Source organism: Leptodactylus fuscus, chromosome 1 (assembly GCF_031893055.1).
Source record: "Leptodactylus fuscus isolate aLepFus1 chromosome 1, aLepFus1.hap2, whole genome shotgun sequence".
NCBI lineage: Eukaryota > Metazoa > Chordata > Amphibia > Anura > Leptodactylidae > Leptodactylus > Leptodactylus fuscus.
In genome coordinates, this window is record NC_134265.1 from 99,002,951 (window position 1) to 99,579,666 (window position 576,716).

Consider the following 576,716-nt stretch of genomic DNA (forward strand, 5'->3'; position numbering starts at 1 on the left):
GGCCCCGATCACAAAGGTTGGGAAAGGCCTTGTTCCCTGACTCCTATACATATTCTTAACCTTTGTCTGGCTGACTAGGTACAATTGTAACTATTCTGTTTTAAAATTGCAATAACTTTTTTCGAAAAGCCGTAGAGGGCTGAAATTTCGTGACATCTCTGCAGTTTTGGTCCAGAATATATTGGCCACATTTCAATAGCCTGTGCCGGCATCCGGCCGCTTAACCCCCTGTGCGCCGGCTGTGTCCATTCATTCCTATGGCATAGCAGGGAGGAAACAGAAGAGTAGATGGAATTTACTCTTCTGTTTCCTCTCTCCTGTGCCGTATCCTTGACTCTGTTACATCTGCATTATTGTACATTGACTTGTCTATCTACTCTTCTTCTTCATCCCTGCTTTACCGTATACTGATCAGCTCTGCTACATCTGAGATCTACATCTCAGATGTAGCAGAGCTGAGTATATGATAAAGCAGGGACAAAGCAGAAGAGTCGATAGACAAGTCCACTTACCTGCACAGATCCACTGCTGCTGCTGCTCCCCGTCTGTTCTCTTCTCACCTCTTCTTGGTCCATGCGCTCCCCTAGCTTCCAAGTTAGTGTTACAGACCTAGGAAGAAGGCGGGGCTTGTGGCTTAGGAGACTGTGGGCGAGTACTGTACCCACCCACACTCTCCTAAGCCACAACAAGCCCCGCCTACTCCCAGCATCAGTAACAGTAGTCTGGGAGGCAGGGGCACATAAGGTGCTCTGCAGACATGCGCAGTAGAAAGAAGAGGAGCGAGAGCAGCGTGGATCGGAAATTGGATTTTAAAAACAATCCTGAAATCTCAAGATCGGCTCAACCCTATTCCCAACTCATTATGTTGGTAAGTAATCAACTTATTGTTTATAGTATTATTTATTGCACTTTGTTCACTTTTGTGCGTTGTTATAAATATACATTAATTTTTGTGTTATGTACAGTGTTGGCCAAAAGTATTGGCACCCCTGCAATTCTGTCAGATAATACTCATTTTCTTCCAGAAAATGATTGCAGTCACAAATTCTTTGGTATTATTATCTTCATTTAATTTGTTTGCAATGGAAAACCACAAAACGAATTGTCAAAAAGTCAAATTGGATATAATTCCACAACAGACATAAAAAGGGGTGGACAAAAGTATTGGCATTGTTTGAAAAATCATGTGATGCTTCTGTAATTTGTGTAATTAACAGCACCTCTTACTTACCTGAGGCACCTAACAGGTGGTGGCAATATCTAAATCACACTTACAACCAGTTGAAATGGATTAAAGTTGACCCAACCTCTGTCCTGTGTCCTTGTGTGTACCACATTGAGCATGGAGAAAATGCAGAAGACCAAAGAACTGTCTGAGGACTTGAGAAGCAAAATTGTGAGGAAGCATGAGCAATCTCAAGGCTACAAGTCCATCTCCAAAGACCTGAATGTTCCTGTGTCTATCGTGCGCAGTGTCATCAAGAAGTTTAAAGCCCATGGCACTGTGGCTAACCTCCCTAGGTGTGGATGCAACAGTGTCAACCCGTACTATCCGTCGGCGTCTGAATGAAAAGGGACTGTATGATAGGATACTCAGGAAGACCCCACTTCTTACCCGGAGACATAAAAAAGCCAGGCTGGAGTTTGCCAAAACTTACCTGAGAAAGCCAAAAACGTTTTGGAAGAATGTTCTCTGGTCAGATGAGACAAAAGTAGAGCTTTTTGGGAAAAGGCATCAACACAGAGTTTACAGGGGGAAAAAAAAGAGACCTTCAAAGAAAAGAACACGGTCCCTACAGTCAAACATGGTGGAGGTTCCCTGATGTTTTGGGGTTGCTTTGCTGCCTCTGGCACTGGACTGCTTGACTGTGTGCATGGCATTATGAAGTCTGAAGACTACCAACAAATGATGCAGTATAATGTTGGGTCCAGGGTGAGAATGCTGGGTCTCCCTCAGAGGTCATGGGTCTTCCAGCAGGGCAATGACCCAAAACACACTTCAAAAAGCACTAGAAAATGGTTTGAGAGAAAGCACTGGAGACTTCTAAAGTGGCCAGCAATGAGTCCAGACCTGAATCCCATAGAACAACTGTGGAGAGATCTCAAAATGGCAGTTTGGAGAAGGCATCCTTCAAATCTCAGGGACCTGGAGCAGTTTGCCAAAGAAGAATGGTCTAAAATTCCAGCAGAGCATTGTAAGAAACTCATTGATGGTTACCGGAAGCGATTGTTCGCAGTTATTTTGTCTAAAGGTTGTGCTACCAAGTATTGGGCTGAAGGTGTCAATACTTTTGTCCGGCCCATTTTTGGAGTTTTGTGTAAATTGATCAATGATTTGACTTCTTTTTCATTCTCTTTTGTGTTCTTTCATTGCAAGCAAAATAAATGAAGATATTAATACCAAAGAGTTTGTGCTTGCAATCATTTTCTGGAAGACAACGAGTATTATCTGACAGAACTGCAGGGGTGCTAATACTTTTGGCCAACACTATATATATGGCCAACACTATATATATATACAGAGAGAGAGAGAGAGAGAGAGAGAGAGAGAGAGGTTCCTTGTACTTTATGTTTGTGTCACTCTGTCTTTGTGTGTCTCTCTCTGTGTTTAGTGTTTACGTCTCTGGCTAGGTTCCCATCTGTGTGTGGGTCTCCATTGTTTGGATGCACCAGGGGACCCAAATGATGGAGACCCGGACCACTAAACTGTTAGTTATGAACCCTGACAGACGCCATAGATTGTACTGTACACTGGCTGTCCGTTGGGTTTATGCTGATTTTATACTGAAGCCGGCAGGAAGAAAAGTCATTTGTAATTTCTTTAAAATTAAAATTACATTTCAATTGACAATAATTTACTTGCAATATATTCACAGGTGGAGGCTCATCCTGAGGTCTGGGAAGCAGGTGATGACCAATATAATGACCGACATGTCCAGGAGGAATCCTGACTGAGGATTTGTCAGTCACTGTACCCATAGTGGGACAATGATACAGTTGAGGACCAGAAGCAAATCTGTAAGTTATACTGGTTTTATAAATTTGTGTGATGCTATTTTTCTGTGTCTGTTTCTCTCTCTATATCAAGATAATTATTTTTTTTCTTTTAACTTTTTCACAGACAAGGATGTGAAGTTCAGGTGGCGTTCTGTGCGGGTGAGTACCGTATTTTTCGGACTATAAGACGCACTTTTTTCCCCCAAAATTTGGGGGGAAAAGAAGGGTGCGTCTTATAGTCCGAATGTGGCGCCTGGCATCCGCTGTACTAGAGAGATGGATGCCGGCAAGGGATAGATGCAGGTGCCGGGGCCTGAGACATCGCTGCGCTCCTCTGCCCAGCCATCAGCGACAGGGGCGATGCTATTCCGCTCCTCCGTCCCCCCTGCCGCTGGCTTCATGCAGGGCAGAGGAGCGCAGCGATGTCTCAGGCCCCGGCACCTGTGCCAGCGTCTATCCCTCGCCGGCATCCGCCTCTCTAGTACAGCGGATGCCGGGTCAGTATCGGTGGCCCCTTCTCCCCCGGGGCCGGTCCCCACCGGCCCCATACCTGTGAAGTTGCAGGCCGGCTCCTGTGCGGCGATATTGCAGGAGCCGACCTGTTCGGGTGACAGCCGGGAGCCTAATGAGGCTCCTAGGCCTGTCACTGCTATATATTAGTATTGCGGCTGGGTCTATGACCAGCCGTAATACTAATATACAGAATGTCCCAGTTGTACAGTTGTACAGTTGTATTGCCGTCTATGGGACTTGCAATCAAGTGACCGCAGGTTCAAGCCCCCGGGGGAGAATAAAATAGTAAAAAAAAAAAAAAAAAAAAAGCTTTAAAAATATGAAATAAATAAAAATTCTAAATCACCTCCTGTCCCTAGAATATATATATAAAAGTAGAAAATCATATATCATAAACCACCAGGTTTTTTTTTCAATACAAGGTGATCTAAGCAATAGATATTCCCCAAAATGGTATAACTAAAAAGTACTTCTGGCCCCGCAAAAAAAAAAAACACTCTATACGTCCCCGTACAGCTGCAGGGTCACCTGTCAATGTGGCCTTGCAGCTGTTGCAAAACTACAACTCCCATATATTAAATATTTTACCATTTTTTGCTTCAAAATTTTTTTTCCCTATTTTCCTCCTCTAAAACCTAGGTGCGTCTTATAGTCCAGTGCGTGTTATAGTCCGAAAAATATGGTAAGTATACTTTTTAACATTCTTTTTTTATGCAACATTCACATCAACATTATGAATGTTTCTTGCTCACGTCAATCATAGGATGAGAGCAACAAACATTTCCACAGGGGTAAAGTGACTCTCTACGTCCATTCACATTGATATTAATGGAAAAAAACATGATAGAATCTTCTTTCCATCATTTTTGAAAACCTTTCGAACAGAATAAAATGTCCTGGCTGCACAACTTTTCGTTCCATCAGAAAAGATAAAGGTTGGGGCTCCACATTGCGAAAACGCAGTGTTTTGGCTGTGGTGGAAATGCCATGGCAACAAATGCTGTATTTTATATTACCTGTTGTGCCGTGATCTTTTTCTTAGAGTTTTTGGATGTGACTTATTACGTGGGGCCTTATGCTAGGTTCACACTAGCATTCAGATCTCTGATATTCAGGTTCCCATGGGGACCCAAAAGACTGAGAGCATGTCTGCTTAAAAAGCAGTTATCTGTGGATACCCGCAGACTGTAATGGGATCTGCTGGGTTGCCGAAAGCTTTATATTAAAACCGGTGGAAAGAAAAGTCCCCCTTGCAGGACTTTTCTTTATGGTGAATTTTAGGCAGAAACTTTGGCTCCAATGCAGATGAGAACCTAGCCTTAGGAAAAAAACAGGATTGATTCAAGCGTTCCTCATGCATCAGTCACTTAGAAAGTGGTTATGCCATAAGAAGTATAGGATAGAGGATAAATACCTGATCATTAGGGGTCAGACTGCTGAGACCCCCACTGAACCTGAAAGCAAGAAGTCCTTGCCCCCACAGCCAGGCTGAATGAAGGAGTGACTGGGGGTGGCTGGTGCTCCCATTCACTTCAAAAACACTCAGCTATCTCTGGTCCACCCACCACTAGATACACCTACATTCACCCTGGCTGTGGTTAAGACAGTGTGGCTGTGGGAGAGACGTTACAATTATTATATAGGTATAATAACTGTAATGCCTTACCCCCAGCCGTACCCCACCACTTTTCTTTGTGAGTAATAAGAGGAATGCAGGAAAAATGTGTATTAGCTCTTTCTGGCACACGGGATGTTTCAGATGAAACAGGATTCTGTTTCATCTTCAGGTTACATTAGGTTCATATTAGCATTCAGGGACTCTGTCCCCATTCCACTTAAAACAGGCGGAGAGAAAAATTATGCAAGCAGGACCTGCAGGAATACCGGGCAGACCCCATTATAGTCTATAGGGTCCGTGCTAACCCTTTTTTAAGAGGATATGGTTTCTGTTTTAATGTTCCTAAAAGGATCTAATGAACAGAAACCCAAATGCTAGTGTGAACCTAGGGGGGCAAGAGAACAACCCCCTTGTGAGTGTTTTGTTTTGTTTTTTTAAGTTTGCATTGTGATAGAGTCTTGGGGGGGGGCAATTTCCCACTCTTGCCTGTAGTCAGTCCTGCTAATACATTATAGCAGGACTCCTAAGTCTACTGGGGTGGGAGAAGGGAAGACTAGAGTGAGACTACCCAGCTTTCCCAGGCTCCTCCTGTAGTTTATTATCAGAGGAAGCCTGGCAGAACTGAGAAGTATGTATGTAGATATATATTGTGGTGATTTTCTTTAATTCTCTGCTTAACCTCTCAGCCTCTTGGTGCATATTATATGTTGATACTAAACAGGAATGGGGATGGATAAGTGAATATAAATGTACATCATATATATTCTCAGCCCTGTCACGGCTCCTGACAGTCGCGGCTTCCCACACTGGATTAGACCCAAATGAATGAATCAGCCGCAGAATCTGCCTGAAGAAAGGGCAGTTTTCTTCTTTTTTCTCCTAGCGGGAACAAACCGTCAGTGGAAAAAAGAACGCTAGTGCTCTGCATAGCCCTCTATTGTGAGGGTGCAGATTTTGAGGAGGATTCAGAGCCAAAATCCGCCCCCTCTTGCCCCGGGTGAACGAGTCCTTATAATTATAAAAGAGAGACCCCTGAGCGCGGTGGGGAACTTGGCCACATTTTGAAAGCCTGCTGCAACCTGTATCCAAGTCTTTTCAGTTGGGGAACAAAAGACAGTTCCGAGTGGCCAATAATGTAACGCCGTATATATAGATAGGTGGAGAATATGTACAAATGGAGAGGTTCTCACCTTAGCTAGTTATGGAAAGTCCACAACACCATAAAAAGCAGTAGCACCAAATTGTTAGAGGGCCCTCTCTGTGTGGATAGCAGCAGAGTTCCCAACACCCTCAAGGTGTACATGGATATAGAACAAGGACCAAGGCTGAACTGGGAGTTCTAGACTATAGGAACTGCGCTTTAACCACAGGTAAGTGAACAAAACGGCTTGAATGTACTTCGCACAACATATTTGCGGCTTAAAATATGCCCTTTCTCAAGAGTATAAAGAACATTTTGGTTCCTTTAGTCCTTCATGAAATGTAATCTCTGCTAGAATTATAGCAGGAATCGGATAGCTGTTCTCACGATGGTGTCCTTGTAGGACAGGTCGAGTGCCACCATATGTAGTAGATTGGGTTAGTGTACAGAAAGATGTGAATTTTTCAGGGTAGCTGAACCAAAAAATCTTTATATTGTTAAGCAAATTAAACTATGTAGTAAAATTTAAAATACTAAATATTAGAGTATACCATCTGAGATCCAGGTAAAAGTTGGTAAATAGCCTTTGGGCGTCTCTTTCAGAAATAATTGGGTGCACCTAAAATAGATACATTAAAAAAAAAAAAAAAAAGTGTGTAAATTTTATATATACATATTTTATTTATAATACAAAGCAGAATCACCAATTTTTCCCTGTTTCACCTCTTGTAAAAATTATGCATGTCAGAATATGGTAAAATTGTTATTTTGGGGGGTTTTAGGCCAAGGCCTTACATAGCGTAAACGCTGCAATTGCCATTTTCCATATGGATATAATTGAAGCAGAAAGTCCAAAGAGGGAAACTTTGTGGACTTTCTATGAAAATCGATGTGTGAAAAAAAATAAAGTTCTGTGGGCCGCTACGTGAGCCTTAGCCTGGTATAATTGACATGCTGTGATGTAAAAAAAACAAAAAACAAAAAAAAAAACAGACAGGTAGTCCTAAATGAAAAATTAACATATAAAAAAGCTGGTGGTGGGGAGGAGTTAAAAGATAATACATCTTAGTAAAAACAAATATATATATATATATATATATATATATATATATATATATATATATATTATATAATATGTCCTTACAAATGTCCATTTTGAAATTAATTACAAAGAAAAAAAAAAAAACTTACCAAAGCAGTACACTGAAGACAACGGTGATGACGGCAAACTATGTAAAATCAGTACAATGGAGTATAGTATAGTATAAAGTATAGTAGCAGCGGAGTGGATGCTCCTGTTCTGCTGGATGGTCAGAATAGCCAGAGTGCAGAGGATGAGCGCCAGCCGTTGTAATCAAATCCGGTGTATGTCGCTTCAAGTAACGGAGGACCATAATGCTTTTGGCTTTTCAACATACCTTTTCAATTACCTTTATTAGATATTAGAAACTTGAACAAAAACACAATAGAAAACTCATATTAATTTCAACAACAGAAAAGAGAAAAAACACTTGGGGCCACACGGTGGCTCAGTGGTTAGCACTAGAGATGAGCTAGTAGTTAAATACTCGATATTCGTTTCTAGAGATGAGCGAACACTAAAATGTTCGAGGTTCGAAATTCGATTCGAACAGCCGCTCACTGTTTGAGTGTTCGAACGGGTTTCGAACCCCATTATAGTCTATGGGGAACATATACTCGTTAAGGGGGAAACCCAAATCCGTGTCTGGAGGGTCACCAAGTCCACTATAGGTAAAGATAAAAAAAAAAAACAGCACCGAGCTGCATATGGTGAAGTACCGTATGAATGGATGAGAGGTGGAATGAAAAAAAGCTTCTCACCTTTAATAGGTTGTGTGTACAACCATTCAATATAGCCTAGAACCTCTTATGGAAGAGGGGGTTCCACCCCAGGTTGTGAGACAGCAGGACCCTTGTCACCTTTGGTGTAGAATAATATCAGGAAGGACCGAAGAAAAGAGGGGGATCACCGCGCTCAACTTGTCATCAAATGAATATGCTTTATTTCTTGTAAAAGGCACACACTACGCGTTTCCAGCCAGAGGCAAGCAAGCTTATACACTTGAAAAAGGGCTTTCTTGCCCGAAACGCGTAGTGTGTGCCTTTTACAAGAAATAAAGCATATTCATTTGATGACAAGTTGAGCGCGGTGATCCCCCTCTTTTCTTCGGTCCTTCCTGATACCAAGTCCACTATGACACCCCAGGAAATGATACCAACACTCTGGAATGACACTGGGACAGCAGGGGAAGCATGTCTGGGGGCATAAAAGTCACTTTATTTCATGGAAATCCCTGTCAGCTTGCGATTTTCGCAAACTAACTTTTCCCCATAGGAATGCATTGGACAGCGCTGATTGGCCAGAGTACGGAATTCGACCAATCAGCGCTGGCTCTGCTGGAGGAGGCGGAGTATAAGATCGCTCCACACCAGTCTCCATTCAGGTCCAACCTTAGACTCCGCCTCCTCCGGCAGAGCCAGCGCTGATTGGCCGAAGGCTGGCCAATGCATTCCTATGCGAATGCAGAGACTTAGCAGTGCTGAGCCAGTTCTGCTCAACTACACCGTGTGCCGGTCAGCATCAGATGTAGCAGAGCCGAGTGTGCATCAGATGTAGCAGAGCCGAGTGTACACACTCGGCTCTGCTACATCTGATGCAGCAGAGCCAAGTGTGCACACTCGGCTCTGCTACATCAGATGCACACTTGGCTCTGCTACATCTGATGCACACTCGGCTCTGCTATATCTGATGCAGCAGAGCCGAGTGTGCATCAGATGTAGCAGAGCCGAGTGTGCATCAGATGTAGCAGAGCCGAGTGTGCATCAGATGTAGCATCATGTGTGCATCAGATGTAGCAGTGTGCACACTCGGCTCTGCTACATCAGATGTAGCAGAGCCAAGTGTGCACACTCGGCTGTGCTACATCTGATGCAGCAGAGCCGAGTGTGCACACTCGGCTCTGCTACATCTGACGTAGCAGAGCCTGCTACTGTAGAGACTTAGCAGTGCTGAGCCAGTTCTGCTCAACTATACCGTGTGCGGGTCAGCCAATCTGATATAGCAGAGCCGAGTGTGCACACTCGGCTCTGCTACATCAGATGTAGCAGAGCCGAGTGTGCACACTCGGCACACGGTGTAGTTGAGCAGAACTGGCTCAGCACTGCTAAGTCTCTGCATTTGTATAGGAATGCATTGGCCAGCCTTCGGCCAATCAGCGCTGGCTCTGCCGGAGGAGGCGGAGTCTAAGGTCGGACCTGAATGGAGACTGGTGTGGAGCGATCTTAGACCCCGCCTCCTCCAGCAGAGCCAGCGCTGATTGGTCGAGTTCCGTACTCTGGCCAATCAGCGCTGTCCAATGCATTCCTATTGGAAAAAGTTTATGTCACAAAAATCACAATTACACACCCAATAGAGCCCCAAAAAGTTATTTTTAATAACATTCCTACCTAAATAAAGGTTATCCCTAGCTATCCCTGCCTGTACAGCTATCCCTGTCTCTTAATCACAAAGTTCACATTCTCATATGACCCGGATTTGAAATCTACTATTCGTCTAAAATGGAGGTCACCTGATTTCGGCAGCCAATGACTTTTTCCGATTTTTTTCGATGCCCCCGGTGTCGTAGTTCCTGTCCCACCTCCCCTGCGCTGTTATTGGTGCAAAAAAAAGCGCCAGGGAAGGTGGGAGGGGAATCAAATTTTTTTGGAGTTTGCCACGTGATGTTCGATTCGAATCGAACACATCGAACAGCCTGATATCCGATCGAACATGTGTTCGATAGAACACGGTTCGCTCATCTCTATTCGTTTCGAGTAGCCCCTCAATATTCGACTACTCAAATCGAATATCGAACCCTATTATACTCTATGGGGGAAAAATGCTCGTTTCAGGGGTAGGCAACATTCGATCAAATTGAACTTACCAAGTCCACGAGTGAGGGTCGGGCTGGATTCTCCGAGAAGTCTTCTTCGTGCAGCGTCCCCGCGGTGTCTTCCGGTTCTAAATTCACTCTGCCAAGCATTGGTCCTGGGCAGAGCCGACTGCGCATGTCCACATTACAAGAAAATGTCCGCTTACAGTCAAAGCGGCCATTTTCTTGTAGCGCGGGCATGTGCAGTCGGCTCTGTCCAGGCCCGATGCCTGGCAGAGTGAATTCAAAGCCGGAAGACGCCGCGGGGACGCTGCATGGAGAAAACTTCTAAAGGTAGGAGAAGAACCAGCATTGATTGGTCGACTGTATAGCATTCGGCTAATCAACGCTGGTTCTGCATCAAATTTTTCCATTCGAATAGCGAGTGGTACTCGATCAAATACGAGTATTTCGAATACCCACTCGATCGAATACTACTCGCTCATCTCTAGTTAGCACTGCAGCCTTGCAGCGCTGGAGTCCTGGTGTTCAAATCCCACCAAGGGCAAAAAACCATCTGCAAGGAGTTTGTATGTTCTCCCCGTGTTTGCATGGATTTCCATCCCATATTCCAAAGATATACTGATAGGGAAAAATGTACATTGTGAGCTCTATGTGGGCTTACAATCTGCATTAAAAAAGAGAAGAAACACATGTACAGGTTAGTTTTTTTCTGTGACAAAAAAAAAGCAGGGCTTCCACTGTGTTTTTTCCACAGTGGTTTTTTTTTTTAATGCGTTTTATGCGTTGTGCCTTAGCCTAAAATGAATTGCTTGGAGTCCGTCAGCCGTTACCATTGGTGTTGTAGTCATTGTTTAACCCTTTGAACACCACTTACTTTCAATTCAGTGTAAAGAGCCATCTGCAGTCTTCTAGATCATTGTTCTAGTTCATTTAACTCTTTAGCAACACCCCTCCTATAATCCGTACCTAGGTGCCTGTCCGCAGTGTGACAGCAGCCACTTTAACCCTTTCAAGCCCCCTTTGAGACATCCACATCAATGCCCATGTTGCGCCTCTTTTCAGTGGTCTTCTGAGGGTGCCTCAATTCATTCCAATAAGTTTCCACTTTCCTGTCACTAAATTGGTAAAGCGCACATACATTATTTTTGTGATTAAAATCAGCTTTAAATCAGTCAGCTTGTCCCAGCCATCTAGGGGTTAAGTTAAGTGAGGCACTTGGCTGCAGGAAAGCTGGCTCTTCCACATCAGTGCCCATTCCAGCATTGGAGAGGTTAATCTCTGCTTACACTGTGATCACTGAACTGAATGAACACATCCACAAGTATGTGCCGTGTGACCCCGCCCACCCTCCAGGACTCCCCTGTGATTGGCTCTCCCCTCTGCCATTCATCATACCCGGCCCTCTATTCTTTTTACTATGAAATGGGGAGAGTTGGTGGGTTTAGGGAAGGGAGATGAGGACCAGAGCGGGGAGGGATGAGCTGCGGGGGCCACCAGCATCTTCAGGCTCAGCAACTTCATCCCTGTACAGCCGGCAATGGAGCGCTAGAGCAGTGTGATGGGGAATACAGAAACTTCTGACTCTTGGGAATCTGAGATCATCTGTAACAATCTACAAGTACTGGCACAACCCAGGATTGGCTGCGTGTGGGCATAGGGTGGCAGATCGCTGTGGAGTAGATATGATCAGACAGATCTGCATCCAGGACAGATGGATCCCTTGCCCTCCTGCTATGATGTGATGTTCAGCTCTTGCTCCTCCAGCACATACCTGTGAACTTGAGATCCTGGAACAGTTTCTTTATGCACCTCCCATGGTCACTATTAGTCTGGAAGCCTCATCTTCCATGTGATCTGCATGCTGGGAGCAGCAGCTATGGGCACACTGGGATTGTATAAGTGGACCTTGAACCAGAGCCTGTTCACACTTGTCACTCTCACACTTGGGATACTGTTCTGCAGAGGTAAGCTCATAGCCTTGTGATGCCTGCCTCCCTCTATTATGTGCTCTCTCCAGGATTTATCTGCCCATATGACCTGTGCAAGTTATAAATGCCAGGCAGATAGATGAAGCCATTAAATCACATGTGCTTTTCATTACTCCTTAAAGGGCACAAATGCACAGGCTGTAATGCTACATTGTTCCTAATTGTATCAGCGGTGGATTACATAGCAGTGATACTGTGTATAGGACACAGCCACCCAGATTCCTTTTCTATTATGTACTAAAAAGTACTCTGGAAGATGCACAACATGACTTCAATAGCAGATAAGCCGATCGCTAATATGAATTCTCTATTTATTGGCTATAAATATTGTAACTATATGCTTTGTCTGTAGCTGTAAACTATATGACTATACAAAAATATACAACATGTAATAATAACATAACATATTCATAATTTTTCAAGTTGACTTCTGCTTTTTTTCACACAAAGGATCAACTAGTCTCCATTTAAGTGACAACTTGTTTCCTAGTAATGGTGTTAATACAGAGGAGTGATTTCCCATCCAAGGATTGAAAGTAGGACTTCAATGTTAGGACCCCACCAGAGAATCATATGATGTTTGACAAGTGGCATCTTTTGATCTGTTATCTTCTATTCCACGTCTTTCTTGTGCATTGTTCCTGTTGGCATGCCTTGGTGGGTTCCAGTGACCTCAGGGGATTACACATAGGAGAATGCTTATTGTTGAGCATCTTTAAATCCCCTGTCAGCCTTTTCACATGGCTCTTGAAGACACCATTTCTCCAAGTTTGAATCCTTAGGGGACTTTGAGAAACCATTTTGTCACATTGCTGTCCCACATATATTTTAGAGTGTAAAAGAAGCTATACAGAATTTTGCTTAAAGAACCAGTTGTGTCAGTTCAGTTCAAGAATCTTTATGTGAGATCTCGTCTGCCAATAAATATGCGTCCACACTCAGTATAGTCTACATTGATTTGTAGAGACATCCTCAACTTGCCAGAAGCTCCCTGTGGTACAGGAAACCATAGCATAGTGTAAGCCATGAAGAACATAAAGTACCAAGCAGCAAACTAATATGGTATCTATATTTGACCTAAATGTCTTTTTCATACTGTAAATGTTCATTCTAAATATGAAACATTCCTTGCACATGACTCAGGAGGAAACCTCTACAGTCAAGTAGACCTACAGTAGACCTCACCGAAGACTCTGCATGTTCAGGGTCGTATACAAGCTGAATAGCTGAGCAGGTACCATAGTGATCAATCATGGGGAGATTCCTATCTTCCAGATGGGACATACCTGTAATGCAGCTGTATGCCACCTAGGTGTTTTTCGCACAGATTCATTCCTTGCACTGGAACATTGCGTTTCTTTTGTGCTGGGGAATCTGAGTGTGATGTATTAAATGAGTAACATCTCCGAGAGCTTGGCAGATCTCTGGCAGTCTCCGGCTCTTTATTGTATTAACCATTCAACTTCATTGGGTTATTACAGTGAATGCAAACCCAGATCATGTCCAGTAGTTTATTCTCACCATTAATCACACAAAGTAATTGGGGTTCTTAAAATCCTAAGCTGCTGACCTTATAGGATCTCCTTGTGATTCCTGTTTATTAGCATTGTTCTAAAATGTCATGTACAGTACATCATTTATGCCCTCATTGTATTGTTTGGGAATGTATTATGGTTATCAGGTACAGTAGATCAATAGTTCCTTTAGATGATAAAACTGCCCTTACCATCTTTTCTGAAATGCTGTTTTTATTTCATATTTTACTTAAAGGTGTTAGCAGGGACATTACGGGTATAGGGCATCACACTATTGCCATTAGGTAAGAAAGAGTTAATGAAATTGCTTTATATTAATAGAAATGGATTCATAATTCTCCAGATGTAGCAGTGCTGAGTTGGTTATTTGGTCATAAAACGTATGGCCATATCACAATTTATCTGTGGTTTACAAAATGAATTGCATTTGACCCCATGAAATAAAAATGTGACAACCTGATCTCGGTTAAATCTGTAATTCATCCAATCATATAACACCTATAGCTGTAGAGTTAAGTCTTATTTTATTCATTTTTATAGCACCAACATATTTCTCAGTATTGTACAATTGTCCTCACTCATAGCAGTCTCTTCCCTTATTGGGGCTCACAATCTAAATTCCAAATTAACATCCAATATTAGTTTGTTTTTGGGGGTGTGAGATGAACCTAAAGGAAACCCCATAAACACCATGTGTATGTTGTGCTTGGTCAGATTTACTCTAAGGCCCCAGTTTTGCAAGACAACACTACTAACCAATGAACCACTGTGCTGCCAAAATATGTCATGTATATGTCCCATATTGGATGATACAGTTGAGGGAGTAAACATGTTTCTACTTTATAATTCACTTATGTCATCTTGTTTAGTTCCCATTAATAATGTGAACCAAGAAGGTGCCAAAGCCAATAGAGAAAGAAACCCAGTTTAGAGAAAGGTATGTCGGGCCTAGCTTTCAAGATCCCTTAATATTTAAAAGGATTTCCCTGAGAAACAATTGAGCATTGTGAGAGCATCTCAGTGTGCAGGAATTAAGATCAGCCACAGCTCAGTTATGCTGCTTAGAAGCCAGCGATTGTACCAGAATCTACCAACACCAAGAGCAGCTGCTGAGAGTCCCCGATTATGGCTCATTGAGATAAAAGGGTAAGATATTAATTTCCTGCAGGGAGCAGGGAACGCTGTCTGCATCAGGCGGAGTGATTTTATACTTCACGGGCTCTTCTGAAAGGCCCTGCAAACTTATTACAATGTCAGCGTGCTTGAGCTCCAAGAGAGCTTTAATTGAGTGATCCTGACCCCCCTCATCCGGCTTGCAATCCCTCTCTGGGTTTTGTCTGCTGAACTGTAGGATTAAAGCTTTTAGAAGGATGTGGTTCTCACAAGCAATGAACAAGCTAAATTCCAGAAACGAGTTATTTCTTTTAATTAGACGTGTAGTATCAACACAAACATTTCCCTTCACAATTGGGCACTGTTTCTGTGTTGCCTGGCAGTACATTATACAGGGTACTTGTCCCAGGATGGGATTCATTTATCTCTCATATTCTATAGGGCTCATTTTACTTTGTCAGGAAGAGAAAACCAGAAAAGTTTCACACAATGACTTTAAATCTACATAAAGCATTCTCTTAAGATAAGACAAGATAATCCTTTAATAGTCCGCCCATGTTTTGATGGAACCAAGATTTAGATTATTAATACTGGACTACACAGCATTGTGATGTAGTGTCATGTATTCCTCATATATTCCTTCAGACATCCTTCTTTGCCCTATCAAACCTTACAAGGCAATGGAATACACACAAATAAGGAAAAGTAACTTAGTACAAATAATATCATTTAGCCATTTTGGGTAATAATATATTTCATTTCTGGTAGTTTCATAATTTTCGGAATTTGATGTATTATTTGGAAAATGTAGCTCTGCAGATGGTTGCTGTCACTCAATTGTGGCTTGTACATGACAGTCTGTAGATGATGTTCTATTGGAGTTTTCCTTTCAAAGTGATCTGTGTATGTGCAGAATCGCTGAGATGGAGGAAGAAGAAGAATCTGCATATGTTCATTGATTTTCTCAAACATTAAGCATTCCGCAAAAACATGATCAGATCTTTACTGAAAAATGTAAAAACTTGAGGTGTGTACGGCCAGCAGAGTAAGCGCTCCATAGGTATCAGTAGCGGCCACTGGGCCACCAGGGAGCAGTTGTTGAATGTACCATTTATCACCAGAATATGACATAGTAAGCACCCAAGAGAAAGGTGCTGAATTTTACTTTGACCTTCAGCTTCAGGTACTTAATGTTCCACTGACCATGAGGATGACAGGCTAAAAATACATAATACTAAGATCTGGATCCACTTGGACTGATTTATGATGGCTTATGTGCCAAAAACATATTGTTCAAGCAATGAAAAAAGTGAAAAATCTTATGTAACTTTTTGAGCTTAGTGACCAACTTGCTACTTTCAGCAAGGGCACATGGTGGTAGTTGTGCTGGGGACAAAAATAATGCCAGGAGATGTATTATTATTTACACAAGTTTTCTGGCATAAATGATACCATAAATCTACATAAGCAGGATGTTAGCATAGGTTTCTGCTTACGCTAGGTTCACACCTGCGCTCAGGCTTTCGTTCTTCAGGTACGCTTAGGACCCGAAAAACAGAAACCCAATCCGCTTAAAAAGCAGTTACTCATGGAAACCCGTGGACCCCATGAATAATAATGGAGTCCACTGGGTTTCTGTCCGGTTTCCACCCAAATTTTTTAAGCGGAATGGGGGATGGAATACCTGAATGGACCCGGAGCGCTGGTGTGATTCCAGCCTAATAAAGCACACAAAAGGTATGCACTAGCTTCTAAATAGAGTCCAGCAGTCTTAATAAATAAGCAGTGTTATAAACTGCGTATTATATTACACATAAGATACTAATAGTAAAATAATTCTTATTTACTGACCTCTAGGGATTACATCCACTAAGACACCTTAGTTTGTCACATCAGGTTCTGAATGAACTACTAATAACCAGAATGTTCAATGACAAACGAGACCTGTCTTAATATATTATATTTATATTATTATAAACTGACTTTCAGCTTTTAGATACTGAGTGCCTCACTTATTATTAGATTTTGGGTGTGTAACAGTACTGTTAGTAAGATCTGGATTCTATAGATTTCCTTTTCTATCATGGGCCACATATTAACTGCAAATGAATGGATACTGGTTCACCAGACCATGATGGCCTACCAGAACCCTCCGCTACCTAAGGACCTTTAGGAATCTAGGGCTCAGGCTGACTGTATCATTGAACTTAAGAATATTCCATTAAAGACGTTGTCCAGTTCCTATTTTTATTATTGAATACTGCTGCTACAGGGGATATGAACATAACAAAAAAGAACTCGCCTCTCCCTGTGCCTCCATTTCCATCAAGGGCAACTCCTTTCTTTTTTATACAGGTTCCATGCTGTTTTTGTGAAGGGGTCAATGACAGGCCTCACGGGTGACCTCTTCACAAACAGCATGTGACTTCAGTAATAAAAATAGGAACTGGTTAGCTCCTGTAACAAGCAGGGCCTACAGGCTATTTTATTTACCGGAACTATGCATACAGATACTGGTACACACTACAGCCTATTTGCCGGTTAGGCTACGTGATCTATCAGTATAGTTTTTTTTGTTTGTTTTTTTAATGTAGATTGTGAGCTCCACATAGAGCTCACAATGTACATTTTTTTCCCTATCAGTATGTTTTTTTTTTTGGAATATGGGATGGAAATCCATGCAAACACGGGGAGAACATACAAACTCCTTGCAGATGGTTTTTTGCCCATGGCGGGATTTGAACACCAGGACTCCAGTGCTGCAAAGCTGCAGTGCTAACCACTGAGCCACCGTGTGGCCCCCATCTATCAGTATAGTTTGAAGTAATGCTTGGCATCAGACATGTTCCCCTATACATTAACCACTGTGCAGCAGAACATTCATATATGTAAGAGTCTGCTGAGAGAAAGCAAATCACAAGATGATGCATAACCACAATTCCAGTCTTGCGTGTATGTAGAAATCTATTTTTCTAGAAGCAGTTTGTACGTTTGGTTGGAAAGATTACTCCAAGGATGTTTTCATCAGTTTCATATTCATTTGTCTAGAAAGACTTCTAGGATTTATTGACATGCACTGCCCTGCTCCAGCTAATATTCAAGTGTGTGTAGAACTGCAAGAGCTCTTTTTTACTTCCATCTTGAAGGAGCTCTTAATTGGACAAGTGAAGCCTCTTGGATTGGTGCTGTATCTGTCCTCTGCTTTAAATCTCTCTACCGCTGTCACTTCAACAAGTCTTCTTTGCTGATTTAGATATTTTCTTGCGTCTGATCAGCTTACTTGTGTTACCAGCCCACGGCAATTGGTTTCATCCAGCAAAGTATAACAAATATGTGAGGCCTCTTATTAGATAAGGCTATTAATATTATCCCTTCTTCTTTATTAAATGGATTTTCAGGAATATTTCACTAAAATAAAAGTAAGAGTAAGATGCACCACATTTATTGAAAGTTGCACACCTTTTAATAAATTTGCTGCCACTTTGGCTGTCAGTACTCACAAAGTAAAATTTACAACATTTGCACTTTAATTTCTGGAAGAAATTATGGTAAATTCTTTCCTTCCCACTAAAGCCCACCCAGTTGTCCTAGGTCTTATAACCCCTTCTTGACAGCCACTGTAATAGCACTGCAGATATGGGGCCTTTCAATATGGTGCCCGCTTAGAAGCAGGGAAGGCACCATAACTGCCAACTTTCCGCTGTTTTACACAACAGAAATCTAGGAGAAAATTGTTGGCATTAACTCTTTTTGTGTCCCTATGCCAACCCCCTGGTGACACCTTCGCCCACCCTCCTGCTCACATTGAGATACCATTATTACTCCTGCATGGTAAAATTGCAGTTCCTCCCAAGTTATTAAAACAGCCAGAAGCCTTCTGAATTCTCCCAAGTCTGTAGTAGTAATAGTAATATAACCATATAAGAGAGCCTTCACACGGAGTTACGCTGCGCTCATTCTGAACGTAAAAAATCGTTCAGAATGAGCGCGTAAAAATCAGCTCCCATTGACTTGAATGGGAGCCGGCATACGTGTGCACCTCATTGAAATCAATGGGAGGCTTTTTTCCCTATTGCTTACAATATATTATGAGCGTTTGCTGGCTCCCATTCAAGTCAATGGGAGCTGCTTTTTACGCGCTCATTCTGAACGATTTTTTACGTTCAGAATGAGCGCAGCATAACTCCATGTGAAGGCTCTCTTAGTCTGCTTATGGCATGGATTTTCCTATACACCAAAATACAGTTGTATTACTGTCTATGGTACAAGCAGTCTAATAAGCACAGGTTTAAGCCTTGTAGCGGAACTAAAAAATCAAGTTATAATTTTTTAAAAATATTTAAAAAATAATAATAATAATAATAATAATATATATATATATATATATATATATATATATATATATATATATATATACAGTCCTATGAAAAAGTTTGGACACCCCTATTAATCTTAATCATTTTTAGTTCTAAATATTTTGGTGTTTGCAGCAGCCATTTCAGTTTGATATATCTAATAACTGATGGACACAGTAATATTTCAGGATTGAAATGAGGTTTATTGTACTAACAGAAAATGCGCAATATGCATTAAACCAAAATTTGACCAGTGCAAAAATATGGGCACCTCAACAGAAAAGTGACATTAATATTTAGTAGATCCTCCTTTTGCAAAGATAACAGCCTCTAGTCGCTTCCTGTAGCTTTTAATCAGTTCCTGGATCCTGGATGAAGGTATTTTGGACCATTTCTTTCTACAAAACAATTCAAGTTCAGTTAAGTTTGATGGTCGCCGAACATGGACAGCCCGCTCTCAAATGATCTGAAAACAAAGATTGTTCAACATAGTTGTTCAGGGGAAGGATACAAAACGTTGTCTCAGAGTTTTAACCTGTCAGTTTCCACTGTGAGGAACATAGTAAGGAAATGGAAGACCACAGGGACAGTTCTTGTTAAGCCCAGAAGTGGCAGGCCAAGAAAAATATCAGAAAGGCAGAGAAGAAGAATGGTGAGAACAGTCAAGGACAATCCACAGACCACCTCCAAAGAGCTGCAGCATCATCTTGCTGCAGATGGTGTCACTGTGCATGGGTCAACTATACAGCGCACTTTGCACAAATAGAAGCTGTATGGGAGAGTGATGAGAAAGAAGCCGTTTCTGCACGTACGCCACAAATAGAGTTGCCTGAGGTATGAAAAAGCACATTTGGACAAGGCAGCTTCATTTTGGAAACAAAAATTGAGTTGTTTGGTTATAAAAAAAGGCGTTATGCATGGCGTCCAAAAAGAAACAGCATTCCAAGAAAAACACATGCTACCCACTGTAAAATTTGGTGGAGGTTCCATCATGCTTTGGGGCTGTGTGGCCAATGCCGGCATCGGGAATCTTGTTAAAGTTGAGAGTCGCATGGATTCCACTCAGTATCAGCAGATTCTTGAGAATAATGTTCAAGAATCAGTGACGAAGTTGAAGTTACGCCGGGGATGGATATTTCAGCAAGACAATGATCCAAAACACCGCTCCAAATCCTCAGGCATTCATGCAGAGGAACAATTACAATGTTCTGGAATGGCCATCCCAGTCCCCAGACCTGAATATCATTGAACATCTGTGGGATGATTTGAAGCGGGCTGTCCATGCTCGGCGACCATCTAACTTAACTGAACTTGAATTGTTTGTCCAAAATACCTTTATCCAGGATCCAGGAACTGATTAAAAGCTACAGGAAGCGACTAGAGGCTGTTATCTTTGCAAAAGGAGGATCTACTAAATATTAATGTCACTTTTCTGTTGAGGTGCCCATACTTTTGCACCGGTCAAATTTTGGTTTAATGCATATTGCACATTTTCTGTTAGTACAATAAACCTCATTTCAATCCTGAAATATTACTGTGTCCATCAGTTATTAGATATATCAAACTGAAATGGCTGTTGCAAATACCAAAATATTTAGAACTAAAAATGATTAAGATTAATAGGGGTGCCCAAACTTTTTCATAGGACTGTATATATAAACATTCCAATCACTTCCCTTTTCCTAAAATTCATATAAAAATAAATCTAAACATATTTAGTGTCGCTGTGTTTGAAAATGCTTAACGATAAAAATATAAGAATATTTATCCCATATGGTGAACACTATGGTGGAAAACAGAAGATGAAAATTGCTGAATCACAAAAAAAATAAGAAGTGATGAAAATATCGGATATTCTCCAAAATAGCACAAATGGAAATGACTAGAGATGAGCGAACACTAAAATGTTCGAGGTTCGAAATTCGATTCGAACAGCCGCTCACTGTTCGTGTGTTCGAATGGGTTTCGAACCCCATTATAGTCTATGGGGAACATAAACTCGTTAAGGGGGAAACCCAAATTCGTGTCTGGAGGGTCACCAAGTCCACTATGACACCCCAGGAAATGATACCAACACCCTGGAATGACACTGGGACAGCAGGGGAAGCATGTCTGGGGGCATAAAAGTCACTTTATTTAATGGAAATCCCTGTCAGTTTGCGATTTTCGCAAGCTAACTTTTCCCCATAGAAATGCATTGGCCAGTGCTGATTGGCCAGAGTACGAAACTCGACCAATCCGCGCTGGCTCTGCTGGAGGAGGCGAAGTCTAAGATCGCTCCACACCAGTCTCCATTCAGGTCCGACCTTAGACTCCGCCTCCTCCGGCAGAGCCAGCGCTGATTGGCCGAAGGCTGGCCAATGCATTCCTATGCGAATGCAGAGACTTAGCAGTGCTGAGTCAGTTTTGCTCAACTACACATCTGATGCACACTCGGCACTGCTACATCAGATGTAGCAATCTGATGTAGCAGAGCCGAGGGTGCACTAGAACCCCTGTGCAAACTCAGTTCACGCTAATAGAATGCATTGGCCAGCGCTGATTGGCCAATGCATTCTATTAGCCCGATGAAGTAGAGCTGAATGTGTGTGCTAAGCACACACATTCAGCACTGCTTCATCACGCCAATACAATGCATTAGCCAGTGCTGATTGGCCAGAGTACGGAATTCGGCCAATCAGCGCTGGCTCTGCTGGAGGAGGCGGAGTCTAAGGTCGGACCTGAATGGAGACTGGTGTGGAGCGATCTTAGACTCCGCCTCCTCCAGCAGAGCCAGCGCTGATTGGCCGAATTCCGTACTCTGGCCAATCAGCACTGGCTAATGCATTGTATTGGCGTGATTAAGCAGTGCTGAATGTGTGTGCTTAGCACACACATTCAGCTCTACTTCATCGGGCTAATAGAATGCATTGGGCAATCAGCGCTGGCCAATGCATTCTATTAGCTTGATGAAGCAGAGTGTGCACAAGGGTTCAAGCGCACCCTCGGCTCTGATGTAGCAGAGCCGAGGGTGCGCTTGAACCCTTGTGCAGCCTCGGCTCTGCTACATCAGAGCCGAGGGTGCGCTTGAACCCTTGTGCACACTCTGCTTCATCAAGCTAATAGAATGCATTGGCCAGCACTGATTGGCCAGAGTACGGAATTCGGCCAATCAGCGCTGGCCAATGCATCCCTATGGGAAAAAGTTTATCTCACAAAAATCACAATTACACACCCGATAGAGTCCCAAAAAGTTATTTTTAATAACATTCCCCCCTAAATAAAGGTTATCCCTAGCTATCCCTGCCTGTACAGCTATCCCTGTCTCATAGTCACAAAGTTCACATTCTCATATGACCCGGATTTGAAATCCACTATTCGTCTAAAATGAAGGTCACCTGATTTCGGCAGCCAATGACTTTTTCCAATTTTTTTCAATGCCCCCGGTGTCGTAGTTCCTGTCCCACCTCCCCTGCGCTGTTATTGGTGCAAAAAAGGCGCCAGGGAAGGTGGGAGGGGAATCGAATTTTGGCGCACTTTACCACGCGGTGTTCGATTCGATTCGAACATGGCGAACACCCTGATATCCGATCGAACATGTGTTCGATAGAACACTGTTCGCTCATCTCTAGAAATGACATCTTGTGCCGCATGAAAAGACGCCTTACATAGCTCTGTAGACACAGAAACATATCAAGTTAGAGCATAAGAATATAATAATTTTGGGTATTTTTCAAAACTTTTGATTTTCATAAAGGTATTAAATCGCTTTGATGCCAAATTGAAGAATATATATGAAAAAAAAAAAACTTTACTACAAAGTGAACCCCATTACAAATTGGCTCAAATGCACATTCTAATTTCGCAATTCCTTTCGGCATGAATCAGATCTGTTACATATTTTCCAAAGGATTCAGGTCCCATCATTCAAAATGGCAGCCAGCTATCTATCTAGTAGCTCTCAGTCATTGACCTGCTTTCAATGACCTACACTAACCAAAACCACATGAAACCAACAGTAACCAAATCCATATGCTCTAAACCAGCCAATGACTACGGTAAACTGAGACTATTAGGTCTCGATCATGTGATTTAGGTTTCTTCTCGATCATTGAAAGTAAAGAAATGACTTTTCGGGCCAGTTGGGCACTCTACATTCATACACAATTTATTCGGACTAAATTGAATGACAGTCAATTCGATTGTATCTGACCCACAACGAAAAACGGAAATTCTCTCATGTCTAATGGCAATCTCAAAGAGGTTTCACTCTATAATTAATGATCTTTCCTATATACTACAAATGTGCATTACATAGAAGTACAAAAAACACTAGTACTGAGAAAATGACAATGGCAACTATAGCAGTTACAGAACAGAAGATGTACTCAGCTATGCATCTATATGGGTTACATGTTGCGCAAGAAATACTGGGAAAGCTGGTTGACATCATTATGGGAGCTTTAAGAGCAGTCACCCAAAAACACGTATATACCATCACTGTAAATAAAGAAGAAATTGGTATAGAATATGAATGATATTGCTGTTATTTTTTTATATTTATGATGTGGATATGCTCCTCTCCATTCTTCCTTATTGATATACATCATGGCCAAGTGTATGAGGATGGGATGTAATTCACTAGATGCAGTATATCATTTGTATGATGGGCTGTAAAGGTTGATATCCTAAACTGGACAGCAGCAAATAAAATTAAATGCCACTTTGCTTTGGTAAAGTTTTCTTGGCAATGGAGAAGTTGTCCGGTTACACATAATATTCCCTCCCAGCTCAGGATAAAAAAAAAAGCTAATTCAATAAATGTCTTTCTATCTGAGTAATTTATAAGAACAGTGAATACTTTGGTATGCAGCGTATTGAAAATGCATTTACAGCTTGATCCTTGCTGTTAGAAGGAACATATGGTGAGTTTACCACTCCAAATATCACACAGGTATTGAGATCATTGATCCTGATACGTGGATGTCTCTGCGGTTTCTATGCACGGTAGTGCAGATGTGGGGTCAGCATATTAACCAGACAATATCAGCTATCCCAGTGCTTCTATCCCATAACAGAGAAAATATTGTAATGCCACTGACTATTATAATATACAGCGTTGTGTTATATGCAGTTACCTAATACGTTGTTGTTAGACCTCATGCACGTCACCCTATATTGTCACTGTAAAGAGTCCAACCTGTATGGATCCATAACACACCACACATTAATAGGTCCATACTGTAGTTCTGTATGGTTTTGATGTCATATAGGTACTAGAAGATATAATACATTGCTGTACAGAATCACCTGCAGTAACCATAAGGACTCTGCATGTCACCATACAAGCTCAGGTCATATAACTTGTGGTTTGCATTGTGTTTCAACTCCAAGTGGAAGATGAAACAATTCAAACAAAGGCTACGTAAAAGAAGATCAATTTTCATTAAAAAAAAAAGACCTGAAAAGAATGGATGTACAATGTTTATGGATCCCGACAATTCAGAATTGTAGTAGGAATTTTATTTTAAATTTCCACATTCTCTTTAACATAAAGTTGAAATCAGATGGATTATATGTAATAACTAAGTCTCCATATGCAGCATAAGTTTTCTGTATCCTATAGGTCAGTAGTATATCTATTCTTCAACCCGTGCTATTATTGACATGCATTCTCTTGGTTTTTCATATTCAGCAAAAAGTACTATATATCCTTGCAATAACCCTAATAATGTGGGTGCAACAAGGACAGGATATTAGCAGGGGTTTGCTTTCAATTTTATTATGGATGTATTGTACACATTCAGGCTAAGGCCCCATGTAGCGGGCTGCAGCAAAAAAGCGGTGCGGGAAAAACCGTGATGGTAACGCATCGTGGTTTCTCCTGCAATGCTTTTTGCAGAAAGTCTTCCATTATACATATAGCGAAACCACCAGCGTTTACGTAGGTATAATTGACATGTTTCGATTTCTAAAATCACGAGGTTTTGGAAATCACTGCATGTCCGCTGCCTGTATTTTTCTGTAATGTGTGGTTGAGATTTGCTTTGCAGGGACGTTTACGCCAAGTGGGACCTGCCCTCAAGAGGTTTTCTTTGGGTGAAATCTGGCGGTGTACTCACTCACTAACTTACTAATATAGATGCCATATCCCCACCAAGCTTTTAACAATGTTGGGGCCAGACGTCTTCTAGTTCAGCTCCCCTGATGATGTTCTGACTCACATGGATCACATGGTCAACCTAACTGTAATCCTCTTACATGTTCTCGGAGTAGATCAGGGTCGACCATATGATCCACAGCCAGAACATCATCAGCCAAACTAGAAGACTTCAATGCCCCAGACAGCTGTTAAAAGCTCCTAATCTGATTCAAAGATCGCTATTAGTAAGTCTCACTTTCTGCTACAGTGAATTTACTGGCATAAATTTGGTTTCATGGATAACTTTTTAAAGGATGGTTCATTTTGGACACAGTGTGTTTTTTAGACGTGTTTCTGACTCTTCTTCTTTACATAGTTTCTTGTTGCAGAGATATCCATCAATCAAATTGAATGTAGCTGGAACCTGGCGACACATGTACATTTTCTCAGTAAATTGTTAAAGGGGTTGTCTATCCCCTTTAATTTTTTTTTTTATCAAAAACCTAAAATGCTGTAAAATAAACTAATATAGTGGTTACCTTACTGATTCCCTGTTGCCCATGTGCTTCAGCTTCCTTGGTTCCCTGCCAGTTCCTGTATCTTGGCTTGAGGTTTTCCCTGACTGCAGCAGACACCATTGAGGTCACCACTATAGCCAGAGATTGGCTTTAGTGGTCATAGGTCAGTATCAAAACATCATTGGAGACCAAGAAACCATCACAAGAACTGGAAGTGGCCTTACAGGAGTGGCAGATGATTGGTAATGATGATAAGTTGAGCATTTTTCAGTTTATTTTGTACCAATTTAAGTTTTTGGTTAAAAAAATTTAAGAGGCTGCCTAACCCGAATAAACCTGTATAAAATATATGGTATTGCTTTTTTGTTTAAAAATCTGGATGCCAATATATTCTTTATATTTGTAACAGTGACTTCTTATAAAACTTGTAGATGTACTATGCTTCCAATGTCCACATCAAGACTTGCTTGTTGTTGTTGGTAAAGGTTTAGCGCCTCCAGAGTTAGCCATGGTGATAGCACATAACACCAGACTGTAGACCATTTTCACGTTCAGAACAGCCAGCGCCTCCGCTGTGAAATTTGTTTTGGAATCACGTCCACATTATACAAATTTAACAGGCAGAATAAATAACCACTGTGCTGAAGATAATATGATATTGACTTCTTGGGCTGTGTTAATTTCAATTGATCAACACAGCATGGAGAACTCATGCAGAATGTGACAGACCGCCTACCATCGGCAGAAATAGTGCTCCCAAGTAATACTACTTTGTTAACTCAGAGGGGGGTTCTCTTTGGGTCTAGATTTATTTAAATTCCTGGATAGATTATTGGCTGTATGACATTACAAATCCTACAAATAATTTAGGAATGCCAGTAGGGCTTCGATTGCTATCCGTTTCCTCATGGAAATCATAACTCTTTGGCATTGTTTTGAATCATAGAACAAATCCTACTCTATTATAATAAGGTTGTCTCATAGTTATGACTCATGATTATTCATTCTGCTTAGAAAACGTATCATGCTTGGTTAAAGATACAGCAGAGATACTGTAGCTATGGTAAAATATTCTACCTAAGGAGTTAAATTTTACTTCTGAATTGCTGGTCTATTATCTGCCGGTGATTTTACCTACTATCTTGTTACTGGTAGCGGCAGCAGGGTGCCCAGCCAACACCACAGGGTGCTCAATACTCAAACTATTTGTATGGCAGTGTTTAGCCAATGAAACGCAAAGGGGAGGAAACTAAACCTAAGACAAAAGAAACGTGTCAACGTACAGTATGTCTGTGTGAATCAAAATTCTAATATAAGTGTATTGGAACATGCTCCCGCCAGCTCCCTTAGGTGTGTAACCTTGTTTGGTTGGGCTCTGCTATTGTAGACATTAGACTGTTATTTAAAGTTGTACATCCGTATCTTTTCATTTGTATATTCACTGTTTCTTTACATGTATTTCTTGTTGTTGTTTTTTACGCTATCCAGCTCCATGGAATGTATACATCTAAGGAAACAAGAAATGTGAATGAGGCCTTATATTTACGATTGCGCCTGTATGTGGGTCATAAGGGTAATGCCTCTGATTAGGAGAGACTGGCACAGGGACTGATTAGACCGCACATGCCCTGTTAAGAATTCTGGGTAAGGAATACAAATAAGATCTCATTGGTGAGAAAGATGATTTTGCTCGTAGCGCCTGTACAATGTTTGGCACATTTATACATTTCCTGACAATGTCATACCCCTTCATATGCACAAATCTGAATAAGGTCCAGGAGGAGAGCAGAGAAACAGATGTTCTTGGCAAGCAGCAGTTCATATGTCAGACCTCTTATCTGTCTGCCACTAAAGATTTGCATTGTCCTCATGTTCTGTATATGGTTGACATTGTTTCACTTTTTTTTGTTCTGTTTAGGTCCTGATTTTTTTTTTCTTTTTTTTTTTATTTTACAACAAAATGGGGGGATTTGTCATGAAAGATGTTTTTGTCAGTTTTGATTTAGTCTGTATTAGCCTTATTTGTGCCACATTTATCGAATGTTGCACAATGATTTGGTGCATTTACAAGCACTTCCCTTCTGAGATGTCCTTTTTGACCTCCTTTTTGAGGTGATCTTTTTAAAAAGACACATTTAATAAATCTGGGGTACAGATGGGGTAACTAAACCAACCTTACCACCTATAATGTTAAAAGTATATGTGGTGTAAAAAATGAAAAATGGTATAGTTATTTTACCCTCAAAAAATTCCAAATAGGCTCACAAATTCGGAAAACTCATGTTGGTTTTTTTTTTTTACACCAGAATTCTGAAGTCATAAATTACCACTGAATCTAAAACAAACAAACAAACAAAAAACACACAGTAGAGGGCTGGGTTCCCACTGACATCTTGGCTACTGTGTTTCCATCAGTAAAAATCAATAGTGGGTTTGTCTGAAATAGAATATTCTTTTGCTGCAATTCCTGCTGGAATCACAGTGGATCTTTTGCTACTTTGAACCTATACTCATTGTATATTAACCCTGAATTTGCATGTTCAGTCATGAAACAGTCCATTTTATGGCTATGGCTATCCCGTATGACGGGAGAAGGGTTACTAGTAGTATAGTTATCTATGATACTAGGAGTCTCTGTCTCCCGGTGACTCGGTAAATCTGGCCAACATACAGATCGAGTTTCATGGCTGAAACTCTGTCTTGTGAATGTGGGGTAAGTTGTTAGGGTCCACTAGTGTAAAAAGCAACCCATTGAAGTCAAAGGGAGGCTTTTTTTCAGTGCTGAAATTCCACACCAAATTCCTCACCATTTTCCTCCATGTGAATGGACCCTTACTATTCACATTCATGACTATGCTACAAGAAACTGATATTTTATCCTTTTCTGCACCTCTTATAGTAGTCTATGGCCAGAGAAATGTGCCCCCACCATCAGGGCTCAATTCTACAATTGAGAATGGTGATATTATGTCTAGATTTGTAACTGCTTAAGGCATTACCTAATTTTAGCTTAGTATAAGTGACAATAATTCTGCAGAATATGAATAACCACCTCAGACCTGGGGTGTTAGATTCCATCAAGTTTTTGACACGTCTTCATCCACAACTCTTATATGTACCACATTTATATCCCTCATCACTGGCAAAATCCTATTCCGATTTTAACATTTATAAATGAGTATGCCATGGTATCAAGAAATTGTCTAAACTGAAGCTATCGTAGAACCAGATTCTATGCAGTGGTCTCATTGGAGTGCGTTGTGTCCCCCAAGCCTAAAATGGCTGATTATAGGGAAATAATTGTCTCAGAGTCACACATCTAATTTCAATACAATCTGAAATATTTTCGGTTGCATTTAGTCAGAGGAAGTTCCGCTTGTACACTTAGACAAATGGTTTATATGCTAATGTGTTTTTATAGCTAAAGTATGATAAATATGCTTTAATCACTGCATTTTCATCCAATTTTGTTTTAAAAGGATTCTCATATTAGTTTTCTGATTTGTACAGCTCCAAGTCAGTGTTCTGCAGCAATATAACACAATAATGTAAGGGTCAAGACAGAGGTATACAGTATGGAAAAAACACACATTCTTTGTGTTTTGGAAAAAAAAATCTTTAAAATCCCACCACAGCATTTCAATGGGTTGAGGTCTGGACTTTGACTGCATCGTTGCAATATCTGTTAGCAGGAAGATCGGTATCAAACTAATAACAGTACATTGTAGGGCTGCATCTACACTTTGCATAAATATCTTTCTTATTCTGCATTGCAGCTCCATTTTAATAAAAAACAGTGTTTTATTCTTATGATATTTAAAGGGGCTTAAGAGGTATTTCTTCTTGTACTAGGGATTCATTTTCTGCTCTAGATAAATTGCCCCTAACTGTATACAAAGTGTGACCAAAAGGCACATATCATGCAAGCTATGGGGTGCAAAGCTGGGCAGAAGTTAGGGGCAGTGATATAGACAGAGAGTAACACCCCAGTAGAAGAAATGCTGCCAACTTGGCTATTACTTTACATTATTTTTTTTGCATTGGAAACTCTTTTGTGACCATTGGCTTTCAGCCTTGTTCTTGTGAATGCTTCTACTCATACAGTACAGACCAAAAGTTTGGACACACCTTCTCATTCGAAGAGTTTTCTGTATTTTCATGACTATGAAAATTGTAGATTCACACTGAATGCATCAAAACTATGAATTAACACATGTGGAATTATATACTTAACAAAAAAGTGTGAAACAACTGAAAATCTGTCTTATATTCTAGGTTCTTCAAAGTAGCCACCTTTTGCTTTGATTCTTGCTTTGCACACTCTTGGCATTCTCTTCATGAGCTTCAAGAGGTAGTCACCGGAAATGGTTTTCACTTCACAGGTGTGCCCTGTCAGGTTTAATAAGTGGGATTTCTTGCCTTATAAATGGGGTTGGGACCATCAGTTGTGTTGTGCAGAAGTCAGGTGGATACACAGCTGACAGTCCTACTGAATATACTGTTAGAATTTGTATTATGGCAAGAAAAAAGCAGCTAAGTAAAGAAAACGAGTGGCCATCATTACTTTAAGAAATGAAGGTCGGTCAGTCCGAAAAATTTGGAAAACTTTGAAAGTGTCCTCAAGTGCAGTTGCAAAAACCATCAAGTGCTACAAGGAAACTGGTTCACATGAGGACCGCCCCAGGAAAGGAAGACCAAGAGTCACCTCTGCTGCGGAGGATAAGTTCATCCGAGTCCCCAGCCTCAGAAATCTCAGGTTAACAGAAGCTCAGATTAGAGACCAGGTCAATGCCACACAGAGTTCTAGCAGCAGACACATCTCTACAACAACTGTTAAGAGGAGACTTTGTTCAGTCGGCCTTCATGGTAAAATAGCTGCTAGAAAACCACTGCTAAGGACAGGCAACAAGCAGAAGAGACTTGTTTGGGCTAAAGAACACAAGGAATGGACATTAGACCAGTGGAAATCTGTGCTTTGGTCTGATGAGTCCAAATTTGAGATCTTTAGTTCCAACCACCGTGTCTTTGTGCGCCGCAGAAAAGGTGAACGGATGGACTCTACATGCATGGTTCCCACCGTGAAGCATGTAGGAGGAGGTATGACGGTGTGGGGGTGCTTTGCTGGTGACACTGTTGGGGATTTATTGAAAATTGAAGGCATATTGAACCAGCATGGCTACCACAGCATCTTGCAGCGGCATGCTATTCCATTTGGTTTGCGTTTAGTTGAACCATCATTTATTTTTCAACAGGAAAATGACCCCAAACACACCTCCAGGATGTGTAAGGGCTATTTGACGAAGAAGGAGAGTGATGGGGTGCTACACTAGATGACCTGGCCTCTAAAGTCACCAGACCTGAACCAAATCGACATGATTTGGGGTGAGCTGGACCGCAGAGTGAAGGCAAAAGGGCCAACAAGTGCTAAGCATCTCTGGGAACTCCTTAAAGACTGTTGGAAGACCAGTTCAGGTGACTACCTCTTGAAGTTCATCAAGAGAATGCCAAGAGTGTTCAAAGTAGTAATCAAAGCAAAAGGTGGCTACTTTGAAGAACCTAGAATATAAGACAGATTTTCAGTTGTTTCATACTTTTTTTGTTAAGTATATAATTCCACATGTTTTATTCATAGCTTTGATGCCTTCAGTGTGAATCTACAATTTTCATAGTCATGAAAATACAGAAAACTCTTTGAATGAGAATGTGTCCAAACGTTTGGTCTGTACTGTATGTGCATAATAAATACTTTGTACCCTGGGGGATGTGTTATCTTTATGTAGTTTCATTCCTTCTTTATGTGTTAGTTTAATTGATGAAGTAATAAAATTGATATATTTTTACTATGTGAAGTTATGTGCTCATATCCTTTTATCTTTATAGTTTGCATAAGAATAAAGTAATAATTTTAATGAAAATGAAGCCACAATGCAAATTAAGAAAGACATCTTTGGAAAGTGTAGAAGCTGCCCTACTGTCATTAGTTTGATATCGATTTTTTTTTTTTTGCTGACAGACTCTCTCTAAGTCTTTTCTTTTTCAACCATTCAGTTGTACAGTTGCTCATGTGCTTGGGATCATTGTCCTATTGAATGACACTATTTCTGCACAGCTTTAGCTGTTGGATAGATGGCCCCACATTTGACTCCAGAATACTTTGGTGTACAGAGAAGCTTAAGGTCAACTCAATGCCCAGATCACGTGGCTGTAGAGCAAACCCAAATCATCATACCTCCACCATCATGTACAGCAGTTGGTATGAGGTGTTTGTGCAGATATTCTATGTTTGGATTTTGCCTAATGTGGTGCTGTGCATTTTGACCAAACTTTTTTACTTTTCGCATTGTTTCAGAAGTTCAGATGCAAGATTGTTCAGATGCAGCTGTGCAAAGATAAACCATGCTGCCATGATCTGTTTAGAAAAAAGGGCTTTCTTCTGGCAACCCTTCCAAACAAGCCATACTTATTCCGTCTTTTCCTAATTGTACTGTCATGAACTTACCTGCTAAGAGTCTTAGATGCAACGTTGGGATTTTTTGCAATTTCTCTGAACATTGCATGGTCTGAGATTAAGGTAAATTTGCTGGGGCATCCACTCTTGAGAAGGTTGTCAACACTTCCTAGAATGAGGGAACAATTGTTTCTCTAAGATCATTGCTGTTGCCTTTCATTGTGTCAAAACACCACTGAATGCTCTGGACCAACAACTGGTCTGGAGCATTCAGACTGGTTCTATAGAGGTGGTTATGCTTGCCGACCATCAATTAATCAAGGGCATCACCCTCTTCATTCCTATGCAAGCAGTAATGTGGGTAATGTTTTACACACTGCATCTGCATTTTGACCTAGTTTTTGTTAACTACCGTATTTTTCGGACTATAAGACGCACCCAGGTTTTAGAGGAGAAAAATAGGGAAAAAAAATTTTCAGGCAAAAAAATGGTAAAATATTTAATATATGGGAGTTGTAGTTTTGGAACAGCTGCAAGGCCACATTGACAGGTGATCCTGCAGCTGTACGGGGATGTATAGGGCGTTTTTTTTGTGGGGCCAGGTGTAGACCGGGCATTTTCAGACACAGGGATACCTAATGTATATGTTTCACAGTAATGTTATACTTTTATATGTATTCTAGGGAAAGGAGGTGAACTTTTATTTATTTTATTTTTTATTATATTTTTTTTAAGTTTTTTTTTTTTTTTTACTATTTTAATATCCCCCGCCTAGGGGGCTTGAACCTGCAATCATTTGATTGCAAGTCCCATAGACGGCAATACAAGTGTATTGCCGTCTATGGGAGATTCTATACATTACTATCGCGGAGGGTCATAGACCAGCCGCGATAGTAATATATATCTATGACAAGCCTCGGAGCCTTCATTAGGCTCCCGGCTGTCATCGGAACAGGTCGGCTCCTGCGGCCTCCGCTGTGCAGGAGCCGGCCTGCATCACTAAAAGGTATGAGGCTGGGGGGGGGGGGGGCTAACTAACTGTCGGGACCTGCGGAGGAGCAGTGGGTTTGCAGCATGGCCGTGCTACTGCCACCGCTGGTTTTCTTCAGCGGCAGTAGCGCGGCAATCCGCAGGCCCCGGCAGCTAAGACAGTCCCCGGCATCTGCTGTAATAGACCGGCGGATGCTGGGGAGTGTCTTAGCTGCCGGGGCCTGCAGTATTGTCACACTCCTGATGCTGAAGAAAACCAGCGGTGGCAGTAACGCGGGAATCTGCAGGCCCCGGCAGCTAAGACACTCCCCGGCATCCGCCGGTCTATTACAGCAGATGCCGGGGACTGTCTTAGCTGCCGGGGCCTGCGGATTGCCGCGCTACTGCCGCTGAAGAAAACCAGCGGTGGCAGTAGCGCGGCCATGCTGCAAACCCACATTCAGACTATAAGACGCACCCTCATTTTCCTCCGAAATTTGGGGGAAAAAAAGTGCGTCTTATAGTCCGAAAAATACGGTAAGCGATGACAAGTTGTAATTTGTTATGTATTGTTGTCCATCTGAGGTTGTATGGACCTAATTTGAAGACCTTCTAAAGGACAATCTTTTATTCTTATGTCCTGATAAGTAAAGTCATAGAATTCAAAGGTGTATGTTGTTTTTCTCATTACTCAATTTAATCTTCTAAATCTATTTTATAATTTTCTATTGCATTTTTGGTGCCAAGTCTTCTGTATCGCTGTACACAAATTATAGCACTTACATAAGATCAAGTCCATAGTGAGGGTGTAAGCATCTCTCTACCTATGGCATGTTTTTTTCACAGTTATGTAAACCTATAGCAAGCTGATCCATAATCCAAATAATGAACTTGAGAGAAGTAAAATCCCAGGTAAAAGATTTGTAGCAAATTTGGCTGACCCATCCTCTGGAGAAGACAGCATTTCAAAGTCTTGTGTCACTTCTTTGTAGGTTAATAAGCCAAATATTGCTGTATCTGAAATATTGGATGCATGCTGGTTAGCATAATGTCGTTCCGCTATTTGTTGCAAGCACAGTGACTTTTATACATGGGGTTTATTGATGGATTTGCACAGCAGCAAGTAAAGATGAAGTGGCAAGGATTTAAAAGGAATCTCTCATAAGAAAAATACTGTCTAATCTGCAAATGGCACGCTATATAGGGAAAGACATTGAGCAGATTGGTATATTGTTTTTAGGGAAAGATTCAATGTAACCTTATCTATTGGAATCTCTGCTGTTTGTATGTTGGGAAGTCAAGGAGGCGGATCTATCAGTGACTGACAGCCTCCTCTATAACAATGAATACAGAGATAGCTGGCAATCATTGATAAGACAGCCTTCTTAGAATAGAAAGAGACATAAACTTCAGTGAATAAATGACAGGATACATTGTATTTTTTCCCACAAACCAATGTGCTCAGTTTCATCTGCTATATACCATAAATACCTGTGGATTGAATATAATTTTCTATGTGACATGTTCCTATTAAAGAGCACCTGGCTGCCAGTCATTCAATAAAACTATTTTTGACATGAAACCGGCGCCACCAATTATCCTAACATGTTTGTTTGGTAAATAAATGAATAATTTACTTAGCACCATCATATTTTGCAGCGCTGTACAGATATTGTACCGTATAGGGCTCACAATCTAAACTCCCTATGAATATGTCTTTGGAATGTGGGATGAAACGCAAGCACAGGTAGAACATACAAACTCCTTACAGATGTTGTCCTTGGCTAGATTCGAACCTAGGACTCCAGCGTTGCAAAGCTACACTGCAATTTCATTTCTGGAGTAACTTTCCTTCACAGAATTCTGTTCATTGTTAACTGAAATGTAGATTAATGTGCAACCCAGGGCCGCTTTACTCACTTCCAAATGGTGCACTTACACCAGGACCTATGGTAGTAGACCTTAGGACAGTGAGACAGTCTAAGGGCTGCATCTGCCATGAGGTCTTGGGTGGCAGATTAAATCCCTGGGAGGGTGGTATCTCACGAGATTCGTCTTGGGAGGTTCGCCCAGTGATTTCTTTTGAACTGAACGTATCTGAAATCGAACTATGCTAAGAGGGCATGGAAAAGGATGTGAAGGGGGCAGTGCCTTATACTCTAAGTGCACCAGGAAGGGGACTTAATACTGTGAGGGCAACTGGAGGGGGACATTATAATATAATGTCTGAGGGGCCACTGGGGTAAGAATATGTGATGCTACTGCAGAGACATTATAGTGTGTGAGAGCCACTAATGGGCATTTTAACATGTGGGGGTACTCAGGGAATTATAATTTATGCAGGTCAGGGGATGTGGGGCACTTATTAAACCTTTTCACTGGGTCTACCAATGATTTATAAAGGCCCTAGAGCAAACCATGAAATCCTTTACCAATCTGTATATAACTTTATACCTGCTGAAATAATTGCAGACACTTTCCTCAGCCTCTACCTTCATTGATTCTCAATATTTCTTATTTTTTTATGAAAAAGTATAGAACATTAAATGAATTTGTTGGAATTTAGAGCACACTACTGCCAAATTTTACACAGATTACCGAAATGTCAAAGCAATTTGCAAGTAAATATATATATATATATGTTAATGCAGATTCTGAAGTGGCAAAGCAAACCCCACAGTCTGCCAACTACTGTATTTGTCAGAGACAATGCCCTCGTTACTCCAAAGTGTTAATTTGCATATTAACAAAAACACCATTTTAATCAGGTGACGATAACCTATCTATCTGCAGGATTGAATATTGAATTCAGTACATGAGATTATGGAGTCCTTAACCGAGATAACAAGATATTGAGATAAGTTAAGAATGGTCACATCTGTAATGGTTTTATATTTAACTTTTATGTCCTCATTATGTTCATTAGACTTTATAGATCACCTGTAGGAAAATATTCAGTATATGACACGAAACTTATTGACTAAAACTCTGCTCAGTTTTGTCCCAGGAGTCCAGTAGGTGGTCCTTTTTCAGAAATGATGTGTGCATACTCATAGAGGGAATGTTCGAGTCTCCCCACTGGACTCCGATGCTGAGAATTGGCAAAGTATTAGATTAATAAATTACATGTTATGCAAACTCTTTTGGCACAAAGATCTCCCCCAGATTAGACACCATGTTTATTAATAGGTTACCCATAAAGAAACAAAAGGGGGCGCTTTGGGATAAACTATAGATAAAAAAGTGCCTATACACACGTGCTAATATAGGAGCGCTCATATGTTTGTGTCTACCCCTTCTACATGGTCAATATGCTGTAAACTGTACAAATATATCTGTATGGTTAGAAAATAAATGTATACTGGTGCTATAGAAATAGAAAACATATGTTAGCTTATTAGGGGTGATAGTGGGCTTCCCCACACTTTTAGTTAACCATAAAACCTGGATGACACTTAGGTTTACATGTACTTGAATAAACGGAGCCATTTCCCATGTCGTAACACAGTAGTTGATAATACCATTTTGTCAAAGTAAGACATTCCATAGTGCCTAATAATTGATAAGACAAGTTCTATATAAATAATACACATAAGGTATAGGAACCTCAAGTGCTGCAAATATGACATATTAAATGTAATTGGGTCCTTGTTGTCAGTCCCATAGAGACTTGGAATAGAAGACTTTGTGACTTCTACTGTTCTTCTGTTTTCATTGCCAGTAAACTAACCGAGGAATAATTGGAAGGAATTCACTACTGAGCAGAAAATAGGTCATCACTTGCATGTCAGCACATAACAGAACAAGGTGTGAACAGGACAAGTGGAAATACATTGGGTTTATTATCTTTGGCTCCAATTACAAAGTATGTAAAGGGATAGAAGAAGTAACAAATTGGCATCATATCAATATACTGTTATCTGTCAGTATATGGTAACTAGACTACTCATAGTCAACAGATATTAAACGCTTTCTTATCCACCTTTCTCTAGTTTAGAGAAAATCTTAACAGTTAAAGCAATTTATGAAATTTCAGAGATTTAGCAAATCCTTTATTGTTTTTTGCCCATTTGGAGTTATTTACTATTATGTCTCTGTTCCTATATAGTATATACCACTCACTGTCAGACAGGTGACCTCACTGTTCCTAATCCTAAGGGTGCATGCACACTGAGTAACGCCGGGCGTGTATGAGAGCCGTACACGCCGGCATTACAGCAGACTGCCGAACACTTCCCATTCACTTCAATGGGAGCGCTCGTAACAGCGGCGTTTACGAGCGCTCCCATTGAAGTGAATGGGAAGTGTTCGGCAGCCCTGCTGTAACGCCGGCGTGTACGGCTCTCATATACGCCCGGCGTTACGTAGTGTGCATGCACCCTAATGATGTAACTATCAAGATCTCCCATGTTGCATTGCTCTAACATTCCAGATGTATTTAGAATTCATCTTTCTGTCTGAATAGAGGTTTACATTTCCTGAAAATAAAAAACAGCACCGGATCAACAAAGGAAAATACAGTAAAACCACGGCACCCATATGTATAGGTTCCAAGCCCACCCACGGATACCGGAAACTGTGGATAACATTAAACACTATTCCACACAATGTACAGAAACAGATGTAAATGGCTCCGTGCACTGTGCCGTGACTGGGCCACAATGTTACAGGCCTGGTCATTGCATACTGTACGGTGGTATCTTCTACTGGTTCCATGCAACGGTGCTGGCGTGGGTGTCGATCCCGACTATGCATTGTTGTAAAAAGGTTATTCAATTCAATAGATTTATTTGGTTACTATGTCTGTACAGTACGGCCACAGCATTAGTCTAAGGGCTCGTTCACACGGGGGGTCGTGGGGCGGATTTTGACCATATTTTGACTTGGGGAGCCAAGTCAAAATACAATCAAAACCCGCCTGTCACGATGTCGCACACGATGTCGCACTCGCGGCTTCCCCCACCCCGGAGCTCAGCGAGTCGTGGCTTCCGCCTGAACAAAGGGCTGCTCGCTTCTTTTTTACCGCTATCAGCAGTTGCTGATAGCGGAAAAAAGAACGCTAGTGGTCTCCATAGACCACCATTGTAAAGGGGCGGATTATGACGTGGATTCCGCTGTCAAAATCCGCCCCTTTGGCCCTGTGTGAACTAGCCCTTAGGATACATACACATGAATGTTGTACAGTAAAAAGTGGCCATCAAAAATGGACAAAATGGCCAGTACTAATGGTCATTTTCTACCCATGTGTCACTTTTGATCTATTTTACAATGGTCTGACTGTTTATCATCAGTGGATGAACTGGTTATTTGTTTTTTTCAACCCAACCCACCAACCTGTTTTTAACCACCATCACTCAGATGCTTATTAATTTTAATGTATATTAAAAACAGTCCCCCTCACAATCAGGCTGTAAAATTCGTCAAAATTAGGCCATGTCCTATATTTTGACAGATGTTATCCATAGTCCATTGAAAATAATGGATATGTGGTTATATCTCTGTGCTTTCTGAAAAGGGCCGTTGCATGGTTGTCTTCATAAGGCCCTAAACTTTTGAAGCGGCGGTATGGGGAAAGACATCAATCTCTTTTTAATATCATTATGGCCATTTCACAAAACTAACATCTATAGTTTTAAACTATTGAAGACATTGATCAACCCTCATGACAATTAACCTATGATGCTGTGGAGATACCAGGTTGACACAAAGCTTGGTATAATAACCTCTTATCATACATAGAGTATACTTTGTACACTTATGTGCTCTGTATAATACAATACAGGAAAAACTTCAATATGAATCTTAAATCCGTCTCTTCTCTCTTTCCTAAATTCATGAGCTCTCATTTTCACTAATTATACTCTGCCGTACTGTAATTCTTTTGCCAGAGCTATGTGAATATATTTCTATCTTTTTAATTACATCTTTTTTTGCTTTTTTTTTTAGTTAATTATAGAAAAGATTGAGAACGAAACACAAAAACCATGTTAGTGCATACTGACAGCCTAGCTTGCATATAGATCAGGTTGTTGCAGTGGCAAGACACTGAATGCAGCTGGTACCTAACTGTGTCTTTAATGGATCTGTACATGTTTAAGAGAACATATCTGCTTTACCCATAAATAACACACATGTCTATAGGTTGTGATTTAGTAAAGTCAGAGGCGTAACTTTAAGCTCATGGGCCTTTCGTCCCCACTAGGCTGCAGGACCAAGTACTAACTACTGTCTCTGCACCCTCTGTAGATCCCCTGATCGCAGCAAAACCGCATTTATTTCACAGGAGAGGACCTGAAATGTCCAAAACAGCTGCCACTAAGATGTTCTAAGTAAAATCAGAAAATAAGGAAGAGACCCCCTCACTTAGCTAACTAGCTGGGGTGCCCAAGCTCAGACCACCCACTTGTATGTGTGATAGGACATCAGTCTAAAAAAACATGATATCCCCTTTCGCTAAAACGCTATAATATTTTTACAATGAGGAATTGTGTAACTTTAATGTATGTGTCAGATTACTAGCCCTTCCAGAATCTGTTTGTAGGGGCGCAGCTAGAGGCTCATGGGGCCTGGTACAAACTTTTCAGAACGTCAGCTGCCTTTGAGATGGCTGTACTCCTTTCCTCCACAAGATGCGGGCTGTAGCTTGTACTCACAGTTCAGTCCTATTAAATACAGGTTGTGTCTTCTCTGGTTGGAAATAGAGATGAGCGAGTAGTATTCGATCAAGTAGGTATTTGATCGAATAGTCGAATATTGAGGTCTACTCGAATTGAATTTTGAATTTTTGAATATTTCACTACTCGCTAATCTCTATTGTATACATTTTTTTAATGCCTAGATTGTCCTAGTTCCTGTCCCACCTCCCCTGCATAGTTATTGGTGTAAAAAAAGCTCCAGGGAAGGTGAGAGGGGAATCAAATTTTTACTGCGTTTACCGGGTGGTATTCGACCGAGTACGAGTATTTAGAATAAGGTAATATTCGATCAAATACCTACTCGATCGAATACTACTCACTCAACTCTAGTTGGAAACAATCACTTGTAACCATCTTGCAAAGCATCTGTTGGCGTTGCTCAATAAAAGTTATTTGGTTTACCCTACAACCACTGGGCTCCTTCATCAGCTCACAGTTTCATGGTCCCCCTTCATTATGTTCCCCTCAATGTTTAACAAAAAAAACTACTGATACTCACCTTCCAACGCTCCCCCACCGCTCTATCCGTGGTTAATCACCTAGTTGTAGGTGTGATGTGACGTCATCACATCGCGCCTACACATGCAGAAGCTGGAGCGCAGCAGTAAGGCAGGAGCTGAGCTTATGTGTTCAACTCATCGTCGTCATCTGGACGTCGAGGAGTTAAAACTGGGACATACCTCCTGCCGACCGGGACCACGGGACAGGACGCCGAATTTGTGAATGTCCCGCGGAATTCGGGACGGTTGGAAGGTTTCTATACACGGTGGAGACAAATGTGCAACTGGCAATCAGATGGTCACTCTCTGAATCAATACAGAAAATGCATTGATGCTGATATATTGATCAGTCCTTCAACATGGACATATTATGATCAAAGGGAAGATTTGGGTAGAAAAAATGGGACAATGCCTACAAATGATGGACATTCCAATGCTATATAAAAGTTAGTAGTTAGAGATGAGCCGTTTCGAATAGTGCGCTCCCATAGAAATGAATGGAAGCGTCCGGCACGCAGACTTTGTTGGTGGCCGGCCGCTTAACCCCCCGTGTGCCGGCTACATCCATTAATTTCTATGGGAGCGTGCTATTCGAAACAGCTGTTTCGAATAGTGTTCGCTCATCTCTATTAGTAGTGCTTTTACAGCGTGTAATATTTCAGTGGGGTTTAGACCTCCACATAGGAAAATGATTAAAGCAGATGAGATATATATAAACGACCCGCTAATGAAAAGAGATGTATGAAACACTGTGACTACCTACAATGTCCTAGATTATTAGAAACTACAACACACAGAAATCTAAAGGTTACCGAAGAATTAGTTTATTGAATAGCTTTGTGTAGTATAGTGCATAGTTTGTTTTCTGCAACAGTTCCTTTGATAAAGCCTCATGAAAGTCCGTTGCTTATCTCTGTATTCATATATACAGCAGGTCCTGTTTTGTTCCGGCAACAGACTGCAGGCAGTGCATGTTCAAAGACTGTACCGTACCCAATGCTGTGTGTATGAAGCAGAGATTTCCTACAAGTGACCTCTTTACCAGCTTTGTCGTGCCTTTGATGAGAACATTTGATGTTGGAGGGTATTGATATGTACAATTTTCAAACACACAATAGGATTAGATGAGTTTATACTTTAATGTTTAATGAGATTATACTATAAGGTTTTTTTTATCCTTCACATACATATTCACTACCTACAGTAGTAAATTGGGGAACTGTATAAATAACTAGTCTTTAAAATGTTATCTTCTACCAGGAATAAAACCAAAAATAAAGGACCCCTGAACAAAAACAGAATATGGGGCCTTGCCTTCCAACCGGAAATTTGTTGATACTGGGGTGCTAACCAGAGGCTACCTCATTTATGATTTGCCAGAAAACCTTTTACCGGTCTGTCAGTCCAGGAGTAATTGTGAGATATGGATGAAAATGTTCATAGTCACCTACATGTGTTGCAATAGAAAGTCGGGAACATTTTTTTATGGTCCCTTTGCTTGTAGGACTTTGTATAGTCAGACAGGTTGCACCTAAGATACTGTATGCAGGACATTGATGTACAGCCTGCCATTAATGGCACAATAGGTTCTGTTGGGGCGGATTTACAGTGTAACTGCAGAGAATATGACTTTAATGCAGTTGTGCACATTATTTATTGGACTCTTCGGACTTTTATCCCCTCTTACAAAAAAAAAAAAAAGTAACATTTTTCACATGCTGATCCTTTGCACTTTGGGCGAACAATTCCCTATCCTGCCTGCCATCATTCTTGCTGGCTGTGTGTGGACCTCTTATAACAATGAATGGATGGAGTCTGTGCGGGGTCATCCCTCAGTTTGCAATGACCAAGCAGGACTCGGGTCAGGGGATACCTGCTCTGGAGATAAGTGCAGGTCACATCCTTTGAATATGCCATAAATGTCTAACATGAAAATATCACCTTAAAGCATTTATCAAAAATGACTATTCATGATTTTATCAGTTAAATTTCCCTATAAATATAAGTTATTGTTGAACGCAAAAAAAAAAGTAAAAAATTATGGATACCATTCATCAAAAAATCCTCTGACATATCCTTCGTGCTGTGAATTTATTCCAATTAGAGATCGTTTGGCCTGTGTGGTTAATGAATGATTAATACCTCGCAGTGCACCACATGTCAAGGATATGTTTTACACATTATAGATTTTTTTTTGCATACTGTCTGAAACTCAATCAACCCTTGATTATAAAGAGGTCAGAGGCACATTGTGGCTCCAGCCATTTTTCAGCTGTGTAATAGAGAGAAGACAAGACATGGGATTTGCTGATTTCCATATTAGTTTCCTATTTATTCTATTGTTTTCTTAGGTCAACTATAATTACAAGGCAGTAACAGAACGTGCACTGAATGATTGGGTATTATGGAACAATAGTTACCTATATATACAGTGCCTACAAGTAGTATTCAACCCCCTGCAGATTTAGCAGGTTTACACATTCGGAATTAACTTGGCATTGTGACATTTGGACTGTAGATCAGCCTGGAAGTGTGAAATGCTCTGCAGCAAAAAAGAATGTTATTTCTTTGTTTAATTTTTTTTTTAATTGTGTAAAGTTTATTCAGAGGGTCATTTATTATTCAACCCCTCAAACCACCAGAATTCTGTTTGGTTCCCCTAAAGTATTAAGAAGTAGTTCAGGCACAAAGAACAATGAGCTTCACATATTTGGATTAATTATCTCTTTTTCCAGCCTTTTCTGACTATTTAAGACCCTCCCCAAACTTGTGAACAGCACTCATACATGGTCAACATGGGAAAGACAAAGGAGCATTCCAAGGCCATCAGAGACAAGATGGTGGAGGGTCACAAGGCTGGCAAGGGGTACAAAACCCTTTCCAAGGAGTTGGGCCTACCTGTCTCCACTGTTGGGAGCATCATCCGGAAGTGGAAGGCTTATGGAACTACTGTTAGCCTTCCACGGCCTGGACAGCCTTTGAAAGTTTCCTCCCGTGCCGAGGCCAGGCTTGTCCGAAGAGTCAAGGCTAACCCAAGGACAACAAGGAAGGAGCTCCGGGAAGATCTCATGGCAGTGGGGACATTGGTTTCAGTCAATACCATAAGTAATGTACTCCACCGCAATGGTCTCCGTTCCAGACGAGCCCGTAAGGTACCTTTACTTTCAAAGCGTCATGTCAAGGCTCGTCTACAGTCTGCTCATGATCACTTGGAAGACTCTGAGACAGACTGGTTCAAGGTTCTCTGGTCTGATGAGACCAAGATCGAGATCTTTGGAGCCAACCACACACGTGACGTTTGGAGACTGGATGGCACTGCATACGACCCCAAGAATACCATCCCTACAGTCAAGCATGGTGGTGGCAGCATCATGCTGTGGGGCTGCTTCTCAGCCAAGGGGCCTGGCCATCTGGTCCGCATACATGGGAAGATGGATAGCATGGCCTACCTGGAGATTTTGGCCAAGAACCTCCGCTCCTCCATCAAAGATCTTAAGATGGGTCGTCATTTCATCTTCCAACAAGACAACGACCCAAAGCACACAGCCAAGAAAACCAAGGCCTGGTTCAAGAGGGAAAAAAACAAGTTGTTGCAGTGGCCTAGTCAGTCTCCTGACCTTAACCCAATTGAAAACTTGTGGAAGGAGCTCAAGATTAAAGTCCACATGAGACACCCAAAGAACCTAGATAACTTGGAGAAGATCTGCATGGAGGAGTGGGCCAAGATAACTCCAGAGACCTGTGCCGGCCTGATCAGGTCTTATAAAAGACGATTATTAGCTGTAATTGCAAACAAGGGTTATTCCACAAAATATTAAACCTAGGGGTTGAATAATAATTGACCCACACTTTTATGTTTAAAATTTATTAAAATTTAACTGAGCAACATAACTTTTTGGTTTGTAAGATTTATGCATCTGTTAATAAATCCTGCTCTTGTTTGAAGTTTGAAGGCTCTAACTTATTTGCATCTTATCAAACCTGCTAAATCTGCAGGGGGTTGAATACTACTTGTAGGCACTGTAACTGGAATATGTCATACGATTGAGTATTTCTCAACATTTTTCAGGTTCGAATCTGTGTGGGAGAAATTTTGGTGTTTGCCTATATAAATAAGTTGCACATGAAGGCACAGTCATGGCCCATAGTAGGCTTGGGTATAGTGTTATAGATCATAATACTACCATCAGTATAACATGTATCTTAGATCATAATACGAGTCAATATAATATGTATCTGTGATTTTTGTTATAAGAAATGTTTATAATGAAAGACTGTTTAACCAAAAATATTTCTGTATAAGCGCAGAAGTATTTAGGGTGCAGTGCAACATAGTTATCAGGAACATGTTGCCACTATTCACTGCTTAATCCTATATGGCAGCAAACTTGTTACAGCACATCCAGGATAAGTTTTAAGGTGACTATACACTTTAGATAATTGTCAGAGGAATGTTACCCCACTCTGCACTCCTCCCATGGCTGGACATGCAAGTTCCTTTGGATCTGATGAAATCCGATATAACCGTTCCTGCTGTTACCGGACATCTGCTGTCTCATAACTCTAAAGATAAATAGTACAGAGTGTTCTCTTTGTTCAATGTATTTTTCTACTTTAAGCTATGTACAGTGGTAGTGTGATCTGATCATTTGGCTTGCAATAGTCACAAATGTGGCATTGTACATATATAGCGCCAGTATGAGCTAATATGACCACAGTAGGGAGCTGTGCGCCATACAATATGTAGGCACAGAGGTCACATACCAGCAGTGCCACGGTTGCAAAGTTTTATGTAGTCAGCTTCGTCCTTAGTAGAGATGAGCGAACAGTAAAATGTCCGAGGTTCAATATTTGTTTCGAGTAGCCCCTCAATATTCGACTACTCGAATCGAGTATCGAACCCTATTATAGTCTATGGGGGCAAAATGCTTGTTTCAGGGGAAGGCAACATTTGATCAAATTATACTTACCAAGTCCACGAGTGAGGGTCGGGCTGGATCCTCCGAGAAGTCTTCTCCGTGCAGCATTCCCGCGGCGTCTTCCGGCTCTGAATTCACTCTGCCAGGCATCGGGCCGGGGCAGAGCCGACTGCGCATGCCCGCACTACAAGCGGACATGCGCAGTCGGCTCTGCCCAGGCCCGATGCCTGGCAGAGTGAATTCAGAGCCAGAAGACGCCGCGGGGAAGCTGCATGGAGAAGACTTCTAAAGGTAGGAGAAGAACCAGCGTTGATTGGCCGACTGTATAGCATTCGGCCAATCAATGCTGGTTCTGCATCGAACTTTTACATTCGAATAGCGAGTGGTACTCGATCGAGTATGAGTATTTCGAATACCGTAGTATTCGATCGAATACCTACTCGATCGAGTGCTACTCGCTTATCTCTAGTCCTTAGAAATAACACAAGATGCTATATATTCATTTGTTCACAATAGAAATCTAAACAACAGGTTAGGGGGCATTCACACTACCGCCACTGTCCACCCAAGGGTTTCTGTCCTAATTCACGGTGTAACTGGATAGGGGATGGCTTCCTGATGGTCAGATTTAAAACCCACTTATTTGAATGGGTTTTTAAAGCAAACCGCCAGTGTTCGTATTCAGCCTCTCCGCAGGGAAACAATTTTTTTTTGACAGACAAAAAGTCAATATTTATGGCATATTTATGCATAATTGAGAACATTTCTGACATATCTGATGTGCAAAGAATTTATTCCAATTAGGACTTGCTGGTAAACAACAAAAGTAACGTAACAGATGACATAGTCATTGGGGACAGTAATGACCAGATACATTTCATCCCATTACCAACTAACACAAAATAACTAAAATCTCTTCAAATGTATAACCTGATAAAAGCTGAAGTACACATATTCAGTTGTACATAATAGATCTTGTTAAAGAGGACTCATCATTGTTGTATAAGATTAGAAATGCAACCCTTTTAGCTTTCAGAATTATTGCTATTCTTGTCCATGGACAGAGCCTGGTATCACAGTTAAATCACATTTACTTGAGCTGTTTCTGGAAATCAGGAAACATTTGTGGCTTTTGTTGTGAGTTCTTTTTATTAAGGTTCCTTCAATATATGTGGTAGTCACTTAATCGTCTTTTTCTAAAAGAGCCTGTGATAAACTCATCTTTATACACCGCAGACAATTGAGAAGACAATGGTATAGTGGAAAGAAGAGAGCAGCAGCTGGAATCAGACAACCTTAAGCTGACTTCAAACGCGGCATTCCGCTCCGGATTAGGCCCAAATGAATTGGCCTAGTTGGGAGGGAGTGTCAGGAGGGAGTGTCGAGTGGCGGTGTTGGTCGTGTTGCGCCGTGGACGCCTGTGGCTGATTCAGCTGCGGAATCTGTGGCAAGATAGGGTAAATGACGCTAGCGGAAAAAAGAACGGAATGGCTCCCATTGAATTCAATGGGATGCATTTTTTGGATCTGGATTCTGATGCGGATTCCGCATCAAAATCCGTACCAAAAAACTCAGTGTGGCAATTGTTTAGATGCAAAATCTGATTAAGGGTATGGTCCCATGTAGCGGGCCACAGAGAAAAAGAGCTGCAGGAAAAAAAGTTACGCAAATGCATCACAATTTTTCCTGCAGCACTTTTCAAAGAAAGATGCACATTCTTCTTCCATTATACCTATAGGGAAACCGCCAGCATTTCTGTAGGTATAATTAACGTGCTGCGATTTCTAAAACCACTAGTCATTTTGCAGTGACTATAAAACTAAGTTTATGCCACGTGGGCCCCGGCCTTATAGAGAAATGAAAGGGCCTAAGCAGCGGTTCCCTCATTTTAATGGGGCAATCCCTTTAATGTCCAGTACACAAGTCATGTACAAAACTACATTTTTATTTCTCCTGACTGTGAATAATGTCCTAAATGTTCAGTGTCCACTTTTCATGTTCCTTTCAATGCCTTGTCCTGTATACTGCAGCGCTCTCCATTGTTTGAGTTACTAAGGGAAATGGACGGCAACTTGTAATTATGTGCATTTTCAGCAAGACCTTGGGATTTTATATGTCTGTCATTGAGGCCTTAGCGGATAACTGAAAACGTTTAAGAGCTGCATTTGTAACATTAAAACTACACCAGACTTCAGTTTTGTTGTAATTTTGGCTTTAACGTGCTAAAGGGACAATAACCAATTAGGACAGGTCACAAGCTAAATGTATACCACAAATCCTCCTTCCATTATAAATAAAAAAAATTCTCTTCCAACCAAGATGGGTATATTAAGTGGTCATTAAAAGGAGAATAAATCAATTTAGACCTATACCCAGTTGAGCATTAGCCCTATTCACAAGGTAAATCTCAAGAATAACTAGTTACCGAGAAAAAAAATCACTTTGTAAAACCAAACTTAGAACTGTTACAAAACTGAAGTAAAAATATTTGCACCAATCACAATTAGCTTCTGGTTCCTAAAAAAACTGTATTTCTGGTAAGGGACTGGATAAAGTAATCACTTGAGCATTAGAATCATTTAAAGGGGATGTCCAGGGAATAAAAATGTTTACTTAGCTGCAGCTGATAAAGTGCTATGGACCCACACAACTCAATCGCTACCAGCAGTGGCGTAACTAGGAATGGCTGGGCCCCAAGGAGAACATTTGACATACCCCCTTCACCCCTGCACGTACACGAAACGGATGCCTGCACACACTATTATGCCCCATAGTGGCCCTTGTGCACAGTATTATGCCCCATAGTGGCCCTTTCACAGAGTATTGTGCCCCATAGTGGCCCCATCACACAGTATTATGCCCCATAGTGGTCCTTGTGCACAGTATTATGCCCCATAGCGGCCCCTTGACAGAGTATTATGCCACACTGTGGACCACCCATGAACAATTATAATCTGAGATCTTTCACTAACAAAAAGACTGTTAGTGACTACTGGAGTGGGGATTATATGGGTGAACAATGCTCCTTGATTTTTAATTAAAGCTTTCTATATATCGCTATTAAACTAATATTTTTATTTCCTCGATAACATCTTTAAGTTGGGTACTATAATATGTCTGATAGGGACAATGCACACTGGTATAAGTAGCACCGAACAGATGTGGGAGCCTAGAACAGACATTGAAGCAAGGTCCAGAAGCTACAAGACACAGTAGCTTACGCTATGACTTTCGACTAAATGAGTGAAAACTACAACTCCTTAATATGTTCTGAAGACTGATGTAGATGGACCTTTCTTCCTTCTACTGCATATTGTAGCCACAATTCATTATCTGTATACTAACACTAGCAATGCCATGTCAGTAATATCCCTTTCATCATGTGAAACAGAACCTCCTTGTCAACTCTATACCAAGTCTTCTCTCTTCTCACTGACACTATGCATTTTTCTTACCTTCTTGTTCCCTGCCCATTCTGTTGTACCAAAATGAAGTGTCCCACCATGATCCCTTGCAGTTATGGACATCTTTAAAAAAAAATTATGTTATATCACCAGGCCTACTGGAGATCATATAGACTCGCTGGGCATTTTATATGAACTTAAATCGGGATTGTGAGTTTTTTTACCCTTAATGCCAGCAAAGAGGTTTGAACTCGGCAAATGGTGTGAACTTAGTCCAATGGACATTGGCAGGCAGGCAGGCAGACAAATAGTAGACTGGGCAGAGGTCAGGACAGGCAATAGACAATAACGGTCAAATAAGCCATTGATAAAACCAGATCAATACGCGACCAACATAACTTTGCAAATAATGAAATAGACGTTATTGCAGGAGGTAATGGATGGAGAATCAGGCCTTGAAGGGAATGTATCATCATATTGAATTTATTGAGTTTCTTCTAATCTATATTTTTCTGATAGTTGATTTTTTTTTTGTTCCATTCTCTGTACAATACTATGGGGTTTGCTATTTTGTCTTAGCTTCTTCTCTGCTCTATTAGCAGCCTTTAGTAATATGATTTATTTACAGCAAGATCATGGTCATAGGCAGCAATAGACTGGAGCCAACTCATTGAGGTCTATGGGACTTCTACACATGACTGTGCAGTTAGGGAGAGTTTATAATCTGTAACTATATTTATTGTCATTAGTGTTATCCATAGAGGAAGTATATTTATTGTAATCCTTTATGTGAGGTGAAAACCTATTATTAGGTCTAGTGGCCAGAGTGAAAATTTCAGGATTTCCTACTTTTTTCTTAATATAGATAAATAAATGGAAAAATAAAAACAAAATCATCAAAATTCTTAAAAAATATGTTTAACATCTTCCTGCCTCAGCTATATTTTATTTTTTAGATTATTTTTTACTCCCCATTCCAAAAGACATAACTTTTTTATTTTTCCACTCAAATAGCCATATGAGTCTTTAATTTTTGCACAGTAAATTTTAGTTCATAATTTTACTATGTAATATACTGGAAAGCTGGAAAAATTCAGAATGAGGTGGAATTCGAATGAGGTGGTACTTGTGACACTTTCTTATTGGTTTGTTTTTATGGCATTCACTGTGCAGCCAAAATGATACCTATGGCGAGTCGGTATATTTATGTCGATACTAATTTTGTATAGCTTAATAACTTAATAAAAATCCAAAACTTTGAAGAAAAAAAATCTTGGAGTTTGGCGGAAGTATCTAAAAAATTAATATCCACTATCAGAATGGGCTTTGATACCGGGCATTGCTGCCGAGTCTGGCTATGGCTGCCGGCTCCTAATAGTGCGGAGGATGCCTGGAAAAAGATAACATAAGAAATTGGTTTAAAAATAGGTAATTTTTGGTGACCTATTCCTTTTAAGAAGTATGACTAACCATTGGCTAGAAAGAGGTGGCTTTGTCACATGCTGGCCCTACAAGAAGTTGGGAGTCACAATCTGAGGCACCAAACACAAGCCTGCAACAATGGAGAGATGTTGGTCAAGGAGGAGGGTACAAGAGCAGGCAGTAACACATTTAATATATACAGTCTTGAAATATCATTTATGCTTATGAAACTTTATGTTTTTACATCAACCGTCAAGAATGCTTTGGTGTAAAAAAAATAAATAAAATATATATATATATATATATATATATATATATATATATATATATATATCTTTACAAGTCTAGAATTATACACTCCAGAAGCTTTAGAGCTAAAATCCTTCTATCATATAGCACACAATACCTATACATATATACGGAGGAATATGGACCCATATTGATTATTTCGGCTTATCAATACTATGTGCTGATTTCCACAATGATGATCAATGTCAAGTGTGTTAGAATTAGTCAATGAATGCTACCGATTGGCTTCTACAGAAATCACTTTCGCAGAGGTGGTGAAATGTATCATTTGCATAATTAGAGGCTAATCAGGAAATACACATTAGCTTTGTCTTTTTTTCTGGTGTCAGTGTTAATATTCCAGGGAGGCAGAAGATCGTTTGAAATGGAAATGCCAGGTCATGCTTCTTGTAAATCTACAGGGTTTCTGTAACTGCAAATGATTTGATTTTAGCAAATTCCATAAAGGACTTGAACATATAAGTTCAGAAAGTGCCTACAGCATTGCTTCCCAGGAGACATCTTAGCTTAAGACATTGTGAATTTTGAAACCTTACCAACTACAAAGATGTAAGGCATCAGAGGCAACGCTTGCTATTAGTTGACATGCCAGAGGAGAGGAAAATGTTACAAATAAGTGACCCATGTCTTTGTTTTAATAGATATTACGGTTGCCGTTCAGTGATCTGTAATGTGTCAGAATAGACCGTGTTTATAGAAAAGGTTTCTAAACAGCTACAACTGAATATACCGTTATTTATATGAGAACTTGAGATATGTGCCTTAAGGAGATACAGGATCTAATGTCCTGAAGACCGAGCCCCAGAGAAATATCCTCCTAAGTATAGGCATGGTAATTGCAGAATGATGTGTTCATTCATATTCAAGTGAGCATTTAGGAAACAAGGCTACACATCGGAGCCACATATAGTAACAGACTGTTTAATGAGTAATTACATAGTGTAATGCTATTGTTAGATGGACCCCCCTCACTGCACCCTTCCCCTCGCTGCACCCTTTAGCTGCAGGAACAATTCAGAAGAGACTGCAGGTTTGGAGTGAATTTCACATTGTGCCCTGTACTTTGTCACAGATCTACAAACAAACCAAAAGGAGCTTGAACTTTCCTGCAGATTATTTTTAGTATTTTCCCTCAGTTATCGAGGGTGTATGCAACAATGACTTATCTGTAACATTTCTGTTGTAACTTAAAGGGGCAAATTTTACTTCTTTACTTACTGACCCTTATAGAATATAGCCAACAGCTGTGGTCAGTTCTAGCTTTTTCACATTGGTAGGTGTCAATTTGCCTTCTACAATGTACAGCCTTTACACTACTGTACAGTAATATGATTTAGGAATAACAAACCTTTCAAATGCATTATGGAAGATGACCTCAGCCCTTAGGGATCTGTCTGACAGCAACTCTGTGGTCAGTGATCAATACAACCAGAAGAATTGCATCTCTGGACTATAATACAGGCTGGAACTCGGGACTGGCGCAAGAGAAGAAACCAATAATTTACATGGTGAATCAACTTCATGTGTAGAGCACAGTATATCTACAAGTATGTGAGCTGGAAAATGGGGCTTGAAGACAAACCCTTTTAGGCTTGGGCCCCACTGGTCCAGAAACACAGCAATTTGGCTGTGAAGGAAATTCCACGGGAAAAATAGCAGAATTTTACAGTAAGGGCAAAAAACGTGGTGCGGACATGCTGCAATTTCCAAAACCGGCATGGTTTTTGAAATTGCAGCATGTCAATTATACCTACGGAAAAGCCGTCGGTTTCTCCATCGATATAATTGTAGCAGAAAATCCATGGAGGAAAAATCCGCAAGCCTTCTGTCTAGTGCTGCTGGAGGAACTGCAATGTGTTGCTGCAGCGGTTTTTCCAGTAGCGCCCATGGGGCCTTAAATGTGATTATTTTATTTATATATTTATCTTGCCTACATGGCTCTAACATATTATACAGCATTTTGCAGATGTGGTCTTCACTCACTTTCTGTACAAGGGCTCACTATATCCTTTGTCAGCATGTCTTTGGATTGTAGTAGAAAACCAAACTACCCAGAGGAAACCCAACAAACATAGGCACAACATACAAACTCAGATGTCACCCTTGGTTAGATTCCAACTCAGGACCTCAATGCTGCAAAAGTAACAGTGCTCACAACTGTGGCCGACAATCTATCTATCTATCTATCTATCTATCTATCTATCTATCTATCTATCTAAAGAAAGCAGTTAAAAGAGCTCCCTCACTCAGAATGGGTTCACACCAGCACTTGAACTCCGTTTAGGGTTTCCATCTTCGATTCTGCTTTAAAAAGGTGGAAAATTGCTACAAGTAATTTGCTTTTCTTTCTGCATTTTTTGCCCTTTCGGGTTCTGCAGGTGTCCGCGAGTAACCACTTTTTAAAGGTTTCTGTTCAGGGGTCCCCAAGCGGACCCCCCCCCAAACGGAAACCCAAATACAGATGTGAACATAGCGCCACAGTGTAGCATTGATTTGAAGATGCAGTTTTATGTGTATTTTCCAGCAGCCACCTCCACTCATCTATGTAAAAAGTAACTCAGCCTGAAAAGTAGAGAAGGAAGCACATTTCTTTAAAAAGATATATCACAAGTTTTTTTTACATTCACCAGTACTATTCATTTATGAGTCATTGACTAATAATTGGAGGAAAACTTTAAATATTCAAAAGCAGAATAATAAAGCCTTTAAGGTCCTGTAACTATCTAGACAGCAGCTAGTCATCTTCATCCCCATTAGGGCACTGCAGTTTACCTACAGCAAGAGCCAAAGGTTGACAATATTGTTTTAGTTAATTAGATTGGTGTTTGCATTTCCTATTTTATTGTTTTACTTGTTTCTTGTAAATGTAACAACAGTAACTACAGCCATATTGACTGTCACCTCTAAGTGAGCCCATTGGCAGTGATGCTTGACATGACAGAAGTGGATCCCCTCTGAGCCTTATTGCACAATAATAAGAGGTGAGTGCCTTGGCCGTTGGCATTCTTCTATAAGCCATCTCTAACAGCGCCAGTCCTGTCTATGAAGCACTTTCTATTTTTCTTTTTACTTATGGAACCTTAGATCAGAAATCTCAGAAACTAATGATTGCCTGTCATGTTGTCAGATATTTATAGGGATTGTCTAGGTATGTAGGCATTCTACTACTCTTATTATTTAGCATTAACAACAGTGATCAAAGAGGGGTCTTATGACACCATTTACATAAACTCACACAACTGATTCATGTGATCATATTATTTTTTACACTTTGTGTGCCTCTATTTCGGATACATTGAATAATGCAGGCAATGATGTCACATGGCCACAGAGAATTGATGCTACAAATACTATACTGTAAGGATATACTATCCATATCAGATTGGTGGGGGGGCAATACTTGCTTCCCTGCTGATTACCTCAAGTGGAAGGGATGATGTTGCAGTGTCGTGCTCTGCCGCTACTAAGTACATGGCATACATATAGATGAAATGTAGATGGTGCATTAGTGCTGTGGTTTATTTGAACTCACCCTCACCAATAGTTTATTGATGGCTTTTCTTAAAGGGGTTTTCTGGCCCCAAATTGATTTTTTTTTTAATAATGATGACCTATCCACGGGATAGGTCATTAGTGTATGATCTGAGGGGATCTGACTTTCGGATCCTACACAGATCAGCTGTTCTAGAAGCCTCCAGGTGCAGGAAGCTGCTGTGCTGGATGCGAAGGATGTGCAGGCTGCTCTTATTTATATAGGAGTTGTTCAGCAGCCCTATGCACCATATAGTGCTTCTTCTGAGGAATTGTGGTGCTGCTCTTATTTCTTGAAAAAGAGCAGCCTGCACATATTTCTCGTCCGCTGCAACATCTTCTGGTGCCTGAGGATGCTGAAAAATCTGATCTGTGTGGGTTCTGGGTATTGGACCCGTACAGATCACATAGTGATCACCTACCCTGTGGATAGGTCATCAGTATGAAAACTCCATTCAGGTACTGAAAAATTCCATCTTAAATCATAAAATCCCTTTAACAAATGTTTACTGGGTAAAGATTTCAGCACTGCAACATTGATTGTAAGGTAAAGGAGGGATTGGGAGTAGAGACATAAACTTGCTGCCAGAAGGCTTCTTTCTGCTTTAAACACAATGTAAAACTTTCTATTAAATATATTGGAGTAATCAGTAAATAGGTACATATTGTTATTTGTTAAAAAAATAAGCTAATAAATGAATCATTGCATTTCATAAAGTACTTGTATGGTCTCATGGACTGAAACGATCTACATGAAAAGAAACTTAATATCATTTTATAGTGTATTATGTGAGTTTAGGATGATTTGCAGTTGTCATTTTCTCCAGGAACAGGGAAGGCATAGCATAAATATTTAATGGCACAGAAGATTTATAGCAAGTTGTAAATTAGCGTATTGCCAAATGATCAGGAACACAGTGATGTTTAATAGCAATAACAGTGTTCTGCATTCGACTCTTGAATAGACAAACAGGCACTATGTGATGTGGATACCTTAGCATAATGCAGGAAAAGCAGAACTAGGCCATTGTCTCTTCTTTCTTTGCAGTGCTTCATCAGTTTCAGACAGTATTTAATAACCTGGTGTCTGTATGTATATGGTTGGGAAAAGGAGTAGCCATAACTAAAAAAAACTAATATAAATCAATCATATTGTACTTGCAGCATACCATTGAATAAACCACCTGGCCACCGGTAAATAAATGTTATCCGCTTGTCTGGATTGTATCTGCCTAGTTAAGAAGGAAATACTGTCTGGTTACTGTAGATATCTATTGAGATCCGTATACCACTGGATGAAAGTGTATTACTATATGGAAGTGTATGACAACCAATGGAACATGATGCAGTTATTCCCTTTTAAATTCTGTATCAATCAATGAGAAAATAGAACTCTATATGCTAACAAAAAAGAGACTTATGTATTGCACAAAAGACTTCTCCAGATGTGATATTACAATAGTACAATCTCCAGATATGCAACAGGAACTTGTGACCCATGTTTTTAGGCTCATACTATAGATACGTGTATGTTCCTTATTATTTTGGCTGCTGTGTTATTTTAGGTTAGGCTTACACCAATGCATGCTTCATGTTCTGGGTTTCCGTCCCCAAATCCACTTGATAAATGGAAGCAGGATTTTTCTCTCTTCCTTTTTTAGCATTTTTTGGCAGAAACCATTCAGACCCCACTATAATCTATGGGGTTCGCAGGTTCTGTAGGTAACTGCTTTTTAAGTGAATTTGGTTTCCATTCTTCGGGTTCCCAAGCGGTCCCAAGAATGGAAACCCAGGTGCAGGTATGAACCTAGCTTTATATTAACGGCCAGATGTTACAACTTAAACTGCATGTTCACATGATGCAAAATGCCATGCTTGTCATATCAGTGTTTTTATTCAATTTTACCCCACTGAATTCTAATGCTGTGCCATGATGGGTTTTTTTTTGTTTTTTTTTACCAATTTAATCAGTTTTGTTATTTATTTTTTTAACAAGTTGGGAATTACCATGATATCTAGGTCAGATTTGAAAACCCTTAGCATGAACTGAATACTGGGCTTTGTGTGAACGGCTTTTTGTAAACTTTGGAAGGCAAGAACCAGAGGTTCAAGATGAAGTGGAAAAACTGCGCTCCCTGGTTGTTGATAGATAGTGACACAAAGACCAATTGTCCACGTATGGATTTATTGAGAAACAAAAGCACGACGCATTTCGGACCTTCAAGGGTCCTTCTTCAAGTGCAAGAACAAAGCTAAAAGAGAATACATACATATATACAAGTAAAACCTCATGGAGAGGGATGCATCTTGCCTAGTTAGCTAAAAAAGTATGAAATACTGAACATATAATATAGTTCAAATAAAAAACATATAGCATTGAAATAAATAAACAATAGCAAGAAGAATTACAGTTTAAAAAATAGTGAGTCAAGCTCAAAGCAATACTTCTGATTAAAAAATAGGAGAGACTCAATCCTTCATCATAAGTATTGTGACCCCCTTGGGTGAACATACCTTAGCAGAAGCTCATTTAATATACAGCCTTAAGCTTCGGGCATAGTCATAAAAACATATTGGTATAGATGTAAAATACACTTCCAAGATAACATATTGAGGGGTCGAGACCTCTAGAGATGGAACTATATCACTATTAGGGGGATGTTATGGCGATATCAGGGTACTCTATGTCAAAAATACACTTTCGGTTTGCCTCTTTGAATTGCCTGTCCCTTTAAAATTAAAGACCATCAAAAACAGACCTCAAAAACAGATATAAAAGAGCCAATGGCTCTTTACTGCTGGGAGAGAAAGTTCTCTCATCTACATATTCGTAGAGCATTACCATAAATAAACATAAATATGTCTTACCTTGACACGTCAGGCTAGATGCATAGCTGTCTGGATCGTGTCACTGTCTTATAAAGCCGGGTATTTCCCGCGTGCGCCCTTTTGCTTATGGAGACGCATGGAGCTCCAGTGGCGTCCCGGAGGTTGTGGTGCGCATGCGTCAAACTAAAAACGTGCGCATGCGCACTAGCTGCGGGATCGGACTATGCAATTCTGGTGTATATCCACCCCGAGTAACGGGGAAGCACCGCTTCAATATCAGACACATGGAGCATGTCTGTCTCCCATGTGACGCTCTCATGTGCTTCATTGAAAAGGAAACTGATATATTACAACAGACAAACATCAACCATATGTAAAGGTTCAATATCAATATCTGAAAAGAAACTGTTGCAAGTTGATCACTTGATAAGTCAAAACAATGAATTAAAGAGTACATTGTGATGATTGAATGAAAGAATGGAGTGGCTGTGTTAATGTGAGAAGTTAAAACAGGTCATGGCTTGTGCATATCCAATGAACCCTTATAGGAAGAGAAATCTAAATAAATAGTAGACAGAAGAGGACTGTATAACTAATGTTGAAAGTATAGTAGATAAACTGGGGGAAAAAAATGACATATGGAGAATAGAGGGGGAGGAGGGGAAAAGGGAAAAACAGGGTACTGTGGAAAAAGTGTGTAGAACCTAATTTTTGGTCACATCCTCGGATGCTATATTTAGACCAGCTGGTTGGAGGGTGTTGAGTCTAAACATCCAAAACATTTCTTTTCTATTGACAGTGTGTAATCTATCTTTTACTGATGGAGGTACTGTATCTATTGGTGTGACTCGAAAATTAGAAAAATCTTTCTGGTGATATTGAGTGGCATGACGTGAAACACTATGTTTGGTGAAGCCGTTAGTGACATTGCATCTGTGCTGGCTGATGCGTTGTCTGAGAGGTCTGGTTGTCCTGCCCACGTATTGGAGGCCACACGGGCACTCCAATACGTAGATGACCCATGAGGATGAACAGTCCAAACGATGCTGTAGTTCGAAAGTGTCGCCTGTGGTGAAGCTTTGAACATGGACTAATCCATGTTGGATGGAGACACAACACTTGCACCGTCGCCCTCCACAGGAAAAACTACCCCTGGAGGGCTTACTATCTATAGTGTTGCTGTTATCATATGGTTTGAGGCGGCTAGGTGCTAGTACATTTTTGAGTGACCTTGCTCTCCTGTAAGTTATTCCCGGTAATACGGGCAGAATACCCTTCAGGAATGGGTCATTTAGGACCACGTGCCAATGTTTATTGAGAATATCTCGAATATGATTATGCATTGAACTGTATGTAGTTATGAAATTGCAATGAAAATCTTTTTCTTCAGGCTTGGATTTGGGTTTTAAACAATCTACCTGAGACAGTGTGCCTGCTTTTTGTTGTGCAGCCTGTATAATTTGTGAAGGATAACCTTTCTCCAAAAAGCGGTTCGTAAGAGTAACGCTTTGGGCATTATAATCAGCATCCCTCGAGCAGTTCCGACGAATCCGGCGGAACTGTCCGAAGGGAACGTTTTGCTTCCACTTATTGTAATGTAAGCTATCAAAATGTAGCAAACTATTACAGTCTACCGTTTTAAAGTAGGTTTTGGTGTAAATATGATTATTCTCGGAGGTCAAAAGGAGGTCAAGGTACTCAATATATTTTGCATCAGATTTACCTGACAATTTAATCCCAAAGTTATTCTCATTCAAAAACGTGCAGTAAGAGTTGAATGACTCCTCCGTTCCTTCCCATATAAATATGAGATCATCAATGTATCTCTTATAATACTTGATGCAACCTGACCAGGGATGGTTGGACTGTATGAGTGATTTTTCGAAAATGCAAATAAAAAGGTTAGCGTAGCTGGGGGCCATACGGGTCCCCATTGCTGTGCCTTTTTTCTGTAAATAAATCTGGGAATTAAACTCAAAAGTGTTGTGATGTAAAATAAATGAAATAGCTTTAAGTAAAAATTTAAGTTGTTTAGTGGGAAGCAAAGGGTCTTGTTTCAAGAATTGTTCGACAGCATTGATACCCAAGTCATGTATGATGTTGCTATATAAGGCGTTCACATCAAGGGTAGCCCATCTATATCCAGGCTCCCAAGTAAATGGCAGAAGGTCCTCAATTAAACTAGTGGAATCTCGAAGGTAGGATGGTAACTTTGTGACGTATTTTTGCAATATAATATCAATATATTGTGACAAATTCCTTGTAATAGAATTAAGACCAGAGATTATGGGTCTTCCAGGGGGGTTGGACGGATCTTTATGTAGTTTTGGTAAATGGTAGAATATTGCCATAGTTGGATCTTTAATGTTGAGGAATGCATATTCCTTTTCTGATAGGATGCCATCAATATGGGCATCTGTAATTAGAGTCTTATATTCCTCCAGATGTTCCTTAGAGGGATCTGTATTAAGGGTAACATAATATTCCTTGTCAGATAAAATGCGTAGCGCTTCATTAATATAGGTTTGACGGTCTTGAACCACCACTCCCCCCCCCTTATCCGCGTTCCTTATTACAATATTCCTGTTGTCTCTAAGGCTTTTTAGCGCATTCCTTTCATTGGTTGTGAGATTATGATGCCCCTCAAGTTGATGACTGTTCAGGTGTCTAAGGTCAGAAGCTACCAAGGAATAAAAAGTCTCAACATTGCTGCCACGATGATGGGTAGGGTAAAAGTTAGATTTCGGCTTAAGTGTAGTTTTGATTGGTGGAATCTCAATGTGAGATGGTAAGGGATCAGTCGAAACAATATTAGTAGTGGGAATTGTTGATGTGTCAATATTATTACAGGAATTGTAAGAGGGAAACGAGGGCTCAGGTGCCTCCATAGGGCTGCTTCTGTTTTTATTTGAAGGTATCTCACCCATTATTGCAAAATGCCTTTTTAGAGTGAGGCGTCTAATAAAAGTGTTTAAATCAACGAATAAATCAATTTGGTTGGGCTTCTGCGAGGGACAGAAAGATAGTCCTCTTGACAGGACCCCAATCTGTGCAGCATTTAATTTGTACTGGGACAGATTGTAGACACAGTTGGCTCCTCTTTGTTCTTTGTTTTCTTTCTGTTTGGACTTGTTACTAGTACTAGATTTGGTCCTTCTTCCTCCTCTACAGCCTCTAACATGTTTTTTTGTATTTCGGGGTGAGAGGGGTTTTCCAATCTCCGTTTCAGTTTTTGTAAACTTTGTTTTCTACAATGTAACCCAGTGGGGAGGTGCCTGGCTTGGGGATGTGAGTCATCTCAAGGACTTCCACTCAACTCTACTCCCCTTTGATGAGTATTTTTTCAATAGAGTGTCACTGAAACATAGAGTGTCTTCCCAGGATGATAACTAGACTGTGGAAAACCAACCACAATGTAGGGAAGCATGAGATGTAAGATGGCGCTAGCCCTGCAGCATAGACTTCCAGATGGGCACGGTAAGCAGAGCAAGCTCGTGAAGCTGCAGCCATGTTAGAAAAGCTTGTAATAATTCCTCAGTAGACTAAGATAAAGAGGCTACTAATGCTGCAGCAGACTTGCTGGAGGAAGAAACAGCACGTGAAGAGAGGCATGGCCTGGAAGGTAACTACAATAGATAAATACACTGGACTTGTGAACAATCACAAGATGCTACAGGGCAGACTTAAATGATGCAGCTCCAATGCTCAGAGATATGTTGCATGCAGTCATTAAAGGCAACACTGCAATATCTACTGCCTCTATTAAAGTGGACTAAATGAACAAGGAAATTAAAGGGGTTGGCCACTTTCAGACCAATATTGACGGACAAGTGTTATTGTTTGTTTAATAAAAAGTTGTACAATTTTCCAATATACTTTCTGTATCAATTCCTCGCGGTTATCTAGATCTCGGCTTGTTGTCATTCATTCTGTTACTTCTGGAGGATAAAAGTCTGACCATGGTCATGTGATTTACAGTCCATGGTCATGTGATGAGCACACAGGTGCTCTTCTTTACAGTCACAGCCCAGTAATCAGACATCTGCCTGGTAATGAGCTGTGCACCTGTGTGCTCATCACATGACCATGGACATGCATGTGATGGATGCAGGATACAGAATATATTAAAGAAAAGGAAACAGTAATAAAAGTCAGACCTGCGGGGGCCACACAGTGGCTCAGTGGTTAGCACTGCAGCCTTGCAGCACTGGAGTCCTAGGTTCGAATCTTGCCAAGGGCAAAAAAACATCTGCAAGGAGTTTGTATGTTCTCCGTGTTTTCGTGGATTTCCATCCCATATTCCAAAGACATACTGATAGGGAAAAATGTACATTGCCAGCTCTATGTGGGGCTCACAATCTACATAAAAAAAAAAAAAAAATGTCAGACCTGCGACTACCCCTATTGTTGTGGTGCTTGTGGAAGTAAAGTTTTCCACTGATGGGCATTAATATTGAAATACTACTGTTGAAATATAATATACTATTTGAAATACTATTGAAATACTAAAAAGGACCATGTGACCTGAATATAACTAAAAAAAGGAAATATAAAGCAATGGTGGGTATTAGCCGGATGTATATGACACTATATCTCAGTGAAAACCATAACTATGTATCCCTATAGTAATATGTCTATGTCATCGCTTGTTAAAAGTATCAAATAGTTGTTAACTATAGATACAACAAATCATCTGTTATTGACTGCTGGCATAGACAAGATAAACAATGGCCAAATCCTTATCTCGGATCACAAGATTGATTTCCTTGAAGTGAAGGAAATAAAATAAGAAGGAAATAAAATATAAAAAAGATACTGTTCCAGACAGTTCTATTTCATGGAGGGGGAGAGAGCGAAATTTATGTTGTCTGCTATTGGCAAAACACAGGAAGGTACTTCTATTGTGTCTGCCATAAGGAATGCTGTAAGCAGGGGCGTAACTACTGGGGTAGCAGTGGTAGCGGCTACCACAAGGGTCTGGACATTAGGGGCCCCATTGACAGCTGCTACCGCTGCAGTTTCGTTTTTTTTTTTTTTTTTTTTTTAAATAGGCCGTTACCGGCTGGGTCTGTGTGCTTGCCGCCAGATCTCAGCAGGGAACATGGGGACAGGAAAGTACCTCACAATCTACTCTCCTTTCCGCATGATTCATACGGGCAGCGCACGGCAAACACACAGACCCCATTATAGTCTATGGGTTTCACTGCACACCACTTGCAAATGCATTCGGTAGTCCATTCAGGGGGTCCTCATGCAGACTCCCCAAACAGATTACCAAACGCAGATGTGAACCAAGCATAAGAGCAAATATTCTGCATGAAAGTGGATGCAAATGTCCCTGTAAGACTTATGAGATCCTTGTACATCTCCGGTCTTTACAGTTCAAACTTTTCAATACGGTCAAAAGTTATTTGCACCTGTCTGTATGATCAGCAATACTTCATAGCAGGACCCAAATTATCTTTTGTGCTTATGAAGTGATGTAGAATCAGAGAATTAAGCATCTTTTAGTAATTCCCAATAATTTGACATGACCTCTCAGACACGTGGGTGGACACTTAATTACCTCTTCTGTTACAGATTAGCCTTTGCAAGTTATAACTGAGATTGCTGGCAGGCTTGTACAAGGAGTTTTACTTGTCGACTGCCAGCTCGTTCCCGGAAAGGTGTCATTTTCCCTATATGTCATCGTCCCCCGCCTGATTTAGTATTGTCTCTGCCCTGTGTGGGCCCCCCACATATCTCATAGAAGTATGTAAAATCCTGGAAGAAATGCCATATCCCTGTAACAAGTTAACTAAAAAGATGAATACTGGTGTTTTCTTATATTTTAAGACAAAAAAAAGTGGTTTTTTAACATGTTTTGGTCCCAATCAGTAACTACAAAGACAGTTTTAGCTCATTTTCTAATAACATGCTCCTGCTATACGTGTGACTAGGTAGATATTAGTCTATGCTTCATTTTCAATTGGTGCAAAGGTAGAATGGCCATCACCTCTTCAATAAGGCTGTATTCACACCTTCATTAGAGTCTCTGTTGGAAAATTCTGTAAAAATAACAAATAAAATAGCATAGCAAAACGACAGACACCCAAGATGAAAACCCAGCACACTCCATTATAGTCTATGGGTTCTGATGAGCTCCATTTGTGTCTGGTATATAATGTATTTCAAACTATAATAGTAGTATAGTATCAGTATTATCCTTTGGATAGGTCATCAATATTAGATCTTCAATGGTCTGACAGCTGAGACACCCGCAGATCTGATGCCCCAAGACAGCACAGCACTTGCTATTGTGTACATGCTGGGAGCCATGCTGCTCACTCATCATACAATTTGTAGTAGTGGGTTTTGATATTGCAGTGCTGTCACATAGACTTCAATGGGGCAGTGTCACAGTAGCATTGTAACATACCATGAGCAACTCAGCCCCCAGCATGTAAATAATACCAGCAGTACTGTCCTGGGGCAGCTATTCTACAGCTGAGCCCCTTTCCTTGGGATGGGACTGTACTGCAGCATGACCATGTGATCAATGAGCATGATATCACCTCCTGAGATTGACTATACAATGTGACAAATAGTTTACAATCTATGAGGACATAGGTGAAATATGATTATGCCTAAGTAGAGATGAGTGAGTAGTGTTCGATCGAGTAGGTGTTCGATCGAACACTACGGTATTCGAAATACTCGTACTCGATCGAACACTACTAGCTGTTCGAAGTTTAAGGTTCGATGCAGAACCAGCGTTGATTGGCAGAATGCTATACATTCTGCCAATCAACGCTGGTTCTTCTCTTACCTTTAGAAGTCTTCTCCGTGCAGCATCCCTGCGGCGTCTTCCGGCTGGAATTCACTCTGCCTAGGCATCTGGCCTAGGCAGAGCCGACTGCGCATGCGTGGGCATGACCGCGCATGCGCAGTCGGCTCTGCCTAGGCCCCGATGCCTAGGCAGAGTGAATTCCAGCCGGAAGAAGACGCGGGGACGCTGCGCCGGGAGAAGACTTCAAAGAGAATCCAGCCCGACCGTCACTCCTGGACTTGGTAAGTATAATTTTATCGAATGTTGCGTACCCCTGAAATGAGCATTTCCCCCCATAAACTATAATGGGGTTCGAAATCCGTTCGAACAGTCGAACAGTGAGCGGCTGTTCGAATCAGATTTCGAACCTCGGACATTTTAGTGTTCGCTCATCTCTATGCCTAAGTATTAGTATTTGGTGATCTCTGTACTGTTGCTGTCTTTAGGCTTCCAACTGGTAAAGTAGTTTAAAAATCATATTTGTTATAGTTGTGAATGTTTTCTTTTAAGACTGGCATTGCTTAGGAATGTTATATTCTTATGTTTAACAAGTAGAAGAAGAAAGAATTCTGCCTTTGACCTTCTACTGCTGTCCTTGTCCTGCATTGATGAACAAGACCTCAATAGTGCAAATCTTATGTACTGTAGTTTTCTGTTCTTTTATTGTAAATTCGACTAGAGAAACTGTCAGCAATTTTTCAGCTGTTGTGTTGTATTTACAAGGGAGAAGATCTACTTATCATCCATTATATGGTGAGGAAAATAATGTAATATATTTTGTACAATACCAAATAGCTAAGGCCCCAGGTAGTGGGCTGCAGCAGAAAAAAAAATGCTGCAGGAAAAGCTGCAGCGGAAATGCTTTGTGATTTTTCCCACTTTTCCTCTGGGGACTTTCTGCTTTAGTTATACCTATAGGGGAACCTTCGGCATTTTCGTAAGTATAGTTGACATGCTGCAATTTCCAAATGCTTCATAGACATTGAATGCAGCATGCTGTCAAGCCATTGGGTGACCACTTCTCCATTCAAACTCCTCCTGAACAGGTTCTCTGGATCTCTACCCCATAAAGGCTTTATCTATCGGTAAATTACCCATTTTCTTGTGATGTAATTTTTGTTCCATTTATCTCTTTAGTACAGAACATGTGTATATCATAATCCGCATATATGCATAGGCGCTCCAATATAACTCATATAACACTTTACTTTAATAAACCACACCAAGGATCTATTTGCTTATTGTCTGCTATATCCCACAGGCTCTTCCATTATGTAAAAATATAAAACTCTTCCCATACATAGAACCAGTTCTGGTGCACTGATCAAATCCTGCAATTGCATTGGTTTCTCCAGGTAAGAGTCCAACGTCACCTCCTTACTGGGAGCAAAAAGTTATCCATGTGCTGTATATAGGCAGCAGTAAACCAGAGCTTGCTACATGGGAACGTTCCGATCAGGCCATGTATATATCATGTGAAACACAGTATAGCGCGTGTAAAACATACAATAACTTCTTGTGGAATTACAATGTCTAACTAAAGAGTTAAACAGCTTTCATTGAACTACAACTCTAAGCATATATATCTCTATCTATAGATATACTGTATGTCTATATTCATCTTATCACAAATGCAGCTGTAATTCAATAGACCCTCGGCTTGTCTGTACACCGTCAGCACTTTATTTTCCTTCTTGTATTATTACTTTCTCACCTCCTAGCAGCAGCCATTATTGCGAATCCATCATTCTTTGTGCATCATTGTCCTCCACAGTGGGAAACACCGTAACTATGTACACATCTTTTTTTTTTTTTTTAATCTTCCATTATATCTCCGGCTCTTAATTAGATCATGAATTGCATGGAGCAGATTCATTTTGACGGCATTGTTAAAGTATGAATGGTGTGACATGCTTTGTTACAGACTCTTATATCCATCATTTTGCATGGTAGATTAAGACATGCTTTTGACTGATTTCTGAGATAATTACAGAGGCAACAATACACGTTTCAATCCCTGTCACTTATATATTACATTGCAAGTTTCCATCATCAATATTATGTCAGGACGGCTCAAAATATAGAGTGCATTTGAAATTGGCCCATAATATAGTACTAGTATCCTATTCTACTGAAGTGAAATCAAACAGAGGGTCATTGCCTGTAAACTGAGGCTTTACCAAACCCATTTACATACATTGCGTAACTGACATAACACCAAAGGTGAAAAATGAAATTCTGCATTAAAATCTTGTATGTAATAAACTAGTTTTCATTTTTTTAGTCACAAAGTTAAGATCTTGTTGCTTTATATATATAAAAAATACTGTAGCATTTATATTATTATTATTATTATTATTATTATTATTATTATTGTTGTTATAGACTATCTCAACTTTTTAAAGGGATTTTAAGGTTTTAAGCTAAACCCATGTCGGAATAGCCTTAAGAAAGGCCATTCTTCCCCTACCTTTAGATGTCTTCTCCATGCCGCCGTTCCTAAGATATCCTGGTTATCCTCCATATGCTAATTAGTTTTCTCTCAGTACTGGGGGCGGTCCCCAACGCTCAAACAGAAAACTATCCAGCGCCGCCTTCTTCTTGTTCACTGCCTCTTCTTTCCTGTTCAGTCACAGGAAAATGGTCAACAGCGACCACTGCGCATGACCATCAGCCATTTTCCTGTGGCCTCTCCCGTTCAGCCACAGGAAAATGGAGATGGACATGCGCAGTCGGCGCTTTTTGAAGAAGACGTGACAGGACTTAATTGATTTAACTATATATATATATATATATATAAAAAAAATCAGTCACATGATCAGTTTTTATTTTCATGTGAATGTAGGCGCATTAATCAAATAATTTAATAAAAATTAAATGACGCAATAATCAGACCAGAAACCAACTACAGGAAATTTGCTCATATTCTCATTCTCTCTCTCTCTCTCTCTCTCTCTCTCTCTCTCTCTCTCTCTCTATATATATATATATATATATATATATATATTCCTTTTAGTGGTATCTCTCAGATTCTGTGTCCTAAATTAAACTGACCTACTCTGTTACTGTAATTCTGTAAAACACTCTTCTGTTGGGAGCTTAAATACTGTTATCATCCACTTTAGCAAAAAGTGGCTTGTTGCCAGTGTTCCAATCTTAAGGTAGCTATACACGCCCCAACAATTACTGAATAGCACATAAAACATTAAATACAAAACTTTGTTCAGCATACCAACCTTTGCGCTCAGTCTGGCAATTTTTACTCCTATTGAAAATATAAAAAAGTAGAATTATGTGATTGATAAAACGCTCCACAGTGCACACAAGGCAATCAATGAAAGATATCATAGAAGTTTTACCTACACGGTACTGACACACTCAAGCCACATAGACACAGAGCACACAATCCACAAATATGCCACTAACGCTTAGTAAATCATGTACAAGCAAACACAGCACACATGCCACATATTAAACACATGCAATAATAATAATAATAATAATAATAATAATATTATTATTATTATTATTATTATTATTATTATTATTATTATTATTCATTTTTTGTATATAGCACCAACATATTTTTCAGCACTATACAAATCTCACGGTTAAAGTACAGACAAGGAGACATTACAGTCAATTTAACAATAAGTCAATAAGTCAATTTTACACAATGGGATTGAGGGCGCTGCTCGAAGGAGCTTACAATCTATGAGGTAGAGGGGGTGACACAGGAACAGGAGCGGCATAGGAGGTGGCATTGCTTATACAATGGTCAGACAATTTTTGTGATAAAGGTTATTTTAATTAGACATATAAATTAATGTATGAGCCATTGGGAATTAATCTGATTATATGAGGTAGAGCATTTCAGGGAAGTGGTGCAACTTGGGAGAAGTCTTGGATATGGGAGTGGGAGGTTCTGAAAATAGATGAGGATGATAAATTTATATTGTATTCTGTAATGAATAGGCAGCCAATGTAGTGACTGGCAGAGACTGGAAGCATCGCTGTAGCGTCTAGACTGATAGATGAGCCTGGTCGCTGCATTCAGAATAGATTGTAGAGGGGAGAGTTTAGTAAGGGGAAAACCGATTAGTAAGGAGTTACAGTAGTCAAGTGGAGAGTGAATCAGGGCAACTTTAATGTTTCCATGATAAGGAAAGGGCAGATGCTGGTGTCATTTTTGAGTTGGAGATGACATGAGCATGCGAGTAATTGAATATGGAGAATAAAGCAAGGTCTGAGTCAAACATAACCCTAAGGGTATGGACATGATGCCTCAAAGTTATGGTAAAACCGCAGACTGAAATGGAGATATTAGGGTTAGGTCTGTTAGTAGATGGTGGAAAAATTAGTAGTTCAGTATTTGAGAGAATCAGTTTCAGATAAAGCAAAGACATGACATTTCAGACAGCAGAGAGACAGTCATTGGTGTTTTTCATTAGCATTTTAATATATCTCAAATATCGCTGCAGCACCCATAACCGTCACTTTCATGAACTCGCTCTAGGTAGGTGGTCCCCGGACAAAAGTTTGCACCAGGGGGGAACAAGACCTTAGTTACGTCATTGGATGGAGGGTAGTTTTGTATGAGAGTAATTGCTAAGACAGCAAGTGTTAATGTACATCTATATTACCATGCCTAAAAGCTTGGTGTGTAAGTTTACTTGGAGCGGTTACATAGCTTATCTCTCTCATACGTGTCATGTTTAAAGGAATCCTATCACTCAGACGCAATTTTTTCTAGGTACCACGTCGGAATAGCCCTAAGAAAGGCTATTCATCTTGTACCTTTCGTCGTCTTCTCCACGCCGTCATTCGCCTACAATCCCAGTTTTTCTTGGTATGCAAATTAGCTCTCTCGCAGCACTGGGGGCATCCCCAATGCTGCGAGAGAACTCTCTCCAGCGCCGCCTCCATCTTCATCAGCAGTGACCTTTTCAGCCTCTCCTTCCGGCGGTGGCTTGTAACTCCGCATGCCTACAGGCCATGAGAAAATGTCCGCTTACAATGCTGTGCAAGCCGCTTACAATACTGTGCAAGAAGACAGAAACCTGTTAGACGGGGTCTTGCTATGAGCGCCGGTGAGCATTTTATGCTCTTCGCGGCGAAACTGTTTATTTTAAACTGGGCACAAAGTCCTGCATGTCCGATGTTGTGTTCGATTAAAAAAAAAAAATGTTTAGCCGCGGAGAACTTAAAACGCTCACCGGCGCTCACGGCTGGATACTTTTCAATCCCATTCAAATGAACGGGTTTGAAAAATGCCTGCAGGTTTCCATTTCCTGCCCAGTTTCGGGCAGGAAACAGAAACTTGTATAAATGGAGACCGGGTGCATATGTGAACGAGCCCAAAGCTTCTGCTTCAAGTCTAAATATGATCCATGAGATGGGAAGGGTAAGAAATCAGTTCCTACATAATCAACATTCTCTTATCAATGTGAGCAGCCAAAAAATGAATGGGTAAACTATTTACACACCACATTATTCACACAACAATGCCATTTTCCCCACACCTAACGTTTGTGAAAAATGGCCATGTTGGTCCATTGAAGCCTGTTCAAGGAGCTTAGTCACATGATGTGAATAATGGCCATGCAATCATTTCTTGTATAGCTTTCACATGGCCATTTTAAAACCCATAAATGTCTATGGGTCTATTAACATGGCTATCTTTTTGTCCATCAAAATGCACAAAGATAGAGCATGCCAATTTTTTGACGGCTGTGAAAAATGGTCTGCCACAAAAAAAGGACATGTGAGTAGACCCATAAACATACATTGTTAAAAAGGTCCTTCCTAAGACCTCTAACTAAATTTTTGGCATGTGCTAAAATGAATAAGAATCACTTATGTACCTTTACTACTTAAAAAAAATCTATTTCATTTTCAGATTTGGTGGTTCAGATAGTCATCTATGCTTTGACATATTCGACAAATTATTTCTTAGCACTTCTTCTGCCTCTTATTGAATGGATTTTATGGGATTATGATATTGAGCTCCACATCCTCTATTAAGACAATGACATTACTTTCAATGGTCACATGGCTGCAGCTCATCCCCATTCATTTCTGCAATACCAAGCACGGTCACTATGCATTCTATAGCACAGTAAGTAGTGAAGAAGCCATAACAATATCATAGCCCCAAACAACTGATAGTGGCGTAGCGGTTACAAGGAGACTTCTTAAAGATGTTTGGCGTACTACAAATATCTTATGTATTGTCTTAATGAATACTATACACACTATACTATATGCACTGACGCACACTCTCCTAAATAATCAAAACTAGACAGGAGATGGAAACGGCAGCCAGTTTTCAAACCCATTCATTTGAATGGGGTTTGCAAAGTGTCCACCCGTGAGCGCCCGTGAGCGTCTTCTGCTCTCCGCAGCGAAAACGTTTTTTTTTTAACTGGTCATGCAGGACTTTGTGTCCGGTTAAAAATACCTGGTTTCGCCGCGGAGAGTAGAAGACACTCACGGGCACTCACCGGCACACACTGAATGCCGGGTTTCTGTCTCCTGTCGGCAGATGATGGAAACCTACAGAGTGGAGACCAGGCACAGATGTGAATCCCTGACTTATAATAATTGGTCAAAGGCTGCATACTGGGGACAGAATCACAATGTAAATGATGTTATAAGGAAGCAAACAAGCACATCAAGTTGGTGTCATCCACAAAGAAAGACTGGACGTTAATTTTTTAAAGGAATTTATTAAAGCCATGATATTATTATTATTATTATTATTATTATTATTATTATTATTTTTTTATATATATATAGTGCCAACATATTCCCTAGCGCTTTACAGACAATATCAAGCACTGTACTCACCAGGGCTCACAATCTAAATTTCCTATCAGTATGTCTTTGGAGTATGGCTGAAAATAGGAGTACCTGGTGGAAACCCACTCAAACATGGGGAGAACATACAAACTTCATGTAAATGTTGTCCTTTCAGATTCAAAACCAGAACTCCATTCTTACCCCTTCACAACATTCACCATACTATTATGGCAGATGCTGGGTGTTTAAAAATGGCAGCCACTCTGCTGCAGAGTGATCGCATAGTTACCAGGTCTCCACTGTAATATACAGCAGAGACACTGAGCCAATGCCCGCAATCAGGGTGGACTCTGCTATGTTTGGGCATTGCTAAGTGTGAGCCCCCCAAAGTATAAAAACTGCCCCTGGACCGGTCCCAACCACCCCTTTACCTTTGATGTACAGTTCTCGTGAGAATGTGGTAGCCGACCTGTTCCCATGGGAGCCTGGAGCCTTATGGAGGCTTCCAGGCCTGTCTTAGTAATATTACTATTTAGGCAGGCCTATCACCAGCTGTACAGTTGTATTGCAGCCTTTGGAACTTGCAATCAAATGATTATCAAACAGTAAGAAAAAAATAAAAATATATTTATAATATATATATATATAAGAAAAAAAACTGTAGAAAAATAAAACTGCAAATCACCCCCCTTTCCCTAGAATACATATATATATATATATATATATATATATATATATATATATATATATATAAAAAAAATTACTGTGAAGCAAATTAGGTATCTGTGTCCGAAAACCATTTTTTCACTGTTTCGCCTCTGATAAAAATTAGCATAAAAAGTCCTCAAAGCAATATACATTCCCTAACATAGCATAACTAAAAAGCACACCTGGCCCCCGAAAAAAAAGACAACCTACCAACCTCCTACCTCCACGCAGCATCTCCATGGCGTCTTCTGGCTCTGAATTCACTCTGCCAGGTATCGGGCCTGGGCAGAGCCGACTGTGCATGCCCGCGCTACAAGAAAATGGCCGCTTTGACTGTAAGCAGCCATTTTCTTGTAGTGCGGACATGCGCAGTCGGCTCTGCCCAGGCCCGATGCCTGGCAGAGTGAATTCAGAGCTGGAAGACGCCGCGGGAACGCTGCACGGAGGATACTTCACGGAGAATGCAGCCCGACCCTCACCCATGGACTTGGTAAGTTCAAACTTGATCGAATGTTGCCTACCCCTGAAACGAGCATTTTTCCCCCATAGAGTATAATAGGATTCGATTCGAGTAGTCGAATATTGAGGGGCTACTCGAAATGAATATCGAACCTCGAACATTTTACTGTTCGCTCATCTCTAATACTGAAAGCTTCATAAATTAAGTCCATAAGACAGTCGCACAAATGCACTTTTTCTCCAATTCTACGTCATTCTGAATTTTTCCAGCTTCCCTGTACATTATACAATACAGAATAATAAATGGTATCATTATGGAGAGCAATTTGGCCCCCAATCATTAAAATTTCATATGGCTCTTTGAAAAAAAAGAAAAAAAAAAAAAGTTATGTTTTTTGGAAGGGTGGGAGTCAAAAAAATCAAAAAAAGTCACAAGCGGGAAGGGTTATTTACAGACAAGTATATTCGGCACTCATTGCACATATTAAAAGAATTAAACTTTTTCTAAATGGTCACTAACGTTTCTGACAACCTAGTCTCATTTCATAGAGTATGTGATTCTGCCCAAAATTTCTGGACCACTTTAATTAAAAATGTGGCTGCTTTCTGCCGAAAAACCTAAGCTTCCTGAAACTGGTTGTCTCCCTTCAAGCTGATTTGCAGTATACTCCCTTTTACTGGGGAAATCCCATCCATAAATTCCATTAAAAAGCAAGACAGGCTCATAGTGAATGGAGGAGGGACTGGTTTCTTCACACAGTGAATAGAGAGCACAGCACAGCTGCAAACTGCTGTCTCTGTGCATTGCGAACATTCTGCACATTTCACAACTTACAATGTAAGAAAACTCTTCTATGTACTGTATGCAAGCTATGCAGTATCGCTCTTTTCCTGTGTCGGAGATATTTTAGTTGCAGCATAGTTGCATCTCTTTGCCCTTTATTTGTAGTTCAGTGTTCCTAGATCTCCCATATTATGCTGACTATTTGTTTGCTATTGTACAGTTAATTGTAGCGGAATTATATGTTAATAAACCAGTAGTAGTTGTAATAGATTGGTGCGGAGCAGACCCACAGTATCAGAGAAATGGAAAATGTGCTGTAGCCATAATGGGGATATCAGCATCAGAAAATCTGATGACCCCAGGTATAAAGACTTATACAGTCATACAGCAGACTATCCAGCAAATACCCTTTAAATGATACCTCTTTTATCATGTTATATGACAAGTGCTTGATTGTATGTTTCGTTTTTCATCTTTTTGTATACCTAAAGTTATATAAAGCTAATGTGGTAAATTGCATTAGTTGAATCTAGATAGACATCCCTTGCAAGCCTTTTCCTTACATTTGTTACATATTGAAGTCTGAAGGACAATAGGTAGTTTTATAAGATAGTATTATCAAGTACCTTTTGTCTTCTATGTAAAATTAAAGATGGATTGGGAATTTCCAACTAAGTAGAGTTACAAGTATGTTGCAAAAACCAAGTATGCAAACTGTCAAAAAATAAATAGAAGTCAGTAGAACCTTATAGCACCTTAGAGTATATTTCTTATGTATGATTCAGTATTGTTATGACTGTATAGTATTTCTCATCTGACTTGTCATAATAGAGATTTTTGCTCTCGAGCTGCTCTTCCTCTGGTATTTGGGGGCATTAAGGTGAAGCCATTGTCAGCCATTTTGAAGTTTTGAAGCGGTTTTCTGGGCAAAAAAATCTTTAAAAAAAAAAAAAAAAAACCCAGTCTGTTAGTACTACCATAGTAATGGCTACACCCATATACCGTTAGCAGTGTTTTGAGTGATTTCTGGGTGTCTCTGGGAGCTCCTGGAATCCTCTGAATTTGTTTATATGGTGTAGCTTCCACTACCTCCATGTAACCGTACCCCCTACTCTCTCACACTGTTACACCCCCGACCTGTCTGCCTACCTATTCAGCCCACTACTAGCCCTTCCCAACTAACTTAGTTTTTCTTTCACTGTGCACAGGCTGAAGACACCGCTCTTCCTCTATGCAAACGCTTACACAGACCGGAAGTACCTCTGACGCCTGCATAGTAGAGATGGAGCACCATCTCTACTGTGCATGTGTCGCAGGCACCTTCAGACTGTGCAAGCACTTGCAGAGAGGAGGAGTGTTAGGATTGTGCAGTAACTGCGGCCATGATATGGGCGTCGCTGTCTGTTCTTCTGTACAATCCAGGGTTGCAGGAGTTAATCTGCCTTGCAACAGCCGGGAGTGGTCGACTGGTTGATCGACGTGTGTCGACCAATGGACGCTCGGATTGGGCAGCTGGGCTATTTGCTGGTGACCACCCCTTGCCTATATAAGGGGGTTGGTCTAGACGCCCGATGCTCTAAGATCAAATCCAAATCCTAACATGAACGGATGTGTGTGTGTGGTGCTTGGGTTCCAGCCTGTCAACACTTAGTGGCCCTAGTTAGGAATATCCCCTGAGTCAGCAATGCCATTTATGGTTGGGCAGCATGCTGGCTTGTGCGTGTGAGTGTGTCTGTCAGTATTCACACTGACCAGTTGTTAGGCTGTAGCTGCATTGGGGGTTGGGTGGCTGGAAGCACACAGGGGTTGTTGGTCTCTGGCTAGTCCAGGAGTGCTGGCTAGCCAGTTAGTTTATTTGTGCGGCTGCTCTGACTGCACAGGGCTCTGTGAATAGTAACCGAGCACACCTGGTCCTTTTATTTAGCTGGCAGTGACAGTAACTGTTAAACAGTGTTCACACCAGGTTGTTTAGCAGTCAGTAGCCCAGAGGGCTCCATAGGGTTTAGTTTTTTTGTTTTTTTTTTAATAAACCCTGCTGACCATAACAAGGAGCCATCCCTGGAGAGGAAGAGGTGTAAGTATGATCGGGTTGGGGAGTAATGGTGATGTTCCATTTCGGAAACGGAGAAACGGTATGTCGCTGGATTGTCAGAAAGTGTGCCTGCCCCAGGGATATGGGTAATTATAGATTTTTTAAAATATAAATAAATTAGTAGTTAGGCGGGGGAGAGAGTTTCGTTTAGGGGTTAATTTTTGTTTCATCAGACAAACCCTTTAATGTTTGTCTTTTTCCTGCATTCATTCTTACCTTCTCTCTTTTACCACCTGTTCCATGTCTATATTTTAGGTGTGTATATTTTTAATTTTTTTTAATTCTTCTCCTTCTTCTCCTTCTTCTTCTCCTTCTTCATTTAAACCACTTTTGGTTGTGTTACATATGAGTTAAGTTCTTTACATATGTGATGATTTTTAAGTGTTTCTTATTACTTATGAGGAAAGCCACATGGAATAAAATCTTTCTAAAAATGAGTTATTTCTTTCACTGAATGCTCTCAGCCTTGTGAGTGTTAAACGCAGTCCCTTGTATACCTACTAAAATTATTACACAGGACTGAGTTTTAGATTATAGGTGTGGATAAACCATTGAATAGCCACATCACATACCTATTTGCTTTGCTGCCAATGCTGTTCTGGAATGCAGATGTGCTATGCAATAGGAATCTAATTCCTCCCCTTGCCATTACTGTTTTAATTATATCTTGCCTCTCGCCATCGCGCTGACCCACAGTCAGTGATTTAGTTAATTACATTTTCTCATAGATGCAACAATACGCAAACTGTAAGGACTCATTGCTGATACATGATGTTTGCAGTTTATAGATTTAGCTCTATTATACTTGCAGCATGTGTCTCTTAGCTTCCCCTATGGGTACAGTCTATTGCTATGGGTTATTTTATCTAAAACATCACATTTATCTCATTGTAAATGAATCTTGTCCCCACACTGACTGGGTTAACTTGTTGCGAATTTTGGAACTTTAGCACACCCTTTGAGACAGGCAGAACAATTCCATTTTATTGGATCCCTAACTTATCAGATGTTAATTCCACTTTTATGAGCTTCTCAAGGATCATGTCCTTCTATACAAGAGAGCTTTGTTCTGGAGCAGAGCTTAGCTACAGGGCTTTTTTTCCCCTTATCTCTTTGGCTTCTATGACAGTCTAAGCTGGAAATGATCAGAGTGCTGATAGATACCTCTCGATGCATGCTTAGACCTTGTTGCGATGGCGCTCACAAACTATATTCTTATTGCTTCATACTGTTTCTGTAATAGACCATACAAAGCTGACATTTGTGCAAAAAAAAAAATACCGCACAAGTCTTAAATCCTGCTGAGTAGAGATCCAAAGGCCATTAAGAAGTCCCGGGGGGTGTCTTATATCTAATGTTAACAAGAGTAATATTTTCAGGCTTTGCAGCATGCACGTTTCCACTGTAACCTTATTCTTGTTATCAAGCACATTTGCTCTAATCTACTAGCCTAGATTTCCCCTATTGTTATTTTTTTTTCCACAAACTGTCCTAACTATCAATTTCATTACTGTGCTACATGGATGAAGACCGGCTCAAGCAAAGGCTGGACACATATGAAGCAACATTTCATGAGGATGGGCACCCAATGCATTAACGTTTAAAGAAGCATAGTTATAGTTACCAGAATTTTCATTAAAAACATAATTTGTACTAAAAGGCTCAGTTGCTTGCTTCAAGTAGACAGGTAGATTTCAATTATCCCCTCCAAAGAAGTAGGGAAGTGCACTCTTTATTTCCTTTCATTCTATGTTCATTAATTATGGCATTTTCTTTTATCCTGTAAAATGTGTTCACTTACTGTTAACTGTGAACATGAGAAAATGAGACCAGAGAGCGGTGTAAAACCTGTGTATTACCAGACTGTTACTGTGAGACAGAAACCTTCCCATCTAACTGCACTTTCAGAACATGGAAGATTTTTCCTTGCAAGTAATTTTATTTTTTACAAATAAGAAAGCTTACACGCACTCAAAAACAAAGACCATATACATCCCTGCACACCTTACCCTAATCCTGTAAATGCAAAATAACCTTTCACTAATACAACATAGGAAGAATATGCAAATCTGTCTCCCATGATGTTAATATAGGGAGACAGTGCCTCAGTCATGCAGCCCACTAGGGGGCGCTCCCTTTAACATCATGCCTGACCTTCCCAGAGGCCTTTGCTGCAGTGATGTGGGATTTTACCAAGTCAGTCTCTTAGTCAAGGACAGCTGTTTTGATCTGATTGGATCTCTTCAGCCCAGCGCAGAAAAAACTGACTTGGCAGAGGTGAGAGGCTTCAGACCAGGTTAAGGGGATATTGTCACTCCTTAGGGAGAGACCACCATATAGGTGTTTGTAGACTTATCAAGCCTAGGCTTGATAAGTCTCCACACATCTATATGGTGGTCTCTCCCTAAGGAGTGACAATATCCCCTTAACCTAATACAACATAGTAAGCTAGAAGGTATAACTCCATGATAGCACCTTGTGTCATTAGGTTGAGTCATAATACAGTAGGGGAACTTCTTCTACTCGCCATATTCAAACACGCTGCAAAAAAAATTCTCAAAGACTGAAATATTGTACTTTACTATGGAATAAGCTATTGCTAGTTTATGCCCCATGGGAAGAGAGATAAAGAAAAAAGTAAACATTACTTACTAGGAATTCTGAGAAAACAATATGCAAATAAATCCTTCCTGGTGGAAAGGGGGAACTTGCTCTAGCTCCACCTTTTGAAGGTAGCTACCTGTAGATCAATGCCTTCCTTTACTAAAACCATTGGAATAATCTGGGAATAAAGCCAAGCCAGGATACCTTCTACAAAAGGAAGAAAGACCAATCCACAGACAGTTGTTTGGTGGCTATTGCCTTTCATAATCGTGTAGCAGGGTATTGGCTGAAAAACCAGGTACTGGTATAGCACTGAAAGGTGGCACTACAGCAAGCTCCTCCTTTCCACCAGGAAGGATTATTTGCATATTATTTTCCCCAGGATTCTTAGTAAGTCCTGGAGAGTCTAATAAATCCCTCTATTCCATATGACCCATGGCTATGATCTGTCACCTAGCCATCCAATATCAGAGACAAGTAATACTCAAACACCAGAATCCCACAATGAAGTCTGAAGAGCGTACCCAAGCTCACTTCACATATCACAGAATGTAGAAAAGAGAGAACCTTACTTGGGTCCAATCACTTAACTATATGCGGGCGTTGGCCACCAATCAGAATGTGAAACAGTAGGGGAGATAAGTAACATGTACATCATTGCAATATTTGGTTATTCTTACAGATTTCTATAATTCTGCTAATATTGTTCTAATCCTCTTTACTGATAATAAACCAAGCTTCTTCAAGGCCACCATGTTTTTCTTTTCTGTACTCTCATGATCTGAACAAGTTACATTCTGCTGATCAGAACAGTTCATGACCAACCCATGATAAACTCACAAACATATTACATTGTGCTACAGGCTTTTACCACGATTTTCATTATGTATACTACGGCTATTATTTTGTTGTCAGTTAATAGGGACCTTCACTGTTTACATCAAGTGGATAAAAATATTTCCTGGTCATATGTTAACGTAGAGATGTAGCAAAGTTTAAAATGTCATATAATGCATGAACATAACTGTAGCACAGAGAGTTAACTCAAGTCTTTCAATATTTTATTCAATGGTTTTTCTTGTGTTCTCTGAAGATATCATACTGCAGCATGCTATCACGAAGAAAACCAAGTAAGACTTTGCTAGCTCTATTACACTCTTTTTTTACTGTAGTCATCCCTGCAACCGTATGTCCATTTTGCATTTGTGGATTTCTAGCTATGAAATTAGCAGATTTCTATGCCAAATAGCAACTACAGGTGGCATGAAACAACAAGATTTAACATATTCATTACAAAGAACTATGTTTTCTCTGTAGTGTTTCAGTTATTTATTTATTTTGTAAAAAGCCAAACACAAAGAGTCCTGAGCTCTGTGATACCCATCTATGGCTTCTCCCAGTCCACCTTGGAATACATCTCTTAATATACTGTACACAAATGGAGGGAGACCTGTCAGTTAAACTGAGGCATAGGAGAAGGGGGGTGGGGGGTGGAAAAGCCAAAGATGTGCTGACCAGTGGATAGCTACTCTCCATGTCTTCTGAAAGTTCAGAAAGGGTTTCAGAACAAAACGTCTAAAATTCAGCTTAAAGCTATCCAATAGGTGGCAAAAAATCAGACAAAAAGGTGAAAAGATGTACTAAATATATTATCTAGTATGCACCACTTCAGTATTTGACACATTATTATACTGCCATAAGTTTTATACAATATTAGTAAATAGTAACCTCTATTACAAAACTGTCTGACCATTGTATAAGCAATGCTACCTCCAATGCTGCCCCAGTTACCTCTGGTGTCACCTCCTCTACCTCATAGATTGTAAGCTCTTGCGAGTAGGGCTCTCAGTCCCATTGTGTGAAGTGGCTATTTCTTTGTAATGGATCTTTTTGTCTGTACTTGAACCCTGCAAATTGTACAATGCTCCGGAATATGTTGGCGCTATATAAATAAAATGTATTATTATTTATAATATGTTCCACGGTTCTTTGTAATAAGTAAGCCTGTTAAATGCTGCCTGTGGAAAAAGCTGCACAAATCCAATGCCAGGTGCCTATTAACATACAATAATATTCTACTACTCTATTGACTAGCCATATAAGTTACAGACTCTAGATACAGATGTGTTCACATGTATCTACACTTGAATTTGGTTAAAGGGATTCTACCATTAAAACATGTTTTTTTTCTAATGACCACTTCGGAATAGCCTTAAGAAAGGCTATTTGTCTCATACCTTTTGATGTGGTCTCCGCCGCACCGGTCATCCAAAATACCAGTTTTTCCCGGTATGCTAATGAGTGTCCGGCAGCAATGAGGGCAGGCCCCAGCACTCAAACGCTGATGAAGGCGTCCCCACTGCTGCCGGAACTGGGCAATCCAGCGACGCCTTCTTCCTGATCTGCCTGCTCCCCTTCTGTGTCCTCTTCTTTCATCGCCATGTATGACACATGTGCAGTCGGCTCTGGCAGCGAGACCCTGTTAGAGCCACCTGCGAATTGCGCGCATGCGCAGTACGCTTTGCAAAGTATTTGCCAAACAGAGTGTACTGCGCATGCTCAGTAAGGTCCGTACAGCCCTCCGAGGTGCGTGTGAACTCATTCAGGCGTCGGAGGGCTGTACGGACCTTACTGCGCAGGCGGCTCTAACAGGGTCTCGCTGCCAGAGCTGACTGCGCATGCGTCACCCATGACAACGAAAGAAGAGGACACAGAAGGGGAGGAGGCAGATCAGGAAGAAGGCGTGGCTGGATTGCCCAGTTCTGGCAGCAGTGGGGACGCCTCCATCAGTGTTTGAGCGCTGGGGCCCGCCCTCATTGGGGGCACGGACACTCATTAACATACCAGGGAAAACCGGTGTTTCAGATGACCGGCGCGGCGGAGACCACATCAAAAGGTAGGAGATGAATAGCCTTTCTTAAGGCTATTCCGATGTAGTCATTAGAAAAAAACATGTTTTAATGGTAGAATCCCTTTAACCCCTTAAGGACCCGGCCATTTTTTGGTTTCGCATTTTCGTTTTTCCCTCCTCACATTTCAAGAGCCATAACTTTTTCATTTTTCACTTCACAGAGTCACATGATGGCTTATTGTTTGCGGGACAAATTGTACTTTGTAATGGCATCATTCAATATGCTGTGCAATGTACTGGGAAGCTGGAAAAAAATTCAGAATGAGGTGCAATTGGAGAAAAAATGCATTTGCGCCATTTTCTTATGGGTTTAATTTTTACAGCGTTCACTGTTTGGTACAAATGACATGTTACCTGTGTTCTACGTGTCAGTACGAACGCGGTGATACCAAATTTATATAGTATTTGAAATGTTTTGATACTTTTAAAAAAATGATAAACTTTGCAAAATAGAAAAAAATTTTTGTGTCATCATGTTCTAACACCTGTAACTTTTTCATATTTCCGTGTATGGAGCTGGTTGTGGTGTCTTTTTATGCGGGACAAGATGACGTTTCTATTGATACCATTTGGGGAAAGATCTGATGGTTTGATCACTTTTTATTCAATTTTTTATAGGAGGCAAAGTGTTGAAAAAAATGCTTTTTGGCGGTTTTTATTTTTTTTGCCGCTACGCCGTTCGCAGTACGGGATAAATGTTTTAATATTCTAATAGTTCGGGCATTTTGGAGCGCGGGGATACCTAATATGTTTATGTTTAATGTTCTTTAATTACTTTTATAGCTAATCTAGGGAAAGGGGGGTGATTTGAACTTTTATATTTTTTTTATTTTTTTAATACTTTTAAAAACTTTTTTTTTTCTTCTGTTACATTTATGATCAGACCCCTTAGGTACCTTGAAACCTAGGGGGTCTGATCGCTCATACTATTCACTGCAATACTACAGTACTGCAGTGAATAGCAGAATCCCAGCACTTCTATTAGACGATGCCTCTGGCATCGTCTAATAGATCTCATGCAGAGACAAGCCTGGAAGCCTTCAATAGGCTTCCGGCTGTCATAGCAACCGATCACCGCCCTCATGTGACGTTCAGGAGGGCGGCGATCGGCGAAACATGGCGGCGCCCATGCCGCCGGCGCCGTTTACACACTGCGGTCACGTTTGACCGCAGTGTGTAAAGGGTTAACAGCAGCGATCGGCTCGGGCACTGACCGCTGCTGTTATTGGCAGGTCCTGGCTGTATGATACAGCCGGCATCTGCCGTGTATGGAGCGAGCTCAGCGTGTGAGCTCGCTCCATACATCCCCATGCGACCCATGACGTACAGTTACGTCAAGGGTCGCTAAGGGGTTAAGTATTCTGATTTCTCTTGAGCCGCAAAATCACGGCCGCAAAATAACACGGCGTATACGATCCCGGCTCCCATTGAAATCAATGGGAGCTTTTACGGCGCGCAAAGTCTCACGCCGTATATGTGCCAGATCATGCGGCACGTTACGCCGTGTGAATGGACCCTTAAAACCCTTTACAAGCTGTAATTCATGTCATAACCACTGGGTGGCCACACATCCTATGACAAAGTAATGCGAAATCATGTTTTTAGAATTTATTTAGAAAAGCAGGCCTTTTCACAACACACATCTCTGGACAGGTCCACTTGAGAGGAAAGATGTGGAAGGATACATCTGTAAGGTGTTCTGGAAAGTCCTCCTGACATATTAGTTGCCTTTTGCCAGTTAGTTATAATGACGCTCAGATCTGAAAGTGTGAAATGTAAAAGATTTGTTCATTCTAAAATTATAGTGAGAAACCTGACTATATTCATTACACTTCTCTCTACCAAAATGTGATATAGTAAAATCCCCAGTTTTCAGAATAAGCCTGTCAATTGCCTTCACACCATTTAGATTATATAGGAGACTTTTATTATTCCTCATCCATGGTCAGTGGTTATCATTTGTGGCTTTCTCCACTAGTAATCTGCCATAAATTACTGCAGCAATTCCGATATGAAATCTTTTCTATAACCTAAAATAGAGGTATACAAAGTATGGTATCAAATCTGGAATATAAAGCCTAGTCTGCTACTGCCGCTGTATAATCATAAAGAACATTGCGACTGTAAAAGTCAACGCTGTCACTTTAAATAGAACTTGCAGAATGATGGAAATTTGTTCAGAAGCCAAAACATGAAAACAGCATATCATATATAATTTTCTTAAAATAGAGTAACACCTGCAATCTATCTTCTAAGGTGCAAAATACCTGATAGGATTTAATGTGAAAACCATGTAATTACAAAGTACATTTCTCATGTTCCATGCTAAATGGCATTGTGGAATCAAACTTGTAATGGAAATATTCACAAAGCTAAAGGAAAACGGACCTTACTTTGTATGAAAAAAAAATCTAGTGCGCAATGATTTCCAATATCTATGCTAGTAATTTTTTTGTTTAATCTTAAATTTACTATGAACCTTGCAAATTGAAAATAATTGACCTGATGGAATTAGAGCTGTCACCGAAACCTCCAGCCAGTTCTATCTGTAAAATATGAATCTAGACTTTAAAGGCAGCCGCAGATTTGTCATGCATAGTTCTGTGAAATGTAGCTGTACAGAAATATCAGATATCCTCAGCTTCTGTAAAATAGGCTTTCTCTTGTGGTTATCTGAAAATGGTAAACAAAGCAGCTCAATAATCTTCAGTTTTTTTTTCAGGTATTTGCCCAGTGTTTGAAATGACAAGCCGCTTGTAATCTGATAAAACCTGAGTTATAGCATTTCAGAGACATCTGTAACGCTATGCGTGAAAATGACTGATAGGGCACCTTTAATTAAAAATAACAATCTTCCAACATTAACCGAGATTATACTACATCCAGTTATTTTATAACACGCTACATCAGTTTCACATCCAGACGCTGCAAAATGTTACTCCTAGAAAAGCGTACAATGATCTGGAGCTTCAGCTGCCCCAAGCCAATTATTGCCGAAAAGTCATTTTCTGCACATCTGTATGCAAAACTATGGTTTATCCTATCTACGTAGTGTATTAAAAAGGGGGACTTGGTGCCACTAGGATTTCACGGAGGATCAGATGAGGCCAGGGTGCTCAGTTAATAATTTTTTTGGCGCACCAAAACAGGCATTCACAAAGCGGTATTTAATTGATATGCTAACTTTACAAGCAAAGGGTACAAGTGCTCTTGAAGAATCTAGTTCAGTCATTCAGTAATAATTGTCATTGAGAAAGTTGGGTAGTATTACACATCTGAAAAACACCTTCTCAGACAGAAGTCATACCAGCATTCAATAGTTTGTGGAAGTTTTTTTTTTTTTTTTTTTTTTTTTTATTATTTAAACTAACAGATTTATTATGCCTTGTACATCAATTTTCTGGCATGAAAAAGTTGCAAAATTTTTGGTACTTGTGTAAACACTTACAAATGTTTCTATTTTCTGCCACCCATGGCACTTTCCAGGAATGAAGTATGACTTGGGGTGTGAGCCGGACCAGATTTACTAGCATAAATGATCCCTAAAATCTATGTATTTCAGTGTACAGGCACACAGCCCGGGATAGGGTGCTCCTAATTTATGACAAGGAGTGGCACCCTCTGCCACTGTAAGGTAGGGTTCACACTACCACTGGATTCCATTTAGAAGGTGTCTGTTTATAGAAAAAACCGACACCTATCATAATGGACACAAATGGATAGTAACTAATGGCTATCAGTGACTGTCCGTTAGAAGTCTGTTGCCCATAGATTTCAATGTTAAAAAAATAATGGACACTTGCTGTCTGTTTTTTCAAACGGACAGAAAAGTCCTGCATGTAGGATTTTTTTGTCCGCTTGAAAAAATGGACATGGGTGTAAACGGACACTAATGGACACAAGATAAAATCCTATTGAAATTAATGGAAATTTCAGACGGTCCAGCTAGTGTTCGTTGCTAAAATCTTGTACGGACAATAGCCACGGACACTGCTGACAGAATCCAATGGTAGTGTGAACGCCCCCCTAAGGGATAATGCCATTCTTCATAAATCTGCCCCGGTGTCTTGTTACTTAAAGAAATGAAGTCACATATGAACAGTAGCTGTCTAGTTATGTACTTCTATGGTACGTGAATTTCCAGGTTTTGATTACTATTGTGTTTGGGAACATTTGGTGAATAATTTATAATACACTATATCATCCTATTTTACTTACTTTTACTAGAAAATAGGCTCTAACTGTAAAGTTCTGCATTGCACGGAGAATCTGTCTGGTATACATCAAGAATAGCAATTATGTATAGTTGTTTAAGAGGAAAAGGGGGTGCCACTACAAATAGCTGGACCTATGGCTTTATAATAGCTAGACCTGCAAGAATCTCAGCTTTCATATGACAACAGAAAAAAATTGTTGCAGCTGCCATTTTTATTCTACACTTGTCACAAAGCCCTTGCCATTTTCCTATAATGGGGCTGCGACTGTGAGCGAGATCATTTCCCTTGCCAAATTTGTCCTCACTTGCTCTAGTTATGAGCTACAAGCAGGTGTAGATTTCATGCACACTGCTTACCGGAGAGATGCACCTGAGAATAAGGATCCTTTGTCTTGTCATTTATCAGACTATTCCTCTAGCGGTGCAGGAATCATCAAACCAGCAATGTAATATGACAGTTTTTTTTAACCGGCGATAGACTCTTTCTGAGGATTCATAGTGTGTTGCTAGAGGGAACGTTAGAGCCTGTTTCAACTAAAAGGTAGTATAGTATATAACTTGTATAGTTATTATAAAAAAAAAAGTTCACCAAACAGACAACAGCAAAAAAAAAGTAAAATAACAGACTTTAAGCCTTATAGCATGCCTAACTAAAAATGAATATTCTCCAGCGCACTTGATTCTAGATCTAAGGGAAGCCTTTTGGATTGAAATCTAAATTGTTTTCTGTACAGGAAAGTTGGCTTCTGCTACTCCTATTGCTGCACACAGATTTTTTAATGTAGCAACTACAAGTCAATAAAAGTTAAGTTTTATTTTATACGGATACCTGACTGCAGTGCTGGATTTTCTTCAAATTTGCTTCCATTTGACCTCATCTCAGCCGAGAGAGATTTCCTGGCACCGGTCTTGAGGTTCCACGATTCACAGCAACCAGCAAACGGACAGAGTGAGTGCACAAGGTTTTTTACCTATTTTTGAATTGTATGTCACTTTGGATGAGGGCTGTAGCTATTTTTCTAGTTACAGGAAAGTTATGCAGGATTTTGATGAAGAGGTGTTTCATTTCCTTATCTCTAGAGTTGAAACTTGTGGTGAAACCCTCTGTGCCAGTCATGGTGTGAGAAACTGCTGACTGTCACACCTCAGATCCTATGAACTGCTAAACTATGGCTGAGTGGAAGGTCCCAGAAGGGCTGTAGTGAAGCTTCTATAATAGGGTTAGATGGTTTACAGCTTCACTTAAACACATTTAAAAAAAAAAAGGATTTGATGCCGGATTTTGTACTGATAATGTTCTTTTGTATTTTGCAACTCATGTTCTGGTGATTTCTTGCCAGAGCCTCGCTAGCCTTGTTATAAACTTACTTTTGTTTAATTCACCGGGTCTGTCCTGACACTGTGAATCTGGTAAAGACTGTATTGCGCTCTTCTTTGTTAATTCGTGTGGCAGGTAGTAAACCACCCATACAGTTAGTACTTATTGTCTAGTTAGTGCTCAGACAAGCAGGGTTTTGTTTCACATTGCTTGTCCGAAGTTAAGACTGTATTTTACTTTGCTCATTTTGTGGCCAAACTAAAAGTTTACTTATTTTGCTGTTATTTGTAAATAAACCTGTTTGCTACAAGATTTTCTGTCCCTGTCTCTGACTGATTGTGCCCGTACCATTGCTGCTTATGATCTACCTTCCCCAATATATATATGAAGTTTCTAAATGTCAAAAAAGTTTAACATGTTTTTCTTAGTAAAAGGCTAGTACTTGAGAAGACGAAGGCACATGTTCCTCAGCGCTGCTCCCTGTGTTTATGTGATTATACTTTTCCTGTTTGTTGCTGCACATCGGTTTCTAAATGATGTAGGGTCAGCCATTCAGCCCTTCACAGTCCATTTCAATCCGTTCATGTGACCAAATAGCCCAGCAGGGTTTGGTGTTTAACCTTTAACCCCATTTACCAACATGTCTGCTAATGAAGAAAGCAATTTAGATAATATTTTCGTATAAGGAGGCTCATCCTGAGAACACATATATAGTAGGTTATAATATAAGAACAGCATAATGTACCAGCAATTTCAACTGTTTTGTCTTGGGTCATTGGCCCTGTGGTTTTCATCTAATAGTAATCCATGTTTTGTCACAATAGTGTTAAGGTAATAAAACCAAGCAGGAATCACAAACAGGTTTAATACAGAGAGAAAGTGCTTGAGATAGATACAGTATAATTGACTTAATATTTAATGGGAGGTCCTCAAAGGTTTCCCTACCACAGCAGGGAAATATCCATGGGTGACAGAAGCAGAGTTAGTGAATTAGAAAGTAAGATACAGTACAGACCAAAAGTTTGGACGCACCTTCTCATTGAAAGAGTTTTCTGTATTTTCATGACTATGAAAGTTGTAGATTCACACTGAAGGCATCAAAGCTATGAATTAACACATGTGGAATTATATACTTAAGAAAAAAGCATGACACAACTGAAAATTTGTCTTATATTCTAGGTTTTTAAAAGTAGCCACTTTTTGCTTTGATTCCTGCTTTGCACACTCTTGGCATTCTCTTAATGAACTTCAAAAGGAAGTCACCAGAAATGTTCTTCCAAACGTCTTGAAGGAGTTCCCAGAGATGCTTAGCACTTGTTGGCCCTTTTACCTTCACTCTGCAGTCCAGCTCACCCAAAACCATCTCGATTGGGTTTAGGTCTGGTGACTGTGGAGGCCAAGTCATCTGGCGTAGCACCCCATCACTCTCCTTCTTGGTCAAATAGCCCTTACACAGCCTGGAGGTGTGTTTGGGGTCATTGTCCTGTTGAAAAATAAATGATGGTCCAACTAAATGCAAACCAAATGGAATAGCATACTGCTGCAAGATGCTGTGGTAGCCATGCTGGTTCAGTATGCCTTCAATTTTCAAGAAAACCCCAACAGTGTTGCCAGCAAAGCACCCCCACACCATCACACCTCCTCCTCCATGCTTCACAGTGGGAACCAGGCATGTAGAGTCCATCCGTTCACCTTTTCTGCGTCGCACAAAAACACGCTGGTTGGAACCAAAGATCTCAAATTTGGACTCATCAGACCAAAGCACAGATTTCCACTGGTCTAATATCCATTCCTTGTGTTATTTAGCACAAAAAAGTCTCTTCTGCTTGTTGCCTGTCCTTAGCAGTGGTTTTCTAGCAGCTATTTTACCATGAAGGTCTGCTGCACAAAGTCTCCTCTTAACAGTTGTTGTAGAGATGTGTCTGCTGCTAGAACTCTGTGTGGCATTGACCTGGTCTCTAATCTGAGCTTCTGTTACCCTGCGATTTCTGAGGCTGGTGACTCAGATGAACTTATCCTCCGCAGCAGAGGTGACTCTTGGTCTTCCTTTCCTGGGGCAGTCCTCATGTGAGCCAGTTTCTTTGTAGCACTTGATGGTTTTTGCAACTGCACTTGGGGACACTTTCAAAGTTTTCCCAATTTTTCGGACTGACTGACCCTCATTTCTTAAAGTAATGATGGCCACTCATTTTTCTTTACTTACCTGCTTTTTTCTTGCCATAATACAAATTCTAACAGTCTATTCAGTAGGACTATCAGCTGTGTATCCTCCTTACTTCTGCACAACACCACTGATGGTCCCAACCCCATTTATAAGGCAAGTAATCCCTCTTATTAAACCTGACAGGGCACACCTGTGAAGTGAAAACCATTTCCGGTGACTACCTCTTGAATCTCATCAAGAGAATGCCAAGAGTGTGCAAAGCAGTAATCAAAGCAAAAGGTGGCTACGTTGAAGAACCTTGAATATAAGACATATTTTCAGTTGTTTCACACTTTTTTGTTAAGTATATAATTTCACATGTTAATTCATAGTTTTGATGCCTTCAGTGTGAATCTACAATTTTTATAGTCATGAAAATACAGAAAACTCTTTGAATGAGAAGGTGTGTCCAAAATTTTGGTCTGTACTGAATATATATTGTAAGCCGATGGCTGGTCAGGTAATGGAGGGGGTGTACATCTCACCCAGACTACTCAGGTGGGTGAGATGAGAAAAACTCCAGGAATGTTTGTTCTCAGCAGACAACTTTCGTCTTGGTGAGCATTTTGGTAAATGCTCAGTACTGGGCTGGATTTTTAGGAATGACAGGTAGGTTGGTAGTGGGACCTGTCATTCCACCCCCCTCCAGTCCACACTTTGGGGATGTTCCAGCAGCGACTCAGCTGCAGAGCGTCTCCTCGTCAAGGAGGCTTAAGAAGTCAGCTCCAGCAGCAACACTTGGGCAGAGCTTGGCTGAAGAGCTGACAGAGAGGTCATATCTTTGGGAGCTGTGTCCTGAATGATTCTACTGGCTGTTGATTTCTGTTATTCTAGGTGAGGTAACCTATTCTATGTTTAGTTAGAACCTAGACGGGCAGGTATTTATTTTTGTATTGTTTCCATTTGTTGCTGCACTACCTTTTTGAGTGAAAATAAACTCTACCTTTGTTTTGGACTAAAGAAACTGGACTTGTGTGTCTATGCCACCCCAGCTAGCAACCCCAGACCCTGACTCTATATATATATATATATATATATATATATATATATATATATATATATATATGACAGAACCAGAGTTAGTATATTAGTAAGTAAGATAGATCTGCAGCACAAACTGCTAACTCTAAGTTGACACTTTCACTCATATTTCTATTCTTTGGGTGCGCTTGTTAATCTGAAAAAAGGGAAACCAATCCGTTTACAAAGCAGTCATCTGTGGACATCTGTGAACCCCATTGATTATAATGGGGTCTGCCCAATTTTCGCCCTAAAAATGGAGAGAGAAAAGGTCTTCTTGCAAGACTTTTCTCTCCGCATTTTTCAAGAAAAGTAGGGAATGGAATCCCCGGGAACAGATGTGAACCCAGACTTAGTTTTAAAGGAAAATGCTTGATAATGGTATTGTACATGAGAATATCAAGCTACACCATGAATTATGAAGCTTCCTTCCTAGTTTTCTGACTGTGATCGAGCTTTTGTTCACACTAGGTCATGACTTCCTCTTTTACATAATGGATCCATCATTTTTGTAATGATCCTTGATACATTTGTTGATTTTTTTTTTACTATATTCTTTCAGGTGTTCGTTTTTTTCTTCTTATTAGATTGACTAATGTAGTGCACTCCTGGCCATCATATAATAATGGAAGCGTAATGCGAGTGCGAACAGAACTTAATAGTAATTATATATAACAAAGCAATTGCTACAAACATTGTAACAAGTCTGTGAGATGAGATGTATGTCGGAACTTGTGGCAAGTTTATAAGTAAATTATGTAACTTTTGTGTTGCAGCAATAATCATTCTTTTTAGATTCTGTCATTTTTTTCATATTTAGCTTTCAGGTCAACAGCTTTCTACATAAATAATGTTGGTTGAACACTGACATATAATATCATTTCTAGCTTGCTGTTTTCCTGAAATATCATGCATTGAGAAAAAACAGAGCATATTACCTTCAGCATCTGCAGAGGGAAGGGCAATCTCTATATACAGAGGTCATTGGTGCATGTAGTAAATATCTGCCAGACACTTGGATACTATTAGCTGAGTTACAGGAATTAATTTGAATTCAGGTGAAATGCTAATTCAGGAAGAAATATGACTGTCACTTTTATTAGCACATAGGCTAAGCTACTGAGCCCAAGCTGTGAGCGTGGAGGAATACAAAAAGAGAGGACATGTTTACAGACTCCAATAATTCATCAACAGAGGCATGTGGCTCTTTACAAGATGATATTCCTGGGTAGATACTGTATGAATTTTCTCCACTCCTTAGAGCAGTGATTGTTAAGTTGTGGTACACATACTCCAGGGGTACGGTCAGCTATGCCCAGTGGTACGTGCCATGGTGAGAGCCCCCTGTCACTAATGGTAGTTTGTGGGGTTCACTACCTAAGAACTACTATTATACTCTGGGATCTCGGTAAGGGGGGGTATCATCACTCCTTGGGAAGAGACCACCATATAGGTGTGTGGAGACTTATTAAGCCTTTAGCACTCCACTTTGGAAGGGACTATGGGAAGAATATGCAAATCTGTCTTCCATGATGTAATTAGGAAGTCAGGTGCCTCAGTGTTGCAAACCAATAGAGGGCGCTCACTGGAATGTGCAAGCCTGTCTTCCCTGATGTAATTAGGAAGACAGAATCTCAGTGAAAATAGCCCAATAAAGGCTGCTCCCTTTAATATCATGCTCGACTCTGGGATCTCTTCAGAGTGTGATTAGCAGAGGCCCATGGAAGGTGAATAAACATAACCAAAAGTATTACTCACTTCCCCTGGACTCCAATAATTCCCGTGCTCTTGTGGACTTCAGAGAAGATATGGGGAACTGCTGAGACCTAATCACATGTGGCATAAAGACACATAGCGCCTGATTGCATGTGACTGCTGAGGCTTATGATTTGCGCTATGATGCATGACATCATCTTTAGAGGATTGAAGGGCATGGGAAGCAGTGCTGGTGTCTAGGGGAGGTGAGTAACACTGTTTGTTATCTTTATTCACTTCTCTTGGGCCTCTGCAAATTATACTCTAAGGATCTAAAGAGACCGCGGAGTATAGTAGTAGCTCAAGGGTGACAAACCTGCAAATTTCAGGTTAAAATCTGAAGTTGTTAGAAAATCCCTATTAATGTGGAATTTATTAATTTTATTAACATTGGGGCCACTATGGGACAATAAAATGTGTGCAGGGACACTACAAACATTATACTGTATGGAGGGATAACTCTGAGACATTAAATTCTGTGGAGGGCCACCATGGAACAATATACTGTATGGAGGGACCATTATGGGACATTATTCAGTATGGATTATCCAGTATAGGACATTTTACAGTGTGGAGGTCCACTATGGGATATTATACTGCATTCATTCAAAATGGGTTTTCATTGGTGCTATAGGTTTTGTCCACATATTAAAGATCTGAACTTTTCCATTGTTCACATAGTTCACTCACCAACTGGCTGTGTCATCAAATTGTCCCGAGCATGTTTCTGCCACGTATTCATGAACTAAATACAGTTCTGTGAAAATATTTTAATCAGGTATGGCAAAAATGCTGCAGAGGTTGGGTTCACACGACCATTAAGAGCAACAGACTTAAAGGGGTATTTGTACAACAACAATGCTATTTCATATCAAGGTGCTTGGCAAAATATCACTGTCACCCATTGAAAGCAATAAGTGAAAATGTGTATGTAACTAGCAATAACCCAATGACATCCCCCTTTCCCCTTTCCCTACCATTGTTTGAGCACTGCCACCAATGGATACGACCTGTAGTTCATCTTCACTCAGAACGAGCATGCTTATTTTGCCTTCTACTTTCCTATAGTTGCCTTTTAGATCTGGGCTACCTAACTATGCATCTCATCTGCCATCCTAATAGATGGGGCATGTGCAGTGCATGAATGATTTCTGTTGCTTTTTAATGGTTAATAAGATGATAGGAACTGAAGGATCTATTATCCACTATTGAACATGTCTTGGTGATCACACTAGAGGTATGCATATCAGAATGTATATCAGAATATATACATATACCATAACTCTGTCTTTCTCAAATGTATAACAAACCTGTAAAGGGTAATGTACACTGTGATGCAGAAACCATTTAAGAAGGGATCTGCGCCGCATGAACCACGTACATCTCCAGTCTACATTCTCAGCAGCACTCATTTGTGATGTAAACCCTTTCAGCTTCCTTCTCCTGATTTTCTAAGCTGAAGCGATCATCATAGTAGGATAAAGAATTAGGCAAAACCCTTTTTTGTTAAGTAAGATCTAAGAATGGAATCCATATCCCTTGTTCTTAAACATCTTGCAGAGCTATTCAGACAATGGCGTTAAATCCATCCTCCCCCTTAGTGGGTTCATCTGCTATGTGATGTAAAGGAAATAAGTAGAAGAAAATTAAACCGGGACCCAGAAAACTTGTTAAGCTTTGTGAGACTGCACAAATACATGTTCCAAATAAAACGGGCATTTTGATGCAGACTGGCTCTGATCTACAGAGTAATACAATTTACAATATAACCGTTGGGGGGGAAGAAAACATACAAGGACTTGAAATAAATGTCAAAATAGGATTTAAGTCTGATTTCTTAGTATTCTGTTTCTATGTTGAGACTAGTATCAAAGGGGTTGGCTACTTTCAGATCAATAGTATGAGACCAATGTTATTGTTTGTATAATGAAAAGTCCTACAATTTTTCAATATATTTTCTGCATCTATTCCTCATTATTTCTAGATCTCTGTGCTCTCTGCCATCCCTTCTCCTTACTTCCAGTGGATAAAAATTTGTATGTGGTCATGTGATATACAATCCATGGTCATGTGATATACAGTCCATGATCATGTGATATACAGTCCATGATCATGTGATGGACACATAGGTGCACAGCTCGTTACCAGACAGATGTCTAATTACTGATTGCTGTGACTATAACAAGCTGTGCACCTGTGTGTCCATGACATCACCATGGACTGTATATTACATGACCATGGATTGTATATCACATGACCATGGACTGATTTGTATCCACTGTGAGCAAGCAGAATACATGACAGTGGCAGAAATCTAAAAAAACCCAGCAACCATTGTATATTTACTTGAGACATACATTTAAAATCTGCAATAAAAAAGTGACATTTTCAGGATAGTTTTTCATTTTTATCACGACTTTTAGAAGATAAATGTAAGTGAACTTTTTATTTATTGTTTGCTTTTTTTATTTTATTTGATCTTTTTCTTAGTATCAGCATATAGATTTCTATGAAATCAGATCAAAAACTTATTTGACATGTTACTAGGAGAGATGTAGCTGATGGTTTGTGAAAGTTTCTCCTTGAAGAAATTCTACCGATCAAGGTAGCCATTGAGAGTAAAAGGTTAAATCAATAACATTACCTCATTGTGCGGGGTTTTTTTTTAAACTTTTAAAAAAAGAAGAAAAAAAAAAAGAAAAGAAAAGTCAGCCAAACAGTTTTATATGGAATATGTATTTGTGCAGTCTATGGGGGAGTTCACACGGAGTAACGTGCCGCGTGATGTGGCACATATACGCTGTGTGAGATTTTGCGGGCCGTATACGCAAAATCTCACACGGCGTATACGTGCCACATCACACGGCACGTTACTCCATGTGAACTCCCCCTAAGGCAAACTTGACAGAGGCTGCAATCTTTTTTTTTTTAGGATAGCAGGCTCCTTTCATAACCAACATTCTTGTTAAATATTTTTGAATATAACATACATGAACAGAATACATAATAATAGGGAATATAGTACATAGATAGAAATTTGGTGATAACTCAACATGAAACAAAGATCTCTAAGGTCAGTTTATTAAGGATTAGAGATGAGCGAGTAGTGTTCGATCGAGTAGGTGTTCGATCGAATACTACGGTATTCGAGATACTCGTACTCGATCGAACACTACTAGCTGTTCGAAGTTTAAGGTTCAATGCAGAACCAGCGTTGATTGGCAGAATGCTATACATTCTGCCAATCAACTCTGGTTCTTCTCTTACCTTTAGAAGTCTTCTCCCTGCAGCGTCCCCGCGGCGTCTTCCGGGTGAAATTCACTCTGCCTAGGCATCCGGCCTAGGCAGAGCCGACTGCGCATGCGCGGGCATGCCCTCGCATGCGCAGTCGGCTCTGCTCAGACGTTGGGCTGGGCAGAGCCGACCGCGCATGCGCAGTCGGCTCTGCCTAGGCCCTGATGCCTAGGCAGAGTGAATTCCAGCCGGAAGAAGATGCGGGGACGCTGCGCCAGGAGAAGACTGCACGGAGGATCCAGCCCCACCGTCACTCGTGGACTTGGTAAGTATAATTTTATTGAATGTTGCCTACCCCTGAAATGAGCATTTCCCCCCATAGACTATAATGGGGTTCGAAATCCATTTGAACAGTCGAACAGTGTGCGGCTGTTCGAATCGGATTTCGAACCTCAGACATTTTAGTGTTCGCTCATCTCTATTAAAGATGACTTCTATGACTTGTTTCCGATTACCTACAATTATAGATAACTATCCTGATTCTGGAGAACAAAGATTTACAAAAATAATCAGACTTGTAGGCAAAAGGTGGACTCATAAATCAATCTATTAACTAACCTACTAATCTAGGTTGCCATAAGGAATCTTACTTATATTTAGATGGGTCACGTAAAGAGTTGAGCAAACCTCATACGATTCCTTTTGCAGATATTTCTGACATTTGTACTCCAGCTTCATTTTTGGTTTGAAATATTTCTCTTTAGACCCTAAAGTATAGTAAACGGAGTTCCAGGGGAGGGGTTGAAAAATAATAAACCATCATATTCGCCTTTCCTCACCTCTCCTGGGCTCCCTTGTCCCTTTACTTTATCACATGCATACAGTAAGTTTATGCATAGATAACTAAAAAGAAATGGGTTGAAGAAGTTATTAGTAAAGGGACTGCATCATGGCCCTTCATCAGGACTAGGGATGAGTGTACCAATTCAGATAGAACCACATTTGACCCAAATTTTCTGGAATTGTTATATTCAAATTTCTTGACCTCACCTGGGTGTCCAGTGGTCTCTGGCATCCTCTTCATGCCTCTTCCAACCTCTGGCTGATGTCACAGCTGAGGCTGGATCAAAGCATCATGTCAATGGTTCATCTGTGATTGGGCCTCAGTGGTGTCCCTGTGGTGCGTGACATTAGTCAGAGGCCAGGAAGAGGTCAGGCAAGGTGAGTATAGCGATTATTATTTCTATTATTTCTTTCTCTTGTGCCTCCAATCCTTTAACATAGTGATGGACTGTAGCGTTCCTGAGCTGAACCCAGAGTATAACTAAAGCACTTCTTGATCATGACGAATAATTTCAGCCTTGAACTAAATGGATGATTGAACCTTACGAATATTTATTTATTGAAATTAATCTTGTGAGGTTCACAAATCTGTAATCAGGACCTCAAAACATGTATCATTGAAGTGTAAATGTATAGTTTTATGTTAAAATCCCTTTTATTGTAGCATCATGTTATACAAGCATACATTTACTTAGCTGCTTGTGTTGGGCAGATAGTAGAGTCAGTCCTTACTTTCCACATTATGCCAGTTAATTTTATTTAGGGCTAGTTCACATGAGGATTCCGCGTGTGCACTTTTCGGTTGTGTCTGCCGCAATGGGATACCAGTGCAGTGCATGGCATCCCGTTGTGGCTTTCCGCTCCGGATTAGGCCCAAATGAATGGTCCCAGTCTGGAGGGTGCTGTCGCGAGGCGGACACCGCGGCTGAATCAGCCGGAGAATCCGCCTGAAAAAAGGGCAACTCACTTCTTTTTTCTGCTAGCAGGAACAATAGACCTCTATTGTGAGGAGGATTCAGCACCAAAATCTGCCCCCTCTTGCCCCGTGTGAACGAGTCCTTAGAAACACAAACAATCAAATCAAATCAAAGAAGCTTTATTGGCACGTCCGACTAGATAATTGGCATTGCCAAAGCAAGTAAAGTGGGGGGGGGGAGAGTTGGGGTTGGGCGGGAGAATGGTGGGTATGGGGGGTGATTTGGGGTCTCATCTTCCTCTTAGTTGGTGGCAGGTGGACACCTATTGGGCAGCGATCTCCACAGTCGACTCCTCTTCTCCCAGTAGGATATAGAATTTCCTCTTCTCATCATCCAATCAGATTAATGCAAGTCGGAAGAGCTTTATTGGTGCCAGAGGGAACGGTTGGTGTGGCGGTCAGGGCGTTGGGATATGTGTGTGGGGGGGGGGGAGGGGGGGCAGAAATGTCCAGGGGTGAAAGGGTGATTAGGGGGTATAACAGTCCATGGGTTTCATCTTCCCCTCATTTGCTGACAGCTGGACACGTATTGGGCAGCGATCTCCACAGTGGACTCCTCTTCTCCCAGTAGAATGTAGAGTTTCCTCTTCTCGTCTGCAGATGTGAAGTCTATGATGTGCGCAGAGAGTCTTTGGTAGTAGACAGCCCTCACCACTGAGTATTTGGTGCAGTGTAGTAGGAAATGTGCCTCGTCTTCTAGGGCCCCCTGGTTCATGGATTTGGAAAAGCAAAACTATCCAATGTCCCAGTAAAACTAGGACAGACATCCTGTGCAAGTAGCAATTTCTTTGAGAGGTTTTTGGCCAAAGAGCTCATATTATGTAAGGTTTCTGATTAATATAGCCTTAGCTAATACTGTAGATACTTCTATGTAATGTCAGAACATAGATAAAGAAACTTTCATTACTTCAGTTCCCGGATCTCATGTTATATCTTGTAAATTGTAATACACAATAAATAGGGTCACTAAAGAGAAGTTTATCTGTATGAATAGAAAGGTGTTTCTCAAGCTGAAAAAAGCAAAATGACTTTTGGCCATGTCGGTTTAGACTCTAGAGAACATTACATCATTATTGGTCAATGCATTTGGATAATTGAAATGAATTATAGGGCCTTTTGCTTGAATTAACAATGGTTAGCAATTTTTTGACATAGGGATGGACTGTAGCTTCTAACAAAATGTCAAATTGATACTTAGGTGACATTTTCCAGCAATAATTACTTTATTTTAGACCTTTTCTTCTACTTTCACATGTAATTTTGGAACATGTACAAAAAGTTTGAAGTTATTCAGTTAGATTATAATAATAGTTTTCAAAATACAATTCCCTTAATTGACTTGTGCTTTATTTTCCTGATATTACACACTTACAGTATACACAGCCTTTTGTTTCTTCCTACGGGTATAATTAATTTCTTGTATATTCATGGGAAAATAAGTTAGGACTAAACCATGTCTAATTTTAACAGATTAAAAAGACAAAGAGCCGGTTCTGATTTAGTGATCCATGCTCTAATTCAGCGGTCTTCAAACTCCTTAAAGGACAGAAAACTGTGCCTGACTTTGTAATGAATCTCACAGTCATTTTGCTCACTCCACAGGGAAGCTTTTGTGATCCCAGGCTGTTATAGGCCTTGGAGTATCAACAATACATATAAAGTATTCTTTAGTTTTAGGCCTTAAACCTGAGATGAACTCTGAGAAGTATATTCTTTGAGGAGCAGATAAAGATACCAATATGAAAAAAGATAACTAGTAAAACATACATTGAGTATTCAAGTAATACGATTCTTTGATAGTATGAATGACACACAATGAACGGGTTATAGTTGGAGCTAATATTGGTATAAAATAATAAAATGAGTTATACTCGCCTCACCAATCCACAGTTACTTCTGTGCAGGTGCTTCTGCCAGAAAATGACTGAACCAGAAACCATTGGAATAGGGGTGGCAATGAATAAGTGAATATTACTTATTTTATTATTTTATACCAGTAAAACTGGTATACCTTTTTCCAAAATTTTGCCACATCTCCGATTCACAATTCGTATTGAATCCACAAAATCTCCATGTGCTACATCTAGTTTTGTTAGAGATGTTGATGTGAATTTTCTGTGTAATTCCAGATAATTAAAAAAAAACAAAAAACAATCTACCTGTTTCTCTAGCACTCTAAACGGTGCTAGATCATCAGGGAAAACTGCTTCCAACCTCTCAGACTGACACTATATCAGTTTCTCCTGATAATCTAGCAGCATTAGTGATAATGGAACTGGACTGACCTCCCTGATATATTGATTAATGGGTCCACACAACTACAAATACTAATTGCTGTACTCCAGGCACATGTATTCTTAAAATTTTTATTCTTTTTCAAAAGATATGGCCCCTGGAATTTTGTATGTAATTTAGCCCTTAGACTAGATGACGCTGAGTGGTGAGGAATGCACTCCCCCCCCCCCCATACTCATCTATAGACGAGTATTATCAGGAGGGAAGGGTGGCGTTCCTCTCACAGTACAGTGCTATAGATGCTGCTGTGAGGACGGCCGTTCCTGACTGACTGTCAGAAATGCCCTTCTGACAGTGAAGAGCTATGGTACCGGTACCAATAGCTCTTCACCAGGGACACAGAACATGAAGCTGATAGTGCACTGAATTCAGTTCACTGTCAGCTTTCCAGCAGTGTATAAAACCGCAGGTGCCCCAGGTAATGAAATGTCCTCTTTAAAGGGGTTAACAAGTTTAGGAGGGGTACACATAGAATGAGAGCAGGAAGATGACACATGGGAAATGTAGTTTGTCTACAGATACACATGTAAATAACAGTGATACAAAGAGCAGCAAGTAAAATAAAGCCAAGCAAAGTGTACACAAAGGAACAGTGAGTATTAGGCATTGTTGTGGATGTATTTGCAGACCATTTGGCAAGTTGGATAACCCCTTTAAGTATCAATAGGAATCATGATTTTTTTTTATAATTTCAAATGTCTTTAAGTTTTAATACAGATTATGTTTTCTTTAAAGGGATTCTACCACTAAAGCAACATTTTTTCTAATTACCACGTCAGAATAGCCTTAAGAAAGGCTATTCGTCTCTTACCTTTAGACGTGGTCTCCGCGGCGCCGATCCTTAGAAATACTGGTTTTAACCGGTATGCAAATGAGTTCTCCGCAGCAATGAGGACGGGCTCCATCGCTCAAACGGCAATGGGAGAGTCCCCACTGCTGCCCGGGAGCTCACTCCAGCGACGCCTCCATCTTCAGCTGCAACCCCACCTCTTCTGTCTTCTTTTGTTGGTCCAATTTCCGACGCCTGTGCAGTACGCTCCTGTACTGAATTACAAGAGCAAGAGCGGCCACCCAAAAATAGCCACCGGCTGCCGGCCATTTTTGGGAGGCCGCTCTTGCTCTTGTAGTTCAATACAGGAGTGTACTGTGCAGGCGTCGGAAGTTGGACTGAGACGGAAGACAGAAGAGGTGGGGTTGCAGCTGAAGATAGAGGCGGTGCTGGAGTGAGCTCTTGGGCAGTAGTGGGGACTCTCCCATTGCCGTTTGAGCGATGGAGCCCGTCCTCATTGCTGCGGAGAACTCATTTGCATACCGGTTAAAACCAGTATTTCTAAGGATCGGCGCCGCGGAGATCACGTCTAAAGGTAAGAGACGAATAGCCTTTCTTAAGGCTATTCCGACGTGGTAATTAGAAAAAATGTTGCTTTAGTGGTAGAATCCCTTTAATGTCACAAGGGAAAATGAAAATGAAAACTACATTGAGTAGATATCTAGCTGTTCCATCCAACTTGAAGTGAATTTATTTAATTTCAGTGTTTCTAGCAGATTTGGTAGAGATGTGCAGCAGTCCCTGGTTGAATGTTCACTGGAGTACGGTATCATGTACAGATGTATCGTGTACATCTCTTTTTTTAGACTAAAGCCAATACACCTACAGAAAATGTTCTGAGCTTGTTTTTCTTCATATTTTGCTGATAATGAAAGTCTTATGAGTCTGAACCATGTGCAAAGCATTATATGAAAAGAAAAGCCAATTCAACTGCACATAGTCTTTGTTCTCGCGGCTTCTCACGATTAGCATAACTGTTGCTTTAGAGAATATGTTTTCATTCAGTACAACCCCAGTGTGGTAGTCAACGAATTAATTACTCTACACAGGAATTGGGTTTCTTTTTAAGAGTTTCACAACTTTCGCTTTTAATGGCTCTCTATCCCCTGCTGAGGCTATGCTCCAAGTTGTCAAAGCATTTGCAGAGGGTGTATGGGTCAATGCTTTCCAATAGGCAGACAAAGCTCTTGAAGACATTGATTTCAAAGTCTTGATTTTCTTCAAGTTGGGCAACGGGGAAAAATTGAACTGAGAGGCCAAGGTCAATGTTTGTTCAGAGGAACACGGAGGGGAATTCTTTAAGGCATTTGTCGCAGTTGCACATTGGTGTCAGTTTATGGATGTATTCATTATTTTATTTATGCATTACAGGTGGGTGGCTTTCTCAAGATAGTATACGAAATAATATAAAAAGTGTAAGTCTGAAGGTTCACTGTTATACATAGCTGTCTTATATGGAAAACTCACAAAGACAATATGTTTGCATTACAATTATGGTAGAAAATTCTACATACTATACCGTAATGTACACCAATGATATTGTCATAAAATGTTAAAAATATCTCAATTAGTAATAAATACAAGGTGGCTCCTTTACTTTTTATTCTAGAATTAAAATGTTCTACATTTCAAGCATGAAATATAAACTGTATATAATTGACACGGATAAAGTTAATTTCCTTGAATTACAATGTCATAGTTGAAGAATTTAATGCATTGAAATATTCACTTTTACTACAATTATTAATTTTGCAAATTATTAAAATGATAATTCTAGCAGTTTAAAATAAAGATTTACTTCTTAAAGATACTGTATATATGATTTGCTATGTTACCATTGTACTATTATTGCTTTTTGTGTTAAACTATTTCCTTTGACTTTACAACAGTTTTACATGGCCCATTTAATATCAATATACTGTTCTACCATATGCTGCTCCTATTATGCAGAGACAATTTACAGCAATTCCATTTGATTATATAGTAAAAGTCCATAATTCTGCTTTTTGTGATGATTTTGCATGCTGAGCTACACAAATATGCTCCTCTCGAAGCATTGCTCCTGGGAAAAATACATTGCCATGCTGTATGGTTGGCCCATATAGTGTTAGATGTGCAGTAGGATCTACAACTCTCTAACATGGAACCCTAGGGATACTCCTGCCATATAGGTACACAGACTACGTGATACCTAAGAATGTTATACTATACTTGACTGAATTTGTAGAGAACGTTTAGAAGGGGTAGCGGAGTAATTGTCAGTGTATCTGTTGCTATAGGACAGTGAAGGGATTAAAGTTAGTGTAACTAGTGGCCTAAGACAATGGTTGGAATTAATGTTAGTACATCTATGATCTAGGGGAGTGAGGGGGTTAATTTCAGTATAACTAGTGGTCTATGATAGTGAGGAACTGCCTTGGTATTGGAACTGCCTTGGTCTAGGCCTATCTAAAGGTCTAGAGCAGTGAGGAGGTTAATACTAGTGTCTGTGGTGCTGTAGGGCAATGAACGAGTTAATATAAGGTTTCCTGATGATCTACAGTAGAGAAGAGCGAATATACTCAATCGAATACCTGTTGCATAGCTCCCGGTGCCAGGGAAGCTGGGAGGGGCAGTAAAAATTTGAAGCCCCGGAAGTGTTTTTGCATCAGGAGCTATGCGGCCGAGGTATTTGATTGAGTATATTCGGTCATCTCTAATCTACAGCAGTAAAAGGGTAGCATTAGGACCTTAGAGCAGTGCAACAAGCTTTCAGTGATATTTAAGCAATCATGTATCCAATATAGTATCATTACCATAACAGTGAGGTAATTAGCATTCCTGGTCACATGATCTTCATCCCCTCATCTGATGATGTCACATATACCTCACAATTCTTTCCATGGTCCACACAGTCTGGGTGCATGCTTCTCACACAGCAGGTTGCCTCCTCTATGCAGTCCCATACATCTCTGCTCTGTACTGGGTGACGTCTGGGTTATGGTAATGATATTATATTGGAAAAATGGTTGCTTTAATATCACTGAACATTTGTACTTATCTCAAAACCTCCTGGACAACACCTTTAATGTTCTAGTTGGTGGGCAGTGGATGGTATAATAGGATGTACCATGGGCCCTGTTTTTACCCACCTTCCCAGACTCCAGTTTTGCTCTTGGCTAAACCTGGTGTTCCCTTTTTGCCTTGATCTTACAGAAGTGAAAAAAGGGGGGGGGGGAGTATGGATGTAACTGTATAGCTGCATAGTTCTCTCTATTCACTAGCAGTATGACTCAGGAGCACTCTGTTCCAAACAACATTGATGTTGTAATGGGGGGTGTGACTGCAGCCGCTGTGACCCTCACAACTACACCACTGGGTGACGTGAAAAAAACGTAAGAATTTAATTTAGATAATTGACTAATACAGAACTCTACTAACCCAACAAATATCATATTAGCAGAATTTTACTATAAAGAGAATCTTATGCTTATAATCACCGCTGCCAATGCATATGATAAACATTTCACATAAGCATAAAGGATTCACTGTATATATTTTATTATAACATCATACATTAACAACTCACCTGTTGTGCCATGCCAAGCACAAGTTTATCATCCTTCCTAGATGATGGTTGTGGTTATTGCATGCTTCATTAATGCCAGCTGTCAGAAACCTAAGATACGATAAGTAGCGCGTGGGACACAAATAATTAAGAGTATTTACTCTGAAGCCCTCATTCAGCTGAAGTGGCAAGTCATTTTTCATTTAATAATGCATATGAGGCTATTAATCTACCATCAGTGACTGCACTGAGCTATTTGTCACTTAACTATTTAGATTGTCAGGTTAAGGATCAAGTATGTGGTGATGTTCTGACTCGTGCTGTAACAAGGAATCAATAGAGACTATAGTGTAAAGGTCAATGGTATGCATAGCTGTATTTATTTTTCTTAGTATTCAATTATCTACCTAATATCAAAAGAGTATTGTAACAGGAAGTGGATGTGTGGACCCACGGTGCCACCTATCGGTTGGGGTGGGGTACTGGGATAGGTGGCTGCTGACTAAGTAATACATTGACTCTGGCATGAGGCATCAGAGGGTACAGATATGGGGGTAGGCAGGAACAGGCTGAAGATCAGTGGTAGGCGGCAGACAAAAAAGGTCATAGACATGCCAATCGGTCAGGGTGTCCAGGACAGGCCAATGTTATAAATGTTAGGAGCAAGACAGAGTAAGGATCAAAAGTGTGGTCAATAAACTTGCAGCGGTCAATAAACAATAATCCAAATACAGTATAATATAGAACCCTTGCAGAATCAGCAGGTCCAATATTGTTTGGGCATGGTTCAGAACTGAGCAAACTAATATAGGCAGAAGCTGTCAGGGATTGGCTCAGTAGTGCTCACTGATGAACTCCTTATATCTTATGGGCTGCACCGAGTGCTACATGAAACACAATACACAGGAGAAGGGAGTGTTAAAAACCACATGGTCCTAACAGGAGGTTAGTCATTTGTTAAGAGAGCGAACACGATACTGTGGAAGATTCCTGGAAGGTGTTGCATGCTGGCGGGCACAAGTCGCTGGCATTACAAATATATAAATAATAAATAACAAATATGCATCAAATAAATTATACAATATTGTTAATTATATAATGGAATTAAAAATAATTCATCACCTGATATTACTGATGCCACTCATCCTGGTGGCTTACATTTCTGGGCCCTTCATTTGGACACTGAATTATAAACCATTAAGAAATTCTCAATAGAAATGAACTATTCTATCAGAAGCCATCCCTGATTCTAGTACAACCCATGGCATAGGATATGTTATAAATGTTTAATTAAAAATGCAGTATCCTACTATGGCAACTTCACCTATTTGGAGGCGAACAATGACGTAAGCACAGTAGAGCACAATTCTTATGTATCATAGTCTCCAACAAGGAGAACAACCTTTGTGTTCATTTCAATGGCAAGTGTGACCACTGACTGCTGCTTTAATGTACAAATGTGACTGCCTTTTGCACAATAGAAAAAGGTCCAATTGGTGGGACCCCAACCTATTAGGTATTTATGGCATACCCTATAAATATGTTGTAAATGCTTTAGATGGGGGTATTCCTTTAATATTCCAATATTTGCAAACTATAAGAAGTTGTACCTTGCACTTAAAGGGGTTGGCCACTTTCAGACCAATATTGACAAACAAATGTATAATAAAAAGATATACAATTTTCCAATATACTTTCTGTATCAATTCCTCACAGTTTTCTAGATTTCGGCTTGTTGTCATTCATTCTGTTACTTCTGGAGGATAAAAGTCTGACCATGGTCATGTGATTTACGGTCCATGGTCATGTGATGAGTACACAGGTGCCGCTCGTTACAGTCACAGCACAATAATCAGACATCTGCCTGGTAATCAGCTGTGCACCTGTGTACTCATCACATGACCATGGACTGTAAACCACATGACCATGGTCAGAGATTTATCCTCTAGAAGTAACAGAATGAATGACAACAAGCCGAAATCTAGAAAACCGTGAGGACTTGATACAGAAAGTATATTGGAAAATTGTATATCTTTTTATTGTACATTTGTTTGTCAATATTGGTCTGAAAGTGACCAAACCCTTTAAGCTCAAAATTTCCCCCATTACCAGTTGTAATGCTGGTAACACACTCACCAATGTAGGACGCCAACAGTCACTTACGATATGCCTTTGGACTGGTCACCGTCATTGGATAAGCATTTTGGTATATATTTGGTTTATGTCTGGATATTTTTTTCCATTTATTTATTTTTTTGAAACCCTTTTAATTTTGATCTTTTTCATGTATAAGTCAGACATTATTGCTAGGTAATTGGAAAAAGTCACAGACTCTTTGAACTTTCTCATGTCATCATAATGTTGATGCTGTTCATTAAGGGGTTAAACATTTCAATTACTCTTGAATTAGAATGTGAACGGACTTCAAAGAAGCAATCTAGTTCCAATGTTTCTATGGTTTGGGAAGTTCATTTCGGAAAGATGAATTCCTCCGGTGACAAATACTTTGAATGCAGTATGGCTCTTAGTTAAATCATTCAATAATAAACCGCATCATACTAGCTCTTTTGATTTGATGTTCCAGGCTAATCCATCTTTTATATGGGCACAAGTTTATACGGGCAGGGTGTGAATTTTATATTCCGTAGTCAAACTCTGCCTATTCACTTCATGAATTATATTGCTGGTAGCAGTGCTTCCTTTCTTATACAAAAGTCAACTTCTCTTTGAGAAGATTTTCATGTCCTTATCCATTAGTAGTTATTAATTATCAATTGCAATTTGCATTGTTCAGGTTTGCTTTCATGTTCTATATTGCGTATATTCTGCATATATGAAAGTTAAGGTTTACAGTGTATTGTTTGGTTGTTTGGTATAAAGATGTGTTCTCTGTTACGCGTCCTCTTTGCTGAATATCTCCAGATGTGTGTAACACAAATTAAGCGGCTGTTCTCAACATTGACAAGTTAGCATTAGTGATGAATGAACCTCGCAAGCTTTGTTTCACAGATATTTACAAGGTTCACCCACAGGTTTTGGAAGTTTGAGCCCAGAATATAATAAGTGGAGGTCGGGGTAGGCATAGAAAAATAACAAAGACACTGACCTCTTGCCACCTATCCTGGGTATCTGATGTTCTTTTTCAGCATCTGGTCTTCCCCTTCGGGCTCTTGCAGCATCTTAGCTGTCAGACATCCCAAAGTCATGATTCTTGGTCAAAGTAGTTTAAGACTGGAAGGAATTCTACTCAGGCTTTAGAAGAAAGTGTGCGATGAACACGGCTCATTACGAATCCATTTTCCCATCTCTAGTTATCTCAAAGTGATATGCTAGCTATCCTATTTGTGTCTGTGCGACCACTCATTGGGGGAAGGTGAATTGCAGACTTTAAAGGCTGTTGTTAACATATTGTGATATTGTGTAGAACTGATTTCAAGCCATATTGGATCTTCAACGGTACAATGTGGCCTTATGTTTGCTACATATATATCAGAAGATTTGCTAGTATACATTATGTGTCGATCAGAAGCAAAACGTCACTTAAAGAAGTGTGTTCACATAACACTTTAAAAATAGATTATAAAATACTTGTTATATAATTATTTAATATTAATTATTAATATTTATCGTATGTTATACATATTTTTTTTTTATTCACTCCTACAGATGTACATGTTCCACCTATATCATATATTAAAGCTACATTCTAGGCAGAGAGCATTGTGTCACCGTCTATTGAAATCTCAATGATTACTAGCTAATGGAGTTTACCGAGCCCATTACTGGTACTACTGCATGCTGTCCTAGTGATTACAGGACTTGTAGCAAATATTGTGGCCATTGTTATCATAGTCCCTGGTGTGTGGTGGTTCATAAACTCTTTATTTGATGATTTTATTATGAGTGAATGTTGGACAATAGACACAAGTTCAGGAGCATTTCATTTTCCATTCTGCCCTGATTTTATCTATATGTAGTATGAATAGTAAAGAGAGCTGATTCACTGTCAAGGCTAAGTATTCTGCTTTCCATAATCTGACTAGCAATCGCAACGTCTATGAAAACTGAAGCTAAAAAATATCAAAAATGGCCACAGAGTGAAGTCAGGTAATGAAAGACCATCTATATTCTATTCTATGCACCCCTATATTCAGAAGAGAGTTGAGCTCTAGGCAGTTGTCTTTTCGTCTGCTTGCTCTGCCCTATCTCCTACTGTGAACCACTCTACTGAGAGTTGGATAAAAGATACACTGGGAAAACTACATTCATCATAGGCTGGATTCTGAGTCACATCAATAGTCTCTATGTCATATCTTCACTATTGTCATATAACATCAAGGCTCCTCGGGGTGACTCCAGAACCCTCGGGGTGACTCCATGCCTTCTGACATTAAATAACTCTCTATACTATGTATATTTCATTTGATAGGGAAATGAAGTTATCATGGGATCAATGGACTTTTTTTTGTTGAATTTTGATATTACAGTTATATAAATTGAACCTGTACTATGCATGCAATGGGAGCCGGCATACGAGCGCTCCCCATTGAAATGAATGGGCTGCTTTTTTCTCTACGAGCGCTCCCATTGAAGTGAATGGGAAGCGCTCGCGTGTACAGCTCGGAATGAGCCGAGTGAGCAGTACACGCGAGCGCTTCCCATTCACTTCAATGGGAACGCTCGTAGAGAAAAAAGCAGCCCATTCATTTCAATGGGGAGCGCTCGTATAACAGCTCCCATTGAAATGAATGGGATCTGCTTTATACGCGCTGATTCTGAACGTGTTTTAACGTTCAGAATCAGTCAGCGTATCCGTAGTGTGAATGGGCCCTTATATTGTTTTAGAAAACATTATATATTTAGCATCATTCAGACATCCATTTACATGATATGTATCTAAAATGTTTTTCCAAATGATGTTCTCTCAGCATCCATATTGGATGTTCATAAGCCTTTGCCATCCTTGGCCAATATTCTCAATTAAAATCCTGACTATCTGCAATAGTAAAAGAGGCAGCCCTTCATGGGATATTATACGATTTGAAGTATTCCAGCAAACCAGCTGCCCCCGGGTGTAAATTAGTAAGCAGATGAAACAAAAAAACTGCCTTCCACATTTATTGATCATGTGTCCCCCATTCTGCAACCTAAGAATCCAGGCTTGGCATTTCATATAATGTTATCATAGCCCTAAAACACTGCGTGAGATGTGTAAGTGCTAAAAAACATAAACTTATGTCCAGATCCTACAAAACTCCCAAAACGTAATATCCCATTGGAGTGGCCAACCACACTTGAGTTCTTACTTGCATAAATGGTGGTGGTATTATACTTCAGCTCATCTTACTAAGCCTTTTACCCAAAAATGTGAGATCTCTCATGTTCCAACTCTTCTACTTATTTAAGAATAAGAACAATCTTTGATTTAAGCTGCAAAAGCTCTGATCTCGCTTCACTTGGCAAGTGAAAGCAACCCCCATGTCCAGCGACCCCTCACCCCCATCAATTATTTGTTATAAGACAGCACTACAGGAACTTTCACACTTTCAACTGTACCCAAATTCTTCAAAACCTATGGTAACCATGTGTCAGGATCTTGTTTTGTTAAACTCTTTTTTGCCAGCAGTTAAGATGGAGTTTTTTGTGTTTCCTGCCTGTGACTTACCCTGGTTTCCTGATTCTTGACTATTTAGCATGTGTGTTGTGATTACCCAAGTTGCCTGAGTATTGGTTCCAGAAGCCTGTCTTCTACCAAGTTCCTCAAGCTCTACTGACTGTTCCAAGTTAGTTATTCACCTGCCAAGTTGGTTGCTACCTGTAACTACTACCCCCAGCAAGTCCTCCTGCTACCAAAGACTTGCCATCCACCTGGTCCATAGGAGCCGTGGAACTACTGGCCCCAGCAAGTCCTCCTTCTACTAAAAGACCTTGCTATCCACCTGATCCATAGGAGCCGTGGAACTACTGGCCTCAGCAAGTCCTCCTTCTACTTGCTATCTACCTGGTCCATAGGAGCCGTGGAACCACTGCCTCCAGCAAGCCCTCCTGCTGATAATAGGACCGCTGCTTCCGGCCAAGCCTCCCTGCCTTCCATTGAACAAACTGTAAGTCTATCTGTGCATTGCTATTGTTATACTCCCTGTTCCCAGCCATTGGTCTCTAGACTACTAGTAAGGGTATTGTGACAGAATACTCAGGCACAGATGACGGAGACCGCTGGTTCAGAGAGTTTGGAGGTACGTTTCAAGAAACTATACAATCTGACTACCTCTATGCATGTTGAGATGCAGGCTTTAAAAGCAAAGATTGATGCAATGGAGGGACAATCTAACCATAATACCCAGGTGTTTGGGCAAGCAATTCAGGAACTACGTAACCGCACCGCACAATTGGAGGCGCAGGCACCAGTTCCTGCTCCCATTCCTAAGTTACCACCTTTTAGATTCGGCGGTGAACGTGACAAGTACCGTGGCTTCATAAACCAATGCCGTTTATATTTTGATGCCCATGCTAGCCAGTTTCCAACTGATCGTTCCAAAGTGCTGTGTATTATCATACTCCTGACTCATAAAGCCATAGCTTGGGCCAACCCTTTCATTGAGACTGAAGATCCCATCTTGGACAAATTGGATGATTTCCTTACCGCTATGAATCTAATGTTTGATGACCCCAATCGATGTGCTACAGCTGAAGCTGCCATTCTAACTTTACGTCAGGGCAGGCGCTCTGTTACTGACTATGCTATGGAATTCCGAAGATGGGCTGTGGATACCACCTGGAACAGTCAGGCACAGCTTCCTCTTTTTCGTAAGGGCCTATCCAGTATTATTAAGGATGAGTTATCCCGAGCAGAGGCTCCCTCAGGCTTGGACGATTTCATCAATCATTGTATCCGTATTGACACGCGTATTACTGAACGGAGGCAGGAGAAAGAGAGATGGCTCGCCCTGAATCGGAGTAGTAATTTTTTCCCCTCTTCATCCGTGAAGGATCCACTGAGTAAACCTCCCCGGGATGCAGGGGTTGAACCTATGCAAATAGATTCTCTACAAAGACGTCAAAGTCAGGACCGTAAAGAACATAGGCTTCGGGAGGGCTTATGCCTGTACTGTGGTGGTTCGGGTCACTTCCTTATGAATTGTCCTAATCGTCCACTTAGAACGGCTGCAGCAATTGCTGAATGTGACTTTTCTGATTCTGAGTCGGTCGTTTCGGAGTCAGCTTTGCTTCTGAATGCTGTCATAGCTCCTGTGACTCTGCACCCTAAAGAAAAGGAAAGAGGATCACACTGCCTACTTCCAATCCAGATATTGATCAACTCTCAGTGGGTTACTAGTATGGCCATGATTGACTCAGGAGCTAGTGGAAACTTTATAGATTTATTGTTTGCCAAAGAGCATGGGATCAAGTTCCGGAAGAGGGCTACACCGGTGGTACTGGAGACAGTGGATGGATCTCCACTAGTCTCAGGGCCAGTAGATCATGAGACAGTACCCTTGAAGATCCACCTGAAACATGATCACCAAGAGACACTTACCTTCATGCTGATTTCCTCGCCGCACTTTCCTATCATTTTGGGTTTTCCATGGTTGCAGACCCAGAACCCTGATATCAACTGGGAAACTAGTGAGATATGTTTTCCGGGAAAGGATCGCCCTGCCAGCATGAATACTCAAGATCCGGTTCCAGCCTCTAATATACCACTTACCAGCATAAAGATTCAAGATCCAGCTCAAGTGCTAAGTTTACCACCTTGTTATGAGGAATTCTCCGATGTTTGCGACAAGAAGAAAGCCGATCTACTTCCTCCACATCGTCCATATGATTGCCCAATAGATCTCCGACCCGGTGCATCTATACCTTTTGGGAGCATTTATCCACTAGCAGGGCCAGAACTGGAAGCTCTCAAGTTATACATTGATGAGAATTTGGCTAAAGGCTTTATTCATCCCTCTTCATCTCCAGCTGGAGCGCCCATATTCTTTGTCAAGAAGAAAGATGGCTCTCTCCGACCTTGCATAGACTATCGCGAATTAAATAAAGTTACAGTTAGGAATCGCTATCCTTTGCCTTTAATCCCAGAATTATTGGAGAGAGTACGACAGGCCAAGATATTTACAAAATTAGACCTTCGTGGTGCATATAATCTAGTCCGCATCAGGACCGGGGATGAATGGAAGACCGCTTTCAGATCTCGGTATGGGCACTTTGAATATCTTGTTATGCCGTTCGGACTTTGTAACGCTCCAGCCACCTTCCAACACCTTGTGAATGACATTTTCAGGGACCTTCTAGATCTCTTCGTGGTCATATATCTGGATGACATTTTGATTTTCTCAAATTCTCTCGAGGAACATCAACAGCATGTAAAGACTGTCTTAGGACGCCTGAGAGAGAATCATCTCTACATCAAACTTGAGAAATGTGAGTTCCATAGAACTGAAGTGCAGTTTTTGGGGTACATAATCACTCCTCAAGGATTGAGCATGGATTCAAGTAAGATACAGGCAATCCTTGATTGGCCTGTTCCCAAGAACGTTAAACAAGTTCAACGTTTCATTGGTTTTGCAAATTTCTATCGACGCTTCATTAAGAACTTTTCAGGGATCGTCTCCCCTATTACCCAACTAACAAAAAAGTCACCAGCGTTTATTTGGACCACTCAGGCACAGGAAGCCTTTGACCGTTTAAAGGAAAAATTTACCACAGCCCCAGTCTTAATTCATCCTGATCCTGAACGGGCCTTCATTGTTGAGGTAGACGTGTCGGACAGTGCTATTGGAGCTATTCTCTCTCAGAGAACAGGAGAGAAGAATTTATTACATCCATGTGCTTTCTTTTCTCAACGTTTGTCACCCGCAGAAAGAAATTATGATGTAGGGAATAAAGAATTATTGGCCATCATCGCTGCCTTTAAGGAATGGAGGCATCATCTCCAGGGAGCATCACAACAGATTGTTGTCCTCACTGATCACCGTAACTTGGAGTTTATCAGATCTGCAAAATGTTTGTCTCCCCGACAGGTTCGCTGGAGTTTATTCCTCAATCAATTTAATTTTGTGATTTCTTTTAGGCCAGGTTCTCGTAACGGTAAAGCTGATGCCTTATCCAGAATGTACGCTGCTGACCCTACTGCGGGTTCTTTACCCAAGACAATACTGTCAAATTCCAATTTTGTAGCGGTAATTCACAATCAAGATTTGTTGAGTGACATTAAGGAGGCTTATGATTCAGATCCATTTCTTTCACAACCCACAAGGGATGTACGTTTAACTCTAAGGAATGGAGTGTGGGTTCAAGGGCAAAGCCTTTATGTTCCTGAAGCAGTGAGAGTAAAAATTTTGAAACTGATGCATGATTCCAAGATGGCAGGTCACAGGGGGATACAGAAGACCCAAGATTTTCTTTCTCGTTTTTTCTGGTGGCCAAGTTTTCGAGAAGATGTCAGGAATTATGTTCGCTCATGTGACGTCTGTGCCAGATGTAAGACACCACGTTCTGCACCAACAGGACTACTGCAGCCTCTTCCTATCCCAACTCGCCCCTGGGGGTCAATCTCCATGGACTTCATTGTAGAACTACCAACCTCCAAGGGAAAAAATACAATTTTAGTGGTGGTTGATCGTCTGACGAAAGCTGCTCACTTCATACCCTGTGCAGGTCTACCTTCAGCTAAAGATACTGCTGACTTAATTATTCAAAATATCTTTCGCCTACATGGAGTTCCAGATGAGGTTGTTTCTGACCGAGGTGTTCAATTTACTGCAAGATTCTGGCGAGGGTTCTGTGCGGCATTGGACATAGATGTCTGTTTGTCCTCTGCTTTCCATCCACAATCAAATGGACAGACAGAACGTACTAACCAGACTCTGGAACAATATCTACGATGCTACGTCTGCCATCTACAGGATGATTGGGTTGATTTGCTTCCTATGGCAGAATTCTCCTACAACAATTCGCAAAGTGCTTCTACAAAAGTAACACCATTCTATGCTAACCAAGGCTATCACCCAAAGATCTTTCCCAGATTTCCGGTGGATGCCCCTGTGCCAGCAGTTACAGAAAGAATCGCCTCTTTACAACAAGATCTGAATTTGTTAAAACAGACATTGCGCACGGCTCAACAGAGATTTAAGAATACAGCTGACAGGTTTCGTAAACCAGCACCAACATTCAAGGTAGGAGACGCAGTTTGGTTATCTACTAAGAACCTGAAATTAAGGGTGCCCTCACGAAAATTGGGACAAAAGTACATTGGTCCCTTCAAGATTAGTGGTCTGGTAAACTCAGTAACCTGTCGATTGAAGCTTCCAAAGACCATGAAGATTCATCCTGTTTTCCATGTCTCTTTGCTGAAACCTACAATTTCTAATCCTTTTCCGGGACGGTCATCTCCTCCTCCTGGTCCTGTCTTGATAGATGATCAAGAACATTTTGTTGTGGAGAAGATTCTGGATTCCAGGATTCTCAGGGGCAAGTTACAATATCTTATCAAATGGCAAGGCTATCCTCCAGAAGAGAATTCCTGGGAACCTCTGGATAACATCAATGCCTCTCGTTTGATTAAACAATTCCATGATAAATATCCTGAGAAGCCCGGTCTGGGATCGTCCAGAGGCCGCTCCTGAGGTGGGAGTAATGTCAGGATCTTGTTTTGTTAAACTCTTTTTTGCCAGCAGTTAAGATGGAGTTTTTTGTGTTTCCTGCCTGTGACTTACCCTGGTTTCCTGATTCTTGACTATTTAGCATGTGTGTTGTGATTACCCAAGTTGCCTGAGTATTGGTTCCAGAAGCCTGTCTTCTACCAAGTTCCTCAAGCTCTACTGACTGTTCCAAGTTAGTTATTCACCTGCCAAGTTGGTTGCTACCTGTAACTACTACCCCCAGCAAGTCCTCCTGCTACCAAAGACTTGCCATCCACCTGGTCCATAGGAGCCGTGGAACTACTGGCCCCAGCAAGTCCTCCTTCTACTAAAAGACCTTGCTATCCACCTGATCCATAGGAGCCGTGGAACTACTGGCCTCAGCAAGTCCTCCTTCTACTTGCTATCTACCTGGTCCATAGGAGCCGTGGAACCACTGCCTCCAGCAAGCCCTCCTGCTGATAATAGGACCGCTGCTTCCGGCCAAGCCTCCCTGCCTTCCATTGAACAAACTGTAAGTCTATCTGTGCATTGCTATTGTTATACTCCCTGTTCCCAGCCATTGGTCTCTAGACTACTAGTAAGGGTATTGTGACACCATGGCTGTATTTTTCACAAAACATCCACATCATTAACTTGTGGATATCTAATGACTCTATATAAAATGAGACATCTACTTAAAGGGAGACCACCACCTTCCCCAAGCATACCAAACTACCACCACTGTGCTATAAAGAACTGACATTTGCAATATCTTCCCTTTTTGTAGATGAAGAGAAACTAGAGGCATGGATTAAGCTCCCCATACACCACTCTTTACATTTGGAATCCCTCCTCTCTCCTGTCTCTGCTGCCCTGTATAATTGATAATTCCACTGCTATGATGTGATCCATCCATCAGTCTGAAACACTATGCCACTCTGTTTCTCATTGCGGCTTCTTCTTACTGTACATGCAAAAGATTTCGCCGCTCTTGATGACCTTTGTTGCTTCTATACTTTCATTTTACAGTATTTCATATATGAATACCCTTGACATTCCGTGTATGCATCCTTCCCTGTTGCTTACCCTAGTTACAGTATTATTTCACTGGAAAATATTATAAAGTCATATAATTTTACTCTCTCTCTTTCCTGGGTAGTGAGGACATTGTTATGGAAATTGCACATTGGTTAAAGGGGTTGTCACAGATAAATTTTTTTTTAATGTTTCTATGAGGTCAGGGAAGGTGAAAAAAAACAAAAAACGTACTCACCTGTCCCAGTATTCAGGTGTCTTCTAGCATTTTGCTGCTCTAGTGTCTTGTTTTGGCAGAAGTCCCATCCGCACGTGAATGAATGGCCTTAGCAACATAAGGAAAGGACATGGGACGTTACAGGTAGCGATGTCACATGTCTTTTCATTAGGCTGCTGATTGGCATTAGTGATCACTTGTGGCGGGGACTTCCTTCGAAAGAAGATACTGAAGCAGAAGGATCGGACCACACTGGCAGAAATCAGAACAGCGGGGACAGGTGAGTATGGTGGGTTTTTTTTGTTTTGTATTGTTTTTTTCACCTTCCCCAGTGCCATATAAAAAAAAAAAAAAAAAAACATGTTTATCCCGGACAACCCCTTTAAGTAATGATGGAAAATATTTCCTCCAAATTAAAACTGTATTCAGGTGTATACTCTTGTGTAAGCGGACATACTCTGGGGTACATTAACCAATAAATATGAACCAGAATGCTTGATATAAAAAACCTGATCCAGAGAATGTTCCACAACATTGGACAATGCCCAAAATTTTGTTTTCTTAATTAAGCCAACTAAGTTAGACTGGACAGTCTAAAAGTACGCCAGATAGTCAAACAGCTTAGACACTTTAAAGGGATATTCCCATCTACATAATTATTTTTAAATTTGTAGATAATTAAAAGTTAAACATTTTTACATATGTAAGTAATTAAAAATTCTGCAGAGTTTTAAAGATTTTTTCTAACTTTCTTAGTGGTGAGAGTCTGTTATCTTGATCGGTTGCCATGGATACGACCACTAATGCCGAAACTTTCTAAGGTCAGAAAATCAGCTATGATGTCCTTATTATGGTCGGGATATCTTCAGATACATGTAGTATTCCTGCCTGATAACCCGGCTACAATAAGAAAATCATGGCTGGGTTTCTGACAAGTCCCAGACCATAGAAAGTTTCTGCATTAGTGGTCGTATGCATGGCAGCCGATCAAGATAAAAGACTGTCACCACTAAGAAAGTGAGAGAAAATATTTAAAACTTTGCAGAATTTTTAATTACTTATATTTGCAAAAATGTTTAACTTTTAATTATCTACAAGTATAGATATGATTATGTACATGGGATACCCCTTTAAGACTGTCTAGTATAACTTTACACTGTCTACAAGTTAGACAGCATTAGTTTATGTGCCCAACTGTTGGTCTGTTAAGTTTCAAGTATTTATTTTATTTTTCAATTTTATGCCTGTGTACTTAAACAGACACATTTACGTATTTCTTATAGTAGGAATAAGAAGAAAATACAGTTTTAGACCCATTCTAATGCATTGCTCATATAGTATTTTACATGGTTTGATTTCCATTCCAATGACACACTGTCACACCTGCTGACAAGCAGAAAAGTGACTGTAGATTGCTTTTCATTGAGATACTATTTCAACTTGCCAGAGAATTCCAAAAACACACTTTCATTTTTAGGGTGCATTCACACTGAGTAAACGCTAGCTTATTTTGTAGAGTAAAATTACACTTGTAAATTTTGCTATCCCATTGACTTCAATGATATTTTTTTACAAGTGTAAAAATACGCCTGTAAAAAATACGCCTGTAAAAAATACGCCTGTAAAAATACGCCTGTAAAATGTCATTGAAGTCAATGGGATAGCAAAATTTACAAGTGGAATTTTACTCTACAGAATAAGCTAGCGTTTACTCAGTGTGAATGCACCCTTAGAGAGATTTTTTAGTTGCTTAGTCCTTGCCAGTTTCTTATCTTGCAGGACCACACATCTCATGGGCCTCTGTCACAGGCTTTCAAATTGGACTAAAACTAGTGGATTTCAGCTTTTTCCCCCAATTTGCCAGCACATACATGTATAGCCTATAGAGGTACAGAATATAGGCTTGTCTGCAAAGTATTGAAGGAGTTTTATTAATGTGACTATTGTGGCAATGTGTTGGCTTTGATCAGTCTTCAGTAGCATTTTCAACACCACATTACTGTTTCTCAGTTGTTCGTGTGATATAAGAAAACTACTAACTGAACACTATGTTTCCAGCTATAATTTATTGTTATGTAACTCCTAATGGATTTTACATTAGTTTTGCACACATTACAGAAATGAGAAAAGAGGATTTGTTAGAGCGTATCAATCACTAATTGAGAATATAATCCGTGGTTCTGGAAAAAGGTGCCGTTCTCAGAAGTGGGACTCGAATCTTTCAGACTTTGAAAGCATATATAGTGTGGATATGTCATAGACATCTAAGATGGGAATACTCCTTTAAGGAGACACATCATTGTTAAATTCAGCTAAGCCAAGTAAACATTTGACATTTAAGACATAGTGCATAGTTTAGCTAGGTATCTGTCTTTAGGCACAACCAATGTTATAAGCCTCATAATACCAAACAGTGACTGAGAGGGCCATATTTTATCATTAATGTCATTGTACCATATGGTGCCCTTGTACTTCCAAACAGTTCTCACAAAGAGTACTATATTTTGTCCATCTATTCATACCATGTAGCCAATAAACCTCTTGGTAAACAAGAGGAATTTTCTCCTAGTGCCCCCTATTGGAAGGTGGATCCCTATAGTTTAATACCTTTTCTCAAAGAAACCTAAAGGCATAATCTGGGAATAATAGCCTCCTCCGTAAGGAAGATTCCCACCTGCAGACAGCTGTTTTAAAAGGGTTGTCCCATCTCAAGGATCCTATCTATACTGGTAGCTTATGTAAATTGAAGACTTATCCTAAATATATACAAAATAGGAAAAAAGGGGGGGAGGGAGGGAAATCACAGCCCACTTACGTATCTCAATATGTTCAGTAGAGAAAAAACAATCACGGATGCTTGTAAAAAAGCGCTCTTTTGGTTTGAGCAAATGTAAACGATTCACAGACAGGATCCAGCACCACCGCAATGTTTCTTTAAAACTTAGCTTTTATTGCTTCAAGATTAAAAGACCATACATCATGAATCTTCTTGGAATAAGATCATGTGCAAAACATATCAGAAAACGTCCAGCTATCCTAAATATATTGCTTTAGAAATGCTGCTTTGTTTGCCTGCTGTATTCCTCCCATTGTTTACAAAGCATTACCATAATCACGGACCTGTGAGATAGGACAAGTGATGTCACTTACTCAGTGGCAGCAGGGCAATCCTTCAGATATTTGCAGTTTGCTGATAAAACTGAGTCTGTTATCTCTCTCTCTGTAAACACACAGATAACACCGAGTCCCTTCTCTACAAGCATCTGCACATTATCTGATCTACATAAGTATTGTGATTGCTCATAGTGTCCCATTCAGCAAGTTTGGGAAGGGGGAGGGGGAGAAATACAGGAAGTGAGAAGAAGAGACAACAGGCAAACTGCTTACACAAAAAGATAGGAAAACCCCTTTAAGTAACATACATAGTAAGGTGCTGGCTGTGTGAGAGGTTTCCATGCGGGTCAGAAGGGTTATGTCTCTCATTAGGGACTTATTAGACTATGCATGCCCTCCTAAGAATTCTGGGTAAGGACTACAAATAAGACCTCATAGATGAAAAACAGGAATTAGCACTTAGCACCGCTATATCGAAAAAGCTCCTCTTTTACACCAATATGTATTCCTTCCCCAGAATTCTTAACATGGCATGCAAGGTCTAATAAGTTCCTGCACCAGTCTCTCCCTAATGAGAGACATTTCCCCTTTTGATACCATGTAACCATACAGTACATTGTAATATAGTGTCTACACAGAGCGATATCGGGCTCCTAAATGGCCAAACAGTGTCAAGAGTTTCATAGCTTGGCTACATAGCACATTTACTATTTACCTCTAGGTTTCTGTTCCTCAAAGGTTCGTCCACCTAATAATACACTGCCTGGCCAAAAAAAAACATCACAAGTTTTAATATTTAGTTGGGCCACCATGAGCACGAATAACAGCACGCATCCATCTCTGCATGGAGTCTATCATGTTCTGCAGTATTGCCGAACCCAGTCCAAACCAACAGAAGCTGCCCCAGATCATGACACTGCCTCCAGAAGCCTGAACAGTAGGAGAGATGCAAACGGGATCAAGTGTTTTGTGTGCTTCTCGTCGCACCCGGACACGACCATCACTCTGGAACAATGTGAAACGTGATTCATCTGACCACATGACCTTTCTCCACTGCTCTAGGGTCCAATCCTTGTGGTCTCTTGCAAATGACAGGCGCCGACGTCTGTTGGTCTCTGTCACCAATGGCTTTCGTGTGGCGACACAAATGTTGAGACCCATTCCTTTGAGTTCTCGTCGCATTGTTTGCTCCGAAATGTGTCGCTCCGTCACGTTGAACATCTGTGTGAGCTCAAAGGTGGTTTTCTGGCGGTTATTCTTCACCAGTCACTTTAGGGACCTACGACCTCGAGTTTCGAGTATAGTCTTACGCCCACACTTTCCAAGGTTGGAGGGGGGTTCTCCACCATCTCGCCATGCTCGTATGATACGCTGAACAGTTCTCTGTCTGATACCAGTTACTTCGGCTATCTCCTTGGTCGATTTGTTAGCCTGATGCAATCCAATGACTTGCCCCTTTTTGAAGGCACTAACATCTGTTCCTTTGGTAGCTCTTCCATTGGTAGACATCGCTTCACACCTTTAATTATGATCTGCTCTTGACAGGCTACAGCTCAATTATATATATATTCAAGAATATATGCAAATTCCTGTCATGAACAGTTCATGATTATATAAGGGGTGGAACGGTACCTTGTTGCACAAGGCGACTTTTTTTTGGGCCAGGCAGTGTATGTAGAGTAGTATAATAGTAACAGACAAAATCTGGGACAGTAAAGCTTGGTGCAGAACGGCCACACATCATCATCATTGATAATCTACATTGACTGGGTTGATACAAATGACCAAAGCACAATTTACTCTGCAAAAGAGAGAAAAATATTATGTCACAAGTAAAATCTACTGTAAAATGAAGACATATGTATTTGTTTTTTCCATTATTATTTGTAGTGTATATTATTCAGGTACCTGCATTGCACATGTAGGGTCATTGGAGAGTACATATGTTGTGGGTCACATGCTATTAGCTACATGTATAGTATAGGAGTACAATGCCTATTATGTAAGGAGGTTTACAAGCAATACTGTTCCATCTAATAATAACTATTTTAGAGGTCAAATTGAATGTTTGTGCTTCACAAACACATCGAGTACTTATTAGACAGCTGATATGTTAAAATTGCTCCACAAACATTTCCAAGTGATCTTTTCCATTTATTGGAGCCCATACACAATGCTGAGTGGAATTACTACCTAAAGTGGTGTTGCCAAAATGCATTGTGAGAATGAGTGCTTGCTGGGAAGGCCATCATTCTGAGAGGCTTGCTTGTTTGGAGGTGAAAAGAAAACCTGGTTTTCATTTTGATCAAATATTAGGTTTGAAAACCTCCTACGGCTATGAACCCAGTTGGAAGAAAAAATCAGATGAAACACATTGTGGTTTCTGTGTCTGGTGCAGTGTTTTAGCCTGTCTAACTCTCATTCCAAGGTGAAAAAAATCATGGAATTACATAAAACAGTTGTTTTCACTTACCACTGCTGGAGACTAAGTCCGAACAATCCAAGATTCCTTTTTATTAGTAAAATCCCGTTCAGGAACACAGTTTATGTTTTAGAGTACAACTACCAATTGTTAATAAATTACATTTATTAACAAGCCACTTAAAAATACAGATGTGTCCAATATAAACCGATCTCCAACTTGTTTAAGGACTTCAGTTTCTTATTAAACAAATCAAACAAAATCATAACATGCTAGCAAGGACCTTGAAAGGCTGCAATATTTACAACAGCCACTGGGTGGCCGCACTCAAACACGTATTGGCTAATTAGCTTATCACATTGTGTTGACTGATCACAAAATTTTGGTATTTACAGAAAAGCTGCTAAAACGGATCCTATCATTAAATTGCTATTTTTTCTCACTAACACGTAGGAATAGCCTTAAGAAAGGCTATTCTTCTCCTACTTTTAGATGTCTTCTCCGCGCCGCCGTTCGGTAGAGATCCCGGTTTTCTTCTGTGTGCAAATGAGTTCTCTTGCAGCACTGGCTTCAAACTTCTATGCATGCACAGTTGACTCTGCCATCAGGCCTTGGGCAGAGCTGACTGCACATGCCCTCAGCTACAAAAATAATGGCCACGGGCATGTGCCTCTTTTGGCATCTGAGCAGTGTCAGACTAGGGTACCTAGGGACCACCTGTAAAATGTATTCTGGGGGCCCACTATACAGCTACATGCAAATACTATCTGACACTGCTTTGTGAATTGCTAAAATGTTGCCCACAAATTTTTTTTTCTTGCTGCTTAGCCCTTGTCTCTTATTATCCTAGGGTCCTGTCAGTGGTCTACTGTCTGGCTTTGCCTTGAACTAGGGACCTCTTAACCCTGTGATCTGGGATATGTACCAACACAGCATTAGACCTCAACCAACTCAATGATGCTGCAGGATGACTGAGACCCCTGGTTCTGAATCGAATCTTTACTGTGAATAGCGAGAGTATTCGAACGAGTATGAGTATTTCGAATACCGTAATATTCGTTCAAATACCTACTCGATCGAGTACTACTCGCTCATCTCTAGTTATAACTAGAGATGAGCGAGTACTATTCGAAACGGTGGTTTCGAATAGCACGCACCGATAGCAATGAATGGAGCCGTCCGGCACGCAGATGGGGCCCGGCCGGCTCCATTCATTGCTATGGGTGCATGCTATTCAAAACTGCCATTTCAAATAGTACTCACTCATCTCTAGTTATAACCAAGTATTGGAACTTCTGGCAGTGTAGACAAGTGCCAAGTCCTATTGGAAAATGAAAATTCTGCCTCCAAAAAGTTTGTGGGCAGAGGGAAGCATGAAGTGCTCTAGAATTTCCTGGTAGACGGCTGCTGCTGGCTTTGGTCTTGATAAAACACAGTGGCCCTACACCAGCAGATGACATGGCCAAACCATCACTAATTGTGGAACTCCACACTAGACCTCAGCAGCCTCTCCACTTTTCCTCCAAACTCTGGAATCTTCCAAATGTAATGCAAAATTTACTTTCATCTAAAAATAACACCTATGACCACTGAGCAACAGTCCAGTTCTTTCTCTACTTGGCCCACGTAACACGCTTCTAGCGTTGTCTATTGGTCATGACTGGCATGACACATGTAATGCGACACTTGTAGCCCCTGTCTGTGTGTTGGCTCTTGAAGCACTGACTCCAGAAGCAGTCCACTCCTAGTGAATCTCCCCCAAATTTTTGAATGGTCCTTTCTTAACAATCCTATCAAAGTTGTGGTTATCCCGGTTGCTTGTACACCTTTTTCTACCACAGTTTTTCCTTCCACTCAACTTTCCATTACTATACTTTGATACAGCACTCTGTGAACAGTCAGCTTCTTTAGCAATGACCTTTTGTGGCTTACCCTGCTTGTGGAGTGTAGCACTAACTGCCTTCTGGACATCTGTCAAGTCAGCAGTCTTCCCCATGATTGTGTTGCCTACTGAATCAAACTTAAGGGACCTTTTTAAATGCTTAGGAAACCGTTGCAGCTGTTTTGGGTTAATTATTCTAATTTTCTTTTCAATAATTTTTATTGGGTTTTTCAAAGAATAACAAACATAACAGAATATGTCATGAGGTCGTATATAAGACCACAGTAACAGAAATAGCACAAACATTTGTAATTGACATGTAGGCTTCAAAGAAAATGGTTATGGTATATCAATATGCATATAGTAGTATCACGCGGTCAGGAGGTATATGAAAGGTACTTATAAGGGGTGTAATATGGTAAAGGAGAAAAAAAGGGAAAAAAGGAAGTCCTGGTCAACCTGTTAAGACAGACAATACAAGTTTTTATTGTGGGTGTCTTGTCATCAAGTACATTGAAGAGGATAATGGAAGACTCTGATAAGTGGAGTTGTCCTATTGACTAATTGAAAGGGAGAGAGTGTTTTGACAACTATATCGACCATTGTGAGGAAAAAAAATTAGGTTTTCCCTCTTGGCAAGCCAACGTATGTTCCTGTGTACAATTGGTTGAGATAATAGATAGGATTTCGGCAAGAGATGGGATATGCAAAGATTTCCAGTGTCTGGCAATTGATAGTCGAGTGGCATGGAGAAAGTGTCAGATGAATGTCCGATGATGTGGAGGAAATTTGTGGATTCCTAACATGAGGGGAGCCAAGGGGGTGGACGGGGCCATTGTGCATTGAATATAGTGAGTGATTGTATTGAAAGTGGTATGCCAGAGTGGAACAATGTAAGCTCCAAAATATATGGTATAGCAAGCCAATTTGTCCACAACCTCTCCAGCAAAGAGGTGAAGAAGTTGGATAGAACCTAGAGATTTTCAATTGAGTATTATACCACCGTAGGAGAATTTTGTGGTACTGCTCCCAGTGTGAAGCACATGATGTAGCTCCATGAGCCCAGGTCAAGGCGCTGTTCCATTCCACCATGTCAAAACCATAACCCAAATCGAATTCCCATTTTAAAATGGGGGGACTTGGTAAGGAAAAGATCGTTAGCTAAGAGGAGATATAATGACTTTACTCCTTTAGATTTGGAAGCTAGTGGGTTTTGTAAGAAATTGTTTAATATGGTTGATATGGAGGAGGTAGTAGGAAAGTTAGATGAGTCTAAGTCTCTTATTTGGAGATAATTAGACAATTCCCGTGAGGGTAAGTCATATGTCATTTGAATCTGAACAAATGATAAGTGTTAGGGAATGGCAGACGATAATTCCCCAGAAGCTGCTGGTGAACCCTGGAGGGAGGGGCACAAGGGACAGTGAGCCCTAAACTGAAGCCCCCCGCTTTCCCTTCCTATTGCCAGACCCTATTCTAGGTAATAGGCGACAACCACGAAGACAATCCCTCCCTGAATACGTGAAACACAAAACGCAGACAAGACAAACAACAACAAAGGGAGGTCAGCTAGCCAGGGTTCGGTAACAAGAGAGCGATGCAGTGCCAAATCGGAGTCAAGAGAATAGTCAGTAGGGAAGCCAGAGGTCAAGGATAGAATACAAGTAATATAACAGCAAGAAAAACCAGAGAGCTAGAGGCAATAACCGGCACCAGTGTGACTGTGAGCCAAGACTAAATAGGGAGGAAGAACCCGCCCTGAACCTGATAGGAAGGAAAGCTGTCAATCACAGGCAAGACAAAATCAAACACTTAATGGACAGAGGCAACATTGGCAGAAGATGGGTGTGGTGCAAATCCAATTACAGAACGAGAGCCGTGTTCACACAGTGCAACTAAAAACTTAAAGCAGATTATCAAACTGCACACGGCTCCTGCGCCGCAGCACGCGAGCAGAGGGTGGCACAGAGGCCCGAACAAGCAGAGATGTTACAATAAGATAGAATGATTCTGAGTTATATCTGAAATATAGTGTATTCCATAAGTTGGCTATGAGGACAATGAAATGTTAGGGATATGAAGTGACAAGGTCTAGATTCTAATTTTGTGAGATAATGACGTTTGGGTTTTCCTTGGCTGTAAGTCATAGTCATCAACATTAACAGAAGTAAACACTTGTACAAGTTCACTCTGTTTGTAATGACTCAATATAATATATGGGGTTCACTTTTTCAATTGAATTACTAAAAAAAAAATTACTTTTTGATGATGATCTAATTTATTGAGATGGACTTGCATATTATTAAGTGAAAAAAGGCAACTTATTAAATGCCACTTAAAATGCCATAAAAACAAAAGTTGTGAATCTGTAAAAAAAAAAAATGAAATAAATAACAAAAGTAAGTAAAATACAATTAATTTGTAGTTGTTGCAATGTCTGCTTCGCTTACTACATTTACAGATTACAATTTTTGTGGATCACTGGTCTTTAGTCGGTACAACATACAGTTGCTTCCAAATAACATCTGTCATATCTGGTCACAGAGATGTAATAACAGTCTTGGATTTACATGATTTCATTGATACCTTCTTTCCAGGACAGCCAGCTCAGAATATTTGTTAGGATTCCTTGCCTTCTCTGGGGAGACTTTGCTGGTCTGGACCACACATAATGTAGGCAGTGCACAGGTGCATGTCTGAATCACTGGTCATGTTACACAGGAATAACGGATGTGGTTTAAGGTTCTGAGCCACTTTCAATGGCACCTTTGAGATCACACGAGAGATCATGATCTCTGCCAAAAACACAACAAAGACCAGGCTTGTTATATGTTTTACATGGATGGTCAAGGAATATTTTATCCAGAGAAAAGACAATTGGCAATACTTGCGTAACACAGCTGTAACTTTATTTTATTTCCATTCGTTATGCCTTTAAGATAATGCATGTTAACGGTTATTTATGTATTTAAAGCCATATTTGGTTGACTATGGTAATTTGCAGCATAACCCTTAACTTTGTGATTATCTATGTATCTACATTATTATCTGTCACTGATATAATAGACATATAAAATTTCTATCTATCTATCTATCTATCTATCTATCTATCTATCTATCTATCTATCTATCTATCTATCGTGAGCCTGTCTCATCCGGAATGCCTCCCAATTCAATAATAGTGCCGTATAGGAGCCTTTAATAGAAACAGACCACGAACCAATGTAGCAATACAGAAATAATAATCTGTTTACTGATATGTAAATACATATGGAAGTGCATCATGGGTGGGTGTAATTTTTCCAGATTTACCTAGAGACAGTCATGACTCAAACAGAAGTTGAAAATGTCATTCACTTAAAAGGACTGCATTAGCCAGTGATTCCAGAGGAGAGCCTGAGCATTTGCAGTTGCCTGTAGGCAAATTGGGCCTGCCCCCAGTGCACTTGCAAGTTGATTTGCATATCATAAAAAGAAAATAAAAAATTTCCACAATCCAGAATAATAGTCATGTAAATATTATATTCCAGTATATTCTTGAAAGTAGTCATCCTTTCCTAGTAACAGCTTTGCACATGCTTAGCATTTTCTTAGATTCATGTTATTGTTACTTTGGATATTTTTCCAACAGTCCTGAAGGATCTTCTTGTATGACAAGACCTTGGTTGCTTCCCATCACTCTGTGACCCAAGTCATATGAAACAGTTAATAGTGGGTTTCAGGCCAGTGTCAGATGGAGGATCCTTGGGTCCACCAGACAAAATGATTCTGGGGCTCCCTCTCCAACAACTCACGGTATCTTTCAAATGTGGGTGTCTTCTGCTATAGATCATTATTATTTTAAAATCTGGGCCCAACAAAGTATTCTCAGATACTATGAAGAGTCAGTCCGAAACCATTTTAGACTAATTTCTATAAAAGCCTGGTCCTTAGCTGTAGCAATCCAACATTTATCATTATTCTTTTGCTGCCTGACGGTGACTGGTGGGGTCTGAGCGGTCAAACCCTGCCCTATTAAATATGTTTCCACACAACATGAAGATATCAGATCAATGTATATTGTAGGAACATCTCTTTACATCTCTCTCTGGCAGTACCATTATGTTACAGATAACAATCTTTTGCAAAACCTCATAAGCCGTAGTAGTATTGTGATGAATGGTGCCAAATATTTGACCAACACCATTGTATAGACACTTGCACCACAGCTCTGCTATGTGTGAGCATTGTGTGGGAAATCTAAGTTGCTATTGTGTGGGTAGCTTTCATGTGCCTCGCTACATGACACACTTGTTTTGTTTAGGATACTGCTATGTGAGCACAGTTGTTTAGTCGGCACAATTTCCGCAGAAGCACTTTCCTGTAATGATATATTGCTTTGTTCTGTAAATAATGGAGTAACAATTTCAAAACTGTGTTTTATGTTTACTTAGATTCTCTTTGTCTAACAGTACATTTGTCATAATCGACTCAATGTGACAAGTATTTAGTTACAGAAGAATTAAAAAGAGGCACACTTTTTGGGGTACTTGGGTCTTTTATCTACAAATCAATTCATTTAAGAAGTATGAAATAAAAATAGGCAGCAATCCAATAGTCCCAGTAGAAATAACACTTTACAGTCATTCAAATACAACATTTCAACTCTGCCCTAACGTACACCCAAAACGTTTTTCCTCCATGAAATCATTGGGCAAGTGAGAATAAGATAAGATAAAATAAGATAATCCTTTAATAGCCCCACCACAGGGAAATTCAGTGTGTTACAGCACACAAATATACAGTATACAAATACAAAATCTCCAAGGCAGAGGCATTGCAGAGACAGTAGGTGCAGATAAAAAGATAAAGGTAGAGGTAAAAAAATAGTATAAGGGATATCACAACTTAAGGATCTTTCAGTTTTCTGTATGTAATGATCCTTCTCACACTTAGGGTGAGTCAGTCAGTCACTGACAGTACTGCCCAGTGCTATCACGGTCTCATAAATGGGATGGGAGTTGTTCTCCAGCATGGAACTCACCACGGACAGTATCCTTCTGTCACCCACCACCTGTACTGGGACCAGGGAGCTTCCCAGGACAGAGCTGGCCCTTCTAATCAGCTTGTCAAGTCTATTTCTATCCCTGGCTGGTATGGTACCTCCCCAGCAGACCACTCTGAAGAAGATGGCTGATGCTACTACAGAGTTGAAAAAGGCCCTAAGAAGTGCCCTTTGGACTCCAAAGGCCCTCAGCCTCCTGAGCATGTACAGCCTGCTGTGGTCCTTTCTGTGCAGGGCATCCAGGTGATCCTCCCAGTCCAGCTTATTATTGAGGAGTATACCCAGGTACTTATATCTGTTGACTATCTCAATGCCCATCCCCTGGATGTCCACTGGTTTTGGAGCATGTCTCTGCTTGTGAAAGTCCACCACCATCTCCTTGGTCTTCATAAGTACATATTGCTGATATAACACATCATCCTGCGCTCATTTGCATTGGTCTTTAACTTAGGCTGATGCAAAGTATTTGGTGCAGGGGCGTAACTACCGTGGTAGCAGCAGTAGCAGCTGCCACAGGGCCCGGGCCATTAGGGGGCCCGGTGACAGCCGCTACCGCTGCGTTTTTTTTTTTTTTTTTAAATAGTCCGTTACGGGCCCCATTCACTTGCCGATCCTGGCTGGGCCGGGATCGGCAAGTGACACCGCGGGCCCCACAAACACTATCATTATACTCAGGGGTCTTTGCAGACCCCCGAGTATAATGATCAGCGGACCGGGAGACATAAGGAACATAACAAACAGTGTTACTTACCTCTCCACGATCCTGTCTCCGGCCTCCCTCATTCGTGTCTGACGTCTCTGACATCACATGACCCGGGTCTGCTTCCCGGGTCATGTGACGTCCGACGTCATTAATGCAGGACAAGAGCGGCAGCCGGTAGCTGACAGCCTAGGAGCCGGGCACAGGTAAGCAACTGTTTTTTTTTTTAAATGTTTTTATTCCCCCGGGTCTCCGATTATTATACTCTGGGGTCTGAAAAGACCCCAGAGTATAATAATTGTTTATGGATGTCCACAGTGGGACATAATACTGTGTGCAGGGGTCACTATTGGGGTTAATTCTGTGTGCAGGGGACACTATTGGGGTTAATACTATGTGTGCAGGGGCCACTATTGGGGTTAATTCTGTGTGCAGGGCCACTATTGGGGTTAATACTGTGTGCAGGGGCCACTATTGAGGTTAATTCTGTGTGCAGGGGCCACTATTGGGGTTAATACTGTGTGCAGGGGCCACTATTGGGGTTAATACTGTGTGCAGGGGACACTATTGGGGTTAATACTGTGTGCAGGGGACACTATTGGGTTAATACTGTGTGCAGGGGACACTATTGGGGTTAATACTGTGTGCAGGGGACACTATTGGGGTTAATACTGTGTGCAGGGGCCACTATGGGGGATAATACTGTGTGCAGGGGACACTAATGGGGTTAATACTGTGTGCAGGGGCCACTATGGGGCGTAATACTGTGTTCAGGGCTTACTAAGGGACATAATAGAGTTCTGAGGAGGGGGTCAGTTGAGGTCTTCGGCGTCGGTTTGGGGGGGGGCCCATGTCAAAAGTTCGCCACGGGGCCCCGCCATTCCTAGTTACGCCACTGATTTGGTGGAAGAAAGATCACAAAAATGATCATTCAGCCCCCATACATTTAATTGTGTTTCAGCAGCACACCACCATTTACCCAGGGTGGCATACAGCCAGCCAACTATGATTGTTTGTCAGCTGATCACTGGCACATTTACATGGGAAAATCATCAGAAATAATCATTCTACAAATGATCTTTTATGGAATAAATACTGTATTTGAGCTATTCCCTGATATGCAGCAGGTATCTGATAAGATGAATAAACAGCAAAACAAAGTAAACTGTCTACAATTCAGGATCACTCTGGTTAGCAGAATGTAAGGTTGTACTGAAGTATTCACCAAAGCCCACTGCAAGGCAGAATAGACTCGGCTGCTTGGGACGCAGATTGCAACCACAGGACCAAACAAGAAGCAGAGAAAAAGAGAAATACAATAGTCAGTGTCTAAACGCCAGAGAATAAGGAAATAGCCAAAATGAAAGCATGGTCACAGTCGAGTCCAAGAGGTAACAGATAAAAACAAATCTGCAAGGGAGGGTAACCAGAAAAAAACAAACCAAAATAAATAAACAAAGGGGTCAGTGGAAACAGGATGAGCTACTGGGAGTGTTTTCCAATAACATAGCGAGCCTAGATGCATAAAACAATCACAGGCAACTAATCCGTAACTGAACCAGGATTAAATATCCCCTCTCCTTCCTGGATTGGAGGCTAAACCAGCACTCTGATTGTAAGTCTCAAAGTTCTGACTGGCTGAGTTTCTGTGTGCGCACCATGCAGCTGTTGTAGTACTACGGCGGTTTGCGGGAAGTCCTTCCTGGCATCGTCAAACTATTACGGCGGATGTCGGGAAGGGGTTAAAGTTGCTGGTATGTGTTAATAATAATACAATTTACTATGGGAAGGTGTTACACAAATCTGATCTTCTTGGCAAGATGTCTTATGTTAATTAGCCATAAAAGACCTCAGTTTTTGACCATATAATCCACTGTAGGAGTCTGTCATCAGAACAGTCCTTACTGAACTATAATTGATTATAAGTCGATTCTCTAGACTACAATACCATCTTCTGCTTCTTGCTCGGTGCTGCTATTAGCTTTTTTGATATGCTAATGTTATATGCTCGTGTCCCACCAAAGTATAAAAACAGTCTTTTATACATACGAGCCCCAGCCCACTAGTTAACAGGGACTGTTGTGGTGACAGACTCCCTCTAAGCCTAGCTGTTAGCCCAAGCACTTATAGAGAACCAATTCCTAGAATCCTGAACCTTCATTGTGTTGATCTGATTATGTGATATAGTTTAATTAATTAATCTGTCAATGTCCCCTGACTCTAAAAAGACATGCCTGTGCTATGGCCCCTGCAATTCAATAAAACAAATCTAAATTAATTTTCATTGGAATCTGCAAATGTATGCAGATTTCTAGCTAATGTATCTTCCTCTAACCTTTATATTAGGGAGCAGGGCATTTTATAAGTGTCAGATTGAATGAAAATAATATGCTTGCTGCATTGCAAACATTAGCTGTAGAAGTATAATTGTGTCTGCATAAAAAACATAAATTACATGGGGCAGAATTCATTATAGCAAATTAATCCAGAATATGTGATTTTCCCGTTATTTCTGCATAATAGTCTGGTCATTGCAAATTAACAGAGACTCAGAAATGGTTACTAGGAAAGTGTCATTAATAAATCCATACAGAATCCATGACAGATGCAACAAGGAACATAATATTTATATAAATTCTGTCCAAAACATATATAATGCATATTGTAATGTATTGCTTTCAAGAATTAATAAAAAAAAATATAATCTTTTTGAGTAGCCATTACCCTCACACAGCTCTGGTTTACAGGCCTCATTTGAAATGCATGGAAATCATTTCATTCATAGGTTTCTGTTATAGGATGGACACAGCAATGATCTGCTATTTAACCACTTTGAGGCCAGGCCGGTTTCTCGGGTTCATAACCAACCACTTTTTGGGGGATTTTAGTGTACGTTGCCTCAAAACATCAACATGTTTTTTCTTTGCTGTTTGGGTATTCATATAATTTTTAGAAGCTAAGTTGTACATTATAGTGGGATATTTTTTTTTAATGTATTTTTGTGTGTTTTTTATTAGTAGTATTAATTTTATATTACAATATTACATACTTTTTCCAATGATCTTTAAAGACATCCTTTATATCCCTTCTAAATTGTCTGACATATTAGCCCCAGCTGCAATTGGACTACAGCTAGTAGGCAAATAGAAAAAAGAGGTTTTCTGACCTATAATGACTGTATTCAAATCATTTAAATGCAACATAATGTATCATTTATTAATGGAAGCAGAAACGTTTCTATACACGTCGGATGTACAGAGAATGACTCTGCTTCTGATGTTTAGTGTAAGTTCCTTGGCACTGTGTATGTAGCTTTATCCCGTCTCCTATTCTCTGAAGTACAGTATGTCATACATCCCATCCTTTTCTCGCTATCTAGTCCTCCTTGGCTCTGGGGAAGGAAAGAAGGGGGATGTCTTATACATTATGTGTAGCATATGATTCAGTGTCAGTAACCAGACAAACGTCAGAACAGCATCTAAGTGGCAGGGTGTGTTGTTGTACATGGAATAATATTACTTTACACCTGGTAGAAGGTACCTAGAATGATATAAATAGTGGCAATGTGTGGGAAAGGGTAGAAGTATAAGAACATTAATTCTTTCCATTGGTAATCTACCAACAAGCCCTGGCAGCATTAAAACAGCTATGCTGCACAGAGCTTAAAAAGTTAAGTTACATTAAAATACACTGAAGAGCAAAAGGGTAACAATGTTTTAAACTTTTCACTTTCATGCTCCATGTCTCACCATTCAATAGCTTTAAATGCAAGACTACCATTATATTACAATCATCTTGGCTACAGTATCTCATATATAAATTTGACTTGCAACTATTTGGAATACGATTAGTTATGCAGATTCCTGTCTTCTAACTGTATTGTTACTGTTTTTCTCCTAAAAATCTAAAATTTAATTACCGTATATACTCAAGTATAAGCCAACCCAAATATAAGCCAAGGCCCCTAATATTACCACAAAAACGGGGAAAACTTATTGACTCTTGAATAAGCCGAGGGGGGGAGGGGGGGGAATGCAGCAGCTACTGGAAAATTTCAAAAATTAAAATGGCTGGAGTTTTTGGGTGCACTAGTTGCTGGGTGCTGGAGAAATGGGGGGGGGGGGGGTTGTCTATCTGCCCCTTCCCTGAGCTTGAGGATTGTTTTTTGTCCCCCACTTGGAATTCAGCCTGGATGAATATAGGGTATCTGCAGTGCTCCTATTAACCCCTTCCCGACAGAATAGGAGCACTGCAGATACCCTATATTCAGCCTGGCTGTAGTCAGGCTGAATTTCAAGTGTGTGTGGGGGGGGGGACTTAGTCTTCAAGCTCAGGGAAGGGGCAGACAGACAAACCGCCACAATCTTTGCATTGTGTGTCTGTGTGTCACACTAAGCATGAAGAACAGAAAGAGGAGAAGTGTCTGATGACTTGATAACCAAATTGTGGAAAAATATCAAAAATCTCAGTTACTATTCCATCTATAGAGATCTCGATGTTCCTTTTTCCATGGTATATAACATAATCAAAAAGTTTACAACCCATGGTGTTTTAGCTTATCTCATTCATGTGGACAGAAGAGAAAGTTGCAGAAAACTATAGTCTGCATGGTGGATACGCAGCCCCAGTCAACTTCCAAAGAAATGCAAGTTGTCCTGCAGACTCAGGATACTTCAGTGTCAGCGTGACCTATCCATCGACATTTGAATGAAATGAAATGCTATGGCAGGAGACCCAGGAGGACCTCACTGCTGACACAGAAATATAAAAAGCTGGACTACAGTTTGTCAAAATGTACATGAGTAAGCCAAAATCCTTCTGGGAAAATGTCTTCTGAACAGATGAGACCAAAATAGAGCTTTTTTAGTAAAGCACTTCATTCTACTATTTACTGAAAATGGATTACTGTAAGGCCTGCAAAGAAAAGAACACAGTACCAACACTCAAATATGGTGGAGGTTCAAAGATTTTTGTTTTGTTTTGGCTTTGTTTTGCTTTCTCTGGCACTGAAATCTGAAGCTTACCAAAGGATTTTGAGTTTCAATGTAGGGCCCAGTGTGAGAAAGCTGTGTTTTGCTTCCTAGGTTCTGGATCTAAATCCCATTAAACACCTGTCCATAGATCTTAAAGTTGCTGTTGGGAGAAGGCACCCTTCAAATGTGAGACACTTCGAGCAGTTTGCAAAAGAAGAGTGGTCCAAATTTGAGTTGAGAGTTATAAGAAACTTCTCAAGATTTACTGTATTTCATTTATTTGTTCCATAGGGTGTGCAACCAATCATTAAGTTGAGGGTGACAGTAATTTTGTCTGGCCGATTTTTGAAGTTTTTGGGGTTTTAATTCTCTCTTTTTTTATGTTGTTCCAAAACACACAATGAAATAAACACGTGTGTAATTGCAATAATTTCTGGGAGAAATACTTAATTTTCTGGAAAATGTTCAGGGGTGCCAACACTTATGGCCATGACTGTATATTATATGTGAAAAGGTTATTTGAGAGAGGTTATTTGAATGTTATATTTTTAGTGCTTTTTTTATTATATTATATATATAATATTTTTATTATACTATTTTTATAGTGCTTTATTTTTACTTATTTTTTAGCCCCTTTAGGCTAAGGCCCCATGTAACAAACTTCAGTTAAAAAAAAGACTAGAAAACAAGCCAGTGGAAATACATTGTCGCATTTTTCTGCAGCGTTTTCCATTGCATTTTTTCAGTGTTTTTTCTTCCCTTATTAAATCTGTAGGGAACGTATAAGCTTTTCCACAGGTAAAATTGACATGCTACATTTTTCATAAACACACATTGCAGTATTTTATTTCTTTTACTATGGTCTCCATAGGGTATAAATAACTTTATTTTTGGGTAGTTTAGACTTATAGTGTGTGTGTTCAGGGGCCACGGTGGGGCATAATAGTGAGCGTGCTGGGGCCATGGTACAACATTATATTGTGTTCAGGAGCCATAGTGGTTTATTATACCGTGTGAAGGGGCTGCTATGGGACATTATACTGTCTGGAGGCCACTTTGGGACTTTATAGTGTGTGTAAATGGGGTGTTATACTGTGTCGGAGCCAGAAAAGGGGGCACTATGCCGTGGGGGGGGGTGTCAAGTCAAAAGTTTGCAAGGGGGCCCAGTCTTTGCTTTTAATTTCAATAGCATCTCCTCAGAGCCACCTTAGGGGTTAGGCTGCCGGAGTGAGAGTACTTTCTGACTCTTGTAGCTAGTGTCAGATTCTGGCTGCATAATGCAGACACAGCACATTTGCTTGCTACAGAACGATGCTGTACTATACAGTTTGGTGCGATATAATAGTACAGTTTGTACTATGTGGCATAACTAACGCGGAGGCAGCAGAGGCAGCTGCCACAGGGCCCGGGACATTAGGGGGCCCGGTGACAGCCGCTACCGCTGTGTTTTTTCTGGGTTTTTTTTTTGTAATAGGCCGTTACGGGCCCTATTTACTTGCCGATCCTGGCTGGGCCGGGATCGGTAAGTGACACCGCGGGCCCCACAAATACTATCATTAAACTCGAGGGTCTTTGCAGACCCCAGAGTATAATGATTGGCGGACCGGGAGAGGTAAGGGAACGTAACAGACACTGTTACTTACCTCTCCACGATCCTGCCAGGCCTCCTTCCTAGTTGTCTGACGTCACATGAACCTGGGTCATGTGACGTCCGGTGTCATAGAAGAAGGACAGCAGTGGGGAAGACAGCGTAGGAGCCAGGGGACAAGTAAGAAACAGTAATTTTTTTATGTTTTTATTCCCCCGGGTCTCCGATTATTATACTCTGGGGTCTTTTCAGACCCCAGAGTATAATAATTGTTTATGGGTGTCCACTATGGGCTATAATACTGTGTGCAGGTGACACTATGGGGGATAATACTGTGTGCAGGGGCCACTAAGGGACATAATACTGTGTGCAGGGCCACTAAGGGACATAATACTGTGTGCAGGCTTACTAAGGGATATAATAGATTGCGGAGGAGGGGGTCAATCGAGGTCTTCGGCATCAGTGTTGGTTGGGGTGGGGGGCCCATGTCAAAAGTTTGCCACGGGACCCCGCCATTCCTAGTTACACCACTGGTGTAGAGGGAAGGGGTTAAAAAAATCATCATCCTCCATACATGTACAATGGATATCAGGGAGGGAGCAATTGTTTATAATTGTGACTTAGACACTATCAGACCACATTGTATTAGTAATGAATGCAGAAATCCAGGTAACACAAGAGGATTCACTTACTTTTTCTTGCATCTCTACCTGATTTAAACTCCACAATTGCTTTGGTTATCTGTAAAATAAATGATGATATAACACACAGTCATTTTAAACTAGCATTGGTAAGAGCGGAGAGTCTTATTGTATAGTGCAGCTCTACATGGACCATATTAATGCTTTATCCTGCAATGCTTTAAAACCCTAATGAAACAAATGCCATTGTCTACAATAGTATGAAAAGTATTCCTTGATATTTCCATACACTGCTAATGTATAGAATAAAAGAATGGCTGTATCTAAGAAGTTGTTCTTTATCAAATATCACAGCATGGCCTATTCTCTGTAATATCATTGCAATATCCATTGTGTTTCTGGGATTGATCACCATTGCCATAGTGGATAAATCTCCAGCAGGCTTTTGTATCGTTATCCTGAAACGACATTTGATTCTAGATCGGAGCTGGTTATGCATTTCACTGCACTGACATGTCAGTCTGGTAAAGTTGAGTCTATCAGACATGTCCTCCCTGTCAGTATTGATAAGGTGAACGATTCCAATGACCTTCACAGACCTTTCCAGCTGTGAAGCTGGTATACACATTTTTAAGGTCATCAAAGAATAGAAAGAAACACCATAAATTGGAAATGAGTCAGTCATGGAACTAAGTAATAATGAGTCTAATAAGAATAATGCTACGTGTAGTAGGATGTGTGTTTGTCTTCCATAACTATTGATTCCAACTACATTGTATTGTCTTGTATGACTTACACGTCACAGCTTGTAAATTTCTTCTAGGTTTCTTCTTATGAAATGCATGAGTGGTTGTTACGAGATTTGATCCCTTTTTTGTGTTAATTGGTGAATATTTGTCTTAATACAACAGATACTGTAGATAGATAGATAGATAGATAGATAGATAGATAGATAGATAGATGGATGGATGATTTTTTAGGCCTAGTATATTTAGAATCAGATACATTGTTGCCTTTTCCTGGAGAAATAGGGTTAATTTGTATTGTTGTCAAGGTCAAGGGATATTTATTTGTTATACTTTTATAAATGTCTCCAGGGTATGGGCAACTAGACACAAGAAATCAATTAGGGCTCTGTGCATGCAGAAAAATGTGAGCAGCTTGTCTGCTTAGCAGAACAGCATGGGGGACAAGCTGATGAGCCGCCATTCAGTCCCAGGAAAGTGCCCTGTAGTTCATTGTAATTAATTACTCTGGAGGGAATCACCGAAAGCACAGATAATAGAGAGCAATGGAAAAGTAGAAAGCAAGTGGGAGGAGAAGAGGCTGATCTAGTAAATGCTGCCTGATACATTGCTAATGAATGTGGCTGCCAAACAGAACATCATCCCACCAATGTCTATAAATAAAACTGTGAGCACTGAGAAAGTTATGAAATATGATGGCAGAGATTTATAATCCAGGAGACATTACACCTTTGCTTTAAAAAGGAAGCAGCCGTGTAGTACAGTCCATAAAATATATCACAGAGAAATATAGGTGTCAGGATTCTATATATATATTTTCTGGTGGGCAGCACTTGGTGTGTGTAAAATATTAATTATAAATGAGGCATGCTAATTTCTTTAAGATCCCAGATGTTGCTTTTTAAAGAGGCTATTCAGCCACCCGAAATATTGGGAAAACTGCATAGAATGCGGTAAAATAGTAGCAGAATTAATAATCATTTTACTGATTCCATGGTGCGCCCTGAGGCCTTGCTGGTCGCCATTCTTCCTGCTCCAGTGATATGCCGATATAGGTATGTGGCCACTACAGCTGTGACCTCAGTGGTGTGAACGATTCATTGTTACAGCCAGTGATCATCCTTGGTTTCACATGTCATTGCTGGAGCAGGAAGAGGACGAGCCTAGTGATGGACCCAGGAGCCCTCACACAAGCAAGACACAGAGTTGGTAAGGTGAGTATTATATTTTTTATTATTTTATTCTGTTGTTTTATTTATTTATGTTGTTGGAAAACTCTCTTACATTTTAGTGTATTTTAAATCAATTATATGGGTTATTTAGTTATACAGGACCTATGAACCTTTACATAAATTTTGATCCTAACATTTTTGGTAACCAAATATCCACTGATTCTTTCCTGTATTAATTCATCTACTTCTGATACTCTTTTATGTCACTTCAAATATACTTTTCTGTATACTATACTTTATTTACTAGTTTGAGAAGAAAGAGACTAACTAACCGCCGAAAAAGGAACCCATTGAAGTCAATGGGAGGATTTTTTTCCACATGGATTCTGACGTGGATCCAGCTTCAAAATCAGTGCCAAAAAACTCCATGTGAATGGACCCTAACGGAGTCCATGTGCTTTTCACTCGGTTTCCACATGAAAAATGTGAGAGAAAAGTGCTGCTTGCATTTTTCATGTAGAGAGGGGAACGGAATCCCCAAACGCAGATGTGAACTGGACCATAGTCAGGACCAATTTTTGGTCGAGTCCTGATTGGAAAAAAATGTCTAACTCTAAATCCAACTTTCAGTTTAAAATATTTAATTATTATTAATTATATTGTAACATTATTAATATTGTATAATGATTTAGATGCATAATTTATTATTACATATTTATTTTACTTTCATAGGAATTCAATCACTAGCTTTCTAATGATTTAAAGGATCTTTAATGCTTCTGACTGACCATGGCTGCCAGCCATTTATGAAAGAGTCAGGGTCAGAGCAGGAGACAGAGTTGAAGTCTGGTTTTGGAAAAATACAATAATAGGGGTAAACTCCACAGTCCTACTTCAGAGTGGATGCCACTTAATGTAATGGCTCTCATTCTGCTTCATATATTGAGACCACTAGCCCATCTATAATACATCCATATGCCCAATTACTGTAGAAAAACTAAGATAAGACAACCAATCATAAAATAACACTTCTCTCTAAAGAGCTTTCAAAAATTTCTCAATTAGAACATATTTTGTGTCCCTCTTGTGTGTAGATATCTCTGTTTTATGCTGGTTACTCCTCTGGTGATCCTTTGATTTCCTCTTGGAATATCTACCTAATGCATTGAATGCCGATGAGAAGAAGCTACTTATAGTGTGCTGATTCTATTTTACTGAAATAATTCTGCCAACCTGTGTATTGGAGAATCCAATCAGTAAGACTGACCAACTAGCCATGTGAGGGGCTACAAAAAGGTGCACATACAAAGTATTGAGAAATTGTGTTTAGGACAACTCCATTTACGTTTCACCCAAGTGGTCACATTTAGACACATAAAACAACTCCTTATGGAGAAATCCTTTTGAGACGTTATTTTGTGCCATTTCTAGTAAGATATCATATAGGGATAGATTGAAGCAAGTAGAAAGATAAGGAAGGACAGATCTGTACATATAAGTGCAGGATTCTGCGTGAATTTAGAATACGTTTTGTAAATGGTAGCAAATATTTTGATCTATAGAAAATACAGTAGTCAGGAATGTACAATAGTAAAAAAATAAGCCCAGAGTTCCACAGTAATTCATGCCTGTCAGATATCACTGAGATTATTTTTATTGTGTTATATTCTCAGTTGTTTTGATATTGTGTTCATATTTTTCTGTTTTTATTTTTTCGGCAGTGGCACATTCTAGAGGGGCTCAAGAAAACTTCCAAAGGTTTTCAGCACCATCAACATATCTACCTGTAAATTATCGAATTTTCGCTGCAGAAACTGCCTTCTTATTGAAGGAGAATAACCAAGATTTTATGAGAAACTCTAGCTTACAATCACGGGTTGAATCCTTCTTTGTTCACAAATCTCGTAGAACTCCTGTCATGAATGCTAGTTATGGACCTTTCTCAGCAGAAAGAGAAATACCAGAAGATCTTCTGTTGTCATCACGTCTCCTTGCATCCAATAAGTTTACTTTTAACTGGAAACTCAAAACATATGTTATCAATGAAAAGGTATATCCCAACAAACCCAAAGTGCAAGTTTTGTTCTATATTACAGGTAGAGATTGGGATGACTACAGTGCCACAGAAAGACTTCCTTGCCTAAGGTTGTTTGCCTTTCGGGAAACCAGAGAAGCAAAAGGAAGTTGCCGATTACAAGGGATACTAGGTCTATGTGTGGCAGAACTAGAATTTCAACCCACTTGGTTCACTTCACCTCCTGTAGTATCAGGTCGCAAAAGAAATCAAGAGCAGTCTGAGGGTATTCCAGTGGAACTTTACTACAGCATCCATTCTGAGGAGGAGAAAAGTGAGTGTACAGCAGAGGAAGCGAGAAAAGGAAATGCAATCCGTCCTGGCAAAGACCAAGGAGAAGACTCAGTTTCTCAATTGCAGAGAATTGCAACTGTAACTTTATATCGTAATCCAGAAAATTCCCAACTTACTGAACTCAGGTTGGACAGTAATGTTGCTCTTTGGTTGCCATCAAAGCCTGTCAGGCAAGGAGAAGTTTTACATGTGTATGTCACAGTGGCGAATAATTCAACTCTGGATCAATTCACATTGAGGTACAGTACAGTATTTTTATTACATTTTTATATACGGTGTATAAAAGTTAACTGGAGTAATCTGCTGGAGGAAACTGGGCCAGGTGATGGTGGTCAAAAGAGACCTTGATAGTAATTGTAGGAATTAGTCATGAGACAACTGTTGTAGTTGAACAATGGATAAAACTTTACTGAAGTAGCAACAGGTTTAGCTTTCAGAAAAGTAAGTAGTGCAATGGGAGTTCCAATATAAACGGTTATCAGTCTAGTTCCTGATATCGTCAACATCTGTATAACTTTCATCTATCCTTTTTCACTATATGGGGACTGAATGGGTAAGTCACAAAGGTACCCTGTCTGCCTGTGGAAATTTAGGGTCCAATCTGCGAGACTCCAGGGAACCTTAACTTCTCCTCTCTCTGGTGCTCCTCTCAGTTCCCTCTCTGTAGGCTGTATTCAATGGCACTCACTAGCAGGGATCTCCACAAGTGTCCACTCTCTCTACTGGCTAGAATGGTATGCCATGATGTGACTAAAGTCTCCCCAGCCAACTGTAGGTTGGGCTTTAGCATGGCTCTCCCAAAAGGAATGGAATAACTACAAATTTATATATATATATATATATATATATATATATATATATATATATATATATTCATTCAATTATGTTTTGCACTGTTTTTCATGCTTTTTGTGTTTTATATATATATATATCTCAAAAAGCATGCATAACAGTGCAAAACATAATTGAATAACTATTATATAGCATGCATGAGATCTAGGCTTGTATGTATTTATGTATTTTATTGAAGCTCATACTCATTCGAATATATAGGAATAAGATACCAGCCATGGCTTATGAACAAGAAAGGCACTGTTTCTCGGGGAAAATAAAAGTGTTCTTGTACAACCCATTTAATGGCTAATAATTAGAAATGAGCGAGTAGTATTCGATCGAGTAGGTATTGACTGAATAATACGGTATTTGAAATACTCGTACTCAATCAAATACCACTCGCTTTTCGCAGTAAAAATTCAATTCAGAACCAGCATTGATCGGACGAATGCTATAGATTGTATAGCATTTGGCCAATCAACGCTGGTTCTGCAGGACGAGTAAAAGCAAAGTGGAAGGAGTCCGGGCCCACATACAGAGAAAGAACCGTAAAGAGCAGGACACGGTGTGGGGAGAATGATAGACCCTCAGGATAGTATTTTACCTTTGAGTAGCAATCCCCAGCATCCCTCCTGCAGAACCAGCGTTGATTGGCTGAATGCTATACAGTGTATAGCATTCGGCCAATCAACGCTGGTTCTGCAGGAGGGTCGTCTTTGACGAGGTGGAGTTTAAGATCAGACCACAATGAAGACTGCTCTAATGTTAAATATGCAGTCTTCATTGTGGCCTCGTTAAAGATGAGCCTCCTGCAGAACCAGCATTGATTGGCCGAATGCTATACACTGTGTAGCATTCAGCCAATCAACACTGGTTCTGCAGGAGGGATGCTGGGGATTGCTATTCAAAGGTAAAATATTATCCTATTATTCTCCTTGCACCGTGTCCTGCTCGGTTTTTTCTCTGTATGTGGGCCTGGACTCCTTCCGCTTTGCTTTTACTCATCCAGTGCTCGGGTAATAGTCTAGTTTTGACAGTCGATAATTGCGCGTCTTCTGTGCTCTCCTGGTAATATACAGAAACCGCATATGGCCCTAGATAGTTCCCGGTGCTGACTTCCCAAGTACTGCACTCTCCTTCACTCCTCCTCAACACTCTCCTCCTGCTACTCGTGGACTTGGTGACTCCCATTTGTCGAATTGTCAAATTGTGGTTTCACCTGAAATGAGCATTTATTCCCATAGACTATAATAGGATTCGATATTTGATCGAGTAGTCGAATATTGAGGGTCTACTCGAAACGAATCTCGAATCTCGAATATTTCACTACTCGCTCATCTCTACTAATAATATATTGTTATATTCTAACATGAGCTAAACTGGTATACGAATGAGGTTCCATAGACTACAATTCCATGTTATTCCAAAGTGTTAATATTACAGAGCACTTTTTAATGTTTTATTCCTTTTTTCATTATAAGAGAAGTTTTGATGAGACAGAGGAAGAATGATAGCCAAAGCCTTCCATTCTCATATAAAATGCATGAAAATATAAAACTATCCATTATTAAATAATAAGAGTGATAACTATTGTGTATATCCTTTTAGCTATGCATATTGATTCATGTACAGATTATACAAACAAAAGCTTGTGATTAATATATTATCATTAGAGATGAGCGAACACTAAAATGTTCGAGGTTCGAAATTCGATTCGAACAGCCGCTCACTGTTCGAGTGTTCGAATGGGTTTCGAACCCCATTATAGTCTATGGGGAACATAAACTCGTTAAGGGGGAAACCCAAATTCGTGTCTGGAGGGTCACCAAGTCCACTATGACACCCCAGGAAATGATACCAACACCCTGGAATGACACTGGGACAGCAGGGGAAGCATGTCTGGGGGCATAAAAGTCACTTTATTTCATGGAAATCCCTGTCAGTTTGCGATTTTCGCAAGCTAACTTTTCCCCATAGAAATGCATTGGCCAGTGCTGATTGGCCAGAGTACGGAACTCGACCAATCAGCGCTGGCTCTGCTGGAGGAGGCGGAGTCTAAGATCGCTCCACACCAGTCTCCATTCAGGTCCGACCTTAGACTCCGCCTCCTCCGGCAGAGCCAGCGCTGATTGGCCGAAGGCTGGCCAATGCATTCCTATGCGAATGCAGACTTAGCAGTGCTGAGTCAGTTTTGCTCAACTACACATCTGATGCACACTCGGCACTGCTACATCAGATGTAGCAATCTGATGTAGCAGAGCCGAGGGTGCACTAGAACCCCTGTGCAAACTCAGTTCACGCTAATAGAATGCATTGGCCAGCGCTGATTGGCCAATGCATTCTATTAGCCCGATGAAGTAGAGCTGAATGTGTGTGCTAAGCACACACATTCAGCACTGCTTCATCAAGCCAATACAATGCATTAGCCAGTGCTGATTGGCCAGAGTACGGAATTCGGCCAATCAGCGCTGGCCAATGCATTCTATTAGCCCGATGAAGTAGAGCTGAATGTGTGTGCTAAGCACACACATTCAGCACTGCTTCATCAAGCCAATACAATGCATTAGCCAGTGCTGATTGGCCAGAGTACGGAATTCGGCCAATCAGCGCTGGCTCTGCTGGAGGAGGCGGAGTCTAAGATCGCTCCACACCAGTCTCCATTCAGGTCCGACCTTAGACTCCGCCTCCTCCGGCAGAGCCAGCGCTGATTGGCCGAAGGCTGGCCAATGCATTCCTATGCGAATGCAGACTTAGCAGTGCTGAGTCAGTTTTGCTCAACTACACATCTGATGCACACTCGGCACTGCTACATCAGATGTAGCAATCTGATGTAGCAGAGCCGAGGGTGCACTAGAACCCCTGTGCAAACTCAGTTCACGCTAATAGAATGCATTGGCCAGCGCTGATTGGCCAATGCATTCTATTAGCCCGATGAAGTAGAGCTGAATGTGTGTGCTAAGCACACACATTCAGCACTGCTTCATCAAGCCAATACAATGCATTAGCCAGTGCTGATTGGCCAGAGTACGGAATTCGGCCAATCAGCGCTGGCCAATGCATTCTATTAGCCCGATGAAGTAGAGCTGAATGTGTGTGCTAAGCACACACATTCAGCACTGCTTCATCAAGCCAATACAATGCATTAGCCAGTGCTGATTGGCCAGAGTACGGAATTCGGCCAATCAGCGCTGGCTCTGCTGGAGGAGGCGGAGTCTAAGATCGCTCCACACCAGTCTCCATTCAGGTCCGACCTTAGACTCCGCCTCCTCCGGCAGAGCCAGCGCTGATTGGCCGAAGGCTGGCCAATGCATTCCTATGCGAATGCAGACTTAGCAGTGCTGAGTCAGTTTTGCTCAACTACACATCTGATGCACACTCGGCACTGCTACATCAGATGTAGCAATCTGATGTAGCAGAGCCGAGGGTGCACTAGAACCCCTGTGCAAACTCAGTTCACGCTAATAGAATGCATTGGCCAGCGCTGATTGGCCAATGCATTCTATTAGCCCGATGAAGTAGAGCTGAATGTGTGTGCTAAGCACACACATTCAGCACTGCTTCATCAAGCCAATACAATGCATTAGCCAGTGCTGATTGGCCAGAGTACGGAACTCGACCAATCAGCGCTGGCTCTGCTGGAGGAGGCGGAGTCTAAGATAGCTCCACACCAGTCTCCATTCAGGTCCGACCTTAGACTCCGCCTCCTCCGGCAGAGCCAGCGCTGATTGGCCGAAGGCTGGCCAATGCATTCCTATGCGAATGCAGACTTAGCAGTGCTGAGTCAGTTTTGCTCAACTACACATCTGATGCACACTCGGCACTGCTACATCAGATGTAGCAATCTGATGTAGCAGAGCCGAGGGTGCACTAGAACCCCTGTGCAAACTCAGTTCACGCTAATAGAATGCATTGGCCAGCGCTGATTGGCCAATGCATTCTATTAGCCCGATGAAGTAGAGCTGAATGTGTGTGCTAAGCACACACATTCAGCACTGCTTCATCAAGCCAATACAATGCATTAGCCAGTGCTGATTGGCCAGAGTACGGAATTCGGCCAATCAGCGCTGGCCAATGCATTCTATTAGCCCGATGAAGTAGAGCTGAATGTGTGTGCTAAGCACACACATTCAGCACTGCTTCATCAAGCCAATACAATGCATTAGCCAGTGCTGATTGGCCAGAGTACGGAATTCGGCCAATCAGCGCTGGCTCTGCCGGAGGAGGCGGAGTCTAAGGTCGGACCTGAATGGAGACTGGTGTGGAGCGATCTTAGACTCCGCCTCCTCCAGCAGAGCCAGCGCTGATTGGTCGAGTTCCGTACTCTGGCCAATCAGCGCTGGCCAATGCATTCTATTAGCCCGATGAAGTAGAGCTGAATGTGTGTGCTTAGCACACACATTCAGCTCTACTTCATCAGGCTAATAGAATACATTGGCCAATCAGCGCTGGCCAATGCATTCTATTAGCTTGATGAAGCAGAGTGTGCACAAGGGTTCAAGCGCACCCTCGGCTCTGATGTAGCAGAGCTGAGGGTGCACAAGGGTTCAAGTGCACCCTCGGCTCTCCTACATCAGAGCCGAGGGTGCGCTTGAACCCTTGTGCAGCCTCGGCTCTGCTACATCAGAGCCGAGGGTGCGCTTGAACCCTTGTGCACACTCTGCTTCATCAAGCTAATAGAATGCATTGGCCAGCACTGATTGGCCAGAGTACGGAATTCGGCCAATCAGCGCTGGCCAATGCATCCCTATGGGAAAAAGTTTATCTCACAAAAATCACAATTACACACCCGATAGAGCCCCAAAAAGTTATTTTTAATAACATTCCCCCCTAAATAAAGGTTATCCCTAGCTATCCCTGCCTGTACAGCTATCCCTGTCTCATAGTCACAAAGTTCACATTCTCATATGACCCGGATTTGAAATCCACTATTCGTCTAAAATGGAGGTCACCTGATTTCGGCAGCCAATGACTTTTTCCAATTTTTTTCAATGCCCCCAGTGTCGTAGTTCCTGTCCCACCTCCCCTGCGCTGTTATTGGTGCAAAAAAGGCGCCAGGGAAGGTGGGAGGGGAATCGAATTTTGGCGCACTTTACCACGTGGTGTTCGATTCGATTCGAACATGGCGAACACCCTGATATCCGATCGAACATGTGTTCGATAGAACACTGTTCGCTCATCTCTAATTATCATATTTTATAATAAGCTTTATAGGAAAAGTTTCTGCACTCACAGAGAGAATATTGAGATAGCTACTGATCTGCCATAAACTTAAAACCATTTGCCTAATATTGAGTAGGTAACCCTTGGCTCACCAAAACACCTCTGACCTATTGAGGCACTCTACAAGACCTCTGATGGTGTCATATTAAATCTAGTGCCAAGACGTTAGCAGCAACTCCTTAAAGGGATTCTATCACTAAACCAACATTTTTCTAATTACCACGTCGGAACACCCTTAAGAAAGGCTATTTGTCTCTTACCTTTAGATGTGGTCTCCGCAGCGCCGTTCCTTAGAAATACCGGTTATGCAAATGAGTTCTCCGCAGCAATGAGAGCGACCCCAGCGCTCAAACGGAGATGGGGGCGTCCCCACTGCTGCCCGAGAGCTCTTTCCAGTGAGTTAAGAGACAAATAGCCTTTCTTAAGGCTATTCCGACGTGGTAATTAGAAAAAATGTTGGTTTAGTGGTAGAATTCCATTAAGCCCTGTGTATTGTGAGTTTGGGGCTTCAGGGATCAGAGATGCTTTTCTACTACATACCACAGATGATTGATAGCATTGACATCTGGAGAATCTGGAGGACAAGTCAATTCTTTGCCATGTTTCTTAAAGAGGACCTTTCACCATATCTGGGCACAGGCAGTTCTATATACTGCCAGAAAGCTGACAGTGCGCTGAATTCAGCGCACTGTCGGCTTTCCCGATCTGTGCCCGGTGTGAAGAGCTTACGGCCCGGTACCGTAGCTCTTCTATGGTCAGAAGGGCGTTTCTGACCATTAGCCAGAGACGTCCTTCTGCCTCGCGGCGCCAATCGCGCTGTGCTGTGGAGCGGGGAGGAACGCCCCCTCCCTCTGCTCACACAGCTTGTCCGTAGACTAGCATTATCAGGAGAGGGAGGGGGCGTTCCTCCCGGCTCCACAGCACAGCGCGATTGGCGCCGCGAGGCAGAAGGACGTCTCTGGCTAATGGTCAGAAACGCCCTTCTGACTGTAAAGCGCTACGGTACCGGGACCGATAGCGCTTTACACCGGGCACGGATCGGGAAAGCCGACAGTGCGCTGAATTCAGCGCACTGTCAGCTTTCTGGCAGTATATAACACTGCCTGTGCCCGGATATGATGAAAGGTCCTCTTTAACACCATTCCTAAACACTTGCAACTCTTTTACTTCAGTTGTTCCTCTACTATAGTCTGGTGGTTTTCTCAACCACACCCTGCATCAGTCATAAATCATTAACCAAGAACTGTTCTAGACTATTGGGTTTTGCAGCTTCTGCTTTCCAATTGGCTGTTGATTATTGACTCTACTATTTCATCCTGCCTATGCCATCAGCCTATGTTATTATACATTCTGATCTGTCATATTTACACCATTTCTGGATCTGTTTAGTCTTGTCTTCTCGTGGAAACTGCCCCTTGCCACCGTGTTCTCGTTCTTCTGACACTGTCTGTATCCTGAGTACAAGAAAACGTCATTTTGTATACTCATATCCTCTGAATCTTGAGTCTAAACCTATAGCTTGGTACCCAATTCCCTGTTGTACCCATGGTATGTGCACAATTCTACAAAACCTGCTATTATGGAGATGCCCTGACCTAGTTGTTTAGCGATCACAATTTTGCATTTAAAGTCACTGAGATCTGAAATACTGAAGACCTTCATTCAGTATTTCAGTCTGATCAGATCCCACACTTTGTTTAACCCTTGGTATGTAAATTACCTGACATTTTTTTCTCCCACCCATACCAGAAATGTCAACTCAGATATTGGAGATCTTAGCTTTTGTCATGTGTAAACTCATCCAGATCAGTTTATTTATTTAATATGAGTCATATTTTTTTTTATCTGTTCTCCCCCAATTACATGAATTGCATTAGTCCTGTATTTAGACAAGGCAACTGACATTGTTCAGATTGACCTTTTGTCAAAGAATCCAGAACTGCAGTGCATATTGACACAGATTATCGGAAGACACTGCATGTGATAGATGTAACTCTGGATAACAATACAAATGTATAGGTATAAAAAACTGGGCAACAATCTCGGTGGTGTAATTGCTTATAAAGTTTAACCCGGTATCTGTTGTCTATGTAGGATGACCAGAATGACTTAAAGGGCCTGTCTTTGATGAGAAATCACTTAATCGAACTTTCCAGAACATCACTCAAGAGGATAATTCCTATCTAATTCATAAATAGCTAAATAGCAAGTACAGAACTTTGGACAAGCTGTGTTTGTTTTGTAGTCCACCTGTACCTGACCCCATTTATATATAAAACAGGAAACTATTTGTCCATTGTCTGATACTGAAAGAAGTTCATTAATTTGGTAATTCTCTCCTTTAAAATATTATATTAATAGAAAAAACATAATTGTACGACATAGTTTTATTATAATACTGGCTCTCGGATCCCTGCCAAATACCCCATTTAATTAGGTGGTAGTAATTTGACTTTTTGCTGTGAAGGAATATCTTGTTAACGTCTTAAAGTCTTAATGAGATTCCTTTACATAACTTGTAAGTTCTGAGAAATGTAAATAGGGTGTATCTGCTGCAAAGTATAAATCTAATGGGAACTGCATTAGTTAAAATGATTTCTCCTTCTTTTAAGCAAAACGTGTCCCATAGGATTACTGCAGTTAAAGTGTTTATAACTCAGAGCATTGAGAATTCGACTAATGGGCAATGATTTGGAGCAAATGAGACCTTAGAGATGTAAAACATTCATATGGTTCACAAATGATAAAATCTATTATATTTACATCATTGCATGAGTGCATGTCATGGATAAAAGGGAAAACATGAAAAATGACTGGATAAAATCTGTTACTATTCGTGTAGTCTACAATGATAAAATGAATAGACTCATTTGTAGTTACTTATAACATTAGAACTATTACCACACTCATTGACAAAAAAAATATAACGCGCCAAGAAGGAGTTGTTGGAATCAAATGAAACGTTATATGTGCGAATGTAAAGATGATATATGCTAGTGATCACAATATCAAAGTGAAAGGATACGTTTATTGGGAAAGATTGTACGGTGGACCCTGGACAGTGACCCCGTTGGGCCACTTCTAGTCTCGATTTGTCCAAAGATGTTGAAAGTGGGCCTATTGACACTGCACACTCTTAGGTTACCAAAGATGGTCTCCTAGATAGTCTCATTGATGCTCAACTGGTAAAAAAAATATGCAGACATTCCTAGGAAACCCTTGCTGTGTGGGTAAGCATTATCCTGCTGAAAAAATGCCAGTTGTGAGCCCTGCCATGAGATGCAAAACAGATGGCAAGTCCTGCACATATCACTGAGCTGTTAGTATCCATTGTATCACTACTAGAGGAGACTGTCAAATGTGATGGCTCCCCATCACTTAAGCAGTTGGGGCAATATGTCCCTCTACAGCAAAGGCACAATTGAAGTGCACTCAACCATGCCTCCGTACTCAAACTCAACTGCCATGGATTTATTGCTAAAGATGATATTGTTCCTGTATGTAGAAGCTCTGGTTTCTCTTTCATGACACTGCTGCAAACAAAGACAATCTCCCCCCGAGAGGTACACTACCCAAAAGCAGTGTCTGAGAGCCTCTTTACATGGTAGAACAGGAAGTATTTTTAAGCCCTCTAGTGGCAAGAACCAGTCTAATTAGACCACACATGTTAGGGTCCGTTCACACGGATTAAAGTGGCGCTGTTTATAGCTCTGAATTCTCCAAGCTGAAAAAAAAGCCTCCCATTGATTTCAATGGGTGCCGCTAGCTTTTTTTTTCTACGCACGGAGAATTCGGCGCCATAAAAAGCGCCACTTTGCTCCGTGTGAATGGACACTAATAATTAACCTATCTACCTGAGACATAAATCATGATGATTCTTTCAGCAATCCAACATTTGGGTGTGTTTATTTTTTATTTTTCTTATCAATGAATGTATTATGAAAATTGATTTTATACATGAAGCTATTGAGATAATATGTTGATTGTTAATCATTTTGTTGTTAATGGATGAATATAAGGCGGAATATATCAGTTATTTACATGGGTACCATTTTGTTTAATTGCCATTCTTAGAAATCCTCATCAAATAAAAGACCAGCTAATCCCATAGAGCCTTCACTCTTTTTTGCAAGGCCCTATCTTCACAAGTACAAGTGGATATGTAGAATTGTGGTGGTACCTAGATGTTGTAACACAGGTGCTTGTCCCCTGGTATAACCGCATACTGGCTGCAGTGTGACATTTAGGTTACTTTGAGGTGAGGACTTGCTATAATAAGTGGGTCCTTGCAACTTTTCATGAGTTTATCAGTCTGGCCACATGTCTTTCTTGTTAGGTAGATGTTAGAGATGGGCGAATCAGTTTATACCGAGCTGCATTCAACCTGAATATACAAATAGTTTGGTTCTTATGTCACTGAACAAATAGAGTTTTAGTCTAGAACTAAAATGGCTCACCTATACTTACCTCTGTAAGTGACACCCGGAGTTCTTATGTGACGTCATCAGCCAAGGCTCAGTGCTGAGGCCTGTAATTGGGCCTCAGCGATTGCCTGGGTATGCTGAGTGCCATATGACATGCCCATGTGGCCGCTGGTTGTCCAATCACAGACCTCAGCTGTGACTCCTGGGCCGATGACGTCACAGAAGACTGCCGGATGTCACCAGTAGAAGACCCAAAGAAGAAAGGGAAGGTGAGTTTGAATCTTTGATATTTTTTATACCTCCCCTGGGTCTCCACATATTATCTGTCACGACCCCAGAGTATAATAATGGCAAGTTTGTACTGAACTTTTTCAAGCCGAAATGAATCAGGGACCCAAGATGTCGAATCCAAACATGAAGCAAATCTTATGTTAGCCCATCTTTGTCTATATATTCCTAGGAAGAAATGGCATAAATAGGAATGGCGAACTTTTGACATGGCTTCTCCCCGACCGACACCCGCCAAAGACCCCTTCCCCCCTGCATTCCAGTGGTCTCTATTATGCTCAATAGTGACTCCTACACACGGTATTATGCCCCATAGTGTCCCCTGCACACAGTATTATGCCTCACTGTGACACCCATGAACAATTATATGTCGATTGTTAATCATTTATGTCATTATATGTCGATTGTTAATCATTTTGTTGTTGTCGTCATGTGACGTCAAGGACGTCACAGAAGTAGGCCTGAAGCCTTTCTGGAGCCCGGAGAGGTAAGTAACAGTGTTTTTTATGTACTCTTACCTCTCTTGGGCCTCTGATCATTATACTTGGGGGTCTGAAAAGACCCGAGTATAATAATAGTGTTTGTGGGGTCCGCAGCATTACTTACTGATCCCAGCACCTGCCAGGTAAGTAAATAGGGCCCATTACGGCCTATTAAGAAAAGAAAAAAAACGCAGTGGTGGCAATGTCCCGGGCCCTGTGGCAGCTGCTACCGCTGCTACACCCTGTAGTTACGCCACTGCATGGAAGCAGACTGCAACATCACTTAACACTGGATAGCTTACATTGTAGTGTAGATGGGAATGTCATCTATGAGAACAGGAGTGCTGTAACTTTTTGTATGTTCAACTTTGTCCTTACTGTGCTGAACTCTGTTGGGAGGTTCTTTCTGATACAAATATACTGTATCAACAATCCGCACAAATGAATTTTTCATTCCCTTGAACTGGACTAAGGTACTGACCACATGATGAATGAATGTGACATCACTATCCTGTGAAGCGTAAGCGGTACTCACGGTAGCACCACTGAAGCTTCAATTAGCTGATCTGTGGGGGTCCCAGGTGTTGATCCTAAGAATAGGTCATCTATAAATAAATCCCTGAAAACCGCTTTAATTATTTTCTGTTCCTTCGTTACACTAGCACCAAAATACTTTATAGCACTATAGAGCGATTGTCATTCACACCATTGCAATTTAACTCTTAAGCACACGCACATTATGGCCAATTAACCTATCAGTATGCTCTTGGAGTGTGGGAACGTAAAAGTAGATTGAGAGAGTGAGAGATTATATAATTAGAATACAAATCAGGATTATAGCGTTGCAGCTCCAGTGACTTTGCCTCTCAACAAATTGTAGAAAAAGGTGATTTTTTTTTTTTATATTTCTAAGTATACCTCCGGAAAATTCATCCCCAACGCTTGCATACTGTACTTAATGCTGGCATGTATTTCTACTTATTTAACTAAGTTTCTTTATTACATATCATTACCCCACCATCCATCCGACTTGTTCACAACATGGCACTTTGCAGCACACACTGTTCATAGCTAAAATGGGCAGGGGAAAATTGTAGGCACAATTCCAGAGTGAAACGTATGTAGAGGCTTATTATATCTCAGAAAAAAGCATAGATTATTTTATTTTATTTAATAAACCTTTTTTCCTTACATATTTATATGGTAATTTTCACCTCACACCTTGTGCTTGATGGTTTGCTTTTTAATATGTAAATTACAGTATATATTTATCATTATATTGAAATTTTGCAACCTAGCAACCTGTGAGTTCCCAGTACATTCAATGTGCAGAGAAAGCCACATCCAAATTAGCTTTTCAAGGCGCCATTTGTTTGTTTTGAGCTTTATAATTTCAAGAAAGGAATATTTGAAAAGTGTTTGCAAAAAAAAGCCAACTGTGCTATCTAAATTATGCATATAAATGCGGTACTTTATATTTAATGCAAAAATTCTAAAGGAATGAATTTTCCGTATGGCCTTTTTTCCAGTAGTAACTGAATGAAAACTAAAATAAATTATATTTACCAGATTTGGAGTATTTTCTTCCCTCGATGCAAAGAACAAAATTGTTATACTGAGCAATGAATGTTAAGCAATCATATCCTAATATAGTTTAACCAACTGTTCCTACTGAGTTAGATAGCATATACAGTATAACAATATAGAGTGTTGTGACACAAGCACTTCTATATAACAGTAACTAGCTGTATTGCACAATTATTAAAATAGCTGGCATGAAAGATTTCCTTTGTTTTACAGAGTCAATTGTATGAAAATATTTTTTTCTATGCTAAGCATGTAAAGGATATGTCATATTCATATTTTTGCAAATACAGCCTCTCAAAATGGCAAAAATCCACTGTCATTGCTTATATACAGTGTACGGAGCCATACAGTGGCAAGACAATGCTAGTGCAGCTCAGCTTCTATTTACTTAAAGGGATTCTACCACTAAACCAACATTTTTCTAATTACCACGTCGGAATAGCCTTAAGAAAGGCTATTCGTCTCTCTCCAGCAACGCCTCCATCTTCAACAGCAATCACGTCTTCTTCTGGCTGGGGTCACACTCCGCTCTTGCATGCATGCGCAGTACGCTACTGTAGTTCTCCGTAGAACAACAGGAACTACAGGAGTGTACTGAGTGGAGTGTGACCCCAGCCGGAAGAAAACGCGGTTGCTATTGAAGATGGAGGCATCGCTGGAGAGAGGTCTCTGGCAGCATTGGGGATACCCCCATCACCGTTTGAGCGCTGGGACCCGCCCCCATTGCTGCGAGAGAACTCATTTGCATACTGGTTGAAACCAGTATTTCTAAGGAATGGTGTCGCAGAGACCACGTCTAAAGGTAAGAGACGAATAGCCTTTTTAAAGGCTATTCCGACGTCTAACACAAAATAAAAACGATTTAGTGGTAGAATCCCTTTAAAAAAATAGATTTTTTTAACTAAGAGCACATCAGAATAGCCTTTAAGTTACTTTTCAGATCCACTCTACCGTTTTTTAGTTTTCTCTTCTTTCTTTGTTATGTAAATTGTTCTTCAGAAAGCAGAGGGTCTGTTCCCCCTGTGCTCAGAAATCAGAGGGCTGTTCCCCCCTGGGGCTCAAAGTACAGGCTTGTTATAGGTTCCAGTGCTGCCTCTGTCTTCCACTCCTGACACATTTCCTCCTCTTCTTACATGTGACCACTACAAAATGGCAATGGAACATGCGCAGTCATCTTTTCCATCAGCCATTTTGCGGTGGTCTCATGTAAGATGAGGAGTAAAGAGGAGGAGATACATCAGGAGCAGAAGACAGAGACACAACTGGAATGAATGACAATGGGGGAATGTCCCCTATGCTTTCTGAGGACAATTAGCATAATGAATAGAGATGAGCGAACAGTGTTCTATCGAACTCATGTTCGATCGGATATTAGGCTGTTCGGCATGTTCGAATCGAATCGAACACCGCGTGGTAAAGTGCGCCATTACTCGATTCCCCTCCCACCTTCCCTGGCGCCTTTTTTGCTCCAATAACAGCGCAGGGTAGGTGGGACAGGAACTACGACACCGGTGACGTTGAAAAAAGTAGGCAAAACCCATTGGCTGCCGAAAACATGTGACCTCTAATTTAAAAGAACAGCGACGCCCAGGTTCGCGTCATTCTGAGCTTGCAATTCACCGGGGACGGAGGTTTCCGTCCAGTTAGCTAGGGGTTAGATTCTGGGTAGGCAGGGACAGGCTAGGATAGGAAGGCGAAGACAACCAACAGCTCTTATAAGAGCTAAATTCCAGGGAGAAGCTTGTCAGTGTAACGTGGCACTGACGGGCTCAATCGCCGCAACCCAGCTTTCCCAGGATCCTGAATGGAATACACTGACAGTGTATTCCCGTATACCCCATATATACACCCCAAATCCCCGTTCCAACGGTGTGCCCCCCCACCTTCACCTCAGAAATACCCTGCAAGTCCCCTAGCAATAGGATTGAGGCTATATACACCCACTATTTTTGCTACTGCCATATAGTGCCATTGTCTGACTGGGAATTCAAAGAATATATTGGGGTTACAAATACCCTCATTTCTTGCTACTGCCATATAGTGCCAGTTTCTGACTGGGAATTCAAAGAATATATTGGGGTTACAAATACCCTCATTTCTTGCTACTGCCATATAGTGCCATTGTCTGACTGGGAATTCAAAGAATATATTGGGGTTACAAATATCCTAATTTCTTGCTACTGCCATATAGTGCCAGTTTCTGACTGGGAATTCAAAGAATATATTGGGGTTACAAATACCCTCATTTCTTGCTACTGGTATATAGTGCCATTGTCTGACTGGAAATTCAAAGAATATATTGGGGTTACGTGCACCCACAATTTTTGCTACTGCTATATAGTGCCATTGTCTGACTGGGAATTCAAAGAATATTGGGGTTATGTGCTCCCACAATTTTTGCTACTGCTATATAGTGCCATTGTCTGACTGGGAATTCAAAGAATATATTGGGTTTACAAATACCCTCATTTCTTGCTACTGCCATATAGTGCCAGTTTCTGACTAGGAATTCAAAGAATATATTGGGGTTACGTGCACCCACAATTTTTGCTACTGCCATATAGTGCCATTGTCTGACTGGTTATTCAAAGAATATATTGGGGTTACGTGCACCCACAATTTTTGCTACTGCTATATAGTGCCATTGTCTGACTGGGAATTCAAAGAATATATTGGGGTTACGTGCACCCACAATTTTTGCTACTGGTATATAGTGCCATTGTCTGACTGGGAATTCAAAGAATATATTGGGGTTACGTGCACCCACAATTTTTGCTACTGCTATATAGTGCCATTGTCTGACTGGGAATTCAAAGAATATATTGGGGTTACGTGCAACCACAATTTTTGCTACTGCTATATAGTGCCATTGTCTGACTGGGAATTCAAAGAATATATTGGGGTTACGTGCACCCACAATTTTTGCTACTGCTATATAGTGCCATTGTCTGACTGGGAATTCAAAGAATATATTGGGTTTACAAATACCCTCATTTCTTGCTACTGCCATATAGTGCCAGTTTCTGACTGGGAATTCAAAGAATATATTGGGTTTACAAATACCCTCATTTCTTGCTACTGCCATATAGTGCCATTGTCTGACTGGGAATTCAAAGAATATATTGGGGTTACAAATACCCTCATTTCTTGCTACTGCCATATAGTGCCAGTTTCTGACTGGGAATTCAAAGAATATATTGGGGTTACGTGCACCCACAATTTTTGCTACTGCTATATAGTGCCATTGTCTGACTGGGAATTCAAAGAATATATAGGGGTTACGTGCACCCACAATTTTTGCTACTGCTATATAGTGCCATTTCTGACTGGGAATTCAAAGAATATATTGGGTTTACAAATACCCTCATTTCTTGCTACTGCCATATAGTGCCAGTTTCTGACTGGGAATTCAAAGAATATATTGGGGTTACAAATACCCTCATTTCTTGCTACTGCCATATAGTGCCATTGTCTGACTGGGAATTCAAAGAATATATTGGGGTTACAAATACCCTCATTTCTTGCTACTGCCATATAGTGCCAGTTTCTGACTGGGAATTCAAAGAATATATTGGGGTTACGTGCACCCACAATTTTTGCTACTGCTATATAGTGCCATTGTCTGACTGGGAATTCAAAGAATATATTGGGGTTACGTGCACCCACAATTTTTGCTACTGCTATATAGTGCCATTGTCTGACTGGGAATTCAAAGAATATATTGGGGTTACGTGCACCCACAATTTTTGCTACTGCTATATAGTGCCATTGTCTGACTGGGAATTCAAAGAATATATTGGGTTTACAAATACCCTCATTTCTTGCTACTGCCATATAGTGCCAGTTTCTGACTGGGAATTCAAAGAATATATTGGGGTTACAAATACCCTCATTTCTTGCTACTGCCATATAGTGCCAGTTTCTGACTGGGAATTCAAAGAATATATTGGGTTTACAAATACCCTCATTTCTTGCTACTGCCATATAGTGCCAGTTTCTGACTGGGAATTCAAAGAATATATTGGGGTTACAAATACCCTCATTTCTTGCTACTGCCATATAGTGCCAGTTTCTGACTGGGAATTCAAAGAATATATTGGGGTTACGTGCACCCACAATTTTTGCTACTGCTATATAGTGCCATTGTCTGACTGGGAATTCAAAGAATATATTGGGGTTACGTGCACCCACAATTTTTGCTACTGCTATATAGTGCCATTGTCTGACTGGGAATTCAAAGAATATATTGGGGTTACGTGCACCCACAATTTTTGCTACTGCTATATAGTGCCATTGTCTGACTGGGAATTCAAAGAATATATTGGGTTTACAAATACCCTCATTTCTTGCTACTGCCATATAGTGCCAGTTTCTGACTGGGAATTCAAAGAATATATTGGGGTTACAAATACCCTCATTTCTTGCTACTGCCATATAGTGCCAGTTTCTGACTGGGAATTCAAAGAATATATTGGGGTTACAAATACCCTCATTTCTTGCTACTGCCATATAGTGCCATTGTCTGACTGGGAATTCAAAGAATATATTGGGGTTACAAATACCCTCATTTCTTGCTACTGCTATATAGTGCCAGTTTCTGACTGGGAATTCAAAGAATATATTGGGGTTACAAATACCCTCATTTCTTGCTACTGCTATATAGTGCCAGTTTCTGACAGGGAATTCAAAATGCGCAAGGCTCCCGGAAAGGGACGTGGACGAGGCCGTGGGCGAGGTCGGGGGAATGGTTCTGGGGAGCAAGGTAGCAGTGAAGCCACAGGGCGTCCCGTGCCTACTCCTGTGGGGCAGCAAGCATTGCGCCACTCCACAGTGCCAGGGTTGCTTGCCACTTTAACTAAACTGCAGGGTACAAACCTTAGTAGGCCCGAGAACCAGGAACAGGTCTTGCAATGGCTGTCGGATAACGCTTACAGCACATTGTCCAGCAGCCAGTCAGACTCTGCCTCCTCTCCTCCTATTACCCAACAGTCTTGTCCTCCTTCCTCCCAAAATTCACAAGCTTCACAGAACAATAACCCCAACTGTCCCTGCTCCCCAGAGCTGTTCTCCGCTCCTTTCATTGTCCCTCAACCTGCCCCTCCACGTCGCGATTCCACGAACCTAACAGAGGAGCATCTGTGTCCAGATGCTCAAACACTAGAGTCTACTCCATCTCCGTTCGATTTGGTGGTGGATGACCAGCAACCCACCCTCATCGACGATGATGTGACGCAGTTGCCGTCAGGGCATCCAGTTGACCTGCGCATTGTGCGGGAGGAGGAGATGAGACAGGAGTTGGAAGAGGAAGTGGTGGATGATGAGGACACTGACTCGACCTGGACAGGGGGGATGTCAAGCGGGGAAAGTAGTGTGGATGTTGAGGCAGGTGCAGCACCAAAAAGGGTAGCTAGAGGCAGAGGCAGAGGTCAGCAGCTTAGGCGAAGCCAGGCCACACCCGGAATCTCCCAAGATGTTCCAGTTCGTACCCAGCCCCGAAAAACTCCCACCTCGAGGGCACGTTTCTCGAAGGTGTGGAGTTTTTTCAAGGAATGCGCCGAGGACAGATATAGTGTTGTCTGCACAATTTGCCTCTCGAAATTGATTAGGGGCTCTGAGAAGAGCAACCTGTCCACCACTTCAATGCGCCGTCATTTGGAATCCAAGCACTGGAATCAGTGGCAGGCAGCAACGGCAGGACAAAGGCCGCCTGCCGTTCACGCCACTGCCACTGCCTCTGCCTCTGCCACTGCCACTGCTGACTGTGCTGGCGATGCACTCCAGAGGACGAGCCAGGACACCACTTCATCTGCCTCCGCCACTTTGTTGACTTCTTCCTCATCCTCCCCTGTTCCTGTCTTATCTCCTTCTCCTGCACCATCAAAGGCACCATCAGGTGCTTCTTTACAACAACCCACCATCTCTCAGACATTGGAGCGGCGGCAGAAATACACTGCTAACCACCCACACGCGCAAGCCTTGAACGCCAACATCGCTAAACTGCTGGCCCAGGAGATGTTGGCGTTCCGGCTTGTTGAAACTCCCGCCTTCCTGGACCTGATGGCAACTGCGGCACCTCGCTATGCCGTCCCTAGCCGTCACTACTTCTCCCGGTGTGCCGTCCCCGCCTTGCACCAGCACGTGTCACTCAACATCAGGCAGGCCCTTAGTTCCGCGCTTTGCACAAAGGTCCACTTGACCACCGACGCGTGGACAAGTGCATGCGGACAGGGACGCTACATTTCACTGACGGCACACTGGGTGAATGTAGTTGAGGCTGGGACTGCTTCCCAAACTGGCCCGGTGTACCTCGTCTCCCCGCCTAACATTCCTGGCAGGGACACGAGAAGAACACCCCCCTCCTCCTCCTCCTCCACCGCCTCCTCCTCCGCCACCGCCTCCTCCTCCGCCACCGCCTCCTCCTCCGCTGTTAGATTGACCCCAGCTACGAGTTGGAAACGTTGCAGCACTGGCGTTGGTAGACGTCAGCAGACCGTGCTGAAGCTGATCAGCTTGGGGGACAGACAGCACACTGCCTCCGAGGTGAGGGATGCCCTCCTCGATGAGACGGCAATATGGTTTGAGCCGCTGCACCTGGGCCCAGGCATGGTCGTTTGTGATAACGGCCGGAACCTGGTAGCAGCTCTGGAGCTTGCCGGACTCCAACATGTTCCATGCCTGGCCCACGTCTTCAACCTAGTGGTGCAACGTTTCCTAAAGAGCTACCCCAATGTTCCAGAGCTACTGGTGAAAGTGCGGCGCATGTGCGCCCACTTTCGCAAGTCGACAGTAGCCACTGCTAGCTTAAAATCTCTCCAGCAACGCCTGCATGTGCCACAACACCGGCTTTTGTGCGACGTCCCCACACGCTGGAACTCAACGTTTCAGATGTTGAATAGAGTGGTTGAGCAGCAGAGACCTTTGATGGAATACCAGCTACAAAACCCTAGGGTGCCACAAAGTCAGCTGCCTCAGTTTGTCATCCATGAGTGGCCATGGATGAGAGACCTTTGTGACATCCTACGGGTGTTTGAGGAGTCCACAAGGAGGGTGAGCTCTGAGGATGCGATGGTGAGCCTTACAATCCCGCTCTTGTGTGTTCTGAGAGAATCCCTGATTGACATCAGGGATAACTCAGATCACACAGAGGAGTCAGGGATAGCATACGATCAGTCGCAGCTGGAGAGTAGGTCCACACATCTGTCCGCTTCATCGCGTTTATTGGAGGAGGAGGAGGAGGAAGAAGAGTTGTCCGATGATGTGATGGTGATACAGGAGGCTTCCGGGCAACTTCGAATCGTCCCATTGTTGCAGCGCGGATGGGTAGACATGGACGATGAGGAGGAAATGGAGATTGAACTTTCCGGTGGGGCCAGAGGAGTCATGCCAACTAACACTGTGGCAGACATGGCTGAGTTCATGTTGGGGTGCTTTACAACCGACAAGCGTATTGTCAAAATCATGGAGGACAACCAGTACTGGATCTTTGCTATCCTTGACCCCCGGTATAAAAACAACATCTCCTCTTTTATTCCGGTAGAGGGGAGGGCCAATCGCATCAATGCTTGCCACAAGCAATTGGTGCAGAATATGATGGAGATGTTTCCAGCATGTGACGTTGGCGGCAGGGAGGGCAGTTCCTCCAGTAGGCGACCAAGTTCTCACCGGTCCACACAAACGAGGGGCACACTGTCTAAGGTCTGGGACACCTTGATGGCACCCCCTCGCCAAAGTGCCACCACGGAGGGTCCTAGTGTCACCAGGCGTGAGAAGTATAGGCGCATGTTGCGGGAATACCTTTCCGACCACAGCCCTGTCCTCTCCGACCCCTCTGCGCCCTACACGTATTGGGTGTCGAAGTTGGACCTGTGGCTTGAACTTGCCCTATATGCCTTGGAGGTGCTGTCCTGTCCTGCCGCCAGCGTCCTATCTGAGAGGGTGTTCAGTGCAGCCGGTGGCATCATCACTGACAAGCGCACCCGTCTGTCAGCTGAAAGTGCCGACCGGCTCACTTTGATAAAAATGAACCACCACTGGATAGAGCCTTCATTTTTGTGCCCACCTGTGTAAAGCACCCCAACATGAAACTCCATGTCTGTGCTCAACCTCTCCAATTCCTCCGCATCCTCATACTCATCCACCATAAGCGTTGCACAATTCTGCTAATACTAGGCTCCCTCCACCATGATTTCCCCCAACTCTGCTGGTTAGAGGCTCCCTCCACCCTGATTTCCCCCAACTCTGCTGGTTAGAGGCTCCCTCCACCCTGCTTTCCCACAACTCTGCTGGTTAGAGTCTCCCTCCACCCTGATTTCCCACAACTCTGCTGGTTAGAGGCTCCCTCCACCCTGATTTCCCCCAACTCTGCTGGTTAGAGGCTCCCTCCACCCTGATTTCCCCCAACTCTGCTGGTTAGAGGCTCCCTCCACCATGAATTGGTCCAAACTGGGGTTTTTAGAGGCTCCCTCCACCATGAATTGGTCCAAACTGGGGTTTTTAGAGGCTCCCTCCACCATGAATTGGTCCAAACTGGGGTTTTTAGAGGCTCCCTCCACCATGAATTGGTCCAAACTGGGGTTTTTAGAGGCTCCCTCCACCATGAATTTGCCCAAACTGAGCTGGTTAGAGGCTCCCTCCACCATGAATTGGTCCAAACTGGGGTTTTTAGAGGCTCCCTCCACCATGAATTGGTCCAAACTGGGGTTTTTAGAGGCTCCCTCCACCATGAATTGGTCCAAACTGGGGTTTTTAGAGGTTCCCTCCACCATGAATTGGTCCAAACTGGGTTTTTTTAGAGGCTCCCTCCACCATGAATTGGTCCAAACTGGGCTGGTTAGAGGCTCCCTCCACCCTGATCTCCCCCAACTCTGCTGGTTAGAGGCTCCCTCCACCCTGATTTCCCCCAACTCTGCTGGTTAGAGGCTCCCTCCACCATGAATTGGTCCAAACTCGGGTTTTTAGAGGCTCCCTCCACCATGAATTGGTCCAAACTGGGGTTTTTAGAGTCTCCCTCCACCATGAATTGGTCCAAACTGGGGTTTTTAGAGGCTCCCTCCACCATGAATTGGTCCAAACTGGGGTTTTTAGAGGCTCCCTCCACCATGAATTTGCCCAAACTGGGCTGGTTAGAGGCTCCCTCCACCATGAATTGGTCCAAACTGGGCTGGTTAGAGGCTCCCTCCACCATGAATTGGTCCAAACTGAGGTTTTTAGAGGCTCCCTCCACCATGAATTGGTCCAAACTGGGGTTTTTAGAGGCTCCCTCCACCATGAATTTGCCCAAACTGGGCTGTTTAGAGGCTCCCTCCACCATGAATTGGTCCAAACTGGGGTTTTTAGAGGCTCCCTCCACCATGAATTGGTCCAAACTGGGTTTTTTAGAGGCTCCCTCCACCATGAATTGGTCCAAACTGGGGTTTTTAGAGGCTCCCTCCACTATGAATTGTTCCAAACTGGGGTTTTTAGAGGCTCCCTCCACCATGAATTGGTCCAAACTGGGGTTTTTAGAGGCTCCCTCCACCATGAATTTGCCCAAACTGGGCTGTTTAGAGGCTCCCTCCACCATGAATTGGTCCAAACTGGGGTTTTTAGAGGCTCCCTCCACCATGAATTGGTCCAAACTGGGGTTTTTAGAGGCTCCCTCCACCATGAATTGGTCCAAACTGGGTTTTTTAGAGGCTCCCTCCACCATGAATTAGTCCAAACTGGGTTTTTAGAGGCTCCCTCCACCATGAATTGGTCCAAACTGGGGTTTTTAGAGGCTCCCTCCACCATGAATTGGTCCAAACTGGGGTTTTTAGAGGCTCCCTCCACCATGAATTTGCCCCAACTCTGCTGGTTAGAGGCTCAATCCACCCTGATTTTCAAAACAAATGTTGGTGCCAACCTCAACTTACTACAAGTGCCAAATTCACTGCTGGTGACAAGCTCTCGTCACTGCAAGTGCCAAATACACATGTTTCAAGGTGTTTTCCTACTGTCAGAGAGGTGGTATTGAGTGTGTAAAGTGTGTAGTTGTTAGGCTGTGATGTTGGGGTAATAGAGGGTCTTTGGTGTGTTAGATGCCCCCAGACATGCTTCCCCTGCTGTCCCAGTGTCATTCCAGGGTGTTGGTATCATTTCCTGGGGTGTCATAGTGGACTTGGTGACCCTCCAGACACGGATTTGGGTTTCCCCCTTAACGAGTATATGTTCCCCATAGACTATAATGGGGTTCGAAACCCGTTCGAACACACGAACAGTGAGCGGCTGTTCGATTCGAATTTCAAACCTCGAACATTTTAGTGTTCGCTCATCTCTAATAATGAACAAAAGAAGAAAAATTTTGGGCAGACCTTCAAAATAAAGGTAAGAGACGAATAGCCTTTCTAAAGGCTATTCCTAAGTGCTTTTAGTTTAAAAACAGGTTTTTTTTTTTAATGGTAGAGTCCCTTTAAATGGAAGCTGATTGGTAGTACCTGAACATGGCCACACACAGTGTACAGAGCTCTCTGTTTTCAGCCACATACAATTTGTAGTTTCAGCAGCAGTAGCATCTATTCGGTAGGTGGGTTTGACCTCCAGAGATCCAATATTGATGATCCAGCGTAATGATAGACCATTAATAGCTAAGTCTTGGAAAAAACCCTTTAACATAATGGAGTACTTACCAACCTTTATAGGATTAGTCATGGTACACTTGTTTTTTTTGTGGATCCTTCACTTATATTTTGGAGCTGCAGTAGGCATCTAAATGTTCATGGATTCCCTCTGGCTATCAGTCTTTATAGCACAACCCTTATATACAAATAGTTAGTTTATTCTTGCTAAGGATTAGCCACAATATATTGTAGAGAAAAATGTTTTGCTTACTAATTTATTCCTCTTAAAAAGTCAAATCTGATGAAAATTCTTTGTTCTATGTATTCTATATTTTCTGAAAGCTTAGTAATTTCCATGTTACTCAAAAGGTCAGCTAAATATACAGAACTCTATGCAAAGCGCACCGAGTATAATTACATTATAAATACATTAGTCAGGTAGATAGACAATGGTGCAGATACAGTAACCCAGTGCGATACCACATTACCAGCTGTAGCCCTGTCAGCCAGAATGCTTCACCACACTGAACGAGCTCCCCGATGATGCCATCCACAGTGATCCATCATGTTACCAGCTATAGCGCCCTCACCTCCCCATGTCCATACAAGACTGCAGGGGTACGGAGAGAAAGTAGCTAGCAAGGATGAATCTACTCCATCTGCTCAGGTATTTACTAGAGGTCTGTTTTTGCACACAAAGGCCATGGCCAAAAGGTAATTTTACAGTAGAGTAGGACCCGCACAGATTTACTGTGCTGTGTGTATGCAGATACTGTATGTTATCTTTGGTGGAAAAAGCAAAACTAACTCTAATACCACCATTTGGAAAGTAGTTCCATATAGATATATGCCTTGAACTGTATGAAATCTAGAGACAATTAAAAAAAAAAAAAAAAAAAAAAAAAAACATCACTCTAGCAAAACCTATTGGAAGGTAGGCCAATGCCTACTTTACTATGAGATCTAGAGACATTGTCTGGACATAAAGCTAAACCAGAGGTTACCTGCAAAAGATGACATCTCCCTAAGGAAACATATTACCCCTTGTGACCCACATCTATGACCTATCACCCAGCCAACCCAATTCCCTGATTCACACTGATGAGTCATCTGCAGATGGGTTTCTTTTCCTTTTAGTGGAAATGTTTTGTTTTTTGCTTCCTAAGGATACACACACACGCTATTATGCCCCATAGTGGCTCCTGTAAACATTATTATGCCCCATTGTGGCCCCTGCACACAGTATTATGGCCCTCTTCAATGTAGGCCTCACTTACTGTTTCCCACTCATGATCATAGCTTCCCGTGAGCATTAGTGAGGAACAGTAAGTAAATAGAACCCATTACCTTCTGTGGTTACTCCAGCAGGTAACAGCCTATTAAAAAAATAAATAAATAACAACTACATTAGGGACCTGTTGGGCCCTCTAATGTCCCGGGCCCTGCGGCAGTGGTACCACTGCTACCCAGGTACTTATTCCACCGCTAAGGAGATATAGTACCCTTTTGACCAATGTGATTTTTGTACAAATTTCTTTCTTTTCACTGAACAAATTTTACAGAAGTTTTATTTATTTATTTTTTTAAGACTAAAAATGTAGAGTAATGAGTAAAATGGTCTGAAAAATACAGAATACAGTATTCATCATACTTCACTGGTTATCTATTAGAGAACCACCAGACATCAATATTACTAGTTGACTAACTAGTCCATAGAAACTTCCCATTAAACATGTCTCCTAGTAGTATATACTAAAGTTAATTAGTTTGACAAAGTTCACACCAGACAACATCTTTATTTCTGCACGTTTATTAAGAAAATGAGAAAAACACAAGCCTGAAATGAAAAGACTTATCTGTACATGAACAGTAATAAATCATGAAAACAACTCCAAGAATCCAAGGCTGACACTGCAACAGTCTATGAGTCCACTGAATAACTTGTAGATAAAACAGGTAACCTCATGGACAAGAATAAAAGGAAAAAAAGGAAAAGTATAAATGATTTTGGTCCAATGTCTGCAACCATACATTCTAGCTTGTTTTAGGGTAAGTTCATACAGATTTTTATGCAGGCAGAAAAAATCGAGTCAATTAAGATGAATCCAGAATCAGATGGTTTTCCAAACAGATTTTAGAAGCAGATTTTTTATTTTACATGCAGTGTTTGTTGCTGATTTTGATTCTCATGAATTTTTTTCTGCCAAAAGATAAGACATGATGATCAACTGAAAAAATGCAACGCTCAGAAAAAATGGCCTCTGAGTTGAATCATATTTTAAAGCAAATTTTGAGGTGGAAAACATTTCAAAATCCACTTCAGAAATTCTACGTGAACATAAGGAATCGTTCAAATATGACAAATTTTGATACAGAACTTTTTGCTACTGAAAATCAGCTCCGTCCTTCTTAGTAGCGCTGTACTAGAGGACAGCACATGGTTTTCGGAAACTCCATTAAGATGAACTGATTTTTAACTGCAGTAGTCATGAAGTCTGCCATATGTAAACAGAGTTTCAAAAAATCATTGTGTATCATGGAACATTATAGGAGTACATTAGGCTTTGTTCCCATTGGTGTTATGGCTTCTGGCCCATAGCACAACCCATAATGCTGTGATGGATCCATCATACCAATCCAAGAGGCACCAAATAAACTCTGACTGATACACATTAAATGATTGTTGGCAGAACCCCTCCCCCTAATTTTGACTGGAAAGTCCAACCTTTTAATGTGTATGGCAACTGCCCAATCCTTTTGTTCTCAGCTTCCTTCCATCTACCATTCAGTACAGGGGTCCTTAAAGCCCTACATGCCTTTTTAACCTAAAGGGGCGTTCCTATCTCAGACATTTATAACATATCCCACTTGTAGGACCCACCCTCAAGAATAGGGATCACATGACCACCTTCTCACAGCTAAATTTCCCAAGTGGAAATACCCCTGTAAGTTAATAACAGATGTATGGAATTAATGAGTTTTATATGGGACACATGTCATGTTTGGACATATGCTTTTTCATATAAACCATAATCCTGAAGAAGCACATTAGTTTTTTTTCTAAGTAAAGCTAAATGACTGCAATTATTTACTATGGCCCGAGCAAAGTCATTGCTGATTACAGTTATCACTTATTGTTTTATATGGTATTTTCAAGATTTCAAGACCATAAAGCTGTATCAGCATTTCTAAGAATAAGTAAATAGTTTGATACATTTTTTAAGAAAGTCAATTTTGGCTCTGTTCCTTACTGTAACTTGTGAGTTTGAAAAGGAACATGAAAGAGGGTACATTGCAAGACATCCCTCATACGTTGCTTCAGGTGTTTTATGTCTTCAACTCTTCTGTTCTTTTATGACCTGTACATTGTTGTCTCACAGCGGTCCTATACTTGGGAGACCAAACCTATTTTTAATTCTTTAGACCAAAGAATGTAGGCTAAGATTTAAGGGTATTTGTAATATGGAAATAAAAGTGGGGTCATAATCCTTTGTCCTACTTGGTTTTATTTTTTAACAGTAGGTATTCGCACATTACCCTTTATATAACTTTATACTTCAAGGTTTGGTATTTGCACTGGATTTAGCTGTTACATATTCTCATGGATTACAATATTCTAGAGCTTGTCTTTCCCTGTTATATTCTGTGTATTAAATCAATTTAGTCAAAAATTAGTTAACTGCAAAACATTTTTACAACCAGACTTTCTACATAAGTCACTAGAATGCTCTGCTAGATATCAGGTCTGGCCTTCCCGTTTTATCCATTATATCAATTGTTAAACATCCCTTGTACAAGAAGGAAAAGGGGGCATAAATTGCAAAAAAACATTGGGCACAAAAATTGTGCTAGCATTTTGTAACCTAGAAATGGGTGTTATAAGTTTAGTTTAGGCATTCTGAGGAGCTCCACTAGCAATCTATATAAATTTGGCACCGTTTTAGATTGTCTATACGTAACCAGTAAAGTCTAAGTCTTAAGACAAGTAATGGGTGGTTCACACTTGCGCCCGGTGTTCAGTTTGTGCATTCTGTCTTGAGCCCCGGCGAAACTGGACAGGGGACGGAAACCCAGCGGTCAGCTTTAAAACCCATTCACTTGAATGGGTTTGTAAAGGTGACCGTCTGTGTGCGCCTTCTGCCTGTCTGCGGGAAAACCTTTTATTTAGCCGGAAACAAAGTCCTGCCTGTCCAACTTTGTGTTTGGCTAAAAAAAACTGGAGAACAAACGCAAGTGTGGAAGCCCTCTAATTCTTAGGGCTAGTTCACATGTGGGGCACCCGCGCGGGTTTTAACACAGAGAGAGCCGCGGCGAGCCGCGTCTCTCTCTGGTCAAAACCCACCTGCCACGACCATCAAAGTCGCGGCTTTCCCCTCCTATGTCGGCTCAAATGAATGAGCTGACACAGGAGGGTGCTGCCGCTAGACGGAAGCCGCGGTCCAGCACGCCGCGGCTTCCGCCTGAAGAAAGGACATGTCGCTTCTTTTAGAAGAAAAGATGGACCGTCCTCCTTGCGGAAGATGAAGGAAAATACCACGCTCGCCCAAATGAGGTGAAAAAGCTTTATTTCGCAACATAAAGCTTTTTCACCTCATTTGGGCGAGCGCGGTATTTTCCTTCATCTTCCGCAAGGAGGACGGTCCATCTTTTCTTCTACTATCTTGACGTTTTGTGGCGTTTCCTCCAGCAGCTGCCCGCACCGAATTGTTGCACCTTTGTTCTACACACCTTGGGGTCCCACACAACCCAGTCAGGTGAGAGGCCATTTCTCTGCTTACCTTGTCCTATCCCTGTTACTACTACACATTGGTCGGCTCGGTGCCTCTTTTTGTCTTTTTTGGATGTCGCTTCTTTTCTCCGCTAGCAGCATCCTGGCGGTCTGCATAGACCAACATTGTAAAGGGGCAGATTTTGAAGCGAAATCCGCTGTCAAAATCCGCCCCTTTGTTCACGTGTGAACGAGCCCTTAATTAGCAATCAGTAATTCTTTCCCATTGTTTCTACATGATGGTTATTGCGGTAGTCAAAAAAAAGCAAAAACTGGCCATACACCTCATATGATTTACATAAAGAAAAATCGCTGTTTATTCTTTGAGTGAAACTTCGAATCTGCAGGTAGATTGAATTAATATAGATCAGATATTGACTGTATTCAGTCAATAAGTTATTTATTTATTTCTCTCTCTTACTGGTATAGCGCTTTACAGACATTGTCAATCACTGTCCCATATGCAGCTCACAATCTAAATTTTCTATCAGTATGTCTTTGAAGTGTGGGAGAAAACCCACACAAACATGGGGAGAACATATAAACTCACAGATGTTGTCCTTGGTCAGATTTGGATCTAGGGCTCCAACACTGCAAAGCAAAAGTGCTAACCACTGAGTGTACTAAGTGATGCCGCATCACTAGAATATTCCAGCATTATCTGACTGCTACAATGTCTACTGTTCTCTAGAAGAGTGGATTTCAGCCTGTGTTGCACATACCCCTGGGTATATGCCCTGAAGGAAGAACTTTAACCCCCACCAAGGATGAATGCCTACATATGGGCCCTATGCATACTTTACAAGCACAAGGAGTACTTCTATCAGTATAATGGAGGCACTCATTGTATTTACTGGTGCTCTGGGGAGAGAGTGATTAACTATGTTCAGTACCCACTGCTCTGCTCCCCACTACCTCTCTGAGTGCTGAGTGCACAGCAAGCTCCGGAACACTTTAATCTTTCAGCGTGGGAGCACTGTGGGGGCCATTATTTTACATGTCACAGCAATGTGGCATTGGGGGCACTGTGAGGGGCCATTATGTTACATGTAGGAGGCCATTATCTTAGATGTGGAGTCACTGCTGAGGTCATTATTTTACCTGTGGGGGTGCTGTGCAGGGCCATTATATTATACGGAAGGCACTATATAGGGCCATTATACTACATGTGGGGTCACTATGGATAGCCATTATTTTACGTTTGGGTGCTGTGGAGCGCCATTATAATACATATAGGGTTGCTGTGGGGTGCCATTATATTACAAGTAAAGATGGGTGAATTGGTTCACAACAAACCGGATTCAACCTGAATACTCTAAATTGTTCAGTTTTAGCAAAGCCAAACAATTTGGGACTCTTCTTGTATAAACTAAAATGGCTGCTGGTAAATTATTATACTCTGGGGTCTGAATAGACATCAGGATTATTATTTATTATTCAGTAAGTTCTGGTCATGCAGCAAATCCAGACACATTAGGGTCGTGTGCATGTGGCCTACAAATGCAATAAATGACAACTGGCTACCAAGTCCTTCTTTCTACAAGACTTTTTCTTATGACAATTGAGGAGCACCACAAGACGATTCCACACAGGTTACCATCTGACCTAAGGTGACAGATTCTCTTTAAGTTTGTACACAGACTGGAGTAATTTAGAGATAAGGATGGTAAATCAGTAGGTAAGCAAAATGGGTCAGACAGAAAATGCACAAACTAGTCAGAGCAGGTCCAGTTTGTAAGTTCTGGGACAAGCAGCTCGAAGAGAGCAGGATGTCTAATCTATAGGCACCCTTACAAAAAAGGTAATATTTTCTGACCTATTCATAAGGTATATGATTAGGGTTGAGCGATCTGGATCGGAAAAGATCGGATCCCGATCGGCAATCGAGCAAATTTCACAATTGGGATCGGTTGGAAAATGATCGAAAATCAGATTTTAAAAATGTATGAAATCTCAAGATCAGCTCAACCCTACTCCATAAACATAGAGTAACTAGGGTTGAGTGATCGAGATCGGGAAAGATGTTATCCCGATCGGCAATCGGGAAATTTCACGATCAGGATCGGCTGGAAAATGAGATTTTAAAAATGACCCTGAAATGTCAAGATCGGCTCAACCCTATATATGATGTAAACTGTATCAAATGTAATCTTCTTGGTGGTGAATGCATTTGTGAGTAATTCACTTTTAGGTATGTCCTGGGACCAACACTCTGACCCCTGACTCTCCACTTGACATATAACATTCTATCCAGGGGCCACACGGTGGCTCAGTGGTTAGCACTGCAGCCTTGCAGCGCTGGAGTCCTGGTATTCAAATCCCACCACGAGCAAAAAAAACATCTGCAAGGAGTTTGTATGTTCTCCCCGTGTTTGCATGGATTTCCATCCCATATTCCAAAAAGACATACAGATAGGGAAAAAAATGTACATTGTGAGCTCTATGTAGGGCTCACAATCTACATTTAAAAAAAAAAAATTCTATCCACTAATACATGGATAAGTCAGCTTGAGTTCTATAGAGCAGAATAAAAAATAAGTGCCTCATTATACTAACTTTAGCACATAGAGTGGTCATGTACAGTCATCCTGTCTCAAATAACCACAATCTATATGAATGCACAATGCTGATATTGTATTGATGTGAGCACACGGACAACCTTTCAACCTTATCTGGTTACAGCAATTTAAAGAAAAGGGAGAAATTCACCATACTTCATTTCTGTCACTGTCTACTGAATTGCCCGGTCTCAGTATATGTTGATAATATACAGCATTATATTGCTCAAGTGATTTGATTTACTACATTTCCTCTTTACAGATAATTATTTTCATAAGAATGTGTAGAATTTGGATCTGGCTGGCAGCCATGTTCAGTCATTAATGCCTGTAGTCTATTATCAACAGGGCTCTGGTTTCCTTCTGATTGTGAAGTATTTTAGCAGCTCTCTGACAACAAACTAGCAATGTGTGATTCATTAGTACAATCTATGTAATTGAGAAGGGGTCTACTTATTAATCAAGTGCTCCATTCAGTTTAATAGCCTTCCTTCAAGGAATTACTTAAACACCACATGGCTCCTCATCAAAAAATATGTCTGGCTGGCAGTTGAGCAAAGTTTTGGAAGTTGATTTCTTAGATAACATTTTTAGATAAAAGTTCTCTAAGTTTTCAGACTTTTGTGGTTTTGAACATTTTTAGTGCAGCTATATGTTATGGTAAAAAACCAGCAACAAATACAATTATAATATAAATACATTATTATATTACCTCTTTGTCTTATTTTTGACAGCTGCTGACAATATCTACGAGACACCTTAAGGGAAATTTACTAAAAAATGTACACCAGTTTTATGCTGAGTCTTCCTCTATATTTCTCATTCCTTTTCAATCCTCCGATGGTTTGGGCTCAAAAATCTGGAATAGAATACTGCCACAAAGACTATGATTTTTTTCCAGAAAACCTACCTGCAAGGTTCTGTACAGGTATTAATTTTCTCAGTTTGTGCAAGGTTTGATATTTAGGGTTGTGTGGGTTGGGATCTCATATATAAGGTGTGAATGGCTGGACCAGCTACTTCTTTGTTACATATGTGTTTCATGATTGTACATTTATTTTATATTAGCCTCTGCCTGCGACTTCGTCTGTGTTTTGTTGGCGTCGATGATCCTCCTATATTCAGCAAATTGCTGCCGTTGATGGTTTGCCTACTCCAGCTTTTTGGCAGCTGTCCTGCTGCTGAACTTATTCCTCACGCAGTGCCTGTGATTGTTCCGGCATCTCAGCAGCTCGCTGAGAAGGCATATAATGAGCGTGTTGTTGGTGTTGATGATCCGCATGCTCCCGCTTTTCGGCAGCTCTCAAGCTTGACTGGCACTGAAGTTGTTCCTTGCACCATTCCTATGATTGTTCTGGGATCTCAGCAGCTTGCTGGGATGCCATATAATGAGTGTGTTGTTGTCATTGATTATCCCCCTGAGCTCCGCTTGAGGAGAATGCTGTTGACTTCTGGCTACCTTCATAGCTTTTGTTGTTTGTGACAAATTAGATTTTATTTTTTCCAGCATGTTTAAAATTGGCAAACCAATTTGGATTAAAGGTGTTTTCCCATCCAGTGTGTTAGAACTGCCTGGAGCAGATCAGATAATATGAAAATGCATGTACACAATCCACTGAAAGTTAGCTGATTGTTTACATAGAGTGATAACAGACCTGGCTTTATCATAACCTGAGATAAGCTGCTGCCAAGAGCAGTGTAATACAGTATGTGAACATAAATTCATAACAGTTGTGAAGCCATGTCAGTTACTGGGATAAAAAGTAGCCTATGTGTTAATCGAGGTTACAAACTATCTATTTGCCAAATTTCATTAAATCTGTTCAGCCATTTTTGCATGATTGAGGAACAAACACATAAAAATCCAAACACAATGTTGTTTATAGTTTACTCATATCTTTTTAGAATAAAAATAATACTCATGAAACTACTGCTGTTCATAATGACCAGCTTAGAAGCCCCACTTTAGTGAGATGTGGTTAGAGAGGAACCCAGGGTGGTGCCATACGACGTACCTAGATGTGGCTATAGTCGCAGCAGTCCCAAGGCTGTCAATGCTTTTATTTCTAGTAAATGAAATGAGGATTCATTTCAGCTGTATATGATATCTGTCTGGGCAGTTTTGGTGTTACCACAAAGCCCGTAATGACATGTAGCCTGTGCTAGACTTGGGGGCCTAGAACCCACTAGTAGACTTCATAGTGAGGGAATGCTATACAGCTAAATGTATGTATTACCTGCCTCCCATACTTAAAGCTAAAATGGCTTGGACCATTAATGTACTGTACATCTTTCAGTAGTTTAACTCAATTTTGCTTTAAACTAGGAACCCTTTAGCTATGTTACCAAGATGATTAGTGAAGGTGGCCGTACTATGACAGTAAGTAGATGGTGCCCATAATGGAGCATACTGGTCTCAGCCATCCAATGCATCTGTATGCAGTGCTATGTAGTACTGTGTCTTACATTACTCTCACAAGGATTAGGGGTCTAGGGGACGACTACCCCCACTAGGGGATTTACCTGCTCACAGTCCCAACCTCTATTCAGCTAAATTTAGAAGTGAAAGCAGCAGAGGTGCAGGGCTATATCCACATCCAGGGATATTGTGTGGCATCACCCTAAAGAATTGGCCGTTTTCATTTTAAGTGTGTCTGGTTAATACAGATATTGTAGTTCTCTTCTAAGATGCATATAAATGTGTTATGGAAATGAGAATAGCTGAAGTTATTGCTCTCCATCTATTCTACATGAGCATCTGCAAATGGTTATAATGGCATACAGTAACGGAGCAACAGCAAAACACATTGCTTTTAGGTAAGGTAATTTTCATAGTGTGCTCTGATATATGAGCCCTCCTAAGACTAGATCTCATGTAGCAGAGAAAATCTTTTGAGTTTTTGTATTTTGAGCTGCAGCTTGAGAAAACATTTGGGAAAACTTTCTATACTGTACATCACAAGAAAATAATAAAATACAGAAATTTAGTAATGTTGACATATATAATGGTAGTTGTACACTTTCAGTAGCTGAAGGCCTAACAGTTGTTTCAGCAAACTCCTTATCCCCTTTACCCCCTTACCCATTTCTCCAATCATATTCTTCCACCCTGTGTACGTGTTCTGAATAGAAAAAGTAGAGAAAGCTACTGCCGGATAATCTGGTGATGGCTTATCTCCATTGAGATTGAGTCTATTATGAGTTCCCTTAAAGTCAGGCCAGAAGTCCTAAGTCCCCCCACACTAGATGATCGGACAGTCCTACCAATATTGTAAAGTTTGGCTAGCATCAATCTAATAAACAGCATAATAAGCAATTTTCCAAACTGTTAACTTAGTATGTAAAGACTTACACTGCACATAACAGCTTCCGAAAGTGGAATTCACAAATCCCTGGGGAGTTATGTAAATACCTACAGGGGGTTGTGACTACTCATATACATGCACAGTGCTGCAGTCCCAATATGACGTGGCAGAATGTCTCCATCAATGGCCATGTTAATACCTCAGCAATGTAGAGCAGAATAAACAGCACTTGCCCACCAACCAGACCTGAGTCAATGACCTCTTGTACAGCCCCACAGCCACTTATGCCAGTAATTGCAGAAGCAACAGTTAAAGGGGTTGGGTAGGACTTTGAAAACATGGCTGCTTTCTTCTCAGGAAGTAACATCATCTCTGTTGATCTGATGGCTATGCCACGGCTCATTCATTTTAATGGGATGGATATGTGGCATTGCCATGTAACCAATGGACATGATGTCTCTTCCTGAGAAGAAGATGTTTTCGAAGTCCTGCACAACCACTTTAAGGTACAGTAGGTCTGTTCACCTTCTTATTTGCAAAAGCTAATAAATGTTGTCTCTTTCCATTCACTTGCTGCCCTGCTAAATTCACCCTGGAAAGAGAAGCCACTATGTTGTGTAGCATTACAAAAAGTTGCAACATAGCCCAAGTTAAAGGAGGTCATAGTAAAATACTGTATGTAAAGCTTGCATATAAATGCAAAGGGTATCTAAAGAAAAGCTCAAAATATGAACTTAACTGAAATTCTGTTACTATCCCTCTGTCAGAGAGGTCTCTATATTTTTCTCCGTTTGGTCTTCTGTCTCACTGAAAATATGTCGCTTCTACTTACCTTCTACCCAGAACTGTTTAACCATATACCTTTCCTTAAAGTGGATCTATCCTTAGACTATGCTGTGCTCTTCCGCACTATACAGATGTGTCCACACTTAACTTATCTCAGATTTGGATAAGGACTCCAGCATGTCATGAAACCATTTCAATACAATATTACAATGTGCTCACAAAATCCTTGAAAACCTGCAGGCCCCAAGTAAAGCATTAAATGGTCACACATAGATATATACTGTGAAATACATCACTCTGTCTTGAAGTGTTATCTTTGGATAAACATATTTGGTCATGTTGAGTGAATTGGATAGGTAAGGAAGTATGATGCATCTGTATGGGGACAGGTAAATTCTCCTATTTAGAAATTATTGGAGCAATTAGGCAAGTGTACTAGAGCTGGAATGCCAGGGAACTGTAGTTATCAGTCAGTAGTATCCATAAGATGAGGAGTCCCCCCCCACCTACTACCACCCCTGACATCAGCAGCCTACCACCAATCACTACTGAGAGGGTTGTTGGGTTACTCCCCAATAAATACCCCTGACTTATAATTATGATTTTGGTAGGTTTCTTGATAGCTTATTGTAACCCCATAGTCCAGTATTGTGTAGAAGAGTGGACAAGTCTCCATACTATACTTCCCTTATACAGTACAGCAGCAGATAACAGGTCTGCTTTACTCTACATGGAATACAGGTTTACAATAAGAAATAGAAGTAATGATAGTGTCTGTTTTCTGTTCAACTTGCCATGTTTTTGTTTTTTTTGTTTTTTTTAATATATATGATATGATTGAAACCTTTTCTCTCTTTACTTTTGACCTCTCATCCAAAATCCTTGCCATATCCTTTTAGACATTAGCTTATCCCAGAGCACTGAACACAAGAAGTGTCAAGCCATGTGAAACTTGGCTGCAATCTTCTCGCTTTCATTTGGACTATATCCTGTCATAATTAATATGGTATGAGTCTGCTGCCTGGGTATGTTAAAAGGACACTCCGGGGAAGAAAAAAAAATGAAGCTTAATGAAAAAGCTCTGCCAAGTTTGTCCAAGCAAATGAGGAACATATGTTCTTGAGAGCAGTCTTGACAAATTCTGAGTTCTTTGTTCTCTGACCTTCCGTCTGTTATCTGCTTTTTTGACACAAGAGGAAAATATGTCAGTCCAGTCTTTTAGTAAAGCACATTCTGATGTCATAGTGCTCAATGTTAATGTTAGAAACACTAATATACTGTTAACGTAATTAAAAACGTCTTCCAAGATGACATCTAGTATTTTCAGTAATAACAGTTGTGATCACCTCTTTATATAAGAGATTTTTGGATAATTTGCCTTTCATTCAACACTTGGTAGAGACCATAATAGCAGGGTTGTTTCCAAGGAACCCCAAGATGCATCTCTTGGAATGGGTTCCTTTTCCATCAGTACATGATAATCTTATGATTACTGTAGCTGCTTCTTGGATTCCTCGGTCTTGCTTCTCATTGTCTACCATTCACGGTTTGATGGACCCCCTTAGTTGGCAGAGTCTATGACAGCTGCCTATAACGCCTACTACCCTGGTGATCCTGTATCCTGTAGAGTTAGTATCTATCATTGTTAATGTGATGTTTTGTGTACTTTTACATTCAAGTTTTTTCACAATAATTTCCATTTCTGATGGTGTCACATGTTATAGGATGAGTGATACAGACTTTAGTGGTGATAGAGTGATCGATGCAGACAGAGTACTTTCCGTCTACAGTCACTCTCACTAAAGACATGATGGACGCTTACTTTCATTGTGTTTGTTTACTTTTTTAATGGAAGAAAAAATTGTGTATACGTCTGTCAGTCTATCGCTGTTAAAGTCTGTTACGGACATTGATAGTGGTAGCATGAAAGCCCCATTATTGTTAGCAATGAGTAAAATGCTTGGTACCAGGGAAGTTTTTTTAATATCTCATACGGTGAAATAAATGCAATTCAACAGGGAGCAGAAAAGAACCTGAAAGGCAGCAGTGAAGTTTTGTCCCTATGTTATTATGTGAATGTGCTCTTGTAACATTACCACCTGAACACATTATCCATGGTTTACACTGTATACGAATATTGTATGCAGGGGTCTGAAAAATTCTAAGCATGTACAAATGAATGCTACAGTGTGTGCTAAGTCATGTTATAAGATTGCACAATTATTCTATATAAATGCAACATCAGATCCATGGCACAAGGCCATATTGTTATGGCATTGTTATAGAGAGATTTAAAGTGAGGTTTTGGACCCACTGTGCAGCCAAATGGTTTTAACTTTGGACCACCTCTAAGGTTTCTCATAGTTTTCTAAGGAGCCTTCTAGGTATTAATCCTTTAACCTCTGTCCTGGGATCTGACCTTTACTGTGGGTAGACAACCAGGTAACTACCTCCTGCGGTGGTCCAGACATTTATACTCTACTAAATCTACCATATAGTAAAGGTCATAGAAATCCTATATGACTGCAGATAGTACATAGATTAAGGACAGTTGTTCATACTATCCAGTTCTTGCTGGGGGTTGTTAAATATCTCTTACTGTCCATTTCTCTTTATATTGTCTGAATAGCATTACCACATTTCTAGTTGTTATCACGCTGGATATCAAAGAAAACATCTATTTAGTTTCCCTTTTCCTATTTGTTTTTATTAACAATGACTTTCCTTGGTTATTTAATGGAGCAAACGTGTAAATCTGCACTCATGTGAATTAGCAACTTATATCTATATATAAATCAATGTGGCGGTGAAGTCTATTAGCCTCTCCTCATTATTTCATCTGTAATGATGCTTCCCATCCATTACCAGCTCTACGTCTCTACATCCCTATCTCTTTTGTGATTTCATTTCTTCTCAGTCCATTTCCAGGGCTACTGTATAGTTTCCATCACACAAATATCAATATTGTCTTTGATCTCTTAAGAACATGTAGCCAGCAGTGATAAACTACCATTTTATTACTTCAATTTTTCCTTGTTGCATCTGTCGGTCTGAAAGCTTTTCTCATGGTGTCTCTTAGAGCAGACTGTAAAATTCTTCTGTTCTTTAACTACTTCAAAGCCAAAATGGTTTCTCCGCTTGGTAAACAGGTTAAGCGTCTTTAGCCAACTAGTCTTAGTTTAAACTAAGAGTCAATTCTGCAAATTTTACATTCTTATGACAAATGTATAGCAAATGTTGATTCTCTACACTATACTCTCTAACTGGTTTGTGGATGCTGAGATATACAGTACACAACCCCAAAGGTTCAGGGCATCTGGTCACATTCGCAGCAGAGAGGTGTCCACACAAGCACAAACACTATAAAGTGTATGACAAATACAGACACAGAGCTATGGCCCAACTAACCTCCCAAATATTATCAGTGTAGGGCACATCTGCAGAAATAATGTAGAACAATCTTATGAATAATGGGCTACCTGAAAGGGGCTAGCTACACCAAGAAATATTATGATAGTAAGACAGTGTAGTTGATAAAGATGGATAACAATCGCCCAACCTATAATCCTACCATTGAGAAGAATGCAAAGAAAAACCAAACATGAAGTTGTTGCCACATATAAGGAGGAAATTCCTGCGTTATAGGGAACGTGTCACATAAAATAACTATTTTTTCAATCAAGTTTTATGTTGAACATATTTTGGAGATTTGTTTTTTTTATTTTTTGTTATCTATTTTTAAAAAAATGGTAAGATTCTTGAAGTTCTGATATGCTAAGCCAAATAATATGCTGACAATTCCAATTTTCTGTAGATATCTTTGCAGCAGTCACCTTACTTATACTTACTGATGATCACAGCTATCATGCACAGATGTAGCAGAAGTTTGGGTTAAATCTGCTACATCTGTATATCTAGGTAAGACAAAGAATCCACCACTTGCAATAGGTGATTTCACAGTTATCTGTTCTCTGTCCATGACCTCGGCACAGATCACAGAGCGTGCCTAGACAACTCTCCTATAGAAATCAATAGGGTCTACTGGTCAGAATAAATCCCTGGATTTATTGGCATGGCCTGTCTTGAACTTGTACAAATTATCAGCCAATACAACATTCTGTTGCATTGAGTTCCATAGTTTCACTGCTCTTACTGTAAAGAAGCAATGTCTATGGCGATAGTGAAACTTTTTTCTTCCAGTCTTAGAGGATGCTCCTTCTAGATGTAGGGATGCCCCTTGTGAATTATTTTACAGAAGTTTAGAATTCTATAAAATGAGAAATCATACTCACCCTCTGGCCCCTGTCATTTCCATGCCACTACTTTCCAGTTCCCTGCTGGCCTCTCTCTTTTAGACTCAGCAATGACTTTTCGACCTGGTCAAGTGACAGCTGCGATTGCTCACAGGTTGCAGTGGACACCACTAAGTTTACCAATAGCCAGAAAATGGTCGCATTAGTCAAAAGACTGCATTGCAATTTTATAATTGGAGGCCAGGATAGGGAGACTCACACACAACCGGAAAACAGCAGTAGGGAAGTGGCAGGAGTCCAGAAGATGGGTATGATATAGTCTATTTGTTTTTTCGCAGTGGCGTGACTAGGAATAGCAGGGCCCCAAGGTGAACATTTGACATGGAGCTCCCCCAGTTCCTTGTACCCCCACCGACCTCCCCTTTCCCACTCAAACCGCATTCCTGCACACACAATTATGCCCCATATAGGGTTTTACACACACACTGTTATGCGCAATTGTGGCCCCTGCACACAGTATTATGCCCCATAGTGGCCCCTGCATACACTTTTATGCCCTATAGTGAATCCCTACACACAGTATTATGCCCCATTGTGGACCACCCATGAACAATTATTATTATTTTCAGACACCAGTTTATAATGATCAGAGATCCAGGGGAGGATACAAACATAAAAAAAACATTGTTATTTACCTCTCCCTGGCTCCGGCGCACTCCATGCTGATTTCGGCCATCTTCAATGATGCGCCAGACGAATACTGACACTGGCCTGAGTCACGTGATATCTGTGATGTCACCAAACAGGCTTGAAGCCCGCTAGAGGCCAGGAGAGGTAAGTAACACTGTTTTTTATGTTGTCACACCTCCCCTGGTCCTCTTACCATTATACTGTGAGGTCTGAAAAGACCCCACAGTATGATGATAGCAGTGGTTGTGAGGCCTCACTTACTGATCCTCACTCCTGCTCACAGCTGTCTCTGCAGAAGGGGAAACACCGGTGGCCATGAGCAGAAGTGGGGATCGGTAAGTAAATGGTGCCCGTTACCTGCTGGTATTACTCCAGCAGGTAACGACCTATTAAAAAACAAACAAAACAAACAAAAAAAAATGTACATAAGGGGCTTGACGGGTCCCCTAATGTCCCGGGCCCTGTGGCTGCCACTACCACTGCTACCCTTTTACTTGCGCACCTTTTTGAAACCTTCTTGCAGGCATTTTTATGGTTTGCACTAGCATATAGAAGCTACTTTCAAGTTGCTAGTTATTGCCTTCAAAAAGTTGAGTTTTACGGTAAGAATACAATGCATTTAGGAGGAATAGGATGCAAACAAAGTTCGCTTTCTATGATGAGTAGATTACTCTGAATATCTTCATTCTATAGGAAGTAATCCCTTCCCATAAGTATGTCACACGGGCAGGCAAACAGGCAGCTGTATCATTGACACATACTTCCTTAATGTCTGTAGACATCTATTATTTTCTTTCTTTATTTCTCCAACGTCCCAATTCAATTTATTATGAATTAATCACATATTGTCTGATATAATGGCTTTACTGCATCCAGTCACTTGATTGAAAAGCAAACTAAGTACAAGATGTATTTAATGTAGTCATGAAATATTATTTAAAATACAACAATACACAGAAATGAGCTGGAATAGTCGCCTCCAGTAAGTGGCTGGCAGCCTGCCATGCATGCCTCTGCTGTATGAACTCTAATGTTATGCTGCTTTATTGAAAACTCATTTTTCTGGGATTTCTAAGCAATAAGAAAATAACTTTTCTGTTTTTCTAAATCTGTGTACTATCAGGATGGTGGAATGGTGGCATAGTACAATTTTATCAAAAGAAACATGTTTGTGCCTTGACATCCTGACATTGCATTAACTTCATCTGACTGATGTACTAGGAGACATTTCATTCGTAAGAAATATAGGTCTTAGCCATCTTATTTGACAAAGTTCTTATTTTTCACACTACTTATCTTTTCCCCCTGAAGCTCATTGGAAACCAATTAATCATAAATCTCTGTGTTTGGTTATGAAATAATGAATAGGGTTCATTTTTTGATGAGAAGTTCCTGCTCTAGATCTTCCTCTTGTAGTTGAGGATAGAATTTTTTTGTTCAATTGTTTTTGATACTTTTTTACATACACATAAAAATAGTGTCCCCAACAACCATCCCCCTCCCACTACCCTTTTCCTACAGAGAACATGCACATATAAAGAACATAATTTGGATTTGGAAGCTGGATATTTTAGACTATTATGACACTTGAAAAACAAACAAAGAAGATTCACCCAAGGAACCTACAGTTAGGGCCAGAAATATTTGGACAGTGACACAATTTTCGCGAGTTGGGCTCTGCATGCCACCACATTGGTTTTGAAATGAAACCTCTACAACAGAATTCAAGTGCAGATTGTAACGTTTAATTTGAAGGGTTGAACAAAAATATCTGATAGAAAATGTAGGAATTGTACACATTTCTTTACAAACACTCCACATTTTAGGAGCTCAAAAGCAATTGGACAAATAAACATAACCCAAACAAAATATTTTTATTTTTAATATTTTGTTGCGAATCCTTTGGAGGCAATCACTGCCTTAAGTCTGGAACCCATGGACATCACCAAACACTGGGTTTCCTCCTTCTTAATGCTTTGCCAGGCCTTTACAGCCGCAGCCTTCAGGTCTTGCTTGTTTGTGGGTCTTTCCGCCTTAAGTCTGGATTTGAGCAAGTGAAATGCATGCTCAATTGGGTTAAGATCTGGTGCTTGACTTGGCCATTGCAGAATGTTCCACTTTTTTGCACTCATGAACTCCTGGGTAGCTTTGGCTGTATGCTTGGGGTCATTGTCCATCTGTACTATGAAGCACCGTCCGATCAACTTGGCAGCATTTGGCTGAATCTGGGCTGAAAGTATATCCCGGTACACTTCAGAATTCATCCGGCTACTCTTGTCTGCTGTTATGTCATCAATAAACACAAGTGACCCAGTGCCATTGAAAGCCATGCATGCCCATGCCATCACGTTGCCTCCACCATGTTTTACAGAGGATGTGGTGTGCCTTGGATCGTGTGCCGTTCCCTTTCTTCTCCAAACTTTTTTCTTCCCATCATTCTGGTACAGGTTGATCTTTGTCTCATCTGTCCATAGAATACTTTTCCAGAACTGAGCTGGCTTCTTGAGGTGTTTTTCAGCAAATTTAACTCTGGCCTGTCTATTTTTGGAATTGATGAATAGTTTGCGTCTAGATGTGAACCCTTTGTATTTACTTTCATGGAGTCTTCTCTTTACTGTTGACTTAGAGACAGATACACCTACTTCACTGAGAGTGTTCTGGACTTCAGTTGATGTTGTGAATGGGTTCTTCTTGACCAAAGAAAGTATGCCGCGATCATCCACCACTGTTGTCATCCGTGGACGCCCAGGCCTTTTTGAATTCCCAAGCTCACCAGTCAATTCCTTTTTTCTTAGAATGTACCCGACTGTTGATTTTGCTACTCCAAGCATGTCTGCTATCTCTCTGATGGATTTTTTCTTTTTTTTCAGCCTCAGGATGTTCTGCTTCACCTCAATTGAGAGTTCCTTTGACCGCATGTTGTCTGGTCACAGCAGCAGCTTCCAAATGCAAAACCACACACCTGGAATCAACCCCATGCAGAACCAGTAACAGGTCTTGCAATGGCTGTCGGATAACGCTTAAAGCACATTGTCCACCAGCCAGTCAGCCTCTACCTCCTCTTACCCAACAGTCTTGTCCTCCTTCCACCCAAAATTCCCAATCTTCCCAGAACAATAACCCCAACTGTCCCTGCTCCCCAGAGCTGTTCTCCCTTCCTTTGACTGTACCGCAACCTGCCCCTCCATTTCGCGATTCCACGGACCTAACAGACGAGTATCTGTGTCCAGATGCTCAAACACTAGAGTCTCCTCCATTCCATCTCCGGTCGATTTGGTGGCGGATGACCAGCAACCCACCCTCATCGACGACGATGAGACGCAGTTGCTGTCAGGGCAGCCAGTTGACATGCGCATTGTGCAGGAGGAGGAGGCGAGACAGGAGTTGGAAGAGGAGGTGGTGGACGATGAGGACACCGACCCCACCTGGACAAGGCGGATGTCAAGCTGGGAAAGTAGTGTGGATGTTGAGGCAGGTGCAGCACCAAAAAGGGTAGCTAGAGGCAGAGACATGTCCAGAGGCAGAGGTCAGTTGCTTTGCCGAAGCCAGGCCAGACCCGGAATGTCCGAAGATGTTCCCTTTTGTACCCAGCCCAGAAAAACTCCCCCATCGAGGGCACGTTTCTTGAAGGTGTAGAGTTTTTTCAAGGAATGCGCCGAGGACAGATATAGTGTCGTCTACACAATTTGCCTCTCGAAATCGAGTAGGGGCCCTGAGAAGAGCAACCTGTCCACCACTTCAAAACTTTGGAATCCAAGCAATGGAATCAGTGGCAGGCAGCAACGGCAGGACAAACGTCGCCCGCCGTTCATGCCACTGCCTCTGCTCACAGTGCTGGCGATGCACTCCAGAGGACGAGCCAGGACATCACTTCATCTGCCTCCGCCACTTTGTTGACTTCTCCCTCATCCTCCCCTGTTTCTGTCTTATCTCCTTCTCCTGCACCATCAAAGGCACCATCAGGCGCTTCTTTACAACAACCCACCATCTCTCAGACATTGGAGCGACGGCAGAAATACACCGCTAACCACCCACCCACGCAAGCCTAGAACGCCAACATCGCTAAACTGCTGGCCCAGGAGAGGTTGGCGTTCCGGCTTGTTGAAACTCCCACCTTCCCGGACCTGATGACAACTGTGGCACCTCACTATGCCGTCCCTAGCCGTCTCAACTTCTCCCGGTGTGGCGTCCCCGCCTTGCACCAGCACGTGTCACTCAACATCAGGTGGGCCCTTAGTTCCGCGCTTTGCTGCAAGGTCCACTTGACCACCGACACTTGGACAAGCGCCTGTGGTCAGGGATGCTGCAGTGCTTATCTTTAATGACAGGCAGGGTGAATGTGGTGGAGTCTGTTCCCCGGGTGCAAACTGGGGTGGCCTATCTCCTCTCCCAGGCCAAAATTCATGGCAGGAGTAGACTGAAACCCTACGACGCTGCAACCTCCACCACAGCTACTAGCGGCAAACGCTAAAACACTGGTGTGGGGAGACGTCAGCAGGAGGTGCTGAAGCTCATCAGCTTGGGGGACAGACAGCACAGTGCCTCCGAGGTCAGGGATGCCATCCTGGCTGAGATGGCTTTTTTTTTTTCCCTGCTACACCTGGGGCCTGGCATTTTTACGCCTGTGATAATGGCTGGAACCTGGTAGCGGCTCTGGAGCTTGCCAGCCTCCAACACGTTCCATGTTTGGCCCACGTCTAACCTAGTGGTGCAAAGTTTTTTAAAAACATACCCAAATGTACCGAAGCTACTGTTGAAAATGCGGCGCTTGTGCGCCCACTTTTGCAAGTGCACAGGAGTCGCTGCTAGCCTAAAAACACTCTAGCAAGGCCTACATCTGTCCAAACACAGGCTGTTGTCCGTCATTCACACACGCTGAAACCCTACAATACCATATCTTGAGCAGGGTGTGTGAGCTGCACAGACCTTTGATGGAGTTCCATCTACAAAACCCAAGGGTTCCTCAAAGTCAGCTCCCAAAGTTTCTGCACCATGAGTTTCCAGGGGTGGCAGAGTTATGGCTAGGGGCAGAGGCATGGATAGGGATGATGTCTAGGGGCAAAAGCAGTGTGGATGTGGAGGCAAGCTAAGCAGGAAAAACTGGGGGTACAAGCTAAGGCATGGACTGGGGTGATGTCTAGGGGCAAAAGCAGTGTGGATGTGGAGGCAAGCTAAGCAGGAAAAACTGGGGGTACAAGCTAAGGCATGGACTGGGGTGATGTCTAGGGGCAAAAGCAGTGTGGATGTGGAGGCAAGCTAAGCAGGAAAAACTGGGGGTACAAGCTAAGGCATGGACTGGGGTGATGTCTAGGGGCAAAAGCAGTGTGGATGTGGAGGCAAGCAAAGCAGGGAAAATGGTGGCTAGAGGCAAAGGGATGTCCATAGGCAGCAAGGGCAAAGATGCAAAACTCTCCCATTTCAAGAATTTTCCTGACTTGTCTCCCCACAAAACATTCCTGGGAGGAGGGTTGAAACACCACCCTCCTCCTCCTCCGCTGTTAGATTGACCCCAGCTATGAGCTGAAAACGCTGCAACACTGGTGTGGGGAGACGTCAGCAGGCTGGGCTGAAGCTCATCAGCTTGGGAGACGGACAGCACACTGCCTCTGAGGTCAGGGATGCCATCCTGGATGAGATGGCAATTTGTTTATCCCCGCTGCCCCTGGGGCCAGACTTTTTTGTCTTGTTGGAGGGCTCTGGAGCTTGCCAGCCTCCAACACGTTCCATGCCTGGCCCATGTGTTCAATGTAGTGGTGCAATGATTTTTAAAAACATACCCCAAATTAGCTGAGCTAAGGGTGAAAGTGCGGCACTTGGACACCCACTTTCCCAAGTCTAATGTACCTGGAGCTAGCCGCAATACACTCCAGCAAGGCCTACATCTGCCTGAAGCACCTACTGTTGTGCGAGGTCACCACACGCTCTAACCCTAGATACCGTATGTTCAGCAGGGTGTGTGAGCAGCAGAGACCTTTGATGGAGTACCAGCTACAAAACCCAAGGGTTCCTCAGAGTCAGCTCCCTCACTTTCTGCACCATGAGTTTCCATGGGTGGCAGACTTATGGCTAGAGGCACAGGCATGGATAGGGGTGATGTGTAGGGGCAAAAGCAGTGTGGATGTGGAGGCAAGCTAAGCAGCAAAAACTGGGGGTACAAGCAGCCGGTGGCATCATCACTGACAAGCACAGCTGTCTGTCAGCTGACAGGCTGACTTTCACCAAAATGAACAGACAATGGATAGACTCATCATATACATGTCAGTTACATGACAAATTTAGTGCAATTTGCAAGTCCAAGATGGTTTGGAGATCTGCGGAGAGGAATCTCACCACCTCTTGCGGGTGCCATCATTTGGAAGACAAGCCCTGGGCTCAGTGGGTGAGAGCAAGCGCAGGATAATCGTCGTTTGGCCTGGCGGCCACTGCCTCTCCCACTGTTGACAGGGCTGGCGCTGCAGTCCAGACCAGCAGCCAGGACACCTCCACATCTGCCTCTGACACTTTGGGGAGTTCACCCTTATCCTCACCTTTTCCTGCCATTTCTCCTTTTGCCCGCGCCATCATGCGCCTCTTCCCAGCAACTCCCCATCTCCCAGGCCTTTCATTTCATGCTAAAGTACAGCGCAACCCACCCACATGCCCAAGGCTTCAACGGCCTCATCTCAAGAAATCTGGCCCAGGAGATGTTGGAATCCCGGCTGGGGGACACTCTGCCCTTTTTGGGCAGAGTGTCTACTGCGCCACCGCACTGTGCCGTCCACACCAGCACTTTCCCCCAAACATGAGGCGGTCCCTAAATTCAGCGCTTAGCCCTAAAGTTCCATGTGACCAGTTACGAATGGACAAGTGCATGCGGACAGGGACGCTACCTTTCAATTTGGGCACAGTGGTTGAATGTAGTTGAGGCGTGGACCGGGTCGCAAAATGTGGTGGCCTGACTTGTCTCCCCACACAACATTCCTGGGAGGAGGGCTGAAACACCACCCTCCTCCGCTGTTAAATTGACCCCAGCTACGAGCTGGAAACGCTGCAACACTGATGTGGGGAGACGTCAGTGGGCCGTGCTGAAGCTCATCAGCTTGGGGGCCAGACAGCACACTGCCTACAAAGTGAGTCATGCCATCCTCGATGAGACGGAAATGTGGTTTTTGCCACTGCACCTGGGCCCAGGCATGTTGTCATGTGTGATAATGGCCGTAACCTGGGATTGGCTCTGTAGCTTGGCAGCCTGCAACATATTCCATGCCTGGGCCACGTTTTTAACTCATTGCTGCTAATCTTTTGAAAAAGGTACCCCAATGTTCCTGAGCTACTGGTGAAAGTGTGGCGCTTGTCTGGACCTAAGTGGGGATCATGAGACACAGTTGCCATCAGGGCAAGCTGTGGTCATGTGCGGTTTGCAGTAAGGGGCCACTGCGCAATTGGAAGAGGAGTTGGTGGATGACGAGGCCACCGACCCCACATGGACAGGGGTGATGTCTAGGGGCTAAAGCAGTGTAGATGTAGAGGGAAGCTAAATCAACAAAAAACCTGGGTAGAAGCAAAGGCATAAACTGGGGTGATGTTTAGGGGCTAAAGCAGTGTAGATGTGGAGGGAAGCTAATTTAACAAAAAAAAACAGGGTAGAAGCAAAGGCATAAACTGGGGTGATGTTTAGGGGCTAAAGCAGTGTAGATGTGGAGGGAAGCTAATTCAACAAAAAAAACAGGGTAGAAACAAAGGCATAAACTTGGGTGATGTTTAGGGGTGAAAGCAGTGTAGATGTGGAGGGAAGCTAAGCAGCAAAAACAGTGGGTAGAAGCAAAGGCATGCAAAACTCTACCCTGTTGGAAGACTTATTCCTAGGTCTGGAACACGTTAATGGCCCCCCTGGACAAATTACTGCCACTCAGGGGCCTAGTGTCACCAGGAGGGACAAGTATAGGCGCATGTTGTGGGAATACCTGGCCGACACCAGCTCTGTCCTCTCCGATCCCTCTGTGCTCTACAGCCTACACTTATTTTCTCATCTTTTTTTCTGCACTGCACATCTCTTGCCTGCTTCCTTTGGGATCTTACAAGTGGTGGTCCACTTCCAAAGATGGTAATTTCACTAGACAGTGTAACGGGAGTAGCTGAGGGATCGCTGTCTTAACCACTTTTTGGCACAAAATTAACTTCCAAAGCCAAATATGGTGCAAGTATATGATGCAAGGACACCTACACACCTATCTCTGACACATTGGGGAGTTCACCCTCATGCGCCCTTTTGGCCTGCACCATCATGCGCCTCTTCCCAGCCACTCCACATTTCCCAAGCTTTTCATTGCAGGCAGAAGTACAACACAACCCACCCCCATGCCCAAGCCTTTAACAGCCTCATCGATAAACTGCTGGCCCTGGAGATGTTGGTGTTTGTTTATGCTTCTGGAGACCCAGGCCTTCCGTCAGCAGATGGCAGCTGGGGCACCTCCCTATGCTGGGCCTAGCCGTTACTACTTCTCTTGGTGTGCTGTCCCTGCCTTGCGCCTGCATGTGTCCCATAACATCAGTCGGGCCCAGAGCTCTGCGCTTTGCTGCAAGGTCCACTTGACCACCGACACATGGACAAGCGCCTGTGGTCAGGCATGCTGCAGTGCTTATCTTTAATGACAGGCAGGGTGAATGTGGTGGAGTCTGTTCCCCGGGTGCAAACTGGGGTGGCCTATCTCCTCTCCCAGGCCAAAATTCATGGCAGGAGTAGACTGAAACCCTACGATGCTGCAACCTCCACCCCAGCTACTAGCGGAAAACACTGTAACACTGGCATGGGGAGATGTCAGCAGGCCGTGCTGAAACTGATCAGCTTGGGGGACAGACAGCACAGTGCCTCCGAGGTCAGGGATGCCATCCTGGCTGAGATGGCATTTTTTTTTCCCTGCTACACCTGGGGCCTGGCATTTTTGCGCCTGTGATAATGGCTGGAACCTGGTAGCAGATCTGGAGCTTGCCAGACTCAAACACGGTCCACGCATGGCCCACGTTTTCCAACTTGTTGGTGCCATGTTTCTTTGAAACCTACACCATTGTGCCTGATATACAGGTCAAAGTGGGGCCATTTTCGTAAGTGAGAACTAGCCTCTGCTAGGCAGAAAACATTCAGAGCACACTCCTCTCATCTTCGCACCGTTGGCTGGCGGAGGAAGACGAGGGGGTTGGAGTGGCATCTGATGTCCCTGTCCCACACGAGGCTAGAGGGTGCACTTCAGTGCATCCCATTGCTTCACCACAAATGGTGTGAAGGGGAGTGGAAAATGGAGGAAATGGAGAGTGACCCTTACAGTTGGGGCCAGCAAAGGCATGCCAAGTAACACACTGGCACACATGGCTGACTTCATCTTGGGTTGCTTTTCAACACATATTTCACATCATGAAGAACAAATAATACTGGATTTTTACAAGCCTCGAACCCCGGTCTAGGTCTAATGTCTGTTCCTTTCTTATATTAGGGGAGAGGGAAAAAAAATTACTTCAGTGATACGTTTAGCGTACATAGACTGACTATTAATGTGTATCCCACTTAGTGTTGTTAGGGTTACACACCGTCACAACCTGGCTAAAGCTTCTATAGCTGTTAATAAAGTCAACATAACTTTACGGTATCCAAAAAGACAGCTGGTACCGACAGAGAGCAAGACAAATGTCACCCAAAGCTGTGAGCTCTGAACACCCACAGTGACTTTGGCGTCATCATCATTATAAGGGAGCGGGTGGTAATAAATAACTTGGCAGTGCCTAAAACCCAAAAAGCTTATACAACTATATTTACATTAAGATACACAAATGACACTTTTCAGTAGCATGTCATGAGACAAGCTGATAAGCTCTTCCTTTGTGCAGTGCTATTTGAAAGTTAAACGCTGCCTTTATTTTAATTCTGGAGAAAGTGCAGACATTTGATTTAGAACATGTTGTCTTCATTGTCCAAATCCTCTATATAGGTAACGTGTTTTTCGGGCCGAGCTGTCTGGGAACGAGCTGGTGCAGCACTGACAACCTGGGTGAATATGGCAAGAGCCTGAGATGTAGGGTGAATGAATCCCCAAATTATTTGTGGAATTCCCAGTGAGACAATGGCACTGTATAGCAGTAGCAAAAATTGTGGGTGCACGTAACCCCAATATAATCTTTGAATTCCCAGTGAGACAATGGCACTGTATAGCAGTAGCAAAAATTGTGGGTGCACGTAACCCCCATATATTCTTTGAATTCCCAGTCAGACAATGGCACTATATACCAGTAGTAAAAATTGTGGGTGCACATAACCCCAATATATTCTTTGAATTCCCAGTGAGACAATGGCACTGTATAGCAGTAGCAAAAATTGTGGGTGCACGTAACCCCCATATATTCTTTGAATTCCCAGTCAGACAATGGCACTATATACCAGTAGTAAAAATTGTGGGTGCACATAACCCCAATATATTCTTTGAATTCCCAGTGAGACAATGGCACTGTATAGCAGTAGCAAAAATTGTGGGTGCACATAACCCCCATATATTCTTTGAATTCCCAGTCAGACAATGGCACTATATACCAGTAGTAAAAATTGTGGGTGCACATAACCCCAATATATTCTTTGAATTCCCAGTGAGACAATGGCACTGTATAGCAGTAGCAAAAATTGTGGGTGCACCTAACCCCCATATATTCTTTGAATTCTCAGTCAGACAATGGCACTATATACCAGTAGTAAAAATTGTGGGTGCACATAACCCCAATATATTCTTTGAATTACCAGTCAGAAACTGGCACTATATAGCAGTAGCAAAAATTGTGGGTGCACGTAACCCCCATATATTCTTTGAATTCCCAGTGAGACAATGGCACTGTATAGCAGTAGCAAAAATTGTGGGTGCACGTAACCCCCATATATTCTTTGAATTCCCAGTGAGACAATGGCACTGTATAGCAGTAGCAAAAATTGTGGGTGCACGTAACCCCCATATATTCTTTGAATTCCCAGTCAGACAATGGCACTATATACCAGTAGCAAAAATTGTGGGTGCACGTAACCCCAATATATTCTTTGAATTCCCAGTCAGACAATGGCACTATATACCAGTAGCAAAAATTGTGGGTGCACATAACCCCCATATATTCTTTGAATTCCCAGTGAGACAATGGCACTATCTACCAGTAGCAAAAATTGTGGGTGCACGTAACCCCAATATATTCTTTGAATTCCCAGTGAGACAATGGCACTGTATAGCAGTAGCAAAAATTGTGGGTGCACGTAACCCCCATATATTCTTTGAATTCCCAGTGAGACAATGGCACTGTATAGCAGTAGCAAAAATTGTGGGTGCACGTAACCCCCATATATTCTTTGAATTCCCAGTGAGACAATGGCACTATATACCAGTAGCAAAAATTGTGGGTGCACATAACCCCAATATATTCTTTGAATTCCCAGTCAGACAATGGCACTATATACCAGTAGCAAAAATTGTGGGTGTATATAGCCCCAATTCTATTGCTAGGGGACTTGCAGGGTATTTCTGAGGTGAAGGTGGGGGGGCACACCGTTGGAACGGGGATTTGGGGTGTATATATGGGGTATACGGGAATACACTGTCAGTGTGTTCCATTCAGGATCCTGGGAAAGCTGGGTTGCGGCGATTGAGCCTGTCAGTGCCACGTTACACTGACAAGCTTCTCCCTGGAATTGAAGTTATATGTAAGCCCAATATATTCTTTGAATTCCCAGTGAGACAATGGCACTATATGGCAGTAGCAAAAATAGTGGGTGTATATAGCCCCAATTCTATTGTTAGGGGACTTGCAGGGTATTTCTGGGGTGAAGGTGGGGGGGCACACCGTTGGAACGGGTATCGGGGGTATATATCGGGTATACGGGAATACACTGACAGTGTATTCCATTCAGGATCCTGGGAAAGCTGGGTTGCGGCGATTGAGCCCGTCAATGCCACGTTACACTGACAAGCTTCTCCCTGGAATTTAGCTCTTATAAGAGCTGTTGGTTTTCTTCTCCTTCCTATCCTAGCCTGTCCCTGCCTACCCAGAATCTAAGCCCTAGCTAGCTGGACGGAAACCTCCGTCCTCGGTGAATTGCAAGCTCAGAATGACGCGAACCTGGGCGGCGCTGTTCTTTTAAATTAGAGGTCACATGTTTTCGGCAGCCAATGGGTTTTGCCTACTTTTTTCAACGTCACCGGTGTCGTAGTTCCTGTCCCACCTACCCTGCGCTGTTATTGGAGCAAAAAAGGCGCCAGGGAAGGTGGGAGGGGAATCGAGTAATGGCGCACTTTACCACGCGGTGTTCGATTCGATTCGAACATGCCGAACAGCCTAATATCCGATCGAACATGAGTTCGATAGAACACTGTTCGCTCATCTCTATTGCAGATTTTATTACATTTTCTTTTTTTTTTTGAGCCAAAGTCAGGAGTGGATTCAGCAGAAGGTAGAAGTATAAGAGCTTCCTATGTATTCCCCATTCCGTTTGTAGCCATTTTTAGCTTTGGCTCAAAAGGATGCAACAAAATCTGCAAAAAAAAAAAAAAAGCTGTGTTTCTGCAATGTGGGGTCTCAGTCTTCAAATGAGACAAACAAAAGCATATACATGAAAGCCATTTGGTTATAGGTGGGGTGAACACAAGTTTACTTTTTCTGTCCCTAAGTCACACTCTAGAATGTAGCAGGTTGAGCATATAGATATGGTAACAGAATAGTGCAGTTGTTATGAAGAAGGTAGTCCTCCACATGCTCCTACCAACCAATAGCAAACTGGTAGGTCCAAACAGGGCTCCCTGTTTTCCAAGATTCATACAGCAGCCACATTTGGATTTCTACAACTCATGATGATTATGGTTCCAAAGAACTGATAAAGGCAGATAAAAACATACCTAACGGGGCCACACGGTGCCTCAGGGGATAGCACTGCAGCCTTGCAGCGCTGGAGTCCTGGTGTTCAAATCCCGCCAAGGGCAGAAAACCATCTGCAAGGAGTTTGTATGTTCTCCCCATGTTTGCATGGATTTCCATCCCATATTCCAAAAAAAGACATACTGATGGGGAAAAAAAAGTACATTGTGAGCTTTATGTGGGGCTCACAATCTACGTAAAATAAAATAAAAAAAACATACCTAATAGCCACATTTGTGGACTCTTAGGTTGATCATAGTCCTAGGGTAGTTGTCAACCAAATTATTCTTTGAATGACAGCTATTTCCTACCCCTTTCACCCTTTATAGATGCTTAGTTTGGCTGTGTTCTCAGTGAGAAGAGAGGAAAAAGATGCTACCAGACAATATTTCTGATTGCTTTTTTCCTTGACATCTGCCTTTAAGGAAGAGCCCAGATACACCCATACACATTAGATGGCCAGCTGGGTTGCCAAAATCGTCAGGTTGGGACAACATTTTTCCCAGGCTTATGGATACCTTTAGACAAGGTCAACACAATTACACATTTATTATTCATATAGATCTGAGAATTGGTGCTCAGAAACCAGTTAAATGTAAAGTTAAAGCTGCACAGTCGTTCATAAAAATGTTCTTTAAAATGTAGTTATGATTATTTTACTACATAAGGCATTTCATTACACTCATTTACTATATTTATGATCACTTTAGTACGTTGATTGGTACCATACTTTATAAATGAGTCTTTAGTGCCTTATGAATAATACTGCCATAAAACTGCTTTAAAGTACACATACTATACAGAAAGTTTTGTGATCTGGAAGTTTCTTACAACAATGCAGTTCCCTGATATAAAATGGAAGTGGTTTTAAGATGGAGCTTTACATTAAACGCTAATAACCAAATTTATTCGTATTATCATAGACATTCCCTTTAAGGCTCATTCACACAGTTGTATCTTTTGTCTGTGTTCTGTCTGTGTCTATAACGAAGTGCATAAGGGCTACTTATAGACCCACAGCGCAATATTGAATTGTGCATGGCCACATGACCTTAGGAAATTATAACGGCATTCACTTTTTCAGACCATTTTGCAGAAGAGACAGATTTTTTAAATGTTAGAATCTATTTTTTACAGTACTCTCCAAGTTCATCTCCATTCATGGTGGATGAAACACCGTAGTCACAGGAGGAAATCAATAATATTACGCAGGGTTGACAAAGAGTACGGTAGCATTGTTGTGTTATAATATCATAATATGGCAGGTGTTGCTGCAATCCACATTTTTTTTCTTATTCCATGTAAGGTTGAGGCCCCACGTTGCAGAAACACAGCTTTTTTTGTTGCAGAATTTGTTGTGGTTTTTTGAACCAAAGCCAAGAATGGTTACAAAAGGAAAGGGAAATATATAGGAAGTTCTTATATTTCTACCTTCTGCTCAATTCAATTTTGGCTATGGCTCAAAAAACTACAGGAAATTCTGCAACAAAAAAAGCTGCGTTTCTGCAACGTGGGGCTTTAGCACTAAAGCGCTGCAGGAAAAACCGCGGCGGGAACGCATCATGATTCTTCCTGCAGCGCTTTGAACACAAAGTTCACAGAGTTTTCCTCCGCAGACTTTTTGTTGCAATTATATCTATGGGAAAGCTGCCGGCAGTGATTTTTCCCTAAAAGAGATTACACACAAAGGTACTGAAGGTACTGAATAGTCAGGAGTGTAAATAAAGTCTTTACAGGCCCAGGTGCAAAAGCTCAGCTTCTCCTCACCAGCCAGCCATGTCCTATCTGTACATTTTAGCAGCATTTACAGTTCCCTTTCCTTCTCTATCTGTGTTGAGTCTATGACAAAGACTTGCTCACATTATCTCTCTGCACACAAGCTTACCATCATTCTCATCCACTGTCAGTGCCCTCCACCCCATATTTACATTAGAGTGAATATCGACCAGGTGGGGGCTGTTTTGTAACGGGCGTCACATGGCCATATGTATGTGAATGAAGCCTATTGACATGACTGATATTTTGATGGTACATTTTAATGCACCATCAAAATATAGGTCATGCTCTGTTTTTAACAGTTTTCACTGATCCCTCCACATACTGTAACATTTGAAAGATCCATGAAAAAGGGCGGCCCCTCAGGTGGAAAATGGTTGTGATACCCAGGGCCCCATGTGGTGTTAAAGGGGTTGTCCCATCACAAGGATCCTATCTATACTGCTTGTTAATGTGAATCTAAGACTTTTCCTAAATACACAGTTTCAGCAAAACAGCTTTGTTTGTCCACTGTCTTACTTTATTCATTTGGTTTTTTTTACACATCCCTTGACTTATCTGGTCATAAGTCAAGTGATGTATCTGCGGTACATGGTCAGGTGATGTACGGTATATGATCCATAGTCAGGTGATGTACGTTACATGGCCCATTGTCAGGTGATGTACAGCACAGGGTCGATATTCAGGTGATGTATGGTATATGGTACATGGTCAGGTGATGTACGGTATATGGTCCATGGTCAGGTGATGTACGGTACATGGTCAGGTGATGTACGGTACATGGTCAGGTGATGTATGGTACATGGTCAGGTGATGTATGGTACATAGTCCAGTGATGTACGGTACATGGTTAGGTGATGTACGGTAGATAGTCAGGTGATGTATGGTACATGGTCAGGTGATGCATAGTACATGGTCCATGGTCAGGTGATGTACGGTACATGGTCCATGGTTGGGTGAAGCATAGTACATGGCCCATGGTCAGGTGATGCATAGTACATGGTCCATGGTCAGGTGATGTACGGTACATGGTCCATGGTCAGGTGATGTATGGTACATGGTACATGGTCAGGTGATGTACGGTACATGGTCCAGTGATGTATTGTACATGGTACATGGTCAGGTGATGTACGGTACATAGTCAGGTGATGTATGATACATGGTCAGGTGATGTACGGTAGATAGTCAGGTGATGTATGGTACATGGTCAGGTGATGCACCGCTTGTTACCAGGTAGAAGTTCGATTATAGTTTTGACTGTAATTAACTGTTCACTTGTGTGTTGATACAGAAAATATATTGGAAAAATTTTTAGAACTTTTCATTATACAAACAATAACATTTGTCTCTTAATGTTGGATTTGAAACTGGACACCCCTTTCAACTCCAGCAATGTGCCTGTTGTGTGAGGGGAATGAATGTAATGAATGTAATGTCCACTATCATTACACCCCTGTGTACACCTCGGCTAATAAAAATATTGGAACATTACTTCACAAATTCTTACATATTATCACATGACAGTTGACGTCTTTGTAATATCGCCGCCATCCTGCAACTTCAATGCTGGCTCTGACAAAAAAGATGCACTATGATAGCAAAGTTAAAATAAAATAAAAAACACAACCCCCATCGTACTATTAACCTCAGGCTTTTTTAAATCAACTGCTTATAGTACAGACTGTGAATTCAGATTTCTTTCTGTTGCTGTATGAATGTATTACCAGACTGCACGGAGGTTGGTGCTTCAGATGGTCATAAAACATAGTATAGAGCTGAGGCAGGACGTGTAAATTCCAGAATCTACCCCGCTGTATTCTAATTGTTTTATATTAGAGGTTTGCCTTTTAAGTACCCAGTAATATATTCTAGTAAGGTCATGAAACACATGATAAGATTACTTTGCTTGCATCTATTCATTAACACAGTCAGGATTTATAAGTGAACCATTAAAAGGTTTTTTTTCCTTGTTCCGACCTTCTTGTACCTATTTTTATAAGGTTTGACTGCAATGCCATTGTACAAGCCAGTAGATGATGTGCTTTCTAGCCGTACAGAGAAGGCAAATGTTATCTACCAACTTTGACTTTTCTTTTAAAAAACCCATGTTATTTATAATAATGGGAGCACGGAGCTGTCTTTTCTGATTACCGGCGATGCCACATCTTCCAGTTTGAATGACAAATCTGGTCAACTTAAGCTAGATGGTCCTATCACCAACAAGTGACACATCTGATAATGCGAGGAGACAGGTTTCAACGTCAAAACAAAAAGGTTTCCAATCCGCTCTTCTGAGAGAGGAAGAAAAAGACTGAAATGGATTTTAATGATGTTTACCTTAATGAAATAATTGCTGTGCCCGGAATACGTCTACCTGATCCATTCTCTGGTTTTCTGCATTTCATAGTTTAACATCTGGGTTGCTGCAGGCTTTTTAGTAAAGTGCCAATTAGCCTTAGTACACAAGCATGATGTATCCTTCGAAACTTTGTTTTCTGTCTCTGCTATTTGCCATGGTGTCATGAAATAGTCCCACAGCTGGTGTGATTTTTGTCCCATGTATACCTTACAGACTAATAACAAGTAACAGGAACTAATCTTGCCGATAGTAATATGTCGGCTCCACTATATGTCGTATCATTTCCTTCTCACAAACAGTAGCCCTGCAGATTTCACAGCTGCTTAACACCATACTCACTATGCATAAAAATCACTTGCAGATGGCTAAAATATAAGCCGCCATTGATTTTATCTCGATTTTCAATATAAGCAAAATAAAGGGGCAAGACGTTGCATGTTCTTCTAGATGGTCCTAGAAGACCTCTAAACCTGAAGAATATGGGTTAGAAAATGAGCTCTGAATATTATTCATAAATGTATATAGGAATGTTTTGGTGGTCTTCAGAGCAGGATTATCATAAAGTGAGGATGTGCTGCAAAAGACAGGTGCCAAAGATATAGTTGTAGTTGGAGGTATAAGTCGTCTGGGTCAGATGAAGAAGATAGAAATCATCATGGACTACTTAAAGAAGGTTGTCCATTCGTCATTGGATTTAACTGCTTCATTTATAATACCTCTGCATCTGTTCAGCATGCTATTCAGTCTGCAGTGCCATGATGCCCTCCATACTAGCTGTACTGTATGATGATATTATTTAGTCGCTGAATGGTATTCCTCAGTCACTGTTTGACAGTCTTATTTGGTCATTGTATATGTTCACTGTATGGTAATTTTGGTTATTGCATATATAAATAGGTAAAGCTGCAGTATGGCAGTGTTACATTACTGTACATGTCTATATGCTTTCTTTTGATAAAGGTGTATACTGAATATATGCCATGTGGTGTAAATGTGCTGTGAAGATAGTCTAACATAACTGATTTTCATTGAATTGATAGTCGATTGATTGTTAAAGGGAGTCTATCAGTACAAATATCAGTTGTAATCTAAACACACAGGGGGAATTCATCAAATGCATCTAAAATTCACTCAACGTATCACTTCACCAAATATCAATTGGTGCAAATTGCGACAAATTCATCAATTGAAAAAACTGCCACAATGTATACAGTCAGTCGCTGTGTGTACAGGGATTAGAATATCTTTCACAATTTTTCATCTCTGTCATTTATCATTTGGTGTAAATTCTGTGCTATTGCAACTTTAATAGGCGTAATGCTGGTATATTGCATATTTTAAGAGATGGTTTACGTCTGGGCACAAATCCTGCAGAGTTGCTACTTTTTTAGATACAATTTGTGTATATTCACCTTTTAAGATGTTAATGCCATGGTCTGGGTAGAACGATTGTGCGCCTAGGAATGCAACATTGGAAATAAGTGCGTTTGGTGATTTTGACTAATTTCAATCTGATGTTTTGCAGCTTTTGAGTCCAAAAATTCCATGCAGGGTTTTCCGTCAGATTCAAAGGCCCTTAAAGAGTAGCATAAGCATACAAGTAGACAAGCAATGTGACTGCTGACTCTGTATCTCCTATAAGTCTGATACCCTCCTATCCCTATTCAGGTAACCTTATGTTGAGTATCTGATCTGAAACATATGTAATGTTTGTTGTTTTTTACTTGCCACGTATCCAGACCTACCCAAGGAATGCTCCACTGTGAACAATTGCTTGGAGTTGGCATAAATTCCATACCAGACGCTTTATTTGATAAGGCATCTTAATATTTCAAAAGGAAAGTGGAAGGGATGACTTTTCATTTAATGTAATTTATGTCTCTTTGAGGCGAAACACATATCACAGAACTTAGCTGTCAAACCTTGTGTCCAGCTAGAACAGCATGGAGAACCATCATAATGGTTTAACTCTTTCACTATCAAGTGATCACTGGGTGTCATCAATAACTAGAATTTACCAAAGAAATGGATGTAATCTATCTCATTTATATATTTTGCACGTTTACAGCTATAATCCAGGTGTCGGCAGAAAAGGCATGTCTGCCTGGAAACTGTGAATGTTAAAAAAGAATAAATATTTAAATAGGTGATTTTTCTTTCCGATAGAGATATTGTTGTGTTCTGTGCTATTATTTATGCCTATTTTCTGGAGTCGTCACCAAATTGGTTGGGACCTTTCAGCAACGGACAACAAATGATCAATTGCACTTGCAGCAAGAGTGGAAGCCAATACAGCATGTAAGGCAGATTTTAGAAAACTGCAGCAATGAAAGAATATATTTATGCAGGCTGGGACTGTCCCACATGTGAGCAGATGATGTCTCTATTTGGCCCCTGAGCCAGGTAGGTAGGCCCCCAGTTTACCTTGGCATGGCACAGTACACTCATTATACTTCATTCAGAAGTATGATACATCTATACATACGCACGTGAATTGCCTGATGCGCAGCAGGGGAATATTCACACTGGGCATGTAATCTCTGCGGTTGTACTCTTGCATCGCTCGTACAATGAGCTGCTTTGCTGATCATTGCTGTAGTGTGTCTTGGCCTCTGATGGGGTTAAGTTTCTCTGCTGTGCTAGGACTCTATTCAGGTTGTGGGTGGTTCCGGGTTCTGATACCCAATTGGCCTTCTGAATGCTCCTGCTTCTGGCTATTTAAACTCCGCTGTGCATGCTGTCAGTTGCCGGTCTTAAACTTCAGGTTTCTACGTTCCAGATATGGTCTGTCTGCCTGAAGCTGATATCTCATCTGCATCTGAGTCCTGGCCCATTCAGCTTCCTTTGCTGCCTATGGATACTATACTATCCTTATATTTTGCTAAGTATTGAGCTCACTTATCCACGCATAGTTGATCTGGGTGCAGTGAACCCTAGCCTTATTTTCTGTTTGGATGTTTGGACTTTTTGTAGGTTTTTTTTGTGTGTGATACTAAGTTCTGTTTATCCTATCCCTTTGCATAGTGTCAGTATTTCTGTGTTTCCCGTTTATTTTCTCCTCTATACTTTGTGTTCCCTCATATTCACCGTTTGTCCAGTCTGTGGGGGCCACTGACACACCTGTGGGGGCTTTTTCTGTATCTTTTCTCTCCTCATAAATGTGAAACTAGTCAGGGTTTTCTGTTTCACTTGTAGGTGAGTTATTTCTCTGGCTGTGTTTGCGCCCACTCAGGCTAGTTAGTTGGGCCCACGGCTACTTCTATTGTGCAAGCAGAAAACAAAAGAAAATGACTGGGACACTAAGGTATAATCAAAATACATAAAAACTTTATTAAAGAACAATGTAAAAACTACATGGGAGAGGACAAAAATACCATCAGACTGGAGAGCCGGCTAAGGTAGGTATATACAAGTAGATACAGGTAGGTATATAGACATGGTAAAATACCATGTGATAACAATAGTTTGTAAAGCGTCACAAGAACTACATCACCTGATTGGAAATTGTATTCACTCTAAGGCTTTTTCAGCGTGTGAGCTACTTTATTAGCTGACCAAGGCAAAGATCTACTAGGGCGGGGCCGGGGCGGGCCTGTGGGCAGGACTGGGCGGGCTCGTGGATGGGGAGGGCGTGTCTGTGGGTGGGCATGTGGGCGGGGCCAGACGGATTGTGAGAGCAGGAGACAGCGGCGTTCTGTGGCTGCCCAGGGATCCCCGCTATCTGCTTCTTCACAGTGCAGGCTGAGAGTTATCTCTGGACGCTGGAAGGCTGGGGCTGCGGTAGCCCCGCCTGCCAGTGTCCTCAGATGACTCTTAGCCTGCACTGTGAACAAGCAGACACCGGGGATCCCTGCATCCCGCGATCGACCCATACGTCCTTTGCGATCTACCAGTAGATCGCGATCGACGTATTGGACACCCCTGCTCTAAGGTAAGTATATCAGGAGGTAAGTAATTCAGAACGCAACATAATGTATAGTGATATTGTCTACCGGTGTCAATTGAAATGAATATACATAGGTAAGTGTATAGACGTAACACGACACCGCATAAACTCGACAGTTATACAAAACGTCACAAAAGTGTGTGTAGCACCAAATAAAGGAATAGATACACAGTAAAAATACTGAGAGTTAGTAAATGTATCCTATGAGACAGAGTGCAGTGTGGTATAAACTAAATGCCACATAGTGATGTCGACCAGCCAAAATACATAAAGTACAATAAATAAACCATATAGGTATAATGTGTGGCTATAGTCAAACATCAGAATAATATCATAAGTGCGTACCTGTCAAAGAAATATAGAGAGCAGAGCATATAGAAATACTAATACAATGAGGTAAACATACCCATGGTAGCAGTGTTGTGAACAACAAATACCTAACCAGGATCCTGGAGACAAGGGCAACAAAAGTTACATTGATGACAATTTAGGAATTTACAATCAAGAGTCAAGTAATATTTGCCTGTAGCTGTATAGTGGGCCCCAGAATGAATTTCACTGCTGAACCCTAGACACCTCATTCCAATACTGGATATATGGTTATTTTAGTATAAGACTTAAAATTCTTATTAAAAAAAAAAAAAATAACCCCTACATAATACTAAGTATATATGCTGTATAATGAAAAAATAATGACACAAAGTCATTGTGTAATATATAGTACATTGGGAGTATAGCCTGATGGTTTGACTTTCAGCTTCTGGTAGTGTTTGCTATAAATCCATCAATTATGTTATAATATATAGCCAGAATTGAGAACTGTCACTCCTCACAGGTTGTGTTTTAGCGTTGATTCTCTTTCTTACTTTTCACTGTTCTTTCTATTGAATTAAGTCGAACAAGGTGTAACATGTCAGTAGAAGATGTATTGAACATTTGTGATTAGGATTGACATCAGGCAAACTCACACATCATAACTTAAAGGGGTCGTCCAGTTGAAAAACAAATGTCAAGAGATAAATATTATCTCCCTTTATAATGAAAGTTATACAATTTTCCAATATTCTTTCTGTATCAATTCTTCATAGTTTCCTAGTCAGGCTGCCAATTATTCTGCTTATTTCCAGTGGGTATAAATCAGTCCATGGTCATGTGATATAATGTCTGTGGTCATGTGATGGACACACAGGTGCACCAGGGAGATGTCTGATTACTGTGCTGTGACCATAACAAGCTGTGCTCCTTTGTGGCCATCACATGACCATGGACTGTATATCACATGACCATGGACTGTATATCACATGACCATGGACTGTATATCACATGACCATGGACTGTATATCACATGACCATGTGAAATAATAGTGTGGCTGCTTATCTTCTAATGCAGTTTGTATGTTCTCCCTGTGTTTGTGTGGTTTTTTTTTTTAGTACCCTGGTTTCCCCCCACATGCCAAAAATATACTTATAAGTATACTGGCTTCTCATAAAACAGCTGGCCCTTGTGGGTGTCGGGGTGATCGCCTGTATGGTAGCCACTAACTCCCCTACTCCACAGTGCTCCTGGCTCTTTGAGTCACTTGTGTGAGAAAACCGCGGTGTCAGAGTTTTTCGTACTTTCTCTGAATTATTGCTGGTGATATTCCTGTATAATTTCATGACTTTGTATTTAGAGGCATGCAGTGTCGAGGCACACTTTTAGGAGTTATATGAGATTAGAGAAGTGTGTGGGGTATTGCAGATACAGTAAGCAACATCCTAATAAATGCTGGACAATCGAGAATGTCACAGTGTCACTTATTTCCTGTACAATCATACACATTTTAGTATCCGAAATACCTTCAGAATTGTGATAATTATCTATGTTTGGTGATAGAAATCAGCCCCATTAATACCCCATTACCAATCCATTAGGACAAAGCCACTTTATATAAGGACACAATTTCAGGTTACTGAAGCCACAACCAGGAGTGAATTGTAGAAAAAAATAAGTACAGTCTGTCCGTGACAGGCTTCTAGCCTGCAGAGAAACACCAGAATGTTTGTTTCTACACAAAGTCAATGAATGGAAGCTAAAGGTTGTGTAAATATATGACATTCTAAGTACCCAAGACTTCATAGTTGAATTTCTTATTAAGGGGTAAGAGTGTTGTGTACGGTATTCGTATTGTCACTATATATATATATATATATATATATATATATATATATATATATAGCGTACTACTATAACTTTTGCACCTATGTTCCCCACATCAGTTGTACATCTTATCACAGGGGATTGTGTGTGGATAGAGACGTTGGCAGATTAAGCCGCTTTCACTGGCACAACCTGGCATAGGGCAGCAATGAATTTCATAAATTTTTCCTGCTTCAGCAAGTCACATCTGTTTTCACATGATATGCACCTGCTTACCATTAGTTTCTTTTGCTTCATTTCTATGGGTTTGCAGTCAATATTTTGGAAATGCAGGCAATGAAATATGTGCTGCGCCATGTGATGCTGTAATTTCCCACCTTCGTGCTGGGTGTATGGGTGAATGAATCAGCTTTCTATCCTACTGTAGTCTAGGGATAAAACAACTTACCCTTTTGACTTTTTTATTTTTACATTTTATACATTATGGAATTCATCTGAGAATTATGATAGTAATACACACTTTCAATTAGCATCCAGCTTTCCAATCGCAGCAGGTCTGCCTAGTGAATTGATAGATTTTTCTTAACAGGGTTTTGTCACAACATACACTTATTTGCTATTCATAGAATAGGGGATAAGGGTCAGATTTCGGGGGGGTCATTAGTGACTGAGATTGCAGTTCCAGTACCCCATAGAAGTGAATACTGCATCTGTATTGGTGCTTCAGTCATAGGTACTATTCAGGGGAACCTTCATTCTCCAGTTCCCTGATCATGGGGGCAAATATCCCCTTTATCCTCAGCCTAAAGGTGTTTCTGGGACTATAATATTGAACTAATCTTCCTCCTCTCAGACAGTGACACGACATTCATTGGTCACATGATTATATTGTAACTCAGTTCCATTCAAATGAATGAGGATGAGCTGCAGTACCAAGCACATCCGATATACAAAGACCGATGCTGTGCTAGGTAAATGGTGAAGAGGCCATGGCTATCAATATCACAAAACCCTTTAACTCCATGAAAAAGAAGCAAAATATGTATAGTGTGCTGTTTCTTTAAAAATAATTAATCACAGCATTGTTCATTATATATTGGATGCGCTTGGTATTCCCCATTCATTTGAGTTGCAACATGGTCATATGACCAATAAATGTGATGTCATTGCCGGAGAGGAGGAAGTGGAGTTCAATATTATAGTCTCAGAAAACCACTTTAGGCTGAGGCCCCACGTTGTAAATATAGGATAAGACTATCACATTGGAGAAAAAAAATCTGCAGTGGAAATAAAATAAGATAATCCTTTAACAGTCCCACCATGGGGAAATTCAGTACGTTACATCAGCATGGATAATACAGTAATATAATTAACAAAAGAAGAACACATGCAATCTCATAGCAGATAGAAAATATACTAGGAGTCATAGCAACTAGTAAGAAAAAAGAAAGACTTGGGATCATTTAGTTCTCTGTATGGAGTGATCTTCGCTTAGCTTAATGTTGATTATACAGCCTGACTGTAGTTAGGAGGATCTCCGATAGGACCTTTCACCACCTCCACTAATTCCAGGACTTAGCATCTGTTAGCTGGTGCTGCTCCACTGATTTTGGTGCATTTGAAATTCTCTATTCATTTTGTGGATACTTTCCGGCAGTTTACATATGTATTTAAAGGGACTATCTAGGACCTAGCAAAGATTAATACTGATGACTGATGACCACAGTGGTAGTGGCACTTGGAACTGCAACTCGCAGCAGAGCTGGATCTGGTTGTATACCTGATGTATGGCAACTATAACAACCAAAACAACTGATCAGTGCGGGGTTCTGGTGTCTGTCCCCGACAGATCTCACACTGATGACCTATCCTGTGAACTTGGCTAGGTCTTGGAAACTCCTTTAAGCACATGATATTTCTGTACTTTTGTCAATACAGTATATTGCTATACTTATGTTTTCCTGCATTATAGTCTAAGGCAGCAATCACAATTCTACTAGCTTGAGAAGTGAAATATGAAATATTCCTTTTGTATGAATATATCTGGTGATTTATATTCTAGGAAGTCTCCTCTTTGCACAAAAGATCATGACATAAGACCCTCCAAACGGAAACCTAATCCGCTTTAAAAAGCGGAAACCTGTTCACACTATGTTTATGCATCTTGTTGAAAGGTATTTTTTTCAAAGATTGCAAAAGAGGTGTCTATCCAGTGGCATCATGTTTCCATTTCCTTCTATTGTACTTAACCAGGATCTGTCTGGATCACATTTTGTTCACTTTGTTTCCTGTGGCTCCTTGGTAAATTTGACCAACAAAGAAAAAAGTGACTCACCACGATGCAGAAACATGGCGGATCAGAGTCTTATCAGAGAAAAAAGCAAACTGTCCAATAGCAATGCACGAGCTTAGCTGAAATGTAAGGGTAGTAAAAAATGTAAAATTTATCTTAAATGTGTGCTGAAAATAAGCGAAACCAGGCAAAAGAAGAGAAGATACTGATAAGTAGACAGCAATGTCTTCTCTTGCCTACAGCAATGTTCCTCCTGATCCGTAGATGTGGCCAGCTCCGCTCCAGCTGCAGTTACTAGGACATGGAACCACTGCTGATGCTATAATTCATTTATTATTTTTAGTAGTGATCTTTCTCTGGTAATGCGGAAGATATTTGTTTATTCAGGTTTCGTAAGTAATATATTAATTTGCTAAAGGCATGTTTTGTGCCTGATCTATGTGGAGAATGTGAATTTACTATCTAAAATTGATTACTTTAAGACTTCAAAGGGTGGAAATATTTGATCCTTAAATATCATATTCTAGTTTGGATTGTTCATGTGCACTTCCTAACACACTATTAAAAATGTCCTACAGTTAATATCATGCTATAATGTGGAAACATTTTACTTGTTTTATTATCATATAATTATTCTTAGAATTAGCAGTATTAGGGTGCATGCACACTACGTAACGCCGGGCGTGTATGAGAGCCGTACACGCCGGCATTACAGCAGGGCTGCCGAACACTTCCCATTCACTTCAATGGGAGCGCTCGTAAACGCCGCTGTTACGAGCGCTCCCATTGAAGTGAATGGGAAGTGTTCGGCAGTCTGCCGTAATGCCGGCGTGTACGGCTCTCATACACGCCCGGCGTTTCTCAGTGTGCATGCACCCTTAGGAAGGTTTACAACTGCATCAGGTTTCCATTTAGGGGTCCTCTTGGTGGCAACCAACCTGGATTGCATTTCACTGTCCTGCTTTTCTGGGTGGCAGCTAGCAATTTCAACTCTAAGGGTTAGTTCACACAGGGTTTTTTGGATCGGAGCCTGAGGCAGAGGCCACCTCAGGTGCTGATCCAAAAACCGGGTAGCTGCGACTGAAAGCTGGTGCACTGCACCAGCATCCAGCTGCGCACTCTACTCCGGATTAGGCCCAATGAATGGGCCTAGTCCAGAGGAGGGCATTTCTTCAGGATGAATCAGGAGGCGACTTGGTCTGAAGAATGAACACCTCACGCCTTTGTTCCGGGAGCCGGAAGAAACGGCTCCCGGAAAAAAGACCTAAGCAGCTCCCATTGATTTCAATTGGAGCTGTCTTTTTGGTCAACTTTTTGAAGCGAATATGGCCTCAAAACCCTGACCAAAAAACTCTGTATGAACTTACCCTAAGGCTGAGTTCACACAGTTTTTTGGTCAGGAATCTGCCTCAAAATCCTGACCAAAAAAAGCCTCACCATACAGCCCTATGTAATCTATTTTTTTTTTTCTGCTAGCAGATTTTCCGCTAGCAGAAAAAATTCACTAGTGGATTTTCCGCTAGTAGAAAAAAGAAGTGACATGTCCATTCTTCAGGCGGATTTCGCCTCAGGAAATCAATAAAAGTCAATGGGAGGAGGAAAAAACGCTGACTTTTTTGGCAAAAAACACCTCAATAAGCGTCAGGCAGATTTTACGCCTCTCATTGACTTAAAGAGGACCTTTCATCAGATCGGGCACATGCAGTTTTATATACTGCTTTCCCGATCTGTGCCTGGTGTAAAGTGCTATCGGTCCTGGTACCGTAGGGCTTTACAGTCAGAAGGACATTTCTGACACTTAGCCAGGGACTCCCATCTGCCCAGCAGCGCCTATCGCGCTGTACTGTGTGAGCGGGGAGGAACACCCCCTCCCTCTGCTCACACAGCTCATCCATAGATGAGTATTATCAGGAGCAGGAGGGGGGAGTTCCTCCCCGCTCCACAGTACAGCGCGATAGGCACTGCTGGGCAGAAGGGCGTCCCTGGCTAAGTGTCAGAAACGCCCTTCTGACTGTAAAGCCCTACGGTACCGGGACCGATAGCGCTTTACACCGGGCACAGATCGGGAAAGCCGATAGTGCGCTGAATTCAGAGTACTGTCAGCTTTCCAGCAGTATATAAAACTGCATGTGCCCGATCTGATGAAAGGTCCTCTTTAAGGTTCATGCACACAGAGTTAACGCAAGCGTATTTTAGCATAATACAAGTGTATAGAATACACGTGTAAAAATAACACTCCCATTGACTTCAATGAACTCTTTTACATGTGTAAAAAAACACGTAAAAAAAAACATGACAAAAAAACACGACACTTTTTTTTCCGTTAGCGGAAAAAAGAACGCTAGCGGTCTCCATAGACCACCACTGTGAGGGGGTGAATTATGACATGGATTACGTGCCATAATCCACCCCCTCTGTGCCCGTGTGAACAGGCCTTTACTTTACCTACATATAAATTAGACTCAGTTATCTTTAAACAATGAGCCATTCCATCAGCCAATATCATTGTGAAATGCATAAATAAAATATGATGGTGTTCATTAGAAGAATCACTGAAGCTGAATTTTATGGGCAATTTGTTCAATCCAGAAGGATTTCTAAGAAATTATTTAACATTTTAAGAAATCCTCTTTAGAATATAAGTGCGTTACTATACAAAGGCACAAAAAGGCGCGGCTGAATCCAAGTATTCTGGGGAATGTGCTCGAGAACATTTACTAGTGAGGTTATCATGATCCAGATCAAGTGATTCATGTTTCTCTATATCCAACATCCAAGGAGAATAGTGAGTGGAGATTTATCATTGTAACAGCACCATTTCTACCCAAAAATGCTCTTAACAATTTATGGGACCGATAAAAAATAAAGCATGTTAAAAATCTCAAAAGAAAAAAAATAGTAATACTTTATATAGTTCATGGTATAAGTTGTGGTGTAAACTGTTAGATGACTGCTATATAGAGCACATAAAAATACAGCACACAGCTATGAATAACATAAATGCTTCCTATAAAGAACTGACAACTTAAACATTTTGGATTCTTTATATTCGTCCTTAGAAGCATTAAAGTACAGTACAAGATACGTATGTATAGACATTTAATTTTATTTGTTACTTGATAAATAAATAGTTATTCTGGATTATTGGATGTTCTTGGAGAAGTATATAAAGGGAGTCTATCAGCATTAAATTGGTCATAAACCTAATCACAGTACCTTATAGAGCAGGGGTCCTCAAACTTTTTAAACAGTGGGCCGGAGGCAGAGCAGGTCGCACAGACATCGGGAGCGGTGCCCTCCAATAGGTTAAGTGAAGTGCGCTCCATGGCCTGGCATGAGCTCCCCAGGAACTTCATTATAAATGCACGCCTGCCGGCCTTGTCGGTGGGGCCAGACAGAAGTGCTTGGCGGGCTGCATGTGGCCCGCGGGCCGCAGTTTGAGGATCCCTGTTATAGAAGTTACCAAATATTCTCTGTTATTCAGCTGCGGATCTGGCTATAAATCTACGTATAAATCATGGGAAAATTGATCTCAATTCTAGATATCCAGGAAAAGATTGGCAGACTGTATAATAAAGGTATAATAACGGTATAACGGCATCAACTGTATAATAGTAAAACACTGTTCTTAGGGTTGGTTCAAATCTGCGTCCTGTTAGAGTCCACATGGAGACCTCCTGAACTGGTTGCAAACGCAATTGCAAGCGCTATGCTGTAAAAGCAAAAATGGAGCTTCAAAGCTGAATAACAGGCATATTTGGAAAATGCAAAATTACCTCTTGGGTTCATTCACACGGAGGAAAATGGCGCTTTATTTGGTGCTGAATTTTCAGCGCTGAAAAAAAGCCTCCCATTGACTTCAATGGATGCTGCTAGCTTTTTTTTTCAACTAGTAAAAAAAAAAAAAAGCTAGCAAAACCCATTGAAATCAATGGGAGGCTTTTATTAATACAAATCCTGGCTACACTATTTTGATGAACCATATATTTGCATTGTAGAATATTTAGCACTTTTTGTTATTATAGAATTGAAAAAAATCAATAAAAATTTAATGGAAGAAAAATAACACGTGAACACAAAATCTGATATTACATGAAATCTGATATTTTTCGGACTATAAGACGCACTGGACTATAAGACGCACCTAGGTTTTAGAGGAGGAAAATAGGAAAAAAAAATTTTGAAGCAAAAAATGGTAAAATATTTAGTATATGGGAGTTGTAGTTTTGCAACAGCTGCAAGGCCACATTGACAGGTGACCCTGCAGCTGTACGGGGACGCATAGAGTGTTTTTTTTTGCTTGCGGGGCCAGATGTACTTTTTAGTTATACCATTTTGGGGAATATCTATTGCTTAGATCACCTTTTATTGGAAAAAAACCCAGCGGTTTAGCAATTGTGATATTGACGTTCACCGTACAGGAAAACTATTAGTAGACCGGGCATTTTCGGACACAGGGATACCTAATATGTATGTGTTTGACATATGATTTTCTACTGTTATATATATTCTAGGGAAAGGAGGTGATTTAGAACTTTCACTTATTTCATTTTTTTTATTATATATTTTTAAAGGTTTTTTTTTTATTTTACTATTTTGTTCCATTCCCGCCCCCCCCCCCCCTCCCCCTTCATAGACCCAGCCTCAATACTAATATAGCAGTGACGGGCCTGGGAGCCTTTATTAGGCTCCCGGTTGTCACCCGAACATGTCGGCTCCTGCGATATCGCCGCGCAGGAGCCGGCCTGCAACTTTACAGGCATGGGGCCGGCCCCGGGGGAGAAGGGGCCGCCAATACAGACCCGGCATCCGCTGTACTAGAGAGGCGGATGCCGGCGAGAGATAGACGCCGGCACAGGTGCCGGGGCCTGAGACATCTCTGCCCTGCCCTGCATGAAGCCAGCAGCGGCAGGAGCGATGCTGATATTCCCGGCGGGGGAACGGAGGAGCCCCTCTGCTGGCTTTATGCAGGGCAGCGATGTCTCAGGCCCAGGCACCTGTGCCGGCGTCTATCCCTCACCGGCATCTGCCTCTCTAGTACAGCCACATTCGGACTATGACGCACCCTTCTTTTCCCCCCAAATTTTGGGGAAAAGAAGTGCGTCTTATAGTCCGAAAAATACGGTAGCTATTTTTAATAAATAAAATTCCTAATTACTGCTTTGTCTTCTGTTACTGATCACTTGGAATTTATTATATTATTTTTTTTTATTTTTTTTATTTATTAGGGACCACACGGTGGCTCAGTGGTTAGAACTGCAGTCTTGCAGCGCTGAAGTCCTAGTGTTCAAATCCCACCAAGGGCAAAAAAACATCTGCAAGGAGTTTGTATGTTCTCCCCATGTTTGCTTGGATTTCCATCCCGTATTCCAAAAAAAGACATACTGATAGGGAAAAATGTAAATTGTGAGCTCTATATGGGGCTCACAATCTACATTAAAAAAATATTTTTTTGTTGAAATTGTGATGGAAACACGTTATATTATCAGTCTGTCTATATCAGGGGTCAGCCTCCTTCGGCACTCCAACTGCTGTGAAACTACAACTCCCAACATGCTCCATTCACTTCCATGGAAGTTCCAAGAACGCAGAGCAAGTATGTATGCTGGGAGTTGTAGTTTTACATCAGCTGGAGTCCTAAATCAGCCCTAGTCTAAGTTATTGTATGTCAGGTGGAAGGCTCATTCATGGATATTTTTCTTTTTCTTTTTTTTTTTTTTGAGAACGCAAAACACCAGCCCTTTCATTTTTAAAACGGTGTTCCTTCCAGATATTGTTATCAGAAATTGTTTTTCCAGGAGAACAAGCCTAATAAACAAGAATTTGTTACACTCAGTGGACTTAATGCTTTGGCTCCATACAATACGTTGCTGTTTACTTTTATTGCATTGTGTTTTTATGTTTTTAAAAAAATATAAGCTCAGGATGTTATTTTTTTTCAGATTTTTTTCAGCAGCATGTAAATGACTTTATGAAAAATTTTGTCCATTTCACTGGTACTGTAAATTCTATGATATATTTTGCATTCTATGATTCTGGGACTACACAGTGAAAGGGTTTTCCCACTATTAATCCTTAGTCCTATCAGTAGGATAGGCTGTAAGTATCTGAAAATGTCGGTGTTCCAATACTGGAACCCCAGTGATCATGAGATTGGGGGTTCCCAAGTGTCCCATGGGAATGGAGCAGAGGTATGCATGAATGCAAGCAAACCAATAAGTGCAAACAACCAATTTTTTACACATCACTGATAAAACTCATGGTAGAATTACAATTGCTATGTGATTTTATTTGGTTTATATAGAGAAACAAGTAACAAGTTACCCTCAAAATAAATTATACTCCCGATTGTAAACATACTGACGCAACTACAATTTCACTGTGATTCAAACTAGAGTCCCAATCTTCATCAGTTTCTTAATATGTAATGTATAATATTGTAGCTTGTCATGGAGACCTCGCCTCCCAAGGATATTTAGGGCCAAGAAATTAACTTTTCTTTGAAAGTCTCCTCAGCAGAGATCCAATGTGGGAAAGAAGAGAGGCAGTAAGTGCGCTGGTCCAAATGTAAAATCCCTTATTAATAAACGACGCGTTTCAGGAACAGGTCCCTTTCCCTTTTTACACACTTGATAAAGAGACCTGTTCCCGAAACGCCTTCATGTATTAATAAAGGATTTTACATTTGGACCAATGCCTCTCTTCTTTCCCACATTGGATGTTCCTGACCCCTAAATTCCATTTATTGTGTTTCTGAGGCCGGCTGGGGTCCAACCATTCACAGAAGTCCCTCATCTATCCTCAGAAGTCCCACTGTTATATGTCTACATTGTGGTTGTGAAGTAACTGTCACAACCCTAAAAGGTGAGCCTCCTATCATTTGTATACTGTATCAATCTACTACTTACAGTATTACTTACACTACTTACAGTATTATTATTACTTACGCTTACGACAGTATTACTCTATTAGCACCTGGCACTTTTTTTTTTCTTTTCTCGGTTATCCTCAGCAGAGATGATATTGTGGAGCTTCTATAAGCTGGGTGTTTTTTTCTATTAATTATTAATCAATAATTAATTTCAGTTCACAATGTGGAAGTGTTTGATATTCTGAATATATTTTCAGTAAAATGCTTTACTAAGTTTTGGATTTTTCAATAAAAAATGAGATCAGTTTCCTGCTAGTGAAGTATGTGATAATAATAATAATTTTCACTGGTGTCCTATGATAGTTATGTAGTAATAGAGAACGTGTTAGTTCATTAGTCTACGTTATGCCGAGCTGTATCTATGTTTTCCATTACTGAATGCAAAAGTTCATGTCACTGCTCTTACTCTGTATATAAAAACATAGAAGTGGCTTATTGGTGCCCACTCAAAACCAGCGCCCCGACTACCCTGTTCCCCTCCCTCCAGCCATGCCCCTGAGTTATGCTTCTTCCATCAATGCCATTTAACTTCCTACATGGGCCTCCTATAACTAAATGTGTTGTATACTATATGTATAGCAATACTCACCAGTATCCCTTCACTATTAGGGTGCCTTCACACGATGTAACGTGCCGCAAAATAATGTGGCGTATACGATCCTAACTCCCATTGAAATCAATGGGAGCTTTTACAGCGCGCAAACTGTCACACACTGTATACTTGCCAAATCACATGGCACATTACATTACATTACAGTAAATGTAGATGAGGGAGTGAACCTACTACATGGAGAATGGAGATTAAGTTTTGACTGTTGACAAATAGACAAAATAGGGTTACATTATGCGCTATATAGTGTTATAGGGACTCTAATAATTATTTCTAGAGATGAGCGAACACTAAAATGTTCGAGGTTCGAAATTCGATTCGAACAGCCGCTCAATGTTCGTGTGTTCGAATGGGTTTCGAACCCCATTATAGTCTATGGGGAACAGATACTCGTTAAGGGGGAAACCCAAATCCGTGTCTGGAGGGTCACCAAGTCCACTATGACACCCCAGGAAATGATGCCAACACCTCTGGAATGACACTGGGACAGCAGGGGAAGCATGTCTGGGGGCATCTAACACACCAAAGACCCTCTATTACCCCAACATCACTGCCTAACAACTACACACTTTCCACATTCAAAAAAACCTCAATCAAAGTGGGAAAATACCTGGAAACCTTCTTTACTCCCCAAATGGATGGACACAAACCCCAATTTAAGCTCAACAAACAGTAACAACCACCCCTTTAAATCACGTTCCCCATGACAACCACAAATGGAATAGGCAATGGGAATTCCAAAAGCCCTCACCCTTAACTGTCATTTTGAGTGTGTGTGTGTGTGTGTGTGTGTGTGTGTGTGTGTGTGTGTGTGTGTGTGTGATGTGGTAAGACCTTCCAAAATTCACTTTTCTAGCCCTTAACATGAGCCCTTCCAAACAAAGTTACATGACCTTAAGCTGAGCTACCAGCAGAGATTGAGGCCCTTGGCATGAGTAGAGCCTTGCACCAGCAGTGTTTTTGGCACTTAGGGTGAGTTGAGCCTTGTACCAGCGTGTGTCCCTTAACATCAGGCGGGCCCTAAGTTCTGCGCTTTGCACAAAAGTTCCACATTAACTAGGCTGAATGGTACAAAGATTAGTAGGCCCGAGAACCAGGAACAGGTCTTGCAATGGCTGTCGGATAACGCTTAAAGCACATTGTCCACCAGCCAGGCAGCCTCTACCTCCTCTTACCCAACAGTCTTGTCCTCCTTCCACCCAAAATTCCCAATCTTCCCAGAACAACTGTGGCACCTCACTATGCCGTCCCTAGCCGTCTCAACTTCTCCCGGTGTGGCGTCCCCGCCTTGCACCAGCACGTGTCACTCAACATCAGGTGGGCCCTTAGTTCCGCGCTTTGCTGCAAGGTCCACTTGACCACCGACACTTGGACAAGCGCCTGTGGTCAGGGATGCTGCAGTGCTTATCTTTAATGACAGGCAGGGTGAATGTGGTGGAGTCTGTTCCCCGGGTGCAAACTGGGGTGGCCTATCTCCTCTCCCAGGCCAAAATTCATGGCAGGAGTAGACTGAAACCCTACGACGCTGCAACCTCCAACACAGCTACTAGCGGCAAACGCTAAAACACTGGTGTGGGGAGACGTCAGCAGGCGGTGCTGAAGCTCATCAGCTTGGGGGACAGACAGCACAGTGCCTCCGAGGTCAGGGATGCCATCCTGGCTGAGATGGCATTTTTTTTTCCCTGCTACACCTGGGGCCTGGCATTTTTATGCCTGTGATAATGGCTGGAACCTGGTAGCGGCTCTGGAGCTTGCCAGCCTCCAACACGTTCCATGTTTGGCCCACGTCTAACCTAGTGGTGCAAAGTTTTTTAAAAACATACCCAAATGTACCGAAGCTACTGTTGAAAATGCGGCGCTTGTGCGCCCACTTTTGCAAGTGCACAGGAGTCGCTGCTAGCCTAAAAACACTCTAGCAAGGCCTACATCTGTCCAAACACAGGCTGTTGTCCGTCATTCACACACGCTGAAACCCTACAATACCATATCTTGAGCAGGGTGTGTGAGCTGCACAGACCTTTGATGGAGTTCCATCTACAAAACCCAAGGGTTCCTCAAAGTCAGCAACCAAAGTTTCTGCACCATGAGTTTCCAGGGGTGGCAGAGTTATGGCTAGGGGAAGAGGCATGGATAGGGATGATGTCTAGGGGCAAAAGCAGTGTGGATGTGGAGGCAAGCTAAGCAGGAAAAACTGGGGGTACAAGCTAAGGCATGGACTGGGGTGATGTCTAGGGGCAAAAGCAGTGTGGATGTGGAGGCAAGCTAAGCAGGAAAAACTGGGGGTACAAGCTAAGGCATGGACTGGGGTGATGTCTAGGGGCAAAAGCAGTGTGGATGTGGAGGCAAGCTAAGCAGGAAAAACTGGGGGTACAAGCTAAGGCATGGACTGGGGTGATGTCTAGGGGCAAAAGCAGTGTGGATGTGGAGGCAAGCAAAGCAGGGAAAATGGTGGCTAGAGGCAAAGGGATGTCCATAGGCAGCAAGGGCAAAGATGCAAAACTCTCCCGTTTCAAGAATTTTCCTGACTTGTTTCCCCACAAAACATTCCTGGGAGGAGGGCTGAAACACCACCCTCCTCCTCCTCCGCTGTTAGATTGACCCCAGCTACGAGCTGAAAACGCTGCAACACTGGTGTGGGGAGACGTCAGCAGGCTGGGCTGAAGCTCATCAGCTTGGGAGACGGACAGCACACTGCCTCTGAGGTCAGGGATGCCATCCTGGATGAGATGGCAATTTGTTTATCCCCGCTGCCCCTGGGGCCAGGTTTTTTAGCTTGTTGGAGGGCTCTGGAGCTTGCCAGCCTCCAACACGTTCCATGCCTGGCCCACATGTTCAATGTAGTGGTGCAATGATTTTTAAAAACATACCCCAAATTAGCTGAGCTAAGGGTGAAAGTGCGGCACTTGGACACCCACTTTCCCAAGTCTACAGTACCTGGAGCTAGCCGCAATACACTCCAGCAAGGCCTACATCTGCCTGAAGCACCTACTGTTGTGCGAGGTCACCACACGCTCTAACCCTAGATACCGTATGTTCAGCAGGGTGTGTGAGCAGCAGAGACCTTTGATGGAGTACCAGCTACAAAACCCAAGGGTTCCTCAGAGTCAGCTCCCTCACTTTCTGCACCATGAGTTTCCATGGGTGGCAGACTTATGGCTAGAGGCACAGGCATGGATAGGGGTGATGTGTAGGGGCAAAAGCAGTGTGGATGTGGAGGCAAGCTAAGCAGCAAAAACTGGGGGTACAAGCAGCCGGTGACATCATCACTGACAAGCACAGCTGTCTGTCAGCTGACAGGCTGACTTTCACCAAAATGAACAGACAATGGATAGACTCATCATATACATGTCAGTTACATGACAAATTTAGTGCAATTTGCAAGTCCAAGATGGTTTGGAGATCTGCGGAGAGGAATCTCACCACCTCTTGCGGGTGCCATCATTTGGAAAGCAAGCCCTGGGCTCAGTGGGTGAGAGCAAGCGCAGGATAATCGTCGTTTGGCCTGGCGGCCACTGCCTCTTCCACTGTTGACAGGGCTGGCGCTGCAGTCCAGACCAGGAGCCAGGACACCTCCACATCTGCCTCTGACACTTTGGGGAGTTCACCCTTATCCTCACCTTTTCTTGCCATTTCTCCTTTTGCCCGCGCCATCATGCGCCTCTTCCCAGCAACTCCCCATCTCCCAAGCCTTTCATTTCATGCTAAAGTACAGCGCAACCCACCCACATGCCCAAGGCTTCAACGGCCTCATCTCAAGAAATCTGGCCCAGGAGATGTTGGAATCCCGGCTGGGGGACACTCTGCCCTTTTTGGGCAGAGTGTCTACTGCGCCACCGCACTGTGCCGTCCACACCAGCACTTTCCCCCAAACATGAGGCGGTCCCTAAATTCAGCGCTTAGCCCTAAAGTTCCATGTGACCAGTTACGAATGGACAAGTGCATGCGGACAGGGACGCTACCTTTCAATTTGGGCACAGTGGTTGAATGTAGTTGAGGCGTGGACCGGGTCGCAAAATGTGGTGGCCTGACTTGTCTCCCCACACAACATTCCTGGGAGGAGGGCTGAAACACCACCCTCCTCCGCTGTTAAATTGACCCCAGCTACGAGCTGGAAACGCTGCAACACTGGTGTGGGGAGACGTCAGCGGGCCGTGCTGAAGCTCATCAGCTTGGGGGCCAGACAGCACACTGCCTACAAAGTGAGTCATGCCATCCTCGATGAGACGGCAATGTGGTTTTTGCCACTGCACCTGGGCCCAGGCATGTTGTCATGTGTGATAATGGCCGTAACCTGGGATTGGCTCTGTAGCTTGGCAGCCTGCAACATATTCCATGCCTGGGCCACGTTTTTAACTCATTGCTGCTAATCTTTTGAAAAAGGTACCCCAATGTTCCTGAGCTACTGGTGAAAGTGTGGCGCTTGTGCGGATAGTTTTTAAAGTGTATAGTTGCCGCTGCTAGCCTCTATGCACTCCTACAACGCCTGTACCTTCTGGAACAACGGCTGTTGTGCGACGTCTCCACACTGCTGGCACTAAACATATCATGTGTTGAGCAGAGTGTGTGAGCAGCACAGACCTTTGATGTAGTTCCAACTCCAAAACCCTCGGGTTCGTCAAAGTCAACTCCCTCAGTTGCTCAACCATGAGTGGCCATGGGTGGCAGACTTATGTGAAATCCCATCCCATCCATTGCACTGGACACGAAACATTAGCATGCGCTCAGCACAACTTCGGATATGGCAGATGCGTTAAGCAGGGTGCAGGGTACAACACAGACCAGGCCCGAGCACCAGGAACAGGTGTTAGAAATACTGCAGCATCTGCCATTTCCTTCCAATTTTGGGGTTTTGGACCCGCCACCGACTTGTCTGGACCTAAGTGGGGATCATGAGACACAGTTGCCATCAAGGCAAGCTGTGGTCATGTGCGGTTTGCAGTAAGGGGGCAGTGCGCAATTGGAAGAGGAGTTGGTGGATGACGAGGCCACCGACCCCACATGGACAGGGGTGATGTCTAGGGGCTAAAGCAGTGTAGATGTAGAGGGAAGCTAAATCAACAAAAAACCTGGGTAGAAGCAAAGGCATAAACTGGGGTGATGTTTAGGGGTGAAAGCAGAGTAGATGTGGAGGGAAGCTAAGCAGCAAAAACAGTGGGTAGAGGCAAAGGCATGCAAAACTCTACCCTGTTGGAAGACTTATTCCTAGGTCTGGAACACGTTAATGGCCCCCCTGGACAAATTACTGCCACTCAGGGGCCTAGTGTCACCAGGAGGGACAAGTATAGGCGCATGTTGTGGGAATACCTGGCCGACACCAGCTCTGTCCTCTCCGATCCCTCTGTGCTCTACAGCCTAAACTTATTTTCTCATCTTTTTTTCTGAACTGCACATCTCTTGCCTGCTTCCTTTGGGATCTTAGAAATGGTGGTCCACTTCCACAGATGGTAACTTCAATAGACAGTGTAACGGGAGTAGCTGAGGGATCGCTGTCTTAACCACTTTTTGGCACAAAATTAACTTCCAAAGCCAAATATGGTGCAAGTATATGATGCAAGGACACCTACACACCTATCTCTGACACATTGGGGAGTTCACCCTCATGCACCCTTTTGGCCTGCACCATCATGCGCCTCTTCCCAGCCACTCCACATTTCCCAAGCTTTTCATTGCAGGCAGAAGTACAATACAACCCACCCCCATGCCAAAGCCTGTAACAGCCTCATCGATAAACTGCTGGCCCTGGAGATGTTGGTGTTTGTTTATGCTTCTGGAGACCCAGGCCTTCCGTCAGCAGATGGCAGCTGGGGCACCTCCCTATGCTGGGCCTAGCCGTTACTACTTCTCTTGGTGTGCTGTCTCTGCCTTGCGCCTGCATGTGTCCCATAACATCAGTCGGGCCCAGAGCTCTGCGCTTTGCTGCAAGGTCCACTTGACCACCGACACATGGACAAGCGCCTGTGGTCAGGGATGCTGCAGTGCTTATCTTTAATGACAGGCAGGGTGAATGTGGTGGAGTCTGTTCCCCGGGTGCAAACTGGGGTGGCCTATCTCCTCTCCCAGGCCAAAATTCATGGCAGGAGTAGACTGAAACCCTACGATGCTGCAACCTCCACCCCAGCTACTAGCGGAAAACACTGTAACACTGGCATGGGGAGATGTCAGCAGGCCGTGCTGAAACTGATCAGCTTGGGGGACAGACAGCACAGTGCCTCCGAGGTCAGGGATGCCATCCTGGCTGAGATGGCATTTTTTTTTCCCTGCTACACCTGGGGCCTGGCATTTTTGCGCCTGTGATAATGGCTGGAACCTGGTAGCAGATCTGGAGCTTGCCAGACTCAAACACGGTCCACGCATGGCCCACGTTTTCCAACTTGTTGGTGCCATGTTTCTTTGAAACCTACACCATTGTGCCTGATATACAGGTCAAAGTGGGGCCATTTTCGTAAGTGAGAACTAGCCTCTGCTAGGCAGAAAACATTCAGAGCACACTCCTCTCATCTTCGCACCGTTGGCTGGCGGAGGAAGACGAGGGGGTTGGAGTGGCATCTGATGTCCCTATCCCACACGAGGCTAGAGGGTGCACTTCAGTGCATCCCATTGCTTCACCACAAATGGTGTGAAGGGGAGTGGAAAATGGAGGAAATGGAGAGTGACCCTTACAGTTGGGGCCAGCAAAGGCATGCCAAGTAACACACTGGCACACATGGCTGACTTCATCTTGGGTTGCTTTTCAACACATATTTCACATCATGAAGAACAAATAATACTGGATTTTTTCAAGCCTCGAACCCCGGTCTAGGTCTAATGTCTGTTCCTTTCTTATATTAGGGGAGAGGGAAAAAAAATTACTTCAGTGATACGTTTAGCGTACATAGACTGACTATTAATGTGTATCCCACTTAGTGTTGTTAGGGTTACACACCGTCACAACCTGGCTAAAGCTTCTATAGCTGTTAATAAAGTCAACATAACTTTACGGTATCCAAAAAGACAGCTGGTACCGACAGAGAGCAAGACAAATGTCACCCAAAGCTGTGAGCTCTGAACACCCACAGTGACTTTGGCGTCATCATCATTATAAGGGAGCGGGTGGTAATAAATAACTTGGCAGTGCCTAAAACCCAAAAAGCTTATACAACTATATTTACATTAAGATACACAAATGAAACTTTTCAGTAGCATGTCATGAGACAAGCTGATAAGCTCTTCCTTTGTGCAGTGCTATTTGAAAGTTAAACGCTGCCTTTATTTTAATTCTGGAGAAGGTGCAGACATTAGATTTAGAACATGTTGTCTTCATTGTCCAAATCCTCTATATAGGTAACGTGATTTTCGGGACGAGCTGTCTGGGAACGAGCTGGTGCAGCACTGACAACCTGGGTGAATATGGCAAGAGCCTGAGATGTAGGGTGAATGAATCCCCAAATTATTTGTGGAATTCCCAGTGAGACAATGGCACTGCATACCAGTATTAAAAATTGTGGGTGCACATAACCCCCATATATTCTTTGAATTCCCAGTCAGACAATGGCACTGTATACCAGTAGTAAAAATTGTGGGTGCACATAACCCCAATATATTCTTTGAATTCCCAGTCAGACAATGGCACTGTATATCAGTATTAAAAATTGTGGGTGCACATAACCCCCATATATTCTTTGAATTCCCAGTCAGACAATGGCACTAAATACCAGTAGTAAAAATTGTGGGTGCACATAACCCCCATATATTCTTTGAATTCCCAGTCAGACAATGGCACTGTATACCAGTATTAAAAATTGTGGGTGCACATAACCCCCATATATTCTTTGAATTCCCAGTCAGACAATGGAACTGTATAGCAGTAGCAAAAATTGTGGGTGCACGTAACCCCCATATATTCTTTGAATTCCCAGTCAGACAATGGCACTGTATACCAGTAGTAAAAATTGTGGGTGCACATAACCCCAATATATTCTTTGAATTCCCAGTCAGACAATGGCACTGTATACCAGTATTAAAAATTGTGGGTGCACATAACCCCCATATATTCTTTGAATTCCCAGTCAGACAATGGCACTGTATACCAGTAGTAAAAATTGTGGGTGCACATAACCCCAATATATTCTTTGAATTCCCAGTGAGACAATGGCACTGTATACCAGTATTAAAAATTGTGGGTGCACATAACCCCCATATATTCTTTGAATTCCCAGTCAGACAATGGCACTGTATACCAGTAGTAAAAATTGTGGGTGCACATAACCCCAATATATTCTTTGAATTCCCAGTCAGACAATGGCACTGTATACCAGTATTAAAAATTGTGGGTGCACATAACCCCCATATATTCTTTGAATTCCCAGTCAGACAATGGCACTGAATACCAGTAGTAAAAATTGTGGGTGCACATAACCCCAATATATTCTTTGAATTCCCAGTCAGACAATGGCACTGTATACCAGTATTAAAAATTGTGGGTGCACATAACCCCCATATATTCTTTGAATTCCCAGTCAGACAATGGCACTGTATACCAGTATTAAAAATTGTGGGTGCACATAACCCCCATATATTCTTTGAATTCCCAGTGAGACAATGGAACTGTATAGCAGTAGCAAAAATTGTGGGTGCACGTAACCCCCATATATTCTTTGAATTCCCAGTCAGACAATGGCACTGTATACCAGTAGTAAAAATTGTGGGTGCACATAACCCCAATATATTCTTTGAATTCCCAGTCAGACAATGGCACTGTATACCAGTATTAAAAATTGTGGGTGCACATAACCCCCATATATTCTTTGAATTCCCAGTCAGACAATGGCACTATATACCAGTAGTAAAAATTGTGGGTGCACATAACCCCCATATATTCTTTGAATTCCCAGTCAGACAATGGCACTGTATACCAGTAGTAAAAATTGTGGGTGCACATAACCCCAATATATTCTTTGAATTCCCAGTGAGACAATGGAACTGTATAGCAGTAGCAAAAATTGTGGGTGCACGTAACCCCCATATATTCTTTGAATTCCCAGTGAGACAATGGAACTGTATAGCAGTAGCAAAAATTGTGGGTGCACATAACCCCCATATATTCTTTGAATTCCCAGTGAGACAATGGAACTGTATAGCAGTAGCAAAAATTGTGGGTGCACGTAACCCCCATATATTCTTTGAATTCCCAGTCAGACAATGGCACTGTATACCAGTAGTAAAAATTGTGGGTGCACATAACCCCAATATATTCTTTGAATTCCCAGTCAGACAATGGCACTGTATACCAGTATTAAAAATTGTGGGTGCACATAACCCCCATATATTCTTTGAATTCCCAGTCAGACAATGGCACTGTATACCAGTAGTAAAAATTGTGGGTGCACATAACCCCAATATATTCTTTGAATTCCCAGTGAGACAATGGCACTGTATACCAGTATTAAAAATTGTGGGTGCACATAACCCCCATATATTCTTTGAATTCCCAGTCAGACAATGGCACTGTATACCAGTAGTAAAAATTGTGGGTGCACATAACCCCAATATATTCTTTGAATTCCCAGTCAGACAATGGCACTGTATACCAGTTTTAAAAATTGTGGGTGCACATAACCCCCATATATTCTTTGAATTCCCAGTCAGACAATGGCACTGTATACCAGTAGTAAAAATTGTGGGTGCACATAACCCCAATATATTCTTTGAATTCCCAGTGAGACAATGGCACTGTATACCAGTATTAAAAATTGTGGGTGCACATAACCCCCATATATTCTTTGAATTCCCAGTCAGACAATGGCACTGTATACCAGTAGTAAAAATTGTGGGTGCACATAACCCCAATATATTCTTTGAATTCCCAGTCAGACAATGGCACTGTATACCAGTATTAAAAATTGTGGGTGCACATAACCCCCATATATTCTTTGAATTCCCAGTGAGACAATGGAACTGTATAGCAGTAGCAAAAATTGTGGGTGCACGTAACCCCCATATATTCTTTGAATTCCCAGTCAGACAATGGCAGTGTATACCAGTAGTAAAAATTGTGGGTGCACATAACCCCAATATATTCTTTGAATTCCCAGTGAGACAATGGCACTGTATACCAGTATTAAAAATTGTGGGTGCACATAACCCCCATATATTCTTTGAATTCCCAGTCAGACAATGGCACTGTATACCAGTATTAAAAATTGTGGGTGCACATAACCCCCATATATTCTTTGAATTCCCAGTCAGACAATGGCACTATATACCAGTAGTAAAAATTGTGGGTGCACATAACCCCAATATATTCTTTGAATTCCCAGTCAGACAATGGCACTGTATACCAGTATTAAAAATTGTGGGTGCACATAACCCCCATATATTCTTTGAATTCCCAGTCAGACAATGGCACTATATACCAGTAGTAAAAATTGTGGGTGCACATAACCCCCATATATTCTTTGAATTCCCAGTCAGACAATGGCACTATATACCAGTAGTAAAAATTGTGGGTGCACATAACCCCAATATATTCTTTGAATTCCCAGTCAGACAATGGCACTGTATACCAGTAGTAAAAATTGTGGGTGCACATAACCCCAATATATTCTTTGAATTCCCAGTGAGACAATGGCACTGTATACCAGTATTAAAAATTGTGGGTGCACATAACCCCCATATATTCTTTGAATTCCCAGTCAGACAATGGCACTGTATACCAGTAGTAAAAATTGTGGGTGCACATAACCCCAATATATTCTTTGAATTCCCAGTCAGACAATGGCACTGTATACCAGTATTAAAAATTGTGGGTGCACATAACCCCCATATATTCTTTGAATTCCCAGTCAGACAATGGCACTGTATACCAGTAGTAAAAATTGTGGGTGCACATAACCCCAATATATTCTTTGAATTCCCAGTCAGACAATGGCACTGTATACCAGTATTAAAAATTGTGGGTGCACATAACCCCCATATATTCTTTGAATTCCCAGTCAGACAATGGCACTGTATACCAGTATTAAAAATTGTGGGTGCACATAACCCCCATATATTCTTTGAATTCCCAGTGAGACAATGGAACTGTATAGCAGTAGCAAAAATTGTGGGTGCACGTAACCCCCATATATTCTTTGAATTCCAAGTCAGACAATGGCACTGTATACCAGTAGTAAAAATTGTGGGTGCACATAACCCCAATATATTCTTTGAATTCCCAGTCAGACAATGGCACTGTATACCAGTATTAAAAATTGTGGGTGCACATAACCCCCATATATTCTTTGAATTCCCAGTCAGACAATGGCACTGTATACCAGTAGTAAAAATTGTGGGTGCACATAACCCCAATATATTCTTTGAATTCCCAGTGAGACAATGGCACTGTATACCAGTATTAAAAATTGTGGGTGCACATAACCCCAATATATTCTTTGAATTCCCAGTCAGACAATGGCACTGTATACCAGTTTTAAAAATTGTGGGTGCACATAACCCCCATATATTCTTTGAATTCCCAGTCAGACAATGGCACTGTATACCAGTAGTAAAAATTGTGGGTGCACATAACCCCAATATATTCTTTGAATTCCCAGTGAGACAATGGCACTGTATACCAGTATTAAAAATTGTGGGTGCACATAACCCCCATATATTCTTTGAATTCCCAGTCAGACAATGGCACTGTATACCAGTAGTAAAAATTGTGGGTGCACATAACCCCAATATATTCTTTGAATTCCCAGTCAGACAATGGCACTGTATACCAGTATTAAAAATTGTGGGTGCACATAACCCCCATATATTCTTTGAATTCCCAGTGAGACAATGGAACTGTATAGCAGTAGCAAAAATTGTGGGTGCACGTAACCCCCATATATTCTTTGAATTCCCAGTCAGACAATGGCAGTGTATACCAGTAGTAAAAATTGTGGGTGCACATAACCCCAATATATTCTTTGAATTCCCAGTGAGACAATGGCACTGTATACCAGTATTAAAAATTGTGGGTGCACATAACCCCCATATATTCTTTGAATTCCCAGTCAGACAATGGCACTGTATACCAGTAGTAAAAATTGTGGGTGCACATAACCCCCATATATTCTTTGAATTCCCAGTCAGACAATGGCACTGTATACCAGTATTAAAAATTGTGGGTGCACATAACCCCCATATATTCTTTGAATTCCCAGTCAGACAATGGCACTATATACCAGTAGTAAAAATTGTGGGTGCACATAACCCCAATATATTCTTTGAATTCCCAGTCAGACAATGGCACTGTATACCAGTATTAAAAATTGTGGGTGCACATAACCCCCATATATTCTTTGAATTCCCAGTCAGACAATGGCACTATATACCAGTAGTAAAAATTGTGGGTGCACATAACCCCCATATATTCTTTGAATTCCCAGTCAGACAATGGCACTATATACCAGTAGTAAAAATTGTGGGTGCACATAACCCCCATATATTCTTTGAATTCCCAGTCAGACAATGGCACTATATACCAGTAGTAAAAATTGTGGGTGCACATAACCCCCATATATTCTTTGAATTCCCAGTCAGACAATGGCACTATATACCAGTAGTAAAAATTGTGGGTGCACATAACCCCAATATATTCTTTGAATTCCCAGTCAGACAATGGCACTGTATACCAGTAGTAAAAATTGTGGGTGCACATAACCCCAATATATTCTTTGAATTCCCAGTCAGACAATGGCACTGTATACCAGTATTAAAAATTGTGGGTGCACATAACCCCCATATATTCTTTGAATTCCCAGTGAGACAATGGAACTGTATAGCAGTAGCAAAAATTGTGGGTGCACGTAACCCCCATATATTCTTTGAATTCCCAGTCAGACAATGGCAGTGTATACCAGTAGTAAAAATTGTGGGTGCACATAACCCCAATATATTCTTTGAATTCCCAGTGAGACAATGGCACTGTATACCAGTATTAAAAATTGTGGGTGCACATAACCCCCATATATTCTTTGAATTCCCAGTCAGACAATGGCACTGTATACCAGTAGTAAAAATTGTGGGTGCACATAACCCCCATATATTCTTTGAATTCCCAGTCAGACAATGGCACTGTATACCAGTATTAAAAATTGTGGGTGCACATAACCCCCATATATTCTTTGAATTCCCAGTCAGACAATGGCACTATATACCAGTAGTAAAAATTGTGGGTGCACATAACCCCAATATATTCTTTGAATTCCCAGTCAGACAATGGCACTGTATACCAGTATTAAAAATTGTGGGTGCACATAACCCCCATATATTCTTTGAATTCCCAGTCAGACAATGGCACTATATACCAGTAGTAAAAATTGTGGGTGCACATAACCCCCATATATTCTTTGAATTCCCAGTCAGACAATGGCACTATATACCAGTAGTAAAAATTGTGGGTGCACATAACCCCAATATATTCTTTGAATTCCCAGTCAGACAATGGCACTGTATACCAGTAGTAAAAATTGTGGGTGCACATAACCCCAATATATTCTTTGAATTCCCAGTGAGACAATGGCACTGTATACCAGTATTAAAAATTGTGGGTGCACATAACCCCCATATATTCTTTGAATTCCCAGTCAGACAATGGCACTGTATACCAGTAGTAAAAATTGTGGGTGCACATAACCCCAATATATTCTTTGAATTCCCAGTCAGACAATGGCACTGTATACCAGTATTAAAAATTGTGGGTGCACATAACCCCCATATATTCTTTGAATTCCCAGTCAGACAATGGCACTGTATACCAGTAGTAAAAATTGTGGGTGCACATAACCCCAATATATTCTTTGAATTCCCAGTCAGACAATGGCACTGTATACCAGTTTTAAAAATTGTGGGTGCACATAACCCCCATATATTCTTTGAATTCCCAGTCAGACAATGGCACTGTATACCAGTATTAAAAATTGTGGGTGCACATAACCCCCATATATTCTTTGAATTCCCAGTGAGACAATGGAACTGTATAGCAGTAGCAAAAATTGTGGGTGCACGTAACCCCCATATATTCTTTGAATTCCCAGTCAGACAATGGCACTGTATACCAGTAGTAAAAATTGTGGGTGCACATAACCCCAATATATTCTTTGAATTCCCAGTCAGACAATGGCACTGTATACCAGTATTAAAAATTGTGGGTGCACATAACCCCCATATATTCTTTGAATTCCCAGTCAGACAATGGCACTGTATACCAGTAGTAAAAATTGTGGGTGCACATAACCCCAATATATTCTTTGAATTCCCAGTGAGACAATGGCACTGTATACCAGTATTAAAAATTGTGGGTGCACATAACCCCCATATATTCTTTGAATTCCCAGTCAGACAATGGCACTGTATACCAGTATTAAAAATTGTGGGTGCACATAACCTCCATATATTCTTTGAATTCCCAGTGAGACAATGGAACTGTATAGCAGTAGCAAAAATTGTGGGTGCACGTAACCCCCATATATTCTTTGAATTCCCAGTCAGACAATGGCACTGTATACCAGTAGTAAAAATTGTGGGTGCACATAACCCCAATATATTCTTTGAATTCCCAGTGAGACAATGGCACTGTATAGCAGTAGCAAAAATTGTGGGTGTATATAGCCCCAATTCTATTGCTAGGGGACTTGCAGGGTATTTCTGAGGTGAAGGTGGGGGGGCACACCGTTGGAACGGGGATTTGGGGTGTATATATGGGGTATACGGGAATACACTGTCAGTGTGTTCCATTCAGGATCCTGGGAAAGCTGGGTTGCGGCGATTGAGCCCGTCAGTGCCACGTTACACTGACAAGCTTCTCCCTGGAATTGAAGTTATATGTAAGCCCAATATATTCTTTGAATTCCCAGTGAGACAATGGCACCATATGGCAGTAGCAAAAATAGTGGGTGTATATAGCCCCAATCCTATTGCTAGGGGACTTGCAGGGTATTTCTGGGGTGAAGGTGGGGGGGCACACCGTTGGAACGGGTATCGGGGGTATATATCGGGTATACGGAAATACACTGACAGTGTATTCCATTCAGGATCCTGGGAAAGCTGGGTTGCGGCGATTGAGCCCGTCAGTGCCACGTTACACTGACAAGCTTCTCCCTGGAATTTAGCTCTTATAAGAGCTGTTGGTTGTCTTCTCCTTCCTATCCTAGCCTGTCCCTGCCTACCCAGAATCTAAGCCCTAGCTAGCTGGACGGAAACGTCCATCCTCGGTGAATTGCAAGCTCAGAATGACGCGAAGCTGGGCGGCGCTGTTCTTTTAAATTAGAGGTCACATGTTTTCGGCAGCCAATGGGTTTTGCCTACTTTTTTCAACGTCACCGGTGTCGTAGTTCCTGTCCCACCTACCCTGCGCTGTTATTGGAGCAAAAAAGGCGCCAGGGAAGGTGGGAGGGGAATCGAGTAATGGCGCACTTTACCACGCGGTGTTCGATTCGATTCGAACATGCCGAACAGCCTAATATCCGATCGAACATGAGTTCGATAGAACACTGTTCGCTCATCTCTAATTATTTCTTTATGGAGCACCAGAGTAGCTGAGGATCATCTGGCCGTCCTAGGCTCTGGCACAATAAGGGGTCTCAAAAGTGCAACAGAAGGCAAACCCTTTTGGAGCTGATTTTCCATTGCAAAAGTTTCTTATGGATAGATTCACTAATAAAATATCAGATCTTATTGTTGATACATAACGTGCAATTAATAAAGTGGCAGAATACAAGTAATGCAAAGCATCATGAAATAAGATAAGATTGCGGATCCCTAAGCCACAACTAGATATGAACAGGAAATAAAAAAGGAAAGTCCGGGATACTAATGGCACATGCCCTAGACATGGGATCAAGAGATGCAAGGAACGGAATCCAAGAGATACCAGGAGCAGTATTAAGGAGTGAGTGATATCAAATTTTTAGGTCTTTGCACAGACAAATGACAACCAGGTATGTAGCAGACCACAGCATACAGACCAGAGGCATAACTTGAAGATCCTGGGTCCCAATGCAACATCTGTAATAGGACCCCAAACAACTATATGCCGATATGGTATATTTATTTTGACAAAGGGACATATAGCTATGCCCTGATATGGGTACAGGATACAAGATGCCCAGGATCAGATATATGTTTCACGGTACACCAGATGTGGTTTCAGGGTACACATCTGCTTTCAGGGATTCTCATGATATAGTAAGGTTTCAGGCTCAGGATAGAGGCACAAGTTCCATGTTTTTTCTTGTGAGTCACAGAACACAAGAAGGTGTCTGGGTACTCAGGATACAGGCGAAACTGGAACCTGAAGGCAAGAGGCAGAATCCACAGACTGGAAAGCAGGGCAGAACAGATCTAGGGCCAACAACAGAAGGAACAGAACAGACTTAATATCAAAATAATCCTCAAGCCAAGACTGATGGTCAGGATAAATCATCAACAGCCAATGGAAATTTAGAAATAGCAAAACCTAGGAGTCCAGAAGAGGAGGAGGGTGAATCATTGTTAGCAGATGTAAGGTGAGGTTGAAAAAAGCACCAAAATATAGCAGAGACAAACAGAATAAATACTAATGCAGACCTTGTCAAGAATACAGTTCATGACCCACAAAGAATCCAGAGATCTACTTACAGTTTTACTATAACTTGAGCCACTTTCTGTATATGTTTCAGTTGTTACATAGGGTCTTGGTCTGCCACCTATTTAAGCACCTCAATGGGATCGCTGGACTCTAGATCATTTGTGGATGTTCATTACTCTGCGGAGTGGAGAACGTACAGGGGTATAGTGCGATAAATCATATCCAACATCACTGGTGAATGGATGTTCCTGCAGGCCATGAAAACAGGAAAATCAGGACCATGTAGGACCCTGACATCTTACACAGTAAATAATAAACCTACTCTCTATTAATAAAGGATAACTTTCTATTTTATTTGATTTCTGTTTTATTTGGTTGATGACATGTATATATATATTTTTTTCATTTATTACAATTTTTTCCACATACGGTAAGTGCACAGTATCTGCGTATTTGCAGTTAAGGGGATGTGTTTGCTCCAATTTCCCTTTTATTAAGTTTGTTCATAAAATTCTACATTTCTACATACCGCATTGGAATAATCAGCACAAAATATGTTTCTATTCACTATTTGATCTATATATTCATCATTTCATACATCTTTTCTTCCACCTGGCGCCAACTAGACAGTGAGTTGTAACTTAAAACTTACTTAAAGACATTTGAAACAAATGTGTTTTTCGCTGTTTTCAATTTCAGCTGCTTATCAGCATTCAGGCGCTGGCATTTTAGCGGCTTTGGATTTAATAAACAAAGAGGATAAGAGCATGCTGCCAGTGGGAATATAATATTATTGTGAAGAATGGTATCCCACTGTTAGATATGCAGTGGTGAGAATATTGATTTCTCCTACGTGGGCTGTAGGTACGAGGCTTTGTTTTCAGACAGTTCCTTCACATGGAATAAATTCTTGCTTTATGTCCGATTTTACAGTAATATAAATGGGATCTAGAGCGAGCCTGTCTTTTTATCCCTTAAAACAATTGATATGCAAGCAATGACCTCATTCGCTGACCTGAAACATTCATATTTTCAATTCCCACTCAGGTTCTATACAGCTCCAATAACAATTATTATTATGGTAATATATTTATCTTGACAGGTCTGATTTGTGTCTTCTTTATTTCCATGAAATGTTACAATTAGTTGTAAAATATAATTTTTATCAAGGTTAATATAAAGGGCGTTTGCATTCATTATAGTGTTTAATGTTAGCACTCTTTAGATGAGTTATGTCAATCAGGAGGAGCCGCTCTAGACTGTCGGATCAACTTGAATAAAATGTTTTCATGTACAAATACTATTTAACCATGCTGAACTGAATACGTATTTTTATATTGGTATTATATAGTTACATAGTAGATGAGGTTGGATAAAGTCATCAGTCCATCGAATCCAACCTATAACCCTACAATCCCCTACAGTGTTGATCCAGGGAAAGGCAAAAACACCCAATGAGGCTCCTGCCAATTGCCCCATTTTAGGGGAAAAATTCCTTCCCAACTCTAATCTGGCAGTCAGTATAAAAACCCTGGATCAACATGTCCTTGATGTCTGCACTAGTAAACCCATTTCCAATTACCCTTTTAGAGCAAATAACCTGAGTAAGTCATTAGTTAACCGCCATCAAATTACGGTGCCGAGAGTATTTCTTTATGAAAGATGGACCACATTTTGTGTTTTTTTTTTTTTCCATTTAAATCTTTGTTGAAAATTTTCACAGAACAATAAAACCATCAAAAGGCACAATTAGATCTGCGGGTGGGGATTTGGAGGGGTCAGGGGACAAATGGAGGCACAGCCATTTGGGTGGGTGGGTGGGGGGAAGGAGAGAGGACAAGCAAACTGTGATCTAGCAGAGAAAAATATTACATCTAAAGAGATGATTGAACGAACAGTCAAAACAAAAACAAAACCCAACTAGGAAAGAAGGGAGAAGGCGTAATCACCCTCCCGTGAGTCGGGGGGGGGGGGGGCGGCAGGGTCACTGGGGTACAAAGGGGAATCAACGGGAACAGAAGGCATAGGGAACAAATAAAATAAGAGTGAGGGAGAGAAAGGAATACTGCTAAGGGAAGCAAGAAGAAAGGGGAGCAAAGGTGGACTGAAAATCAGTGGAGTAATAGAAAATGTCCCAGAGGAGCCACGTTTGTCAGTGACCTGTATCATCACTTTTCAGTTCAGCAAGAAGGCTTTCCATTCTCTGGATGTGAAGGAGTTCCTGCAACCAGGATGCCAGTGAGGGTGGGGACGACAATTTTCACATCCTATAGGTGTGCCTCTTGAATTTCCTGGGAAAAAAGGAAAGGAGGAGAGGGGCAGGGTCATCCTCCAGGGCAATACCAGTCAGCAATCAAATTATACCTGACACCTCCGTCCAAAACAGGTGCAAGATAGAAAATCCCCAACACATGCACCATTGTACCCACATGGGTTGTTTTTAATAGGTGTCATAAAATGCTTAAAGGGTCTAAGCAAAATTAGACAGTTCCATGCCCGTCCATGGGTCTAGTCTGTTTTTGCAGCTCAGTTTTATATAGTAAGAGTGAATTAAGATGAGAAGCAAACATACCCACAACCTGAGGACAGATGTGGCACTGTTTTAATAAAGAAAAAAAACTGCCATGTTCGTCTATTTTAACTCTTTCTTTCCCCTTTGATGGGTACTGCATGCAGGGGAATTGAACCCTTGTTATCTGCTTCAGCCGATAACTGAGGATCCCAGCTGTGGGTCAACATATGATCACCCTTTTTTCTAAGGACCCTTCTAAAAAATGGTTGCCCAAATTTTAGACCTATTGACCAATAGAATAATTCATGAAAGTCACAGCAGTGAGGAATTGCATCTGGAATGCCAACCAAATTTTAGAATGGAAGCACATGTGGTCTTCATAAATTTTGTTAAATGTATGTAAGATTATTCATAATTTCTTATTGTATAACTGGTTGTCATCAATTGGTATTATTTCACCAGTTGGTGGACTACTATTAGGGCTAGTTCACACAGGGGAAATGAGGCATATTTTGACAGCAGATTTCACCTCAAAATCTGCCTCCATACAATGGTGGTCTATGAAGACTGCTAGCTTTTGTTTTTCTGCTAGCAGTTTTTTGCTGCTAGCAGAAAAAAGAAGCGACATGACCTTTCTTCAGGTGGATTCCACCTGAGGAAAGCAATAGAAGTGAATGGGAGGCGAAAAACGGCTAGTTTTTTTTTTTTTTTCTTCAGAAAACCGCGACCGAAAACGCCTAGCGTTTTTTTTTACAGTCCATTCACTTTAGGGGAGGGGAAAACCGACTGGCATTTTCTAAACCAGTGTTTACCAAAACAGCTCCAGAAAACGCTCCAAAAATGCCTCAAGGTCAAAAAAACGTTTCCTATTTAGGAAGCGTTTTTTTTGGGGGGGGGGACCTAAATAAGCCTGGCAGTTTTTACGTGTGAACTATCCCTTAGAATGTCTAGTAGATGCCCAGGTATAAAGAGCTCTGCAACACATTCATTTTTAATAATGAAGTATGAGAGCAAATAGATTTTAGGCACAGCATGAATATGATGCATAGAAAGCCAAGAATATTGTATGACATGTAATTCCTATGATCATTTCTTATCTGTCATCAATTTGGAACAATCTTGCGTACACCCAGTGGCCAAAAACTCCTGAATACCCATTGCTTGCCGAAATACGAGTTTGCTAAAAATGTATCCAATCTTCTGGGAACTAAATACATCAGCTACGTACAAACTTACAATGTAGCCAAAAAAGAGAAGTAGAAGATTTCCAGTTCTGCTTGCCTTCCTCCTAGACTTCTCTTTGACTCTTGACTTAAATAATGCAAAAAACATGCAAAATCTGTGCAAATACCATAACTATATTTTGTGGGAAAATTTGTTCAAAGCTAAAGCCCCACGTTACGGAAACGCAGCTTTTTTTGTTGCAGATTTTGTTCCGGTTTCCACTCCAAATTGCTTTCCACTCCAATAGTAGGGCTATGTAAAGGTCTTTAATAGGAGAATAAAAATTCTTTTCTGGCCACAAACTGATCAACCAATAGAGATCTCTATGGATATTCAAATCAGCCTGCAAGTGTATCGGAGGTAGGGACTGATTGAACAAAATTTGCCTGCAGACAACCATAAAATAGAAGCTGAAAATGCCAAAAGACGTGAACTGGAGCATTTGAAACTGTCTGTAGGTAAATATGACATATCAGGCCCCTCCCACTGTGCACTGTGATTTGAATATCCATACAAAGATGATTATTATGACTAGAGATGAGCGAACACTAAAATGTTCGAGGTTCGAAATCCGATACGAACAGCTGCACACTGTTCGACTGTTCGAACAGGTTTCGAACCCCATTATAGTCTATGGGGGGAAATGCTCGTTTCAGGGGTAGGCAACATTCGATCAAATTCTACTTACCAAATGAGTGAGGGTCGGGCTGGATTCTTCTCCCTGCGCAGCGTCCCCGCGTCCTCTTCCGGCCTTGAATTCACTCTGCTAGGCATCGGGCCTAGGCAGAGTCGACTGCGCATGCCCGATGCCTAAGCAGAGTGAATTCAGAGCTGGAAGAGGACGCGGGAACGCTGCGCTGGGAGAAGACTTCTAAAGGTAAGAGAAGAACCAGCATTGATTGGCAATGTATAGCATTCCACCAATCAACACTGGTTCTGCATCGAATCCTAACTTCGAACAGCTAGTAGTGTTCGATCGAGTACGAGTATTTCGAATACCATAGTAATCGATCGAATACCTACTCGATCGAATACTACTCGCTCATCTCTAATTATGACATTACTTCATCAGTTTGTGTCAAGAAAGGTACGTATCTGCCCCTATTAAAGACCCCTACTTGGTATGGTTATTGGTTTGGGAGGCATTATGGACCTGACACATTCCCTTTAACGTCCAACATTGGTAACCACAGTCATTTTTGTATAACATCAATGATAAAATGAAAGCATATTTTTGACAACTGTTTTCTAGGTTGCCATTTCTCTCTCGATATTTCTGTCTTATTAATAACATTGGCACTGAGATTCATTTTCACCGGCCAGAATGCTAAAATACTAGCCAAATGGCATCTCTGCCTCTTTCTGATGGCCAGATGAGGTCAGTAATGAATTTTTAATGGATTGAAGTTAGCAAATTTCTTATCCAAGAAAGATCATTACGTAGAACCAGATCAGGGTACTCAAGTTGAATGTAAAATCTTTCATGTTTTCGAAGCTCCCCTTTAATACACTAAACCTTTTACTAGGCAGCAAACTCTCTGACACTTCTGTGTAATACTCTAATCATCTAGATAGGCATGGATCAATGCCTCTTGAAGTTTCAGTGCAGCATATTAGATACAAGGCACCTAAGAGTTTATGGTATTAAAGACAATTCCATTATACTGTGGAGCTTGTTGCTTACCTTAGATCTTATCTGGCTCAATGTCAACTTCTGTTTTCTATTATAGCTGTAGGAGTATGCTCACTCGAGTGGTTTGGAGAGACTCTTAGCAACTCGTATGCTATAATTCTTCGATCGGTACTAACCAGCTGATCCAAGCTAAACAGCACCCCAGTGACAGATTTCATGACTATTATGAGTGTGTAATGTTTATCTATGCTCCAGGCACAATGTTAACAGGTTGTAAATCCAGACAGATTAAATATACCACTGTGAGTTATTCCTAGTCTGGAAATACATCAGTCTCTGTATCCGTCATGATCTTTTTCTGCTTCCTTTTGTCTGAAGTTGCTTTGTTTTGCTCATTCCTCTCCGTTCCCTTTGTTGTCTTCATTAATATAATTATTGTTTTGTTTCTTTTTTTCAATCATTCATTTACGAGTATTTGTCATATAAATGTAAGTTTTAGCCTCACTTTGTTACATGTTGGAATTTGTATGCAAAGCCGCTCTAAAAAAAAAAAAAAAAATTGCAATAGCTAGACAAGGAGACGTTTTAATTACTAGAATTTTAGAAATGTTGTCTTTTCGGGCTTAATTTTTCACTTATATTTTGTTGGATGAAAAATAAGCTTTTCAGTATAGAAGAGTGAATTCTATTTAGACAAGGAAAATTATGTTAAAGGAAATATGATTTTTTCTTAAACATTTTCACGTTGCAAAGTGAATAAGACAACATAAGACAACATCTCACTTGTGAGTAAAATCTAGGTAAGCTTGGGTGTAAGGCTGAGGCTCTACGTTGCAGAAACAAAGCTTTATTTGTTGCATAGTTTTTGTAGTTATTTGAACCAAACCCAAGAGTGGATTGAGCAGAAGGTAGAAGTATAAGAACTTCTTACATGTTACTCATTCCCTTTGTAGCCATTCTTGGCTTTGGGTCAAAAAACCACAGCAAAATCTGCAACAACAAAAAAAAGCTGTGTGTCCGCAAAGTGGGGCCTCAGCCTAATTCTGTTTTCATTGAAGTCTATGCTATGGGCTCCTGGCTATGCTTATATGGAAAGTGCTCTAATGGCCTATGAGAAATACAGACCAGGTTTAAAGAAATTTTAATATTATACCTTCCTCATCTCTGGCACCACTCATGGGGATAAACTGAGATACTGACCTATGGCCCAGAATGGCTCTATATTGAAAAGAAAGCAGAATTCTTTTTTATCAGACAGGACCTTTCAATATTTATTTTCTGTTTTTGCTTTTCCTACATGAATGTATAACTGCTGTTTTGTTTTGTTTTTTACAATTGTTTGGTGGAGAGTTTTGGAGCATACTTTACTATGTTAGGAATATACTGCTTCATATTGGTAAAAATCAAGCTCTTCTGTTCTCCCTAACAAGGCTCTAGTAGTATGATCCATCGCCAATTCACTATATATTGACAGTATATACAGATATAGCATTTGCCAGGATAGGCACTTTGAATAGCTGTATTTCCAGTTTTATACTGAAACTGGTGGAGAAGAAAAGGACTTTTCTCTCTGATAATTTTCGGTGGTTTCTGTGGCAGAGTCTTCAACAGAGACTTCGCACAGATGTAAACCTAGCCCCAGATTGTTTAATGTACTCTATATACATCTCTATTGTAATAAAAACTTTAACTATAAAGATATACTGAACTTCATTTTACACCGGGGCCCCACGGGTCGCAAACGCCACGATTTGCCCACGGCAGAAATGCCATGGGAAAATCACGGTGTTTTACAGTAACTATAAAGTGGATGGGATTCTAGCGAATCCCGTGCCCAGTTTGTAGTAAAAAACTGTGGTGCAGACATGCTGCGATTTCCAAAACTATCGCGGTTTTCAAAATCGCAGCATGTAAATTATATCTACGGAAATGCCAGCAGTTTCCCCATAGATATAATTGTAACAGAAAGTCCACGGAGGAAAACTCTGAGAGCGAACTTTCTATCTAAAGTGCTGCAGGAAGAACCACGATGCATTGTCGCTGTAGTTTTTCCCATAGCGCTTAATTGCTGCGGGACGTCTTGTGGGGCCTTAGCCTTATGCTGTATTTTTTGTATATTCGTTACTGTATTGTATTTACTGTCTTTAAATAGAACACCATAACTTTTTTTTTTTTTTTTTTTTTATAACTGTTTTAGTGGTTGTGGGAAGAGAGCCAAGTATAGGGTATATGGGTATGGGGTTCTGAAATATAACTAAATGTGCCCAATAAAGTTTCTATTTGTTCCCAATGTCCGTGCAGCCTTCCTGAGTTGAATTCTTGAATGTATTTCCAATACTGATTATTGTTTTAAATAATGTATTATTTAATAGCAGGTCAGCAAAATAAGCACAGCTTGGGGGTATGAAATACTGGAGTATAAGTGCTAGGAGTTGTTTTTTACATACATATTTAAGAATATTCACATTTAGAATAACCATTAATTATTGACACTGTTTTTGACAGCATGAGATAAACAAATATGAAAATATTCCAATTTACAATATTTATGCAGTGTATTATGTTGTGGTTTATTCTGTGTGGGCTTTTGTACAGAAGGACCTTAGAATGGAAGACAGTCTGCATATGTTTTTATTGACATGAGTATTAGGTGCCAGTACGGTAGTTTTCACTATTCTAAATAACCGGCTGCTTTTTGCTACTTGTCGCACGTGTACCAATAAATTAACATACAGATTGGTTATTTGTTAAATTAGGATTTTTAACATCATAAATATTCTTTCCAATCTAATCAAGATGAAGCCACAAGATATTATCTATATTTAGCCTAATACAGGTCTTATTCATCGCATTTCGTAACATAACCAAATACATGGATCTACACGGGGTGCACAATTTCTACTCTCCACAAATACTTAGTACTAAGATGAGCCATCTAGTAAGGCCTAAAGGACCTTCATCCCCAAACAATACAACATCTCTAAACATCAGGTACAGGTAGACTCTTATTGCAGACAAGTGTCATGATCCAAATGTCACTGTGGGATAGCTACTCAAATTCATAAACAATTCACTGAGGGAGTAACTCTAAAACATAACTTTTAATAAATTTAAAAGGATTCTAAAATATTAGTCCAAGATTAATTGGTATATGGGGACAGGTGAATTATAGATAAGCCTTTAAATGAATCGGCTATACGATTTGCTAATATCCCTGTATCACCAATATACCACTAACCCCTATGAAAGTTAACAAGGGGTTAAATATTTGGTCACAGCCGTCTGATTGTACTTTAGCTCTGACCTATTCGGCAGGTATAACCAGGGTCTTGGGCATAACAGTTCCCTAGTCAGCTCACCCACATTAGGGCTACATTCCCCTCATTCCCTGAGGGGAATGATAGAGGTGCAGGCAGGGTAGCCCTAATGTGGGTGAGCTGACTAGGGAACTGTTATGCCCAAGACCCTGGTTATACCTGCCGAATAGGTCAGAGCTAAAGTACAATCAGACGGCTGTGACCAAATATTTAACCCCTTGTTAACTTTCATAGGGGTTAGTGGTATATTGGTGATACAGGGATATTAGCAAATCGTATAGCCGATTCATTTAAAGTGTCATGATCCAGCAGAATTGCGTAGCTCTCACAATTTCCTTGTGAACACATGGAGCTGCCCCTGTTGTCTAAGGTGTTCATCACAAATTTCATCTTGCAAGTTCTTGTTGTAATCTATCCAGCATAATATTATCAAAGAATATATCAGGAACACTGAGAACCACTGTGATGCCTACAATTTTGATATCCTCTTAGACCTGTGACTTCTGTCAACTGTGTTACTGTGCTAGGATTTTAGACAGGAAACTTTATTGTAATGGAGGTTCTATTGCAAGAACATAACACAAAAAATAGTATAAAGTAAAAAGTCTATCAGAGTTATCAAAGCAGCTCTATAGTTATTGTATAAAGTGATAGCGACACATTGCACTGTCAGATAACGTAGCTGTGATGTGCAGGGCAACACGGTGGCTCAGTGGTTAACCTTGCAGCACTGTAGTCCTAGGTTCGAATCCCGCCTGGCACAACATCTGCAAGGAGTTTGTATGTTCTCCCTGTGTTTCTGTGGCTTTCCTCCCACATAGACATACTGATAGAAAATAAATGTACATTGTTATCCCCATATAGGGCTCTCAATCTAAATATAAAAAGGAGAAAAAAAAGAAAATGTAGCTGGGATGTGTATAGTATGACGAAGAATGAAATACAGTACAATGCATCAGCTCACTAGCATGTGGAACTTTCTTAAAACAGTAAAGGAAATTCGTTCTCGCTGACATGAGTCACTAAAAGGAAAAAATTAAGTCTATTCAGTGCTTCTTAAAAGAAAAATGTTCTCCATTTTATTTGTATTTATTTTAAAGAGACACAAATGAAGTGTAGGACATATTTTATTAAAGACGGTATGGTTCCTTTTGTTGGTATCAGAATGGATTGTGACTCATATATTAACGATATTCCATTCTTATTTATATCTCATATCTCATATAGAGTCAATGTTTTCTGCAGCACTGTACAGAGAATGTCACCATTCAGTGGTGTGCGCAGTCTATGTTTCTTCTCAAACACACAGAATAGGATCAATTTCCTAGGAAGCCAGTTATCTTACAATATGTAATTGGATGGGTAAACATTTGCCACACCAAGCACATTTTGGATTAAATTTAGGACTTTACTGCTGCATCAAGAAAACCGCAGTGATCTGTTGAAGAACAGGGCAGTTGCTTCAAATGCTCCACGTGCATGGGGCCCTTGTAAATACTCTTTTCGAGACTTTTTATAGTAATTTGTAAATTTCGTAATTTCAGCCCTCCGCTGCATTAGGATAATACAGTTGTGTTTCCCTGCTCTGATCCTGTCTCTTTGTTCAAAATCTGTTCCTGGTGAAGTCTGTTCCAAGTTGTACACGGAGTAAACGCGCACCCATTTTGGCAAAATACACGTGTAAAAACTACACGTGTAAAAATAAGACTCCCTTTGACTTCAATGACATTTTTTTTACAAAAACACATAAAAAAACACGTTAACATACACTTGTAAAATGTCATTGAAGTCAATGGGAGTCTTTTTTTTTTACACGTGTATTCTTTACACGTGTATTTTGCCAAAATGAGCACACGTTTACTCCGTGTGAATGGACCCTAATTCATGACTCCTGGCTGTTCCTGATTATGTTTCTGCTCTACTGGCCTTTGGATCCATTGTGGACTATGTTCTTGTGCTGTGTCCATATTCTTGTGACCACCTTCTAGTCATATTCCTGGAACAAACCTGGTGTTAGTGCTCCTGGTTCCATCTCTGTGTCTGTTATTGGTATCCATACTCATGGTCTGTTTCTAGAGTCCATACATACTACTGTCTAACGTTCCTCATGGGTTCCTGTTAAAGTCTGGCGACTATTCAGTGAATATGGGGTTAATCCTGCAGTGACACTGTACATAGGTGAAAACCAGAGAATACCTTCATCTGCACAGCCCAGTGTAGCCAGCGGAAAACTAGTTCCATCAATAAGATCCACATTATGTCATTCAATTCTGTTATGTTATAAAGCTTTGCCTCCAGTGTTTTCATATCTCACTGGATTTTCAGAAATTGTCTTGAGGAAAGCCAAATTCCTTGGTTCCCTACTTTAATGAGAGTGACTTCCATCCACCCACTTTTCTTTTTCTCTTAGGTCGGGGCCCCACAGACTGGAAACGCTGCGATTTGTCCGCAGTGGAGACGCTGCGGGAAAATCACGGTATTGTACAGTGCAGGCAAATGCGAATCCCATCCCCACTTTGCGGAATGATCGCAGCGCGGACACGCTACGATTTGCAAAGCCGTTGTGGCTTTGCAAATCACAGCATGTCAATTATATCTATGGGAACGCCGGCAGCTTTCCCGTAGCTATAATGTTAGGAGAAAATTCGTTGAGGAAAATTCTGTGGACTTTCTCTTAAAAGCGCTGCGGAAAGAACCGCAATGCGTTCATGCAGTGGTTCTTCCCGCAGCGCTTTAGTGTTGCGGATACGACTCATGGGGCCTTGGCCTTATAAAGTAAAACCTGTCAAAACACCCACATATTTTAAATGGTCCCCTTTTGTCTACATTCATCATAACCTATGCATGATCACCATATTCTGTAAGATGACCCCCCCCATTTTCTAATGTAATTATGGATGGTCTTAATGAGGTTTCACTGTACAGTATATGATAAAGTATTGTTTCTTACACCAGGATAGGACACAGAATCATTTCTTTCTTACTGAATGGCAGCCCTTGACTTAGAAGCATATGGGTTTTCTTCTTTTTTTTTTTTTTTTTAATAGAGCAGAGCCAAGACGTTATGATGAGATTAAGGCATTAAAGGCATTAGAACAAAACAAAACCTTTTGGTTTGAGTGCAATTTTGTTTAAAGCACTGCTTCAAACCCAACCAGGCAGCTCAAGCCTATAAATCTGAGACAAAATAGAAAGCGTCTGTAGAGGAGCAGATGGAAAATACCAGCTGTGACACATCCAGAGCTATTCTTCCAGTTTAAGACTTCTGCTAAGTAAAGCAATTCTTGGTCTGAACAGTAGAGCTGCATCACCCCTTAAAAATAAGCATTCTTTTATCCATGGGGTATCCAGGATTTCTGTCAGCAAGATCTGCTTTTTATGCCACAATAGCAATAACCTGATCTGCAATTTTTAAATAAACTATGCAAAACCCATACATTTAGTGCTGTCTCATTTTTAGCAAGTTCTAGGAAGGATCAGGCTTCTCCGAGTATCAGGACGAGATTTGCTATAATCAAATAAGCAAATCAACCTGAAAGTGTCCCTGCAGTATCAGTATAACAATGTTACTTGTTTTTCTCCAGTAAATCCGCCACCTTTTTGTAGTTTTCTAAATTAAGTTTTCAAAATATGAAGCTTTCTGCTAACTAGATGATGCTGGATATTGTGTATCATATTCAGGTTAGTGCACACAGATGGGGAATCAGTCTAACTTCTCATTAGCTTATAGGCACAAATGTCTAGCGCCTTAGATCTTACCCATGAAGTGGTCTACACCTAAGTGCTGTAAGCCTCTTTGGCTGCTGTTCTTAATTTTATCTTTATTTTACAAATGCAAACCTCAAATACAGTCTAGTATGAATACTAGTCTAGAAATATCACCTTTTGAGGTACCTATGCAGATTAACATTGTGGTGCAATCTGGGAACATATCTAACATAACCTGAAGCCTTTTTCTTAATTCTATCTATGGCTAAGGTCACACTTGAGTTCGATGACCATTCAGGGATTCCGTCCCTCTTCTAGTTGAAAAGCGGGAATTTTCTCTCCGCAGTTTTTGGGCTGAAACCGAGCGGAAACCCAGTAGACCCCATTTTAGTCTAAGGGGTCTTCAGGTTTTTGCAGTTAACCACTTTTTAATTGGATTGGGTTTGTGTTTTTTGGATCCCCAAATAGACCCGAAGAATGGAAACCTCAACGCAAGTATGAACCTAGCATAAGTTTTTGTTCTCTCAGTTTTATAGCACACCAAGTCCCTAATACAATATCCAAAGAGTTAATCTGCATGGTTGTACTTATTAGAGGGTACTCATATCTGTATTTCCCTATAAACAATCATCTTTCCCTTAGGGATGTTTAGGGTAAATTTCTCATGCAGGAAATTTGTTGCAGACATTTTCAACCCCATTCAGCTACTTTTACTCAGTTGCAGACAGTAGACTTTTTTTTAATAAAAATGACAGACAGACATGGAGAACATATTTTATGAACTAAAATATGACAATCCACATTCTATTATTATGCACTGTAATGCAAAAGTGACAACTAGTATAATATTACAATCAGTACCAAGCGTTAGCTGATGTGCTACCCTCTGCTATACTAATCTATGGCCATATAACTGGCAATAAATTAGCCTTAGTATCACCATAAAGAAGTATAGCATTCACCCTTTTCAAAAGAAATCCACATCCAAAAAAATGACATGGCAAATCTATTTTACAAATAAATTATTTTAACTGAATTAGAAACCTAAAATAGTAAGTGTTAAGAGTGGATACAAGACCACTTCAGTGATTGAGGTGGTCTAGGATCAAGTCCAAGTAGCCATTATGCTTATAATAATGGACTGAGATATTCTTTATATCACTTAATGCATCTGGATGTTCAGGTAACTTTCATTCAAGTCATGTGAGTCCATAATAATAGCATATTCATTTTAAAAAAATTCTATAAAAAAAAATCTTTAGAGGATACTTGGCATCTGTTCCCCAGTTCTCAATATGCAAGATGGCATGGAATAAATAGAACTTTATATAGCATGTGATGGCTTTGTAATGCCTATAGCCGTCAGAGCCTACTATAGCATAAGGTGAAAGTACATGTGGATATACGTATCTAGATAATACTACCCAATTGCTTATTATCTTTTTATTAAGTGGTTACCAAAGTTCGGAATAAGGGATGGTTCAGAATTACTTTTTTTGGCTAAGGCCCCACGCATGTCTTTCACAGAAAGTATGGAAAGAAAAACTCTTTCTGTCCCTATTGTACCTATACGGACATATAAACTATTGTACCTAAACACCAGCAGAATTTTTCCTGCAATGTGTGGATGGAATTAACCAGAATCCCATCCACTTGTGATGGGTAATGTAAAATGTGGTGTTTTAACAACGTGGGCTCCAGCCATTAAAGTGGATATATGAAATTAAACAGATCCAGAAAGAGGGGTTCACCCAATCCCTGAATCATCACTGTTGTATGTGTAGAGATAATCTGCCCAAGCAAGGCTCTCTACATTCACATCTATGGGAGTTCTGAGAATAGCCAAGTCTGCAAGCATGGCCACTACTCCACCCACAGCTGTGGTTAAATGGTGCTTTGAAATAGGTAGAGGTCCCAGAGGTGAGCCGCTTATCTGTTGAACATTTTTTGTTTGAAAAGGTAATACCTATTTAAAATGGACATGGTGGGGCAGCGCCATGGCTCAGTGGTTAGCACTACAGCCTTGCAGTGCTGGAGTCCTGGGTTCGAATCCTGCCAGGAACAACATCTGCAAGGAGTTTGTATGTTCTCCCCGTGTTTGCGTGGGTTTCCTCCCATTCTACAAAGACATACTGATAGGAAGGAAAAAAAAAGTACATTGTGATCCCTATATGGGGCTCACAATCTACATTAAATAAAATCCTTAAAAAAAGGACATGATTGTTCCTTTCTAGAAACAATGTTGTCCTTGGGGATGGCTACATATTACTGAACGAACCCTGAGGAGAAAAGTTAGGTGAATACAGAGTACGTAAATCTCAATCTAATTGTGCTCAACTGAGACATACATTTTATTAAATCTATTAAAATAACCAAGTTGCCAGCTTTAAAGAACACATCAGGACTCTGTCAGCGTGTAATATTGATGTGTATGATTAACACTCTGCACTGTGGCGGTAAAACAAATCCCACTGTGTGTCTATTAGGTATGAAATGTGTCTGCAGACCACATCTCATCACCACAATATACAGTATTCAACAAAGCCACTTGTCACAATTAGAACAATGCATCAATGCTTATATGGCCATATACCCCAGAGGACGCAGTATCACAGTGAAACTTGTCAAGGGGGGGATTGAAGAATTGCTCTAATTGCGACAAGAGGCTCTGTTAAGTACATTGTGATGATGAGATGTAGTGTGAAGATACATCAAACTTCATAGATACAAAGAGGGATTTGTTCTACTACATGGTGCGGAGTGCTAATAATACACTTCAATATCACAGATGGTAGGGTTCTTTTTTTCATAGGTTATTCATATAGGTTATTTTAATCCTTTACGTATGTAGCCAGTTTTAGCCTTCAGGATGGGGCAATTTTTTTGCTTTGTCATTCTGAGATCCCTATTATTTCAATGGATTTAGCTGTTTGAGGACTTGTTTTATTTGGGGTGAATTATATTTTTCAGTAACCTATTTAAGGTTATAAGCTCCTGACCCTAGTACAAAACCTTTAGCAGGACTTCTTAACACATTAACTATACCACTAGTCAGTGACGTAACTAGGAATGAATGAACCCCCACCCTGCGTAAACCACATTCCTGCACATACTATTATTCCCCATAGTGGCTCCTGCACACAGTATTATTCCCCATAGTGGCCCCTGCACACATTATTATGCCTCAGAGTGGCTCCTGCACACAGTATTATGCCCCATAGTGGCCCCTGCACACATTATTATGCCCCAGAGTGGCTCCTGCACACAGTATTATGCCCCATAGTGGCTCCTGCACACAGTATTATGCATCTTAAGTACACAGACAGAGATGAAATGAAGTCATGCTGCCTAAGACCCTTCAGAAAAAAAAATACCCAGCAGTCTGTAGAAATAGATTTATTTAACAAACTACCCAGTGAATTATTATATACTGTCTATTTTAGTAAAATGCAAATGGCAGTCAGATACTTGCAAGTACAGTAGCTCTACAGTGCACCCCAAAATAAATTTCCTAGTTAGCCATAGGCACTTTGACACTGTATGAATGCCAACTCTGTACACCCTACAGTGGCCCCCTGTCTCTAGTTGCCCATCTTCTTTTCAGCATTTTTAGTATAATAAGGAATGCGTATTCGGGAACTGAGAATACTTTTAGAAAAAAAGAACAACAACAAAAAAAACCTCTATTCTGAACATCATTTTACTAAATTAATGAGTTATAAGCTTATGTATCATTTCAGAAAAAATAATGGCAATCCTTCCTTAGAATGCATTTACACGGTAGTATTCTGGTCACTATTTTCCATCAACATTTGTAAGCCAAAACCAGGAGGCTGCCTGAAGGCAAGGACACCTACTCTTAGAAGGGAGGAAGAGGACACTTTCCCATCGTAAAATGCATTATTTATAAATCTAAGCACTTTATTTAAATATTCTAACCCAGCTCGGGGGCAGTACACTGCTTGCAGAAATCACACAAGGATTAGATAACTACACTAATGTTTACAACTGAGAATAAAATATCAAATTATATGGTAAATGATATAAAATGTGGTACAGTAGCTCAGTGCTTCAACATATTGCATTAATTGTCATGTGTGAAAGGGAAAGTTAAGTGTAAGAAGTGAAGTAGTGTCTGGCCAGGGCCCCACATGCTGCTTTACAGTCACTGCACAGTGGAAATGCATGTCAATTATACCTACAGAAATCCTGGTGGTGCCTTGCAGCACTGGAGTCCTGGGTTCAAATCCTGCCAAGGACAACATCTGCAAGGAGTTTGCATGTTCTCCCCGTGTTTGCATGGAATTCCTCCCACATTCCAAAAACAAACAAACAAAAAAACATACTGATAGGAAAAAATGTACATAGTGAGCCCTATATGGGGCTTACAATCTACATTAAAAAAAAAAATGCTGGTGGCTTCCCTATAGAACCCCCTATGTGGAGCCTCAGCCTCAAACTGATTTGCCTTTTTCTGTACCTTGCTCATGTTCTGCAAATGTGGATGGAACGTGTCAGGTTGGGCAGGGACGCCTCTGTCTGACCTATTCATTACAACTTATGCCAGAAAACTCATGCCAGAATGAAAAAAAAAAAACCTCAGGAATGTTCACGAATTAAGAGGCCAGAGCCTCTTCGCAACTTAGGTTTTTGCACCTCCCGCACCACTTTCATGAAGTGGTGCTCCATTTAATATAATTTACGCCAGCTTACTGGTGCAAATGATCAATATATGCAAGTTTACGTGCCGACACATATTGCATCATGGATGCACAGCTCAGACGCATGGCCTACTACACTGCTTGTCAGATTGAGACAGGCAGTATAATTCATTTCATTACATATGTAGGGAATCAAGTAAGTGATCAGAAGATGGCAAATTCACATCTCTTGGGACATAAAAATGTGTAAAAAATTAAATAAAGTTTAATGCGAAGAAAAGTTAAAAAGTAAGAAAACATTAATCTCATCACAAAATGTTTCCTAAATAATATAAATTAATAAAAACATAATGCACATATTGAGTATTGCTGCATACATTACGATCCAAGCAATACAACTGTAATTTTCCAAACACGGTGAACATTGAAGAAGAAAAGAAAATCCAAATATTTTACCAATAACTGAATGAGCTGTTGTATCCTTACCAATGATCACTTCTATTTATAGAGCTGTATTATACAGAGGAGAAGGTCAAGCATTTTAGCCCTTGCGCTGTTTTGAGTGCATCCATGTAAATACCTAGAATTTGCATTGTTTTACATTCACTGCTCTTCACCAAAGGCTATCTGAATGATTCTGTATGCTTGAAGCAAATGGTTAATATGTATGTGGTCGGTCAAGTGCAGGCAGAGAAGTTATGTAGTCTCTACATATCCCAGGAGATATAGTTTAATTCACATCATGCTCATTTATATAGCATATTTATTATTTGGAGTGCCCTTTGTTCGATCCTGACACAAGATATGTGTATTGAACACCATCATAAATGAGTTGACAGACCAAAATGTTCCATCTTTTAAACTAATAATAATAATAATAATAACAATAATTATTAATAAATGATAAAGTAGATAGATAGATAGATAGATAGATAGATAGATAGATAGATAGACAGACAGGGTGGGGAAGGTAGCAGCAATGGTGGTGCGGACCCAACCAGTCAGAGACAGGTACACAAAATCTGGTGAAAACAGGTTTATTTAGAAAAAAACAGCAAAATAAATAAACTTTCACTTTAGGCACAAAAATAAGCAAAATAAATACAGCTTTAACTTCAGGCAAAAATTAGCAACAAAACCCTGCTCATCTGAGCAACTAACTAAACAATAAGTACTAACTGTACATGTGGCTTACTACCAGCCACACAAATCAACAAAAAGAGTGCAATACAGTCTCACGAGACACATAGTGTATCAGTACAGACCCAGGCACCTCATCTCTCTCCCAGGATCTGCCCTGAAGTGTAGGCTCTGCAGCCTTTTATGGCCCAGTAACAAGCCCAGGACACACCTGGGGCTGAGGCCTATTCAAGACCCGACTTGTACCACACATAGGTCAGAAATCTGGTCGCGATATACTGGGACTCCAGCAGTCTCCTTGTCACCTTCTCATGATAGATAGATAGATAGATAGATAGATAGATAGATAGATAGATAGATAGATAGATAGGATAGGATAGGATAGGATAGATGTGGTGGGACCATTTATTACAATATGAAATAATTTTGGTTAGTTAGGAAATAATTTTTGATGGCAAGATGAAACTATATATGTATTATTCATTCACTTTAGTAGCTCCAATTATGTTTAGCCTCAAAAACAAAGTACCAAAATCTATGGTATTAAAGCATCAGACAACTACTTTTGCATATATTATTGTAGTGCTAATTATGTAGCAAATAATTGGCAGGATAAATTAACATATATTTTTCTTCTTCCGAATAGGGCGAAGGTAAAGAAAGGGGTCAACATTCTTAATGTGAAGATCAGTGATCCAAGAACGTGGGACATTAAGCAAGAGTTGGGCAATGGTGGGAAACATTCTACCACAACAGTGACTTGCCAGAGAATTGGACCCAATCCACGTAATAGGTATGTATTTTACCTATCCTCGATTGTACGATTATAAAGTCATAAAGTGGGTTGTGTGTCTCACTTACAAACCAAGAGTTAAAGGATGACATCATGCCTACCTGCAGTCATCACTAGAGACAGCATAGAAGCTAAGTATACCACTTATACATTGTTCATAAAACGGTAGACTCTAAGTTAGAGACCTCACAGTATTAGAATTGCAGATAGTAACAGATTTTAGAGATCTGTATTAGAATTAGTGGTGGGGATCAAAGGTGGGATTTCCTTTTTGTGTACCATTTTAATGACTTATACTGTTAAGCTTGTAACCTGGGATAATACAGACAGCGCATCTATTAATATAGCAAAAACGCAGCAACCCAGTTGTATCCAGTACTAGCTATAAAATAAATTGACATCTTGTGTCTTAAGAATTCATTCTCATATAAGATAATTTTATATTCTTTTAGTGGCTTTTCTTTTTCACACCATTTGGGCTAGCATAATTTATTAATGTTTCATTTTATAACTTAATCTATATTATTAATCATATAAAATTCTCAAAACCATTTACATTTTTGACCTTTTAATACTTAATAATACACTACTTGTGTTTAGAAAAAGCACAGGCAATATTTCTCAACTGCAAAATTGCCTTCAATTTGTTTTCTTCATCACATTTCATGTGGATTATAGCCATAAATATGGCTACAATAGTGGTGGGCAAGCCATACACTATATGGACCAAAGTACTGTATTGGAACCTACATATTATATAGTTTTTATGACATCCTATTCTAAATTCATAGACATTGGGATGGATTTAATCCCATTTTTGCAGCTAGACAGCTTCCATGATTCTGGGTAAGCTTTCCATAAGATTTTGAAACGGTCTGTGGAAATTTATGTCCATTCATCCATTGTGAGATTGCTTACTTATATAGAACCAATAATTTATATTATATCATGGGCCATTCAAGTCTTTTTGGTATGGCATCCAATGTAGATTCCCATTGCTTCTGAAACTATGACAGTTTATCCTTCTTCAAACGCTCCTACAGCAATATTTGGACTATATAATTTCTCCATTCTTTTAAAGTAGGTATAGACTTTGCCAATGCTTCACACCTAATTTAGGCAGGGTTTACACTACCGTTGGATCCCTTTATGAAGGTGTCCGTTTAAAAAAAAAAGCAGACACCTATCATAACAGAAATTAATGGACACTAACTGATGCTAACTGATGTTAATGTGCTCATTTTTAATGGATCAGTTAAAAAAACGGACACATTAGTATCAGCATCAGTCGGTGTCATTTAGGGCAGGTTCACACCAGTGCCCAATCTCCGTTATGCAGGTTTTCGTTTTCTGTCGGCAGAAGATGGAAACTGGCATTCACTGTCCACCGGTAAGTGCCCATGAGTGTCTTCTGCTCTCTGTGGCAAAACAGTTTTTTTTTTTTTTTTAACCAGACCCAAAGTCCTGCATGTCCGACTTTGTGTCCAGTTAAAAAAAAATGGTTTCGCCGCAGAGAGCAGAAGACACTCACAGGCGCTCACGGGCAGACACTTTTCAAACCCATTCAAAGGAATGGGTTTGAAAACTGCCTGACGGTTTACGTCTCCTGCCCAGTTTCTCGGGCGGGAAACGGAAACCTGCATAACGGAGTTCGGGCGCTGGTGTGAACCTGCCCTTCGCATCAGTTAGTGTTGTTTTTTTTTTATATTGTCCTTTTTTTTTTGTCTATGCTCTTAGCATGCGCAGAAAACAGACAGACACAAAAAACAAACAGTAACTGATGGCGAACAGTCACTGTCCATTAGAAGTCTGTTGCCCAGAAAAGTCCTGCATGTAGGATTTTTTGGTCCGCTTGAAAAAACGGACATGCGTGTAAACTGACACAAACGGACAATAACGGACACAAGATAAAATCCCATTGAAAAGAATGGAAATTTCAGACAGACCAGCTAGTGTCTATTGCTAAAATCTTGTACGGACAATAGCCTCAGACACTGCTGACGGAATCCAATGGTAGTGTGAACGCCCCCTTACAGGTACTATATAAAAATTTCCTCATATGCAGACAATGCCATATTAAATTATTATTATTATTATTATTATTATTATTATTATTATCCTTTAATAGTCCCACAGTGGGGAAATTTCAGTATGTTACAGCAGCATAGTAATACAGATACAGGATAATACACAGTAATATATTACGGAAGCAGATACACTTAAGCTGAGAAGATACTAGGAGTCCATAGCAGCTAAGGAACAGAAGAAGAAAGAAGGAAGACTTCATAATCATAATCATTAGTTTTCTGTGTGGAGTGATCTTCGTTTGGTCTGATGTAGATAGCCCTATCGCGGTTGGAAGGAAGGACTTGCGATAGCGCTCCTTCTCATACTTGGGGTGAAGCAGACAGTCACTTACAGTGCTGCCAAGTGCCATCAAGGTCTCATACATGGGGTGGGATTTATTCTCCCGCATGGAGCTCACCATGGACAGTATCCTTCTGTCACCCACCACCTGTACTGGGTCCAGGGGGCTCCCCAGGACAGAGCTTGCCCTTCTGATCAGCCTGTCAAGTCTATTTCTGTCCCTGGTTGATATACTGCTCCCCCAGCAGGCCACGCTGAAAAAGATGGCTGAAGCAACCACAGAGTTGGAAAAGGCCCTAAGAAGTGGCCCCTAGACTCCAAAGGCCCTCAGCCTCCTGAGCAGGTACAGTCTGCTGTGGCCCTTTCTGTGCAGCGCCTCCAGGTGATCAGCCCAATCTAGTTTATTATTGAGGAGCACACCCAGATACTTATACCTCCTGACTATCTCAATGCATGTTCCTTGGATCTCCATCAGGATCGGAGCACTTCTCCATTTACTAAACCCCATCACCATCTCCTTGGTCTTCCCAGCATTAATCCTGACGTGGTTCTTCTGGAACCATTCAACAAAGTCCCGGTTTAAGTCTCTGTATTCACTATTGTCGCCATCAGTGATAAGGCCTACTATAGCAGAGTCATCGGAGTACTTCTGTAAGTAACAGCTGGATGAGTTGTGCCTAAAGTCAGCAGTGTACAGTGTGAAGAGAAATGGGGCAAGAACTGTACCTTGTGGTGCCCCCCGTACTAGAGATCACAGTGTCAGACACACAGTCCCGGGCTCTCACATACTGAGGGCGGGTTGTGAGGTAGTCTAGGATCCAGTTGGACAGGTGATGGTCCACAACACCAAGGTTCAGCTTCTCCTTCAGTAGCCCTGGCTGAATGGTGTTAAACACACTGGCGCATTTACTGATGTCAGCTGGTGTTGACAGCTCACAGATACAGCCAGCAATTGGTTGCAGATGTCACATGACCATGTTGTGTTGTCATTAATGCATCCCAGTATACAGAGACCAGTCGGAGATCAGGAAGTGGCTAAACAGGAGCATCTTGGTACGGTATATATTAATGATTTTATTATTTTATATATTTCTATTTATTCTTTATATATTTTTGCTGTTTGACCAACCCCTTGAAATATTAGCCAAATCAGAGACATCCTTCTCTAGAAAACACTGTTTTAGAGTAGTTGTTTCACATCAGTACATACATAGCATGTACAGTTTAAAAATTGTATATCATATAGTTCAACAATTTTTCAACAATTCTTCTTATTTTACAAAATCAGACCTTTAAATCACAACTATCTACCAACATATTGCAACCTGGTTGTATTTGATTATAGTCTACCGATGATAGTGTATACCTTATAATTCTTATGATCCTATTCCCATAAAACGTCACTTATTTAAGCATTAACTCTGATTTATTGACATGCCTGAAATCTGTACACAATAATACTAATACCATGCAGTATACATAATCTATTTTCAATGTTTAGAATTTTACAGTAGACTTACCAAATTCCCAGTAGGTATCGAATTAACTTTGAGGGGTGAATAAAGACCACACTGTATTCTTGTATGCCATATATAAGGATATCAGGTTTTATTGCTACTGTAATTCTGTTTTAAAGGAAGTAATGTGATTCCTATAATAGAGTGAAGGCTGATATAATTCACAATTTAGAATACTTCAGGGGAACAGAATGGAATCTTAAGTGTAAAATGTGCACAACTGGATAGAAACAATGGGTTTACTCATTAAAGGCATAAACTGGGACTCTTTAAAATATCTTATTACTGTTTTTATAAAGAATCTTCTATACCCATAAAAGATAGTATATTATTTTATATCCAGTTACTTTGTTACATTCTTCTTAACTGTAGTACTTGTTACAAGAAGTCAGGATTATTAGAGCACTTGTATATTTCCGGAGTATGTGAACAGCCATGGCATTAAAGCACTCAAGAGCTGATTTTCATAGTGAGAGCATAGCCCCAGGAGATAAAATGTAATGTTCCCCACTTTTTCCATAACAGATACAGAACTGTACAATCACTGCTCCATTTACATAATGTCTAATTAACCCATGAAAAATGGTAAGCACTGATTATGCAAATGAGAGCTAATGTCCTAATTACCATCAACTGCATTAGCCTATGTAAATGGTTCTGTTATTTTTATTAAGTAAAGTCGGGATTGTGTTTCATGTTGTTTTATTTATTGAATTAGGGAAGGATTAGGCCAGCCAGGATAGCCGAAATACAGTGCCCTAAGCCCACAGTAAATTCGCCTTGATCATAAACACACTGCTCTGTTTAGAATAGAACACTGTTTCAGCTTATTAGTTAATACTAATTAAATTTGTTTTTGTTTTTCTTTTAAACCCGTCTCCCACTGGGGCGGATTCATTTGATGTCATGACAGAGAGAAAGGGAAGCTTCTTTCACAATTATAAACCTCATGCTTGACAGAAAAAACTCATCAGTTCAATGGCTTTTATTGCTCGAAAAGTTATGTTATGCATGTTGTGCACAGATAACTCGTACAACTTATTCATTTTATTTACAACATTTGTTTTGCCCTGTTACAGTGTGACATTATTTGTTTTTCTTACATCACATTGTAATTTTACTTTTTAAAGGAACATTCTGGAAAAAAACTGATACATTGATGCAATGCATGGCACAGGTATCTCATGAATGAATCTTCGTGTCATGGATTGCTATGCATTGTACAAGTATAAGGTCAGATTCACACGACTGTGCCATGGCCCATTGGTCAGTTTCAGGCTGAGGCCCCATATTGCGGAAACGCAGCTTTTTTTGTTGCAGATTTTGTTGCATTTTTTAAGCCAAGGCTACAAAAGGAATTAGAAATAAATAGGAAATACTTAGGGCTAGTTCACACGGGGCATGGTATGGCATATTTTGGTCCTGATTGTGACGCGGGAAGCCGCATCAGAATAGGGCCAATATGCGCCTGCCACAACTATCATGGTTTTCGACAGTCGCGGCCTCCCTCTCCGGTGTAGAGCCAAATGAATGGGCCTAGTCCAGAGGGTGCTGCCGTGAGGCGGATGCCGGGGTTGAATTAGCCGCGGAATCTGCCTGCACAGCTTGCTTATTTTTTCCGTGAGCGGGAACATGACGCTGATTCTGACGTGGATTCAGCACCAAAATCCGCCCCCTCTTGCCTCGTGTGAATGTTCCCTTATACTTCTACCTTCTGCTCAATCCACTTCTGACTTTGGCTCAAAAAACCACAACAAAATCTGCAACAAAAAAAGTTGCGTTTCTGCAAGGCTTTAGCCTAAAGGCTTATTCACACCACAATGAAAAACAGCCATATGACAGCTGTTTTTGAATGGTTCTTTTAAAACCCATGAATGTCAATTCTCCAAACACTTGTCTATTTTTATGTCCATTAAAACTGAAAAAGATTGAGCATGTCGGGTTTTTTTTGACAGCTGTGAAAGCCGCCCACTTTGTATAACTTGTAAATGTGTCAAACTTTTTAGGCTTTACTGGCCAGTTTGTAATAATCTTGTGGGCTATAATAACACCGAGAAATTTAGGGCATATTGAGACTATATACCATAAATGTCTGATAAGTGCAAGGATGTCCCCTAGGACTTCTACTTAACAGGTAAATTGGAGTCCTTTTCTCCCCAACTGACACTACAAAAAAATTGAAGAAACAGCCAAGTGTTGTTCTCCTACCATAGACTACAATGTAGATACGGAAATGGCTTCTTCATGTTACCAGTGATTCTCCCAAAGGGGCTACTGTCCAACTCCCTTCCATTTGTCTTCCCCCCACCCCAAATATCAGTTAACTTCTTACCCTTTCTTAACATAACTGATGTCTAAGTTGTGGTTCTGGGAAAGTGTATTTTACTATCATCACATCTTAATTATTGATGTTTTCCTTCTCCGTTAATTTGTTGCTAATGATTGTGAAGTTTGCAGCATGGAGTTTGGAGTTACATGAGAAATCTAAACATGGGAAGCGGAGGCAGTGCTAAGCTTGTTGTCCAAGACCTATAAAACAGTGTTTTGTTGGCGTTGTATTGTTGTGTTTCATGTCACAATGGTGACTGTGTGGCAGAAGATTGTATGAGACATAGAACAGGACGAGTAAACAGCGAATTACATGAGAAATAAGAAGTCTGACAATCTCTCTAAATCAGGCTGCAGATTATTAGTGGGGTGTGTTATTCAGCTTTTAGACATCTCAATTAGAGATGAGCGAACAGTGTTCTATCGAACACATGTTCGATCGGATATCAGGGTGTTCGCCATGTTCGAATCGAATCGAACACCGCGTGGTAAAGTGCGCCAAAATTCGATTCCCCTCCCACCTTCCCTGGCGCCTTTTTTGCACCAATAACAGCGCAGGGGAGGTGGGACAGGAACTACGACACCGGGGGCATTGAAAAAAATTGGAAAAAGTCATTGGCTGCCGAAATCAGGTGACCTCCATTTTAGACGAATAGTGGATTTCAAATCCGGGTCATATGAGAATGTGAACTTTGTGACTATGAGACAGGGATAGCTGTACAGGCAGGGATAGCTAGGGATAACCTTTATTTAGGGGGGAATGTTATTAAAAATAACTTTTTGGGGCTCTATCGGGTGTGTAATTGTGATTTTTGTGAGATAAACTTTTTCCCATAGGGATGCATTGGCCAGCGCTGATTGGCCGAATTCCGTACTCTGGCCAATCAGTGCTGGCCAATGCATTCTATTAGCTTGATGAAGCAGAGCGTGCACAAGGGTTCAAGCGCACCCTCGGCTCTGATGTAGCAGAGCCGAGGCTGCACAAGGGTTCAAGCGCACCCTCGGCTCTGATGTAGGAGAGCCGAGGGTGCACTTGAACCCTTGTGCACCCTCAGCTCTGCTACATCAGAGCCGAGGGTGCGCTTGAACCCTTGTGCACACTCTGCTTCATCAAGCTAATAGAATGCATTGGCCAGCGCTGATTGGCCAATGTATTCTATTAGCCTGATGAAGTAGAGCTGAATGTGTGTGCTAAGCACACACATTCAGCACTGCTTCATCACGCCAATACAATGCATTAGCCAGTGCTGATTGGCCAGAGTACGGAATTCGGCCAATCAGCGCTGGCTCTGCTGGAGGAGGCGGAGTCTAAGGTCGGACCTGAATGGAGACTGGTGTGGAGCGATCTTAGACTCCGCCTCCTCCAGCAGAGCCAGCGCTGATTGGCCGAATTCCGTACTCTGGCCAATCAGCACTGGCTAATGCATTGTATTGGCGTGATGAAGCAGTGCTGAATGTGTGTGCTTAGCACACACATTCAGCTCTACTTCATCGGGCTAATAGAATGCATTGGCCAGCGCTGATTGGCCAGAGTACGGAATTCGGCCAATCAGCGCTGGCTCTGCTGGAGGAGGCGGAGTCTAAGATCGCTCCACACCAGTCTCCATTCAGGTCCGACCTTAGACTCCGCCTCCTCCAGCAGAGCCAGCGCTGATTGGCCGAATTCCGTACTCTGGCCAATCAGCACTGGCTAATGCATTGTATTGGCGTGATGAAGCAGTGCTGAATGTGTGTGCTTAGCACACACATTCAGCTCTACTTCATCGGGCTAATAGAATGCATTGGCCAGCGCTGATTGGCCGAATTCCGTACTCTGGCCAATCAGCACTGGCTAATGAATTGTATTGGCGTGATGAAGCAGTGCTGAATGTGTGTGCTTAGCACACACATTCAGCTCTACTTCATCGGGCTAATAGAATGCATTGGCCAGCGCTGATTGGCCGAATTCCGTACTCTGGCCAATCAGCACTGGCTAATGCATTGTATTGGCGTGATGAAGCAGTGCTGAATGAGTGTGCTTAGCACACACATTCAGCTCTACTTCATCGGGCTAATAGAATGCATTGGCCAATCAGCGCTGGCCAATGCATTCTATTAGCGTGAACTGAGTTTGCACAGGGGTTCTAGTGCACCCTCGGCTCTGCTACATCAGATTGCTACATCTGATGTAGCAGTGCCGAGTGTGCATCAGATGTGTAGTTGAGCAAAACTGACTCAGCACTGCTAAGTCTCTGCATTTGCATAGGAATGCATTGGCCAGCCTTCGGCCAATCAGCGCTGGCTCTGCCGGAGGAGGCGGAGTCTAAGGTCGGACCTGAATGGAGACTGGTGTGGAGCGATCTTAGACTCCGCCTCCTCCAGCAGAGCCAGCGCTGATTGGTCGAGTTCCGTACTCTGGCCAATCAGCACTGGCCAATGCATTTCTATGGGGAAAAGTTAGCTTGCGAAAATCGCAAACTGACAGGGATTTCCATGAAATAAAGTGACTTTTATGCCCCCAGACATGCTTCCCCTGCTGTCCCAGTGTCATTCCAGGGTGTTGGTATCATTTCCTGGGGTGTCATAGTGGACTTGGTGACCCTCCAGACACGAATTTGGGTTTCCCCCTTAACGAGTTTATGTTCCCCATAGACTATAATGGGGTTCGAAACCCATTCGAACACTCGAACAGTGAGCGGCTGTTCGAATCGAATTTCGAACCTCGAACATTTTAGTGTTCGCTCATCTCTAATCTCAATATTAATAACAAGCAAGAAAATACAATTATCAAACTTAAATATATAACTATGCTCAGAAAATGTGACAGGATTCTTAAATGTTACCAGGAAGTTTGACAAAACCCTACCTATTGGGATCTCTACCTGCAATGATGCATTGGTTCAATGTTGAAAAGAGTTCTTTGGGTTTGGATTGTTGGGATAGGCCATTAATATCAGATCAGTGGGGGTCTGACTCTCACCCTCCCTGCCAAACAGCTGTTTACAATGAAGTGTTAATAGTTTATTTTTGTCAATTAACAAATACTAAGTGACTGAACAAATGAAAGATCTAATTCAATTTACTCTTCTAGATACACTGTTCACAGTTTTTTTTTAAGGAACTCAGAAGGGAGGTTGTTCCAAATATCTTGGAGAACTAACCACACATCTTTTGTGGATTTATTTTACCTATATATTGAAAACATATTTTGCAGTGTTTTACAGATATTGTCATCAATCACTGTCTCAAGTAGGTTTTATAGTCTGAGTTCACGATCAGTATGTCTTTGGACTGTGGGAGGAAATGCATGCAAACATGGGGAGAACATACAAATTCCATTCAGACATTGTCCTTATCTGGATTCCGACCATCACCATGCTGCTCCATCTCAATATAATCCTGCTCATATCCTCCTGTCTCTCCATGTAATCATAACCAGACTTTATGGTGTTGAGAATGTTTGGGGTTTTTTTGAAGGCAAAGGTCAGTCACACCAAATATTGATTTAGTTTTATCTTTTATTCATTCACTTAAAATTTGATAATAGGCAAAAATAAACTTAATAACTAGAGATGAGCGAACACTGTTCGGATCAGCCGATCTGAACAGCACGCACCCATAGAAATGAATGGAAGCACCTGTGACGCCGGCCGGCCGCCGGCAAAGTCAGCGTCACAGGTGCTTCCATTCATTTCTATGGGTGCATGCTGTTCGGATCGGCTGATCCGAACAGTGTTCGCTCATCTCTATTAATAACATTTATATTTGCAACTTTGCAACATTTTTTCCACATCCAACTAAAACTTTTGCACAGTACTGTATATCTGTTGGCTTCAGTTTAGAGGAACCTATCAGGTGGACTTTGCACCATAAATTGGCTGCAGTGTCCAGTTATAACATCTTGTACGGCATTTTTCACTAATCTGTTTGTTACTCAAAATTCAAGTTATAACAGGCAGCATGGTGGCTCAGTGGTTAGCACTGTAGCCTTGCAGCGCTGGAGTCTTAGGTTTGAATCCTGCCAAGGACATCATCCTCAAGGAGTTTGTATGTTCTCCCCATGTTTGCAAGGTTTTCCTCCCTCACTCCAAAGGCATACTGGAAAAAAATATTAAAATTATCACCTTTCTAATATTTTAATCAGCATAAACTAATGCACTTGAAGTAGCCACAGCGGGCATGTCGCTCCTTCAGCTAGTCATGGCATCATCATACTAGTCACTTCCTGGGAGGCATGATTGAAAGGTCCTTCATCTTCCCTCATTACCAGACATCATCAGACTCCTTCCCTAGCTGCCTGCACACCAGTCTCCTGATTCCGGTGGAAAGTATAAGCAGGCACACTAGAGCCTAAGTGTCTGGCAGGTAGGAAGGGGGTCTAGTGATGTTGGGTAATGAGACAGACTGAGGAACTCCCAGGGTGTGATTAGCATGGTGATGATGTGACTACCTGAAGGAGCTGCCCACCCCCGTGACATCTTCAGGTTATTTGGAATATGACTATTGAAGTCTTACAATGTTATGATCTGACTTTTGGACAAGTACTTAAGATGCTGCACATGCTGGATACAGTTGGGGTGTAAAATGCCCGGTATAGGTTTCCTTTAACAGAATCAGTTTATTTTTTATTACCCTATCAGTATGTCTTTTTGGCATATAGGATGGAAATCCATGCAAACACGGGGAGAACATACAAACTCCTTGCAGATGGTTTTTTGCCCTTGGCGAGATTTGAACACCAGGACCCAGCGCTGCAAGGCTGCAGTGCTAACCACTGAGCCACCATGTGGCCCCTCGAATCAGTTTATATTTTATACATCCTGGAGTTTAGGATAAGCTAGGGACTAGGGTTGTTTGCTAACTCATTTTGAGAATACATCTAAAGCTCTCCACCCGGGTTTTCATCTCCAGCTTTCAAAGTTTACTTCTGTTTCACGACCCCAAAGAGATAATGATTCAAATCCTGTTTTTATTAACTGTATATGAAAAATCCCCGTCACATCTTGATAAACTGCGTATTCTTACAGGCAGAGGCCAGAAAGCACCAATATCAACTCCTAGATTTCCCTCCTTAATTGCTTCCATATGTTATAAGCTAAGACAGTCTCAATTTTAGCAGAACCAGTCTGCCTGCCCCAAACTACTAATTCAACCTCTGTTATGTTATCTCAGTTTGTAGAGACTTTCATGTAAGAGCTTATTAAAAAAAGAAACAAGATCTCTGAATGGAGTTGCACAGTCTGTTTGGCAGCTTATTTCCAAGCATCATAAAAACTATTTGTGTCTACATGAAATAAGAGAGGGGTTGTAGATTCAGTCCATGTTCATCTATATCAACCTAACTAGAATTATTAGTGTGCTGCATATAAACAATTCAATTCTTGTTAACACCCGCCATATCCAAGTCTATTCTGTGTAATAGTTTCTTTATTTGTTCTCAACAAAACCTTACTAGTAGATACAAACTATAAAATAAGCAATATATTACATATATGACTTTATTTACATCTGGTGCTGAAGAATGTACAGCAATAATAGGACTGTGAAACATGAATACAAAGTCTGGTAAATCAGGTTAGGGGAGGGGTATAACTGTAAGGGGGTGGAGTGGGAGGAGGGATATGAGAGGGTGCATGTATTTGCTAAAGATATCCCATACCTAGAGAGGATGAGGTTAGGGGTAAATTTGATATAATGCAGGATTTTAAAATAAAGCATGAAAGGCTGGGGAGTATTGGAAGGTATCCCATAATTGCCAGATCTGTTGTGAGCATGTGGAGTCTGGATTTAGCTCAGACATCATCAGTCAAGTAATATGGGGCAGAGGTGATTTTCCACAGTCTAGGGATGACTGTGCAGTCTGCAATTAGCATGAAGCTAATGAAGAAGTAGAGCCACTTGTTGAGCATATTGGGGAAGATGGAAGGCAATATGATGGCAGGGGTGTCATCCATCTGCACTCCGGTGATTTCATGGATGACTTCTATCACCCTAAACCAGAAAGGACGGAGGGCTGAGCAAGACCACCAAATATGGGACATTGCGTCACTAAGTCAGCTAGAGCGGCAGCACAGATTGGAAGTGCTCAGAAACATAGCATGGAGTGTCAGTGGGACTCTACACCACCTCGAAAGATCCTTGTAATTTGTTTCCTGAGCTCTACAATAAATAGAGAGCGTATGCTATGACCTAAAGGCAGAACACCAGGGGAGGGGGACTAGGATACTCCCAGGTCCTCCTCCCATTTAGTGGTGAAAGATGGTAGTGTCAGGATACGGAGTCGCCGCGGTCTCCTTGCTGCGCGGCATCTCCCTGGGAGACGTGTTAGGAGTTCTATTGGGTGTGCTTAGGTCATTAAGGGTTAATCTTTTCCTTGCCTTCAGTCTCCATGTCATTAGCCATCAGGTGTGTTCTCTGCTGCTATTTAAACCCCACCCAGGCATGGATCCTTGCCAGCCATTCACTTTGTGGTTCCTGGTCCCCCTGCTCAGTCTGATTCCCTGTCTGTTAATATTTGGTCTGTTCTCTTGGTTAATCTGCCCGGCTTGTATTTTTGACTATCCCTTGTCTTTTGATTTGGTACCTTTATTATATCTCCTGGCTCGACCTCTTGCTCGTCTGACCTCGCCTTCTCTTCTGTGTCTTGCTGGGACTTGTGGTCCTCCCTGGTTCCATGCTGTTTAGTCTTTTGTTTTGCATTGCAGTTACACTGTGCTTTCTGTTTAGGTGTGACCCCCGTGACTCCAGTCCCTAGGACTTTCAGGGCCTCCTCTCCCCTTATCCTAGCCGCCGGATAGAAGTGTCAGGAGCCGTGGTAGGCGCACTTCAATTAGGAAGTGCATGGGTCTGCCTCATCTCAGATATTACAGCATAGTTATAGCTGCAGGGCCTGCGACCCCTTTTGTCATTAGTAGCACAGTGTTGCTTTCCCATCTGTGTCACTTTGCACTGCCTGACCCTGACTCCAATCCTTACAGGTAGTGGGAGCATTTGTGGGTTGGAGAGTAAACAGTATATGATGGATGTTGTCCTTACAGGAGGTCAGGAGGAGGTGCAAAGGGTTTTGTATGTGTAAGCGACGCTCATCACGAGACTTAGCATAAAAATTGGTCAGCTGAAGATAGTGCCATCTATAGAGTGCTGGATGATGTGGAGGTAGGACTAATTGGTTGTGATGTTTGAGTGAGGTCTAAGTGATGATGTGATGGAATTTGAGTGGTGTCTGGTCCGTGAATTGCAAAAGGAAAGATGAGGCTTGGGCAGGAGGGAAGTCTATATTGTATGAAAATGGGGGTCACCTCCTGTTTGTGATTTTCAGATTTTACCAATCCCTAGTACTTGCTGTATGACAAAGGGGAGGGCAGCAAGCAAAGAGCTTGTGAATGGGAAGCCAAGGGAGGGTTTCAAGTGGGCTATGGGAGAGGTAAGATTCCAGAGCCACCCATAGTTTGGAGGATTTGGAGTGATGACAGTCTACTATGCAGGTCAAGGCAGCAGCTAAGTAGCAAAGGAATCAGGTTGGAACCACCAGACTCCCTTGAGCCCTAGCGCTGCATAAGGTTAGCTTGGCAATCCTAGGTGGTTTAGAGGTCCATATGAATTTGTTGAACATACCCAGCAGGGTCTTGAAGAATGGTCTGGGGAGGAGGATAGGGATGGTTTGAAATAGATAAAGAAGCCTAGGGAGGAAGTTCATCTTCAGATTATTTGTACGACCGTAGTAATTGGAAACCCCTATGATCCCATTGCTTCAGATCTGTCCTGATGGTACATTATTAGCATATTCTAGGATTTTTTAAGCATAGCCATAGCTTTTGATTTCCTTATGTAACTTTATGTGACAAACCCTGTTCCCTGAGCTGATCAGATGTCTCTCTTCTTCTGCTCTTTCTCCCCTCTCTCAGCATGCTAATAACCTGAGGGATAATACTGCAGCTGCATCCACCCCTTCCCTCCCCTAACTCCCCATGTTCTCATTATTACATTGGATGAATTTTCTAGACAGGAGATTTTGTAAGGTTTACAGAGAGATTAGACACAGGTAAGAGGAACCATAAGCTGATGTAAGATGTTGAATATGCTACTCGGCATAAATATATATATCACAGTTTTAGATGTTATTTCCTATGCTTATATTTCTTTTATCTAATGGAAACAGAAACAGAACACATTCAAAGCTTGCTACGAAATGCATTGGAAACCTAGATCTGCCTATCGGTAGTGACAGATGGATGGACTGCAGGTTTGGAGACCTGTTACTAAATAGCCCAGTCCAAGTCCTGAAAATACAAATACTTTTTTAGAACTAGCAGCTGTCCTTCATGATTTAGGAGGTGTAATGTTGAGCCAAGCGTGGTTGTGTTAGAAGGCAGATTGTTAAAAAAGGGCACCATGCAGTAGAAGAGTTTCCCTCAGGGAAAAGAAACAAAAAAGAAATTAAACTTTACAGTGTCTTGTTATTTTTATCTTGAAGCATGCCCCGGGGTTTTAAAGCAATCTGCATGCTTTCCTTGTTCATAGTCACAGATTGTCTCTGCGAAGCACTGAATGTGCCCGCTAACAAAGCTATAATATAATATACTGCTACAGTTATGTGGACAACATTTGCTTTGCAATATTAGGTGTCATTTGGTGGATGTCATTGAAAACTTTATTTTTGTGTCCTTTTCCCATTAGTTTTTAATGACACACCTATTAAAATATTTTTTCAAGATGGTTAGGTGCTTATGGAGCCGGAAACTTGTGCACAGACCAGAGGAATTGTTGGTTAGGCTGAAATTTCACAGTATGTATCTTAAAATGGTTTTCCTATATAACCAAATCAATGTGCCCAAAGTGAGGAATTGTAATAATATAATAATATAACCTATACCGCCCCCGTTATTTCCCATCCCGTCACTGCTGCCAGATTGGTTCTCTTCACTGAAGGTTGCTTACATTGACATGCCAGTATATGAACAGTCAATACAGTATATCATTGAGGTCAGTGACTGGTTGCAATGGTGATGTGGATCTATTACATCATCATTGCAGCAAAGTGCACAGAGCCTGGCAGTGCGGACCAGAGCAGTGGTGCTGGATTGCCATAAGGATAAATGATTATTAGCTTTTTTCTACTTTATCACAATTTCTTATTTTGGAGATTTGATTATCTTGAAAAACCTCTTTCAGCGCAGACACACACAACTGTTGTCTATTCTGAACTGTAGGTGTCAGTTTATGAAAATTATATTCAAAATTGACTATTTAAATACTGTAAAGGATTACTTAGCAATTTGCAGAGACGGGAATGACAGATCCTTAGATCCAACCCCTAGAGAGAGACTCATGGGAATTGGTGAGCAGTGCTGCCCAACCCTGTTCCTATAACTCCCATAGAGGTGAAAGAAAGCTACAGGATCAGTGTTACAGAAACAATATAGCTTAAAGAAACACATGGATGTATGTGCCAATGCAAAATGGTCCTTTATTATATGTATTAGAAATGAAATGGAAACACCTGTGATGTCGGCCGGCCGCCAGCAAAGTAAGCGTCACAGGTGCTTCCATTCATTTCTATGGGTGCGTGCTGTTCGGATCGGCTGATCCGAACAGTGTTCGCTCATCTCTATTTAATAATGACCACCTACTATTGTATATGTCACTCTTGTTCATTGCATTGTTTTTATTGCTGCAACACTTTAATAAGGTGCAATATCCAGATTTCCTGCCACATTTAGGATCTTTTGCAACATATTAAACTGGATTTGTATTGCTGTAGAGCAGCCCTGCAGTGATATGGTTCTCCTTTTTTCTTCCACGTGTCTTGTAGACAGCACTTGTAGGACAATGCTGAATGTTTCCTACCGGCTTGTAACAGTTCTTAGTCTACAACTGTAGCTCATCTATGCTTACAGGCTGCAGACATATTATCTTATTTCCTACAGACAGCAAAAGATGCAAAAAAAAAAAAAAAATGTAAGAGTACAAATACACATATGGGAGTATTTTAGAACAACTGGTACAGATTTTGGAGAGTAAAATGTCTACATGCTCCAAATGAATATAATACAATACAGTATAGAGTCTGGCTGCCACATTTGTGTACGCTGTCCTTTTACTGGGGCTCAGGCTTAACTCAGATGTCATATTTGTAAAGCATGTGATACTTTCTATACTAGATAACATTAACAGGCCTGTTCCTATACAGGTACTGTTTATCGATATGACATTTAATTTACTTTGCAAAACTTCCATTTTTGGTAGTTACCCAAATACAATATATAAATGATATCTGGGACATATCTGTCAATCCGTATCCAATATACATCTCTAGAAGTAGTGAGATACATTTCATTGTGTTAATTACTAGTAGAAGAAAATGAAGAAGACAGCGCCACGTATTAGCTGTTGGATGTACAAGGCTGTAACCGCTGCTTCAGACTTGGTGTGTATAATGTGGTGCATTATGGAGAAGATACTTCTCTTCCTTTTCTTTTTTGGATTCAGTCCCAGTCTTGGGAAGATTGCTTGGAATAATGTTCATTACATAATATTGTTTTACACATTTGACTTTGTTGGACAGTTTTATTTTGCGACAGCAGATAATATAAAATGCTCTTCCTTCAATGAACATAAACAATTCCATATGCTGTCTTCATAAAACTGAATCATATCCTTATACAACAGTCATTGTTCCCATAGCATGTGTTTTATTAAGGATTACAGACAAAATCATTTACACCTTATTAACAGGAACTCTGTTATATTGTGGGAACTTCAGTCTTGGAGTTTCACAGTCTTGTTTTTTTACTAGACCAACATGCATCTCGAGGTTTGAATCCTTTAATCTTCTAAGTGTCTGCAAAATGTTGAGCTATTTGCAGACAAGGCTGATATTAGATGTAGATTATGGTCTTTTTAGGACATGGCGAGAGATAGACAAAGCCAGAGTTCATTAATTGAGCAGTGACTGACTGTTCCAGGGGCAGCTGTCCACAATGCAACGAGTTATATGGATGAGGGAGCAAATATATGCCAACAACTTCTGTGTCCTTCTCTAATGGTTACAGTACGGTACGATCCTACATGTAAAAGGCCATTCTTTGTATGAGAATATTTTGTTCAGTTGGAAAGAGAAGCTGATTTTTTTGCGAGTCAGGAAAAGGCCTTTTGAGTGCCCTGCTAGACAGATGGTCTAGAGAGACAAGCCTTTGGGCATCTTTAAGTATAGACGCTATGGGGATAAACTGCCAAACCCAGATACGGGAACCCATCTGTCACCATCCCTCTAATGTCAACATTTAAGCAACCTAGGAATCTTTGACGTTCAGCAGTGTTTACTTGAAGGGCAGCAGATCCCAATTTGTGCTTACACAGTGGATGCTATTATAAGGATGGAGACATAATTAACAGCCTGTTTAACTTGTTTTTTTATCAGCTTCATATGATGTTACATCCTAAGCAATGTCTTTAACAGTAACAAGCTACTACTCGTACCTTGGATGTATCCAGGGACCGTCGGAATCACGTGCAGAATTCTTGCATCCATTTCTCTGTGTAATTTTTCAGCTCAGATCTTGCTCATTAAAATGGCTTATTACAGTTTTATGCTAGTGCAGTGTAACGGGGCATGTAATCTTGGCTTTTACTTGTGGATCATGGCTCATAAAATGAGCTTATGTGCATTTAGATTGGGCTCCTATGTACTCCTTTGGAGTAAAGTTTGCATACAATTAATAAGCAATGTATCAATTGCAATATAATATACATGCTTAGTCGCATCGTTATTGTGAACAATGCATTTATTTCAGCATTGCTTCTTTTAGCATTGTTCTAAAAAGGTGTTACATGTTTTGGACATAGCATATGTTACTTTAGTCATATAATTCCTATAAACAGATCCAGAATCATGGTGATGACGATGACTATAATATGCATTCAATCAAATTGTATATTTCCTCATGAGAAATAAACCAATCTCATCCATTATAGTAAATAGGACCTAATATGAGGTATAGGTGAGCTATGGTGCTTGTTCAAGCTATTACACAGCTGTGTGGACAGCCAATGACCTGCAGCCCCTTTGTATTTCCACAGAGTCTTGGATTTGTAATTGGACAGTTGCTGTGCTGGGATATTGTCCTGGCTATATTACTCAGATTGCACCATTTCAGAATTGCTTCATTTATATCCTCCCTCATTCCTCCTCTATGTTCCTCTAAGGGTAACAATTAGAGATGAGCGAACAGTGAAATGTTCGAAGTTCGATTCGAGTAGCCGCTCAATACTCGACTGTTCGATTGAACATCGAACCCCATTATAGTCTACGGAATAAATACTCATTTAGGGGGAAACCACTATTCGACTCAGGAGGGTCACCAAGTCCACTATGATACCCCAGGAAAAGATGCCAACACCCTGGAATGCAACTGGGACAGCAGGGGAAGCATGTCTGGGGGCATCTAACATGCTTAAGTCACTGTATTACGTCAGCTTTCGATATGATATGCGGGAGCTGACTTTTTCCCATAGGAATGCACTTATCTTATGGTAGAGTTGGAAGGGACCTCAAGGGCCATCGGGTCCAACCCCCTGCGAGTGCAGGTTTTCCTAAATCATCCCAGCTATATGTTTATCCAGATTCCGCTTGAAGATTTCCATTGATGGAGCGCCCACCACCTCCCGTGGCAGCCTATTCCACTCTCTCACTACCCTCACTGTCAGAAAGTTTTTCCTAATGTCTAATCTGTATCTCTTTCCCTTTAGTTTCATCCCATTGCTTCTTGTACTTCCTTGTGCTAATGAGAATAGGGTAGATCCCTCTGCACTGTGACTACCTTTCAGATATTTGTAGACTGCTATTAAATCTCCCCTCAGCGTTCTCTTCTGCAAACTAAACAATCCCAGTTCTTTTAGCCGCTCCTCATAGGACATAGTTTGCAGACCTTCCACCATTTTGGTTGCTCTTCTCTGGACTTGCTTCAATATATCGATGTCTTTTTTGAATTGAGGCGCCCAGAACTGTACACAGTATTCCAGGTGTGGTCTGACCAGGGAAGAGTACAGCGGAATAATGACCTCTCTTGATCTAGATTCAATGCTTGTCTTAATACATCCCAGAATTTTATTAGCCTTTTTTGCAGCAGCACCGCACTGTTGGCTCATGTTGAATTTGTGATCTACTATTATGCCCAAGTCCTTTTCCCCTATGCTATCACTTAGTTCTATTCCTCCCATACTATATATGTTTTTTACATTTCTGTTACCCAGATGTAGAACTTTGCATTTGTCCCTGTTAAATACCATTTTGTTCGCCTCAGCCCATTGTTCCAGTGTGTCTAAGTTCTTTTGAATACACTCTCTCTCCTCTCTAGTGTTGGCTATTCCTCCTATCTTCGTATCATCTGCAAATTTTATGAGTTCCCCAATAATTCCATCGTCCAGATCATTTATAAAGATATTAAAAAGTACTGGGCCCAGAACAGAGCCCTGCGGCACCCCGCTTTTGACTTTCTTCCAGTTCGATGTGTAGCCATTTAGTATTACTCGTTGTGCCCGATCATTAAGCCAGTTGTGAATCCACCTAACTGATTTTTTGTCAAAGCCATACTTAATCATTTTTTCAATAAGAAGGTTATGTGATACTTTATCAAATGCCTTACTGAAGTCAAGATATACTATGTCCACGGCATTCCCTTGGTCCAACCATTCAGTGATTTTGTTGTAGAAGGAAATCAGGTTAGTCTGACAAGATTTATTGGTCATAAAGCCGTGCTGGCTCTGGTTAATTAATGCCTTCCCATCCAGGTACCGAAGTAAATGTTCCTTGACAATTTGCTCAAAGATTTTTCCTGCTATCGAGGTCATACTTACCGGCCTGTAATTTCCTGGATCGTCCCTTTTCCCCTTTTTGTAGATGGGGACAACATTTGCCCTTTTCCAATCTAAATGGACCACTCCTGTTTCCCATGACTTACCGAAGATTATAGCAAGGGGTTCTGTTATTTCCTCTGCTATCTCTTTCAGGACTCTAGGGTGTAAATCATCTGGTCCTGGGGACTTGGTTTCCTGTAACTTGGCTAAGTGCTCTCTTACTAGACCTTCGCTTATAGTCAGCTTGGAGTCCTCCTTCCCCTCATCCCCATCACCATTAATGTCGATATTTCCATTAGTTTCTTGGGAGAAGACGGATACAAAATATGAATTTAGTAGCTCCACCTGCTGTTCCACCATGTTAACTGTTTCTCCTTTGTCATTCTTCAGGACTCCAATGGTCTCCTTCACTTTTCTTTTGCTTTTAACATATCCCCAAAATCCTTTTACCTTACTCTTTGCCTCTTTTGCAAGCTTCAATTCGTGTTCAGCCTTAGCTCCTTTAATGCTTGTCTTGCAGAGTCTGCAGACTGCTGTGTACTCTTCCTTAGGTATAGTTCCCATCTTCCACTTTTTGTATGTTTCCTTTTTCCTCTGACCAGCGTTGATTGGCCGAATGCAATACAGAGTACAGCATTCGGCCAATCAATGCTGGTTCTGCCGGAGGCTCATCTGTGAGTGAGGAGGCGGAGTCTAATATCGGACTGGAGACTGCTGTGGACCAATCTTAGACTCCTCCTCCTCCGGCAGTGTGCAGTAGGGTTCACATCTCCAGTGTAGCAGTGCTGGCCGTGCGCTCAGCTCGGCTGCATCTCTGGTGTAGCTGAGCTGAGCGTATGGCCAGCACTGCTACATCTCGGCATAGGAATGCATTGACCAATGTTGATTGGCCGAATGCCATACAGAGTACATCATTCGGCCAATCAACGCTGGTTCTGCCGGAGGAGGCAGAGTCTAAGATTGGTCCACAGCAGTCTCCATTCTGGTCCGATATTAGACTCCGCCTCCTCACAGACGAGCCTCCAGCAGAACCAGCATTGATTGGCTGAATGCTGTACTCTGTATGGCATTCGGCCAATCAACGTTGGTCAATGCATTCCTATGGGAAAAAGTCAGCTCGCGCATATCGCAAGCTGACAGGGATCCCGACCAGATAGAGCCTCAAAGAGCTGGGTGAGTAACATTTCCACCTAAAGAAGGGTAATCCCTAGCTATCCCTGCCAGTAGATCTATCCCTGTCTCACAGTCACATAGTTCACAGTCTCATATTAACCGGATATTAAATCCACTATTCGTATAAATTGTAGGTCACCTGATTTCGGCCACCAATTATTTTTTCCGATTTTTTTCGATGCCTCTGTTGTCGTAGTTCCTATCCCACCTCTCCTGCGCAGTTATTGGTGCAAAAAAAAGCGCCAGGGAAGGTGGGAGGGGAATCAAATTTTTAGTGAGTTTGCCACCTGGTGTTCAACTCGAATCGAACATTTCGAACAGCCTGATATCCGATCGAACATGTACTCGATCGAACGTTATTCGCTCATCTCTAGTAACAATGTTTTGTACTTTTGACTTTCAGCTTTCGTATCTCACCATCCACTGCAGCTTTGAACATGAGACTACCATCATTGTATAGACAATCATCTTGGCTATCTCATACATAAATTTGACTTGCAACTATTTAGCATATGAGTAGTTATGTAGATTCTTCTCATGTAACTGCATTGTTACTGTTTTACTCCTAAAAATCAAAATTTACATTTTTATTATTTTGTTAGTATTTTTCAAATCCATCTTTGGCTTTAAAAATTGCCTGATTTCTTCTGGGCATGCTCTTGATCAGATTCAAGTATGTATCGACTGAAATCTGATCCCACGTCTCTTCCGGACGTACCCAATGTTGGTGCATTCTGGTCGAATCACATGGGTATGAATACAGCTTTTTCTTCAACAAGGGCTGGGGACTGTGGGGGGCCAATCCAGCACCTCTACTCCATTGTCATTAAACCATTTCTTCGCTAATCTTGACATATGCTTTGGGTCATTGTCCAATTGGAACACTGTCGTCCTTTTCTTAATCAAAGTACTGGAATGCATGAAGTAACACGTCCTGTAGAATAGTCAAGTATAGATCTGCATTCAGACATTGATTCTGGTCAAGTATCTAATGCCTTTGGCTGTATAACAACCCCTTATCATCAGGCTTCCTCCTCCAAACTAGACAGGAACTTCAATTTCTCGATCTGTTAGCCCCCTTAACCTTGTTTCTTCCAGACCTATTTGCCTAATTTATTGAATTTCATCTTATTGCTCCAAATCACCTGTTTTTCTAATCTTCTGCTATCCACTTTTTTGTACTTTTGGTACTTTTTTTTGTAGTGGATGGTGAGATATGGAGCCTGAAAGTCAAAATTTCAAAACATTGTTACCCTTTTGCTTGTCATTGTACATTTGCTAACCACTCAGTTGGTGGATAATCTCCTCCTTCCATGACAATCAGTCGGTTCCTCCCATCCACTGGTGCATTTTCTAAGTGTTTTGCTTTCCTTCGGTACTGGAAGTTTTTTTTCATGACCATCCAATTGTTGTACAATTCAGCCCTATTGTTAAGTCCTAAGGGTATCTGAATACCAGTCACATGAACATATGAGAAGAACAAATGCTATAGAAGAAATCTAGCTCTGATACCTTGCGCACAACCAGCATTGTTACAGATAGATTACTACAAAGATATCATGAGCTTCTTAAATTTAGAATTTTTGTTTCACCATTTGTAGAAAGTGTCTTCCAGAAACTGATTGGTTTTTTCTTCGGCCCCGTTGTTATTTTAGCTAGTCCATTGTTAATGACAACATCTTACAGAATGATCCTTTATCTCAATGGCATTTAACCATGATCAGTAACTTAGCTTCTTTGAAAAATCAATCTTAAGGTTTTTCCTGGCCTAATCCTGACACTTTTTTGTGATTCTTATTAACTGAGACAATTGTTTCAACTACACTGACTTTGGCAATGGCACTGAGCTCTTGACGTCTTGTAATTCCATGAAGAGTTTCCTTGTCGCTTCATGTCTAACTCTTTGCAAGTCTATTGCAGTTAATTTGCACAATTTCTGAACAACCTGGCTTCTAGTCACTTGTCATGTCTTGGCACTGTGGCAATGTCAAACGTGTTACAGTCCCTCCTAAATGCATTTTATATTATACATTTTATATATCGGTAATATCAGTTTGTTTTTTTTAACATGTTTTACATGGGATGAAAATATTTCTAATAATTATGTAATCTGACCGTACCGAATATCAGGTATGTTGAATTTTAATCTCAAAAACAATTATAGCAATTATTAACTTGATTTTGCACATATCAGGGCAGATTTACAATATCTATCTATCTATCTATCTATCTATCTATCTATCTATCTATCTATCTCCTATCTATCTATATATCTATCTATCAATCTATCAATCTATCTAGTATGACTAGAGCGTGCACGATCCTGTTTCACACAACATACATCTATCAATCTATCAACCTATCTTCTACTGTATAAGGCAGTGGTTCTGCTGTGACTTATAGCCTTTCAATTGTTTTGCTAGGATGTTGCGTTATTGAATTTAATTAGTTTCATGGGATTTTGGAGTCCTTATCCAAAATGAAGCTAACGTAAGGGTAGACACATCTGTATATATAATTATGGGCAATGTAATTTTATGTGTATGTGCTTGTTACATTTTATTACATTTAATTAACCACAATATGAAGAAGAAGACCCCAAGAATAGATGGTTCTGAGCCACAAAAAATGGCAAACATCTATTAATAATACTGTGGCATCTGTGGCATTGTTAGGGCACCATAGGGACTCTAGAGGACCCTAGACCTGATAATTAATTGGGGGACCCCGATGTAATGTGCTGGCATTATAAGTATCTAGAATGATATAAAATAGAATTGTGTTTCTGTTTTCATTGCAGGAACCTTGAATATATAATTTTATACACATAGACTCGTATTTTGTGCCCATAGCTGACAACTATATTTATTGAAATGCGAGTTTTCTAGATAATTTTACTGTTTCCCACCTCCATTTGTTAGTATGACTAGAGCGTGCACGATCCTGTTTCACACAACATACAGCATGACAGATGTATTACAAAATCCTGTATCAGTGAGCAAGAGGATTCCTTCATGGAGCCTTTTAGATTTGTACTGTGTGGCCGGATACAGCCGCCTGTGAGAACAAATTATGGGGAAGCTGCAGTAGACTTGTGAGAAAGCAACCTGATTTACTATTCCTGTGGGAATAACCGCCTTGGATCTGTATGTGCAGCTAAAAGTCAGATAATACTTTAAAACCTACCATGAAGTCGCTTTCCTTTTATTGGCTTTCCATTTTCTTGTTTTCTGGTTGCCTCCTTGTATGTGGTTATTGGTAATGTTTCTCATTTTCATCTGCCTTGCAAGTGAATTATATCCAGCAGCTTTCATTCCAGCATGCTGTTGCTTTACAACATTCCATTGAAGTTGGTAATATTAAATTAGGTCCAGAAAATCACAGCTAGTTTAAGATATATATATATATATATATATATATATATATATATATATATATATTTCTGTGTTCTTTAAAAAATCTACTCATATTACAGATGGAAGCATAGCTTGAGACATTCTAAATAGTTTGCAGGAGAAGGCCTTTTTCAGGCCAATAAGCGGACGAATGAATGTTTGTTAGAAACGTGCTGGCTGACCACATCTTATATATAGGTGAAAGCAGTGGGACTGTCAAGACCACCGACCACAGTGAGATTTTTGGGTAGCGCAGAAACAAATGGCAGGTAGAGGCAAAAATTCCCATGCAGCAAACAAAAAATAGTCCGTATTTGCAAATATATGGCCTCTCAAGATGAGGGCACATAATTGTTTAACAGTGATTTCTCAGAAGAAGGCTCTTAGACTAAATGGTTCTGTTCAGCTACATGCAGACATCTGAGGCTATGGATCACTAGTCTCACTATTGCAATATGCACAGACAAGCACTAAAGAGGTTGTTGGTGGTGCCTCATCCAGATCTCTTATTGTCTCTCTAGCCCACCCCCTGCACACCTGACATGGCTATGGTCAGCCCTCAGCAAACACCCTACCCCAGGTCACCTTTGGATTACTGCAACCAAAATCCAGACAGGAGATGCTCTTCATTGGTCAGCCAATTTACAATATTGCATCCTGGCCACTGGTAATATGTCTTCTGGGTCTCACTTTTGGCTTAGACTTCTCTTAGGCCTGTATCCCACCCCCTACTCCCGCCTGTTCCTCCATCTTCTTGTACCACAGCTGTGATATCCAACAGCTATTTGTAGTAGAGGAATATGGGCAAGTAGTCTCAAAATCTCATAGATATCATTCACTTTAGTCAAAGATCATGGTATAAACTTCATAGAAATGTATAGACTCCTCTAATTTCTGAAAAAAAAAAGTATTTTAATACTTCTACACTTGGATACAACAACAAGTCATATAAATAGGATTTTACCGTTTTCATGGTTATTACCTTTACTTCCACCTTTACCACTTATCTTAGACTTAGACTCCACATTGCGGAAACAGTTTTTTGGTGTAGATTTTGCTGATTTTTTTGCCAAAGCCAGGATTAGCTACTAATGGATTGGTAAATATATAGGGAACATTTTCATTTCTACCTTCTGCTCAATCCATTCCTGGTTTTGGCTCAAAAAAAATGCAGCAAAATCTGCAACAATCTTAATTTCCGCAAAGTGGTGCCTTATCCTATAGGTGGTCATACACATTAGACTAACCTACTAATGTAATGATTGTCCCATGCTGATTTGGCCAACTTTTTCTCTGAAAAAAAAGATCTTTTGTTCCCAGTGATACCAAGCCTTCCCCAAAGGTGGTTCATTGGCTTCTCAGAATTCTGAGCATTCATGTGTATGGGGATGTGAAGAGGAATAGCTGTCAGCTGAATGAGCATTTAATTGACATCTACTGAATTGCATGCTCATCTTTAGACTCCTACCCATCATAAGAGATTTTCTTACAAGTAACTTCACACTAATAAACAGTCTCCGTGAGGACATATAGATGCTAAATGAGTGACATGTTCTTGCTCTCATACATATACAGTTAAAGCCAGATACAACGCATGCTGTTTTCTACTGCTGAGGCAGCAAGCTTCATTAGCATGGAGGAGTTCTCTGACCCTGGAAATAAAATAATGATCCTGGTATAAATTGGAAGCCCTGGTGAGTACAAGTGTCTGTTTGTGCTTCTCATCAAGATAAACTGCTTCCTCATCAGCAATGAGAACACTGCTGCGTTGATGAACAAACCGGACAATTGAGACACTTTCCCATAGGAATGACTCAAACCACAATCGCACAGCCAGCAAGGTAGTGGAGGTTACTTTGCTCCTTTCTTTACTGTAAATGACATATAGAAACCTAAGCAGTACAATGTGTGTCCTTTGTAGTAGAATGTATGTGGTTTATAGAGTCATTCATGTATTATCTAAATCAATTGGATGGAAGAATTTACATCATAAATAATCTTCAGATATCTGTGATGTTTGTACAGAAATGTAAAAAATATGCTTTTAGTTTTCTACTCTGTCAAGTTCTGCTCAGCCATATTTTATGTGTAGCTGTTTCTGCAATGGTTGAGTTGCAAATAATATTGTCATTATTTTATCTTCACTGGAAATGATCACCCAGCTTTTACAGAGTGAAGAGACAACAAATCTGTCTAGTTTCTCCCATCAGTCTCAGATGCCTGGGGGATATATCTTGCTGACAATTAATAATTAATACTAATAATAATAACAACATTAATTTATATAGTCAGAATATATAAACAATAAAATAATATGCAAAGAGAAGAGAAGAAGTAATCCTTCCTATGAAAGCATACAATATAACTGGAAAGGAAGGGACAGAATAAAACGATAAACCACTTTGTAAGGAAATGTTAATGAATTTGCATTATGCAATTACCTAGATAGTGTCTGATGCTCTAAGGGTTGTGAAGCACAGTACTTATAATACTTCCACAGTACAATACTGCCACAGTACAGTACTTCCACAGTACTTATAATACTTCCACAGTACTTAGAATACTTCCACGGTACTTATAATACTTTCACAGTACAATACTTCCACAGTACTTATAATACTTCCACAGTACTGTACAATACTTCCACAGTACTTATAATACTTCCACAGTACTGTGCAATACTTCCACAGTACTTATAATACTTCCACAGTATTTATAATACTTCCACAGTACAATACTTCCACAGCACTTATAATTAGGGTTGAGCTGATCTTGACTTTTCGGGATCGATTTTTTAAATCCAATTTCCGATCATTTTTCATTCGAACCCGGTCTCGATCCCAATTCCGATCCCAATGCAAGTCAATGGGATTTTTTTTATTATTCGGAGATCGGATTTTAAAAGCAATCCTACCCCCTGGTGTCCACTTGCCTCCAGAGATGGCTGGTCCTGTGCCCCATGCCTTCATTCATCGCCTCGCTGCTGCTCCACGCTGCTTTTCTTCCTTCACTGCCCCCTCCCTGCCAGGTTAGGAGAGTGTGGGCGGGTTAGGAGAGTGTGGGCAGGTACTGGGAGGGGAGACATTACGTCTCCCCGCCCTGTACCCGCCCACACTCTAAGCCACAAGCCCCGCCTACCTAGCGCTTTAAACACTAACCTGGGAGGCAGGGGGGAGTCATCCCTAGAGGTAAGTAGCTGCTAGAGATTTAGTTCAGCCTTCCATTTGAATGAATGGAGGCAGCCGGCGCGCAGGGGGTTAAGGCTGTGTGTCTGCTGCCATTCCATTCATTCCTATGGAACTGCAGCGGAGCCTTCACACTGAATATACATCGTATACTCAGTGTGAAGGCTAAACAATGCATTGTGGGAAAAATCACCAATCTCGATCCCACATAAAAGATCGTGTTCGGAATTCCGATGGCGATCGTGAAATTTTCTCGATCGCCGATCAGAATCCGATCTTTTCCAACACGATCGCTCAACCCTACTTATAATACTTTCATAGTACAATATTTCCACAGTACTTATAATACTTTCACAGTACAATACTTTCACAGTACTTGTAATACTTCCACTGTACAATACTTCCACAGTACTTATAATACTTCCACAGTACCTATAATACTTTCACAGTACAATACTTCCAGAGTACTTATAATACTTCCACAGTATGTATAATACTTCCACAGTACAATACCACCAAAGTACTTTTAATACTTCCACAGTACAATACTTCCACAGTACTTATAATATTTCCATAATACAATACTTCCACAATACAATACTTCCACAGTACAATACTTCCACAGTACAATACTTCCACAGTACTTATAATATTTCCACAGTACTTATAATACTTCCACAGTACTTATAATTCTTACAGAGTACTTATAATACTTCCACAGTACAATACTTCAAGAGTACTTATAACACTTCCACAGTACAATACTTCCACAGTACAATACTTCAAGAGTACTTATAATACTTCCAAAGTACAATACTTCCACAGTACTTATAATACTTCCACAGTACAATACTTCCACAGTACTTATAATACTTCCACAGTACTTATAATGCTTCCATAGTACTTATAATACTTCCACAGTACTTATACTTCCACAGTACAATACTTCCACAGTACGTATAATACTTTCCCAGTACAATACTTCCAGAGTACTTATAATACTTCCACCATACTTATAATACTTCCACAGTACTTATACTTCCACAGTACAATACTTCCACAGTACGTATAATACTTCCACAGTACAATACTTCCACAGTACTTATAATACTTCCACAGTAATTATAATACTTCCACAGTACCTATAATACTTTCACAGTACAATACTTCCACAGTACTTATAATACTTCCATAGTACTTATATGCTTCCATAGTACTTATAATACTTCCACAGTACAATACTTCCAAAGTACTTTTAATACTTTCACAGTACAATACTTCCACAGTACTTATAATACTTTCACAGTACAATACTTCCACAGTACTTATAATACTTTCACAGTACAATACTTTCACAGTACTTATAATAATTCCATAGTACTTATAATACTTCCACAGTACTTATAATACTTCCATAGTACTTATAATACTTCCACAGTACAATACTTCCACAGTACTTATAATACTTTCACAGTACAATACTTCCACAGTACTTATAATACTTCCACAGTACATTACTTCCACAGTACATAAAATACTTCCATAATACTTTTAATACTTCCACAGTACATTACTTCCAGAGTACTTATAATACTTCCACAGTACTTATAATACTTCCAGAGTACTTATAATACTTCCACAGTACTTACAATACTTCCACAGTACTTATAATGCTTCCATAGTACTTATAATACTTCCACAGTACTTATACTTCCACAGTACAATACTTCCACAGTACGTATAATACTTTCCCAGTACAATACTTCCAGAGTACTTATAATACTTCCACCATACTTATAATACTTCCACAGTACTTATACTTCCACAGTACAATACTTCCACAGTACGTATAATACTTCCACAGTACAATACTTCCACAGTACTTATAATACTTCCACAGTAATTATAATACTTCCACAGTACCTATAATACTTTCACAGTACAATACTTCCACAGTACTTATAATACTTCCATAGTACTTATATGCTTCCATAGTACTTATAATACTTCCACAGTACAATACTTCCAAAGTACTTTTAATACTTTCACAGTACAATACTTCCACAGTACTTATAATACTTTCACAGTACAATACTTTCACAGTACAATACTTCCACAGTACTTATAATACTTTCACAGTACAATACTTTCACAGTACTTATAATAATTCCATAGTACTTATAATACTTCCACAGTACTTATAATACTTCCATAGTACTTATAATACTTCCACAGTACAATACTTCCACAGTACTTATAATACTTTCACAGTACAATACTTCCACAGTACTTATAATACTTCCACAGTACATTACTTCCACAGTACATAAAATACTTCCATAATACTTTTAATACTTCCACAGTACATTACTTCCAGAGTACTTATAATACTTCCACAGTACTTATAATACTTCCATAGTACTTATAATAATTTCACAGTACAATACTTCCACAGTACTTATAATACTTCCACAGTACAATACTTCCACAGTACTTATAATACTTCCACAGTACAATACTTCCAGAGTACTTATACTACTTCCACAGTACTTATAATACTTCCATAGTACTTATAATACTTCCACAGTACAATACTTCCACAGTACTTATAATACTTCCACAATACAATACTTCCAGAGTACTTATACTACTTCCACAATACAATACTTCCACAGTACTTTTAATACTTCCACAATACTGATTGTTATTGTAACACTTGGTCCTCAAACATATGACTGTGACAGCCAATAGCTGGCTATGGTGGTAAGGTAATGGGGGAATTTATCAAGCCCTCCAGAATTCTGGTGTGGGGAAAAAAAATAACAATTGCAAGCCACAATTCCTACTTTTTGAGCTAATTTTGCAACTTTTTGATCTCTGAAGCACTAACTCCATTTTTCAGAAGTGAGTGGGAAAATCTTGTTAGTTTGTGTAGCTCACTCGACTCTAGATTTATCAGCTACGAGTTTTTTAAAAAAAAAAAAGTTTCAAAACTTGTCACAAGCTCCCTTCAGTTAGCGGATGGTGTAAAAAGTAGAGCAACATTTCAGGGTAGACATAGACTGGTAGATGTGTCCATAAGCTCGTGGGCCCCAATGCAAAATCTGAAAGGGGGCCCCCACTTGCCATGTACTATCTAATACAAGTGTATTATCATACTGTAGAAAGGTCTTTGGACCCCCTTTATCTCCAGGATCTGGTAGCGATTGCTGCCTTTGCTCCCATATAACTACACCCCTGGATGTGCCTAATTGTGTCAATGCAAACTGCAGCAAAAAATACTTTAAAAATTCCTCTAATCATAAATCTCCTCCACTGTCTATGGAAAAACCATGAAGAAAACATTATCAACAACATTATAACAAGATGTGGTGGGGAAGCTCAAATACATCTTGTATTAACAAGGAAACTCCCGGATTTTACAAGACCATGCAGTTAGAATCTCATCATTAGTCCACCACGGTTACTCGCCTAGTGCCAGCAGTCTGAGGTTGCCAGATGATGTGTAGCCAAACGAATTAAGAAAAATGCATTTGCTTGGTTAAATTTGCCTGTAAATGTGGTATTGGTTAATAAATAGAGCATGGTTGCTTAGACTCTATACATATGTGCATTGGACGCTCCATTAGCAGCCTGTGTTGCAAATTCCGTCAAAATGCCTGACATAATAAAGCAATAGAGCTGCATTATATTGTCCTGTAAAATGCCAAGCTCCATGATGAAAACACAATAGACCCCATTAGAGTGAATAGGATCCTGTGGGCACAAATGGCATCCTTCATGTCAGGGATCTTACACTTATTTATTACGCTTATTACTGTCTCTAGTGTAGCAGAACAATGGAAATATCCAGTGCAGATGTGAACAGAGCCTTAGACGTGAGTATTAGAAAATGCTATTGCAGCTTCCATATTTATCCATATAACAAATAGGCGGCTATTAACCATCTAAGATTAAATAAACTGGTTAGACTTGGTGCTTTGGTTTAGTTTTATTATTTCCACATAATTCTGTTAGAAATATATAAGTAAATTTTTGTACGGCGTATTGTGTATGTTCTTGTTTAGCCTAGTATGACAGATAAATATACAATTCTCAGTAGTTGCTAGCTTGAGAGCAGTTTTCTTATAAAATAATTGGAAGGACATATATCAGCATGGATAGGCACCGATTGAGCAGACAAAGCGGTGAAATTACATAAAGTTTCTGAAGGGTAGAACATTTGTTGGAGGAAGACTAGCAGGAGGTTAAAGGATAATGGACAGTGCCCTGAAGAAATACAAACTGGGTGAAGATATGCCAACATGGGGCAGGATTAAAGGCAGGTATCTTTTTAAAGCAGAGATAAGAAGTGTAACTTGGCAGAAAGGCAATTGATATATATATATATATATATATACACCCTGGAAAATGATTACATTTAGTATGTGGCGCAACATGGAGAACAGAAAAGCTGTGAGTATATAGGATAGAAAATTACAAACATATTCTCCAAATACAGTTCAAAATAACATTACTATACCTGTCTTACATGACTGCGTGATCTTCAGGAGTTGATCTTTGCTGTTTCAGGCTTTCATCAAAACCCTACTAAGGCTCCTAAGATGTGTTATTCCAGTCAGGATCCTTTGCCTCCATATACAGAGTATATACACAGTAATTTAGTCTTAAAACTAAACTGGGTTACTGTAAGTGACTCAACAACAAGTGAATGATGCCTTGGCTTAGGATGATAAAAGGTGCTTTACAAGTTCGATCCATAAGGTTGCTGTTCTGTATGTCCAGCGTGGTATACTTCAGCGTGAAGATCCTGCTATCACCGCAGATCAGGTAATACTGTAGTTAAAGGATCAACTTCATTCATTAAAAAGGGACAACAATTTGATACACTTATGTTAACAGAAGAGGGTCTATACAGTAGGGAGTAACAGAAAGGTATGGGACAAATGCCCCTCTCCCAATGGACCCACCAAATCAATGGTCTGAAATTATTTTCTTCTCCTATGCCGAATGGCTACAATGACTAGAGATGAGCGAGTAGTTAAATACTTGATATTTGATATTCGTTTCGAGTAGCCCCTCAATATTCGACTACTCGAATCGAATATCGAATCCTATTATATTCTATGGGGGAAAAATGCTCGTTTCAGAGGTAGGCAACATTCGATCAAATTGAACTTACCAAGTCCACGAGTGAGGGTCGGGCTGGATTCTCCAAGCACTCTTCTCCGCGCAGCGTCCCCGCGGCGTCTTCCGGCTCTGAATTCACTCTGCTAGGCATTGGGCCTGGGCAGAGCCGACTGTGCATGCCCGCACTACAAGAAAATGGCCGCTTACAGTCAAAGCGGCCATTTTCTTGTAGTTCGGGCATGCGCAGTCGGCTCTGCCCAGGCCCAATGCCTGGCAGAGTGAATTCAGAGCCGGGAGACGCCACAGGGACGCTGCGCGGAGAAGACTTCTAAAGGTAGGAGAAGAACCAGCGTTGATTGGCCGACTGTATAGCATTCGGCCTATCAACGCTGGTTCTGCATCAAATTTTTCCATTCGAATAGCGAGTGGTACTCAAACTAGTATGAGTATTTTGAATACTGTAGTATTCGATCGAATACCTACTCGATCGTATACTACTCGCTCATCTCTAACAATGACCATTAAGTCTTTACAATCATGTTCATACATTAGGATGACTGTGTAACCTACCTCCCTACACTACATAATGGATTTCCATAGATATAGAGATATAGCAGCCCCTTGATATTGTCACTGAGAAATGGACACCTGCCTAAAAAAAAATAAATGGCAGACTTTACTTATCAAATAGAATTTATTTGTTTATGAATTTTGGTCAATGTGCTGAGTATGAGTTGCAGAAAGAACACTTATTGGAAGCTCATTTTCATTGCATATAGTATACTGCCTACTCAGAGGCGCGGCTTGAATTTCCAGGGCACTATTGCAAAATCTGTAATGGGGTGCCTAACTTCCTTGTGCCCTTTTGAATAGGGATTAATTTTATGTGGCAGGGAAAACTTGGGGACCCCCCTCAGGGTCCAGGGCTTGGCAGTGACTGTTGCCTCTGCACCCTCTATAGCTATTGCATAGACAAAATTCACTGCTTTTTAACGCTATTTATTAATATTCTATTAGCCTTGTGGTTTCTGTTTTGGTAGATATTGCATTGGAATTAAATGGCAAGGTACATTCAGGAGCCCTATGACTCTTGCATGTGAAGGGATGATGGATAGCATTGTGTACAAGCTGCTCTAGCTCAATGGCCCACATCATTAGGCGGCATGTGTTCTTAGAGATTCTTATGTTTTGTGCTACACAAATTATATCCAGTTTGATTGTATTGGCCTAGGGGTCATGAGAGGGCATTGCGGGTTAAATAAGTATTCCGGTAGTCCTCTTTTTCAATTGATCTACCTGCCTGGAAGATGAAAATTGCTTCCATATTAGACAATGTGTTATGAGATTCTTCTGTGACATATTACATACTAATTACCTGTCCTACCAAGCACTGGCACAAGGTGGCTCAGGCTTGCTGCATTTATTCCAATTATACTGTAGGTAAGATATAATATTTCCTTGACTTCTGCTGCTGCACTTTATAGCTCCTGCTGGAAATGTTCAATGACCCAAGGAAAGTTGGAGTCGAGTTAAAGAGCAGATTTTGAGATGATATAGTCATTATACTCTTTGTTAGCTTTCTTTGCCTGTACATTAACTATAAAGAGCTACAGAAGTGGCAGAGCTAAATTTGCAATTTAACTATTTCATTTCTGAAAACCAAGATCCAGGATTTCTGTTCTGGAAAAAAGTGATATCACTATGTTCCCAATAAGTAACTCAGCTCCGCTGCATTGCCGAATAAAGATCTGCTATATCTTTATTTTATCTGAACAGAAATGAAGTAGTAGAGCAGATTCATTTATGTAAATGTGCCTCAGCTAGCGTGCCATAATTCTAAAATTCATTCACTGGTGTGAAACTAGATGGATTGTATTTGCTTATTCTACTGCAAAGCCTTGAAAATAATAGACATGCAGTAGTAAACCTATGAGGGGTCTGGGTCTGTTATTACTGTATATAGGCATGTTTTTGCATTGTATTTTGCACAGTGTAATTTATTTGTACAATATAACAGTATTATTTATGTACACTATGTGACTGAATTAGGTTTATGTGCAGTATGGTAGAATTACACACACTAGAGAGGAATTTATTGAGACTGGCGATTCTTACACCAATTTTAATGGATCCTCTGACAGGCAACAGGGTACAACTCATCAGAATTACTAAGCGGATCCAGAATCTAGCATATATCGGTACGCCTGATCACAAATCTATGCCAATAGCTATTAGCAGGAATAGAGACTAAGCTGCGTCAGAGCTTCAAAAACGTGCCAAGTTGAGGTTCCTTTTTTGACCATTTTCATGGAACATCCAGCTTGATAGATTTGGGCCACTATATCTAGGAGGTCCAGGGTCGGACTGGGGTGTCTAGGGCCCACCAGTGGAATTGTTTCTAGGGGCCCACCACCAGGACCCTGCAGACCAGTGATACCGAGATAGGGCAGCTAAAGGTAATACCATCTCGGGAGCCATGCTGCTCACCTGCCATACATTGTGCAACAACACACTACCTAAACCTACTGCTACACTCTGTATGGAAAGTGAACAGCGCAGCTCCTAGAAATGTTACCATTACCTATAGCCGCGCTGTCCTGGAATAGCTGATCTGCAGAGGTCCTGGCTGTTGTATCATCACAGATGTAATATTGACGGCCTATCCTAAGGACAGACCATCAATATTATAAAGTTGGATAAATCCTTTAAAGATTTGTCCAGGAATTGGATCAACCCATGTGCCTGGCGGGAGGTGTAAAATAAAAAAATAAAAAGTGCCTTCACCTGTCCCCATTGCTCCATTGTCCGCCGCCAGTGTCCATTTAGTCTCGTGCCGGCGCCTCCTTGATGGGAGTCCTGCACCTCATGGGACCACTGAAACCAATTAGATACAGGATTTCCAGAAATAAGGCCATGAGACTGAACAGACACAGGCAGGAGGATAACGGGGCGCTGGGGACAAAAGCTCAATGAAAAACACTGCATCTCACTGTTGTGCCTAATCCATAAAGAGGACCTTTCACCATTTGGGGCACATGCGGTTTTATATACCGCTAGAAAGCCGACAGTGCGCTGAATTCAGTGCAGCTTTCACGTTCTGTGCCCCCGGTGAAGAGCTATCGGTGCCCGGTACCGTAGCTCTTCACTGTCAGAATGGCGTTTATGTCAGTCAATCAGTAACGCCCTTCCTCACAGCAGCGTCCATTGCGCTGTACTGTTGTGAGGGGGCTTTGCTTACCGCCTAGTGATGACGCTGAGCGGTGAGGAACGCTACCTCCCCCCAGTACACGTTTATGGACGAACATTATCAGGAGGGGAGGGGGCGTTCCTCCCCGATCTCATAGTACAGCACAATAGGCGCTGCTGGGAAGAAGGACGTTCCTGACTGACTGTAAGACACGCCCTTCTGACAGCGAAGAGCTACGGTACCGGGACCAATAGCTCTTCACCGGGGGCACAGAATGGGAAAGCCGATAGTACGCTGAATTCAGCGCACTGTCAGCTTTCTAGCGCTATATAAAACCGCATGTGCCCCAAGTGGTAAGAGCTCCTCCTTAACATCTCAATATACTGTACATCACACTATAAGGATAAGACCTAGCACAGCGTCCCGCAGCAAAAAAGCGCTGTAGGAAAACCCCCGGCGCCGACACATCAGTTTTTCCTGCAGCGCTTTATGCAGAAACTTCACAGAGGTTTGCTCTGAGGACTTTCTGCTTCCATTATACCTATACGGACATTGTAGGTGTTTCTGTAGGTATAAGTGCTGCGATTTCCAAAAACTGCAACAGTTACCTACACACTCATACATATACACTCACCGGCCACTTTATTAGGTACACCTGTCCAACTGCTCGTTAACACTTAATTTCTAATCAGCCAATCACATGGCGGCAACTCAGTGCATTTAGGCATGTAGACATGGTCAAGACAATCTCCTGCAGTTCAAACCGAGCATCAGTATGGGGAAGAAAGGTGATTTGAGTGCCTTTGAACGTGGCATGGTTGTTGGTGCCAGAAGGGCTGGTCTGAGTATTTCAGAAACTGCTGATCTACTGGGATTTTCACGCACAACCATGTCTAGGGTTTACAGAGAATGGTCCGAAAAAGAAAAAACATCCAGTGAGTGGCAGTTCTGTGGGCGGAAATGCATTGTTGATGCCAGAGGTCAGAGGAGAATGGCCAGACTGGTTCGAGCTGATAGAAAGGCAACAGTGACTCAAATAGCCACCCGTTACAACCAAGGTAGCCAGAAGAGCATCTCTGAACGCACAGTACGTCGAACTTTGAGGCAGATGGGCTACAGCAGTAGAAGACCACACCGGGTGCCACTCCTTTCAGCTAAGAACAGGAAACTGAGGCTACAATTTGCACAAGCTCATCGAAATTGGACAATTGAAGATTGGAAAAACGTTGCCTGGTCTGATGAGTCTCGATTTCTGCTGCGACATTCGGATGGTAGGGTCAGAATTTGGCGTCAACAACATGAAAGCATGGATCCATCCTGCCTTTTATCAACGGTTCAGGCTGGTGGTGGTGGTGTCATGGTGTGGGGAATATTTTCTTGGCACTCTTTGGGCCCCTTGGTACCAATTGAGCATCGTTGCAACGCCAAAGCCGACCTGAGTATTGTTGCTGACCATGTCCATCCCTTTATGACCACAATGTACCCAACATCTGATGGCTACTTTCAGCAGGATAATGCGCCATGTCATAAAGCTGGAATCATCTCAGACTGGTTTCTTGAACATGACAATGAGTTCACTGTACTCCAATGGCCTCCACAGTCACCAGATCTCAATCCAATAGAGCATCTTTGGGATGTGGTGGAACGGGAGATTCGCATCATGGATGTGCAGCCGACAAATCTGCGGCAACTGTGTGATGCCATCATGTCAATATGGACCAAAATCTCTGAGGAATGCTTCCAGCACCTTGTTGAATCTATGCCACGAAGAATTGAGGCAGTTCTGAAGGCAAAAGGGGGTCCAACCCGTTACTAGCATGGTGTACCTAATAAAGTGGCCGGTGAGTGTACATTCATATATACTCATTCACACACACATACATATATATATATATATATATATATATATATATATATATATATATATATATTAGCATATACACATTTATATACATTCATATACCATATATACCATATATACTAACATATATACATACACACACATTATAGCATACTGTATATACGCACACACATACCTGTATACAAACATACAGTCCTCACACAGTATACAAGACACATGCTTTAACCCTTAAGTACTATCATGGTGTCTATCATAGTGACATGTGTATGGTAATGGTGTATGATAGACACCATGACTTAAGGGTTAAACAAATATACACACATACATATTAAATATTACATTTTACCAAAAAAAAGAAAAAAATATACTCATATTTGTGAAGCAGCAGCAGCAGACTCCTCTGTCCCCACACAGGCCGATGTAAGCGATGACTCACTCTGAAGAGGAGGGGGGAGGGGGGAAAGTCCCGGCTTGTAGAGAGATCGCTTCCTAAGATTGCACTGGCAGGAGGCCTCTGTGTAAGTGTCGGGGCCCTGGGAAACTGACGGCAGCCATGCTTCTTTATTCATTACAGCGCTGCCTGCAGCCTGGGGCTCCGAACTTACTGATCCAGCCCCTGCCACTAGCAGCGCTCAGTTTGCAAATGCACTGGACAGGGGCCCGAACCAGCTCCTGACATCCTGATCGGGCCCCTGACTAGTGCTTCTCCTGCCTATGCTTTTTCTTAAAACGTGCAGCAATATATAGTCAGGGCCTGGGGCCCACCGGGGGATTCCCCGGTGCTCCGGCGGGCCAGTCCGACCCTGAGGAGGTCTGTGTGCATCTACTTGTATATATGTGCATCTCATATACAGATGTAGCAGAGTTAATCTGAACTTCTGAAATTGGATAAAGTACTGCAGAACATCTTTTCACAGGAGAGGGCCACACAGTGATATCAGACATACTGATAGGGAAAAATGTACATTGTGAACTCTATGTGGGGCTCACAATCTACATTTAAAAAAAACAAAAAAAAAAAAACAAAACATCTTTTCACAGAAAAAAGAGCACTATAGCCGTGCATCTATAGAGTCCTGGATTTGAATCCAGCCAAGGACAACATCTGCAAAGATCCTTAATGTTACTGGGTTCGGTATCAACCGCTGCAGTCCCCCCAAACACAGTACCAATACGGGAGATCCAATCCTTATCCCGTTTTTTATAATCGAAAGCGTTTGTGTGTTCTCCGCATTGTTGTGTGGGTTCCCTCTGGGTACTCTGATTTCTTAACATGCTCCAAAAGTTAGGGAATGATAGGAAATGTGGACTGTGAGCCCTATATGGGACAGTGACTGACAATATCTGTAAACGCGTTGCGGAATATGATGGTACTCTATAAATAAGCAAAATATTGTGAATCTTGAGTGTTTTACCTATATATTTAATAGAGGAAGGAAAAAATCTGAGAAAACCAAGCAAAAAGTAAAAGAAAAATGCTGCATGAAACACGCCACGCATTTTTGCTTTATTTTTTTTTCGCAACCTGGGGACTTGGCCTTAGGGTGGAAAAAAAACCACCTGATAGATTCCCTTTCATATTTCACTTTGTGATAAACCCCTTGCACACAAGTATGAATTTCATTTGCTCTGAAAAATGGCTAAAAGAATTTACATTCTGTGGTTTTCAGAATACATACCACTGTCAATTTCCATGCAGAAATGTCATCAACATTTAGCTGAGATTTATGACATCTACTTAGCTACTAGGGTATTTCTCAGTGTAATTTCCACATGCAAAGTATACAACTTATATGTAGCGTGTGCTTTACCTTTTGAGTCCCACTTCACTAACCTTAAGAACCCTAGGGAAGTTAATTTATTGCTCCACTTTTTGGCACAATTAATATTATAAAGTGAGAGCTGCCTGCCAGTATATGAATCTATATGTTATATACCGTAGTAAGGATGAAACCCATTATACTGTAGAGTTGATGCAGAGAATAACAAACCAATCCCTTTGAAATAATTGTCCTCTTCCTGGGGAGAAAATATCAGAATAAATCCTTGGGTTGGTAAATTGATTTATGTAAATATGTCATAATATTAATTCATTGGCTGCAATAGATTCTTTAAGTAGAACAGCTGTAAGAGAAATACATTCAAAATATAATTCACACTAAATATGTAGCTTTCTTGTTCAAATAAAAGCATCTGATATACTATAAGCTTTCCAGCTTATAACTATTAAAAATGGAGGTGATAGACATTAAAATGCAAAGTGAACGCTTTAATAAATCAGGACTTCCTTAATAATTGATACATCTCACAACTCAAAGTCACTACAGTGTATTAACACATGTGACCAAACCAAAATATAACAGAGAATACAACTTTTCGAAAGGGATGTCAATATGCAGTCTGTGTGCATATATATATATATATATACAGTCCTATGAAAAAGTTTGGGCACCCCTATTAATCTTAATCATTTTTAGTTCTAAATATTTTGGTGTTTGCAACAGCCATTTCAGTTTGATATATCTAATAACTGATGGACACAGTAATATTTCAGGATTGAAATGAGGTCTATTGTACTAACAGAAAATGTGCAATATGCATTAAACCAAAATTTGACCGGTGCAAAAGTATGGGCACCTCAACAGAAAAGTGACATTAATATTTAGTACATCCTCCTTTTGCAAAGATAACAGCCTCTAGTCGCTTCCTGTAGCTTTTAATCAGTTCCTGGATCCTGGATGAAGGTATTTTGGACCATTTCTTTCTACAAAACAATTCAAGTTCAGTTAAGTTTGATGGTCGCCGAACATGGACAGCCCGCTCTCAAATGATCTGAAAACAAAGATTGTTCAACATAGTTGTTCAGGGGAAGGATACAAAACGTTGTCTCAGAGATTTAACCTGTCAGTTTCCACTGTGAGGAACATAGTAAGGAAATGGAAGACCACAGGGACAGTTCTTGTTAAGCCCAGAAGTGGCAGGCCAAGAAAAATATCAGAAAGGCAGAGAAGAAGAATGGTGAGAACAGTCAAGGACAATCCACAGACCACCTCCAAAGAGCTGCAGCATCATCTTGCTGCAGATGGTGTCACTGTGCATCGGTCAACTATACAGCGCACTTTGCACAAATAGAAGCTGTATGGGAGAGTGATGAGAAAGAAGCCGTTTCTGCACGTACGCCACAAATAGAGTTGCCTGAGGTATGAAAAAGCACATTTGGACAAGGCAGCTTCATTTTGGAAACAAAAATTGTTGTTTGGTTATAAAAAAAGGCGTTATGCATGGCGTCCAAAAAGAAACAGCATTCCAAGAAAAACACATGCTACCCACTGTAAAATTTGGTGGAGGTTCCATCATGCTTTGGGGCTGTGTGGCCAATGCCGGCACCGGGAATCTTGTTAAAGTTGAGGGTCGCATGGATTCCACTCAGTATCAGCAGATTCTTGAGAATAATGTTCAAGAATCAGTGACGAAGTTGAAGTTACGCCGGGGATGGATATTTCAGCAAGACAATGATCCAAAACACCGCTCCAAATCCTCAGGCATTCATGCAGAGGAACAAGTACAATGTTCTGGAATGGCCATCCCAGTCCCCAGACCTGAATATCATTGAACATCTGTGGGATGATTTGAAGCGGGCTGTCCATGCTCGGCGACCATCTAACTTAACTGAACTTGAATTGTTTGTCCAAAATACCTTTATCCAGGATCCAGGAACGGATGAAAAGCTACAGGAAGCGACTAGAGGCTGTTATCTTTGCAAAAGGAGGATGTACTAAATATTAATGTCACTTTTCTGTTGAGGTGCCCATACTTTTGCACCGGTCAAATTTTGGTTTAATGCATATTGCGCATTTTCTGTTAGTACAATAAACCTCATTTCAATCCTGAAATATTACTGTGTCCATCAGTTATTAGATATATCAAACTGAAATGGCTGTTGCAAATACCAAAATATTTAGAACTAAAAATGATTAAGATTAATAGGGGTGCCCAAACTTTTTCATAGGACTGTATATATATATATATATATATATATATATATATATAAAAAATCTATGGAAATACAGTGGCTTGAAAAGTATACATACCCATTGAACATTTTCACATTTTGTTACCATATAACTACAAACTTAAATGTGTTTTATTGAGATTTTAAGAGATAGACCAACACAAAGTAGTAGATAATTGCTAAGTGGAACGCACAGGGTTTTTTTTTTTTGTGTTTTTCGTATATTTCTCCATTTTTATGTCCCCACTGCATGGGACAATTGTACTTTATTACCTCCCTTTCCTCCTTATCCTCCTCCCTTCCTCCCCTTCCCTCTCTTCCTCCCCCCTCATCCAGACCTATGTTAAAAAATGTATAAAATTGTTGATATATGCTCAATGCCATTGCAGTGCCTCATGAAAGTATTCGACCCCCTTGAACTTTTCAACCTTTTGCCACATTTCAGGCTTCAAACATAAAGATCTAAAATTTTAATTTTTGGGAGAAGAATCAACAACAAGTGGGACACAATTGTGAAGTGGAACGAAATTTATTGGATATTTTAAACTTCTTTAATGAAGAAAAAACTGAAAAGTGGGGCATGCAAAATTATTTGGCCCCTTTACTTTCAGTGCCGCAAACCCCCTCCGTTCAGTTCAGTGAGGATCTCTGAATGGTCCAATGTTGTCCTAAATGACTGATGAAGACCAAGGAACACACCATGCAGGTCGGAGATACTGTTGTGGAGAAGTTTAAAGCCGGCATCTGCTGTGTTGTTCTAAAAGTCTCAATAAAATACATTTAAGTTTGTGGTTTTATGGTGACAAAACGTGAAAAAATTCTTTAGCCACTATATTTCCAATCCCTATTATTCACATATATAACATACAAGACATCTATCAGGTAAACTATATTTTTAAGCATATTGCACAACAGTGATCTAGTTCTAGTAATTATCCCATCAGTCTATCCTTTTTATACTCCATGCAGTATATAGCAATACAAAAAAGTGGGTTAACCCTGCTGTTCTGTTCGGGTCAATATGACCCGAAATGATTTTTGAGACCCTGCAGATTTTTTTTAATAAGGATTTGAAACTAGTGGTTCCTTGACTTCTCCTCATTTATGGAGCTCTACATTTTTTTTTTGTTTTTGTTTGTTTTTTTTGTTTACTTTTTGCTACACGCTGATTGTTACACTTGTACTGTTCGGGTCAATATGACCCGATAGCATTTTATACTGTTCTACAGGTCTCTGATTATTTCTGACTGCAAAAGTTATGGTTTTTTATGTGTACTTCATCTCCAAACTGGTGGCATTCCGAGGTAGGTGCCCATTCAGACAATATATACCAAGTAAGCCAGCAAAATATGGCATCAAGATCTGGACACTTTGCGACAGCAAAAGTTCATATGCTCTAAATGTTCAAGTGTATACAGGAAAAGCCCCTGATGAAAGACCTGAAAAAAATCAGGGTATGCGTGTTGTTCTAGATTTGACTCATGGACTAAAAGGACAAAATGTCACATGTGACAACTTTTTTACATCCTATCAACTAGGCCAGATGTTGAAGAAAAAACAACTTACCATGCTGGGTACTATGAGAAAAAACAAACCTGAACTACCGCAAGGTATCCTTAGCAAGTGAGAGGTGTACAGTTCTACTTTTTATTTTTCTGGAAATACAACTGTTGTTTCTTATGTTCCAAAAAACAAACAAACAGGTAATTCTCATGAGCACAATGCACCATGACAATGCCGTAAGTGATAGAGAAGACAGAAAGCCTGACATTATTTTGGATTATAATGCCACAAAGGGAGCAGTTGATACTTTAGAGCAAGTAATATCAACATATACATGCAAACGCAAAACCAATCGGTGGCCAATGATTTTATTTTATAACGTACTGGACGTTTCTGCATACAATGCATTTGTCTTATGGAGAGAAATCGACCCCGATTGGAACTGGAATAAGCTGCATAAAAGAAGATTATTTCTTGAGGAATTGGGAAAATCCCTGGTGAGGCCATATATTGAGAGCAGAAAAGTGACCCCCAGAAGTGAGGGAGCAGCAGCCATTGTAAAAAGTGTCCAGCATGCTCAAGAAAGAGACTCCACATCCACGGCCTCCACCAGCACAGCTACCAGCAAAAAAAGGAAGAGATGGAGCTTCTGTAAATCTTCCTGTGACAATAAGGGCTAGGTCACACGTGAACTGCCCGCGCGGGTTTTGACACCGAGAGAGATGCAGCGAGCCGCGTCTCTCTCTGGTCAAAACCCGCCTGCCGCGACCATCGCGGTCGCGGCTTTCCCCTCCGCTGTCTGCTCAAATGAATGAGCCGACATAGGAGGGTGCTGCCGGGAGCGGAAGCCGTGCGGCTTCCGCCTGAAGATAGGGCAGGTCGCTTCTTTTCTCCGCTAGTCTGGCGGTCTGCATAGACCACCATTGTAAGGGGAGGTTTTTGACACGAAATCCGCTATCAAAAACCTCCCCTGGGCTCACGTGTGAACGAGCCCTAAGACTAATCTGACGTGCTGGATGTTCAAAATATCTGTGTAAAGGACATGTGTCTTATTATTGTGCTCAGTGTAAAAACGCATGAACATGTTCAGTTTTTTCTTTTTTCTTTCTAAAATGGTTGAAGTTTTTATGATTTTTCATTTGTTGATTTATAAAATTTGTTTTCAAAAAGATAAATTTCATGTTTTAGTAATAGTAATGTAAAGCTTCTTTTTTATTTGTGTGCAGAATGTCAACAATCGAAGATAATTGCAAAAAGCCTGTGTAACCTTTTTATGAAAAAAAATAAAAAAATAAAGTTTGAATTTAAATTTTTCTTTTGTTTATGATCAAACATGTTCACATACAGTATTATAATGAAAAAAGTATTCAAATAAAACAATTAGAGTAGCTAAAAATCAAGAATTAATAGGTCGGGTCATATTGACCGGGGAACAGTACAAGTGTATAGCAAATGCGAACAGAACAGCAGGGTTAATACCTGTTCAGAAACACATTCATAAGATCATCTAATGAACAAAATGGTGCGTAAACAGATTTTCCTCTCCTAAAAGCAGGAACATCTGCTGGAGTCATGAACAGATGAGTTCAGCACTGGGGCATTGAGCAGCTGGGAGATTCCATGTCACCGGTCATTGACGCTGCAGTCAATGGGTATATATCAGCCAGAAGAAAATAGGACATTAACAATGCTCTACAACACAATGAAAAGGGATTGTGGCCTGCTCTGTGTATGCTGAGTCTAGAGCAAACATTTAGTTACAAGGCAATACTGGTTCTCCAGAATGTTCCCATGGCAGGCTTAATGTTTAAAGTCTGTTGCATCCAGACATTTGGGGCAGGCGCTTATGTAAGAATATCACCTTCTTGTAATACCACAACTGTAAATTAGCTAGATTTCCATTGTAATAGGTGGAAAACATTTCAATTAAATTAAATATTAACACTTTGCAATAACGTATTATGTGGCAAAGTAATTAGTGCAATGAGCCTCAACCAAAATGTGTTAGGAGTATTTTGGTTCATTGCTTTCTATTTTTTTTACCTGGGGAGTTTTTGGCTGCGCAGTGTCTGTGGTGGCATCCTGGCGCTGCGGGGTTGTCCTGTCGTGGGTATTGGTGCACACCTTCTGACTTGCACGCGCGCACTGTTGGTAGGCAGCTTTATCTCCTGGTTGATTAGTCTGTCCTCCCATTTGCACCTGGGAGGAGTGGTCTCTACTCTGTATTTAAACCCATGCCTCCCATGGTTCTGTGCTGAGTGTCTCTTTTACAGTGCTAGGCCTTAGCAGGAGGAGTAGGTGGTTATCTTGGATAGAGGAAGTTCCGTGGTTGGTTTTTGCGAGGTTTGGGTGAACTAGTTGGTGTGTGAGTTTTCCCTTCTGTGTTCACCAATCCTACCTCTGTGTGTATTGACTGTGTGAGTGAATTGCCTTATCCTTTGATTTCTACTCAGTTTCCCTGTGTTTGTTTCCTAGTGTAAGGTTCCTTCCCATATTGGTGTAGGCAAATCCGTTCCCACATTTTTCCTGTGTGCTGCTTGTGTTGTTAGTCAGCGCACACCCTTGTCAGTCCCTGTCAGTAGCAGCTTCACTTGTTCATTAGGGGTGACCCCCTTTAGTCTCCAGTCCCTAGAGTTCTTATAGGGCATTCCTTCTCCCACTTCCCTCTAGGCCTACGGTGTCAGTGAGAGAGGAGCCGTCGGGGTCAGGCTTAGCCTGAGTACAGCCGACCCACACCCGTGAGGCAGGGACCGGGATAGCTAGTGGGAGTAGTGCAGGGCGAGATTTCCTACTGCTATTCCTTAGCCCCGTTGCAGCTACCTGGACTGACATAACAAAATGTACCGCGGAACAAACTGCAACGGAAAAGCATCATGTTTTTTTTTACAGCGCTTTTGATACAAGGTCTGCAGAGTTTTCCCCTATTAAACCCATATGGAAAACGCCAGTAGTTTCTGTAGGTGTTATTGACATGCTGTGATTTGCAAAAAATTCTCAAGTTTCTTCTTGCAAATCGGTGCAGATTTTCTTCTGTAATGTGTGGTTGGGATTAGCCAGGACCCCAACCACTTTGCAGGTACTGTAAAGCATGATGCTTTTTGCTGCAGTGTTTCCGTCGCAGGGCCCTGGCCTTAAAGGAGTTTTCTGGGATTTTAACATTGATCTTTAGGATAGGTCCTCGCTATCTGATTGGTGAGTATATGATACCTGGGACACTCCAGTGTGTGGCTACTGGAAGCTTTTCTCAGAAGACAGCTAGTTACTGGCAGGTTCAGAAGTGGGGATTAAGGTAGTGAAGTGCTCTCTACAGAGATGGTCTTCTTAGGTTTAGACAACTCCTTTTATTATTCCTTTATATAACATATCCAAATAGCAGGATGTTATTTTTTTTTTCAAGTTTCAAAGGTATTTATTAAAATACAACCACATTGAAAAAGTACAGAAAGTAGTAAAATAATAGTAAGCATAGTACAAAAGTGCAAATAGTACAATTACAAAACTGGGAGTTATGTTAATAAAAACAGCATTTACATATTCAGAGGGAGGTAAAAAAAAGATACACAATCAATAACCAATGGAGAGGGGGGAGGGAGGACAGAATGTAGTGCTTAAAGTGCAATAGGGCAAGAGACGGGCAAGAGGAAGAACCTGTCTGGTATAAGGGGAGTAGGAAGAATACTCAACACTCTGAAACACAAGAAAACAAGCCTTGTATCAGTTATAGCAACAAAAAGTTGAAATGGTAATGGCTACAAGAAGGCAATAATAAAGAACGGACCTCTTCCTTCAGGGGTTCTACTGTTGTATGCAGTGCCAGGATTAATACTGCTAATCTGCCTCAAGTAGTATGGTTGTCAACCATTTGCTGAGTATTCTTTATGGCAGCCCTGGGCAAAAGAGAAAACGCTAATGACTTTAGCAGATTTCTTCTGAAGGAAGAAGAGATGAGCAGCAGTTATTTAATGTCACTTACCATTGTGCTAAGGTGATGGAGTACACAGATACAAGTATCTAGAGATAAGCAAGAGAGTTCATAATAAGCAAGGTTCATTACGACTTTTCCAAAAATTTCGGATTCACCACCCATGAATCATTATTCTATATTTGGAGTCACCTCAGACCTAAGAGTATAATATTCTCATGGACCCACTCATACTTACTTTCATCAACATTCCTGAGTTCCACCATGCCATCCGGTCTTCTATCTTAGGCAACAATGGCGTCTTCTTTTTTCCTCACACTTATCAGCAGCCCTGGGCCAACGCTGAGGCTTGTGATTGGGTCACAACGGTCATATGGGGAGGAGGGGGAAGGGCGATGAATGTCACAACCTCAGCAGTAACCCAGGACCAAGTGGGGAATATACTGAATAGGAATCTGGTAGAGATGAGTGAACACTAAAATGTTCAAGGTTCGAAATCCGATTCGAACAGCCGCTCACTGTTCGACTGTTCGAACGGGTTTCAAACCCCATTATAGTCTATGGGGGGAAATGCTCATTTCAGGGGTAGGCAACATTCGATCAAATTCTACATACAAAGTCCATGAGTGAGGGTCGGGCTGGATTCTTCTCCCTGCGCAGCGTCCCGGCATCCTCTTCCGGCCTTGAATTCACTCTGTTAGGCATCGGGCCTCGGCAGAGCTGACTGCGCATGCCCGTGCCCGCGCGGACATGCGCAGTCGGCTCTGCCCAGGCCTGATGCCTAAGCAGAGTGAATGCAGAGCCGGAAGCGCACGCGGGAGCGCTGCGCAGGGAGAAGACTTCTAAAGGTAAGAGAAGAACCAGCGTTGATTGGCAATGTATAGCATTCTGCCAATCAACGCTGGTTCTGCATCGAATCTTAACTTCGAACAGCTAGTAGTATTCAATCTAGTATGAGTATTTCGAATACCGTAGTATTCGATCGAACACCTACTCGATCGAGTACTACTCGCTCATCTCTAGAATCTGGGTTTATACTATATATTTATTTCAGTAAAGGAAATGTACAGCATTCTAAGCAAACCATTACTGCTTTCCCAATGTAATAAATAAAGCATTTCCTTAAATATATTTTTGTACTTCTCAGACTAGAAATGGCCCGCTGTACTCTGTGACTGCTGTGTATTGATAGAACTTTGCTGTGTTATACATTAACCACAATCTGAAAATTGTTATAACCTCAATGGTCTTCAGTAGGCAATGAATCTCGAAACCTTTGAGCAGCACAGAATTGGTCCATTTGTTTCTTCTATGTATCTCTAATACTGTCCATTTTCTTTCCTCCAACAAGGTCAAATTTTGCAATAAAGGGGCCTTATGTTTTCCATCAAGTGAATGTGGAAGAAAAGCTTAGCATTGTTTTGTTTTATTGATGAGTATCATTCTAAATTTATCGTGGTGATTTTTTTTTTCTTTTCCATTCAAGTTGCGGTTACATTTTTTTTTTCAGTTCAGACAGAATCAAGGCTGTTATACCGGTACGTGACTATTATTTTTCCTCGATCTGCAGGTGACAATATGGCACCCCTTGTGTTTCATTAATCTCGTGCTGACAACTAAACAATGACTGAATTTAAGATTAGTAGAAATCTACATGAACTCCAAACACTTTCATTCAACCACTTTTCTCACATTGCAGTGTCTCGCACCGAAATTCAGACGTGTTTTTTCTGATGGTAGTTGACAATTATCCTCTATAGGAATTACAACTGAGTTAAAAAAAAAAATCTCTGAGCTAGGATTAGAGCTGTGTCTTACCTTTATGTCAGGACATCAAATGTTAGATTAGTTGGATGTGGATGTTGGATGTGGATTACTGCTGAGAATATTGCACAAGATATTTGTGACGCATCCACCATGTTTGAATGTGGCCTTGGGGTTCATACACATGGCCATGATAAATTACCTGTCCTCTGCTAAATGCCTGCAATATCATATGAATAGGCAGGGATGGACATTGACAGCAATGGACACTAGAGATGAGCGAATATACTCGATCGAATACCTCTGCCGCCTAGCTCCCGTTGCAAAAACACTTCCAGGGCTTCACATTTTTACTGTCCCTCTCACTTTCCCTAGCACCAGGAGCGGAGGTATTCAATCGAGTATATGTATAAGTAGTGTGATTAGCCACTGTTTACTTAACACACTAAAAGTCATGTTAACCATGACTACATCCATATGGTGCTGGTACCCCCAATAATCAGGAGAATAGGGGACTAAGAGTCCCCCTGGATCCTCTCTGTGAATGAAGTGCCAGTGCAATGACATGACTAATGCTCCATTAACTTCTTTGCTAGAGATTGCAGTCCCAACAGCCTTATAGCAGTGAATGGTGTGTCAGACATGCAAGTAGTTCAGGGAAGATTGAAGGGATTTTCAGTCCCTATGATAGATGGAGTAGATGTATAGATGGAAAATGTCCTTTTATTGGAAAAGCAGTACACCACGTATCGGTTCTCACAGGAACTTTTCTCAAGTGCATATATATACAGTATATACTTCAAAAAAAACCACACACACATTGAAATATCATGCACACAAGCAGCTCTCACACTGCATCCCTGACATCATCCATCCATCCCACATTCCATACATATTGCACATGCAATGCACACGCCGCTCTCACATAATACACATGGTATACATAGGAAATATAAAGATTTAGAGTCTTCAGTAGTTGATACCTTTTTAATGGCTAACAAAAATGATGACAGATTGCAAGCTTTCCAGACTACTAGGTCTCTTCATCAGGCATGGTATGACATACTCCAGTTGTACATAACACATATGCCATGTATGTAACATGTATACATACAGTACAATAGGACTAATGTCTCACAAATAATACCGGCATCACTGTATGTATGTATCATATGCTGCATACAAACCAATCACACATAGAATACAGACTGCAAACAAATTTTCTGATAGAGATATATTGCCTCACAAATGCTCTAGAAAACCTGGTAGCGTAAAATACCATAGATAACATCTTTGCATGAGGACATAACTCTGCCACATGTCACATGATGATACAGTAAGCACCTATATAATCGTGTGATGCTTCTTAGCTACATACATGTGGAGTTTCATCCGTATGCAGCTGCCACTACATTAGAACACAGCCTGACGTCAATGATCCATATATTAAGCAATTAGTTTCCTGATAAGTCTTAATTGTCCATTACAAATGTGTTTAAAGTTACTTGCATCAAGCAGATCTGGATCACTCAGTATAATACTAGTCCACGGCATCCAGATATGTATGAATGCTGCTATAACCTGGCGACTACTTTAACATTTTTGAGAGTTTCCTGTAGCTGAAATCAGTGGGAAATTGGAAACTTTGTGCCTTTGTCGCTGTCCTTAAATCAATGAGGTTAAAGATTGTAGAAATCACAAAGTCGTGGTCTGCAAATTAGGATAGAAAAAAGTCAGTGGGGGACTATTCACCCAGTATAAGGAAGCTGATCACTCAACTTGTTGTTGCATATATCGTGCCTGTTTCAATCCTAACAGGCGACTCAGTGACCCGTTGATATAATATGAATTTTATGGATTAATTTACCAGGCGGTCTATCTTGCTATTTCAGCTTCCCTGGGGCAGTGAGAATTATTGAGGTGAGTCCAAACCTACATTAACTGCAACAACTAAATTGTCTGGATTAGTTTAAGGAAAAAAATCCTGAGATGAGGACGGAGGAGCAGTGGAGGGCAAGAAAACCTGATTTCTTTAAATGTTCAGTGCTGAATATGCATTTGGTAAATAAGTTAGGACTTGTGTATTCAGTGTATCATCTCCAAAGCAAAATCACATTTTTCGGATTAAACTCTGTTGCGCTGCCTCTTCAGATCATGTTTTAGCATTTTCAGGATTAGTTCAAATGGAAATTCACATTTTTTGACCTTTTAACCTTTTCATTGCTGTAGGGCTACTAAATAGCTTATTCATTTTGTGCAACAAATGAGGGAAGATGCATTCGCTTAAAATAAAATATTACTTCCAAATATTTCTTAAACTTGACCTTATTTGTGATATGAGCAATACTAGAACTTCTATCAATTCAGAGTATAAAACCCCTTAGGTCTTGGGTTTACCTAAGAAGGTTAATCCAACTTGACAACCTCTTCTCAACAGCAATTGAGTTGATCCAGCTTCTGCACAAGGCGTCATGGGAAATATAGTATTGCATAAAGTATTGCAATGCCAATGAATGGGTGATCATGTAATAGTGTGCATGGGTTCTGCCAACATAGCAACTCTATTAGCACTTGCTTATGACTAAAAGGATCCTGTTCAAGGAACCCCATGCATGGTGTCCATATATCTAATAGGGCATATGGATAGGGATTAACCAGTTCGGAAACCCCTCTACAAGATCATATATAGGCACTTGTTATTTACTAGGCAATAGTGCAAACTAGGGAGCATTTACTGCTATGATTGGCAGGAGTTCTCCTGCCCTCCTGATGTTTCATCACCTCATACATGCAGATGGAAGAAAGTTTAACTTGAATTTCTGTAATGTGATAACTTGATCATATACTATGATATCTTATTACAGAACACAACACAAACCATTACAACCAGTTAACACTGAGTATCACAGGTTGCTTAAACTAAGTGTAAAGTTACACTTTATAACCTCGGTATTAGTTTGCTTTTGTGGTAGTTTTTGGACAACTACTTCAAACAGTGGCGTAACTACCGTGGAGGCAGCGGAGGCAGCTGCCACAGGACACGAGGACATTAGGGGGCCTGGTGACAGTTGCTACCGCTGCGTTTTATTCTTTTTTCTTAATAGGCCCGATCCCTGGCTGGGTCTGGATCGGTAAGTGACACCGCGGGCCCCGCAAAGACTATTATTATACTAGTGGGTCTTTGCAGACCTTCGAGTATAATGATCGGAGGCCCGGGAGAGGTAGGAGACATAAAAAACTGTGTTACTTACTTCTCCAGGGTCCAGGCAGGCTCCGGCCTAGTTGTTTGACGTCTCTGACCTCCCATGACCCCGGCCCTGGGTCATGTGACGTCCGACGTCGTTGAATAAGGACGACGGTGGAGGCCGATAGCGTAGGAGCCGGGGGACAGGTAAATAATAGTAGTTTTTTATGTTTTTATTCCCCCGGGTCTCCGATTATTATACTCTGGGGTCTGAAAAGACCACAGTGGAGAATAATACTGAGTGCAGGGGCCACTAAGGGACATAATACTGTGTGCAGGGGCCACTACGGGACATAATACTGTGTGCAGGGGCCACTAAGGGACATAATACTGTGTGCAGGGGCCACTATGGGGATAATACTGTGTGCAGGGGCCACTAAGAGACATAATACTATGTGCAGGGGCCACTGAGGGACATAATATTGTGTACAGGGGCCACTAAGGGACATAATACTGTGTGTAGGGGCCACTAAGGGGCATAATACTGTGTACAGGGGCCACTAAGGGACATAATAGAGGTCGCAGGAATGCGGAGGAAGGGGTCGGTCGAGGTCTTCGGCGTGAGTGTCAGTCGGGGGGGAGGCCCCATGTCAAAAGTTCGCCATGGGGTCCCACCATTCCTAGTTACGCCACTGACCTCAAAGTATTAGCTGTTTCTGCAGTTTCTTTGCGGGACTTAGCATTGCTATGTACAGTAGTTTTCTGGATACTTCAACAGTCCAGGATTGTTCCTAGTGCAGTATTGATTTCTTCCAGTGTTTTCTTCTGTTGTAAATTCCAGTTCCAGCCTGTTATGCTCTGGTTATTTTCAGTTTTCCTGTATGAATCTTTTTCTCAACCAGTTGCTGTGTTCAGATCTGATACTTAGTATTTTTGTCTCTGCATCCTAGCATTTGTCCTGTTTGTATTACTGCAATATCACAGATTAAAATTTTTATCAGGGTTATCTTTAAGGACAGTTATGTCTGGTATTAGGGTCAGCTATTAGGGGAACTCTAGGGAAAGATTCAAGGACTAGAGCAAGGTTCAGTTATTATCTGCTTAGTTATCAGGTTACCATACCATCCACTTCATCCATTTCATCTATCACCTGAATACATTCCCATCCTGTCTAATGGAGAGTTTGTACACATATTGCATTATAATTACCTGGAAGGGTTTGGCTATTTCTGGTTATTGAATAATTTGGCACCATTGTAAATCCTGGAAATAACTAAAAGTACCAGGAGACATTGTTAGTAACTAATTACTATAGGCAAAGTTATGTCTAGCCACCATGTTAACATTTAATACAAAATGTGATGGACTTTTAGGATAGCAGATGCAGTTCAGAGTCAAAGTAAGAACCAGTACTAGATATACTGATTAAAATGGTTAACACGGTGCTGAGTGTCAAACACCTCCTGGGCTGCATCAACTCCAACCCCACAATTGTGTTCACCAGAGCCCCAGATGGTGGGCATGGACTTGGCTGCACTACTTGGCAGAGCGGTACGGGTCAGGAAACGCCAAACACATAGTGAACCAGCAGACGTTTCAGGTTGCAGTATAGGTCCAGGGATCCCGAAGGCTGAGGCAGGTGGTCAGAGTAAATTGTAGTTGTACGGTCCGGGTCGTCAACAAGAGGTAAACACAGTACAGAGGAAAATCCAAATGGAACGTCAGGTAGGTCGAGTCTGTAACAGGAGCAGTAGCGAAGTACAAGCAGAGTTCAGGGAGAAGATGTCTTGTCTGCAACATAAAGATGGACCCTGCAGAGGGTAATACTGCAAAAATTGCAGAACACATAAAGTCATATATGGCCAGAAATAGTATTGTTACTAGACATGAGCGAGTAGTATTTGATCGAGTAGGTATTTGATAGAATACTATGGTATTCAAAATACTATGGTATTCGTTCGAATACTACTCCTATTCGCAGTAAAGATTCGATTCAGAACCAGCATTGATTGGCCGAATGCTATACACTGCATAGCATTCAGCAAATCAACACTGGTTCTGCAGCAGGCTCTTCTTTGATAGTCAGAAGAGCTGGCAGCTTTCGGTTATGCGGGAGCTGACTTTTTCCTCATAGGGATACATTGACCAGCGTTGATTGGCCAAATACTATACAGTGTACAGCATTCGGCCAATCAACGCTGGTTCTGCCGGAGGCTCATCTGTGAGGAGGCGGAGTCTAAGATCGGACCACAGCAGTCTCCATTGTGGTCCGATCTTAGACTCCGCCTCTTCACAGAAGAGACCAGCGTTAATTGGCCGAATGCTGTACACTGTATAGCATTCAGCCAATCAACGCTGGTCAATGCATTCCTATGAGAAAAAGTCAGTTCCCGCATAACCACAACCTGCCAGCTCTCCCGAATAGCAAAGAAGAGCCTTCTGCAGAACCAGCGTTGATTGGCTGAATGCTATACACTGTATAGCATTCAGCCAATCAATGCTGGTTCTGCAGGATGAGTAAGTTCACATTAGCGCTTGCCTTCCGTCCGGAAGTAGTCCGCAGGAGGAACCCCCCCCCCCCAATGGAATATCAGCGCAACTGCAAGCGCTGTGCAGTTAAAGTGCACGGACCCGTTATAGTCTATGGGGTCCGTGCGCTTTAACTGCACAGCGCTCCTCCTAAACACTCTCCTCCTGCTACTCGTGGACTTGGTGACTCTCCTTTAGTCAAATATTGGTTTCCCCTGAAATTAGCATTTTTCCCATAGATTGTAATGGGATTCGATATTCAATCGAGTAGTCAAATATTGAGGCTCTACTCGAAATGAGTCTCGAATATTTCACTACTCGCTCATCTCTAATTATTACCCATGTACAATACAATACCACTGATTTTTGCAAAGGCTATATATTTGCCAACCTTTCCGTTGACTGTATATATCCGGGAAGTTACTGTTTAACTCTGCAAGGGTGTACGTTTTTGTTCTTGTGGAGTTACAAGTGACACGAGATTGTGCAGCTACAGGGAAAAGCTGAACTTTTAGTTACATTGCAAATCTATATATATAAAACTCAAAATCTGTAGTAGTCTGCTCTATACAAATCCACAGTTCTCGCCCGATTTGGGTGAAATTTGGCACGCCCCCTCTCCACCCAGAGGAGCAGAATACTGCGCACGTTACATCTCGCTAGTTGAGTATAAATCAAACAATGTAATCTTCACAGAAAAAAAAAAAGATATAAAGTCCCAGTATAAAGTAATGACATATCATTGACAAAATAGTGCTCGAAATTTTTCATTTTTAAATTTATTTATATAAAATGAACTTCAAAACAGTAGAATATGTAACACTAATCAATATAGTAATTACTTTTTAGACTGTCACATCTTATATATTTGCCTGTAGGATCATTAATAAGTCTATGCCAGCTAAACACATCCTAAATACATCTAAGTACAGCTTTGCTTTTTCTGATACATTTCTCAATCTTGAAATACTGTGGAAACATTGCTCAAATTTTTTGTTCAAAATCAAAACCAGATGCCATAAAGGACATTATTTATTCTGTGTTGAAAAATTGCTGACATATCTGTCAACAATGATACAGCTCATCCATCACAAGTGTAATTTAATAAAATGATGCCTTTTCTTTAAGTTTGTGACATGACATTCGCTCTTCCCGGACAATGCTCATTACACCTACCTTGTTTTAGTCAGACCTCAATATTTTTGCACTGCCACATTATGAAACTCAGCCAAATAAATAGAAGATCTGGCTCATCCATCACCGCTTTAATTCTGTGTCTTCCAGGGAATAGAATTCAGCAGGCACAACGGTTCTAACAAGCCCTTCTAAACTTCAGTGGGGAAAGGGTACGACTCTACCAGGAACTGAAAATAGAATCTGTCAACTTCTCCCGATGTCATCCCCTAGCCTTTGCCATCCCTTAAGCCTTATTGTACACTGTCTCTTGTTACTGAAATCTCTGGAATCTGGCCTTTTAACCCCTTCATGCTTTTGACCCAAATGTCTATGGAAAGAGTCATTTTTCACTTAGGAATCATATCAATTGTCCTAATTCTACCTTTCGGCTCATTTACTGCTCCAGTACAGAAATAGCTTGTATGTGTCTGCTTCCCTAATCCGCTAATAACTGCTATTCTATAAACTATCCAAAACAGTTCATTGTCTGCTTTTCCGTCACCATGTAGATTAGTCGCGACCGGTTCCAGCACCTGTTAGTAATTAAAATGATAGGGGAAGCATCAGTATGAGGAGTCAGATAAATTATTGGACAAGCAAACAGCATGTGCAACCCTGGGGGTCCTAAACACATGTGTAAAAATAAAATATAACCTTTATTATGATGCATTGCTTGAGTGAGTCATAAAAGCAAAAAAAAAAAAAAGCCTTCTACATAACTGTATGTGGAATAACCGATGAAAGTTTTAGTTATTTCATTTATGTGTATGCAGAGATGCAAGGCTTATTTTAGGCTAACGCCCCATATGGTGCCCTGCAGCAAAACAGCGGCAACGCATTGAGGTTCTTCCCATAGAAAGTTTGCTGAGGTTTCGTCTGCGGACTTTCTGTTTAAATTATACCTATAGGGAAACCGCCATCATTTGTTTAGATATAATTGACATGCTATGAACTGGTTTGAAAATCGCAGCTTGTCCAAAGTGCAGTTTTTAGCGCAAAGTAGGCGTGAGATTCACTAGAGTCCCATTCACTTTGCTCTGACTGTAAAATGCTGTTTACGCCACATGGTGCCCCGGCCTTACTGTTTGCTAGGCATTTTTTACTTTTTTACCTGAATATCATTGTATACCTGATGGGTATCTCTAGGATCATTTTCTTTCAGATTTATTTTCATTAAAATAGTGTTTTCTGAATGTTGCACTAATAACATAAAGAACTGAAGGTTTTGCAATGTTTTTTATTACCATTGTACAAGATGTACCATTGTACAAGATGTACGTCCATGGCCATGTTTCATATTATAGGCAAGCACAGATATTATTTATACCTTCAAGAATAAGTTTACTGACTTAATGATCTCTAAAACACAAAACAGAAATGAAAAAAGATGTAATATTACTATACACTCATTGTCATGACCTGAATTCTGGTATGGAGTTGTGTATTTTTCTGGTGGGGATTTGATCCAGTGTTCTGTGGTCTTTGGATGGTTTCCTTGCCATTGGTCCATTCTGTTTGTGCATTTGGTATTGGCCTTCGGAGTATGCTTGAGGTTCTCTGGAGTGAACCTCAGGTGTTGGTCGTTGTCATTATCCTATGGGACGATTCTGGGGCCTTTATTAGGAGGAGGGCTGGCTTCACTAGTTGCTGGTTTTCGTCGTTACCACCTAGAATTCGTGGCTCAGGGAGGAATATTGTTTTGGTAGTATTACAACTGACTAGGAAGTGGTGTGAGTGTTGCCTTGTGTGTGAGTCTGGTTTGTCCCTCTACACTTCTACTCTGCAATGTCCTTCAGTTCTGAGTGCCTGACACTATCTTGTTGTTTGTGAGGTTTGGGTTCCGGTTTGTTTTGCCCCAGTCCTGTGTTAACCCTTTCCTCACCTCTCCACTGTCCCTCTCCTCATTCTCTTGTTGCGTATTGTGTTTTGCTGCGTGTCTGTTGTCCTGTACTTCCCATCCTGTTTTGTCTGCAGCTGCACCTTGGTTTCGTAAGGGGTGATCACTTTAGTATCCCCAATCCCTAACTCTCTTGTAGCTCTCACCCTGTCAGCTAGGCCTTTGTGTTAGAGAGCCAGGAGTTGTCGGGGCCAAGGATAGCTTGGGAGCAGCTGACCATCACCCGCAGGCAGGGCCTAGCTAGCCGCCATAGCGTCAGGTAAAGTCTCCTTCCCCTGTTCCCTTAGCAGTGCAGTCTGCAGTCCAGATTCTGGGTCTGGGCATAGACACGAACGTGACACTCATATTCATAGGACTGCATTCTGCATCCTTTGTGTAAAAGTGAGTAAAGTAACGGGACAAGTCATGCTAGGTTTACATTAGCGTTCAGATTTCTGTTGTTCAGGTCCACTTGGGGACCCAAATAACAGAAGCCAACCTGCTTATAAAGTGGTTATCCATGGTAACCCATGGACCCTGTTGGCTATAATGGGGTCCACCAGGTTTCCATCTGAAAAATGCGGAAAGAAAAGTCCACATTTTTTTTAAGCGAGTTTGGGGACGGAAACCTATATATAACAAACGCCTAGTCTTACTACTGTGCTGTAGAATAGCTAAAGAAAGACAAGGCTTACAATGACAATCTGCTGTAGGACAATGTGAGCTTGAGCTAGAAGTTGCTAGAAGTTGAGATCTCACATGTAATAGGACCAAGATATGATTTTTTTTATTTGCTGAATACTATGTGATGCAGATGTGAACCTAGCCTTATTTCTCTACTTTATGGTATATTTCATATTTAATATTTACTCACAATATAATTTTCAATTCTAAACAACAAGAAAGTGGCACTACTACTAATGTTAAGCCATGATTCACATTAGTTGTCCAGTGGGAGCTCTAAATTTTCAATTTAGATACTCATTGCAGGGTCGCGCTCTACATCCCATAAATGAAAAACAGTAGATGTGTAACAAGAAAAAGGAAGAAACGGGGGCACTCACCCAGGTTAGGTATCTTCATTTAAAATTAGTCCTTTATTCATAATAAAAACATTAGGGAGGGAGAGATAACATGAAGGCGAAGGCAACAGCCGTTTCACGCTGACCAGGGTGAGTGCCCCCCGTTTCATCCTTTTTCTTATAAATTTCAATTATTCACACATTCAGCTATCTAAAAAGAAGGAAAATCAGTCCGTGTAAAATGGACTAGGCAAAGAATCTGTAACTGAATTAGCATCTGATTTCTTCTTTTTTTGGAAAAGAAATAATGTTTTTTAAAACCTATTTTAATAAAGCATACCTTAAATCCAAAAGTTGCCCATGCAACCTTGTCCGTTGCTATACTACCATGTACCTCCCGTCTCAAGATGTACTTCTTTTAGACTACTATTCTAAACTTTTTCCTTTTACATTGAGACTTCACATGTTTAACATGTCTACTACAAAGCATAGGACCACTGCCACCATATGCTCACAAGGAAGTCAACAGGAGAACGGTCTTTGATCAGAAGTGAAGAAAGAACACGAACTACAGACCGTACTGTACAGTATCAGATATTAGAAAATACACATTTGTTGGCAGCGGCACCAAGAATTAAATTTTGGGAACTGTTTTAAGAACACATCAAATACAAATGTATTTGGGATTTCTTTCTTTTTTCTCTCTCTCTTTCCACACACAAGTTGATTGGTTATTATGTAAATGGAGATAAGCCAGCAAACATCTGTTGAGGACGATAATGCCAGAGTGGTTCTGCTCCTGAAATTTGTACAGAACTGCAGTTGACTTGTTCCTATATGAATATTCCATTATTCTACAGTAGAGGGTTACCTCTACAGCTATAAAGTCCTGATTCCCTCTTATGTCTGTGTCCCTGTAGGCATATAACATGCTTTAAGAGCTGCGGAAGCCTTCTATTTTACTAAGTTAATTAAAATCGCTTGACTGTTTTCAACTTGTGGACTGAGGCATTCTCTCTTCTTCTCTCTTCTTCCCTTCTACATCATGTTTTTAGTGAACATAGTTTTTATTATATTTAAGGATCATGCAGAGGGCATGCATTACATCCATTTGTGACCAATAGATAGTCACTACTATATCATTTATATAATATTCCTTTATAATTGCCAATTCATTTTTTTTTATTTTACTTTTACTATTATTATTAACACACTGCTTGAACATTATGAAATATGAAAAAAATGTCAGACAGGAGCTTTAGAAACTTGGTGGACGATATATCCTAATTCTTTTTAACTTACACATTAAAAAACCTTACAGTTTTAGAAATGTGCCTAAGGCTGGGGCCCCACAATGCAGAAACACAGCTTTTTTTGTTGCAGATTTTGTTTAATTTTTTTCTGTAGCCCCCACTGTTCCCGAGCAATTAGTGCAGTTAGTTTTGGTGCCTGATATGATATTTAGGTTCTGTACTAGTAAGGGGGCGGTGTTAGGCAGAAGCAGGTAAAGGGTGTGATTCTGAGCTCTGACATGGGCTGTCTCTGATTAGAGCACTGAATCCCAAACCACTGCCTGACACCACTCTTCTGACATTAGAGAGATTACATATCACATCAGACAACAAAACTAACAAAACTAACAGCATTGAATGCTCGAGTATGGTGAGGGCTAGAGAAAAAATTCCAAATGGGTTGGAATCAGTGGATCACATCTATTAGCAGATGCTGTGATTGAATTGGTGGAGGTGGTGAAAGGTCCTCTTTAAAGCATGTATGTATATGTATAGTCAAATTAAATAGCAATCTAGACCCCTCTCATGTACAGAGGCATAGCTATGAATTCAGTATAGTGGGGCGAACACTTCTAAGTGGGCCCACAACTAATGTATCCTGATATTATCACTATAGATTGAACATATAGTGGTAGATATGAATGCTACACAGGTCTCTGCAGACCATTAAATACATCACAGGAAACATTTAGTACCTTAAAGGTGAGGTATTTGACTGTAAGGGAGCGTTCACACTACCGTCTGTGTCCGACAGCTAGTGTCCGCTGCTAATGTCCGTGCAAAATCTTGTACGGACATTAGCAGCGAACACTAGCTGTGTCTGTGACATTTTGCATTGATTTAAATGGACATTGGGTGCGTTCTTTACTGTCCGTGGGTGTCCTTAACTGTCCGTTCCCAAAGATGTCCGACTTTTCAAGCGGACAGCAAAAACCCGACATGTAGGTTTTTGCTGTCCGCTTGAAAAGTCGGATATCTTTGGGAACGGACAGTTAAGGACAGACACGGATTGTAAAAGAATGCACCCGATGTCCATTTAAATCAATGCAAATTGTCATGGACACAGCTAGTGTCCGATGCTAATGTCCGCACAAGATTTTGCACGGACATTAGCAGCAGACACTAGCTGTTGGACACTGACAGTAGTGTGAACGCTCCCTAATCTTTCATATTTTCTACCTCTTCCTTTTGCAATGGACCGCCATGACCATTCATCCCAGCTGTGACTTGGGTTTGTAAAGTTTACAGCACAGACATCTTTGTCTTCTCACTTTTCCAGGCACCTGATCCACATTTTCCTCACTTATATGAAGCCATAATCTTGCTGCTACCCCCTTTAAAATATATATATAATATAGAACTGCCTGTGTGCCCCCTTACATTAGTAAAGCCTCTGTGTGCCCCCTTTAATGGTGTCCTCTATTAATAATTCCCTGTGGGTGCCCCTAATTAAAGCGGCTCTATCACTGGGAAAAGTCATTTTTAGCTAAGCACATCCTTGCATAGGCTTTAGAAATGCTATTCCACACCTACCTTTAGTATGTAGATTGCCTCAGTGGTTTCTGAATAAGTCCGTTTTTATTCTTATGCTAGAGCTTCCAGCCAGCACAGGAAGTTCCCAGCAGCCTTGTTTCCGCTATTATCTCCTATGTGTGTGCAAACAGGAAACCGAGTCATCAGTAGCACCCTGTGCTGTATATACCCATAGGAAACAATAGGAGAGGAGTGCATGATGTATTGTGCACCAGTCTAATTAGCATATGAATAAAAACTGACTTATTCAGAAACCATTGAGGCAATCTACATACTAAAGGTAGGTGTGGAATAGCTTTTCTAAAGGCTATGCAAGGATGTTATTAGTTAAAAATTACTTTTCCCGATGATAGGGCCCCTTTAAAGGGGGTTTCCGAATCATTTTTATTAATGATCCATCCTGACTACAATTTACAAAGCAGCAGAGCAGAAAGCCAAATGTTTCTTCCTCTACCGTTCATTTTACCTAGATCAGTGTCCTGCGGATGATGACATAGTTGAAACTGTTGTTAGTGTTTTAGTTGGCCCCAGGGTAGACCCCGTAGAGTCATAGGTCTTGGGCCACTGCCCCCCTTGCCCGTACACTATTTATGTCTCTGCTTATTTGTTTGGCCACCTTAAAGGGTAACCCTTGTCAAAATAAAATGTTTAGGCCATTTCTTAATTATTGTGTTGTAAAAGGAATGAAGCATCAAAAATTACCCATTTTACCCATGTTAAAGAATTCAGTGAAACAAAGTGTTGTATTTATTCTCATAATAACTTATAAATCTGAGGTTTATGGAGTTATTATTGTGAGAACAAACATGAAACTTTATGTCCACTGAGCTGATATTCATGAATCTTATTGAGTGGCTCACATTGTATCTTTTTAGAAGGTCTTGGATACTTTAGCTCTTTGAAGATGTTTGCAGAGACTTTCTCCTTTTGTCTAGGGAGAAGCAGCCACATTATATAACATGACTCCCTTTGTATTTACAACAGGAGGGTAATATTTATTGAGCATTGCAGTCTGTTACTCATGCATGTGGATATTGATACTATAGGACTTTAAGCAATAATTGGGCATGACATCAGAGACTTTGAGTCTCAATATAGAGTGAGATACTCACCTTAGTCCTTTCCTCTTCCCTACAACTGTATTTAGAGGAACCCTTGGTTATTTTAGTATTATATATTAAAAATTAAGTTTTATTTTGGCATGCAAATGTAAAAATTTGGATTATTTATTATTATTATTATTATTTAAAGTAAATCTAAGTTCCACATCCAACTTTACAAATACTTACGCTTATTGAATGTTGCATTAGTAATATCCACTTCACATGCCTCATGTTAGCAAGCTGCCTTGTCAGCCTTGCAAAAAAGCTCTCCCTGCAAGATGATTCCGATTTTGCTCACGTCTTCTGCATTTGTCTTCTTGAGATATTGAGGACACATCACTCTAGCGTGGCCTGACAGGAGGACAGCAGCACCTGAGCTTCAACTGATGACCAGTATTGCAAGATGAGCAACGTTTTATCTGTAAGCACAAACAGGGGTTATTTAAAGGTTACAGTCAAGTCACAAGGTTAAACCACTCCTGGGCTGCAGAACAACGCTTCCAGTTAGTTGCAGTATTTTGATATCTTTTATCTGATGGCATGGCTTTACAGGGACAATGCCATTGTATAGCCTTGCATTGTTTCACTTGATATTTGTTTGGTGAGAATTATTTACAGGTAAACTGTGTTATCATATCCTTACCAATATTAGCCCTGCCATTTTAAGTATAATATTTCTGAAATATAGAAAAAATAGTTACTATTACAGTATTTTACTTGAAATGTTTGCTGATTTATTTGGGAATATATCCATGATAAGGCCTCATGCTAGAACAAAGTAAAAAAGAAAACAAAGCTTTGTCTTGTGTATCCCTTGCCAGCAGTGCCGCACCTCCCATGAGGCGACCTGAAGCGAGCGCTTCAGGCGGCACTGTGCCAGGGCCTCAGGGAGGGCGGCATTTTTGCCAACCTAAGCCAGTCCAGGACAAGCTGTCCTGGACTGGCTTATCACCGAGCGGTGGTTTGGAGAGGCCACTGGAGCAGCGCTGCTCCAGCAGCCTCCCCTCACGCTCAGGCAGAGAGCAGGCAGACTCCGGGCCTACTCTCTGCCGGCGAACGGGGCTAAGCCCCGCCCCTTTACTCGGCCCCGCCCCTTCACTAGGCCCCGCCCCCGATACACCGGCCACGCCCCCGATCCGCCCCTCCTCCCGGCGGGGGGGGGGGGGCGGCTTTCTGCAGTTAGCCTCGGGCGGCGAAAGGAGCAGGCTCACCCCTGCTTGCCAATGCTGTCTCAAGATTTTCCAGGTCCCTGCTGGTCTCTACATCCTGTTCCTCTTGCAGATTCTAAGAAATGGCAGGGAATGCCCACTCAACCAATTGTTGGGTGAAACAGATCACCTCTATGGCAGCAATTGGCTGAGTGAGTGTTTCCTGTCATTTTCTCAATGTGTAGAGATTGGACCATAAAGTAAAGACCAGCAGGGACCTTGTAAATGTCAGAATGGCAGTGGCAATGGATTGTAAGGTGACTAATGCTCATTTTATTTTTTTACCCCATTTAACTTTTTTTTTTTTTTTTTTTTTTTTAAGCTATGAATGGAAATACAACTAACAGGATTATTAATGTTAAGGAACCATACAGCTAGATATTGTGATGAAGCTGTTGAATGAGGCTCACAATGAGTTCTGCACATAGTTAGCTTTCATATACGTGATGTACAGTTAAAATGTTAAAATCTTACTTACACAATGTACCTGGGTGTATGTATAGAGCAAAAAATAAAAAATAAAACTCTTCAGAAGATTAAAGAGGTTGGACAACCCTACTTTTTAGAAGTGCCTATTGACAATAAGCAGATCACGTTATGCCTCCCTGCTGAAACCCATAGTACTCGGCTAACTATACTCTGGGGGTAAACTGGGATATAAGTGTTCAATTTCCCTGCAGTGCCGCCATTGGGGAAATTTTGCACTACATATATCACTGGGTTGTCTGTGTAATGCAGAACAGAACAGGTCCATACCAAATGTGTCTGGATAGAACCAGAAGTGTTATTATTACACCATGGGGTCTCACGAGACCCCACAGTACAATAAGTGGGGGCCCAGGGGAAGTGATGAAAAGCAAACACTTATACTTACCTTATGTCATCTGTACTGGACAACTTTGCAGTATCCATCAATCCCTAACGTCCTCTTCAGGAAGCTCAGCATGCCCAATGTTACAGCTGAGGCCCAATCACAAGCCTCAGTGGGGACCCAAAGGCATGTGACATTGGCCGGAGGCTGGAAGAGGCCTGAAGAGGATGCCGGGGGACTGCCACTTGATGCATAGGAGAGGAGAAGCAAGGTGAGTTTAAGTATTTGTTTCCCTCACCTCCCATGGGAAACCCCATAGCAATGAACCCCAAAAGTTTAGTTTTTGGGGGAACCTGAAACTTTGAAATTTTGGGTCAAATCAAGTTCTATATCAATCAGTTCTCCTATCCCTAGTCCATACAGGTGAATAATGTACATTTTCATTAACATCCTTTCAACGTTTGTTGCTATTATTTCAGGTACTGTGTGTGAACAATCCATTGAAAGTCCATTTCAATGAATGACATTGTATAACTCAGATGTCTGGCACTTCTTTCTGACCACCCTGAAAATTTTCCCTCTGTAGGAACTCAACAGAGCTTTAGCCTGTGATGAAATTTCAACTATTACGTTGATTCCTCCTCTCCACATCTAGTTCACTTTCACAGCTCAATGTTCAGTCTGCTTGTGAAGTGTCTGCAGTCTGCATTAAATTGGTAGCCCAACCAGTTACTCCCCAACCCAGAAGTCGGCCCATTAATACCTTTGATTTCACGAATCCCTTCAGCTCCTTTGTGCTCTTACTGGTGAATGCTGAAAGAGATGAAGTTGCTAAAGATACATTGTGAAGAAAGAGTATAGCTGTCATATAAGCTTTGTATTTTGTATTAGAAAGAACAGACATTTGAGCATAAATTTTAGAAAAGAAAAATGCTGGAAATGTATCACTTTATTGTGCGTTATTTCCCCTGATCTTCTCAGTTTTGTGCTATTCAAATAACCTGTTCTGTTTCATTTGTCTTTGATGTGGGGTATTAGCCTATCAGGGATGTGCATATATACTGAAAAAGTCAAGTATATACTACAGTTCCTTCAGGTTTCATACAGTAAGAAGAAAAGTTGTCAAACTGAGACTCAAATGTAGTTCATTCGCGTCACCTAAATCTGTTGGTGTCTTTTATAGCACGTATAGTATTTTTAGATGCAAAATAGTATCGCTATTTCTATGTGCTACCATGTTTTATTTCTTATATTTTAAGGAATGAAGAAGATATGTTATTTTTTGGGATAAGTTCTGTTGGGAAGATACGAAATAATAATATTTCAAGGTGTTTTTCCGGACTTTAATATTAATGGTCTTATAATAGACTATCAATATGAGAGTAGTAGGGAGTAGTGACTCCTGATCTCTATTTGAGAGACAAACCTTGTGTAAGTGCTGTGGTCTCTTCATTGTTGGCCAGGTTCATTTTGTAGCTGCTGTGTATTACTGCTGCCTGCTGTAATCCTATCTCATTTATCTGAAAGGGACAGGGCTTTATATAATTCCAGGCACCCCATGACATTGGAGATATCAGAGATTTGGCTCATGCTGAATGAAAGAAACTTGTCCTAAAATGGTCTTTACATTCTCTTTTCACTTAAATTCAGTTTTCATCTAAGTAATGTCTTTAGCATTAAGATAACTTCATCACAATTTATTCATCTGCGAATGATCTGATAGTCTTTGGTGTGGATGTTAAAGGGCTTGTGTGATGTTTAGTCAAGCCCTTTAATGTGCAAGCCGCTGCCTGTGACCACAAGCAGAGTATTGATTTTACCTGAGTATAGACAAGCCATATCATACACGTGTCATTCCTTATCTTTCCCTATGGCTGGACATTTTCATATACTGTGTATTTGTCAAGTTATGAACAGCTTTTCATGATATTGAAAAATAATATGCTATTATAAATAGAGATGAGCGAACAGTGTTCTATCGAACACATGTTCGATCGGATATCAGGGTGTTCGCCATGTTCGAATCGAATCGAACACCACGTGGTAAAGTGCGCCAAAATTCGATTCCCCTCCCACCTTCCCTGGCGCCTTTTTTGCACCAATAACAGCGCAGGGGAGGTGGGACAGGAACTACGACACCGGGGGCATTGAAAAAAATTGGAAAAAGTCATTGGCTGCCGAAATCAGGTGACCTCCATTTTAGACGAATAGTGGATTTCAAATCCGGGTCATATGAGAATGTGAACTTTGTGACTATGAGACAGGGATAGCTGTACAGGCAGGGATAGCTAGGGATAACCTTTATTTAGGGGGGAATGTTATTAAAAATAACTTTTTGGGGCTCTATCGGGTGTGTAATTGTGATTTTTGTGAGATAAACTTTTTCCCATAGGGATGCATTGGCCAGCGCTGATTGGCCGAATTCCGTACTCTGGCCAATCAGTGCTGGCCAATGCATTCTATTAGCTTGATGAAGCAGAGTGTGCACAAGGGTTCAAGCGCACCCTCGGCTCTGATGTAGCAGAGCCGAGGCTGCACAAGGGTTCAAGCGCACCCTCGGCTCTGATGTAGGAGAGCCGAGGGTGCACTTGAACCCTTGTGCACCCTCAGCTCTGCTACATCAGAGCCGAGGGTGCGCTTGAACCCTTGTGCACACTCTGCTTCATCAAGCTAATAGAATGCATTGGCCAGCGCTGATTGGCCAATGTATTCTATTAGCCTGATGAAGTAGAGCTGAATGTGTGTGCTAAGCACACACATTCAGCTCTACTTCATCGGGCTAATAGAATGCATTGGCCAATCAGCGCTGGCCAATGCATTCTATTAGCGTGAACTGAGTTTGCACAGGGGTTCTAGTGCACCCTCGGCTCTGCTACATCAGATTGCTACATCTGATGTAGCAGTGCCGAGTGTGCATCAGATGTGTAGTTGAGCAAAACTGACTCAGCACTGCTAAGTCTGCATTCGCATAGGAATGCATTGGCCAGCCTTCGGCCAATCAGCGCTGGCTCTGCCGGAGGAGGCGGAGTCTAAGGTCGGACCTGAATGGAGACTGGTGTGGAGCGATCTTAGACTCCGCCTCCTCCAGCAGAGCCAGCGCTGATTGGCCGAATTCCGTACTCTGGCCAATCAGCACTGGCTAATGCATTGTATTGGCGTGATGAAGCAGTGCTGAATGTGTGTGCTTAGCACACACATTCAGCTCTACTTCATCGGGCTAATAGAATGCATTGGCCAGCGCTGATTGGCCAGAGTACGGAATTCGGCCAATCAGCGCTGGCTCTGCTGGAGGAGGCAGAGTCTAAGATCGCTCCACACCAGTCTCCATTCAGGTCCGACCTTAGACTCCGCCTCCTCCAGCAGAGCCAGCGCTGATTGGCCGAATTCCGTACTCTGGCCAATCAGCACTGGCTAATGCATTGTATTGGCGTGATGAAGCAGTGCTGAATGTGTGTGCTTAGCACACACATTCAGCTCTACTTCATCGGGCTAATAGAATGCATTGGCCAATCAGCGCTGGCCAATGCATTCTATTAGCGTGAACTGAGTTTGCACAGGGGTTCTAGTGCACCCTCGGCTCTGCTACATCAGATTGCTACATCTGATGTAGCAGTGCCGAGTGTGCATCAGATGTGTAGTTGAGCAAAACTGACTCAGCACTGCTAAGTCTGCATTCGCATAGGAACATTGCCAATCAGCGCTGGCTCTGCCGGAGGAGGCGGAGTCTAAGGTCGGACCTGAATGGAGACTGGTGTGGAGCTATCTTAGACTCCGCCTCCTCCAGCAGAGCCAGCGCTGATTGGTCGAGTTCCGTACTCTGGCCAATCAGCACTGGCCAATGCATTTCTATGGGGAAAAGTTAGCTTGCGAAAATCGCAAACTGACAGGGATTTCCATGAAATAAAGTGACTTTTATGCCCCCAGACATGCTTCCCCTGCTGTCCCAGTGTCATTCCAGGGTGTTGGTATCATTTCCTGGGGTGTCATAGTGGACTTGGTGACCCTCCAGACACGAATTTGGGTTTCCCCCTTAACGAGTTTATGTTCCCCATAGACTATAATGGGGTTCGAAACCCATTCGAACACTCGAACAGTGAGCGGCTGTTCGAATCGAATTTCGAACCTCGAACATTTTAGTGTTCGCTCATCTCTAATTATAAATTGATATGCTGTCTCTCCGATACGTGTCTACGTGTGGACTGAATGTATGTGAACTTTTCAAGGTTTTTGCAAGCATGTCTCAATATTGCATTTAATTGGTTTCATAAGAATCTTGAGTCTTTAACCAAACTAGGGATAAGCTAAGGTTGGAAACATCTGTACATAGATACATAGCTCAAATCCATAAGTCTGACAGCTCTATTCTGTCTATATGGGGGTTACCAAACACAAGCAATTTTTCCTAATACAAGACTCCACCTTTTGCCAGTGAAATACCTTAAGGTAATGTTTCTTCTTTATAAGACTTAGCACAAGAGGTTGCATAGCAAACAGCCCGCACATCAGGTAGTGACCACTATCTCCGGGCAAGGTTTCGGTGTAATGCTGTGGTTACTTGTAGGGGAAATTCTGATGCCTGTAAAATGATATATACAGAGGTGTTACTGCCTCCCTTTGTCAGTGTGATAAATCTCAATTATTCATGCAGCAGTAAGCAATAAAAGTTAGGAACCAACTGAAAGACATATAAGTGATATATCTATATAAGTGAAGAATACTTTAGAGCATAAGTGGAGTTTACCAGAAACGAGAATGTGGAGAATTTCTTTAGTTTTTATATGGATTGCTGAAGTATACTATAATGTTTATGATGATATACTCTATTGATTTGTGTGCAAAGCTAAGAGGTCTCTGAACAACCAGACTACTATAGAACAACAGCTTCAGCTCATCCACAGCACTCACAACAGATGGTGAATTAGCATCAGTCTAGTCATTCTGGTCAATATTCGAGACAATAACAATATCTGATAATGTGGTCTGGATTAAAATACACTATTTGTGATTTGTGTGTTTAACATCACAAAATAATAGGAGAAAGGACTAGTACTAAGATCTTTTAGGCTTTTCTTGTGAAAGTGGTTGATAATACTTTAGTTGTTCTAGTTATACATTGTGTTATTGGAGAGCTTACAGTATTAGTATTTTCCTTTATTTAAAGCAGGTATAACGGAATTGCTAGAAGGGCAATTCCCCGATAGCTGCTGGTGAACACTGGTGGGAGGGACACAACAAGACAGTGAGCCCTAAGCTGAAACCCCCGCTGTCACTTCCTGCTTACCGGTCCTGTCCTAAGCAACAGGCAACAACTGGTCAACAAGCCCTACCTATATATATGTGACAACAAAGAATGCAGACAAGACAAACAACAAAGGGAGGTCAGTTAACCAAGGGTCCGATAACAGTCGAGCAACACAGTACAAAATTGTAATCCAAGAGAATAGTCAAAGGTAAGCAAAGGATCAATAATAAGAGTTCAGGTAGCAGATAAAGAAGAGTAGCGCCAGCATGCACAAGGCAACATCAAGCACCAATGTGAATGTGAGCAAACAATAAATAGGAAGGTAGAACCCGCCCCAAAATTGATAGGAATATAGGGTGTCAATCATAAAGGCAAGACCAACATTAACCATTAGATGGGCAGAGGGAGACCAAGGTGAAGGAGATGGGTGTGGTGTTAAATCAATTATCAAGGTGAGGGACTAGAACAGTGTTCAGACAACACAAGAAGAACCCTAAGCAAAGAATCAAAACAGAACACTTCTTTTGTTCCGCAGTGGGCAAGTGGATGGTGCAGAAGTTTGAACGTAACAGCAGGTTTATGTTATTTCAGATGACCATTATACAGTCTGCTCTAGAATTTTGTATTTCTCACACAGAGATATAGCTATCTATCTATCTATCTATCTATCTATCTATCTATCTATCTATCTATGATATTACCTTGCCATTGAGTCTCTAAAAAACAATATTATCTTGAAAAGCTAACCTATGGAGACACCCAAATCTGGTTATAATTTTTGCCTATTATTCCTCTCATCAGTATTTTTGCAGTTTATCTGTGTAATTGTTTTCATTAGACAGACCTGTCCTCTAAGATTTATAACTAGTGACATCTAGCTTTCAATACAATACCGAGTTTGTACATCATCTATTTTGGAACTGGCAGGCGACCAATTGATCCTTGAGATGTGGAACTTGTTTTGCTTTCGCTCAAGGGCTTGCAGCAAATTTCTTGTTTAGTGCCTCATCTAACATCAGAAGTTGCACTTTCTTTGTTTTATATGTATTGATCTAATCATAGGCCAGTGGTCATTGTGTTGTGTAATAAAAATGGATCTTGGAATCTGTTTTATCCCAGTGGCCATAAACTATTTAATTTTCCAATTTTATTTTTGTGATAGACTTCTCACCCATGTTTTATATAAGCTATGCTTTTCTGCTGAGACAAGAAATAACACTCTGGGATGGATTTTTTTTGTAATTTACCAAGTCGAACTGAAGGTTCAGAGAGATGTATGAACTTGGAAGGTATAATAAGGCCATTCAGAAGCAACACTTTGACATCACCTCTGTGCTAATTACTGTTAACTCCAATAATGTAATGATAAAGACACATTTTACAAGCTATGAAAGTGCTATTATAGTCTTGCCTGTGATTATGTAAATGAACTCTAATTGGTACATTACCTATGGTGCATATTATTACATTATTTTCAAATTACATTTTGTCACCTTTAAATATGTGCCACAAATATATGAAAATCAAATTGCTTGTGAAGCATTATTACCGATGTGCCTGGGCTGATCATCTACAAGGAAGGTTAGACTAGCTAAATGATTAGGTCTTTGCCCATAACAGGTCTGTTTTATTAAGAAAAAATAATGATGGGCTTTTGCTACATAGTTATCTGACATATTCTTATTAGATCCATTACACAGGGATGGTTAGACAGCTTTAAGTAATATGGTCACTGAAATGTTCTAGAGAGATTATTTGCAGTGGCTTTGTAGACCATTGATGATGATAAAGAACCTTTTTGAAATTTAAAATTCCTCCACAGTGATGTACCTTCAGACAGCTCCTTCCTCATGTCTGATTGTCACCCTACCCATCTTCTCCATTCCGCCACTGACCATAAACCTTGAATCCTTTGTTATCCAAACATCCGACTCTCATTTCCAAGACTTTTCCCTAGTTGTACCAGTGCTCTACAATGCACTACCCTGGACAATCAGATTAACACGTAACCATTTTTAGGCAGGCTTATCATACTTCCAGATTACACTTTCCTATTTTTCCTCACACTAACATTTCCTTTCTACTTTATTCTTCTGAATCTGACCCGCCATCTAGAAGTTAATTATATATTCACAGATACTGGCTGGTGATGGGCTCATATAGTTTGATTTATATTACCTTATGTATTGAAAAATAGTTGGACAGTTGTACCAAACAAACTCTGCGAGCATTCCTATTGATTGATATGTTAATTATTTTGATACACTGTAATGTCTAATGCTCTCTGTTTATGCCCCTTTAATTTATAAAGCGCTGCAGAATATGTTGGCGCTATATAAATAAAATATTATTATTATTGTTATTATTATTACTATTATTATTATTTGGAGATTCAGTTGTGCTCATGGTTGCAGTCTGCACTATTACCATAGTAAAACATAATGTACTATGTTAATTTCATTGTGTGGCCAGTCTAATCCAAAATGACTGAACAAACACTTATGTAAGTAAGAATGCTCCATTAACAGCATAATGGCAGTTTTTTTTAATGCCTACTACATCTGTAGCTGATCTTAATAGCATGGTTGCACTACAAGAATATCAGTTATGTAAGGTACAGCAATTACACTACCTAGGGCTGTTTTACCATGATCTGGTTGTAACAGTTGTCAGCAGTATATCTGGACCCACTGAGTCCATAATGGATCCAGGGGTCACTCCCTATGTAGAATTCTCTATTAGCAACAGCCAATACATTCAAAGAGGTTATTCACAGTCTCAGTACAGTAGACAGTATTCATCAATAGACAAAGAAAAAGTCAAAGAAGGTAAATTTAAGTAAGTGGAAAATGGGCAAGGTCAGCTAAAGACGATTGACTGAGGTCAGTAGAACAAGCTGAAAAATATAAAGTGTATCGTGGAACACGAAAGGAACCAAATTGACCTTGGATCTAGAGTGCTGTGTTGGAAGGACTCTAGTTTACTTCAGGGTAGACAATGAAAGAAATCACATATGGAAAGGGAAAAAAATAACACAGCCCACTTACAAAATATAAGATAAGATATTCCTTTAATAGTCCCACAATGGGGAAATTTCAGTGATACAGTTTCATAGATGGTACAGTAGTATATAACAGGAGAGAAACACGTACAAGCTCATGGCAGATAGAGAAATCCTAGGAATCATAGCAACTAAAAAGAAAGAAACAAAAACACACTGCAGGGTCATTTGGTTCTCTGTGCGGATTGATGTTAATAATAATACAGCCAAATGTGGTTGTAGGACACGAGGAGGGGGGTCACAGCATGTGGATATAACAAGCAGAAATTTTTGCAGAGGTGGGGGACATAGTCAGCTATCATGATAACATGTGGTAGTTCTTGGTAGGTAGTGAGATCTCCTGCTCACAACTGATAGTTCGGTATCTTGCATCAGCACTATTGTCCTTTTAACCACAAAAAATGCCACAAATGTCCTTCATCACAAGCCCTCCTCTTCCTCCTCCTCCTCCTTTCTTCTTACCACTGTGTTCTACTGCCCCAAAGAAGTCAGAAACCATACAGGTATACATGGTGCTGTTCTCTTGCCAAGCTTCCATAACTCCTGGGGTAGGTGGGTGATGGTAGGTTCCCAGGCTGTAGCAGAGTCCCACGTGTCCATAGTAAAAGAAAGAAATACCAGTCAGCTGTAGGCATCTTCACGCATCAGCAATAGACTCCAAAAATCATCTCCTTGAAGAAGAAGTCCACACTTCCATGTAGGTTTTCCTCCATGCCGCATGGTGTCCATGCTGTCCTGGGGGGATGGTAACAGGCACATGTGTAGACACAGGAAACCAGCTGAACCCGGTCTTGTCATTGTCCATGCTTTACAATAGAAACAAAAGGAACAAAATACTCCACAGGGTCTTCCATTCGATTTATAGTTGCTAATTCATAGTGCTAGTTTGCTTGGTTACAGGATTCTTGAAGATACAGAGAAAAAGAGTGAGAAAGGAAAGATAAAGTTTGCTCCCAGCTCAGGGGAGCGGCGCTTTTGACAGGTTAAGGGCTAGTAAGGTAAACCATTCAAAGGTCCTTATGGATCAGTGGATTAGTGTGCCAAATGACCATATACTAACACTGTGTATGGCTACAGTTAAAAAAAAATCCTATATACTTACCTAGAGATGGGTCCGATAGCCTCCTTTGGAGCTTCCAATACATAAGTCTACCCGCTTCTCTGTGCTTGTGCCCAAGGTCAGTGCATGCACACTTAAGCCATGGAATACTATGGGAGTGTCAGGAGTCAGTTATATAAAGACAACATTGGGATAGGGCTACTTGGAACATTAAAGCACTAGTCCATAATGACTATGGTGTCTAGGCCAGGGGCAACCCCTCTAGAAGTGACAAGGGATCCATCCTGGTGGTAACCCCTATAGCCCCTCCTCTAGTTAGAGAAGCTTTTTAACCATATTTTCAGCTTATATGGTTCCAACATTTTTATTTATTGAAGCGAACAATCCACTTCCCAAATTTTCACTTGCTTTATGAAGTAAAGTAGCTAACCTCCAGGTATGGTTTTCGGGCCATAAAATACTTAGGAAGACCATTATTCAGTTTGTTTGTTTTTTATCCATGACCTTTGCAATGATATACATTTCTAACAATTGCCCCATAACACTATTGAAACTGATTTCAGGATATGTTCCTAGAGCCATTTCCAGACTCTGCCATGTGAATCACTTTCAGATCTGCTGTTTTGCGCAAATGTTAGCTGACTGTAATTGAATATTATTGACCTGTAATATCTTAAGCCTACAAAAGTGTAGAATGTAATATTTCATATCATAACTATCAAACAATAGTTTAGATGACTCTGCAATGTTTATTCTCAAATTCTACTGATGTATAAAAAGGATTGAAGAAAGAAAAGTGATATATTTTCTGAGGTAATAGAGCAATATCTGGAGCTTTGTGTTTATCAAGTGTAATATTAAGTGAAATGTTTGTGTTAAGAGCCAAAATCAATTTGCATTCAGAAGTATAAAGACATTTTATTGTCTGCATCATTTCAGTCGACTTGATATGCTCTGAAGTGCTACATTTTTTTTCAAGTGTGTATTTCAAGTATAAAACCACAATATTTTAGTGATAAGCATTTATGTAATGTGTATACTTGGAGAAACAAAGAACACCAGGACTAAAAAAATATCATGAAGACTTGTATTTGCATTTGTGAAATCTGATAAGTCTTGGGAATATGTATAGTTTGCCCTCTATCTTTTGGTAAGAAGGGTCTGAAGTCATAAGGTCTACTTATTATATACTATTTACTTATTATATAATATCTCCTTTTAGACCTCTTTGTTTTACTTTCTAGACTTTTTTTTATTGGACCCTGATCCTCTTACCACTTCTAACAGGGGCGTAACTAGCAAAGTCTGGGCCCTCACACTAGCAAAGACTGTCCTCACATGGCATATGTCCACCTTCCTGGCCCCCACATGGTAAAATGCCCCCTTTACTGACCCCCATGTAAAAAAAAAAAAAAAAAGTAAACCACTCACTTTACTGGCTTCCAAATGGTATAACAGCCACTTTATCAAGTATAATGTCCCACAGTGGCTTCTCCACACAGTATAATGTCCCATAGTGGGCCCAACAGTGTTTGTAATGATTGTGGAAAAAATGTGGGCTTTGGCCAACCCTCAAGTTTTTGGAGTTTGCCATGAACTATTATTATACTCTGCAGTCTTTTCAGACCCTAGAGTATAATGAGTGGAAGCCCAAGGAAGATGATCAAAAATAAAAAGCAGTGTTACCTCCTCATTGAAATCAAAGTTGGCCCTCAGCAGTCACATGGGTTACAACTGCTTCATTGAAGAAGCCCAAAGACCCACACCGGAGCCCAAGAGAGGTGAGTTACACTGATTTTTTTGGGCCTCCAGGAGGTCAGGCATGCTGAATAACATTAGCAACACCCTGACCCAGATCAGCGTTATCGTGATGTGAGACGCATGGGGCCCCCAGGAGAGATGAGGAGGATTGGAGATGGCTATGAGCAGGAACAAGGATGCGTAAGTAAATAGGAGCTGTCACCTGCTGAAGTGATCTAGTAAATAATGGCCTGTTGATAAAAAACAGCAGGGAGTCCAATGGCTTGTGGGCCCTGTAGCAGTATCTACAGCTGCTATGGCAGCAGTTTTAGTAAAATCCACATGAAATAGAAATTCTAGATTATTGTTTCTCATAATTCTGTAGTCTTTGGTAGAAATGTATCAATACATTGGGTGTCAACATTTCTCTTATCATAGTGGTATATATTGATGATTCGCAAACCTCAAGGGATTTGCTTTGTGAATATTTGTGAGGTTCACCCGCATGTTTGGGAACCGGTAGTGCTAGTACTATACTCTATGTACTATACTCTATGGTCTCTTCAGATCACAGGCCCAGGAAGGTATGGAAATTTTTTTTAAAAACCCTCATACTCACCTTTCCTTACCCCTCCCCCATGGCTTCTTGTCTTCTTTGCCAGAATCTCCTGGCCTGAGTGACATAAGTAGTCCCTGGGCAATGCTGAGATCTGGGCCTCAATGGTCATGTGTGGGCGTTAACATCATGACACAGAGCATCGAAGCAGCATGACATCAACACCAACATGTGAACACTGAGGTCTAGAGATGAGCGAGTACTGTTTGGATCAGCCGAACCGAACAGCACGCTCGCATAGAAATGAATGGACGTAGCCGGCACGCGGGGGGTTAAGCGGCCGGCCGCCGTCAAAGCGGAAGTACCAGGTGCATCCATTCATTTCTATGGAGAGTGCTGTTCGGATCGGCTGATCCAAACAGTACTCGTTCATCTCTACTGAGGTCCAATTACAGTCCATAGCCAAGGCCGATGATGTCACCCAGAAGGTCTGACGAGGCTAGAAGGTGCTGAGAAAGGACACTAGAGGCCAAGAAGGCGTTCCAGCAAGGTAAGGTCAGATGACTATCAATATTTATTACTTTTCTGATCCTCCTCTGGGCCTCCAATTATTATACTCAGGAGCTAAGTGTCCACTCTGCTGTATTACACAGTGGAGTCCCATCAGCAAAGCTGACAGTCAGAGCCCACTCTGATCATGGGTATTAACCCTAGCATCTATTTACTGGTGGAACTTGGGTACCACCATTTTGGCTAAGAAAGGCCAGATCTGTAACGAGATCTGGGGGCAATGATCCATTGCCTCGACAGCTTGGAGCCTATTGAAGTTTCCCAGATCTCTCTGCCATTCAGCCTGTAAATAAAATAAACAATAAACTGCAATGCATTTCCCTAGATCACATAAAGAGAAGCAAATAAACAAAGTAAGACACATACACATTAAGTATCTCTGCTTCCAAAAATTAACAAAGTACAAACCTATAAAAATATTTTTCCCATATGGTAAATGACATAAACATCAGAAATTCTCCTAAATTGTATAAATAAAAACTGCATATGGCCCTGCAAAAAAAGACAACCTATGCATCCTGATATACAAAAACATAAAAAAAAGTTACAGATGTCAGAATATGCCAATTTTTGGATTATTTTCAAGATCTTAAAATATAAATATAATATAGATAGCATGTCATTTTGGCTGCACAGTGAATGCCATACATCTTCCCAGTATATGATATAGTCCATTAGAATATTAAATAATACCAATATGAAGTAAAATTTGTCCCCCAAAAAATGAAGCCCTCATACAGCTCTGTGAATAGAAAAATAAAAAAACGTATGGCTTATGGAAGCCGGTGAGTAAAAAATAAAAATCAAAAAAATGGCTATAGTGAGAAAATTGGTATTGCACCAAAAATACTGGACATCGTGGAAAGGCCATGGGGTGCCAAGGAGAGGTGAGAATGAGATGTTTGTTTTAGTTTTCCAAACCTATCCTGGGAGTCTAACTATTATATTATGGGGTTTGCATAGTCGATTATTGAGTGGCAAACAACAAAAATCCCTGTGGATTCAGTGGAGCCTGCTGTTTATGGAAAACGTGTAAGAAACCCGGTTCATTACAAGCTGGTTTGCTTATCCCTAGTGTATCCCTAGTCTGACAGCACTAATTTTATAGTAAATCCAACAAAAGGAATAGACAGCATTACTCACATCCAGTAGTCCCATAGTGAAGGCGGGTCGCACTGATAAATCTGGATAATAGCGCTCAGTGTAAAGGAATTCCAGAGACGATCATCCTAGAGAGAAAAGCAGACACAGCATGTACCATGTTAGGCTCAAGTGTTAAGCTTTAAAGGGGTATTCCCACCACACATACTCATCAGTCTTTACTGTTGTAAAATCTTCTTTCTTCCTGGTTTCTTGCATCATTTGGTGGGCGGGGTTTCACATGCAACCTGCCGTTTAGCTCCACCCCCAGATTTGTGTGTAGCTCCGCCCACCCATATTGGACTATGAAGTACAGGCAGCAGCAACTACATTCTGTGTTACATACAGAGACTGCCTGTCTCTGCCATAATGAACACCATTGAATTAGCTAGCCTGATAACTGGGAGAACAGAAGAAATGAAAGCAGCTCTCCTCTCCCCTATCTGAGAGCAGGAAGCTAGGTCACATGGTGTAGACACAGGAATAGCTAGAAACACAGGCTCGCTCCCTGCACTTAACCCCTCCTCCCTCCCCCCTGAGAGCAGCAGATACATCACTTGACTCATGAGCAGCTAAGTCAGGGCTGTGGCCACAAAGAATTGAATAAAGTAAGATAGTGGACAAACAAAGCAGTTCTGCTGAAGCAGTGTATTTAGGAAAAGTCTTACATCCACATTAACAAGCAGTATAGATAGGATCCTTGTGATGGGACAACCCCTTTAATGCAGAGTACAGATACAGGACAAGATTTTTAAAAAGTTGCTATGACCTGTTGTATTGCTATTTTATAATCTGGGACTTTCTTAAGGCCAAGAGAAGTTGTCAGGAATCATTCTAGTAACAAGTTTTCCTAAAACACAAAGTTTTAAGAAAAGATTATCCAAACATGTTATATTATGGGAAATGTAATTATTCCCTAGTACAGATGAGTTAGAAGAGGTGACAAACCATTTCCAACGTCTAGAGGATTCTATTATGAAGCCTGCAGGTGTCCATTGATATCAATGGATGTGAATTAATACTAATGGATGTCCTGTAAACCTTGTTTCCCATTGCAGCTCATCCCAGCAACTGGATTCCCAATCAACTTCTGTGAAAAAAATCAATAATTATAGATGTTATCTCAACTGGATAGACAGATTTGCGAGATAATAGGTTGGATGTTGGATGGCCAGTATATTGGTTAACCTTGTAGACTAGCAAGAGGATATTGTATGTAAAGGGAACCTGCCATCACGAAATGCAGTCTGATGCCAATTATACTGATTCAGTATAATTTTCCATATGACAAGTTGACTTTAATTCCATAGAGAGTATCTGGTGAAGTGATCAACTAAGAGCAGAGGCAATAGTATAACCGTAGGACAGAAAAATAAACCTGGCTGTTACTTTGTAAAGCACCATGGAATTAATGGTGCTATATAAATAAACAATAATAATAATAATAATAATAATAATACTTTCATAATGAATAAGGGTCCACAAAGACCAGAAACGTGTTGGGGGTGGACACCAGGAACTTTTCTTGAGATGTATTTTTGATGTGTATTATTATATGAATTGAAAAATAAAATTCTACTTTTATCACAGTACCACTGGAGTGTCGGCCACTACTTTTACCTTTTTGTATATTATCCATGGACTGAGAGACCAGTTTTGGATGAATAGACACCTGGTGTGAATCGTCTTATGCATCTATATCTATACTGCAATAATGAATAGAAGATAGGACACTTTGTAATACATTATAGTACACGCGGTGATAAATGTTTAGGGTCCAAATTAGTGTGTTAATAGCATCAATAGTAAGATAGGGCCAATAAGTGAAACGTTGTTAGGTGAGGAACAGGAAAAAGGACAGGCCAGACATGATTGGTCTGGAGTCTAGTAAGGATAGTTGTGCTATAGAGATGGAATCTGGTCAGCTTTAACTTTGAGATAGAGTATGGAGACAACATGACAGAATGGTGACAGGTGCTCCATGACTTTTTGATTTTTTTCTGAAATTGGAACCCCCTTTCATGTAAGATATTTATTTGCAGTTACTTCCCTCCTACCATACTTAGTCACAAATTTAAAAAAAAAGTCAGCTATATTCAGCCTATGTTATGCTTTTCAGCTGCATACTGTCTCTGTTCTGCCTATTTTTTATTCACATACAGTATGCCTGTTATGTAAACACATCAGTGTCACCTTCACCTTGTCCCCATCAAATTGCTCCCGCAGTGTCATGTTCCCACACAGGTTGCTCCCACATTTTCATGTCCCCTCCAGGTTATCCCCAGATTCATGTCACCCCACCCCCTGGTTGCCCCACGGTGTCATATGTCCCTTCAAGTTACCCCCATACCGTCATGTCCCCTCATATTGCCCCCACCATATCATGTCCCCCCATGCCCCAGGTTTCCCCCACAGTAGCATGTCCGCCCACCCCTCAGGTTACCCCTACAGTATCATGTCCCCCCATCCCACAGGTTGCCCCCACAGTTTCATGTCACCAACTGTGTATATTAAAGAGAAAAAGAAACTTTAATATTTACCTTTCCCCGTTCCCCTGTCCAATCCTCTCTGGTCTTGGATTCTTTAAGGAGTTACAGGCGGATGTAAGTGACATCACTACATTGCGCCTCCTGCTCCCAGGACATCAGTGTCCTCCTGATGTCAATGAGTTGGTGCAGCAAGGACCCACTGCCCTGGACAGCGGGACAGCAAGTGCAGGAGTGTCCCACTGTTCAAAAGGGGCCCCCGCTACCATAGGGCCCGATGCAAGTGTAATATTGACCCTATGGTTAAAGTGGCCCTTCCCATTATAAAACATTCACTTATATTAATAAACAAGCTTATTGGCATCCTATGGAGCCGCTACTGCACTGTATACAGTAGTGTGTATTTAGAACTGAGCAGTTAAATTGTGATCTATATTGGCATAGGGACTAGTGACTAAAATCTATGTACAGAGCTAGAGAATATTTTCCATGCTATATAAGCAGCATGGAATACTGTAAATGAACAAAACAGTAGCAATTTACTTTACCATGTATTTTTATACACTTCTACCAGTATAGTAACAGCGACAGAAGTTGCTTTCATAGCATTAGACAGTCTCTTTAGGATACACATTTCTCTGTCCATTCTAGTCTGTAAAGCTGTAAGGATGTATTCTTTTAGATGTATTCAAGTAGCCCTTGACAGCTCCGTCTCAATATTCTGTTCACATCCAACACCCTATAGGGTGCTTACGCATGAATATAACTTCCTCTGTAAGTGTATTGTAAGTAATTCCCAGCAGATGGATCTGTCTGTTCTCTGCAACATTAGTCTCTGAGACAAGATCAATATGTTTGATTCAAGGGTAAGAGTGCATGTAAGGGCTGATATCATGTCAAGAGAGTTTCTATGACAAAAAGAAAAATAGATGGCGTGACAGGACCCTCGACCCTTATTGTTGACTAGTAAGAAATTGTTAGTGTAGTTAAAAGGTTTCATCACTTAGTTTTATATCAGAAGGATTCTAAAAGAAAATGGTCCTGCTATTTGTATCGCAGTAAGTACAACACTGTGTGTCTAGGAAAATAGACTTAGAGGAATGATCCTAAGGAAATAAGTGGCCGGGATATAAAATCTTGGTAGCAGGAGATCTTCAAGGATATTACTTTCTTACTAACTTGGAATAATTGATTTCTATGAAGTAATAAATGTCCGGAAAGTTCTGCTCTCTATAGAATTCATTATTTTTTTTATTCTCCGTTGGCCACTTTGGCTATCTTCTATGGAAAACATGGCGGGTTGAGATTCCAGATGCTACACAAATGGTGCACGCCACAGACTGGAGGTTCTCTTATTCATAGTGGTTATGCAGTGACTTAGAAGATACATTTCAAGGGGCCTATTGGGGAATTTTAAGTTAATAGAGAAGAGTTTCTCATTCAGTACTCCAGGTATACAGCATGGAGAGTGGCTACTAGAAGTATCTCCTACTCTCAAAAACCCAGCATGTCCTATTGATTCCAGTAGGCACCATGTAATGCTTTATTTCTCCTGTAATAGTACTGTACACATTCCCACACATTACAGCTGATCTCTAAAGATCCCAGTGATGACCTTTCTAACAAATGGATTTAGAGGGGTTTTCCCTGTATTTACTATTGATGAGCCTAATTTAGTATAGGCACATTTCATAGAGAATTTACTAAGAAAATAGTGGGATGCCAAATGTACCCTTTTAACATTGGACCAGTTTGATATTTTCATTGTAATGCCATCACTCTGTGATCCCATCATACAGCCTTTTCCAGCAGACCTAGGAGCCTGGCCACCTCTACGCACACTGTTGTTTCTTTAAAGTATAAGATTCTTCCTACCAATCCATATGTGCGTGTGTGTGTATAAGTCTGCTTCTCTAGCCATACCCAGACTTTGCAAGTAATGATTTGTTGTCTGTATGTATGAGTTTTATTTCAGCCTTATGCCGGAGTCATGTCTGTAATTCTGTGGTTGCAGTTGTCCTTATTCCTGCATTGATATTGTGACACATATGTCCTTCCTTTATCACTGTTTGGCCTAGGAGCTTCTGCCATGTATATATCTCTGTACTGTGAGCAGGGCCGGTTTTAGACAAAGTGGGGCCCTGGGCAAGTTTACAAGTGGGGCCCTAAATTCCAAGGAGTGGAATACTATACAGTACTTTTCTCTCCACATGATTTGTGCGCATACCACACGGAAAACTCACGGATCCCTTTATAGTCTATAGGCTTCGTGCGGTTTCCTTAGGTAACCACTTTTTAATGCGTATAGGTTTCCTTTCGGGGGGCGGGGGAGTGTCCCCCAAGTGGACTCCCGGAACGGAATACCGAACGCAGATGAGAACCAGGCCTTAGGAATCAAAGGTTGAAGATGCTCGATTTCTGCTAAAATGAGTCCACTGAAGGACTATGGAAGCTGCACATTTCATGCAGTAAAGCCAAGGGCAGTACAGCCTCCATCACTGCACGTTCTTTACACTTTGGGCACACATGGGCCTAAGCTTCACTGCACAGAGATTGGGAGGGGAGGAGGCGTTCCTCACCGATCTCACATTACAGCGCAATAGACGCGGGGCCCCGCCCTAACAAAATGGTCCCGGTCAGCCTCGACATAGTTGGGCAAGTGCCGGGGCCCACAGAGCCTCTGGGGGCCCCCCGGCACTTGCCTGTCACTATTTCAGCTCATCGGCGTCCGTCCGCCGATGAGCTGGAATACATACGCGATGCAGGAGCTGTGAGATCAGCTCCTGCTTTAAAGCTCCGGCCCGGCTTGCGTGTGTAGGCGCGATGACGTCATCACATCACGCTTACACACGCAAGCCGGGCCGGAGCTAAGCAGGAGCTGAGGTCACAGCTCCTGCATCGCGTATGTGACTGGAGAGAGGAGCGTCGGGGGAACGATGGAAGGTGAGTGATAGAAGGTGAGTGTAAGTGTTTGTTTTGTATTAAATATTAAGGTGGAACATAATGAAGGGGAGAGGGGGAACGGCATGACACTGGGGAAGATGAAGGGGGTGGGGAGAGAATGGCATGAAACTGGGGACAAAGATGGAGGGGGCCCAAAGAAACTGGGGGGCAAATGAAGGGGAGGGGGGAACAGCATGACACTGGGGCAGATGTAGGGGGGAGAACAGCATGACACTGGGGCAGATGGAGGGGGGGAGAACAGCATGACACTGGGGCAGATGAAGGGGGGAGAACAGCATGACACTGGGGCAGATGAAGGGGGGGGAACGGCATGACACTGGGGCAGATGAAGGGGGGGAACGGCATGACACTGGGGCAGATGAAGGGGGAGAGAACAGCATGACACTGTGGCAAATGAAGGGGGGGAGAACAGCATGACACTGAGGCAGATGAAGGGGGGAGAATAGCATGACACTGGGGTGGATGGAGGAGGGAGAACAGCATGACACTGGGGCAGATGAAGGGGCGAGAACGGCATGACACTGGGGCAAATGAAGGGGGAGAGAACGGCATGACACTGAGGCAGATGAAGGGGGGAGAATGGTATGATACTGGGGCAGATGAAGGGGGGGATGGCATGACACTGGGGCAGATGAAGGGGGGAGAATGGCATGACACTGGGGCAGATGAAGGGGGGGAGAATGGCATGACATTGGGGCAGATGAAGGGGGAGAGAACGGCATGACACTGAGGCAGATGAAGGGGGGAGAATGGCATGATACTGGGGCAGATGAAGGGGGAGATGGCATGACACTGGGGCAGATGAAGGGGGGAGAATGGCATGACACTGGGGCAGATGAAGGGGGGGAGAATGGCATGACATTGGGGCAGATGAAGGGGGGAGAACGGCATGACACTGGGGCAGAGACGGGGGGGACATGAAACTGTGGGCAGATAAAGGGGGAGAATGGCATGAAACTAGGAACAGAGATAGAGGGGGGCACATGAAACTAGGGGTAGATGAAGGGTGTATATGAAAATGGGGAGAGATGGAGGGGGGACATAATTTACGGGTGACTGTAGGAGGATTATACTGTGTGGAATCACATGAAAAATGAATGAGAATGGGCGGAGTCAACATAAAAGTGGGTGGGGCCTAATTTGCTGCGGCGCGCTGCGTGTAGGGCCCCGCCAAAGTCAATTGCCCAGGGCCCCGCAAACCCTGGATCTGCCACTGTCTGTGATGACACAACAGCCAGGACCTCTGCAGATCAGCTCTTCCAGGACAGCGCGACTATAGGTAATGGTAACATTTCTAGGAGCCACACTGTTCACTTTCCATACAGTGTATAGCAATAGGTTTAGGTAGTGCAGTGTTGCACATTGCATGGCTCCTGATATGTTATTACCTTCAACCGTTTTGTCTTGGTTTCGCTGGTTTGCAGGGATCCTGATGGTGGGCCCCTAGAAATAATTCCACTGGTGGGCCCTAGACACTCCAGTCCGACACTGTACAGTATCAGCACCGACAGCTCTTCACCAGGGACACAGAACGTGAAAGCCGATAGTGCGCTGAATTCAGCACACTGTCGGCTTTCTAACGGTATATAAAACCATATGTGCCCCAGGAGGTGAAAGGTCCTCTATAAAAGGGTTTTTGTCATCTCCTATACATAGAATAGGGGATAACTTGCAGGTCAGTGGGGATCTGATCCCCACTGATCAGGAGAATGCTGAATGGAGTGATGGTTGGCAGTATGCGCACTGCTCCATTCATTTCAATGAGAGTGCTGGCAATAGCTGAAGTACAGTGCTATCTTTAGCACTCCCATTGAGATGAATGAAGCCACATGTGCTGAATCATTGCTCCATTCAGTGATCCCCACTGACCTGCAAGTTATCCCGTATTCTATGTATAAGGGATAACTTGCTTTAGGGGGAAAACCCCCTGGCTGTAGCAGACTGATCTGTATTCTCTGGCTGTAAAGCTAATAGCTGCCACTTCATGTTGTTCTTACTGCACTATACAAGAAGAGAGCACACAGCCATTGTCTCCAGCCCCAGCCTAAGTACATAATAGGCAGGTCAGGACCGCTCCTGTGCCCCCTGCTGGGCTGGAGGAGGAGCTACAAATAACACAGCCAGGAAAGTCCCTCCCCCGAATCTTTGTTCAGCAGCTGCGCTGCTACTACAAAGGGAAAGTAAATAAAGTTTTATCAGTACTCCATAGCTGCCCGCCATAGCTCTGTCACCGTCCGTTCTGATTGTCAATCTGACAGTCGGGACCATCGTTCATAGCCTGGCTCAGTTTATGGTGATGAAGTGCTGAAGCCGGGGGGGGGGGGGGGGCTTAAGCTGCTGCGGCCCTAGGCAATTTCCCAGTTCCCCTCCCCCCCCCCCCCCCCCCCCTAACGCCAGCCCTGACTATGAGGACACCTTTTTCCTTCTTATATATATTCCTGTGTGGAAGTTCTTATCCTTCTGCGATACATGTATCTCTGCTACCAAATGGATGTATATGTCCTATCTGCGGGGGTGTGGCTTCAATGCGATAAAAATGCAACACAATTGTGTCATAAAATTCCAGCTCAAACATAAGAAAGCTAAAAGATGTTATAACTGTATTCTATACAGAGGAAAGATATATGAGATTTATTGTCAAGCATCAGCCACTGTGAACAATCTGTCGTATTTTCAGATTTCCTGTCTATGTTCGCACTGTATGGCTATTGTATTAGTAAATCTGGACCAATGAGAAGTGGTTTGCCATTCTGGCTCATATGGGAGAGTAGTGTACATATACCCTAGTAGGACATACGGATAGGGGATGTCTTCATAAGACCAGCCCTTTAAGTGTTCATGTTGTTTTCTAAGCGTCACAAAATACTGTACCGTAAATCATATTTTCAGTTGCAATGACTACTGGTGTGACTTATGCACCTTGTATTTGAGCATGAGGCTGATAAGATAAAGCTGTGATTCTGTCTCCTGCTCATCTCATCAGCTCTTACATGTCAGCCACTTGCATCGGGAAGATGTATTTGTTCTTTAAATTGCCTAATTAGTTGGAATTCCTTTTTCTTGTAAGGACGTGTTACTACTAAGTGGTGGTTGTCAATCTATTTCAATATCTTGTAATGCACTGTCTTAGTGCTTGTCTTCTCTCCTGCTTTGTGTTGCACAGTAATGTTCCTGCAGAACAAATTGATCAGTTATTATGGGTACTGAAGACCCTAAATTATATGCTCATGGTAGCAATCCCTGATGTAGCATTCACTTTGTCTTATTTTTTTTTTAAAGGCATCATAAAATAAAATGCCGAAGAATATTTCAAAGTATTATGTTCCAGCAGTACTCCAAAGAAACTATTCTGCTATGTGAAAATTACAGTATAGTAGCGGTATATGGTCTACCTGCGATAATAGATCATAGCTCAGCAATGCATAGAATTAGAATGTAATCTTCTATACTGTTACCCTCATGTGTTTCTTAGCGGGAAAGTGTTAACACCAAGTATTAAAGGGTTGATTGGTCTTTGTGTCTATGTCCTTCATAACCACTGAAGCACAGGACATATCACAAATAGAACATGCAGTATCAAAGACACATTTGACACATCACTGGTTATGCAGAGTGCGGTTACAAAGAAGGCCGGTGATGTCTTTAATAACATTGCAGAGGATTCAGTTGTTTACAAACCACAGAATCATCACTGGACATAATTTGTTTTGCTGTGTTTCAAAACCTTTATTGCATTTCTCCTCAGAATTTTTTTTTACATGTCTGAAGGACCATTTACATTACTTTTTAAACTTTTGTTTACTGGATACAAAAAAGGATGCTAAGGTTAAAGGGGATGTCCGGGATAAGTGGAAATCCTTACACTAATCTAAACACCCTCCCCCTTCTACTTTCTAAATAACATAATTAATCAAAAATATATCGTTACCTAGGTTCTGATTATCCGGTGATGATTTGTTTTCCTATATCTGGAAACAGATTATCACTACTTCTCACCCCCATCCAACCCATTATACTCACCCTGCACACTTCTTCCTGTGGGACGGCTCCTCCTTCTGCAGCCTCTTCTCCAAGTGCTGCTCTGCGCACTGCTGCCAATAAAGAGGAGAACAGAAGAGCTTCCATTATATTTTCGATTCCTTTTCAAGCCACTACTGCCTGGCATTAAGTATGTGTGTGTCAGAATCGTGTATTTTGCTAGTCTACCACTAGCTATTCCTCTTACTTTGAAATGTCATCTTAGGACCTATCTGTACCAGTGTGAAGCCTTCTTGTTTTCTGTTTTGGCCTATTTATACCCGTGAGGCAGTACAGCCTCTGTTTGAGTATTGTGACGTGTTTCCAGCTTCCTGCTCCTTAGAACTGTCTTCCCCAGACTGTCTCTACTCCATTGCATTGTTGCCCTTGTGATCTACACTGCAGGCTGCACCTTGGACTACTACTATTCAGTACCTATCTTCTTCTGGCTTATTTCATCCAGTCACCGGATTTCAGCTAACATTCCTCTTATGTCCATAAAGAGTGTCCATTTTAATAGATTCTATCAACCTCCAACTACACCCTCATACTTTTCTATTGTTGCCACTAGAGACGTCCACCAGTGATATATTTATAGTTGTTTATTTAGTATATTGTACATCTACACTACTTATTGACCATTTCTAGTTTTCTTTTTTTTTTTTTTAAATGTAGATTGTGAGCCCCACATAGAGCTCACAATGTACATTTTTTCCCTATCAGTATGTCTTTGGAATATGGGATGGAAATCCATGCAAACACGGGGAGAACATACAAACTCCTTGCAGATGGTGTTATGCCCTTGGCGGGATTTGAACACCAGGACTCCCACGCTGCAAGGCTGCAGTGCTAACCACTGAGCCACCGTGTGGCCCCTCATTTCTAGTTTTCAGTGGTATCTGGTGAAACCTCCTCAAAATCCTGAACAAAAAGATAGCCTTACGATTCGGCCTGAAGACACTCCTTCCTCCCGACTAGGCCCATTCATTCAAGCCTAATCCGGAGCAGAGTGCATGACTGATTGCCGGTGCGGTGCAGTGCACCAGCATTCAGTCACGACTACCCGTTTTTTGGTCTGGAACCTGAGGCGTCCTCTGCCTCTGGTTCCAGACCAAAAAACCCTGTGTGAACTTACCCTAAGGTTGTTTTCGGCCACTCTACTGCCCATCCACAGCCTCATATAAATGCACATGATACTTTCAGTTGTGTGCAATAGATTTTAGTTTGTCTCTAAGTACATATAGTGCAGGCACATATGAATCCAGGGAGCTGAGGATGTGAAAACAATGCAAAGTATATTTTTAAAGGGACAGGTCAGCAGATTTTACTATACAAACCACATATATTGTTAAATCAAAGGGGTTGACTGGTTTCAGACCAATATCGAGAGGCAAATGTTACTGTTTGCTCTCCATTCCTCACAGTTTTCTAGATCTCTGCTTGCAGTAATTCATTCAGTCCACAGTCATGTGATGAATACACAGATGCACAAAATTTTGTTAAGTGATTAAAATGTAAATAAAACCATATAAATTTGGTATCACCGTAATCGTATCAAAACATAGAATACAGGGGACATGTCATTTTAGCTGTAGAGTGAATGCCACAAAAAATAAGTCTATAAGAACATCACACAAATGCAGTTTTTCTTCAAATCCACCCCATTCTGAATTTTTTTCCAGCTTCCCAGTACATTGTACAGAATAATAAATGGTAGCATCATGATGAAAAATTTGTCCTGCAAACATTAAGCCCTTATATGACTCTGAGAAACATAAAAAAGTTATGGGATTTGGAAAGTGAGGAAGCAAAGACGAAAATCGAAAAATGTTACTGGTGGGAAGGAGTTAATCTCTTAGACCTGATAAGACATAACACGACCATTTTGGCAGTCTAGAGAGACATTGTTACAACTCATGTGTCCAGCTGTATTCATGAGCTAAATTCAGGCTTTGCCTGCCTAACCTGAAGAAGGTACATGTACATAATTAGGCTAGGTGGAGTTTTAGGTCATTCGCTCTGGCACTCCATAGCTGGACTCATAACATGCTCATTGTAATATCAGGATTAGACAGCCATTTTGGCATGGCCTCATCAGGCTTCAACATCAGATGTTTAATAACGTATGTAGTTTGTATTATGAAAACTATTTCAATAGTATTATATAGGGAATTCATAACACTATAGTCAGCTTTCCCAAAACATGTATAGCAATAGCCCCTTTAAAATATGTGCACAACCTCCAGGGCCACTTTAACCATATAGTCTAATATACCAGAATAGTCTAATAAATTTTAGCCCATGTGTTTATGTAATCAATGTATATCAGTTAACCTTTACTGTGCCATTTCCAAGGAATAACACAGGCCCCACCATCTTGACCTACAAACACATGCAGTAAGAGCGATTATACTTATTGGCGACTTTTTCTTCAATTCTTTTTTTTTTTCATCTTTTATTTATTGCTATAAACCATATCAAACACACCATATATATTTCTCATAGTCTCATTTTCATTACGGTTAACACAAAATCTATATTTTTTATGATACCTTTCCTAATACATCTTGCTAGCATTGTTTGCAATGAGTTGACAATGACTTGAATAATGAGCACTAGATACATTTCGTAGTATACTGTATACATAATTGATGGCGCTTTCAAGAGTTGATACATAATAAGTACAGTTAAAAACAAAACAGTCCATTCACTTTGTTTAAGTATTTAGTAAGACTCTTCCATCATTTAAACAAGCTCGGACTATCAGTTTATATTGCCACTGGAGAGTACATAGCATCATAATGAGAAAAATAAAATCCCTTTTACTGTCTTGGGTAATTGCAAAACGTAATTATATTTGCATTAATGAGAACCTAACATCAATACTATTGGACAACAATAAAAAATAATAATAGCATAGCTGGCCTGCCTATCTGGTGCATATGGTAATAATTTCCCAGGCTGTATATCACGCTAACGTGGCAATGTAAGCTAGAAACTGCAACCAAAGTGCTCATGTCGGTAATGCTGCAAAAATAGTAGCACGGCACTATTAAATTTAAAGGGAATTTGTCAGCAAATTTTACCATTTAAAACTGCTGACAACACTTAGGAGCCCCGGAGTCCTGTTTATATCTCAGAGTATGTTGTTAGTAGCAGCATTGCTGGCATTAAGAGCATTCATTGTAATGCTCTCATCACCTGCATGTGCCACAGTAGAGGTCCATCACTCTGCGGCGTATTCAGTTCCCTGCTCCGAACTGTTCACAGTGTTTTCCCTCTCTTTTGACTGACTGTAGCAGTCTCATGATAAAGTGCTAGAACTGATTTTGTCAATGTGCAAAGGAGTTCTTTGGAACAATGAGGGCATTGCCTTTTTCCTGTTTGGAGCAATGGCAATGATCTTGTTGCTCCAAAGAGCTCACTAGCATATTGTCAAAAATAGCAATATTTTAACAACTGGTTCACATGGGAAAAACGGGTTAGGGCCATTTCAATCAAACAGCAGTCTCATGGTTGAGACACTAGAAACATATATAATGATATATTTAACCTGTTTAGGACTGCCAGCTGACTTTAGATGTCTGGTGGTGCAAGTCCTAACTTTGCTCAACTTCTTTCAGCGTTGCTGCAGTTTGTTCTCCTCCTCCAGCAAGAGCACACTGGGGGCAAAACAAGCAAAGACTATGCCCCATAACAAACTTTTGAGTTGCCCAATGCCCACCCACCCGGCACAGCATGGCACTCCTTTCCTGGCCCTTGCACGATATAACACCCCATTTACACACATTATAATGTCCTATAGTGGACCCATCACTAAGTATAATGTCCCACAGTGGCCCCTTCACACAGTATAATGTCCTATAGAGGCCTCTTCACACAGTATAATGTCTAATAGAGGCCCCTCCATATAGTATAATGTTCCATAGTGGCCCTTCCATGCAGCATAATGCCCCATAGTGGCCCCTTCACACAGTATAATGTCTCATAGCGGCCCCTCCACACAGCATAATGTCCTATAGAGGCCTCTTCACACAGTATAATGTCTAATACAGGCCCCCCCTTACAGTATAATGTTCCATAGTGGCCCTTCCATTCAGCATAATGTCCCATAGTGGCCCCTTTACAAGATATACTGTCCCACAATTTTTGGGTTTCACCACCCACAAACTTTTATTATACTCCGAAGTCAGACCCCAGAGTATAATAATCAGAGACCCAGGGGAGGTGATCAAACATAAAAAAAAACTACTAAGGGCTCGTTCATATCTGCGTTGTTCGGCCCTTATTGCAGGTTTCCGTTTCCTGCATAAAACAGATGCAGGAGACGGAAGCCTGCAGGAGACTTTCTCACCCATTCATTTGAATTTGTGAGAAAGCTGTCCGGCCGTGTGCGGCAGTGAGCGTTTTGCGCTCTCCGCCGCGAAACCGGGTTTTATAATCCGGACACAGAGTCGGACATGCAGTACTCTGTGTCCGGATAAAAAAATCCGGTTTCGCGGCGGAGAGCCTAAAACGCTCACCGCTGCGCACGGCCGGACCCGGTCTATGGTTTCCGTCTTCTGCCATGCAGAAGACGGAAACCATAGTACGGAGACATGAACGCAGGTGTGAACCCAGCGTCAACTGCTCAGCCATGACTTCTGCTGTCTTCAGCACTTCTGACTGACCTCACAGATGTGGGTTACTCCTGCATCATTATATGTTGTGACGTTTGCCTGACCCATGTGACATCTGTGACATCATTGAAGAGGCATGGAGACCCACGCTGGAGCCCAGGAGAGGTGAGTAATAGCTCTCTTATGTTTGTCCTTGGTTGATATGTAGGGTTATGGAAATGCAGTATTAAACCAGTCATATTGTATTGCAGCAGACATCATGCTGTGCACCAGCTCAATTTCCTTGAAAATGTCATTTTGATAAATATATAAAATAAGCTCAAGTGCAATGGGACATGCTAGAGCCTCTGTGTTGCAAACCTGAATATAGAGTTCTTGGAGACTCATTTACATATTTCTAAAAAGGTAGGTACATCTCATAAAAATGACTCCATAAGGTTGAGATATGTCTTAAAGAGGTGACAATTTTTCCTGATAATGTTTTTTATCTGTAAACAAGTTTAGATGGGCCATGTGATTTAATAGGTCAGTCCATTAAAAATGGCTGTAGATTTTAGTTAAAGGATAATTAGTAGAACAATTTGTATCCGCACTAATGGCTCCCGATATCAGGTTTTATGTAATTGTGGTTTAGAGGGCAATACATCCAGTTCATGTTTGTTCCTCTGTTTGTTAGTAAAAGAATTGTGTTTATCTGTATTCTGCGGCCACACGTTAACGTTAGCCATTTATCTTCGCCTGGCAAGTAAAAATGATAATGACTGCATCTCACTTTTAAGGTACATTCTTGTAGAGCTCACAGGGGAGAAACTAATCTCTGTCCACAGTTTCTTAGCTTCTCAGTGTACAATGTATACCATGGAAGGGAGAACTACGGGAATCATTTCATGAGTGTCAGTAAAATATTTAGCGCTGGTCTCTTAATCTCTGCTACTTTCAGGGTTCAGAAAGAACTTTGAACTTTCATTTTTGTACATTCATCAAAATACTAAGGCATGTTTACATTAATTTCACCCCAACATTGAATAAACCACTGATGTATAAAGTCCATAACCACAATACATTTCTTTAGGGTAGGGGTCATACTGTACATTGTTGTTGAGTTTTACATAAATATTTTTGGTTGAGGGTCTTCTATTGAGATACAGTCCTATGAAAAAGTTTGGGCACCCCTATTAATCTTAATCATTTTTAGTTCTAAATATTTTGGTATTTGCAACAGCCATTTCAGTTTGATATATCTAATAACTGATGGACACAGTAATATTTCAGGATTGAAATGAGGTTTATTGTACTAACAGAAAATGTGCAATATGCATTAAACCAAAATTTGACCGGTGCAAAAGTATGGGCACCTCAACAGAAAAGTGACATTAATATTTAGTAGATCCTCCTTTTGCAAAGATAACAGCCTCTAGTCGCTTCCTGTAGCTTTTAATCAGTTCCTGGATCCTGGATAAAGGTATTTTGGACAAACAATTCAAGTTCAGTTAAGTTAGATGGTCGCCGAGCATGGACAGCCCGCTTCAAATCATCCCACAGATGTTCAATGATATTCAGGTCTGGGGACTGGGATGGCCATTCCAGAACATTGTAATTGTTCCTCTGCATGAATGCCTGAGTCGATCTGGAGCAGTGTTTTGGATCATTGTCTTGCTGAAATATCCATCCCCGGCGTAACTTCAACTTCGTCACTGATTCTTGAACATTATTCTCAAGAATCTGCTGATACTGAGTGGAATCCATGCGACCCTCAACTTTAACAAGATTCCCGGTGCCGGCATTGGCCACACAGCCCCAAAGCATGATGGAACCTCCACCAAATTTTACAGTGGGTAGCAAGTGTTTTTCTTGGAATGCTGTTTCTTTTTGGACGCCATGCATAACGCCTTTTTTTATAACCAAACAAGTCAATCTTTGTTTCCAAAATGAAGTTGGCTTCTCCAAATGTGCTTTTGCATACCTCAGGCAACTCTATTTGTGGCGTACGTGCAGAAACGGCTTCTTTCTCATCACTCTCCCATACAGCTTCTCCTTGTGCGAAGTGCGCTGTATTGCTGACTGATGCACAGTGACACCATCTGCAGCAAGATGATGCTGCAGCTCTTTGGAGGTGGTCTGTGGATTGTCCTTGACTGTTCTCACCATTCTTCTTCTCTGCCTTTCTGATATTTTTCTTGGCCTGCCACTTCTGGGCTTAACAAGAACTGTCCCTGTGGTCTTCCATTTCCTTACTATGTTCCTCACAGTGGAAACTGACAGGTTAAATCTTTGAGACAACGTTTTGTATCCTTCCCCTGAACAACTATGTTGAAAAATCTTTGTTTTCAGATCATTTGAGAGCGGGCTGTCCATGTTCGGCGACCATCAAACTTAACTGAACTTGAATTGTTTTGTAGAAAGAAATGGTCCAAAATACCTTCATCCAGGATCCAGGAACTGATTAAAAGCTACAGGAAGAAACTAGAGGCTGTTATCTTTGCAAAAGGAGGATGTACTAAATATTAATGTCACTTTTCTGTTGAGGTGCCCATATTTTTGCACCGGTCAAATTTTGGTTTAATGCATATTGCGCATTTTCTGTTAGTACAATAAACCTCATTTCAATCCTGAAATATTACTGTGTCCATCAGTTATTAGATATATCAAACTGAAATGGCTGTTGCAAACACCAAAATATTTAGAACTAAAAATGATTAAGATTAATAGGGGTGCCCAAACTTTTTCATAGGACTGTACATTTTTTTTGGCTGATTTTTCATGGCTTAGGCCTGCTTCATGTCTTCGTTCGGTATTCCGTTCACATTAAAAAGCGGTGAGCAATGAAAGCACAATGACCCCATTGATTATAATGGGGTCAGTGTGTTTTCCATGCCGTGTCCGCACAAATCATGCGGAGAGAAAAGTACTTCAAGCACTACTTTCCTCTCCACATGATTCGTGCGGACACCGCGCAGAAAACACATGGACCCCATTATAGTCTATGAGGTCAGTGTGTTTACATTGCTCAACACTTTTTAATGTGTTCAGTATTCCGTTACAGGGATCCCGAAGCAGACTCCCTGAACGGAATGCCGAATGCAGATGGGAATCAGGCCTTATACACCAGTTTTCCATACACTTTTGTTCTGACATGTTTCAATCAAAACAAAAGCACAATTTAAAATTGCAAAAAAAGGCACAGTGTGAACTCAGCCTTCATTTAGTGTTTTTTTTTTAAACTGTGATTTTTTTTATTGAAGATTTTATATACAGAACAAACAAAGGAGTCAAGTAATATCAAGACATTAAACAGTCAAGCAAAAGAGAAAATACATAAAAGGATGTATAAAAGGTGAGGGAGAGGCAAGGAGAGGGGAGAAGGGGGAGGGGAGGGAGGAGTCAAAAACCCTGAAGAATACTATAAGAGTCCCAGGGAGACAATACTTCCTGGAAAGCATCCAAAGTATGGTTGAGAGACGCAGTGAGGAATTCCATGCCACTCAGGGACTTCATTCTGGCTATAAGATCAGAGTCTAGGGGGTGGAGCGCCACTTCCAGTGAAGAGCTATAAGAGTTTTAGTGGCTTCCAAAGATAGAGGAACAACTACAGTGTCTGCTTGCCCAAGTGCGCAGGGGGAGGTTAAGCAAATAAACAAGGGGATCTAACGGGATACCCTGGAGGAAAGGGGCGTCAATATTGGACTCAACAGCAGACCAAAAAGGGCGGATGCACAAGCAGTCCCAAAAGATATGAAACCACGACCCAATTTCTGTATGGCACCGCCAGCATTGAGAAGAGATGCTAGGGTTCAGGGAGTGGAGCAGGGCCGGGGTATGATACCAGTGCATTAGGAGCTTGTACTGGGTTTCACGGTATGAGATGCAGGTGGAAGAGCTAGCTGCGCAGGACCAAATTATCTGCCACTGACTGGGCGAGATCCACCTATCCAGGGCCTCAGACCACTTATCCATATACCTGTGGGGGACAAAAAGAGGCCCCTCTGGAGAGGAAAGCAGCCTATATATTCCAGAAATCACTCCAGCCATGGAGGTACCCTCCCGACATAACTTCTCAAAAGCAGTGGGCGAAGAAACCTTCAGGGATCCAAACTGAGAACATTTAGTGTCTGATAGCCCAGTGGTGTACAAACAGTGGCAGAGCTACAGCCATAGCAGCCATAGTGGCTCCAAAAGCCATAACATTTTCCCATCCACAGAGCCTTATGAGGGTATATTTTTTGCAGGACAAATAGTATTTTTTTAAAAAAATGACACTGTTTAATATTCCATGAAATGTAATGGGAAACTGGAAAAATATTCTGAATACATTGAAAATGTTTCTTACAGGCTTAATTTTTTTGGTATTCACCATGCAGTAAAAATGACGTTACCTGTGGTCTGAGAGTCAGTGCGATGATACCAAATTTATATTTTTTTTGTGTTATACTACATATAATAAAAACAATTTGAACTTTGAAAATAAAAGAAAATCATTGCCATATTCTGACACCTGTAGTTTTTTTTTTTTTATATTCCCATATACATTGTGGTGTAAGGCACATGATCTTTTATTGAATTTTCTAGTTTTCTAGTTTGGGGATTTTCTAGACATTATTTTCTACCTATTATGTTTAGTTGTTTTTTTCTTTTTTTTTTTCTTTTTAGTTTTTATTAACTACTGTATTGCAGTATATTGGAAGATTTCTGTACTTCTATCACATGCTGCCTATGTACGTCATGTGTTATTAAGGGGTTAAGCTGTGAGACCCGAAGCTGTGTCATTCAGTTCCTTTATCATGTTTTGCAGAAAGAAGCCAGCGATATTGGACATTGATATTTACTGTCGCTTGGGTCATAGTGCTATCATATGAAATTTTTGGTCTGGCAGAAAGCAGTCATTTTTTTCTAATCCATTACAAACCATTTAATGCTTAGTTATAGTTATATATTTAATATTATACCAAATCACGAATTGCCAGGTTTGATCGTTTCTTATATTTTCATTGCGGTGAAATATATCATATTGCAAAGTTTACAGTTCTGTGACTGTGACAGCTGTGCTTGCTGAGGTTTGTAGTTCAACGACAGCTGGAAAGGCGCAGATTACCTTCGCTTGGTATGCTATGGAAGATGGCCCTGCTTCACTATGCACATTTACATTTCCCTCTATAAAGTTCTTTGAAACTCTCTCGTAAAAGACGTTTCATCTCTAAGTGCAGATGATTATTCTTCCATGTGTTTGCACAACACAGCTAACGTTACATGGTGATCCTTTTCCATATTTAACACCTGTAGAAATGTAAGCATTCAATCATAGACAGAATGCATGCATCAAGCTGTTTATGGCAGGCTGAGAAAATATCTGCTTTTCCAGAGACTGTGAATCAAGGAAATGGCAGCATTTTGAAAGCCAAAAAGCACATTGCTAGCAGCTCAGATGCCAAGGGTAACATCAATCGTCTGATGTCCGCAAGAAGATTATAGAATTTGGAGTGATTTGTATTAACTTCTGCTTCAATCCAACCTGTTTCATGGCTTCAGAACAGTACAATTTATTTTCTTTTAAAGGTTGGTGTATAGCATCTAGAACTTAAGTTTTATGGACTTCAAAACATTCGACATGTACGCTTAACCAGTCAAAGACGCCAAGCAAGGGGGCGGGTGGGCTGTTGATAATTTTATTTATAGCAAGAGGAAATCTTGGACAAGCCTCAAAGTTGAAGGAATTCTAATCCATAAGAACTGCCTGTGTTTAGGATGTATTTTAGAAACATAAAGATAACTAATATGAGAAAATTGGGGGATTTTCTCATATTTTATAGGTTTATTTAATTATAAACATTTTCAAGGTCACTAAGGATTTTTATGTCCGTATGTTTTTTAAGCATATCTAATAATTCACATTTCTCTTTGATGTCAGAGTTCTTATAGGAAGAATACAAACTATTATATTTAATGAGCCCCAGGATTGTTGTTATTGATGTATATTAGCATGAATTGACTTGAGTACAAGAGATTGTCAATTGCAGAAGAAAACTCTGCTGTCTTAAGAAGATTAATGATCTTACATAGTACCATATCAGCAGCTCAGATATTATAGGTTTTAAAATTCCATAATAACTAGAGATGAGCGAACAGTGTTCTATCGAACACATGTTCGATCGGATATCAGGCTGTTTGATGTGTTCGATTCAAATCGAACATCACGTGGCAAACTCCAAAAAAATTTGATTCCCCTCCCACCTTCCCTGGCGCTTTTTTTGCACCAATAACAGCGCAGGGGAGGTGGGACAGGAACTACGACACCGGAGGCATCGAAAAAAATCGGAAAAAGTCATTGGCTGCCGAAATCAGGTGACCTCCATTTTAGACGAATAGTGGATTTCAAATCCGGGTCATATGAGAATATGAACTTTGTGACTAAGAGACAGGGATAGCTGTACAGGCAGGGATAGCTAGGGATAACCTTTATTTAGGTAGGAATATTATTAAATATAACTTTTTGGGGCTCTATCGGGTGTGTAATTGTCAATTTTGTGACATAAACTTTTTCCAATAGGAATGCATTGGACAGCGCTGATTGGCCAGAGTACGGAACTTGACCAATCAGCGCTGGCTCTGCTGGAGGAGGCGGAGTCTAAGATCGCTCCACACCAGTCTCCATTCAGGTCCGACCTTAGACTCCACCTCCTCCGGCAGAGCCAGCGCTGATTGGCCGAAGGCTGGCAATGCATTCCTATGGGAATGCAGAGACTTAGCAGTGCTGAGCCAGTTCTGCTCAACTACACCGTGTGCCGAGTGTGCACACTCGGCTCTGCTACATCAGATGTAGCAGAGCCGAGTGTGCACACTCGGCTCTGCTATATCAGATGGGCTGACCGGCACACGGTGTAGTTGAGCAGAACTGGCTCAGCACTGCTAAGTCTCTGCAGTAGCAGGCTCTGCTACATCAGATGTAGCAGAGCCGAGTGTGCACACTCAGCTCTGCTATATCAGATGGGCTGACCGGCACACGGTGTAGTTGAGCAGAACTGGCTCAGCACTGCTAAGTCTCTGCATTCCCATAGGAATGCATTGGCCAGCGCTGATTGGCCAGAGTACGGAACTCGACCAATCAGCGCTGGCTTTGCTGGAGGAGGCGGAGTCTAAGATCGCTCCACACCAGTCTCCATTCAGGTCCGACCTTAGACTCCGCCTCCTCCAGCAGAGCCAGCGCTGATTGGCCGAAGGCTGGCCAATGCATTCCTATGGGAATGCAGAGACTTAGCAGTGCTGAGCCAGTTCTGCTCAGCTACACCGTGTGCCGGTTAGCCCATCTGATATAGCAGAGCCGAGTGTGCATAAGGGTTCTAGTGCACCCTCGGCTCTGCTACATCTGATGTAGCAGAGCCGAGTGTGCACACTCGGCACACGGTGTAGTTGAGCAGAACTGGCTCAGCACTGCTAAGTCTCTGCATTCCCATAGGAATGCATTGGCCACCCTTCGGCCAATCAGCGCTGGCTCTGCCGGAGGAGGCGGAGTCTAAGGTCGGACCTGAATGGAGACTGGTGTGGAGCGATCTTAGACTCCGCCTCCTCCAGCAGAGCCAGCGCTGATTGGTCGAATTCTGTACTCTGGCCAATCAGCGCTGTCCAATGCATTCCTATGGGAGAAAGTTAGCTTGCAAAAATCGCAAGCTGACAGGGATTTCCATGAAATAAAGTGACTTTTATGCCCCCAGACATGCCTCCCCTGCTGTCCCAGTGTCATTCCAGGGTGTTGGCATCATTTCCTGGGGTGTCATAGTGGACTTGGTGACCCTCCAGACACGGATTTGGGTTTCCCCCTTAACGAGTATATGTTCCCCATAGACTATAATGGGGTTCGAAACCCGTTCGAACACTCGAACAGTGAGCGGCTGTTCGAATCGAATTTCGAACCTCGAACATTTTAGTGTTCGTTCATCTCTAATAATAACCCTTATAATAATAGAAATACTAATAGCCCTAATAATAATAGAAATAATAACCCTAATAATAATAGAAATAATAATAACCCTAATAATACAGGATTTCCCACTCGGGAGTACAACTTTAAAAATGCAAATTACTCACGAACACGTGAACGTAAAGGCGAGAACTGAAAATACCTGTATTTAGTGGAAAACAAGTCCACATTACGAAAGGTGCTAAAAATGTCCTCCTCCAACATCCGCAAACAAGGAAACACAATGCTGCATAATGTCCTCTGCAACATATCACTGTCGATGGCAGCAATTTCACGCTCGATGTTTGCTTTCAATTGTTCGATGGTCTTAGATTTGCTTGCATAAACCTTGCCCTTTAAATATCCCCATAGAAAAAAATTTGGTGAAGTTAAATCGGGTGATCGAGGTGGCCACAAACCTTTCAAGATCACCCTGTCTCCAAAAAACGATCTGATCTCTTCCATACTGGTATGAGAAGTATGGCACATTTTCCCGTCCTGTTGGAAGTAACCTTCCTGAAGTTCATAGTTGTCCAGTTGATTCATAAATTCATCAAATATGGACAAGTATTGGTCAGTGTTCACAGTCTCTTCAAAGAAAATTTGGACCAATGATCCGAGAACGAGAAATCGCGCACAACACTCCGATCTACTGATGATGTAAGGGAGCCTCGTACAGTTATAGGGGAAATCAGCCTCCCTAACAAAAAAAAGTGATCAGATGTCCCCAAAGGTTTCTTATGACCTTATGGGGACATAATCTGAAAAAAAATAAAAAATAAAATATAATAAAAAAGTTAAAAAAAAGAAAAGAATAATAATAATAATAATAATAATAATAAAAAATAATACACTAATAAAACACCGTTGTTAAAGGTTACAGCCTCACCCCCGACGATACCATACAAAATAAAAATTACCGTAACTGAGAAGAAAAACTATTTTATAAAGTTTTTCAGTAGCACTTTGTGTTATTAAATAGTAACAAATAATAATGTGAAAACCAGACACAATTTCCCTCCTGCAAAAAGGTAGGTATATTCAGCAACCAAGGAAAGTCCAGTAGTAAAATAAAACTTAACTTTTATTGATGCATAGTACAGTCCATAAAAAAACATTATGAGATACTGTGTGTAGATAAAAAAAGTATTGCCTGCAAAAACATACCCAGATGGAAAAACAAATTCACATACGCATGGCTAACCGCTGACGCGTTTCGAGTACTTAACTCCTAGTCATAGACAATTTCCCTCCTATTATGTTTATATTTTCCCAGATATAAAAAAAATTAAAACACATTCGAAAATAAAAACAACATAAAAATAAAGCCCTATGTGTCCCCGAAAAAAGACTCAAAAATTAGTTGAATGAGACATATGAGAAAAATGTTACAGCCCTCAAAACCGCACATATGAAAAAAATGAAAATGTGTCTGGTCCTGGACCACAAATTGGCCCGGTACTGAAGTGGTTAACGTTGTACTCCCGAGTGGGACATCCTGTAATAGGAATAATAACCCCAATAATAATAGAAACCTCAGATACAGTTCGCAGTAGTTATAAATGACATGTTGGATAATGAAACATTCTGTGTCTGACTATGAAGTTCTGTAGGCTATAGGCTGCAGAAAATTTTAGTTTCTGTCATTGCCCTTTTCTAGAATCGGAAAAATGCTATGTGGATAGATTGTGATTCCTAATATCCAGGGATTGTTCAGGCCAGATGTATAGGGCTTTGTTCACATCTGCATCTTCCTTAGGAGCAGAACAGTTAAAATGTTGTTAGCACTGATCTGTTATATCGCCCAACCAACCCCATTTGGTTTCTACCACGGTGTCCATCATTTTAGCATAAAAATAGGCAATCATGCTGTTTTGGTTTTTTTTCCTGGCATTTCTGATAGATTTTTCTGAATGAAAGAGGGCAGTTATACAGCTAGATACTTTATATATGCAATGTAAGGCAGTTACATTCACTAATTTACTTTGGAATAAAACTATTTTAAAAAAAACTAGTAGTAGTAGTATTAGTATTAGTAGTATTACTATTATTGTGCACTCAATCTGTGACATGGAGAGCGGCGAGTGATGAAGGGAATCGTCCAGTTCTCCAGGGGAATCTGATGTAGGTAGCCTGCCCCTGATAATTTGAATGGATGTGGCATGAGTAGCTGGTTCTGCCACATTACTGGGCGAAGCAATTGCAATAGTCTCCTGTCCGCCCGAGGACATATCTGGCGGAACAGGGTGCAGTGCAGAAGGCTGATTGTGTTTTAAATCAAACTTTGTAGGAGGGAGTCCCAACAAAAAGGATTCACACACATTTGGAGAATCACTACCGGTATTCTCCCTGGTAGGTCCAACCTGTGGTCTTCTTGCAGCTACATCTGTTTTGGGAGCAGCAGTAGGAGTGACTTTCGACCACCTAGGAGCCGGTGCAGGTCCATGTCCCAGTGTAGAACGAGTGGCTTCATTGTTGGTAGATTTAGCCAGTCTGGAACAATGTAAAGGTTCTGGTTTTTTGAAATTCCGTTTCATAAGTTCCCTTCTCAAGGATTGGGGCTCTGACCTTGAGTTTCCCCGGCCAGAAGGTGATGAAGACGAGGTGGCGGTGGCCGCCTGTTCAAGGGCCTCAGTATGGGGCTGGTACATCCAAAACTTGTCTCCTGTGCCAAAATAATCGTGTCGATCACTATTAAGCTTGTTAGTTTTTGCCTCAATTATTTTCATTTCTGCGTTTTGTAATCGAGTCTGAAGGACCCGACACATTTTACAAATGTGTATGATGGTTAAGTCGGTCTATATCTATAATTAATTTACTTATGGAAGACCCCAGATTGTCAGATTGTCAGCCAGGGTCAACCTCTTGTGGGCTAGAATCTCCATTAAATTGATGGTACTCACATGTAAATGCTTATTCCATGAATCACAAAAGGCTGAATCATTGGGAAAGGGGCACTGCATTCTTATACGCAGACCCCTAGGGATTAAATTTTCTTTAAGATATACCAAAAGAAACCTGTGGTCAAGAAAATGTCTAGTTTCGTCAATCAGAGTCCTTTCCAATTCCCAAAAGAGGTCACTTAATGCCTTATGGCTAATTCCAGAACAATTTGAACTGGTATTATGACCCTCCTGGGTGATATCAGGGACATTGGTAGTGGGTGGTCTGGTGTACTGTTCCACCAGATCCTCCCTTAATTCATTTCTAATACAAAAAAGTCCATCTTGATAGTAGACAGAATAGAGGATCTTCTCCAAGTGTACATGAACCTGGCAGTTACTTTACGGACACGAACAATCTCAACCCCAAGTTACCGAAGAGCATAATTGCAGCAGCCGAATCAAAGGCCAGCAAGCTAAGCCAGCAGGATTGCTTGTTACCCTGATCCAAAGACATCAAGGTCAAATATAAGCATAACTTTTTGACCACCTATAATGGTGCTCATAATTCTATCAGGGCAGCCATTAGGAAACACTGGCACATCCTCTTGAACGACCCTCATTTAAAGGTGTCCATTCCCATTGTTCCTAAATTTACGTTTCGTAGAGCTAGGACGTTGAAAAGTCTAATTGCTCCCAGTAGACTAAAAAAAATTTTTGTACCTACATCTTCCACTTCTACCAACCTCTGCAAAGGTAGCTACAAATGTGGCAAGAAATGGTGCAATTGCTGTTATTGTATAACCCATGGAAGTGATGTTGTCAACAGTAGATCAACTGGGAAGTGCTTCCATCTAAAGTTTAATCTTGATTGTTCTTCATCTTATGTTGTGTATCTGTTGGAGTGCCCATGTTCATTACAATACATTGGAAGGACAAAAATGTGCCTAAGAGAAAGGATCAATAAGCATTGATCCAATATCTTGAACGGTTATATGAAGCACAGTGTCTCTAGGCATGCTGCAACATTCCATAATAAAAGCTTTGATGGGTTCAGAATTACTCTACTAGATCACGTTCCATCTGGCACGCATAATAGGTTCACCTTGCTGAAACGCAAAGTAATGTTCTGGATCTTTAAGTTTGACACCTTGGTACCGAAAGGGTTGAAAGAAGCTCTGGAGGATGTTACATCTTAGTACAGGTCCACAATTTAGTATATCTTCCAGTGTCCTCTTCCTTCCTACATCTTAGTCCTTATTCCCTTAGTATTTTATGTTCCCAGTACATTGGATACAGTTCCCTTGTCCCTCCCCCATTAGTGTAGTTGAGTAGCCTCTATTCACATTTATATATGTTTATATATTTATATATGTGCCTGTTTATTCTTATTTTTATTTCTACTATTTTATCCAATATATTTATTTTGAGTATAATTATTTATTCATTTATCTATTTATATATTCATTCATTTATGTATATAGATTATATTATTCAGTACAATGAGTCCACATTAACACATGGGGAAAATATGTAGTTACTCCTCTATTATCACACATACTGGTTGGAGCAGGCTGATTCACCTGTCTCCCATCCTTTCTGCTGCCGGCTCTATACTGCTGCCCCGTCATGCTGGTCGGCTGCCGGCAGGGCTTGGGCGCTTGGTACGCATGCACACAGCCTGTAGATTGGCGCTTGCGCACTAAGATTATCAGACGGGCTAGGCCGTCATGTGCAAGCCTGACACTGGTTAAGTGTGGGAAGTGTTCTCCCGCCCCCTTTCTCCACCTGTGTGTGTTAAATAGCTGACCTTTAGCCTGGGGATACATGTTTGGAGCCATCCAGGCCAGGTAAGACTAAGATTTCATGTTGTTTTATTTATGTTGTTTTATTCATTATGTTCTAGCTACGGAGCCCTGTCCCTTTATAGGCACAAGGTGCTAGCCGTCCAATATCCATCTGGTGTGAAGTGTTTATCAATAGATTAATACCTATGCTGGGAATAGCGTTACTACTTTGGAACTATGTGTTTTCCGGCTCACTAAAAAGAAAATGTATTATAGTATTGGGGCTCTCTCTTTCCATTGAGCAATTTTTAGTTTTTTATTCATTACTTAAGCCACTCTATGGTATTTCATTTGTCATACAGTTGTTTTTTTTTATTATTATTTTTTATTTCTATTGATGATGATTTTTAATGTTTCTTATGTATATATCTATGTTGCTTGAAGTGATTGTGCACTTGAGGAAGGACTACCATATGTCCAAAATGCGTTGTGCTGTTCCATTTGTTATAAAAGAAGTTTCTGTCATCTTCTGGGTGAGCGCTGTTCTTCAGGCCGATCATTGTATGAGGCTGGCCCCAATTTTTCGCAGAAATATTCTCTATCTTCTTTACAATTCTGGTGCATCTAGGGAAGTCCAGTGTACCCGAATTAAAGTCTGTGGCTGTCAGAGACCGTTGTAGATTTCAGCTGTAACTATGCATGTGAAAAACAGGACTGCATCTTGCCAAAATGATTCCAGTGGCTGAATACATGATATACCAAAACATAAATTAATGTCAAAGCTAATAACATGTACATGTAATATATGCCATTAACATAATATACATATACAAGTAGTATTTACCACTCCTAGAAAATACAATAAGTATTTATGATGGGTTTATTAAGCTAATACTTTGTATTATATGGGATATCTAATTATATATTAATATCTTGTTGAAGCATCTGGCCACAATGTAGCTGCCAGGAAATATTTGACTCTATTTCTGGTTATTAGATCGCAGTTGCAGACTACTGTATCTAGAGTCTTCCAAGCTGTGTCAAGTTTAAAAGCACATATCAACTGACATGCAACTGGGGATATGGTAATGCATCATAAAACATGATAAAAATATATTTAAACTGAATGAGCAAAAACTGTTCAGTGAGAAAATGACAAATAAAACGTGACATACAGACAGAATATATTTAACTAATAACAAGTCCAGCGTAAAGATTAGTGAAAGATTTTCTTTTATGTCTTTCTTCTAGGAGCAACAGTCTATTTACGGAGGTCGTGCAAATGAACTTTGAGATCACCAGTTTCAGCAGCCTGTCTGGTACACAACCTATTTCATGGCAGCTAGAGTATCTTGGAAAAGTGACGACTGACATAGTCTTATCTGAGGTCTACATTAGCCAAAAAGATATTCTGGGAATAGTTCCCCTCTCTATGGTAAGAACATTTCATTATATGGTACACTGACTGTGACATAAAATGTTCTTGGTATGTATAAGCAAGCAATGAAGTAGAATGGTTTGTTAGCTCTAGGCGTAGATAGATAGTCTTTACGTCTAGATCAATAGATCGAGAGAGATGAGGGTAACTTTAAGGTCCTAGGCTAGAAGGGCAAAATCTCAAGCATGGCCTTCAACTATTAGGGCTCGTTCACACGAGGCAAGAGGGGGCGGATTTTGGTGCTGAATCCATGTCAGAATCCCCCCCCCCCCTCACAATAGAGATCTATGTAGACCGCTAGCTTACTTTTTTCCATGAGCGGCATGTACCCGCTCACAGAAAAAAGAAGCGAGCTGCCCTTTCTTCAGGCGGATTCTGCGGCCAATTCAACCGCGGCATCCGCTTTGTGGCAGCACACTCTAGACTAGGCCCATTCATTTGGGCCTTCTCCGGAGCAGGAAGCTGCGACTGTCGGAAGCCGCAACAGTCGTGGCAGGTGCTTTTTGGCCCTATTCTGACGTGGCTTCCCGCATCACAATCATCAAAATACGCTATACCGTGACTCGTGTGAACTAGCCCTTATACAATTATATATTATTTAACAGTAATTTCTATATTTGTGGCAGAGGTTCCTCAAGTGTCATTTCCAGGGATGGCCATACGCTCTGCATCCCATATATTTACTCTCCAGAACGATATGAATCCTAAGAAACATCTATGGTTTGGTATGATGGGGATATCTGATGGTACCAGTTTGCTCCTGGGCAAGGATTGACCTAGTTCACACATATCATATTGTGCACATATTATCTTCCATAAGTAAGTCCTTAGTGAGTGAAAAAACTTTCCAAAGCACTACAGCAGGGTGAAGAAGTACATGGTACTGTAGACAGGAACGAATCATATAATCATTTTTCTATAAACTGGTAGGAGTCAGCATTTCCTCAAAGTAATTTGATAAATTTTCCTATGTGAAACTCTTCAAAACCTCAATTTCAACCCTTCTTCCAGCAAATTAGGATTCAGAGACCCTCTTAAGACGAAAGCTGATGTCCTGCAATATGTGACATTGCTCTCATACATCCAATACCTTCCACTACTGTTAAATTCAGTCCATTTGTATCCATTAGTTGTGCTATGACATCCCTCCAGCTATTCTTTGCTGCACATAACAAAATACAAGAGAATCAATTATCTGCCAGTACATTACAGTTGGTTGCAGATTCATCTCTAAAGGGTGGTTTGGGGAGTTATATGGTTTATGGTATTTAGGGCCTTTGAAAATAATCTAACAGGATAAAATTGTAGAAAAGTCCTTTCATTAATCCCACATGTTCCATTCTTATTTTATTAACCAAAACTCCATTGTGTCTAACAACATTTCACTCCAGCTACAAGACTTTTGGAAAGAAAAAAGCTGAGAGCTCAGCACTTTCTTCGTGAATGCAATCTCAGAGCGAGATACTTCCAGAATCATTGCTGTAGTGTATGTCATATTAATGTAACATTCATTGTGCACATATTGTATGAAGTCAGCTGCAAGTTACATACTCAGGATATTAAATTCCTCTGCACTCATGGAGATAATATTTGTGTGAAGTTAAAGGGAGTCTACTTCCACCAAAATCTCTGTGTAAGCCGATGGGCGGCCAGGTAATGGAGGGGGTGTACATCTCACCCAGACACTGTCTGCTGAGTGTTATTTCAAAGTTCCGGTTACTGGGCTGGATTTTTAGGAATGGCAGGTAGGTTGGTAGTGGGACCTGTCATTCCACCCCCTCTTCGGTCCACACTTTGGGGATGTTCTGGCAGCGACTCAGCTTTTGAGAGTCTCCTCGTCAAGGAGGCTTAAGAAGCCAGCACCAGTAGCAGACTTGGGCAGAGCTTAGCTGGAGAGCCAACAGAGAGGTCATATTTTTGGAGCTGTGTCCTAAATGATTCTACTGGCTTTTGGATTTCTGTTATTCTAGGTGAGGTAACCTATTCTGTGTTTAGTTAGAGCCTAGCTGGGCTGGTATTAATTTTTGTATTGTTTCCTTTTGTTGCTGCACTACCTTTTTGAGTGAAAATGGACTGGACTTGTGTGTCTATGCCACCCCACCTAGCAACCCCAGACCCTGACATCTGTTAAACCACTTATACGTTCTTGTAGGGCTGCTTAGTGATATAGCAAAAATACCAGAATGGGTTGTCTTGAGGATAATTCACAGTTGTGTGCTATTGGTATTTTTGGGAGGGAATCAACATGATGGCATATAGCTTGCTATCACTGAATTGTTTTTACGGTAGGAAAAGGATTTCCATGTTATTTTTGTTAAATCTGGTCCAAGTTCCCCAGAAGATGACAGCATTAATGGCTGTCAATTTTACCGCAGAAATGGAAAACTCGCCCCACTTATAGTTGCTTGACTTGACTATAGACACAACAGTCACCAAATCAGAGCCAATATATAAAGACTAGAGATGAGCGAACAGTGAAATATTCGATATTCGTTTCGAATAGCCCCTCAATATTTGACTATTCGAATGAATATCGAACCCCATTATAGTCTATGGGGAAAAAAACTTTGTTTCAGGGGAAACCACTCTTTGACTCAGGAGAGTCACCAAGTCCACTATGACACCTCAGGAAATGAGGACACCTCTGGAATGCAACTGGGACAGCAGGGGAAGCATGTCCCTGTATTACACCACTAATAATGTGGGAGCTGACTTTTTCCCTTAGGAATGCATTGACCAGCGTTGATTGGCGAAATGCCATACAGAGTACAGCATTCGGCCAATAAACGCTGGTTCTGCCGGAGGCTCATCTGTGAGGAGGCGGAGTCTAAGATCGGTCCACAGCAGTCTCCATTGTGGTCTGATCTCAGGTATAGCAGAGTTGGCACAGCTCTGCTACATCTCAGGTGCAGCAGAGCTGTGCGCTGAACTCTGCTATACCTGAGATGCAGCAGAGCTGGCCCTGCACTGAACTCTGCTACACCTGAGATGCAGCAGAGCTGGCCATGCGCTGAACTCTGCTACACCTGAGATGCAGCAGAACTGGCCGTGCGCTGAGCTCTGCTACACCTGAGATGCAGCAGAGCTGGCCGTGCGCTGAACTCTGCTAAACCAGAGATGCAGCAGAGCTGGCCGTGCGCTGAACTCTGCTAAACCTGAAATTTTTATACCTAATTTGTTTATATTTGTTTTTTTTTATTTTATTTGATATCTAAGGAAAGGGGTTCAAGTTTTAAGTTTTTTCTTTTATTTTTTCAAAAACCTTTATTAATTTGTTTTACTTTTATTTAGCCCCCACAAGAGGCTTGAACCTGTGATCATTAGATAGCTTGTGCCATAGGTTGAAACATAGCTATATTGCAGTCTATGGTTAAATCAGTACATAACTATTGAGGTCTGTCAGAGGCAGTCTCAATAGTTATGTTTCTTTGAGAGGACAGCTGTACTGGCAACATCAAGTAAGAAGGGGGTTGGGGATTGCACAGCGGTTCACAAGGGGGATCCATGCCCATCACCATAAATTTAATTGTAGCCATTACCCCTGGGTTGTCTTTTGTCTAAAACAGCAGAGACCTGGCAGTTATGGTTCCCATATTGGTTCCCAGTATTGCTGCTTTTATATTTTACACCACCTCTGGCCTCCAGTTTTTTCATTTATTGCACAAAATCCCTTTAAGATAGGTCATCAATATATTGCCCCTTTAATGTTAGAATTCATTGCTGCTTTAGCCAAAAGGTTTTGTGGCATAGCATTGCTTGGTCCATCATAGCTACTAGATCTTGAAAAGATCTTTGATTCTTCTTATAGAAATTCCCTTTATAAATATTGCTTAGTATAATTTGCTATATCAGGTGTCTATTTTATTGGGAGATTCATTGCATGACCTTTCCAAGGTTGGCTTTTGTACTTTTTCTCCCTCTTGCATTCTGCTTACCACACAGGATTGTGGTCTGTGATCCCCAGTGCATATCTTCTTTGTTTAATCACACATTTGTTAAGATGGATTCATTGTTAAATCTGCAGCGGCTTCATTAGGAGCCTGTTTACTTCTACCATATGGTAACCGCTCCTTGGTAGAGTGGAGACAGGTTCTGATACACCATGTAGCATATTGTCGCAGTGCATACACATATTCAGCTATTTAAAGGCGCATTCACTCAGCCAGCAGCAGATGCTGACAAACTCTCTTTTCATTTTTCTATTTTGCTATACAAGGTGACCTATTGGTTTAGGTTGAGATGATTTTACAAGTCTGAAACTGTTTCTTTAAGCTCATTATGGTTCATGATTTAAAAGCAGATTTGTAGATGCATAGCATACAGTCCATGGCTTGTCCTGGACCCGAAAAAGTGTGGTAAATATCACATAACTTGGACAAAAAGTGTATCATGTAGTTTAGTAGGAGATACAGATCTGTCTCTATTTGGTTGAGGATTTTACATTTTTTCTTGAAAATCATTCAGCACAATATCACAACATTCTAATAAAAGGTTTGAAAGGCTGAAAATAATCTGCCTTCACTTACCTATAGATACCACATATCATAATGTTCTTCTTTATCTTCATTAATAGAATTACAGTAGATAAGTATTCATTTTTATTATACATTTCTATGGGCACATAGTGACGTAAAATTTTGTTTTAGACAAAGAGGGAGTACTAGAACTTTATTAAGGGACAGAGGAGGTGCTGTAATTTTGTAGGAGGACTGAGGGGGCGCTATAGCTTTGTACGATCATAAGCAGATTAATAAGACTGCCATTGGAATGGGATGATTATCAAATGAATGTTCATTCCCAGGAATCAATTCCCAGTTCATGAATATCTACTCATCTTCATATATGGTTCATATCATTGTGGAATCCAGAGTACTGTTATTTAGACATGGGTTAATTAATGTGGATTGATAAAGGGCTTTTTGACATTACTTGGATTCCTGCTTTGTATGACTTTTGTATATGAATTGTACACCATATGAATTCCTTTATTGCTATCCTCTGTTAAGTTTGGATATCCCTCACACACCTTCCAGAAACAACCAGAAGAAATCAATTTGACACAATTAAAAATAGTCAAACACTTCTGAAAAAAAATAATATATATATATATATATATATATATATATATATATATATATATATATATTGTAAGCCGATGGATGGTCAGGTAATGGAGGTGGTGTACATCTCACTCAGACTACTAAGGTGGGTGAGATGAGAAAACTCCAGAAGGAATGTTTGTTCTCAGCAGACAACTTCCGTCTGCTGAGCATTTTGGTAAATGCTCAGTATTGGGCTGGATTTTTAGGAATGGCAGGTAGGTTGGTAGTGGGACCTGTCATTCCACCCCCTCCTCCAGTCCACACTTTGGGGATGTTCCGGCAGCGACTCAGCTGCAGAGAGTCTGCTCATCAAGATAGCTTAAGAAGCCAGCTCCAGCAGCAGACTGTGGGGCAGAGTTTGGCTGGAAAGCCAACAGAGAGGTCATATTTTTGGAGCTGTGTCCTGAATGATTCTACTGGCTTTTGATTTCTGTTATTCTAGGTGAGGTAACCTATTCTATGTTTAGTTAGAACCTAGCCAGTCAGGTATTTATTTTTGTATTGTTTCCTTTTGTTGCTGCCAGCACCGCACCTCCCATGAGGCAACCTGAAGCGAGCGCTTCAGGCGGCGCTATGTCAGGACCCCAGCGAGGACGGCATTTTTGATTATCTAAGCCAGTCCAGGACAAGCTGTCCTGGACTGGTTTAGCACCGAGCGGTGGTTTGGGGAGGCCACTGAAGCAGTGCTGCTCCAGCAGCCTCCCCTCACGCTCAGGCAGAGAGCAGGTCTTCTCCGTGCCTGCTCTCTGCCTGCGAATGGCGCTAAGCCCCGCCCCCTACACTCCACCGCCTCCTCCCGGGGCGGGGGGTGGCTTTCTGTAGTTCGCCTCGGGTGGCGAAAGGGGTAGGTTCACCCCTGGTTGCTGCACTACCTTTTTGAGTGAAAATAAACTCTACCTTTGTTTTGGACTAAAGAATCTGGACTTTTGTCTCTATGCCACCCCACCTATTGTACCTTGAGTTTAAAATATCTTAGCAATGCCCCTACCCAACAATTAACTGTTATGCATATGATAACTAGAGATGAGCGAACAGTGTTCTATCGAACTCATGTTCGATCGGATATTAGGCTGTTCGGCATGTTCGAATCGAATCGAACACCACGTGGTAAAGTGCGCCATTACTCGATTCCCCTCCCACCTTCCCTGGCGCCTTTTTTGCTCCAATAACAGCGCAGGGTAGGTGGGACAGGAACTACGACACCGGTGACGTTGAGAAAAGTAGGCAAAACCCATTGGCTGCCGAAAACATGTGACCTCTAATTTAAAAGAACAGCGCCGCCCAGGTTCACGTCATTCTGAGCTTGCAATTCACCGAGGACGGAGGTTTCCGTCCAGCTAGCTAGGGCTTAGATTCTGGGTAGGCAGGGACAGGCTAGGATAGGAAGGAGAAGACAACCACAACAGCTCTTGTAAGAGCTAAATTCCAGGGAGAAGCTTGTCAGTGTAACGTGGCACTGACGGGCTCAATCGCCGCAACCCAGCTTTCCCAGGATCCTGAATGGAATACACTGTCAGTGTATTCCCGTATACCCGATATATACCCCCGATACCCGTTCCAACGGTGTGCCCCCCCACCTTCACCCCAGAAATACCCTGCAAGTCCCCTAGCAATAGAATTGGGGCTATATACACCCACTATTTTTGCTACTGCCATATAGTGCCATTGTCTGACTGGGAATTCAAAGAATATATTGGGGTTACGTGCACCCACAATTTTTACTACTGGTATACAGTGCCAGTTTCTGACTGGGAATTCAAAGAATATATTGGGGTTACAAATACCCTCATTTCTTGCTACTGCCATATAGTGCCAGTTTCTGACTGGTAATTCAAAGAATATATTGGGGTTACGTGCACCCACAATTTTTACTACTGGTATACAGTGCCATTGTCTGACTGGGAATTCAAAGAATATATTGGGGTTATAAATACCCTCATTTCTTGCTACTGCCATATAGTGCCAGTTTCTCACTGGGAATTCAAAGAATATATTGGGGTTATAAATACCCTCATTTCTTGCTACTGGTATATAGTGCCATTGTCTGACTGGGAATTCAAAGAATATATTGGGGTTACGTGCACCCACAATTTTTACTACTGGTATACAGTGCCAGTTTCTGACTGGGAATTCAAAGAATATATTGGGGTTACAAATACCCTCATTTCTTGCTACTGCCATATAGTGCCAGTTTCTGACTGGTAATTCAAAGAATATATTGGGGTTACGTGCACCCACAATTTTTACTACTGGTATACAGTGCCATTGTCTGACTGGGAATTCAAAGAATATATTGGGGTTATAAATACCCTCATTTCTTGCTACTGCCATATAGTGCCAGTTTCTGACTGGGAATTCAAAGAATATATTGGGGTTACGTGCACCCACAATTTTTACTACTGGTATACAGTGCCATTGTCTGACTGGGAATTCAAAGAATATATTGGGGTTACGTGCACCCACAATTTTTACTACTGGTATACAGTGCCATTGTCTGACTGGGAATTCAAAGAATATATTGGGGTTATAAATACCCTCATTTCTTGCTACTGCCATATAGTGCCAGTTTCTCACTGGGAATTCAAAGAATATATTGGGGTTATAAATACCCTCATTTCTTGCTACTGGTATATAGTGCCATTGTCTGACTGGGAATTCAAAGAATATATTGGGGTTACGTGCACCCACAATTTTTACTACTGGTATACAGTGCCAGTTTCTGACTGGGAATTCAAAGAATATATTGGGGTTATAAATACCCTCATTTCTTGCTACTGCCATATAGTGCCAGTTTCTGACTGGTAATTCAAAGAATATATTGGGGTTACGTGCACCCACAATTTTTACTACTGGTATACAGTGCCATTGTCTGACTGGGAATTCAAAGAATATATTGGGGTTATAAATACCCTCATTTCTTGCTACTGCCATATAGTGCCAGTTTCTGACTGGGAATTCAAAGAATATATTGGGGTTACGTGCACCCACAATTTTTACTACTGGTATACAGTGCCATTGTCTGACTGGGAATTCAAAGAATATATTGGGGTTATAAATACCCTCATTTCTTGCTACTGGTATATAGTGCCATTGTCTGACTGGGAATTCAAAGAATATATTGGGGTTACGTGCACCCACAATTTTTACTACTGGTATACAGTGCCAGTTTCTGACTGGGAATTCAAAGAATATATTGGGGTTACAAATACCCTCATTTCTTGCTACTGCCATATAGTGCCAGTTTCTGACTGGTAATTCAAAGAATATATTGGGGTTACGTGCACCCACAATTTTTACTACTGGTATACAGTGCCAGTTTCTGACTGGGAATTCAAAGAATATATTGGGGTTACAAATACCCTCATTTCTTGCTACTGCCATATAGTGCCAGTTTCTGACTGGTAATTCAAAGAATATATTGGGGTTATAAATACCCTCATTTCTTGCTACTGGTATATAGTGCCATTGTCTGACTGGGAATTCAAAGAATATATTGGGGTTTACGTGCACCCACAATTTTTACTACTGGTATACAGTGCCAGTTTCTGACTGGGAATTCAAAGAATATATTGGGGTTACAAATACCCTCATTTCTTGCTACTGCCATATAGTGCCAGTTTCTGACTGGGAATTCAAAGAATATATTGGGGTTATAAATACCCTCATTTCTTGCTACTGGTATATAGTGCCATTGTCTGACTGGGAATTCAAAGAATATATTGGGGTTACGTGCACCCACAATTTTTACTACTGGTATACAGTGCCAGTTTCTGACTGGTAATTCAAAGAATATATTGGGGTTACGTGCACCCACAATTTTTACTACTGGTATACAGTGCCATTGTCTGACTGGGAATTCAAAGAATATATTGGGGTTATAAATACCCTCATTTCTTGCTACTGCCATATAGTGCCAGTTTCTGACTGGGAATTCAAAGAATATATTGGGGTTACGTGCACCCACAATTTTTACTACTGGTATACAGTGCCATTGTCTGACTGGGAATTCAAAGAATATATTGGGGTTACGTGCACCCACAATTTTTGCTACTGGTATATAGTGCCAATTTCTAACTGGGAATTCAAAATGCGCAAGGCTCCCGGAAAGGGACGTGGACGAGGCCGTGGGCGAGGTCGGGGGAATGGTTCTGGGGAGCAAGGTAGCAGTGAAGCCACAGGGCGTCCCGTGCCTACTCCTGTGGGGCAGCAAGCATTACGCCACTCCACAGTGCCAGGGTTGCTTGCCACATTAACTAAACTGCAAGGTACAAACCTTAGTAGGCCCGAGAACCAGGAACAGGTCTTGCAATGGCTGTCAGAGAACGCTTACAGCACATTGTCCAGCAGCCAGTCAGACTCTGCCTCCTCTCCTCCTATTACCCAACAGTCTTGTCCTCCTTCCTCCCAAAATTCCCAAGCTTCACAGAACAATAACCCCAACTGTCCCTGCTCCCCAGAGCTGTTCTCCGCTCCTTTCATTGTCCCTCAACCTGCCTCTCCACGTCACGATTCCACGAACCTAACAGAGGAGCATCTGTGTCCAGATGCTCAAACACTAGAGTCTCCTCCATCTCCGTTCGATTTGGTGGTGGATGACCAGCAACCCACCCTCATCGACGATGATGTGACGCAGTTGCCGTCAGGGCATCCAGTTGACCGGCGCATTGTGCGGGAGGAGGAGATGAGACAGGAGTTGGAAGAGGAAGTGGTGGATGATGAGGACACTGACCCGACCTGGACAGGGGGGATGTCAAGCGGGGAAAGTAGTGTGGATGTTGAGGCAAGTGCAGCACCAAAAAGGGTAGCTAGAGGCAGAGGCAGAGGTCAGCAGCTTAGGCGAAGCCAGGCCACACCCGGAATCTCCCAAGATGTTCCAGTTCGTACCCAGCCCCGAAAAACTCCCACCTCGAGGGCACGTTTCTCGAAGGTGTGGAGTTTTTTCAAGGAATGCGCCGAGGACAGATATAGTGTTGTCTGCACAATTTGCCTCTCGAAATTGATTAGGGGCTCTGAGAAGAGCAACCTGTCCACCACTTCAATGCGCCGTCATTTGGAATCCAAGCACTGGAATCAGTGGCAGGCAGCAACGGCAGGACAAAGGCCGCCTGCCGTTCACGCCACTGCCACTGCCTCTGCCTCTGCCACTGCTGACTGTGCTGGCGATGCACTCCAGAGGACGAGCCAGGACACCACTTCATCTGCCTCCGCCACTTTGTTGACTTCTCCCTCATCCTCCCCTGTTCCTGTCTTATCTCCTTCTCCTGCACCATCAAAGGCACCATCAGGCGCTTCTTTACAACAACCCACCATCTCTCAGACATTGGAGCGGCGGCAGAAATACACTGCTAACCACCCACACGCGCAAGCCTTGAACGCCAACATCGCTAAACTGCTGGCCCAGGAGATGTTGGCGTTCCGGCTTGTTGAAACTCCCGCCTTCCTGGACCTGATGGCAACTGCGGCACCTCGCTATGCCGTCCCTAGCCGTCACTACTTCTCCCGGTGTGCCGTCCCCGCCTTGCACCAGCACGTGTCACTCAACATCAGGCGGGCCCTTAGTTCCGCGCTTTGCAAAAAGGTCCACTTGACCACCGACGCGTGGACAAGTGCATGCGGACAGGGACGCTACATTTCACTGACGGCACACTGGGTGAATGTAGTTGAGGCTGGGACTGCTTCCCAAACTGGCCCGGTGTACCTCGTCTCCCCGCCTAACATTCCTGGCAGGGACACGAGAAGAACACCCCCCTCCTCCTCCTCCTCTACCGCCTCCTCCTCCGCCACCGCCTCCTCCTCCGCTGTTAGATTGACCCCAGCTACGAGTTGGAAACGTTGCAGCACTGGCATTGGTAGACGTCAGCAGGCTGTGCTGAAGCTGATCAGCTTGGGGGACAGACAGCACACTGCCTCCGAGGTGAGGGATGCCCTCCTCGATGAGACGGCAATATGGTTTGAGCCGCTGCACCTGGGCCCAGGCATGGTCGTTTGTGATAACGGCCGGAACCTGGTAGCAGCTCTGGAGCTTGCCGGACTCCAACATGTTCCATGCCTGGCCCACGACTTCAACCTAGTGGTGCAACGTTTCCTAAAGAGCTACCCCAATGTTCCAGAGCTACTGGTGAAAGTGCGGCGCATGTGCGCCCACTTTCGCAAGTCGACAGTAGCCGCTGCTAGCTTAAAATCTCTCCAGCAACGCCTGCATGTGCCACAACACCGGCTTTTGTGCGACGTCCCCACACGCTGGAACTCAACGTTTCAGATGTTGAATAGAGTGGTTGAGCAGCAGAGACCTTTGATGGAATACCAGCTACAAAACCCTAGAGTGCCACAAAGTCAGCTGCCTCAGTTTCTCATCCATGAGTGGCCATGGATGAGAGACCTTTGTGACATCCTACGGGTGTTTGAGGAGTCCACAAGGAGGGTGAGCTCTGAGGATGCGATGGTGAGCCTTACAATCCCGCTCTTGTGTGTTCTGAGAGAATCCCTGATTGACATCAGGGATAACTCAGATCACACAGAGGAGTCAGGGATAGCATCCGATCCGTCACAGCTGGAGAGTAGGTCCACACATCTGTCCGCTTCATCGCGTTTAATGGAGGAGGAGGAGGAGGAGGAGGAGGAGGAGGAGGAAGAAGAGTTGTCCGATGATGTGATGGTGATACAGGAGGCTTCCGGGCAACTTCGAATCGTCCCATTGTTGCAGCGCGGATGGGTAGACATGGAGGATGAGGAGGAAATGGAGATTGAACTTTCCGGTGGGGCCAGAGGAGTCATGCCAACTAACACTGTGGCAGACATGGCTGAGTTCATGTTGGGGTGCTTTACAACCGACAAGCGTATTGTCAAAATCATGGAGGACAACCAGTACTGGATCTTTGCTATCCTTGACCCCCGGTATAAAAACAACATCTCGTCTTTTATTCCGGTAGAGGGGAGGGCCAATCGCATCAATGCTTGCCACAGGCAATTGGTGCAGAATATGATGGAGATGTTTCCAGCATGTGACGTTGGCGGCAGGGAGGACAGTTCCTCCAGTAGGCGACCAAGTTCTCACCGGTCCACACAAACGAGGGGCACACTGTCTAAGGTCTGGGACACCTTGATGGCACCCCCTCGCCAAAGTGCCGCCACAGAGGGTCCTAGTGTCACCAGGCGTGAGAAGTATAGGCGCATGTTGCGGGAATACCTTTCCGACCACAGCCCTGTCCTCTCCGACCCCTCTGCGCCCTACACGTATTGGGTGTCGAAGTTGGACCTGTGGCTTGAACTTGCCCTATATGCCTTGGAGGTGCTGTCCTGTCCTGCCGCCAGCGTCCTATCTGAGAGGGTGTTCAGTGCAGCCGGTGGCATCATCACTGACAAGCGCACCCGTCTGTCAGCTGAGAGTACCGACCGGCTCACTTTGATAAAAATGAACCACCACTGGATAGAGCCTTCATTTTTGTGCCCACCTGTGTAAAGCACCCCAACATGAAACTCCATGTCTGTACTCAACCTCTCCAATTCCTCCGCATCCTCATACTCATCCACCATAAGCGTTGCACAATTCTGCTAATACTAGGCTCCCTCCAACATGATTTCCCCCAACTCTGCTGGTTAGAGGCTCCCTCCACCCTGATTTCCACCAACTCTGCTGGTTAGAGGCTCCCTCCACCCTGCTTTCCCACAACTCTGCTGGTTAGAGGCTCCCTCCACCATGAATTGGTCCAAACTGGGGTTTTTAGAGGCTCCCTCCACCATGAATTGGTCCAAACTGGGGGTTTTAGAGGCTCCCTCCACCATGAATTTGCCCAAACTGGGCTGTTTAGAGGCTCCCTCCACCATGAATTGGTCCAAATTGGGGTTTTTAGAGGCTCCCTCCACCATGAATTTGCCCAAACTGGGCTGGTTAGAGGCTCCCTCCACCATGAATTGGTCCAAACTGGGCTGGTTAGAGGCTCCCTCCACCATGAATTGGTCCAAATTGGGGTTTTTAGAGGCTCCCTCCACCATGAATTGGTCCAAACTGGGCTGTTTAGAGGCTCCCTCCACCATGAATTGGTCCAAACTGGGGTTTTTAGAGGCTCCCTCCACCATGAATTGGTCCAAACTGGGCTGGTTAGAGGCTCCCTCCACCATGAATTGGTCCAAATTGGGGTTTTTAGAGGCTCCCTCCACCATGAATTGGTCCAAACTGGGCTGTTTAGAGGCTCCCTCCACCATGAATTGGTCCAAACTGGGCTGGTTAGAGGCTCCCTCCACCATGAATTGGTCCAAACTGGGTTTTTTAGAGGCTCCCTCCACCATGAATTGGTCCAAACTGGGGGTTTTAGAGGCTCCCTCCACCATGAATTGGTCCAAACTGGGGGTTTTAGAGGCTCCCTCCACCATGAATTGGTCCAAACTGGGGTTTTTAGAGGCTCCCTCCACCATGAATTTGCCCAAACTGGGCTGTTTAGAGGCTCCCTCCACCATGAATTGGTCCAAACTGGGTTTTTAGAGGCTCCCTCCACCATGAATTGGTCCAAACGGGGGTTTTTAGAGGCTCCCTCCACCATGAATTTGCCCAAACTGGGCTGGTTAGAGGCTCCCTCCACCATGAATTTGCCCAAACTGGGCTGTTTAGAGGCTCCCTCCACCATGAATTGGTCCAAACTGGGCTGTTTAGAGGCTCCCTCCACCATGAATTGGTCCAAACTGGGTTTTTTAGAGGCTCCCTCCACCATGAATTGGTCCAAACTGGGGTTTTTAGAGGCTCCCTCCACCATGAATTGGTCCAAACTGGGGTTTTTAGAGGCTCCCTCCACCATGAATTTGCCCAAACTCTGCTGGTTAGAGGCTCAATCCACCCTGATTTTCAAAACAAATGTTGGTGCCAACCTCAACTTACTACAAGGGCCAAATTCACTGCTGGTGACAAGCTCTCCTCACTGCAAGTGCCAAATACACATGTTTCAAGGTGTTTTCCTACTGTCAGAGAGGTGGTATTGAGTGTGTAAAGTGTGTAGTTGTTAGGCTGTGATGTTGGGGTAATAGAGGGTCTTTGGTGTGTTAGATGCCCCCAGACATGCTTCCCCTGCTGTCCCAGTGTCATTCCAGAGGTGTTGGCATCATTTCCTGTGGTGTCATAGTGGACTTGGTGACCCTCCAGACACGGATTTGGGTTTCCCCCTTAACGAGTATATGTTCCCCAAGACTATGAGCGGCTGTTCGATTCGAATTTCGAACCTCGAACATTTTAGTGTTCGCTCATCTCTAATGATAACCTAAAGCTTTCTGTCAGTCGTGGACGAGGTAACAGGTTCAGGCCACCAGCACAACACATTCATATAAATTTGCAATGTACAGCCCTGTTGAGTGAACCTGTATACTGGTTTATATTGACAGCTTCTATGTAACCAGTTTTACATTATTATTTCTGGGAGATTGATTAGGTCAGAAATAGCTGAACTGTGCTGTGACCTTCAAATAGCTGATTGGGAAGAAAGGGGGGGTGCAATCTTTACTTGATTGTCTATACCAAACATAGGTCATCAATTATAAAGCCTGGAAACACATTTGCTGGAGCACCTGTCTTCACATGTTATCTCTTCACATTGGGACTTGTCAATGTTTATATTGGGGGGGGGGCAGCACTGGTCAGTGACCACAGGCAAAACAGGTGGCCTGGCAAGTGTGGCCATGCCCTGGTGCATGAAACAACTCATTTGCATACTTATACATATATACGTATTTGTTCACTATGCCACTAAGTGTCCTACTACGGCATATGGGTGGTTTAGAATGGATTTAGGAAATAGTAGGTTCTCTTTAAGAATAAGCGTGAACAATGAGTGTGCTTTCAGTCTATTCACAATTGGGTTCAGAACCTTCCATGAAGCTTTCTGGAATTTTTGATGGCATTGTTAAAGCAGGTTGTGGTGATACTGTATCGTTGCCATCAAACATACCAGAATGATAATAAACCGTTAAAATTAGATGTATCCATTTGGAAGTGGATATTGCATGGCTGTCATAACTTCATTAAAAAAGTAACCCGGGGCATATAATGTGAACAGATCCTTAGGTAGCCACCAGTTTTTGCAGCAGAAACTTTTGCATACACTTCCCACTGTTCTCAACAAAACAAGTTGATCTATGAATCTAGATTTCTTTTCGAGTTAGGGTATTTGGGGGCATCATTAATTCTGAGTGTTTCGAAAAGTGGATAAACAGCATTTTGTGCCAGAGTTCTGCTTTCTTATTGCATTTTTCTATCCACACCTCATTACCAATAGGTAAACAAATTGATACATTCAGAACATTGCTAAATGGTATTGACAAGCGCTCTGTATCTTAGCATCCTGCTGTTATAAACTAATTGCTTGATATCCTGGCTTTGTCACAGGTCTATCTTTGGTCTGGTAACTCAAGAACCAATAAGTGTGCACAGAAGTCCTGTGATTTTAATTTGCCTTAAACAGCTGACTCAGAGGACACAGCCACCTTCACTCTATGTTAGCCAACATAATAACTCATACACTGCAGGATGTCTCATAGACTTCATCACAGCTAGACAGATTTTTTTCATAAAATTGCAGTTTTTATTTGGTTTTGTTATGTTTTGCTACTTCAGATCTTAAAAAGTCTCTAATTTCTCTATACCACATCCTATTTAGCTTAACTTTAAATTATAGCGTGTTCTCAGCAAACCTGAAGGTTCCTGTAGATATGGGAATTTGCCTATTTAATCCCTTTATCAGCAGCAACAGTGTTAAGTTCTCAGGGGCTTATGAACACATGGCTTGTGCCATGGTGGCATTACAGAGCACAGATAACTCGAATAATTGCAAATCATTAATGGCATCACAAAGTGTCCATCTTGGTTGTATGTGATGCATGTTATAGCCAGCAGCAGCAAGCTGCAGGACTGCAAGTATCTAGAATAATAAGCAAGAAGGTAGTCATTGCCAATACTTATCTTAATACACAAAATGGATCTAAAATTACATGGCAACCATTGCCTTTTCGCCTTGCATATTACAAATATTCTGAGTGCAAAGCAATTGCATCTCATTTACTTAAAAAAAAAAAAAAAAAAAACGCCCAGTTTTAAATAATTCACAGCAACTAAACTACGATGGGGCAGATTTACTAATGCTAACATTTAGTCAGCATAGACAGTGATGGGACAGTCAGAAGTTATACAAAATGTATCACTGTGGTGCTGTTATTTGATAGATTTGATGCATCTTCGGTGTATTACATTCTTATGCCTTCTTTAGACTAAAAGTATATTCACACTACCATTATTAAAGTCTGTTGCTGTCATCCATCATAGAATAACAGCAATGCACATTAACAGTAGTACAGTAATGGACAGGATGGAGTCTCTTCCGTCTGCATCCGTTCCCATTGACTATAATGTAGAAATTAAAAAAAGCCTATTTTACAGTCCCAGTTAAGTAAATGGGATGTGGTTTAATCTAATCCACACAGTGCAGAAGAAAAAGTAAATTTTACCTGTAAAGGCGTTGTTTTTTCCTGATAAACTTCTATGGGGGGATGCAAAAATGAAAAATGCAGCCACAAAGCAGTAAAAAATGCACTATGGCTGTTTGTTTGTTTTTTTTTTTGTGCTGTACTCTGCTACATTTTTTAGTTGTGGTTCACTATGCATGGACAATCTTAGCTGTGTGATTTAGATCAGCAGTTTACACCTAAAACTGGCACACTATCTGGCACTATTTTTTAACACAGTCATGCCACCTCTATTAGACTCTTTTGAAAGTGTCTAGCAAGGCGCAAACATCTGCTCTTTTACATTACATTAATATGTCTTCATTTAGATGGGTGCTCACTAGAGATGAGCGAACACTAAAATGTCCGAGGTTCAAAATCCGATTCGAACAGCCGCTCACTGTTCGACTGTTCAAATGGATTTTGAACCCCATTATAGTCTATGGGGAAATGCTCGTTTCAGGGGTAGGCAACATTCGATAAAATTATACTTACCAAGTCCACGAGTGACGGTCGGGCTGGATTCTCCTTGAAGTCTTCTCCTGGCGCAGCGTCCCCGCGTCTTCTTCCGGCTGGAATTCACTCTGCCTAGGCATGCGCGGTCGGCTCTGCCCGGCCCGACGCCTGAGCAGAGCCAACTGCCTAGGCAGAGTGAATTCCAGCCGGAAGATGCTGCGGGGACGCTTCATGGAGAAGACTTCTAAAGGTAGGAGAAGAACCAGCGTTGAGTGGCAGAATGTATAGCATTCTGCCAATCAACGCTGGTTCTGCATCAAACCTTAAACTTCGAACAGCTAGTAGTGTTCGATCGAGTATGAGTATTTCAAATACCGTAGTATTCGATCGAACACCTACTCGATCGAACACTACTCGCTCATCTCTAGTGCTCACCTTACATGATTGGGATGAATAAGGCAAACAGAAAAAAATCCCTCTGTATGTGGTATTGTCCTCTGGCAATAAGCATGGGAATCCACAGTGCAAGTGAAGAACTTAGAAACCTTGCTTGCTGTGCTTAAAATATGTGTTTAAAGCCCAAAACAGTATCTTCATCACTTGTGCATCTCATGTAATATCCTGTTGCTATGTGTATAAGTATGAAAGTTCCAGCATTTTATGTAGACATTGGACATTTTATAGAAAAATTGAGTTACAGGTCAGCTGTCTCACTTGGTTCTGGTGTCGCTCTACACTGCTTACAGCCCACCATTATATCTGTGTATGTCTGTACACCAGCTGAGCTCATTAGTGACATAGTTCTGAGGAAGACTCATGGGGTATTTGCACCTACCACCAGGGTCCCGAGAAATGCGGTTTAACTCCAACAACACTATTTTATCACACTTCATTGGTCTCCTGATGAACGATCAATTAGGGAAAAGCGTTGAGACCTTATAGAGACCACAATGTTAACCTCAGTGGGAGCCAAAATAGTGGCTGACAGCTAGCCTTATTGCACAGTCTTTTCAACATGAGACAACCCTCTTTTGTCAGTATCATTGACCAAATTGACAACTGAGTGGAGCAGAGTACGGTTACATAGTGGGCCATCATATGAAGTATCTATGGGGGCAGGCTGTACACATATGAGCCTCTCCCTCTTAGTAAAGGAGGTTTGATGATCCATGAAACAATGTAATGTTATAGAAGCTACTCCACCCTAGACTGCAATGTGTTAACATTAACCTGTTACAATCACAGACAGAGATTGGCGCTCTCTCTGAGTGTTAACACCTGTATTACCAGTGGGTAGTAGTAATGGGTACCTTTTGCTTTTCCATGTTTTGAATGAGTCTGAGCATTGGCCTCAGATGTGTTTTGCAGGAACCCTCGGCATAGGAATGACTACTTACCTTTTATGTATCTACATTCATTGACATTGTAGTGACTTGCATCCTTTTACATTACGATACATGGAGTTTGTCGCCCATTTGTTTTAACTAAGTAATCAATAAAAGTTATATTTTAGTATTTTCTGAGGGCACCCACTTCTTTGTTTACATTTGATTTCTGGTAGTCCCTTATCCAGTGTATTACTACTTTCTGACATTACCAGCGGGTGGCTACACATCAACTTTCATGTGGTGCAAGTACCACAGATGTGAGAATATCTTGGACAAGTCAAGCTAGGAAGCACAGTAATATCTTTTATTACATTTTATTACCATAGAAACTAGTACAAGGACTAAATTCTGCATAAACTGATGTCAAATCAGAATCCATAATACAGGCAGATTAGAAGTATGAGGATAAATCGGGAGAGTGAACTGAAGCTAAGAGTCAATCCATGAGGTAACAACAGAACCAAAATCAGAAGACAAGAGGATTTCCAGTAATACACCAAACGTCAGTTCTGAGAGGTAACATTACAGCCAAAATCAAAAGACAAGAGGATTTCCAGTAACAAGCCAAAGGTTAATTTAGAGCAGTCCAGGATATGAAAGACACACTAGGTGCAACCAAATAAAAGGCACCTGGCTGAGGAGGAAGTGAGTTTAAATGCCTCTCCTCAGCTGGTTCGGATAACCCTGAACACTACAGAAGCTTCCCAGGTCGGCATGGCACCTTAATGCAACAATAGCTAAACTGAAATTCCTGACAAAACTTGGCTACATTTCCAACTTTAGCATTCTGATTTCAATTGATAGTGGTTGTCTATAACATACACACGAGGTCAAAAGTGTTGGTACCCCTCGTTTAATGAAAGAACAACCCACAATGGTAACAGAAATAACTTGAATCTGCCAAAAGTAATAATAAATAAAAATTCTATGAAAATGAACAAATGAAAGTCAGACATTGCTTTTCACTTCAGCAGAATTTATTTAAAAATAAACCTCATGAAACAGCCCTGACAGAAATGACGGTTCCCTTAACTTAATATTTTGTTGCACAACCTTTTGAGGCAATCGCTGCAATCAAACCATTCCTGTAACTGTCAATGAGACTTCTGCACCTCTCAGCAGGTATTTTGGCCCCCTCCTCATTAGCAAACTGTTCCAGTTGTCTCAGGTTTGAAGGGCGCCTGTTCTAGATGACATGTTTCACCTCCTTCCAAAGATGCTCAATAGGATTTAGATCAGGGCTCATAGAAGGCCACTTCAGAATAGTCCAATGTTTTCTTCTTAGCCATTCTTGGGTGTTTTTTGCTGTGTGTTTTGGGGCATTATCCTGTTGCAAGATCCATGACCTGCCTGACTGACACCAAGCTTTCTGACACTGGGCAGCACATTTCTCTCTAGAATCCCTTGATAGTCTTGAGATTTCATTGTACCCTGCACAGTTTCAAGACACCCTATGCCAGATGCAGCAAAGCAGCCCCAGAACATAACAGAGCCTCCTCCATGTTTCACAGTAGGGACAGTAGTTATTTTCAAGATCTGCTTCATTGTTTACATCTGTGAACATAGAGCTGATGTGCCTTGTCAAAAATTTTGATTTTTGTCTCATCTGTCCATAGGACAATCTTCCAGAAGCTTTGTGGCTTATCAATAATTTCTATTTATTACTTTTGTCAGATTCAAGTTATTTCTGTGACCATTGTGGGTTTTTCTTTCATTAAATGAGGGTGCCAGCAATTTTGTCCACGTGTGTAAATACAAGCGTTGCAATTAAAATAAAATGATAAGGATTAGAGATGAGCGAACACTGTTCGGAACAGCCGTTCCAAACAGCACGCTCACATAGGAATGAATGGAAGCGGCCGGCACGCGAGGGGTTAAGCGGCCGCCTGCCGGCAAAGTCTGCATGCCAGGTGCTTCCATTCATTTCTATGGGAGCGTGCTGTTCGGATCGGCTGATCCGAACAGTGTTCGCTCATCTCTAATAAGGATGCATCAGAGTACAGTCCACAATCCAGGGAATGTTGGTAGGTAGAATTCTGAAGGCACACAGTATAATGTGTGCTAAATATGTCAAGCCATGTACAGAGACGATGTCTTACAGATCTTGACAGGTATACATTAACCATCAAAATAATAATCAAATGGACTTAAGTATAGCTAGTGTAAAAAGTATGTTCCAGAAGTGTATCCAAATACTACATAGTAAAGTACACTCTTGATTGCCTTGAGAGTAACAGTGTATGAAGGAGTTGTCTGCTGTAACAGGAGCTGACAAGATAATGTGGCACTTTGGCAAATAGCAGCAGTAGATGATAAAAGCTAATATTACTAGCTAGTCATTTCTCCACTAAACTGAAATCTGTCATTTTGGTCCAAAAAAGCTTTCAGATATGTGATAACTTGTTAATTATTATAACTCCTGCAATTCTAGAAAGACAAAAAGTTGTATATGCATCTCATCATGTATACTACACCCTACTGATTTTATGAGGGAAAATTCTATTGACATCTCTATAATGATTCGCATAATACATTGGAAATCTGTGATTATATCTAGAAGTCTTTGCATTAGCACTTATATTAAAGGGATTCTATCCTTGGGAAAACTCATTTTTAACTAAGCATATATTTGCATAGGCTTTGGAAAGGCTATTGCAGGCATACCTTTAATTGTTAATCCTCCCAGCCATTTTTGAATTAGCCCATTTTTATTGATATACTAATTAACCTCCTTGGAACACCGGAAGTTCACTGAGCACTGTGTGCTGTGTGTTCACATGGCGAGGTGAGAGCAGGGAGGCTGATGATGACTCATCAGCCTCCCTGCTCTCACCTACCCCTGTGTACACACAGGAGATAGTGCTAAGTGAACTTCCGCTGTAACTTGTCTATATTCTTGAAGATACAGACAAAAAGAGTGAAAAGGAAGATAAAAGTTGCTCTCAGCTTGGAGCTCTGTATCGAGGTAGCCACTCAGTGCGGCGCCATCTTGAATGAGATGGAACACTTACTAGAAGCAGCAGCAGGGTCTGTCCCTCTTTCTCCTTCCCCTGTCCATAGACTTCTATGATAGCAGCTGTTGCCTTTATCTCTCATTGAGCTGAAGATCCATCTTTGATGTCTGCCTTACCCTTGATTCACATCTGCATTTGGTAATCCATTCGGGGAGTCTGCAGTGCGCAGTGAAAGCACACAGACCCCATAGACTATAATGGGGTCCGTGTGCTTGACGTGGGGTCCATGTGCTTGACATCAGATCTCCGCACGAGTCATGTGGACAGAAAGGTAGATTGTGAAGTACTTTCCTGTCCACATGTTTCCTGCGGAGATCTCGCAGCAAGCACATGGACCCCATTATAGTCTATGGGGATTTGTGTGCCTTCATTGCACACCTCTTGCAAATGTGTTTGTCAGTCCGATCAGGGGGGTCCCCATGTGGACTCTCCTGAACGGATTACCTACGCAGATGTGAACGAGGCCTTACTGAATTTACCAATGAATTCAGAGTAACTGATCAGTGCATGAGGCTGTTGCAGAGAAAATATCCGATAAGTAGAGAAAGGGGCATTTTTCTCTCTTGTGATACAGAGAGTTACAAAGTTTCTTACTTTTTTTTATAATTACTCTTTAATGTATTAGGAAACCTTCCTACTTTTATCATGTGCAAGATCGTGGCTATGGACACCACACCAAGAGCAAACATTTCATTGCAGGAAAGCAATCACTTTTTATATGTCCCATATGCAGTTTTTTTTTCCAAAATAACACCATCATCATGAAAGATATTTGAACATTTTGCAAACAGCAGGGAATCAAAAAACAGCCAGTGTATGACCTGTATGCAGTAAAAAGAAGAAAAAAGCTTGGTTAGCGAGATATGAGAGACTCGTGCAGAATAGTAGTAACAACAAATTTACAGATAGCAAAACAGTTAAACAGTGATGAGCAGAAGAACAGCCTCAAACACACATTTCAAGGAACTTTGCAGGGAAAACCAAACAAGTTTGCCACCTATACACTTTAAAAGTGTTGATAAAAAGAACCCCAACATTGGACTGGGAATCCATTGTTTTGTCTGACAAGATTCTTAACTATATTGTAATGCCTTGTCAAGATCTGGTGCAGTTAAAGCAAAACTAGTGTGTGTGAAGTTCACTCTGCCATTGACTAGATTTGTTCCTATTGTTACTACACAATCCTTGAAGGGATTGTCCGGCCCCTCAAATTTGAGATTTGTTACTAAAAGCTTTGGAATGATATAAAAGGATAATCTGATTGATTGACCCTGTCACGTCTGTGCTGCCACTCCTGCCCTCCTCATCGGGTCATTGTATTCCAGTGTCAAGCAATGACATTTGCTTAAGGTCAGGATTCAGAAACCAGCTGGGAACCCTGCAAATAGCTTTGCTTGCTAACAGGAAGGCATCCTAATAAAGTAGCAGGTGAAGAAATACTGAAAAGAGCAAAACTGTGTTCACAACTGTGTCAGAGCATATTCTGCTATATTTCATGTAATGTATTGAATGCAGAGCTTTTTTTTTTTTTTTTTTTTAACACCAAAACCATGATGGAACCACAAGGACTCCATTTCTAGTCAGTGATAATGTAGAAGTCCATTGTGTGTTAAATGTAGCACCGCCTTCATTTTTTATAGAAATCCTGATGCAGATGCAAGCAGACCTCTTTGGCTTTTCTGGTACTATGTAGAGGTGGGTGAACTGATTTTATCCCGAACCAGGTTCTACCTAAATGTTCCAATTAGTTTGGGTTTTTAATGAAACCAAATAAATGGTAATTCATCTTGGAGAAACTAAAGTGGCCTCTGTAACATGTTTAGCACAGTAAAATACAGTGAAGACACGTGTCTCGCCAAATGGCGCCACCTGATTGTTTCTTATACTCATCTGTCCCCAGCTCTCTGGTGTCCGCTGTCTCTGTTCGTTTATACAACCAACCTGTCATCGCCATATTATAAAATATTTCACCAATTTTTCATTGTGATATTGTCACTTACAGATCGTACTATGAGGACATAGATGCAGCTATCAGGGTTTCAATTATTCCACACCCTCAATATTGCACTCAGCCTTCACTCAGGCTACAAATGATACCCCAACACAGTCCACAGATACACACTGCCACAACTACTGCTTTTGTTGGATAGTAGGAAACCCAATCGCATATGCACACATATCTCTAACACTTAAGCGCAAACACACTTTAAAAGGAAATGGATTCATAGCCATACTAAGATGACTATTAAGTTTTATACTTTAATACCTAAAGGTTCAGTACTTATATAAAAAAAGAGACAAAGGTGGCAAGCAAAACAGTTGTAAAATAAAAGAAGAAAAAGCTTTTTTGGAAGGACCTTTGGAAGCTATAGTCCTTTTGAATTCATGAAGCTTGGAAGGATTTCAAATGGGATGGCCAACACCCAGCTCAGCTGAATCCAAAGGTATGACAAAGTTTTCTTGGTATCAACAGTTTTTGTAATGATAAGGCTTCATGCTCTTCTATTCATGAGTCACAATCAGCAAAGACCTTCTTTGTCAAGGCACCCCTCTTCCTTTATTAGGTGGAGGTTGAAATTGTCAGTGTCTTATTTGTCAGTGAAAGCCGGGTCATCCAGACCACTCCCCTCATCTTCTCTGATGTCCAAGAGAAGTTCCTGGGTCTGGCCATTTTATAATCCCCTCATTTGTCTTGTGCTACTTCAAAGCACCAATCACAGACTTAAAGAGGTTGTCAAGGCATTTATTTTCTTTTTAAAGCCTGGATACCTGGGGGAGGTGAATTAAAAAACAAAACAAAAACATACTCGCCTGTCCCAGATGCCTTCCTCCGGCATGTTCCAGTCCTGCTCTGGCAGTTTCTCACAGGTCTCTCCCAGAGTTCCACTAAAGCCGCTGATTGGCATCAGTGGTCATGTGATTGATGAGGCCAATCAGCGGCCTTAGCAGGCCTCAGGAAGAGACCCATGATGTCACAGGTAGTGACATCACTTGTCATTTGCTGAGGATGCTGATTGGCCTCAGCGGTCATGTGTGGCTGGGACTCCCGCCACATGTCAGCACGGGACCAAGAAGACCGGGCCATGCAGGTTGTCCTTTTTGGCCTTGGCAACCACTTTAAAGTCAGAAGTGACAAACCCAGATAATGTCTTATTCCTGGACATCGTGACATATGTACGCACACAAACAATATAACTCTCTGACAGTATATATAATTATGTTTTCCATAACAAATATGTATTGCTTCACTTACATATACAGTATGATTGTGTTAAGCTAGGTTTTTGCTGCTATTTTTCTTTGCCACATGATGTAGATTTCTTGTTCAACATACTCTGAAGTCAGTTGTAGGACAGTAAAGAACATGAATTACTGAGGATTCTTAAGTTGTATTATCAAACCGATAACCTCTGTAATAAACCGCAGCATTAGTCAGCATGGGGAGCTTTCATTTTGTCAGCCAAAGAACTTGTAGTAATATCCGGCTTCCCCTTGCCTTTCTGTGATAATTTTTTCATACTTCTTTAGATATCTTTAACCTTTGAAAATAATACAACAGGATATGTCGGCTTCTCTTGACTTTTAATGCTGCCAGTAATAAAGGAGATATGGAAATGTGACTTGAGCAGTAGAGTCATTAAAATCCATTACTGGTCAGGTATTCCTCTTCTAGGCAGGACATTCTTTTTTCGTAAATTAAATGTCACAACTTTAAATAATAAAATGTAATGTTTTATCTCGTTCAATAAGGTTTAACCTAGAATCATTCTAAAGAATGTTCACTTCCTGACATTAGTAGCAAATTACATGGCAGTAAAATCCACCCCACTATTAAAGTTGCTTCACTTCACTGTGACTGATACAAATAATGGCAGGAAGATTAGAGACAGATAAAAGTGTCAAAAACTAATAAGACATTAGAACAACCAACAGCAAAATGCTTGCTAGATTCCCTTAGCAACGTGCCAGAGCGAAGGTGCAGAATATAAGGTTTCCATAGGACCCTTGAAGAGAGAGGCCCAGTCCCAGGTGGTCCCATCCCCTTTTCTACTGAGTGCTGAAAACTACATTATTAGAAAGCCTGGGGATGGGGTCGTGGGTGACAAAATCTGGCACCATAATAATAAGCATACCTTGATTTTTCTATAGTACCCCATTCTCCTATGTGTATATACCCATTGACAAAAAGAAATGCACCTAGAAGGAGTTGTTGGAATTGAATTAAACTTTTTATATGTGAATGTAATGATGATCTATGTAAGCGATTACAATATTATAGTGAAAGGGTAAGTTTATTGTGGGAAACTACACAATTGAAGAGACTCTTGTACCCTGTGGTATCATGTGGCACATTTGCCCATAGATGTTGTAGCTAGGCTTGTAGGTCCTGCATACTCATAGTATGCCAAAGCTGGCATACCATCTCGTCCCATAAATGTATGATTGGTGATAACCTGGTAACCGGGCATGTTGAAGAAAGTATTGCAATCTGGTGGAGACATTCCATTCCTGGAACCCCTTGCTATGTATGGGTGAGCATTTTCCTGCTGAATAATGCCAGTTGGAAGCCCTGCTATCAGAGATAACACATGTGGCTGCAGGATGTCTTGCACATATTGCTGAGCTGTTAATGTCCCTCATATCAGGGTGACCGACTGTCATATGTGATGTCAGCCCAGATTGTTACACAAGCAGTTGGAGCTGTGTCACTGCACAGCAAATGCAGAAAGGATTGAAGCGACAATGAGGTCTCCACATTCAAACTTCACCATCATTGAATCCCAAACAGAACCAGGAATAAATTTAAGACAATGTAGCAGTCCACATTCACAAGAATACTGTAAACAATGGTGATGGTGGAGGGGTGTCAATGGCAGGACATGTAATGCTTGGTGACACTAAATTTGCTTCTGCTAAGCACCTGGAAATGGTTCAGACAGAGAAAGGGGTGCGTTATGAAGGTGCCACCCATGTTGGGAGAATGGACAGGAAAACTGTGGGAACTTCTTGTGCTTGTCAGCAGATCAAACAGTCCTTTCTACTGGTTGTCTGCCAGTTCCATCTGAAGCCTTCTTGCTGTGTGTGTCCTCATGTAACTACTGCTCATAACTAGAGATGAGCGAACAGTGTTCTATCGAACACATGTTCGATCGGATATCAGGGTGTTCGCCATGTTCGAATCGAATCGAACACCGCGTGGTAAAGTGCGCCAAAATTCGATTCCCCTCCCACCTTCCCTGGCGCCTTTTTTGCACCAATAACAGCGCAGGGGAGGTGGGACAGGAACTACGACACCGGGGGCATTGAAAAAAATTGGAAAAAGTCATTGGCTGCCGAAATCAGGTGACCTCCATTTTAGACGAATAGTGGATTTCAAATCCGGGTCATATGAGAATGTGAACTTTGTGACTATGAGACAGGGATAGCTGTACAGGCAGGGATAGCTAGGGATAACCTTTATTTAGGGGGGAATGATATTAAAAATAACTTTTTGGGGCTCTATCGTGTGTGTAATTGTGATTTTTGTGAGATAAACTTTTTCCCATAGGGATGCATTGGCCAGCGCTGATTGGCCAGAGTACGGAACTCGACCAATCAGCGCTGGCTCTGCTGGAGGAGGCGGAGTCTAAGAGCGCTCCACACCAGTCTCCATTCAGGTCCGACCTTAGACTCCGCCTCCTCCATCAGAGCCAGCGCTGATTGGCCGAATTCCGTACTCTGGCCAATCAGCACTGGCTAATGCATTGTATTGGCGTGATGAAGCAGTGCTGAATGTGTGTGCTTAGCACACACATTCAGCTCTACTTCATCGGGCTAATAGAATGCATTGGCCAATCAGCGCTGGCCAATGCATTCTATTAGCTTGATGAAGCAGAGTGTGCACAAGGGTTCAAGCGCACCCTCGGCTCTGATGTAGCAGAGCCGAGGGTGCGCTTGAACCCTTGTGCAGCCTCGGCTCTGCTACATCAGAGCCGAGGGTGCGCTTGAACCCTTGTGCACACTCTGCTTCATCAAGCTAATAGAATGCATTGGCCAGCGCTGATTGGCCAATGCATTCTATTAGCCCGATGAAGTAGAGCTGAATGTGTGTGCTAAGCACACACATTCAGCTCTACTTCATCGGGCTAATAGAATGCATTGGCCAGCGCTGATTGGCCAGAGTACGGAACTCGACCAATCAGCGCTGGCTCTGCTGGAGGAGGCGGAGTCTAAGATCGCTCCACACCAGTCTCCATTCAGGTCCGACCTTAGACTCCGCCTCCTCCAGCAGAGCCAGCGCTGATTGGCCGAAGGCTGGCCAATGCATTCCTATACGAATGCAGAGACTTAGCAGTGCTGAGTCAGTTTTGCTCAACTACACATCTGATGCACACTCGGCACTGCTACATCAGATGTAGCAATCTGATGTAGCAGAGCCGAGGGTGCACTAGAACCCCTGTGCAAACTCAGTTCACGCTAATAGAATGCATTGGCCAGCGCTGATTGGCCAATGCATTCTATTAGCCCGATGAAGTAGAGCTGAATGTGTGTGCTAAGCACACACATTCAGCACTGCTTCATCACGACAATACAATGCATTAGCCAGTGCTGATTGGCCAGAGTACGGAATTCGGCCAATCAGCGCTGGCTCTGCTGGAGGAGGCGGAGTCTAAGGTCGGACCTGAATGGAGACTGGTGTGGAGCGATCTTAGACTCCGCCTCCTCCAGCAGAGCCAGCGCTGATTGGCCGAATTCCGTACTCTGGCCAATCAGCACTGGCTAATGCATTGTATTGTCGTGATGAAGCAGTGCTGAATGTGTGTGCTTAGCACACACATTCAGCTCTACTTCATCGGGCTAATAGAATGCATTGGCCAATCAGTGCTGGCCAATGCATTCTATTAGCGTGAACTGAGTTTGCACAGGGGTTCTAGTGCACCCTCGGCTCTGCTACATCAGATTGCTACATCTGATGTAGCAGTGCCGAGTGTGCATCAGATGTGTAGTTGAGCAAAACTGACTCAGCACTGCTAAGTCTCTGCATTCGTATAGGAATGCATTGGCCAGCCTTCGGCCAATCAGCACTGGCTCTGCCGGAGGAGGCGGAGTCTAAGGTCGGACCTGAATGGAGACTGGTGTGGAGCGATCTTAGACTCCGCCTCCTCCAGCAGAGCCAGCGCTGATTGGTCGAGTTCCGTACTCTGGCCAATCAGCGCTGGCCAATGCATTTCTATGGGGAAAAGTTAGCTTGCGAAAATCGCAAACTGACAGGGATTTCCATGAAATAAAGTGACTTTTATGCCCCCAGACATGCTTCCCCTGCTGTCCCAGTGTCATTCCAGGGTGTTGGTATCATTTCCTGGGGTGTCATAGTGGACTTGGTGACCCTCCAGACACGAATTTGGGTTTCCCCCTTAACGAGTTTATGTTCCCCATAGACTATAATGGGGTTCGAAACCCATTCGAACACTCGAACAGTGAGCGGCTGTTCGAATCGAATTTCGAACCTCGAACATTTTAGTGTTCGCTCATCTCTACTCATAACACCTCCTAACAGGTAGGTCAGAACTGCTGGACAGTATATAGAAACAAACATCCTGCTTCTGTCACTAAAATGTTGCGCCCCTCATAAAATCTGTCAATTGTGCATTGTAGAGGCATGTCTAGCAGTCAGTGATCTCCCACCAAAGTTCCCAAAAGTAGTCTCTGCCATGTTTTTCATAGGACTGCAGGGGAAGCACTTGGTGTTTAATCAGACCACACCTGCAATAATGTACATACAGTCCTATGAAAAAGTTTGGGCACCCCTATTAATCTTAATCATTTTTAGTTCTAAATATTTTGGTGTTTGCAGCGGCCATTTCAGTTTGATATCTCTAATAACTGATGGACACAGTAATATTTCAGGATTGAAATGAGGTTTATTGTACTAACAGAAAATGTGCAATATGCATTAAACCAAAATTTGACCGGTGCAAAAGTATGGGCACCTCAACAGATAAGTGACCTTAATATTTAGTAGATCCTCCTTTTGCAAAGATAACAGCCTCTAGTCACTTCCTGTAGCTTTTAATCAGTTCCTGGATCCTGGATGAAGGGATTTTGGACCATTCCTCTTTGCAAAACAATCCAAGTTCAGTTCAGTTTGATGGTCGCCGAGCATGGACAGCCCGCTTCAAATCATCCCACAAATGTTCAATGATATTCAGGTCTGGGGACTGGGATGGCCATTCCAGAACATTGTAATTGTTCCTCTGCATGAATGCCTGAGTCGATTTGGAGCGGTGTTTTGGATCATTGTCTTGCTGAAATATCCATCCCCGGCGTAACTTCAACTTCGTCACTGATTCTTGAACATTATTCTCAAGAATCTGCTGATACTGAGTGGAATCCATGCGACCCTCAACTTTAACAAGATTCCCGGTGCCGGCATTGGCCACACAGCCCCAAAGCATGATGGAACCTCCACCAAATTTTACAGTGGATAGCAAGTGTTTTTCTTGGAATGCTGTTTTTTTGGATGCCATGCATAACGCCTTTTTGTATGACCAAACAACTCAATCTTTGTTTCATCAGTCCACAGGACCTTCTTCCGAAATGAAGCTGGCTTGTCCAAATGTGCTTTTGCATACCTCAGGCGACTCTGTTTGTGGCGTGCTTGCAGAAACGGCTTCTTTCTCATCACTCTCCCATACAGCTTCTCCTTGTGCAAAGTGCGCTCTATTGTTGACCGATGCACAGTGACACCATCTGCAGCAAGATAATGCTGCAGCTCTTTGGAGATGGTCTGTGGATTGTCCTTGACTGTTCTCACCATTCTTCTTCTCTGCCTTTCTGATATTTTTCTTGGCCTGCCACTTCTGGGCTTAACAAGAACTGTCCCTGTGATCTTCCATCTCCTTACTATGTTCCTCACAGTGGAAACTGACAGGTTAAATCTCTGAGACAACTTTGTGTATCCTTCCCCTGAACAGCTATGTTGAATGATCTGTTTTCAGATAATTTGAGAGTTGTTTTGAGTAGCCCATGATGCCACTCTTCAGAGGAGATTCAAATAGGGGAACAACTTGCAATTGGCCACCTTAAATACCTTTTCTTATGATTGGATAGATCTGGCTATGAAGTTCAAAGCTCAGTGAGGTTACAAAACCAATTTTGTGCTTCAGTAAGTCAGTAAAAAGTAGTTAGGAGTATTCAAATCAATAAAATGATAAGGGTGCCCATACTTTTGCACCGGTCAAATTTTGGTTCAATGCATATTGCACATTTTCTGTTAGTACAATAAACCTCATTTCAATCCTGAAATATTACTGTGTCCATCAGTTATTAGAGATATCAAACTGAAATGGCCGCTGCAAACACCAAAATATTTAGAACTAAAAATGATTAAGATTAATAGGGGTGCCCAAACTTTTTCATAGGACTGTATCTGTCTGAGATATTAACTGCATGCTGAGTTTTTGCCTCAACCCAACATTTCTATCTGGGTGTGTTGTTTTTTTGTCAATGAGTATAATATTGTATCTCTGTGGTCTGCCAATACACTCGTGTAGCAGACCACTGGAAAATGGCCGCCTGGACATGCGCAGTCGGATCTGCCCAAACCCAAAGTGGCAGAGCTGATTGCGCATGTGGGAGATTTTGTATACATACAGCATTGTGTCAGATGCCTGTGAAAGACAGATGTTCTGGCGAAGAGGGGGAGGGGAGTGATCAGAAGCATAAAAGGGGTGGTGGAGAGTTATGATGCGGGGGGTGCTCGGAGCACTGGCAGGTGCTCTGTGATCCTAATTTACATAAGAGAACAAATGGCATTTTGCAGAAACGGTGGGGAGAAGCAAAGAATGAAAGGTAGAAGTAGATTAGCCTTTTTTAAAGGCCATTCCAACATGCTATTAGTTAAAAAAAAAAAATTAAATCATAGACTCCCTTTACTATGGAAATATAACAAATAAGATAAGCACTTTAAGCCTGAGAAAGGACCCTTATCACAAGGGTCCCAACAATAACTCCAAAAGACATGCTGCAAACTCCATTACCCGGTTATAAACTCACATACCACAATATACTTAGAGCAAACTCAGAAAAGAGCAATATGAGACAATATTGTTACAGGGGTTTGTCTTTGGTCTAAAAATAACAATCATGGGGCTGCAATTGGCTGGTAAAATTAAAAGAACTTATTCTCATGTCCACAAATCCCCTGCCAATGTTGTTCCAACTGTCCCAACATACAGGGAAAAGTTGAGAATGCTCTCTGACCAGTGGCACAGGTTGCCCTGCCATTGACTGATTGAGGGGTAAGAGAAGGTAACAGGCAAAGTTCTGGAGTCCAGATATATCAGATCCAGGTTTCTGACATATGTGTGTTCCAGGGTGGATCTAGAGTAGGCCTCAACCCAGGTTGGCTCATTACTTGGGTTCATTACTTGGGCTCATCCTTGGCTCATTACTGGACCAGAAAAAGCTACAGATCCTGCATTCAAGTGCAGTTCCATGTGGTGAAAGGTGGTGTATGGTTCTGTCCTGTAACCCTGAATCCAGTGAGACAATATTGCACTTGCTTTGTTCGTGTGGCTGGAAGTAAGCCACATGTATAAGTAAAGTAAGGAAGTAAGGCTGTATTTTGTTTTGCTCATATTGTGCCTGAAGGGAAGGTTTATTTATTTTCCTGTTTTGTTTTGTTTTTAAATAAACCAGTTGGCTGCATATTTTGTGTCCCTGTCCTGACTGTTTGGGTCCACACCACTGCTTCTACCGAGCTACCTTCCCCACAGGGGGCATCGCAAGCCATTTCCTGTTGTGTTAGGATGGGTAGGAAGGAGAGCTGTGGGGACCCGAGCACCACTGGAACACAAGCAGCAGAACAGGGGAGATGAATATACTTTTTTTTTCTCTGTTTGTGTCAGCCATATGCATCTGCCATAGTTCTTTGGAGAAAACATCTATCCCTGGGTACTTAGCGTTAATATTATAGGCACCATCTCTTCAGCTCACTCACTGGATCAGATTAAGCTTTCCAAAGGAGCCCATGTGAGTAGAAATCTCTTTATCACATCCCCTTAAAGTGGTGCTTGTGTTGATATGGGTTGTGAAGATGCTAGAACTGAAGTGTTGATAATAGTCATTTCTGAAATTTCAAGGGCAATTTCTTCTGCTGGCAACTAGCCCAGCTTTGCAAATCATTTGACCCTCCGCTCATACTGGTATTAACATCTCACCAGCATCTAATGAATGAACATTAGCAAAATCACCTGGCACGTCAGATTGGCCACCACTAAATCTCCCAGCTTCCCAAAACACATCATCTTGATTATATAGACTATAGCTGAGCCTGACGGTACAACATGCCTGCTATCTATTACCTAAACAAATACATTCTTAGCATCATTTATTTAGTATCTGTCGTACACGTTATTATCGCCCCATACCTTAATTAGTACATTAAACTTAACATTTTCCTTTTGGAACAGCCAAGCTCTTTGCTGTTAAACGAAGACTTCAATTACCTTACTTGTAATGGAAAAAGTGTAATTAACATTGTCTTGAGGCTAATTTTTATTTATGCTGCAATCCTTCAAAGATTATACAGCTTTGCCTTCCTTGTCATCGTATTTAGCTTGTTTGCACTTTCCAATGCAACTAATTAATTCAGGCTGTGTTACGGTAGTTAGCTGGGAGTAAATATGAATTATGAAATCATTTCAGTTTGTCTGCGCTACATATTCTCCGGCAATGCTGCGGGATAGTTCTTAATGTTACACAGTCTAAATAACAAGTGGATACCAAGAAAGGAAACTGAAAACGAATCTTCTGTTCTTGCTTGGCTCTGATTTGATTCCAAAGGGGAAACATGATTATTCCTGGACTACATGCCAGATTCAGGTTATAGCAAACACATGCCAAATGAAAAGAAATAGAGTGATGCCCAGAAGAACAAAGGCTGCAAAGAACACAGCGGTGGTGTCGGAAGCCTGCTGTTTGATGGTTTGATTTACAATGCATTATTGGGGTCACTGATATTTATATTATCACTATATCTTAATCTTAACTTGGTCATACACATTAATGACAGATGAACCCCCTAATTTTTGCAGGACAGGCCACCCATCTAATGTATATAGAGGCATTATGATTCTTCCTAATACTTTTTTTATGTAGATTGCGAGCCCCATATAGGGATCACAATGTACTTTTTTTTTCTTATCAGTATGTTTTTGTAGAATGGGGGGAAATCCACACAAAAATGGGGAGAACACACAAACTCCTTGCAGATGTTGTTCCTGGAGGGATTCAAACACAGGATGCCAGCGCTGCAAGGCTAACCACTGAACCACCATGTTGCCCATTCTTCCTGATAAAATTGTCAGTATCAGGCTGTAAGATTTTGTCATGCCCAATCCATTATCAAGAAAACATTATAAGCTAGCTCTCAAAGTTTGTGGCAGTGGCTTATAACACTCTCTACATTCAGAACACATGTGTGGCAAGTACAAATGTGTTTGGGTAGTCATGAGATATAGCTCGTGGTCAAACAAACATTTGACTGAGGAGTATGGTCAGTTTTCAACAGTGGTTTTTTAATCTTTCTCTGCTGCAGCCTTACCAGCCAGAACATACTGATGTCTGTGATGTCGGCACCTTACTACCAGTGGCCAAAGTCCATCCAATAGTGAATGTTTATCTTAATGTATTTTGCCTTGTCTTCTAAACCTATTATGACAATATAATACGCATAGAGTTATTTATATTGTCACAGATACAGCCACAGAAATGACTGTGCAACATACTGATCATGTTTTCAAATATGGCTTCTTGATGGACACTTAACTGAGAAACAACACTATGGTGAATATACTCAAGTTTTGTCACCATATAACATTAGTAATAAAATGGTTATGCACAATGTACATCGTTATTTGTACAAAACGTTGTCATGAGTTTTTCTAGCTTTTTAAATGGATGACAAAAATGGCTGCAATGGGTCAACTCTTGGATTGCAAGAAAACATACTGGAGCTGATTTTTTTACAATGCACCAGAATTATTATTCACTTTTCACCAGTAATTGGCATACATTATTTTATATACATGCCTTACTCCACATTTAGTAACAGTTTTAGACACTTTCTGACAATGACGGCCTTATCATAAAATGGTGGGGCCTGCAGAAAAGGGGGCTGGCTTAATGTGCGACTCGGTGTGCCAAGTATGTGCCAAAATTTGGGTGCCTTTTTTTGTCTCAAAGTAAGCCAAGTGGTATAAACTGAAACTAGGCATGTTAGGGAACTTGCTCCTCTCTCCCTCTGGTTCTTGAATGTTAATGAGATTATACATATGGAGAACCTGACCGCTTTCCTACATGACACTGTTAAGGTCTTCAATAAAACCTAGTTTTACTGGTTGAAATTCCAACATTCTGCAGTGTACCGAGCACTCTCTAGATCTGACAACACCCCACGGAATTAGATTGTGACACTCTGTGTCCTCCCAATGTTTCTTTATCTGACAACACATGGAAACATATGGCCCCTAGGGGGCCTGGTCCTCCTTTGGGTCTCCTCCCTCCTTTTTTTTCCTATTTTCCTATTAAATCCTCCCTCTCCTCCTTGTCTATTCTTACTGTAGTTTACTTTTTCCTCTATTGCTTGGTTGTTCTGCCTGAAGGCTTCCGATTCGCTTGTTTTATTCATTATTATTATTATTATATTCTTGTACTTTATACTTATGAAACTTACTAAAACTTTTGAACTGAAAAAAAACAGACGTTTTAAAATGTTTCACTGTGTAAACTTTAAATATGTACATTGGAAGAACAATGTACAACAAGTTTGGAATAACAATGTACTAAAATATTGGAATAACAATGGACAACAAGTTTCATTTTGCTACAGGAAGACCTAATGGTGGGTACCAACAAGCCACTTTGCCTGGACCCGAGCATTTAGGAACCAGATGCAGGTAGTGAACTGATCCTTTGCCCCATGTGAAAGAAAACATATTTGCATATCTGTCAGTACTATAAATAACTCTGTAGTTGGTTTGTCCCATACATATTTAGCATTAGGGACCACAAGGTTCAAGTTACACCTGTGGTCAAATTGCTTAACATTGCATATACAGTGCTAGTTGAGTTTTCTTTTACTTGGGAAAAAATTTCATTTTGCTTCTCTTCTGTTGCCCAATATATTAATTGTAAGGGAGCCTAACTCCCCAACTTCTGACATCCAGCACCCCTTTTCATATTAAAATTCATAAGGAAATTGACCAATTCCTTATGCTGTGTTCACACCAGCGCTCGATTTCCGTTTTCAGGTTTCCGTCTTCTGCAGACAGGAGACGGAAACCTGACAGACCGTGTCCGGCCGTGAGCGCCGCTGAGTGTTTTGTGCTCTCCACGGCGAAACCATTTTTTTTTAACCGGACACTAAGTCCTGCATGTCCGACTTTGTGTCCGGTTTAAAAAAAAAACGGTTTCACCGCGGAGAGCACAAAACGCTCACCAGCGCTCACGGCCAGACGTTTTTCAAACCCATTCAAATGGGCAGGAAACGGAAACCTGCATAACGGAGGCCGGGGCGCAGATGTGGACGAGCCCTTATAGGTATTTAGAGAACTTAAGAAGGTATCAGTAGAAATGGAACTGAGTATATTAACCTATCAAATGACATTTTCACTGTCTGTCTACATAGAGAAATATCATAGATGTGAAAGCCGGAGGATACAGAGTCAACATGAAAACATTCTGCAAATAGTAATAAAAAAAATAGCAATACTTCGCTTCCCCTTCAAGTGGATTTCATTCTTCTTAATATTGCTGTTCTCCAAAACCAACAAGGCATATGCTCCAGGCTCTTCCACTTCAGATATATCTTGATTCAAAGAGCAAAAAAAAACTAAATAAAAATAGATGCAATCCCAACACCAATTATAAAGGTGACCATAATCCTCTATTATTTCTTTATTTCAGTCTTCAAATATAAGAATTAAAGATACTTCAAAACAAATTATAAAACGCTAAGACGTAAAACTTCAGATAAACTAGGCTGGATGGAGAAATAGATATATTCAAAGTAAGAGTGATATTAAAAGATGGCTGCACAATGCACACACTGGGGCACATACACTAAAACTGTCTAACGTTTAGACAGTTCAGCATTAGACTACACATTCTTAAACTGCACCAGATTTTACAAACCAATCTAATCTAACTTTATTCCACTTTATACTTATTAATACAGGTTTCTGTGTTTTTTGTAGGTGTCATTTGTGCCAATTATTCTAGTGTTGAGATTTTTGTATGTTTCATTCACTTTACACATATTAATTGGCTTAGTTTCTGAAAAAACTGTGGTACATTTTTTTTTGTCAGTTTTTATGGATCTATCAAGTCTATCTCTTTAGTCTAGTTTAAGACTAAATTAGACTAACAATACAGTACATTTATTATCCAGAATCAGTTATGGTGAGAAATCTGGAACACTTTAAGATTGTCTAGTCTACAATTGTTTTAAAAATTAGGCAGAATTATAAATATGCGCCCCCCCAAATTACACAAAATGTGAAGCTGTTTTTAAGATGGAATGGTCTCTGGAAGATTGATACACTATATAAACTATATAGGTTTTATATCCTAAAAAACCCTTCAAAGTTATTGGACATGACCATTCTACATAAATGAGATCTGCACAACAAGCACTAAGATTCTCAGATTCTGGGTGGTTATAAAGTTCATTTTTTGTGTGTATCTCCTGCACTGGTTAAGCTTTTTTTTACTGGTATATACCCTCGTCTCCAAGAACTTTATTTATTACTTTTATTATTACTGTTCTTTCCTGTATTCTCACCAGCTTTTGGTTACATAACCGACTTCATTTTATGGAACTGTGGCCAAAGTAGAGGGAAGTCGGAGGGTTCAGTGACATTAGCACACCAAATGAGCACTGTGTCACATACTGCTCGTAGGGCATGTGCCAGATCCATCAATAGACTGCATGCCCCATTGATTATGTTGCTGTAGATGACAAAAGCTACCATACTGAACTTGGCCTTCTAATAAGAAAATCTTTGAAATGTTTGATAAGTAGGTCGTGTTTTGTGCAACTCTGAACCCTGCATGCTGCAACTCACTATTATGTGTTGAAAAAGTGGTGCAAAGGCTCCATAAGAAAACAGAGATAAATACATTGTGAGTAGGTGGCAGGCAGAGTGCTGGAGTCCAGATATATCAGCTCCAGGTTTCTGACATATGTGTGGTCTAGGGCAGATCTGGAGTAGGCCTCAGCCCAGGTGTAGATCCTTGGCTCATTACTGGGCCAGAAAAGGCTGCAGTACAATGAGGTGAAAGGAGGTGTGAGGTTCTGTCCTGTAACTCTGAGTCCGGTTAGACAATATTGCTCCTGTTTTGTTTGTGTGGCTGGAAGTAAGCCACATGCCACATGTATAGTTAGATTATCAGTTCTGCTAAGTTAGTTGCTCAGATGAGCAGGTATTTATTTTGTTTTTGCCTGAAGTTAAGGCTGTATTTTGTTTTGCTCATTTTGTGCCTGAAGTCAAGGTTTATTTATTTTCCTGTTTTTTTTTTTTTTCTAAATAAACCAGTTTGCTGCATATTTTGGGTTCCTGTCTTGACTGTTTGGGTCCACACCTCTGCTTCTACTGAGCTAACTTCCCCACTACATAAATACAGATGCATCATTATATTTAGAAGGTTATAATAATACTAACAATTACATTTTTTTCATTGATATTCACACGATACAATATGATATATTCTTATATTATCTATTGTGTTCTTAATATAACATGAAACAAAGTAGGAATTTAAAAATGAAATTATATTGGGAAAAATACAAGATGTAACTCATAGACAATGTTAAGGAAAAATAGTATGACATGCGTTCCTTTAGGTTAACCACAATATTTCTGCTTTAATTTTTCAAAAGATAAATTTTGCTTCAGTCCATTTTAAATACCGAGAGACTTTTAAGTAGTGTTTTAAAATACTCTGGTTGAAAAGATTTACATTACTATCCATAACTGGATAATTCAAGAAAAAAAATATTTTCTAACTATTGTGACAACTTCCAAGAGTTTTATACTAAATTACAGGGAAAAAAAAGATCTGGAGAACTATGTATATAACTTTTTTCTTTTGATATTTTTTTCCTTGGCAGAAGCATGAGTTTTAATATTAACTGATAATGTAATTGAATTTTAGTAGTACAGGCAATATTATACTCAACATCAAAGCACTGGTTAGTTTGAAACTATTTTTTCTATGCATTTATATTAACTGTGTGTACTTCAAAGACGCCATGTCATGAGCCAGGCTTCTGAAATTACAGACAGCTTAAGGCCACAGTTTCCTGATTTCAAGCCTATTTTATTTGGCTGTTCTTATGCTAGCTATAAATAAAAAGTCATAATTCAGAAGAATGTCCACTAAATTGGACAAATACTTCACAAGTATTGGCTGTTGTAATTCAGTATGGCAAGGGCAGTAATGAAACTTGGATTATGGTAATGGAGAATCATGAGACGTTTCTAAGAAGGTGATAAAGAGGCCACACAATCTAAATTATATAATTATATTAATAAAAAAAATATAAAAAAATAAACATAATCGAAAGGGTATGTTCAGCATTACAGCTATTTTGTTATTGTCTTAATGCCACCAAGATGACCAATGACGCCACTTTGCAATAGGTCTTTAAAATTTACTGTCATTTACAGCTTGTTTGCAGACATTGCATCGCCATGTTATCAGACAACAAGAAAAATCTTGTATAGTATAATAGTGCAATTACAATTATTATTATTATTATTATTATTATTATATTTATTTATCTACCACCATTAATTCCATGGTGCTTTACATTTGAGGGTTTACATACGGTGCGCAAAATATATAAAATAAATATAACACTAACAATGACAAACTGGCCCAGTGGGGTAGAGGACCCTGCCCGTAAGAGCTTAAAATCTATGAGGGAAGAGGGATAGAGACAGAAGGTGAGGGGAGAGAGTGTACAGATGGTGGTGTGGTGACAGTAGTGTTATTGGAGGTTGTAGGCCTTCCTGAATAGGTGAGTCTTCAGGGCCTTCTTGAAGCCTGTGATTGTGGGGGTCAGTTTTATATGTCTTGGTAGGGAGTTCCAGAGTATGGGGGATGAACGGGAGAAATCTTGGAGATGGTTGTGTGAAAAGCGGATGAGGGCAGAGCAGAGTAGGAGGTCATTGGAGGATCTGAGGTTACGTGTGGGCAGGTAGTGGGAAATTAGGTCACAGATATATGGAGGGGACAGGTTGTGGATGGATTTGTATGTCAGTGTTAGTATTTTGAACTCTATTATCTGGGCAATGGGTAACCAGTGAAGGGATTGGCAAAGGGGAGCAGCCGATGAAGAATGGGGGGAGAGTCATATCTTCTTACATGTGTCCTCATTGTTTGGTAGGTTAGAAGGCAGTAAAGAACAGATAGAAAGGCATATGACTGCAGTATAAGACTGTACAGGGTTTGTTTGTTGTCTGTTACCATGAAGCATGGAGACACATTATCTGCAAAGGTCCTGTAGAAACAAAATAAAAAGCCATTTTTAATTAAAGATGTTCACCAAGTTGCTTCATTTCTCGCATTAGATGCATAAGGAAAATTTAAAAAAATATTTGCAAAGGTGTACACAGCCTTTAATCTTTCAAAGCCTGAATTTTAAATTTACTGGCCACTGAATTAATGCAGATGTCTGCACTGTCATTGTCATTCTACATTTTATTCTGTTTCCAAAGATAAAATATTTTAATTAAATAATGTAGTATATCTCTTGTTTCCTAATCTTCAGTCCTGCCAGTTGTGGGTTGAAAACCTAAAAATATGTAGTACTGTTTCTAAAATAATTGCCAAAAATTCTTACCAGCCTCAAATTGTAAGTGCTTTGCCTCAGACTGCATGTTCTATGGACTAGCACTAATCACACTTGTGGCTACTGCAAAATAAATGCCAAATGGATTGTGTTCAGTTGTAAAGTGTGACTTGCAAATGCTCAGTTCTGTATTGATCTTGCAATAGGTGAATTATTGTACTTTAGCAGTTGTGACTTTAAGCTCAGGTCGTCCTCTAGTTCACTGATCTTCACTGTGTGTCTCTTCAGCTATTGCAAAACTACAACTCTCAGCAGATCACTGCTCGAGTGGATCCTGGTATAATTAAAGGGAGCTTGTCACATGGAAATGCTGTACATTCATGGCCAATATATTATAGAGAAGGAGGAGCTAAGATAAGATAAGATAATCCTTTAATAGTCCCATAATGGGGAAATTTAGTGTGTTACAGCAGTATGGATAATACAGTAATATATTACAAGAAAGAGAACATACAAGCTCAGAATAGCAGATAGAAAAATCTATGATATAAATATATAAATATATCAAACAGGTACAGGTATCGTGCATGGTCCTAAGATAACTTGTGTCTTGCCATTATAACATTACTATGGAAAATATTGAATGCAATAGTGAACGTACCCATTAAATAGTGTTGATTATTAGGCGGTAAAATAATTATTTTATTTAGATTAGTTTCTTCAGCATCTTCCTATCTCTATTGTTCTTGCTTGTCCTTAGAGTATGAGAAAGTAGGTCATTTGGTCAAGAATGGGTATGCCAAGGAGCCAAAATACAAGAATAATTAAAAAAAAATTAAATAAAAACAGATATATCTCATATATTAGTGAGACCTTCACTTGCATTTACTACACTACTGGAAACGCCATTGAAATCCTGAATGGGCCTGTCTAAATATTTACTATAGGATTCCATCTGTTTGGAAAAGTCTCCTCTTATAGTATCCAGCATGGAATATGGCTGATAATTGGTCATTACAATGCAAATGAGAATAAAAACACATAAAGACATAATGATAAAATTGATAGATGTAATACAATGTAATCCTACCAAGAGATTTGTCACAACGTAACCAAATGATACCTTAGGCCATAAACTCTGGCGGGTTCGGTTTAGTAGCTGTCATTTTAGCTTCACATTCAGCCCAAGTTAATGTTATATTAGTACCTAAATTAGTCCCACTTGAATGCTTTGCGGCTTACAACTGAATGGCAATTGTCTACAAACCAGTGCTAAGAATTAATTGGCTTATTCCTTGGAGTAACATAAGCTCCAGTGTAAGAAGCATCCATGGTTTTGTTTATGATAATGTCACTCGTACATGGTATTAGTTTTATTATCTAGCTGAAAAGTGGGACAAATCTCCTTTGTAGAGTCTAAACATGGAGTGTAGGTGGTATGCATAAATTACATCTTCATTCTCATTAGCAACTTGTAGTGTTAACCCTTTATTCATTAGTATTGTTCTCAGCCTCAAGTGTGGTTAATTAAACAGTACATTAAGACATTAGGGAAGCTGGAGTGAAAGCATTTGGTTTTACAATGGATGAAGCACTAGACGTAAAATAACATAAAAAATAAGCGTAACAAGAAAAATTTGCTAATGAATTAATCAATGGTGTGCTAAACCAGAGGCTATCAACAGATAACTGTGATTACATATTCATTGAAATATAGTATATGCAAAGAAATTATATGCATGCTAATGTATTATTAACAATATAGAGTGCCAAAACTGTAAACAGCACAACACAGTTATATAGTCCCTTTAATTCAATTTATTATGGCGGCCTGTACTTATTATGAAGATGAGTGAGGAATAGCATTGTATATCTTAGATAATATAGAGATTGGTTTTACAATGCCTAAAACTAACACAATCTAAAAGGAACTCTTTTCTCAGATGCAAACTATTGTCAACATATATTTCACTTATGTATTTCAATATTTAAGCACTTCTACTCTTTAGCATAAATATTATTATTTGCAAGAAATAACCAGAAATAGACCGGCGCTGTACACATTGAAAATCCAGTATCATTATATGTAGTTGTATTATACTCCACTAGCTAAATCTCATATGTTTTAATGTACATTAGTTGTTCTCTGGATCACTCGGAGGTCTAAATATAGCAGCATTGACTTAAGGGTGGATGTGATCTTCCTAGGAATACACTGGACTCGTAAACTATATACTTTCATCGCTCTTTTAAGGAAAATTCCATATTTTTCAGACTTTTTGGCCGATAGAAATACATCTCTCTAGCAATAATTTGCTGTCTTACATAGGGCATCATATTGAGAGGACAATTTTACATAATTCGTATATCTATAATGTTGTGGATTTTCAACTTGGATTGAATGCCACAAAAATACACAGTAAAACTTTCACTTAACACATATCTGCCAGGTCTGAACTTTCTCTTATAATATCCTCATAATATTGGTAATTAATATTTTGGGTTGTTTACTACTCCAGTAATTATCTTTAATAGGTAAAGACAAAGATAGCGGTACATAACAATAGGGTACACTGTACAGAAAGTCACCATACATGAACCCTGCCAATATACACCAGCTTTCAGCTAACATACCTATGGTATAATTCCATGTTTATCGGTATGTCACAGAGCATTGATGGTATACTTCATAATAAAACTGTCCTTGATAACATATTTACAGTCTATTAAATCTATTTTCCATTTACAAGACTCTATGAAACTGAAAAGTCAGTTTGTGGAACCTATGAATAGTCAAATGTGAACTTTTAGAATGGAACTTTCTACATGTTGTAAAAAAGCTTTTAGCAAATGCTTTTATATTGTTTTAAGAAAAAAATTCTGTGTGGAATCTTTTATATCTATCTACACTGTCTACCAATAAGTATTTGGACACCCATGCAAATGAAGATATCTGATGTACGTCACTCCTTCCACTGTTAAATATTGTGTAGGCATGCAGAGTTGTTTTGAGAAAGGGGTAATTGTGGGGTACCACAGAAATTGTTGATCCTAAAGGGACATAGCAAGCAAACTGAATTACCATAATCGACAGTGGCCTATGATATTACGAAGTGGAAGGTGAACGGTGATTGTCGGAATGTGCCCAGAGTCAGCAGACCCCCGAAACTGGGAGATAGAGACCAACGAGTGCTGGCCAGAGAAACTGCACCCAACCGATGGCTCACATACACCAGGAGTTTCAACAGGAATCCGGGAGTGTTGTGTCCATAAGGAACCATCTGCTGGGTTCTACCAACTATTGAACAGGAATAAATGTTGTTTTTCTATTCTACCATAGGTGTCCAAATACTTATTGGCCAGTGTATATGTGACTGTTTACCAGCATGTATGGTATGTAGTCTATATGTCAGGAGTCAGGAGTCATTGATTTAACTTCCAGGACTGCTTTTATGTAAAATCTTAGATTTTGTGTTTTTTTTTTTAGTATTTATTTCACAAGTAATTGTATGAAAAATGTTATACATCCCCTCTGAATCAGCCCAGTGGAATGAGAATTACGCCAGGTAGAAAAAACATCAAGTACAGTTATCTTTGGCTTTCTGAAATATTTGGCTATAGTTGACCTTAGAAATTCCTGTTCTTTTCCATTTTACTAATATAACTTTATCTAGAAAAAAAACATGCCTGGCATTTTGAGAATGGAATTAATTATAGTGGAAACAAAATGTTTAGCGGAGAGTTATTGTCAGCACATCACACATAGATGAAACTGTAATAGCCATGATGCCACTGAATTTATGTCACAAATTGCAAGGAAGCAAAAATGGCCAGGACGACAATGGTGCATTAGTTAAATTATAATCTAGAATTGACATATTGGACTAAAATATTTTTAATGGGCTTTTCAACAAGTCGTAAAAGGGTGTGAAATCTTTTTAACTATAAAATAAATAAGTGGTTATGACAATTGTTTTTCTTGTTAAAATTGTTTATTGTCAAATGAAGATAGCATATAGTAATGCATGGTGATCAATAGCATCAAGGTTATCTGAAAAATAGGCAACATAAAGTCTAAAGTAGAGAAACAAGGATATAATGATCCCTATAGATTTGTTACATTTCCTACAAGGTTTACCTGGAGGAACTTTGAAAAATATCAAACTCATCTATATGATATTGTTAGAAGAGAGAGATCTCCAAGATACTGGGAAAAGGACCGAGGCCATGGAGTTGATGGAAAAAGGTTGCAACAGAGCTTTACTATGGGCACACAAGATATCCAGATGTACTAATGTATTGGAGGTTCATTATAAGATGATGAACAAAGGCTATTATTACCTGATCAAATAGGCAGAAATGGCATTTCTAGTATATTCCAGTGGTTATACAGCCATAAGGACACTTTATATCAGTGGCGTAACTAGGAATAGCGGAGCCCTGTGGCAAACTTTTTTCATGCCCCCCACCCCTTCCTGACCGACACTGAAGACCTCAACCGACCAGCCCCCCACTGCATTTCTGCGCCCTGTATTATGCCCCATAGTGGCCCCTGCACACAGTATTATGCCCCATAGTGGCCCTGTACACAGTATGATGCACCATAGTGGCCCCTGAACACAGTATTATGCCCCATAGTGGCGCCTGCACACAGTATTATGCCCCATAGTGGCCCCTGTACACAGTATTATGCCCCATAGTGCCCCTGTACACAGTATTATGTACCATACTGGCCCCTGCACACAGTATTATGCCCTATTGTGGCCCCTGCACATAGTATTATGCCCCATTGTAGCCCCTGCACACAGTATTATGCCCCATATTGGCCCCTGTACACAGTATTATATACCATAGTGGCCACTGCAGACAATATTAGGCCCCATAGTGGCCCCTGAACACAGTATTATGCCCCATAATGAACACCCATGAACAATTATTATATTCTATAATAATCGGAGACTCGGGGGGATACAAAAACACTATTACAAGAAAACACTATTACTTACCTATCTCTCACTCCGCTGCAGTCTTTGGTGGTGTCGGCCTTCTTTAATGACGTACTCACGTCACATGACCCGGGACGCAGGCCCCAGTCATGTGACGTCCGGGACGTCACACAACTAGGCCCGAAGCCTGTCCGGAGCATGGAAAGCTAAGAAACATGTTTTTTATGTTCCTTTACCTTTCTGGAGCATCCGATCATTATACTCAGGGGTCTGCCCAGGTATAATGATAGTGCTTGTGGGGCCCGCGGTGTCACTTACTGATCAGCCAGTAACGGCCTATTAAAAAAAGAAAAGAACTGCAGGGGTAGCAACTGTCGCTATACCCCTAATGTCCCAGGCCCTGTGGCAGCTGCTACCCCTGCTACCCCGGTAGTTACGCCACTGCTTTATATCATATATCACATGTATTTATGACAAATGTCTTTACTTCATACATGCTATAACTACTTACATGATTTTAACAATATTCTGTATTTCTTTGCAGGACACAGAAATTTTGAATACTGCAATCCTCACAGGAAAGACAGTAGCAGTGCCAGTAAAAGTTGTTTCAGTTGAAGAAAATTCGTCTGTGACGGATATTTCAGAACTAGTGGAATGCAAATCTTCAGATGAGGATGTGGTGAAAGTAAGTGGCCATATAGCCTTTATCATTTACAGTAGGACATACTATAACGCCCTAGTGATGGCGCTAAAACTGTCTACAGGTGAGCAAATAAGCAGAAAGATATAATATATAAGAAACATCCCTGCTGGCAATTCATTTGTCTATGATAACATTTCCTCCACCCAATGGAAAACTAATATGGGAAAAGTTTATTGAGCACATCAAAAACCTTCTCTTGATACATTGTTGTTAACAATATTACACAATTATCAGACTGAATTTAATGGCTTGGGCTAAGATCAGGGACAGAAGGTCCCATAGCATTAGCAGGGAGCTGAGTCTGACACATTTCTCTCGATTGTCAGGATTTTATGCAGACACATTCACTGATGGTATTGACCTGTAATTATTATGAGCATTATGTCTATTTAAGAGGGACTAGAATGGTGTTCAATGTGGCTCCTTCATAGGGATGGTTGACTTGGAATAGACATATACAGTCCTATGAAAAAGTTTGGGCACCCCTATTAATCTTAATCATTTTTTGTTCTAAATATTTTGGTGTTTGCAACAGCCATTTCAGTTTGATATATCTAATAACTGATGGACACAGTAATATTTCAGGATTGAAATGAGGTTTATTGTACTAACAGAAAATGTGCAATATGCATTAAACCAAAATTTGACCTGTGCAAAAGTATGGGCACCCTTATCATTTTATTGATTTGAATTCCCCTAACTACTTTTTACTGACTTACTGAAGCACAAAATTGGTTTTGTAACCTCAGTGAGCTTTGAACTTCATAGCCAGATGTATCCAATCATAAGAAAAGGTATTTAAGGTGGCCAATTGCAAGTTGATCTCCTATTTGAATCTCCTCTGAAGAGTGGCATCATGGGCTACTCAAAACAACTCTCAAATGATCTGAAAACAAAGATTGTTCAACATAGTTGTTCAGCGGAAGGATACAAAAAGTTGTCTCAGAGAAAATTGAGTTGTTTGGTTATAAAAAAAAAGGTGTTATGCATGGCGTCCAAAAAGAAACAGCATTCCAAGAAAAACACATGCTACCCACTGTAAAATTTGGTGGAGGTTCCATCATGCTTTGGAGCTGTGTGGCCAATGCCGGCATCGGGAATCTTGTTAAAGTTGAGAGTCGCATGGATTCCACTCAGTATCAGCAGATTCTTGAGAATAATGTTCAAGAATCAGTGATGAAGTTGAAGTTACGCCGGGGATGGATATTTCAGCAAGACAATGATCCAAAACACCGCTCCAAATCCTCAGGCATTCATGCAGAGGAGCAATTACAATGTTCTGGAATGGCCATCCCAGTCCCCAGACCTGAATATCATTGAACATCTGTGGGATGATTTGAAGCGGGCTGTCCATGCTCGGCGACCATCTAACTTAACTGAACTTGAATTGTTTGTCCAAAATACCTTCATCCAGGATCCAGGAACTGATTAAAAGCTACAGGAAGCGACTAGAGGCTGTTATCTTTTCAAAAGGAGGATCTACTAAATATTAATGTCACTTTTCTGTTGAGGTGCCCATACTTTTGCACCGGTCAAATTTTGGTTTAATGCATATTGCACATTTTCTGTTAGTACAATAAACCTCATTTCAATCCTGAAATATTACTGTGTCCATCAGTTATTAGATATATCAAACTGAAATGGCTGTTATAAACACCAAAATATTTAGAACTAAAAATGATTAAGATTAATAGGGGTGCCCAAACTTTTTCATAGGACTGTATGTGCCATGTCACTTTTATTTTGACAAGTAACAATATGTATGGTGCACCAAGGTACTGGGAGTATTCCGTTGTAGACACCCAAAGGGAATCCCTTCATTGGGGTGTACTCCTCTTGCGGTGGTCAGATGGAAAGTTACCTCCACTAACTGCTGGGGGGGTTAGTGTGGAAATAGTATATGGCGACCAAAGTAACAACTTTATCTGATAACGGATTAGTTGTGCCAAACAGTACTGTGCTAAATCCAACTTGTAGGAAATCACGCTTTATTAGAAACACACCGGAAACTACATACCTAAGAGCAGCCACAAACCCAGTGGTTCTTTGGAATAGGAATTGGAAGATGCAGGGATATTTTCAGTCTTCCGTTCTCTTGATCGCTGGATGAGCTAATGGTCAGGCCCCCAATGATATGACATAACCGATGATATTTTTTTCTGAATCGTTGAACATGTCAATTATTAAAGGGATCCTATCATTAAAACACAATTTTTTTTGACTATCACATAGGAATAGCCTTAAGAAAGGCTATTCTTCTCCTACTTTTACATGTTTTCTCTGTGCCGCCGTTCAGTATAAATCCCGGTTTTCTTCTGTATGCAAATGAGTTCTCTCGCAGCAAAGGGGGCGGGCCCCAGTGTTCAAACCGCACTGGGGGAATCCCCAATGCTGCAAGAGAACTCTTCAGCGCCGCCTCCATCTTCTTCAGGAATGGTAACTTCACGAGTCTTCTTCCGGCGCTGGTGGCCTCAGGCAGACAATTTCAATGGGGCTATTAACATGCCTGTTTTTTGATGGCCCATTTTAAGGGCTGTCAAAAAAATAGGACACATCCTATGTTTATCAGCTTTCGAGGATCCCTGAAGTGGACTCACATCAGTATGGAATTTGGGAAAATGGGTGCCCCACAGATGCAAAATGGCTGTTTTTTATCATGGTTATCTGAAAGAGTCTAAGGACAGGAAAGTTACAACCAGGCTTGAAATGGCTCCTATGAGGAGCTGAAATGTTTCCCTGTAATGTTGGCTAAAAATGTACATTGTACAATGTAAATGTTCACTTGATCTTGCGGAGTGTTAATCCTTTCTTTCAAAATTTTATATGAAGTCAAAGCTCTGAAGCCTTGCCTTTGGAAGTAGACTTCTGAATTACAGTATATATGGTAGCTACTGTGCTTCACTTTTTACACTTTGGATATTTATAAATCCCTTTCACCATTTTTTACAATGTCTGAAAGTGAAAGAGAAGTGAATGGGAATTTTTAGAAATACTCCATGTAGGAAAACAATACCTTGTCCACCCGTTGGGATAGTGTCCAAATAGAGCGTCCATAAATCCCCCCAGAAGTTGGGGAAAGTATTTGGAAACCACTAAAATTTTATTAATAGTTTTAAAGTTAAGATTTTTAATCAATATTTACAACCTTTTCTACACATTTTTCTCCAAACCAGTGATTATCATGAAAATATTACCTAATGTATAGTAAAATAAAATGTGAATTAACCTCTCTCCTACACTCAATAGTAACATCAATAAAGCAATAGCATGTGAAATAGCAACCGCTAAAAAACATAGATCTTCAAAACCATGAAAAACTGATTAAAAAAAGATTTGGATAGCTTTTCATTATGCACTAAATAAAGCTTTATTTGATGGAACCCTAACACCCTTTCACCAGTCACAACTCATAATGTATTCTCGATTCCTCCCTGGTATAATCTACTATAACATGTTACAGATTGGGTAGGGCAGTATCTGGGTCATCAGAGAAAGAACAAATAGGATAGATGCCCTATCACTGCTGTAAATATAGCCATGCAAACTGTTTATCCAAGCCAGTCATTAAAGGGGTTGTCCGAGATTTTTTTTTTTAAATTGGTGAAGGGTAGGAAGTATCATACATTGATACTGTTACTCTGGTCCCTGCTGGTTCTGCAGCAATGGTATCTTATTCAGCATTCACATGATAACTTTAGTCCAACCTTGGTCTCAGTGTTAACATAAATGATAAACACGAATAGTCACCGATGCAGGACTGGTGAGAAATGGAGTTATGGTGCTGGAGCTTGGGACATTCAACAGATAAGCATAGGTTATTTCTTTATGTTTCACCGTGTCCTGCACTTGGACAATTTGTTTAGAAACTCTCCGGCAAACCTCTAATGGTTGTCTGGTCAATCCCTTTAAACATTAACAGTAGAAAATACTATACTGAGACTGAACTGAACCTGTAATGGATTGAGGAAAACTATACATTAAATTTACATTACCTGAATGTTGTATTATAATGTACTGTCTGTTAACATAGTGTTATTAATACATTAAGTGCAAGGCTTTAATCATATCACAGTGAAATAAGGGCACATGGCAGCCATTTTAATACAAGAGTGAATGGCCGTATTCTCATGTCTGTTATTACTTACCGAGCACCATTATATTGTCAACATTGTCCGAAGTTGGCTCACAATTTAAGTTCCCTATCAGTATGTCTTTGGAGTTTGGGAGCAAACCAAAATAAACCCACACAAACATAGGGATTCACACCAAGGACTCCAGCGCTATAAGGCATCTGTGCTAACCACAGGGCCACCAGGCTGCATATTTACATGTTATAAAAACTGACATGCTCTTTTTCGGTTTTGATGGATACAAAACCAAGACATGTGATGACTGTCAAGGGGTCACATGTGAACCTTGGACTGTCAAGGGGTCATGTGATGGCTGTTAAAAATTGGCCGTTACCTGGTTGTTTTTCACACTCATGTGAATAAGACGCACAACTGACTGACAAATGTGTCCACTTTACATGGATGTGTGTAAAAACAGAACAATTGTTTGAATAAACAATTACTTTGCTACATCTGTTTTATGCACAGGGTCCTTTTTCTGGATTATTGAATTCATCTTCATGATGGCTCTGAATCCATCTGCATCAATAGGTACACAGGAATTGCTGTCATAAAAGACATTATTAAGTTTACACAGAGCAGTTCTACAGATATGGGCAGCATCCAAGTCTATATTTATGACTAACCTATAAATATATTATTTTCTGGTGGACCTCAGAGGATTATCTAGTCTTCAATAAAGCATTTATTTCAGGTAGACATAACTCAGATTAATCATGAAGCTTTAGGAGTCTGCATGATAAATATGTGAGTGTGCCCAGTACATCCTTGGCTTAGGGCACAAAGGTTGTTTGTAATAAACTCAATGCATTTGATGCAGCTCCAGTCTTCCAATTGTATGATTAAAAGGGGGCTGAAATACAATACCACTTGTAGAAAATCAAATGACCCAGTGAAGGTTAGCCGAGAAGGCTATGAGAAAAAATACTTTATAATGAAGTCAGGAAGTAAAGCAGAGTGTATTATCAGAATCTGTGCTTCATGGCTTAGATATCATACAGTTTTTTGTGCATTCACAATATTGAGATTTATTTATTTGTTGGCCCAGGTTAGCATACATGACATTTTAGGCACCGAATAGATGATCACATTATTCAACATATTTTACTCTGTTTAATGAAACATCTCTCTATAGTTAATGCAATACAAGATTTGTTACATTATTCAGATTAGAAAAATCTTTATACTACAGGAAAAACAAGTTAATTTTCTTCTCCTACACTGGGCTCTGTTAACGTCTTTGTCAGCAACGCCATCAGATTGTGTCTAGGGTTGAGAGATCGTGTTCGGAATTCTGATCGGCGATCGAGAAAAATTCACGATTGCGATCGGAATCCCGAACACGATCTTTTTAGGTGATAATTTCCCACAATGCTTTGCTAGCTAGTCTCCCATTCATTCTAATGGGAGACTAGCTAACATCTCTAGTAGCTACTTACCTGAAGAGATGGCTGGTCCGGTGCCCGGTCTTCTCATTCTTCTTCGCCTCGCTGTCCCCTGCCTCCCAGGTTAGGAGAGTGTGGGCGGGTTCGGAGAGTGTGGTCGGGTACTGGGAGGGGAGACGTCACGGCTCCCTGCCCTGTTCCCGCCCACACTCTCCTAAGCTACAAGCCCCGCCTTCCTAGCTCTTTAAACACTAACCTGGGAGGCGGGGACAGCGAGGCAAAGAAGACCAAGAACACCGAGCACCGGACCAGCCATCTCTTCAGATAAGTGGACACCAGGGGGGACTAAGTAGCCAGAGGATTAAAAAAAATCCTCTGTCTACTTAGTGATTAAAAAAATTCACTACACAGCGTGGATTCTGACAATTAAAGCGTTCAATTGTTAGATTCCATGCTGTATAGTGATAGGATTGCTTTTAAAATCCGATCTCCGATTAGTAAAAAAAATCCCATTGACTTGCATTGGGATCGAGATCGGGTTCGAATGAAAAATGATCGGAAATCGGATTTCAAAATCAATCCTGAAAAGTCAAGTTTGGCTCAACCCCAATTGTGTCACATCTAGGGTGTGTTCACACACAGTAGATAGACTATGGATTTTCCATAACAGATTCTCTGTCATTGAACTGTATGTGAAAAATCTGCAATGTACTTCAGTGCCAGCAAGTACCCAGTGAATTCAGGGTACCTAGGTTTTCATGAAAAGTTGAAATATCTGGAAGGTCTTGCTGGGCAGTCTTTTCTATGGCTGTATAAGCCTTTATACATGGTGCCCTATGAGGTTTTTATGCTGCTAATAATCACGTTATGGCTGCAGCACATTTTACATTTGTCTCTGAGGCAGGGGGTATGTACAATAAAGAGCATCTTCTCCCCTCCCCTATAGATTACTACTGATACTTGAGTATTTTATGAAATTCTGCCAAGAGTAACTGTACAATAGCAAAGAAATAGCTGAGAAAAGCCTAAGTGTGCATGATATGGGAGATTCAGGAATAATGGACTGAAAATATATGACGATATCGTGCAGCCTATAAGATCACTAAAACAGGAATAGAGCAATCTATGAACAAAGTCAGTAAAGCTGCTTGCTGTCTGTGAATAACACCCTATTTGTAATCACACAAGCAGCCAGAGGTAGATAGACGTACATAAGTAGATTTTCTTACATTGGAAACTGTGGGATACTGCAAAATAAACAGTTTCAGCAAACGTATTTGGAGACTCCATGGAGAATCAACCACTCCCATCTACATTTGCTGTGTAAAGAGACCAGATACTCCTCCTTTCAATTACTGTGAAGATGTATTGCTTATCTAATGTATTTTTGGACGGGACTTCCTTGGTAACAGGGAGTGAACTGCAAATTAGCTAGCATGGAAACACATAGTGGCAGGAACTTTAGAAAACTTTTTCAAGCAGAAAGCAGCTAAATTTTTAATTAAAGTGCATTCCATTTTTGGTCTGAATCATATGCTCTGTTAAATGAGACTAAGTTTTCTGAAAAGTTAGTAGACATCTGAAAACTTCAGTTTTTGGTGCTGCACTTTTCACTGTGTATTTTGCGCTGCAGGAGCTGAACAGGGTATCAGTCCTCTATGGTACTTTTAAATAGTTTAATGGCACATTGCCTCTGAAGATCCTTCGACAGTGATTCTCTACCCCATTCAAACTAGAATTAGAAAGGTTCATCATCACCATTCAGTAATCATCCTTTCATGGATTTCTTTAGGCTTCTTTTTTTCCTTTATAAGGAATTTAATCATAGAACAAGGCCCAAAATCCCTCAAATTCTTTGGAGATCCACAATGTACTGCATTTGCCATCCTGTCACTTCCAGTGCTTTCATCAGACTGAGCTGCTATTGTGTATGTTGCATGTCTAGACATGTCTTAACCTGTACAGACAAGCGTAAATTTTATTTATTTATTTTGCTTACTTATATAGCGCCATCATATTCCGCAGCGCTTTACAGATATTGACAGTCACTGTCCCATATAGGGCTCACAATCTACATTCCTTATCAGTATGTCTTTGGTGTGTGGGAGGAAACTGGAGTACCCGGAGGAAACCCACGCAAACACGGGGAGAACATACAAACTCCTTGCAGATGTTAGCTTAAAGGGATTTTATCATTATAAAATGATTTTTTGAAGTAATGGCACATTGGAATAGCCTTTAAAAAGTGTATTCTACTCCTACCTCTCATTCTCTTGTGCTTCCTGCCGTTTCTGTGATAAAGCATTTCTTCTAATATACAAATTATGCTCAGGAATGATGCAGGAATCATGCTGCTCTGTAGTTACTTGAAATCCCACAGACTCAATTCTGCCACTTCGGTTCGGTCAGAGCCGATTGCACATGCTCAGTCGGCAATTTTGTGTTGGTCTATTGCACAATTTCAATCTTTTAACTGCATATAGTGCAACATTGGATGCCTACAGAAGGCTGAAGATGATGAGAAGATGAGGGGAGTGAACAGGAGGCACTAAGGGGTGGCGAGCAGTAGATGACACTGATGTGTTCGGAGCACAGGGGGAACGCCTCCTGTGCTCCCTGAGTATAATTTGCATATCAGAAGAAACGCTTTTTTACAGAAACGGCAGGGAGCATGGAAGAAAGAGAGGTAGGAGTAGAATAGCCTTTTTGAAGGTTATTTCAACATGCCATTACTTCAAAATGTCATTTTCTAATGCTAGAATCCCTTTAACTTTCTAACACTGACAGAACATACTGTTGTAGATAACATATTGAACACCCCTCATAGCATAGCACAGAATAGCTGGAACTAATGGAAGTAATTTGGGGGTTAATCTGCTACACATGCACAGCACATCTGTAGCACATTTCCAATCGAACTTTCAGTATAAACTTTGAATTAACTATTCACACTATTCTTGGGGTTTGCATTTGTGAAAAAACACTGGGAAGAGCTCATTGGGTTTTATTGGCCAGCTACCCATTCAAGTTCTTAATATCAGTTAATGGACTCCTCTCCACTGATTCCAGCACAGTTGGAATTGTTTTTCAAGCCCCCACTATTCCTGAGTTCTGATGGCTGATGTGCTATTTACCTTCTGTATAAATATAGATAGCACATCTGTATACCAAATAGCATATCAGGTACCAAATCTAACAGCAATGATTGCTTGGGAAAGGTGGGGACTATAGAAAAAAATTCCAACTGTGCCAGAATCAGTGTACCTGAACCTAATAGTTGATAACTTACTTGTTGGAGGTGATGAAAGACCCCCTTTCAAGAATGCCAAAAAAACATGCAAGTACCATTGCATATTTCATAATGTTTAGAGATGAGCGAACACTAAAATGTTCGAGGTTCGAAATTCGATTCGAACAGCCGCTCACTGTTCGAGTGTTCGAATGGGTTTCGAACCCCATTATAGTCTATGGGGAACATAAACTCGTTAAGGGGGAAACCCAAATTCGTGTCTGGAGGGTCACCAAGTCCACTATGACACCCCAGGAAATGATACCAACACCCTGGAATGACACTGGGACAGCAGGGGAAGCATGTCTGGGGGCATAAAAGTCACTTTATTTCATGGAAATCCCTGTCAGTTTGCGATTTTCGCAAGCTAACTTTTCCCCATAGAAATGCATTGGCCAGTGCTGATTGGCCAGAGTACGGAACTCGACCAATCAGCGCTGGCTCTGCTGGAGGAGGCGGAGTCTAAGATCGCTCCACACCAGTCTCCATTCAGGTCCGACCTTAGACTCCGCCTCCTCCGGCAGAGCCAGCGCTGATTGGCCGAAGGCTGGCCAATGCATTCCTATGCGAATGCAGAGACTTAGCAGTGCTGAGTCAGTTTTGCTCAACTACACATCTGATGCACACTCGGCACTGCTACATCAGATGTAGCAATCTGATGTAGCAGAGCCGAGGGTGCACTAGAACCCCTGTGCAAACTCAGTTCACGCTAATAGAATGCATTGGCCAGCGCTGATTGGCCAATGCATTCTATTAGCCCGATGAAGTAGAGCTGAATGTGTGTGTTAAGCACACACATTCAGCACTGCTTCATCACGCCAATACAATGCATTAGCCAGTGCTGATTGGCCAGAGTACGGAATTCGGCCAATCAGCGCTGGCTCTGCTGGAGGAGGCGGAGTCTAAGGTCGGACCTGAATGGAGACTGGTGTGGAGCGATCTTAGACTCCGCCTCCTCCAGCAGAGCCAGCGCTGATTGGCCGAATTCCGTACTCTGGCCAATCAGCGCTGGCCAATGCATTCTATTAGCCCGATGAAGTAGAGCTGAATGTGTGTGCTAAGCACACACATTCAGCACTGCTTCATCACGCCAATACAATGCATTAGCCAGTGCTGATTGGCCAGAGTACGGAATTCGGCCAATCAGCGCTGGCTCTGCTGGAGGAGGCGGAGTCTAAGGTCGGACCTGAATGGAGACTGGTGTGGAGCGATCTTAGACTCCGCCTCCTCCAGCAGAGCCAGCGCTGATTGGCCGAATTCCGTACTCTGGCCAATCAGCGCTGGCCAATGAATTCTATTAGCCCGATGAAGTAGAGCTGAATGTGTGTGCTTAGCACACACATTCAGCTCTACTTCATCGGGCAAATAGAATGCATTGGCCAATCAGCGCTGGCCAATGCATTCTATTAGCTTGATGAAGCAGAGTGTGCACAAGGGTTCAAGCGCACCCTCGGCTCTGATGTAGCAGAGCCGAGGGTGCACAAGGGTTCAAGTGCACCCTCGGCTCTCCTACATCAGAGCCAAGGGTGCGCTTGAACCCTTGTGCAGCCTCAGCTCTGCTACATCAGAGCCGAGGGTGCGCTTGAACCCTTGTGCACACTCTGCTTCATCAAGCTAATAGAATGCATTGGCCAGCACTGATTGGCCAGAGTACGGAATTCGGCCAATCAGCGCTGGCCAATGCATCCCTATGGGAAAAAGTTTATCTCACAAAAATCACAATTACACACCCGATAGAGCCCCAAAAAGTTATTTTTAATAACATTCCCCCCTAAATAAAGGTTATCCCTAGCTATCCCTGCCTGTACAGCTATCCCTGTCTCATAGTCACAAAGTTCACATTCTCATATGACCCGGATTTGAAATCCACTATTCGTCTAAAATGGAGGTCACCTGATTTCGGCAGCCAATGACTTTTTCCAATTTTTTTCAATGCCCCCAGTGTCGTAGTTCCTGTCCCACCTCCCCTGCGCTGTTATTGGTGCAAAAAAGGCGCCAGGGAAGGTGGGAGGGGAATCGAATTTTGGCGCACTTTACCACGCGGTGTTCGATTCGATTCGAACATGGCGAACACCCTGATATCCGATCGAACATGTGTTCGATAGAACACTGTTCGCTCATCTCTAATAATGTTCAATTATTTTGAAACTATACTGAAAAAAAGTAGCAATACCGGGGATCAAAAAAATATGGCACACAGTATTGTGCACATTTCTTTAAAATGGTAGTTAATTGAAGGTGTAAAATGAATAGACATTGGCTGTATATGGCTAGTGCATACATTTGGTGGCAGAGTTAAAATGTGTACACTGTATGCCCCAAAGATGTGAACAGAGTCTACTTTTCATATCCTTGAAACTAGAGACTCTAGAAGCATTCATAAACATATGGTATCTGTCATCTGTTTTTCTAAACGAAATATAATAACCTATATGAGTTAGTACCGATATGGTAGTAGCTTTGCATTAAAGTCACTCTTGTACAGTACCTTAGAGGCAGAGCTCCAATGCTGCTAATATCCATTATGACCATATGGACTGATCTGGTGATATCCATGTCCTAGGGTCTAGTGCTTATGTTTTGTTATGAAGTATGTTTCAACTTTAATGTTGCTATCATTTAGTACAAAGCACCGTACTCATCACATCTGGACCACTGAGATTCACTGATGTCATGTTGTGTCAGACCCTGTCATAACGCAGTACTATGTTTCTATAAAAATCCCACTATTTCCTCTATTACCGTTCTATGTGACACCGCCATATATTTAATGATTCTTAAAAAATCCCAAGGCAGATTCCGCTTAAATCAATCTCGGCTTCATTCTGCATGACAGAGAACAGATGAGAAAGATAAATGTCGCTCATTCCAAACATCTCAATCTCTCCATAAATGTGCTGCCATAAACCAAATGCAGCGCAGTGTTTTGTAAAATGTATGTCATTTTACAGTATGATTTCTCAACGGTCCCATGACAAATAGTGTAACGCTTTCATCCTGCAGAATGCTGTTGGTGGACGTGACAGATTTCCAGTTGTTTTTCTTCTTATATTTTTCCTATTAATTATTTTTACATGTTGCCGGATCTGGCGAATAGAGTAGGGTTGTATTGTGCTCAGGCCGACTATGTGGATTCTTGTAATTAACTGAAGCCGCTGAGCTTCTTTCAGGCTATCATTTCGCCTGTCCTCTGCCCCATTCTTCTTGGTATGATGTGACGGAGAAGACAAAGCTCTTTTTGGAGATATATATTAGGAAAGCTTTAACAAAAGAGTCCATTCATCTTTATAGCATCTAATGATATCTGTAGAAAATGCCTCTGTCAGTCTTGTAGCTCAATTTATATACAACCATTTTACCTGAGTCAGTGAAGTAAATACTATGTAGGCAAACAAAGCAGCTGCTATTGGGCCTGTGGGGGCGCCAGCGCTGATCTTCTGCTACCCAACACTAATTCAGTGCATATACCTGCAGCTGCCACAAGGAGGAACACAGTGTCATTGAGTTAATTGATATTTATATTAATTCCTAGGTACTGAACTCCTATAGCAGGGGCTGCAGGCAGCAAGTTTTATTACTCAGCTGTATACGGGAGATTTATCAATGTATTTATACCTGGTGTAAACATATTGAAAAAGATGGGCTGTGATTCATACATGGCATTTCAAAAGTGGAAATCTTTGGCGCGCAACCTATAAACTTGGAAACTTTCCCCATCTTTGCTGCACTTATCACTTTTATTAAATGTGCGCATGGAGGGGTTAGGACTTCACACCCCCAACAAATTCACTGGTGCAATGTTATTTTGGCTGAAATCTACACCATCTACTACCGCTTAATAATTTTGGCACATTTCACTTTGACAGGGTTATTCATTAAAGGGGTTGTCCCATCACAAGGATACTATCTATACTGCTTGTTAATGTGGATTTAAGACTTTTCCTAAATACACTGCTTCAGCAAAACTGCTTTGTTTGTCCACTGTCTTAATTTATTCAATTCATTGTTGACATGGCCCTTGGGCTTATCTGCTCAAAAGTCAAGTGACGTAGCTGCCTGCTCTCAGGGGGGAGGGAGGGGCTAAGTACACAAGAGCCTGTGTTTCTAGCTATTCCTGTGGCTGCACCACATGTGCCCTAGCTTCCTGCTCTCAGATAGAGGAGAGGAGCTGCTTTCATTTCTGAACTCGTCTTCTGTTCTCCCAGTTATCAGGTTAGCTAATTCAATTGTGTTTATTATAGCAGAGACAGGCAGTCTCTGTATGTAACAGAGAATGGAGTTGCTCCTGCCTGTACTTCATAGTCCAATATTGTGCAAATAGTGTTGTTTGAGGACCTTTGATGACATCACAGGCCCTTCAGCTGCCCCATAGGATCACGCTATGCGGTGGGCGGAGCTACACACTAATTTGGGGATGGAGCTAAACTGCAGGTTGCATATGAAACCCCGCCCACCAAATGACGCAAGAAACCAGGAAGAAAGAAGATTTTACAGCAGCGAAGACTGGTGAGTATGCGACGTGGGAATACCCCTTTAAGATTGGCATAAAATATACCTTAATAATTTAGCCCTATGGTGTTTTGAATAAGCACTATACTAATAAAGCACCTGGATAGTGAAGCATATGAATTGTTATTGAAAAATTTTATTGACAAATTTCTTCAACTGTTTACAAATTTCATCCCAATTCCAATCCCAATGCAAGTCAATGGGATTTTTTTAATAATCGAAGATCGGATTTTAAAAACGATCCTGTTCACTACACAGCGTGGAGTCCAAAAATTGAAGCTTCCACACTGTGTAGTGATTAAAAAAAAATTCTCTGGCTACTTAGTCCCCCCCTGGTGTCCACTTATCTGCACAGAAGCGCTGCCACTGGTCCGATCCCCCCTGAGACGTGAGTGCTCCCCTCCCAGTACCTGCCCACACTCTCCTAAGCCACAAGCCCCGCCTTCTTCCTAGGTCTGTAACACTAACCTGGGAGGCGGGGGCAGCGAGGCAAGAAGAGGAGTGAGAACAGGGGGACTGGACCAGCGGCATTGCTTCTCATCAGGAAAGTGTTATGCCCGGTTCACATATGCTGATGTGTTCCATCCGTAGAGTCCGCATGAGGACCCCTACAGATGGAACACAAGCGAAACTGCGAGCTCTGTGCAGTTCAAGCACACTGACTCCATTATAGTCTATGGGGCCGTGCACTTGAACTGCACAGCACTTGCAGTTGTGCTTGTATTCCGTCCTTAGGGGTCCTCATATGGACTCTTATGGATGGAACACATCAGCATATGTGAACCAAGCCTTAAGCTACTAGAGATGTTAGCTAGTCTCCCATTAGAATGAATGGAAGCAGCTGGCGCGCAGGGGGTTATGCGGCCGGACACCGGAACAGGCTGTGTGCCGGCTTCATCCATTCATTCCTATGGGACCTAGCTAACATTGTTAGCTTTTCCCACAATGCTTGGCCAGTAGCAAAGAATTGTGGGAAATATCCTTTGACCTTGATCCCTCCTAAAAAGATTGGGATCGGAATTCCGATCGCGATCGTGAAATTTACTCGATTGCCGATCAGAATCCGATCTTTTCTGACCCCAATCGCTCAACCCTAGTTAAAATGTAAATAAAACCATATAAATTAGGTATCCCCTGAATCGTACCGAAACATAGAGTACAGGTGAAGTCATTTTGGCTGCACAGTAAACACCGTAAAAACAAAGACTGTAAGAAAATTGCACAAATGAACTTTTTCTTCAAATCCCCCCATTCTGAATTTTTTTCCAACTTTTGTACCGTGTTAGCCAGTGGGTAGGAAATATAAAAAAAAAACAAAAAACTTGAGTCTTCAGTAGTTGATACCTTTTTTAATGGCTAACTAATAATGATGGTAGATTACAACGATTCCTATGTGTCCCTCTTGTACATAAATATGCATCCTTCAGAAATAGTTTTTAGATATACCTGAAGAAGAAGCCGAGAGCTTCGATACGCTGTAATCTGTCATCATTATTAGATAGCCATTAAAAAAGGTATCAACTACTGAAGACTCTCAATACATTTGTTAGGATGGGGTCCCGCAGGTTTCCCTTCCAGCGCACAGCGCCACCTGTGGGTCGACCCAGCTCTCGCCCTCGGCGTCGTTCAGTGGGATGTGTGCAGTCTAAGTCGAGCTTTCTGCCTACTGAGCATGCTCGGACCTTTTCAAGGCGCTCAGAGGCTAAGTCCCATTCTTCCCCTACTGAGCATGCTCAGACCTTTTGGAGGCACTCAGAGGCTAAGTCCCATTCTCTCCGTACTGAGCATGCTTGGGCCTGTTGGAGCCGCTCGGATACTAAGTCCCATTTTGCCCATACTGAGCATGTTCAGTGAAGTTATTGCCACTGCCCTGTGGGCGGGGACTTGCCTTTTTATAGTGTGAGCCGACGCCCGCTGAGTGCTCACACTTTAACTAAAATTCTTTGAGACGGAAGGTCAGTGCTAGGTTCCGGTGTTAGGCAGGTTGCCAGACTAGGCTTCTAGGATAGCATTCCTTGGCCCAAACAGGGCACTGCCATTAGGAACCAGAAAGCTGACTTAACTGCCTGTTCTAATCAAAGAGACCTGAGTGCATTACCCCTGCTTGGCACGTAGCCTAAGGGCTGTGCGCAGTGGTTGCTGTTCCAGCCCGTGGCGCTGCCAGCAGGGCTCTGTGGAATATACTATTGTCCGTGTATTGACACGGTAGCTCCAAGCTGTTGTGGAGCATTTTTGTGTTGCTTATCAGGGGTGACGTTTAACCCCTGACAGCCTTTACTTAATAGCACCAACACACAGGTGCAGGTTCCCAGTGAAGTTAACTGGTTTAAAGTCATTGCAGTCTGTTCACACTAAACTTGCACAAACACAAGTACCCAGTGCCTTAACTGGTAGTTCGTACTTCAGGCCACACACACTAAACGTGCCTGTGAGTTAACTGATACAATGTGTATTGCGGCATATATATCTGCTGCTGTGCTCAGTCAGACGGCTGCCCTCCTGGGGCTTGTGGACCTCAACTGCCGTCAATTGCAGTCTAAAAGGTTCTGTTTGCATTATATTTTTATTTTTATTTTAATATATATAGACAGAACCGAAACAACATTGTACAGAATAATTAATGGTGGCATCACGAAGAAAAATTTGTCCTGCAAATATTAAGACCTGATGTGGCTCTGAGAGCAGAGAAATAAAAAAGTTATGGGGTTTGGTAGTCAAAAACGAAAAATGAAAATGAAAAAATGCCATCGGCGGGAAGGGGTTAACTACAATCCCAAAAACAACACAGGAGAAGAATCCCCAGAAGAATAAAGGAGATCACTGATGCAGGTCCGTGGAAGTAGTCTTTATTCACAGCATAAGCACAACGCATTTCGGGCAAGGGATGCCCTTATACAAGTCATTTTATTGAATTAAACCTTTTTGATCTAATTGCTTAAGAATGCCCTTGTAAGTAAATAAAACAGAATTTACGAGCTTTGGCTATCTCTGTAATCTCTGATGTACTAATGCTAATACCCGCTGTCACAAGGTAACTTAGGTAGAAATCCCATTCACATGTCATGTCAAATCACTGTAAGCATATTACTGGTGTTTTATTACATTGATAGTATTTTGTGATAATAAGTTATTTTTCTCTCCCCCAGTGAAATGACATATTACAGTACATTTTTCTATTCATTTCTTTCATGCTATTATGTCGTGTAGCTGACATTTATTATGATGCAGATCTTGTGATTCATAGACATAGAACAACTATTTTTGCACAAATAATGTAAGGACATGACAATTACATTATTGTTATGGTTCTGAATATATATATATATATATATATATATATATATATATATATGAAGAGCTCAACGGAAAAATGGCCTAAGTCCAAAAATCAATATTGTGAGAAAAACTAAATTTAAAGTTTTAGCCTAAAGCAAACGGGCATTATTGTGGAATATATCTATCCAATGTAATCAGCTAATGAACACCGTTAATCCTAATCATAAATTGTATTATTTATTAAAAAAAATTGCAGCTTCATGTATAAATATTATTTATTTAATATTATTAATTAATTACTACTATTATTAAACGATGAAGAATAATAATTACCTGCCTCCCTTTTCGGCGCTAAATATGTGCAAAAGTCGATTTAGAGCCTTTTAAACAATAAGACAAAGTTTTTACACTAATATAAACAACAGACCGGAAGTCACGATTTCATTGAAAAAATGACCAACGAGAGTGAAGTAAGTAAGTAAGTTTGTATTGGACTTCGGCCATTATTCCATTGAATGTAAATTCTTCTGCATTGAAATATATGGACTTAGGTCATTAATCCTAGGTACCTTGTAAACCCAATGCATAGAACGAGGTACAAAGAAGCTTTCTAGATAATAATTTGAAATATGACAAAATGTGGACTTAGGCCATTTTTCCGTTGAGCTCTTCATATATATATAATAAACTAACTACAGAACCGCTAGTCTGCAGACACTGCAGTGAGGTCCACAGGCCCAGATGGGCGGCTGTAAGTCTTAACAGCGTGATACCAGTTAAACTGCACTGGCAGTGATGTGGCACGGTACACAATGTGAACAAGCTGCAACAATACCCTGCCAGTTAACCTCAGTGGACAGGTGCACAGTACAGCTGAAACAGCAAGGCTGCCAAGGGTTAACCTTCACCCCAGGTCAGCAAGAAAACATGCTCCTGCAACAGCTAGGAGCTACAAAGTGAGGAGATAGTTAAATGGGCTACTGATTCCCACTGGAAGGGCCAAGGAATCCTACCTAGATCCCTAGAGACTGCTCCTACCATTAACTGGAACCTGGCCCTAACCTCCTGTCTTAAGGTACTTAGTCAAAGTGTGAGCACCGGGCGGGGGTCGGCTCACACCATATAAAGGCTAGTCCCCGCCCAACAGGGCAGTGGCCATGATGTCACTGATCATGCTCGGCTCCAAAATGTCCGAGCATGCTCAGTAGGAAAAGAATGGCACTTAGCCTCTGAGTTGCTCCAAAATGTCTAAGCATGCTCAGTGGGCCGAAAGCTGGAGCTGGACGGGAACCCTGCGGGACCCAATCCTAACAATTATATGGAGATGGTATATATAAATATATTTATATATTATGGAGTTTGTTTTTTATCACACCAAATAAGCTGACAGCATTGACAACATCAAACTCTGCATCGCCCTCAGTAAATAAATTGTATATTACGTAGGGATAATTATGTTTTAGTTTATAACAAAACTCTTTTTTGTAGTAAGATATGAAACATGCTGTTTACATAAAAAAGAAAACAAAGCGCTAAAACCCTTTTTTTATTAGAGGCACCCTATGGACTTGTTTGCAATGTAAATAGATTTGACAAATGAGCCATGTTGAGCAGTGAATGACAATGATGGATAGAGCTTTGGAAGTTTCAGAATACGTGACATATTTCAATTGCCGTGTTTGATTGGTGACACAGTGAAACTGTCAGGTTGTCACAGAATTGTATGTGCCCTCAAAGTTAACATCTTGTTAGTTACAGTACAGCACATATCTGCTGTTCAAGCACAATATGTACTTAAATGTCTACATTGTCTAAACTCCATTGCGCCAATGCAAATTATGCCGTGACAAAGTGACATATAAAACAGTTCTATTCTAATAGAGAAGAACATGGAATTCATATGTAAATGATATTTGAATGTAGCAGTTAAATAGACTAAAACGTAGACTAACATCTTTTACTACACACTTGTCATTTCACGTATGCCTTGGCTGTGGAAGTTCACAGCATCATCATATTTTAGGAAAAAAAATTAATTTGTTTGTAATCCAAGATATCAGATTAAATAGAAAGCTTATTTGTATTGCAAAGATTAAGTAGAATTCTAGGGTTTGCCTGCTTTAGAATCCTTATTTCCACTTGCCCTATTAAAGTGCTTTGTATTAATAGAAGGAGGGGTCCTTTACTCAGGACATCCATCAACTAGCCAAAGGATAGAGGAGCTACAAAAAAGTCTCCCTTATCCAGAGGAAGCAGCAAATTTACGCATGCACAGATGGTTCATTCATTTTAATGGTAACTGTGTAATACATTTCCCTTGAAGTGGCTACAATGAATGAACACACGTTGCCTTGTTCCCTTGTAGCCTACAGCTGACTGTTGGAGGTCCCAGCAGAGGGACCTGCTGTAATCCTTCCCAACGAAAAGGGCAATTTTTATTGCAATAAAAGGGATGTCGTTTTGCCCTAGTTTTTATATCTAAATATACTGTATTATTAATCTGAAATTTCAGTATTGTAATGATAGTAGCTGCAAAGCAAGGGATAGCACTGACTGAAGAAGTAAGGGTGAAAAATAGGCTCCCAGGTAGGTAATACATTTTATTAAATGACATGATAGGTTCAATCAGAAAGCTACGTTCAGAATCCTACTCTTTTTTTCTTCTAGTGCAAAACATCTCACATGGCGGTCAGAAGTAAAGTGATTGTACCGCCGTGAATGCCACTTTCTCTTTTTATTTCTCAGAATAGATACAACATTTCTAAATACTTTATATATTTCACTGTACCAGTCAGAGCTCAGTTTTATTGATACAAAACTCCAAATTCCTTGAATAGATAAAGAGTTCTATGGTTTGACAAGGGTCATTAGAGGGAGCTTAGGAGCGCAATATATACTTACTATATGCTTCCAAGAAGTACATTTCAGTTACATATTCAAAGTACATTTACTTCTTATCCACAGGATAAAGGACATTCACACTAGCGCGGGGTCCGACAGCTAGTGTCTGATGCTAATGTCATGTAAAACTCTACATGTAGGTTTTTGCTGTCCGCTTGAAAAATCGGACATCTTTGTGAACGGACACTTAAGGACAGACACGAACTGTAAAAGAACGCACATGATGTCCCATTAAATCAATGCAAAATGTACGGACACAGCTAGTGTCCGATGCTAATGTCCATGCAAGATTTTGCACGGACATTAGCATCAGACACTAGCTGTCGGGCACCGACGCTAGTGTGACTGCCCCTATATCTGATAAATGGTGAATTCTGGGATGTTATTGATCACTACTACAGAGACCACAGTTCCAATTCCTCCTCAGCAGCATATTTGTATAGAGCAGGGTTTGTTCATGTGCTCCACACAAATCTATGGAAGATACAGGAAAGAGTTATTTTGTTGCCTTTAAGAGTTATTACTTGTATATCTACACCTTCAGTGAAATATTCCTACATAGAAGCTAACCATGGAGCCATAGTGAATATATGTCCATATTCCAGATGGTGATAATGACAAAGAAGAAGTAGAAAATCAATGCACAATTCATTAAAGGAATAGTTCAGTTTTAGACATTTAAGGCATATCTGTCACAATGGTCATATGATCCCAACCCACCTGCTGTGGTGGCTAATTCAACATCCAAGTGGAGATGGAATAGGGGGTATGCATGTGTGCGGCTCTCTCCAGTCACTCCTGTGGGAATCAGATATACTGCTCAGCAACCTATCGTCCATAAAACTGAAAGAAGATACATAGCCACCTCAACATTTTGGAGGGTCAGGGGATCACTTTGTGAAGACAAACTATGTTTGTGCCTAGTGATGGAACTTGCATCTAGAAAACATTTATCGCAAATCCTTTGGATATCCACATTTCTAAAATGAGAATTACCCTTTAAGTGAAAAAAACAAGTCTACTATCTACTATGAGTAAGTCAGAAGCCTTTCACAAAAATGTATCATGTGAAAAGAGGTCGAATAGCCACTGAGCCAAACTGGCTGTCACCATTGCCGGTGATCTATGAGATAACCTATTCATTACTTGGTTGTGACCCTCTAGCATTCTGCTGGTGCTGGCACTTCCAGGAGGATGCCACCAACCATCCAGTGTAATGTAATCCTTCTCTTGATCTGCCAGTTCAGGGCACAGATAGTCTTGTCTCTAATTGCAATGTTTTCCCCTCATTGTCTGTATGTTGTTGAATCGCTTGTAAAAGCCTTGATGTATAACAGTGATAATGCTGCAAATAATACACAGCTCGCAACAGTCCAAAGAGTATAAAGCAGCATTTTATTTTATACAAACTCTTCTAAGCTGAGCAATAGCCATAAAATAAATGGGCTTATGAAACTCTGTATTACTATTAGTTGTTGCAATGAAAGTGTTATCGCTGTGTTCTGGCCTCTGCCTTCCTTTGTGTGTCTGGATGTAATTGCTCGTCTCATACAAGCGTTGATGAGAATAGCAGAGGTTGGCAGACACTGTACAATAGCCTAAGCGCCTGCAATGTTTCCCTTGTGCACACTAAAGGACTGAGCGTATCCTGAGTGACTCTTCTCCTTCCAGAACACTGAGAAAAAAATGATCTGGCTTCAATGAACCTTTTGTTGCGAATATACATAAAGCATATACTGTAGCTTAGAAGATGTAGTGCATTCAAAGCTGAAGAATAAAAAATGTCATATACGGTATAATACAGCAGCTTATAGCAGCCTAATCTATAACTATATGTGTATAGCTAGTTGGGTATCATTCATGCTGCAAATAACTAAATTCAAGTTGTCAATTGTATGGTAAATAAACAACATGGCCACAGTGTGGCGCTGACCTGGAATGTATGTATGATCTTTTAAGCTTGCATAGTAATGTCACAGCATTGCTGCATGTGGTGTCTGCTACCTGTATGCTTGCAATAGTTCCTATTAGTACAGTAGAAATCAGTGTAGGACTGAATACATTGCATATTTTTAAGCATAAGGTAAAATCCATACATAGGAATTTGCAGGCAGACAGAATTGTATTATTTAATGGACAACATTTTTAGAAGCCAGTGAGATTGGGTTGAAAAAATAAATTAAAAAATGCAATAATAACCTCACTGACCCTCCACATAGGCTATAAAAGATATTGCACAATGCAGTATGTAGTACATGCACTATTTTGGGTCTCTAGGGTCCCCAATTTCCCCTGGGTCAGGAGCCTACCGGGGATTTGCCTGTTTCTCTGTGGGCCAGTCTGTCTGTCTGTGGGGGGTTTCAGTGGTTTGACCCCATTAATACAGCAGTTATTTCCTGCATGTCGGTAGGGCATAACATGTAATTGCTCCTTTAAGGCCAGGGCCCTATGTGGCGTAAACACCATGGTTCAGGCAAAACCGTAGCGTTTTACGGTCATTGCAAGGTGGATGGGATTCTAGCAAATCCCATACACACATTGCAGAAAAATAAGTGCAGCGGAAACGCTGAGATTGACAAAAATTATACCTACAGAAATCCTGGCGCTTTCCCTATAGGTATAATGAAAGCAGAAAGTCGTCCATACTGGAAAACTCTGTAGACATCCTGTGAAAAGCGTTGTGGGGAAAAACTGCGATGCAATGCTGCCACAGCTTTTCCTTCAGCACTTTTTTGCTGTGACCCGCTACATGGGGCCTTAGCCTCAAACTTGTAAGGATGAATAGGTTAGAAAATCACACTTAAAATTTACTTTACATCTGAAAAAATGCTCAAAATATGAGTCAGAAAGGATATTGTAGGATATGTTCAAGAATACATTCATGATAAAAGAAAATAGGGAAGATGACATTTTCACTAAAAAACTACAAACGAACAAATAAAATATGGATATAAAAGCTGATAAACTTTAAAGGAAACCTGAGGTGGTTTTTAATGATAAATTTCATTCATTAGTGACATTACATTAGACCAGGTCACTGCCTTGAAGATAAAGATATATAGATGAAACATAGAACCTGGTGTGCTCATAACAATGGCCGCCCTAGAGACTGGATCTAAAAATCATTGCATAATTTTGGGAATGACAGAAACAGAAAATGTAACCAACTTCTTGGAATGAACTGGAGGGGTTCACAAAAAAATTAAAAAAATGTTTTACAAAGGCTGAAAAATTGAGCAAATTGAATCAAAGTTGTAATGAGAAAGGTGGAAACAGATATTAAAAAAATATATCATTGTTAACTGCAGAGATTTCTATCTTGATTTTCTGTTGATTTTCTAGTGCTGATAATTGTGTTCCTTCCACATAGTTATACATGTAATTGTAGATAGATAGATAGATAGATAGATAGATAGATAGATAGATAGATAGATAGATAGATAGAGGGTTTTTTTTTTTTTTTAGTTTTGTCATGCATATTTATTGATATTTACACACATGGACAAAATTGTTGGTACACCTTGTTTAATGAAAGAAAAACCCACAATGGTTCCAGAAATAACTTGAAACTGACAACAGTAATAATAAATAAACATTGTTGACAAGCCACAAAGCTTCGGGGAGAATATCCTATGGACAGATGAGACAAAAATCAAAATTTTTGGCAAGACACATCAGCTCTATGTTCATAGACAGAAAAAAGAAGCATATCTTGAAAAGAACACTGTCCCTACTGTGAAACATGGAGGAGGCTCTGTTATGTTCTGGGGCTGCTTTGCTGCATCTGGCACAGGGTGTCTTGAATCTGTGCAGGGTACAATGAAATCTCAAGACTATCAAAGGATTCTAGGGAGAAATGTGCTGCACAGTGTTAGAAAGCTCAGTCTTAGGGCCCCTTCACACGGAATAAACGCGCGTGTATTTTGGCAAAATACTCGTGTAAAAATACACGTGTAAAATGTCATTGAAGTCAATGGGAGTCTTATTTTTACACGTGTATTTTGATGTGTATTTTGATGTGTTTTTTACACGTGTAAAAAAAAATACCATTGAAGTCAATGGGAGTCTGATTTTTACACATATATTTTGCCAAAATACAATGTGTTTACTCCATGTGAAGGGGCCCTCAGGTCATGGTTCTTATAACAGGATAATGACCCAAAACACACAGCTAAAAACACCCAAGAATGGCTAAGAGGAAAACATTGGACTATTCTGAAGTGGCCTTCTATGAGCCCTGACCTAAATCCTATTGAGCATCTTTGGAAGGAGCTTAATCATGCCATCTGGAGAAGGCGCCCTTCAAAGCCAAGACAACTGGAGCAGTTTGCTGAGGAGTGGGCCCAAATACCTGCTGAGAGGTGCAGAAGTCTCATTGACAGTTACAGGAATGGTTTGATTGCAGCGAGTGCCTCAAAAGGTTGTGCAACAAAATATTAAGTTATAGGGAATCATCATTTCTGTCCAGTCCTGTGTCATGAGTTTTATTATTAAAAAAATTCTGTTAAAGCGAAAAGCAATGTCTGACTTTCATTTCTTCATTTTCATAGAATTTTTATTTATTATTACTTTTGTCACATTCAAGTTATTTCTGGAACCATTGTGGGGTTTCTTTTTCACTAAACGAGGAGTACCAATAATTTTGTCCATGTGTGTACTTATCATTGTGCTGAAAATGTGAAGAAAGCATTTCTCAAACTTTGATTATAAACTGGAAGGTCAAGGTCAAGAATTTGTCCTCCTTAAGTCTACATAATGTATACAGTTGGATTTTGGTTCCTCTACGTACCTACAAGCAATGGAAACAAAGAGCCCCCACTGAGATCCAACCGGCTCAGGGATTGTTCTCACCATTCATTAAAGTGAAATGAAATCACATATGACCTATATCTCCATCAGCTACATCCCTGCTGAAGTTAATAAAACAATATGCCGTATCCATAATATGACAAAACAGACATGTCTTTGTTCACCTTGTGCACATACCACTACTTTATTCAGGACCAATTCCCAAGTGGCTGTCAAGATTTCTGGTGAATGTAGAGCGCTGGAGCTTCCTGGATGAGCTGTTACTACAGATTATATACTGCTTGGTTTGTTTATTCTTGTTAAATCTAGTTTGTAAAATGACTTTGGAATCGGCTCAAATATTTTTTTAATCTTCTGTTCTTTAACGTTTAATGAAAAGCAAAGGCTGAAAAGAAAAGTACAAGAGTTTTGGAATCTGCCAGTTTGTCTGTTTTATGGTATTGTCCCTCCTCCTGGAAGCCTTTATAAAACAGATTTAAGGCTTCATAAAAAACATAGAGAAATACATTAATGGACAATCGATTCCAAGGAACAGGCAGGAGAGAAGCTAAAGCTAATGTACAGCAATTTGTGTCCATCCTTGCATAAAATACTGATCTTGCTTGCTCGATCTGAAAAATGCATGAGGGATATTTGATCCAAATAATATTTTATTCTTAAACATCTCCTCCTACTAGAAATGACCAGTTTTATACTAAGAGATTCCAGTTTGTGTTCATTAGGCTACATTAACAAAGGAAGATTTCTTAGAATTTTGTTTTCTGATACAAACATTTAGTCCATTAATAATATTTGTATGGTAAATAAAATGGAATTCATGACACTTCTAACATGGAAGCATAGGTGTACCATAGCTGACGAAACGTTAATCTACAACTTCAAGTTCTCACTTTGATGCATGCGGATTCTGTAAGTATTTACAAGACACAAGCCATCTATAACTCATAATTATTTGGGATTTGCTATACTTAAAAAAAATTTCAACTATTTGTCTTCTACAGCCTGAATGTGTTCTCATACAGTGCAGGCTTCTCAGTTCCATTCAGTGTAAAATTTGTCAGACAGACTGTTGGCAGACTCTATAGTCCCTCTATGTGATCTCCTGAGTAATCTTATAAGATGATACCTGTACAACTAAATAAAATAACAGATATAAAATAGATGTAAGCATAGAAGATTGTGCAGGAGAGCAGAGTTAATGGCCACAGAATGAATCTGACAGTCAGGGGTATAACTACTGCTATAGCAACCATAGTGGCTGCTATGGGGCCCACGACCTTAGGAGGTCAAGATGGCTCCCTTGTGCATTTTTTGTTAATTGGCCATTAATCCAACAGGTAACATAAGAGTTTCACTTATCAAACCCAGCTCCTGTCCACTGCTGCCTCTGGTTAGGATTCCAGGGGGCACTGCATATTACATCTCAGATGGAAGTATATCAGGATGTAATATGCAGTGCCCCCTGGAGGCCTAATCACAGATGGCCATGGACACCATGAGATAGGTAAGTGAAAATCGGCTATTACTTGGAGTAACTGAGTAGGTAGCAGCATCCTCTGAGAGGGTCTGTATTGGGGGCACTATATTGTGTGGCGCCTATAAAGGGACACTTACTATACAGAGCCTATGATGGGGGGCCCTTATTATATGAGGGCCAATAAAGGAAGCAATATATTGTGTGGGGGCAAATATAGGGCAATATACCATGTGGGGGGATCAATAAAGAGAGCGTTATGGGGGCTAGTAAAGGGGTCAGTTAATTTGCACATACACCTGAAAGAAGTGCTGGTTAGAGAGTGATCCAAGAGGCAGGCTGGGGCAATGCCATATGCCCACAGGGAGGTCTCTCAGAGCCCCCACTAGCAAGCGTGCCATAGGTTCACCACCAGAACTCTAGACCTTCCTCAGACTTCATCTGTTGGAGGATGCTCCTATTCACCTGTCAGGTCCTCAGATCTGGAAATTTCTCTCATATTTGAATATCTGGCGAAGGCTTATTATATGTGGTGAAATAACTCACTAAGTTGCACTCATTGCCAAATGAATTGGATTCCTAGTTTGCATATATCACTAGTGTATCCAGAGTATCCAAAGAGTCCAGGGAGTGCACTACCACTGACATCTCTTCTTGCATGCTTCTCATACTTCATATTCCACATTTTTTCTTCCATCTAACAACACCTCTACCTAATACCACAATATTTCATATCAAGTCAACCCCTTCCTTTGTGTCTCCACATTTATGATGCAATCTTATAGGAAATGTAGTCCAGCCAGTATCTGGTGTCACTGGGTTAAGTCTGTACACCTGTCTGCCAGTTATTGTACACAATATTACACAATAGATAAGGAATTGCAGTGTTTTATTGCAGGCGCTATATACAGTTGTGTTTATCTGTGATTTAACACTCTGCTCCTCAGAGAAGAGCAATAGCTCTGTCCACAGAACATTAGGATTATTTCTGTATTGTTTAAAAATGAATAGGTTATTCCAAAGGATGGCTTCCCAGCAGCCTCAATACGTTCCTTGTAATCGAAATTAGATATTATCAATGTTTTGTGACAGGCAGAGAGAACTTTCCACCGTTCTGAGCATTACATCTCAAATTGTTGAAAACTTTCACTGTTCTAAAGTTAGGCAGGCTCCCGGAGGAATAGGTAAATTGTCATGTAGGGACACTTTTGTAGACAAGTATTTCTTCGTAGATAACAGATGAGGGTTTTTTTGCTTGTTCTAAATTATACAGGTATGCAATCTCTGCACAGAACTGTACATTTTTATTAAAAACTGTATCAGCTTGACTTTTTGCATCAATCAGTTGATAAACGGAGGCGGTTGTTTTTTCCTGTAAAATGTCACATTGGGAGCTAGTAGATGTGTTTAAAGGGAATATTTATTGCATTGCTTACCCAATACTATAGAGCTGCAATGTTCTGTGTTTTTAGGCTTCTAGTGTAACATATTGTAGATTCCATAAGCAAATTTAAAAATAACTATAGTAATATTATTAATATAACATCATCTTCATAGATTATTTTAAACTATAAAATTCTACAAATACAAGTATACTTGATAATATAAACATACATAAATCTACATCATCCTCACTAAATTCCCTCACTTGCTGTTGTTTTTTTTACTTCAAATTACTTATGATATCTAGACCATCTTAGATACATGACACCCTTTGCACCATTAAAGGGGATGTCCAGGGATTTCAATTTACCTTGCCTTATCTAGCAGATTCTTCATCATGGACCTGGGGGTTCCAGCCTGGTCCTGACTAGAGATGAGCGAACAGTGTTCTATCGAACACATGTTCGATCGGATATCAGGGTGTTCGCCATGTTCGAATCGAATCGAACACCACGTGGTAAAGTGCGCCAAAATTCGATTCCCCTCCCACCTTCCCTGGCGCCTTTTTTGCACCAATAACAGCGCAGGGGAGGTGGGACAGGAACTACGACACTGGGGGCATTGAAAAAAATTGGAAAAAGTCATTGGCTGCCGAAATCAGGTGACCTCCATTTTAGACGAATAGTGGATTTCAAATCCGGGTCATATGAGAATGTGAACTTTGTGACTATGAGACAGGGATAGCTGTACAGGCAGGGATAGCTAGGGATAACCTTTATTTAGGGGGGAATGTTATTAAAAATAACTTTTTGGGGCTCTATCGGGTGTGTAATTGTGATTTTTGTGAGATAAACTTTTTCCCATAGGGATGCATTGGCCAGCGCTGATTGGCCGAATTCCGTACTCTGGCCAATCAGTGCTGGCCAATGCATTCTATTAGCTTGATGAAGCAGAGTGTGCACAAGGGTTCAAGCGCACCCTCGGCTCTGATGTAGCAGAGCCGAGGCTGCACAAGGGTTCAAGCGCACCCTCGGCTCTGATGTAGGAGAGCCGAGGGTGCACTTGAACCCTTGTGCACCCTCAGCTCTGCTACATCAGAGCCGAGGGTGCGCTTGAACCCTTGTGCACACTCTGCTTCATCAAGCTAATAGAATGCATTGGCCAGCGCTGATTGGCCAATGTATTCTATTAGCCTGATGAAGTAGAGCTGAATGTGTGTGCTAAGCACACACATTCAGCTCTACTTCATCGGGCTAATAGAATGCATTGGCCAGCGCTGATTGGCCAGAGTACGGAACTCGACCAATCAGCGCTGGCTCTGCTGGAGGAGGCGGAGTCTAAGATCGCTCCACACCAGTCTCCATTCAGGTCCGACCTTAGACTCCGCCTCCTCCGGCAGAGCCAGCGCTGATTGGCCGAAGGCTGGCCAATGCATTCCTATGCGAATTCAGAGACTTAGCAGTGCTGAGTCAGTTTTGCTCAACTACACATCTGATGCACACTCGGCACTGCTACATCAGATGTAGCAATCTGATGTAGCAGAGCCGAGGGTGCACTAGAACCCCTGTGCAAACTCAGTTCACGCTAATAGAATGCATTGGCCAGCGCTGATTGGCCAATGCATTCTATTAGCCCGATGAAGTAGAGCTGAATGTGTGTGCTAAGCACACACATTCAGCACTGCTTCATCAAGCCAATACAATGCATTAGCCAGTGCTGATTGGCCAGAGTACGGAATTCGGCCAATCAGCGCTGGCCAATGCATTCTATTAGCCCGATGAAGTAGAGCTGAATGTGTGTGCTAAGCACACACATTCAGCACTGCTTCATCAAGCCAATACAATGCATTAGCCAGTGCTGATTGGCCAGAGTACGGAATTCGGCCAATCAGCGCTGGCTCTGCTGGAGGAGGCGGAGTCTAAGATCGCTCCACACCAGTCTCCATTCAGGTCCGACCTTAGACTCCGCCTCCTCCGGCAGAGCCAGCGCTGATTGGCCGAAGGCTGGCCAATGCATTCCTATGCGAATGCAGACTTAGCAGTGCTGAGTCAGTTTTGCTCAACTACACATCTGATGCACACTCGGCACTGCTACATCAGATGTAGCAATCTGATGTAGCAGAGCCGAGGGTGCACTAGAACCCCTGTGCAAACTCAGTTCACGCTAATAGAATGCATTGGCCAGCGCTGATTGGCCAATGCATTCTATTAGCCCGATGAAGTAGAGCTGAATGTGTGTGCTAAGCACACACATTCAGCACTGCTTCATCAAGCCAATACAATGCATTAGCCAGTGCTGATTGGCCAGAGTACGGAATTCGGCCAATCAGCGCTGGCCAATGCATTCTATTAGCCCGATGAAGTAGAGCTGAATGTGTGTGCTAAGCACACACATTCAGCACTGCTTCATCAAGCCAATACAATGCATTAGCCAGTGCTGATTGGCCAGAGTACGGAATTCGGCCAATCAGCGCTGGCTCTGCTGGAGGAGGCGGAGTCTAAGATCGCTCCACACCAGTCTCCATTCAGGTCCGACCTTAGACTCCGCCTCCTCCAGCAGAGCCAGCGCTGATTGGCCGAATTCCGTACTCTGGCCAATCAGCACTGGCTAATGCATTGTATTGGCTTGATGAAGCAGTGCTGAATGTGTGTGCTTAGCACACACATTCAGCTCTACTTCATCGGGCTAATAGAATGCATTGGCCAATCAGCGCTGGCCAATGCATTCTATTAGCGTGAACTGAGTTTGCACAGGGGTTCTAGTGCACCCTCGGCTCTGCTACATCAGATTGCTACATCTGATGTAGCAGTGCCGAGTGTGCATCAGATGTGTAGTTGAGCAAAACTGACTCAGCACTGCTAAGTCTGCATTCGCATAGGAATGCATTGGCCAGCCTTCGGCCAATCAGCGCTGGCTCTGCCGGAGGAGGCGGAGTCTAAGGTCGGACCTGAATGGAGACTGGTGTGGAGCGATCTTAGACTCCGCCTCCTCCAGCAGAGCCAGCGCTGATTGGCCGAATTCCGTACTCTGGCCAATCAGCACTGGCTAATGCATTGTATTGGCTTGATGAAGCAGTGCTGAATGTGTGTGCTTAGCACACACATTCAGCTCTACTTCATCGGGCTAATAGAATGCATTGGCCAGCGCTGATTGGCCGAATTCCGTACTCTGGCCAATCAGCACTGGCTAATGCATTGTATTGGCTTGATGAAGCAGTGCTGAATGTGTGTGCTTAGCACACACATTCAGCTCTACTTCATCGGGCTAATAGAATGCATTGGCCAATCAGCGCTGGCCAATGCATTCTATTAGCGTGAACTGAGTTTGCACAGGGGTTCTAGTGCACCCTCGGCTCTGCTACATCAGATTGCTACATCTGATGTAGCAGTGCCGAGTGTGCATCAGATGTTTAGTTGAGCAAAACTGACTCAGCACTGCTAAGTCTGCATTCGCATAGGAATGCATTGGCCAGCCTTCGGCCAATCAGCGCTGGCTCTGCCGGAGGAGGCGGAGTCTAAGGTCAGACCTGAATGGAGACTGGTGTGGAGCGATCTTAGACTCCGCCTCCTCCAGCAGAGCCAGCGCTGATTGGTCGAGTTCCGTACTCTGGCCAATCAGCACTGGCCAATGCATTTCTATGGGGAAAAGTTAGCTTGCGAAAATCGCAAACTGACAGGGATTTCCATGAAATAAAGTGACTTTTATGCCCCCAGACATGCTTCCCCTGCTGTCCCAGTGTCATTCCAGGGTGTTGGTATCATTTCCTGGGGTGTCATAGTGGACTTGGTGACCCTCCAGACACGAATTTGGGTTTCCCCCTTAACGAGTTTATGTTCCCCATAGACTATAATGGGGTTCGAAACCCATTCGAACACTCGAACAGTGAGCGGCTGTTCGAATCGAATTTCGAACCTCGAACATTTTAGTGTTCGCTCATCTCTAGTCCTGACCCTTGGGTCATGTGATTGGAACCTCCCCAACCCCATGGCCATGTCTGGTCCTGATTTCACAGAGTTAATTACTTGTCCTATAGGATGTGGCTGACTATACTAAAGCCAACCTCCAAGCACAGGGGTTGGAGAAATTCCAATCATGTGACCCGGAGTCGGAAACAAGCCAGAACAATCATTGATGTACGGTCATTTGAAGTCTCAGGACAACTCCTTTAAATTGTCTTTAGTAGTTACAGCCTCGAAGTACTCATCAATTTACAATCCATGGTCAGTAAATATACATCAACTTATTGGATAAAGGATGCAACAGAAAAGCCCTCTGAATGCCTATATGAATAAGAAATTTACGGAGCATGGTGGCATGATACTCTTATTACACGCATGAGTTCTCAATCATATGTAAAATTATTGTACTCAAATAATATTTTTTACGCAATTAATTCTTGTTTTTGAAGCTTGTTGACATTTCACTAGCCATATTGAACATGTGCAGGGTCACTAGTATGGATAGCAGAGTAGTTTGGGCCATATTTCTCAACCCTACATATATACATATTGTGGGGATTACAAGCATTTATTAAGTTAAACATGTCAGGAGAGCTTTAAGGTCCTTTTTAGAGATGAGCGAGTAGTATTTGATCAAGTAGGTATTCGATCGAATAGTCGAATATTGAGGTCTACTCAAATCGAATTTCGAATTTTCAAATATTTTACTACTCGCTCATTTCTACTGTATACATTTTTTTTAATGCCTACGTTGACCTAGCTCCTGTCCCACCTCCCCTGCATAGTTATTGGTGTAAAAAAGCGCCAGGGAAGGTGGGAAGGGAATCAAATTTTTACTGCATTTCCGTGTGGTATTCGACCGAGTACGAGTATTTCGAATACTGTAGCATTCGATCGAATACCTACTCAATCAAATACTACTCGCTCATCTATAGTCCTTTTTAATATGGGAGGTTGTGCCAAGTGTGCATGTGTGTCAGTAGACAAGAACTGGTAGAGTAAAAGCATCCATAAAAGAGCTCCATACTTCTTATGGTATGCAGTCAATCCAGACCTGCTGTTGACTAAAAAGAGATATACAGTTATGAGAGATTCCAAAAAAAAAAGGCATCAATGTCATTATTGTATTATCCTATTGTAAAAAAAAAAAATCCCTTAAGGTTCAGCTTACACAGGAGTTTGCTGAAGATGTGGGTCGGATATCTCCCCTGAATCTGGAGCAGATTCCTCCCCTGAATCTGGAGCAGATTCCTCCCGAATCCGCCTGCTATTGTTTTCATTGGTTAGGTAGAGATCGCAGCAGGACATGGAAAAAAGAAGCAGGGTCCGCGGCATGAGCTCCGTCCTGATTAGACCCATTCATCCAGCCCATTCATTCATTAACAGGAGGGAAACATCTCAGTTGATCTTTTATATTATCCATTCCTTTTCAAGCCATTCCTAACTTTGGCTCAAAAATGCTGTAAAATCTGCAGCAAAAAACACTGCATTTCTGCAACAGGGCCTTAGCCTAAGAGTTGCTTTCAAGCTTGAAAAAGGCTTTAAAAGGGAAAAAAATGTTACATGGTGTTTTGTACAGTGGGACAATAAAAACAAGTTTTGGAGAAATTGCTAAGAACAATATTTGAATAGACAAGTTCTGGTGAAGTTTCCATTTATACATCATCAGTCATGAGATAGACTGAACCACATATACATAATATAATACATGTTTAAATATATATCAGGATATTAAGTTTTTTATTTCCTGGGGATGTATGCTGTAGATTAGTTCTGGGCCACATTACTGGCATATTGTTTTTATTATTTTGCAGGTTATGTATCCAAAACTTTTTTTGGTGATGTCTCCCAAAAAAATAAAAATCTATGCTACCCCTTTGAAGGGCGAATTCTGTTAAGAATCTAAAAGGCTATTTACTTGGAAGAAAGATGCATCTTTGACGTCTTTCGGAACCTAGCATCTTCTAAGTATAACTCAGTGAAGCAGAAACTTTGTATTTCTCAGAGCACTTTTACGTTGTCTGGCACATTCTGGCCAGAAGTTACACCACTCTGCTTTCTAAAGATAAATCTGTCTTCCATATACGATGTGATAAATGACACGCCGTTTTGCATTAAGACATATTCCCTGGATGACAAGACTCTTCAAAGAGAAAAAAGCTAGGCATTTTCAGTGTCAGTATGCAGAAATACCTGAACAAAAGAGCAACTTTTGTATCTCACTGCAGTGTTTTGTTCTAGAGGTGAAGCTCTTGTCAGAAAGTTGTGATGATGGGCTGTCCACTTCTAATGCTGTCTCTGTGCTTGGCTGCAAAGTAGATCTCATTAGAAATTCAGCAGAGAAATTCTGGAAGTGTCTGTGTTTGCATAACATACCAGGAGCCCCATAAATAATGTGCAAGCTTGTAGGCACACCTCAGGATCAGGCTGCTGACACGAGAAGCAATGCAATTGCATTTCCACTGGTGCCTTCACTGCTAGGAGAGACTTTCATTAAAATGTTGCACTTTGTATTGTGCTGCTGTCTTTCAGAGGACTGCATTATCACCTTATTTTATATTCCCCATCTACAGAGAGTGTATTGGTGAATATCAATCACTACAAATTCTATGTTCACACTTTTTCAGGCTATAAAATGAAAATAGACATAAATCAGACCATATAAGAGAGATGTAACCAGAAATCATGGAGTGTTACTACTGGAAATAAATGCATATAAAATTCAAATACTATTTAGAAAAATAAGAATTTAATACTTTTTTATTTTATCCTATTCAATGACTGATGAACTGATATTATTTATTGATGTAGGCTTGTTCTGCGTATAATATTAATTTGATCTGATTCTTTCCATTCTTGAAACTTTGTAAACTCTACATTTCCTCTTCTTCTTCTTAAGGTATTATGTTGCTAATGTGTCACAGGTGGGGATTGATATATTTGTCAAGTGTGTATAGCTGTAACCTGTTTATTGAGAATGCTTTCACACTAAGCATTGATGCACATGTGCCTGAAACCACATGAGACCTTATAGTGCTGATATCACAGTGAGAATATAATGCTCTTTGCAAGGCAGAGAAAAGTCAATTTTGATAAGGAAAGCTAGGGGACAGACTTGTTATTTATCACTGTATGATCCAAAAGCAATTGCTTCATTTTCTGCTAGAAAACAGCAGCAACACTTGCAAGACAATTACAGAATAACAGGAATTAAAAAGTTAAAGACATTTAGTTAGATTTAATCAATTACAGGCAGTTAGATAAACCATAGAAGTGGAGGGAGGGAGAATTTCTGCATTGGGCTGTGAACCTGTGACTCTACAGAATACCACAGACACTGAACAATTAACACTTTGCTTGCCAAAAATCTATTCGAATTTAGTGGTCTTTTTTTTGTGACAGAGCAGTTTCATCTGTTTTACATTGTCCTGTAAGTGATAAATCTTTTGTTAAGGTTTTTGTGGGAAGGAGTTTATTTGTTTGTGAAATACATACAAACTTCTGTTTTAACAGCAAAAACACTGATACAGCCTGTAGTAGTTAGAAAAAACGCAAACTGTTAAGGTTATTTTTTGGTAACTAATAGAGATGAGCGAACACTAAAATGTTCGAGGTTCGAAATTCGATTCGAACAGCCACTCACTGTTCGAGTGTTCGAATGGGTTTCGAACCCCATTATAGTCTATGGGGAACATATACTCGTTAAGGGGGAAACCCAAATCCGTGTCTGGAGGGTCACCAAGTCCACTATGACACCCCAGGAAATGATACCAACACCCTGGAATGACACTGGGACAGCAGGGGAAGCATGCCTGGGGGCATAAAAGTCACTTTATTTCATGGAAATCACTGTCAGTTTGCGATTTTCGCAAGCTAACTTTTCCCCATAGAAATGCATTGGCCAGTGCTGATTGGCCAGAGTACGGAATTCGACCAATCAGCGCTGGCTCTGCTGGAGGAGGCGGAGTCTAAGATCGCTCCACACCAGTCTCCATTCAGGTCCGACCTTAGACTCCGCCTCCTCCGGCAGAGCCAGCGCTGATTGGCCGAAGGCTGGCCAATGCATTCCTATGCGAATGCAGAGACTTAGCAGTGCTGAGCCAGTTCTGCTCAACTACACATCTGATGCACACTTGGCTCTGCTACATCTGATGCACACTCGGCTCTGCTACATCTGATGATGTACATCTGATGTAGCAGAGCCGAGGGTGCACTAGAACCCCTGTGCAAACTCAGCTCATGCTAATAGAATGCATTGGCCAGCACTGATTGGCCAATGCATTCTATTAGCCCGATGAAGTAGAGCTGAATGTGTGTGCTAAGCACACACATTCAGCTCTACTTCATCGGGCTAATAGAATGCATTGGCCAGCGCTGATTGGCCAGAGTACGGAATTCGACCAATCAGCGCTGGCTCTGCCGGAGGAGGCGGAGTCTAAGGTCGGACCTGAATGGAGACTGGTGTGGAGCGATCTTAGACTCCGCCTCCTCCAGCAGAGCCAGCGCTGATTGGTCGAGTTTCGTACTCTGGCCAATCAGCGCTGGCCAATGCATTCCTATTGGAAAAAGTTTGTCACAAAAATCACAATTACACACCCGATAGAGCCCCAAAAAGTTATTTTTAATAACATTCCTACCTAAATAAAGGTTATCCCTAGCTATCCCTGCCTGTACAGCTATCCCTGTCTCATAGTCACAAAGTTCACATTCTCATATGACCCGGATTTGAAATCCACTATTCGTCTAAAATGGAGGTCACCTGATTTCGGCAGCCAATGACTTTTTCCGATTTTTTTCGATGCCTCCGGTGTCATAGTTCCTGTCCCACCTCCCCTGCGCTGTTATTGTTGCAAAAAAAAGCGCCAGGGAAGGTGGGAGGGGAATCAAATTTTTTTGGAGTTTGCCACGTGATGTTCGATTCGAATCGAACACATCGAACAGCCTGATATCCGATCGAACATGTGTTCGATAGAACACTGTTCGCTCATCTCTAGTTCTTAGCTATAGAACTTTTCTTGTGTGGTATAAATAGTGTTCACTGATATATGAAATATTGTATTGTAACTGTTTATTTATGGCGACTGATGCCATAGCAATTCTGCGGTATGAAATCTATTATTTTCAAATAGTTGGAATAGCACTCAACCTTGTATTATAAATGAATATAGGAGAGACTATAGACATACATATCACTAGAGCCTGCTTATTACTGTCAGCCCTCTGAATGTTGCTTTCTTTTTAAGGTTTCTGAGAGATGTGACTATGTTTTTGTCAACGGCAAGGAAATGAAGGGCAAAGTTGATGTGATGGTGAACTTCACATACCAATATCTGAGCGCACCTTTGCTGATTACTATATGGGTTCCTCGACTGCCTCTCCAGATAGATATCTCTGACACAGAACTCAGCCAAATCAAAGGATGGCGGGTGCCCATTATTTCCAACAGGAGGTTGGTTTGTCTTGTTTTATAAGATTCCATTATTAAATCAGAAGATTGAAATGTTACATCATACGTGTGTGAACATGATTCTATCTTGATGTAAGACACTTCTCCAATAAATTGCAATATGACAAATAGTACTAGTAACCTAAAGATGTTTATAGGAACTTAAACCCTTGAAATATACTCAGAAGAATATATTGGAGGTAGAAGCTGAGCAACATGATCTTATCACAAAATCTTACCTTTCAGACCAACTAGAGACAGTGATGATGACGATGAAGATGAACGCAGAGGACGAGGTTGTTCCCTTCAGTATCAACATGCAATGGTCCGGGTTCTCACTCAGTTTGTGGCAGAAGACCCCACGCCTTTTGGACAGCTTGTTTCTTTGCTAGGCTCTGACTGGCAAGTTGATGTGACAGACCTGGTGAAAGATTTCATGAAACTAGAAGAACCTCATATTGCAAAGCTTCAAGATGGAAGACTTCTGATTGGGAAGGAGATTGGAATGACCACAATACAAGTAAGTACAGTCAAATTTCTAGTGTCCGCTGAACCTGATAAGTGCCAAATTGTTAGATGATCTGGATTATCAAATGGTCATATAAATTGTATAAACTCCCCATTACAGCAAGATTAGCTGAAGCCAGCAATATTGGCAGAGCCAGCTATCCTATGTATATAGGGTCCCTCAACCCTCCCCAACAGATGATTTCAGTGGAGAGAAAGTTCAACATGTTGAAATATAAAGCCCAATCTATGTATATATTATGGGAACAATATAGTAATATGTCATGTTGAGTGTATATGAGTATTGGAACATAGGGTCTTTGTGCTTATTAGCTGTCATATATTTTGCATCTCCATTCAGTACCAAAGTGGTTAAATCTTTTTCCTAATCTTTTATGACCGTATAATAAGACAGTGCCATTGGAAATTATTTTTATTTTGTTTATTTGAGCTCAGTAGGGAATAGTCTATAAATAATGGATATTCTTCCTTATTATTAAATCAGTCTCTTTGTGTTTTGTAGGTGATGTCCCCTCTCTCCGATTCCATCCTGGCAGAAAAGACAGTGACAGTGCTGGATGACAAAGTGACAATAACAGACCTAGGAGTGCAGCTTGTCTCCGGACTGTCACTCTACCTTCATTCTAGCACAGCAAATAACAAGGCTGTTGTAGTCACCGCTATGGCTCAGGAGCTACTGCATACTCCGAAACAGGTAGGATGCTGAAGGCTATCTGCGGGTATCTTATTATACACGGATAATTAAATCAGTCCTTAATTTACTTCTACTATACTGTGACTCTCTCGCTGAAACCAAAATCAGCTGAAGAATTATGAATCTATAGCAAATATTTTATTATAATATTCTAACCTGCCAAAAAGCCATGAAAGAAATCACCCTACAAACTCACTGTGAAGACAATTGTCCGGTTATGGGAAATGTACTATTACTGGTGCACCAGTGTCTTTTTCCATGCAGTTATTGCTACATTTATCTACAAGGTACAAAGCCTATGTTTGAAAGTGATTCTGGTTAACAATTGGCCGCTGTTTTCATCCCTATTCTGATAGGTGGCAGATTATTAATATATAAGTTACACTCCAGCTTTGTTCCTTTTTTCATCAGTCCCTACTGATCAGAGGTTTCTCTCACGACATCCTGTAGCCTTCAGTCCGCTGATGGAAGTTCATCTGATCAGTGACAGGTTTTTTCTTGGAATGTTGTATTTTACCAATGATATTTATGATCATTGCAGGCAGAAGAGAATGGAGCAGCTGTCATCTGACTGCCGACCACTTCCCTGCCATTATTTTATGATAGTTCATATACTGATATATGGGGCTTGTCAGAAAGATCCACCTATTGTGTTTATAGGTATTGAGGATAAATATATGAAACACAGAATGTTATTTTGTATTCACAAAGGACATATAATCTTTACTGCTCAAGATTTGCTTCATACCCTATTTACTATTGAAGAAGGTCGGGGACAGATTGATGCTTCTTTGATTCTGTGTTCTGGATAATTGTGTGTACAAGTATAATAGGGGGCGCTATGTGATGAACTGCTATCATGTAAGTAACTGGACATAAAGAGTCATACAGTACACAAAGCAATGGATATGTTTAGGTACTGTATACGTGTTCCTTAATAACCAGCGGAATTTTCATCTATATCCAGCTATGTATTCATTACCGCATAATTTATGCCAATGGACTATACTTCAGTAGTATTAATAGGTGTTATGCGTTCATCTTACTAAAGGGAAATCTTTCTATGTTTTTTTTTTTTTTTTTTTAATACAGTATATTGTTCACTTGTGCTTTCCAGCACAGGTGTAGCTATAGAGGGTGCAACACTGGCTATTGGGCCCTGGACCCTGACGGGGGCCACAAGAGGTCTCTCAGCCAGATAAAATATACCATTATTGTGAATGGCACATGGTTGGTAGAGGCTCTGTAACAGATATTGCAAAGGGATCCAGGAGTTTGAAGTCACGTTTCGGCTTTCCAGCATGCAGCCCTTCCTCTAGGTATTATTTTTGCTTAACAAGAACCCTACCCCTCCCCTTAATACAAAACATGATTTGGGTCTTAATGAACAGATCGTTTTTAGCGGTTTTCTGTTGTGCTGTTTAAATAGGTATACTTTTTATGCCATTAAAGGGAACTCGTAGCCAGGCTTTGGGCCCCTTAATATGTTCTTATGCTGCTTGGATTTAGGACACTAAATCTGGAAATTTCACTCCCATCTGTTGCTCTCTTGCTATGTTTCATAAGATTTACATTTACAGAGTCTTAGAGGATTAGGGCACATGAGCATTGCGCTGTTCAATATGAAGTAGCTACAACCCAATTCACTGTGCAAGCACAATGAAGCAAGGTGTGCTATGTGTGCAGTCACTCCTGTGCAGTTTCCTGGACAACTACCATATAAACAGTATAAAAACATAGTTATTGGATTAATGCAGACAGGGTCGGATTATAATAAATATGAACTTGGTTGTAACCTAGGGCCCGAGGCTTCAAGGTATGCTCAGTGGCCCTCAATTGCCCATTTGCTATTCCAGTCTCATAATCAACCGTATCTCTATCTGATGATATTGCTGTGGGGCACAGGAGTCTACTAGAGATATGTGTTGATCAATCCTTGTGAAATAAATTTGTATAGGAAAGGTCACTGACACGTGCTGGGACCAGTTTAGGCCAGTTTAGGGTGTGATATCCACCTGACAGGTTCCCTTTAAGATACTATAATAAACATGTTTAAGCTGTTTTTTTTTTTGTTTGTTTTTTTTTTAAATAAATGGATGTTTAGACTGTTAAAAGCCTTTTTCGATAGAATTTTATCAATATTTCATAGTTCAAATCTGCTAACAAACTGAGAACATTTGCAAATACTTTTTGGTCAACTTGATGTAAATCTTGAATTTAAAAGTCTGCTTATTGCCCTTAAAAACAGGCTAAAGTTTATTTCTAGTCCATGTAATAATTTATTACTGTGCAACTATAATTTGCAATCCACCTCTGCACTTCTGTATGGTAACAAAGGATTAGCAGAATTCTGAACTCACATTCAGAAATAAATGGAGAAGAAAATGTGATCACTGCCAGAAAAATAACACAAGGTATTGAAATGAGGTACTCAACATCTTACATTGTTTTCAGTAGTTTTTTTCTTTTTCAAATCCTTGAAAAACTAAGTTTATATACTGTATAATACTATTTATTTTTGTGTTCCTTCCGTTAGTGATGACAATATATAATTATTGCATAATATAATACAATAATGTACAGCAATTTATTTGTATCTGCATATGATTCTAATATAAAGGAGCAGTAATGTGCTGAGATTGTAGGAATACTAATTAGAACAATTGATTTGTTTCTATGTCTGCAGATCTAGCTTTGTGTTCATAAGCCACCTCTCCTCTGTAGTAATGATTTTATTATTTTATTTATTTGATTTATTCTGTGATGAAAGAAGCTATGTGTTATTGTGTATGTATTATTACTTACTGTATTTTTAAAATAAAATCTTCTGCTGGAGGACCACAGGTTGTAGAACCCTGCACTGCCTGGCCCCCACATAGTAACAACATACTCCCCACAGTGGCCCCCACGCAGTAAAATATGCTCCCCACAGTGATCCCCACACAGTACAATATACTCCGCACAGTATATTATGCTCTACAGTGGCCCAGTGCTATTATTGTACACTGGAATCTCCTCAGACCCCAGTGTATAATAATCAGAGGTCCAGGGGAGGTGATTAAAAATAACAAATACTTATATTCACCTTTCTTGGGCATCCTCACTCTGTCTTGCTCTCTTCCTCATCTTCGGGTCTCTTCTGTCTGCTACTGAGGTCACGTGTCCCAGACATCACTGCTTGGGTCTCAGTGGTCATGTCCGGCATATTGATCTTATTTGGCCAAGTTCGCCCCATGTGACTGCTGGGACCAATCACAGGACCCAGCAGTAACCCCTGAGGCATGTGACCTCAATCACAGGTCGAAAGAGCTCCAAACAAGATGCTGGGGATTGACAGAAACCCAGGAGAGGTGAGTTTAAGTGTTTGTTATTTTTACTCACCGCCCCTGGACAGATTATGTGTATAGTGGTCAGGGAACCAGAATCTCCCTGAATGCTATCATGGTGCTGTGGGGCCCGGCCATCTCCAGCTGGCCGCAGGCCTAGTACCAACCCCACTCAATCCACCTACTACATTTGGACTATAAGGCTATACACCTCAGTTGTATTGATACAGTTAACCACTCTCTCCTGTTAGAAATTCTCTCATCCCTTGGTATTTCAGACCTGTCCCTTTCCTGGATCTCCTCATACCTCGCCGACTGCACATTCAGCGTCTCCCACTTGCACACCATCTCCTCACCACGCCCTCTCTCTGTAGGTGTCCCCCAAGGCTCCGTCCTAGGACCCCTCCTGTTCTCCATCTACACTCTCGGCCTGGGTCAACTCATAGAATCTCATGGTTTTCAGTAGCACTGCTATGCCGATGACACCCAAATATACATCTCTGGACCAGACATTACCTCTCTGCTGGCCAGAATTCCAGATTGTTTAGCAGCCGTAGCCTCCTTCCTCTCCTCCCGCTTTCTCAAACTCAATATGGAGAAAACGGAGTTCATCATCTTCAGCCCATCCTGTATGGTCCCTCCACCCGACCCATCTATCAAAGTTAATGGAACCACAATTACCCCTGTCCCACAGGCCCGATGCCTTGGGGTAACCCGGGCAAGGAGGTGTGGCTAAGCACAAGCTATAAGAAATCTTACCACCAACACACATCTGTGGAGTCAGCCAACAAAGATGGGTGCATCCAATTCCAACCAAAGATCCTCCAAGCTTCCTGCCGCCAAAATATCAATTGTTATCTTTTCTTGTGTATATATATATATATATATATATATATATATATATATATATTGCACTGTGCCATTTGGATATTAAATTGCTAGATTTAAGGTTACTTTGTGTTTTATCGTATGAAGTCATTACACGTTATAAGATGCATTTGTGTCTGACTGTTGGAAAGAGGCATGTATATATTAGTGCCGTTTCCACCGAACCCAACAAGTCAGTGGTGGTGGCAGCGTATATTTGGGGTGCAATTTATATTCAATTTGCAGCCTCAGTGAAGGGTGAGTACAAGATTGAGTGGAGTGAGCTGATCCTTATAGAGGCACCTGCCTCACATTTTAGATGTCCCATAGGTGACATATTCCTTTTGACTTAATATAAAAATGAAAAATGTTTTTAAGCAGGACCAGCTCCAGGTTCAAGTTGGTTCTTGAGCGACAGAGCCTCTGTGCAAACCTTTGTGGCAGCAGTGTTTTCCTGTGAAAGGCAATGAAGAAAAAAACACTCGAAATGGGGAAGTTTTTGCGACCTACTATAAATGGTAGATCTTCTGTAACTTTTGACCTTTGTATTGCATTGATGAACCCCAACATATATAATGCCATCCTTGCACCACCACAGTATAATGTCCTCCTTATCTTCCCATACAGTACAATGTTCCCTTATTCCCTCATACAGTACAATGGCCTCCTTATACCCCCGTATAATGGCCATTATGTTCCCATAAAGTAAAAGGCCCCTTTATACCACCATATAATTGCAACTTTATGCCCATACGGTGCAATGATCCCCTTTTATCCCCATAGAATAATCCTTTAGTCACCTATATATTGGCTCCTTACATGCCCCCCACTTCCCTCATCTGGGAGCACTGTCTGCTCTGGAGCAGGAAATGGGAGTGGGTCCAAGGATCTACGAGTCTCAACTAAAAATGAGGTGTACCCTTACTGCTTGGCTCTTTCAGTAGAATGAGCACTTCTATCTGTATTCTGTAAATATGCCATAAATGCCAAGATGGAAAAATCCCTTTAAGGGTTCAGTCAGCTTTTGTTTTTTGATTTTGTTTTCTTCATCCCTGCCTTGCAAGAACCATACCATACTTATTTTTCCTTTGACATAGCCATATTATGGCTTTCTTAGGGAGAAAAAAAATAGTATTTCTACAGAACATGACTATTACGGAGATATCAAATTTATATTGTTTTTGTTATGTTGTACTTTGAAGAGAATAAACTTTTTTGTAAGTTGGTTTTGTCTCCATATTTGGACACCTATAACTGTTTTATTTTTCCATTGACGGAACTGTATAAGGGCTTGTTTTTTTTGTTTTTTTTTGCAGAAAGAGCTTTGGACCATTCCCAATTATGTTTTTTTTTTTTTTTTATTAATGATGTCATGTTTATTTTTTCACTCAAAAACATTTCATATTTGCTTTCTAATTTTTAGAAACTTTGTTTACTTTACTTAAGAAAATGAATTTACTTAACCATTAAGGCCACTGAACATATGAAAGCTTGATTGTTTCTATAATACACAGTATTATGGAGTATTGAACAGCATCATTGTATTATACCTTCTCTCTGTATAACCTTCTAGATGCCACAGTCACTTTAAAACACAGCATCTGAAGGATCAAATAGCCAGGAATGGCTAGTTACCAATTGCAGAGTATACAATGGGTTCAGATATTGAGTCTCCATTGCACTGTCCTTATAAATCACTTGATAATGTGATAAAAAGTGTGATTGTGCCAACAAATTGTGTCATAGTTAAGCTAGGTTCACACTAGCAGTTGGGTAATGATCTGTGATATTGTTTGGGGTTTTTTTTTTTAACACGTATGGATTGAAACTTACTTTTTATATATTTTTTGGATGCTGGAATTTTATCCTTTTTTGGTATATATGTTATTTATCCTTTGAAGTCAGGGATTTTCTTTTCCTCCACATCGTTTACATTGGAGTTGGATCTTATTTATAGACATTCTCGGTAAGCTGTGTTAAACATTTTTTCTCCTCTACTTATTATACTCTGCGGTATAATAAGTATAGTATAATAAGAGTATAATAATAACACCAGCTCTAGGGGGGTTCTTGGGAGCATTATTAAACTGTGAGGGGGCCACTCTGGGGAGCATTTCATACTGTGTGGGTTCCACTGTGGAGAATAATATACGGTGTAGGGGCCACTGTGGAGAATATAATAATGTGTGGGGCCAATGTGGAACATATTACACTGTGTGGGAGCCACTGTGGAGCTTATTACTGTGTGAGGGCCACTGTTGACCATATTATATTGTGTTAGGGCGCCTTCACTATTCACATCACATGCCATTACAGACTGTAATAACATTGCATGGTGCTGATGTAACAAATACTGTGTAATGTAATCCTCACAAAAGCATCACAGTACCTTCATAGAGATGATCAGCAGGGGCCCCGGGTGTTGGACCCCACTGATCTCTTCACTTTTTGATCCGTCGATTCCAGTCGGACATTCCGACAGCTTCTCCAAAGGAGACTCTGGCACAAATTTGAACTAAGCTTTACAGGGATCACCACAGTTGCAGTTGTAAATGAGCCACTAAGACCCATGGTTACAGCTGCACAGTTTTTTCTGTCTTTTCCCTGCACTGATCATAAAGATAAGTATAGTCAGGAAATTACAGTGATGGCAATGCTGGAGCATAAAGTGGTGAGAAACCACTAAATCTCAGGTATGTATCATTAACCTTTTCACTGCCTCCCATCAGGGATATTACTATTAACCATTTACTGCAGTAGACCCCTGCCAAATATTTATAATCATTATGATTATATATATGAAATTTTGCTAGGAAGATTTTGTTATCTTTGCGCATCCCATTTCTGTTGAGTTGAGATTCTTTTTAAAGTCTTCTTTATTGATTATTCCAGTGAACAACAATATACTTTCTGTATCAATTGCTCACAGTTTTCTAGATCTCTGCCTGCTGTCATTCATTCTGTTACTTCTAGGGGATAAAAGCCTGACCATGGTCATGTGACTTTCACTCCAGGGTCATGTGATGTAAACACAGGTGCACAGCTCCTTACCAGACAAATATTTGAATACTGTGCTGTCACTATAACAAGCTGTGTGTACATCACATGACCATGGACTGCAAATCACATGACCGTAAACTCAGTAAACAGAATGAATGATAGCAAGCAGAGATCTAGAAAATTATTAGGATACAGCAATTATATTGAAAACTTGTACAACGTTTTATTGTACAGACAATAACATTTGTCTCTCTATATTGGTCTGAAAGTGGCTAAACCCTTTAAAGCTAGTGTCTTGAACTGTTCATGGTAAAACACGGCTGTGATAATAACCTTTATACAAGTCTATGATACAAATCTGAATACAAACTTTGAAATTCGTTGACATTTGCAGACAACTATACATATGCAGAATAGTTTTCTGTATGCTAAAATTATGGTAATATAAGCAAGGAGGAAGTTTGCAAAGGTGACATGATTACCTTCTATCTGGGGAAATGGCTTTGTAAAGAAAGGTGTCATTAACCCAGATTGGTAAGATGTACGTACTTCTGCAATATCTAGCACACCAATTATGCTCATTCTATAGTAGTTCATACACTGTAGGAGAAACACCCACATAGTGAATAGAGTGTCAAGTGCCATCAGTTACTGTATCTTTGTACAAAGCAGTATGGTCTGTACAATATGACTTCAAAGTGAAGATTTGAGATCTTCAACAAATAGGCAACGTAGAAAAATGCCAATAACACAGCAATGTAAGCACAGTTATTACCAAGGGAATGTCATATTCCATCAGGCAAACTATGTCCTTGTTTATTTTTGAATCTTTTTGGTTTACAGTACATGAACTATTTAAAAAATCATCTTTAATATTTATTTGTGAGATTATCTGTTTTTTAAAGTATTAACTATTTCTTTTTCTTTTTTAACTATAATAATGTAATATGTCTTTATGTCATTACATTGCTTATATGTTAATAATGCCTAGGGTTGTTATTATAAAACCATAAGCCCTTGCACTCATGAAACACTGACAAGGAGGAGACAAATTGTGCTGCATTCCTTTGTCAGCATTGTGATCAAGATTGATGGCCGTGTTACAGGTTAATCAGTTGGGATCAAAGTCTTCTCCCCAACCATATACATTATCACAGGAGGGCACTGCAAATAACACTCTACTAGTCCTAATTGCATAGATACAACTCATGTAATTGTTCATGTACATCATTGTGTGTTAAGGGGTTAAAGGAGTTGACTGAGACTAAAAAAAAGAGTTTGCTTATTGTCAAGCCATGGCATCATTCTTGTCAATGGGCTCTGTCTACTGCACATTAAATGGGCTGAGAAACCAGACAAAAGATATGATCATAAGTGTTGACAATTCTAGAAATAGAATTTTTTTTTTTATCATGTCAGATGATCCCTTTAAAGTTTACAGTGTCTCTGCCGTAAGATGGAACACTTTGAAAACGGGTAACTATCAGAGTGAAAAATGCAGGATACAGTAATCGATCTTAGAAATATAATAAATGTTAGCCTATCACCCATAACTTAGCTGGGTTTGTCCTTTGACACAATATCAGATATCAGAACATGTTACCTTTGGTTTACATAGGGGTGCAGGTAAACCTAAATACCTAAAGTATAGTCATTAAGGGGTATTCCAATATAATCATCTTAATGGCCTATTGTTAGAATTGGCCATCAATATCAGATTCATAGGGTTTGACTCTTTGTACAACCCACCAGTTTGCAGGGCCTGCACCCCAGTTGTACAGTAGCACTTAATGGCTGTACAGTTCCTTAGTATTAAACTCCATGACCTCCATATACTGCCATTCAGATAGAAGCATGGTAAGTGGACAGTGATGAAAATCCCACAATATTATTTCAGACTTTAATGTATAGTAATCTGGCAGAAAAACCTCTGTGGGCCACTGTTTGAAATTGGAGATATACATTTGTCTGGACACCATATTACAATTCTGTAAAACTCGGAAGATTGCACAAAACTGTTTTATGGACCTTTGCATGACCCATAACACGGTAATTTATCACGGTGCACAAAAAATGAAAGCCATAAATTAGAATAATAAATTCAATGTCAGGATAAATAATATTGCGTCTGCAAAAATACATTCCGATATATACGCCATCGAGCTGTCTCTATTATATAGAAACCTGCATATAGATGTTTTAAAACATTCTGAAAATATTTGTGAATTCTATTAATTTCTGAATTAAAAATTGAAATTGTTAGAAGTGCGGAAACAAGGTAGGTAGTGATTTAGTGCTGTGTCCTTCAGAAAGCTGCTTCTGCAAATGCTGCAAACCACGTCAATAAATTTAGTCCGGTTCCTGACAAGGTTCTCCAATTACTATCAACGGATCAAGATGGATTGAAGACAGCTTATCTGAAAGGGGAAAAAATCCTGCTCTTATCCTGATCACTTATAGGCGAAGGACTGACAGATGATCGTGTTTGTTAATTACTAAAGAGTTACATCTTATTTTACTTAATTGGAAATAACATTGGTGGCTTTTACTTCAGGCAGTTTCCGTTATTAAGCACCGTCTTACTACTTGTGCAGTCAATGGATGATACCGATTGTTTTCTTGTAAGTAAGGACTTTATACTTTGAGAATCATGTCATTTGCTATTATTTAGCAACGGTCATGGAAAGCTACACTAACCGGCAGACAAAAAATAGCATACCATGAAAAAAAAGTAAATGTATACCATGTATACTCAAAAAACTAAAAATATAGAAATATCCCTTTACTTAAAAAGATAAAAAGCTTGTAAAACGCCAATAAACAAATATATATAAAATAACAATTAGAAATCGATTCCACCTATCTTAAATTGATAAATCTTTATTTACCCAATTTCCAATATGTTATAATAAGTATATATTTATTAACCCAATTTCCAAAATGGAATACTAAGTACATATTTATTTACCCAATTTCCAATATGGAATACTAAGTAAATATTTATTTAACCAATTTCCAATATGTTATACTAAGTATATATTAACCCAATTTCCAAAATGGAATACTAAGTACATATTTATTTACCCAATTTCCAATATGGAATACTAAGTAAATATTTATTTACCCAATTTCCAATATGACATACTAAGTAAATATTTATTTAACCAATTTCCAATATGGAATACTAAGTAAATATTTATTTACCCAATTTCCAATATGGAATACTAAGTAAATATTTATTTAACCAATTTCCAATATGTTATACTAAGTATTTATTTACCTAATTTCCAATATGGAATACAAAGTACACATTTATTTACCCAATTTTCAGTATGGAATACTGTGTATATATTTTTGTACCCAATTTCCAATATGACATACTAAGTAAATATTTATTTACCCAATTTCCAATATGGAATACTAAGTACATATTTATTTACCCAATTTTCAGTATGGAATACTATGTAAATATGTATTTACCCAATTTCCAATATGGAATACTGTGTATATATTTTTATACCCAATTTCCAATATGACATACTAAGTAAATATTTATTTACCCAATTTTCAATATAGAATAATAAGTAAATATTTATTTATACTAATGGCTTCCCAACCCCTGTCCCCTGCTATGTGTGATGGCTTTAGCTTGGTAGTACACTACATTAATCACTTAAGAGCAGAGGGGCTTCAATCAACTGAAATTCTGTCAGCAAAGTTCAGTGCAAATTATATTATTACACACAATCTTTTTAATATTAGAGCTTCTACTAGACTTTATCAATTTTGTTGATAATATATTGTATAATTTATTAAATGTAAATGCAACAAGACCACTGTATGAAAGGGTTAATAATATTGACAAGCAGTTTGGTTTATTTACATACTATACCAGAACTGATATTGACTCCTAATACACTAACTGGCTAGATAATGCATCAATAATCCAAGCATGGCCATGCTTAAATGTCAATAGTGCATAGTGACTAATGGAGATAAATCTTGAGATAAATGTACGCACAGTCTCATAAAAACCATGAAGCCAGCAATATACTGAATAAAGATAGAAAACTGATTGATGTGGTGTGTTGGGTGTTTTTTTTATGCCATACAGATCAATGGCTTTATTGGCTATAATTTAGTGTCTGCAAGAGAATTACGTGAAAGAGGAGATGGACATTTTGTGATAGGTCAAATCAGTACGTATGTTTATCTCTCTCTCTCATTCACATATAGATAGATAAGATAGATAGATACAGTCCTATGAAAAAGTTTGGGCACCCCTATTAATCTTAATCATTTTTAGTTCTAAATATTATGGTGTTTGCAACAGCCATTTCAGTTTCTAATATCTAATAACTGATGGACACAGTAATATTTCAGGATTGAAATGAGGTTTATTGTACTAATAGAAAATGTGCAATATGCATTAAACCAAAATTTGACCGGTGCAAAAGTATGGGCAACTCAACAGAAAAGTGACATTACTATTTAGTAGATCCTCCTTTTGCAAAGATAACAGCCTCTAGTCCCTTCCTGTAGCTTTTAATCAGTTCCTGGATCCTGGATGAAGGTATTTTGGACCATTCCTCTTTACAAAACAATTCAAGTTCTGTTAAGTTTGATGGTCGCCGAGCATGGACAGCCCGCTTCAAATCATCCCACAGATGTTCAATGATATTCAGGTCTGGGGACTGGGATGGCCATTCCAGAACATTGTAATTGTTCCTCTGCATGAATGCCTGAATCGATTTGGAGCAGTGTTTTGGATCATTGTCTTGCTGAAATATCCATCCCCGGCGTAACTTCAACTTCGTTACTGATTCTTGAACATTATTCTCAAGAATCTGATGATACTGACTGGAATCCATGCGACCCTCAACTTTAACAAGATTCCCGGTGCCGGCATTGGCCACACAGCCCCAAAGCATGATGGAACCTCCACCAAATTTTACAGTGGATATCAAGTGTTTTTTTTGGAATGCTGTTTTTTTGGACACCATGCATAACGCCTTTTTGTATGACCAAACAACTCAATCTTTGTTTCATCATTCCACAGGACCTTCTTCCAAAATGAAGCTGGCTTGTCCAAATGTGCTTTTGCATACCTCAGGCGACTCTGTTTGTGGCGTGCTTGCAGAAACGGCTTCTTTCTCATCACTCTCCCATACAGCTTCTATTTTGCAAAGTGCGCTGTATTGTTGACCGATGCACAGTGACACCATATGCAGCAAGATGATGCTGAAGCTCTTTGGAGGTGGTCTGTGGATTGCCATTGACTGTTCTCACCATTCTTCTTCTCTGCCTTTCTGATATTTTTCTTGGACTGCCACTTCTGGGCTTAACAAGAACTGTCCCTGTGGACTTCCATTTCCTTACTATGTTCCTCACAGTGGAAATTGACAGGTTAAATCGCTGAGACAACTTTTTGTATCCTTCCCCTGAACAACTATGTTGAACAATCTTTGTTTTTAGATCATTTGAGAGCGGGCTGTCCATGCTCGGCAACCATCAAACTTAACTGAACTTGAATTGTTTTGTAAAGAGGAATGGTCCAAAATACCTTCATCCAGGATCCAGGAACTGATTAAAAGCTACAGGAAGCGACTAGAGGCTGTTATCTTTGCAAAAGGAGGATCTACTAAATATTAATGTCACTTTTCTGTTGAGGTGCCCATACTTTTGCACAGGTCAAATTTTGGTTTAATGCATATTGCACATTTTCTGTTAGTACAATAAACCTCATTTCAATCCTGAAATATTACTGTGCCCATCAGTTATTAGATATATCAAACTGAAATGGCTGCTGCAAACACCAAAATATTTAGAACTAAAAATGATTAAGATTAATAGGGGTGCCCAAACTTTTTCATAGGACTGTATGGTTTAATGGTCTGGTTTACAAAATGTGCTAACATTAGAAGTGAAAGGGATTTTCTGATTGATAAATGTAACGTTTTCATATACTTTACTAGAGAGTAGTTAGGTATTCTTCTATTCAGGATTCTCAATCTGGAAAACTGGTCTTATCCTGCATTACAAAGATAACCCTTTCATATAAATAGGCATTATAATGTTTATCTTGCCCTGTGGCAGCACTAAAGACAAAATTGACAACTTTCTGCCAGTCTTCCTCACAGAGTACAGCTGACTGCTGGGGGTCCAAATAGAACACTTTATGATCAACTTATTTTCTACCAGGTAGGCATTGCCCATAGCAGACATCTCCTTTAAATGATCCTCCAATTGGTTTGTGCAGATGATAGGTATAAAAATTAAGCAGCCAAGCAGACGTTAGCTTGGTTTGGCCATCTAATATATTAATGGGGCTACAACGATGGAAAGAGGATACAGAGATGGAACTAGATGAACCCTCTCTTCTCGCACCACATGAACCTACCAGTACATTTCATTGGGAAAAGGGACTTAGATTAATTAATTTGCATATCATATAACTATTTTTTTGCCCTAGAGAAAACCCTATTATTGGTTACTTTGGGGTTTAAGATGATATACACTCACCGGCCACTTTATTAGGTACACCATGCTAGTAACGGGTTGGACCCCCTTTTGCTTTCAGAACTGCCTCAATTCTTCGTGGCATAGATTCAACAAGGTGCTGGAAGCATTCCTCAGAGATTTTGGTCCATATTGACATGATGGCATCACACAGTTGCCGCAGATTTGTCGGCTGCACATCCATGATGCGAATCTCCCGTTCCACCACATCCCAAAGATGCTCTATTGGATTGAGATCTGGTGACTGTGGAGGCCATTGGAGTACAGTGAACTCATTGTCATGTTCAAGAAACCAGTCTGAGATGATTCCAGCTTTATGACATGGCGCATTATCCTGCTGAAAGTAGCCATCAGATGTTGGGTACATTGTGGTCATAAAGGGATGGACATGGTCAGCAACAATACTCAGGTAGGCTTTGGCGTTGCAACGATGCTCAATTGGTACCAAGGGGCCCAAAGAGTGCCAATAAAATATTCCCCACACCATGACACCACCACCACCAGCCTGAACCGTTGATACAAGGCAGGATGGATCCATGCTTTCATGTTGTTGACGCCAAATTCTGACCCTACCATCCGAATATCGCAGCAGAAATCGAGACTCATCAGACCAGGCAACGTTTTTCCAATCTTCAATTGTCCAATTTCGATGAGCTTGTGCAAATTGTAGCCTCAGTTTCCTGTTCTTAGCTGAAAGGAGTGGCACCCGGTGTGGTCTTCTGCTGCTGTAGCCCATCTGCCTCAAAGTTCGACGTACTGTGCGTTCAGAGATGCTCTTCTGGCTACCTTGGTTGTAACGGGTGGTTATTTGAGTCACTGTTGCCTTTCTATCAGCTCGAACCAGTCTGGCCATTCTCCTCTGACCTCTGGCATCAACAACGCATTTCTGCCCACAGAACTGCCGCTCACTGGATGTTTTTTCTTTTTCGGACCATTCTCTGTAAACTCTAGAGATGGTTGTGCGTGAAAATCCCAGTAGATCAGCAGTTTCTGAAATACGCAGACCAGCCCTTCTGGTACCAACAACCATGCCACGTTCAAAGGCACTCAAATCACCTTTCTTCCCCATACTGATGCTCGGTTTGAACTGCAGGAGATTGTCTTGACCATGTCTACATGCCTAAATGCACTGAGTTGCCGCCATGTGATTGGCTGATTGGAAATTAAGTGTTAACGAGCAGTTGGACAGGTGTACCTAATAAAGTGTACCTAATATATATATATATATATATATATATATATATATATATATATATATATGTTTGCAAACAACCTTATCTACTAACCTAATAACTTACAAATTGCAGACACCTTGAGCCTGTTTTCATAAAGTGGAGAATGTTTACAAGAAAATATTTTATTGCTTTTAATTTTACCTGGACTTAAGTATGCCCTTCTCACATTCTGTATCCCAAGAACAACATTGAACACCATAAAATATGTGAAACAAAAAAGAAGTCACTGTGCTCTAATGTCCTGCCTTATTAAAGTTTAAAGACTTATTTTCTCTTTATTATGAGCTTATAGGTATATGAAACTTGATATTAGTTTATATAAGATTCTAACATTAAGGTAGTTCTATGCACATTATCACCCAAAAGTTCTATGATGTACAATGTTGTTTTTTTTTTTGTTTGTTTGTTTTTATTTAAATGTAGATTGTGTGCCCCATATAGGGCTCACAATGTATATTTTTCCCCATCAGTATGTCATTGTAGTATGGGAGTAAATGCACACAAACACGGGGAGAACATTTAAACGCCTTGCAGATATTTTTCCTGGCAGGATTCGAACCCAGGACTCCAGCGCTTTGTAATTTTGTTTTTTGTTTTTAAAGTAAAAATACATTTATTTGGTTGTATAAGTGCTTATTCACAACACCCCCTTTTCCTGGGTCTTTTCATTTTTTTACATTTTTTAATTAACCCCAGTATATTTTTGACATGACGGAAGGGACCTACCTATGATGCCTACAGGAACTTTTATAACAGCCAATTCCAAATTCATAGAAATTAATAAGGAGTTGGTTCTACTTTGCATCTAAAATAGCTTCAACTATTGGGAAGACTTTCTACAATATTTTGTGTGTATCTTAGGGAATTATTGCTTCTTCATCCAGAAGAGCATTTGTGAGGTCGGATACTGATGTTAGATAAGAGGGTATCGCTCACAATCTTTGTTCTAGTTCATCTTAAATCAAGTTCTTCCACACCAAACTTACCCTACCAGGTCTTTATGGAGCTTGGTTTGGACACTGCGCACAGTCATGTTGGAAGAGAAAAGGGTCTTCTTTAAACTATTCACACAAAGTTGAAAAAACATAATTGTTCAAAATTTCTTACTATTTAACTGCAGTGATAGGGCTGGTGTAAGTTTGATGCCTCATACCTCAGTTCTCTTGTCATCACTGTGATTGACAACTATTGGAGGAGTCTGTCAGTGCTGCAATGCACACTTAGCTTCTGAGCTCTGGAAAGGGCTCGAAAGTGTCTTGATCGGTGCCTTTCTTATCTCTATATGTTGATTCAGATATAACAGTGTTCAGTCTCAGAACATGTACTATTCTGAACCAGGAACTAGAGGGGAGAGAAGACAGGAGGGCAAGTGAAACCCTTAGGCTAAGGCCCAACGTTGTGGAACACAGCTAAAAAAAGATGCAGAAAAAAAAACAGCAGAAACACATCAAGTATTTTTCTGCTAGATTTTTCATAGCAATTAGCTGCATTTTTGAGCATTTCCATAGGTAAAATTGGCATACTACATTTTTCAAAAACACAGGTGTTTTTGAAAACGCAGCTTTGTTTTTTTCCCAAAATGTGTGAATGAGATTAGCCAGAATCTCATTGACTTTGCCGATACTGTAAAACACAGCATTTATTTCTGCTACATTTCTACAACGTGGGGACTTAGATGGGAAGAGTCCTTTAAGATTTGAAATTTCCCTTCATTGGGATTGTAGAGGCCTCAGTCAGCATCTGAAAATCAATAATTCCTTACTCAATACAATTGGCACAATGCAGTCAGGTATGTAACAATCTCATGGCATTCAACAAACCCAGAAATGTCCATCAGATTGCCAACTAGATGCCTATGGCAATGAACTAGAGGGAACACCTGAATTCAGTGAAGAAATGTGTCCTGGTACATTTGTCCATATAGTGTTAGAATTTATCAGCTGAAGGGCTCTTTCATAATGACATTAGCACCAATGCTACTTGTTTTGTTATTGTAATGTAATGTTGTCATGTGTCATGTATATTAATTATTATGCTGCTTGACCACTGAAGTACATAGGGTAACATTGATTACCTAAATAACTAATTATAGATTACATAAATAACTTACATAAAAATGTGAGATTCCTATTTAACGTGTGCTATTTTCTTCTTTGTAGGAAGCAGTGGTCAGTGTATGGATACAGTTCAGTGACGGATTAGTAACACCTCTTGACATATATGATCCCAAAGAGTTCACAATTTCTGCAACATCATTGGATGAGTCTATTGTTTCCACTTACCAGAGCAGTCCATTTAAGTGGCCAATTGTAATAGCAGAAGGTGAAGGCCAAGGACCTTTAGTAAAAATAGACTTTATGATCTCGGAGGCTTGTCAAAAATCAAAGAGAAAAAGCATTCTTGCTGTAGGGAATGGCTACATAAAAGTAAAATTTGGGCAAAATGACGCAATTTCTCCAGGTGGAGCTGAATATGATGGGGAAGAAATAGAAAACCACACAAGTGACCGTAGGCAGAAAGTACCAGACCCTGATCGTTACGGTAATGACGGAAGATATGATGGCTCTCTTGTAGAACGTGATAAAAGTGCCATAAGAAAAGGGAGCACCACAGCTAGATCTGTAATAAATGGCAGGATGGATGGCAATAAACTTTCTGAAGATAGTCCTTTACAAAATATCCCAATAGATTTTACCAATTTTCCTGGCCAAGTGGACTTACCAAAAAGTAATGGAGAGCTGGAAGACAATGACCTTATAAATGCACCTAGAGGACTGAGTGATCTTGAGATAGGAATGTATGCTTTACTTGGTGTTTTTTGCCTTGCCATATTAGTCTTCCTAATTAACTGTGCAACATTTGCCCTCAAATACCGGCACAAACAGCTGCCTATAGAAGGCCAAGCTAATATGGCTCACTCCCATGACTGGGTATGGCTTGGTAATGAAACAGAGTTGTTGGAGAGCACACCAGATGTATCACCACAGCAAGATGAACATACCACTATCATAGACAGAGGAATTACCTTAGAAGAGAGTCATCATCTCTTTAATGGCAACTCCCAGAAGAACCTGCAGAGCCAAACTCATCGGCCAATAGAAGAAACAGAAAAAGCAATGAAAAACAAGAAAACTGATCCGCTAAATTCCCCAACTTCAAAAAGAAAGCGGGTAAAATTCACGACATTCACTACTATACCAGCGGATGACAGTTGCCCCACGGTCAACTCATTGTTGACAGCCAATGAGGATGATATAAAGTGGGTATGCCAAGATATGGACTTGGGAGAATCTAAGGATCTCAGAAACTATATGCAGAAGCTCAAAGATAAAATATAACTGGGGAAGGGGAAGAAATGCTACATATTTTGATGCCTTTGGTTTTATAGGTTGTGTTATGATGAAAAAGTTAGGGGGAAAAAAACTCGATATTACAAAATGGATGCCAAAATAAGCATTGTTTTCTAAGAAACTCCACTTTAGGACCACTTGTGTGAATTTTAAGACCTAAACAACTCAGCAAAGGAATGTTATATATATACACCGAGGGACTCTTGAAAGAAAAAATGAAAATGACAAATAAAGTGGACATACCAAAAATGGTTTGTAAAAAAAACTTTGCAAAAAAAAAAAAAAAAAAAGTAATTTTATATTTCTAAGAAATTGTAACTATAGGATTGGGAGCAGAATCATATTTTCAGAAATCCAGGAAAAAAAATCTATTGTTCCATTTTCTGTAAATATGTACAATATTTAGGGAATGGGGAAGACACAATTTTGTGTTGCAAAAATTCTCTAAAATTTACATTATGTAGTGATTATTGATTACTTACATTGCACATTTAGACTTCCATTGTAGTCTTCCCATTAAATTCACTTATGGCCACTAACTGAAGTGGATTTAGCCCAAATATAAAGAAAATCCTGTCATTCATTCTACTTTGTTACGTGTTACATTGTGAAATTCTGATAAAAATTTGTACAAACTGTAATGTTCATGTGACAAGTTAAGCATCAACTCCAGTCTTAGTTCCTCTGATGTGTTCTGTTAATAACAGATTTGATTTTTAAAGAAAACATGTTTTTTAGATTATTTCCTCCTATATTATCGAGCTTGTGTGTCTTTTGTCTCAGACACTGCTGGAAATGCTTCTGTGTATTTGATGATTGCTTGACTTTGTTGTGTATATCTTGATATTGACTCATTTGGAAGTGGGTATACAGACGCACAAATTAGTTTTTTTATGATGGTAGTTAAGGGCTCATGCACATGGCATTGCAGCTTGCACAGACTTATTTAATGGCGCAGTAATAAAGACTTTTCCAGCACATAAAAATTAAAACCAGAGGAGCTACATATGGGGGGCAATAATATAAACGAAATTTACTCAATCTTCCTACCCCCCCCTCCCCCCTCCACTCCAGGCACTGCCTGCTGTGCTATACTTCTGGGTGTTCAACACACAGGAAGGCGGAGCCCCCACATTGCGGAAATGCAGCTTTTTTTGTTGCAGATTTTGCTGCGGCTTTTCGAGCCAAAGCAAAGAGCGGCTACAAAAGGAATGGGAAATATATAGAAAGTTCATATACTTCTACCTTCTGCTTAATCCACTCCTTTCTTTGGCTCAAAAAACCGCAGCAAAATCTGCAACAAAAAAAGCTGCATTTCCACAATGTGGGGAAATGCTCAGAGAGTCTCTATCAGCCAGTCACAGTCAGAATCGGGGAACTGCTTCAGCCAGTGAAGCAAACATATCAAAGCATGTGCTATGTGTCAGGAGACAACAGGAAACAGAGAACAATGGGGACTCTGGCACCATCAGAGCAGTGGAGGATCAGGGAGTGGTGAGTAAATATGTAGCACTTGTGATTTTCATTTTTATGTGTTGAAAAATCCCTTTATGTCTTGCACTACACAGTTCCACCATATGGACTTGTGCATGAGGCCTGAGCCTGACACATTTCACAGCTATTGGTTGAATCCCTGTTCAGCAGGAAGCTATCTTTCTCAAACTCTACATACACATGCATGCTGGGCTAAGGCAAGAATGCAGGTGTTCTCAAGGTAAAGGGAATTAGACCAGTGATAGACTCTTATATCCCCTGATTTATATATCTGTCGATCTGCCTATGAGAGAATTAAGGGATCTCCCTCCATACATATTATGCTTAAATTGGTAGGTCCGACCAACATTACTCTGAAGCATACGGTCAGCTATCGACTGGTTGATTTCCATAAGTCTTGCTGGCTTGGTCATTCATATCTTCTGAGTGTAACCTCAACATTGACAGCAGTGATCATGAACCATGAAACTTTAGTTCTGTAGAAATACAATTATTCAATACCTGTTTAATACAATTTCATGCCCAAACACAAAATCCCTCACTAGTGTATATCTACAAACCAACAAATGCAGGTTCTACTCTTGATATACAAGATATTGAGCTATCTTAGTATATACAGATATATATATGACTTATAGTGATGATGGTAAAGGTTCCTATCTGCTGGTGCTAACATATACATATTATCAGTTGCAGCACATACAAAGTGAACAATCTCTCCAGTGATTTCAATGTCCAGTGGGATGTATTTGTTCTGTACTGGTTACCAGAATGGTAATGTAAGCTATACTACAGCACAAACGATGGCCTTTTTACAAAACATAACACAGAATGTCATCCCTTCTGAAAAAGTAAAGTCTTTTGTCATTCACAATTTCTGTAATTTGTATTTGGAGAACTTTTAAGGTTATGTGAAGCTACACATCCCATTGTATAGAGAGTATCATAGCATGCAGTTAATCTGTAGTTGGAAACCAACAAGGGAAGCATTTCCCTCCAGTCCGTGAGATCAACACATCATTGTCTGGATAACATTGGGGACATCCTAGTGTTTTACTACATACAATGGAAAAGTAGATATGAAATCAGAATCCGTGACAGCTAACATAGATGGGAATGATAACATGACATGTATAAAATGTATTGTAGACTGGAAGAATGTAATATTTATTTATATATATATATACACAAATATAACTATACAAATTGTGATTAAATACTTCATGTCATTAAAGTTGCCTTGTTTTCTCCTATCTTACAACTTCTGTATATTCATCTCAAGTCGTCAGTATTTTATGATCAATATCAATATGTGTTACCCTGATGAAGGTGTGCATGAACGATATTCCTAAAATAAATTTAATATTAGAAGGTTTGCAGTCAAAGGATGCCAGTTTTCTGCATCATGTATATGTAAAAGAAAAAGAACTTAAAACACAAAATCAGTTTATTACTGTAAAACTACTGCAATATGCAAGTAGTGTAGTTTACAAGTACCGCATCACTATAACAGCAACTAATTGTTGGACATAATCTCGAGCACATCCAATCTACCACGTGGCTCAAGTTTCAGCAGTCTAGATCTGTATCATATTTGGTTGCAAGCTGCTATTATAGACATGAAATGTGAGTATATCTGTTGTCTTATATTAAGCTCTTCTACCTACACAATACCAATAAAAAGAAAAAAATGACAATGCTCCGGTAAAGTACACAGCCATTCATTTATCTAATATAGGGAAGCTTTTCCTGAACCGTGGTCACTGCTTCTATAAGCACACTTGGTCACAGTACATTTTTACTTCCACCCATCGTGCTATCCTTATACACTCCTAAATAGTGCTTTAGTCCATGTCTATGATGACCTTATTGTCTAACATGTTTTATCTGCAGACACTAAACCCCAGTACGGATTATTTAGGTCAATTTAGCTATAAAATTCCCTAAATCTATCTGTTCCTGTGGCTAACATCTGCAGGGAGGAAGTAAAGGGCTAAAGTATTTCATATTTCCTCTTCCTGTACTACATACTAAATTATTGGAATTTGTAGCCAACAAATGAGTGATGTTAACAACATGGATTACAAACTGATGCACATGTTCCACTAGAGGAACACTTTATCTTACTTTTGCTTTATTTAAATTTTTGCAGCAAAAAGTTTAAAGTGGTACTCCAACTCTTTTTTTCTATTATTTGGTAGTGCCTCGGAGGAGCTCATAAACATTATACCTTTACCCGCCTCTGCTCAGGCAACAATTTACAGCAATTGCAGCTGTAGTCTTCTGTATAAGATCCCCTGTCCAATGTTTATGCTAGGAGACTGCTTCAGCCAATCACAAGCCTCAACGGTGACCTCTTCTCAAATGGCATTTGTATTTGTGAAGAGGCAATGGAGGCCTGTGATTGTCTGCAAAGTTCACCTGGTACAAACAGCCTGGGGACCTGTAAACTGAAGACTGAACCTGCTACTGATGAAAAAGGGGTCCCAGGAAGATGCGAGTAATGTTTTTTATCTTTATAGGTCGCTCAGGAGCACTGTTAAATAATTATTAAAAATAAATATTATAAATGGTTATTCCCAGTCCTCTATTTAGTGACAACAATAATATAGAGATGTACCAAGGTGTAACATAACATCTTAACGAGAGATGAGCAAGTACTATTTGAAACGGCAGTTTCGAATAGCCGGTACCCATAGCAATGAATGGAGCTGCCCGGCACGTAGGGGGTTAATCGGCAGGACGCCGTTCCCCGTCCACGTGTCGGCCAGCTCCATTCATTGCTATGGGTGCGTGCTATTCGAAACTGCCGTTTCGAATAGTACTTTACTTTGCCATTGAGTTTTCAATGGCTTATGTTATCTTCTGCTACATCTGCATCTACAAAGTATAGGCGCATCAGAATAAATTAGAATATCTTTGAAAAGTTAATTTATTTCAATAATTCAGTTAAAAAAGTAAAACTCGTATATTTCAAGTCAAAGGTCAAGCAGTAAGCAGTGCTAGTGCTTTGATGCTAGTTTAAAGCCATTACCCCAGGGACTAACCCATTAGAAAGTGTTAGTGATAACAGCTTAGCATGGAGTTAGAAGTATATATGTACATGTTCTATATAGAGATGAGCGAACAGTAAAATGTTCGAGGTTCAATATTCGTTTTGAGTAGCCCTTCAATATTCGACTACTCGAATCGAATATCGAACCCCATTATAGTCTATGGGGGGAAAATGCTCGTTTCAGGGGTAGGCAACATTTGATCAAATTATACTTACCAAATTATACTTGCCCGCACTACAAGTGGACATGTGCAGTCGGCTCTGCCCAGGCCCAATGCCTGGCAGAGTGAATTCAGAGCCGGAAGATGCCGCGGGGAAGCTGCACGGAGAAGACTTCTAAAGGTAGGAGAAGAACCAGCGTTGATTGGCCGACTGTATAGCATTCGGCCAATCAATGCTGGTTCTGCATCGAACTTTTCCATTCCAATAGCGAGTGGTACTCGATCGAGTACGAATATTTCGAATACCATAGTATTCGATCGAATACCTACTCGATCGAATACTACTCGCTCATCTCTAGTTCTATATAGATGAGTTTTAGGCCTTTAGTATAATAATTTCATCTAATGGGGCCAAAGTATTCCTGTTCGACGTTGATACCAATATTATATAGAAATCTGGTAGATGTTTATTGACTTACAAATATGGAAGTGATAAACAAGACAACACGGAAATCTATTGTGTTGTGTTATAAAATGATAATTCAAGTTTCCTGTGGTTAGGTTTGGTTTACTGAGCAATTTATTGTCAAAATTTAGATAAACAGCTGATTTTAATGAGAGAAGCTGGAGCCAGTCAGCATGCAGGAGGAAAAGGAGAATGTAGTATGACATAGCCATTTTGAGTTAACTAAAGCAGGAGCCGCTCTCACATAGCACTTCTCTATTCTGACTCAGAGGTGGGATTTACCTTTATGTAATCCATGTGCATTATTAGGATTTATGGACAGGGGCTGTCTCCATGGGAGATAATGTGACAGGAAACAGACGTCTACACCTATAAGTGTTTATATCTGTTTCCTCTTTATGGTGTGATTCTACAGTCTATATATAGACTGCAAAAATAATATTGTTAAAGTCATTTATTTACTGAAATACATGATAAAATAACCACCCATTGGGCATGTAATGTGCAAGCTTGTATCATGCTGTACAAGTTTTTGATAGTCCTTAGGCCTTATTCACACAGCCATGCCTTTTTTCATAGACCAACATCCGTGAAAGTTCGCTGTTATTTACATGGCAGTGAATAACAACCATGCGACAGCCATTTTTGAAAAGGATCAATGAATCTATCCACGTGGCTCTATTTATGTCCGTTTTGAGGGACAAAGATTGAGCATGTTAGTTTTTTTGATAGCCTATTAAAACGATCAGTCAAAAAAATGGCCATGGAAATAGACACATAGAATTTAATGTATTCCAAAATGTGTGAATAAGGCCTTAGGATAGAGTCATACGAAAGAGGTGCAAAACAGCCATGAAAAACATCTATTATTCATGGCCGTCTCTGTCCGTTGTTTGCCGCTGAGTTTTTTTTTTCAAAAAGTATCCTGAAAAGTATTGGACTTGTATTTCAATGCTGTGGATTCGGAATCATAAACGGTATGTATACGCAATATGTAGCTGCTTCTCAATAATATACCTTACGTAGAAAGACAGAGTGCACTTTTAACACACAAGAAAGAAGAGAATGACAGGCACTTATAGTACTATAATACATCTAATTTTCTTTGCTTGTATTACATGAGGTTCTCAGTCCACTATGCTTGATATACTCCTCCTCAGGTATTTACAGCATACTCTGGTTATGGATTACATAGAGATAGACAATTATAGTTAAGTCCTTACACTTAAGTGAGGTGTTATGCCAACACAATGCTACAGTGCACAATGTGGCTCTATGTAAACAATGCTTATAATTTGTCGCAATGCAAATGGGTATACATCAAGGGGTCCTTGAAAGAAAAGACTTTCAATAGCAATATGCGACATATAAGTAGTCACTCATCCCATTACAAAATGGCCTTTTATATGTTGCAGAAATAGAACACACTGTAAGCAGTCCAAGGTTAAGCAGTCGTGTAAGATACTAGAATTCTATACATATAATGTGTGGAAGATCTATTTTGTCAGCATTTCAGACCATATCATATGTTCTGGTGTACTGCAGACAGATGGGAGGATAATTCCACCTGTTAGGTCTTATTTCCAATGATTTCACATAATTTAAGGGAAAAACAATGGAAACAACCTCACCAACCAAATTCTCTAATGGTGGGAATATCAAGACCGGTGTACTAAGTGCCAGTCTTGATAACCCCTCCCCCAATGTTTTATTATTAATCAAATTCATGAACTTGTGTGCTACCTATGCTCAGTACTAACAAGGCCAAGGAGAAGAGTTGGACTGCCATAAATAATTTTTCAGGGCTCAAATCTTACTCCTTACTTTTTTCATATGTTTTAAGTGTAGCACTGTGATTTCCTTCAGTTGATTAACCTTAAGGAGTTGGCCATTTGCGTCATACATTCAGTACTACAACCTACAGGTGTTTACACAATGTTCTCTGGCTGAGAAATATAGTAATTGGTAATAAGACAGACATGTCTTCAGTATGTGGTGGTTATATTGTAGTGGAGGTAATAGTTATATCAGTGGCTGTACTTGTGAGATATCTACTCTCTTCTAGTCCTCAGCTGCATCATGTAACCAACTCTCTGACACAGCATTTTATATACAGACAGGATGCCAGTTTCTCTATTCAATCTTATAATACTCACATAGAGCCTCTCGTCCTGCTCATACCTAAGTTGTGGTATCAGTTGGAAAGTCACATCACACACTGAGGCCTAGAAGAGAGTGGATAACAAACATAGCCACTAGAGATGAGCGAACACTAAAATGTTCAAGGTTCGAAATCCGATTCGAACAGCCGCACACTGTTCAACTGTTCGAACGGGTTTCGAACCCCATTATAGTCTATGGGGGGAAATGCTCGTTTCAGGAAGTACGTAACATTCGATCAAATTCTACTTACCAAGTCCATGAGTGTGGGTCGGGCTGGATTCTTCTCCCTGTGCAACGTCCCCGCATCCTCTTACGGCCTTGAATTCACTCTGTTAGGCATCGGGCCTAGGCAGAGCCGGCTGCACATGCCCGCGCCCACGCGGACATGCGCAGTTGGCTCTACCCAGGCCCGATGCCTAAGCAGAGTGAATGCAGAGCCGGAAGAGGACGCGGGGATGCTGCGCAGGGAGAAAACTTCTCAAGGTAAGAGAAGAACCAGCGTTGATTGGCAATGTATAGCATTCTGCCAATCAACGTTGGTTCTGCATCGAATCTTAACTTCAAACAGCTAGTAGTATTTGATCGAGTACAAATATTTCAAATACCGTAGTATTCAATCGAATACCTACTCGATCGAGTACTACTCGCTCATCTCTAATAGCCACCAGTAAGAACTAAGAACATTACCTTCTCAGCAATATATATTATAGAACTTTCTAAAGGCCAGTTCTCACTGTTATTTGCTGGCAGGACAATCAGTTCAGATAATTGTAGTTTGCTGGTAAAGAGGAGTAAGTTATCTCTCTATGTAAACACACAGATAATACTGAGTCTGATCTCTCCTCTGCAGCAGGTAAATTTGTTTTGCTCTCTAAACCTTGCGGTTCTTTCCGCAGCGCTTTTAAGAGAAAGTTCACAGAGTTTTCCTCTGCAGACTTTCTTTTAACATTATATCTACGAGAAAGCCGCCGGCGTTTCCGTAGATATAATTGACATGCTGCGATTTGCAAAGCCGCAATGGCTTTGCAAATCCCAGCGTGTCCGCGCTCCGATCTTTTCCGCAAAGTGGGGTTGGGATTCGCATGAATCCCATCCACTTTGCCTGCACTGTACAACGACGCAATTTTTCCCGCAGCGCCTCTCCTGCGGGCAAATCACGGCGTTTCCAGTCCATGGGGTCCCGGCCTTAAAGAGTTTTATTAAATGATATTAGTAAAGCACAAAGATGTGAATATAAATCCGTTTGACAGACAGCAACTTTTTCCTAACATAAGCGGAAGGATCAGAAATGTCAAAGAGCAGTGAACTGTGAATACTCGGCCTCCTCAGGGATGTAAAGAGACAGAAACGCTAATTGAAACAGTCAATTTCCTAAATTCCATGTTATGTTCCTACTTATCTTACAGTAGCTATGCAAGAGAGCTACTACAGTATTTCAGGGTTCAGTTCAAGATTTCAGACTTCTGGTAAGATGAGATAGTTGTGTTATATGGATATTGTAAAACAGCAAAAGGGGGCTCTAAAAGATAGTAGCAAATATACTGTACAAAATACACAGTACTTACCTCTTACTTACTCCAGTCCTGAGCCGCAAGTGGTCTCCCTATTGGTCTTTGTTTATGTCTTAGAAGGAATGACGCCCATACCAACATATGTCCTACACAAGGCAATCACTGACATCATATGATAATTTTAATACATATGGCACTTGCCCTCTGAAGCATTTACATTCTGGTAAGGCATGTCATTCCGTCTATGATGTGAGCAATTCGAAAAGGGGACTACCGGATTATTGGTGAGGAACTGACAGGGATTTAAGAGATGAGTCTGTGATTTTTATTATCACAATTCTGCTACTATTTTTTTAATTATCTTTTTAATTTATTGAAGAATAACTCAAATACACTAAGGAAAATGTTTGTTACCATCCAAGAACAATTGAAAACTGAATCACCAGGGCCACGAGAATACCAAGATTGGAGTTATTAAAATACAATACCAAACAGGAAAACAATCGGGTGCCCCTGGTCGTCACATATAACCCACACCTGGAGATGCTGAGAGGAATTACATCCACTACTGCAAAAAGACGACCGTCTAAAATCCATATTTCCAGACCCCCCTCTCCTGTGCTATAGACAGCCACCAAACCTCAGGAATATGGTGATTAGTAGAGATGAGCAAACAGTAAAATATTCGTTATTCGTTTCGAATAGCCGCTCAATATTCGATTATTCGAACGAATATCGAACCCCATTATAGTCTATGGGGAAAAATCCTTCGCTTCAGGGGAACCCACCATTCAACTCAGGAGGGTCACCAAGTCCACTATGACACCCCAGGAAATGATGCCAACACCTCTGCAATGCAACTGGGACAGCAGGGGAAGCACGCCTGGGGCATCTAACAAGCCCAAGTCACAGTTTTACCTCACCATCACAGCCTATCAACTACACACTTTCCACACTCAAAAAACCACTATGAAAGTGGAAAAATACCTGGAAACCTTTTTTCCTCTCCAATTGGATGGACAGAAACCCAAATTTAAATCTAAAGAAACATTAACAAGCACCCCTTTAAATCACATTGCCCATGAAAACCACAGATAGAATAGGCAATGGGAAATCCCAAAGCCCCCACCCTGAACTGTCATTGTTTATGTGTGTGATGTAGTGAGACCTTCAAAAATTCACTTTTCTGGCCCTTAACGTGAGCCCTTCCAAATTAAGTTAGAGGCCCTTAAGCTGAGCTACCAGCAGAGATTGAGGCCCTTCAGGTGACTTCAGCCTTTTACCTGCAGAGTTTTAGGCCCTTTAACTTAGTTCAGCCTGGCACCAGAAGAGTTTTTTGCCCATTGGGTGAGTTGAGCCTTACACCAGCAGAGTTTTTTGCCCCGCTGCACTTGGGCCCAGGCAGGTTGGCGTATGTGATAATGGCCGAAACCTAGTAGCAGATCTGGAGCTTGCCAGACTCAACCACAGTCCACACATGGCCCACGTTTTCAAATTATTGGTGCAACAGTTTCTAACAACTTACCCCAATTTACACAAGCTACTGGTTAAAGTGCGGTGCTTGTGCTCCCACTTTGGCAAGTCTACAGTACCCGGTGCTAGCCTCAATACATTCCAGCAACGCCTACATCTGCCTGAAACACTGGCTGTTGTGCGAGGTCACCACACGCTGAAACCCTAGATACCATATGTTGAGCAGGGTGTGTGAGCAACAGAGACCTTTGATGGAGTTTCATCTCCAAAACCCAAGGGTTCATCAAAGTCATCTCTCTCAGTTTCTGCACCATAAGTTTCCATGGGTGGCAGACTTATGTGAAATCCTATCCCATCCTTTCCACTGGACAAGAAACATTAGCATGCGCTCATCACAATTCCTGATATGACAGCTGCGTTAAGGATGCAGGGTACAATGCAGACCAGGCCCGAGCACCAAGAACAGGTGTTACAATGGCTGGCGGATAATGCTTCCAGCTGCTTTTCCACCAGCCAGTCAGCCACTACCTGCAGTCGTGTTCATACCCAAGAGTCTGACCCTCCTTCCTCCCAACATGCTCAATCTTACCAACAAAGTCATCCCACCCTTGCCCCCTCCCAGGATCTCTTTTCGTGTCCTTTTACTGTCTCTCCCTCTGTTGAACCACTTCCTGAATCCCAGAAGCTACCAGATGACTTTGTGTGTACTGATGCCCAAACACTGGAGCATCGCCATCACCTGGCGATTTTGTGGTTGTGGACCAGCAACCAGCATTTTACGTCCTCAGTGATGATGATGAGACACAGTTGCCATCAGGGCATGCTGTTGTCATGTGCGGTTTGCAGTAAGAGGAGAGTGAGCAATTGGAAGAGGAGTTGGTGGACGACGAGGCCACCGACCCTAAATGGACAGGGGTGATGTATAGCGGGGAAAGCAGTGTAGATGTGGAGGCAAGCTAAGCAGGAAAAAGGTGGCTACAGGCAGAGGCATGGACTGAGGTGATGTCTAGGGGTGAAAGTAGTGTAGATGTGGATGCAAGCACAGCAGCAAAAAAGGTGGCTAGAGGCAGAGGCATGTCCAGAGGCAGCAAGGCCAAATATTTTCCGTGTACTAGCCACTCATGCAAAACTAGTCCATGTTGCCATACTAATTCCTCCAACAGGCTAACAACTGCCATCTGGTCCACACCCACCAGGGGCACACTCTCCAAGGTCTGGGACACGTTAATGGCACCCCCCTGGCCAAACTACTGCCACTGAGGGACTTAGTGTCACAGGAGGGACAAGTATAGGCGCATGTTGCCGGAGTACCTGGTCGACCCCAGCCCTGTCCTCTCCGATCCCTCTGCGCCCTACAGTTAGTGGGTCTCCAAGTTGGAGTTGTGGCTGGAACTTACGCTCTACGCATTGGAGGTCCTTTCCTGCCTTGACGCCAGTGTGCTATCGGAAAATGTCTTCAGCGCAGCCGGTGGCATCATCACGGTTAAGCACAGCCAGCTGTCAGCTGACAGTGCTGACCGGCTGATGCTGATCGAAATGAACAGCCACTGGATAGACCCATCATTTTCATGTCCAGCAGTGTCAAGCACCCTGACATGAAGTTTGATGTGTGTGCTCACCCTCTACAATTCTTCCTCCTCCTCATACTCCTCCACCATCAGCGTTGCACAATTCTGCTCCTACTAGGTTCAATTCACACTAATGTTCCCAAACTTCTGGTTAGAGGCTCAATCCACCCTGATTCCCCCAACTGTGCTGGTTAGAAGCTCATTATAAGTTATGCCAAGTAACACACTGGCACATATGGCTGACTTCATGTTAGGTTGCTTTTCAAGAGACAAAGGCATAGTTCACATCATGGAGAACAAACAATAATGGATTTTTGCAATCCTTGACCCCCGGTATAAGTTAAAAATCTCATCCTTTGTTCTGGTACAGGAGAGGAAAAAAATCGCACAAATCATATGTAAATATGGAGGCAGGCTAAGCAGCGAAAAAGGTGGCTACAGGCAGAGGCATGGACAGGGGTGATGTATAGTGGGGAAAGCAGTGTAGATGTGGAGGCAAGCTAAGCAGGAAAAAGGTGGCTAGAGGCAGACGCATGTCCAGAGGCAGCAAGGCCAAAGATTTTCTGTGTACTAGCCACTCATGCAAAACTCGCCCATGTTGCCAGACTTATGCGAGATCTCTCCGTGTCTTTGAGGAGTCCACCAACAGGGTCAGCTGTGACGACGCATTAGTAATTTTATCAATCCCGCTCCTGTGTGTGATGCAAGAATCCCTCATCACCATCAGGGATAACGCATTGTACACTGAGGAGTCGGGCATAGGAGCAGAACCATTCCAGCAGGATAGTCAGTGCACACTCCTGTCCACTTCACAGCGTATATTGATGGAGGAAGAGGAGGATGACGAAGTGGCAGATGATCTCATTGTCACACAGGAGGCTAGCAGCACCCCCTGGCCAAACTACCGCCACTGAGGTGCCTAGTGTCACCAGTTACATGACAAATTTAGTGCGGTTTGCACACTTTGCAAGTCTCAATTGAGTAGGGGCTCTGAAAAGAGCAACCTTACTACCTTTTGCGTGCGCTGTCATTTGGAAGGCAAGCCCTGGGCTCAGTGGGAGAGAGCAAATGCAGGACAATCGTCACCCGGCGTTACCGACACTGCTTTACAGTGCTGGTGCTGCAGTCCAGACCACCAGCCTGGACACCTCCATATCTGTCTCTGACACTTTGGAGAAAGCCTCTCTGAAAGCCTACAAGCGCTGCAACCTCCACCTCAGCTACGAGCTGGAAACGCTGTAACACTGGCATGGGGAGATGTCAGCAGGCCGTGCTGAAGCTCATCAGCTTGGGGGACAGACAGCACACTGCCTCAGAGGTGAGGGATGCCATCCTGGATGATATGGCAATATGTTTTTCACCGCTGCACCTGGGCCCAGGCATGTTTGCGTATGTGATAATGGCCGGAACCTGCTTGCAGATTTGGATTGTCCAAAAATTTGATTGAGCTTATATAGCGTGACTGAATTGCTGTGTATCACACTTAGCTTTTGGGGGGTAGACTCTTAAAAATTGGATTGACCTGATATAGCCTGATTGAATTGCTGTGTATCCCACTTAGCTTCGGGGGGGGGGGGGGGGGGGTACAGCATTAAAAACAGGTTTGAGCCTACTTGGCCTGACTGAATGAATGGCTGTCTCCCACTTAGCTTTGGAGGGTAAAGCATGTGGAAGGCTGGATGTCGCGTATATAGATTGACTTAATTGCTGTGTATCCCACTTATCTTTGGGGGATACAGCATTAAAAACAGGTTTGAGCCTACTTGGCCTGACTGAATGAATGGCTGTGTCTCCCACTTAGCTTTAGGGGTTAGAGCCTTAAGAATTGGATTGACCTGATGAAGCCTGATTGAATTGCTGTGTATCCCACTTAGCTTCGGGGGGTACAGCATTAACCCCTTCCCGACATTCACCGTAATAGTACGGCGCTGCAGGGAAGGGCTTCCCGCAAACCGCCGTACTATTACTGCGGATGCATGGTGCGCACACAGAAACTGTATGCGCACCATGCACAGCGGGTGTCAGCCGTAATACACGACTGACAATGCTCCGTGACACCCGCGGTCGGAACCGGGTCCGATCGCGGGTGTTAACCCCTGATATGCCGGCGATCAACATGACCGCCGGCACCTCCGGGGTTCCGTTCTAAAATGGTGCTGATCGGCACCCCCCGCGCCAGTTTCGGGGGGTGCCGGTGTTCGTAGGGGGCAGCCCGGGGTCTGATCAGTGACCCCGGGTCTGCCCCTTCACTTACCCCGTCCTCGCACCTGGCTGATCCTGCCGTAAATGAAGCTGTCAGCCTGTGCGTCTACACAGGCTGACAGCTTCCTATACAATACAATACACGTGTAACACGTGTATTGCAGCGTATCTCTATTGAAGCAGTGATCAGCCGATCACTGCTTCAATCCCCCATGGGGACAGAAAAAAAAAGTTAAAAAAAAGTAAAAATAAAAAAGTTTAAATAAGTTTAAAATAAAATAGAAATAAATAAAGACCCAAAAATCCCATTTTCCACATGTAAAATGTTTTATTATGTAAAATGAAGAAAAATAGAAAAAAAACATTACATATTTAGTATCGCCGCGTCCGTAATAACCTGAACAATAAAATTAAAACATTATTTAACCCGAACGGCGAATGTCGTAAAAAAAAAACGTAGAAAACCGCACAAAATAATGATTATTCATCACCTTTCCCTTACAAAATGTTCAATAAAAAATAATCAAATGGTCAGATGAAAACCAAAATGATACCAATAAAAAGAAGAGGTCTTCCCGCAAAAAATAAGCCCTCAACCAGCTCTGTCTAGTGAAAAATAAAAAAGTTATGCCTTTCAGAAGATGGCGATGCAAAAATAATTGATTTTTTTCCCTGAATTGAATTTTATTCTGCACAAATAGCAACGCATTAAAAAATCATATAAATGAGGTATCGCCGTAACCGTACCGACCCGCAGAATAAAGGTAACATGTTACTTATGCTGTATGCTGCACGGGAAAAAAAATAAATGCTAAAAAGCAATGCCAGAATTGATGTTTCCTTTTACATCCCACCAAGAAAGAGTTAATAAAATGTAGTCAATAAGTTACAGGCCCCAAAATGGTGGCATTGAAAAGTACATCTAATACCGCAAACACCAAGCCCTCATATGGCCACATTGCCAGAAAATAAAAATAAAAATCTACCTTGTACAATGTGAAGACAAAAACCCCAAAAGTCGCCAAATCATTAGAACGTAAGTGGCTGCGACTAGAAGGAAATGTGTAAGCGGTGCGAGCGTTTTCAGGGGACACCCCATATTTAGAGCTTATAACAGATAATACAGCAGCGCTGATCCCCCAGAATGCTCCTCTTCCCCGTCCGCGTCATAGGAGCTAGTGGGAAAATAGAATGGGATTTGGTGTACCCAATTTACTCCGCACAGCTTACACATTCACTTCGGGGTTACTAATGCTCACTACATCACTTGATAAATTCTTTGAGGGGTGCGGTTTTCACAATGGGGTCACTTTCTAGAGGTTTCCACTGTTTTGACTCCTCAAGGGCTTTGTAAATGCGACATGGTTCCTGAAACTGATCACAGCCAGATCTGCCCTCTAAAAGTTCCTTGGCGCGCCTTCCCTTCTGCGTCTCGCTGTGCGTCCATATATTAGTTTACACCCACAAGTGGGGTACTATGATAGTCGGGAGAACTTGCCTAACAAATTGTGGGACGCGTTTTCTCCTTTAACCCCTTGTGAATGTGCAAATTCTAGGGCTAAACGAAAATGTTAGTAAAATAAATTCAAATTTGAAAATTTCACCTCCATTTTGTATTAATTCCTGTTAAGCACTTATAGGGTTAAAATACTAGGTATATGTTGTTTTGGCTTATCTAAGGGGTGCAGTTTTGAAAATGGGGTGATTTATGGGGGGTTTAATACAAGGGTCTTTCAAAACGCCTTCATAACTGGATTAGTCCCTTAAAAAATGGGTTTTGGAAATTTCTTGAAAATTTTGAATATTGTTGTTTCACTTGTAAATCTTATAATGTCTGTAAAAATTAAAAGGGTGACTAAAGTTTGATGCCGACATAAAGCAGAGATCTGAGACATGAGATTTATGATATAATTTTGGCGGTCTGACTATCCGTATGCAATGCACATCATTTCAAACTTTATAAAATGCATATTTTTCAAAATTTCCACCAAATTTCCAATTTTTTCATAATTAAACACAAAACATATCAACCAAAATTTACCACTAACATGAAGTACAATGTGTTACGAAAAAACAATCTTAAAATCCCTTTGGTAAGTTAAAGCGTTCCAAAGTTATTGCCACATAAAGTGACACATGTCAGTTTTGAAAAATCGAGCTTGGTCAGGAAGTCAAAAAATGCCATCGGCGGGAAGGGGTTAAAAACAGGTTTGAGCCTACTTGGCCTGACTGAATGAACGGCTGTCTCCCACTTAGCTTTGGGGGGTAACAGCATGGGAAAGCTGGATGTCGCGTATATGGACTGAATGAACGGCTATGTCTCCCACTTAGCATTGTGGGTTAGACCCTTAAAAATTGGATTCAGCGTACATAGCCTGACTGAATTTCTGTGTCTCCCACCTAGGTTTTGGGGGTACACACCGTGAAAAACTGGATTGAGCGTACATAGCCTGACTGAATTTCTGTGTCTCCCACTTAGGTTTTGGGGGTACACACCCTGGATATCTGGATTGAGTGTACATAGCCGGACATAATTGCTCTGTATCCCTGTTTTGGGGTTACACACTGCCTGAACAGCACTGAATTGCTCTGTATCCCTGTTATGGGGTTACACACTGCCTGCAAAGCTGGTTTCAGCGTATCTGGCTGGGCTGATTTGCTCTGAATCACTGTTAGGTGTTTGGGGGGGGACACTGCCTGCAAAGCTCAGTTGAACGTATCTGGCTGGACTGAATTGCTCCATATCCCTGATTTGGGGAGACACCCAGGGGCGTATCCAGGGCCGGGCGAGCTGTACGAGCCGGGTAATCGCCCGGGGCCCTGCGCCTAGCGGGGCCCCGTGGCCCGGACCTAACGAAACGGTCTGGGTCGGCATGCCCCGATTTCAACTCATCAGCGTCCTACGGATGCCGATGAGCTGAATACATAGCTGTTTAAAGCAGGAGCTGTCACAGTTCAGCTCCTGCTTTAACGCTGCTCTCCTGCATTTGTAGCCGCGTCACATCGCGCCTACAACTCTGTGAGCGAGTGAGACTGCGGAGAGAGCGGCGGGGGAGCGATGGAAGGTGAGTGTAAGTGGGGTTTCTTTGTGTTAAACATTTAGGTGGAACATAATGTAGGGGGCCCATGACACTGGGGCAGATGAAGGGGGGAGAGAACAGCATGATACTGGGGCAGATGAAGGGGGGGAGAACGGCATGACACTGGGGCAGATGAAGGGGAGAGAATGGCATGACACTGGGGCAGAGACGGGGGGACATGAAACTGTTGGCAGATGAAGGGGGAGAATGGCATGAAACTGGGGACAGAGATGGAGGAGGGGACATGAAACTAGGGGCAGATGAAGGGTGTATATGAAACTGGGGGAGAGATGGAGGGGGGACATATAATTTATGGGTGACTGTAGGAGGATTATACTGTGTGGGAGCACATGAAAAATGACTGAGAATGGGCGGAGTCAACACAAAAGTGGGTGGAGTCAACATAAAAGTGGGCAAGGCCAAATTTGCCGTGGCGCGCACCGCCAGACCCCCCAGTAAGTAGGGCCCCGCCAAAGTCAATTGCCCAGGGCCACTCAAACCCTGGATCCGCCACTGGAGACACCCCGTTGAAATTTCGACTCCTCTCCCTACAGTGTATAGCTCTGAAAAGAGCTGTCATTGTTCTTCCGTTTTTCCCTGCCTACTAGAAGCTATCTAGCCCTCAGCAGATCTCTCTCTCTCCCTATTTCTCACCGCAAATGACACGAAGAATGCGCTGGCTATTCTTATAAATGGGAGGTCACATGTTTTCGGCAGCCAATGAATTTTTTCAATTTTTTTCAATGCCTCCGTTGTCGTAGTAACTGTCCCACCTTCCCTGCACAGTTATTGGTACAAAAAAAAAGCACCAGGGAAGGTGGGAGGGGATACAAATTTTTACTGCGTATGCCGCGTGGTATTCAATTGTAAACTAATACCTCGAATGGTCTGATATTCGATCGAATACCTATTTGATCGAACGGTGTTCACTCATCTCTACTGATTAGCAGCTCACCGTCACCTCCAACTAACACAAGAACATTTCCATGCGAACAGAAAAGATGCAAAATGTGCCCTCAAATACTGACCACCGACAAGATAGAGACACCAAGGGGGGCAGAGCCTGACCGCAAGTGGTAATGGATGCATAGACCCGTTGCTCCTTCATCACGTTCTCGGAATCACCTTGCTAAGGGATAATAGCAACCCAAAAATGGTCAAAATCGGCAGGGAAGGAATAGGAGAACTCACAACCCGAGTTACCAATCCCTCTATACATGGTGAACAGAGAAATGCCGACAACAAACTACCGACATGTTCTGGTGCGCTACCCTCTAAGATGGCGCCTACCGTGAGAGAAGCAGAAACAGCAGCGAGCTCGGAGAAGCCCACCTATGGTGAGCAATCTGCAATGATAACACAGGACTTTTTTAAGCAAACGCTAGAACAAGCCTTGACACAAGCTATAGCTCCGGTTCTTACAGAGATAGCTAGCCTGAAAACAGACATCCTGAAGATGGAAGACAGGGTGGAAGCCCTAGAAGCAGCACAGCAAGCTTCACAGCAAAAGCAATATGGCTTCTCCAAAGATCTAGCCCGGCACACAGAGCACTTGAACCACACTCACCTGATGCTAAAGGATTTGGAGAACCGAAACTGGAGACGGAACATCCGAATTAAAGGCTTGTCAGAAACCTGCGGCCCCGATCTTCTACGGCAGGTGGTGAGTGCTATATTCCAGGATTTGCTGGGCGACTGTGATGCGGGAGATATCCCTATACAACGAGTGCACAGAGCTCTTAGGCCTAAGCCTTCGGATACCGAGCCGCTGTGGGATGTTATCTGCGGCCTCCTTTCATCCACAGACACGACAATGATTCTACGTGCAGCTAGGGATAGACTCGAAATAGTCTATGAGGGCTCTATGCTACATCTTTATCAGGGCTTTGAACCTACCACGTTGCAAAAATGCAGAGCCATGAGACCTTTATTAGAAGTGCTAAGAGCAAACAACATCACCTATGCCTGGATGTTTCCCTTCGGTTTCTCTATCCAGAAAGATGGCTGCCGGATCATTATCCACACTCCCCAGGATTTAGAAGCAGCATGGCCCCTTTTGGGGATACCTCCCGTCCAAATATCTTACTGGCCGCCAGTAACATAGGAGCACCCAGCCTCATCACCAGGAATGCAACAAGTATCTCCTAGGGAAGCTCTACATTTCAAATCCCAGAGAAACAGAAGACCACCTATGAGACAGCTGCGATACACGCCGAAAGCACGTCAGAGGCAATGAGGCCTATAGATCCAAGACCTACAGGTCATTTTTGCGTGACTGACACTGACCGCACACTGGGCGATATATCCTTTACATTATATATGTTGAAGTTGATATTAAGTTGGTCTTATTGCTGATATGCATGTTGACTTTCACAATTGTTTGACTTAAGCTCCACTTCGGTCTCAGTGTGACATAGGATATTTAGGTCTTTTATTTTGTACTTTGTCTGACGCCCCTCTGGACACCAGCCCTATTATTGTTGGCAGGTGATCCAGACGGGCATCGGACGCCCTCCCTTCCATTTACCCTCTGATCATGTCCCAGTGACCACAACATTCCGGCTTAGCCAGGTCCCGCCTAAAGCTTGGAATTGGAGATTAAATGAATCTCTAGATTCTGAGATTTCTATTGCCACCATTCAAAAACAGCTCACTGACTATTTTGACCTCAACACTTCCCCTGATATATGCTCAACCATTGTATGGGAAGTACATAAATCCTTTATCAGAGGTGTGTTAATCTCCATGGGCACGAAAGTGAAAAGGGAAAGGCAAAAATTGATTGATGATTTGCTTTGTAAAATAGCGAAATTAGAAAGAACACATAAAAGATCTATCTCAATACACATACAAGGTGAGCTCTCAACATTGAGGGAAAAATTGAATTCATTACTTGAAGCGAAGGCGGCGAAAAAGTGTCTGAGATACCAACACCTGATGTATGCCCATGGGTACAAGGGTAGTTGATTAATGACCAATCTGTTAAAAAAGGCAAAAGCCAAATCCTATATCTCCACTATCAAGCTTGCCTCAGGCACTAAAGTGACAGACACAGCTGAAATCGCACAAAGCTTTGTTGACTATTACTCTGGTCTGTACATCCTATCCCACCAACTTGCTGACTCTTCCCCCGCAGCACTACAGAGGATGATTAGGGGCTTTCTAGGTAGGTTACAATTACCATCTCTCACCAGTGACCTGTCCGAAGATCTCGCCCAGCCTGTCACGCCTTCTGAAATTCAGGACATAATCAATAGTTTTCAACCAGGTAAAAGCCCCGGCCCAGACGGCCTGTCCCTACTTTATTATAGAAAGTTTAAGGACATTCTCACGCCTCGATTAGTAGCTTTCTGTAACTCCTTACTACAGGGTGCATCGCTACCCCGACAGGCGCAAGAAGCCCATATTTCAATCATAGCTAAAGAGAGAAGAGACCCAACACATTGCAGTAGTTACAGGCCGATCTCCTTACTTAATTTCGATGTAAAAATCTGGGCTAAAGTTTTAGCTAGGAGGTTAGGCCGGGTTCTACCACACCTAATTGATCCAGAACAATCCGGCTTCATACCTGGCAGAGAAGGGCGTAATAATATGGCTAAAATATTACCTATGTTATCACGGGCAAAAAACGCTAAACTGAAATTGATACTTTTGGGAATCGACGCTGAAAAGGCGTTCGATCGCATTGATTGGACATTTCTTATAGCAAATTGTGCTTTCCCCCAGCCTTTATTGAAGCTGTTTTCACACTCTATACTAGCCCCCATGCGTCAATTAAGATTAATGGGACCTTCTCACAAAAGTTTAATATTCACAACGGCACACGCCAAGGTTGCCCATTATCACCAGGCCTATTTGTTCTTGCACTGGAGCCTTTCTTGCAATCTGTCCAACAGAACCCCAAATTCACAGGAGTAGCAATTGGAAACCAGACTGTGCATGCAACAGCATTTGCTGATGATATACTCTTCGTACTACCCTCACCTAAAGATAGTTTGCCATCATTCAGAGCACTAATTGATGAATACTGTACAGTACAAAGTCAACTATGAAAAATCCGGGGAGGACACAGGAGCCAACCTGTTCTGGGGACTTCCGGTAGACTACTGAAGGTTCCCAGGCCTGCCATAGTAATAATACTATTGCGGCTGGTCTAATGTATAGAATCTCTCATAGACTGCAATACAGTTGTATTGCAGTCTAAGGGACTTGCAATCAAATGATTGCAGGTTCAAGCCCCCTAGTGGGGGCTAATAAAATAGTAAAAAGAAGAAAAAAGTTTAAAGAATATAATAAAAAATAAAGTAAATAAAAGTACTAAATTACCTCTTTTCCCTAGAATACATATAAAAGTAGAAAATTGCTGTGAAACACATACACATTAGATATCTCTGTGTCCAAAAATGCTCGGTCTACTAATATTTTTCCTGTACAGCGAACATCGAAATCAAAAGTGCAAAAACCGCCATTTTTTTCACCATTTTGGCTCTAATTTAAATAAAAGGTGATCTAAGCTATAGACATTTTGCAAAATGGTAGAACTAAAAAGTACATCTGGCCCCTATTTTCCTCCTCTAAAACCTAGGTGCGTCTTATAGTCCAGTGCATCTTATAGTCCGAAAAATACAGTAATCAGCTAGTCTCCATAGCACAGGTAAGTCATTACCTCTGAAATTGAGCTCAGAGGCAGAGAGTGGAGAAACCCAGTGATGGATCAAAAAGAGGGAGAGCAGAATGCTGCTTTGGACCCGAACGTCGTGAGCCATGACATGACCAAAGCCATGGTCCATCATCTATGATCCCCAGATCAGGTAGGTATATTACAACTTCCCAGACAGCCCCTTTAAAAGCACACTGTAGTATAAATAAAACAGAAAGAAGCACTTCCTATGCGGAACCAGTTAGGATTTATAACTTGACCCAGATCCCCTACTTTCCCAGGTGGTTTGGGGCTCACCTTGTAAGGTTGTGTTCCACAACCACTTAATGCATATATTAAGTTAGTATAGTGAAGGCGGCTTGCCAGGTCTCTTCTTGGGTGTCCCTCAGACTCCAAGTAATAGAAATTTTAAAAGAAAAAATTCTTATCCACAGCAACCGAAATTTGAAGGTGAAAAAAAACTGAAAGCAGAGACCAATAGTATGCACTCTTCACTTCAACCCTCCTAGGGTTGGCAGAACCATCCAATGGCAGAACCATCCAATGAAATATAGTAAGTTTTTTGGGAAGGAGAAAAAAAACTAGAAAGATAACGTATTTCAAGGTGAATCAACCGAACCTTCTGTCTTTCAGAGGCATCCAAGCTCCTCTCCTGCCTAGCTTAGATGTCTCTGATAGACAGATGGTACGGTTGATTTGAAAAATAAGTTTTCACCTCGAAATACGCTATCTTTGTACCATTTTTTCTCCTTCCCAATAAATTTATTATATTTCATTGTTCTGCCATTTATTCATCTGCCACCCCAATGCTATCACTACTTAGTACAGATATACAGTAGACATATCAATACTTAGTACAGATATGCAGTAAAGATATCACTAATTAGTACAGATATCCAGTAGAGATATCACTACTTAGTACAGATATACTGTAGAGATAACACTACTTTGCTAGAAATCTACCTATCAGTTTTCTCTGATTTTTCTATACAACTTCAATTAACTAAATATAACTGTTCCTTGCTGGGAAATATCGTATAGTGACCAACATTGTCTACCCTCAATGCCAGGGTCATTTTAATGGAGATACGTTTTTCCCCCAACATTGCAGATTACAATAGAGCAAACCAGATGAAATAGAAACATAGCACTCATGCAGGTTTAATAGTCATTTTTTGTCTTATAGAACATTAAGATAAAAGTGTTCTACGTACATCTGCATGAAATGTAATTTATCTCCCGCTGACCACAACTGTTGTTGAGAGCGTTTCCTATCGAAGACATTCTAAATGGTTATCTCAGTGGGGAAACTGGCAGTCTGTGAAATATTCTAAAGTTATTCATATTAGGTCATGGATCGGGATTTGCATTTTTAGATTGCCATCATTAGTGAGCCAAGCTATCTTAACAACTATCTTCAGTTTATGTTATGAATGATGGGATATTATATTATGCAACTCTTTAAGGGACAAAATGGAAATTAATATAGACACCACATCACCATATATGTGTGTTTTTGCAAATCTTCCAAACCATGGTTGCTTAGTCTTGAAAACTGAACACTGTAAATGACAATGTTATTTCTCTGTTGTTTTTCACTAAAGCTATAATGACTAGAGATGAGCGAACAGTGTTCTATCGAACACATGTTCGATCGGATATCAGGGTGTTCGCCATGTTCGAATCGAATCGAACACCACGTGGTAAAGTGCGCCAAAATTCGATTCCCCTCCCACCTTCCCTGGCGCCTTTTTTGCACCAATAACAGCGCAGGGGAGGTGGGACAGGAACTACGACACCGGGGGCATTGAAAAAAATTGGAAAAAGTCATTGGCTGCCGAAATCAGGTGACCTCCATTTTAGACGAATAGTGGATTTCAAATCCGGGTCATATGAGAATGTGAACTTTGTGACTATGAGACAGGGATAGCTGTACAGGCAGGGATAGCTAGGGATAACCTTTATTTAGGGGGGAATGTTATTTTTGTGAGATAAACTTTTTCCCATAGGGATGCATTGGCCAGCGCTGATTGGCCGAATTCCGTACTCTGGCCAATCAGTGCTGGCCAATGCATTCTATTAGCTTGATGAAGCAGAGTGTGCACAAGGGTTCAAGCGCACCCTCGGCTCTGATGTAGCAGAGCCGAGGCTGCACAAGGGTTCAAGCGCACGGAGTACGGAATTCGGCCAATCAGCGCTGGCTCTGCTGGAGGAGGCGGAGTCTAAGATCGCTCCACACCAGTCTCCATTCAGGTCCGACCTTAGACTCCGCCTCCTCCAGCAGAGCCAGCGCTGATTGGCCGAATTCCGTACTCTGGCCAATCAGCACTGGCTAATGCATTGTATTGGCGTGATGAAGCAGTGCTGAATGTGTGTGCTTAGCACACACATTCAGCTCTACTTCATCGGGCTAATAGAATGCATTGGCCAGCGCTGATTGGCCGAATTCCATACTCTGGCCAATCAGCACTGGCTAATGCATTGTATTGGCGTGATGAAGCAGTGCTGAATGTGTGTGCTTAGCATACACATTCAGCTCTACTTCATCGGGCTAATAGAATGCATTGGCCAATCAGCGCTGGCCAATGCATTCTATTAGCGTGAACTGAGTTTGCACAGGGGTTCTAGTGCACCCTCGGCTCTGCTACATCAGATTGCTACATCTGATGTAGCAGTGCCGAGTGTGCATCAGATGTTTAGTTGAGCAAAACTGACTCAGCACTGCTAAGTCTGCATTCGCATAGGAATGCATTGGCCAGCCTTCGGCCAATCAGCGCTGGCTCTGCCGGAGGAGGCGGAGTCTAAGGTCGGACCTGAATGGAGACTGGTGTGGAGCGATCTTAGACTCCGCCTCCTCCAGCAGAGCCAGCGCTGATTGGTCGAGTTCCGTACTCTGGCCAATCAGCACTGGCCAATGCATTTCTATGGGGAAAAGTTAGCTTGCGAAAATCGCAAACTGACAGGGATTTCCATGAAATAAAGTGACTTTTATGCCCCCAGACATGCTTCCCCTGCTGTCCCAGTGTCATTCCAGGGTGTTGGTATCATTTCCTGGGGTGTCATAGTGGACTTGGTGACCCTCCAGACACGAATTTGGGTTTCCCCCTTAACGAGTTTATGTTCCCCATAGACTATAATGGGGTTCGAAACCCATTCGAACACTCGAACAGTGAGCGGCTGTTCGAATCGAATTTCGAACCTCGAACATTTTAGTGTTCGCTCATCTCTAATAATGACCAACTGGCTTAATATAGCGTAATATAGAAATTACTTGAACATCAATATTTTAAATGGGATGTCCAGACCCAAATTCATTTTTTATATTGATGACCTATCCACAGGATGTGATCAGTGGGGTCTTACACCTGGTCCCATATAGAGAAGCTGTGCTGGCAGTCTTTGGGTACCAAAAGCTGATAGTAGGCATGCAGTACCCTCCTATTCAAGTAATAGGAGTAGCGCTACAGCAACATCACCTCTACAGCAGGAGTTCTGGTGAATTGTAGCATTGCTCCTATGACTTGAAAAAGAGCTATGCTACACGTCTATTAGCATCTTCTGCACCAATTGATGTATGTGGGGTCCATGTATCAGACCCTCACAGTTCACATACTGATGACCCATTAAAGGGGCTCTATCAGCAAAATTATGCTAATAGAGCCCCACATATGCGTGCATAGCCTTTAAAAAGGCTATTCAGGCATCGGTAAAGTTATATTAAACTACCCCCCTGTTTTAAAAAAATAACCTAAAAAAGAATGTGCTCTACTTACGGATCGTGCACGCTGGGCGGGCATTCAGGGTGTGTCTTCATCTTCTTCCCCGCCTCTTCTTCCTCCGACGTCCTCCAGTCCCGTCTTCTTCCAGCGCTCGCTCGAGGACACTGACATGGAAAAACAGTCTGGGCGCATGCACAGTAGCATGCGGCTTCTACTACGGCTACTGCGCATGCGCCCCCGCTATCACTGTCCGTTCGCAAGCGCTGGAGGCAGGGGTGAACCTACCCCTTTCGCCGCCCGAGGCGAACTACAGAGAGCCACCCCCCCCCCCAGGGAGGAGGGTGCGGAGCGGAGGGGGCGCGACGGAGCGAGGGGGCGTGGCAAAGCGGAGGGGGCATGGCTTAGCGCCGTTCGCAGGCAGAGAGCAGGCACGGAGAGGACCTGCTCTCTGCCTGAGCGTGAGGGGAGGCTGCTGGAGCAGCGCTGCTCCAGTGGCCTCCCCAAACCACCGCTCGGTGCTAAGCCAGTCCAGAACAGCTTGTCCTGGATTGGCTTAGGTAATCAAAAATGCCGCCCTCCCTGGGGTCCTGACATAGCGCCGCCTGAAGCGGTCGCTTCAGGTCGCCTCATGGGAGGTGCGGCGCTGGCTGGAGGAAGACGGGACCGGAGGACATCGGAGGAAGAAGAGGCGGGGAAGAAGATGAAGACACACCCTGAATGCCCGCCCAGGGTGCACGTTCGGTAAGTAGAGCACATTCTTTTTTAGGTTATTATTTTAAAACGGCGGGGTAGTGTAATATAACTTTTACGGTGCCTGAATAGCCTTTTTAAAGGCTATGCACGCATATGTGGGGCTCTAGCAGCATGATTTTGCTGATAGAGCCCCTTTAAACCCCCGTCTCGTTTTAAAATAAAAGCATAAAAACATATATGCAAATCTTACCGAACGTGCACCAGGGGCGGTGATGCACGATGCAGCATCATCTTTGGGCATGCCTACCTCTTCTTTTTTCTTGAAGCGACGCCCTCTGGTCCCGTCTCTTCTGCCGGCTTCCTATTGGTCTTCTAACGGCTTGAGGTCTTCAAATCCCGTGCCTGCATAGTAGCACTTCTCTCTGGAGAGCTACTGCACAGGCTCACTCACCATTTTACTTAATGGCAGTTCGCGAGTGTGCAGTACGCTCATGTAGTTCTACGGGGACTGGCAAGTGAGCCTGCGCAGTAGTGCTCCGGAGGGAAGCACTACTACGCAGGTGCGGGATTTGAAGACAAGAAGACAGAAGAAGACACGGAACCAGAGGGCGTCACTACAAGAAGACAGAAGAGGCAGGCGTGCCCAAAGCTGTCGTCGCATTGTGCATCCCCACCCATGGTGCACGTTCAGGTACGATTAGCATATATGTTTTAATGCTTTTATTTAAAAACAGGACCGGGATTTAATATAACATTTACGGTGCCTGAATAGCCTTTTTAAAGGCTATTCATGCATATATGGGGCTCTATTAGCATAATTTTTCTGATAGAGCCCCTTTAAGTTTATTCATTCATATACTGTAGAAGCATTTGCAGACTTTAGTCACATTTTCTTAGTCACAGAAAACCTCTTTAGGCTGAGGCTCCATGTTGTGCAAACATAGCAGTTTTTGTTGCAGATTTTGCTGTGCTTTGTTGAGCCAAAGTCAGGAGTGGCTTTAACAGAAGGGAAACATTGAAGGGTCCAGTCACAAGGTGGAAAATGACGCTTTATTTAGTGCCGAATTTTCAGCGCTGAAATAACTGCTTCCCATTGACTTCAATGGGTGTCGCTAGCTTTTTTTTCCACTAGCAGAATTCTCTGCTAGCAGAATATTCTGCTAGTGGAAAAAAAGCTAGCAGAATCCATTGAAATCAATGGGAGGCTTTTTTTTCAGCGTGGAAAATTCAGTGCCCTGTATTGGTTGACATCCTCCAGCATGTATGCAAACACTGGCATGGGAGCCATATATCCCTGGTATGGTGGATTTTTCCGTGAGGAAGACAACAGAGGTGACACGAGCAAGGGTTAACTTCAAAGAGAACAGCCAGACAGAACAAGTAGACCAAATAGTTATTTCAGGAGAACCTCCTGATGCTAGCACTGGCATCTAGTCAGAGAAAGTAAACCAATTAATAAATCATGGTTCTCTCACAGCTCAGTCTGTATATAGATCTAGTAGGCCATCAAGGGGGAACATAATGAAGGGGGCCCATGAAACTGGGGAGGATGAAGGGGGGAGAACAACATGAAACTGGGGCAGAGATGGAGGGGAGGACATGAAACTGGGGCAGAGATGGAGGGGGGACATGAAACTGGGGGCAGAGATGGAGGGGGGACATGAAACGGTCACAGAGATGGAGGGGGACATGAAACTGGGGGCAGAGATGGAGGGGGGAATGGAAGTGGGGGCAGAGATGAGGGGGGACATGAAACTGAGGGGCAGAGATGGGGGAGACATGAAGCTGGGGGCAGAGATGGAGGGGCGAGATGAAACTGGGGACAGAGATGAAGGGGGGACATGAAACTGGAGGCAGAGATGGAGAGGGACATGAAACTGAGGGCAGAGATGGAGGGGGCATGAAATTGGGGCAGAGATTGAGGGGGAACATGGAATTGGGGGCATAGATGGAGGGGGGACATGAAACTGTGGGCAGATATGGAGGGGGACATGGAATTGGGGGAAGAGATGGAGGGGGGACATGAAAATGGGGGCAGAGATGGAGGGGGGACATGGAATTGGGGGAAGAGATGGAGGGGGACATGAAACTGGGCAGATGGAAGGGTGACATGAAACTGTGGGCAGAGATGAAGGGGGTATATGACACTGGGGGAGAGATGGAGGTGGGACATATAATTTACGGGTGACTATAGGAGGATTATACTGTGTAGGAGCACATGAAAAATGAATGAGAATGGGCGGAGCCAGCATAAAAGTGGGCAGTGCTAAATTTGCCACGGCACGCTGTGCGTGCCACACATTTTGTCCCTCTTTCTGTTCTTTGAAAGTTGGGAGGTACGCATGCAGTACAAAAAAGTTGCTTACCCCTGGTCTATTGCATTACAGTAATGCTGGATAACCACCACACAGCTAGAGTTTCTATGTGAGTTACTTCCTTTGTCAGGTTTGATATGTTTGCATTACTATTGAGCATGTAGCATTGTGCTATGTAAAATATTCAGCAGAACAATATGCGGGAGAAACTTAAAAGCAGGAATAGTAATAATGCTGCATTTGTTAAAGATCACTTTACCACTTCCTTTTTCTCTCAGAAGGTAATAAACAGAATCTCAGCAGAATTATATTTCTAAACTCAAGTGAAGATTCCTCTTAATGTCATTTTTTAAAATCTGGCCTTCTAATAGAACTTTAGAGGTTGTGTGCTTGCATGCATGGCTTCTTATATATTCAATTCTGAGTACAGGATAGACAAGTGTAACAGTCTTTGCTAAATTAATACATTTCCATGTGACTGCCAAAGATGGTGTTAGCCATTCTCTAGAGAAAAAAAACGGCATAGAAAAGATGCAGAAGGCCCAGATTTACATCATAAGAGCACAAGTACATCAGGGTCTGCAACTGAGAAGCAGCCAAACTACATGTCTTGATATAGGACCTCCATAAAAGGGATCTGTCAACTTTCTTTTGTTAAATTTTTGGTCCATCACAAAAACAACACTTTGGGAATGTCCTTAGAACTGTGTTTTTCATTCCTGTTATTTTATTTGCCATTAGGTTGTTGATATTCCCCTTGTATATGAGGCATGTCCCAGTGCTGAGCATGTCAAACTGTCTAAGGGAGCGTTCACACTACCGTCGGTGTCCGACAGGTAGTGTCCACTCCTAGTGTCCGCTCAAAATCTGTCACGGACATTAGGAGCGGACACTAGCTATGTCCATGACACCTGTCATTCATTTCAATAGGCATTGGGTACGTTGTTTTGCACTCCGTGCCCGTCCTTCCCTGTCCGCAAGTGAAGATGTCCGACTTCTCAAGCGGACAGAAAAACCCTGCATGTGAACGCTCCCTAAGGGGTAAAGGGGATGCATCCCTGACAACAGGAATGGTAACACAAACTGGCATCGGTTTCAATAGGGTTGAAACGTCAGTTTTATTCTACTTTATGATCACCATACAGTGGTCACAAAAATCAAGAAGCCTTGTTGGCTCTTGCAATTAAACCTTTTCCTTTCCAGGCAGAGGGAGTGTCCTCTTGTTTTTAGAGGGACTTTCCTTCCTATTTCTAGTATGGGCCATTTATATATGTATTCATGTTTTTCATATCTTGCCTTAAACATCTCTTCTCAAGACTAAATAGATTTAACTCCTTAAGGGCCCCTTCACATGGAGTTTATGCTCTTTTCATTCACACACGTATACACGAGCGCTTATGCACGCTCCCATTGAAGTGAATGGGATGTGTTTTGAAGCGTTCGTGTATACATGTCTGAATGAGCAGAGCGCAAACTCTGTGTGAAGGGGCCCTAAGGCTAAGGCCCCACTGGGTGGAATTGCAGCAAAAAAAAACGCAGCATAAAAAAACGCAGAGAAAACGTGTGCTTCAGAAATTCATACAAGTTTTCTGTTGAGTTTTTCATTGCGGTCTTACTCGAGTTTCTCATGTGCAATAAAGGTAATTGAAAGGCTTTGTTGAAAATCCTAAGGAATTATGGTCCTCTGCTATTTAGGCCGGGGCCCCACAGGCCGGAAACACCGCAATTTGACCACGGCGGAAACTCGCGTTTTACAGTGAAAATCCCATGCCCACTTTGCGGAAAAAAATCACACCACGGACTCGCTGCGATTTCCAAAACTGTTGCGGTTTTGAAATCGCAGCATGTTAATTATATCTATGGAAACACGGGCCGCTTTCCCAAAAAGATATAATTGTAGCAGAAAGTCCGCGGTTCCGGCCCATGGGGCCTTAGCCTCAACCAGGCAAAACAGTGAGTTTTTGTCTGCGGATTTTGATGCTTTTCCACAGCGTTTCTGCGGATTTTCCGCAACATATTTATCATGCTGCATTTTTGTTGCAGTTTTCACACTTTTTATAGAAATCTATGGAGGGAAAAACTCAGCGTTTCCACAACACAAACATTTTTGAAAAATGCAGCTTTTACGCAGCATTTTTTTTCTGCAATGTGGGGCTAGGATTAGACAAAATTGCATTCATTATGCTGGTACTGTAAAATGCAGCGTTTTTTTCCGCTGCTTTTCCGCAATGCCCAAAAAACGCTGTGTTTCCGCCCAGTGGGGCCTTAACCTTAGTCTCTCCTCATAACTAAGGTCTTCCCCTTATCAGTTTTCTGGCCCTTTGTGGAACCATTTCCAAATCTAGAACATCCTTTCTATAAACCAGTTAAATATTATGATATTACAATATTCATGGCATATAGAGGGTTAAAATTCTAGTCTGCTGACTTCACTCTTCTATATTATGGTAAATGGGTGTGGTTAGGGTACACAATTTTAGATTTATCCTAATATAAAACCTTTAGAATGATGGGCAACGCTCTCATGAACATAAATGAGTGACAGACACCCATGTCTGGGTCGTCATCCATGGGGGATCCATGGGGGGATCTATGGTGGGTCTGCCTGTTATCTCTATGTCTCCTGGAGAAGACCATCCCAGAGTCCATCAACCAGATGAACAAGCATGAACCAAGCTGGAACCACAAGATATCTAGATAAAGAAACCCAACTATGAGCTTCTCTGATGATGTAAGCTAATGAGACATTGACTGATATTTCTGTTATTCTGGAAGTTTTCCCTGTAACGATTCATCCTTGAAGTCTTTAATAAATCTCTATGTGTTTTTCATAAGCTGACTCTTCCTATCATGGTACCTTATGGGTCTAAACGTGAGTAAGGATTTCACTAAATATTGTATATTTTACAAAACCGGTGACCAAAATTCAACTGCCTATTCCAGATGGGGCCTCACTAATATTTTATAAAGTTGTAATCTTACATCCCAATCCCACAAGTCCATACCCCTTTTAATACAAGAAAGTATCCTGCTGGCCTTAGAAGCAGCCTATTGACATAGCATACTGTAATATAACCTTCCTAATTTCTAAGATAAGTTCTCTTTGCTGATTCCTTGAGGTGCAACCAGTTTACAGCCAAATATAGCAGCCATAGCAGAATAAGAACTTGATTGTGGAAACTCAATGAGACCACCAGGCAGTCTACAGTAAAGATTCAGTGGAGTTGTGAAGCAGCAGTGTCACATTCAAAGATGTGAAGAAGCAGAGGTGAGCTTGTACTTATAAGGCTGTACAACCAGATGTGGAGAAGGAAACCAGGAAATCCCAGAAGCACCAGGAGCAGATCTGCACTGGGAATCAAGATATTCAAGGAGCAGATTCTGGGAACAATCTAAAGTCAGAACCTGGAAACACCAGGAGCATTTGGTTCAGGCACTGACCAGGTCATATTCTGGATGGTGGTCACAAGACATGCAGATGATCATAGTAAAGGAAGATGGTCTTAACAGCCAGACTGGTGCATGGTCACTGTAGCAAGGTGTAGAACAAGGCCTACCTTTCATCCTGTATGCAAAAGCATTTTTTCAAAAAGAAGATGGTCAAAGAATAACTATAATCACACCAGAATATAAGTGTTTAATAAATGAAAAGAGATAATACTTAGCTGTGGTTACAAATGATGTAATAGCTCACTGGTTGGGGAGCCCCATCATATACTGTATCATACCCTGATATATACCCATCATTCGATGACTTCCAGAGTTGCATGGCGCGCATTCATAGTGCAATGTCAAAGCTCCTGAATAATACGGTAGCTTTCTACAGCTTTTATAGTACCTTTGGGGAGTCTTAGGGGCTGCATTTATGGCCTGAGCAGTCAGCTTATAACATGACCATTTATGGTACAGGAATTTGAAGAAATTCTTATTTACTGAGTAATATAGAGTGACCAGTCTTAGTATACAGAAATACAGGCACAACTACAGAGTGAACCTCCTATAGATATACAACATGAAATACATATGGTAGATTGATGAGTAAGACATTAACCCTGTCATATCACATCAACAAGACACTATGATTTTGTGAAATAAACATGTCCTATTACATATCCACAGGAGAGTAGTTTGGAAATCATAAATTGTATCCAAAGGTAAAGTCAGGCCTCGTTCACACCTGCATTGGTATTCTGTCTGGGAAAGTCCGCATGAGGATCCCCCCCCCCCCCCCTTCCCCTGAAAGGAATACCAAACGCAACTGCAAGTGGTGTGTCAGTGAAAGCACACGGATCCCCATAGACTATAATGGGGTTCGTGTACTTGCCGCCAGATCTCCGCAAGGATCATGCAGGCACAGGAAAGTACTTCGCAATCTAGTTTCCTGCCCGGTGAAGCTAGGAGTCAAAGCCAGAATCAGAACTACAAATTATAAGGACCAGAGGGGCCACACAGTGGCTCAGTGGTTAGCACCGCAGCTTTGCAGCACTGGGTCTTGGTGTTCAAATCCCACCAAGGGCAAAAAAAAAACATCTGCAAGGAGTTTGTATGTTCTCCCCATGTTTGCATGGATTTCCATCCCATATTCCAAAGACATACTGATAGGGGGAAAAAATGTACAATGTGAGCTCTACGCCGGGCTCACAATCTACATTAGAAAAAAAAAAAATAATAATATGGACCAGAGTCAAACTCATTGTAAGCTTGAAACCAAGTGGTAACAGACTTGGAACTTGTTTTCATACGGCAGAATCAACAGGGACAGACTTGACTATACATTCTACACTTTAGTAGTCGCTCTGCCCTGCTCTCAGTGCTCTCAGCTGTTCCTTCCAAGAGATGGAGATTAAAACAGAGGACACCCAGTATTAACTATACATTATACATTTGTTGTTAAATTTGTGCTGTGAGCCAGAGGGTCCCTTTAACTGTGTTATAAATCTCACAGTTAACCTAGTAGAGCCTAAAATTAAACGTATTAAAAATTTGTCAGCGTACACTGCAGGTTCTCCCTCTGTTTACTGTAGTCCACCTCTACATAACAATACCCCATTGTGTAACATGGTTTCAGAACCCCAGTAATAAATAATGCAATATGTATGAGTACGATTTAATACACTCACAGTCACAAACATTACACACCTGCCCTTTAAATGTATTCCAAACCTCCAGGCTTTATCTATGACTGTGTCTTTTCTTTTTTCTCTTATTGTGTAGTCAAGCAACATGAGTGGAAAAGTACAGTAAAATGGATATATGGTAATAAACTCAGCAATCACTCATTTGTATCAGAACACAGCTGCTCAGATATGGATGGATGGACTATGCCATTATATTAGAGATTAGTAAAACAGAAATGTACTGTATAAATATCACTTCTAATATAAACACAGCCGGCCTCAATTTTATTTAGAAATTATTATATGAGACTGTCCTAGCAATGCCATGGGCCTGGATTCTGAGAGCTCAAGCAAAAAAAAAAACCTGAACAGGACTGGCCAGCCATAGCAAGAGCTACTCTTTGTTAACGTCTCTCCCCTTTGTTTAATAGAAGGGGTCCCTGTAGTGGATCAGTCTCTCTGATGTTCACAAGACCTATTAGGGGGCATCTATTTGTACACAACTTCTTTAGTGGAGGTCTAGGAGTCCATGGACTATTAGGAGCGCAGGCACAAATCAAAGCTTCCGGTTCTCTATATCAAACATTCTCATTACGTACAATGTGCCATTTATGGTATTGGCATCTTCTTATGTCAAATAGGGGCTTTTTGGCCCTCTTAGAGTCTATTCACATGGAGGAAAATGTTGAGGAATTAGGTGTGGAATTTTAGCACCTCCCATTGACGTCAATGGGTGGCTTTTTTTTCAGCCCTGAAATTCCACACCAAATTCCTCTCCATTTTCCTCCATGTGAATGGACCCTTAGCCATCAGAGTCTGGCTGTGACTGCTGCCCACCCACCTACTCTGCATTCCAAATTATTATGCAAATTACTTTTCCTAAATTATTGATGTCAGTCCATATAATGTTTAAATCTTCAATCCATAGAGTATAAATCAAATTTTATAGGCCAAACTTCCCAATGATATTTTTATTTCACAAATTAACAAAAAAAATCAATGTCCAATGTTCCAAATATTATGCACAACAGAGTTTCTAAAGTTTGTAAAGAACTGATAATAGTAATTTGTTGAATTTGCACCATTAAGAGGTCACATTTACTGAAATCAAAAGCTATTTCAAAACTAAGCGAGTAGCCATATTTTTCCAAACTCCAGTCCTTTCTCCAAGGCCACATTATCCTCTGTGTTGATCTCAACCTAACAATTAACCCTCTCATTGATTCCTCGATGGGCAGGTCATAGATGTCATATAACGCCCTTAATAAATTATGGAAACTCTTGAACTCCATGCTGCTGTGCGATGTGCGGCATATCTTACACCCAGATCTGAAGGACTATTCTTTTAATTCCTCCCTCATGCTTTCTTACCGTAAGTATCTGCAGCCAACATAGGCTCAACCTACCTCTCTAACTATGCCCCAGTCACTTGCACTCTTGGCCTTCATTCTCCCACCAGATGCACCAACTCTTGGCGACTTAATGAGTCTCTTGTGCGATGCCAAATGCCTGGTGGATCCCAAGCTTACCATTGCCAACTTTACACAAGATCATATGCACGATATAACCTCATCCCCAGACCCAATTGGAAGCCCTTAAATATGTCCTTAGAGGAGTTCTAATGTGGCATGAAGCCAGACTTAAACATGAGGCAGGTTTAACTATTAGGCCACTCTGCCAATCTCTGAGCTCTCTTGAGGCGCAACATAAGCAGATCCTCCAACAGACCACTCTCATTGAACAGCAATTCAACATGAACTCAAATCCCTTCTTGAGCATAAACAACAGAGTCTCTGCCACCTGGGTCCATATTCTATGAGTGGGGTAACTACAGATAATGACAATGATAATTGGCTTTGCATGTTATGTCCATCTAAAAGCCCTCCACCCACATTTTTCATGCAACCACCAACATAGCTTCCACTTTCTGAAACTACTACAAGTGCCTTTATAACTTGCCGCCACCCTACACAACTCATCAAAAACCCAACCCTTCCCTTTCCCTTTCTCAGTACCTTGCAGACACTGCCCTGCCCTCCCTTACAATGGATGATGCATCACAACTAGAGGAAAACACAGGACACAGTTTTTCCTGCTTTGCTTTTTGACTGCGGCACGCTTTGTGGGCCTTAGCCTAAAGTAGTTTTCTATCAAAGTCTGCTGGCATATTGTCAAGATACTTTAGGGTTCAGGTTTTCATGTGATTGCTGTAAGTAAAATAAAGCATTCAATCTGACGTCTCTATCTGGTTTATGCATTTTTTTTTTGTAAAATTCTGCCTGACTGCAGTGATCACTAGGGGAAACATTAGAAACCTATCTTACGTACGCTCCACCTAGAGGTACATCTAAGAAGACAGAATATTTTAATTTACTAAAGTGGCTATGTGCTTCGGTGTTGGAGAGCTGTGATAGAAAAATAGAGTGGCAAACTCCTTACAGATATATATATATATATATATATATATATATATATATATATATGTATGTATCGGACAGAATATTGGACTTTAGATGATGGACATTTCAAAGTATCTATAGTAACATATATTATAGCAGGGGTGCTCACACTTTTTCAGCATGTGAGCTACTTTACTTTACTGGCCAAGGGATAAGATCTACTACCCACTTCTTGTGGGCGGAACCTGTGGGCGGGGCCGTGGGAGGGGCCGTGGGCGGGACAGAGCGTGAGAGCTGGAGACATCTCTCCGGTGTCTGCTTGTTCACAGCACAGGCTGAGAATCATCTCTGGACACTGGCAGGCTGGGGCCTTGCACTCGTTCGCAGTCAGGGCTGCGGCGGCCCTGCCTGCAAGTGTCCGGAGATGACTCTCAGCCTGCGCTGTGAACAAGCACTCCGGACACTTGCAGGCCGGGCAGCAGCAGCTCCGGGGGATGACGCGCTCCCCGCTCTTAGGGTTGAAGGGAGCTGGGGTGCTGCTTGTTCACAGTGCAGGCTGAGAGTCATCTCCGGACACTTGCAAGCAAGGCTGCCGCAGCCCTGACTGCGAACGAGTTTCAAGGCCCCGTCCTGCCAGTTTCCAGAGATGATTCTCAGCCTGCACTGTGAACAAGCAGACACCGGGAATCCCTGGCTGCATCCCGCAATCGACCCATACGTCCTTCAAGATCGACCGGTAGATCGCGATCGACGTATTGGGCACCCCTGTATTATAGTAACTATGAAACTTGTAATTGTTAATTCATTGAGAAAGATTCCTATAATTGAGAATGGCCTTTCTTCATCAATCTCCAGCGATTTGACGTCAGGAGGAAGTGTTTGAAATGCTTTTTCTTCTACCAATATTCAACATTGCAGACCAGTTTGTACTAGATGGACGTACAGTATGTCCATATATAGATTACTGTATTTTTGTATTAATTTATATTTCTACGTTTTCTATAACTGTGACTGGTTAAAATAGTTTAGGATATATTGTATATGTATTTTTAAATCCCTGGCTATTGTAAATGTACACTATTCTTGAATTATATTGTTTTCTTCTCTCTGGATGTGGGTTAACCCTGTTTCAAATATTATCCCATAGATATATTATTGCAGGATTACTGAAAGTTTCAATATTGTTATAAGAGAGTGCCATATTCTGCTTATAGCCTTCATATCTCTAGAGCTCTCTTATACTGCTAGATCATATAATGAAAAAACAAAGAATATTAACCATGAATCAGTCATAATGTGAATCTGTCACAAACTGTGAAATGGCAATGTATTCTGTTTCATATCTGGCAGAGTGTGGGACAGCTATTACCATATAAGCAAATTGATTAATAGCTTTGCAAGTGGGTAGTAGATATTCTTAGAGTGCACGACAACGTAGCAGAGGTGAATATGATGTTTAACTATGTGTCATTGGTACTGTGATAACTCCGTTGAGTTATTTTAGTTTGCTTGCAGTCCTATGTAAAAACACAGATAACACACAGGAGAGCTAAATAAAAATATCATGTCTGGTAAATCTGTATGGGTGACAACATGAGGAGCCATTGCTGTCTTCACTTCGGACACTTCCTAGAGGCTAACACTTCCTGTAACTTTTCGGTTTGCACTGTACATGGTGAACTAGGATTAGCGATCATCTCTTAACCTGCAGCAAAGTTTGGACTCATTTATGGTGTAGTATAAAAATAATAATCACAAAATTAATAGTCGCACTTTATTGCAACTAAAACAATAGCAGAACGCAATAAATTGTCAACTATTAAACCAATGAATTACAATCTTTTAATTCAGCTGCTATTTAAGGTCTTATTTAAAACAAAGAAGGAAGATTGAAAACAAAGTTTGATGGTTTCCTTTACTAACAGAAGCCAAAACCCGGTGACGAATCCCCTGAATTGTTAGTAGAATTGACACTATGAGGTAAAATGGACAATATTGTAGTTTTAGGGAATGATAAAGACGCAGTGCTTTAGACATCAGCTATGCTGTCTGACCATTGTGAACAATGCTGTGAATAATAAGTATTTTCTTTGTCCACATGAAATGTCTTCAGACAAATATATCAGTTTGTCATGTCTACCCTAAAGGCCCTGCCGAAATTTATGGCTGCTGTCAAAAATTTGTGTTCCTATAAATGTTAGTTGTCGATAATATTACTAATAGTATTGGTGATCAGCTGGCCAGTGAGGAAAGGTACTGGAGTCTATGAACTTTAAAGGGGTTATCCAGGATTAGAAAACATTGCTGCTTCTGTCAGAAAGAGGTCCATCTCCTCTTCTCATGCAGTGGCATCACATATGTTGTTTACATTTGTCATATTGCACATAATTTGAATGGAACGGAGCTGTAGCATGGCCATGTGACAGAAGTGATGTCATTACCTGAGAAGAGGAAAGGAAGGGGAGCTATTTCTTAATGGACTGCTACCAGGTACCTTTATTTGCTATTTTAAAGTGCAATCCCATAATGGGAAGAAATTACAATTCTTTGGTTCTGGTTGGTTGGGTTAGGGGCTTTTGAAGCAGCTCTTGGAATGTACTCATTCTCTATGTGGAGATTTACACAGTGTATTGAGCCTTATAGGCAATGCTTCTCCCTGGGAAGAATTATGTAGTTTAGCACTCCTCCAGAAGGAAGAAAACTCTCTATAGTGTCACTTGTAGCTACCAATGTCACTACTGAGGTGGGCCTTCTGCTGGTTCTAGGTACAGTGTCTGGATGTGCCATGTATGTAATGCTATATGTTTACACTTGTATTACCTCTCTCTCTCTTCCTGGATTTGCAGCTGCTCTTAGGATGTGAGACTGGGTCACTCTCTTTGGCTTACAGGCTGCCATTGCTATTATGGGATAACATTATTTACACACATATAGATTCCTGAATTAATTGTTTAATAGTATAGTATATATACTTTATAGTACTTTTTTGATGTACATCTACTTATTGACATTAAGAACAAAAGAAAAGAAAAAACCTGGTGGCGCACACCAAAAAACGTTGTATATACTTTTTTTGAATTTATTAGGATAACGCGTTTCGGGGCTATACCCCTTCGTCAGATCCACAGTAAGCTGACAGTCTGATATTCAACTAGACTCCTTAAACAACAGTACATGGGGAGTGTAGTATGTACAGACCATTATGGCATACACATACACTTATTGATATTGTGTGTTTGCACTCTCTGCCCCAGGAAGTGGTGATGGCGGATTCACTGAACAAGTTCAAAGTGGGCCTGGATGCCTTTCTTGAAGAGAAAAATATAATGGGTTATGGTCTCTAGATTTTAAGGACACGATGATCCAGGGTTTTATACTGACTGCCAGATTTGGAGTCGGGAAGGAATTTTTTCCCCTGAAATAGGGCAATTGGCATGAGCCTCATGGGGTTTTTTGCCTTCCCCTGGATCAACACTGTAGGGGATTGTAGGGTTATAGGTTGGACTTGATGGACTCATGTCTTTATCCAACCTCATCTACTATGTAACTATGTAACTATATCCCAATACCCCTGGTGTTGCACTGTGATTGTACACCTGTACCTTCCACCTTGGCCCTTATTCATTCTCATGTGTTTTGTCCCCCCTTGTTTGTTGTTTTTTATTATGTTTCAATAAAGTATGGTATTTTATACATTTTCATTCTTCTGTGCTTTGCCTTTCTTTTGTGTATCAATGTCGCTACTTGTAGATAGTCAATGTGCCACTGCAAAGATTAGCAAAACACAAGATATCCAACTTTACTCAACATCTGCTCCTCAACAATACAAAGTAAGATCTAGTCAGCTGAATGATGTGTCCTTGCAGCAGCTCTTGGATGACACTGGTTCTCTTTGTGGAGCTAGTGTAGGTATTTTACAAGGCTTAAGCAGCTCTACAGAGACTATTTTCTTCCTTCAAGAGGAGAGAGTCTGCAATTTCCAATAAATTACAAGATGCAAAATAACACAATAAGCACTGAATGGATATGGACACAGATATTCATTGAAAGGTCAAACAGCTACAGTACAGATTATTGAAATGACATAGATACATTTAAAGCCAGGAATTAGTGTTAATGTTGTTTCATTACAGTAGAATAGATCCTGCTATTATATGTTGTGGTTGTTGATATTTTATGGGCGCTCTTACATTTAAATTAATAAATGTATATTCATAAAAAGTAGGTCAAACATTTGGAGTCCTATAATATCACATAGTACATAAACAGTGAATGTGGGCAGCCCTCTTATGTAATTTTCTCTATTTTTGTGCTGGATGATTCACAGCCCATGGAACAGAACTGATGTCTCAACTATGAGTAATACAGAGCAATTTTCTCATAAAGCCTACCCTAAGTTTTATTGAATTGCATTACATTATTTAAATACATAACTATTAGATATTTAATTATAAATTGAATTCTGTGTCAATTCTATGTTTTGCTAAAAACTTAAAGAATACACTAATAAAGATTGAAATTTTAAAATGTCCAGTAGAATTTGTTTACTATAAATCCCCCCCAACAATGATGCTATTATAGGGGGATCCATTCTATCAATCTATCTTTTGATAGATAGTAATATTCTGTTTATGGACTTTTCAGGATATAAGAAGAGTCCAGCAGAATCAGAATACAGGTCATATATGACACTTTGCTGCTACAAACAAATGATGGAATATAGGATTTTCCCACAGCACTAGAGCTAGATCAATAGAGTACCGTATATACTCGAGTATAAGCCGAGTTTTTCAGCACAGTTTTTGTGCTGAAAAAGTGCTCCTCGGCTTATACTAGAGTCATTACGGTAATTTTCTGGTAGTAGGCCAGGATAGCAGACCCCGCCCCAATCTCTGATTGCAGGCATAAGCTTCAGCATCTCCGCTGTAAGCGTTACAGCGGAGGTGCCCTCCGGAGATGTCCTCCCCCCTCCAAGTTCAAAATTAGCCCCGGGGTCGGTCACCACTGGCCCCATACCTTTAAAGTTGCAGGCTGGCTCCTGCACAGTGAGCTCGCAGGAGCCGATCTGTTCCGATGACAGCTGGGAACCTAATGAAGGCTCCCAGGCCTGTCATCGCTATATTACTATTGCAGCTGGTCTTATGACCAGCCGTAATAGTAATGTAGAGAATCTCCCATAGACGGCAATACACTTGTATTGCCGTCTATGGAACTTGCAATCATATGATTGCAGGTTCAAGTCCCCAGGGGGGGCTAAGAAAATAGTAAAAAAAAAATTTAAAAAATAAAATAAATAAAATTTCTAAATCACTCCTTTCCCTAGAATACATATAAGGGTGGGTTCACAGCACCCGATCTCAGTTATGCAGGTTTCCGTTTTCTGTTGGCAGAAGACGGAAACCGACATTCAGTGTCCGCCAGTGAGATTCTTCTGCCGTCCATGGTGAAAACGTTTTTTGTTTTTTTTTACCGGACACAAAGTCCTGCATGTCCAGCTAAAAAAAAAACAAAACGGTTTCGCTGCGGAGAGCAGAAGACGCTCACCGGCGGACACTTTTCAAACCCACGAATGGGTTCGAAATTGTCTGCTGGTTTCAGTCTCCTGCCCAGTTTCTCGGGCAGGAAACGGAAACCTGTATAACAGAGATCGGGCACTGGTGTGAACCTGCCCTCAAAGTAGAAAATTACTGTGAAACACATACACATTAGGTATCCCTGTGTCTGAAAGTGCCCGGTCTACTGAATATAGGGTATCTGTAGTGCTTCTATTATGTCAGGAAGGGGTTAATAGGAGCTCTGCAGATACCCTATATTCAACCAAGCTGAATTCCAAGTGGGGGTAAAAAACCCAGTCCTCAAGCTCAGGGAAGGGGCACACAGACAACCAAAACACCCCCTCCCCTTCCCCAGCACCCAGCAACTACTGCACCCAAAAACTCTGACCATTTTAATTTTTGAAATTTTCCAGTAGCTGCTGCATTTCCCCCCTAGGCTTATACTCGAGTCAATAAGTTTTCCCAGTTTTTTGTGGTAAAATTAGGGGCCTCGGCTTATATTCGGGTCGGCTTATACTCGAGTATATACAGTAAGTCTTGCTTACAAACTGGGTAATAGATAGTATTTAATGTGTGCTTCACCATTGGGATAAGGTTTTGGTGTGCAGTATTCTTTTTTTGCCAAGCAGAGCATTGTGCACTTGTGTGGCAAAGTTCAATATTTGTCTCATTTTTTCAAGGAATATTTTTCCAGAAGCATTGTGGAACATCCAGTTGGTCTCAGACAAACGTAATGCAGGCGTCCTTCCATGAGCATCATTCTTGTTTAGTGTTTATAGTGTTAATAGTGGACACTAAAACAGAGTTTTTTAGAGCTAAGGTTCCCAGCCAAAAGCGCATGATGTTTTTTTCCGCAGTGCTTGTCCCTATTATACCCAAACGAAAAACGCCAGCATTTCCCTAGGTATAAATTGACTTGCTGTGATTTACAAATACGCAACGATTTTTGAAACCACATTTCCACTGTGGATATTTTTCTGCAATGTGTGAATCATATTTGCCAGAATCCCATCTACTTTATAGGTATTATAAAATGCTGCTTTTTTTCCGTGGTGTTTCCACCATGGCCAAATCGTAATAACAATGTGAGGCCCCGGCCTTAGTAGGTCTTCAGCTGTTACTCTTTCTCACCTCTTTTAATGGGCTGTTGTGCTCATGGAGTCATCTTAATAGGATGCTCACTTGTTTGCCTTCAGGCATGGTTCACATTAACCAACCTCGAGAAGAACAAATTTGTCAGTATCCAGCCTTTGCATACCTTTATTTAATGGGCAAAGCATCTGTGAAATCCACATTTCCAATCTCATCTTCTTAACCCCTTGCCTCTGTAGCCAGTTTTGGTATGTGTGACGCAGCCTAGTTTTCCAAATCCATTTCACTTTATATGGTAATAATTTTACAATGCTTTTACGCATTCTGAGATTGTCGCTTGCGACCCATTGAACTTTATGGAAGTTATAAATATTGGCTAAGATATTTTATTAAAAAATCTAAAGTTTACATAAAATTAGCAATTGTCAAAATATCATTTTCACTTCTTTTAAGATGTTTGTATACCGCACAACATACTTCAAACTAAATATATTTCCACTTTATATTTGCATCATTTCTTAGTGACTTTGAGGGGCCTACAAGATGGAAAATCCTCAAAAGTGATGTTACTTTAGAAACTCAAATTATTCAAAGTAGCATTTAGGATTTAGGAACTTTGTTAACTCTCTAAAAGGAACAGAAGAGAGGAATAGAATTCCTGAGCGGAGACTGGGCGTAGGTGTGAACCTAGTCTTATGTGACATAAATAAGAGTCATTGTGACAACACAATAGGTCACTATGACATCACATCAAAATGGCACAATGGAACAAAGTGAGATCACAATGGGGCTCTGTGACAATATAATGAGCAATGCCATTACAAAGAGAACTTTTTGCATCTTCTTTTTATCAAGTTTTTGGAAGAGAAAAAAAAGTTGGTTCTGTCTTTTATTTATTTTTTTTCTACCCTTCATTGAGCTGAATTGATAATGATTAGAGATGAGCGAGTACTGTTCGATCGAGTAGGTGTTCAATCGAATGCTACGGTATTCGAAATACTCGTACTCGATCGAACACTACTAGCTGTTCGAAGTTTAAGGTTTGATGCAGAACCAGCGTTGATTGGCAGAACGCTGGTTCTTCTCTTACCTTTAGAAGTCTTCTCCTGGCGCAGCGCCCCCACGGTGTCTTCCGGCTGGAATTCACTCTGCCTAGGCATCCGGCCTAAGCAGAGCCAACTGTGCATGCGCGGGCATACCCTCACATGGGCAGTCGGCTCTGCCTAGGCCTCGATGCCTAGGCAGAGTGAATTCCTGCCGGAAGACACCGCGGGGGCGCTGCGCCAGGAGAAGACTTCAAGGAGAATCCAGCCCGACCGTCACTCGTGGACTTGGTAAGTATAATTTTATCGAATTTTGCGTACCCCTCAAACGAGCATTTCCCCCCATAGACTATAATGGGGTTCAAAATCCGTTCGAACAGTCGAACAGTGTGTGGCTGTTCGAATCGGATTTCGAACCTCGGACATTTTAGTGTTCGCTCATCTCTAATAATGATACAGTTTTATTAAACTAGTCTAAAAGCAAAACTGTCTCAGTTGCCCATAGCAACCAATAATAATGCAGCTTTTGTTTTTCCAGAGCAGAATACAAAATGAAAACTGTGCTGTAGATGGTTGCTATTGGCATCTAAGTTTTGCTTTTTTAACAAATATTTTTAATAAATCTACCCCAATGTATGTTATACTTCAGTTTGTTATGGACATGATTATACCCAATATGTAAAATTTTTCTAATAATGAAGGTTTTAAAAATATTTACAGAGCATTACCAAGTTTCTGTTAGTTTTTAATTTTCTAAAAACTTTTTTTTTTTTTTTAGTTTGTTTTTTACTGTTATATATCCCCCTTTTAACGAAGGATTATGTAGATAATCTTGTTTCCCTTAGTCCTAACAGCGGTACAATGTGGGGTATTTCATGCCCCTGTGTGCTGGTAGGACAGGCGGAGTTTTAATTAGCCATGTATTAATTTCACATGGCTCGTTCCCTTTAAGAGGGCACAGATACCTCCCCCCTGTGTGTAAATAACAAGTAATAATACATACATTTCAAATAAACAACAATAGGGGGGGAATCCTTGTGCCGCTGTTAGGACTAAGGGAAACAAGATTATCTACATAATCCTTCGTTCCCTGTCGTCCTTACCAGCGGCACAATGTGGGGAAATAGCAAGTAATCCCCATAAGGGTGGGACATTAAACACAAGCAGAATGTAATACAGTGCGCCCGAAGGCAGTAGCTTCTGAGCTATACCGATCAAGTCGGTAGTGCTTCACAAAAGTCGATTCTGAAGACCAGGATGCTGCTGCACAAATCTAATCCAAGGCAAGAGCCTTGATTTCCGCCCAAGAGGTCGACACTGCCCGTGTCCAGTGGGCCCTTAGGACAGTGGGCGGAGGTAAGTTCTGTTTCACAAACGCCAACTTGATTGCTTCCTTCACCCAGCGGGAGATGGTTGCTTTAGAAGCCTTGCGGCCTTTATGGCAAACTACATAATTTATTAATAAGTTTTCAGATCTCCTGAAAGCGCGCATGCGCTGAAGATAAATCTGCAGGTTCTGGACTAAATCCAGAGTATGCCACCTCTCCTCCTCAGGGGAAGTGGGTACTGGAAAAGGTTGGCAGGCAAATGAGCTGACACACATTTGCCCTAGAAGAAACCTTAGGCCTGAACCCTGGCAGAAATCTTAACTGAACACGGTCTTCAAAGAAGGCAATGTAAGGAGCTTCCGATGAGAGTGCTTGAAGCTCCCCTACTCTTTTTGCCGAGGTGACAGCGAGGAGAAAAGATACCTTATAGGTCAGCCACTTTAGATCCACCTCCTCCAGGGGTTCGAATGGAGCAACACAAAGTGCCTTTAGGACTATGTTGAGGTCCCATTGATGGACAGGAGCAGATACTGCTGGTCTCAGCCTAGTTGCCCCTTTGATAAAGGTGCTCACTAAAGGATCTTGAGACAACCGCCTCCCCAGATAGGCGGACAGAGCGGCCACATGTACCTTCAGGGTAGAAGCTGCAAGCCCTCTGTCTAGGCCGTCCTGAAGGAAATCCAGGATCGCCCTTACAGGGGGATCGGAGGAGTCCACTTTGTGATCCGTGCACCAGGCCTGGAAAATATTACCGACCCTACGGTAATTCTTATTGGTAGAGTTGGCCCTGGCGCTGGCTAAAGTCCTTAGGATGCCTTCAGACAGTCCTCTATTCCTTAATAGGGACTGGTCAACCTCCAGGCTGTCAGATTGAATCTCCTCAGATTGTGGTGTCTCAGCTCTCCTTGTGTCACCAGATCTGGGAGGGGGGAAGCCTCCAATACCTGCCTTGACTCATCCACATGAGCTGGGCAAACCAAGTCCTTTTTGGCCAGAACGGGATTATGGCAACTCCCGAGACTTGGTCCTGTCTGATTTTCATCAATACCTTGGGTATGATGGAAACTGGAGGGAAAATGTATATCAGCCTGAACCTCCATGGGATGGACAGGGCATCCACTGCCAAGGCATTGTCCTCCTGGTACAGAGAACAGAAGGTTTCCACCTTGGCGTTGAGTCAGGTTGCCATGAGGTCGACGTCTGGAAGGCCCCATGCTTGGACAATCTGTTGGAATCTGTCTTGATTGAGAGACCATTCTCCTGATACAGGGATACCCCGACTCAACTAATCCGCTACTATGTTCAGGGAGCCCTTGATGTGAACAGCGGATATGTGGGACAGATTCTTCCCTGCCCACGTGAAAATCAAGTTCGCCTCTCTCAGTAGGGCTGGAACCCTGGTGCCGCCTTGCTTGTTCAAGTATACTACCGTCGTCATGTTGTCTGACCGGACCTTGACTGCCTTCCCTTCGAGAAAAGGGGCAAAGTACTTCAGCACCAGATAGACTGCTTTTAGCTCCTTCAGGTTGGAGGTTCCTACCTTTGGATTCCTCCACAGACCCTGGACAGTCCCGCCGTCTAGGTGGGCTCCCCATCCCGTATGGGACGCATCTGTTGTCAACAGGGTCCAACTAGGTTGGACCGAGGACCTTCCGTCTTTCAGGTGTCTCCACCATCTGAGGGAAAGACGGGTACCGGGAGAAAGGCAGATCTTCCTGTGCAGTCCCCGTGGAGATCTGTTCCAGGCTCTCAACACCTCCATCTGAAGGGGACGCAAATGCCATGAAGCCCAAGGGACCGCCTTGGCTGAAGACGACATTAGGCCTAGGACCCGCATGGCGGTGCGGATGGTGACCCGCCGGGTCCGGAAAAAGGCCCTGCACTGAAGCTTCTATTTTCGCTCGCCTTGGACGGGATAGGAAAATCTGCATGCTCTGGGAATCCAGAATAAACCCTAGGAATTTCTTCCGGGTGGATGGCACTATTTCTGACTTCTCCCAATTGATCAGCCAACCCAACTCCTGGAGGAAGGAGATGGCTATCTGGAGGTGGTGATGGAGAATTGAAGTAGACTGAGCTTTTATAAGCCAGTCGTCGAGGTAGGGAACCACGAAGAGGCCTTGCAGTCTGAGGGTGGCGGTAACTGGTGCGACCATCTTGGTGAATACGTACGGGGCTGACGATATGCCGAATGGCAGAGCAGTGAACTGTAGGTGCTCTCTGTGACCAGCCATAAGAATGGCTATGCGTAGATACTTCTTGTGTGGCGGGAAGGTGGGGATATGTAAGTAGGCATCCTTCAGGTCCAGGGTGACCATGACCTCGTCGCGCAATAGAAAGTTGGTTACTGAGTCTATGGACTTCATCCTGAATGGCTTTCCCTTTATGAAAAGGTTGAGGAACCGAAGATCTATAATCATCCGCCACCCTCCTGTGGACTTTGGAACCAGGAATACGGGTGAATAAACTCCTTATCCCACTTCTGAGGGAGGGACCCTTTCCAGGTCCCCCTTTGCAAAATATTCTGCCACGGAAGCCTCCAGGCAGACCTGTTGTAGAGCTGGTAAAACCCGCGTAGTGATGAACCGGTCCACAGGAGGGTGTGAGAACTCTATTGCGTACCCCCGCTGAACGAACTGAAGGACCCATGGATCCAAAATGTGAAGATGCCACGCCACGGAAAAATTTGGAAAGGCGCCCTCCTACGGGAGAGCTGGACACAGAGAGCGAAGCCTCCTCAAAACCCCTTCTTCTTAGGGTCTTCCTTGGGGACCCCTTGCCCCGCCCCTTTGGGCGGTATCTGGAGCGTCTCTGGTTACCTTGCTGAGGCCTGTATTGGGATGTAGACTCTCGACCCCTAGAAGGGGAAAGCTTTCTTCTTCTGGTCGCTTGTGGTAGCGACCTGCCTTTACCTTCAGCCAGCCCCTCCATCAGGTCGTCCAGCCCCTGGCCGAAAATCTTCCCTGGTTGAAAGGGGAGGGAGCATAAAGAAAATTTGGAGGTGACATCAGCCCGCCAAGGATTGAGCCACAAGGGCCTCCTGGCAGCGGTATTCAGAGCCATGGTCTTGGAAGCCAGTTTCACCTTCTGTCTTGCTCACTCTCTCAGGAAATCCGTAGCGAGACGGAATTCCCCCATGGACGCCAGGATGACATCCCTGTTGGCCCCGGAGTCGATGTCCCGCTCCAGACGGTCCAACCGGGCTTGAAGCTTATCAGCTACTTCTGTGGAGGCGATGCCCACTGCCATCTGGGCTGAAGCAGACGAATACGCCTTCTTGAGTGTTGAATCCACTCTCCTATCGAGCAAATCTTGGAGGTTTGACCCATCATCGATAGGCACGACAGTGCGACGGGAGAGCTTTGAGATGGCCAAATCCACCTTGGGCGGAGGACCCCAGCGATCCAGCTGGGAGGAATCAATTGGATATACTGCTTTGAAAGCCCTGGTGGTGACATAAGCTTCCTCCGGCTGCTTCCACTCTTGTTCCATTAAACTGGCCATGGAGGCGTCCACTTGAAAAACCCTCCGCTTTTCAGAGGTGGATGCAGAGGCTTCCCCCTCGCCAATCTGGTCCCACGACCAGATGGCCTTCAGCAGCTTGTTAGTCTTCTCACGATGAAAAAATGGGTCTGCTGGAACAGGAGGACTGGTCGTCCGATGATATGAACTCATCCTCCACCTGGAGGCACTCCAGGGAGGGCAGCGAAACAGAACGCCTCTCACGCACTGTTTCTTGGTGAGCTGAGCCAGTGATGTACGGATATCCTTTAAGGAATCATCCTGCAAAAACAAGGATACTTAGAAGCCAGTGGGGACCCTACCCCTTTTAGCGGCTAACGTACTCACCATGTACTCCTTGACCTATGCTACCATATCACTGGTAACGGGTTCCTCCCGCAGAGGTCCCCTGCATTGCTGGCAGCATGACCAGTCATAGCCTAGAAGCAAAAAATGACATTCAGGATACTCCCACCATTGGGAGAATTAGCAGACGAAAAAGACCGCACCTACTATCAGGTAGTAGAACGTCACATTCAATACAAGCCAGATGTCTCCTTTTGAAGACTTCATCCGTCTCACTTGATCCCCGGAGGGGTGGAAGACGAAGACATGACAAAGAAACTAGCTTTCAGTGATACCTAAGCATAGGATACGGAACATAAAGGAGTACATTCAAGGAACCATATAAGGAGACTCACCCAGCTTCAGTCAGACAACTTACCAAACTTCAGTCGAGTTTGCACTAGAACAAGTGTAGTTGAAGCAGTAACACGAGCCACAACACGGAACCAGCTAGTGGATTAAACTAGCAGGCAATGAGGGAAGCAGCCATGCCCCTGTTTACAGCCCTGTATCCAGAAAGGGGCGTGGCTTAACAAAAAAATATGTGAGCTCTGTTCCTTGCCCTCCTGAGAGAACTCTCAGGCCTTAGGAGTTGCTCCCTCCCTAGCCAACAGACCCTTGGCACATACCTTGCCTCTATAGCCGCACTGCACCGCTGTCTGCGTGGCCCCGGAGCAGCGGATGCCGAAACCGGAATTGCCGGTGTCACCTCTATGAGCGTCCGGCCAGGAACCTCCTAGACAGAGAAGTTTCTGCAAAAACGGAAGTTCCCCTTCCTGGAGCCGCGCGTACACGCCAGCAGTGCGCGGCTCTACAAAGCCCAAACAAGATGGGACTGCCGGGGATACATGAGGCAAACATTGTGGGAGGGAGGCAGGGATATATGAAGAGATAAAGGAGCCTTTAAACTTATCCCTCTTCTCCCTGCAGGACTGACACAGAAGTCCAGCAGGCCAGAGTGCTTCACTGAAGATGATTTGAACAGGTGAGAACCTGCAACCTGCAACTTACAACTTCTTCCTTCTTTCTCTTTAGGAGGACACAGAGTCCTCTCCACCTGTCCGATCCTTTACACAGGACAGAAAAAAACACACAGGGGGGAGGTATCTGTGCCCTCTTAAAGGGAACGAGCCATGTGAAATTAATACATGGCTAATTAAAACTCCGCCTGTCCTACCAGCACACAGGGGCACGAAATACCCCACATTGTGCCGCTGGTAAGGACGACAGGGAACTCTTATTATATCTATGATTACATTCACTTACACTGCCTCGACTCTACTAATGTGACCCGGACGGCTGCCTAAGCTGTCCGGGTCTTGACCGGGCGTGTGGCTCCCCCTCCCTCCTCTCTTTTCCCCTCCCGGCGGCTGTTGCTGTCCGGGGCGGGGTTTTCGGAGGAGGCGGGGTTACGAGTCCTATGTAACTTCCGGCGCTGGGCGGGGACTTCCTTTCGGATCCCCGCCAGCGTCGGAGCAGGACGTGTTTCCCTGCAGCGCCGATGGACCCGACGGCTCGTCAACAGCAGCTCATGGAGCTGCTGCAACAGAGGGTAAGGGACGAGGGGACGGCGTGGTTGGAGACGCTGCTCACTGCGAGCGGCGGCTCCAGCCTGCCTCCCGCTCCACCGATGCCGCAGCGTGAGGCCTCTACCCGGCCTAGCAGGACGGCGAGGCCTCCCGTGCGGCTGTCCCCTGATGCGGCCCCCAGTAGCCGGAGCAGGGCTCCGGCGCGGGGGGTCGCCCGCTCAGTATCGCGTGCCGCCCGGGCTCCTGCGCGCACCGGGCGGCGCGCAGCTTCCCTGTCTGGGGGTGCGGGCACCCGGGCTCGCGGGCGCCGCCCCCCGGTCTCCGTTATGGCAGCCAGTGCGGGGGGGGGGGGGGCGCCCCCCCTCCTCCCCTTCCCCCCCCACCGGTCTCCAGTGGCAGTGGCCCTTCGGTTAGGCCGGCGATGGGCCCCCCGCCCTCCTCCCAGCATGTTTCAGGGAGTGCTCCCCCTATGGAAGCCTCCCAAGAGGCCTTAGTTGTAGCGCCCCCTGTGGGGCCTAGTGCAGCTGCGGCTGCGGTTCCTCCTGGGGCACCCCCACCGCCGCCGGGTAGATTGGCGCGGTGGTTTGGGAGGGCATCTACCACCCCTGCGGGGGTTGACAGTGCTGCACCAGCCCAGGATACGGCGGCTGGCACTTTAGATCATGTGTCTGCGTTGGCTCCGTTGCCGGCCGCAGCCTCCCCAGTGTTGTTTCAGGAGAGCGAAGAGGAGTTCTTTGATGTAGAGTATGTGCCTGGAACTCCTCATGTTTTGCCACCTGGTCACTCCCGTTCCCTGTCTAGTCATGCGCCGGGGTCTGGGGCCCGCTCCTACAGGAGTTTTGGGCCGGAGGATGATGTGTCGATGCGTTCTGGGCGGTCTCGGCGGTATCGTAGTCGTTCTAGGTCGCGAAGTCGCCGGAGGCGTCGTGGGTCTCGCTATAGCCGGCGTCGGTCGGAGTCTCGTTCGTCCTCCTCCTCACGTGATTCCCGTAGGTCCCGGCGTTCGCATTATAGCAGGAGTTCCAGGAGGCGGAGTGGGAGGAGAGAATACGGTTCCGCCCAGGGCGTTCCAGTCGTGCCTGCTGTTGTGGTTCCTGAACCTCCTCCTGTTGTGGCTCCGTTGCCTCCACCCCTGGTCGCTTCGTCGCAGATCCCAGTGATTCCGGCTGGTGAGTTGTCCTGTTCACAGGCTTGGTCTTCGCAAACACCACCGGCTGGTGGTGATGTATTGGATGTGTTAAAAGCAATGGTTAGTCAGTTGGAAGGTAGGGGGCAGTCACTTGCTTCTCCAGGGGCAACTAGTGCACAGCCTGAGCCGGTTCCCCCTCCTTCCGGTTTGAGGTTCCGTGATTCTTATTTTTGCGCGGTGGCTCCGTTGGGTACCCATGTCCCAGCTGAACTTCGTCACAAGATCACGGCTAATGAGTATATTGACATCTGGCTCTTGTTGTCCCCCGATCAGATGACGGTAGATAAGGAGAGAGGGTTTGGTCGGGGTGAAGATAAGAAGCCCAAAGTAGCCAAGACATTTTCTAATTGGTTACAAGCTTTTGCTATTTATGCTTGTATATTGTGTCAGTCAGCACCATCTTTGGCGGCTGATCTTTTCGTGTATTTGGAAACTATCTTTACTGCTCACAAGCTCTATGGTGGAACGGCATGGTGGAGATACGACGAGGAGTTCCGGCGTAGGTTGGCGCTTCAGCCGGAAGTTGGTTGGGCCTCTAAGGCTACCGACATTTGGATTCAGTTGATGCTCTCGCCGAAGCCGGTTTCTTCTCCCTTTCCATCCGCGGCCGCTGGGGGAGCTGGTTCTCCCTCCGCGGCCGTTCGCAGGCCAGGTGCCTGCTGGATGTTTAATGAAGGACACTGTCGTTTCTTCACCTCATGCCGTTTCAAGCATGAATGTTCGATTTGCGGAGGAGCACATTCCGCTCTGCGTTGCGCCAAGCGTGGCAGAGCCGCCAAATCTGGTGCGGGTAAACCCGAGGACGCCGGTGAGCGCAGTAAGGATGCGCCCCTGGCTCGACAGGTACCCCAAGAGACAGGAAGCAGACCTACTGTTTAATGGTTTTATGTTCGGTTTCTATATACCTCACGTTCCTAGTTGTTCTGTTATGTTTACTGATAATCTACGGTCTGTTCAGAAAGATTTAGTTGTGGCTCAGGCCAAAATTGATAAAGAAGTTGAGTTGGGCCGTTTAGCCGGCCCATTTGCGCAACCCCCTTTTCCAAATTTCAGGGTGTCCCCGCTGGGTTTGGTCCCGAAGAAGGAGGCCGGCAAATACAGATTGATACATCACTTGTCATTTCCTCCGGGTGAATCCGTGAATGATGGTATCCCGAAGGAGGAGACGGTGGTGTCCTATGTTTCTTTTGATAAAGCGGTCTCTTTGGTGGTCAATGCTGGCAGGGGTGCCCTCATGGCGAAATCGGATATCGAATCTGCGTTTCGCCTGTTGCCGGTACATCCCGATTGTTATCATCTTTTGGGTTGTCAGTTCGGGGGTTCCTTTTACTATGATATGTGTTTACCGATGGGGTGCTCCATCTCTTGCCGGTATTTTGAGTTGTTTAGCACATTTTTAGAGTGGGTGGTTCGGCAGGAGACGGGGTCTCAATCGGTAATTCACTATTTGGACGACTTTCTTTTTGTTGGTCCTGCTTCTTCTCGTCTGTGTGAATACTTGCTTAATACGTTTCGTTTTTTCACAGGTTATTTTGGTGTTCCCCTCGCGCTTGACAAGACTGAGGGTCCGGTGTCGTCACTCTCCTTCTTGGGGATACTCATTGACTCAGACCGTATGATCCTTCAGCTCCCGCAGGACAAGTTGTCTCGCCTCCGTGCGGATGTGGATTTTTGCCTGTCGGCTCGTAAGGTCCAGCTGTCCCGTTTGCAGTCGTTGCTGGGGCAGCTGGCCTTTGCGTGTAGGATTTTTCCTATGGGGCGTGTTTTTTCTCGCCGCCTGTCTATGGCCACGGCTGGAGTCCGCATGCCGCATCATTATGTGCGGATAACGAGCGTCCTGCGGGAGGACTTGAAGGTTTGGAAGTCCTTTCTCTTAGATTATACTGGCGTTTCTTGTTTCCCCGAGTAGGAGTTGTGCAATTCCGACTTTCAGCTTTTCACTGATGCTGCGGGTTCGTCTGGTTATGGAGCCGTTTTTGGTTCCCGCTGGTCCGCTGCTCCATGGCCTCAAAGCTGGTTGTCCGAGGGTTTTACCCGTAATCTCACTTTGTTGGAGCTGTTTCCTATTGTAGTGGCTTTGGAGTTATGGGGCGCGGACATGGCGAACCAGCGGGTTTTGTTTTGGTGTGACAATGAGAGTGTGGTATCTGTGATAAATAGCCTCTCTTCCAGCTCTTTACCTGTTTTAGCTTTGCTTCGTCGTTTAGTCTTGAAATGTTTACAGTTTAATTTGGTTTTCAGGGCTCGCCATGTCCCGGGTGTTGATAATACTGTTGCTGATTCTCTTTCTCGTTTTCAGTGGGAGCGCTTCAGAGACATGCACCCGAGAGCGGATTTGGTGGGCTGCCCGTGCCCTCCTTTGCTGTGGGACCTGGTTCTGCGGTCTTGAGCCCGTTATTGCAAGATTCTGTTACGCCGGCGACGTGGGCAGCGCATGGTCCATATCCGGTGGTTTGGATTCTAGGCCACTCGTACATCTATTGGGCGGCGCGGCGCGCTGCCATCCGGCCTGGAGGTTTGCAGCTTGGTTTTCAAGAGGCGGAGCTGCGCTGGCATGGAGTCAGAGGGATGAGTTGGTCGGAAATGTTGCCTCAAGTTGTCGAAATTGGAAGGACCTCCCAGGCCCCAGTGGTGCTGGTGTTTCATGCCGGGGGCAACGATTTGGGCGTGATACGCTTGTCCGAATTGATTTCGTTGATTAGATCTGATATTGACCGCTTTCCTGCCTTTTTTCAGGATGTTGTTATTGTATGGTCCGAAATTGTTCCCCGGGCCAGATGGCGTGATGCTCGAGACCCAGCAGCTTTGGAGCGTGCAAGGCGCCTGCTCAATTTGCGTGTTTCGCGCCACGTGCGCTCCCGATCGGGAGTCGTGGTTCGGCACAGGCAGCTTGAGGGTGATAACAGGGCGCTGCTCCGGAGGGATGGTGTCCATTTGTCTGATATTGGCCTAGACATTTTCTTGTCTGGGCTTCAGGATGGCATTGAGCGTGCGCTCTTCATGCTCTTGGAGGGGGGTCGGACCCCTTTGTAGGTTTACGTCGGGGTCCGGTGGCGGGACCTTGCGCCTTTCCCCTCCCTTCGGTGGTAGAAGATGGAGCGCGTCACCCGTTGAACATCATACACATGCACACCGCAGGCGGTGGCGGGGCATTCCGGTGACGCGCTTGGTCCAAGAGTAAAGGGGAGGGGGATAGCAGGGCCTGCCGATATGTTTACAGTTTAATAAAGCTGTGGCCGACCCCCACTATTTTACCATCCAAGAGCGTGTCAGAGTTTTTATTGTATGTTGGGGTTAACAGCCGTGGGAGGAGGTTTCCCTTTTGTTGTTGTACCACATTCCGCCTGGTCTGTGACCCGGACGGCTGCCTAAGCTGTCCGGGTCTTGACCGGGCGTGTGGCTCCCCCTCCCTCCTCTCTTTTCCCCTCCCGGCGGCTGTTGCTGTCCGGGGCGGGGTTTTCGGAGGAGGCGGGGTTACGAGTCCTATGTAACTTCCGGCGCTGGGCGGGGACTTCCTTTCGGATCCCCGCCAGCGTCGGAGCAGGACGTGTTTCCCTCCCGCCCTCCCCACTGTTGTTGGTTCTCTGTGTATTATTACGGTTGTTTATTATTTATTGGTTTCGTTGTTTCTTTGCCTTGTTATTTATTCTGGTTTATTTTTTTCAGGTGTCACAGCTTGCATGTTGGCGGGACCTTGCGCCTTTCCCCTCCCTTCCCCTTCTGGTCATCGGTGGTAGAAGATGGAGCGCGTCACCCGTTGAACATCATACACATGCACACCGCAGGCGGTGGCGGGGCATTCCGGTGACGCGCTTGGTCCAAGAGTAAAGGGGAGGGGGATAGCAGGGCCTGCCGATATGTTTATAGTTTAATAAAGCTGTGGCCGACCCCCACTATTTTACCATCCAAGAGCGTGTCAGAGTTTTTATTGTATGTTGGGGTTAACAGCCGTGGGAGGAGGTTTCCCTTTTGTTGTTGTACCACATTCCGCCTGGTCTAGGTCTCTGTCACTGGCAAGCATAAAGGCTGTTCATCCGCTGGCTACCTTGGTAACCTGTGATAGCACTGGGGAAGGGGGACCAATGACCATACCTTTCAACTTTTAAAAGACATAAAGAGGGAACAAATGTGCAGAGCGTGGTTCACCATAGTATATTTAGCCCCAGCCTCTTCTACTTTGACCAATTCCTATCCATTTCTCTTTCACTGTTCAAAACCCCTATAGTCACCCTAATATGGTATGCCCCACATTATAATGTCCCCTTCAGTGTCCCTTACATCATACCACCCCCCGTCCCGAATTGGCCACACTATAAAGTCCCTCTTCCAGAGCACCCACAGTTTAATGTCCCAATCCACATGCCCCCTATAGTATAATGCCCCCCTCCAGCTGCCACCACAATTTAATGTCTTCCTCTAGCTGTCTCCACAGTTTAAAGTGCCCGTGCAGTTGCCCCCACAATATTATGTCCCTCTCCTGGTACCAAATATACAATATAAACATAACACTAATACTCACCTCTCTCCATACCTGCTGTTCTATCTGCTATCTTTGGTTCCAGTGGCTTACTACTCCTGGAGCAGAGACAGGGGCAGAATGGTGAAGCAGGGAGCTGACTGCAGAATCAGTCACCTCTGATCATGGCTGCTGCAGAAAAGTGTCAGCTGTTAGTTAAAGCTGACACTACACTGCTTACATACCTCCCAACTTTTGAAGAACTGAAAGAGGGACAAAATGTGCAGCGCGCCGCGGCAAATTTAGCCACGCCCACTTTTGTGTTGACTCCGCCCACTCATTAATTTTTCATATGCCCGCACACAGTATAATCCTGCTACAGTCACCCGTAAATTATATGTCCCCCCTCTATCTCTCCCCCAGTTTCATATACACCCTTCCATCTCTGCCCCCAGATTCATGTCCCCACATCTCTGCCCCCAGTTTCATGTCCCCTCCATCTCTGCCCCCAGATTCATGTCCCCTCCATCTCTGCCCCCAGATTCATGTCCCTCCATCTCTGCCCCCAGATTCATGTCCCCCCAGATTCATGTCCCCCCTCCATCTCTGCCCCCAGATTCATGTCCCCCATCTCTGCCCCCAGATTCATGTCCCTCCATCTCTGCCCCCAGATTCATGTCCCCCTCCATCTCTGCCCCCAGATTCATGTCCCCCATCTCTGCCCCCAGATTCATGTCCCTCCATCTCTGCCCCCAGATTCATGTCCCCCTCCATCTCTGCCCACAGATTCATGTCCCCCCCATCTCTGCCCCCAGATTCATGCCCCCTCCATCTTTGCCCCCAGATTCATGTCCCTCCATCTCTGCCCCCAGATTCATGTCCCCCACCTCTGCCCCCAGATTCATGTCCCTTCATCTCTGCACCCAGATTCATGTCTCCTCCATCTCTGCCCCCAGATTCATGTCTCCACATCTCTGCCCCCAGATTCATGTTCTCTCCACCTCTGCCCCCAGTGTCATGCCGTCCTCTCCTTCATCTGCCCCCAGATTCACGTTCCACCTCCACATTAAACTTACCTTCTCCTCCGCTCCCTCACCGCTCTCTGCGCGCCTCTCTCTCTGACACAAGCGGCTGAAGGAAGGAGCTGACACAGGTCAGCTCCTCGCTTCGCACCTCTCTCTGACACATGCGGCTGAAGGAAGGAGCAGACACAGGTCAGCTCCTCGCTTCGCCGCTGCGTGTCTCTCTCGCTGACACATATGCAGCTGAAGCGAGGAGCTGACCTGTGGCAGCTCCTCGCTTCGCCGCTGCCGCCGGCTACTGGCTTGTAGACACGATGTACAAGCCAGTAGCCGGCGGCAGCGGCGAAGCAAGGAGCTAACACAGGTCAGCTCCTCACTTCGCTGCTGCGTGTCTCTCTCGCTGACACATATGCGGCTGAAGCGAGGAGCTGACCTGTGACACTGGTATATAACAGGCATATAATCAAACTGCCAGCTTGTGCCGTTCAAGTGCTAACAATTTTCTTAATTAGCCATTAGAATATGTAAATTAAGGGCATATGTTTTTTATATCTCCACACTAATAATAAAATGTATTACGTGCAAAAATCGTTGTCTTCCTTATATTCATGCGCTATATACAAAAAAAAAAAAGAAATAAAAACACGGGCTATTAGATAAGATAATATAAGATAAGATAAGATAATCCTTTAATAGTCCCACAGTGGGGAGATTTCAGCATGTTACAGCAGCATAGTAATACAGATACAAGACAGTGGCGTAACTACCGTGGTAGCAGCAGTAGCAGCTGCCACAGGGCCCGGGCCATTAGGGGGCCCGGTGACAGCCGCTACCGCTGCGGTTTTTTTTCAATAGGCAGTTACGGGCCCTATTCACTTGCCGATCCTGGCTGGGCCGGGATCGGCAAGTGACACCGCGGGCCCCACAAGGGCTATCATTATACTCGGGGGTCTTTGCAGACCCCCGAGTATAATGATCGGCGGACCGGAGAGGTAAGGGAACATAAAAAACTGTTACTTACCTCTCCGCGATCCTGCCAGGCCTCCGTCCTACTGCTGTCTGACGTCTCTGACGTCACATGAACCCGGCATGCTTCCCGGGTCATGTGACGTCCGACGTCATTAACGAAGGACGCGAGAGGAGGACAGCACAGCACAGGAGCCGGGGAACAGGTAAGAAGCAACAGTGTTTTTTTTTTGTTTTTTTTTATGTTTTTATTTCCCGGGTCTCCGATTATTATACTCTGGGGTCTGAAAAGACCCCAGAGTATAATAATTGTTTATGGGTGTCCACAGAGGAACGTAATACTGTGTACAGGGGACACTATTGGGGTTAATACTGTGTGTGCAGGGGACACTATTGGGGTTAATACTGTGTGCAAGGGACACTATTGGGGTTAATACTGTGTGTGCAGGGGACACTATTGGGGTTAATACTGTGTGTGCAGGGGACACTATTGGGGTTAATACTGTGTGTGCAGGGGACACTATTGGGGTTAATACTGTGTGTGCAGGGGACACTATTGGGGTTAATACTGTGTGTGCAGGGGACACTATTGGGGTTAATACTGTGTGTGCAGGGGACACTATTGGGGTTAATACTGTGTGTGCAGGGGACACTATTGGGGTTAATACTGTGTGTGCAGGGGACACTATTGGGGTTAATACTGTGTGTGCAGGGGACACTATTGGGGTTAATACTGTGTGTGCAGGGGACACTATTGGGGTTAATACTGTGTGTGCAGGGGACACTATTGGGGTTAATACTGTGTGTGCAGGGGACACTATTGGGGTTAATACTGTGTGTGCAGGGGACACTATTGGGGTTAATACTGTGTGTGCAGGGGACACTATTGGGGTTAATACTGTGTGCAGGGGTAAGTAAGGGACATAATAGAGTGCGGAGGAGGGGGTCGGTCGAGGTCTTCGGCGTCAGTTGGGATGGGGGGGGTCCCATGTCAAAAGTTCGCCACGGGGCCCCGCCATTCCTAGTTACGCCGCTGATACAAGATAATACACAGTAATATATTACAGACGTAGGCACACATTTGCTGAGAAGAGAAGATATACTAGGAGTCCATAATAGCTAAGGAACAGAAGAAAGAAGGAAGATTTCATAATCATTTAGTTTCCTGTGCAGAGTGATCTTCACTTGGTATGATGTAGATTACACAGCCTGATTGTGGTTGGAAGGAAGGACTTGTGATAGCGCTCCTTCTCACACTTGGGAAAATCGCAGTGGGAAAATCGCAGCATTTCAATTATACCTGCATAAATGCTGGCATTTTCTATATAGGTATAACATCAAAAAGGGAAAGTCTTGGAATTATTGAAACCATACGATCGTTAGACATGTTACTAATAGGCTAATAATAAATGGAAATAAAATATTCAAAATATCCTTATTTATTCAGTCTCGAGTATGAGCACCATGAGCACAGAAATACATGCACTTAGACACCTTGGCATGCTATTAGTAAAGTTATTAATGCTTGCCTAAGGAATGTTATGCCATGTTCAATGCACTTGGGCACACAAATCATCAAGACTGACTGCTGGCAGATCGTTTGGCATATGCTGACCAATGATATCCCAGATGTGTTTTATGGCAGACAAGAGAAGCTGCAGGCAATGGTAGCACATTTAGGTCACCAGGACTGCACACAGTAGCACGAGCAACATGTGTGTTGGCATCCTATTGAAAATCAGCTCCTCAGACATTTTAGAGATATATTGGGCTTTGAAATTACATGTTTCTGGAAAAAATTGCCATTTTCACTTTTTATCATCATCAGCACACTCATTTCTGGAAAATAAATGAATGCAACACTTGGGGGTAAAAATAATCAATACACCTTTAGGGAGCCTTCACACGATGTAACGCTGCGCTCATTCTGATTGTAAAAACACTTCAGAATGTAATACATTGAAAGCATAAGGGAAAAAGCCTCCCATTGATTTCAATAGGGAGCGCACGTATGCTGGTTCCCATTCAAGTCAATGGGAGCTACTTTTTACACGCTCATTCTGAAGTGTTTTTATGATCAGAATGAGCGCAGCGTTACATCGTGTGAAGGCTCCCTCAGTTTGAGACCCCACATTGTGGAAACACAGGGGATTCCTCTTTACCGGCTAAGGCTAAGGCCCCACGTTTCTGATATGCAGCTTTTTTGCTGTAGATTTTTTGTTGCAGTTTTTTGAGCCAAAGCCAAGAATGGCTACAAAAAGAATGGGAAATATATAGGAAGTTCTTATACTTCTCCCTTCTGCTCAATCCACTTCTGGCTTTGGCTCAAAGAAATGCAACAAAATCTGCAACAAAAAAAAGCTGTGTTTCCACAATGTGGGTCCCTTCTGTGCCCTGCTGTGTGCTCAAACAGAAGTGTATACCACAGATGAGACTGTTGAGCGAGACATCCTGGATACAACATTGTTGTATGTCGGCATAAACTTAAGTAAAGAAATTTGCTTTGGTTTAGAGCACAGATTAGTTGTCTGGATTTTGGATGGCATGTTATGTTTGCGGAGCCCCTGAGATACCAGTAACGTGGAATCCTGCAGAAAATGACTTATTTTTTTTTTATATAATTTTTGGATTGGAGAGGTAAGGTGTAGTTTCTTACGTAATAAGGACAACACTGGGTTTCATAGAGGTTCAATCAAAAAAATATCTCCAAAGTATATGTATAAGTGAACCACAACCTGTATTACATCTCCAACATGAGGGACTCAAAAGTGACCCCATTTTGAAAACTGCACCCTTCAAAGAATTTATTAAGGAGTGTAGTGAGCATTATTTTTCCAAATCTGAATGCACAATGGATGGTAAAATGTGAATATATAAGCTATACACCAAATTCCCTACTATTTTTGCAGTAGCTCCTATTGAGATCACTTCTGGTATCTTTTCCCTCATAATCTCTAAACCTGGAGTATACCCTGATGTACCTCACACATCTTACACATTTCCCTTACTGGTGCAGCCACTTTTGCCCGAAAGTTGTGGCGAGTTTTGTTGTTGTTGTTGTCACATTGTACAAGCTACAATTTTTTTGTCCTGTGCAATATGAGGGCTTGTTTTTTTGCGGGATAACATGCATTTTGACACCATTTTGTGGCGCCTATAACTTATTGACTAAATTTAATTAACTATTTTATTTTGGAAGGGGTGGGATAAAAAAAATACATCAATTCTGCCATTGCTTTTTAACTTTTTATATTTTTTTGCCATTCACCATACAGTATCAGTAACATGTTGCATTTATTCTTTGAGTTGGTATGACAACAGCAATACACAATTTATAATTTTTTTATGAGTTACTAATTTTGCTGATGAACATGGGAAGAATATGCAAATCGGACTTCCATGATGTAATTAGGATGTCAGTACCTCAAGTATGCACACCAATAGAGGGCGCTGACTGAGAAAGTGCAAGTCTATCTTCCATGATGTAATTAGGAAGACAGAGTCTCAGTCAAGCAAAACCTATAGAGGGCGCTCCGTTTAACATCATGCCGACCTTCTCAGAGGCCTTTGCAATGATGTTGGGATTTTACAAGGTACAGTCTCTCAGCCAAGGACAGCTGTTTCTATGTGTTGCATCTCATCAGCTTGGCGCAGAGAGGACTGACCTGGCAGAGGTGAGAGGCTTAGACAGGGTTGAGGGGATATCGTCACTCCATAGGGAGAGAACCACCATTTAGGTGTGTGGAGACTTATTAAGCCATGAGCGCTCCACTGTGCAAAGGAACATGGGATATCATCACTATGGAGTGACAATATCCCCTCTAATTTTGCTGAATAATTTATTCTTTTTTAAAATATTTAGGAAGGTTTTTTACTTTCAATAATTTGTATTGAATAAAGTAAGACATTTACAGCCAAGAATGCAACAGTTGGACATTTGTAATGGCATACATATAACAGACTTTTACTTTTTCTATATTCTATTTTTTGCTCCAATAGAGGACTTGAACCTGCGCTCTTCTGATCACTGGTCCAATAATATAAACTATGGTACACATGTACTGCAGTGTATATAAACTGCCAGCACAACCACTGCACACTTCAAACAGGGATATGCTCATGATCAGTAGGGTCCACGAAGTGGGAACCTTCTAGAGAAAGGACACTATGATCAGGGGATATGTCTTGCCCAAATGACAACCCCATTATGTTCAACTCTGGTTATTTCCATCTAGCAGTACTAACAACTCCATCACCATCTCCCTTTTTATATACTAATGTGTTCTATCAAGCATAATTTTATAATGTAACTTAATTATGATTTAATAAGCTAAACACAATATTTCCTCAATTGTCCTATATTCACAAATGCTTCTGTATCGTTCACTGGAAAAGTACAACCGTTTTATTCAAACATTTTAATAAAAAAGCATTGGAACAAAAAGAAAAAAAATCTGCAGCTCTCCAGGGAGCAGGAATGCACAGAAAGCAGCCCTGAGAGATGAGGATGACACATTCGGCTCTGCGGAAATCATGGATGCTGCAGTTTCCTACTTATGCAGGGAATAGTTGTGATATAGGGTTCATCGGAGCTAAGTCTTAGGTTTATATATACTATTACTAAACATATGTATATACTGTGTGTGTGTAGATAGATAGATAGATTGACAGATAGAAAAGTACTAACACACCTACACATTACACCTACAGGAGCTTTCAAGACATCTCATTCTAAATCCATAAGCGTTAATGTGTGATGGCTTTCTACATAAATACATGAAACAATAGGAAATTCCTGAAAGGTATTTCTCAGTAATGTGTATTTTGGTGTCCATATACTGTACAGTTTTATTTGGGGTGTGCAGAACAATTCTTTATGCATTCACCAGTATCAAATGGCAAGCTGAATAACCGCACAACAATGATACCAAGCCTTTGACTCTTGAGCACAAAAACTGCATCAAAATGCTGAGAATATACAGATTTCTGAACATACTGGAAGTAATCCACAGGTTGGAGACCAGTACTATGGAGTGAATTCTTATATGCTAACTTTAGGTGCAGGAAGAAGGGAAGAGAAATGTGAGCAACATACTGTACTATGAACAGCATTGTCCTTTACAGATTGAAAGTCATTGCAAAATACGGAATGAGTAGGAAGTATATACCGTGAGGAAGAGCTGTCATAAGTAAACGCTACTTCAAGGCAAAATCTATTACTCCTCAGATCTGTGTTTGCCCTCTTATATAACAGAAAGCCACAAAATGAATTAGACTTTGCCAGCAAAAGTTTTAGCTTAACTAAAAATATATACTTTACATTATTGTAATGTCATAAAATGACTCATACTCTCTACTTTCCAAATGCCCTTTGTACTGTGGCATTGGAACTGTAGACAATACGCAATTCTGAAAATAATGATACTGGTGGAAGATAGAAATGCAAGATGTTAATTTTAGCCGTCTGCATTTTATTGGAGCAATGTAAAACAAGTGTCAGAAGCATTAGAAGGACTATAAAGTGTCATCTAAAATGACACACTACTTCAGACGTAAACACGGCATACTAGCTTGTCCCCTATGGGGTCATCGATAGGTTGTGGAACCATACAACAACATAAGGCCACAAGCTGGGTACATTAGAGAGCTCTACACATCGGTCACTCATTTGTTGGCACAGGAGATGGGATGTCCTGCAAACAAATTGATGCAAGGGGTTATCCATGTGATATATATTTTAAAGGCTCAGAAAGGCATAACAAAATGAAAGGAAGTAATACCTCATTGATCCCCAACATTTGCGTTTTGGCACTTACAAGTCCTGGGGCTGCTGACTACTTTCTTACACACAAAGGAAATGCTGAATCAATCAACCATAGGATAAAGCGGGTCACCCTGCATTTCCTTTAAAGGGGTTTCTAGGGAGTCTTTTTTACATTCCATGTTCCAGGTGTTTTTAGACACTGGATCTGATGTAATGGGCTTGTTTTGACCCCGGTCAAAACCAGAACCGGCCTGGTGCTGGTTCTGGTTATTTTTATGTATTAAATAAATTGCAAGAATGATAATAATGAAGAAAGTTGGGATATCATCTGAAACCTGGAATGAGAAGTAATTGCAATTGTAGGGAATGACTTGCAGATGACATACTGGACAAATATTCAGCTACACGAAGCTACAGGGTCTCTCCCGGCTATCATTATTCCATCTTTCTGTATAGAAATACAGCACTGTGATCAGAAATCTAAAGTATATGATTATTGATATGCAGGCTATATAATGCCATACTGCATAATACTAATTAAAAATATGAAGATTGTACAGCAGCAAGATATTCCCTATAGAATACATCAAGGACAGGCCTCTGTATTTGTGATGCTGTCTGTACAAGGTGCTGTGCTGACAACAGCTATGCTCGATTCTCACACACTGCTCTCTTAACTGGAACTATTTCTCCATCTTCAGAACATTTGCTGTTACTGCATCCTGAAAGCTTCATAAACAGCTTTTAATACAATCTTGCCAAAAACTTATTTCACTTTTAGGTATTTTTTAATACAAATGTACAATTGCCCCCAAATCAGCATTAAGTATCATCATTTTCAGGCAATATTATTAAATATTCATACTAAATGGGGTGTCCTGCACATTAAAATTTATGAAAAATAGCTGAAATTGATTTTTAAAAAATCATGAAATAGGTCATAGTCACTGCAGTGATTCCCTGCGGCTCTTATATTAATGTTTCCCATATCCCCTGCTGGTCTCTAGTTCCTAGTCCTTCTTGACACACAAGAAATGTCACTCAGCCAATCACTGTCTGAGGTGGGTAACCATTATGGCCAGTGATTGGCTGACCAATAGAGATGGGCGGGCATGTCAGGATTCATCTTGTTTTAGGTTTGGCGGCTCTGATCCAACATTTGTTTCGGGTCAAACAAGTTTGGTACAAACCATATCTTAAATTGTCTTAACACTGTCCTAGCTCTCTAAGGCAAACACAGTTGAAGTTATTTTAACATGAAAGTGAAATGATTATATTCTTGGGTTTCTTCAGTTGGAGGCCCAGGGGACGTGTAAAAAATAAAAATAAAACATTCATATTCACTTATCTTTACTTCTTTTGGGTCTTCTCACGGCATCCAACGCTCTAGTGATCTCCTTGGTGATATAATGTGCCCAGAGTCACTGCTGAGGCCTGTGTTTGGGCCAAAGTGGTGACATGGGCATGCCAATTGCAGGACTCAGCGGTGATCCTGGACAAATGACATCTACAGGAAAGCCCTGGATGTGTAAGAGGGCCCAAGGCGGTAAAGGAAGGTGAGTATGAATGTCTATTTTTTTCATCTCCTCTGGGCCTCCACCTATTATATCCTGAGGGTCTGAAGAGACCCCAGAGTGTAAGGCAATGGCCAATTTAGTTTCTTTGGAGACAAATCTCGATTTGTTCAGTTTTGTAAACAATTTGGAATATTCTGGTAGAAACCAGAACATCAACAGCTCATCTTTATTCACCAGTACATCTTGTGGTTCAACAGGGACCAGAACCAGTAGAGATAAGGAAATGTTGAAGCAGGAGTAGCAGTTCCATTGGTGAGGCATGACTTGCTTTATTTATGCCATTATCAGCCTTTTTTCCAAAAATTGCCCCATTATACATTTTAGCTTTTGAATAGACCAAATGAGTACCATTAATTCCATGGTGCTGTACATTTGGAAAAGGAATTTACATGCATACTGCCCATGAGATGGATGGAGACAATAGGTGAAAGTGAAAGCTATTTATATGGCAGCATGGTGGCAGCAGGGTTATGGTGGCCAAGAACTTTCAGAATAGTAGGCTATTCTGAAAATGGTTTTAGGTTATGTTTAAAGGATTTGATCATAGGTTAGAATCTAATAAATTGAGAAATGATGGTAGGGGTAAATTACCCAAGCAGAAAAGTTAAGAGTGGTTTGGAGGGATGTAAGACAGTTAGCTGAGAAGCCACAGAGCAGGAAGTTGCAGTAGTCTATGCAAGAGATGATGAGGGCATATTCTAGCTTTTTTATAGACTCAGGGTTGAGCAAAGAGTGTATACAAGAAGTATTTTTTATGTGATGGCTGTAATTCAGAGCTTGGGTATTTGGCTCAAAAGACAGGCTAAAGTCAAAGGTTACTCCAGGGCACTAGACATGTGAAACAGGTGAAGGTGTGGAGACATTAACATGAATGATAAGTCAGGTGGGAATACATTATAAATCATGTTTTATCGATGTCGAGTTTTAGGAAGTAGGTTGAAAAATAATACAATATAGTTGAAAGGCATTCTGGACAGAAGAGAAGTAACATCTGAAGTGCTTCTGTATTTCTATCATTGTTCCTACCAGTTGAGCTCCAAAGCAAAACTTCTCAGGATTTCAGCTGCCCTCCTGACTCCTCTCCCCTCCACTTCCTGGTTTTCACCTCATTCCATCACAGAGCTATTGTTTGTTGTAAAACAGTTATCTCTGGATTTACATACATATATAACCAAAATTTATCTAGTCATTATCAGGATTTAAAGACCAAAATAAGGGCTCGTTCCCACGATGTAACGCAGCGCTCATTCTGACATGTAAACACGTGTCAGAGTCAGCGCTTCAAAACAGAGTCCCATAAACTTTAATGGGTTCAGTCTTATGTGCGCTACACATTGAAATCAATTGGAGGCTTTTTAACCCATTGATTTCAATGTGTGACGCACGTTAAACGGGACCCATTGAAGTCAATGGGATTCTGTTTTGAAGCGGTGACTTTGACACGTGTTTATGTGTCAGAATGAGCGCCGTGTTACATCATGGGAACGAGCCCTAACTATGCACAAAGGGGAGGGGGGGGGGATATGTGTGCCAAGGAGAGATATTTAGCTGCATTTGACAAAAGGAGAAAGATAAAGCAATGTATTGAGAAAAACACTTAATTTAGCATAAGCTGGATGCCTGTATATGATATTAGATGGAAATACCCCTTTAAGGCTGGACTCACATTAGCGTTGGAGTCTCCGTAAGGGACTCCGCCACTGAATCTGTCTAAAGCCGGGTTCACACGGGGATTTCTTTGACTGGACTTTGAGGGGGAGGCCGCCTCAGAATTTTGTCCAAAAAACGTCTAGCCATGACTGGATGCTGGTGCAGTGCATAGAGTGCACCAGCATCCTGCCGCGGCATTCCACTCCGGATTAGGCATAAATGAATGGGCCTAGTCAGGAGGGAGTGTTGCGCTGTGGATGTCCACGGCTGATTCAGCTGCGGTATCCGCCTGAAGAAAGGGTATATTGCTTCTTTTTTCCGCGAGCGGCAACAAACATGGAAAAAGGAACCCATTGAATTCAATGGGAGGCATTTTTTTGAGCCAGATTTTGATGTGGACTCCGCATCACAATCCTGACCAAAAAACCCTGTGTGAACCCAGCTTAAAGTCAATGGAGAGAAAAGTCCTGCAAGAAAGACTTTTCTCTCCGCCGAATTAAGTATAAAACGATTGGGGGTCTGTGGGTCTGCTGGTTTCCGTTTGTAACTGCAAGGTTTCTGTCTTTTGGGTTCCCATGTGGACCCAAAGGATGGAAACCCATATGCTAGTGTGACGCTAGCATCAGTGTATTTTATAATGTTAATGTCTGCCATTGCACTTTAAGGCTAAGGCCATTCATTGCAGAAATGGTGATTTTTCTGTTACAGATTTTGCTGTTTTTTTGTTTTTTTTTTTAGCTTTGAGCTTTTTAAGTCTGGCTCAGCCCAACGCACTTGAGACTGAACAAAGGTAGGTTTCTGCTCTTATTAAAAGCCCCTACATGGTAAAATGTATTGGCTTGTATTTTAGACTTCACAAATTCCCTGTGTCTACTATTTTACAACCTTTGTGTCAATGGGTCTTTTGAAAAATATGGTAAAATGTAAGATATTTCAATGTACCGCTATTCTGCTTCATGCATGTTATGAACAGGTTAATTTGCAGCTTTTGAAGTAGCTAAAACCATATTCCTCGTGACAAGTGCGACATGATTCATTTAGCCAAAGGAGAGGAATCTGCTCATGTAGATTACATTAATAGAATCACTTCAGGGAGGTAATTATTCAGCATTATACCAAATAGCCAACTCTTAAAATTCAGCGCTCTCAAGTCTGCAGCAAGCTCACAGTGTGAAGTTTGTTGCTTACGTAAATGAAGATACAGAAAGCGAGTCACACGTCCTTCTTCTGTGCCCTATTATCTTTGAATGTGATCAGCCCTCTGTGATACTAGGACAGTGTTCATATCATAGGCATTGTCATGTTCAGTGCCAGGATCTTTAGTTATAAGAGCTTAGTTATGATGTTGCCTATTTTTGTTTGCCGCACAATAGTGATAGCATTTAATGTTTACTTATTGTATGTCTTACGTAACTATTTTATATACAGTACATATATTTTCCAGTTACTGAAGGTGACATTTCTGTCTAATGCTTATTAATTCAGAAGTTTCAGTCAAATACAGTAAAATATATTATATGTTCCTGTTAATACCTGCAGGGGTTTATTACATTCTTGAACCTTCAAACAGTAAATGAGTTATGAAAATGCATAGGAAGCTGAAATACCTAGTACTTGTATTGCAGCACCAAGCAGTAAGTTTCATCTCATGTCTTCCACAAGGAGGAATAGTCAAGATACAATTAGTCCGATACAGATTAGATAAGATTCAGTACTGGAAATAATGATTTCTATTGAGGCTTCGCCTCCTCCAGATCGATGGTTCACTAAACAATTGAAATAAAATATTTTCCAAGCTAATCAAATAAACTGAACATTTCTCGCTGGCACTGCCTTATGGCGCATCCCATAATTTCCTAATTTGCGTAGTACAGGCATTGTGAAGGTTATCCTATAGATAAATAAGCAGGTAAATTATATCCAAGACATAGCCCCATAAATATTACTTTATCCATTAGACAGCTATAACTAGATTACGATGAGCAGTTGCCTCAGATTATTTAAAGGAATTCTCAAGGCCTGAGTGAATGATGCAAGGACTCCCTCTATTAATCCCAGAGTACATCCATTTAGCCAGAAATATCCCTTAGAGGCCAGTAACAACAATGTCTAGTGTGGATAACCCAGTAAATTAATATGGCTGATGGTGAGTAGTCATGTAGTAGCCATGACACACTTCTTGTTAACAATTTACTGTTTGCTATATTTCACTTGGAAACGCGTTGCAGTTTTGGAGGTTTACTCGCAAAGATCACATCATGACAGCATGACTGTGAAAAGTCATGCAGAGAGCTGGGACCAATGTAACAAAGCCTACCATCAGTAACACACTACGCCGCCAGGGACTCAGATCCTGCAGTGCCAGACGTGTCCCACTGCTTAAGCCAGTACATGTCCGGGCCCGTCTGCAGTTTGCTAGAGAGCATTTGGATGATCCAGAAGAGTATTGGGAGAATGTCCTATGGTCTGATGAAACCAAACTGGAACTGTTTGGTAGAAACACAACTTTTCGTGTTTGGAGGAAAAAGAATACTGAGTTGCATCCATCAAACACCATACCTACTGTAAAGCATGGGGGTGGAAACATCATGCTTTTGGGCTGTTTCTCTGCAAAGGGGCCAGGACGACTGATCTGGGTACATGAAAGAATGAATGGGGCCATGTATCATGAGATTTTGAGTGCAAACCTCCTTCCATCAGCAAGGGCATTGAAGATGAAACGTGGCTGGGTCTTTCAACATGACAATGATCCAAAGCACACCGCCAGGGCAACGAAGGAGTGGCTTTGTAAGAAGCATTTCAAGGTCCTGGAGTGGCCTAGCCAGTCTCCAGATCTCAACCCTATAGAAAACCTTTGGAGGGAGTTGAAAGTCCGTGTTGCCAAGCGACAGCCCCAAAACATCACTGCTCTAGAGGAGATCTGCATGGAGGAATGGGCCAACATACCAACAACAGTGTGTGCCAACCTTGTGAAGACTTACAGAAAACGTTTGACCTCTGTCATTGCCAACAAAGGATATATAACAAAGTATTGAGATGAAATTTTGTTACTGACCAAATACTTATTTTCCACCATAATTTGCAAATAAATTCTTACAAAATCAGACAATGTGATTTTCTGGATTTGTTTTCTCATTTTGTCTCTCATAGTTGATTTCTACCTATGATGTAAATTACAGACGTCTCTCATCTTTTTAAGTGGTGGAACTTGCACTATTGGTGACTGACTAAATACTTTTTTGCCCCACTGTAGATATTACTGTACATTGACTTGTCTAGTAGATAGACAAGTCAATGTACAGCAGTATCTATCTACTCGCGAACTTGCCTCGTCATCCTCACAGCAGCGCAGCACACAGTGATTTACCGCAGCCTGCCACACTTCTGCTTTGTCCCTGTTTTACTGTACATTTAGCTGAGTATACGGTAAAACAGGGACGAAGCAGAAGAGTGGTAGGCTGCAGTAAATCCATAGGAATGAATGGATGCAGCTGGCACGCAGGGGGTTAAGCGGTCGTCCGCTTCCATTTATTCCTATGAGCACTATGCTTTTCCCACAATGATTGGCCAATAGCCAAGAATTGTGGGAAATAAGCCCCGATCTCGATCCCACCCGAAAAGATCGGGATCGGAATTCCAATCATGATCATGAAATTTTCTTGATCGACGATCAGAATGCGATCTTTTCCGATCCCGATCGCTCCACCCTAGTCAGGAGATAGGACACAGGACACTGTGAAGAGGCTCACTTAATGTGTTAATGAGGTTATGGCTCTGGGCTAGTAGAAACAAGGGTCTTGCCATTAGGGCCTGGTTAAGACTAATATCTACATGGTATCTGGCTCGATTTGAATTAGTGGTTGAAGTGTGTGTGAAGTAACACAGACTTGGGGTGCGGTTCCTGTAGAGTAAACAGAAATGTAATGTAGATGATTACACAATCAGTTGGTGTTATCATTTTTTCTCTGAAAATAAGTTTTTTTCACCTGCAAAGTTTAAAATTAAAAATATTTATACTCATCTCCCTATTTGACCATGGATCCAGGGGAGCGTTTCTGTTCAGGTACCTGGTCTATGTTGATCTTTTGCCCATACATTAGATTATTAACCTATGGTGAGCAGTGATGATCTGTTTGAATGGCTCAATTGGCTCCATCGTTTACATGAAGATCAAAGGCCAGGGACCCAAGCCAAAACTGTCCACTTAAAGAGGTATTCCCATCTGAAGAACCCTATTTAAATTGCTAGTTTATGTAAATTCAAGAGTTTTCCTAAATTCATTGCTTTAGAAATGCTGCTTTGTTTGCCTGCTATGTGAAATCATTCATCCCATTGTTTATACAACATTGTCAGGTAATCCAGCCTCCTATATGATTCAGGACAGATGACATAACCCACTGCTCTCTAATGTGAGTGAGGTTTTTGTTAAGCCTGGCAAATCAGTAGTGGTGGCGGCATGTATTAGGGGTATGTAGACTGTGTTGTGGTGTGATTTGTGCTCAATTTGGAGCCTGAGTGAAGGGAGAGTGCAAGATTGAGCGGAGTAAATTGACCCCTGCTACTAGGACAGTCTGTATATGACACTTGTTAGTCAGCCTTTTAATATACTCCATAGTGTGGTCTCAAACTAGAGATTCAATGTAGCACAAGCTAATGGTTACATTTCAGAACTGATTTTTTTTTTTTTTTTTTTGCAAGGGAGTACACACATTTATAACATCTGAGATGCATGGAGATATCACATTTGTAAGGACGAATTTAATAAGAAGGGAAAAGCTGATTTTTTTCATGTAGATGAATTACCATGAATGGGAGTTATCAGCAGGGAAGAGACTGATCTGTGTTTTCTTGCCCCTAGAACACAGCTTTTATTCTTTGTTGCTGATGAATGGTTTTTAATGTGCAGGAGTACTCCACAGTAATACATATTGGTGCAATAAACCTCAAGCTCTGCATTGCCTTATTTATAATTGAAATTGTTTATTTTATCACTTTAGAAGTGAGTAATAGTATCTGATATTATGCTCGGCTCTGGGACATCTATGTGTATGGAGAGAGATAAATATACATGAATAAAAGGATGTAACCACAAACCAAAGATAGATAGATAGATAGATAGATAGATAGATAGATAGATAGATAGATAGATAGATAGATTAGATAGATGCAGAGCAGCCATCTGATCTCCTCAGGTGTAATTTAAAGAAATGGGGGCCACACGGTGGCTCAGTGGTTAGCCTTGAAGCGCTGGAGCCCTGGGTTCGAATCCTGCCAAGGGCAAAAAACCATCTGCAAGGAGTTTGTATGTTCTCCCCTGTGTTTGCGTGGATATCCATCCCATACTCCAAAGACATGCTGATAGGGGAAAATGTACATTGTGAGCTCTATGTGGGAGAAGTGTTAATAGTTTATTTTTGCCAACTAATACAATAAACAAAAGAGAAATCCAAATGACATCAAAATTTAGTGTGTCCACCCTTTGCCTTTAAAACAGCGTTAATTTTTCTAGATATAATTGCACAAAGGAACTTCTCAGGGAGGTTGCTCCAGACATCTTGAAGATCTAACCACAGCTCTTCTATAGATGTAGATTTGCTCAAACCCTTATGTTTTTAATGTCATTCCTGACACTTCCAGGACTCTTCACTTCAATAAGATACACATTTATGCAAGTGCACATACATTATGCTGCTTACTTCTAGGATATACTTTGACTGAACTCTAATCTAATGGCCCCTCTGAAAACTGGTTCCAACTCTAGTGTGATGGAACGACTGTAACATTTTATATACAACTGTGTCAATGGGATAACAAGCAATAAGCAAGCTATAGACAACTCTGCTGTCCCTGTCCTTAAGAAATTGTACAGCTGAATTTTTTGTAACCATAAAAAAAAAAACATTTTCGAAATTAGAAACTAACACTATGTAATTCCAAAATAGAAAAACCTGTTCTCTTTGTCTAGACTAGACAAAGGTGGCCCAAACAGAGCAGTAAAGTTTTAGTCATGAAATGCTCTTTGCCAAAATGAATGTATCCTAGCAGTAAACTTATGGTCGCTCCTACTTCTCCTCTGGATATTTTACATGGTATCTGCATTTGGTATCAAAATATCTGCAGTTGTTTTTTTGATTATATTTCTCATACTGCAAAGTAATGTTGCTTAAAGGTTTCCTATCATTGGATTCCCTTTTTTTCTAACTAACACATACAAATAGCCTTAAGAAAGGCTATTCTTCTCCTACCTTTAGATGTCTTTTCTGCGCCGCCGTTCGGTACATATTCCATTTTCAGTCTTTAGGCAAATGAGTTCTCTCACAGCACTGGGGTCGGGCCCAATGCTGCGAGAGAACTCTCCAGTGCCACCTCCATCTTCTTCAGGAACCGGCCTCTACACGTTATCTTCCGGCTTGGCTTTCAATCAGGAGATCACATAAGCAGCCACAAAAAAATGGCCGCATGCAAGTGCAGTCGGCTCTGCCTGAGGCCCGCTGGTAGAGCCGACTTTGCATGCATAGAAGATTGAAAGCCAAGCCGGAAGACGACGCGTAAAGGCCAGTTCCTGAAGAAGATGGAGGCGGCGCTGGAGAGTTCTCTGGCAGCATTGGGGATGTCCCCAGTGCTGTTTCGCCGCGATGTGGCTTCGTCAGGTGGAAAGATGTTAAGGTTATTCCTACGTGTTCAGTTAGAAAAAAAGGGATTCTAATGATAGAATCCCTTTAATTCTTCATGAGTGTTAAAATCTGATTTAGGATACAACATGCTAGACTCTGGGGCAAGCTGCATCCCCGAGGAATGGGTCACCTAAATACAGTCATGGCCAAAAGTTTTGAGAATGACACAAATATTATATTTTCACATGATCTGCTGCCCTCTGGTTTTTATGTGTGTTTGTCAGATGTTTTTATCACATACAGAAATATAATTGCAATCATATTATGAGTAACAAAAGCTTATATTGACAGTTAGAATGAGTTAATGCAGGAAGTCAATATTTGCAGTGTTGACCCTTCTTCTTCAGGACCTCTGCAATTCTCCCTGGCATGCTCTCAATCAACTTCTGGACCAAATCCTGACTGATAGCAGTCCATTCTTGCACAATCAATGCTTGCATTTTGTCAGAATTTGTAGGTTTTTGTTTGTCCACTCGTCTCTTGATGATTGACCACAAGTTCTCAATGGGATTAAGATCTGGGGAGTTTCCAGGCCATGGACCCAAAATCTCTATGTCCCTGAGCCATTTAGTTATCACCTTTGCTTTATGGCAAGGTGCTCCATCATGCTGGAAAAGGCATTGTTGATCACCAAACTGCTCTTTGACGGTTGGGAGAAGTTGATCTTGGAGGACATTCTGGTACCATTCTTTATTCATGGCTGTGTTTTTAGGCAAGACTGTGAGGGAGCCGATTCCCTTGGCTGAGAAGCAACCCCACACATGAATGGTTTCAGGATGCTTTACAGTTGGTATGAGACAAGACTGGTGGTAGCGCTCACCTCGTCTTCTCCGAATAAGCTGTTTTCCAGATGTCCCAAACAATCGAAAAGGTGATTCATCAGAGAAAATGACTTTACCCCAGTCCTCAGCAGTCCACTCCCTGTACCTTTTGCAGAATATCAGTCTGTTCCTAATGTTTTTTCTGGAGAGAAGTGGCTTCTTTGCTGCCCTCCTTGAGACCAAGCCTTGCTCCAAGAGTCTCAGCCTCACAGTGCGTGCAGATGCACTCACACCTGCCTGCTGCCATTCCTCAGCAAGCTCTGCACTGCTGTTAGCCCGATCCCGCAGCTGAAACACTTTTAAGAGATGGTCCTAGCGCTTGCTGGTCTTTCTTGGGAGCCCTGGAGCCTTTTTGCCAACAATGGAACCTCTCTCCTTGAAGTTCTTGATGATGCAATAGATTGTTGACTGAGGTGCAATCTTTCTAGCTGCGATACTCTTCCCTGTTAGGTCATTTTTGTGCAGTGCAATGATGACTGCACGTGTTTCTTTAGAGATAACCATGGTTAACAGAAGAGAAACAATGATGCCAAGCACCAGCCTCCTTTTAAAGTGTCCAGTGGTGTCATTCTTACTTAATCATGACAGATTGATCTTCAGCCCTGTCCTCATCAACACCCACACCTGTGTTAATGGAGCAATCACTGAAACGATGTTAGCTGGTCCTTTTAAGGTAGGGCTGCAATGATGTTGAAATGTGTTTTGGGGGATAAAGTTCATTTTCTAGGCAAATATTGACTTTGCAAGTAATTGCTGTTAAGCTGATCACTCTTTATAACATTCTGGAGTATATGCAAAGTATATGCCATTAGAACAACTGAAGCAGTAGACTTTGTAAAAATTAATATTTGTATCATTCTCAAAACTTTTGGCCATGACTGTACACTCTTGCTTACTTGTGTTACCTCTACTTACCCAACATGGTATTGCTATACACCTCCAATATAAGAAAGTCATTTGACTTTTGCTATATATCTAAACAAATTATAAAAAGCATCTTGGCTTTATGTCTGTGAACTGAATATAAAAGATGGAGCTGCTTTAGTTTTCCACTTATAGTCAGCATTGTCAATTGTATAACCCATCTAGCCACATGTTAAGACTGGCTTGAGCCATATACATGAAAATAGCAGATAACCAAGTTTCATTTTTCAGTGGAAAGCCCATTTACTTTCGGCTTGCTCCATTTTCATTTAGCAGTTAATTTATGTAGATATTTATTTCAAGAATGGGCCCAGTTAATGACATCATGTATCATCTTCTATGAATGTCATAATGTCATATAAATATCATTATCTAAGCAAATCAACTCCTTGTGAAGCAAATAAGCAGTTATTTCATTCTCTGCAGACAGAACAATTCTACCTCATATTCCGCTGCACTGATTGACTACATCACGTCTTGCTTTAGCACTACTGAGATTTTCTCCTTAGAAAACAAAATAAAAAATACACTAGGAATGAGATAATGGAAAGAAATAAGTTGGAAGAAAAAAATCTAATTTACACTCAATGAGTATTTTTTATTCTGTGTGGGTTGTCCAAAATTCTTTATATTGTAGAGCCATATATAGTAAAGATTGGAAAAAAAATAAAAATACTTCCTGCATTATGGTGGTATTTTTTGTCCTCCAGGAAAGAACTACTCAGTCACAAAGGAGATGGAACCAAATGGGATGGGTTCACTATTTCCACCCTTAATAAGAACAATGAATGACTTAAAAATGACTTAATGACAATATAGTATTATATATAATCTTTCGTAATCTGATAAAATTCTGCATGGGCAATGATTTCTTGCTGGTAATGCAGTCAAAAAAGTGGTAACAGGGTTCCTGCTATCCTGAAGGCATCCAGAAAGTGAAGTGGAAAAAAAATTTTGAAGCAAAAAATGGTAAAATATTTAATATATGGGAGTTGCAGTTTTGCAACAGCTGCAAGGCCACATTGACAGGTGACCCTGCAGCTGTACGGGGACGCATAGAGTGGTTTTTTTTTTGCGGGGCCAGAAGTACTTTTTAGTTATACCATTTTGGGGAATATCTATTGCTTAGATCACCTTGTATTGAAAAAAAAAACCAGTGGTTTATGATATAGGATTTTCTACTTTTATATATATATATTCTAGGGACAGGAGGTGATTTAGAACTTTTATTTATTTCATATTTTTAAAGCTTTTTTTTTTATTTTTTTTTTACTATTTTATTCCCCCCAGGGGGTTTGAACCTGCGGTCGCTTGATTGCAAGTCCCATAGACGGCAATACAACTGTATTGCCGTCTATGGGACATTCTGTATATTAGTATTACGGCTGGTCATAGACCCAGCCGCAATACTAATATAGCAGTGACAGGCCTAGGAGCCTCATTAGGCTCCCGGCTGTCACCCGAACAGGTCGGCTCCTGCGATATCGCCACGCAGGAGCCGGCCTGCAACTTCACAGGTACGGGGCCGGTGGGGACCAGCCCCGGGGGAGAAGGGGCCACCGATACTGACCCAGCATCCTCTGTACTAGAGAGGCGGATGCCGGCGAGGGAGGGATAGACGCCATCACAGGTGCCGGGGCCTGAGACATCGCTACGCTCCTCTGCCCTGCATGAAGCCAGCGGCGGGGGGACGGAGGAGCGGAATAGCATCGCCCCTGCCGCTGCTGGCTTCATGCAGGGCAGAGGAACGCAGCGATGTCTCAGGCCCCGGCGTCTATACCTTGCCGGCATCCGCCTCTCTATTACAGCGGATGCCAGGCGCCACATTCGGACTATAAGACGCACCCTTCTTTTCCCCCCAAATTTGGTGCGTCTTATAGTCCGAAAAAAATATATATACAGTCCTATGAAAAAGTTTGGGCACCCCTATTAATCTTAATCATTTTTAGTTCTAAATATTTTGGTGTTTGCAACAGCCATTTCAGTTTGATATATCTAATAACTGATGGACACAGTAATATTTCAGGATTGAAATGAGGTTTATTGTACTAACAGAAAATGCGCAATATGCATTAAACCAAAATTTGACCGGTGCAAAAGTATGGGCACCCTTATCATTTTATTGATTTGAATACTCCTAACTACTTTTTACTGACTTACTGAAGTACAAAATTGGTTTTGTAACCTCAGTGAGCTTTGAACTTCATAGCCAGGTGTATCCAATCATGAGAAAAGGTATTTAAGGTGGCCAATTGCAAGTTGTTCTACTATTTGAATCTCCTCTGAAGAGTGGCATCATGGGCTACTCAAAACAACTCTCAAATGATCTGAAAACAAAGATTGTTCAACATAGTTGTTCAGGGGAAGGATACAAAACGTTGTCTCAGAGATTTAACCTGTCAGTTTCCACTGTGAGGAACATAGTAAGGAAATGGAAGACCACAGGGACAGTTCTTGTTAAGCCCAGAAGTGGCAGGCCAAGAAAAATATCAGAAAGGCAGAGAAGAAGAATGGTGAGAACAGTCAAGGACAATCCACAGACCACCTCCAAAGAGCTGCAGCATCATCTTGCTGCAGATGGTGTCACTGTGCATCGGTCAACTATACAGCGCACTTTGCACAAATAGAAGCTGTATGGGAGAGTGATGAGAAAGAAGCCGTTTCTGCACGTACGCCACAAATAGAGTTGCCTGAGGTATGAAAAAGCACATTTGGACAAGGCAGCTTCATTTTGGAAACAAAAATTGAGTTGTTTGGTTATAAAAAAAAGGCGTTATGCATGGCGTCCAAAAAGAAACAGCATTCCAAGAAAAACACATGCTACCCACTGTAAAATTTGGTGGAGGTTCCATCATGCTTTGGGGCTGTTTGGCCAATGCCGGCACCGGGAATCTTGTTAAAGTTGAGGGTCGCATGGATTCCACTCAGTATCAGCAGATTCTTGAGAATAATGTTCAAGAATCAGTGACGAAGTTGAAGTTACGCCGGGGATGGATATTTCAGCAAGACAATGATCCAAAACACCGCTCCAAATCCTCAGGCATTCATGCAGAGGAACAATTACAATGTTCTGGAATGGCCATCCCAGTCCCCAGACCTGAATATCATTGAACATCTGTGGGATGATTTGAAGCGGGCTGTCCATGCTCGGCGACCATCTAACTTAACTGAACTTGAATTGTTTGTCCAAAATACCTTTATCCAGGATCCAGGAACTGATTAAAAGCTACAGGAAGCGACTAGAGGCTGTTATCTTTGCAAAAGGAGGATCTACTAAATATTAATGTCACTTTTCTGTTGAGGTGCCCATACTTTTGCACCGGTCAAATTTTGGTTTAATGCATATTGCGCATTTTCTGTTAGTACAGTAAACCTCATTTCAATCCTGAAATATTACTGTGTCCATCAGTTATTAGATATATCAAACTGAAATGGCTGTTGCAAATACCAAAATATTTAGAACGAAAAATGATTAAGATTAATAGGGGTGCCCAAACTTTTTCATAGGACTGTATATATATATATATATATATATATATATATATATATATATATATATATGAGATGTGAGTCTGCAGGAAAGCTAGATTGGTACTAGAGAACTTAAGGTGGCAAGTTTAAGTTATTCCATTTGTATTTATCCCCAATCCCTGCATGGCCATATGGACATTGCTGCAGGGAAGTCTCCAACATGTATACTGTATATAGAGAGAATAGGTACATCACTATCCTTTTTATTATTAGGAAAACAGAATATCCAATCCAGAAGGCTAAACACTGTAAGGGGTTGTCCGGGATAAATAGAAATTCCTACACTGATCTAAACAACCTCCCCCCACCTACTTTCTAAATTACATTATTCATTAAAATTGTATAGTTACCCAATGATATTTCCTGAATATCCAGTGACGATTAGGGTTGACCCGATCTTGACTTTTCAGGATCGATTTTGAAATCCGATTTCCGATCATTTTTCATTCGAACCCGATCTCGATCCCAATTCCGATCCCAATGCAAGTCAATGGGATTTTTTTTACTAATCGGAGATCGGATTTTAAAAGCAATCCTATTCACTATACAGCATGGAATCTAACAATTGAACGCTTTGTTAGAATCCACGCTGTGTAGTGAATTTTTTTAATCACTAAGTAGCCAGAGGATTTTTTTTTTAATCCTCTGGCTACTTAGTCCCCCCTGGTGTCCACTTACCTGAAGAGATGGCTTGTCCGGTGCTTGGTGTTCTCGGTCTTCTTTGCCTCGCTGTCCCCGCCTCCCAGGTTAGTGTTTAAAGAGCTAGGAAGGCGGGGCTTGTAGCTTAGGAGAGTGTGGGTGGGAACAGGGCAGGGAGCCGAGACGTCTCCCCTCCCAGTACCCGCCCAAACTCTCCTAACCCGCCCACACTCTCCTAACCTGGGAGGCAGGGGACAGCGAGGCGAGAAGAACGAGAAGACCGGGCACTGGACCAGCCATCTCTTCAGGTAAGTAGCTACTAGAGATGTTAGCTAGTCTCCCATTAGAATGAATGGGAGATTAGCTAGCAAAGCATTGTGGGAAATGATCACTGATCTCGATCCCACCTAAAAAGATCGTGTTCGGGATTCCAATCGCGATCGTGAATTTTTCTCGATCGCCGATCAGAATCCGATTTTTTCCGAACACGATCGCTCAACCCTAGTGATGATCCATTACCTCGTTTCCAGAAATGGAATGTCACTAATACTGCACCCCCTCTCCACTCCATTATACTTACCTGTCATCCATCCAGATTTCCATTCTACGGGGAAAGCCTGGTGGCTACAGCGTAGTGCCAGGACTTCTGCACAGGCGCTGGCAAAGTCAAAGAAGAGAAGGAGTCGTTCCCCACAGATGGAAGTCTGGACAGGAAGAAGACAGGTAAATATAATGGGGTAGGGGGTGGTTTGAGTTAGTTGGGAAGGGCTGGCAGTGGGCAGGATAGCAAGGGAGACAGGGAGGGGGTATTAGAGCAGGAGGGGTGATGAATGAGAGTGACATAGTGTGTGAGCCTACAACTACCATTATGCATTGCATTAGCTAAGACCGCAGTAAGCTACACCTCATAAACAAATTCAGAAGTTGCCAGGAGGTCCCAGAGAAACATAGAAATCACTCAAAACACCGCTAAAGGTATTTGGGTGCTCTTATTAACCCATTAATGGCACTAACAGACCTTTTTTAAAAAATAAAAAAATAAAAAAAATTTGCAAGGACTGTGGAGATTAAGAAACCTGCACATCATACCATCTGCTGGGGAAATGTTTGGGACAATATGTGCTTAGCTTCAGAATCTATGGAACCCTGATGCTGATTCTGTGATACATTGTTGGTAGAGATGAGCGAACACTAAAATGTTCGAGGTTCGAAATTCGATTCGAACAGCCGCTCACTGTTCGAGTGTTCGAATGGGTTTCGAACCCCATTATAGTCTATGGGGAACATAAACTCGTTAAGGGGGAAACCCAAATTCGTGTCTGGAGGGTCACCAAGTCCACTATGACACCCCAGGAAATGATACCAACACCCTGGAATGACACTGGGACAGCAGGGGAAGCATGTCTGGGGGCATAAAAGTCACTTTATTTCATGGAAATCCCTGTCAGTTTGCGATTTTCGCAAGCTAACTTTTCCCCATAGAAATGCATTGGCCAGTGCTGATTGGCCAGAGTACGGAACTCGACCAATCAGCGCTGGCTCTGCTGGAGGAGGCGGAGTCTAAGATAGCTCCACACCAGTCTCCATTCAGGTCCGACCTTAGACTCCGCCTCCTCCGGCAGAGCCAGCGCTGATTGGCCGAAGGCTGGCCAATGCATTCCTATGCGAATGCAGACTTAGCAGTGCTGAGTCAGTTTTGCTCAACTACACATCTGATGCACACTCGGCACTGCTACATCAGATGTAGCAATCTGATGTAGCAGAGCCGAGGGTGCACTAGAACCCCTGTGCAAACTCAGTTCACGCTAATAGAATGCATTGGCCAGCGCTGATTGGCCAATGCATTCTATTAGCCCGATGAAGTAGAGCTGAATGTGTGTGCTAAGCACACACATTCAGCACTGCTTCATCAAGCCAATACAATGCATTAGCCAGTGCTGATTGGCCAGAGTACGGAATTCGGCCAATCAGCGCTGGCCAATGCATTCTATTAGCCCGATGAAGTAGAGCTGAATGTGTGTGCTAAGCACACACATTCAGCACTGCTTCATCAAGCCAATACAATGCATTAGCCAGTGCTGATTGGCCAGAGTACGGAACTCGACCAATCAGCGCTGGCTCTGCTGGAGGAGGCGGAGTCTAAGGTCGGACCTGAATGGAGACTGGTGTGGAGCGATCTTAGACTCCGCCTCCTCCAGCAGAGCCAGCGCTGATTGGCCGAATTCCGTACTCTGGCCAATCAGCACTGGCTAATGCATTGTATTGGCGTGATGAAGCAGTGCTGAATGTGTGTGCTTAGCACACACATTCAGCTCTACTTCATCGGGCTAATAGAATGCATTGGCCAGCGCTGATTGGCCGAATTCCGTACTCTGGCCAATCAGTGCTGGCCAATGCATTCTATTAGCTTGATGAAGCAGAGTGTGCACAAGGGTTCAAGCGCACCCTCGGCTCTGATGTAGGAGAGCCGAGGGTGCACTTGAACCCTTGTGCACCCTCAGCTCTGCTACATCAGAGCCGAGGGTGCGCTTGAACCCTTGTGCACACTCTGCTTCATCAAGCTAATAGAATGCATTGGCCAGCGCTGATTGGCCAATGTATTCTATTAGCCTGATGAAGTAGAGCTGAATGTGTGTGCTAAGCACACACATTCAGCTCTACTTCATCGGGCTAATAGAATGCATTGGCCAGCGCTGATTGGCCAGAGTACGGAACTCGACCAATCAGCGCTGGCTCTGCTGGAGGAGGCGGAGTCTAAGATCGCTCCACACCAGTCTCCATTCAGGTCCGACCTTAGACTCCGCCTCCTCCAGCAGAGCCAGCGCTGATTGGCCGAATTCCGTACTCTGGCCAATCAGCACTGGCTAATGCATTGTATTGGCTTGATGAAGCAGTGCTGAATGTGTGTGCTTAGCACACACATTCAGCTCTACTTCATCGGGCTAATAGAATGCATTGGCCAATCAGCGCTGGCCAATGCATTCTATTAGCGTGAACTGAGTTTGCACAGGGGTTCTAGTGCACCCTCGGCTCTGCTACATCAGATTGCTACATCTGATGTAGCAGTGCCGAGTGTGCATCAGATGTGTAGTTGAGCAAAACTGACTCAGCACTGCTAAGTATGCATTCGCATAGGAATGCATTGGCCAGCCTTCGGCCAATCAGCGCTGGCTCTGCCGGAGGAGGCGGAGTCTAAGGTCGGACCTGAATGGAGACTGGTGTGGAGCGACCTTAGACTCCGCCTCCTCCAGCAGAGCCAGCGCTGATTGGCCGAATTCCGTACTCTGGCCAATCAGCACTGGCTAATGCATTGTATTGGCTTGATGAAGCAGTGCTGAATGTGTGTGCTTAGCACACACATTCAGCTCTACTTCATCGGGCTAATAGAATGCATTGGCCAATCAGCGCTGGCCAATGCATTCTATTAGCGTGAACTGAGTTTGCACAGGGGTTCTAGTGCACCCTCGGCTCTGCTACATCAGATTGCTACATCTGATGTAGCAGTGCCGAGTGTGCATCAGATGTGTAGTTGAGCAAAACTGACTCAGCACTGCTAAGTCTCTGCATTCGCATAGGAATGCATTGGCCAGCCTTCGGCCAATCAGCGCTGGCTCTGCCGGAGGAGGCGGAGTCTAAGGTCGGACCTGAATGGAGACTGGTGTGGAGCGATCTTAGACTCCGCCTCCTCCAGCAGAGCCAGCGCTGATTGGTCGAGTTCCGTACTCTGGCCAATCAGCGCTGGCCAATGCATTCTATTAGCCCGATGAAGTAGAGCTGAATGTGTGTGCTTAGCACACACATTCAGCTCTACTTCATCAGGCTAATAGAATACATTGGCCAATCAGCGCTGGCCAATGCATTCTATTAGCTTGATGAAGCAGAGTGTGCACAAGGGTTCAAGCGCACCCTCGGCTCTGATGTAGCAGAGCTGAGGGTGCACAAGGGTTCAAGTGCACCCTCGGCTCTCCTACATCAGAGCCGAGGGTGCGCTTGAACCCTTGTGCAGCCTCGGCTCTGCTACATCAGAGCCGAGGGTGCGCTTGAACCCTTGTGCACACTCTGCTTCATCAAGCTAATAGAATGCATTGGCCAGCACTGATTGGCCAGAGTACGGAATTCGGCCAATCAGCGCTGGCCAATGCATCCCTATGGGAAAAAGTTTATCTCACAAAAATCACAATTACACACCCGATAGAGCCCCAAAAAGTTATTTTTAATAACATTCCCCCCTAAATAAAGGTTATCCCTAGCTATCCCTGCCTGTACAGCTATCCCTGTCTCATAGTCACAAAGTTCACATTCTCATATGACCCGGATTTGAAATCCACTATTCGTCTAAAATGGAGGTCACCTGATTTCGGCAGCCAATGACTTTTTCCAATTTTTTTCAATGCCCCCAGTGTCGTAGTTCCTGTCCCACCTCCCCTGCGCTGTTATTGGTGCAAAAAAGGCGCCAGGGAAGGTGGGAGGGGAATCGAATTTTGGCGCACTTTACCACGTGGTGTTCGATTCGATTCGAACATGGCGAACACCCTGATATCCGATCGAACATGTGTTCGATAGAACACTGTTCGCTCATCTCTAATTGTTGGTCCAATTGTCTCCATTGACTGATACATTAGTTGGAAGATATTTTGTTGAATAGTTGTAATCGATTAATGAAAACATTAGTTGTACAGGTAAAAATAAGAAAGGCATCTTCATGATATAAAACATCTCAAAAGAACAAATAGCTTTCATTATAAAGAGTATGACATGAAAACATCTGCTTAGTTTTGAGCCATTGCCTTAAAGGTTGATATTATTTTGTAAAATAGGTTGCGAATGCCATTAAAAAACAAACAAACTATACAGTTCTGATACTACCTGGCTCCTCACTGGTCTCTGCTTTCTTCAATGGTTGCCACAGTGATCCAACACAGTCACTGAGTGACTTAGGGCATACACCATATATCAAGTGGGACCAGGAAACAGAGTAGCTTCAGAACCCAGCCCCACAGCTAGATACATTAAGATCACATGAATCAAATAGTACCTCCATTGCTACGATATTGCTAGAGATGAGCGAGTAGTACTCGATCGAGTAGGTATTTGATCGAATACTACGGTATTCGAAATACTCGTACTCGATCGAGTACCACTCGCTGTTCGAATGTAAAAGTTCAATGCAGAACCAGCATTGATTGGCCGAATGCTATACAGTCAGCCAATCAACGCTGGTTCTTCTCCTACCTTTAGAAGTCTTCTCCGTGCAGCGTCCCCGCGGCGTCTTCCGACTCTGAATTCACTCTGCCAGGCATCGGGCCTGGGCAGAGGCGACTGCGCATGTCCGCTTGTAGTGCGGGCATGCGCAGTCGCCTCTGCCCAGGCCCGATGCCTGGCAGAGTGAATTCAGAGCCGGAAGATGCTGCGGGGACGCTGCACGGAGAAGACTTCTCGGAGGATCCAGCCCGACCCTCACTCGTGGACTTGGTAAGTATAATTTGATCGAATGTTGCCTACCCCTGAAACGAGCATTTTCCCCCCATAGACTATAATAGGGTTCGATATTCGATTCAAGTAGTCGAATATTGAGGGGCTGCTCGAAACAAATATCGAACTTCGAACATTTTACTATATCTCTAGATATATTTACTATATCTCTAGATATTGCTATTTTTTGCCAATATGTAAATGTATTTTTTGGATCAACAAGCAATGGCAACACTCTCATTGCTCCAAAGAGGTTATATCAACAAGATGGAGATACTGTTTGATTCAGGTGACCCTAGCCTGTCTGCGGGGCTGGGTTGATATGCCGGGTTCTGGTGACAGACTTCCTTTATATAATGAGCACCTGCTCAATGAGTGTATATAATGTCCCAGAGACAAGAACCTGCTTGTGTATAAACTCAATTGCAACTAACAATTCAGTCATAAGCATTTGTCACAAGGGATTTAATGTTGTTGGATGCACATACTTTATTCAATTTTCTAACTTGAAATCTATTTTCTACTTCAAAATCTAAGAATTATAGGAAGTCCACCTGGACTCTTCGCTCTTTTCTTATTGATCAGGTATGCGCTTGGTGAACAATCCAACCTGAATTGAAAATCCCCAATGTAGTGAAAAGGGTCTGATTAGATTCTGCTCATTGTAGCCCCATCAGTAGTGAAGCTGATGCACATTTGATAGCTCTTCTGTGATATATGAATATAAAGCAGCGATCTGTAAAGGACAAGAGGAGTCTGCTTGGGTCCTGAAAGGTTGTTACTAGAGATGAGCGAACAGTGTTCTATCGAACTCATGTTCGATCGGATATTAGGCTGTTCGGCATGTTCGAATCGAATCGAACACCGCGTGGTAAAGTGCGCCATTACTCGATTCCCCTCCCACCTTCCCTGGTGCCTTTTTTGCTCCAATAACAGCGCTGGGTAGGTGGGACAGGAACTACGACACCGGTGACGTTGAAAAAAGTAGGCAAAACCCATTGGCTGCCGAAAACATGTGACCTCTAATTTAAAAGAACAGCGACGCCCAGCTTCGCGTCATTCTGAGCTTGCAATTCACCGAGGACGGAGGTTTCCGTCCAGCTAGCTAGGGCTTAGATTCTGGGTAGGCAGGGACAGGCTAGGATAGGAAGGAGAAGACAACCAACAGCTCTTGTAAGAGCTAAATTCCAGGGAGAAGCTTGTCAGTGTAACGTGGCACTGACGGGCTCAATCGCCGCAACCCAGCTTTCCCAGGATCCTGAATGGAATACACTGTCAGTGTATTCCCGTATACCCGATATATACCCCGATACCCGTTCCAACGGTGTGCCCCCCCACCTTCACCCCAGAAATACCCTGCAAGTCCCCTAGCAATAGAATTGGGGCTATATACACCCACAATTTTTACTACTGGTATACAGTGCCATTGTCTGACTGGGAATTCAAAGAATATATTGGGAATACAAATACCCTCATTTCTTGCTACTGCCATATAGTGCCAGTTTCTGACTGGTAATTCAAAGAATATATTGGGGTTACGTGCACCCACAATTTTTACTACTGGTATACAGTGCCATTGTCTGACTGGGAATTCAAAGAATATATTGGGAATACAAATACCCTCATTTCTTGCTACTGCCATATAGTGCCAGTTTCTGACTGGGAATTCAAAGAATATATTGGGGTTACGTGCACCCACAATTTTTACTACTGGTATACAGTGCCATTGTCTGACTGGGAATTCAAAGAATATATTGGGGTTATAAATACCCTCATTTCTTGCTACTGCCATATAGTGCCAGTTTCTGACTGGTAATTCAAAGAATATATTGGGGTTACGTGCACCCACAATTTTTACTACTGGTATACAGTGCCATTGTCTGACTGGGAATTCAAAGAGTATATTGGGAATACAAATACCCTCATTTCTTGCTACTGCCATATAGTGCCAGTTTCTGACTGGGAATTCAAAGAATATATTGGGGTTACGTGCACCCACAATTTTTACTACTGGTATACAGTGCCATTGTCTGACTGGGAATTCAAAGAATATATTGGGGTTATAAATACCCTCATTTCTTGCTACTGCCATATAGTGCCAGTTTCTGACTGGTAATTCAAAGAATATATTGGGGTTACGTGCACCCACAATTTTTACTACTGGTATACAGTGCCATTGTCTGACTGGGAATTCAAAGAATATATTGGGGTTATAAATACCCTCATTTCTTGCTACTGCCATATAGTGCCAGTTTCTGACTGGTAATTCAAAGAATATATTGGGGTTACGTGCACCCACAATTTTTACTACTGGTATACAGTGCCATTGTCTGACTGGGAATTCAAAGAATATATTGGGGTTATAAATACCCTCATTTCTTGCTACTGCCATATAGTGCCAGTTTCTGACTGGGAATTCAAAGAATATATTGGGGTTACGTGCACCCACAATTTTTACTACTGGTATACAGTGCCATTGTCTGACTGGGAATTCAAAGAGTATATTGGGAATACAAATACCCTCATTTCTTGCTACTGCCATATAGTGCCAGTTTCTGACTGGGAATTCAAAGAATATATTGGGGTTACGTGCACCCACAATTTTTACTACTGGTATACAGTGCCATTGTCTGACTGGGAATTCAAAGAATATATTGGGAATACAAATACCCTCATTTCTTGCTACTGCCATATAGTGCCAGTTTCTGACTGGGAATTCAAAGAATATATTGGGGTTACGTGCACCCACAATTTTTACTACTGGTATACAGTGCCATTGTCTGACTGGGAATTCAAAGAATATATTGGGGTTATAAATACCCTCATTTCTTGCTACTGCCATATAGTGCCAGTTTCTGACTGGGAATTCAAAGAATATATTGGGGTTACGTGCACCCACAATTTTTACTACTGGTATACAGTGCCATTGTCTGACTGGGAATTCAAAGAGTATATTGGGAATACAAATACCCTCATTTCTTGCTACTGCCATATAGTGCCAGTTTCTGACTGGGAATTCAAAGAATATATTGGGGTTACGTGCACCCACAATTTTTACTACTGGTATACAGTGCCATTGTCTGACTGGGAATTCAAAGAATATATTGGGGTTATAAATACCCTCATTTCTTGCTACTGCCATATAGTGCCAGTTTCTGACTGGTAATTCAAAGAATATATTGGGGTTACGTGCACCCACAATTTTTACTACTGGTATACAGTGCCATTGTCTGACTGGGAATTCAAAGAGTATATTGGGAATACAAATACCCTCATTTCTTGCTACTGCCATATAGTGCCAGTTTCTGACTGGGAATTCAAAGAATATATTGGGGTTACGTGCACCCACAATTTTTACTACTGGTATACAGTGCCATTGTCTGACTGGGAATTCAAAGAGTATATTGGGAATACAAATACCCTCATTTCTTGCTACTGCCATATAGTGCCAGTTTCTGACTGGGAATTCAAAGAATATATTGGGGTTACGTGCACCCACAATTTTTACTACTGGTATACAGTGCCATTGTCTGACTGGGAATTCAAAGAATATATTGGGGTTATAAATACCCTCATTTCTTGCTACTGCCATATAGTGCCAGTTTCTGACTGGGAATTCAAAGAATATATTGGGGTTACGTGCACCCACAATTTTTACTACTGGTATACAGTGCCATTGTCTGACTGGGAATTCAAAGAGTATATTGGGAATACAAATACCCTCATTTCTTGCTACTGCCATATAGTGCCAGTTTCTGACTGGTAATTCAAAGAATATATTGGGGTTACGTGCACCCACAATTTTTACTACTGGTATACAGTGCCAATTTCTAACTAGGAATTCAAAATGCGCAAGGCTCCCGGAAAGGGACGTGGACGAGGCCGTGGGCGAGGTCGGGGGAATGGTTCTGGGGAGCAAGGTAGCAGTGAAGCCACAGGGCGTCCCGTGCCTACTCCTGTGGGGCAGCAAGCATTGCGCCACTCCACAGTGCCAGGGTTGCTTGCCACATTAACTAAACTGCAGGGTACAAACCTTAGTAGGCCCGAGAACCAGGAACAGGTCTTGCAATGGCTGTCAGAGAACGCTTACAGCACATTGTCCAGCAGCCAGTCAGACTCTGCCTCCTCTCCTCCTATTACCCAACAGTCTTGTCTTCCTTCCTCCCAAAATTCCGAAGCTTTACAGAACAATAACCCAAACTGTCCCTGCTCCCCAGAGCTGTTCTCCGCTCCTTTCATTGTCCCTCAACCTGCCTCTCCACGTCACGATTCCACGAACCTAACAGAGGAGCATCTGTATCCAGATGCTCAAACACTAGAGTCTCCTCCATCTCCGTTCGATTTGGTGGTGGATGACCAGCAACCCACCCTCATCGACGATGATGTGACGCAGTTGCCGTCAGGGCATCCAGTTGACCGGCGCATTGTGCGGGAGGAGGAGATGAGACAGGAGTTGGAAGAGGAAGTGGTGGATGATGAGGACACTGACCCGACCTGGACAGGGGGGATGTCAAGCGGGGAAAGTAGTGTGGATGTTGAGGCAGGTGCAGCACCAAAAAGGGTAGCTAGAGGCAGAGGCAGAGGTCAGCAGCTTAGGCGAAGCCAGGCCACACCCGGAATCTCCCAAGATGTTCCAGTTCGTACCCAGCCCCGAAAAACTCCCACCTCGAGGGCACGTTTCTCGAAGGTGTGGAGTTTTTTCAAGGAATGCGCCGAGGACAGATATAGTGTTGTCTGCACAATTTGCCTCTCGAAATTGATTAGGGGCTCTGAGAAGAGCAACCTGTCCACCACTTCAATGCGCCGTCATTTGGAATCCAAGCACTGGAATCAGTGGCAGGCAGCAACGGCAGGACAAAGGCCGCCTGCCGTTCACGCCACTGCCACTGCCTCTGCCTCTGCCTCTGCCACTGCCACTGCTGACTGTGCTGGCGATGCACTCCAGAGGACGAGCCAGGACACCACTTCATCTGCCTCCGCCACTTTGTTGACTTCTACCTCATCCTCCCCTGGTCCTGTCTTATCTCCTTCTCCTGCACCATCAAAGGCACCATCAGGCGTTTCTTTACAACAACCCACCATCTCTCAGACATTGGAGCGGCGGCAGAAATACACTGCTAACCACCCACACGCGCAAGCCTTGAACGCCAACATCGCTAAACTGCTGGCCCAGGAGATGTTGGCGTTCCGGCTTGTTGAAACTCCCGCCTTCCTGGACCTGATGGCAACTGCGGCACCTCGCTATGCCGTCCCTAGCCGTCACTACTTCTCCCGGTGTGCCGTCCCCGCCTTGCACCAGCACGTGTCACTCAACATCAGGCGGGCCCTTAGTTCCGCGCTTTGCACAAAGGTCCACTTGACCACCGACGCGTGGACAAGTGCATGCGGACAGGGACGCTACATTTCACTGACGGCACACTGGGTGAATGTAGTTGAGGCTGGGACTGCTTCCCAAACTGGCCCGGTGTACCTCGTCTCCCCGCCTAACATTCCTGGCAGGGACACGAGAAGAACACCCCCCTCCTCCTCCTCCTCTACCGCCTCCTCCTCCGCCACCGCCTCCTCCTCCGCCACCGCCTCCTCCTCCGCTGTTAGATTGACCCCAGCTACGAGTTGGAAACGTTGCAGCACTGGCGTTGGTAGACGTCAGCAGGCTGTGCTGAAGCTGATCAGCTTGGGGGACAGACAGCACACTGCCTCCGAGGTGAGGGATGCCCTCCTCGATGAGACGGCAATATGGTTTGAGCCGCTGCACCTGGGCCCAGGCATGGTCGTTTGTGATAACGGCCGGAACCTGGTAGCAGCTCTGGAGCTTGCCGGACTCCAACATGTTCCATGCCTGGCCCACGTCTTCAACCTAGTGGTGCAACGTTTCCTAAAGAGCTACCCCAATGTTCCAGAGCTACTGGTGAAAGTGCGGCGCATGTGCGCCCACTTTCGCAAGTCGACAGTAGCCGCTGCTAGCTTAAAATCTCTCCAGCAACGCCTGCATGTGCCACAACACCGGCTTTTGTGCGACGTCCCCACACGCTGGAACTCAACGTTTCAGATGTTGAATAGAGTGGTTGAGCAGCAGAGACCTTTGATGGAATACCAGCTACAAAACCCTAGGGTGCCACAAAGTCAGCTGCCTCAGTTTCACATCCATGAGTGGCCATGGATGAGAGACCTTTGTGACATCCTACGGGTCTTTGAGGAGTCCACAAGGAGGGTGAGCTCTGAGGATGCGATGGTGAGCCTTACAATCCCGCTCTTGTGTGTTCTGAGAGAATCCCTGATTGACATCAGGGATAACTCAGATCACACAGAGGAGTTAGGGATAGCATCCGATCCGTCACAGCTGGAGAGTAGGTCCACACATCTGTCCGCTTCACTGCGTTTAATGGAGGAGGAGGAGGAGGAGGAGGAGGAAGAAGAGTTGTCCGATGATGTGATGGTGATACAGGAGGCTTCCGGGCAACTTCGAATCGTCCCATTGTTGCAGCGCGGATGGGTAGACATGGAGGATGAGGAGGAAATGGAGATTGAACTTTCCGGTGGGGCCAGAGGAGTCATGCCAACTAACACTGTGGCAGACATGGCTGAGTTCATGTTGGGGTGCTTTACAACCGACAAGCGTATTGTCAAAATCATGGAGGACAACCAGTACTGGATCTTTGCTATCCTTGACCCCCGGTATAAAAACAACATCTCGTCTTTTATTCCGGTAGAGGGGAGGGCCAATCGCATCAATGCTTGCCACAGGCAATTGGTGCAGAATATGATGGAGATGTTTCCAGCATGTGACGTTGGCGGCAGGGAGGGCAGTTCCTCCAGTAGGCAACCAAGTTCTCACCGGTCCACACAAACGAGGGGCACACTGTCTAAGGTCTGGGACACCTTGATGGCACCCCCTCGCCAAAGTGCCGCCACGGAGGGTCCTAGTGTCACCAGGCGTGAGAAGTATAGGCGCATGTTGCGGGAATACCTTTCCGACCACAGCCCTGTCCTCTCCGACCCCTCTGCGCCCTACACGTATTGGGTGTTGAAGTTGGACCTGTGGCTTGAACTTGCCCTATATGCCTTGGAGGTGCTGTCCTGTCCTGCCGCCAGCGTCCTATCTGAGAGGGTGTTCAGTGCAGCCGGTGGCATCATCACTGACAAGCGCACCCGTCTGTCAGCTGAGAGTGCCGACCGGCTCACTTTGATAAAAATGAACCACCACTGGGTAGAGCCGTCATTTTTGTGCCCACCTGTGTAAAGCACCCCAACATGAAACTCCATGTCTGTACTCAACCTCTCCAATTCCTCCGCATCCTCATACTCATCCACCATAAGCGTTGCACAATTCTGCTAATACTAGGCTCCCTCCACCCTGATTTCCCCCAACTCTGCTGGTTAGAGGCTCCCTCCACCCTGATTTCCACCAACTCTGCTGGTTAGAGGCTCCCTCCACCATGAATTTGCCCAAACTGGGCTGTTTAGAGGCTCCCTCCACCATGAATTGGTCCAAACTGGGGTTTTTAGAGGCTCCCTCCACCATGAATTGGTCCAAACTGGGCTGGTTAGAGGCTCCCTCCACCATGAATTTCCCAAAACTTGGCTGTTTAGAGGCTCCCTCCACCATTAATTGGTCCAAACTGGGCTGGTTAGAGGCTCCCTCCACCATGAATTTGCCCAAACTGGGGTGGTTAGAGGCTCCCTCCACCATTAATTGGTCCAAACTGGGCTGGTTAGAGGCTCCCTCCACAATTAATTGGTCCAAACTGGGCTAATTAGAGGCTCCCTCCACCATGAATTGGTCCAAACTGGGTTTTTTAGAGGCTCCCTCCACCATGAATTTCCCAAAACTTGGCTGTTTAGAGGCTCCCTCCACCATTAATTGGTCCAAACTGGGCTGGTTAGAGGCTCCCTCCACCATGAATTTGCCCAAACTGGGCTGTTTAGAGGCTCCCTCCACCATGAATTTGCCCAAACTGGGCTGTTTAGAGGCTCCCTCCACCATGAATTGGTCCAAACTGGGCTGGTTAGAGGCTCCCTCCACCATGAATTTCCCAAAACTTGGCTGTTTAGAGGCTCCCTCCACCATTAATTGGTCCAAACTGGGCTGGTTAGAGGCTCCCTCCACCATGAATTTGCCCAAACTGGGCTGTTTAGAGGCTCCCTCCACCATGAATTGGTCCAAACTGGGGTGGTTAGAGGCTCCCTCCACCATGAATTGGTCCAAACTGGGGTGGTTAGAGGCTCCCTCCACCATTAATTGGTCCAAACTGGGCTGGTTAGAGGCTCCCTCCACAATTAATTGGTCCAAACTGGGCTAATTAGAGGCTCCCTCCACCATGAATTGGTCCAAACTGGGTTTTTTAGAGGCTCCCTCCACCATTAATTGGTGCAAACTGGGCTGGTTAGAGGCTCCCTCCACAATTAATTGGTCCAAACTGGGCTAATTAGAGGCTCCCTCCACCATGAATTGGTCCAAACTGGGTTTTTTAGAGGCTCCCTCCACCATGAATTTGCCCAAACTGGGCTGTTTAGAGGCTCCCTCCACCATGAATTGGTCCAAACTGGGCTGGTTAGAGGCTCCCTCCACCATGAATTTCCCAAAACTTGGCTGTTTAGAGGCTCCCTCCACCATTAATTGGTCCAAACTGGGCTGGTTAGAGGCTCCCTCCACCATGAATTTGCCCAAACTGGGCTGTTTAGAGGCTCCCTCCACCATGAATTTGCCCAAACTGGGCTGTTTAGAGGCTCCCTCCACCATGAATTGGTCCAAACTGGGCTGGTTAGAGGCTCCCTCCACCATGAATTTCCCAAAACTTGGCTGTTTAGAGGCTCCCTCCACCATTAATTGGTCCAAACTGGGCTGGTTAGAGGCTCCCTCCACCATGAATTTGCCCAAACTGGGGTGGTTAGAGGCTCCCTCCACCATTAATTGGTCCAAACTGGGCTGGTTAGAGGCTCCCTCCACAATTAATTGGTCCAAACTGGGCTAATTAGAGGCTCCCTCCACCATGAATTGGTCCAAACTGGGTTTTTTAGAGGCTCCCTCCACCATGAATTTCCCAAAACTTGGCTGTTTAGAGGCTCCCTCCACCATGAATTGGTCCAAACTGGGCTGGTTAGAGGCTCCCTCCACCATGAATTTCCCAAAACTTGGCTGTTTAGAGGCTCCCTCCACCATTAATTGGTCCAAACTGGGCTGGTTAGAGGCTCCCTCCACCATGAATTTGCCCAAACTGGGCTGTTTAGAGGCTCCCTCCACCATGAATTGGTCCAAACTGGGCTGGTTAGAGGCTCCCTCCACCATGAATTTCCCAAAACTTGGCTGTTTAGAGGCTCCCTCCACCATTAATTGGTCCAAACTGGGCTGGTTAGAGGCTCCCTCCACCATGAATTGGTCCAAACTGGGGTGGTTAGAGGCTCCCTCCACCATTAATTGGTCCAAACTGGGCTGGTTAGAGGCTCCCTCCACAATTAATTGGTCCAAACTGGGCTAATTAGAGGCTCCCTCCACCATGAATTGGTCCAAACTGGGTTTTTTAGAGGCTCCCTCCACCATGAATTTGCCCAAACTGGGCTGTTTAGAGGCTCCCTCCACCATGAATTGGTCCAAACTGGGCTGGTTAGAGGCTCCCTCCACCATGAATTTCCCAAAACTTGGCTGTTTAGAGGCTCCCTCCACCATTAATTGGTCCAAACTGGGCTGGTTAGAGGCTCCCTCCACCATTAATTGGTCCAAACTGGGCTGGTTAGAGGCTCCCTCCACCATTAATTGGTCCAAACTGGGCTGGTTAGAGGCTCCCTCCACCATTAATTGGTCCAAACTGGGCTGGTTAGAGGCTCCCTCCACAATTAATTGGTCCAAACTGGGCTAATTAGAGGCTCCCTCCACCATGAATTGGTCCAAACTGGGTTTTTTAGAGGCTCCCTCCACCATGAATTTCCCAAAACTTGGCTGTTTAGAGGCTCCCTCCACCATGAATTGGTCCAAACTGGGCTGGTTAGAGGCTCCCTCCACCATGAATTTCCCAAAACTTGGCTGTTTAGAGGCTCCCTCCACCATTAATTGGTCCAAACTGGGCTGGTTAGAGGCTCCCTCCACCATGAATTTGCCCAAACTGGGGTGGTTAGAGGCTCCCTCCACCATTAATTGGTCCAAACTGGGCTGGTTAGAGGCTCCCTCCACAATTAATTGGTCCAAACTGGGCTAATTAGAGGCTCCCTCCACCATGAATTGGTCCAAACTGGGTTTTTTAGAGGCTCCCTCCACCATGAATTTCCCAAAACTTGGCTGTTTAGAGGCTCCCTCCACCATTAATTGGTCCAAACTGGGCTGGTTAGAGGCTCCCTCCACCATGAATTTGCCCAAACTGGGCTGTTTAGAGGCTCCCTCCACCATGAATTTGCCCAAACTGGGCTGTTTAGAGGCTCCCTCCACCATGAATTGGTCCAAACTGGGCTGGTTAGAGGCTCCCTCCACCATGAATTTCCCAAAACTTGGCTGTTTAGAGGCTCCCTCCACCATTAATTGGTCCAAACTGGGCTGGTTAGAGGCTCCCTCCACCATGAATTTGCCCAAACTGGGCTGTTTAGAGGCTCCCTCCACCATGAATTTGCCCAAACTGGGCTGTTTAGAGGCTCCCTCCACCATGAATTGGTCCAAACTGGGCTGGTTAGAGGCTCCCTCCACCATGAATTTCCCAAAACTTGGCTGTTTAGAGGCTCCCTCCACCATTAATTGGTCCAAACTGGGCTGGTTAGAGGCTCCCTCCACCATGAATTTGCCCAAACTGGGGTGGTTAGAGGCTCCCTCCACCATTAATTGGTCCAAACTGGGCTGGTTAGAGGCTCCCTCCACAATTAATTGGTCCAAACTGGGCTAATTAGAGGCTCCCTCCACCATGAATTGGTCCAAACTGGGTTTTTTAGAGGCTCCCTCCACCATGAATTTGCCCAAACTGGGCTGTTTAGAGGCTCCCTCCACCATGAATTGGTCCAAACTGGGCTGGTTACAGGCTCCCTCCACCATGAATTGGTCCAAACTGGGCTGGTTAGAGGCTCCCTCCACCATGAATTTCCCAAAACTTGGCTGTTTAGAGGCTCCCTCCACCATTAATTGGTCCAAACTGGGCTGGTTAGAGGCTCCCTCCACCATGAATTTGCCCAAACTGGGCTGTTTAGAGGCTCCCTCCACCATGAATTTGCCCAAACTGGGCTGTTTAGAGGCTCCCTCCACCATGAATTGGTCCAAACTGGGCTGGTTAGAGGCTCCCTCCACCATGAATTTCCCAAAACTTGGCTGTTTAGAGGCTCCCTCCACCATTAATTGGTCCAAACTGGGCTGGTTAGAGGCTCCCTCCACCATGAATTTGCCCAAACTGGGCTGTTTAGAGGCTCCCTCCACCATGAATTTGCCCAAACTGGGCTGTTTAGAGGCTCCCTCCACCATGAATTGGTCCAAACTGGGCTGGTTAGAGGCTCCCTCCACCATGAATTTCCCAAAACTTGGCTGTTTAGAGGCTCCCTCCACCATTAATTGGTCCAAACTGGGCTGGTTAGAGGCTCCCTCCACCATGAATTTGCCCAAACTGGGGTGGTTAGAGGCTCCCTCCACCATTAATTGGTGCAAACTGGGCTGGTTAGAGGCTCCCTCCACAATTAATTGGTCCAAACTGGGCTAATTAGAGGCTCCCTCCACCATGAATTGGTCCAAACTGGGTTTTTTAGAGGCTCCCTCCACCATGAATTTGCCCAAACTGGGCTGTTTAGAGGCTCCCTCCACCATGAATTGGTCCAAACTGGGCTGGTTACAGGCTCCCTCCACCATGAATTGGTCCAAACTGGGCTGGTTAGAGGCTCCCTCCACCATGAATTTCCCAAAACTTGGCTGTTTAGAGGCTCCCTCCACCATTAATTGGTCCAAACTGGGCTGGTTAGAGGCTCCCTCCACCATGAATTGGTCCAAACTGGGGTTTTTAGAGGCTCCCTCCACCATGAATTGGTCCAAACTGGGGTTTTTAGAGTCTCCCTCCACCATGAATTGGTCCAAACTGGGGTTTTTAGAGTCTCCCTCCACCATGAATTGGTCCAAACTGGGGTTTTTAGAGGCTCCCTCCACCATGAATTTGCCCAAACTCTGCTGGTTAGAGGCTCAATCCACCCTGATTTTCAAAACAAATGTTGGTGCCAACCTCAACTTACTACAAGGGCCAAATTCACTGCTGGTGACAAGCTCTCCTCACTGCAAGTGCCAAATACACATGTTTCAAGGTGTTTTCCTACTGTCAGAGAGGTGGTATTGAGTGTGTAAAGTGTGTAGTTGTTAGGCAGTGATGTTGGGGTAATAGAGGGTCTTTGGTGTGTTAGATGCCCCCAGACATGCTTCCCCTGCTGTCCCAGTGTCATTCCAGAGGTGTTGGCATCATTTCCTGGGGTGTCATAGTGGACTTGGTGACCCTCCAGACACGGATTTGGGTTTCCCCCTTAACGAGTATCTGTTCCCCATAGACTATAATGGGGTTCGAAACCCGTTCGAACACACGAACATTGAGCGGCTGTTCGAATCGAATTTCGAACCTCGAACATTTTAGTGTTCGCTCATCTCTAGTTGTTACCCCATAGATCTGAAGCAGCGATTGATTTCGGCTCATTGGATAATTACCTGTGCTTGAGCTTTTCTCACTACTGACTAGCTTTATTATAGTATTTTATATCTTTCTGAGAAATACCAAGTTTTAGTCTATTTGAAATAATTCTTCTGTGGTAGTAAATTACATTGAACGCTGAAGGGAAAATGATTGTTTTTGATAGATGCTGGAAAAACATTGATGGCAATACAAGGACATAAAGTGTTTATCTGGACAGCAAACACATTGTATGTTTTATTAGACTGGAAAAATAATCTGAAATGCTAGATCAGGCTAAATGATCTATGACCTGTAATGACCCTCAACATGACAAAATGATCTATACTTAGATTAATGCTGAGGGCTTTTCCAATCACACTACCTACTGTTAATTTTTACAAGGAACAATCACAATTTAAAATCTTCAAAGCCAAGGAAGTCCATACTTATTAGATAAAAGTTAATCAAACGCACCAGTTTTGTAGGCTTGGGTATATTAAATGCCATGACAATTATCTTTTGTTCCTGAGGGAGATAAACTGATGTCACGAATTTACAGGAATTTCGTTTGCAGTCACCTTTAGTCAACTAGTGCTTACTAGAGATGACCGAGTACTATTCGAAACGGTAGTTTCAAATAGCATGCTCCCATAGGAATGAATGGACGCAGCTGGCATGCAGCCGGGGCCGGCGTCCTGCTGCTTAACCCCCTGCGCGCCGGCCGCTCCCATTTATTCCTATGAGAGCGTGCTATTCGAAACTACTGTTTCAAGTAGTACTCGCTCATCTCTAGTGCTTACCCTATGTGAGCCACTACTACCAGGCAATCATATCACAGTGGTAAGACCAGAACAATTGAGACACCCATAAACGCATTACATTGTGAGATCCTCGGGGACAAAGGTACAGTATAGCCAGATACAGTTGAAACCAGAATTTTATATACACTATATAAAAAGACAGAGCTGCATATTTTCCTCACCAAAAACATGCAAATTATTTATCTTTGCAAAATGCCAGAATAATGAGAGGGAGAAAGAAAATTATGGCCTTTTTATTACTTTCTGCAAAGTCAAAAGTTTACATACACTATGATTAGTATGCCTTTAACAATTTGTGACAGCCCATATGATGGAGTCATGTCTTTGGAAGTTAGTTAGAGGCAAACCTGTGGATGTTTGCAAATGCACACAGGAACAAAGATCTTAATCTTTGGAAACATGTCCCGTAGTATGATGAAACTAAAATTGAACTGTGTGGCCATAATGACCATCATTACGTTTGGAGGAAAAAAGGGAGCAGATTGCAAGCTTGAGAACATCATTCCAACTGTGAAACACGGGGTGGCTGCATCATGTTGTGGGGTTGTTTTACTGTAAGAGGGACTGGTGCACTTCACGAAATAGATGGCATCATGAGGAAAGAACATTATGCGGCAATACTGAAGCAACATCTCAAGACATCAAGTTAAACTTTGGTCACAAATGGGTCTTCCAAATGGACAATGACCTGAAGCATACCCCCAAACTGGTTAGAAAGTGGCTTAAGGATAACAAAGTCAATGCTTTAGAGAGGCCATCACAAACTCCTGATCTCAATCCTATTGAAAATTTACAGTATGGGCAAAGCTGAAAAGGCAAGCAAGGTAGGCTACAAACATGGCTCAGTTACACCAGTTCTGTCAGGAGGAATGGGCCCAAATTCCTACCAACTATTGTGAGAAGCTTGTGGAAGGATTATCAAAATGTTTGACCCAAGTCATACAGTTAAAGTAGACTAAAAATAAAACCAATCTCACAGCTCCATGACATATTCATATAGTATACCACAAGCTGATGCACGGAAACTTAAACCCCCCAGTTAAAGGGTAAAGCAAAACTGTTGAAAAATATGGAATGAATCCAGGACCACAAATAAAGTTAAAAAATCATAAAACTTAACTTTTGATGATCATGTTTTCATTAAAAATCATGATACGCATCTGTTTTGAGATTTTTTTTGTTTGCTATGCGTATAATGATTTTTATTGAAGACATGATCATTAAGTTAAGTTTTATGATTTTTTAACTTTATTTGTTTTCATACAGTTTAAGGACAATAGTACCAAATAGTAATGAAATGTATATAAACTTTTGACTTTGCAGGAAGTAATAAAAATGCCTTAAAAAATTCTCTCTCTCATTATTCTGCCATTTGGCAAATATAAATAATTTTGGTAATCCTAATTGACCTAAAACAGGAAAAGTTCATTGAGATTTCAGGTCAGATCATGAGAAAAAGATGCATATGTGTCTTTTTATATAGTGTATGTAAACTACTGGTTTCAGCTGTGTGTGTATATATATATATATATATATATATATATATATATATATATGAGATATCTCTCTGATCCACCTATACAGATGCCTGCTCAGCCAAGCAGTGCGTTTACTGAATTTGGATCAGGCACTTGAACGTAAACCACTAATCCTTATTCACTGATAATGTGATTGGCCAAACTTACTAAGGTTAGCATGTTCCGCCTGCGTAATCTTAAGTGCAGGTGTCTTAAGTGATTGCAGAGAGTTGGCAAATATCTTTTGGAAAATGTCAATAGTCAGTATCAGCTCTTATTTCAGGGGTAATAAGAACACATCTGAAGCATTGCACAGAAGTGCCCGTTAAAATGAATGGATGAGTGAATCACAGTAGATATTTCTCGATGTTTTGGACACTTATTACCTTAATAATACAATTAATAATGTTTAGTTGTTAGGGTAGCACCTTAGGATAAGTCATCAGTTAAAGATTGGCACGGATCTGACACACGGGTCCCTGACCTGCAGCAATAAGGCAAAGTGATCAGTGAACGCAACATCATATGGCCTGTGTTCTGGGAACACCAATACCTCTTCAAACAGCTCATCTCCAGGGCCCTGGGTGTCGGATCTTCACCTGATGACCTACTTTATGGATAGTTTATTCATTTAAAGGTCCTTTAATGCTAGTTTTGGCTAAATTAGAATTCTGCAATTCGCATTCTGATAAATATATTTGTATTTCTGTAATGTCTTTGTAGAAAATATGATTGCTTTTTGTTTGAATTATCTTAAAGGGGTTGTCAGAGGGTTTTTTTTTTTTAAAGACACAAACAGAACATCATTTGTTGTCATCTAGGGCCTTGAAACAGAAGCTGCTACTGGAAAATCAGGACCTGGGAATATATTTATTTTATTGCTCACATTTGCTACATATATAGATCTTTGAAAAAAAAAACTTGGGCACCCCCTTTTAAGTGTCTCTAACCTGAAAATGAACTTTGCATAAATGAATTCTATAGTGTGTACATGAGTGCCATTATTTTTGCCATGCCATTATATGACTTTTTTCATTTTTTAGCAGTTTCCCCTCTGAAAATTCCCACTATAATTTTCATTTAAAGGGATTCTACCATTAAAACCTCTTTTTTTGTGGCTAAGACGTCGGAATAGCCTTTAGAAAGGCTATTCATCTCTTACCTTTAGATGTGATCTCCGCCGCGCCATTCCTTAGAAATACCGGTTTTTACTGGTATGCAAATTAGTTCTCTTGCAGCAATGGGGGTGGGCCCCAGTGCTGGAAATGCGATGGGAGCATCCCCACTGCTGCTTGAGAACACGATCCTGCGACGCCTCTATCTTCGGCTGGATCCTCCCCTTCTCTGTCGTCTTCCTCCTGCGTCACCTCCGACGCCTGCACAGTTGGCTCTGCCAGTGAGACACTAGTAGACCCGACTGTGCATGCCGGCCATTTTTGGGAGGCCGCTTTTGCTCTTGTAGTTCAATGCAGGAGCAACCTCCCAAAAATGGCCGCCGGTTGACATTCACACTCGGCTCTGCTGATGTCTCACTGGCAGAGACAACTGCGCAGGCGTCGGAGGTGATGCAGGAAGACGAAAGAGAAGGGGAGGATCCAGCCAAAGATAGAGGCATTGCAGGATCATGTTCTCGAGCTGCAGTGGGGACACCCCCATCGCATTTTCAGCGCTGGGGCCGCCCCCATCGCTGTGAGAGAACTAATTTGCATACCTGTAAAAACTGGTATTTCTAAGGAGCGTCGGAGATCACATCTAAAGGTAAGAGACAAATAGCCTTTTTAAAGGCTATTCCGACATCTTATCCACAAAAAAAGAGGTTTTAATGGTAGAATCCCTTTAAGTCTCTGCTCATTTACGGCTGCGTTTACAACTGTATCAGAGTATGTTTTTTTTTGGAGCCTCCGTTTCAGTAACCACTGAAAATTTCTGGTTGAAAAAGTGCAACTTTTTTGTCTGATGGATATTGTTTAAAAGAACGGACACCTGACGAATCCCATTATAGTGAATGGTCTCTGTTGCGCTCTACTGTTGTCCTGTGTTAGTGGTCCATGTCTGTGTTGTTCTGGTCCTTCAATGGACCAGAAAAATGGACACTGCAGTGCAGCTGTGAATATGGCGTAAGTCTATCTTTCTCAGTAAAAGCATGAGTGGGATCATATATGACATTACACAGAAGTACTAACCTGTATTGATGTGAAAAAGCACTTGGGCTGTGATAGAAACTTTCAATTTAGTCTCAAGAATCACTGTCTGTGCCTGTATCTCTGCTCTCTTACTCAATTCCAGCTCATTATTACCCGCTAACTTCCCTATAGACTTCTGTGTAAAACTGTAACATGACACCTCTATGAACTTCTGTCTGCCTTGTTCAAGGCGTAATGGATTTGGAATATATTTCCATTCAAGGAAGAAGTAATCAAGAAAAGATAAGAGGAGAAAGAAGCATTTTTCTCTAATAAGAGATATCACAGAATTTCTTTTATTTGCCAGTACTATTAATGTATGCAACATTTGCTGAAAAGTTAGTGACCATTTAATCTGTAGAGCTGGAGAATCAATAGTTAAGTAGTACAAGCACAAACGTCTACTAAATACAACTCATACGTAGGAAAACAACTTTACTGAAATATCAATTTACTTTAGATTCATAGAGTATTTTCCTCTTCAGTCTCCCTGTATCTATGGAAGGCTGATAAAACAAAATGAGATATCTTGCTGTAGAAGTATTTACAATGACTGAATCTACAGATAGAAAGGAAAGTCTGCACATACATCAAAGTTACCTTCAGGGTGCACTTACTTTTTAGGCCCTTTAACATAGGACAACGCGAGCTGTGATTTAATGACGCTCTTTAGCTTTGTGTGAGAGCAGAATTAATTCATTTCCTGTAAAAAGGGCACATAGGTTAAATGGCTGTCATCCATGTGTACTTTACATCATTGTAATGGAGTTCTCTTCTGGGCAAATGACTGCGGATAGCAATGAAGATTCTTGCCGTTGCGATATGTAACTTATGGCTTTAACGCAGAAAGTTCATTTTCAGATTTTATTTAATTAAGCAAGTGGTATAATGATGAGACATCGCTGAAGATGACTGGCAACATCATACCAAATGAGTTGATGATACAAGAAAATGAGGTTTTTGGGTAGTTAAGAAGCAGATGGTGTATGTTTTCCTTGTACCTTCAGGACCTGAGCACTGCTGCTGAAGCTCATTGTACACAGTCAGATTGTAGTTCTACAGACATTTCTTTTTCTGTTTTTCTGAAACTATAAGATGTAGAATCTAGGACTAGAGGCATCTGGAATTTTTCCATTTTCTCGGCTTATGAATGAGTAATCTGCAATAAACAGATATCCAATTACAACAGTAGTTAGCAATCTCATTTCCATTCACTATCATCATTTAGAAATCTAGATGTGTGTAAAATACATGCCTTTATTTGCCATGACTTAAGGGAAATTCTATACAAAACTAAAATTTCCTAGAGGATTTTCCAGGTCTTTGCCCCCCACTGATATGATATTCATGACCTATTCTAAAAGTAGGTCTGTAATATCAAATCTTGTAAAAATCCCTTCAAGGAACTCCATGTAATGGTCTTTTATCTGTTCTTTTTCTTGCTGTTTCTATCTTTGTATGTCAGACTGCGATTGCTGCATAGCAACCATGTGAATAATACTTTTTTCCTTTCTTGGGCTATGGCCCTACGTTGTGGAAATGCAGCTTTTTTTCTTGCAGATTTTGTTGCGGTTTTTTGAGCCAAAGCCAGAAGTGGGTTCAGGAGAAGGTAGAAGTATAAGAACTACCTTTATATTTCCCATTCCCTCTGTAGCCATTCTTGGCTTTGGCTCTAAAAAATGCAACAAAATCTGCGTTTCCGCAATGTGGGGCCTTAGCCTAAAGGTTATGAGAATCTATTTGTCTCCAGAACCTTCAGCATGAGGGAGGGCATGGACTTTTCCACTCAGGCTCTTCACGGGAGTAAACACTCCTATCACACTTATTAATGATGGCAAGACAGTTGTCTTTTACACATTGACAATGAAGCGGTTGACAATTCAGTCTCCCATACAGAGGGGAGAATAACCACATTCTCTTCACAGCAGGTAGAGATGGCATGAGCTCTAGCTGGCCATGTGATACTGTTCTGAGGAATAATGGGATTTATAGTATAGCGCAGACAAAGATAAAGCAGGGTGAAATTGAAAATTCAAGATGGTGTCTGATATAAGACAGACAGGAAGCTAAACTGCAGGGAATTGAGTGCATGTCAATGAATCATCTCCAGTTATTGCTATGTATGTCCATGACTATGCTGTAAAGCATATCACTAAAATGTTGGTAACAATACAGTGAATCTCAGACAAGATGTCAGACCCCATAATCTTCTACAGAAAGCAGAACAGAAATCTACAGGGATAGCTCAGGGATAGCCAGGCTCCCAGTAATGTTTATATGCGAGGAATAAAGTTATTCACGTACCGTACAATATGTAGCATCAGCTTTAGGTACTGCAGTGTTGCCCCATAGACTTCAATAAGGCACTCACTGCTACACATTGTATAGAGAGAGAGCAGCTGATATGTAGGAGTTCTAGGGATAACCCATTTAAATCCCTTATGCCATGACACATTTGAAGACAATCTTTAAAAAATTTGAGAAGCACTTAGTCCTGTGCCCAGGACCTATGCCATATAGCATCAGTTACATAGTACATAGCCGATGAGATTGGATGAAGACACAGCTCCTTGAAGTCCAACCTATAATCCTACAGTACTGATCCAGAAGATGGAAAAGAAAACATGAGGCTGATGCCAATTGCCCCATGTCAGGGGAGTTTCTTCCAAACTCCAAATTTGGCAATTAGTAAGAAATAGAGATGAGCGAACAGTGTTCTATCGAACACATGTTCGATCGGATATCAGGCTGTTCGATGTGTTCGATTCGAATTGAACATCACGTGGCAAACTCCAAAAAAATTTGATTCCCCTCCCACTTTCCCTGGCGCTTTTTTTGCACCAATAACAGCGCAGGGGAGGTGGGACAGGAACTACGACACCAGAGGCATCGAAAAAAATTGGAAAAAGTCATTGGCTGCCGAAATCAGGTGACCTCCACTTTAGACGAATAGTGGATTTCAAATCCGGGTCATATGAGAATGTGAACTTTGTGACTAAGAGACAGGGATAGCTGTACAGGCAGGGATAGCTAGGGATAACCTTTATTTAGGTAGGAATGTTATTAAAAATAACTTTTTGGGGCTCTATCGGGTGTGTAATTGTGATTTTTGTGACATAAACTTTTTCCAATAGGAATGCATTGGACAGCGCTGATTGGCCAGAGTACGGAACTCGACCAATCAGCGCTGGCTCTGCTGGAGGAGGCGGAGTCTAAGATCGCTCCACACCAGTCTCCATTCAGGTCCGACCTTAGACTCCGCCTCCTCCAGCAGAGCCAGCGCTGATTGGCCAAAGGCTGGCCAATGCATTCCTATTGGTAGCAGTGCTGAGCCAGTTCTGCTACACTACACCGTGTGCCGGTCAGCCCATCTGATATAGCAGAGCCGAGTGTGCACACTCGGCTCTGCTACATCTGATGTAGCAGAGACGAGTGTGTACACTCGGCTCTGCTACATCACACACTTGGCTCTGCTATATCAGATAGGCTGACCGGCACATCAGATGTAGCAGAGCCGAGTGTGCACACTCAGCTCTGCTACATCTGATGTGCCGGTCAGCCCATCTGATATAGCAGAGCCGAGTGTGTTATGTAGCAGAGCCGAGTGTGCACACTTGGCTCTGCTACATCTGATGTGCCGGTCAGCCCATCTGATATAGCAGAGCCGAGTGTGTGATGTAGCAGAGCCGAGTGTGCACACTCAGCTCTGCTACATCTGATGTGCCGGTCAGCCCATCTGATATAGAAGAGCCGAGTGTGTGATGTAGCAGAGACGAGTGTGCACACTCGGCTCTGCTACATCTGATGTAGCAGAGACGAGTGTGCACACTTGGCTCTGCTATATCAGATGGGCTGACCGGCACATCAGATGTAGCAGAGCCAAGTGTGCACACTCGGCTCTGCTACATAACACACTCGGCTCTGCTATATCAGATGGGCTGACCGGCACATCAGATGTAGCAGAGCTGAGTGTGCACACTCGGCTCTGCTACATCTGATGTGCCGGTCAGCCCATCTGATACAGCAGAGCCAAGTGTGTGATTTAGCAGAGCCGAGTGTGCACACTCGGCTCTGCTACATCTGATGTGCCGGTCAGCCCATCTGATATAGCAGAGCCAAGTGTGTGATTTAGCAGAGCCGAGTGTGCACACTCGGCTCTGCTACATCTGATGTGCCGGTCAGCCCATCTGATATAGCAGAGCCGAGTGTGTGATGTAGCAGAGCCGAGTGTGAATATAGGAATCCATAGGAATGCATTGGCCAGCGCTGATTGGCCAGAGTACGGAATTCGACCAATCAGCGCTGGCTCTGCTGGAGGAGGCGGAGTCTAAGGTTGGACCTGAATGGAGACTGGTGTGGAGCGATCTTAGACTCCGCCTCCTCCAGCAGAGCCAGCGCTGATTGGTCAAATTCCGTACTCTGGCCAATCAGCGCTGGCCAATGCAATGACAGGGATGACAGGGATTTCCATGCAATCAGCCCATCTGATATAGCAGAGCCGAGTGTGTGATGTAGCAGAGCCGAGTGTGCACACTCGACTCTGCTACATCTGATGTGCCGGTCAGCCCATCTGATATAGCAGAGCCGAGTGTGTGATGTAGCAGAGCTGAGTGTGAATATAGGAATCCATAGGAATGCATTGGCCAGAGTTGATTGGCCAGAGTACGGAATTCGACCAATCAGCGCTGGCTCTGCTGGAGGAGGCGGAGCCTAAGGTCGGACCTGAATGGAGACTGGTGTGGAGCGATCTTAGACTCCGCCTCCTCCAGCAGAGCCAGCGCTGATTGGTCGAATTTCGTACTCTGGCCAATCAGCGCTGGCCAATGCAATGACAGGGATGACAGGGATTTCCATGCAATCAGCCCATCTGATATAGCAGAGCCGAGTGTGTGATGTAGCAGAGCCGAGTGTGCACACTCGGCTCTGCTACATCTGATGTGCCGGTCAGCCCATCTGATATAGCAGAGCCGAGTGTGTGATGTAGCAGAGCCGAGTGTGAATATAGGAATCCATAGGAATGCATTGGCCAGCGCTGATTGGCCAGAGTACGGAATTCGACCAATCAGCGCTGGCTCTGCCGGAGGAGGCGGAGTCTAAGGTCGGACCTGAATGGAGACTGGTGTGGAGCGATCTTAGACTCCGCCTCCTTCAGAAGAGCCAGCGCTGATTGGTCGAATTCCGTACTCTGGCCAATCAGCGCTGGCCAATGCATTTCTATGGGGAAAAGTTAGCTTGCGAAAATCGCAAGCTGACAGGGATTTCCATGAAATAAAGTGACTTTTATGCCCCCAGACATGCTTCCCCTGCTGTCCCAGTGTCATTCCAGGGTGTTGGTATCATTTCCTGGGGTGTCATAGTGGACTTAGTGACCCTCCAGACACGGATTTGGGTTTCCCCCTTAACGAGTATATGTTCCCCATAGACTATAATGGGGTTCGAAACACGTTCGAACACACGAACAGTGAGCGGCTGTTCGAATCGAATTTCGAACCTCAAACATTTTAGTGTTCGCTCATCTCTAGTAAGAAACCCTTGGATCAACTTGTCTTCAACAAAATCTAAAACTTGTGGCCTGTAATATTTTTCTGTTCAAGAAAGGCAACTGGGCCCTTTTTGAAATGAATGAATGCACAATGAATCCACCATCACAACATCCTTAGTCAGCGTGTTAATCTATCTCTGTACTCCAATCCACCCATTCCTATGTCTTAGTCTTAGTCTTAGTCGCCCTTCTCTGAATTCTTTCTAGTTCATTATGGCCTTCTTGTATAATGGGATCCAAAATTGTACTCAATGGTCTAGACGTGGCTCTAGGCATGGCAGTAGTAGTGTTTTGTATAGAGGCATAACTATGTTCTTGGAATGAGTGTCTATGCCTCCTTTGATGCATCTCATAATTTAATTTTCCTTGGTAGCTTTACTTGTATATATGTATCAACACTATACACCAAAATGGCAAAACAAGGACCACTATCAAAGTACCCTGAAGGGTGTTTCACCATCAGCATTTTCAAGTGAGATGGGAATACTCCCCTTTATCTTCTAGGCTTGGAAATTGTCCTACTTGAGGGAGCATTTCTGGGTTAATGCCCCTTGTTACCACAATATAAACAAAGACCAAAGCATTTCCTCCTATTTGATGCCCTAGAAAGTCCCAAAGGGCAAATTTGTATTTGTGCAGTCTCAAGCATATTAGGATAAGGGAACTCATTAGAACAACATGAAGTAGCCCCTCTCTCTCTCTGGCTTTGTCTCTCTGATACATCTGACAATATTTATAGACATAGAAATCTGATCAGAGAGACATAAACAAGACAATGTCACTTCTGAAGCATACAGTAAACCACTGTCTAAATTCTTTTACCGTCCTGTCTCCTTCTATTAGGGCAGTAGATGAGGCAGCATTTGCATCATTCTATAGAACCAGTAAATCAGAAGGGAACATATCCATAATTTGTAAAGCAGAATCCCCAGGTTCAAGACATAATGTCCAAGATTGAGGGTCTTGATGGAAAAGGTTTTTCATAATACTTACTCTTTGGGCTTCAGATCCAGAGAATGTTGGATTTAAAAAAAAACAAAAAACAAGCCCAACTTAGAACTCTCAACATTCTTAAACTGGACATTGATCTCCAGGGAAGTTACTTCTGCAAGAGTATTAGCATTAATCCTCATACCCTGTGTGAGTTGTTCATAAGTAGATAACTGGGTAAGAACATCTTATATCTGAGAATTCACTGTCTGAATCCATTCAGCCACAACCTGTATGGGATCAGTACCCCACGTGATATGACATCTCCTTGTGGTCTGAAATAGTGTAACAAACCTAAATAGACACTAGACTTGGGAGCTCAGAGAGACCCCAGCATGTAAGTGGGACAGATGTAACAGCTGGACATTCACAAGAGCAAATATAAGAAGTAGAGTGTAACCTTGTGAATGATAACAGGTGGTGGCAGCAGGTAATGGTGCAAACAAATGATGATAACAAACACAAAAGACCACAAGATCCAAAACTACTACACAGCAGAAATAAAGAAAGTAGTAAGTTAAGTAGATGCTTCAAAGAACAATAAGAGTGTCTACACAAGACTAGAAAAGAATAAACACATGAAACAGACTAGACAATTCACAAGATACAAGATTAATTCAGGACACTTAGAAGCCAATAGCTATTCCATAACCAACAGAGAGCAGCAGAACTTTTACAGAATTACAAATATGTTTCACAGGGTTCGAAATGGTGGATCTGATACTGACCATCACCATTGCCCACAAAGGTCCAGTCCCAATGCTGCCCAGCTCACCACTGGCCTACACCAAGCCTTGATATCTCTCAACACACATGAAACACCCATTCAGCCAATGACTAGCCACAGTAAAGAACCACCTGCCAGTTAGTGATTTTCTGCACAGGATTTCCCATAAGGAACCCGAATAGCACCAGAACCAGACTGTGTGGGAATACACACAATTTCTTTATGAAAGGACTCCCTTTCTGAGCCCTCTGATGGATATTTTTTACTGAGCTATAAAACTAACTTAACAAGCTTTTAATTGTCACAAATCTTGGTTCAATTTCCATGCCAAATAATGATACTGCTGTTGTAAGAATCATCAGCAATTCCATGTAAATTTCCGAAATCAGTATATGGCTCTGTTTTATATGCTGGAATTGTTTTATATAAATGACAGATGGCAGTTCTGATGATGATTATGATAACAATAGAATGTGATACAATGGGTTCATAAGTAATAGCAGCATATATGGGAAAGCAGCATTACCCAGTATAAAAGATATCTAATATATGTTTGATTAATTATGATAATTTTTCTTTCTCAAGCACAATACAGAAGGTAGATTATTAACATTCGTGGCCTTCACATTCCCTCTGGTTGCATTTATGGGAAAAATACATACGGCTAATTTTAGTCTCTGCTTTATTAAATACTAAGTGTATGCAAAAGGGGTGCAAATAGGGCTGTGAAAAATATAGTCAGTATAAGGAAGTTGACATAGCTATTGCCAGTAGGAGTTTGATCTTGGCAAGGCTCCTGCAGAGAATACACTGTGCTGTCATTTTAATCCATCATAATAAGTATAACATCTATTACACTTCCATCCAAAGTAGAAATGAAACATCTGCTTAGAGTACAAACCATTTCCTTACATATATTCATCAGCCAAACGTAAGTCCCAAGATAAAATAGAATATAATCAAAGCATACTAATGAAACAGTTCTAAGGAGGAAAACAAGAGCTCTGTTCATGTTCATTAGATAGCTGTGTTAAGCTCATTTCCTTAAAAAAAAAAAATTGTTGCTATCAGCTGCAAAGTGGAAATATTATTATGCCTCTTGCCTCTTAGTATCGCACTTTATGGATATTAATGTATTTGTTGTGTGCATAGCTTGGTTAAGTAGAAAAAGTGTTCCCCAGAGTCCCTATTACTATGAGGACCCTGCTGCAGAGTTTGCTTTAGTGACCAGTTATGCCTCTGCAATAAGTAAATGGTACTTGTCGTAAAAATCATATTTATTTATTTTTTTTATAAAAAAATAAATAAATAGAATCTGACCTTCAATTTGCATGCAATATGAATAATTTGCTTTGCTTCATCACCACTTGGTTTAAAAATCACCTGTCTGACAATTTTTGCAGTCCTTCTTAATGAGAAAATCAGAAAAGCTCCGCTTTGTGATATATAGGTTTATATGTCCAGTATTTATGAGCAAAAAGCAGAGTACATCCTGCTAGGACTCCTAGGAGAGACTGTGAGAGTCCTGCTTAACCTACCCCCGCACAGTTGCCGCAACCCAGTGGAGGAGACCGGAGGATGGTAGTTGTAGTGGCGTAGGCTGTGCCACCTGCTAGGCCAAGCACACTCCACATACACCCCAATCCCATTCCAAGTCCGGACACAGTCAAGATCCTGCAGCTCTGGATACTAGGTCTGAATGAGTTTCTCCTGTGAGGATCCTCCGTTGTTCTTCCTTGCATGGCTGGAAAATGTTTCAATAGATATGCACAGAATTATTCCCTGTCTCAGGGCTGTTTTTGGTTGAGCCTGGGGCACCAATACTCCTCCTAGAGGCTGTATTGGCGGCCTTTGAGCTCCAGTCCTGTTCTTTCTCCTGTACAGACCAGCATGAACTGTGCAGGGTGATTGCACTCATTAGACTGGCCTTCAACGGTAGCCGGGGAGACCTACAGTCTTCCTACAACTCCACCAAGTGATCTGTGATTGGCCAGGGCTGAAGACATGGTTTTTGAACTGTGAGGGGGGAAAATACCGGGAAAAGCTGCAAATAAATACGTATAACACAGAACATAGAAGACGGGACATACCAACATAACCTGGAGGCAAAATGGAAAACCACTTAAAATAGCAGCACTCCAGGATGCTGCACAGTGATTGCCTGTCTTTTGTGTATATACACTAGTACAGGGGGAAGCTGTCAAACAGGACTCCCAGGACAGGGAGGGTAAACAGGACTCTCACTGTCTTTCCTCTGAGTCCTGTTACAATTTACGTTGATTTTTACTTTGAAATCCTGTTCTAATATAAACCTATATATAACAGAACTCAGCATTTCCCCCAATCAAATCCTGCTTTCAGATAGGGCAACAGAAATCCTCTGATAGGTTCACTTTACTTATTAATGAAACCTCACGGGACTTATAAAAATGAACACAGGATGCACAATGGTGTTTTATATGTGAGTTTTAGTCATAGGAAGTAATTGCACACTTTGTCACAAAAATAACTAGTGTTCAATAAGTAACTAAGAGAACCTTGACATCACAAAACTACTGGAGACAAGGGTGGAAGATCACACTTTGCTACATTTATGCACCCAGGAACTGTTTACTGCTGCAAATGCGTTTTTAAAATTATCATCATCATTTCTTACTAGCGAAAGCTTAGTGTTTATTTTCTGGTAATGAACACTTCACGGTAGACGGAGCAGAGTTCAGCTTCCATTGCGAGCTTAAAGTTTGTTTACTACTTTTATTAGAAAAGGTGCTTGCGGTTGTTTATTTTGTAGGCAATTGATTAAAACCCATGATTTTTATTTGGAACTTTATTGTGTGCTACTAAAGACATTGCTCTGATGCTATGAACGCAGCCTTTGCTTTATAGTTAGAAATATTTAATCAGGTAGTAATCGGCAGCATAAAATATATATTCAGCCAAACAGAGCTTCTAACCACTTTCATGGAGGAAGTGCAGAAGTAGTCGGTTTCTTTATCATAAATGTTTAAAATAAGATTTAAATAGAGATGAACTAATTGACAAAAACATTGGCATTGTCATATGGAAACAAGATAAGCAATACGTCTCCTCTTCCTGCCATCGCATAGTTGTGCAGTGTTTTCTTCAAAATAGAAGTTTCCATTTCTTTCTACACCCCCACCATATATAAGATATGTATTAATTTCCATTGCCTCCCTATGCTCAAGTTTCTACTGATCATACCTGTAAAATTCAAGGATCTGTAAAATGTGCAACACACCCATGAATTTCCACTTTCGGGGACAGCATCTTTTGTTTCCCTGAACCCTTCTGATGTGAGCATCTATTACAAGTGCATATACTCTGCTAATTATTCAGGTATGTGTATTGTTAGACTTCTCTGTCGGTTGAATGTGGCCTTTGGGGTACATTCACACTTTTGCTGGGCCCATCTGCTAAAACAGCAGTTACTCACAGACACCTACGGATATCAGAGACTAGGATGGGTCCATCAGGCTTCTAACATTTTTTTGATATTGAAATTGGCACAGATAAAAATTCTCTGTGAAGGACCCTTCTCTCTGACAATTTTTGGTAGAGATTCTGACACATCCACCATGCATATTCGTGCTTCCCATTTATGTATTCCACTGTGAGGCGCCTGCACCACTAGCAGTCCAGCTTTAGACAGCACATTGCCAGACTTTGAATGTCTCTTTGCCTTGTTCACTCTACTATCACTAGTTAAAGTAGTTGGCTTGTAATCATGTCAGGATGTTCAATTCAGCTGCTCAACCTTTAAGGTTACTGTGCCAATCTGGGAAGGTTCTGCAGTTTCAGAAGCTTCCTTTGCTTGTCCAATTAGCAGATGAGGAGGCATATATAAGATCCCTCCCTCTGACTCAGGTGCCTGATAATGTGGTTTCTCTACTTTGGCTAAATCTGATTATATGTTGTGAATTGCTTTACAGAGTCTCAACTTGTTCTTTGGTGGTTCGTTTCCATGACATTTTTTCCTGGTTTTGACCCTTTTGCCTGGATGACTATTGTCCTATGACTGATTTACCCCTGTATGGGTTCTGGTTTGGTTTCAGTTTTCTACAGCATTTATTATCTGTACAGCTACGGTTTGGTGACAATTCAAACTATCTGATAATGTAAAGTCCATGTGGCATTGCAGCTAGCACTGATGAAGGTGTCATTTGCTTGACTTTGCTGCTGAGGTAGAATCTAATCTGAGTGCGCTCTGCCAAGGTTGTTGTCCAGTTGAAGATTATTGTTTAAGTACCAAAGGTGGTCAGTTCACTTTCATTGGAATGATCCTGCTCACTGTTGCCAGTTCCCTCAGGGTCTGTCTGACACTATAAAAGATTTGTTGGTAAATTACTCACAACCTGCATCTCTGGATGACATTATGACCCTCACTGTTCATTTGAACTGAGATTGTAAAGAACAATCTTTTGACTCAACTCCTCTACCTCCACTCAAGTCTACCCTGAGTCACAGTTAGAACCTTTACAGCTAGGATTCACTATGTCGACTCCAGACAGAACATCATAGCGATGGCAAAAAGGTCTTTATTATGATTGTGGAGATGTCAATCACTGGCTTAAGAATTGTCCTAAATGTCTGCGTCAAGAAAGACTTCAGCACCCATGTGGTTCATGGGAGAGCCACCTAGGCGATCAGGTATTTCCTTGTTTATCTCAGAAAATTCTATTATCTGCTCAGGTATCAGGTAATGGTAAAACAGTTGCTGGTAAAGCATTTACAGATTGCGTCTCTGTGGCTAATTTTTAAGAGTTTTGGGTTGCTATACAGTTGGGGATCTCTATGTTTCCACTGGTGACTCTTGTCAAAGTTACTGCTGTGGACAGTACCCAACTGTCTCAAGACCCGGTTAAAGATGTCACTCCACCAGTTACACTGCAAATAGACTCTTTGCGCATTTTGAAGTTATTTCTTTCCTAATTGTAGATAATTTACCTGCTGAAATTGTGTTTGGGCTTCCTCGGTTCCTCACATAATCCAGTACTTGAAAAAAGAGGAAAAATGGGAGCTGGTTAAACGGAGCTCTAAATTTAATGCTTCTTGTTTTCCCTTGTCAGTCTCTTCTATATTATGTGATGCCTTGTCTTTATCTAAAGATGTTCAGGATTCTTTACATTTCTGCTGAGACTTTTAGTAACTCTCTGCTACTTGAGTCTTATAATAAGACCAATGGCTCTGTTGATGTTATTTGCACGAATACTCCTATTTGTGACTCTCTTTCCACCTACACAGCAAAAAGTTCTAACAAGCTGTAAACAGTCTCGGTATGTCTTTGGAATATGGGATGGAAATCCATGCAAACACGGGGAGAACATACAAACTCTTTGCAGGTGGTTTTTTGCCCTTGGCGGGATTTGAACACCAGGACTCCAGCACTGCAAGGCTACAGTGCTAACAACTAAGCCACCGTGCTAACAACTAAGCCACCGTGTGGCCCCCTGTCTTTTCCCAGTTTTGACACTTTTGCCAGGACGACTATTCCCCTGTTTCTGATCTTCCATGTAAGTTCTGGTAAGTTTCAGTGTGCAGAGCATTTATTACCTGTACAGTTACTGTTTCTGGGACAATTCAGACCATCAGATTCTGCAAAGTCCATCTAGTCTTGCAGTTAGCGCTAGTGAAGGTGTCTGGGGGTCTGTCTCTGGCTCTCAGTGCTGTATGATTTTAATTAGCTTATTCTACTGCTCGCTGTTGTCAGCCAGTTCTTGCTTTTGCTATTATTTGCCTTTGCATCTCAAACGTAACAGATGATATTTACAGTACACTGCTTCTATAGATAATATGCATCTGGTCTTTCAGGACAGTAAGAGGGAGTTCACACTACCGCGGTTATCCACCCCAGGGTTTCCGTCCTAAACCCCAGGGAAACTGGATAGGGCACAGCTAGTTGGTGGTCAGATTTAAAACACATTCATTTGAATGGGTTTTTAAAGGTAACCACCGGTATCCGTATGCAGCCTCTCCGCCTGGAAACCTTTTCTTTTGCACAGACACAAAGTGATACATGCAGGACATTGTATCCGTGCAAAAAAAAAAAAAAAAAAAAAAAAAACATTTCCATCGGAGAGGCTGCATACTGACCATAAAAATGAATGAGTTTTAAATCTGACCACCAGCAAACCATCCTCTGTCCAGTTTCCCTGGGTTTTAGGACGGAAACCTCGGGGTAAATAGCAGCGGGAGTGTGAACGCCCCTTAATAAGTATTCATGGTGTTCATCTACTGTATATCTATTAGCAAACTATTATATCCATATAGTGGTCAGTTATCTGGTACAGTATGTGACCTACATACCTAAGTAACCTCCGATGAAACACTTTGGGCTCTTTTGGTTTTAGATAACCTATGTTATTTAGGCAATTCCTTGTAGAAGTTGTCCAGAGCAAACAATGATAAAATAAAAATAAGAATTCCTTTCCTGTTCCATCCTCCATTGCACTGAAGCTTCTTTTCCTGCAGTTCCCACAGTGATCACATGCTGTACAACCGCATTACTGTTACAACCATCCTCTGGCCTCAGAGGTGATATCTGCGCGTATGGTGGAGAGTTGCTGAGATCAGTGATGGGCTTCAGTGAAAACATAGATGTATGGCACACGATTGCTATGCAAAATAAACAAAGATTCATTGGAGACACCAGAATGGCTGCAACTGAATGGGGTAGTAACTGTAATTTTTTTTGTAATTTTTCTGGACATTATTTTTAACACTATAAAACTATGGTCCTCTAAAAGGATTATCTAATCTTATATATAATGCACAAAAACTTTTTGGCCCTTGAACACTTTCTAATTATAGGGGTTGTCCAATACTTCATATTAATGGCTTGTCCTCAAGATCAATTGAATAGGAGCTGAGTTACAATGGTGTAGTACAGCAACTACAAAAGGTACTGAGGCAACTACTATTGTGCCACTGACCCCCAACAATCTCATGGTGACGACTTGTCCTAAGGATACACCATCATTATGAAGTATTGGACAACCATTTTATTTTCCCTACAAGATAGGCAAACCTCGCTAGTTTAACAATTGAATACATTTACCTTGTTAAAATGTTGTGCACATTAGAATAGTAAATTATTTCTTCTTTCTCGAATGATTATTTTTGAAAGTAGAAGCGAATTATAAAAGGAATCATGCAGATTACAGCAGCGGTTTACTTTGGAAGTCAGGAAAGGTTGCAGTTAAAAGTCATAGTATATCATTAATATTTATATTTGTGCAGTCAGATCTTACCTTAGATAAATATTCTGTCCGGAAATGATGGGCAGACCAGAGCAAGCCTGCGCCATTTTAACCCTTGACATGCAAAGTTTGCCTGCCTTGCTCACCTCAATTTCAAATTTGTGCACGTATGCATGTGTCAAATTTATTCATGTCACTCTGACAAAGGGCAAATATTAATACAGCCGGAATTTTGCAGTTGTTTTCTCAGAGAAAGATAGTTTTGAACTTTCTCACCCCTGTAAATAATAAGTGACAGCATAATGCCATTGAAAATGTAGTCTCTGTATGAAAACTTGGGTCATAAATATTGTAGCAGAAATTTATATTCATATTACCTCACTTATGAAGAACATGATGTATCACTTAATAATATCATATGTAGAAACAAGGTATGTATGTCTATCTATTTAGTAAATAGTCATACATGAATCAGCTGCTTGTATAAGCCAGAACCTTGAACTTATATACAAAGTAATTGCACAATTATGCTACGCATTATTAGTATCAATGGTGAAATCTAATCTAACCGACATCTACATTTGTGGAATGGATTGTGTCCATTATTTTCATAGCAACTAATATATGGATTATTGGTTGCCTTGGTTGGTTAGTTGGCTGTCTGGGGTAATGCTAGGCATAGAGATAATTATTGTGATATTATCTGGTACTTACATATTGCCTTTGCTTAGAATAGGTCATATAATATAAATATATTATATTATTTATATAATTGGTTGGGGTCTGATATCTGGGCCCTCCACTGTTTGAAGAGGCTGTGAAGCTCACAAGTGCCATAGCTTTCTCCTTGTGTCAATGACATCACGTTTTCAGGTCACATGTAACTGCAGCAGTTCACTGCCACCCCCACCCATCACATATTATGATCTATCATTTAGGTACATCACGACTATAGCATTCCCAGAAAGACCCTTTAATTGTGACAAGGATGCTTGTTGTGTTCAACCAATGGAAATCTGTTGGTTGGAGGAGATATTGTATCATTCATGCTTCAAAAGTGTCTCATATAATACAAAATACATAAAGATTAGATAGCTTGTACTGGTTCTGTAACATATTGTAGTTAATACGCTTATGATAGCGTTTTTTCTCTTGAAGAAGATCTAGTGCTTTTTGATCTTTTTCCACTAGCCCCCCCCCCCCTTTCTCCATGTACGAGCTATTAGTGTTGTTTTATTGTCTGTTAGTTTTGTTCTCTGTTGACAAGTGTGTGGTTCCAGACATCAATGTACAATTGGGTGTGGCCCAGACTCCTGAATTGTCTAACACCGTTCAGTTAGCGGCAATGTCAGAGCCGCTCCAGCAACAATATTTCATACGATATATTGTATCTCACATAATCTCTTCTCAGCTGGTGCTTACAGGAACTAGGATCATCTGTACAATGTACCCACTTTCCCTTCCCAATTTTTGTCAGTGCCGCCTGCTGTGATGTGAGGATAGAATGTGATCAGTTCCGGCATTACTGCATAATCCTTGGAAATCTCTAATGTATGATAAGTCATTTGTCATTCTACAGACAAAGTTGATCAGCTGTAAAAGAAGCTATAAAGAGGTTTTACTTCAGCATTGAATGTTCAAAAGATGTAAAATACTATTTACTGTACTTTACTAGAGAATGGGTAATTATAATGATTACTTCCGGCATACCGTACAACTTCTATAGCAAAATAAATATGGTATATTACATAAATGTAAGCTTTCAAGTGATTTCCCAAAGACCATACTAGAGATTTTGAAATAAACTGTTATAATGTCTTTTTAATGTGCTGTTTTCAGTCACTCGTATGTACGTTGTTTCCATATTACAAATGCACATAACACATAATACATACAAAATCAGTTACCCTGGTTTTCTATAACAGAAATACTGTCAGTTTACTTCAAGTTAAGAGGAAGAAAAAGATCTTATTTTTTACAAGCTCTAGAAAGGTTTGAACCAGTTCAGGCTGGCTATCTGAAAAATCGTATCCCGAAAGTTGTGGTCAATGACTGCCACTAAGACTGGTGATGTTAGTGGTTATAACTCTAGTTATAAGTGGTATACCCCAGGGCTCAGTGCTAGGTCCAAAGTTCAAAGTTGGATAAAGTTACATCAAGTCCATCAAATGAAACCTATAAACTTACCAAGTTCATCCATCAAAGTGCCTTATCCAGGGCACTTTTAAGAGTTTTATTGTAGTTTACGGTGGCCAGATCAGGTCAAGAGAAGGAAGTAATGAGATAATATAACCCTTTAATAGTCCCACAGTGGGGAAATTTCAGTATGTTACAGCAGCATAGTAATACAGGTACAGGATAATACACAGTAATATATTACAGAAGTAGACACACATAAGCTGATAAGAGAAGATATACTAGAAGTCCATAGCAGCTGAGGAACAGAAGAAAGAAAGAAGGAAGACTTCATAATCATAATCATTAGTTTCCTGTATGATGTGATCTTTGCTTGGTCTGGTTTAGATTGTACAGCCTGGTCACGGTGGGAAGGAAGGACTTGCGATAGTGCTCCTTCTCACACTTGGGGTGAAGCAGACGGTCACTTACAGTGCTGCCAAGTGCCATCAAGGTCCCATACATGGGGTGGGATTTGTTCTCCCGCATGGAGGTCACTACGGACAGTATCCTTCTGTCACCCACCACCTGTACTGGGTCCAAGGGGGCTCCCCAGGACAGAGCTGGCCCTTCTGATCAGCCTGTCAAGTCTATTTCTGTCCCTGGTTGATATACTGCTCCCTCAGCTGGCCATACCGAAAAAGATGGCTGAAGAAACCAGAGAGTTGAAAAAGGCCCTAAGAAGTAGCCCCTGGAGTCCGAAGGTCCTCAGCCTTCTGAGCAGGTGGAGTTTGCCATAAACCTTTCTGTGCAGCGCCTCCAGGTGATCAACCCAGTCCAGTTTATTATTGAGAAGCACACCCAGGTACTTATAGGTCCTGACTATCTCAATACATGTCCCTTGGATCTCCATCGGGATCGGAGCACTTCTCCGCTTACTAAAATCCACCACCATCTCCTTGGTCTTTCCAGCATTAATCCTGAGGTAGTTCAGCTAGCACCATTCAACAAAATCTTGGTTTAAGTCTCTGTATTCCCTATTGTCACCATCAGTGATAAGGCCTACTATAGCAGAGTCACCGGAGTACTTCTGTAAGTAACAGCTGGATGAGTTGTGCCTAAAGTCAGCAGTGTACAGTTTGAAGAGAAATGGGGCAAGAACTGTACCTTGTGGTGCCCCCCGTACTAGAGATCACAGTGTCAGACACACATAGTCCATAGAGGACTATGATGATGGTACTGTGTAACATAGTAACATATCACTATAACTATATCCCATAATATACTGCATAACTATCAGATTTACTAATAGTGGAAACATAGACAAGTAATTTGAAAATAGCCTGATTTATCACAATGACTCACGGTGTATGATAAATCAGGTATCTCTTTAGAAAGTCTAGTCTATGCCCATACCAACTTTTAGTTGGTTTATTTTAAGCTAGAAGTCTTTTGGCATGTTGTGATACATTTAAGTCATCCCCCCTTTTCTGAGAATCCAAACTTATATGCCTAGCAAGTCAAAAATTTTAGACCACACTAAAAATACTACATTGCACAGAAGATGTGCTAAGTTTATGCCATTGTCTAGTCCTAATCACAGCAGTAAATCTCAGCAATGAGGATAAAGACACAAGTCTTTCAAGTCCAACTTATAAACCAACCAGCGGAAGATAGATAACCCCTTAAGATGAATACTAAGTGCCCCACCAGTAGAAAAATTCCTTCCCAACGCCCAAATAAATCAGTTGGACTAAATCACATATCAAAATCCTGTGACTGTGATAAAACTTTTTTTCTTCTACACATCATAAAGGATGTCCTCTTGTCATGGTTACAGGTATAGGTATAAATATATCATTAGAAAGATCTCTCTACTCTCTAGTCAATGAAGAGACCTTCAACAATAGATAAGTGATTTAGAAGTAATTTGGTGATGGTACGCTCCCTTTAAACCATTTCTATCAGGGTTAACGTTATGGAAATTCTAAAACAATTAAAAATTCTGAAAAAATAAATGTTTTACACAATACCTTTCTATTGTGAAGCGTTGCTTGTTCTTTCACGGTTTCTCTTTTCTTATATGTCTACTACTTTTCTTCCGCACTGTTCTCCACCTTCTCCAGATAGGAGTGGATGCCAGCGATTCCTTTAATACTAATGAACACATCTAAATGTTGTGTTTATTTCACACAAAGTTTGGAAAGCAATTGCATTACAATCCAGAAAAGATCTGCTGTTGACCTTTACAAAAAACATTCTTCACCTGAAACATTTACAAACTATCATCATCTTCTGACATGGCCGCAGATTGCTACTGTAGTTATTATCTGCAAAGCAATTTGTGACTCCAGGGCTCTTCCCC

General features: G+C 41.6%; 1 protein-coding gene across 1 annotated transcript; it reads left to right on the forward strand.

Annotated features, from left to right (window-relative positions):
* Positions 1-11,610: 11,610 nt before the first annotated feature.
* Positions 11,611-456,538, forward strand: TMEM132C (transmembrane protein 132C). The gene is made up of 9 exons (XM_075274803.1): positions 11,611-12,129; positions 138,105-138,990; positions 246,902-247,048; positions 353,283-353,466; positions 399,239-399,382; positions 435,759-435,964; positions 436,208-436,481; positions 436,992-437,183; positions 454,290-456,538. Exons 1-9 carry the CDS (start codon positions 12,024-12,026, stop codon positions 455,466-455,468), a joined length of 3,318 nt encoding a protein of 1,105 aa, XP_075130904.1. The 5' UTR covers positions 11,611-12,023; the 3' UTR covers positions 455,469-456,538.
* Positions 456,539-576,716: the final 120,178 nt, after the last annotated feature.

Excerpts from the sequence above, each read along its gene's own strand:
- TMEM132C (XM_075274803.1), top strand. The coding sequence starts at position 12,024 with ATGCTGGGAGCAGCAGCTATGGGCACACTGGGATTGTATAAGTGGACC. Across the intron at positions 12,130-138,104 it reads TGGGATACTGTTCTGCAGAG|TGGCACATTCTAGAGGGGCT; the intron begins GTAAGCTCATAG and ends TTTTTTCGGCAG. Across the intron at positions 437,184-454,289 it reads TACTGCATACTCCGAAACAG|GAAGCAGTGGTCAGTGTATG; the intron begins GTAGGATGCTGA and ends TCTTCTTTGTAG.